General features: G+C 37.3%; 1 protein-coding gene, 1 long non-coding RNA gene and 1 pseudogene across 5 annotated transcripts; all 3 read left to right on the forward strand.

Moving 5' to 3' along the window:
• Nucleotides 1–6,919: 6,919 nt before the first annotated feature.
• Nucleotides 6,920–373,723, forward strand: LOC130455875 (uncharacterized). Of its 4 annotated transcripts, none has more exons than XR_008914079.1 (6): nt 6,920–8,885; nt 330,964–331,058; nt 361,652–361,767; nt 364,575–364,712; nt 367,200–367,284; nt 373,206–373,723. It is a non-coding gene; the product is annotated as an uncharacterized LOC130455875 (long non-coding RNA). The 4 variants fall into 4 exon arrangements; XR_008914076.1 differs by lacking the exon at nt 6,920–8,885 and adding an exon at nt 170,269–170,531; XR_008914077.1 differs by lacking the exon at nt 6,920–8,885 and adding an exon at nt 297,719–298,163.
• Nucleotides 309,541–314,018, forward strand: SOX1 (SRY-box transcription factor 1). The gene has a single exon (XM_007501279.3). The coding sequence runs from the start codon at nt 310,443–310,445 to the stop codon at nt 311,625–311,627; it is 1,185 nt and encodes a 394-aa protein (XP_007501341.1). The 5' UTR covers nt 309,541–310,442; the 3' UTR covers nt 311,628–314,018.
• Nucleotides 373,724–386,063: 12,340 nt separating the features above from the next.
• LOC100022799 (60S ribosomal protein L17-like) lies at nt 386,064–430,905 on the forward strand (annotated as a pseudogene).
• The last annotated feature ends 122,642 nt before the right edge of the window (nt 430,906–553,547 follow it).

The raw sequence follows: 553,547 nt of genomic DNA on the forward strand, positions 1-553,547 counted from the left end.
TTTTCTAATACAAAAATAGTTATAAATATTTCTGTACATTTATAAGACATTTTCATTTAGCTTTGACCTCTTCAGAGCTTATGCCTGGTAATTGGTTCTTATTCTGTTTTAAAATGTTACTATATTTTCTTTACTATTACTTAATTCATATTTTAATGGTATTCATTAGAAATAGTGGTCTATAGTTTTCTTCTTCTGTTTTATGTCTTCTGGAAGGTAAAATGATCATTTTGTTTCATTGAAAGTTTGTCAGGACATTTTCTTTCTCTCTTTTTGTAAGCAATGTATGTAATACCATGGCTAATTGTCCTTTGAATATTTAATCAAATTCACTTATAAATACATATGTCCCCCTTTGGGAGTTCACTTACTGTTTTTCAATTGCTCCCCCCCTAAAATTGTGTCATTGTTGTTTTTTGAAATTGTTAAGTCCTCTATGTTACAGTAAGAGTATTGTGTTTTAAGTGACAACCAAGACAATGCCTCCTTTTGGCTAGAATTTTTTAAACATTGTAAAATAATGATTTTCCATTCTCAGTAACATTTTAATAGTGCAGACCACATTGAAATTTATTGGCTTCTCTCACAATTTTCTGGCATACATATTTTCTAGTTTGAGGTATGGACTAAATTTGTAAAGACTATTCTAAAATTGAAAGAATAGATCTCTCTGAATTCAACTCTGAGTCTAGGATGATGTCTATTTCCAGGTGTGATTGGTGAAGCCAATGTTTTGATGTGAGGTGAAATGAACTGACCTCTTTCAGGAGATAAAGAGTCTAGGAAGGGGAAAGAAAAGACATCTATCTGTAGGGACCTCTCCAAAAGGGGAGACAGCAAGAGTGGCTATAAAGGGCTACCTTTCCTGTCACTATTAGTCCTCCTACTCCACAAAAACAAATGATTGTATTTTATTTTATGAAGAATTTATGTTTATTATGTATATGATTACATATGTATATCTTGTCTCTCCTGCCAGATAGATAGAAATATAGCTAGTTAGCCAGATAAACAGGAAGGTAGAGATAGATAGACAAAAAGATAATGATCAGTAAATTGGTTAGTAAGTAGATCATTTATTAAATACTCACTCTGTGTTAGGCACAGGGATACAAAAACAAGCCAGCAATACAGTTCCCTTTATCATGGAGTTTATTTTCTAATGAAGAAAAACAACACATGAAGTAGAATAAAAAGTGAGAAGAGGAAGAACAAACTGTGTGTAAAGCACTGTAATAAAGAGATGTCCAGGAAGTGGCATGGAAGTTGATTCTAGGCAAAGTGAAGCAAAGTTCATAACATGTACCTAATGTCATGACAGAGCTGAAATATAAAGGGAAGAAAGGGTGGATGACCAAAATGCAAAGGGTATGCATGGGCAAGGAATAATTCAGTTTCATCTTTGAAATCTCAGTGCCTAGCATAGTTAAGTGGCAAATAGTAAATTCTTAGTAAATATTTGTTAATTTATAGACATACATATATAGTATTTGTTCTTATTTTTAAATGGGTCGTGGTTTTATCATTTTGTTTTCTTCTCTCATTTCTTTCAGAGGTATCATGTGTATTGTATAAAATTAGATTTTAAGCCAAAAAGACGGGCTTAAACTCCACTTCTGACACATTAACTGTGTGGTCTTGGGCAAGTCACTTAACTTCTTAGTTGTCTAAAGCAACCCTACAAGACTATAAGTTGCCAAAAGGTGCTAACTTTTCCCTTGATTGAGGGAGTTTCCTCACCTGGGATTTTCCTATCCTAGTGAAAATACAGGTCTATCTTATATTCCTATCCTTGATTTTTCCCAAGGTCATTGGTTTAGAACAAGGGAGAAAGATGACATTCCCTTACTCCAATCACTACCTGATAAATGAAAATGAAAGTTTTTTTAAGTACCCAAAGAGAAAGAAAGTAGATCGTCAAAGTCTATTATATATGTGCGTGCATATATATATATATATTACATATATATATATTTATAAGAAGTAAAATTATATTTAAAGTCTTTAACATCCTCAGTTAGACCCTGGGGGGGGGGGGAAGAAACACAAATGGTGAATGATTTAGAAGAATGACCAAGAAAGGTAAATAGTATGATTCAGATTCCAAGAAGGAAGGATTATACTAGGGAATGAGAAATTACCTAACTCTGCCATGTTTTGTTAATTATATTAACAAAAAGGAAAAGGCTATTTGAAAATCATTTCACTTACATCATAAGGCAAATCAATGACCCAAACCACATATGAATTCTACAGTGAAACTATTCCAATGCTACAATGGTGGTTGAAAAAAATGACAGGCCATCTGATATTAAGTGGGCATAATGCCCAAATAAGAGAAAACTGAAAAGAGATAAATAAAAGATAAAATGAGTCATAGACAAATTGCTTACCTGGAACATTTTCTCTTTCTGCATAGAGAGGCTCTTCCTAATTTAAAGGACAATCATGCACATGCTGAAAGGGTGTGTTTCCTAAGAACCTGTGCCTTAGTCTTAATATACGGCGAGATATATTTGCCTCTTTAGAAGCACACAAAGAAGCCGAAATGTTGGAACACTGTCAAATGTACGTGAAGAAAGGACATTTATTTACCTATCCAGATACTTCTCATAGCCAGAAATGACCAAGAGAAAAAAAAAGATAGAGTAAATCCAAATGTAAATGTGAATTTCCTCCACAATACAAATTTCTTTTCCCTTAAAAAGTAGCTTATAGAAGGGAGACAGGTGTTTTCTTGCAAGACATGGGGAGAAGGGCAGAAAGCTACTTGATCATTAAAGAAGAAAAGACATACCTTTTAGCTCTTATGCAGATAGCTAAATTTGAGGAAAGCTAAAACTAGAGTGGAACAACTAGACCTTTTCCCTAGGATGCCAAAACTGAATAAATCATTAGCATCACAGAAACATTGGAATTTAGCACCTACTTAGCAAAAATAATCAGTTAAAATAGAACACTACTAAATGAGGTACACCTTCTGTCCCACTTTGTGACATTTTGTTTCACGTCCTCCAGCCATGCCAACTATGCAATCTTTCTCACCAATACTCCCACCAAATTTGATTTTTAAAAGGTGATTTAATGACAGTATTTGTGTCTTGTATGTTACCCTTTCTTTGACACTGCAACCACCCTGATATAGGACTTTATCACTTTATACTTGGACGACTGCAACAACTTACTGGTCATTTTGCATGCCACAAGTCTTTCCCTACTCCAGGACATCTTCTACTCAGTTGTCCAATTGATCTTCCCAAAGTGAGATCAGACCATGCCACCTTTCCTATTAAATAAACTGCAGTGGCTCTCTATTACTTCCAGGAACAAATACAAAGTCTTCTGTCTTTTAAAGCTCTTATTAAACTTGCACCCTCCTATATTTCTGTGTAGGAAGATGGCTTAGTTATACCAGTTCTCAAATTATATTGCAAAGTGGCAATCATCCAAATAATCTATAATTTGCTAAGAAATAGAGTGGTAGGCCAGTGGAATAGATTAGGTATATTACACAGAAATAAATGATGATACTAATCTAGAGTTTGATAAACCCAAAGATCAAGCTTTGAGGTCAAGAAACCACCACTTCACAAAAATTGCAGAAACTAGGTATAGACCAATACCTCACACCATATATGAAGATAAGATCAAAAAGGGTACATGATTTAGAAATAAAGGTAGATATCATAAGCAAGTTAAGGGAGCATGGGAAATTTTGCCTGTCAGATCTTTGGATAAGAGAAGATGGAGAGGATTGCAGGAAGTAAAATGAACAATTTTGATTATATGAAATTTAAAAGGGTTTGCACAAATAAAACCAATGCAGCCAAGATTATAAATAAAGCAAGAAACCAAAGGGGAAATATGTATAGCAAGTTTCTCTGATAAAAGTATCATTTCTATAGAAAGTAAATGGAAAGCAAGAAAAAGTTGAAAAATGTTTAAGATTTGCAAAGGATATTGCAGGGGAGAACTGTCAGTTAAGTGGAACTGAACAGATGAGGTTCTGGAACTGTGGGGAAGAATAAGAGGGGACATGGGGATTCCAGAGCAGGTTGCTTGATCTCTAGAGACCAATCAAAGAGGAGCTTCCTTCCTGTGGACATCTTTGGGCCAAACTGGAGAAGGAGCTATGTTCCTGATTCCCTGGGAGGGTTTCCTGAATCTCAAAAAGTCTTCCTTAAATCTACCCAGATCCTGTGCCTGTTTCTAAATGTGATCAATCTTTCCATCCAACTTGTGTGAGCTACAAAGGACTCAGGTCTCTGTTCTGCCTATCTGAGCCAGACCATTGAGGCTCAGACCTTTTGGCCAGCTAGGCATTTATCTGACTAGACTTTGCTGATCCTGTGACTTCATCCCAGTGGACCAGTTAGTCAGGTTATGTAGCTAGATATTCTTAATCAGAAACAGAGTAAATTAGAGAAGCTCAAATTTATTTGGGAATGAAGAATACCCATGGCAGTCAAAAGGGGGGAGGAATTAGATCTGGTAAGATTTTAGGGATCCCTGATACCCTGGCCCACACCCTTCCAGAGATTTCCAAATAAACAGCAACTTGTTTTTTTATATATTTTCTGTGCATATAGAGTTTTCAGCAACCCACAGTATTTCAGGACTATCATTTGGCTTCAGTCTGTGGGCAGACCACATCCAATCTATAGCACAATCCATTTCCTAGAGACTATATCAAGTTCCCAAACTTACTTCTCTCATTTCTCAAATACTTAGGGAATTAAGTCAATTTTATGAAAATAATAGCCATCCTCCAATTGATAAATAGACAAAGGATATGAATAGGAAGTTTTGAGAAAAAGAAACCAAAGCTATCTAGGGTTACATGAAAAAAATATTTTAAAACACTATTGTAAAATGGAGATTTGAACCCCAGACTTCAATTCCCAGAAGTCCTTGGTAGTTCCCAGATTTCCCTATAATATCACCCCAAGTCCTCACCTGAGTGTGAGAACACAATTTGTATTTAAACTGACTCTCTGCCTACTTTGCCCCTCTCCCTGCTTCTAAGCACACATGTCTCTCAAGATGTAGAATAAGTGGCTATGAATGGGCTTTTCAGCACTCCTAGACACGTGCTTTTCTTATTTTGTATTTTCTTTATTTCTTAATCTTTAATAAACCTCATAAAATTATAATACTTTTGGCAGAGAAACTAATTTTAAATGTTACACTATTGATTAGAGAATTGCACATTAAAAAAACTCTGAGATATTATCTCACACCTATCAGATTAGCTAACATGACAGAAAAGGAAAAAGAAAAATGATAAAAGGTATGTCAAGCAATAAGCACATTAATGCACTGTTGGACAGGTTGTGAACTGCTTCAACCATTCTGGAGAACAATTTGGAACTATGCCCAGAGGGCTATACATTTGAATATACCTTTTAACACAGCAATACTACTACTAAGTTTATAGTCCAAAAACCTCAAAAGAAAGGGGAAAGGACTCGCTTATATGAAATGTTTATAGTAGCTCTTTTTTGTAGTAGTAAAGAATTGGAAATTAAGTCTATGTCCATCAATTGGAGAATGGCTGAATAATTTGTAATATATTGTTATGATGGAATACTATTGTGTTATAAGAAATGATAAGCAGAATAGTTTCAGAAAACCTAAGACATAAAAAATGATGCAAAGGGAAGTAATCGGGACCAAGGGAATATTGTACATAGTAACAATATTTTAATTATGATCAGTTATGAAAGACTTAACTATTATGATCAATATAATGATTCAAGACAAGTTTAAAGAATTCAAGATCAAAAATACTATCCACTTCCAAAGAGAGAGAACTAATAAATGGTTGAAATAAAATTTTTTCACTTGTCTGTTTTTTTCTTAAATTTTTTGCAACATGGCTAACAGAAATGTATTACATAATTCCACATGTATTATTGATATATTGTTTGCTTTCTTAATGGAGGGAACTAGAGGAAGGGAGAGAACTCAGAACTGAAAAAAAATTTTAAATGAATGGCAAATGACTAATATGGAAATGAGTTTTATTTGACCATAAATGTATAACCTATATAAAATTGCTTTCCTTCTTAATGAGAAGGGGAGGGAAGTAAGGAGAAAATTTGGAACTTAAAAATTAAAAAATCAAAGGTTAAAGATCCTTTTACACATAGTTAGAAAAATAAAATATTTTGTGAATTTTCAAACAAATGTTAAAAATAAATAATAAAATTTAAAACATACTTAAAATGTAAAACAATAACTCATTACTTATTATACTTTTCCAAAACTTACAAAGTTCTTTTAATGCGTTAGCATGTAATACTGTACATTTCAGCTTTCTCTCTTGGTATCTTATCCCCATAAAATACTATATGTTTTTAAGGACAGATGTCAAGTCTTACTAATTATTCTTCTCACCCAATGCCAAAGTGCTTTTTACATAGAAGAAACTTAACAGACTTCTGCTGGGCTGCATTATTTTGTTTGATGGTGATCAACCTTTGGCATTTGTTCCTTACTTATGGCTCTACTTGGCCTACACGGAAAGGGTGGTATGGCAACACAATTTAAGTAAGATTTGTTGAGCATCTGCCCTGTGTTTTCCATCAAATGCTTGGTGCTTTTAAAGAAGGCATGTTTTCAAGAGGTACCAAATGATCTGATTGGAGTCCTAATCATCCATACAAAGTAATACATTTAGATAAATTAAAGACTATAAGAAAGCTGAAAAACCCATAGCCAAATTGACTTCTAATATCCTTCAAGGCAGTTGCAGTAACTTGATATTTCTTTTCTAAAATGAAAAATTTCCATTGACTGTCTCTCACATAAAGTTGTTATTATATATTTATATATTATAATATACATATATTATAATGTTAAAAATTATAGCCAATAAGTCTTGGAAATTAATATATTCTTTAATTTCTTCCTGCAGGTCCTGGTTGTATGTCCTTCTGATGTCAGGGACACTCTTGCTTTATTTCAATCCTTTCCCTTCAGAGATGGCTACCACAGAACCTTTTGCTTCATTGATTAGTCACACTTCCAAAGAGATCTGCCTAGCAGGAATCCTGCTTTGAGGTCTACAGCATCAAGAATGTAAATGTACATAGTATGGCTCTCCTTTTGGTCAAACAACAGCTCGTGCCTGATACATGATGGGAACCAAAAAGTGGACTCTCATACAATCAGTGGCTCTTGATTTGGTCACTTTTGCTACATGGAGGCATCAAATTTTATTCTTTTCTTTTTGGTTTAGAATTCATGAGGGTTTCTGGGATAAACCACAGCTAAAGCATAGACATAGCCTTGTTTTTATCATTAATGTTCTCTCTTCGTTCATTCACTGAATATTTTATTCAGTACTGACTTAGGAGTATCTATACAGTGAGATTTAATGAAGAGACTACAAATCCTTAATGGAAAAAGTATATATAGAAAAAGCAAAAGGAAATATTTTACCATTAACCTTTACTCAAGAATTTCAATGAACTTTGCCATCACTTATTATTTCAGATATGGATAACCCTTATTGAAACTGTTCAGGATGACTTTCAATGTACAAATGGGAAAAGCTTAAACACTAAAAGTTATATAAGAATATTAAATAAAGCTCAAGGTTTCTTCCTTCCAGTTTTTTTCTGCAGAAATGGTAAAATATCCTTCTTTACTATTAAATGCAAGATTAAAGTAAATGGACACATTATGCCCAGAGATGCTCTTTTCACTCAGCAATGTTCTTTTTGCTACTGCAGACCACACAAAAGCTCTGAAAAAGGTAATGTTAAATATGCTGCCAGTGGTTTCCATTGAGAGAAGAGCTGAGGTGAAAGGAGAATTCCATTTCACTTATGGCAAAAATTAGGCAGCCTGGAAGCAATGAGAGTTAACCAAAAAACTGACCAGCTGGAGACCAGAGCCCTTCCACCCCATAGTAACTCTGCCAGAAAGAGCAAATCCTATCAGCTGGAAATAAACCTGAGTTCTTGAAGCAGGAAATATGGACCCTTACAGGAAAGAAGATGGGGAGGATGTTTTAAAATGTGCTCAGAAGGAGTTGGCATAAGAGGCGAAGGTTCACTTGTACAAAGCAGAAAGAAACAGAAATAACATGGTCAGAATCTCTACAAAAATCGTGCTATTAGAAATCATCAAAGCAGCCAAACTTTGTTTTGGGAAGAAACTGGGAAGAAGACTAACGTCTTAAAGGATATGGGAGAAAGACTCTTTGTGGAATGTAATTCATTCTGGTCCTTAGTGGCCAGTTTGGGAATTAAAAAAAAAAGAATTTGTAAACTTAAAAACCAATTTTTCCCAGCATTTTTTTCTTAACCTTTGTAAACCTCTTTTAAAGACTGACAAAAAAAATATTCAGTCACTCTTGCAGCCAGGAATTTTTGAAATTACTTATCACAATGTTGAAATACAGTATATTCATGAGCTCAGAGTTAAATACAAATAAGATGTTTGTGGACCAGTTTGTGTATCACTTTGGTTGCCAAAGCCAATTTCCCCGAAACATTTAGGTATGTAACTACACGTTGTGTAATTGGAAGATACCACCTCTCTCTCTGAGTTGGGCTAAATTCAGGAAAAATAGAAGAAAATTAAGAAATTCCAAGAGACTGAGAAGGGTGATGCCAGTCCCTTAGATACTTATGTGACCTCATGAAAGTGAATTTTGTCTTCTTATTTACCAAATCTAAACCCAGGACAAATTGGCCCAGAACCAACTGATTAACTAATGCTGATTTGTACTTGAATTTACAAATTGCAATCATCGGAAGGAAACTTCAACAATTTTATAAGATCTGGAAATCATCTGAGGTGGACTTTTTCTACACAGTTAAGGATTAAGAAATGAGCCACATACAGGGAAGAAGCAATCCTTTCTTCTTTGGGTAAGTATAGATGTATGCCTACTACTTTTATTGAAAATTTAGACTAACCCCTGCAGTGTTGGAGACATTTGGGAGAAGGCAATGTGTCCTTTAAGAGTGCTTTGCCATATCATTGTCTTTGTCGGAATTTCCTCCAGAGTTCATACTACGTAATCATGCTTAACCCTCCAGATATCAGGGTTTGGAGAAAGAGAAAACTAAGTCACATCACCATGTAACATGTTCCTGTCAGAACACAGATTTTAACTGAGTCAACTGAAATGATACAGTAATTTACATTTTTCTTACTGTAAAGATAAAAAATACCATTGGGGAATTAAAAAAAAAAGAAATGTTGGTACTGGGAAAATATGGGGAATAAGAAGAAAAGAACTATAAATTGAAGGAATTCAATTAGTTTTAGAAATGACTCCATAATAAATTGAAAGAGCTCAGATCAGCTAGAGTTTTCTTTAATATTAAAATAAGTAGAGTAATGGAATAAGATTGATGACAAGCCAGAAAATATAAGGTTCTCACATTACTGAAACAAATATAAAATGGATATAAAAATGAGTAAGAAGGTTGCATATTTAGATGACCTATCTTTCACCTGGAAATAATAAAGCCTGGACTTTTAGAAAAAAGGATTGGGAAGTGAATGGATTTCAAAATTTCTTTATAGAAGAAACCAGTTCAAGGAACCTAAACTGAAACAATGACTCAGAGAGTGGTTTAGTTAAAGCCACTGAGTGATGGTTCCTAGTATTATTTAGTTAATAATTTATGCCGCTGTGCCTTTCCCTGTATTCACCAGTACCAGAGGAGTGGTGGTGGTGGTGAAATTTATATATATTTTTGGCATTTATATCAATTGATTCCTTTTTAAATTAACATACATTGTAAAACTCTGTACAGAGAATTTTTCAAGTCCATACAGCAGAAGTTTAATATACTATTGAGGATATGGCAGAGAGGAGTCCAAATGGTAATCTTTCCCTACTTTGTTTCCAGAAGAGGAAATATCCTTGAGCCTTTCTAAATGTTGAAGGAGGTGAATGTAATATAATCATCATGAAAGTATGGATAGATAACTACTTTAAAAATTCTAGGGATGCCTATTGGCTTGAATAAAATTTATTTCAAATATGTCACAGCATAACTACCCCTAGACCTTAGTGTGATGTCTCATAATGGTGTGACCCTGATTTTTGTGCCAGTGGGGTATTATTAGTTCTGGAAGATTCTGACCACAGTGGAAAGACTTTGAGTATGCAGACTTGTATCTCTTCGGGTTTTATCACCAGAACATTGAACACCAGATGTTGCTTTTATGAGGGAGTAACAATTCCTGAATGACTCTCTTGAAAAATGGTAGTGAAGTAAATTGGGAAAGAGGGTGAATATGCTGATGAAATCATGAACTTGGAGCAGCCAGGTAGCACAGTTCCTGAGGAACTGGGTTCAAATTTGGCCTCATACTTCCTAGCTTTGTGACCCTGGGAAAGTGACTTAACCCCAATTAACTAGTTCTTACACTATTCTGTCTTGGAATTATTAGTAAGAGAGGAGGTAAGTTATTTTTTAAAAAGAAATCATGAACTTAACATATGGTATAAATGATTAAATCAAACAATTGTTAAAAGCAAGGTTTTTGAGGCTCCTTAAGCTCTCAACATTACTAAGTACTGATGAGATTATATAAGAGACTTACTCTCTAAGATTTTGTACCAAAATCATGAAACATGCCCATCTGGCATTTATTTGTTTCTATGTGTATATTTTCTGGGTACAGAATTTATTCTTTTAGGTGAGAACCAAAGTGAAATGTGATATGATAATAATTTGTAGAAGTGGATAGCATCTAGCACAATTCACTTCTGTTTCCTTTTGACCCTAATATTTGTGATTCTAATTAGGATCCTGATTAACATAAATTTAGAACCAAAGAGTGAAATGGAGGCTGTTTTCAAAGAATGAAAAAGAAAAGAGACCTAGTGATTGAAATTAGAGGAAAACTTAGGGGAAATACAGTTAGTAGAACTTTAAGGGAAAGGTGAGTTGGTATAGTCCAATGTTCCCAATCTAATTCAATCAAGATGCCTCAGAAACTATTTCTATGTTTGATAAGCAAATTGAACCACTGGCTTTCCTTTTAATTTTTGTAGGTCAACCAATTTTCTTCTATTTTTTTACACTGGCTATTTGTAAGAGGGCTAAAATGAACTACTTAAACAAAATGATGTCATTTTGCTCTTACTAACTTGACCCAAATATCAGTAATTTGAATTTTGCTAGGAAAATGATAAAGAATTAGTAAGTTATAAAAGGATGGAGAAGTGGAATGGTTGAAGGTCAATAGGTACATTTGGGATTAATGAGAATTAGGAATTAGGAGGTAATGGCAAGAATTTGTAATGACATCATAGTATGATCAAAAGCAGAATAAGAAATGTAGACATAGGAAGAAAGTAGCATCGTAGAAATAACATTGTATTTGAAGTAGGACCTGAACTCAAAATCAATATTCATTATTAAAAATTAAATCTTTTTTATTGTGTAGGATTCTGTCAGGAATCACCTAGACCAATTTATTCATTTTACATGTAAGAAAGTGAGACTGAGAGTGCATCAGTTTCTTTTTCTTAAAGATAAGGCAGTTGCTTTAGATGATTTATTTCCATTTTTGCCTCTAACACCAACTGCTGTAATAAATCTTAATAATAGTATACAAAGAAAACTTACTCTACTTGACCACATGTAGAATATAGGAAGAGTTTGTTCTATAAGACTTTTTTTCATAGCTAGTTATATAACTTGTATCACTTCATTCCTCTGAGACTTTCTTTCTTTCTTTTAAATAAAAACCCTTACATTCTGTCTTGGAATCAATACTGGGTTTTGGTTCTAAGTCAGAAGAGTGGTAAAGGCTAGGCAATGGGGGTCAAGTGACTTGCCCAGGCTCACATAGCTAGGAAGTGTCTGAGGTCAAATTTGAACCTAGGACCTCCCATCTCTGGGTCTGACTCTCAATCCACTGAGCCACTGAGTTGCCCCTTGGGACTGCTTTTTTAGCTATAAAAGTAAATGATTGGAAGGGAAAATCTTTTAAGATCACATCACTCTAAATGCAATGCTATCCTTTAATTTAAATATTCCATTGTTCTATGGGAGATATTGCTGTCTCATACAATAAACATGAAAATATAGCTTGGAGGGAGTTTTCTCTTCATTGTATTTAGCTCAATATGAAATAATATATGCATAAAGAAAGGAAAAGAAAAAACGGTCATAACTCATTTCTATTATATATATTATATTATATACATATACATATCTATAAATCTATGTAGATTTATAAAGGTCTATATAGAGGCAAATGGAGATGAATAGAAAGATTTGGATTAGTGGTTTAGAATTACCCTACTGATAGGATCCAGAAACATAGATAACCCTGACAATGGGGGTATTTTAAATGACTGAGAGGAAACTAAAAGGGAGAAAACAAAAGTAGAGAGCACCTAGGTTTGATCCCAAAGGGAAGCGGAAAATAGGCAGTAATAATATTTGTGATCTCAAAGAAGTACACAATAGCATTGGGATAGTTTCCCAGTGTACTCTTCAATATATCTAAACGTTTCTTTTTTATTTCCTTAAAGGAAAGGGAGAGAGAATGGAAAGAAATTAAGTAGACTTTTCCCTCCTGGAAATTCTGACCAATGTGTTGGTCTCATTGATTGGGAGACTGTATGGTACAGTGGGGAAGGAATTGATTTGGAGTTGGAGACCCTGGGTTCAAATCCATTCTTGGCCTCTTATCACCTGTGTGAATATTTTATCCCTCTCTACCTCAGTTTTCTCATCTGGAAAAATTAGAGGATTGAACTTGATGAACTCTAAGTCCCTTCCAGACAAAAATTGGTGGGCCTATGAAATTTGTTTGGCTTGTTGTACAGGCATGGTTTACTTTGAGAAATACTGGTCAATAAGGCCGGGAAAGTCCCTAATTAGAAGGGCTACATTCTGCTGATTTCCAACTAGCAACAAGAATGTCTGGTGATTTCACCAATAAACACTCATTCAAATGAGTTTTTAAAAATGTCTTAAGTATACACTGTGGCACAATTAAATGTAATGGACTTCTCTACTAGCAGCAGTGCAATGATCCAGGACAATTCTGAGGGACTTATGAGAAAAAACACTATCCACATCCAGAGAAAGAACTGTGGGAGTAGAAACACAGAAGAAAAACAACTGCTTGGTCACATGGGTCAATGGGGATATGATTGGTGATATAGACTCTAAATGATCACCCTAGTGCAAATATTAATAATATGGAAATAGGTCTTGATCAATGACACATGTAAAATCCAGTGGAATTGCTTGTTGGCTATGGGAGGGGGTTTGGAGGAGGGGAGGGAAAGAACATAAATCATGTAACCATGGGAAAATATTCTAAATTAATTAATTCAATGTTTCAAATAAAAAATTTCTTAATACATTGATGGTAATTAAAATTTATATAGGGCTTTGACATTTACAGAGACAGCATGGTAGAGTGGATTAGCTCAAGTATCGGGATTTGGAATCGGGAAGATTTGAGTTCAAATTCCACCTCCAGATACTTACTTGCTATGTCATTGTTGGGCATGTCACTTAAAATGAAGACAAAAATATTGAGTACCTAACACACAAGGTTGTTTGGGATTCCAGCAAGATAGATAAAATGATTCTTACATTTGTAAGTGACCTAGGTCTTCTGAGTGATTTTATGAAGTTTGGATTGGGTATCATAAATAAGAAGCCCAAGAGTTAGTATCATTTAGGGAGTTTAGATTTTCTTTAATTCACAGATTTAATTATAGATAGTTTGCATTCTTTAGCCTTTTTGTTCCTGTCTGCTTCAAGGGAAAAGAGCCTTTATAGTGATTGCAAATAATATAATTCCTCTTTTGGCTTCTAAAGAGATTCAGCATATGTGCAGTGGGATAACTTTACCATCACATCAAAATTATCAACCTAATTTCCAATCAGCAGATATTCAAGGGAGTAGCATAGCAGTAAGGTTGAGTACGGTGGAGCCCTGCCATGAGAATCCATCTGAACCTCCAATCCAATCACTACATCTGACTAATAAGCACATTCAGATCCACAACTATGAACTACCCATATGATGAACCAGGTGCCACAGATCCTGTAACTCCAAGTTCAGCACTCTTTCTACTGTACCCTGCTGCCTTCCAAAGCTCTACTCAAAAAAAAATGAGTACGTACATCAACCTTTTCTTTCATCTAGGTCAACAATGACTTCATGAAGTCACAAAGAATCAGAGATCTGAAAGGGACATAAGAAGTCATCCAGCTCATTTTACAGATGAAGAAACGGAAGTCCAGAGAGGGAGGTGACTTGTTAAAAGTGAAATAGCTAATTACAGGACTGAAATTAGAAACAAATCATTCCTAGTCTACCTACCATCCCACTATGTTCTGAGTCCTATATCTCCAACTAGATTGTAAACTCGTGGGTGACAGGGATGACATCTTAAGATTCTTTGAATTTAAAGAAGGCCCAGTATAGTTCCTGATACATTATAAATAATATTTGCCAATCGATTTCTTGATTGGTAAAACATTTTACCTCACCCCAAACTCAACACTGGTGGTCAGGTTCCAATTTGCTGAAGTCATTCCTGGTGCCTTAAACTCCTTTTAGAAAAATACAGCTCTTACTTGTGGCTCCAAGAAGATACAGTATGCACAGTGGCCACACCCTGGTAAAACCATATAGGCAGATAAGTTAAACCAGGCTAAGAGTAACTAATGGACCTCAGATCTATTGATGCATCAAGGAGATGTTTATCCTATGTATGTGAAAACTTTCCCTGGTGTGATAGGTAGATGAGAACAGTTTGTTCCAACTACCATGAAGGTGAATAAAGAAGATGCAAAACTTGGTGACTTCAGACAATGAAGTAACCAAGATCATCCATGGCATCTTAGGCCGTTATACTGACTTTTGTCTTGTCACTGGACTTTGATGATTCTGAAAAAAAAAAAAGTGAGGTTCATGACTTTGTGCAACTCTGCCTCACTTAAATCCAATTAATGTCAAGTCAAGAAATCACGTGTGACAACGTTGGTCTTCTTCAAAAACCAAGAATAAACACGTCAAGAAAAATATAAAAGAACTTCCTGCCTCGTGACTTTTGAACTATCTGTAGTGAAAAGGTAGAGTCTTAAAAGTTTTTCTACAACTTGAGAATATGATTTTTATTCAGTGTGGGTTTGTATTAGAAAAGGTGTTAAATCATTATATTAAAAACCCAAGGACAAAAGAGAAGGTTCGAAGCAAATAGAAAGCATAGAACTCCAATTCCTTTCCTTAAAGCTTTCTCAACAATGAATGGGAAAGGACAATATTTAGCCAGGCCATGCAAATCACTTCAAAAAGTTAGGAAGAATTAGAAAGTGACCCCCTTATTGGAAGGAACACCCACTTTGATGAAATCACAGTTTCATTGGAGTGCAATCCTGATATTTCTTGCTTGGCACATATGAACAGATGGCAAGGTAGAAGGAGAAGTGGGAATGCCAGAATTTTTTAACCTCAGGTTTCTTTGACTTCCTCACATGTAGGGGTGAGGCATTGGTATTTAAGGGGTTGATGCCATGTAGAAAAGTGAAAGGAACTCACTGGAAGTTGATTAAAGGAAAAGTGTTGTGTTTTGGTTTTTAATTTTTTTTTACAGGGGGCATTGTTGGAAATGAGGCAAATCTTGAACTAATTGAGGAGGATTATGAATAAAAAAGAATGATCAGTGACTGTATAGTTACCACAACATAGGGTAGTATTAGTATGTTCATTAAAGTTGGTCATGAAGGTTAACATTGAAAATTTCTACTAGTATAAAAGATGGACAGATGTTCTAGTTTTGAGTGTGTCTAATTGCAACTTTCCGAGTGAAATTTTCAAAATGAAGCTCACTTCAGTTGTTAGCCTACAATATCCTGGTTCTTAAGAGCAGCTTTACCCCTTCCAGAAGTACAAAGAGAAAGAAATGTAAGTTGTCATAAGAGGTGCAGGGATAGTCTCCTTCTTTCTGATGGAAAATGATAAGGAAATTGGCATCTTTTAAATGTGCTATCATTTTCTCAGCTTTCTATGGAATGAAATACTGCACCATTGTCAAAGTTGTACGCTCCCTTCTCTGGCTAATGAATTACAGTAGGTCTGCCCATAGGTATATTGGGATGTTTAGTTTATAGAAGAGAAGACTAATGGCAGCCATGATAGCTGCCTTTAAAATATTTCAAGGGGTATTACATATAAGAAGATGTAGACTTTGCTTGGCTGCAGAGGACAGAACAAGGAGCAAGAATTGAGATCACTGAGCAAAGGCTTATCCAGATGTGGGTTGTACTAGATTGCCCTTGAAATCTCTTCCAAATCTCAGATTTGGTGTCTTTAAATTGGATTGAAATAAACTAGGCTGAGAAGCAAAAGATGGCTGGTATACTAAATGGATCTGACTTCAAAAGTCAGGAAAACCAGATACAAGTTCTGCCTTAGATAAATACTTCTACTCCCTCCCTCTTTGACCTTTGCAAATCACTTCATCTCTGTGGGCAACTCTCTTTCGACCATAAGTTTCTAAACAATTGCCTTTCTCCATGGGTAGAGGGAGATGCTCCCAACTCAAAGTGAACTTCTCCATCCTAAAAAAGAGATGCACAGATTAACCCACACAGTATCACAAAGGGAGACAAAAACAGACAACTAACCTACTAGAGAACGGTCAGTCTGAGTGCCTTCTTTTGAGTTAAATTATCAGCTTACTCTTCAAACAAAGATAAGGGGGGTAGTGGAAACAAAAGGCTAATTGATGTTCTATCGATATTAATGAAAAACAATAGTCAAATTATGATTACATTCATTATGATTACAATTACACTTGTCACGTGAATTTTTTTAGTTTTAGTAATATTTTTCCCAATTACATGTAAAAACAATTTTTTAATATTTAGACTTCTAAATTCTCTCCCTCAGTCCCCATCCCTGAAACAGTAAGCAATTTTATATGGGTCATACATGTGCTATGCAAAATATATTTCCATATTCATCATGTTGTAGAAGAAGACACATCACATACACCTACACATACAGACACAAACATAAAGAAAATGAAGTGTACAATGGCATGCTTAGATCTGCATTCAGACTCCATCAGTTCTTTCTCTGGCTCACCATGTGACTTTTGATCACAATTATTTTCTTAGTCAAATTGACCATGTAGATAGTAACACTAATAACAAGGTTATTTTAATACTATATACACTATCGTAATAATAATGACATTATTATAGTCCTTGGGTTTTCCCCCTCACACTGGGCCCCCAGTTAGCTACCCCACATTCTAGGTGTTTTGTGGGTCAAAAATTTCCCAAATCATGGCTCATGAGTCTCCACCAAAATATGAATTGCTTTTTATCAGAAAATAATTAGTTCATAGCTCAGGCATGTAATTTAGTAGCAATATAAATGAAGTAATGACAGAATATTTCCCCCATAAATCTTGAGTTCATTTTTTTCACAAATATATACATACTCAGTGGTAAGAATATGCCTTCCTAGAAATTATATGTGAAACATCTATCTCCACATAGTGACATTATGGATATTCACACATAAAGGGATATATGTAGAATACTTGTGACCAGAAAATGTATATAAAAGTGCTACACATACTTCTAATTTTTCAAAACTAATGATATCTTTTACTAAAGCAATTGCATTTCTTCCTGCCATGCATACTTCATGCCAATCATTGTGCCTTGATATTTTCTGTCAGGAGTTGTTTTCTTCTGGTTCTCCATCAAATGTTGCTGTCAGGGCTCAGTAAATAGAGTCAGGTCTGGAAGTGGGAGGTCCTACGTTCAAATCTGGACTCATACACTTCCTCTTCACTATGTGACGTTGGGCAAGTCATTTAACCCCAATTGCATAGCCCTTAATACTCAGTATTTATTCTAAGACAGAAGATAAGGTTGTTGTTATTTGTTTGTTGGTTTTTTTTAATTGCTTTCCCTTCATCCACAGAGACATTAATTCCTCTTTGTCAGCCTGTCATCAACAATTTATTTTTTTGATTGCCTAGTATACTAATATACCTAATATATCCATTAGGGAATGTAGGATTACAGATGCTTTACCAGTTCTCAATCACATTCAACACTGAATTGGGGGAGCTATAATTAATGACCTTTTTTTTTTCACCCAGAAGCAATTGCCAAACTTTTTTTCTATTTTCATTGTAAGATGGTGCATGCCTTAGCATGCAGTTGCAAGCCATACTGCCTGAAATCACCAAATAACTTCTCTAATCTTTGCAAGGGAACAAGTCTGACAGAAAGAAATTCAGTGAAGTCTTTAAAAGATAGAAACAATTGGGGGGAAATGTTTTTAAAATAAAATATTATTTAAAAACACCAACAAGCTGACAGAATTGGAGGCATGAATTAATCTGTTATTTATGCGTATTAATCATGTTATCCTTGCATCCAGATGCTTTCATATGAAGATATCCATGTATTCCTTTATGTAAAATTCCTCCGTATGATCCCTATCAAAGTACATTCTTACTGCTGAATATTTGTGTTTTCATGTGATCGTATGTTCCATGTTTATGGAGAAGCTATTCAATTTTTTTTTATTTTCATTGCTATTTAATTTTTTTTTTTTGCTATGTCTACTGGCTGACTGACAAAAAAATAAAAGACTTTGGTCGGGACACATGAACTATGCTTTGGAGAAGGTTACAATCCAATACTGGAACTCAGGGTCACTAATTGGAAACAGGTGCACTGTGACGGATTTCCTCTATGATACTTTACCATAAAATCATTTAAATGACACAGCCCAAGGGAAAAAGAAAATGTTAATAGAAGCAAATACTTCTATTTGGACAAAATGAGGTATAAGCTCAGGCTTCCATGTGGTAGAGTTGTATGTAACATAAGTGAGTATATGTATGTGGCATTTGTATATGTATGTAATATAAGGATAACTATGTAACTTTACTAGGCTATATAATACAATTGATATCATTGACCTTAGACTGTCTCAACAGCAGGTTCACTAAGTAGCACAGTGGGATGAAATCTTTGGTCTCTGCTCAGAAAGAAGGCATCAGGTTCAGCATCAAAGTCAAAGCACATAGTCAAACCATAGGGTGCTAGAGGTTCCTCATAGTAACAGTAGAAGCAAGCTTCCGATCCTTTAGGCATGCAAAAGAAGGGACAGTGTGACCCAGTATTTCCTCAAGTTCAGCTATTGCTCCTCCATGCCCTCAGGATGCCTCCATTATAGGTTTCCAGCCAAACTGTACATTCCCCCCCGGTCTTTGGCCCGGAGTCACTCTCTGTGGTTATATTCAGTCTCTGAAACAGAGAGATACAGATAAATAGGGAGGAGTTTGGGAAAAGAGCAAGCAAGATGATTAAGAGTCTAGTAGGACCATTTGATTTATGATTTATGAGTAAAGATGAAAAGAGCTAGATATGATTTACGTTAATTGTACAATGACTAATTGTACAATGACTAATGACAGAGACAAATGCCTGTAAATATCTTTCTGGGTGTAAGCACCAAAGTGTAAGAGGTTATTTAACCATGCTAGAACTTAGAATAATGAGATGAATTTAAGAAAAGAGGAGGAGGGAAAGATCTGAAAACAATGAAACCTACTCATAATATAACCATGTATAATGATTCTCACATATTACATTTATCTCTTTAACACTCCAGCTATGATTTCAGACTTGATTTTTCCCTACTTATGAAAGCATTATGCATCCAGCCCCTTCCATGGTGGAATAGAAAATAGAAGAAATTCATGGCTGGCTGATGTTGGAATAATGAGGAGTAACAGATGAGCCTCAGGATGTTTTCTCCTTAAGCATTAATTATGTCCCTACAGTGTATTGGGCATGTACAGAATGTGAGAAAATGGAGAACAGCATCTAATGAAAAAGGAAGGACAAAGAGATGAAAATGTGCTCCAAATAATTGACCTTGTAGCTAGCAATCTTTAGGACCCAGAGTATGTTGGAGGAGGGTTCCTGAGTAGACCCACATGTATTTCAGCTTATTAGAGTCATGTTACTGGCATAATCTTCAAATGATGAAGGTCATAGTTTTGTTTTGTCTGTCTTGGTGGGTCACTTAGGAGGCTTCTTACCATGTTTTCAGTCTGGGTGACACAAATGCACACTTGTCCCTTTTGGGGTTGCAGATAGACTGTTTCCAACCCCAGTCCCATTCAGCCAGCTGGAAGATTTTTCATGTTTAGAGACAAAGAATTGGAAATTTACTCTTTCCTTGGTTACTCAGTTCTAGGAGACCCTGAGCCTGGGTCTGTGGGCTGACATCACATCCTTCAAATCAGAGCCATATAGCTGCTGCTTGTTTCTGTTCCTGCTTCTTGCCCAATCTATAACTCTAGTAACAATTTGTGCTGGATGTAGGACTATTTCCTTAATCCATTCTGGATCTACGCCGCCCCCCCCACTGGACCCCAACTGGTCCAAGGATACAGGCCATCTTCACTGGCCATAGTGTCAGTCTAAGGTCTCAACACAGTTTCTATATTTGAAGGTTCTGTGAAGGATCAGCGTGACTGGATCACCACCTCTGAGACTATAGGTCTGTATCTGTTTCCCTATAACCACCTCATCTGAAATATATGACTCATAGCACTTTTTCTTTGGATTCCTGATCCCTACTTGGTCTGGTATTCTTTCCTAATCTTTGTGTCATTATTGGAAAGAGGTTGACTGTCAGACTCTTACCCTCACCACCAAGAGTTTTAGAACCTGGAAGAAGATAGGTATGAGCTTATGTAAGTAATGATTTTGTTTGAGTTTTATAAGAATTATTCACTGTTATTCTTAGAAATAGAATCAGAATTTACTCTTTGGGGAAAATATAGATCACAATCCATCTATCCCCACATCATTTAATAAATGTGGTGTAATATATAGCATAAAATGTTTCAACCAAAAACTTACTCCAAAATGAATATAACTTTTCTTAGGTTTTTAATTAAATGCATTGTTTTTATTTGTTGAGTACAACTGTTAGAATATTAAGCTTCAAGGTAGCATTATATTAATAATAATAATTAAGATTTTTAAAAACAAAGCAAAAACAAATGGCTAGATATCTTAAAAAGAGAACCCCCTCCTTTGTTATCACTGGATGAGGCTATTAAGAATATAGATTACTTACATACTTTTACTAATTCCATTTATGTAGGAAGAAAAGAGAAACAAGTAAGCAAGAACTTCTCTGCAGTGTACATGGTGATTAGTGTATTTGTTTAGTGTTTTACATGAGAAAAAAATTTAAATTATATTTAGAAGTTAATTGTAACTAATGACTTTTATGAACAAAAATGATACATTGTAATAACATGAGTTTCAGAAGTATTGTCCTGCTTATGCTGCCAAAATCACAGATCTCCTGGGGTGCTGTCAGGAGCAGACAGAATGGCAATTTTACACATTATAAAATGGTTTGTAAATGATCTATCTATAAGACCCAAAGAAGGCAATTAACTGAAACACTGCAACCCCTAGCCATTTATAAAGGAATAAAATTAGCCTACTGGTGATTCTGGTAATATAGTAGATATATAGATATATATAATATGGCATATTTTTTGTAAAGATCTTCTAAAGGATGAAAAGAAAAGTCAATCACACTTGTACAGTAGTATGAATTTTTTCTACTTTCATAATAAGAAAATCATATAAATCCCTTTCCAACTAAAAAAAAATATCCTAAGTGCTACTCATACATAGAAAAATGTCTAATGAAGTACAAATGCATCAGAAGTGCTTTGGAGAGAAATGACCAAAGATATGGCACATTCTACCATGTCTCTTTGAGGCTCCAAGTTATTTAGGTAGGAGAAAACTATGTTAGTTGATGGTCATAGTTTCAGGATAGACTCACAAAATATTTTCTGCTTATACAAAAGTGAAAATATCCTTTAAAATGGTTTCTCAGAGTGGAGGAAATTCTACAGAAGAATGTGCGGAGAGTAAGAAACTATGGTTCTGATCTTGGCAATGCCACTGAATAGTTGTTTGACTTTGGCATATCATATCACCTGTCTGGGCCTGTTTCTTTCTTTTTATACTGAAGTGATGGGGCATTAGATTCTCATTAAGCTTCTACCTATTAATTACATTTTATTGAAGAATCATAAAAACTCAGAGTTGGAAGGGATCATCATATACTTCATGTAAGTGTTGATCAGATCTCCTGAATAGGCTTCTACTGAAGGAGCTCACAGTAGCCAAGAAAATAATCCATTCCATTTTTGGACAGCTCTACTTATTGGGAAATTACCTCTTACAATGAGCTCAAATCTGCCCCCTATTACATATGTTAGTCTTATTCTTCTTCCATATGACAGCCCTTCATATATTTAAAGGTTGTTAATATGTTGTTCGGTTATTTTAGTCATGTCTGATTCTTCATGACCCCATTTGTGGTTTTCTTTGCAAAGATACTAGATTGGTTTGTGATTTCCTTCTCTAGCTCATTTTATCAGTGAGGAAACTGAGGTAAATAGAGTTAAGTGGCTTGCCCAGGGTAACATAGCTAGGAAGTGTCTGAAGCAAGATTTGAACTCAGGTCTTCCTGTCTACAGGTATAGCTCTCTATCCACTGCACCTGCCACATTTTCTCTTTGGCAGATTAAACATCTCCATTTCCTTTAACCAGTGCTCCTATAATTCTATTTCCGGTCTCCTTATTGTCTTGGATATGCACTAGCATTTCAATGCCTATTCCAAATAGAACACCCCAAACTTCACACAGTAGTCTGGATGTAGTATCATCAGGGTCCCAAACAATGGAATTTTTTTCTCTTTTCTTACTCTGAACAATACTTGTAAAAATATTACCTAAAATTGCCTTTGTTTTTTTTTTCATTTTTGCTACCCTCCCCCCACCTTTTTCACAATTTCAGTGTTAGAGTCTTAGACCAACTACTTATAGTCTCACTTTATCCCCTATTTAAAGACCTGGCTTCCACAAGTAGAAAAGCAAACATTTCTAGAGATGAATCCAGTATACTTTCTTTTGAAAAGAATATAGTAGTTATATTTAATCTAACCAAGAAAATTCCCAGGAGATGGATGCATATTCCATGTGAATAAATAATTTGGATTTCATCTATGCATACAAGATGGATAAATTACTGAACTAGGTTCTTTGAAGATTAAGAAAGTGGACACTACAACTTGTGGGTTCCTTCTGACAGTAGGATTTTGATCCTGTGGTGTAAAATCATGTAGTTAGAGTCAAGATTGCAACAGCTGTTAGATTTCAATATATTTATAAAATGTTGAGAATTAGTTAATTAATTTTAACATTGTTATAATTTCCTTAATAGTGTTCGAAAATAACTGACTGTGATTAATCATGATCAGAATTTTTATCAGTCACAATCTATTTTCCAGTAAAGAGGAAGAATTTATTGCACATTAAAATTACTTTGTTTGAATTCTTTAATTGTCGATCTTAATCTTGTTTGAAAATGCAATCTTGATCCATTCATGCAAAGTTAGAGCTTCCTCTGAGAAACATTAACAAACTTGTCTTGCTTTCTCTCCTTTTTCTGTGTCATGATATCATTTAATTTCAGTGGCTTTAATGAATAATTGTTTTCAACAATTTCTAGGAGTTGCAGTCAGCAATATTTCATTCCCGAATAAAAGCTAATGATCCATAAATTCTTAATGCCATATTTTTATAGCTAGTAAATTAGTCTTTAATGGGTTCAATAAGTTCTGTGATGTATGTCATTAATTGTTAATGGTGTTTTAACTAGATAATTGTTATGAAAGGCTGTTTATCATCACCACTGGTGGATGACTGATCCATGCAATCTATTCCACCTCCTCCTGCTTAACTATTTTATCTAGCATCAGGTGCCAAGAGTAGACCAGGAGCCCAAGTAGCACAGATTAAATATAAAATCCTTATATTTTTCTCTATATTTCTAGGCCATAAGAGAACTGAGACATTCAAAGTGCCGGTCTTGAGTAAGAATGATATAAAGCAAGAGTTATCCAAACCTCAGTCTTGAAAATGCAGAGTCCAAAGATTTGAACACACACAAAAGTCAAAAGTTAATTCTATAATGTGGCATCTGCTTCCATTATATAGTTGTCCAAGCTCTAAATTTTAAATTCTTCAAACATGGGTTAGGTATTTACTTTTATATTTGAAGTTAGGAAGTATTCCTTATATAGAATCTTATTGTTCAGTCTCTTCAGTCTTGTCTTTCTCTTTGTGACCATATTTGTTTTTGTTTTGTTTTTTATAGAGATACTGGAGTGGTTTGTGATTTCTTTTTACAGATGGGAAAACTGAGACAAAGAGGGTTCACTTAATTTCCCGGGGTTACACAACTAGTATACATCTAAGGCTGGGTTTGAACTCAGGTCTTTCTGACTCCAGGTCTGGCACTTTATCCTAGCTTTTACTTACAGAATTTAGATATCTCCTCATGAGATGGTAGAATAAAGAAAATAAAGATGTAGTCCATGCGAATTTGCAAATTTCAGCAGTGATTTAGATTTGGAGAAAGGCCTGAGATTCACCATGCTGCCCACTTCATGTTGCAAAGGAAGTTGGATAGACTCATTGATCTCCAAGATCCCTCCAAAATCTTCAGTTTTATGATCCTTTTAATCTTCTTAAAGAGCTATATGATCTCCCACTAAGAACATCAAAACATAGCCAAAAAGTACTCTAAAATTGATTAGATTCCCTCTATGATCCCTAATGATAATTAGGCTTCAAGGGAACATATGTATCATTTCTCTTTATTAGATTTTAAATTGTTTGTCCTTTTTTTAGTCTTTTATGATTATTCCCCCTTTTGCCTCTTAGTCTCACTTTCTTCTATTAATGCCTTTGTAACTATGCTAAGAGAATAACAGTTTACACACATTTTAGTTCCCCCCAAAATTTCTTTGATACAAAATAATCAGGTGATTCTAGGCTTCAATTTTTAAGAGATTCACTACTTGATTTCTCTTTGGTAATCCCATTCATTTCTTAATCCTCTATTTATGACATTGATTTTCCAGTTTTAACTATAAGGACACAGGATCTAAAAGCTTCTAAATGAGATGATTGATGAAGGAAACTGGAAGATTCATTCACATAGATTTCCTAATCACTTTATTTGTTAGATGTATCCTCTAAAACTATTGAAACAGTCATATTTTTGGTAATGAAGATTGTCTTAAATTTATCTTTGTATCTCTAGAGCCTAGCCCAGTGCTCGATATTGTCAGATAATTTTAGGGTTGTGACTTTAAATCTAGATTTAAATGGTCACCAAATAAAATACCCAAGTCAGTCTGGAAATGTGTGGTAATTTAATTAACATAGAGGGAAGGAATTTAAAAAGGAGGATATAGGATTTCTCCTACCTGGCTTATGCCAGGGGGATTTTTAAACTCCCCGCCTCTAGGTCTCTGAAGAAGATTAGAGGCTTCTGAGAGAAAAAAAGTTGGAAAGTAAAGGGAGAAAATTCAGTCAGAAACTCACCACCGAACCAGACCATAGCTTGTAGCCACGCTAAGATGGCTAAAGGCTCATCACGCAGCTCTCAGTTAATTCTCCACTGCCAATCAGGAAAAGAGAGAGAGAGTGTGTCCTTGAGGGATGAAAAACCTCAACTATATAGACCTTTCATCCTTGTGTCTCCTCCTCTAAATTTTCACATCTACCAATCACATTAAAGACTTTTTCTCCAGGACTGCCCATACTTTTAGTTCTCACCTTCTTTGAGTATATCTTTAGTTACTTAACACTTCTTTGTTAAGTTTACCTTTTATGAGTTACTTGACCTTTTTGTGATCAATTTAACCTTTATAGTTACTTAACACCTTTTTTGTATTAGATCTAAAAATAGACTTAGCTTAAAGTTCTAGCTTCACTATAAGGTGAGAACTAAGTACCTTCATTGTTCAATCAGGAGATTACAACTTTATCTTCCCCTACAGTATGGTCTAAGTAGGGTTGAGCAGTATTTAAAGTTCACAATATCTAAAGTTCTTTCTTAATTAATTCCAAAGTTTTTCAGGACTCTGAATGGTATGGTAGAGAAAGCTACCTAGGCTGACTCCAATTCCATTTTTGGCAAAATGGAAATTGATACCAAAGACCAATAACTGATCTTACATCAAGTTCATTCCCTTTCCCTTTTGCTTCCTAGTCATATTTATGGACCCAGTATTTAATACTTCCAGGGGAACTGGAGTTTCAGTGGTATGATTTATTCCTCTATCTATACACATCCCAGCCCACTTATTCCTTCTCAAAATGTGATTCTTGTCACATCCTTCTCAAAATCTTTCACAAAGATTCTAACATTGGAGATTTTCCTCTATATTTTTAAATATTTGGATACCACTAGTATAGCCCTATAGCTTTCTATTTGACATCCCCGACACCTCTTTTTCCAGGCATAAATATTCTAGATAATAGTTTTAGATAATTTTTATTTGCAATTTTGTCATCCTCCTTCCTCCACCAAATGAAAGCAAAAAACATGCTCATCAAGACCAGGTGTGATTATAGTAGACAAAACTGAAGACAATAGGTTGCTACACTCCTTCGGAGTTGCTCACTATGGAGCTTCACCTGGATGATTCACTATAAACCCATTATCCAGCATGCAGAAATGATGTGACATATTTAGAATATGTAACCATACAGACAAAGAAGTAAAATGACAGTGTCCTTAATATGATCACCCCCCCCAAATTAAGCAAGGACAGTAACCTTTAAAATGAATTATGTGTGAGTTTGTGTTTTCATTAATATAATGTTCTTTTCAATTAGACACAAAAAATAACATTGACAATAAGTGGAGCTATGAATATAAAGAAAATGATATTAATAGTGCCTAAGGTTTATGAGCACCTCAGAAGTTTCTTGTTCTTTATTTTCTTTGTATTTAACATATTGCCCATTATAGTGCTATAAATGTAGTAGACAATTTAAAAATACTTATTGAATGAATGAATGATTGAATTTATGACATAATCATAGATTTTTTTTTAGCTAAAAGTAACCTTTGATATTATTTACTACAACAGTTCATTTTACAAATCAACAAACTGAAGTCCAGAGGAAAGTCACTTGTTCTAGGTTACACTACTAGTTAGTGATAAAAACAGGACAGGAATCCAGAACAATGCCTCTCAATTTTCCATTCTATGAATGAATGAAATGATACCTAACATGCCAAGGATATTAATTATATTGTGAGTAGCCTAAATAGAGTCCACCAATATTTTTTTAATTTTTACATCACCTAAATTTCCCCCAGAATCCTTTCCTCTCTCTCCCCACAGAAAGCCAACTCATAAAACAAAGAATGTTTTAAAGAATAGAAAGAGAAGAATCATTAAAACTAATTGATACATTAAAAAGTCTGAAAATATATACATTGCTCCCCATCAATATATATCCCACCTCTATAAATTGGGATATCTCTTCATATATCTTCCTTATAATTTTCCAACTTTTACATTAGATTATTTTATGTCATTCTTTCCAGTTACATTTCTACAGCTATTATATGTATTATTTCCTTCTCCCTACTTCAATCTGTATTATTCATATAATTCTCTCCATACTTCTCTGTACTCATCATATTTGTTTTTTTAAATTACAGTATATTCCATTATATTTGTGTAGTACAATTTATTTAGTCACTTTCCTACATGCTAAAATTTGCAAAACATAATTAAATTTAATCTCTTCTTCCCACTTAAATATTTTTCATTAATTTTAGTCAATAAAAGTATTTCTTCTCTCCTTTCCATATTCATACCCCTCAAATTCAAAAAGAAAAATGGAAAACAAAAAACCCAAAAACCTCTGTTACAAACATGTATAGTTAAAACAAATGTCTAAATTTACCACATTTCTTAAAAAAGTCATAATATCTATCAAGAATTGGATTTCATCATGAATCTTCTGTAATCACAGTTGTACATTGCATTTATCAGAGTTAGTTAATCTTTTAAAATTTTTTGTCTTCATAACATTGTCACTGTATAATTCCCATTATGCATCAATTTCACAAAGCCTTCCCTAGTTTTTTTTTTCTTCCCTGAACCATCTTCATTATTATGCCATATTAGGTTTATCGAACTCTCAGTTACAATGGTCATTTACTGCTATTTGATTCCCTAACCTATCCATTGACCTACTCCTCTATTTCTTAGCCAGTACCAGATTTTTTTTTAATAATTTCTTCAATATATTTTAATTTGAGATCTGGTATGACTGGGCTTCTTTCCTTCATAGTTTTGCCATTAATCCCCTGATATTCTTTATCTTTTGTTCTTCCAAATGAATTTTGTTATTATTTCTTCTAGTTCTAAGAAACAATATTTGAGTAGTTTGATTGGTATGGCACTGAAAAAACAAATTGATTTATGTAGGATGGTCATTTTTATTGTATTGCTTTAGTCTATCCATGAGCAATTAATCTTTTTTTCTAATTGTTTATGTCTAATTTTATTTGTGGGAACATATTTTGCAATAATATTCAGATAGTTGCTGCTTTTTTATTATGTATACCCCCAAGTATTTTATATCATCTATGGTTATTTTAATGAAATTAACTTCTATCTTGCTGTTGAATTTTGTTGGTGGTAAAGAGAAATGCTGACAAGTCATATGGGTTTATTGTGTATCCTGTAATTTTACTAGAGCTGTTCAATGTTTCTATTAGTTTGCTTGATTCTCTGCAGTTCTGTATGTCTACTGTCTTATCATCTGCAATAGTGATATTTTTATTTCCTTGTTGTCTGTTCTAATTCCTTCAATTTCTTTTTCTTTTGTTATTGCTACAGCTATCATTTCTAGTACAATGTTAAATAGCAGTGGTGATCATCGGCATCTTTGCCCCTGATCTTATTGAGAAGGGTTCTAGTTTAGATAGTGCTTGCTGAAAGTTTTAGATAGGTGCTGTTTATCACTTTAAGGAAGGCTTCTTTTAGTCTAGTGATTCTTAAATAAGCTCTCCTCCATCTTTTTCCAGGTCAGTGGTTTTTGTTTAGAGAATTGATCTTTTCTGCTTGGCCCCAAAGGGCAGAACTAAGAGCAGAAGGTAGAAGTTGGAAAGGCATAGATGTTGACTCAAGGTAAAGGGATAAGCTCCAATAATTAGAGCTACTTAGAAGTGGAATAGGCTGCATCAAGAGCTAGTGAGTCCCTCTTCAATGAGGATCTTTAATCAAAGGCTGAATAAATGCTTATCAAATAAGTTATAGTGGGGATTCTTATAAAGGCATTGGTTGGCCTATAGAGTGTCAAAAGTCCCTTCCTATTCTGCCAAAGATCTAATGTCCCAGTGATCACTTTACCTTAATTACTAGGATTTATAGAATATCAGAACCTACCATCATGGAAATTTTCCCATTCTAACCCAAGTAGATACTCCTAGCTTACTTTTATTAGCCAATCCAAAGCATGTTTTGAATAATGGGTTATTACTTTCACCTCACACGTTTTATTCATGAGAGGTCACAGAATGAAGTGATGTAGCCATAGAAAAGCTATGACTTGTGTGACACTCACCAGAGAACAGATATAGAATCAAGAATAAACCAAGCTATAATGTCCGTGCTAATGTAAATGAAATATTTTCAAGACCAACAATGTATTCATAAATTTTTGAAAGGCAGTTTACCATGCGATCAATGTGAAAACACTGTCATTATGCAGTATCTAATTAGTGCTAGCGTAACAAAAGTGAGATACCAAAGAAAAGACACCCTGTAACTCAGACAACAATTACAGGTACTACAGTTCAAATCAGGACAGATTCAATAAAGATAGACTCACAGTCAGGAAAACAAACCCATCATGTTAAGAAAAAAAGGAAGACAAAGGAGGGGAAAAGTTGTTATGGATTCCTTAGCATCTGTAGGGAAGAAAATCTGTACACCAGTTAAATAAATATAAGCCACAATGGCTGTCGTAGCATTCCTGAATTTGCATATATTTTCCAGGGTTACTCCATTTACATGAAAACTGTATGTAATTGGAATTTAAGGAAACAATCATTATTGCCTATAAAAACCAAGGATGCCAAAATAGAAGAAACTGACTACTATCTAATAGTAGTAATGCTAATTGTACCAATAGTGATACCACAATAATGATAAATACTTAACCTTTGTTGGATAGACCAACATTCATCTTCCTGAGCTTGACATATGTTACCTACTAATCTTTCCTCATTCATATTCTGTGGACCAAAGCTATGAAAAGCTACTAGCTTGAGAAAGTCTATCAAATTAGGGAAAGAAACTTTTAAAAAAATACTTCATTCCTCTTATCTTAAGGTAATGGACTTTGATTTATTTATCTTCAAACTTAGCTGAAATGCTTTTTTTAATTACAAGAAGCTCCTTAATTGACTCATTATGATTATCTCTGAAAAGGGATTGCTGATGACTTCTATCAGTATAAGTAAGAACTATGAAATACAGCTGCCTTCTTTTCTAGACACCCTCTCCTTTAATGGAGATGGAATCCAATGACATGTAAAGAGAGGAAGGAAGTAGAGGGAAGGTCAAGGGGTGGAAGGAAAGGAGAGAATGAAGGAAGTGAGAAATGGAGAGACAGAAAGAAAGGGGCAAAGGGAGAGAGAGAGTGGGTGAAGGAGAGTGAAAGGGAGATGAAGAGGGAGAAAGAAAGGGAAGTAGGAGGGGGAAAGATAAAGGGAGGAAGAAGTACTCCAAAGACAATTTCTGAAGAAAACCCAAGGGAGGGACCCCAAAAGAAGATTATATAGTTTCTAGAAAGATTTTTCTTGATGGAATTGTTCCTATTTTCCCATGTAAAGGAAATCAGTGCACTATGCATTTCTGCACATTTAAAATCATAGCAGATCAGAATCAGAGATTAAATGGCTCCTTTATTCTGTTGAGGAAGTTCAAGAGCAAAGGTGCCCAATCTGGAATAAAGAAAGACCTGGGTTCAAATCCTGTCTCTTCTTTGAGCCTCAGCTTTCTCATGTGTAAAATGGGGATAATGATGATAATGACCCTTTTTTAGCATCTACTTAACCGTGTCATTATGGGGGAAATTAATTGTAATTCTAAAAGCTCTATAACCTATGACTATTATTTATGTAAAGTGTCCCAGCAGTTTTAGTCAAAGGTCTTGAGATAGCTAGTTGGCACAGTGGATAGAGCACCAAACATGAAATCAGGAAGATTTGTCTTCCTGGGTTCAATCTGGCCTCAGACACTACCTATGTGACTCGTAGTAAGTCTTAACCCTGTTTGCCTCAGTTTCTTTCTCTATAAAATGAGCTGGAGAAAGAAATGACAAACCATTTCAGTATCTTTGCCAAGAAAACCACAAACAGAGTCATGAAGAATCAGACATTCCTAAAAAATGACTTAACAAAAAATGTCAGAGAAACTTAAGTTTATTGAAGTCTAAGGCTTTTAGGACATCTTGTATTAACAGAAAATGTTGATTCTTTTTCATTAAAGAAAGAGCAATTTGAATTAAGGTATCAATTTGCACCTTCATCAAATGGAACCAAACTTCTGCCAATCTTAAGCTTCCCAATATAAGCACTGCACAGAGAAAGCATACCCATAGAAGTTCTCACCTTAGAAAAAGGAATTATGATCCCTATACTTCCTATATGAAAAATCCAAGTGGCTTTCAGCTACAAAAATATAGTTAATGGTGCTGTTGATGATAAACAAGTTCTGGTCTTAGACATTTCCCTAATAATATATCCACTTGAAACAAATCAACTAACTTGCTTCTTAAAATGAATTAATAATCATTTTTTTGCCATTTGGTTAAATTCAACAGGTATCTACTAAGTACCTAGGTATGGATACATAAAGATTTTTTTTTAGTGCCTGTACTCAAGGTCTTTACATCCTAATGGCAAGAAAGAACGTGTATGCAAATAAGTAAGTAAAAAATATGCAAGCTATTACAAAGTAATTTCAGGAGGATGAAACACAATGATGTGGAGAAGTGTGGATATACAAAGATTTAAAAAATGATAGTCTCTACAAGGTGCTAATGGCGGAAAAGAACATGTGCACAGATAAGTAAGTACAAAAAGTACAGAAACACAATGAAGTGAGGAAGGAAGAACATGGGGAAGTGAAGAACTGGAGATATCACTGGAGCTGAGCCCTGAAAAAAGACTAGGAATTCCAAGAGGTATGGGGGAAAGAGAGAATGTACAAGTCATAGAAGATCGCCTCTGCAAAGATATGGAGAAGACAGAGTGTCATGTATGAGAAAGAACAAATAGAGCTTTATTTCTCTACCTCAGGGAGCATAATATGGAATTGATATGGAAAGAGAGATTTGAGATTGTGAAGTTTTAAATGCTACATGGAGTAGTTTGTATTCTATCCTATGGGCAATGGAAAGCCATTGAAAACTTCCTGAATAGGGGAGTAACATGGTCACATTTGTGCTTTAGAAATACCAGTGTGGTAGCTGTGGACTGGTGGGCTAAAGAGGGGAGACAGATAAATTAGGAGGCTGTTACAAGAGCTCTACTGAAAGTAATGTGCTTCTGAATGAGAATAGTTCTGGGTAGACAATTAGAAGGAGCTGATATAAGAGATTGTCTAGGTAGAATCAATAAAACTTAGAAACTACTAAAATGAGTCATTGTTTATCCTTCATTTTGGAAGAGGACTAATGTCATCATGGGTGATGATTGACTTGCCCATGAATTTGGATTGAAGTGAAGCAGAGTTAAACAAAGTTGTCAGCCTTACTGTCTCTTCCAGAGTCATTGAAGTCTAATGGTAAGACAAAAGTCAGGCCCTGGATACAGTGAATGACTAGTGTTTTAGATATTTTAATATGCTCTAAGTGAAAAAAATGCTCTGAGTGCCTTACAATACCTACTTCAGTCACTTTCATGGGCCTTTGAAATAAATTGTTCTCATCCATAAATCCATAAATATAAGATGTTGAGAGGTTTGTGAGGGGGTAGGAGGAGTCCAGAAGGACTTCTAGATTTCAAATCTGATTTACTGGAAGGACTGGTGGTACCCTTGACAGTAACAAAGAAAGGTGGAAAATATGGTTAGTTTAAGGGGAAAAAAAGTCTATTTCAGATATATTTTGTTTCATTTGCCTCTAGAATATCCATATGGAGAAAAAGTAGGTAAGAATTAGCTCTGATAACCACTTGGGTGTTTAAATAATTTCCAAAATGCATTTTGCAAGTCAACCCATTTTACAAAACGATTCTGGCTGTTTTTTTTTTAAGTATTAAAAGCTCCCTCTACTTGTTCTTATTTAGTACTAAAACTTTAGCCTACATCTCTGCTTTTCAGTCTCTCCTAAATTAAGTCTTCACATCTGACATTCTATAACATGAAATCAGTTCCTACATATTGTTTCTTTAAGGCCTTTTTCATAGGGAGCAATTTGGTGTTGCAAGTTTTATGGCAGATAAGTGGCTCAGAGGATAGAGTTGGGAAAATGTATCTTTATGAGTTCAAAACTGGCCTCGGACATTTTCCTAGCTGGATGACCCTGAGCAACCTATGTAACTCTATTTGCCTCAACTTCTTTATCTGTAAAATGAGCTGACCCTCACATAGGGTCATGAAAAATTGAACATGACTAAAATGACAACACAAAATGAGAATAGTATCATCTATCCCATAGGGTTGTTGTAAATTAGCCCCTGTAAAGTGTTTTGCAAATCTCCAAGTCATATTTAATTGTTAGCTACTACAACTATTATGATCATTGCTAAATATATTCTTATATTTAAGATTTCAAATCATCCATATTGTGGTAGTTTATTTGTATAAATGGAAACACATCAGTTGAGCTCAAGAGCTTCAATGGAAGTAGGAGGAGTTTATTCCTCTCAATAGGGTTACATTTGGATGTAATCTGTTGGTGAGAATCTCACCTTTGGTGAGAATCCCAGATAAGAGTATGTTGGAGTGAGTGAGCCAGCCTAGAGAGTCAGTAGATTATGTATCCTGTGATATTGTTGGGGTCCATGTAAAGGGCAATGTCCTAGGTATCTCACAACTGGTCATACCTAGTGGAGATAGCCCCCATACCTCCTGTGCTGTTACTAAAATATCCATTACATTCAGATTTGAACATAAACACAAAAAAAGATCCCCAAACATTTAAAAATAGCTGATCTTCTGTTGTGCATTTTCCATGTCTTAATCCTACCCTTTAGTATGACTACTCAAGTATAATATTAGATCTTATTATTGAAATTATTATTACACAAATGAGTCTGTGATCTTTTATGAATATTCTCTGCAAATGTGCAGATTATATAGCCCATCTATGCCTGTTCATCCTGTATAATTCATGTCCTCTCATAAATTCAATTCAGAAGATCTGTACAATATCCTGGAGGTTTTGTTCTTCAATTTCTCTCTCTCTCTCTCTCTCTCTCTCTCTCTCTCTCTTTCTCTCTCTCTCTCTCTCTCTCTCTCTCTCTCTCTCTCTCTCTCTCTCTCTCTCTCTCTCATTTCTAAAAGTCCTTATCATCCACTTTTGAATCAGTACCGTGTATTATTGAGGCTGAACAGTTGTAAGGGTTAGGCACCGGGGGTTAAGTTATTTGCCTAGGGTTTCACAACTAGGAAATGGCTGAGGGTCCCATGTGAACTGTCCTGGCTCTCAAACCACTAAGTCATCTAGTGACCAAGGTTTCACTTCTCTTTATTTCACAAAGTTAGCCCTAGACAATATGGAGCACCAAATGGTTATCCTCTGCTCTTACCTCATGACTAAAGGACCATAGTATCATAAATCTAGAGCTGGGAAGAAAGTCAGAGGTCACCTTGTCCCACCCCCACAATTTACAGATAAGGAAAGGAAGGTTCACAGAAGTTCTATGACTCACCCAAGACCACATGTAGATTATATGTTATGAGACAGGATTTAAACCCAAGTCTTCTGACTCCACAGTTAGTCAGCATCTTTCCATTGTGCCAACCAATCTATTTTTTTTTGCTTGTTCATTTCTTTAAGTAATGATAAATGATATTAACATTCTATGAAATATCATTGCATGGGTTACCACAAAACAATATTCTCTTCCATAGAAATCTGAAATCATAATGAAAAAGTAAAAAAGGACCTTTCTGCCCAAGCGACAATACATTTAAATTGCAGATAATAATTTGTACTACAGGTGTTTGAGGTGAAGGAAGGAGCTAAAAAATAAATCCTGAAAAAAACAAAAACCTTAAAAACTGAAAAAAAAAAGAAATCTCTACAATACCCTAACAACAATAATAAAAACTCTCCAGCCCTAATTCTCATTCTTCTCCCTTATAACGGTATGGGGGGGGGGGGCATGTGGTTTGTTGTGGCATGATTCAAAGACCTGAACTCTAATTACTAGAGTAATTAGAATAAAAAGAACATGTTGCTCACTCCACAAGGGGCCAGAATCTCCTCCTATGTAACTCTCTGGGAGACTGTGTGTTTAAGAATTCCCATGGAGTTGCATGGGAGGAGGAACTGATCCCATGCCGTGTCACCAGCATAGTCTTTAGTTTGCCCTATGTAATTTTGTGCCACTGTTTTGAATGTACTAACAAGACAAATTATTTTTAGCTATATCAGCTAGAGGATCCGATTGCCACCACAATTGTGCTGCTTGATTTATGAAGCCTCTTGATTATGACCAAAGGACCATATCTTCCCATATTTGTCTTGGAACATGGAGTAGTCTGTGTCCTTTTGGACCCAGAGTATCATAAGGTCCCAACCTTGCTGCATCAATGTTTCTCCCCCAAACTCAACCTTTCAGCATTAAGAATTTTTGAGGACTCAAGAGAACAACATAATTAGCAAACAGCCAACACAAGTATGTGTGGGGAGATGGGGAGGGGGAGAGGCAAAAGGGGAAGCTACAATATTCCTTTTTTAGATCTCTCCTAGTACCAGAGAATTAAGGGGAAAAATCCCTTTAGTTTAAAGTTACATAATATGGGTAGATATCATTTAAGCATCCGATTGATTCTATATATCCTCTTCATATCAGAGATTTAGGATTGGACAAGCTCTTAGAGACCATCTAACCTAACCCCCTTATTTCATAGATGAGGAAACTGAGGCTTTGAGACAAAAAAGATCTTTAAAAAAAACCTTTAATTTTATCTTAAAATCAATCCTGTATATTGTTTCTAAGGCAGAATTGTAAAGTCTAGGCAATGAGGGTTAAGTGACTTGTCTAGGGTCACACAGTTGGGAAGTGTCTGAGGCCAGATTTAAATCCAGAATATTTTATCTCTAAGTCTTTCTCTCTATCCACTGGACCACCTAGCTGCCCCCTTTCATAAGATCATAGATTTAGACATGGAAAGACCTCAGAACACTACTTTACCTTATATTTGAGGAAACTGAGGTATAAATAGGGTAAAGAGGGCAAATAGATACTAAACAACAGAGGCTAGATTTGAAGCTATATCCTTTGACTCTAAATCTAGTGTCCTTTCCATGATATCCATATGTGTGATTATATCCTTTGAGGTGACACCTGTATACAGCTCAGGCTACTTCAAATACCATGCAGTTATATAGTAACTGAATGGGTGATCTTGTCCTGTCTTCATTAGGGCATCATTGAATCTGGTCAAACTGTGAAGGAAAAAAGCATTATTCCTTCTCATCAGTGACCAGGTTTTAAAACAAATCCTTAGAAGCAATGGGGCTTTTGCAAATGGTTCTGCTGTCCTCATCATTCAGTTGATCTAGTTCTTGCTTGTTCTGGATAGTACTAATTAGACTGGTTGCATTAAATAAGGAAGATGGCCTAAGAACTCTTAAATTCAGTCAAAGGTAAAATGGTAAGGATATACATATGAGAAATTGGTATTATAGTAAAAAGAGTGGCACCTGCAAGGGCTTAGGATTTAAGGACTCTTTTATTATCCAACTCTAATAACTAACAAGGTCTTCCTTTCTGCATCCCCCCTTAAAAATAAATTGATTGGGCAACTCAGTACTTGTTTGTGTTTTTCAGATAATGATCTTCAGATATATTAATATGCCCAAACTTACAACTTGACTTAAATCCCAATTCTAGGGTCATAGATTTAGAGCTAGAAAGGGCTTTAAAGCCTAGTCCCCTCATTTTACATTAGCAGGAAATAGTGTTCTGAGAAGACTAGCATCTCTGGTATGAGGACTTGCTGAATACCTTTCAGAGCTGCTCATCCTGCTTTGATGTGTACATTTCACCAAACTCTTACCTGTGGCACCAAGAAGTTGGAGCATGTTCAGTAGCCACAACCTGGAAAACTATTTCAGTAGACCGGCTAAACCAGGTTGAGGGGAACTGGCAGGTCTCAGACCTGTCAGTGAGTTAGGGGGATGTCTACAGCAACTATTTGAAGACTTCCCCTGCTGGAAGGGGTAGATGAGAATAATTTGTTCCAGTGACCAATGACCAATGTTCCAATGACCAGAAGCATAGCACTTGGAGCTTGAGCAGATGAACAAGCCAAGGTCATCTATTGCTTCCCAAGTCATCACCGATCCTCTTGATTTTTGTCTTGCCCATGGGCTTTGATAACTCTGGAAGAGAGTAAGGCTGATTTTGTGCAAGTTTTTCTTACTTAAATCCAAATTTATACCCAATTTAAAACTGATGTCATTTTTATCCTCCTCCAGTACAAAGGACAGCAACCAACCAACCAAGCAACATTGACATAGACTAAAGCCTGGGGAGGTTAACAAATTTGCCAAAGATCACATGGATAGTGATAGAGTCATGAGTTAAACTCCATCTTCTTGATTTCAACTACAGTACTTTTCTTATTTGGTGCTATTTGCAAAACAAATAAACACTTGAATGGTATAATAATTATTTTATCAGTAGACTTCCAATATAGAACTCTAGTGGTAGGATATAAGATCCTTCATAGGAAATCAGTTCATCTTTGATTTTTTTTTTGTCCCTTGTGGGTAGTGCTATGTCTTGCACAAAGAAATAATTTAATAAGCGCTTGTTGAATGAATCCAAATATAGTAATGATTTTTGTTTGTCTCAAAACCTGATAAGGCTGTCTTCCTCTCTCCCTTCACTTCCTAGTTGCTGCCATTCCTTACAATTATTCTCTTTGTGGATGGGCTGGTCCTTGGTTCAGTCCTTATCAGACTTTATAGGCTTGTTTGGAAGAGCATTTTTATGATGAATTGGAATATTAAGGTGTTTGAGGGAATATTACTCTACTTCCTCACCCGCTTCATGATGTTTGGACAGAAAACCATCTATTGTCACTAGAATATGAAGAATGAAGGTACCAATCAACTACTACCTTCCTCTTTTCCATGGCAAAGTCCCCAAATTTCTCTAATTTCTGCAGTTCAATCATCTGCTCAGATGAGAGGCTTCTATGTCACCCACATTTTCCCATTCTTTATTTCTTATTCATTTCAGTGCTATACTTCCCTATTTTTTATTTCCTTCTGTCTTCCACTGCATTGTATCTTCTGAAATTTTATATTCAATCAGTAACAAATTCCTCATCATCCTAGACATCTTTTCATACTCTATCTTCTCACCATCATAGAAACCTGGCTTCCACTAGGCATCAGGGCCTTCTAAAATACAAACTCCCTATATAAAGCTATCCAGAATGTATTTCTTACTTACTTTCCAATTTTATTTCCTGGTAATCTTTTTTTTGAACATTGTAGTTCTGTATCTCATCCTGCCCTGTTAGCATCTGTGCTGGGGTGAAGGGTGAGAGAGATATAGATGCAGTCTGAGAGACAGATAACTAGGTTTGATGAGTAGAAGTGTGCAAAACTCCTCCATCCAAGCAACTTTTCTTTAGAAGCTACTAATGATACCTATGGAAAGGCATGGTCCTGGGAGAAAATGGAGACATATGACAGCTTTTTTTAATAGAAGAGGGGGAATTTTCTGAAAAGTGTTAGATAGCATTAGAGACATCTATGTAAGTATGGCAGAGGTACTGGCAGTTCCACTCCCTTGGAGAATAGATGATCAATCATCTTATTCTAGGACTATAGCAGAGGCAAGAGTCTGAGACAATATGGGGCAACTTATTTTTAGCTAGTGCCATGATTTATTTGGAAGGTGCTGATCTGATGGGGAGAAAGGAGGTTGATTCTCTAGCAATCTCATACAGAGAACACTAACCACTGCCACTGCCAAGGGTCTGACCAACATCATTCTTGTGATCATTCATATAAATCCATCCTCTCCTAGGACCACATAATTGAAAGACTCCAAAATCATCTTTCCAAAACTGTCATTAGCACTTCTCCCTTGAGACACATGTTCATTCTTAGTTCTCGTCTGTTTCTCTTGTTCTGGGTATCTGACTATAGATCTCACAGAATTTCCTGCCCTTAATTTTATAAACCTGGAACAAAGGAGTAACTATAACTATATAGTACCTTGAGCTTATCAAATCAGCCCGGATGCTGAAAGTTATCATTCATCCTCAAAGAATTGAATGAGTACTTAGACCCATGAGTGTTCCTCAATGAATTACTAATGCATACTTCCATGTTCTTAATAGGATGTAACAAGATCTAATCATCCTATAGGATGTAAAGTTCCAAATAGTGGCTTCATTGCTTCAGTCCCATCAGGCTCAGTTGATCAACTCTTTATTCAAATAAGTCTAGCATATGATATTATTAGGAAGAGAAACAGTGTCATAAAATCATAAGGGGAAAGGCATCATACTCCACAAAGGTTAAGTGTCTTGTTAATCACTTTGTTCTGAAAATACATCTTCATATATGTACATATATACATAAAATATATAAAATATATTCAATTCTAAATTTTCTTGGGATAGGAGTGAAAAAATAGGATATATTTTAAATAGTATTGAATATGAATGGGCCTAATATGACATTTGGCCTATGTCATTGTTTTCATGTCATTACCCTACTATCCTTTCCTTAAAGTATTCAACCATATCATATTTTTTCCTTCTTAAATCAACCCTTTGTGTCAAACAAAGATAAAACGGTAAATTTAATTGCATTGCCAAATTTTAAGAGACCCCATTTTCAAGAGTTTTTGTTTTGTTTGATTTTGTTTTAGGTTAAATCATAGAGATCCATTGCAAAATCTATCACAATTTGACTATTGCTCCCCTAGCTTGGGTATCTCACAAACTATGCACATTAAATGATTGTTCTTCTCAACTGGTTTATTTCCTGGGCTTTGTGATTTATTGTTTCTTAAAAGCAGAATTCTGGAGCAAGGCTCAGTTTAAAACATAAAACATGATTGGAATATTTTAGTGTGATTTTCAGACCTAACAACCTGGGCAGTTTCTCTTTAATTGAAACACTGCCTTTGTGACGGCGACAAATCTTTAAGATGCAATGAATGACTTAAGTGGAAATTATTTTCAAGCCAGGGTCAGGTTTCTGCTGTGCTTCCTCTGTCAACATTACCATAAAAATTATTTGATATTCATGTCTTTATCTTGTGGAGAATAGAGGCTCTTTAAAATGCATAATTTACATTGGGTTATTCACTTTCATGGCAACAACATGTGAAATGATAAAATACTAATGTAACGGAAATGACATCTTTCAGAAATGCATAAAGCCTGCTTTGGACCTACCTTTTGCAGTAGACACATTGGAACTGATTTCCTCTCTGAAAATCAACCTGCAAACGGGGTTCACATGTAAGCACTTTATGCCTGGAAAAGGATATTTGCTTCCTGTCCTTAAAAATGGAGAGAGAGATGGAGTAGTGGAAGGATTTTCAAGTCAAGAAAATCTGAGTTCAAATGGACCTATGATTTATTTCATCAGCATAGGAATTCCTTATGAGAATTCCCTCTCCGCATGCATATTATCTGCCTTGCATCTTCAGGTCTGAGAGTTAGCTGGAAGCCCTGAGAACTTAGGTGATTTGCCCAGGGTCACATAGTATGTTTAAGAGGCTGTACCTTAACATAAGTTTTCTTTATCTCCAAAGCCAGTTACCGATCCACTAAACAATGCTATTTCTCCTGAGAACAGGACTTGTATAAATAATTATCCTAAAAGGAAGATTGTGAAACGGGCTAAGAAGAAAGATTGACAAAATGCTAAAAATTTTGAAGATTTTTTTTTTTAAAAAAGAGGATATCCACCTTTGGAGGATATCAGGGAAAGCTTCATGAAAGAAATACTAGTTAAGCTGGGGGCTTGAAAGAAGGGAGGAACATCAAAAAGGTAGTATGAGAGACAAGTTCTTTCCTCCCACCTCAGTACCTGCCTTGATCTATATCTTTGTATTTTTAAATTTTTAAAAAATCATTTCCCTCTGTTTTAGTTGTAAGACAGAAGAGTGGCAAGAGCTAAGGCAATCTGGGATGTGACTTGCCAAGGGTTACACAGCTAAGAAATGTCTGAGGTCAGATTTGAACCCTGAACCTCCTGACTCCAGGTTTGCACTCTATCCACAAAGCCAACTAGCTGCTCCACATGACCTATTTCTTAACAATTAGCTGAGATTCAGTCATATGTAACAGATTTTGAGTGTTAAGGATTTCCAGAACACTGAATTGAGCAGTTTTTCATGCAAATACACAATTAAAAACACAAGTTTGCATTACATATTTTGAGGTATATAAAGGATGAACTGGGGCATGCTGGACTGAACATCAACTGGTCCATTTACTGAGCAGCTTCTTTGTTCCAGAATGTATTATCATAGTCATGAACTTCTGACCCATTCTATGCTGACTTTTGGTGAGACAAATCTTATTCATCTGGATTTAAATCATAGTTTCAAGAAACTTCACAGAGTATTGTCAGTCAGAGAGAAACGTCAGTTTAGAAGTCCTTTCTGGGAATCCTCTACTTTATTCTACAACCTAAGTCAAGCTCACTTTGGGGGATTTTGAACAACAATTTTGAATCTTTGTGCCTAGTCTAGCACCTCATAGAATAATAGAATGTCATCAAAGAGAACTATCCATCTCAACTCTAAATTATCCATACATTTGATCAGCATATAGTTGGAGATGGCATTTTTGTGTGTCTGTGTGTATGTGTGTTACATTGAAGAAGAGAACCAAGGACAGAACCATGGGGCACTGCTAGAGACCTTCCTCCAGCTTTCCATTGACCTATTAATTACCACTCATTGGTTCTGGATGTTCAGCTATATGGTCATCCACTTTATAATCCGCAAGGATATTATGAAAGACTTTATAAAATACCTTGTTAAAATACACGCTGATTTTGTCTATGTCATTTCTCTGGAAAGAGAATGTTATTATGGTGGCATGACTTGTTCTTAAATCATTGTCTCAGAGTGATCTCTGTTCTCCTTTCAAAGCGTTTACAAGTAATCCCTCTAATAATATGCTCTAGACAAAAATCATGCCAGGAATTAGCATGAAACTCATTGATCTAAACTGATTTAAAGAATTTACTCCCTTTTTGCCTGAAAACCTTTGCTCTCACTCTGATTCCTTTTATATGAGTAAAATGCTAAATTTTAAAAACTTGACAAAGTGATTGAAATACATTTATTCATCCAATTATTTCAATGGATAGACTAGAAAGAGGATATAGATTTGTATTTCTCATCTTCTCAGTAGGTGGGGGGAAAAGGGGAGGGAGAGAGAGAATTTGTAACTGAAAAAAAATTTAAGAGAGGGGAGGATATAGATCAGAGTTACCAGGACAAAGGACTTCCCTCCCCAGAATGTCTCCCCAGTCTCCCTTCTCTGACTTCATACTGCCTATCTAGTTTTTACGAAGCCTTTTGGATTGCAATCAAGAAGAATGAGTTTCTACTCTACCAGCCCAATCAGTATTATGCTACAGAAGGTCCTTAGACTTAGGGAATTAAAGACTGCAACCCTAGCAATTAATTTCTTTCTTGCCTCAGCAGTTCTGAGGTTCCTTAAGTTACTCCTCAATCTCACCTCTAAAGTGTCAGGAATTTTTCAAGGCAACATGATGTGTAATGGATAGGACACTAGACTTAATGTCCAAATGACCCAAGTTAAAATCCTCCTTTAATTCCTGAGTAATCTTTCACAAGTCACTGAAACTTGCTGTACCTTCATTTTCTCTTCCATGAAATAAGAGGGCTGGTCTCAGTGCCATCAAAGGCCTTGGAGATGTCTCCCAAATCTAAATCTATTATCCTACATATTCATATCTTTTTTGATTTCTAATATTTCTTGAGTGTAGAATCACTGCTTTTCATGTCACCGAATCTACCATGCCCTAAATTAATTGAGTTATTTATCTTTCAGGAGCTTCCTAGGAACTAGAAAATTTGAACCAAATTGCCCCCAAATAAATACAGTTTTACTAGAGAAAGGAGCAGGGTGTAGATATTTAAGGAGAATTACCAAATACATTCCCTCTAGGGGAAACTTTCTCGTCTAGGACAAACATCCAAATACATAAAAATAACTACCTACTCTATTAAAATATAATTCTTTAGGGCAATTCTAAAAATGGAAGGCATGTAATAATTCCTGAATTGAGACTGTTACATGGAATATTTCACTACCTCAATGGGCATCTAGCTTAAGATACTTCTTAGTTTTTACCTGTAAAAAAGGGAAGTATACATTTCCCAGGTTTTCTGTAAAAACAAAATGGCAATTTAAAAAAGTATTTGACAGAGTAGTATTATACATTTGAGGTAGTAGTAGTAGCAGCAGCAAGAGTAGCAATAATGGTACTAGTAGTAGTAGTAGTAGTAGTAGTAGTAGTAGTAGTAGTAGTAGTAGTAATAGTAGTGGTAGCAGCAGCAACAGTGGTAGTATTACTAGTAATAATGTAGGTAGTCAGCAGTAGCAGTGGTGATAGTAGTACTAGTAGTAGTAGTAGTAGTAGTAGTGGTAGTAGTAGTAGTAAGCTGAAGAGATAAATTGGAAACAGATTATGAAGGATCTTAAAAGTCAAAGATCAGAATTTGTGTGTTATCCTTTTAGCATTCATTAGAGTCATTTGAATTTCTTGAGTAGGGAAGGTGATGGGTTCAGACCTGTGCTTTATCTTGTAGATTGCTATATTAGGCTTGACCAAAGATTAAGGGCAAGATTGTTCAAGATTCTGGGGAGGAAAATTCTGAAAGTCATACAATACATCCAGGAACAAATTAATGGACTGGTTAAGTGGGGGCATTTGAGTGATTAAAAGACTGTGAGAGAAGGGAACAAATTTAATGGGAATGATGGGAAAAGAAATGGAAAAGAGGGGTGATGGGCAAAGAGAAATAAGAGGTTTTTGTAAAGAGTTAGAGATCTCCAAAGATAAGTAGTATTTTATAAAAATTAAATCCAAGGTATATCCACTTTAAAATCTAAAAAGGTAGTTTGGCTATGGAACTTTTTTTGATATGTTTCCATTAGGTTGATCAGGAGCCAGCACATTAAAGAGGTGAAGGTAAGCCAATGGAATCTTATTCATAATGAAATGAAGAGAAGCCAAAGGAATTTCTTTGCTAAAAGTCCAAAGGCAAAAAGTAACTATAAAGCTATGTGACAATACCTCATGGGATCCACAAGAATAAGAAAGGAGCTTAAATATAAAAACTGAAAATCACTAAGATTTTTTAAAATCATAGTATCATAGATTTAGACCCAGAAGGGACCTTCATGGTCACTTAATCCAAGTTTGTCAAATTGATTAGGAGAGTGATACCCAGACAGAGGGAACGGCTTGCCCAAGGTAAAAATGATAGTGATGGGACTTGAACTCAACTCATCTCATAATAGGGGCAGTTATGTGGTACAGTGGTTAGAGTACTGGACCTGAAGTCAAAAAAGACTCATCTTCTTGAATTAAAATTTGGTGTCAAATACTTATTAGTTGTGTGACCCTGGGCAAATCACTTAACCCTGCCTCAGTTTCTTCATCTGTCAAATGAGCTGGAGAAGAAAATGAAAAACAACTCCAAGATCTTTGCCAAGGAAGCCACAAATGGGGTCATGAAGATTTGTACACAACTGAGAAATGGCTGAATAAACATTTGTTTTATAATAAAGTAGGTATTTCAGTACTTTGAGAATCTAGAATTTCATAAGAAGTTGGTACCTATTCCTATGGTGTAAATCCTTCCCACTTTAGTAAGCATTTTTATGAGTTATTATGGCCATTTTTTTGTAAAATAGTAACTAATGTTGCAACAATAAGTCTTTTTAAATTTAACTAGTCTTACTTTTGTAAAATAGACAAATAACTCTGGACTATGGGCATGGGGGCTAGGGTAGAGGAATACTAGAAACTATGAAGATGAAGGAAAGCTTCCTATAGGAAGTAGCATTTAAGGTGAGGTTGAGCGGATTCTAAGGTTCCTAAGATGAAGAAGTAAATAAAAGTGCATAGAAGATCACCTGAGTGTTCAAGGTAGGAAGAGAATTCCTTTTGACACATCTCTAATGGAAAGGGAAACACCAATGAGGAAATATTTTAGCTCCCCTAACCCTAAGGAATGGGCCCATCAAAATATTTTCTCACTTTATACCACGACATCTAGCCACAAGCCCTCTGTGCAGAGTGACAAGAAGGAGGGAATGGATGACATGAATGGGGCAAATACAACCTGTTCAAAGGTTGTGCATGAGGGACAGTAAGTAGGGCTGTTGGATAGATTGTAGGAGAGAGGGATTCCTGAAATCTGGACAGACGGGCCCCACTAGTATTAAAAGAATCTTTACATTCGCACCTAGGAGTTTGTGTTTTATCTTAGAGGCACAGGAGGCCCCCAATGGAAGCACTTTTTTTTATTATTAAATATTTTATTTGATCATTTCCAAGCATTATTCGTTAAAGACATAGATCATTTTCTTTTCCTCCCCCCCACCCCCCATAGCCGACGCATAGATCCACTGGGCATTACATGTTTTCTTGATTTGAACCCATTGCTATGTTGATAATATTTGCATTAGAGTGTTCGTTTAGAGTCGCTCCTCTGTCATGTCCCCTCAACCGCTGTATTCAGGCAGTTGCTTTTCCTCAGTGTTTCCACTCCCATAGTTTATCCTTTGCTTATGAATAGTGTTTTTTTTCCTCCTAGATCCCTGCAAATTGTTCAGGGAAAATGGAAGCACTTTTGAAAAGAAAGTGCCATGGTTAGACCTGTGCTAAAGAGCCCACAGCTGAAGTGGGATTTTTGATTTGTTTAAGCTACAAGGCAACTACTTTGAGGATGTTCAATATTTAGCAATAGGTTAAAGTCAAAGTGTACCAGTCAACTTCCTTCTCTCACAGAATACAGTCAAATACATTTAAAATCTCATATTCCATTCCATGGAGAAATTATAGAAGGAATAAAAAATGGCACAATTAGAATCTAGTTTGAGGTCAAGGGCTATTTCTAGGAGAGCACACATCACAAATATAATGCATTAATATCACACCTTTCTGGCTGTGGTACTCTTTGGTTGCCCTACTTTGTGCTGGTTAATCACTCTTGGGTCTGCATTACAAGAGAGTGTGCTGTTATTTTCATGTTGATTTATCAATCCAAGTGGCTGGCCATCATTATTACAGGCTTTTCTTTTTTAATTGGTTAAATCTAGAGCTGCCTTCAGACCTTGGTTTCTAATTCCACCCCTCACGGATGCTTTATTAAAAAACACACCTTTTCTGACCTCCATGTCAGCCTAGCACTCAGAAATGCTTAGCTTCCCTGGATAGTGATAGTTTGAGGAACCGAGGAACAATATGAAATAGTGTGCTGCAGCCTGATAATTAGAGTACACAAAATTTTCCTTTAAATGAGGGTCTACAATCTCAGTAGTCAATCTCAATTTGCAGTATATCCCCGAGTCTGGCCTCCATTTTTATGATGATGATGGTCATGTGAAAAGATACAGATTTTCTGCTCTGAAAAGGAAGTACATAAACCACCATTGTGATTTTTTCTTTTGTTCCATTTTTTCTTGGATTTCTGTTTGATATTTCTGCTCTGAACATTTTCTGTCCATTAAAACTCAGATTATTTAACCTAGAGAAGAAAGATTCATATTTTCTCCAGAATTCTTCTAAGTACCTACGAAGAAACATTCTCACTCTTCATTTTGCCCTTCTCTAAGATGCAGGCATTGAGTTAATCTCCAAGATCCTTTCCAGCTTTACATCCTATGGTTCTTTGAAGGAATCTGGTGTCTTCTTGACTAGAAATGGGTTTTGCTTCTAGATCTCCTTTAACAGAAAAGGAAACTGAAGGCCAGTGAAGTTCAGTGATCTATGTAGCTGCACAAGAAGTAAATAGCAGAGGCAGATACAAAGCTGGTGCTTTTTCCATTGTACCACACAATCTCCTTATATTGCATCAAGATTGGGTCCAAGTTCTTTATCTGCTCCCATACTATCTATTCTCCCTCTCTCCTATGCTATTACCTCATGTTATAAAACTACAAAATGAGCAGAACCAAAAAAATAGTACACACAGCAACAGAGACATTGTTTGAAGAATAGCTTGCATGTGTCTACCTCCAGAGAAAGAACTGATAAATAGGAACAAGGAGAGGGAGGAAGGGAAATCACTGGGAACTTTAATGTTGCAAACAAACAAAAAAGTAAATAAATTTTCAAATGTTTTTAAAAAGAAAAAACAAACAACGAAGAACTTCAGCTCACTAGCCCCTATACCCAACAATTTGAAGTCTCACTGATTCTCTCCATGCTTCAGAGAAAGTCAAGTTTTGTTCATTATTAATTTTCCAGCCTCAGGCAAATGCATGTTCAGAGAGCACAATAAAAAACAAACAAACGACCCCTCCAAAAAACCCCACCTAAGTTGTCTCTTAGATTTGAAAGACAGGTGGGAACAGAAATGCCACCCTCCAGTGCCCCAGTTCCATGTAATCAGTGACTAAAAATGGACCAGCCTCACGAAGAAGAAAGACCCCCAGGATGAGTGAGAAGATGTGTTCTCTTTCCAACCCAGGCCCCATGTAACTCAGAGGGTGTGATGTGGTATTTGAAGCTATAAACGGTGATCTGAGGTGGCAGCTTTCCAATACCAACGCTGTCAGTTTATCCTGGAAAGTTGACCTTTTTAAACGAACACTGCATCTTTTCTCTTTCTGTATGACAGCATTTTCCCTTTTTTGTGGAAGCAGTTCCCTAATAGGTTTTCTCTTTGCCATTTATTACACATCGAGTGCTAGGTTTGGTTTCTAATAGTTCCTTTTCATGAAGCTGCCTACTGCTGACTGTGGAAAGTGTAGGTTTGGCTACATTGATGGCTCTCTGTAATGGCCGTGATTACACCCTCTGCATCTTCTTCACAGTACCAGCCTTTCAACTGAACAGCACATTATGCCTGGATAAGACTCAAAGAGCAGCTTAATATCAGGGTTCTCTGGAGCTATAATAAATGGTTCAAGATCGAGCAGATAAAGCCACGGCAATATTTCTGTACAGTCCATGAGGTAAAACATATCAATCGCATGAATGTGCATTTTTTTTTAGTAAAAACTGAACTTCTCCATCTTGTCATGTCTATGGGAGGTAAATTAATATAAACAAATTGTGACATTTGAACATGCACAGGAATAAACAAATCTCCAGTTTGGTGTTGAGTGGCCTTAGTAGGAAAAAAAAAACAAAAACACGTTTCTTAGAATATCCAAGAAATCACCTGATTTCATTGCTAGGGAAGCTCACTTGTCCCACAAATCTTTTAGAATAGGTTTTCTCTCAAGAGATTTTTTCTACACATGCCAGCTCATATTTGGATCTGTACTTGGATACTTATTATTTGCGTCCTGGGTCTTGCAAAAAGTTAGACCACTTTTCTTTTATGTTTTGGACAAAATGGAAAATTCATCTTATATGATCTGATGTATTCCTGTTCATGGAAAAAAGTTCTCCATCACTAAGAAAAGAAGGCATTTCTTTTTCAGTCCCATACAGTATAAACATATGGAAAAAACAAATGTTTTCAGAGATATCAGTCATGTAAATGGAAAATAGAAGATGGAAACTTCAAGGGCACAGTGTAATGTTTTCACAATAAAACGTTTTTTTTCTTACTTGATCCAGTGGTCTGATTAATGGCCTCTTCAGCCACATTTTGTAGTGTTTACATATGTGTGTATGTATTCCTATATATATGTGTGTGTGTGTATGTGTGTATTTACATATATATATATATATATATATATATATATATATATATCTACAGTGAGAGGCACATAGTGGATGTTCAAGGTGGATAGCATTGGTCCATTCTTGGGCTAATGACACGATAGCTGCCATGTAGAAAAGGAATAAGATTTGTCACCTTTGGTTCCAAAGACACAAAGTAGGAGCAACAGGCAGAAATGTCAAAGTAGTAAACTTAGGTTTGAGGGCAAGAAACATTTTCCAACAATTAAAGCTATCCCAAACTGGAATGAGGTGCCTCAGAAGTTTGTTCCTATTTTCTGGAAGTCTTCAAGAAAAGACTGGATGACCACAGTGCCTTTCAAGTAGAAGACCCTTAATAAAGGTTTACTGAATTGAATTGAACTATTTACTAAGCACCTTTTCCTGCAATGCCCCAGCCCACCTCCCAGCCACTTAGAATGTATCACTAGGCAACAGAAGGCAAAGTCCCCCAGAATGGTATGAGTTTCCTCCCCTCAGTTTCTCAGGCCAATGCCCATCTGCCTAGATCCCATCAGGATCTTCTCTTCTAGAGCCAGCTGCTATGCAGGCATTCTCATTCAATTCATTCCATTAGTAGGAAGTCATCAAATATAATTCTTCCAGTAAGATATATAAGCACCCAGACATAGCCTCTGCTCTGACATCAGGCTTTAAGGGCCATTGGGTTTTATTATTCACTCTGTCTTTTGTACCCTGTAGACTCTAAGTCATTGTTCAATGCCCTGCCACTAAACCCTAAGGACTTGAGAGGCCATGCAATACACTGGAATGAGCATTGACTTAGACATTGCCTTTGCCTCTTACTGTGTAACTTTGGGCAAGTCACAATTTCTCTGGGTCTCAGTTTCCTAATATGTAAAATGAAGGTGTTGGATTAGACTGTCCCTGAGGTCCCTTCTAGCTCTAAGCGTATGATCATTTGACCCTTGGGACTCAACCATCCACACTGACTGTACCTCAGGATAACTGGATCTTTCCATTTCCCCTGTAACCAGATTCTGCCTCTCCCATAGAAGAATAGAATAGCTTGGTGCCACAGAGAAGAGATTGCTGAACCTTCAGGCAACAAGACTTTTGTTCATGTATTCCCCTCAGTGACTTGCTTTGTGATCCTAAAAAAAGTCACAATCTCTGCCTCAGTTTCCTCAACTGAAAAATGAGGATAATTATAGTGTCTGCCTGCAAAATTTTTGTAAGGGCCAAATAAGATATTTGTAAAATGCTTAGCAAAGTGCCTGGTACATTATGGCAATTAATTAATACTTGTTCCTTTCATTACTTCCTTAAATGGAATGTGACTTCTTGAAGACATGGACTGTCTTACTTTTCTCTTTGTATTCCCAATGCTTATCACAGTGTTTAGCAAATAATAAGTACTTAATACATGTGTTTTTTAAATTTCATAGACCATCTTTAAGCTCCATTCTACCTCTAAATCCTATAATACTATACAAATAAGTACCATACTAGTGTCATAGATAACAAATACAACAGGATGTCAAAAAGAGGAGAGGTTATGACTAGCAAGGGGAAAAAATTGACTCTATAATGCTAATTGATCTCATTCTTTCCTCAAAAGTTTCAGGGCCCATAAGAAAAAAAGAATAAATTTTAAAATCACAAAATCAAAGAGTTAGAAAAACCCTCAGAAGACTTTTAGTTCCAAACATACTTTGAAATTGTCTCTACTTCCCTGACAAGGTATCATAATGGGTAGAACACTGGGTCTGGAGTCAGGCAAAACAGAGTCCAAATCCAACCTCAGACATTTACTAGATATATAATTCTGGGCAAGTTGCTTAACCTCTGTTTCTCTCAGTTTCCTTATCTGTAAAATAGTTATAATAATAGCTAGTTTCTCTCAGGGTTATTGAAAGAATCAAAGGAGATAATATTTGTGAAGTGCTTTACAAAATTTAAAGTGACATATAAATGTTAGTTTTTCTTGTTATTATTATCATCATCATAAAATATTATTTACTCCTTAAAGATCTATAGTGAGGGTGACCTCACAAGGCTACATCACCCTATTTAATGCCTTGTTTGATTTGTCAAGGTTATTTCTGTCATATTTTTTCAAGGAATTATGTACAATTTTACATACATGTTAAGAGACACCTTTATTGAAGTAGAGCCTCTAAGGTAACTTTTGCTCTGTCAAATCAATGATTTTTAAAAATTGACACCAAAGTGTAATAGAATCTCATGTTCTTTGCCTCTTTTTACTCTGCATGTATTCATTGCCCTTCCTGTTACAATGTAAACTCCTTTCAAGTAGAGATTGTTTCAAATATTATAATCACATATCCTATCATGTAGCACAATGACTGGCACATAGTAGGAACTTAATATTACTGACTGATTTGTTGGATAATTAATCTTTTTAGTCAGTTATATGATGGTAAAGATGGTAAAGGCATTCTTACAAAATTTTTATATAAATGAAAAAGTAAATAGTTGGGTTTTCTTTTAGTTCCCTGTATGTGGTAATAAGACTTGGGATTATTTTTCCATTCCTTTAGTGTTTTCAAATACCTTGAAAATTGATGCCTCAGTATGATAAAAACTCTGTTATTTATAGCACAAACATCTCTCTATGTATTTGTCTGGTCCAGCTGCTTTTCCCATCTTTGTTTTCTTCAATCTTTGTTTCCTCAAGAAACACATCTGGACTATGATGGTGGAATCCAAATGTAGTGACTCTACCATCCTTAATGGTGAAAAGAATTTGTTACAGAAATCTTTACAAATGTTTTCCAATTTTTATCTATTTGTTGTCTACTTTCCAGATTTATCTTTAAATAACATCATGAAAATTTTACTCATTTTGGTCTATCACTAAATTTTCCTTAAACTTTTTTTTTCTTCTTCCGTTTTTCATTGTTGTGCAGGATAATTGTGCTCATAACTTTCCACCATCCTTTTCTTTAAAATTTTAGTTAGGTTTATATTTTAAACAAGCATTGCCCCAGCTGCCAGATGTCACTGTGTTGAAAAGTAGATCAGGTATTTACTTATTAAGAGAGTTTTTCAGCTCTTTTGGTCTTCTTATTATGGTAGTTATTTTCTACAAGTTAAACTTTTGTAGGATATTGTTATAATTGTCTGTCCATTTCTTTTCTCTTCTACATCCTTTTTGAAGTGTCAGCTTGCTTATGTAGGTCAAATTGAGATTATATTAATCGAATACCAGATCTTTTTTTAATTTTCTTTCTTCTAGTTTTGTGTTAGTTTTGTCACAAACAGCAGTTTTCTGTTATTAAAGTTCTACATATTTTCCCAAATAAAATTCATCTTAATCACTTCTTCTTTTTGAATTCTTGGCCAAGTTGAAGAGCCAACTGTAATTCCTAACCCTGAAAAATACAAACTAATGGAATCATTCAATATGATGCTTATTTGTCTTCAAAATTATAATCTAAATGATTTTTCATTCATTTTCTTTTTTCCATTATAGATGTCCAGGTTAATTAGTTTTAATGGTGATGAATATTATTAAGCAATCCTGATTCTGGTTCAGGTTTCAGTGCATTCAACATGATGTCATACTGTAATCAGAGGATTTGAAGCAGTTTGTTGTCTATAGGGAATTCCTTTTCTATTTGGACTTTGTACAGAGTATCTTCCATGACCCTGGTAAATACCCTAGGTGAGCATGTATCTCTGTGTTATACCTTATTTGATGTAAATACTCAGTTGATCATTGAACAAAGTTATCTCTGGTAACAGCTGTTATATGATTTTTATTTATTTTAACACGTGTGAAGAATATACCTTGTTTGTGGAGAGTATTTAATGCTGTAATTCCCCCTATCAACTCAAATGCTTTTTGAATATCAGCAAAGAATCTGCAAAAGTCTGCTTGTTCCTGCCCAATGTTTTCATCAGGGATACTATACTGTTGCTATATCAGAAAGTAGCCATATGAATCACTACTGCCCTTAATCCTGAGTTTTCAGAGGTCTAGGGTACAAATACTTGACTCTATCATTTACCTGTGTGACTTTGGACAAAGTCTTGAGGCCCCAGTTTTCTTATCTGACGACTCAGTGACAAAACAGTAGAGCAATGAGGATAAGAACAATGGGAATCCACTTCTTGTCCCAGAAGATTCTAGAGAGAAAACTTACCTGAACCCTTTTCAGAACATACCACCAGCCACTATTCTCTGCAACAGATATTGTTATTTAAGCCACAAATATTTTTCAGTCTTCTAGACAATTACTTGTCCTCAAGGAGCTCACAGTCTACTGGTCTTTTTACTTATGCTCATAATCAGCCCTAAGAGACAAGATGACTCAATGCCATGAATTATTGTTTGCTACTGCCAACTCCTTTCTTCTCTTCTCCAAAGGGGAAACTGTAATCTGTCCTTCCAGTTAGCTACAATTCATTTATGTCTTCTGAATAATGTCAGTGTGGTTCTTTCAGTAGTATGTCAACCCATTTGTTACTCAACAAATATTTCACTCTAAAATGTTTCACATATTTAACCAAGTTAAGTGTCTCTAAGTAGAATAAAAACTGTATGATTCTTAGCACACTTTTTTTTACTACCTTTTACTACCATTCTGGCCCCATCACTCCTGAAGACTGCCATTGGAACTTAGACCTATCAGGAAGCTTTTCCTGATCCCCTCCCCCAGTTGCTAGTGTACCCCTTCCTATAGCTTAATTTCAAGTTTATATGTGTTCTATACTCTTAACCATTTCCTGTAAAAGAATAGTTAAAAGAAACACAGCTATTTAGCCTAGACAAGAAAAGATTTAAGGATTATGATAGTCTTTAAGTATCTGAAAGGGTGTCCACAGATCTGGAGTCAGGAAGACTCCAGGAAGACTCATCATCCTGGCTTCAAATCTTGTCCCAGACATTTACTAGCTTTGTCACCCTGGGCAAATCACTTAACCCTATTTACCTCCATTCTTCATCTATAAAATTAGCTGGAGAAAGACATGGCCAACCACTATTAATATCTTTGCCAAAAAAACCCCAAAAGGGACACAAAGAGTTAGACATAACAGAAACAACTGAACAACAATAACCTCGAGAAGACAGATTAGAGACTTTATGGCAACAGAATCTCCCCAGGGATCAATGTGGAAGTACTATCAGAAAGGAAAAAAATGGACTCAGCATAAGGATATATTTTCTGAAAATTGAAGCTGTCCCAATACGGAATGGATTGCATTGAAAGAAAAGTTTTCTCCCTCACTGGAAGTGTTTAAACAGAAGCCTCCTGATTCCTTTATTAGGGCTATGATGGAAGGCTAGGAGTTTAGAACTGATGCCCTCGGAGGTCCCTTGTAATTCTCCATGGTACAATATATAAGAAGACACCGTGCTGAACATTTCAGTGAATGACATTTTCCCGTAAACTTGTTCTCAGAACTGGAGAAAGTAAGTTTAGGCTGTGAATATGAGAACACAAAGAAATATTTTAAAGTTCCCCTTTCGGTGCTTCACCCTGTTATATTCATTGCTATCTTTTGTAAGGTATTTAAAAACGACATTGCTGACATGTATATGCATCTGCCTGCAAAGTCTAGTGCATGCCCTTCAATCCTTCCCCATGCCAGCAACATGTGGAATGTAGCCATAGGTTAGCTATTCTTTATATGAGTTGCCATTGTCAGCAGCTCTGTAGTTTTTTGCCTTTCCTCAAAACAAGTAGTGACAAAACAACCCCCCCCAGGTTAATTGGTCTGCTGTTATCACTCTCCAGCAGTCAGCATCTAGGTTGCCATAGTTAACATTCTTCTTTAGTGAATATTTCTGCTGTAAACTCAGCTAGCAGCAGCCCACTTTATTTGGCCATACAAGGAGCTTTTTGAATATCCTGCTATTGTATATCCTTTACACCTAGGTTGACCAGTGGAATGGGGCTGTATTGTTGTGTACAGTTTTTAAAAAAAGCTTAGGAAGCTGGATGATTGATGTCTGTTGCAGGTCAAAGTCACCCAGCTGTCTAAGTGAGGCATTAGCTCCATCTAAAACATGATACCATGTTGAATTCATATTCTGACAGGCTCCAGGAAGCCTTGCTATGTGAGTTTGCTTCTTGGCACATCAGGTCGTCAGTTCATAATGAATGCTGAACTTCTAGAAAGCAGGGGGTTTTTAGTTTTTGTCTTTGTATCCCTAGAGCTTCAGATAGTGTGTGGCATACAGTAGTCACTTAATAGTAATGACATGAATGAACGATAGAATCATGACTTAGTGCTTCAAGGGACCATAAAGGGTACCTAGTCCATCATTTAACAGATGAGAAAAATGAAGGCTTTGAGGTTAAACAATCAGACCAATCAGTAAATGCCAAAGGTGAGATTCAAACCCATATTCTCAGGCTCCAGATTCAGTATTCCTTCCACTATCCATCTTGTCTCCCAGAACAAAAATGGATGAGTATATTATTTAGTGAAACTCCCTTGAATATATATAGCAAGTTATTTTGTATAGTGTGCCTGCTGCAGACTGATAGATTATCTGTTATCTTCATTTTGCTGGTTGGATTATGGTACTACACTACCATGAAGGTTCTTACCCTAATTAATAGCCATCCCACAAATTTGCATTCCCCAATGCTAGGTGCTGCTCTCTTTTAAAGCACAGCTATGGACAATAGTAGTTTTCACACTTTTAAAAACATTTTAAAATTGACCTATTGTGAGATTTTCCCAGTAGAAACACAGTAAATTAACTGGGGAAAATTTTTTGCAACAAATTTCTCTGATAAAGGCCTCATTTCTCTAGTACATAGAAAACTGAGTCAAATGTATATGAACACAAGTCATTCCCCAATTGACAAATGGTCAAAGGATATGAATGAGCAATTTTCAGATAAAGAATTCAAAACTATCAATAATCAAAGGAACATATGTTTTCAAATCACTCTTGATTAGAGAAATACAAATTAAAATAGCTCTGAAGTACTACCTCATACTTATCAGATTAACCAATTTGACAATAAAGGAAAATGATAAATGTTTGAGGAGATTGGGCTGATACATTATTGGTGGAGTTGTAAAGTGATCCAAACATTCTAGAGGGCAATTTGGATCTATGCCCAAAAGACTAGAAAACTGTCCATACCTTTTTGATCCTATAATACCATTTAGTAATGGTCTAGTGGTCTGTATTCCAAAGAGATAAAAAAAAATAAAGGGAAAGGACCTATTTGTACAAAAATATTTATGTAGCAATACTTTTTGCTAAAGAATTGAAAATCAAGGAGATAACTATCAATTGAAGACTAGCTGTACAAATTGTGGTATATGATGGTGATGGAATACTATTGTGCTGAAAGAAATGATGAGTAGGATGATTTCAGAAAAAGCTAGAAAGACCTACATGAAGTGATGCAGAGTGAAATAAGCAGAACTGGGAGAACATTGTACACAATGACAGCAATATTGTACTGTCATCAATTGTGCAAGACTTAGCTACTCTCAGCAATATAATGATTCAGGGCAATTCTGAGGGATTTTTGACAAAGAATGCTATCTATCTCCAGAAAAAGAACTATTGTAGTCGGGATGCAGATCAAAGCATACTATTTTTCACTTTAGTTGATTTATGCTTCTATTTGGGGGGGGGGGTTGTTTTTCTTTGAGTATTCTCTTACAACAATGACCAAATATGGAAGCAAATTTTGCATGATAATAAACATATAACTGAGATCAAACTGCTTAGCATCTCTGGGAAGGGAAAAGGAAGAGAGGAAGGAGATAATTTATATCTTTATTTGGAAAACATATGTTGAAAATTGCTATTACATATCTGGGTAAATAAAATATTTTTAAAATAAAATAAAATACAAAAAACAAATTATTATATCATTATTATTCATATTAGTCTAATAAATTAGGTACTGCTATTCTTATTTTATAAATGAAAGATTAGGAAAAAACCTCTAATTTATCAGTATACAGTTATATTTTTAATTGAAATTTCATATTTATTAATTTATAATATTTTCCCATTGTTACATGATTAATGTTCTTTTACTCCCCTCCTTCCCCACCCCATGATAGCCAACATGCAATTCCACTGGGTTTTACATTATACAGGTATCTTCTAATACTAGATTTTATTCATTCTACTTCAAATATAAATACAGAAAAAATGGAACTATTATAAAAAAGCTGCTTTATACTATTAGTGATAGGGAACTACCATTCAACAGACTCATGCCATATTTATGGGTATTTGGGCATTTTCCCATTTCCTTACTGGGAAATTCACATCTTTGGTACGGATGCAGTAATGACCACCAAGTGAGGCCTCCTCTTACCGTTCCTTTCTCTAGAATTTAACTAATGTCAGGACCTACAAGTCTCATAATATAAAAACATATTTGTGACCTAACATCTCCAGCTCCTGTAAGATATTAGCAGAATCATGAAAATGTCCTGGTTTGTTGGACAAAGAAAGTCAACACCGTATCTAATAGTGATATGACTAAATGGGTTAGAAAGAATGATTTCATTATTTTATATGGAAATAGTTTTAAATAGCCTCATCTCAAACTCATTCCTTCATTATAAAGATAGGTGAATTACCTTGGAATTTTAGCATAGAAATGGAATGTTTTTTCCATGTTATATGAATCCAAGTGTTTCTTAGTAAAAATGTGATCTGTACCAAATTTAAGTTGGCATAAGTGTTTGAAAATTTCTGATGTGCAAAGCACTATGCTGGGGTTAGGAATAAAAAGATAGATAAAAAAGAATCTGTATGAAACATTTGAAGAAGGAAATTTCACTTTGGGATTGAAAGGAAATGAAAGCTTAGTAGAATCTTCAAGGAAGAAAGAGACTGAAAAAGTAAAAAGTAGAATAGGAGGAGTCCAGTTCCTATATTTACCATCTATAGCTGTTGTTCAAGTCACTCATGTCCAACTCTTCATGACTCCATGGACCATAGCTATCCATGGGGTTTTCTTGTCCAGTGTACTGTAATGATTTGTCATTCCTTTCTCCAGTGGATCTAGCTAATAAGTTCTCTAACCTCACTGAACCTGATTTTTCATTTATAAAATAGGAATAATGAACATTTGTACTATGAGGTTCTTATGTCATAGGAAAAGTTTTGTAGACCTTAAGATGATATATGTGTATTTTACATGCGTATTTATTATCTATAAAAGAAAGTGACTGGGGATCCCTGATCTAACAATCCCCTCAGGTTCACTTGAGGAAATTACAAACTCTTAAAGTTTGAGTGGCTGGAGTAGCCACATTTTCATATATATGAAAAGGTCAGACAATTTGACTAAGGAATGGCAAAGACACTGGTGCCTTTCATTTACATAGATAATTTTAAAAAGGTTTTGTCAAGAAGAGAGCAAGTTATATGCACCTCTTGAGGAATTACTTGCAAAGGACAGTAAAGAGGACAATTTTCTCCCCTCCACTAGCTCCCAACACTCATCAGCAATAGCGTCTTGCATTGGAATTACATAACAGTTTACAACATGTCCTTAGCAGCAGCCTGAGAGAAGAATTCCAGGATACTGATTCTTGAACCCCCAACTTTCTGGGATGAGATAATTTAGAGAGGGCTGAGAATTGAAAGAGATACTGCTGAGACGCTGATAGAGCAGAAATGGGAGTCTCAATAAGTTTTGGTTTTCCCTAAAAGAATTCCACAATGCTCTAACCAATGACTTCAACTGATCTAGTAGTCAGAGGCTGTTGAGACTGTAACTAATCAGTGGAGAAAACTAGAAGTGGTAGGAACTATTGCCAAGTAGGAAAGCCACCTTCCCAGCCCAGCAGACACACTATGTCCAGTGAAGATCAGTACAAGAACTCAGCAAGAAGGTATCCAGAATCCGGATGCAGTGGTAGTATAAATTCTCCCCTGCACACATGTTCCCCAAATAGAGTCGGAGGAGTCTCCAGGAATAATCTCTACATTTGCCCATTCTCCCTATTGATGGTATGAATATTTGTGGCAAAGTGCATTCTAGATTTGGGAGCAGGGAATGCTTTAATATAAAACCTTTTATCATACTACTGTAGTAAATAACTTTCCTTGTGGCAAGAGTTCTTAACCTGGGGTTCATGAACTTGTTTTTAAAGATTATTTTGATAACTGCATTTCAGTATCATCTGTTTCCTTTGTAATTCTGTTCTATTATTTAAAACATTATTCTGAGAAGCATTTCATAGGCTTTATGAAATTGACAAAGGAATCTGTGACAGACAAAAAGGTTAAGAACTGCTGCTCTAAGCTAATTGTGTCATCTGGCTATCCACGGAAAGGTACTCGGATTATCAGAGAAGCATGTTAGCTGTGTTGATTGAGAGTACCTTGAATGTGGGGTAGTCATCCTCCATCCGACGCGGCCAACAAGTGAGAGTGTGTGGAGTAGCCCCTGGGGTGCTACATACATAGATTAACCTGCAAATAATTGTCTTTACTATTTTTATTATTATAAATCTTCTGACCTTGTATTTGATAGAGCTGGCATAGAAACAATCTGAGAATGTCACCATACTACTATTGTTCTTATATATTGTGTTCAAGTGCACATGTGGGTTAAATTATTACTATTTTTATTCTATTAAAAGTATTGGGACATAAGCTCATCTCCTGTAGGCTCAATGAAATCATCTTCAGTATTCCTCTAGGAAGAGATAAGATGATAGCTAGGATATGTACTTCAGCTCATTGGTCCGTCGCTTTGATTTCTTCTACTGGATCTCTACATTCTATGTAGTTTAATGGTTATGAGTGTTCAGTATGGTGATGTCCAAAGGTGTTCCGGAGGCAGCTCTCAATGACATTCAAGAGGCAAATGTTCAAATTTCAGTGTGAGCATTTGAACCTTGGGAATTAGAAAACATTTCAAATCAGAGCTTGTTTTAATTTTTTTGTTCATTGTCTGGATAAGGGGTCTGCAACTTTGTGACCTGAAGGTCAAATCTACCCTACCTGTGAACTAATAATGGTTTTAACATTTTTAAAGAAATGTATTTAAATTATTGTTCATATTATTTATTTAGATTTCTTGGCTTAAGTATTTAAAAATGTAAAGAACATAATTAGCTCATGGGACTGTGCAAGATTCGGTCCAAGGGCTATAGTTCAGGATCCTTGAAAATTGGGGTTATATGTATGTGTATTGTACATTTTGCGCATGTGTGTGTGAATAAAATAGCTATTCTTTTCAGTTGAATAAAATATTATGATATATAGCTTTCATCTATAAATTCACTGAAAGCATCCTCACTACAACTCTTATAGCCAACAGAGTACCTGGGATATACCTTGGAAATCATTTGCTATGATAGAATCCTTTAAATTGGTATTCTTAAGTTTTAGGAGTCATTATGTTGCCTAGGCAATTCATTGTAAATAGCAAGTTAAGCTTGTGGTCCCAATAAAAGAATTTACTTTCCTTGGAATATTTTGAGATCTGTATTTATAAATATGAATATTTGTCATTTTCGTTTTAGTCCAAGATCATGATATAATTCTAGCATCAAGACATGTCTTGTTGGTAATTGATTAGTACTAAATGTTTATTGGTCAATAGGTAGGCACAAATTCTTTCCTATTTTGAAAAAAGTTTCTAGAAATGTTTTTGTACAAGAGGAATATGACCAGTTTGACTTTTTTTGCCATAGTTCCAAGTTGCTTTCCAGAATGGGTAGATCAATTTTCAAGCTCATCTAAAGTATATTAATAACCCTATCTTTCTGCACCTCTCTGCCTCACTCAAACCCAATAATTATCACCTTCATTTTTGTCATCTTTGCCAATATGGTAGACGTCACTTTGTTTTTAAAAGTCACTGGAGTCATTAACTCTTCCTGCTCAATAGCCAATAAGGGCATGATTTCATCATCTTAAAGCTCAAGAAAAGTCCTTCAGTGTTAAAGGACATATAACTTGGAGCAGCCAAAGAGTTTATCATTTTCAAGGTGCCCAAGTTCCGAGTTAGCATAAGTAGCATAACATTACAGTTATGCTACAGTTACAGTTAATTGTCAACTTACTACCCTACTGGCTCACTACTCTGCAAATCCCTGGATAAATTCCCTTTGTGAGAGGAAGTATTTCTATACCTTCCTTAGAGAGGTGTGCCCTATTTTTCATTAATAATGCATTTTTGTTAGGATGCTTTACAAATATCTTATGATCCATGTACAAATCCAAAAGTTTTTATTAAGACTAATATTGCATAGGCATTTATTGCTTTAAATGTGTTCATCCCATTCTGGTTTGGTTTCAGAATACCTTTATGAAATAGCCTTTCAAAATTTTCAATCGTTGTCTTCTCTTTGATATCTTTTTGTTTATTGTGTTTTGATTGAAGGAAATTAAGGTATTTGGGAGTGTTACTTTCATCTCTTGGTTCAAAGTGATCCCTAAACTCAAATTCAAAGCCTTTAGTATATATTTTTACTTAATGTGTTAGGAATTTTACCCTTTTGAGTATAAATGATATTTTGATATTGAAGAAAGATTTCATGAGGAGATGTTGAATTCATTTTTCAATGGAGTCGCATAGCTTAGTATCATCTTTATAACTCAAGTGGTTAATAAGATGATTTGGTTAGAATGCTTCTTTATTTTGGAAAACCATACTTAGTTCTATTTAGCATAAATGATAATAGTTATAAGTGTGGGCAGAACCACAGTGAGATTAAACTGAAAGCTTACCTGTTCTAGAATTACTTTTATCATTATTATGTTGGTGTTGGGTTACCTCTCTCTCTTCAAGTCTCTACCACAGTTTTAAATGGAGACTAGTTTTCAATGTAGACATCAAGTAGTCTAGTGGTCTTATTATACATAGACCTATTTTGTAGCTATATAGTATATGAAGGAGGCATGAGTGTGGAACCACATGAAAGGCTTGGTGGTAATCATCAGTCAGTAAAAATGCTATAGTTCTTCCAAGAAGTTTCTACAATAATTACTGAATCAATAACATAATGTTCTTTACACCCATAAGACTTCTTGTTCCATATTTTTTACTCTTAAACCTAGATATTATTTTCTTGTGTTTATAGATTTGTTTCATGATACAAGCTATACATATTTCATGTAAATATGCACAATTAGTCTATATTTAGAAAAAGTCACAGGTATTCTCATTCTTTGACATGTAGACATAATAGATATATGAGGCCTTATATTTTAAAATGGTAGAATCAGCTTAACTCTAAGAGGAAGCTAATTAATTGCTTTGCTAGAAATTCATGAAGCCCTGTTAAGTATTTGAACAAATAATTATATGTATTATCTAATGTGACTACTTTCCATTTTGTTGAAAATCAATATTCAACTCTTTTGCTAAAACCTAAATATTTTAAACCTGCTCTCTTTCTGGGTTATCAATCGGTCAGCTAGGATGTATTAAGTCCCTGTTATGTGCCTGGCATTGTTCTTGAAAGTGAAGATAAAAAAGAAAAGATAAGGAAACCTTGCCCTCAAGAGTTCACAGTCAAATGGATTGATTCTCCCTCTTCATGATTTCCCTGCTAGTTGGCATTCTGGAAAGCAGAATTGACAGTTTCGAATGACCATCTGTTTTTCCATACATTGTCACACACACACACACACACACACACACACACACACACACACACACACATACACACACTAACAACAAAAGTTTTAAATAATACCATTTTCAGAAATAGCAAACTTAAAAGCAGAAGCCACAGTCTTCAGCTGTCAGAAGGATAGGGAAGCTAGAGCAGTGTGGGGTATTTCTCCTCCATGGAACTCGTCTTAAAGGAAATATTAAAGCAAGAGAATAAATGAAGTAGACTCCAAGGAATTCAAACTCAGTCTTCCCCCCTTTCAATCCCAAGAAAGTTCAGTGGAGAAGTCTCCAAACATTCTAATCAACAGACCCATAGCTTTTTTTTTTTCTGCCATGTAATTCTAAATATATTCTTGATTGAATTGAGTTTGCAAACAAAACCTAATTTAGCTTTTCTTGAATAAACCAAAATTAGTAATTTTCCTTTTTAATTTCATTTTTATTCTTAACTTAACAAGTACCGCCAAATGAGTATTTCCATAAACAAAATATAATACAAAAGATTTATATGTAAATGTGAATGTGTAAAAGTTTGCCTTTAAAAAATGATATAAATTCCATATTTTTTTCTAAACCATTTTCTACTTGCTTCCCTTCTATTCTCTATACTTTAAAAATATTCCAATGGACATGCTCTTTTCCTTTTCACTCTTAATTTGGTATTACTATTCTTCCAATACCCTTCTCCATTTAAGATGTCAACAACTATAAGATTTGTAAAATTTTTGCTCGAGACTATTCATTTCTTGATATTATCCTTCTTTTTAACTGTTACCCCCATCTATTTCCCTGTTGTTTGGTTATGTATATACTAAATTGCATGTATCTATGTATATTTAACCTCCTTTTGTCCAGTTTATGTGCATGAAGTTCATCAGAAACTTGCTCTGTCCTATCCCTTCCTCTATGTTTATATACTTTTCACACACTCCACTTATAAAAAATAATAAGTTCTACCACACTCTTCCTCCTTTGTACATTAATATATTCTTTTTCCTCTCCTTTCCTTACTATTCAAACCTTCCAAATAGAGCTAATCCACCATTAAGTCTTCTCTTTCTTATTCAGTTCCCTTAGTAACCTTTGAAAACATTGAAGTTAAGGAGCACATTTCTTCTTTCCTTATTAGAATGTTAGTACTGTATCATCATCATATATATATATATGTAACATATATATATATATATATATATGCCTCCAATTGCTTCCAGGTTTTTCTTGGCATTTTCTTTGCATTTTCAAAATTCCTACTCAGTTTTGGTCTTTTTATCTGCAATGCTTGAGTGTCCTCTCTTCTATTAAAAGTACTTTCTCCCCCATAGAAGCATACTCAGCTTTTTATAACAAGATATTCTTAATTATAAGCCCATATCTTTTGAAATTTTGCATTCCAAAGTCTCCTCTTATTTATAATAGAAGCTGCCAGTTCTTGTGTGGTTGTGATTATGGTTCCTTGATACTTTAACTCTTTCTAGCTACTTGCAGTATTTTTTTTCATTGATATGTAAGCTCTGGGTTTTGGTTATGATATTCCTGGGACTTTTCCTTTTGGAAATTCATTCAGGAGGTGATCAGTGTAATTTTCTTCTATTTTATTATGTCCTGTTTTTTCTAATAGATCTTTGAAATTTCAGTTACAATTTCTTGCAATATATTGTCCAGGCTTTTAAAAAACATCATTTTTGTATACTATTGTTACTTTGTACAATACTTTCCTACTTCTGCTCACTTTACTTTGCATCACTTCATATAAATCTTTCCAAGCTGTTTTTGGGGTAATCATCTTATTTGGCATTTTTATGGCACAGGAGTTCAATAAGTAGTAGCAACAATAATTTATGATGATCAATTATGAATGTTTTAATTTTTATCATCAAGGCAAGGATCCAGGAAAACTCCAAAGAATTCACGATAAAAAGGGATATCCACTGCCATAGAAGGAAAGGTGTTTGAATGCAGATTGAAACAGACCATTCCTCATTTTATTTATTCTATGAATTTTTGTCTTACATAAGCAACATGTGTCTTCATAACATCATGAATGGAGAAATATGTATAACATGATTATATAACCTATACCATATTACTGGCCTTCTTGGGGAGGGGTGGGAAGGACAGAGAGAACATTGCTTGCAAAATATCAGAAAATGAATATTAAAAATCATACTGATGTAATCTAGAAAAAATTAAAGTTTTTAAAAAATTTAAATTCTCATCTTCAGGAAGTTTGTTGATTCTTAAATTATCTCTCTGACTTTTTTCCAGGTCTGATTTTGTTTTTAATAGCAGATGTGTTACATTTTGTTTTCCTTTTTACAATATTTTCTTCTAATATTTTTTTCTGTGTTAGGTACTAGGGACATAAAGACAAAAAAAAAAGAAAGTCTTTGCCCTCAAGAAGCTTACACTCTATAGAGCAACATTCCCAGGCAAAACATTACCTGAGCATTGTTTCCACAGTCTCAGTAGCCTTCCCAGGGTCCTGGAGAGATGACAAGAGTTTCCTTTTTTGCCTAGGAGCATCTATTATCATTCATTTCAGATTGTAAGTGATAACAGAAAGCTTACTACACAGAACCTTAACTAGGTACTCCTCTTACCTAAGTTCACCAAAGTTATTACAGCAAAGCACAATTACTGTTAGCTCCAAACTAGCTAGAAAGGTTTCAGATACTGAACCAGATACAATACTGTGTGACTGTTGCTGGAGAAATAGTCTAGATAATCTATAAAGGGATCGTAAGTCATTTAGTCAATTAGCAATTTAAAATTTTTTCCAGATTACACATTTTTACAATCTTTAATATTCATCTTTTGACATTTTACAATGTTCTGTCTCCCTTCCATCCCTCCCTTCTCCCCAAGAAGACCAGTAACATGATATAGGTTAAAAATTATGATATAATACATATTCCCTGTTTGTCATATTGTGAAACAAGATACATATTACTTATATTAGAGAAAATTTTATGGAGGAAATAAAATGAAGAATGATAATTTTCAACCTGCATTTGGACTCCCCCTCTTCCTTCTATGATAGTGGATCTCCTTTTTTGTCATGAGTCCTTTGGAGTTGTCCTGAATCCCTGCCTTACAATAATAGTTAAGTCATTCTCAGTTAATCGTCATACAGTATTGTTGTTATCTGTGTACAACATTCTTCTGGTTCTTCACTCCATTTTGCATCACTTCATAGAAGACTTTCCAGACTTTTTTGTGATCATCTTGTTTGTCATTTCTTATGGAACTATAGTATTCCATTACATGCATATACCACAGCTTGTTCAACCATTGTGCCATTGATGGACATCCCTTCAGTTTCCAGTTCTTTGCCCTGACAAAAATATTTTTGTACAAGTAGGTTCTGTTCCCTTATCTTTAATATCCTTAGGGATACAGACCTAGTCATGGTATTGCTAGGTCAAAAGGAATACATAGTTTTCTGGCCCTTTGAATATGATTCCAGATTGCTTTCCAGAATAGTTGTATCAGTTGACTAGTGCATTAGTGTCTCAATTTATCCATATCCCCTCCAACATTTATTCTTTTTGGTTGTGTTAGACAGTCTGAAGGGTATGAGGTGGCATCTCAGATTTTCACAACATGAGGAACAGGTAAATATGCATTATATGAAATTCATGTAAAGCCTATATTATATGCATTTCTCTAATTAATAATGATTTGAAGTATTTTTCTATGACTATAGATAGTTTTAATTTCTTCATCTGAGAATTGCCTGTTCATATCTTTTGATCATTTCAGGGAATGTTTTGTAATCCTATAAATTTGACTCTTTTCTCTATATATTTGAGAAATAAATCCTTTATTAGAGAGATCTGCTGTAAAAATGTTTCTGTTTGTTGTTTGCCTTTTAATCTTGATTGCATTGATTATGTTTGTAAATAAAACTTAATTTAATATAGTCTAAGTTTTCTATTTCTAATGTAGTCAAAGGTAAGTGTTCTATTGTACATCTTGTAATGTTCTCTATGTCTTGTTTTGATCTAAATATGAATTTATTTCTTTTCAGACCCTTATCCATAAATCTAAAATATAAACTATTTTGTGCTCCCCTAATTTGTTTATGGCATCATCCTATGTTTCTAAATCACATATCCATTTTGATTTTACCTTGGTATATGGCATGAGGTATTGGTATATACTTAATTTCTGCCATATTGTTCTCAAGTTTTCCCAGCAGTTTTTGTAAAATTGTCAGTTCTTCTTCCAAAAGCTTGGATCATTGGGTTTGTCAAACACTAGGTCACTATGATCATTTACCATTGTGTATTGAGTGCCTAATATATATCCCTGGTCCTCTATGTCTTAGCCACTACCAGATTGTTTTAATGGTTGCTGTTTTATAATATAATTTGAGATCCTGTATAGCTAAGCCACCTTCCTTGATTTTTTCTTTCATCCTTTGATATTTTTAGGTCTTTTTTTCTCAGATGAGTTTTGTTATTATTTATTCTAGCTTTATGAAATAATTTTCAAGTAATTTGATTGGTATGACACGTGGCAGGCACTTTATCTTGTCTGCAGTGATTTTAAATAGGATTTCTCTTTCTATCTCTTACTGTTATTCTTTATTGGAGGTATAGCAAAATGCTAATGATTTATATGGGTTTATTTTATATCCTGAAATTTTGCTAAAGTTATAAATTATTTCAATGAGTTTTTTGATTGATCTTCTAGAACTCTGTAAGTATGCCAATATATCATTACAGAGTGATAGACTTATTTTCTCAGTGCCTATTCTAATTCTTTCAATTTCTTCTTCTCTTATTGCTATAGCTAACATTTCTAGTAAAATATTGAATAGTGGTAATAATAATGCATATCCTTGTTTCATTCCAGGTCTTATTGGGAAGGCTTCTAATATATCCCCATTTTAGATATCAATAAGTGTTTTTAAGTACCTACTGTGTGGTCCATAAAAGGATGAATTATTTTTTTGTCTATGGCAACTTAAGGAGGAATTGGAATCAGCACTGATGGAGGAAGAAAATTCTCACTCAATCACTTGAGCAATCAGCAAACATTTACAATGTACTTGATCTTTGTCAAGTGCTGTGCTAAGTCCAGGAAACATTGAAGAGGACTATAAGTATGCTGCAAGGGGCTACTAGGTGACTCAGTGGATAGAGATAGAGAGCCAGGTCTGGAGACAGGAGGTCCTGGTTCAAATTTGGCTTTTAGACACTGCCTACTTGTGTGACCCTGTGCATGTCATTTTACCCCAATTGCCTAGTCCTTTCCATTCTCCTCCCTTAGAATTGATATGTACTGATTCTAAGTTAAAAAGTAAGGGTTTTTAAAAAAAAATAGGTATGCAGCAGCCAGGTAGAGGTTTGACATGTGATAAAGTGATGGACCAGATGTCAAAAAGACCTACCTTAGTCACTCATTTAGCTGTGTGATCCTAGCCAAGTCATCTATCCTCTTAATTTCAGTTTTCTCATTTGTAAAGTTGAGATAATAATGTGAAGATCAAATAAAAGAACATATACCAAACGTTTTGCAAACTTTAAAGTGCTACATCAAATGCTAAATAGTCTCAGCTATAATTATTATTCATTATTATCATTGTCAGGCTTTACTTGCACTAATTTAGGTTTGAGTTTATATAGCTGAAGCTCTACTCTTATAAAGCTAGGATGGGGCAGAAAGAAGTCCTTATGAGGTTCAAAGTCAAGGGCAGGGATGAGGGGAGAGAAGATAATGGGGAATAGGGCTCAACTTCCATCTGGGAAACTCCTAAGCACAAATTAGCACAAACTAAATGGTTCTTGGTTCTGCAGGAAGCTCAGATCCCCTCTTCTCTCCCCCCCCGCCCCCCGAACATCTGACCCAGGAATCTCTAGGAAACATTCCATTTTAATTCTTTAATGACTGACTAAAGAAAATCAAGAGCCAGAAATCAGACTTACTGGTTTTCCCTCAAGGTATAAAGAGATCTTGAACAGTTCGCTTATCTTCCTGTGCATTAGGAAGGTACTTGTGACCATTTTATAGTAATAGATAGCCACTGGCCTGGGTCAGGGATCTCTGAGTACAGAATGCATGTTATTTTAGGATTTTGTTTATCTTACAACCCACTACTATGGAGAGGCTGGACAAAAATAAAGTAAGCAAGCATTTAGGTGGCTCAGTGGATGGAGTGCCACCGCTAGTGACCTAGGAAGTCCTGGGTTCAAATCCAAACTCAGACTCTTTCTAGCTGTGTGGAAAGTCACTAAACTGCCATTGTCTAGCCTTTTACATTCTTGTGCCTTGGAACCAATATACAGTATTAATTATGAGATGAAAGGGTTTAAAATTTTTTTAAATTAAAAAAAATAAAGTAAACAAGTAAAGGATCTGAAAAGCAATCTAGCTACATATGACCAGGATCTAAAAGATATCAAATCAGCCTAATAAGAATCAGGCTGATAGTAATTTTTGTGATAGCAAAAAGAAAACAAAATGGAAGCTCACTAATTCGAAAATTGGAAAAACAAATTAAGGTACCTGCATTTGATTGATATTAATGAATGTGAAAATTACTGAGAAGCATGGGAAGGCAGAGCTGAACAGAAGAAGCAAATAAGCAGAACCAGGAAAATGACACACATGACTACAATGTAAATAAATAGTAATGTGAAACTAAATATTACATAAATATAAGGACCTAATGGGTCCCTGGGAAATAAAAAAGAAAATGTGCTTTTAATTTGAGAAAATGGAAGACTATGGGTGGAACAAATTTGCATTTATGTTCTCAGACTCAAGTGATACGTGAATTCATTTTCTAAATTGCTGTTTTTTCTTTCATTTTAATAATTCTTTGTATAAAGGATGATTCACTAAATAGGAGTTGGGAGGAAGAGATATATTTAAAAATGAAGGTGCATTTAAAAAGGGTATCAATTAAAATGTTTAAATGACCATAGTAGACTTGTTAAACCAAAAGGAAATTTAGTAAACAAGTTTTAATACTGTACTTTCTGCCTTTAGTTTCTATGTTTTCCTCCCCAGTTTGTTTTGTATTAGAGGGTGGGATAGGAAATGCTTTGTGATCTTGAAGCCAGAAGGTATTTATAGTTGCTTAATTTGTTGAAAGGCAGAAGAAAAGGAAGGCTGTATTTAAGGAGAGATGATGCAAATTCTGTGAGTAGATTAGAAGGATGACTCTTCAATAAACTATCTACAAAACTAATTTAGCTGATTTCTCATTCTTATTTAACTATGATATTACTCTCCTCATTTTACAGATGAGAGAATTGAGGGTCATCAAAGTGGTGCAACTTGCCCTTGGTCACATGGTATCTAGAACAGAGCTCTTGTTTTTAATTTAGTTCTTGACTAAATAATTAAAATAAACTATTTAAGCCTGGTCCATCCAAGAATGGACAAAATTAATTAATTGTTTAATGAATACCCACTACGTAACTAGGACTAAATTATCTTTTCTGGGATTATGGAAGAAATATAAAGTATAGAGTCACTTACCACAAAGACTTTAACATACAGTTGGAGAGGAGGAAGTGGAAGTTTTACAAGTAGAATAGAGAATGAGTACATATTAAACTATGTGATGGCAATTTAGTCATAGGATCTGGATTTAAATTCTGACCCAATGTTATATTATCCATGTGACTTTGGATAAATCACTCAACTTTCCTGGGTATCAGTTTTCTGTTTTATAAAATAAGAGGGGTGGTCTCTTCCACCTCTGAAATTATGCGATATTGAAGAGGGGTTGTGCTAGGGAGGAGGAAGCAGTCATACGATTACAAATTTAAAGCGGGAAGCAACCTTAGAAGACATCTAGCATGGAGGTTCTTTTTTTTTTTAATTTATTTTCCAGTTTATGCCAGCACAATGCTCAATAATCTTTTTCGGACATGTTTTGATCCATGTTTTCTCCCTTCCTCCCACCCTTTCCCCATCTCCAAAACAGAAGGTAAAATGATATAGGTTGTCAATATGTAATGCATATTTCTATGTTCATCATATTTTGAAAGGAGACACATATGGCTTATACTAGAGAAAAATTCAGAGGAAATAACATGAAGAATGGTATGCTTCAATCTGCATTCAGATTTTGTCAGTTCCTTCTATAGCAATATATATCTTTTTTACCATGGATCCTGTGTACTTGTCCTGGATCCTTGCCTTGCTTATAATAGTTAAGTCATTCACAGATGATCATTGTACTTTATTGCTATTACATATAATATTCACAACATTCTCCTGGTTCTGCTCACTTCACTTTGCATCACTGCATATAAGTCTTTCCAGGTTTTTTTTTTTTTTATCATCTTGTTTGCAATTTCTTATGGTACAATAGAATTCCATTACAAACACTCTGAGATTGTTACTCCTGCTTTTATAATTTTGGCCGAGGCATAGTAGATTCTGTTTTAGCCCTTTACTTTTACTCTGTGTGTGTCCTCCCTGCTTTAAATGTTTGGGTTTTTTTTTTTTTGTAGATAGCATATTGTGGGATTCTGACTTTTAATCTATTCTGCTATCCTCTTTCATTTTCATCCCATTCACATACATAGTTATGATCACTAATTGTGTTTCCCTCTATTTTCATCTTTTCTCTATTCATAATCATTTTTTCTGACTACTCTCTCCCTGAGTTCACCCTCCCTTTTGCCCATCTCACCCTTACTTCCCCCCCTCTTTTTTATTTCCCTATAAAGCAAGATGGTTTTCTATAGTTAACTGCATGTGGATGTTATTCCCACTTTGTGCCAATTCTGATGAAAGGTTCAAACATTGCCCAGCACCCCCCCCCTTTTTCCCTTCTACTGTGGTGATCCTTACTCACTTCCTCATGTGAGATAATTTACCATCATTTTTGTCTCCTTTTCTCTTTCCCCAGTGTATTCCTCTTCTGTGTCCCTTGATTTTATTTATTTATTTTTTGGCTGGGGAGGTATTTTTATTTTCTTGGACATCATCCCATCATTTTAAATTCACGCCTTGCTCTATGTCTATGTGTTCTCCTATTCACTGCCATAATAATGATAACATAGCATGGAGGTTCTTAAACATTTTTTTGTGTTTTATGAATTCTTTGACAGTCTAGTGAAGCCTTATATACCATTTCTCAAAATAATGTGTTTTTTTAATATATGAAGTAAAACACATAGGATCACAAAAGAAACCAATTATAGAGGCAGGTAAATGGCTCAGTGGATAAAAAGCCAGACCTGGAAATAGGAGGTCCTCAGTTCAAATATGACCTCAAACACTTCTTACTATGTCACCCTGGACAAGTCATTTAATCCCAATTGCCTAGCCATTACCACTCTTTTTCTTTGAAACCAATATTTAGTATAAATTGTAAGAAAGAAATTAAGGTGTTTCTTTTTTAAAAAAGAGAAATAAACCAGTTGTGTGTGTGTGTAATATATATATATATATATGTATATATATATATAGTTAAATTTATGATTGGACTGAATATATTTAGTTGGTCACCAGGGATTTAATTACTAAATCTCAAAAATGAATTACTAAAGTCAGTCTTTACACTCACCACATATCAGTTTAATCAGCAGATTCTTTATCAGCCTCAACTCCAATAGAACTGCTTCTTACAGGAGGTTCCACTCCAAGTGTGAGTCTCCACTCCAAGTGTTTCTCTTTACTCCAACTGTGGCTCTCCACTCTAAGTGTCTCTCTCCACTCCAAGTGTGTCTCTTCGTTCCAAGTGTCTCTCTCCACTCCAAGTGTGTCTCTTCACTCCAACTGTGTCTCTCCACTACAAATATCTCTCTCCACTCCAAGTGTGTCTGTGTGTGTCTCTGTTTCCTCATATATATGTGTGTGTGTGTGTGTGTGTGTGTGTGTGTGTGTGTATGTGTGTGTGTGTGTGTGTGTGTGTGTGAAAAATAGATGCTTTGATCTGCATTCTGACTCCAACCGTTCTTTCTCTGGAGGTGGATAGCCTTCTTTATCATAAGTCCCTCAGAATTGTTCTGGATCACGGTACTGCTGAGAGTAGCTAAATCTATCACAGTTGATCATTCCATAATATTGCTGTTACTGTGTACAATGTTCTCTTCATTCTGCTTATTTCACTCTGCATCAGTTCGGTTAGATATTTCTAGCTTTTTCTAAAACCATCCTGTTCATCATTCCTTACAACACAATAATATTCCATCACCAACAGATTTGTTCAGCCATTCCCCAACTGATAGGCATTCCCTCAGTTTCCAATTCTTTGCATCAACAAAAAGAGTAGCTATAAATATTTTTGTACAAGTAGGTCTTTACTCCTTTTTTATGATCTCTATGGTACACAAACCTAGTAGTGGTATTTCTGGATCAAAAGGTATGCACAGTTTTCTAGTCTTTGGGCATAGTTCCAAAGTCTGTTTTAGATGGGACCTGCCATGTTACAGATGAGAATACTGAAATCTATAGAAATTAAGTATCTTACCCAAAATCAACAAGGAAGTAATAGGAAGGATCTGGGTCTTCTTATTTAAAATTCAGCACTATTTCCATAGTACCACATTACCCTTCATACAGGTTGGGGAGGGAACTACAGAGAGAGTTCTGGAATTGGAGTCAGGAATACCTAAATTCAAATCTTGCTTTTGGAATTCACTAGTCATATGACCATGCATAAGTTGCTTCACTTTGCTGAGCCTCAATGCCATCATTTGTAAAATGAGGATAATAACACCAGTGGTACTTCCCATACAGGGTTGCCAAGAGATACCAATGGGATAATATATGCAGTATACTTTGATTACAAAGTTTAAGATCTTGTAGAGTCCAAAACCTGGGCACTGAAAAAAAGTAACCAGACTTCTGTAGCAAAGTAGTACAGGGGATGGAGTGTCTTGTCTGGAGTCAGATAATCTCTTCCAGAGTTCAAATCCAGTCTCAGACACTTACTAGCTGTGTGACCCTGGGCAAGTCATGTAATCCCATTTACCTCACTTTCCTCATCTGAAAAATGAGAGAAGGAACTGGCAATCCATACCGCTATTTTTACCAAGAAAATCTCAAATGCCAAATCCTACCAGGACAGATCTCATTGCTCTGAAATTTCTATCCAACCTTTGTCACTATAATTCTACTTCATTCACTAAAGATACTTTAATTTAGGTGTGAATGAGAGGTCATTTAGGTGTCATATTGAGACTAGAAAAGTAAGGGATGGAATCCAGGTATAAGAGTCCAGGAATCTCCAAGGAAAATTTTATCAAGGTCTGTGAATGTTCAGTGGATAAACCTGGTTTCCTAAGTTTCGAGTACCCTTCTTGTGGAATGATTAGACTTAAAAAAGCCTAGTACTCATTCCCAGCTAATCAAAGTGGGCAACTAGAACCTAGGATGACACTTAGTAGTTTATTTAATATAGCACTGCAGAGAGAAATTAAAACTGTCCTTGCTCTCATCCCCATCCCTTCCATTCCTCTCAGATAAGATATTCCCTTGGCTTGTCAATGTCTCTCCTTAAATGTGGGGACCCCAGAGCAGAATCCCACATGCTGTGCAGCAGGATGCTCCCTCCTCATGTCCTGGACGCCATGTCCCTCCTCACACAGCTAAGGTTTAATTAGCTCCAGTAGCTGTTGACTCATACAATTATCATTTTTCTTAGCTTTTACCTTTGTCTTAGAATCAATACTGAATATTGATTCTGAAGCAAAAGAGTGGTAAAGGCTAGGCAATGGGATTTAATTGACTTGCCCAGGGTCACACAACTAGGAAGTGCCTGAGGGCAGATTTGAACCTAGGTCTGTCCTTCTCCACACCTAGCTCTCAGTAAGCCATCTAGTTTTCCCTATCACTTACAATTTTCCAGACTAAGTCTCTAGCAACAATACCTAGTAAATATTGTGAACCCATATGAATACTGTGATCAAGGGACTGTGAATAAATGCAGCAGCATTTCAATCCAAAATTAAGCCAGCCTTAATAGACCTGCCAGTGGGTAGAGCCCACCAGTATCAGTGACACTACTATTTTGCTTCTTTGGTTTTTTATCCCTCCATTGGCAAAACCAGGGCAGACTGTAAATACCAAAAAGAGGCAAATGTGGTCCATAAGTCTTTGGTATTCCCAGCCTGATGTTCTTTACTCTTCCCACCTTCTCTCATATGCTCCCTCTACCCTCACTGAAGGTATTATAAAACCCTAAAACATCTTGGTCTTGTTCAATCAATAGATATTGTGTCTACGATATGCCAAGTAATGTTACAATATAAATGAGGGGGGGGGAAGGAAAAGAAAGTAAGAAAAACAATTCTTACAATTAACTTACATTCGGGGGCAGCTGGGTAGCTCAGTGGATTGAGAGCCAGGCCTAGGGACGGGAGGTCCTAGGTTCAAATCTGGCCTCAGACACTTCCCAGCTGTGTGACCCTGGGCAAGTCACTTGACCCCCATTGCCTAGCCCTTACCACTCTTCTGCCTTGGAGCCAATACACAGTATTGACACCAAGACGGGAGGTAAGGGTTTAAAAAAAAAACAATTAACTTACATTCTAGTAAGGAAATATATACATAGATATACATATATATAGTCATTCTCGATCACCGAGAGACTACCACTATATATATATATAACATAAAAATATATATTTATGTAACACAAATATACTAAATATGTGTAACATAAAATATGTCTATATAAAACATAAATATATATATTTATATATGTATAACAATATATAAGTATACGTAACATAAAGATAATAATACAAAAGTATATAGAAAATAGGGGCAGCTAAGTGCTCAGTGGATAGTGAGCCAAGCCTAGAGATGAGAGGACCTGGGTTCAAATATGACTTCAAACACTTCTTATCTTTGTGACCCTAGACAAGGTCCTAAACCCATTTGCCTGATTCCTACTGTTCTTCTGCCTTTGAATCTGAACTTAGTATGCATTCTAAGTCAGAAGATATGGGTTGTTTTTTTTTTAAAGTAAGTTGATCTTATGAATCAGTTGTATCATATATGGAGAGAAGAATGAATAAAGGTGATTTAGGTCAAGCCACTTTAAATTCCATTTAAGTATAGACTAGAACTAGAACTGGGCAAGGAAGAAAATGTTACCACTAAGATAGAAGGTTGAAACAAAACCTTTCACTGTCAGAGCCCCTCAACCAAAGGCATGATGGATGAACCCTTGCCAGCTCTAAAACTAACCTGGGATCCAGAAGAAACTGAGCAGCTCATTCTCCCAGGCAGAGCCAAACTGTTTATCTGAGTGATAAAACAAGCCCAGAAAGATTAAGAGATTTAATCCAAGTCACATATATGACATATATGTGTGTATGTATATATCCTACCTATGTGTGTGTGTGTGTGTGTGTGTGTGTGTGTGTGTGTGTGTGTGTAGTAGTAGTAGTAGTAGTAGTAGTTAAATTCAAAGTGCTAGGAATTGGAGGGTGCCAGGAAAGATTTCATGCATGGATGTCCATTAAACTGTGAGCTTCTCCATTAAATTGTAAGCTCCTTGAGATTAATGTCTGTCTTTTGCCTCTTTTCATATCTCAATACTTCTTGTAGTGCCAGGTACATAGTAGGCACTTAATAAATACTGATTGATTCATTCATTCATTGCCAGAGCTTCATCTTAAAGGAGGGGAGAAATTCTATGAGGCGGAGAGAAGGAGAAAATAAATTCCAGGCACTGAGCATGGCTGTTTGAGTGATACTGACAGGAGTTGGAATGCTGTGAATGAAGAACAGAGAGGCTAAGCCAATTGGGCTGGAACCAAGTGCAGAAGAAGCATCGATATTCAATGAGTCAGGAAAGACAGGTTGGGAGCAAGTTGCAAAGGGCTAAGCAGAGTTTATATTTTATCCTGGAATGGAATTGGCTAATGGGGAGTCACATGGTTATATGTGTGCTTAAAGAAAATTATTTTGCCTTCAGTATGCAGAATGGAATAGAGTGGGGAAAGCCTCAGGACAGAGTCTAACACAAATGAGATCAGATAGTCCAGATGCATTTCCCTTCACAAATAATGTTATATGTGTGTTTGTGTGTTAGACGAGGGAGGGCTGGGTCCTCCCTCGGGGAGAATCCCATTAATGCTGCAAAGCTGAACTCGTGTTGAAGCCATTTGGAGACCTGTCCTGCTAGTGAAAATGTTCCCAGGAAGGTTTTCTGGTATTAGATGTCTGGTTCCCAGAGCCCCCAAGCCTCGCTTCAGGGCCAACATCAGCAATGCAGTCATTCAAATAAACTGAAATCTATCATATAATGAGTCCTACCATATGATCCTCATCTTTGAGGCAAATGAATAAATCATTGTGCTGAGTATTTATGCCACAAATTGCCCTAGGAAGTGGCACTGCAACACTCTGACAGCAAGGACTGTGATCTAGGAGCAATTTCGGAATGAATGCACCTTTATGCTTTGCCCCACTGAAATCCCTGGCACCTGTTGAAACTAGAACTGGGCAAGGCAGAAAATGCTGCCACTAAGAAAGGAGGCGGAAACAAAACCCTTCACTGACAGAGTCACTCAGCCAAGTCCTGATGGATGCCCCCTTGCCAGCCCTAAGCTTTCCTGGGAGCCAGAAGAAACTGAGCAGCTCATTCTCCAAGGCAGAGCCACGCTGTTTACCTGAGAGCAGTCATTCATATTGGCCTTTTGCCCCAGAGGCCAAGCTTCTTCAAGGAGAGGTTCTTGCTGACTGATCAAGTTCCTCCTTGGGATGTGAAGTTGTCCTTTTTCTGTATTGTGCACCATCTCAGTAGGTTTCTCATTTTTAATTAATATTTTCCATAAATAATGCAGTTCCAGGTTCTTTCCCCAGATCCTTTCCTATGGATGGTTAACATCAACCAAGACCATTAGTATTGATGAATACTACAAAGTCTTTATTTAGTCCAGGATAAAATATGAGGTATATATGTGGCCAGTCAAGGGGGCAGAAGGGAAAATCTCTTGACACATAGAGCTGTCAATAAAAGCAATTTAACTATTTGTGTCCAGTAACTCAAGGCACAACAACGCTAACTTGCCTTTCTGAGAAACAGTGATTTATCAAAGGATATATGAGTACTCCTTGCAAACAACATTTTCAAAACCTTAAACCATCACTGCTACCAGATAGCTGGCCTGGGAAGATTTGTATGAAGATGGTTGGTTTTCTTTTGTGTTTCTCGTGACAATATATGTACAGGAGACATGGGTCAAAATATATACTAATAATGATACAAGAAATACATTTCTTGGTCAATAGTTTGAAAATTCACAGAAATTTTAAAAATTTAATTTAAATTTTTTTGTTTTAAAATTTTTTAAGGATGCAAGAGATCTGAGGATTGTTTATATCCCTCTTTATACAAAACAGAAAGGGTCGTGGAGAAGAAGTTTCCTCAGAATTACTTTGATGGCTGTGGAAAACTGTCTGGCACCTTGACCTATTGAGCTCCTACTTCAAACAAGTGGAAATTTTTGTTTTTATCTATAGATGAAGGCCCATCCACACCGAGACCAGTTGTTGGACAGGAAATCCAGAAGGAGTGTCTCATATACTTAAATATAATTTTGTTGTTTTTCAGTTGTGTCAAATTCTTTTGGGGCTTTTTTTTTGGTTGGGGTGGTTTGCCATTTCCCTACTTACACTCAAATCCCTTGCCCTGATCCTCATTTCTTGGTCCCTAAACTCTTGGCCCTGGATCCCTGATCCTTTGCCCACAGATTTATTTCCTAACATGGGTCCCTGTTGTGGGTTACCTGTCCTCCTGGAAGTGATCTGATCTGCCTACATCGATAATATCTGCTTCTTTGCTTTAGCTGCCCTTTTAGATTCAACCCCTACCTTTTAGGTTTTAGAATCCACTCAGTTCCATTCCTAGTTGGGCCTCCCTCCACATACACACGTCCTTCTATAATTCTTCCCCTATTCCTTCCCCACTCTCAATCTATGCTGAAATCTCCTATGGCAGTGGCAGAACTCTGACAAGAAACTCAGGATTCCTTCCTTTTTACCATGCTGCTTTGAAAGATGTTCGGAAGGCCGTGTGCACCCACACGGGCATGGTGAATGCTGTCATTTGGTCACATTCAGGAATCTGGTAATGTTTAAAGGCCCTCATTTAGAAGAAAGGATTGTGTCAGCATTTCTCTTCTGATTCCTATTTTCAGTGATTTTTAATGAAGCATATTTTAAAATGGCTTCAGCTGTTTGAGTTTATATGCAGCCCAAAGAATAGACCCCAAGGCTTTTTTAGCATTCAACTAACTATGAAATTGTTTGATTTTTACAAAACATATTTAGCAAATAGTTAAAAATATTGGCTAAACACTATTTCTTAAATGAAATGTTGAAGCACTCAAGATGCTGAACTTTAAAATCATCTGCTGAGTGAACAGAGATTTTTTTTTTAATACAAAGTTCCATAAGGATTTTTACCGTCTTTTTATATGGTATCATAAGAGCATCTCTACATGTCATAAATATCATGTCATCATAGATTTCAATTAGATGATTATAATCATTTGCATTAATTGTATGACTAAATAATTTTATGTTTGTTACTAAAAATCTCTTTTGGAATATTCTGCTAGGTTTCTCCTCTGTGGTGTGACCAGTCCAAATGTAAGTATGATCTTGTGAGCACTGAACTAGCAAATACAGCAGCACTCTGATAAAAACATCTTGCTTTCACCCAGATTTGGCCAGCCCCCTGAAACACATGCAGCAAAAGCAAGTGTGGTGTGATTAGCTTAGTAGGCAAGCATCCAGTCCATCCTCTCCCCTACTACTCCTATAGCAGTGGCAAATAGAAAAAGAGTTCCACTAAATGACATTGAGAGAGAAAAAAATACAAAATCTGGACTTAACCATCTTTGTGGTTTGCCTCATTCCTCTTCAAACACCATTTCTCTGTCCCCAAGTATATTTTGAAATGGGTTTGAAGAAAGGAAACAGAATCCTCTAATCATTTTTATGGTGAAATTCTTGAATCTTGTAAAATTCCAGTAGAATATATGTTCCTTCAGAATAAAGAACTTTTGTGGTATATGATGGTGATGGAATACTACTACTGTGCTAAAAGGAGTGATGAACAGGATGATTTCAGAAAGAGCTAGAAAGACCAATGTGAACTGATGTAGAGTGAAACAAACAGAACCAGGAGAACATTATACATAGTAACTGCGATATTGTGGAATGATCAAATGTGATAGACTTTACTACTAACATCAATACAATGATGCAGGACAATTCTGAGGGACTTATGAAAAAAAAAATGCTATCTACCTCCAGAGAAAGAACTGTGGGAGTAGAAATGCAGATAAAAACAGATAATTTATCACTTGGTTTTTTGGGGTATATGATTTGGGGTATAAGATTATTCACTTACAAAAATCAATAATATAGAAATATGTTTTGTGTGATAATGCATGTATAACCCAGAAAAAAATAAAAAGAAAAAAGAATAAAGTAATTTTCATTCTAGTTTCTGTATTCCCAATAACTTACCAAAGTGACTGGCACACAATAAACATTATTAAACATTAAACTGATTTGTGCATGCTTAATTGAGATGAATCCATATTGATTACTCTGTACTGAGACCTTTACAATGCAATTTACTATTCTGATTCCAAACTCTCCCTACACAAATAAATAATTATAAGTAGTCATCACAACTTATGTAATATAGCATGTTATACCTACCATTTCTAATGTAATTTCTTCAATCTATCCCTGTAAATATATGCTAGTTTTATTATCCCCATTATAATAGATGAGGACTCAGTCATATCAACAAATATTAACTACTATGTGCCAGGTGCTATGCTCATATAATTCATTCACGACAAAGCAAGGATTTGAACCTGCACTAGTATATGGCACAAATTTACATATTAGGTCATTCTTTTTTTCTATTTGATGACATATCAGGTCACCTTTTTTTTTATTAGTAGAATTTATTTTCAAGTATCTTAACCCTTCTTTCTCCCCATCACATCATAGAAAGCATCATCTAGCAAACAGATATGTATATATCAATTATGTATTTCATGTTTCCATTTTTTAATTCATTCTCTTGAGGTAACATTCACAAGTTATTTTTCAAGTATTAAATCTATAGCTGTATATAATGTTCTCTTGGTTCTATTCATTTCAGCTGTTCATTATCCCATGTAGTTTTCTCCACTTTTTTTGGTTAGCCTACTCAACATTTATTATAGTCCAATAGTATTCCATTATGATCATGTACCACAATTTGTTTAGCCATTCCCCAATTGATGGACATCCCTTCAAGTTCCAGTTATTTGCCACCACAGAAAGATCTGCCATAAATATTTTGGAACATGTAGATTCTTTACCTTTTTCCCTTATCTATTTAGGAAAACAGACTCCACGATGGTATTGCTGGGTCTAAGGATATCTACAGTTTATATCTCTCTGGGTATAATTCCAGATTGCTCTCCAAAATGGTTGGAGCGGTTCCCAGTTCTATCAACAGCATATTAGGGTTCCCATCTTTCCATATCATCTCCAATATATGTCATTTTGCCCTTTTGCATTTTAGCTAATCTGATGGGTATGAGATGATATCTCAGAATTGTTTTGCATTTCATTTCTCTAAACAATAGTGATTTGGAGCATTTTTTCCCATATATCTATATATGGCTTTGATTTCCATCAGTTCATTCTTAATGTGTGTGTGTGTGTGTGTGTGTGTGTTCTGAGGTCAATCAATTAATCAGCACATATTTGTGTCATATCTGCCTCTTTGTGACCCCCATTTGGAGTTTTCTTGACAAATATACTAGAGTGATTTTCCTTCTCCAGCTCATTTTACAGATGAGGTAACTGCAGCAACTGGGGTTAAGTGACAGAGTCAGGATAACGCAACTAGTAAATGTCTGAGGCTGGATTTGAATTTAGGAAGATGTATCTTCCTGACTCTAGATCAAGCACTCCATCCACTGACTCAAGTAGGTGCTCACACATTAATTAAGTACCTATCACATACCAGGCCCTCTGAGAGGTATTGGAAATAAAAGCAAAATGAGTCTCTGCCCTAGTGGAGCTTGTTAAAGGATATAGCACGCACTTATATATATATATATATATATATATATATATATATATATATATGTATGTATGTTAAAACTATATCTATATACCAGGTAAATTTGAGGGAGAAGGTAGTTGCATCTGGGAAGGATCAGACAGGTAGGTAGAAGAACCTGAGCTGAGTCTTGAAGAAAGCTGGGAGTTCTAAGAGGCAGGACTGAGGAAGGAGTCTGGAAACACATGGAGATAGGAGATTGAATGTCACATATGAGGAACGGCAAGTTCCTGTTCTTTATTTGGCCACATTTAGGGTCCTGTTCACTTGCATTGGAGTGTTGCTAGAAGAATTCTTTAACTATGAAATGTCTCATCAATAATTTAGAAGAACACATACTATTTCTGGAAGCTAATGAACCAATCATTTTATCTTTTGGTATTCAAGACCTTTTCCTTAAATCGGATTCTAAAATCGATCCCCTTGCCTTCTGACTCCAGAATGTGTTAGATCACAGTTCCCTTAGTGATATAAGAAATGCTTGATGTTCAACAAATATAAGATTTTGCCAGAACTATTCTCAAAGCCAGAAAACTTTCTTCCTTCTTGGATTTAGTTGCTTGGGAGATAATTTTTAAAATGCTCATTTTCTTTTTGTCAAAAATTCTAATGCAAATTCAGCATTTTGGTAAAGAGCTCCCTTTATTTTCTCAGATTTGATTCACACATTAAAAATGCTGATCTGTTTTTTATTTCAGCTATGAAACACCATCCTGATACTCAAACTCTCCATTTGAGGTAATGGAGAAAAACAAAGTGTGACCTTGATAGGCAAGGATGGAAAAAAGCAGAGGCAGATTTAGAGCTAAACAAAGACAAAAGTTGTCCCAAAATGCAGTGGAGATGTTATAGATTGTGTCACCAGCAGATATATAAAGGGTGTGTTTTGGGTAGAAAGAATAATTCAACTTACCTAGACTATGGAAAGCTTCTTCCTTATGTATAAGTTTGATTATATGTCACTTTTTTTTTCAGTTGTTTCATGATCTCATTTGGGGTTTTCTTGCCAAAGATATATTTCCTTCTCCAGTTCATTTTACAGATGAGAAAACTGAGGCAAACAGCTAAGTGACTTGGCTAGGATTACATAGCTAGTAAATGTATGAGACTGAATTAAGATGAGTCTTCCTGATTCCAGGCCCAATGCTCTATCCACTGCACCACCAGGCTGAGCCATATATTTATTGCTACACTCCTCTAAATTCTTCAGTGGCTCCTTTTGGTCTATTGAGCAAAGTTCAAATTCAGTACCCTCTTTTGGCATAAGCCAATCTTTCTAATAATTAGAGCTATCCCCAGATGCAACAGATTGCCTTGGACAATCATGCATCTATATAACTGGAGGTCATCAAATGGAAATGGTATATCTGGTAATTGAAGTTTCTGGCATTGGGTAAAGGTTAGAGTATTTGACCTCTTCTTAGTTCTTAGCTCATACTCCACAATAACTGATCCAGAACTTTCCCATACTCCCTCAGAGACCCTACACTCTTATGTTTCCCCTCCTTCCCTTGCAAATGCTACGTCTCTGTTCCCTAAAATAACTCTTAATCTCCTTCTAGAACTCAAAATGAAGATGTTTGGTTTTCAGCTCTCTTCCCTCTCTACACCCTCTTCCAGAGTTCTCTTGTTCATTCCCAGGCCTTCAGTTATCACCTCTTTCATAAATGACAAAGTTGTTTCTCTCAGCCTGACCTACATCTCCTGTTGCCCATAGGTCATCTCCACTGAGATACTCTACCAGCAACTACAATTCAATATATCTAAAGCCTTGCAAATGACAGCCCCCTAAATCTACTCCTCCTGACTTCCCCATCACTATCTATAATACCTTAATCCACCTTATCTCCCAAGATCAGTATCTTGGAGTTATTTTAATTCTTTCTTCCTCCTTCTAATCCTGTCATTTCTGTCTCCACAGGATCTCATTAATAACCCATCTTCCTAACCTTGACTTTCTCTACTATCCAGTCCATCAATCCTGACCGCTAGAATCTTCTTCCTTGGTAACAAGTTTGGTCATACATCACTACTCTCTAAAATCTCCAGTGATGCTTTACTGTCTATTGAACAAATTCAAACTCAAAGCACTTCACAATTTGGATAAGCCAAGCTTTCTAGTATAATCTCATGCCCCCACCTACTAGGTCCTCCACAGTCTAGCCAAGCTGAATTATTCTTTTCCCCAAAACCATACCCTTTATTTTCAGCTGGTAATGCAATTCATGATAAATGGACCCCCCAACCCCCCCCAAAAAAGCTGAACCCAGTTCAAAGTCCTCCCTGGATCTACATAAACTCAAAACCATAACTGAGGAGAATCCCTTCTTTACCATCCACCATCTACCTATTAGACCCCGAATGATATTAATATATTCAAAGCAAAGACATTCGATGAAATATAACAGTAATAAAAGATGTCATCAAATGTGTCTTCTATGAATAAAGGGCTTGGTACACATAAGTATACATATCATAAATGGAAATAATAGATAGGCAAAAGTGGCATGCACATAGGAAAAGTAGCAAAAGTCCTCCTTCAAGGTGTGCCATTACATTGTTCTTCCTGGCTCAGATCTCACTTGGTACTTGTACTTTGCTGAGCCTACATCTGAGCATAGTTCCTATCTGATTGCTAGTCCTGCACCTCCACATTTTTTTTTTGCTTCCTATTAGTCATCATGTACCACCTCTGCTACTCTCTTCTCTCTCTCCTCTGGGCTTTTTTCAATTAATCAAGCAAGCCCCTGTTAAGTTCCTATTTTGTACCATTCACTGTGCTAGACATAGAGATTACAAAGATAAAACCCCCAAAGTCTCTGCCCCAAGATACTTATATTCTTAAGGGGGAACAGTATATGCCTACATAGGCATAAAACATGTGGACAAATATATAGAAATCTGAAACATACCTACAAGGTTACCTAGAAGAATAAAGCATTAGAATGGGGGAGGGGTCAGGGAGACAGGAAAGTCCTCTAGAAGAACCCAGGAAGAAGAAGGTTGAACTGGAACTGGTCTTGAAGCAAACCATAGATTCTAAGGAGAAAAATTAAGTAGAGGAAACATGGAAGCCAATACAAAGAAAAGAAATGGAGTACCATGCATGGATGAGGAATGGCATGCAAACCAATATATTTTCACTTGCGCCACCTACTGAGTTCAGCTAAAGTGCTTATTTGATTTGTTACCTCTTCTCCATAAGAGGCTGTTCTAGTTCTCATTTATCTTAGAACCCAAAGCCCAAATTTTAACTCTTTTAGAAAGAAGGAAGTCCCTTTGTGTACTCAACCATCACATTGAAGAATAGCAGTTTTCATGGTTTTGTATTTTTTTTCAAGAAGAAGAGTCCATTGATTTTGTAAAAGGAGTTTGAAACAAGAGCCAGCCTCCTAATTAGTGTCCATAAGTATTTCATCTGTCTTTTGAACTTCCTGTGACTGGACTGTATCAGTCTGTTATTCCAGATAATTATCTGACCTAGGTTTAAAACTTTCTCGGAATTTCTATTCAATCCTTTTTAGGATTGCAAATACCTTCAAAACCCATTTTGCAGATGAGAGGATTTCTCTACCAAAGAAACTCTAGAAGAACTTTGTAGATCTGAGACAGCATGTTTGTTTGTTTGTTTTTTTCTATATCCCCCTTGATCTCTAAGCTTCTATTTGTGAAACAACAAGAACAATAACAAAGTGAGGTGAGGCTACTGTGAAACCCTCTTTTATTCCAAACATATATTTTTATTATATATATTGCTAGTAATAAGTCCCTCCAGCTTTTTTTTTTAAATTCTAGAAGTATTTTAGAATTGGTGCTCATAGAGTTTCCTGTGCCAGGAATATCCCTCTGCTCTCCACCTACATCACCTCTTGAATTCTTACCCATCATTTAAAGCCCAACTCACAGGCTACTTCCTTCATGAAGAATTCCTATAGGACTTTTCACTTGCTAAGAACCATCTCTATTTCAAGACCTCATGAAAAATGTTGTTGCACATCTTCCTAATGTTCTTTTCAAAATTCCTTTTGTAATATAGTGATTTATTTCATATCCCCCCATACGACTAAAACTCCAGGGGAGCACAGATTATATATCTCTTCCAAACATTGTCTCTCTCTAGTGTAATATTTATTGGGAAAGGAAATAGGGAATTAGAAAACAGGGGGATAAGTGGGAGGTTTGTATGGGGTAATGAGGAGTTAAAGGGAGAGATAAATATTGCTTGGTGGGGCAAGGGAGGGAGATGCCCCTTGCTGAGAGGAAATAGCAGGGGTCCAATAAGGACAGTTTGTCTTTGAATGACTGAAACTGAAGTTCAGCTCCCTCTATGACCAGAAAAGATAGTCCACTTATCTGACTGCGAATTCAAATAACATAAAGTTTAATAACTAGTTGGGATTGGAGTTTTTCTCAGTTTCAGACCTGAGGCCAGGCCCCAGAGGCTGGCGGAGAGTTTGTCCCACTCCCGTGTACTCTCGTTGTTCTAATTCAGAATCTTAGCAGTACACAGAAAGCAAACAAGAACAATTCTAACCTTCAGAAGCCTGTGTCTTTGGGCTGAACCAAGAAGAGCATGCCACTCCAGACTGGGCTGAACAAGCTCCTCTCTCCTCCAACCCCAGGACCCAAGACCTCTCCCAGCAGGAAGGAAGTGCTACTCACAAGACCCAACTGCCACTCCCAGTTGGCCTTTCCCCCACACAAACTGTTAGTCTAGTTTCCTTTCCACAATCGTCCCCTTTTTGGTTGTGATCTTCCCAAGGTCACATATTTATATTATAGTTACCAATTTACTAAATCTACTCTAAGGATTCTTTGCGGGAAAGTAAGGGTAAGGGTAATTTGGGGGTTTTACATTAAATTCAGTACAAAAATGTTGAACAAAACTATTTACTATTTAAATTAATAAATATACTATTTAAATTACTATTTAAACTACTTATTAATTTACAGAATTGGGACCATACTAATCAGACTACCAAAAAATAACCCATTAGTAGGGGCTGCTAAGTGGCACATGGTGAACCATAAAAATGGATTGGGGTAGATTCCTCTCCCAGAGGCTCTGAAATATCATCACTTTTTATTATTGCAACATAACTCCACGGGTCTAAAATAAATCATGCAAGAATTTTATCCTTGATTTAAGTCATAATGGTTAACCATACAGTAGAATAATCATACATTTTCATTATTAGTTTACCAATGCTAAAACATTAGAGTCCTAAATTTGTGTCTATTCATCATTCAGACGCACTATCCAGTCAGTAAAGCTTTTCAAATGAAGTGATATGGAACTAAAAGAATATTCCTTATTTTGGAGTGATGTCTGTTAGCATAAGTCTAGCCATTGTGGTTCTGTTTCTGTCTACTGCAATTTGCTCAGCATGACTGTTCTGTATGCTACAGAGTGGGAAAGTAGGGTCTCCCCTATGAAGTGCGATTTTCCATTGAAACCACTGTTTGCTGCTGCTGGGGCTCGGCTGCTGGGGCTACTGCTGCTGCCCATGTTTGCCCAAATCCCAGTAACCTTCCCCCATGAAAACTACCTGATTTACTTGAGCCAGCCTCTGTTTCCAGTCCGTTTTCAGTGAAAAAGAGAGCAGAAGAAAATGAAATGTGCAAACATATTTTCAATACTAAGGATAACTGTGACTGGTTGAGGTTACCTTCTTATTGCCACCTCTTCCATCCCACTGAGTAGGCATTTTCAAAAGCTATCTTTCTTACCTTTCTCTAAGGAAACCTCTCCTTACTTTCTTCCCAAACGAGTTCTCTTCATTTTCCATTTCGTAACTTCGGCAGCCACGTCTATACAGATGATCCATGAATCTTCATCTCCAGTTCTGCTTTCTTATTTCAATTCCAATCTCCAGATATCTTCAGATATCTGCTGGATATTTCCACTTGCACATCTCACTTTCATTTCAAGATCTATACATACCAAACAAAGCTCATTACCTCCACTGCCCTGGTGTATTCCCTTTAGCGCCTTAAAATTGTTCAACAAATATTTACTAAACAGGATGTTTGGAAAATAGAAAAAGCTTAAAGCAAAGTCCCAATGTTGAGGGTACCTACAATCTGGTTGACAAGAATAAAGTACATTTATATAAATTATATAAAAGAATAAGAGGTAGTATGGTATAGTGAATGGAGAGCTGGTCTCAGAGCCACACTATGGTCAAGGACAATAATAATATAATCCATGAATCAAACAATTTAGTAGTTATTGGCAAACTTCAAAAAAAGTAGTTTCAGTAGAAATTGGAAGGCAAAATGCATAGTAAGGCAATAGAAACAGCAATTGTGGAATAATCTTTTGAGAAGTTAGGCAATTAAAATTAGAGAAAGAACTTAAGGACTAACGAGGCAGAAATTGTTCTCTATCACCATTTTTGCAATCAACCAAGGTCAAAATTTCAAAGACATCTTTGACACCTGCATTTCATTCATTCTCTTCTTGGAATCATTCATATTCTGGCTATTTTTATTTCAGCATTTCAGTTGTTTTAGCCCCTTGTTCTCTGTTCTTCCTGACACAACCATAGTCCACTCATGATCTCATTGCAAGGATACTTAACCTCCTTGCTGGTCTCCTCAGTTTCAGTCTCTCCCTCATGCAATCCAATACACATGCTATTCTCATTCACTCAACTAGTATTTAGTAAAGACTTACTATCTGCATAGCATTATGTTAGAGACTAAAAAACAAAGATAAATGGGACGGAGACATTGATGTCAGAACTATCAGTCTAATTGTGGGGAATGTACCAATTCATAAATATATTCCTGATTAATGAGTATTCTGACCCAGATCCACAATGCTGTCTGATGTTCTCCAGCCATCTTCATTCTTTGCCCCTTTTCTACCTCTAGTTCTTATAATAATACTCAAATCAACTATATCATTTCTAGAAAGATTGTGTCAGTCAATTTCTCTGTGAGTCCACTCATTACCCAAGTGACTTTTCAGACAAAATTGCCCTTCCTTAAATACTATTCTCTTATATGTATCCTTCCTGTTTTAGAATATAAGCTCTTTAAAGGCAGGGAAAAGATTTCATTTTGTAATTATATTTCCCAATGCTTAGCACAGTGTCTACTGTATAGAAAGTTCTTTAAAAAGCTATTTCCATTCATTTATATGAGCTTTGGGACATCCTTATATCAACTCTCTACTTTTAATAACTGGTTGAATTCAAAGGACCTGATTGGCTACATCCTATTCTCAGGGGTACTCTAAAGAGCAATGGATTGGCTTTTTCTAAATCCATCAATTTGAACTCCAGTGGTATACTTCCTCTCAAGATAATCAGTTGAATATCATTTATTCCGCCAGTCTTACACAGCTTTTAAGAAAAAAATATTTATTAAAGTGCTACAATAGGAGCAGTTGGTATGAAAAAACTCTCAAAGTTTTTGGCAAACTCTCAGAAGAATAATCCAGAGGAAATTGGATTCAAGTTTATGACATACATATAAATGCCAAAAAGCTTAGGACATTGATGAGAAGATGAGAAGTCCAATATCCACAAAAATTTCAAAACTAGAAAGTCCCCCTTCAAGTCAAAGGTGATGGAGAGAGACCTGATCAAGGCTGAGATGAAGGACTCTCTCTTCTTTTCCATGGCTTTACCTCAAGAATATTCTAGAAAGTTACATACTCTAGTTTTTCAGCTCACCTGATAATTTCATCAATTATATATGAAGTTATATAACTTCATACATAATCCCTAAAGTGTCTTCAGATTTCTTTATCTGAACAGGATTTTTGGTACAATTTTATTATAATTCAAAGGACTTTTTGTACCTATTCTAAAGTATTGTGATTGATTGATAGATAATATTTTTTTCACCTACTTAAGGGTATCAAAACTAAAATAGGATGGGATGGTTTAGATTCCAGAAATAAATGCAAAACAGTCACTCAAACAAAGTGTTATAATTATTTCAAGGAAGAAGCCAACCTCCTTTACTCAGATTAAGTCTTTGAATGTTTCACTGAAAGTCACTGGTGATTTGGCACCCAGAGCTATGTACAGAGCCACCTCCCAGCAGGCCCTTTTTAAGGTTTGCAAGAAGTACTGCTTTACACTTGTAAGTCTATATCACAATTTCATTATTTATCTTTAATCAAAGCTGAAGAATATTTATTTCTGGATACAGAACCAAAATTTTCAAAATGTGACCCTTTTTCTGCCCTAGCATGACCTCATCTGACTTAAGCATAGTTTTTGTCATGTCACTCCTCTGCCCCAAACTTTTAGTGGTTTCCTATTTATTATTACGCCACAGAAATTTTTGCATGTGGTGGAAATGGGCAGTAGGGTGGCTCAGTGGATTAAGAGCCAAGCTTAGAGATGTGAGGTCCTGAGTTCAAATGTGACTTCAGATACTTCCTAGCTGTGTGACCCTGGGCAAGTCACTTAACCCCCATTACCTAGCCCATACCACTCTTCTGCCTTGGAACCAATATTTAGTATTGATTCTAAGAAGGAAGGTAAGGATTTTTTTTTTAACACTTTTTCTTGGTTTGCAAGACTAGCATAGACTGCTTGGAATTATTTCTTCTACCTTCTCATTTCTTTTCAATACATACACACTAATAAGTTAGTATCTTCTGTGTCTCATCAATATACTTTGCTTGTTCCTATTTCTATTGTTACATGCTCTAGAAAGAAAATTCTCTCTTCCTCATCTCCTCTCCAGATCTTCCCCAAACTACAAAAGGCCAGCTCAAATCTCACTTGCTACAGCAAGTCTATCTTCTTCTCTAAATTCTTAGCAAGTTTATATGAAGAAACAGAAACCTTCCAAAGGAGCTCTTTGCTTCTTATCTTGCAGAGGTAAGAATGAAAGTTTGTGGGAAGAGAGAACTATTTGCTTAATCAATAGTTGGGGAGTGTGGGAGGTGGGAGAAGTAACAATGTAGCTATTACTGATTCTCTAGAAGAGCAATAATCAGTGCTGATTATTTGCACATGTATGGAGAGAGACACTATGTATAGATGTATATGTTTGGGTCGAAGTACTATATGTAAATATTTCTGTATTTAAATATATTCAGCATTGATCACTACTCTTCTAAAGAATTAGTGACACCTGTAGGTATAGATAGCCACCATCGATTAAAATGCATAGAGAGATCAATTGTGAATATATATACTACAGTCTCTCTATATGAATTCAGAGAGATCAACAGTGATTGTGCATACACATATAGTCTCTATAAAAGCATATATATAATCCATGATGATTATATATTCATAATACATGTCACTAATTCTTTAGGAGAGTAGTGATCAATGCTGAATATATTTACATATGTTCTGCATATACATGTATACATTCCATCTTTCTCTACATGTATAAATGTATAGGTATATATTCAGCACTGATTATTGCTTTTCTAGATAATCAGTGATATAGTATATCTTATATAGTATGTGTGTATATAATGTCATATAGTCCATATAGGTATACTTAGTACCAATTACTAATTGTTATTATATATTATGAATACCTATTGTTAGTGTTATTTATATTAACCACATATATAAGTTTATACCTGTATATATAATGCCAGATATATGGTATATTCATTGATATGAAAAAGCAAATTTCACAGTAGTTGAAATTTACATGCAACGTAAACGATATTTAAAGCTAATTACATATAATGCTAACTACATGTATGTACATGTATATATTTACATATATTATATTATATTGATATTTATAAAATAAATCTATAAAACCTAAGACAATGTAGAATCATAGCCCTTTACAACTAAACAAGACAAGAGAAATGCTGTGGGGTGGGCCAGCCTCCCACCGGGGATGGGGTGTTGGAGGTGGGACGGTGTCGGCGAAATGATGGATGAGACACACCTTTTGCATTCAACACGCAGCACAGGTTTCACAGGATAAACTGCTCCATCTTGGCTGAGGCCTGGATTTATTTTATATCTTCATGATCACACATCTACTTAGCACACAGTTTCATTCTCAGAATACCTGTTTCCATGGGGGCAGCTGGGTAGCTCAGGGGATTGAGAGCCAGGCCTAGAGACAAGAGGTCCTGGGTTCCAATCTGCCCTCAGACACTTCCCAGCTGTGTGACCCTGGGCAAGTCATTTAACCCCCATTGCCTAGCCCTTACCACTCTTCTGCCTTGGAACCAATATACAGTATTGACTCCAAGACGGAAGGTAAGAGGTTTAAAAAAAAAAAAGATACATGTTTCCATGTAACCTGACAACAGACAGGAAGTCTAGGGAGATAGTCAATGAAACACTGTTGCTAAGGGTGGGATCAGTAGATAGAATCAACTTGACCCAGAAATAGGTTAGGGAATTCAGAGCACAGATTGCTGGAAGTTTTTATGCCTAGAAAAGAGGGTCCTATCTAAGTGGGTATATAAGAATCCTTAGGTTTAATTTTGTAAGAGGGCTCTCCTGGTAATATCCTGGGGGGACAGAGTGGGACATCTGTATTAACCATGCAAGCATGTTGCTTGTAAGTAAGAAGAAGAATGGCAATTCCAATAATAAGGGGATGTTAATAATGAAAGTCACTTAGGGGGGTTTCAGTGAATGTTTCCATCCTTCCTGGGGCCTGCTTTGCAGTCTTGGGTTTCCACGTGGATCATGTCAAACAGCATGGTCTTTGATGGCTCCCCGAAGAGAAATCTACACACACACACACACATTCACACTCCTCTCTCTCTCTCTCTCTCTCTCTCTCTCTCTCTCTCTCTCTCTCTCTCTCTCTCTCTCTCTCTCTCTCTGTCTCTCTCTGTCTCTCTCTCTGTCTCTCTCTCTCTGTCTCTGTCTTTCTGTCTCTCCTCTGTCTCTCTCTGTGTCTCTCTCTCTCTGTCTCTGTCTTTCTGTCTCTCCTCTGTCTCTCTCTCTCTGTGTCTCTCTCTCCCTCTAACTCTCCCTCTCTCTCCCTCTCTCTCTCTCTCTCTGTCTCTCTCTCTGTGTCTCTCTCTCCCTCTCTGTCTGTCTCTGTCTCTGTCTCTCTCTGTGTCTCTCCATCTCTCTCTTTCTGTGTCTCTCCATCTCTCTCTCTGTCTCTCTGTCTCTCTCTCTGTCTCTCTCTCTCTCTCTCTTTCCCTTACCTTCCACTTTGGAATCAAAACTGTGTATTGTGTGCTGTGGTTTCAAGGCAGAAGAGCAGTAAGAACTAGGCAATGAAGGTTAAGTAACTTGTCCAGAGTCACATGACTAGGAAGAGTCTGAGGCTAAATTTGAATCCAGGACCTCCCATCTTGAGACCTGGCTCTCAATCCACTGAACTTCCTACCACCCGCCACTCCCATATCCTTCTCTTGACCTCAAGTGATGGAAAATTCATCATTGCCTTAAAAAACTGATTCTGTTTTTGGAGGGTTTTTAATTTATAGGAATTTTTTTATTGAGCTTAAGTCTGCCTTTCTGAAGCTTCTATTCACTACAGAATTGCAAGAGTCTTTAGAGGTATTAGGAAGAAGGAAGGATGCTTGTGGAAGCTAAAAGGTAATTTAAATGTAATTGTTTAGAGGGGTAGAGTAAATGAGCAGATTAAGAATAATTCAGCATGGCCATTGGATTTAGAGTTAGAAAGAACTATGTTCAAATTGTACCTCAGACAGTAGCTGTGTGTCCCTGAGTGAATCCTTTAACCTCTTTGTGCCTCAATTTCCTCAACTGTAAAATGTAGGAATTGGATCTGATGACTTCTAAGAAAATTTTTGGCTCAAAATTTATTATCCCATAAATCTCCATTTATTCTAACAGTGCTAGGATAATACTTTGGGGAAGGGGTGTCAGTAAAGAGCTGAGAGTTTGGGGACAGAGGCACCCACAGTGCTTTGAATTGAGTTCTCCTCCCCTTGTGTCATTACTGTATTGTATGAGTTGTATTAAAAATTATGAGGTTGTAGGGGAAGCTAAGTGCTTCTGTGGATGGAGAGCCAGGCTTGAAGATGGGAGGTCCTAGATTCAAATCTAGCTTGTCACTTTGTAGCTGTGTGTCCCTGGACAAATCACTTAAAGCCCATTGTCAAGCCTTTACCACTCTTTAGCTTTGGAACCAATACTTAGAATTGATTCTAAGACAAAAGATTAGGGTGCTTTTCCCCCCATTGGGATTATAATTGAAAAAGAAAAGAAAAGTGAAAAAAATCAGGGGGTTGATCCAAGTGATGCCCTGTATTTGCTACTGAGATCCCGCATGCATTGTTCAGGGAACAAGGGATAAAGCTGTGATGTCAGATCCAGTCTTTTATTGTTTATAGAATTGTATCAACTGTACTTGCTCCCAGTCCCTGTCCTTAGAGAATGTGCTCTCGAAACATTAGAGGCCAATCACATATTTGTTAGTGTCCTTCTTGCAAGCCTCTCCTATCTCGGAGGTTTCTCCCGCATTGCCCAACTTAGTGTCTGCATCATGGCTTTCAGGCCCGAATGGAGAGGGTCTTCTGGACGGTGTTCTCATCAGTTTGCCTCCGTACCGAGCTGGGATCACAACTATTTTTCTGCCTCTGGCTGCCTAGCCACATTATGGAGCGGTCGCCTTGCTTCTTCCCTGCTCACCTTGCTGTTCCCTAGTCATCGTCAGCTGATCACAGCACGGATGTCGGGCAGAACCAGGCTGAGATTATGCTGCTGACATTTCTGAAGCAAAGCAGGTGCAGGAGGGAAAAAAGGAGCAGCCGTTTTTTTAAGAAGTCAGATGGCATTGTACAGCTAACAGAAGGCAAACGACTGGTTTCAAAGCACAAAATCAGATCCTTTTATTTGTGTAGAATATATCAATTTGGGATGCACAATTTGAAATTGCTGGTTATAGAATTTGATACATTTGATTGTAGTATAATTTTCCACGGGCTGCAGTATCAGAATTCCAACCTAGAGACTGGAAGCCTAGTGCTCAGGTTGATTTCTTTGGGAATCATCACCTGGTGTCCAAAGAAATGTGTTTTGCAGAGAATGCTATTTCTGTACCTCTGTTTTGGCATGAGAAAAAGACTATTGGGAGGTTTTTGTTGTCTTGAAATATTTACCTACTTCTCAGATGCTACTCCCCGAGGCTTTTAAGAAACATTTTTAATGTTGTTTTCCCTTTCTTTTTATTGATTTCTGCTTAACAAAAGCTTTCCTGTAAACAAAGTAGTGGAAATATTCCTAGATTACGGCATCTGCTCACATCTCTTTCAACTTCTCAAGCCAACAGTTCTTAAACCCTTTAAGACAATATCAGGCAAAGAAAAGAGAACAATTTGGGGCCGCTCAGCCTCCTACATAACAACATCGCTGTCATTGCCCTGCCATCCTGGCAAGCTGCCCAGCCACATGCAACCTCTGGGCTTATTCACATGCAAAAGGGCAAAATTACAGCTACTGTAATAATTGTTGAGCTTTAAAAGAGTATTCAAGGAAAGGGCAATGTGAAGAGATGGGCCCAGTAACTGTGGCACCAAGGTGACCTCCCCAGATGCCAAGGAGTGAAAGAACGGGGAGCTCTGGAAGTGACCATTATACTATGCTGGAATGCCAATTTATCGGTGCGGAGCGCTCATCTCAGAGGGTCTGGGAGGCACCTGGTCAGGTCCAAGTCCGCACAAAGCATTCTGGAAATGCTAGTCTTGAGTGAGTGGGCTGGGGCATTCCAAATTGGTACAGCGAACTCCAGTTTTGTGCCAGGGGTGCCCAGGACATTTAGCCTATTCAACTGAGCAGTCTCCATTCATGGAGATTTGACCCAGATTTCCAATGGAGTCCTTCAAGGAAGAAGCCCGAAGTACTTCATCTTAATTATGTTTTCCAGGACAATATTATAGTCCTCCTGTCTTTATGCTACCATGGTATCCAAGGTCAGGCCACTCTGGGAACTGATTAAGGACGCTAGGACCCTTTATAGAGTAATGTTCGAACAGTTCGAACAGAGTCCTAGACAACTGCCATTTATTGGGACCGTCAGTCTAGTTAAAGAGCACAGGTGCTAGAATAAATGGCAGTAGATGTGAAAGGAAGTAATAAATAATCGCTGGGATAATCAGAGTCTAAAACAATTCCACAACTCAATTCAGCATGTATTTATTAAATGCCTACTATGTGTTTGGTGCTGTGCCAGGAAATAAAAGATCACAATGAAAACAAGCCCAGAGCTGACAGCTTAATTTACATTCTAAAGGATAGAAACAATACCCCCCCCCAAATAAAATATATACAAAATAATTTTGGGAAGGGAGAGCTAACAAGAAGGGAAGGGAACAGAGTATATTGTAAAAAGCCTATTAAAGTGGTAATGTTCGAGGTAAGCCTGGAATGAAACAAGGTCTTTCTTTTTTACACAACTGTATATTATTTAATTTATTGCAAATACTGGAAAATAGTGGCCAATAAAGAGTCTTAAAGCTTTTCTTTTAAAAAAAAGCCATTGAGGAAACTTGGAGTTTTCTTTTTATATTGGGTTCTTTTTTAGTTTGATTCTAAATCTTTCAGAAAAGCAAATGCATTTTCACAGGCACTTTGATTCTAAGAAGCAGAGAGGAAGAAAGAGAGCATTCCAGACAGTCTGGACAAAGAGGTGGAAGTGGGAGATAAACAGCTTTGTTGAGAATGGTAAAACCTGTAAGGATGAACAGCTTAGAAGTAAATAATAATGGCAAACTGATCCAGGCTACTTAAATTAGTATATTTAATGCTGATTTTGTCTCACACTCAATTTGGAATTGGATCAAGAAACAATTGGTTGAGAACTTTATTTAAAAGAAAAGAAAAAAAATTATCCTTCTATGGTTGATCAGGCAAATACATTGAAATAAAAAAATAAAGAAAAATTCAGGAAAACAAAACCTGAAAAAAAGTAAATATGTATAAATTAAAAGGATCAGCTAATAATATTAATTGTTCACATAAGACAATTAAAATCAAAATCTTAACTTATCTTTTAAAATGCTTAATATTTTGTTTTGTTTTGCGTCCTGCTCTCTCATTTTTTTTTCCTGTCTCTGTTGATTATGGACTTTCCTTATATTAGGAGTCTTATTCCAGGAAAAAGGAACTTGACCTTTTCAAGGAATTGCCCAGCCACTTGAACATTCAATACCAGTTGTATTCTCCTTGCACATGTAATGGGTTCATCAAAGTTGAGTGGAGTTTTGTTTAAGATTTACTGAAATTGCTTCAGGTTGTATTAGCCCATTATTATTGAAACAGTAATAGAGTAATATATAGTCAGGGTACAGCAGAACTGTCAGAATCAGAATAAAGATGTAGAGTCATAGCAATGACTCTCTTCCAAATCGTTTTCAGTTCCTACACCCTTTTGCCTTCAGTAAAATTTCCTGTATCCCTTATGCAATATGAAAGGAAAGACATTTTAGAGTTCAGCATGCATAAGAAAACAATAAAGAGATTAAATGTTTATAAAGAAAACTTTATTCATTATAAATCATTTTTGGTAATGTAAAATTGTTAAATATGTATTAGAACACAGGCAAATAAATAACCCAAACCTTTGCTTCTGTTTCCTGTGAATTCTTAGTTTTATTCTTCACATAATTTTTGAAATATATACATGTCATGTTCAGCTTCCGACTTGTGTCTTGCTTTGAATATGATGGAGAACGGGACTAAGAATTTTAATTTGCAGGCATAAGTTGGCATAAAAGGAACAAATTTGGAATGGAATTTTTTAAGCTCATTTAATAAAAAATTGAAAGTGTTTCTCCAGAGCACACTCTGAATTCACTGACTGGAAATCACTTCAGTTTTTGATCATTGTGAACATCCATGAGCTTCTCTTTTAGTGGGTTGTTGTCACTGGTTTTTTAATCTCAGCATGAAAAGAATTTCATATTCAAATCTCATCCATTTGGTTTTGATCAGGAGATATTACTCAAATAAATGTATTTTTCAAAATTTTCAGGTTTACTATGACACTCATCATTTCCTATTCTATTCCATCCTCTTTATGGTTCTATCTGTAGTACATTTTTAGTAACGTTATTATTACTTTTGGAATAGTTCTACTGCATAATACAACTTTTAGGGCAGCTAGGTGGCTAGTTGGATAGAACGCTGGGCTTGGAATCAGGAAGACTTATATTCCTGAGTTTAAATCTAGCCCCAGACATTTTATTAGCTGTGTGACCCTGGCCAGGTCACTTAATCCTGTTAATCTTAGTCTCTTCATCTGTCAAATGAACTGGAGAAGGAAGTGGAAAACCACTTCAGCATCTGTGCAAAGAAAATCCCAAAATGGGATCACAAAGAGTTGAAGGAGATTGAAATGATTCAACACAACAACAACAATACAACTATTTCCAAAATATTCCTTGAGATCTCCACTTGAGAAGCTTATTGTACTCCCTCGGTTTACATGCACTGAGGGTATTCAATCTTTCTTGCTCTTAGAGTCAGAGAGTCCAGCTTCCAACAATTCTGATGCTTACTACTTGTCTGACTCTGGGCAAATCACTTCTGTGATCCTCAAGTTTTTCATCTGTAAAATGAAGAGACTAGAATATGAATGGAGTGAAAAAATATTTTCCCTAAGGGAGACAGTACCAGTTCAGTAACCACCTCTACTGGGGAGAGATTTTTGTACTTTGAATGGGCTACAGTTTTGCAATGCTTCAAAAATAGCAAAAAAAAAAATGTTTTAATGATATTTGGTAGAGTCACCATAATCCCTAAAATCAAAATACCCATCTGGCAAGAAGCTGACAAATTCAGCAGCAACAGCAGCAGCTATGTCACCTTTAGGTCATAATGTGCTCTTGTATTTAAGTTCTTCCAGGTGTTTTGGTAACCTTGAGGTCAAGACATTCTTTACTCTGCAACTCAATTTGAATTTGTTGTGATTAAATATAATATAGACCTGTGTGCCCAGGCTGGGTCTCTCCTGGGTTTACCTTTTGGGCTTTATCTTGGTTCAGTCTGTTTTTTCATTGTTTTTGATCTTTAGTTCCACTTACTTATATCTCTAGCCTCAGTTTCTAGAGACTGGAGCTTAGGTTAGAATCTATTCCCATACTTCTAGATGATGTGGGTAGGTTTTGCTTTGATTCGAAGTTTGGTGGCTAAGACTCGTCCTGGCCTTCGGCAGGACTTGTCTGGCCTTGTTTCCTGCTGTGGTTTAGGCTGAGGCTTCCTGGATGCTGGTCTGGTCCTGTCTCCTTCAGTAGCGAGGGCCCCTGAATCATCCTGTGCTGGGCATCACCCTGGCCCTGGCCCCTGCTGTGGGCCCTGGTAGTTGTACTCTTCACCTAGTCCTTTTCTTAATCTAATATTTTCTTTGCTCAGAACTTATTCAGGATTCGGACAGACAATCTTTTAGTTTAGTCCAGAATTGGCCAGGGAAGTTTATAGCTGATTCTCTTGGGATTACACTGTCATTGTTCTCTCGGAGCAATTTTTAGATACTTGCTGAGTTGTTTTGGGGCGATCTGGGATCCTCTGGCGTCTAGCACACCACCAACTCTTCACAAACCTGCACCGGTCACTCTCACTGAAATAGATTTAACGGGTATTTTGTGACCTTAATTTTCTCCTAATACTCTGTGGAATTAAGTTGCACAAATCCCGTGGCAGTGCTTAGATTAGGAACCTCAGTTTGGAAAGATTATGCGATTTACCCCTGGCTGTATAAGCAGTAACCAATGGAACCAGGACTCACTCCCAGCACTCCTGATGCCAACTCCAATAGTTTTTCATTACTCAACACATAGGCTCTTAGGAAGCAAAGCTATGGAAGTCTAGAGTGGCCCAATCTTGTGCTCCCATTCCAGCATACTTCTCCCTACCATTTTCTCTCCCAGGATATGCTGCCCAGACCCTCCACCCATTGAGTGGAGGGGTCGAATGGAATAACCAAAAGAGCCTTAGAGTCTCTTTGGGTCCTCATTCTGTCTCTGACTCTACTTTTCCCTTTTGGCATTTGTAAGATGAGGACTTTGGAAACTGGAGCACTTTTTCACAGAGAAACAATGGGTTAGGACAAGATCACTTCTTAGGGCAACAATAAACAACCCACAAACTTTATGAAGTGCAAAATGTAAATTTACCCCTGTCTATATGCATCTCTACTTGAATAGCCTGTGTTTTTATCCTCTTTCCACTGACTATGTATATTTATGAGAAAGTAAAGAATTATTAGAGCAGCAAAGTGTCTGAGTGGACAGAGTGCCAGACCTGGAGTTGGGAAAACTTGAATTCAAATCCAGATTCAGAAGTTTATTAGCTATGCAACCTTGGGCAAGTCACTTCCTCCTGTTTGCCTCAGTTTCCTCCTCTGTAAAATAAACTGGAAAAGGAAATAGCAAACCACTCTAGTATTTTTGCCAAGAAGACCTTAGATGGGTCACAAAGAGGCAGATATGACTGAAAAGACTGAACAACAAAACTAATGTTTAGGGAGAGAATATTTTGTTACTATTCTATGTATTATACCACTTTAGTAAATGTCTTTGTCTGCAACTAATTGTATTAATTTTCTGAATGTTAAAGGAGGAGGCTTCAGAACTATCACTTTAGGCGTGCAGACCCACATGCACCAAGCTAAACTCCAGTGAGGTTGTGACTTACCTAGAGAGTAAGTGGCGGATCTGGGCTTTGAACCAAGGGAGGCCCTCTGATCCTAGTTCCATCACTCTTATTATTGTACCATGCTGAGATCATCTAATCTGCTCAATCCCCTCACTTTACAGAGGAAAAAACTGAGTCCAGATATATAAAATCACATTCAGTTTCATACACAGAGAGAAGAAACCAGAGATATAAAGCACATTCATTCCTTCCACATTCTCAGTGATGCAGCTAAAATGACCTTTTGCTATTCTTATACTTGCTGCATCTTTTCCCATCTCCATACTTTCCCCCTTATTCTTCCCTATCTGCTGCAATGCTCTTTCCATCATTATTGTTGGGGTTCAGTTGCATACAACTCTTTGTGACCCCAAGAACCATGGCACACCAATACTTCCCATGAGGTTTTCTGGGCAAAGGTATGAGAGTGGTTTGCCATTTCTTTTCCAGTGGATTAAGGCAAACAGAGGGTAAGTGATTTACCCAGGGTCACATCACTAACAAATATCTGATCTGGATTCGAACTCATTACTTCATGACTCCCCTGTGCTCTCTAGCTGCCTCTTTCCCTATCATTACTACCTAGCAAATTCCTTCACAATTTTGCTGAAGTTCTCCCTTCTCCACAAAATCTTGACTGGTCCCCACCACCACCAGGAGTGCCCCTATCCTTCCTCAGACTTCCCAGAACTTTGTGTTTGTCTTCTCTGTGTATCTATCATTATTTGTACATAATGCCCTGTCTAGGGCTACCCAACTTGCACTTGAAGTTTGGGCTGCCTAGGGGAGGAGGAACCACGCATTACAGTGATCTGTTGGTTTGAATTTCTGAACCTTTAGCTTAGAAACCCTCTCCTTTACTAGTCACACAGTTGATGCAATTAGTTCCCAGCAAAAACATTTACTGGAATAGTATAGCATGAATAGTAGGAACAACATTATCCCAGGCAACCTCGAGTACACTCTCCCACAATAAATATAGGTAGTCATTGGGAAGAACAGGCATACACCTACAAAAACGCACAAGTATACTATTAGAAAGGCGCCCATGTAGGAAAGAGACGGGCCAAGACAAATCCCGCTTCTAGCACTGAAAGGCCCATGAAGTCTTCTTATGGGGTCCTCTTACTCTTCTGTTTTGGGTCCAGAATCTCTGCAGGACATGTCAATTCACTGGGTTCCCAGGGCTTATTCCTCTTCATTCCTCAATTTGATCCCATGGCTCACTCACTCCCAAGGCTAACTCTACTGACTCTGCTGTCGCAGGGTTTAAAGGCTACAAGGGGAATGAGGAGAGATTCTTTGGCCAACCAATGGCTAACCGCTCTATGCTTGCAATACATTACAATAAATCCCTATCTCCTGAAGAAGACTTCTTTACACTTCCTTTACAATCTGAATGGGCTGCTTCCAGTTTCACAATCTTTACAATAGGTCACTAAGGTTGACATTCAATATTTAAAATAGACTCTGCTTCAGACTCTTTAGTGTGTATCGGACTATGACAAAAAAAAACTCTGTTCCTATGAACTGTCTGCTTAAGGCTGGATTTTTTCCCCTTTTTTTAAAGCTTCAACTAGAGTTGGCTATTTCCCTAAGAATGGAGGTCAGTACATCAGTCAGGTACAGTCTAATGAGAATTGTGAAGTGAGTGGAGTCAATAGCTTAGACCTAGTGTCTACTCTCTACTGGTCCTGAGGTCACATATGGAGGTCCAATGGAGGGGGAGCTCAGAGTTGGGCATGAGAATATAAAGATTCAGAGCCAGAGGAGATTTTCCATCTAGAAGTAATCTTGATTTTCTAATTGGCAGATAGGAAATCCGGGATCAGCAAAAGAAATGAAAATCCAGCAAGGAGATTTTTTTCCCCTGGAGATAGTCCAACAAAGTTTTGAAATCTCCATAAGGTGGTAGACAAGAGAGAGGCAGACAGACAGAGGCAGTCAGACATCCCAAAACCCTAGGGAAGAGATAGCTTGGAAAGCCAGAGGGAAAGGAGTCTTTGCTATCTGAGAGCCTAAAGGAAGAAAGGGAATTCTTTCAGGCTGTGATATCAAGTCTACAGTGACAGAGGAAAAGATCTGAAGTCCATGAGAAAAGAGATAACTGGAAAGAGCACAGAAGACAGGTACTTGGCTCTTTAGCACATGTCTCCAAACCCAAACTAGAGAATAGAGGGAAACATATTTCAGAAGACTCCGATATCAACAACCTTGCCTGACCAAATATATCAAGTATAAAGAACAGAACCTGAAGAAGCATCTGAAACAACCGGTCAGAAAAGGGTAGGAAGAAAGGGACATATAATGAAGGAAAGTAAAACCTAATATTCTATAGATCACATAAAGGAAAAACAGAGTTATTCTTAGGTGGCAGCCAGCTAGGTGGTACAATGGATACAGAATTAGGTGTGGAGTCTGAAAGACCTGAGTTCAAATCTGACCTCAAACATTTACTGGTTGTGTCACCTTGGACAACTCATTTAACATCTACCTGTCTCACTTTTTTTCCTCAACTATAAAACCAAGGCAATAATAGCACCTACTTCCCAAGGTTATTGTGAGTATAAAATAAGATGATATTTGTAAAAGATTTAAAACAATCCCTGTCACTTAATAAACTAGTTCCTTTCTCCACCTCATTAATTTATTATTGATATTCTGATCAACTCTGCCTTTCCTATATACATAGAAAAACAATCATTATGGACTTGAGAGGTAATAATTTGAGGGAGGAAGCCATTTCAAGAAGTGTGAACCCTGACAGCAAAGAGCTAATTGTGGATTCAGGAGAAAACTAGCTCAGGTAATTGTTAGTCAAGCTGCATGAGGATTCTACAATAAGAAAAAAAAAAGACATCAATTGTTGTTGCTAGTCATTTTTCAGTCATGTTTGTATCACTGTGACCCCATTGGGGGTTTTCTTGACAAAGATACTGGAGTGGCTTGCTATTTGCTTCTCCAGTTCATTTTACAAATTAGGAAACTGAGGCAAACAGAAGGAAATGACTTGCCCTCAGTCACATAGCTAGTACATATTTGAGGCTAGATTTCAGCTCAGGTCTTCTTAACTCTAGGCCTGGTATCTATCCACTGTACTAACTAGCTGTTCCAATTAAATACCAAAAGCATCAGTTGTTTCGTCTTATGTGCTTCCCATATATGTCTCACTATCACTGTGGTAAAAGTCTGTGCCTTCCCTCACAACTGGTATAATGTGCATTTATGGGAGAGTATTTTCCAGGTTTTAAGGAAAAATGCTTTGTAGCTACAATTCCTGCTATGCTATTTTAATTATTTATCTGGTTCAAGGTAATGATTTCTACTAGCTGACTTTTTAAAGCTCCCACTTATTTTTAATATATATAACATAATATAGCATGTAAACAAAATATTATAATGCTTAGAATTTGTTATAGTCTTGTCCAAGAAAACATGCTCACATTAGCTATGTCCAGAAATCTGCTTCATCCTCTTTTTTTTTCTTCTCCCCCATGCCCAAAAGGCAGGTAATGTGATATAGGTCATACATATATTATCATATAATACATATTTGTAAAGCAGGACACATATATTTACATTAGAGAAAAATTCATGGAGGAAATAAAGTGAAGAATGGTATATTTCAAGCTGCTTTCAGACTCCATCTGTTCATTTGGTGATGAATATTCTTTTTTGTCATGTGTCCCTTGGAGTTGTACTAGATCTTTGCCTCCTTAATAAGAAGTTATTTACAACTGATCACATTACAATACCGTTGTTCAGTGTACCACATTCTCTTGGCTGATTTTTAATGGAAAACTCACCAGTAGGGGCTTGGAAGCTATAGGTTTAAGAGTAGGTACCTACAAGGAGGTGTCAACACTGGGAGCATTGAGCCCGGTCAGGAAAACCTGAGTCCAAAACTAGATTCAGTCATTTGCTAGCTCTATGACTCTGGGAAAGACACAACTTCTGTTTGCCTTAATCCACTGAAGGAGGAAAAAACAAACCATTCCAGCGTCTTTGATGAGAAAAGTCCATTAAAAAATGGTGTTAGGAAGAGTCAGTGACTACTGAACAACTGAAAAAAACCTGTAAGGCACCCCTAGAACCAAGGTTGTCATCCTTCTGGGGACCCAACCTGTAAGCACATGGTGAATTGAGGGAAATATGTGGAATACTACATATATATGTGTATAATGTACACTCACATATATTTTTATATATTTGTACATAGTGTGTATAGAAATCTAAGACTGTTAAGCGCTGTCCTTGGTTTTCTTCCTGTCAACTTTCTCCTGTAGAAGACTAAGAATTGTCTCCACTTTAATCATCTTTTTATGAAAAGTAAGCTTAATAAGATGGAATCACTGAGTAGAGAACTATAAAGGCTAGACTAAGGAATTTAGTTTTAAATGATTTATCATAAGCAACATAACAAGTAAAATACATAATACCCAAGCTGTAAGTGATAAAGAACAATTAAGCTCCTCTACACAAATTAACTTTTAATTAAAATGTTACAGCATCAGTATTGGTAGATTATTCATTTTATAGCTAAGAATCAATAAAATAATATATTATAATGGTTATATAAATATAGAGATATAATAGTTATATCAGAAATATAAAATAAATATAATCATAAATAGCAGAAAATTTCTTTAACCCATAAATAAAACAAAGATCATACCCTATCTCTCTCTGTTTCACATAATTTGCTCAATTCTGAACATGAATAAAAGAAATTGGATAAATACAATTAATCCATAAAATGTCATAAAAACTTTTCAGTCACTCTGTCTCCATCAAGATTCTTTGTTTGTCCATTTGTTCCCATTAACTTTTCTTCTTATATGACTGTAATTAGTGTCTAGTCTGTTCTTCTGGTTCTGAGTGTTTTTTGTTCTACATTATTTCATAAAGATCTTTCCATATTTCCTTATGTTCCTCAAACTTGTCAATCTTAATTGCATTATTGTGTTCCATTACATTAATGTACCACAATTTATTCAACCATTCCCCCATTGTTCGACATTTAGGTTGCTTCTAGGCTTTTTTTTTTCCAATTATATATAATGCTTCTATAAACATCTTTGAACAAATAACTATTTTTAGTTGTTGTTGTTTTTTTTAATAACACTTTCAAGGTTTATTCCCAACAATAGAATTAGTGGATCAGATTAAAAGGGCCTTAAAAACCATGCAGCAGAGTTTTCATTTTAACTTAAGAGACAAGAGGGAGCCACTGGAACTTTTGGAGCAGGATGGCAATGGAGTTATGCTCTAAGAATATCAATTTAGCGTCTAGATGAAGGAATAGATAAGAGAGAACCTAGAAGATGAATGAGCAATGAGGAAGTGATTGTATTTGTCCAGGTAGAGGTAATTAGGTACAGAATTAGAGTGGTGGCTATATGCCTATACAGGCAATAGATTGACTTGGTTAGTCTATTGTTTAGATTTGAAGTGTGAGAAAGAGTGAAAATTTAAGGATAACTCCAAAGTTAAACTGAGTAATTGAAAAGAAAGTCATGAACTCAACAGAAATTACAACAGGAAGCAATTGTTGATGGAAAGCTGGAAGTCAGAGAAAGTGGGGATGTTTTTGATGTCTGAATATACACATATAGGAACCATCTTCACAGAAATGATGGTTCAACTTGTGAAAGTGAGATGGGGAGAGATGGGGGGAAAGGGAAAGAGAGAGAGAGAGAGAGAGAGAGAGAGAGAGAGAGAGAGAGAGAGAGAGAGAGAGAGAGAGAAGAGGAAAGGAGAGGAGAGGAGAGGAGAGGAGAGGAGAGGAGAGGAGAGGAGAGGAGAGGAGAGGAGAGGAGAGGAGAGGAGAGGAGAGGAGAGGAGAGGAGAGGAGAGGAGAGGAGAGGAGAGGAGAGGAGAGGAGAGGAGAGAAGAGAAGAGAAGAGAAGAGAAGAGAAGAGAAGAGAAGAGAAGAGAAGAGAAGAGAAGAGAAGAGAAGAGAAGAGAAGAGAAGAGAAGAGAAGAGAAGTCAAGTCAAGTCAGGACAAAGCTTTAGAATACATCCACAAACAGGATGGCTAAGAATAATATACAGCAAAGGAGATCAAGAAAGAGTGGCTAGACAAGTTATAATCATGGAAACTCAAGAAAGAGAGATGGATGGGCTAAAGAATCAAATAATACAGGCAGATCAAGAAAAACTGGGACTGAGGCAAGCTCATTACATCTGGCAATAAATTGGTATTTTGGTTTAGTGAAAAGGTCAGAATACAGATTTCTAAGGAATTAAGAAGTGAGTGGTATGTGAGGAAATTGAAGCAATAAATATAGATTGATTTTTTGTGATTCTTTAAGAAAATGAGACAAAAAAGATTACCTTCAGGATTAATAAGTTAAAGTAAGGGTTGTTCATTTTTAAAGATGGAGAAAATGTGTTCATGTTTCTAAGCAGTAGGGAAGGACTTAGTTGATGATAAGAAATTGAAAATTAAGGAGAGGGTCAGTGAGGGTGGCTCAGGGGAGAGAGAGCCAAGCTTGGAAATAGAATATATCCTGGATTCAAATCTGGCCTCAAATGCTTTCTAACTGCATAACCTTGGGTAACTCATTTAACCTCCATTGCCTAGCCTTTACCACTCTTCTGCCTTAGAACTAATACACAGTATTAATTCTAAGATAGAAAGTAAGGGTTGTAAAAAGAAAAGATATATAGTTTTCTACTCAAATTGCTAATATAATGGGGATTCCATAGGGCACAGAGAATGGGAAGGAAAGGTGGCACAGGGACAGGACTGACTTATGTTAAGATAAGGGTTTAGGGAATGACTAATAAGGAATGGAGTTTCTGCCTCAGTAGTGTGCAACTCAGAATTTCACAGATTGTGACTGAAGTCATAGAAAAGGATATTATCGAAATGAGTAAAACCAAGAAAACATTACATGCAGCTACAGATATAATACTTGAAGAATAACTTGTGAATGTTATCTACTGAGAATGAACTGGAAAATGGAAACATGAAAGACACAATTTGTATACACATATCTGTATCCCAGATGATGCCTTCTGTGATGCAAGAAGGGGAGAAGGGGGCTGAGGCATTTGTACATAAATTCTATTAATAAAAGAAAAAGGAAAGGATGTTATCACCACCTTTACAGGAGCAGAAGCAATGATAATTGTTGGTTGATTGGCATTCTTTAAACAAGGATGTTGTGACAAGGCATATAGCAAGTCCCTAGTCCTATCTAATGGTCAAGGTAGGGGTCATATCCTGGAAGTATGGTTGAGATAGTCACCTTCCTTATTGTGTAAGAGGTCACCTCTTCCCCAGGGTTTGTTCCACTGCTGAGTAGATTATCCTCTTGTGGGAGTGAGGAGGTACCCTTTGATCCTAGACAATCCCTGTCTGGTAGGGGAGATGCTACAGCTTAGATAGTAAGACCTTTGTCCTACCTGATGGTCAAGACAGGAGGCAACAGAATCATAGAATTCAGAGCTGGAAAGAACATTAGACGTCATATGGTTCAACCCCATTTTACAGATGAGGAAACTGACGTTCAAAGAGGTTAAGGGATTTGCCTGTGGTCCCATAGCTAGTAAATATCTTAGGTCTTAAACTATAACCATTAGACAGATTAGTGCTACTTCAGGTTTTTCACCAAGAAAATCACAGATCAAAGCCATCTCACATCAGTGAGGTTACATAGATCCTTTAAAGAATTTCAGCACTTAAGTGTGTTGCCAAAAAAATTTACACATTTAGATACATAGATCTATGCATACTTATATGTACAAATGCATGTGTACATGTGTATCTACACATGAATATATATGCACACGTGTGTATATAAAAATTAATAATCGGTAAGGTGAAAAATATAAAGATCTAATTTGTGCAAAACAGTCATCCAATTTTGGGTAGATCTATCAAACATAAGTAATTTCACATTTTTATTTACTGGCATGTGGGAGGGACGTGTGCTCCTGCATTTAGGAAATGTTCATGGCTGTGTGTCCTACACATGGAGAGTACTTAAATCTCTCAAGTTATGGGCGTACTTATACCCAAAGTATGCATTTTTGTTTCTGTGTAATATGAACATAAAAATGCTGTGTTGTTATATTTGTTGAGCTTCAGATATATCATGTATATACATATATATTTATATACTCATATGCATTTGTATATAATAAATATATAACATATTATGTATGCATACACATATAAAATAATGGTTAGCCTTTAGAAAGTCTTTTAAGGTTTGCCCAACATTTTATAAATATTTTATTTTATCCTCACAACCCCCCAAGAGGTAGATGCTATTATTATTCCCATTTTTCAGGTGAAGAAATTGAGGCAGGCAGAGGTTAAGTGATTTGCTCTGCAAATCACACAACTAATGAATATCACATTTGAACTCAAATCCTGCTGACTCCAGGCTCAATATTCTTTCACTGGTCCTTTACTGATATCCTTTCACCCGGCTATCTTAAATAAATGCATGTCCTATGTACATTTTAACAATACAAAGAATTTGCATCTGAAGTTGATTTTGTGGTGGTCCCCCTTGACCACCCCCTCATAACCCTGAAGTACAGAGATGGAAAAGTAAATCCTACTTCTCAACAGCTTAGAAAACAGACATACATTTTGGAAAGTACTCTGGGGAGCTGTAAAACATAAAGTTCAGCAATTGCTCATGTAGGTGACTGTGTCCTTTTTCAGTTAATCCAACATTACACATAAGGTCAGAAGCACCCTTGTATACAATCCATTCTCTCTAGTTATGATTTTATGATTAATGTTTATCATAATGGTGAGACTCTTTGGTATAGCAGAAAGAACATATTAGAAGACCCAAATTCAAGTTACTGCCTATATGACCTTGGCCAAATCACTGATATTCCTTTGGTCATGGTTTCCACATCTGTAAAATGAAGAGTTTCAACTATAAGCCCTCAGATCTAGGATCCCATGACTCTAAAGTATTATCATAATTCTTTAATTTTTTTTTTTTTGAGGGATGGTGGATCCAGATCAGTAATTCCACTGGCATGCGGGGGGCAGGGACACCAGATTGGAAACTCCATATGAGCGACTCATCTACTTGACAGTATCTGGGCACTGAGAGCTTGTATCCCATGGTCACATAGTCAATAATATCAATGAGCAAAGGTTGGTCTTCCAATTCGCTATACAAGACCAGTTCTCTATCTATTATGCTATACCCACTAGATCAGCCTCAATTTTAAAAATTAGAATTGATTAATTCTTCACAAAGTAACTGAGTTTCTTATTCTTTGCTAACCTTCATGGTTTATTTTGGCTCTGTGATCCATCTTCATTTTCACTTTGCTCATAGACCAGAGGTGTGTAGGAACTAGTAAGATACACTGTTTGGGAAGACTTGGAGCAGAGAAGGAATGACAGTAACTAAACTCTAAGCTTGCTTGTGTTTAGAATTTAGCTGGAGCTTTCTCTTTCATCTGCTGATGAGTCCTGTGCACATTATGCCATGGTAGGACAACTGGGTTGCAAATCATCATCATTAGTCTACATGTTCTTGATGACAACAAGCTTGAATACTAGTGACTGGCCATCTGCCAATTTGCATCTAGCAGCTTCATAACTACTTGTATTCTTTTTGTAGAATGCATCTGCATTCAGCGTCCTTTTTTTAAAAGAAATATTCCCTCTTTAATATCCCTGACTTTATTTTTCCTAAGGATTGCTGGAAGAGAGAGAGAGAAAAAGAGAAAGACTGATTATATTGCTTCTATAATATTTTACACATAACTTCCCTCTTTCAGTTTACCCTCTATCCTATCTGGTAGAGCCTCCAATAGTTCAATAATAAAGTCAAATCTCAATCAAAATCCAACACAGCAGAACCCTTAATTCACTGAAATTTTTCTGTACTCAATTTTTAGAGAAAAGAGGAAAATGACAACCAAACAAAGTGATATCAAGAATAGTCAAAGTATATGGGGGCAACTAGGTGGCCCAGTGAATTGAGAGGCAGACCTAGAGAAAGAAGTTCTTGGGTCCAAATCCCAAATCTGGCCTCAGACACTTCCTAGTTGTGTGACCCTGGGCAAGTCACTTAACCATCATTGCCTAGCCCTTACTGTTCTTCTACCTTGGAAACAATACATAGTATTGATTCTAAGACAGAAGGTAGGAGTGTTTTGGTTTTGTTTTTTTTTTAGTCTACTTTCAATGTCTATCCTGGTTTCAGAACTTCCCTCATTTACTTTCTATAGCATTGTGCAGTAATAGCTGCCCCCCATTCTCTATTCTTAAACATTAAACTTACAATGTTTCTTTCATGATTTTTCATCAACAGGTCTAAAAAAGTGATATGATTAATCTTCAGTTAACTAGAAATTTTAAATAAACGGAACTCATTTTCTGATTCAGCTCCTCATAATCAAAAACTGTTGCTATATTCATTTAGAAGGGATTTTAGGCATCATCAAACGCTTCACCTCCAAATCTTTTACAGGAAATCCATCTTAACCTCCTTATGGCTTTCCCTAGTCTTTCATTTTCTTCAGTTCTTCCAGTAATATGGCATCTAATAGTTAACATTATCAGGTGAGAATCTCACATTCAGTTAAATCTCACCTAATAGTTAAATTATATATAATATATAAATTACCTAATAAGTATACAATTCTTAGCAAAACTGCTCCCTTCTCTCCCACTTCACTATCTAAAAGAAGCTATAAATGACTGAAGATTATTTTGCATTTTCTTTTGGGTCATGGATTGCCAAGACCCAAGGCCACTAACTAGTGGCTAGGCTATTGGTGATGAGTCTCTCCATAGTTAGGCTAGTCCTCAGAGAGAAGATATAGTCTGTTTCCAATACCATACTCGAATCTTTTCTAATTCAATTATATTCAACAAACATTTAAGTCCCTAATATATGCCAGGAATTATTCTAGGTTCTGGGGATACAAAAGCAAAAGCAATACAACCATTGCCCTCAAAAAGTTTGCTCTGTTCTGGGGATAAGAGGGACAATACAACATGTATACAAATAAATAAAATGTATAAATAAAACAAAAATTTGTTATATACCTATATATAATGAGAGTCAACAAGTGGTACTGACTAGATAAATTGTTTCAAAGTCTTTGACTCAAGCCCAGACCTCTCAATGCTCCAGGCAACTTTCCAAGATTATTAGTTTGTTAGAAAGTTTCAACCTGCTTTCCAGCAGTAAGATAGATACTAATAGTAAATTAGTAGGATAGTAAGTTAGTTAGATAGATACTCAAAGTAAGTCTAGATAGTAAGAGGGTGAGTGTCCTGATCTGAGAGATTTCTATATCAACAAAATCACTGATCCAGCACATATCTCTATACAAAATAATACTAAAAATTTTCAAGAAGAGAATGCTATTGACCTTGGAGTATATCAAGGACCACTTCGGTGGCCCCTGAGTTTTGTTTTCATGGAATCTAGAGATACTACAAAATAGAACTGAGAGGATAATGCATTCCTGAGATGGGAGAATCACATGAGAAAAAAAAACAACAGGCAGGATAATGATAATACATGAGGAAAACTAAAAAAATTTTTTAAAAAGTTTGCATGGAAGAGGGAATGCATGAATGGAAGGGACCTGAAATAAGACTGGAAAAATAGGAATGATATTTTTAAGGTCTTTACATTTCAAACTAAGAAACTGGGAATTTATCCCAGAGTCAATAGGGAACCACTGAAATTTTTAAGAAGGGGAGTGACATGATCAGATATGTTTTAAGAGCCTCAATTTGACAGTTCTAAAGAGAAAGGATTGGAAAAAAGGAGTCTGGGAGCAGAGAAAGCAATTAAGAGCCTGTTGGTATAAAGTGATGAGAGCTCTGTGAATGGGCTGAAGGGATTGATTGCAGAAATAAATATAAGGATTTAGCAACTGATTGGATATGGGGATCTAAGGAGGTCGAAGCCAAAGATGAATCTAAGTTTCAAATCTGAGGTGACTATAAGAAGGGTGATATCTCAATAGAAATAGGGGTGTTTGGTTGAAGGATGAGTTTGGGTGAAACATGTTATTTTGCACATAATTACCCAAGTATGATAGAATTTATTGGAACTTGAATTCTGCTTTATAGTATGATATAGACTTTGAGAACATGGAGTCACCTCCATGTCATCTCAATACATATCTTTGGGCCTGGTGAAATAAAACAATTATTGATCATATATTTAAGACTAGAGTGTTTTATTATGTCAGAAGAGTAAAAATTAAATCTTAGCCGGAGATAGCATACTAATTATACTATCAGAAAATTTCCAAGTGTTAAAATCTCACCTAATTTTTGGATGATAACGTATTTTTGGAAAAGAGACAATGTGTTACTGAGACAGAAAACCTGAATCTGAAATTCAGCTACCAACACATGTAATCATCTGAACACTGGGTATTAAGTTTGAGGCATATAGTAGAAAGTGGTCAAATTTTTAATATTTTAGACTTTTGTGGTAAGTGTCTCGAGGACAAGACCTTCTCATCTTCATATTCTCCACACCTAGCTTGGTGCCTTACATATAATAGGTTCTAATAAATGTTAATAAATTGTTTGATATTGTTATATGGAAGTCCATGAATGGTAGGAACTTGGGAAATACAATGCACTCCAGAAAGTCATCAAAACTGGCAATCATTTGAAGCATCACAAACCCTTGATGCCACGGCTTGTTCAAAAAACAAAACCACAAGCTCACAGTGAACCTCCTTATTCTTTAAAATACATTTCAAGTATCTGGGGGCAACTGGATAGTTCAGTGGATAAAGAGTCAGGCCTAGAGATAGGAAGTCCTGGGTTCAAATTTAGACTCAAACACTTCCTAGCTGTGTGACCCTATGCAAATCACTGAACCCCCATTGCCTAGCCCTTACCACTCTTCTGCCTTAGAACCAATACATAATACTGATTCTAAGGTGGAAGATAAGGATTTTTAAAAACAAAAAAGAAGAGGAAAGGAAAGGAAAGGAAAGGAAAGGAAAGGAAAGGAAAGGAAAGGAAAGGAAAGGAAAGGAAAGGAAAGGAAAGGAAAGGAAAGGAAAGGAAAGGAAAGGAAAGGAAAGGAAAGGAAAGGAAAGGAAAGGAAAGGAAAGGAAAGACATTTCAAATATATAGTCATAGTTTCCAATGCAGATAAACATAGTGGTTGCTTATATGTATGCATTTTCTTAAAACCCCTATCAATATAGTATAAGACTAGCAAGTAAATCCCAGTTCACAAAAAAGCGATCAGCCAGTGCTCTCCTTAGAAGTCGCCTATCTCCTAGACTGATAAAGAATCTTAGTTTCATTTATTTTGCTACTATTTACCAAGATTAATCTGTTCCCCACCCAGGGTGAGTGGCTGTTTGCTAATCTGATAGAAGCATATTTGCAATGTGTAGAGTTTATTTTCATTCATTTTTATTGGCAGTGCCCAATGCACCATGGCTTCTTGGTCCGATTATGTGTGTAATAAAAATTACAGTATGCATCTACCTTATATGTGCCACCCTTTGACTGTAATATGCAATTTGATCTGCTTTTTTTTATTATTATTAAAGTTGGCTATTGCCTCAGAAAAACCTCAGCAGCAAGCTTCGAGTGATGTGTGAAATGAAAAATCTATGCCCAGTGCACGGAGGAGACAGATAGTGATGGGCAGTGATCGCTCCATTGAGTAAGGTGCTCCATGCCAAGCTCAGTCTCCTCAGCTGAGGAGGCAACCAGTTATGCCCAGTAAGTCCAGAAGTGATGCCAACATGAGAAGCCTGAAAATAAATATGGGTGTGTTTAAACCTTCCCCATTCTTTCCTGTTTTGCTTCTTTTCCCTTGGATATCCTCTCTTCCTCCAACAAATGTCACAAAGCTTTGAGTAATAGTTGGAGACTTTTTCTAACCTGGCGCTTCAGATAAGATGTTACCTTTCCGACTGTCTGATACAAGGAGTAAATATGCATACCACATGACTGTGTGAAATCACATGACTCATCCCATTCATGCTTAAACTCAACAACTACCGAATCCTACATAAATGTTGAGTATTATCATTACATGGGTTAGATAAGTGTCGGAAAGGTCAGACAGTTTTCAGAGTAATCTGTGGTTTTCAGGATTCCTCTGAGAGCCGAAGAAAGAAAAGGAAGAAGATGCACCATCTTTTTACTATTGATCTCATTACTGTAAATTTGTGATTATCCTCACGAGATTATCTTCCATGTGGATTTGCATACTCCTCCCCCACCCACTCTGACCCAGCTGCTTCCCCCCTTGGATGTGACTCTCTGAGATATTTTCCTCCCTCCTCACCCACAGCACTCCAGAGCCAGCTGTTGCTACTTTGCAGCTGATTTAAGGGAGTATTTTTCCCATCCGCTCTACCCTTAGATAAATGCTGCAGGTTTTCTTCCTCACAGGATCTTTGGGGTGATCTTAGGGCTTGGGTGGACTAAAATATCTGTCGTCTCCTCCAAACTCCTTGCCCTCCTTGAGTTTGCTGAGATAATAAATAGAGTAGTATATTGCTTGAGAATCCTAGGTGGGAGACTTTAGATCAATATATTATATGATTATCATAATTCATAGGAACATTGGTCTAAAGCTAAACATCTATATTTCATTTTGCAAATTAGGAGACCAAATTATAGGATATAGGAAAGTTAGATCGCATGGGAAGTGAGCATCAGAGGTGGTCATACTCCAGAGCCATATAATTATATTATAGTATAATGTATATGTAATAACATAATTATATTACATTATAATTAAATGACATGTCATATGGCAAAGAGAGTAGGTAATAATATATATAAATATATTGCATTATATATTTATTGTTTTATATACATTATATAGTATTGTGAATTATGGGTAAAATATATAATACATGTTTATATTTATATATTCTTGCATAATTTGTGATATATATGTGCATTGCACATATATGATTATGGAAATTAATTTATGGTTTTAGCTGTTTTCCATCCTTTTCTTCCTTGACCACCTTCAACCCTTCCCAGTGGTATAATTACAAGAAGTTGACATAGGAAAAGAATGGAACCTCAGCATTTTAAGACCAAGGTTTAGAGGTGGAGATGGCTTTAAAGATCATCAGATCTAACCCCTTAATATTTTACAGATAAGAAAATTCAGGTCAAAAGCATTTAATTGGCTTTCCCAAGGTCACACAAGCATTAAATAGCAGAGCTGGAACTTGAACCCAGATCTTATTCCTAATCTCATGCCCTTTCCACTGCACCATGTTGCCTTTCCACAAACTTAGACTATGAAAAGGGACTGTCACATCATCATTCTAAATAGAATTACAAAGTCAAGTCAACAAACATTTATTAAACACTACTATGTGCTAAGCACTGTGTTAAGCCCTAGTAAAATAAATACAAGCAGAAAGAATAACAGTCCTTGCCCTCAAGTGCATATATTCTAATGGAATGTGAATATAAAAGAAAACTGAAAAGTGTGATGGATGGGGGAATAGAAACACCAATTTGAGAGCATCATGGAGAAAGGTCTTAACAACTGGGAGTGGAGCTGAGAACAGAGTGAATGAATGAAGTTCCTTTACTTCCTTAAAATGGAGATTCCTAGGACTGACTAATCAGAGAAAGAGATCACAGAGGCAGCTAGATCTTACCAAAAGAGAAAACTGCTGAGATATGGTGGAAAAGATATCTTCCAGGGTGAGAAATTACAGAACTTAGAAGAGAGAAAAAAATCCAGAGAATCAGGAACAAAGGTGGAATAGGAGCAAATGGATGCTCTTTACTGACTTCTCCATTAGTCAGCTTTGCCTGACCTATGTATGGCTCATGTGCTTCTCTAACTTTCCAATTCCTTAGTCTTCTAATACCTGTCATCTGTATTCAATACTGGAGGCAAATCATTTCTTGCTACCTCTCTTCATACTTACTCTCATTCCTATTTATCATAACTCCATTGCATCACCCTTCTCCTGATGTGGAGGTACAGCTTCCCTCCTAGATACCCCAAACTTCAGAAGTGTAAGCATTTCTATTGCTCTTTTAAATATCCTTCATCCTAAATCTCTTCCTCTTTCCATTTCTTCCCATTGAATGAAATCTAGCTTTTCTGTATTTCCAAGAGCCTTCTCCATAAGGTAAGACACTCACTCCCTACATCCTATTCATGGAACCTGAAAGCAAAATTGGCACACTACTTACTCTCCATTGCCACTTTTAGACCTTCCTTCTGTTATGTTTTAATATATATATGTGTATATATATGTGTATATATATATATAAAAGAAGGGAAAGTTTTTGTACCCCCCAAGGGATGTTTGTACTTTTGGTATGGAGAGGGAGAAAGAGAGAATAACCCCCTTCTCAAAGCGGAGTTCAGGGGAGACAGCAAATGTCACGGGGTTGGCTCAGAGAGAGGAGAAGGGGTTTGAAGATTTTCCCCCTTCTGCCTTCCCTCCTTAGCTAAAGCTGCTCTCCCCAATTCACTCTTGTCCCTCTTGTCCCCCTCCACTACTCGAGACCCAAAGGTCTCCCCTTGATCTGTTCACTCACAATCAACTTGGGGAACAGATAGCTTTTAATGTCAACTCAATCAGGTAATACAAAAAGAATAATGGGCAGGGAAGAATGGAAAAAGGAAAGTGGGAAAAGGGGGTCCCTCTCTCTTTCCCTTCCCTCCTCGAGTTTGTGGGGGGAACTCCGGCCTTGGCACCCTGAGCCCCCTGAGAGAAATTCAGGTGTGAGTCACCCCTGGGCAACAGGAACTGAGATAAAGTCTGCTCAGGTTTCTCTTTAGAAAGTCCCTTCAATTGGGAAGGGTTGGGGGGGGGGGCGGGATTTCCAGTCACTAGCAGGAAAAATGGGTAACCCTCAGGAGAAAGTCTTTTTCCTGCCTTCTCTCTTTGATGTCTCAAGACTGAGAGACCCTCACTGCTCTCCTCTAGAGTCTTCTCCCCTCAGGATCCCTCTCCTGGGGTCCCTCCGCTGTCGAGGTGATCAGTTTCACACTCTTCAGACTGGCACTTGCCAGCCTGTATCACAGTTACCAACATTCAATGAATTCTCCTCTCTTTAAACTTTCTGTCATATAAGGATGTCACCCTTTCCTGACCATTGTCATGTCATCTGCCAACCAACTTGCTGAAGTGTTTTCCTTACCTTTATCACCAGGCTCCCATCGTTTTTCACTCCAACCTTTCTCAGGATATCACTAGAAACTTTAGGTATCTATATTGAAAATAATGAGAATAATAGTAAAAATAACTAACATTCATATAACTTTGTGCTAGGTACTGTGTTAAGTTCTTTACAATTATTATCTTCTTTGGTCTTCACAATAACCATGGGATATGAATGCTAGTGTTATCCCCATTTTATAGATGAGGAAACTGAGTGAAAGAAGGGCTAAGTTACTAGCCCAGGTTATACTGACAGGATCTGAAACCAGATGTGAATTTAGGTTTTCCTGACTCCAAGCTCAACTATGTGAACTCCTCAGCAACCAAGATACCCATTTCCATTCCACGTCAGCATCTTTTAGGTAAATCATACCTTCAACTTTGCCATCATTTAAAACTTTGCTACCTTCTAAATCTTGACTTCTAAGATTCCCACTTTGAAAACAGTCTCCTAATCTTTCACTTCTCCTACTTCTATATTCCACCATTCTATGTTCTTAATCCTCATTATAATCTTAAATTCCTTCATTCTTCCTTAGTCCTCCCAATCTCTCAGACCTCTTAAGAACTTACTCCCTTTTCCTAACCACTTCAGCAATGTCTTCCCTTTGACTTTTGAATCCCTTATCCACCTGACATTCTCTTTTTCCCTCCTGGTCTGTCCTCCCCACTGAGTGAATAACAATGCTTCCAAGTCCATTATAAATTCAAGCAATGGACTTGCACTAGGAAATAGCAAGTCTTTTATTCTCCTATTGACTATAACATTCCATATAATATTCTTCTTAAACCTTTTCATCTTTCTTCAAGCTCCTGATTCCAGGCATTTTTAATGCCTGTTCCCTGTTCCTGGAATGCTCTCTCTCCTCATTTCTACCTCCAAGTTTTCTTGGCTTCCTTAAGGTCCCAGATAAAATCATACCTTCTAAGGCAGTCTTGTCTTATCTCCTGGAATTCTATTGCCTTCCCTCTGTTCATTATTTGAAGTTTGACTTGTATATATTTTGCTTTTGCATAGTTGTCTGCATGTCATCTTTCCCATTGGATTGTGAGTTCCTTGAGAATCAGAACTGTTTCTTTGTTTGTTTTCCTTTTCTTTGCATCACCAGGGCTCAAAACAATGCCTGGTATAGAATAGGTCCTTTTTCCCCCTTTTAACCCTCACTTTTTGTAAGTAACAACTTTAAGACAGGAGTACTGGAGTAGCTGGGTGGCTCAGTGGATTGAGAGTCAGGCCCAGAGACAAGAGGTCCTGGGTTCAAATTTGAACTCAGACACTTTTTATATGTGTGACTCTGGACAAGTCATTTGACCCCCCCCCCCCCATTGCCTAGCCCTTACCACTCTTCTTCCTTAGAATCAATACACAGTATTGATTTTAAGATGGAAGGTAAAGATTTTTAAAAAATAAGTCAGAAGGGCAAGAGTTAGACAAATGTGGTTAAGTGATTTGCCCTGGTAACATAAAATTGTTTGATATTAAATTGGAACCCAGGTCCTCCCAACTCCAGTTCTGGCACTTTACCCACTGAGTCACCTAGCTGCCACTACAATATGCACTTAATAAATGTTTATTGACTGGCTGACCTCAGCTCATCTCTATTATTGAGAAGATATCTGAACTTCTCTGACTTCACTAGTCTAAAACGTTTAATGTTCTTATATAACCTTTTCTACAGAATCCCAGATTCTGAGTTAGAAAGGAAATTGGAGGTCTTATAGCCCAACCCTTTCATTTTACAGGTGTGCCCAGAGAGGATTTACTGTTCTATCACACAGCTGGCTAGAGCCTGTAACAGGATTTAAACCGAGGTCACCCAGCAGTCTTTCCATTCTAGCATAATCTCTCCAATTTGAAATAAAGAGTTGGTTATCCTCCTTGTTAAAGTTTATCTTTTAACCTACTTATCACATTCCCACAAACCTTAATTCTACCATGATCTAGATCTATTTGCCATCCTCTTTTTTTTCCATCTTCAGTCTCTACTTGATTACATCCCTCCATTGTTCAAACACATAGAGTAAGTATTCTTAACCTTTGGGGAGTGGGGGGACCTTGAACCCCTTTGTGAGTCTGATAAAGCCTATGGACCCCAGCTCCAGATATTTTAATTACGTAAAATAAAATATCTAAGAATACAAAGGGAGATGGTCTCATTGAAATACAATTATCAGAATATTTAAAAAAAAGAAGGAAGGAAAGCACAAGTTCATAGACCCCAGGTACTATGTATTGACTCTAAGACAGAAGTTAAGGATTTAAAACAAAATCAAAATTCTAGAAAAATTAAACCACATTTGGCACTTGTACTGCCTCACTACTCACTCACTATTCAACCCCCTGCAATCTGCCTCCTGTACCTACTCCAGGACTGGAACAACTTTCTTCAAAGTCACTAATGACCTTCTCATGACACCCTTTTGCACTAACCTCATATTTCTTGATGTCAGCATTTGGCATTGCTGAGCAAACTCACCTTCTTGGTGACCCCTTCCAGTTCTAAAACAATGATCCTTATTAGCCTCAGTTTCCTTATTTGTAAAATGGCTATCCTGATCTCAACGTGAAGCTCAAATATGATCATATATATAAAATGTCTCATAAACCTTAAAGTGCTCTATAAGCATCTATGCTGCTACTGCCACTGCTGGTAGAGAAGTTGGGAAGGGCCACCACTTTAGAAAAAGAAAATTCTTGTAGTAGTTTAAAGCAGGTTCCAAATAGATCTTCCAGAATATGGGGACAAATGCAGAAAGTGAAATTGCTGCTAGTGATAATTAGCTTAGAAGGAATAGGATTATACTGTTGTATAAATCACCTTCTCTAGGCAATAATTTTCAAACATACATAAAAATAATTGACTTTGGAGTCTAAGGACATAAGTTCAAATCCCATCTCTACTACCTACTACCTGGGTGACCTTGGGTAAATCCTTTATTTTCTACTGGCCTCACTTTCTTTATCTGTAAAGTAAAGAGGTTGGACCAGATAGCCTCTGAGCTTCCTTCCATGATCTCATGTCACAGTGTTTCTGGTAAGACAAGGAAGCTTTCTGAATACTAGGAAAATGCTTTGGATACCACCCTACAAAAGAAGGCATAAATATAAAATGTCATTAGTGGAAAATAAATGTCTGTCATGAGGGGGTGATATAATGACAGAAGATTTCGGTTACTGATGAGTAATATTGAAAGAAAGGAAAATTAGGCTGTGGGATTTAGATCAAGAAGAGATTCTAGGGAGAGCATTAGCATTAGCAGAGATTTAGAAAGGATGTTGGAAATCATCTAGTCCAACCTTCTCATTTTACGAATGAGAAAACCAAGGTTCAGAGATTTGTCCAAGGCTTGCCCAAGGCCATGATTTGACTCCATAGGCACACCTAACTTTAAAATCCTTTGTTGTAATTGTAGCTCAGTTGTGTCTGACTCTTTATGACCCTGTGGACCTCTGTCCATGGAATTTTCTTGGCAAAGATACTTAAATGGTTTGCCATTTCTTTCTGCAGTGGATTAAGGCAAACATGTCAAATGACTTCCCCAAGGTTACACAACTAGTAAGTGTCTGAAGTCACATTTGAACTCAGGGTCTTCCTGACTGTAGACCTAGCAATCTGTTCTCTGCACCATCTAGCTGCCAAGTTTCATATCATGTTGTTATTCAGTTGTGTCTCTTCTTACCTACTGTCTCTGGAGTATTCTTGGCAAAGATACCAAAGTGGTTTGCCATTTCCTTCTCCAGTGGATTAAGGCAAATAGAGGTTAAGTGACTTAGTAAGTCTTTTAAGTGATTCTCCCAGGGACACACAGCTAATAAGTGTCTGAAATATAGGTCTTCCTGATCCTAGGCCAAGTGCTCTAAACACGGAGCCACCTAGCTTCCTCCTCTACAGCCTCCTCATTCAACACCATCATTAAGCAGATGAAAAAACTCAAGTCCAAAAAATTGAATGATTTGTCCATGGTCACAGGCAGAAAGTAGCAAATCTATGATTCAAACCCCCAGTTTTCTGATTCAAAATTCAGAGATTTCTTCCACTGTACCAGGCATGTTGTTTCAAAAATGTCCAACTATCCTTAGTACTCTTCAGGTTGGTTAGAGTGGTAAATTAAGTTTTGCTCCCTGAGTCAGGAAGAACTGAGGTCAAATCCAGCCTCAGACACTTGCTAGTCAGGTGACTCTTGGCAAATCCTTTAGCTGTTGTCTGCCTCTGTTTCCCCAACTCTAAAATGAGGATAATAGCACCTACGACCTAGCTTGTTGTGATGATAAAATGAAATAAATAATATTTGTAAAGAGCTTACCACAGTGCCTGGCACATACTAGGTCTTTAATAAAATTTTATTCTCTTTCTTCTTTCAAACCTCATGGGACTATTGTGAGAAAAGCATATTGGAAACTTAAAGCATTACATAAATATGAGTTATTATTATCATTAGACTCATGACCATATTTTTTCTTTTTTTAATTTAAATTTATTCATTTAATTAATTAATTTAGAATTTTTTCTATGGTTACATGATTCATATTCTTTCTCTCACTTCCTCCTACCCCCTCCCATAGCCAGTGAGCAATTCCACTGGGTTTTACATGTATCATTGATCAAGATGCATTTCCATATTATTAATATTTACACTAGGGTGATCATTTAAAATCTACATCCCAATCATATTCCCATCAAACCATGTGATCAAGCAGTTGTTTTTCTTCTGTGTTTCCACTCCCACAGTTCTTTCTCTGGAAGTGGATAGCATTCTTTCTCCTAAGTCTCTCAGAATTGTCCTGTATCATTGCATTGCTTCTAGTAGAGAAGTCCACTACATTTGATTGTGTCACATTGTATCTGTCTCTGTGGATAATGGTCTCCTGGTTCTCCTTCCTTTACTCTGCAGCAATTCCTGGAGGTCATTCCAGTTCACATAGAATTCTTCCAGTTCATTATTGCTTTTAGCACAATAGTATTCCATCACCAACAGATATCACAACTTGTTTAGGCATTCCCCAACCAAAGGGCATCCCCTCATTTTACATTTTTTTGTTTTTGCTACCACAAAGAGTGCAGCTATAAATATTTTTGTACACATATTTTCCCAATTATCTTTTTGGGGTACAGACCCAGCAGCTGGATCAAAGGGCAGTCTTTTAAAAAGCCCTTTGGGCATAGTTCCAAATTGCCATCCAGAATGGTTGGATTAATTCACAACTCCAGCAGCAGTGTACTAGTGTCCCAATTTTGCCACATCCCCTCCAACATTTATTTACTTTCCTTTGCTGTCATATTAGTCAATCTGCTAGGTATAAGGTGGTACCTCAGAGATGTTTTGATTTGCATTTCTCTAATTATAAGAGATTTAGAACACTTTTTTCATATGCTTACTGATAGTTTTGATTTCTTTATCTGAAAACTGCCTATTCCTGTCCCTTGCCCATTTATCAATTGGAGAATGACTTAATTTTTTTGTACAATTGATTTAGTTCCTTATATATTTGAGTAAGTATACCTTTGTCAGAAGTTTTTGTTATAAAGATTTTTCCCAATTTATTGCTTCCCTTCTAATCTTGGTTGCATTGGTTTTATCATGACCATAATTATTGACAGAAGTATTCCTTCATCATACAGAGGCAATTAATCATCATAATCAAACTTGATTAAAATAATCTTTTTAAGAATATACAACTTTATAAGAGAATATCAATTCTATTTTCATTCTCTATTTGCCCAACAATTTTGATTTCTTTCATGTATCAATGCATCAACACTATTACCACCACTACCACCCAAGGGTGTGTCCTAAGCAATAATTAGGAACATTTTGTCAGAATTATCACCCATACTACATTAATAAATTAGCATTCTGGTCAATAACTTCATTTCGTAAGAGTTTGGTCTTAATAAATGAGTTTGGCAAAATCCAGTCTCCTCTTGGTATACTGATAAAATCAATTTCCTGAGCTTGCAGAGCTGATGACTATATCCTGGATCAATGCTGACCCTGACAAGGCATCTAGAAATGCGGAACTTAATCAGTCACTTGTCTTCTCTTAACACAATCTTTTACTTCTGAATGACTCTGACTGTGGACAAGTTGAATTGGATGGAGCAAGGAAGAACCCAGGTAGAGTTTGAGACGTAGGACTAGGGACATGTTGGCAAATCTTTGGCAGCATACTGGAGCATGCCAGAGGGGACTGCTCCCCTCCCCCCCTCCATGTAGCCTAAAGATATTTCTCACATGACCCTCCCTCCCCTGTCCAATGTATGAAGATGAGGGAGGGCAAGGGGGATCACATGCAGTGTGAGGGTTGCCATTTGGGGACTCAGTCTCTAAAAGGTTCACCATAATTGGACTAGGGCTAGAGATAGTGATTTGGGAGTAATCAGCATAGTTGAAAGAAGATGTGAAAGAATCAAGATAATACAGAGAAATAAGATCCCGGAAACTAAGGACTAAACTTGAAGGGACCAGAGAGTCTGAGTCTAACCATCTCTATAGCTTGAATGCCTAGAACCTAGAAGCTTCAATAAGTGTTCTGCTAAAGGTAGAACTGATGTGTCTTTGTTCATTAGATTCATTAGTTCTCTTATAAGTAATGGAGATTTTCACAATTCTGAATATATAGGCCTCCCCCTTTTCACCTTGATTTCAGCTAAAGGATTAAAGGGAAAAAAGGGGGAAAGCAAGAAGAAAGTGTGTGTGTGTGTGTGTGTGTGTGTGTGTGTGTGTGTGTGTGTGTGTGTGTGTGTGTGTGACAGGAAAGCTATTAGATTTGGAGCAGGAGGGGTAACATGTATGAAATGCTGTCAGGTTAAAACATGGAGTGGGTGGAGCACGAAAGCTTTCCCTTTGGCTGAATGCCAGAAGTCCCAGAAGTTGAGAAATCATGTGTCATGAAGATAAAAAGCTAAATACATGAGTCTGGGTGAGATGTACCTTGACAAACAATTCCAAGTGACTGACACATTTAAACTACGAACACACTCAATGTGAAATGCCTTTTTGACAGCAAACAGTCATATTTCTCCGCTTAGTTTTTCTGTTGGCTCACGCTGGGCTTTGCCTCCTTCTTTCAGCCCTGACTTGTTAGATATTCGGCATTTCTGCAAGAAGGAGGTAGGACAGTTCTCTGTAGTGTTAGTCCCCTATCAGCAGCTTATGAGGAAGTGAACTGTAAAAAAAAGGGACTACAAAAGAAGTTGGAGAATGACTGCGCCCTAGTATCTCTGTCATTTCTTACAAGGCGCCATACAGTCAGCTGGCCGGCAGGAAGTTCATTTATATCTGTCAATTTAACAGTTCATTTATTTCATTGAAGCAATGAGACACAACAGGGGTGTGGTAACCATGAGATAATCACACCTCTGGGGTGTTATAGGCAGGAGAAACAGCCAATTCTCTCTAATCCCACAGGGGTGTGATTAGTGCTCCTGATAAACCACAGCCAAGGAGGTTGAGGGATAAGTTGTGCATTTCTCTTTGGGGGGGGGGGGGAAGAAGGGAAGAAAACAAAAGAAGTTCGATTATTAAACAGACTCAGGAATTCTTTCTGTTATGAATAGAGGCTGTGGAAAAAATGAAAAATGCCTGGGCATTTAAACAGATACTTAGGCACAGAATCTCCCTTGTTTTCTTTCCAATTTTTATGGTTTCTCTGGCCTTATTTTCATCTAATGTGCCTCTTTTATTAAACTCTGCTAATATTAGTGTCAAATAAAAGATATTCTTTCCACAGCATTTGTTAGTAGAATTGTTAGTCTTTCAACAGAAGGAAGAATTTCTAACAAATGTACATTTCTTTTACAGTCATTGTATTCTCTGATTGAGAGCTTGCCCCAGATTTCATTTTTCTTCCCAAGCATTTACCTAAAGTCTGTTTCCTCAAATTATATTGCATTATATTTTATGTTATATTAGGTGAATATAGGTATTATGTTATATTAGGTTAACATATATTATATTAGGCTAGGTTATATTCTTTTAGGTAAGGTTATATTATTTTATATTAGACTATGTCATATTATATTATTTTATGTCATTGTTTTATATTATATCATTTACTATAGTGTTGTTATAGTATATCACGTCATGTTATATTATACTATATTGTTGTATGTCACATATAAAATTGTCCCTTAGGTTGGTGAATATCCTTTTGTCTTATTAAACTTAGTACATTCTTTGACATAAACTTTGATGGTAAGTTTTATACCAATCATTTCATTTTAAAAGGGTATTTTATATAGGTATATACCTATATAAAATATTCTCATGTTACTCTCTTCTTTCCTCTGCTCTTCTCTTCTCTCCTTTTTCTCCTTAAATCCACCAAGTCCACTCTTAAACCAGCAGTATTATACTGCCAATTTAGGTCTTTTGTATTCTTTCCACTACTCTATTCTCATTTCAGAAGAACATAGTGTCAGACTGGGTCAGCCCAGTGGTCCATGTAGGCCGGCATTCTGTCCATTCCTTAATTGAATTGTTTCAATTATTGAATGTCAAGCTCTGGCCAGGGAGAGGAACCAACATTCCTTAGCCTTCGGGGAAAGAACTCATCTATAGCTGGGACACACTTGATCAGAAGCACCTGGGAAGAAGGGAAATAAGAATGGCGGCAGCACTGAGGACACCTACTTCTTTTTGGATTCCCTTTCATTGGAGAATGTTCAAGGGGGAATGTTGGGGGTGGGGGGGGAAGGTTCTTCTAAGATGGGAGATTCTGTATCTTCTTCAAGTGCATATGAGATTAATGGATTAGAAATTGACCTTTTGGGGGTTGACAGATAAAATCACATAGCATGTTTGCTTTTATTAGGGCATGTGTCTGTTTTGACATAAATTCAAGTAATAAGTATTTTATTCCTTATTTCCTTTTGTGGCAACTGTTAACAGTTATTTCTGCTAAGCACTCTAAGGGGCCACAGAGTATGTTGTTTGAACTGTACCTCAAAATTCATGGATGTGTGCATATACATATACATATATGTATTCATCTAGGTTAGAGAGAACAGCATTTATTAATTTTGAAATGTAGTACATGCTCTACCATTTCAGCAAGTGTCTTTGCTTGGAACTAATTGTGTCAATTGTCTGACTATTAAAGGTGGAGGCTTCTGAGTTGTAGGAATATAGACCCCAAAGTCACTCTAAAGCAGGGATAGTCATCCATTGGGCAGCTAGGTGGAGCAGGGGACAGGAAGGTGACTTAGTAGCTAGAGAGCTAGGCCTGGAGATGGGAGGTCCTGGGTTCAATTCTCTCTCCAGATTCTTCCTGGCTGTGTGACCATGGTCAAGTCACTTGACCTCAATTGCTTTATCTTTACCTCTCCTTTGCCTTGGAACCAATATAATTATTCTAAGACAAAATGGAAGAGTTTTTTAAAAATCCAGCCTCAGACATTTACTGTGTGTCTCTAGACAAGTCACTTAACTTTATTTGCCTCCATTTCCTTGGCTGTAAAATGAACTGGAGAAGGAAGGGGCAAACCACTCCAGTATTTCTACCAAGAAAACCCCAGATGGGATCATTAAGAAACAGACAGTACTAAAATTACTGAACAACAAGAAAGTCTGCTTGGGCAATTCAACCTTCAAGTGCAAATTGGGAACCCCCCCAGAGAGGACATTATGCAGAAGTCACTATAGACAAACAGAAAAGGTTTAAACACAGAGTTATGTGAGATCTGAGGAAGACTAGGTACACTGCTGGGTAAGATGGGGATTAGTCAAGACTGAGAGAGAGAGAACGTCAGCTAAATTGTGACAACCAAAGAAATACATTGTATGAAGGCATATTTACTAGAATGGTATAACATAAACAAGACCAATGGAGTTGTTTTGCTTGATTGTGTGTATGTGCAAGGGTTTAGTTTTTCTTTTACCCTATAGTAGAAGAAGAAAGAGAGGAAGAAAAACTACTTTTTGCTCATGGAAAATAATTCTTTTTAAAGGTATTACTAGAATTTTCATTTGAAAAAAAGAATACGGGGGCAGCTGGGTGGCTCAGTTGATTGAGAGTCAGACCTAGAGATGGGAGGTCCTAGGTTCAAATCTGACCTCAGACACTTCCCATCTGTGTGACCCTGGGCAAGTCACTTAACCCCCATTGCCTAGCCCTTACCACTCTTCTGCCTTGGAACCAATACACAGTATTGACTCCAAGACGGAAGGTAAGGGTTTAAAAAAAAAAAGAATACACCCAGTTTTTACTTTGATCTTCCTGATTTTCTCTCTACCAGGCTTGTACTATTAATGATCAGTTGACAAGCATTTGCAATGGGGACATAGACAAAAGTGAAACAGTCCCTGCCTTCAAGAAGAGAAGGAAACATATGTATATATGGGCATATGCATTATAAATTCAAAATAATTTGAGAAGGAGAAGAATTAGTAGTTAGGGGAATCAGGGAAGGTCTTATATATTAGATAGTATTTGAGTGGAGCTATGAAGATAAAGAAGAATTCCAATGACGATGTGAAATGGGCATGCATTGTAGGTTGTCAAAGGGTCCCAGAGGGGTAAGAAGAATGAGGTGTGGTAGGAAGAAAACCTGTGCAAGGTCAGGAGGGCTAGAAGTGCTGATAGCAACCAAAAGCACTTTATTGGAAGTTACATCTACTTTTATATAGGGAAAAACCAGCTGGGGACTTTGCATGAGTTTCCACTTACACAATGAAGGTAAAAGATTTACAAGTTTGGTACAAAGGATTTGGTTTACCTTATCAAATCTAGACAGTTTTCTACAGGCTGGTAAATCAATATGTCAATATATAACCATCTAACCCAGATTCCCAGAGAATGCATGTCAGTAGGTTTCAGTAGGAACATACAGTTTCAGCAAAGAGGGAGGAGGAGGGGTTGAGGCCTCAGGTGAGGAGTGAGCTATGTGTCTGACTTTAGCTGCATTATGGCTACCCCAGAGCTTTGCTTTCTGGGAATCTTTTTAGACTTTCCAGAGCTTTGCCCAATTGACATCCCTACTGTTCTCAAAGAGCCTGTCCAAAGCTGAAGGAACATGGGCTGTCATGGGTGAGGAGCGGAGAGCTCAGTTGGTCTGAACTCTAGAATCTGTGGAGGGGAAAGAGGACATGATATGACATAGTTTCAAAGGTGCGTTGAAGTAATAGTAAGCCATTGGAGTTTATTAAACATGGTCGGACCTGTGCTTTAGGAATATTGCTTTGAAAACTATGTGGTGAATGAATTGGCAAGAAAGACTTCAGGCAGGAAGATTAATTAGGAGGCTATTGCAGAAGTCAGGTAAGAAGTGAAGAGGGTATGAACAAGAGTAGTTTGTATGTGAGTGGAAAGAAGAGGACAGATGCAAGAGATAATGTTGTGATAAAATCAACAAGATTGGAGCAGCTAGGTAACTGGTGAATAGAGAGCCAGGCCAGAAGACAAAAGATCCTGGGTTCAAATGTGACCTCAGAGACTTCCTATTTTGTGTAACCCGGGCAAGTCATTTAACCCCAATTGCCTAACCCTTACTTTTTTCTGCCTCAGAACTGACACTTAATATTGATTCTGAGACAAAAGGGAATAGTTTCAAAAAAATAAGATAAAGCGGCCAATTGGATGGATACGTGGAAGTTTATAGATATGAGGGAAAGTTATGATTCCAAGCTTTTGAGCCAGGGTTACTAGAAGGATGACAGTGCCCTCAAGAGGGATGGCCAAAAGATTATTGTGTTTGGAGAGGAAGTGGTGTGAATTACATAACAGAACATCTTATGGAAAATTTCTAATAGGTCAATGATACTGGACTAGACCTCAGGGGAGAATCTAGGTCTAGATATAGAGATGTGGAAGTGATCAACATAAAGATGAAAATTAAATCCATGGATGCTGCTTCTTTTCATAAAGATAGTCAGATCAAGTTTATATAGCAGGTAAGCAGTGCAGTGGATAGAACACTGAGCCTAGAGTCAGGAAGACCTGAGTTCAAATATGTCCTCAGACACTTATTAGCTAAATGACTCTGGGCTAATCACTTAACCCTATCGTTCTCAGTTTCCTCATCTATAAAATGAGCTGGAGAAAAAAAAGGCAAACCACCTCACTATCTTTGCCAAGAAAACCTGAAATGAGGTCACAAAGAGTCAAAGAAAATTGAAACAACTGAATGATAAAAACAATAATTTGGCCAAACAAAAGCCAAGGATGAAACAATTATCTGCTTAATTTTCCCTTCCTTAGACTTCGACACACTGCATAGTATTTTGGAAAGAGTTGAACTGAACTGGGAGTTGGGAGATGTAGATTCTAATAGTCTGGGCTACTAAATACCAATAGGACCTTGAGCAAATCAATAAATCTTTTTAGACCTTAATTGCCCTACCTGTAAAATGCATGAAATGTTCTAGATGTTCTTTAAGACTTTATTCAGGTTGGGGCAGCTAGGTAGCTCAGTGGATTGGAGAGCCAGCCTGGAAATGGGTAGTCCTGTGTTCAAAGATAGCCGCAGATATCTCCTAGCTGTGTGACCCTTGTAAGTCTCTTAACCTCAATTGCCTCGCCCTTATATTACCAAAACTTAGTTCTGATTCTAAGACAAAAAGGGGTTGTATTTTTTTAAGATTTTATCCAGTTCTAAATCTCCCTAGATATCTAAATCTAAGTAATTCAAATGGTTACCTAGTCTCTGCTTTGGGTGATATTTCCATCATTCAGGTCTTCAGATAGTTCTTTGGATACTGTATTCTTGTGACCATGACTCTGCTATAAATGAGGCCAACTCACTGACCACTGGAAAATGGCACTGCCTCAAGCTGTAAGTGAAAGCAAATTATTGTCAGACTATGATCCCTGCCCCCTGTTTTATGTGGAGAGCTTAGATGGTGCTCATTGAATGTTTGGTATAGAAACTGAATAATTTATTGTCACTCTTACAGGCTACCCTGACTGCCAACTAGTCATGACCTTCTTAAGGTGACTCCGGACAAGGAAAACGGAATTCTATGAGAAGCAGCTTAATCTAGTGGAAGTAGCTCTGGATTTTGAGTCAAATATTTGCAATCAAATCTTATTTCTTTTAACAAGGTGTATGAACTTAAGCAAGGAAACCACAGGGTTCGGTTTTGTCACCTACAGTACAGAGATAATAATATTTATGCAGCCTATTTGTCAGCACCATTTTAAGGAAAGAGGTCAGCAAAGCCTAAAGTACTAAGTAAATAGGAACTTTTAGATCATATGGAAAAAAGAACTCATCACAATCAAGGCCAAGTTAGAGTTGTAGAAACACTGCCCTGTGCACTTTCTTACCCTATTGCCATGCATACTGCCCATAACAATCTGTAACACCACTAAGGTGCAAATCAACTGAACACAGTATCAAGTCCACTGGGCCCTGCTTTTAAAGCTGAACTCTCCTCTTGGCTCTCACTAGAACTCACAATTAAAGTGATTGCCTCAGTGATCAACATTAACTTCGAGGAATTAGACACAACCCAGAAAGACTTTCAAAACTCTTTGTGGATACCAATTTTGCACATAAATGGGGAGCTGGTGGAATTTATGGGAATAGAAAGAAAGGGACAGATACAAGAGATATTTTAGAAATAAAATCAATAATAATAAGCAGCTTACTGGATATGTGAAGTGAGGGAAAGTGACTAGTCAAAGCTGACTCTTAAGGATAGTGGTGCCCTTAATATAAATGACTGCCTCTCAATGGTGTAGTGGGTAGAGCATTGAACTTAGAATCAGGAAGAGTCATTTTCCATGAATTAAATCTAGCCTCAGACATTTACTGACTGTGACCCTGGACAAGTCACTTAACCCCCTCTGAATTAGTTTTTTATCTAGAAAATGAATTGGAAAAGGAAAGGACCAACCACTCTAGTATCTTTGTCATGAAAATCCCAAATGTGGTCATGAAGAGTCAGACATGATGGAAAATGACTGAACAAGAAAAACAATATAAATAGAGAATTAAGAAATAGTCCATTTAGGGTGAAATAGAAAGAATTGGGTTTTGGAAAAAACCCAACAATATTCAGTGAGTAGATGACATTATAACAACATCCATAGAATAGATGATCTATTCTCTCTAAAGCTACTAATGATCTCTTAGTTACTAAGTCCAGTGGCTTCTCAATTTTCATTTTCCTTGACCTCTCTTACAGCCCTTACTCCTGCTTATCACTCTCTCTTCCTTGATACTTTCTTTTCTCTAAGTGTTAGAGACACCACTGTCTAATGGTTTTCCTTCTACCTATGTCAACCACTCTTTCTATGTCTTCTTTGTTAGTTCCTATTCTTCCAGATTATACTTTCTAATTATAAGTGCCCTTCAAGGTTTTGTCCTGGGCCCTCTTTTTCTTCTGCATCCATGCTCACTTGGTGAGCTTCATCAGCTTCCATGGATTTAATTATTATCTCTTCACTGATGATTCTCAAATCCACCTATCTTTCCCCAAACTTTTTGCTGACCTCCAAATTCACATCTCCAACTGGAGGTTCAGTAGACATCTTTTAACACATGTTCAAAGCAAAATCATTATCTTCCCCCTAAACTCTACCCTCCTCCTACCTTCTCTATTATTCTAGAAGGTAACTCCATCTGCCCAGATTCTCAGGCTGACAATGTAGGAGTCATCCTAGAATCCTCACTCTGTCTTCCCCCAATATCCAATCTATTGTGAAGTACTGTCAATTTCAACTTTTCAACATCTATCAAATATGCCCATTTCTCTCCTTTTGACACTGCCACCACTCTAGTGTAGGTTATTATTACCTCTTACCTGGACTATTGTAACAGCTTGCTGGTTGGTCTCTTCCCACTTCAGTCCACCCCTTATTTAACCACTAACATGATTATCCTAAAACTCAAGTTTCATCCTGACTCCCTCCAACTCAATAAATTCGAATGGTTCCTTATTGCCTCCAAAATCAAATTCAAAACGCTTTGTTTAGCACTTAAAGCCTTTAAAGGAACCCCTCTCACTTTTCTAGTCTTTTTTGACCTTAACCCAACTGGATACGTTTTAGTATAGTGACACTGGCCTTCTGACTATTCCATGAACAAGACTATCTCTGAACTCTGAACATTTTTGCAGACTGTCTCACATACCTGGAATATTCTCCCTCCTCCATTTTGACTACTAACTTGCCCACCTTCCTAAAATACCAACTAAAATCCCATTTTTTACTGACAATCTTCCCCAACCCTTCTAAATTCTAATGCCTTCTTTTTGTTAATTATTTTCTATTTATTTTCTATGTAGCTTGATTTATATAAATGTGTATGCATGTGGTTTCCTCCATTGGAGTGTCAGTTCCTTGAGGGCAAGGACTATCATTTGACTCTTTTATCCTCCGTACTGAGCACACAGTACCTTGGCAGATAGTAGGCATTTAAAAGATGTTTATTGATTGATTTATGGGTAGACGGACTGTATTGGACTGTAGGAGAGAATACAGGGCTGAATATATAAATCTGGGAGTCATTAATATAAAGATAAAAATTAAACTCAAGGATGCTACTGTTACCAATTCTTAAACCAAAACCAAGGATGAAACAATTCTTTATTTAAATCTTTTTTGCAGTCTTTTATTTTCTCAAAATTTTCAATAATCATTTTCTGAAAGTTTGCGATCCATATTCTCTCCTTCTTTTCTACTCTTTTCCCCTCCTCAAGACAGCAGGTAAAATGATATAGGTTGTATATGTGTCATCATGCAATACATACCTCCATATTCATCATGTTGTGAAAGAAGATACATATCACTTACACTAGAGAAAAAATCATTGAGGAAATAAAGTGATGAATGGTATGTTTCAATCTGTATTCAGACTCCATCTGCTCCTTCTATGGCAGTAAATATCCTTTTTTATCACAAGTCCCTTGGAGTTGCCCTTTATCCTTGCATTGCTGTAAATGGTTGTCATTCACAGTCGATCGTCAAATGTTATTATTGTTACTGTGTCCAACATTTTGCTGGTGCTGCTCACTTCACTTTCCATCATTTCATCTAACTTTTTCCAGGTTGTTTTTGTGATCATCTTTTTCATCATTACTTATGACACAATAGTATTCCTTCACTTTTTACTTCTATAGACTTAAAAACAACTTAGAGGAGTTATATACCTCCCAGAAGAACTCATAGCACCAGTGCTGGATATCAGTGAGGGACTGATTAACAGAACATTCCTAAGGAACTAGATAGATGAGATCTAGTTAGTCAACAAGAACTCATTAAACACTTACTATGTGTCAGTTACTCAAACCCAAATATGAACAGACCCTCCAGGCAACTGACTGGGTGGGTCATTTAATGATCTCTTAAGGAGTGAATCTCATAGCTATGATACTCAAATGAATCTGTGATCTTTATGAATTGGAAGTTGAATAAAGGTTATAATGTACTTAAAGCTATGCCATTCACCTCCTAAAAATTCATGAAATGAAATCCCTTCTATATGCTGGGGTCCTTCTCTTTCCTCCACAAAGTACAATTCCAATGTCTCATTTTGCCATGGAAGTGACTCTGGGATCTCAAAGACACTTAAAAAGAGTACAAGCTTTGGAAGGTTCTATTGCACTGCAAAGACTTCAAGTAAGGCCTTGCTAATAGATTGTTTTCTGCGTACCATCCTAACTAATTATGGAGAGCCACAAAATCAGTAGGCTGGCCATCCAATGATTTTTTTTTCCTGTGGCACCCCATTTTAAATTTTATTGTTTAGAATTAGTTATTTGAGGCCATATAGATTGCATTTTTGCCCTTATTTTGATAGTCTCATTCCAAACTGGACCTACATCTACTGAACACTCACCTACCGTCAATTCATCATATATGAACAAAAGTAACATATCAACTGAGAGTTCTTACATTAATGAAGACGACCAGGTTGCCATTAATATCGGAAACTCTGATATGTCTATAAAACTAGCATGAGGACTCATATATAATCTGCATATTCATCAATGAATTCCCACCATGCTAAAGACTGGAAATCAGGGGATATTTTATAGGAAGAGGGATGGAGAGAAGAGGTAAGAGAAGTGTACTAAGCATATCACCCAACATAAAATAAGAAGGCAGCACTTATCCTTTATTTGAAGAAAATTGCCCTTATAGAAACACTGTGTTTCATTCCCTCAGGGCATTCCCTTAACCTTGTTATGCATGGAAATCCCTTGACCTTCTTGCCTCCTTCTCACATAATGAGACTGTTCTGCCTCATTTTCCCAGAGCCAGGTTGAATATATCTCCCCCTCTGGGCATTAGGGCACCCTGAGAGTTTTAGGGGTTGTCATGTTTCTATTATCAATGATTTCAGCCCCCATCAATTTTGTTCTACCCCCTCCACACTATTAAATGCCAATGAATAGCTTTTACAAAGGGATAGTTATGTCAAAGTTATTTTTAAAAAACAACCACCAAGTATATTCAAATATCTCATCCAATACCTTAGAGACCTATTTTCTCTTACAAAACACCTCAGTCTCAAGGGTGAATAGAATAGGCTCAAGTAGGCTCAGTTTGTGCATAGCACTGGTCCCATCAATTTCACATCCAAAGATATCAGTTTATATAAGTACTTATCTTACCACGTGGTCGCAAAAGGCCTTAAAAAAAATCCTTACCTTCTGTCCTAGTAAGAACAGAAAGGCAAAGACTAGAAAAGTGGGGTTATGTGACTTGCACAGGGTCACACAGCTAGGTAATATCTGAGGCCAGATTTTAATCCACGTCTACCCAATTCCAGTCCTGGCCACCCAGCTGCCCACCAGAGGACTCTGGAAGTTCACTTTTTGTCCCTTCAGACACTGATGGTATATTCTGAATGTAAATGCAAACTCTATTTTCCAGACCTTTAGAACTTACAGAACAGAAAGGCTCTAATCCTTTCACTGTTGCCATTATGGAAAGAGTAATACCTCCTGCAAGAATACTGAAACAAAAAGACTGTGCTAAGGCTTTACAGGTCTTTTTTGAACACCTCTGCAGCCAAAGAGTTTCCTCTTCACCCAATACATGCTCCCATGTTTCCAAATCACTTTCATTCTACATTGTCTTGACTTCCCCAGAAGTAGTCTCCCTCATCTCCTCCATGTGGAGACATGCCTTCTGAGATACTCTCTGCAGAACCCAGGCCCTTATTATACTTTCATCAAGTATCTCAATAGTTGTTCAGCTCCTGGTTTTGAATTTTTACTGAGCTGCATCAATTTATCCTTGATTCTGGCATTGTTTTAATGCCACACCTTCTTTTGTCACACCCAGATTTGTTGAGTTATTTATTTATATTTTGTGATTAGAAACCTAGGTGACCTGTGAACCTTTCAATCTCCCTTTAATTCTAAACTCAGAATTTAACTTGTCACTAATGTCCCACATTGAAATGTCCATTTCTTTTCCTCTCATTTTCCTAGCCTTAGTTGGCAATCAAAAAGGATGATGAAATAGATAGGAATAGTGCTCAAAGACTCATCCTACCTGATTAGGGGAAGGTAAATTACCCTATAAAAAAGGAATAAAGCAGAACAGCTTCCACAGAAGAGAATTTATGGATGTGCCCAACATGGATCCGAACTAAATTGGTTTGGTACTTCTAATTCCCCTCCCCTGCTCAAATATTCAATAACATTATGCACCAAATGCTATAGCATCCAGATGTCTAAAGGAGAAACTAAAGGAGCTTAAGGAGGAAATAGATAGTAAAACCATACTAGCAGGGGACCTCAACTTTCCCCTATCAGAACTAGATAAATGAAACCAAAAAATAAGTAAGATGAAGTAAGGGAAGTGAATGAAATGTTAGAAAAAAAACAGAGTTAATAGACATCTGGATAAAACTGAACAGAGATAAAAAAGAATATATCTTTCAGTAGTACATGGTACATATACAAAGACTGATCATGTATTGGAGCATAAAAACATTGCCAACAAGTACAGAAAAACATAAATAACAAATTCAACTTTTTCAGATCATAATGCGATAAAATTATAACTAATAAGGGTTCATGAGGAGGCAAATTTAAGATTAATTGGAAATTAAATAATCCAATTCTTCAAATCTAGTGGGTCAAAAAACAAATAAAATATTCAATAACATATATTCTTTGTTAGTGTTGTTGTTGTATAGTCATTTCAATCATGTTCAATCCTTCTGACACCATTTGGGGTTTTCTTAATGAAGATACTGGAGTGGTTTGCCATTTCCTTCCCCAGCTCATTTTACAGATGAAGAAACTGAAGCAAACAGGGTTAAATGACTTGCCTAGAACCACTTAGCTAATAAGTATCTGAGGCTGTATGGAACTCAGATCTTCCTGACTCCAAGCCCACCACTCTATCCACTGTGCCACATAGCTGCCCCTACCATATGTTCAGGATCTGCTATATACAAATTATCATGCTATGCAATGAGAGACATAAAAATAAATAAATTATAATTCCTGTCCTAAAAGAGAATGTACCCTAATAGAGAAGATAGGAAATGGACACTAATAATGCTAATGACAAGTATAAATAACTTCTAGGATTATTCTGAGGGAAAATGTTCCCTCCAATTGGGCTATCTTTGTATGCCTCCCCACCCCAAAAGGCACAGAATAGGTATATCTTTCTAAACTTCTGTATTCTCTCTCAGTAAGCATCTACTCTGTATTCAGGCACTATGCTTAAATGCCAAGGATACAAAGACACAAGTGAAACAGAACCTGCCCTCGAGGAGCTTACATTCTATCAAGGAAAGCAATGTATATGTTCTGAATATAGAAACATATTTAAAGTAGACATAAGATAACATTGGCAGTGAGGATTAGGAGCTGGGAGGAAGGTTTCATGTCTAAGAGTCTTAAAGAAAGGTAAAGATTCTGAAAGGGGATGCCTTCCAGGCACAGGCGGTATAAGTGAGGAGAGAAGACTGCAAAATCAAAGAGAGGGAAAATGGAATATATGGGTGGAATAGTACAAAGGTCTGACTGACTTAGACCATATTGTAAATGTACAAACAGGAGTTGAGACAGCTATATGGCACAGGGAATAGGGCACCAGGTCTGGAATCAGGAGGACCTGAATTCAAATTTGACCTCAGACATATATTATTAGCAAGTCATTTAACCCTGTTTGCCTCCATTTCCTTATCTGTAAAATGAGCTAGTGAAGGAATTGGCAAACCACTCCAGTATATTTGCCAAGAAAACCCCAAATAGGGTCGTGAAGAATAAGACATTATTAATCAATAGCAACAATAAAAATGTTTAAGGGGTGGGGGCAGTTAGGTGACTTAGTAAATTGAGAGCCAGGACTAAAAACCAGAGGTCCTGAGTTCAACTATGACCTCAAACACTAGCTGTGTGATCCTGGGCAAGTCACTTAACCATCACTGCCTAGCTCTTATCACTATTCTGTCATGGAACAAATACACAATAAGATGGAAGGTAACGATTTAAAAACAAATGATTGAGAGTAACATGTAATGAAGCTGGAAAGATAGTTTGGAGTCAGTTTATAAGAAGGAGTTTATCGTTTCCCATAGAGGTAATGAGAAGCCACTAAAGTGTACGGAGCAGGGATGGTTGGATCTATGACTTGGGAAGATCTCTTTGTCAGCTTTGTGAAAGATAGATTGAAATGGGGAGAGACTTGAAACACAGAAAGCAATTGGAAGGCACTGGTCCAGGGATACATCTCAAGAACCTGAGCAAAGGTGGCAGAGGGGACACATGGAAGAGATTTGTGGAAGTACAAATGATAAACTGGACCTTAAATTCTACTCGAGTTCTGATTCTTTCTCAAAGCCTGGGTGGGATGCTCTCTATCAAGAACTTTAGGCATTAACCAAGGGGAGGAGGATCAGGGGAAATCAAAACCAATCAGGATATCCTCCAGTTAACCGTGAAAATGTTCCACGCTGAACTGACAACTACTGCCTTAAAGTCAGCCCTGATCAAAAGAGCCTAGGCAGTTGATGTACACAGGCAGCCTTCCAGCTGAAGGGCATTAACTCTCTGACTCTGTTGCTCCTCCTGTAATTATCTATCTCAATCCTTCACACACTGGAGGAGTCTCTAAAGAACAAAAAAGCTGCCTAATACAGTGTGGTACACTTCAAATCAAAACGATTTTGTTCCCGCCACATGTACAGGTTTGTTCTCCTATTGTAGCACCTGAAAGCATTGTCTACAGGGGAAAGTTAACAGAGAGCCTACACTTGGGTTCCTAGGGTGCAAGTGGCAAAAATCAAAAACAAATGTGCCTTTAAAAGTCACAGACTCTCTAAGCTGAAAGTGAATTATTTAAACCTTTTATCCTAATTACAGTGAAAGCATTTTAACTCCTGCATACTCCAGCTCTCCAGCCCCCAAATTTTCATAGTTGCGTCATAGTATGAAGTCTCATTATTTTTAATAATAAGTCAGGAGGGCTAGAAGAATAGAAAACCTCAAAAGCTATGTGTTTGGAAATGTACTTCTCCAAATAAGGCCAAACTTCCTGGGGCTGCCAGTGGCCTGATTATTTTGCCCTGCTTCTCTGTCACTGAATGAGAACACACATTGGGCCAGAAACCACTAACATGAGTGGGACAGGAATGCCAAGCACTATTTGGGCAAGGGTATGCTGGCGAGTATTTAACAACCAGAGATCTAGAAAATAAAATGTAGGTAAGACACAGGGTGGTTAGGCAACACACTGGAAAGAACACCTGGAAGATTTATCTTCCTGAGTTCAAATATGGCCTCAGACATGTACTAACTGTATGATCCTGGGTAAATCACTTACCCTTGTTTGGCTTGGTTTCCTCATCTGTAAAATGAGTTGGAGAAAGAAATGGCAAACTACTCCAGTAACTCTGCCAAGAAAACCCCAAACAGGGTCACAAAGAGTAGAACACAACTGAACAATACTTTTAAGTTTGATCTGCACACTTTCTCCATCTCTCTCTGACCATCTACAAAACAATAAGTAAATCCTTGATTTCTAAGGTGTAAATGCTTACACTGAAAATGTCCCATTCAGCTCTGCCAGCTGGTAAGAGCTGGTTCCAGCATATCCAGGAAGCTACTCCTTCACTTAGAGGAAAATAGATTTCTCTCATCTCCTTTTTCCTCCAACAGCTTTGAGATGGGAAAGAGGCCCAGGGAGTAGGGCCTGCAGAAAGTTACGCTGTGTTTATTTCCTGCTCCACCTTTCTTTTTATTTGTCTGAAGTAGTCCAGGTCAAATTGTTCTTCCCCTTGTTTCCTGTTAACAGTCTTTGTGCCTGCCTGTCTGATCTATGGCCTTTTGTTGCACTCTCGGACCATGACCTGACAGTCATTATTTTGTCTTTTATCTTCATCTCTTTTTTTATTAGACTAGTCAGCCTTGATATTAGGCTTCCCAATGATGCTATCCATTACACTGTCAGCAAAGCAGGCTGCCTTGGTGTAGGCCAAGTGTCAACAGAAGGTGAGGCAGAAAATCAGCCACAATCTAAAGCTAATTACCCTGCCTAGAAGTTAATTAAATACTTGTTAGGAGCAGCAGGGTAGATCCTAATTAAACTTGTCTAATAACAGTACGCTGACATTCCCTGACACTGGGAATTCCTACAGGGTTTAAATAATTGTACAAAGGGCAATAATACCTGTCACATCACGGTGTGCAGGCGAGCCCGGAAGATGCACATTTCTCAGTATTTTCTGTACTAATTTGCCACATATTGTGCACTTCACATGTGTTTAATTTCCACGTGTTTTAATGTGTGAGTGGAGGGGGAATAGAAGGCAGGAACTGGATCACCTCTATTGGCTTTCTCATTTGTCCCCCTTTCCATGAGGGGAAGGGAAAAAGAATCCAGGCATCACTGAAGCGGTCAGCAGTCCTATTTTGTATGATTTGGTGTAATGATCCTGATTAATGCTTGTTGATTGTTCTATCTCTTGTGTTATGTAAATAAAGCTGTGGCCTTCCCATTCCAATTGGGGACTGGGGAGCTTGCTTCCATTTGGAAGCAAGCAGGAGGCAGGCAAGGGCGGGTGTGAAGGGCTTCTGCCAGGCTAGTATACTCCAAGAATTTCCTCTCCATTTTCCAATCCAACCCTTGGCAGAGGCTGCCTCTGGTTTCCCCACAGAGGCAGGCAGGGAATGAGAGTGAGTCTCCATCTCATTTAGAAACTGAGAATGCCTGACCTCCTCCCTACCTTCTTCTAATCCCTCCCTCAGGCAGTCTGGAAAGTGTAGAAGAATACCTAGAAATAATAATTATAATAATCGAGGTTGAAGGAGTCATAAAAAAGCACCTATAACCCTACTGCTGAAACTTCATTTCATTTTAGATATCGTTATGTTATTATTAGATATACATATGATGGTAACATAATTTGGAAAAGGATTTTTTAAACAAAGTTATATATATGTATAAATGTATACACACACACATAGTATATGTGTGTAGCCATAATGTAACCTTAAATGTAGCCAAAGCAAAAGTATTAGTCTTGTTCAGTCCTTTAAGTTGTATCCGACTTTTCATGACCCCATTTAGGATTTTCATGGCAGAGATATTGGAGTGGTTTGCCATTTTCTTTTTCAGCTTACAGATGAGGAAACTGAGACCAAACAGAGGAGTGATTTGCCCAGGGTCTCATAGCTAATAAGTATCTGTTACAAGATTTGAACTTGGATCTTCCTGACTCCAGTCCTGGCATATCTATCCACTGTACCACCTAGCTATTCCATAGTTGGCACATAGCAAGTATCTAATAAAGGATTATTGACTGACCAACTGATTGCTAGCTCCACTCAGGGTTAATATATCTTGTAGCATGCTTAAGAATAAAAGAGGGGGGAGGGGGAGCTAAGTGACTCAATGGATTGAGAGCCAGACCTAGAGACAGGAGATCCAGGGCTCAAATCTGGCCTCAGATACTTCCTAGCTGTGTGACCCTGGGCAAGTCACTTGACCCCCATTGCCTAGCCCTTACCACTCTTCTGCCTTGGAACCGATACACAGTATTGATTCTATGATGGAAGGTAAGGGTTTAAAAAAAAAAGGAAAGGGAGATGGGTGCTTGGGGAAGAAGCACAAATGAAGGAATTATACATAAAACTAATGCAAAGATAAGAAAACTCTCCTGGGGAGGAACTTTCCCAGCTCCCCTTGAAATATGTATGGGGAATATATAATGGAGGATGGAAACACAAAGTTACTTTTGATTTTTGTTTGGGAGATTTGAGAAATGAGAGAAAAGAAGGTGGTTATATCAAATCACTCCCTAGCTTTTATTATTAGAAATCCCCATGTTCTGGAAGCATTCACAAGCATACTTCAATAAACATATGTCCCCTGATATCCTGGCAGTGTTTTGTGGCTTGGCGCTGTCTTTTTTAAGAAATGTTTTCATGCCAACAGTTTTAATGCCTTAAAAAAAAAAAAGTTGACATTTGACCAGGTTCTGTTTTTCAACTGATGATTTGTCACACTCCTGCCCATGAGGGTTAATCCTCCATTGTACTGTCTAGGCTACTATAAAGCAGGACATCAATAACAAATATGCAGCTGCTGATAAAGCTCATCTCTCTAGAAAGCCCTTGATAGGCTTTGTGGGAGGATGCTGGTCATTCACTGAATAGAAATGCTGAGTGTCAGATTGTGGAAAAGGGAGTGGAGGAATGAAATCACATTATTAATTGTGGTGGTGGTAGTAGTAGTAGTAGTTATGGTCATGGTGGTGGTGGTAGTGGTAGTAGTAGCAGTAGCAGTAGCAGCTTTGGAGCATTTATTCAGTGCCCTTAACACAACTGGTAATTGCAGTTTCACTTGTGTAAATGAAAAGTCTAAACAGTTATCTGGTCGACCTTATGAAATTCTGGCCTTGATATTTAGTGCATAGTCTAGCTTCATTACTTCTGGCAAGGTGTTCTACCTTAGCTCTCAGTTGTGTTTTTTTTCCCTGTTGTGTTATTTCCTGTTCGTTATGCTTTTATTCTGAGGACCATACGAGGGTAGGCTATATTGCCTTTTTTTTATTTAAAAATTGTGTAAGCATTCAAACCATTTTCTTAAGTTGATGGACAAATGTTAAATTGTTATTTTTCTTAGCTCATTTATAATCTTGTCAGTTCACTTAGCAAAGTTGTTCGATTTCAGTGAGAACTATTTCCAGAGTATATCTAAGAGTTAAAAAAAAAATAATAACTTTACTATGATTAGTAAGTATGGTACAGAATTTAATTCAGATGAGGTATGCCATGAGAATATGGTAATTTAAACATATTTAAAAAACAAAAGGATGAGGCAGAAACTTGCTACTTAGGACTTTACAGCTTCTAGACTGGAGTTTCTTTTACTGATTTAAAAACAAAAACAAAAAATTTGAATTAAAAAAATTGTGCCTGAATAAAAATTAGTAGTAGTAGTATTAGTGCTAAACGGGCAGATGGCTACTGCTGTTTTTGTCTCTCTAGCAGCTTCCATGTGGGCATATTTAGACGTGGATTTATGCCATTTTAATGAGTTTGGTTTATGCAATAAGGACCTCTGGCTTACTGGAGTTATATTTTAAAGTCCTTTTGTGGAAAATACAAACAAGATGGAGGCAATTGTGGAAACTGAGGCATGAAATAGTTAAGTCTATCCCAGTCTTCTTTATTTCTCACCTATTCCCTGAACAGCATGGATTAATGAAAAGATGTAAGCACTCTGATCTTCTCTGGCAGGACTATTTGTTGAAATAATCAATTAACCTTGGGAGATCAGATTGACAGAGTTTAAGTGCAAAGTTATTTAAAATGCCAGATTATCTCAGCAGATGATTACAATTGTTGCAATTCAGAAAGAAACAAGGACCTTCTTTTGGAAATGTCAGGGCTTCAAAATGATTTAGTAGTATTGCCCCAAGGAATGAGCTCGACCCATAAAGGTAGACTTTAACCTAGGTTGAATGAGGAATGTTTTTCCTCTTTATTTCTTGGGTTTAAAAAATTGATTGATAAAGAGGCCAAGAAACATTATACTTGCATTTTTTAATTTTATGTGATTTAATAAATAAAACTGGGTGTTTTTGTTTTTTTTTAACTTGCTATTATCTTGAATCTAGAGCAGTACTGGTGAACATTTTGGAGTTCTCTTGCCAAAACCACAACTTCAAGCTGACTGTGACACCCCCACCTACCCCGCCCCATTAGCCCAGAGAGCAGGAGAGAGAAAGTGCTGGCTTTGGGTGGCTGGATGGAGAGGAAGGGCATGCAAAAAATGTCTTTGGGTACTGGGAAGAGATTGAACAGAGCAGCTGCCCCATGCTGGCTGGCACAAGTGCCAATACTTCACCAATGCTGATCTAGAGGGTCATAAATCCAGGTCTGGAAGAACCCCAAAGATTATCTAGTCTGATCCCTTCTTTTTACAGCTGAAGAAACTGAGACTCATTGGAAATTAAATGACTTTCCAAAGTCATACAGGTATTAAGTGTTTAGAATTAGGATTGAACCTAAATTCTCTAACTCAGGCTTTGCCATGCTGTCTTATACTCTAAATATTAGATAAATTTCAAATTAATCAAAGCAGGATCAAAATGTCTTCTAATCTAACTAAATTGCTTGTACTCTTCTGCTATTGGGAGGTACAAATAATATGACTTGACCTGGATGCCTATAGAGAGGAGAATAATATCTCTATAAAAATATATCTATAAATCAATTTAAAAGTCTCTATAAAAAAATATCTATAAATTGATAACATCTCCATAACTAATATCAAGAATTATATCCTCATCAACATGATATATATTAAATGTGTTATGATAACTTAGAAATTATATATATGTACATAATAATATTATATATATATACTTAATATTTATATTAAGGTATGTGTTTCTATATTAATGTATATATGTATATCATATATTAATGCATTCACACTTTTAAAAATATGTAATTTAATTTTTTAAACCCTTACCTTCTATCTTAAAATTGATACTAGGTAGGGATTCTAAGGCAGAGGAGGAGTAAGGGCTTAGCAATTGGGGTTAAGTGACTTGGCCAAGGTCACATAGCTAGGAAGTATATGGGGCCAGATTTGAGCCCATATCCTCCTGGCTCCAAGCCTGGCACTCTATCTACTGTGCTGCCTAGATACCTCAATATTCAACTCATTAAAATTAGATAGGAGCTGCATTTTAATCTCTGAAGCATTCAGAAGTATTGTTGGCCTTTAACACTTCTAACCTAGAGGACTTAGAGTTTAATTAAGTCTCCCAGCACAGCCAGTATTCAACAGAGGCAGAATTTGAATTCATACCTTACTGGCCCCAAGGCTAACTCTCAATCAACTAGGCCAAATTATCAATATATAAAAGCCAAGTGAAAATAGCATTTATAAAAAACTAACCAGCAATTTTTAGTGAAAAAAAATGCAGTGAATGATAAACTTTTTTGTAAATGAAATTTTTGAAAAGAATGATTTTTATAAGTAATCTTTAAAAAGATATTAATTAATGATTACTTATAAAATCATTATAATAAAATAGATATAAATAATAAAATAAAAGTAAAAAACATAACACCACTACATCATGGATTTTCATCTATTGTGGGGGTCTCTGGAACATATCTCCCAAGATAGGTGAGGGATCACTGTATTTTGGTTTCCAAAGATCGTGCTAGAAGTGAAGATTCAGTGAGTCAGAATTTTATAAGTGAAACTACATTTGTGTCCATTTTCCAAACCCAAGACAGCATTAAAAATACGCTGAGATTATTAGTCTTTAGTGTTATAAATGCCAACCTTAGTTTATATAGATATAGTATGTCTGTCTTGGAACCCATACTTATCATCAATTCTAATATAGAAGGTGAAGGTTAAAAAAAATAGAGGAAATGTGGCTTCAGTGGATAGAGATCTGGATCAGATATTAGGATTATGGCATTCAAATCTAGTCTCAAATATGTGCTAGCTTGATGACATAGGATAAGTCATTTAACTTCTACTTGCCTCAGTTTCCTCACCTATAGAACGAAGGTAATAGTAACTGCTGGCTCCCCAGGTTACTGTGAAGATCAAAGGAGATAATAATTATAAAATACTTAGCATAGTGACAGTACATAGAAAAAACTATAAATATTAGCTATTATTATTATTGTTCTTATTAGCTATATGATAATTGAACTCATGGTAGCGGAGTTGAAATCAATAGTTAATTTTTTTAAATTTTTTCCTGTTTAAAGGAACACCACATGGCTTAACTTGAAATACCCAAGCAAGCCTAGAGAAAGCAGGAGCAATAAGGAAAGGCTACTGAGTCCATTTACTGATCCCTTATCCTGAGGCTGACACTGTCAAAGCAATATCAGGAAAGTCAGGGAAGGGATACAATCAAATGTTCCCAGGGAGCTTTGGTCATGAGGATCTTCAGGCTATTTGCAGAAGCGAGCATGTATGTCTTGTTAAAGGTAGCTCTTGGGACTTGGTGCATGGCTGCCCCAAATTTGTGCTAGGATACCAAGATCTATCTTCATTCCATGCTGCAGAACCACTCAAAAGCAAACTAATGAATTAATTAATTTAAAAAAGAGATTCAAGGCAGCTCAGGGATGGGAACACCTTAGGTATTTATAGCAAGAGTTAGGCTCCCTCTCAGGCAGGTCTAATGAGTTTTCCATTGCTAGGAGATTGGGAATTTCTAATCTTGGAGTTTCTGGATATAGAAGGCTAAGACGTAGGCAGGACGGATGGGTTGTCAGGCAAGAAGAAGGGTATAAACAGATTATAGATAGTTCATTGAGGCAGCACCAGAAAAAGCAGAGATTTTTATTGGATTAGTACAAAGTGTTAAAAAAAAAGACTAAAAAACAAAACTTCAGTTGAAGAGGCAGAAGTCAAGCTTGATCCTGAAGAACAGGAAAGATTTAGAAATGTGAAGAGGGAAAAGGAGGTTGTACCAGAGAAAAGAGAGTATTAAAAGCAAAGGCTAGAAGGTGGGACCTGAGCCTGACATGGAATAACATCATTATTGCATTGAAAAGAAAATGTTAACTATGGGGTTAGGGACTGAGTAGGGAAGGGTCAGAAGACTTGTGTTACATTTCTGTTTATTCTGAGAATGTCGTTAGTTACTGCTGTTGGACCAGTTGTGTAGCTTCTTTGAGCCTCAGTTTCCTTATCTGAAAAATGGATCAATAAGGTCCCCTCTAACTTTATGTCCTATGAACCACTGGTGGGTCAGAGAAGTAGGATGTCCGTCTCCCAAGACCCTGACTCCACTCTCTAGTAGGTGGTGCCTATTCTGCCTACACAGAAGATCAGTCCTGTTTTAAGTTCCAGGCAACTGCTAATTTGGACAGCATGAAGCTAGTGGAATGCAGAGGCGAGAGGGCATGTTTGCTAGTTAGCTTTTGTAATTGTGTTTCAGAAAACAGCTACAGACCAGTGATTTAAAGTGCATGTGTTCAGGACAACAGCTACTTTGCTTTTCAACACATAAACCAGGTCATTGTTTCCATTTTCCTTTTGCCATTGTCACTGATGTGTAATGGCCAATTACTGCTATCAAGCATGGGATGTGATCATCATGGCCCCGAGGAGTCTAGAGCGTCTCAGAATGGCTCACCTCTCCAGGAGGAATATGCAGACTGAGTGAATTTGGTTGGCCAAACTCTAAGTGCTCAGATTTATGCCATGGTATCAATAGGAAAAGTAAAATCTTCAAAAGCTACATTCATTGTGTATGATATCCTGTAACATGAAAAGGAGGTTCTCTGAAAACAAATCTAGTGCCATAGAGAAAATCAGTTGTGAAAGGGAGAATTCAGTAAGAAGTAGTGTGTGTGTGTGTGTGTGTGTTTCCCAGTAGAAGTCTCCAGACCACTGGAATTAACTGATGACAGATGGACCTTATCTGTGGCCATTTTCAGGCATATGCTTTCTTCCTCTGAGAGGCTGTATACAGAGATCAACTGAATTAAGTCATGGTGTTCCAAACTGAGCAGTTTGAAAAATGTTCATAAGATCACAGGCTCAGAAGTCTAGACTTACGGGACCTCAGAGACCAAGTAGTCCAACCTCCATGGTTTTACAAGTGAGGAATCCATGGCTTAGGTCAATGGCTTGACCAAGGCTACACAGACAGTAAAGTGAGATTTAAACTAGTCCTCTGACTCCAGAGCTAGTGTTCATTCTACTGTCCCATTATGAAATGATAGTGAAAATTATAACCATTGGCTTGTCCTATCTGTAGCTAAATGGGAAATAACATCAATAATGATGATGGTGATTATAATAATACCATATTATGAATTTTTAGTTTTCAAAAAATTTTCAAATACATCATCTTATATCCTCTAGTTCTCAATACAGTCCTCTGGGGCAGAAGAGAAATATTCTTTTGTATTTGCCATTTCCTCCTCCAGCTCATTTTACAGATGAGGAAACTAAGACAAATAGGGTGAAGTGACTTGGCCAGGGTCACACAGCCAGTAAGTATCTGAGGACAGGTTCAACCTCAAGAAAATGAGTCTTCTTGACCCCAGACCAAGTACTCTATCCACTGCTCTACCTAGATGCCCCTTTCTACACTTCCAGGACCCATTAAAGGTCATGAAGGTGTATCTGCAAAGCACAGAATAGTATTTATAATAGAAAATTATCTTTAAAACAATGATATGATACCCTAATTTTACTATTTATAGTATTACATTATAACATATGCTATCATGTAATTAACCTAATGCAGAGTTCTCAACAAAGTATGCTTAAATCACTTTTATGTTCTTTTACCTGCAGCCCCTCCACGCCTCATAAAACATTCATAATTATTTCCATGGGAACTTGCATCTGCAATTCAGGGTAGTTGCCCCTAGATGGTGCTTTTATCTTCTCAGTTCAATAAATCTTTGGCAATAGAGGACCCTTCTGGTGTGGATTTCTGGAATGACACCTCCCCACCACCCCCAACCCTACCCTTCTATCCCACCCCACGACTTCCAGTCAGTAGTCCATTTCTATCTCTGAAATTATTTAATTGAATAATATTCCTCCAAACATAGTTTATGCATATCTTTGCTGCGCAGGAAGTCTCTAGGAAGCCATATACCAAGTTCAAACAAGAATCTGAGGCAAACATAATCTCTAACCATATAAGGATGTCTTGAATTACTTTCTTGTTTCTTCTTATTGCCAATTTCTATTGGCCCCCAATCTGAGGTGATTGGTCTATCCTTCCCTTAACTTTCCCTTATTTACCCTTGCAGAGACTAGAGAAGAGCCCTTATTACTTGCCCTGGCACTCCTCTGAGGCTTCAATGGACCCTGTTAGTAGCTTTTCAATGATCTGAACTACATTCATTCAAGTGGATTGCACTAGGACATGTTCCAATGAAGCATCATTCAAACTGAAAATGACCTCACAGCCAAGTGGAGGTTTGAGACCCATCCTCTCTTGTCTCGTGATTCTGCTCTACCCAATGGCAGAGAATTGGGCTCATCCTTACCATCTTGCCACATTTCTCCCTCTCTGCTCCGCATTTCTGTCCCAGAGGCTATTCAGCCTAATCAGAGATGCTACTAGCCCTTCCACTCTTACCACAACAGTCACTTCAGTTTGCTTTTTAGCCCCAACGAACTTTTTAGGTGACATTTCATCAAGGAGTCATTTTTTTCCCATCAAAATACAATTCCTGCAAAACAAGCTCTTTTCAATGGTTACATCAGGGCCACGTACCCTCAATTTCACATTAGAAAATACTGACTAGGGTGTTACTATCTACTTAGCTGACTCTGGCTACAGAGAGCAAGACATGTCATTCATTCCTGTTCATACTGAACAAATATACATGTTCTGTCCTTTAGTGAGTGGCCAGAGTTGTATTGAGCAAGATCTCTTGTTGTTCCCAACTCTGCCTTTTTCCACTTAGCATAGTGGATCTGAGTGCTGGACTTGGAATCCTGCAGATCTAGAGCTCACATTCCACCTTTTCTTCTTCCAAGCTGTGAGATCCTGGGCAAGTCACTTAAATTCTTTCAGCTTCAGTTTCTTCATCTGTAAAATAGAAATAATAAGAGTACCTACTCATAGCATCGTAGTGAGGACCAACTGGGCCAATGTGTAAAGTACTTTGCAGAACTTAAAGCACTATAGTACCATGTAGATGCTATTTCTGTTATGTTTTCATGTTACTCTCATTATTATTATTTCTATTATAATGTTATAATGTTACTATGATTATCATTATAAAGACCTAACGAAATAGTATAATTTGTGTAGTCCTTTGAGGAAGCTAGGTGGCATAGTGAATAAATATGGGCCATGGAATCAGGAAGACCTGAATTCAAATTTGGCTTCAAACACAGACTAGCCATTTGATCCTGGGCTAGTCATTTAACCCTGTTTGCCTCAGTTTCCTCATAGTAAAATAAACTGGAGGAGGAAATGGCAAACCATTCTACCATCTTCCCCCCCCAAAAAAAACCCCTCAAATGTGGTCACAAAAGTTCGACATTACTGAAAAGACTGAACAACAACAATGAAATATAATCCTTTAGAGTAGCTAAGTGGTACAGTGGATAAAGTTCCAGACCTGGAATTAGGAAGACTCATTTTTAGGAATTCAAAATCTGACCTCCAACACTAGCTTTGTGACCCTGGACAAGTGACTTAACTCTGTTTGCCTCAGTTTTCTCATCTGTAAATGAGTTGGAGAAGGAAATGACAAACTACTCTAGTGTTTCTGTCAAGAAAACCCCAAATAGGGTCAAGAAGATTTGGGCATCACTGAAAACAGCTCAACAACAAAGATTGTCCTTAAAGTTTGCAAAGCATTTTATAGGTATTATTTCATTTGGGCCTCATGATGACAGCAATGATAATAACAGTATTAATAATAGTAAGACTTTGGGATGCCATGAAGCTACTGATGCAAGGTGCCTGAAGAAATATAAATGGGGAGGGATGAGGAGTATTGCTATGGGCCAGGGCAGCGTTTACTTAACCAGAGAAAGGAAGCCTCTTTGCTCAGCTGTTTCTATGAAGCTGAAAGACAGAAAATACAAACAAGATGCTAGCTACCCACTGTAGCTATGGCACTGGGGTATTTTGACTTGTACTCCTACCCTGTGCGATGCTAGCCAAGATTTGTAACATAGCCAAGTATTACTGATATGCAGCTGGCTGTCTGAAAATGTAAGAAGGCACCCTATATGCTATAGCTTCTCTGTCTCTGAATATGAAGTCAAACTATCACAAAATTCACAATTTCTTTCCAAGCCAGTTGTGTATACAGAGAGGCAAAGCAAAGGAGTCGAGCAATTACGGAGTTAAAATGATGAATGCAGACAGTCAATACAAATAATTTAGGTGAAAGACAATAATTATTTTTCTCATTTTCTGACTGAATTATCCAGATAATTGCTTCAACTCTTTAGTACATTTTGCCTGTGTAGATAAAACCTCAATAAATCAGATTCTCCCAGTACAGAGCATTTCCTTTGGTATCAAAGGGAGCTAGCTGCATGTGCAGGGGAATGAATAGGGAATGGGGTTCTGCTTAGTTTTAAAAAAAGTTAAAGCAGAAACAAAAAATGATCCAGGTGTTTGCAACCCAGATCTTTCTGCTGCATCTTCAAAAAGGCCTTTCCTGCCATAACTTGGGCTTTCAACAGCATCCAACATCGTGTTCTGTGTTTAAGCAGTAGAAGTATCATCATGTAAAGTATTTTTTATCATACTTATTTCCTCTGTAATTCAATTTTATGTAATTTCATTCAACACATTCCTTCATGCCTAAATCCCATTTATGTGAAACTGGGATTCTATCACCTGGAAATTGGACTCCAGATGGAGTATAAGGCATGCAAGCGGCCAAGGGCCCAAGGTTTGAGGTCCCTACAAGGTTCTAGAGACAAAACCAAAGTGAATAGGTACCTCCCCAAAATCAAATCTTCTATCACATGTAATATTATTTCACAAGTAATATCAATACACATTTTAAGTACCTACTAAATGTCAGGCATTGTGCTAAGTGTTGAGAATCCAGAAAAAAAAGTCCCTTCTCTCAAGGAATTCATAATCTAATGGGAGAGAAAATGTACAAATCCCTGCATACAAACAAGATAGATACAGTATAAAATGAAGATAATCTAAGAGAGAAGGCAGATGGGAAAATCTTCTTATAGGTTGGATTTTACTTTATTAATTCTTTTAACTCTTACCTTCCACCTCAAATCAATACTATGTGTTGGTTACAAGAGAGAAGAATGGTAAGGGCTAGGCAATCAGGGTAAGTTACCTGCTCAGGCTCACACAACTAGGAAGTATCTCAGGTCACATTTGAACCCAGGACCTCCTTTCTCTAGGCTGGGCTCTTATTCCACTGAGCCACCTAGCTTCCCTCAGAGAGTTGTAATAAACTATGGCATTTAAAAGAGTTGGGGTCATAAACTGTAAGAGTTAAAATAGTTGAAGATATAAATTGTGATAGATATAAGAGTGGGTGAGTAAATTTGACCGCAGAAAATATGTTTCACTACAGTGTCTTGTTTTTAAATCAAATATAAGGTGGTCACCAGGGAAATATTCCCAATTATGAATATACCCAAGTCAACTGGGTTTTATAGAGATTTAATTAATAATACAATGAGGAATCAAAGAAAGAGAGAGAGAGTAAGAAAGGAATAAGTTTGAAGGGCCTTAAGCCAATATGGCCTAGACCTGAGTCTTTAAGAGAGAGATATCAGTCAGTCTTTTATCACTTACCACAAGATCTGTCTAAGCAAGGATTCTAGTGACAGAGTCTCCTCAGAGAGAGTTCCAGCCAGAGTCCTCCTCAAAGAGCCTTCCAGCCAGAGACTGTTTCAAAGGGCCTCTCTCAAGAGCCTCCAGAGGGACAGAGTCCCCTCAGAGAAGCTCCAGTGAGACCTCCTTAGAGATTGTCCTCCAAGAGCTTCCCTTCTCCAGAGCCTCTCTCAAGAGATTCTTTTCAAGCAATCCTCATAAGAGATTTCTTCTCAAGAGAATCTCTTTCTTATATAGGGGGTTTTATCCTATGTCACCTCCCCTAAGTTCTTCCATCTACCAATCACTGTAGATGTTTTCCAAAGGACAGCCCATTCTAAAAACACTGCAGGGTCGACTAATCCCTTTAGTAAGTTTGTAACAGAAAAAACTTCTGAATAAGTTTTCACCTCTTTGCTTCTGGAAAATTTACAAGTTGTCTGACCTTTAATAGGTACTTAGCACCCCATTGAATTAATTCTAAAAATAGGCATGGCTTAAAGAACTTTTTGCCTAATTATAAGTATGGGTTTAAGTACTTTCATTGTTTAGCAAGGAGTTTTCTCCCCTAAAGCAGTCTTAAGTGGGTGGAGTAGAGGTCCTCCCATTTCTGATCCAAGTAGAGTTCTCACTGTCAAAATGGGGAATGTTCCCAGTAGGAAATTGTTCCAACGGAGAATTCCCCAATGTGGAAATTTTTAACATTCACAAGTCTGAGAAATTGCAAGATTCAGAGTACAATTTTAGTTGGATATGAAGGAACCCGGGAGACTTTCATCAGGAAGGAGAGAATTCTAGCTATGGAACTAGCCATTGAAAATTCCCAGAGCCTGGATATGGAGCATTTTGTGGGAGAAGCAGCAAAGAGGCCAGTGGCATTGCATCTCAGAATATATGAGGAGGAATGAAATATAAGAAGACTGGAAGGATAAGAAGATGTTAGGTAATTAATGTCTTTGAAAACCAAAAGGAGGATTTCATATTGGATTCTAGAATAGGATAGTGAGTCACTGGAGTTTAGGGGTGGGGATGAAGGGTGCTGGGTATTGTCATAATCATCCCTGCACTCTAATAAGATCAAGTGAAGAGCTGGATGAAGGATGGACTGAAGTGACTTGAGGCAGGGAGATTAGCTAAAAGGCTACTTCAGTAGACCAGGTGTGAGGTGATAGCACTCTACATTAGGGCAGTGGCATTGTTGGAGGAAAGAACAGGACATATACAAGATATGTTACAGAAGTAGAACCAGCAGGTCCCGGCAATGGATTAGATATGGGCAAGAATGGGAGTGAGAGAGACTCAGGAGTCAAAGATGATCGACTCCTAGTTTGTGAACTGGGTGCCTGGGAGAATGGTTTTCCCTTATCAGTATCAGAAAAAAAGGGAGAGTTTGAGAGAAAAGAAATTAGATACATTTTTGTGGAGTTTAAGATGTCTATGGGACATCTAATTCAAAATATTCTATAGACAATTGGATATCCAAGACTGGAGATCAGGAGAGAAATTACTCCTGGACAAGTAGGTCTGAGAATGTTGTGTATAGAGATGATAGTTGAATCTGTAAGAGCTTATGAGATCACCAAGTAAGATAGTAGAGAAGGAGAAGAGAAGAGAGCCCAGGACAGATCCATATGGGCATCCATTATTGGGATATGTGACTTAGATGAAGAGCCAGCAAAAGGAGAGTGAGGAGTGGCAAACAGGTTTGGAAAGAAAAGCAAGAGAGAGCAGTGTCACAAAACTTAGAGAAGAGGCTGATTGGTAGTGTCAAAAGTTGTAGAGACGCCAATAGTCTCTACACCAGTACTCTGATAGGATTCCCTGTTAAACTATAGCTTCTTAGGATAGGCAACAATTTGTTAGTGAGAATTAGACAGAGAGGTGGGAATTTTTATGAGTGCTATACTTAACTTCTGCCAATTATCTATTAAAGAGACCTACTGCTTCCCCCTCCCCACTTGTACTGTCTAGTGTGTAGCATTGAATGTTAATTATTAATTAATTAATTTTTTATTAATATTTTATTTTTCCCCAATTATACATAAAAACAATTTTCTCCAATTATACATAAAACAATTTTAACATTAAAAAATTAATTTCCAAATCTCCCTCCCTTTCCCCTTCCCTGAGATGATAAACAATGACAATCTCATATAGATTTTACATTTGCAGTCATGTAAAACATTTTCCCACATTAGTCATTTTGTGGGAAAAAAAACTTGAAAAATAAAAGAAAAAAATTGAAGAAAGAAAGTGAAATAGAGTAGGCTTCAGTCTTCATTCAGACTCCATCAGTACTTTTTCTAGAGGTAGATGGCATTTTTGATTATGAGTACTTTGGGATTGTTTTAGATCATTGTATTATTGAGAATAGCCAAGTCTGTCATTGTACATACATACAACTGTCATTGTATAGTAGTGCTTTTATTGTGTACAATGTTCTTCTGATTCTGCTCACTTCACTCTCCATCAGTTCATATAACTCTTCTTTTTTAATTCAAAATTTCTTTACATGTTGATATAATTTTTAATAACCATTTTCAGACATTTTGCATTCCATATTCTGTCCTTTCCTCCCACTACAAGATGGCAGGTAATATGATATAGGTTGTATATGTGTTATCATATAATATTATTTCCATGTTCATCATGTTGAAAAAGAAAACATATATTGCTTACACTAGAGAAAAGTTCATTCAGAAAACAAAGTGAAGAATTATATGCTTCAGTCTGCATTGAGACTCCATCAGTTCCTCCTGTGATACCATATAGGCTTTTTCGTCATGAGAGCTTTGGAGTTGTCCTGAATCCTTGTATTGCTCATAATAGTTGTCATTCACAGTTAATCAACATATATTATTGCTGTTACTGTGTACATTTTTCTCCTGGTTTTGCTCACTTCACTTTCCATCACTTCATAGAAGTCTTTCCAGATTTTTTTTGTAATCATCTTGCTTGTCATTTCTTATGACACAATAGAATTCAATTACAATCATATGCCACAACTTGTTCAGCTATTCTTCAACTGATGGGCATCCCTTCAGCTTCCAGTTCTTTGCCACCACAAAAATAGCTACCAGAAATATTTTTTTTCCAAGTAAGTCCTTTCCTCCAATTTTTTATTTCTTTGGGATACAGATCTAGTAGTGGTATTGCTGGATTAATGGGTATGCACAGTTTGATGGCCCTTTGGGCATGGATTCAGATTGCCCTCCAGAATGGTTATATCAGATCACAGCTACACCAACAGAGTATAAGTGTCCCAATTTTACCACATCCCTTCCAACATATATCATGTTCCATTTTTTTTTTGTCATGACTAGCCAGTCTGATAAATGTGAGGCAGTACCTCAGAGTTTTTTTTAAAGTGCATTTCTCTAATTAAGAGGTGATTTGGAACATTGTTATATGCTTTCAGATAATTTTAACATTCATCTGAGAATTTCCTGTTTATACCCTTTGATCACTTGTCAGTAGGGGAAAGCTTTGTATTATAAATTTGACTCAGTTTCTTTAAATATTTGAGAAATAAAATCTTTCTGTCAGTGACATCATGTGACTCTTTCTAGATTTTTTCTGAAATCATCCTGATTATCATAATAGTATTTCATTACAATCATATATCAAACTTGTTCAGCCATTCCCCAATTGATAAACATTCCTTCAGTTTCCAGTTTTGTCAAAACAAAAAAGAGATATTGCATATACTTTTTTTTAACCCTTACCTTCTGTCTTGGAACCAATGCTGTGTATTGGTTCCAAGGCAGAAGAGTGATAAGGGCTAGGCAATGGGGGTTAAATGACTTGCCCAGGGTCATACAGCTGGGAAGTGTCTGAGGCCAGATTTGAACCTAGGACCTCCCATCTCTAGGCCTGGCTCTCAATCCATTAAGCTACTCAGTTGTTCCCCATATACATTAAATAAAGTATAGGTTAGTTTTGCTGACCTGCCTCCTCCTGGGGCAAGGATATATTTGGAAATGAAAACAATGTGAAAATAAAAGATAGTAATAATTTTTCAAAGAAAATAAATAAACAGAATTTTCCTGATGGGGGAAGGAACATCATTGGAAGTATGGAAGAGGATAAAAGGTAAATACCCAGAAGCTATGTCATGGATGAGTTTGGCATAATTTCTAGCCTGACCTCAGTTTCCCTGGTTTCTAGAATGGGAAATAGTGCAGAGCAATGATCATTTGCTTGTACAATAGTTGTGGATATAGACATACCCATTTATTAGTAGTTGGGGGTGAAGTGGTAATGGTAATAATTAGTTTTGATTCAGGCAAGAGGTCCGAAGGCCAACTATTGCCACAAGCAGATTGTCAGTGATTAATGGGGAAAGCTACTCTTGATTTCCATTTCAGTCTCTATGGAACACCACCATACCGTTAGCTGTTTAGGAGTCAGTGAGCGATATAGTCTTAGGGAAACCTTTGGCCTTAGTAATGTTTTCTATGTCTCTGCGTCTGGTTTTTCCTTGTAAAATGATGAAGTTAGATCTGATCAAGGTTACAGATCTCTTGGGCAGTCTAATAAAACCTATCAACCTCTTTATAGAATAATATTTTTCAATGAATAAAACAAGTACATAGGAAACAAATCATGTAGAAATACAGGTACAAAAATATTTTTAAAAACAAGTCTATAGACCTCCGATTAAGAAGTCCTGGGATAGATAGTCTCCAAAGTACCTGCCAGCTTTGACATCTGCTGTTCTAAAGTCCCTTTCAGATAAGCCATTCTAATATTCTTTGTCCTACAGCCCCTTTTAGCTTTAATATTCTGTGTTCCAAATTGATATAACCTGTGGTTCTGAGTTTATATGGATCAAATTCAATCGGGTATGTATTGGAATATATCACTCTAAAATTTCTCTTATTGGATCATGCTCCCACCAAGAGATGCCTAATTATTCTTAGAAAAGATGAAAGGAATCTCAGTTACCATGCAAGCATTCAGGCTAACAATATATAAAAAACTGGACAGGTCTTATTTGTATTGAAACCAATTAATTATTTAACCCAAGAAATCACAAAACAATACTTATATACCACATTTGTGATATAAATCACAAAACTTATATACCAAGCCCCTGAAAAGGAGACAATCGGGGTCAGCAAAGAACTGATCTCTCTCTTTCTCTCTGTCTGTCTGACTGTCTGTCTGTCTGTCTGTCTCTGTTTCTCTCTCTCTCTCTTTCTCTCTCTTATGCATGTTTTCCATAACTTGAGGTACTAGTGAATATCAGGACCTGAGTTTGTAATTCCATGTCATGACTTTCTACACTGGCACTCATCAGTTCCAATTCCTGTTTGGACTTGAATCTGGTATTGTAGAGTAACCTCTGCTCATCTCATTGGGACCCTTGGTCTGGAATTTCAGTATGGTTCAAGAAATCTTCCTTCTTTCCAGGTATTTTGGTCCAGGTATCACTTTATGCTTCTCTTCTCAGTGTCTAGAAGTCCTGGAACTAAAATGTCTAGATCTATCCATTACCATTCTACTGTTACTGACTTCAATTCCTGCAGCAACTAGATTGATCTAGGAACTGTTCTCTCTCCTGATACTGCAGGCACTGAGTCACTCTTCCCCATTTTACTGATAAGAAAATTGAGACACATAGGAGTTAAGTAGTTTGCCCAGTCAACTCCAAAGTAGAAGTCTTCTCTGACTAGGTTTGTTTATTACCAGACTGGCTGATTTCAAACTAGTTTGCTGTTACAGATAAATAGATATCACTTGATCTTTTCCATCCATCATAAGTTATTTCCTGTGAGGCATTATCTGCTTTTTATCTAGTGGTCAAAACCCTAAAACCCTCTCAAATTAATTAAGAAAGGACTTCACACCTTTTTTTATGGGTTTTGGTTGATCGACTCAATTAAGATATCTATATCTTCTGCCAATTACATGAACTGGTAGTTGAGTTAATCACGTATCACTGAGCCATTTATTTCTGCATAAAATACAACTTTATTAGGCAGGTGGGTCCTTCAGGTGTTGAAAATTAAGCTTCTGAAATTGTCCCATAACAGGCAAAATTTTGGAACTAGGAACATGGAAATTATGGAGAGAATATAGTAACAAAATTATAACTAATAAATTATAATGATGAAGATAATAATACTTTAAAGACTATAAAAACTAGATAAATAACTCAATATATAAATATATGAATATATTGAATAGATGCATTCACATAGTATTTTATGCTTGAAGCATGTGCTTTTCTTGTCTCATATACATCTTTTTGTATTTATTATGTTGTAAATCTTTCTCACATATTATTTCATTTGATCCCCCTAATGTGATACTCCTATAGGGAAGATGTATAATCTTCATTTGACAGAAGAGGAAAATAAGTAAATGGCAAAGTCCTGTGGTAGGGGGTTAATGCTGAATATAAGATTCAAACTCAAGGCTCTGGATTCTCAGTTCTAAATTCTTATCTCTATACTATGCTTAGGTTGAAAAACACAAAATGACCATAAAGATGACAAATATGTAAATGTTATTTCCTAATACAAAGCAGCAGTTAAGAAAGTCTAACCAATACCTTACACATAGTAGGTACTCAATGAATTTCTTAAATAAAGTTGAATTTTTTTAAAATAATTCATTTATTCATCTGATAAACATTTATTAAGCACCTGCTATATGCTGGGCACTGTGCTAAGTAAGCACTAGGGAGGCAAATGACAAATCCTCACAATCTAATAAAAGGAAAATGATCTAGAGGTACAGATGGTAAAAGAAAAGGAGGAATGAGAAAATGGAAGCATGAGACCAGAGACCTAGTTGGTAAAGGAGAGGAGCACATTTATGAAAGCAGAATGAAAAAAAGGTAAATGCTTATTAGTGAATCAGAGGGCAAGAAGCCAAGTTCTGCAATAAAGAAGTGATTAATTGAGGTAGCTAGGGAAAAGATTAGAACAGAGAGCTTTTTAATACTATGCATTTGGGAAGGAATAATATAAAGAATTTTAAAGTCTATGAAAAATACAGAGAAAGAGAAGGGTTGATAAAAGGTAAAGAGTGCAGAATTGATTTTTAAGTGTTTGTAATTTAAGCCAATGAACCAGGCAGTCCACTGGCAATAACATAATTTCCCATTCAGTTACTCTTTTCAAGTGACATTGAAATCCGTACTGGAAATCCCAAACATCCCAAGGCCAGTAATTTGAAGTTAAAGCCAGAAAACATGATGTCAAACACTTATTGCTATTTAACACCTAGGTGAGACTTGTAGAATCTGAGTGTCCCTGTCTGAATTCTAACACTTACCAGCTGTTAACTAGCAAATATTAAATATAAAGACATAGGGCAAGTTGAATGAACTCAACATAGGACTATGACATAAATTATATATGAACAAAACTTTAGCCAAATTTTTGTTCTGGATCAACTGTGCAAAACACATTTTTGGCTACCAAGATGGGATGAGCTCTCAATTCTGTTGAGAGGGGAGGTAGAGAAAGGCAGGGCTAGACTAAGGGAAAGCGCTAACTTGAGAGGTGTACAGAATAGTTGTTGGAAGAAAGAAGCACAAGTCACTTGGTAGCTTCTGGTTTTAAGTAATTATTCTTAGAATGCATTATGCTTACTGATTACTACTCTTTTGTACTCTAAAGCAAAGTTCCATTTACCCTGTTCTAGCATGAGAATAAATAAAATTTTGAAATTTTGCAAATTAAATATGGGGTGGTAGAAGGACTCTAAATTATGACAGCTCTGTAACCTGGCTATTGCTCCTTTCAATTTTTTTTAAATTAGTTTGAATTTCTGTAATAACTTCTTAAACAATCTAAAGAATTTCCATAGTTTCCATTTATCTTCACAGTGTTTTTCACTTATGAAAAAAATATTATCAGAACATTTCAGTGTTCCTAGGATATAAATACGGTTAGATAATCCTTAAATATCTATGGCCTTCAAGTCTTCAAAGGTTCCTTCCCCAGCTTTGAATCTTTAATCAGGTTAGTTTATAAGTAAGATTACACAGAAGTGATGTCCATTTTAAAGATGGAGAAACAAAGGTAGTAAAACAATTTGCCTTGGATCACTACATGGCAAAGTGAGAATTAATCTTTATCTGTTACTCCATCTTCAGTGAACACTGGATAAATGTTTGTTGACTGAAAGAACACATATGAATTAACTGGAATAGTGAGGTTGAAAATAAAATGAACCATCACAGGATATTGTCTGAGAGTTTCTCAGTAAAGTATGCCTCTTGTTTTTTTCAGGAAAAGAGGTAATTGAGTTGCCAACACACACTTTAGCCATAAGCCAGTTGGCTAAAGTATGAGAACGACAATTAACATGCTTGATGATTTGGGGATGTGGAGTGTCATTTATCAAATTTAGTGATATAATCATTATTTGTTCTGTAACTGGCCATGTTGGACAAAATTGAAATACTTCCCGTACTAATTATGGAGTCACTGCATTTCATAATTAACCTTGCTATGCAAGGTCGAAGGATTCTGGTATATTTGGAATGGAAATTTTTGTCTAAAATAATAGTATTTTTATGAAGGGAGTAAGTGCCTAAAGGCAATTTGATGGTATTTCAGGTGATTTGATGGTATTTCAGACTAGTTTTTCTTAGTTTAGAGTACTGAAAAAATAGTATTTAGATGACATGAATTATCCAAATCAGTTTTCTGAATTAGTCAAATCCATTGGATAAATTTTCACCACTCATTTCATTTTACTTGTGTAGACAACCTCAATGGGATTTTAAAATCTGAATAGACTGAATTTCTAGTTAATTTCAGTAATACAGCAAAATGAAAAAGCAATACATATACCAGCATTTTAGTTGACATTTCTTATTCGTTCTAAAGCTGATTATTGCAGGTGGCAATCCTGAAGCTTCATAGGTGGAAGGGACATTAGCAGCATCTAGTTCATTCTCTTTATTTCAAACATGAGGAGCTAGGGTCCATTTAGATTAAGTGACACATTCAAGGTCATACAAGTAGTAAATTCCAGAACTAGGATTCAAACCCCAGGCCTCTGACTTGAAATCCAATACTCTCTCCACTAAATCTACTGCCAAGATCTCCTTATTGAAACCTTAATCAAATGTTTCACATTCACTTAGATTTTTTATCTGGGTCTAGTGTTTTCCTGTTTGGATCTTAGAAACCCAAATTATTCTTATAACCTATAGTTGTAAGGTATGCCTAGATTTTATATCTCTAATTGTATCTGTCAGCATTTTGAGAGCCTAGATTCTGTCTTGTAATTCTATTAAACCATCTATTGGGTTCCTAGTGTAGTTTTTTGAACAAGGTAAGCTTGTTGACTAAATGTCAATCTTGAATCTCCTTCTCGGGCTTTTAGCAGCAATACTAGATTGTTGCAGGGATATATTATGAAAAGCCAATTTGTCTTGGAGAGATAGCATTAAAGGGTAACTTGTTAATATTGAAAGTCTACAGGAAGAAATTTTTGAATGATTATTAATAAATAGTAAAAGTTAAAATTTCTATGGTACTTCAAAGTTTACAAAACACTACAAATTTATCCATTTGATCCTCACAATCAGCCTAAGAGCTAGCCACTTTTATTATCCTCATCTTAAGGAAACTGAGGCAGACAGAGGTATATGGGGAGGGATTTGAATTTAAGTTCTCCTGACTGGACTCAGTGCTCTCTCTACTACAACACCTAGTTGCTTCTAACTTATGGTAGTTTAGCAGAGCAAATTCAGCAAATACACCAAGTTTTCCCTGACTAGAAGGGAGATGTAATTTGGACCCGGAGAGATTAGGAATGAAAGCGACTGGTGACAACAATCCAGCAGAGTGGTGAAGCCTTTAAGGGACTTGTGCCTACCACAGGGAGATGGGACAAAAGACTAAATCAGTGCTAAGGAAAGAGAGAGAGGACAGACAGAGAGAAGCAGAGAAAGACAGAGAGAAAGGAGAAGATGATGAAGATGACAGAGGAGGACGAGGAGGGGAGAAAGACAGAGACAGAGAGATGAAAGAAGGAATGGAGAGGAGAGAACAGAGAGGGAAAGAAGAGAGAGGAGAAAAAAGAGACAGAGGGAAGGAGAAAGATAAAAAGAGAGAGGTAGAGAAAATGAGAGTGGAGGTCAGAGGAGAGGAGTGAATGAAAGAGAAAGGAAGAAGAGAGAAAAAAGACAAAGAGAAGGAGAAAGAGAAGTGAGATATAGAAGGGAGGGGAAAAGGAAAGAAAGACAGAAATAGAAATGGAGAAAGTGAAAGAGAATGAGAGAGAAGAGAGAAGGGCAAAGAAAGAGAAAGAAGGGAAAGAGAAATAGATGGGCATTCCATTTAGACCCAAAGAAACTGTGGAAGAAACAAACCAGTAGAGTACTAAAAGGAAGTAAAATATCATCATGGCAGGATATTAAAGGAGCAAAGACAAAAAAGGCCTGGAACTGCTGAACAAGGCAGAACTGTGTTTTAGACTGGTTGTACAGTCAGGAAGTCTGTACAGGTCCCAAGGAATGGAAATCACATCTCTTGTGTTCTTAAATTCTTTTCCTGCTTCAGAGGGGCCTCAACTCCAAAATGATGCTATAACTCATCCCTGAGGAATAGAATTTATCACAAAAGAAGTGTGTGATTTGACTTGTTAACCATTCCAAGTGTTTTTCCTGGAAAGTGAAGGAGAGATTTGAGGAGGGGAAGAAGGAGAAATAACCCAGACAAATGGTACTGCAGTAATGGAGTTCTTATAGAAGTCCCTGGGGAAACATTGGAGTCCACTGTGGTAAAAGTTTTCTTGATTGTCTATGATCTCAGATAGAAATCAGTATAAGAAACTTGTTCCATGTTAAATGCCTTGGAAGCCTGAAAAACCTACACTGAAGCTATAAATGTCCTTTTGCAGAAAGCAAGAAATAAGTCCAATTCAGATATTCTAATAGGAAATCCTGGAAGAGGATATTAACCAGAGAGATCATAGGATCATGGGTTTAGAGACAGAAGATAATTTAGCAGTCATCTAATCCAACCCCCTCATTTTATAGATGAGGAACTAAAGTCCGGAGAGGTTAAATCACTTGCCTTAGGGCATATATCAGAGAAAGAATTCCAACTCTAATCCTCGGATTCTAAATCCAGTAGAAAGAAAAGAACATACTTCAGTCTGTACTCTGAGACCATTAGCTCTCTTTATGAAAGTGAATAACATGTTTCATTGTGAGTTTTCTGGGATTGGAATGGGTGATCATACTGATCACAGTTGTTTATGTTTTCACAATAAGAATTGAAAATATCATGCGATTATGTCTGAGGGAAATTGTAACATAATTGTCCATTTCTCTCCAAAGCCAGGGAAAAGTCACAAGCAGTGCTGTTATGGAGTTGCAGGAGATGTGAATAGAGCACTGTGCCTAGAGTTCAGAAGCTCTAAGTTCAGATCTGGTCTCAGACACTTATTAGATGTGTGTCCCAGAACAAATTATTTTCTCTCTGCCTCAGTTTTCTCAACTGTATAATGGAGAATAATACCAACACCTTCCTTGTAGGGTTCTATGGTTCCAATGAAATAAAATTTGTAAAGCAGTTTGCATAGTGAGAGCTATACAGATGCTTATTCCCTTCCCCTCTCAATGTGGAATAGAAGTTACAGTGAGTTGGATGGATTGCCAATTCTTACTATATTTCCTAATGCATGAATTGTTGTGTTTGCAAGTAATCACTTACTATGGAAATCAAAATAAAGATTGATTGCACTTCAATTCATGGTGGATCTCTGATTTTATCACTGTCAGTACCACCCTTAGCAATGCCTTTTCTCTCTAGCCTTCTGATAAGTCTTCCACATATTGAGAACATCCAACATTCTAAAAGACCTTTTCTGTGTCCCTTAACATCATGGAGGCACAAATAAGGGACAGAGAAGATTGTATAAGATTAAATGGACTATCTTTATTACATACAATTTAAACATATTTGCAATGCAGCCAACATTAGAAGGGAAGCAGAAAACTGGGGGGGGGGGGGGGGAAGGAATCTCTGCAGCAATATTCTCTGATAAATGTCTCATTTCCAAGATATAGAAGGAAGGATTCACATTCATCAAAGTAAGAGCCATTACCCAAATAATACATAGTCATGGTATATAAACAATTTTTAAGGAAGAAATCTAAACTCTCAGTAGCCATGTAAAAATAATAATAGCTAACAATAATAGTTAATATTTATATAGCATGTACTGATGCACCAGGCACTCTGTCAAATAATTCATACTTATTATCTCATTTGAGCCTCACAACTACTCAGTAAGGTAGGTGTTATTATTGTCCCCATTTTACAGATGGGAAATCAAGGCAAACAGGTTAAGTAACTTGCCCAGGATCACATAGATAGTAAGAGTGTGAGGTCAAATTTGAACTTGGGTCTTTCTGACTCCAGAACCAAAATTCTATCGACTAGATCACTTCGCTGCTCAATGATTACTAAGCTTTAGGGGAAAAGCTAATTGAGCCAACTCTACTTCTACTTCACATAGGCCAAATTAACAAAGTTGATCAAAAATAGAAAATAATAAATGATGGAGAGGCTTTGAGAAGGCAGACACATTACAATATATTTTAATTTGGTCCAGTCATTACAGAAAGCAATTTGAAATTATGACCAAAAAGTTACTAAGCTATTTATCTTTGGCCCTGAGAAACGAGATCAAAGGGAAAGAGGATCTGAATGTACAAAAAAAATAGGAAAATTTTTCATAGTAGTGTGAACTGGAACCCATCAACTGGGAACTGGCTAAACAAACCACAGAAAATAAATTCCATTGTATTATAAGAAATCCTGAGAGGGAAATTTTTAAAGAAACCTTAATAGACTTATATGACTGATGAAGAATGAAGTGAGAAGAACCAGGAGAATAATTTGCATAATAATAACAATGTAAAGATGGACAACTTTGAAAAATTTAAGACCTAACATGACTCCAGATCAATAATAAAGTTATGCTACCCATCTCTTGACAAGGAGGTGATGAACTTAGTGTGCAGAATTAGACAAATTTTTTTTTTGAAATTTGGAAAATTGGAATTTGTTTGCTTGAATAGAATATTTGTTATAAGGCTTTGATTTTCCCTATTTTTAATGGGTGGAATAGGACAGAAAATAAAATTTTATTCATTAAAAATAAAATAGTATAATCAAAAATAAATATAACACATAAAAGTATATAATTAAAAATAGTCCTCAGATCAGGAAAAAAATTTGTGAAGCACACAGATTATCCATCTGTTTTCCCTTGTTTTCATTACATAACTAGCCTACCTCTTTTTCTAGTGACTTTTTTGATATCTTCTATGCCACTTTCAAAACAGCATTCAAATTCAGTAATATGTTGTAGCCTAATTGTATTCAGGTGAGAAACACCTTGTTGAAGCCTTAAAATGTCATTATACTCTACTTAATCAAATGTTTACTTGAAGTCAAAAAATGTTAAGCATAATGGGATCTTGTATTTTCTACAATTTTCAGTCAACTATACACCAGTGGTACAATAGATAGAGTGTCAGACCTGGAGATAGGAAGACTTATCTACCTTATGTCAAATCCAGTCTCAAATATTTACTGGCTGTGTGACCCTGGGCAAGTCACTTAATCTTGTTTGCCTCAGTTTCCTCAACTGTCAAATAAACTGAAGAAGGAAATGGCAAAACCATTCTAATTTCATTATCAAGAATATCCCAAATGTGGTCACAAAAAGTGAGACACAACTGAACAACAACAAATATATACGTGCTATGGAATATTTTTCCTGCTTCCTTCTCATACTTTCATCAAAGGATATCCTACAGGTTAAAAAAAAAAGAATATGAACAAATAAACATGAACCAAGAAGCCTATCTAAGGGAGGAGATCTATGAAACTCCCTAATTGGGATGGAGTATGGATTGAGAAAAGAAGACATAATCATAAGATTTAGAAATGGGAAAAACCAGCATTGTATAGTATACAATATGCCAGACATACTTATTTCTATTTCTTGCTCCTCTGTGTTGATTTTTTTTAAAGCTTCTCTATATCCTCCTTGATTCACCTAAATAAGCATTCATTAAGCACTTTAGAGAAAATAATCCCCACTTTCATCAATATTAGAGCCTAGTTGGGGAAAAGAAGGCACACATACAAAAATAATACTTGATCAGTGAATCAGAATAGTATGCAATTCTTGTGCCATATCATCTGGGAGGAGAGAGAGGTCATTGCCTCCTGGGGATTTAGGAGAAACTTCCTAAAGGAGGCAGCTTTTGAGCTGGACTTTAAAGGATGACTGGTAATTCACCAGGCAGAGGTGAGTGAAGGCCATTGGAGGTACAAAAAACAGTGATAGCAAAGGCAGAGAAAAAAGTAATAGATGACTATGGAGGAGACTCACTTGCTCAGTTTAGTGAATTGAGGACAAATAAGATAACGATGGAAAGGCAGGTTGATTTGAGATGGAGAAGGTCCTTCAATGCCAAGAAAAATAATTCCAGCTTGAGTCAGTAGGCAATAGAGAGTCATTGAAGACTTTTAACTAGACATATGCCAGGCGTATGCTGAAACCTCCCAAGAGCCAATTGTTATATATTTTATTTTGGTCATTTACACATTGGAATTGGCAAATGCTACAAATCAGAGTTTGATTTGTAGTTTCTTTTTTTATTTGCCTAGACTGAAATTGATGAAGAAAATATTAATAATGTAGATAAAACTTAAATATGTATCCTGAATACATTTTTTCTTGAGGAACCAGTTGTTAAAATTTATCAGTACACTCCTGCATATACTTATGGAAAATTAATCTGGAAGCCATGTGAAAAATGATTGACACATATATTATTTTTCATTTCAGACTATTTTAAGTGTGGGGAGGGAGTGGGAAACCTACTACCTCCTTCTTGTGTTTCCAAACACTTACCAATAAGCACATGAACTTCCAGGATTCTTTTGTATGACCCCTTTTCTATCATTGCTGTCTAGTAACAATTGGTGGTTTTTCACTTATTTTCCAATCTATCCTTACTTTCATAAATCCTGGACTTCCAAATTTTTTCCTGATGAGCATTACATCAGGTGTCCACATATGTTACTCCAAAAGGAAGATTGTGATAATCATATTGAACACTGAGACATGTCCCTTTTTTACTCCCACCAAATCTTTCTTCCTGAAATATCCAGAAAAAAGTGATAAAAGTGGGATTTTTTTTTTTGCTTGAATTATCTGGTAACTAATTACCTTACTTTCCGTTTCACTTTGCTTATAGAATCAGACTGTGAAGAATTGAGGTAATTATCTAGAAAATTCAATCAAAAAATGAAAATAAACCACTTAATTACTTGGTAATTCAATGAAAAATTAGTTTTGTTCCAAATTATCGGAATAATCGGCTTAGTCCTCCACTTCACTTCTATGTATGTGGACATATTTAATCTAACTGTTTCAGATATAACATCCAAATGTGAATTCTTGATGAGTTTAGCCAAAGATAATGGCTTTTTTATGCCTCTATAATAAAACAGATATTTAGATTCATTGTTAAGTCACTAAACTGGCAAAAAAAAAAATAAAACAAAACTATGTTGGCATCAGTGCTGAAAAATGTTTTACTGTAAGAAAATCAATATCCCAGATGTATTTTTAACTGAAGCTAGAAAATAAAAGAGAAACATGGATCTGGGGCTGGGAAGGACCCAGGAAAAAATACAGGGAAAATGCCCCATGCCACACAGGTTGACAAGACTTGGAATTCAAACTCAGATCCTCTGATTCCAAATTTCACATTCTTCCCACTGTACCGTATTAGTTATTTATAGTCTCTTACCTGCAGGATAGTTTACCCATAAATGTCTTTTTTTTAAGAATTATCTAGCATAAAAAAGGGAAGAAAAGGGTTCCCAGAAACAGATATGGGTCGAACCCCTGGAGTTAGTATTTAGCAAAAGAAAGGGCAAATCCATTGCAATATATAACGAGATTTCACATATAATGAAGAGATGAATTCAAATGTTGGAAAATTCTGAGCATTTTCAAGGTTTCACATTTCAAGCATTTCCCCATTTCAGAGTACTTCTGTGTCCTTCTCTCTGCTTTTGGGAACTCCTTCCCCTCCTCACTCCCCATCCCTTACTGGTCTGTGTATCAATATTGCTCAAATTTAAGAAATGTGAAACTCTTTTGGAGATGTTAATCTATTATGACAACAATCACAGCACTTCCCAAAGGCAGGTTTGAGAATATCTTTCAAAGGATGTGGGAGGAGGCAACTTGTGGGTTTGTAAGAGGGTAGGTGAGTGTGTGATCCTGAAACCACAAAAAGCTGAATGGCACTAGAATCACTCTCTTATTTAGGTGATACCTTCTAACTTTTCAGAATTTTCTGCGACAAGAAAACTCTCTGGGATGATGGTCATACAGGAGTTTCTAACCAAATGAAAAATCTATACTTAAATATAGGATGAACTAGTTCTTGGGGTTGACAGACTACCCAGCAGCCATCGGAAGAAGAGAGAAATGAGAGAGAACAAGTTTCTAGCCTGTAGACCCTTCTTTCTGCTTTCCCTCCATAAGGAAAAAGAGGGATGGGAATGATCTTCAGAGTAGCAGCATTGCTCTCTAGTTACCACTCTGGGACAAAAGTGCTTTGACATAGTCTGTTGCTCTGTCCTCACTCAGAATTAACTTTGCTTTTCCAACTCTGTACTCCCAGGCAGCACAAAGGGCGAAGGAGCTATGCAAGGGTGATGCCACATACTCCGAATTCAAGCCCTATAAAAGAAGATATAATTCTTGACTGGTTGCGAAGTCAAGAGATGGGGAACTGGCAATATGGGAAACTAGGAGTAGGAGTCAAAAGGAGTCAGAGTGGGCATTTCAGATCTTCTAACCTCTCTATTGCAGAGCTCAGTCTAAGACAAAACAGAATCTCCCACTGCCTCTGTCCTTTGAAAGGCCATTGGCATGCCTTTAGTGATGGCATCAAATGACCCACTGAGAAGAAATGCATCTTCCCCCCTTCCTTTATCCATATTTGTTTCTTCATCTTTTTCTGCTATTCCAAGGAAAACTGCCAACCTGGCAGAGAGAAAAAAAGGAGGAACCCAGGGTCTAAGCCCATACCAGAAGTCTAGAACACCAATCAAAAGCTGCTGACCTCAGCTTCTGGGAAGTCAGCCTTGGTCATCATCTCTAGGAAATACAGGGTCCAGCAGCAAGATGTCTCTCCCTATTTCCAAAGGCACTGAAATCACCATGGGAGATGGGGCTAAGGGAAAGGGCTAGAGATTATTTTATTTTAAATGAAAGAAGTGGGTCATGCCCCTCCTTCCCCTGACCCTACTGGGGCTTATTGCCCTCCCTGTCCTGTTTCTACCTAGAAAAAGACCACAGCCCCTATTCCCCATCTCCCACCCCCCTGTGGCAGCTCTGCTAGGCCCAGACTCTCACTTCTCTCTGACTTGGAATTGCTTTTGCTGTCTCAAAGTTTCTCCTTGCCAAACCCAGACATCTAAATCCCGGTTGATTTATGTTAAAGAGAGAAAGAGGTGTGATGAGGAAAAAGGAATGCAACTCAATGTATCTTTCTTTTATCAAATTAACTCCAGATTTTTTTTCCTTCCTCCGATTTGAGGGTGTATTTTTTTTTCTTTCCTTTCTTTTAAAGCATTACATTTTATCTTCACAATACTACTGGAATGGTTGAATAAAGTGTGGCCTCGCTGCCCATATGCCATTCAGCTTCTGTCTGTCTTTTTGTTTACACTGGGAATACAATAGAAACTATAGTCCTTCCAATACATCATTTATAAGTGTATTCTACCTCTGAATGTACAGACAGAACTGGCTGTGTGTGAATAAGCTCTGTGAATATTGCCAAGACACTATGCTTTGTTCAGCATTATTCTTCACAATAGATACCACACTTTGGAAGTAATTTTAAAAAGAGAATCAAAATAGTGGTACTTTTAGCTTTTGTTTCTTTTATACCACACTGCATTCTCTGTCTCTCATTCAGCTGCTTCTATTATACTGACAAATTAAATAAACCACTCCATTGCTAAAGAGGCTTGGGCAGGCAGGGCTTCACTACACTGCCGTACTGAGAAGTCGAAATAAACATTTATGCGGTTTCCTTCTAGCAATTTTAGCTAACTTTAGTCAAGCATCAAAAAAAAGGGGGGGGGGGCTTCAGACTTTGAGTTGATCAGCAGCACAGGAGAGCTGGCATCTGAAGAAGTGGAGTAATGATAAGCCATGTGTCCAGGTAATGACTCTGCTGCTTTTAGAACTGCAGCTTCTTCCAGCTGCGGGGGCCTCTGGGAGCATAAATTGGTAAGTTACTGAATGATCTCGGTGCAAAAAGTAGGAGCTGATTAGCCAGAGACAGGCTTAGTAGACCCAGGGAAAGTTAAGCAGACTTTTCTGGTTAGATCAAGAAGTATCTACACTTGAAGGCATCTTGGATTTGAGTTGGGTTTGGCTTGACTTGGAGGGATTTGGGGGGCAGCTAAGGGGATGCTTAAGATCTAATTTATTCACATATTTGTTTGTCACTTTGCCAGTGATTAAATGGGTAAGAGGTGAATCTTTTTGCTCTGTTTGTTTTCACTTTGCTTTAAACTGTGAAGTTTTTATTGGGTCAATCAAAATGTGTCAGGCATGAAAGCAGGAGGTTGGGAGCAAATGCAGAAAGGATAGGAGAAAACAGGTGGAAGTTTTTCAAACCCAAAAGTCAGATGGAAAACATGACCCTGAACTTCCAAATCGTCCTTCTAACTTCTGCTTTGAAAGTATCTTTTGTTTCCGGAAGCCGGGATGAAAAAGCAAATAGCTCACTGTGTTGGAGACCCTGAGAGTCCTGAGAGGGGCTTGCTAAAGAAAACAGCCAGGCATCGATTTCCTTTGGTTCCAAGTAGTATTTGGTGCAAATGATTTCGTGAATCTGTTTTTAGAAATTGGTGGTCAAGAAATAAATATTTCATGCTCTTTTACAAACAAGCTATCCTCGTGTGAGTAATGTGGCCAAAACCTGGATATTTTCTCCCTCGAGCTCTATTCTCATCGCTTCTACCCCCATCATCCCACTTTCCCTTTAACCAAACAAGTGGAATTTGTATAGAAGACTGCATCAAGACTTGTTTGCTGTCAGGGATCTTAGCAGCAGACAGACTTCCTTATAAAACAGAACTCCAGTAAATGCCAGTTACAGGAGATGGCTTTGAAGACTCCAGCCACCAGCTAAGATGACCTCATTTAAAATGCAAGGAGTCTAAGGCATAGAGTGGGGAACTCTGTGTTCCAACAGAGATGTCCCCTGGCTTCTAAGTCAGAGAGCGCGGTAGGCAAAGGAAAATATTGAGCCAAAGTAGTTTGAACAGAACGATCAGGGTTCATCTTTTATTACTAAAGAAAGACTTGAAAAAGCCCAGGTGAAATTTTCTTCCATTGTCTAGGAAAATTCTCTGTAATTTGCCCCAAGGGAAATCCAACTGCCTTGTGGCTGAGGTTTTCTTCCCCTTCTTTCTCTGTCTGTCTCTAGCGTTCTCTCTAAACGTAAATGTCTATGGGGTCCCTGGAGAAAGGAGTGGGCTGCGTGAGGGGAAACTGAAGGTCAGGGTTGCCCACTGTGGCATGACTTTTAAGCTAAAGAGGTTTTTATTTCTCTTGTTGCCATGTCAGGTCTAATTTGGTCTGCATTATGCTAAAGGGGTGGGCCTGCTCATGACAGGAGGGGGTTAAATGAGATTACAAGCTTTAGAGGTTGTCAGCAGCTACTGCTGCCTGGGGATGTTAAATTGCAATTTAATGGTCAGCTTTATCTGTATAGTATCAGTGGAAATCTGCTGTTTTCAGCAACTTAATTGGCACCGTGTTTGCAGGAGTTTTTCGGTTAGGTAGTAGAACTGACCAGATTTTAATGCTGAATTATTTAAAGGCTAAACTGGCAGAAATGTAAGTGGAGAGCTGCCCCCCCCCTCCCCTCCCTTCTTCTTCCTTCTTTTTTTTTTTCTCTTGTAAAGCAGAAAGCTTATGAATGGGCAATATGCTAAATTCTGCTGTAATACACTAAACTTTCTAAAAATATTCAAGGATCCCAATGCAGCTCGGTGGTTTATTCATAGAAGAATAAACAAAGAGTAACACTTGTTATCAAAACATATGTACAGTGCCTGATTTGTGAGGGGAGAGCGAGAATGTGCAGATGATGAGACAGACAGTTCAAAACAAAATAAGCCTGTTATGGTATTTTTTTTTTCTTTTTTATTTAACAGATGCTAGTGAGAGTGTAGAATGGAGTGGCCCTGTGGTGAATTATAGGGTGACAAACACATGGATGCCCAGCCCCCAAACAAACTAGCATCAGTCTAAATGCTGTGGATGAGAGAGATTATACACGTGGCCTGTGCGCTCATTTGGGTGTCTGTGAGAAAGTTTATGTCTATGTTGGTGGGTTTTGAATGAAGAAGTAAATACAGACATGGCGCAGAAAGGGATGCGACTTGTAAACACAAATACAGACCTATACGGCTTGTTTATGGTGTCTGTTTTTTAAAAGAATTAACCTGGCCAGAGGAGAAGAGGGAGTCGTCTGGGAGGGAGGGGAGAGAAGCATTTGAAAGCATCCCAGGCGGGGCTGGTGCCCGCGGGGATCCATGTGCCCTCCCTGTGGGCACGGGATTGTGGGCGCGTGTGTGCTGGTGGCTGTGGAGCTGGCCCAGAAAGAGAAACCCGAGAGAGAGTGTTTTGCCAGCAAACATCAGCATTGTCTGTTCTCGAGTTAGGGGTCAGTCCGGAAAGTTCAGGATTAGTAAATTTAATATCCTGTCAAAATTCTCATGATAATGAATTCTGGCTGGCCTCGCTGGCGGGGCTGGCACGATGGCCCCGCCACTGCAGCCTGGGAGATAGCACAGCTAATTTATGAGCAAGAAATTGTGCTGTGCTGGCATGAGCAGAGCTGGTCAGATGAGAGGCAGGCGCAGCGGTGGGGCTTGGGGCTGTGTGCAATAACCCAATAACCGCTGAGCTGGGTGGCGTGGGGGGAGAGGCACAGACCTGGATCGATTCAAGCGGTCCTTAGTCATCCTCCAATCCTCCTTACTCCGCGTGGAATGGCCCAGCTGTAGCAACAGAAGCGGTCTTTTTCACCCACAGGCCAATGGAGTATTTGCTCGTGCTACTTCTTGGTTCCTTTTTTAAATTTTGTTTTCCCCACAAGGAAAGGAGTTTGCCCCCCCCCCTTAAATGTCATTTCCATCGCCTGCTTTGATTTTTTAAAGACCTAAAAAAAAAAGGGGGGGGTCTAAAAACGCGGTGGAATGGAGCCAGTTTCAGAGAGGAAGGGGAAAGAAGTCGAGAAATAGGGGGAGGATAGGAAAACGCTTGGTTCTGAGAAATGGCAAATCTCTATGGCCAGGGAAGCTCCGGCAGGCAGCCCCACTGGTGGAGTCATTTTTCAGCTGCACGAGTAATGTAAAATATAGTGCTCCCCAGCAAGAAGCAAACACAAAAAAACGGGAAAGTTCCCGTGCACTTTGTTCAAGGTTCCACACCTCTCTTTGCAGCTGTCACATCCGTACATTATGGTACATTGAATCTGAATGAAGCTCTCCACATCAAAACCTTGCATCCATTATGATATCATCTCCTGCTCTAAGCTGTAATGCTTATTAATTCTGCACCCATACTCTCCAAGCTTCAGCAAATGTATTCCATCAGCCTAGCATTTAATTTAATTAGTACAGCTGGGCTCTCATTCTCCTTTCTGTGTCAGAGGTATTGTCAGCACGTTCTGCTATAACACAATTACTGATTGCTTTTAGATAGGCAGAAATATGATTAGGGTATTGGGTGACTGTATCATAAGCCTTATTAGATTCATTTGAAATCTGGAGATAAATAGGAAACTTTTATTTGCAGTGTAATGAGATTATGCTTATTAGGCCAAGGCCTCACAACCTTTTGCAAAGAACATAGTGTATCAGTAGGATTATACTCTGGAACCAACACTTTTTGCTCAGAGCATCCAAGCAATTTCTCAGAGCCTTGGAGATTTAACCGTTGTCGCACTGTACACATTTTAGGATTACTGGCCACCTTGGTATCTTCTCCTCTGATCACATGCATCATTCCTTTCTTTCTGGCTGTGGCTAATTCAGACTTAAACGAATAAATCTTGAAGTGGAATCTTAAATTTAAAAAAAAAAAAGATGCTTTGAAAATCAGTGGACAAAAGAAACCCTTTTTTCCACCTTATTTATTGCCTAGAAACAAATCCAGAGACTAGTTTATAGATGATTTCTTTTAAAATTAGATTCTTTAATACTTAATACTGTTGATATTTTTATTGTTTTAACAAGAAAGTCCCAAACATCACCTACTTCCGTAATATCCCTTAGTCAAAAATCTTAGCTTCTCAGAATCCTTTAAGGCATATATGCTTTATGAGGTATACCATCATAATATAATCTTATCAGGGATGGAACTAAGTAAGCAAAATATCTCAGTGCTAGATCAGAAGTGATGAAGATCACTTCACAGAGTTAAAGTAAGAAAAATACTACAAGAGTCCATAATTTAAATTAACTGCTTTGGAAGCTATCTAATGGGCATATTAAATATGCCAAAGCATAATATAGTAGGGGGGAAAGCATATTTTGAATTAGATGACCTGGAGTCTCAGCTCTGCTTCCATATGAATGTCAAAAATTAACATAATGTCTCAGTTTTGGTTTGCTCATCTGTAAAATGGGAACAATAACATGAAGATTTCAGATGTTAAAGGCTTGTGAAAATCATTTGAAATAATATATATTATGAACATAAAAACCTGAATAAATACGAGTTACTATTAATAAGAACATTTTCCTGGGTTCTGGAATGATTGCTGAACCTTAATTTAGGAAAATGCAGCAGCTAAAAAATCTGAACTTCTCAATTTGCCAATGTTGCTCCCTGACTCTGTCTATGAGATATTTCCCCATCCCAATCAGTCCATATACAATAGAGAAACAAGAAAAAAAATCTCATGGGATTTTTAGCTTTAGAGCTAGAATGAATCTCAGAGGTCATCTGGGTCACCTCCCACTGTCCCTTTTGGTAACTTGGCTCCGGTTACATAGGTTACTAGTGGTAGAGATTGGATTTGAAGTGACAGAGACTAGATTTGAAATCAGACCCTCTGACTCCAAAGTCAGTCCTCTTTCTACTTCTACCTGACAAAAATGAATCTAATCTATTTATGAAGTGGTTGTTTTTATTATGAAAGAATCTTTTTTTTACAAAATAATTACTAATATTGAATTCTATTCATATTGAACTTATAATAAAATCATGTCACCAGAACCAAAAGGAACTTTTAAAAAACATATTATATAATTTTTTGCTTTATTTTTAATATATTTTATTTATTTCATTAAATATTTACAAATTGCATGTAAAATTTTTAACATCATTTTTAAAAAGTTTGCTTCCAAATTCTCTCTCTCCTTTCTGTACTTCTCCCACCCCTTGAGAACACAAGCAATTATACACATGAAAGCATGGAAAATTTATTTCCATATTTGCCATGTTGCAAAAGAAAACACACACACCACAAAAGGAAAAAAAAACAACATACATTTCAATTTACACTCTGAGTTCATCAGCTCTCTCTCTGGAGGTGGATGCCATCTTTCATGATGGGTCCTTTGGAATTATCTTGGATCACATTCTTGATCAGAATAGAAAAGTATTTCCCAGTTGATCATCCATAGGATATTGCTGAAAACCATGGATAACTTCATTTTACAGGTGAGAAAGAGAGACATAGCAGGGTAGAGTGATTATGTAGGGTCCCAAAATAGGACTGGTGGTAAGACCTGATCTCCTTCCTTCCCACTTAGTGCTGTTTTCTATTACATCTTGCTTTCTCTCTAAATTATAGAAATTCAGTCTTCAGGAGCAAAAGTATTGCATAAAGCAAGGTATACCTGTATATTGTAATTATATGTTGACCAACCCAAATCAAAGAGAATTTACTTCCTAGCTGCGTCCTTTAGGTCTAGGTCATCCTAAAAATGAAGGAATAAGGTGGGGAAAACAAATTAAAAAAAAACCCAAATACCCTAGTTAATATACTAACTTACTATAACCAAAAACTAGGGGGAAAATAGATTTGATCACCAAGCTGGCGATGATGACAGGATGTAGATTATAGAATAAATTCTAGTCAGAGGCCCAAGATCTTGTCCCTGAATTTGCCCCCAGGAGGATCATTGATTCTTGGACTGTCTTTCAAGTGTAGCCCAAGGTAACTATTCACCTCATTCCAGGCATTCTTCAGGTTTAATTTAGCCCTTTTCTCCCAAAGCAGGTTTACAGAGACCCTAGCAAAGGCATTTGTTACTTTTGTGGAGGGGCCTGTTGCAAAGATCATGGCTTTGGTTTTACATTCTTAGTGGCATTGTTTTCATAATGGATTAAAATCAGCTGATTCTGACCAAGTGTTCATATTCTCAGTGAAGGGACTTCTCATTAGACAGTCTCATTAGACAATGAATAAAACCAGGAAACCTCAGAAGCCTTTCAATGGCCCTTTTTTTTTAAGGTGACTGAATTTTGCTGCCCATTGCATTGAGAAATATTGTGATCATTACTAGCATAGAGTATATATGAAGTAGTAACCAAATGGGAGAGAGTAAGAATGACCTAGGTGCAAAAGGATGCCCCTAAATGCAGTGAAGAGAGAGCCAGAAGTGACTTATATATATGTACATATATATATATATTTTTTTTTTCCCTGTTAGATTTGATTCTGGAAATTCTTTTCTCTACTTGTATAATCAAGGTCAGGGTGGTACCTACCAAGGAAGTAAAATCTCAACTCACATTCACTTGACTCACAAAATGGTACCACTTTGTGTCTGTGTATGGCTCCTTCACCATCACTCTGTCTCTTTACCTGGATCCTTGATTCCACATATAGGTTAGAACTGAGGCTGTTAGAGAGGCAGCATAAGCAGCAACATGTTCGTAGGTGTTTAGCAGAGTATAACTGAGAGAAGAAAATAGTGTCTAACACACTGATCCTGAGAACAGCTGAAGGACCAACCCAGATTGTCTTCATCACCCTCTTATCCCCAACATCCACCCCTTCCCAAATCCAAGAAGAAGTGTCAAGTAAATGCTTAGAAGACAGTTAAAGCTGTCCATTTTCCCATGTGTTCCAAGGAGAACGTAGCACATGTTCGTTTGTGATGAGGATGGGCAAGGGAAATCAGATTTGGGAAGGGGAAGAGTTCACCCCAGACCCCAATATATCTAATCATTTTCAATTTTAACTAATTATTCTTTTTTTTAAACCCTTATTTTCTGTCTTAGAATCAATACTGTGTATTGGTTCCAAGGCAGAAGAGCAATAAGGACTAGGTAATAAGGGTTAAGTGACTTGCCCAGGGTCACACAGAGAGGAAGTATCTGAGGCCAAATTTGAACCCAGGACCTCCCATCTCTAGGCCTGGCTCTCGATCTATTGGGTCACCTAACTGCCCCTTTAACTAATTATTCTTGTTAACTCTTGCTAGGAAGTACTGTTTCTTTGTTGCCAAAGGTCTATAAATGCCTTCTTTGTGGTTTAGTTGTTTTTCAGTCACGTCCAACTCTTTGTGACCCTTTGGGGGTTTTCTTGGCAAACATGCTAGAATGGTTTGCCCTTTCCTTCTGCAGCTCATTTTACAGATGAAGAAACTGAGGCAAACAGGATTAAGTGATTGCTCAGGGTCACACAGCTGGTAACTCTCTGAAGCTAGTTTTGAACTCAGGAAGTGGATTCTTCATGACTCCAAGCCCAGAACTCTATCCACTGCACAACCATTTTTAGTGCAGCCACAAGTTCTGTCAGTATCTTTTAAATGTACTGCTCAGGACAAAAGTTCCCACCTCCTCATCTCAGTTATGGTTCTTGCTTTTAGCACTTCATATATTTCTGGGTAGAAAAGTTGGTGTATTGAGGGCAGCTGGGTGGCTCAATGGATTGAGAACCAGACCTAGAGACAGGAGGTCCTGGGTTCAAATCCGACCTCAGAAACGTCCTAGTTGTGTTTACCCTGGGCAAGTCACTACACCTCCATGGCCCTTACCGCTCTTCTGCCCAAGAACCAATACCCAGTATATCTAAGATACCTAATATCTTATATCTATATCTAATATCTAAGATCTAAGATGGAAGGTGAGGGGTTTTTTTTTAATGGATGTATAAATATCCTGAAGTGCTGCTTGGTAAGGACTTACTCCCTCCCTCTTTTCCTCTGCTCACCAGGACCAAAGCTGCTGAAAGTATAAAGAAGTGCCCAGCATCAACAATGGTCTAATTGATAACTCATTGACACATAACATTATAGATGCCTAGGACAGCAAGGAAAACTTTTGTTTTCATTGTTACTGATTACTTTTTTAGCCTAGCAGCATCTCTAGTTTGTCAAAATACCTGTTTGAAAAGTAGAGACCTCTGTCAGACTATGCTGGAGAGACAGACAGACACACACACACATAAACACAGAGACAGAGACAGAGAAACAGAGGGACAGAGGAATGGGGGGGAGAGAAAGAGACAGACAGACAGATGGACAGAGACAGAGATAAAGGGAAAGGAAGATGGAGAAGGAGAGGGGGAGAAAGAGATAGAAAAACGGAGAGAGTGGGAGAAACAGAGACAGAGGAGGGAAAAGGAAGAGGGAGGAGAGGGGGAGACAGAGAGAAAGAGAGAGACAGAGAGAGACGGAGAGAGTTTTTTAGAATTATGTTTTTCTGTTTACACTATTGAGTTTGGTCAGACTAATCTGATATGTAGATAGAGAAAACTCTGTGACTGATGAAGCTACAACAGAGACAGAGAGGCAGAGGGAGAGGGAGGAGGGAAAAAGGAAGAAGGAAAAGGGAAAGGAGAGTGAGAGAGAGAGAGAGAGAGAGAGAGAGAGAGAGAGAGAGAGAGAGAGAGAGAGAGAGAGAGAGAGAGGGAGGGAGAGAGGGAGGATGAGAGAAAGGGAGAGAGGGAGGATGAGAGAAAGGGAGAGGGGGGGGGAGAGAGAAAGAGAGAGAGAGAGGGAGGGAGGGAGGGAGGGAGGGAGGGAGCATGAGAGAAAGGGAGAGAGGGGGAGAGAGAGAGGGAGAGAGAGGGAGGGAGGGAGGGAAAGAAACAGAGAGACAGAGAGAGAGAGAGAGATTTTTTTAGAATTATTTTTTTCTTTTTACACTATTGAATTTGTTCAGACTAATCTGATATGTTGATAGAGAAAACTGTGGCTGATGAAGCCACAACAGGGACAGATGTTGGAAGTAGAAGTGTAAAGTTGTAGTATGCGTGAGAGAAACATTTATTTCTCACAAACTGCACATTTACCAAGAAATTTAAAGGCAGAAATGGCCCAGCACAAGTGCTAGTTGAATTATACTTTGGAGGTATTTCCCTGACTGCCCCTTCCACACTCATGAAGAAAGGACCACCCTGAATTTTAATAGCTGTCTTTGGAATCTGGATGGAAACATAGTGACAAGTGTATGCATTGTCCCGGGCTTTTGTCTCATCCTGAAAATGTTTTGGAATTTGTTGTTCCTTCCCATGTGAAATAGGTTGGTGGGTGACCTCAGGCTGTGTCCTGACTGGGAGAGACCCAGTATGGAAAGCAGCCCACCTCTGAAACTCACTAGCATCTCTGTGGGAAATCTCATCAGAGAAGGCAGTCATTTAAAGGAAATGGATGCTGGACTTCAGCAGTATTGTAGGCTCATCAGAGAGCTGAGCAGCACCCTGAGAACAAAGTAATTTAAGACTAAAACTTACTAGAAACTACAGTTTCAAATGGGGCTCTAAGGAAAATCAGTCAGGCCATGTTTACATTTCTGTGTCTGGAGTCCCTCATCTGAAGGAGAAAAGAGAATTCAGACCTAGAAAGAACTGGAGAATAATGAAAGTTTTTCTTTCACTCCTTTTAAATGCCCAGTGGTGCTCTCTGGTCTTCCATCCCACTCCTCCCACTCCCTGACCTCCCTGGTGACACCTTTTTTTTTTAATTCTTTCCTGCCTTCCATCATTAAAATTTAACCTGTCCTGGGTACCACTCTCTCAGGATCCTGCTTCTAGAAGACAGCTAGTTAATTTGATACATTAGGCTAGTGTCTGCATATGGATAATATGTTCTACCACTACCTCCCAGGGGGAAAAAAATTCTCTTCATTTGGATAGGCGCCTCTGGGCCCAAAAGAATAAAACCTAATAATGAGAACTTTAGACACCCTGACAGACAGTAGGGGCAAATAGGCCTTTATGTGCACTTGAAATCCCACACATACCCTGCATTGTCAGCCCTGATGATGAGAAGTACCAAGTAGTGCCTGGGTGGGCTAGAAAAAAAACTATTAAAAATGTCAAACAGCAGTAATTGTACTAAAAGTGAGCTCCCTTGGTCCAGGATGTAGCACATGTGTGGGATGGAAAGGGAAAAAATACATAGGTTGATTCGGAGCAGAAGTGCATTGCAACTACTTAGAATCCTCATGTTTTGAAGATAAACTCTAAGGCCAACAATCACAATGGCCCTCCAAAGGTATCAGTTCACTGAAATTATGTCTGAAAGGAAAATATATCATTTCGTGCTAATAGATATTTACCCCCAAATTCAAACAATATTTTATATCTGGCCTTGTTCTCCTGGCATAAGTGTGTAAGAAGAAATAATAAGAGCCAGTTTTCCTAGAAGTAGTTGATTAAATGAAAGTGTAACTAATTGTTATATGTTTGTTTGATGTTGATTCAAAGGTAGAATCACAACAGAAGTAATTAGAGTAATTATTAAACTCTGCATTTAATCCAAAAGCCCCAGGGAATACTACATGCTCATTCATCTCAGCCTGATATGCTTTCTATTAAAAAATATGCACTTCCTCTCAGAGCTTCTGCTGGAAAAGGGTGACTGACTCATGGATGGTGGAACGTCTACACGGTCCATTTCTCTACAGTGATGTCATTGGCAGTGGGACTGGATTTCATAATCAAAGCAGGCTGAAAAGAATACCCTTTTAAGGATTACCCTTTCACTTGCACCTTCACACACAAGGAAGGCTAAAAGGATTTATGTAACTGGGCTGATGAGCTTGGACATTCTCATTCAAAAATGTTTGTCTCTGAAATTCATATCCTTTTCTAGTCTACCTGCTCTTAGTGACCTTCAAGGCTGGGTGCTTCAAAGTTCATGAAAGAATATTAATATTGAATTTTTAGAAGCAAGGCCCACTTCTGAACAATCCTGTACAGAAAGTATCCTGAATTGAGGAAGTTCCTTGTTCCATTAACCAAAAATCTCATAGAATTCCTACTGTCAAATGTATTTTTAAATCTATTTATATAATTCATCAATCAAATGAGATAACATTTCTAAAGGAGTCTATTAATAAATGCTTCTTCCCTTCCCTTCTCCCATCCTTTATGTTTTTACATCATTCTATCAAAGATGACATTTAAGTTTATAGACAATATTGTATCCTTCCTCTGCCCCCTCCCAGAGAGCCATGCCTTTCAAAAAAATGTTTAATAGAGAAAAAAAACCTAATCAATATCACCTCTCAGATCTACCATGATGAGACCGTTTTCTATGCCAGTTGTCCTCTACCCCTGCAAAGAAAGGAGTTAGGGGCATTCTTACATTTTTCTTCTCTGAAGCAAGGCTTGGCCACCATGATTGCAAAGCATCCAGTTCCTATCATTTCGCTGCTGTTATACTTTCCATTTGCTACTCAACTCGTTATAAATTAATTTATTGTCACGTGATCCTTTGTAACTATGTATATCAACCATAATCTCTCTTCAAATGCATTTTCAAATATTGTCATTTTTTGTAACAAATCACGCCTTTGTATCCCAAATAGAACTCTTTCTTGCAACAACAAATTTAATGAAACAGACATACTGATTTTTTCTGATAGTATATGCTTCCTTTCTTACCTATCCTTACACCATGCTCTGCTGAGAGAATTCTCTCTACGTTCTATCTATTACTCTCCTTTGGGGGGAGGGGGGTTGTATAGTTCTTTCCTTTGTGTAAGATTTTTTTTTTGTGACCTCACTTGGGTCTTCTTGGAAAATATATTGAAGCAGTTTGCCATCCTCTTTTCCAATTCATTTGGCAGATGAGAAAATTGAGGCAAGCAGAGTTAAGTGATTTGCCCAAGATCACACAGGTAGTGTCTAAGCTCAGACTGGAACCCAGGAATAAGGGTCTTTGTGATCTCATTTGAAATTTTCTTGGTAAAGATACTGGATTGTTTTGTTGTTCCCTTCTCCAGCTCTTTTGATGGATGAGAAAACTGAGGCACACAGGGTTAAGTGACTTGTCCAGGGTCACAAAGCTATTACATGTCTGAGGATATCAGATTTTTTTATCAAAAATCTTTGATAAAGACTTACTAAGTTTATAAAGATTCATATATCTCCTTGATGTTAGTATCCTCTCTTTGTTGATTATTTCAAATTTATCCTGTCTATTATTTGTTTATATATTCTGTAGTTGTTTACATATTGTCTCCCCATTAGACTGTGAGATCCTTGAGGGCAGACTGTCTTTTTCCTTTCTTTCTATCTCTAGAACCTAGGATAGTACTTGGCCCATAGTAGGTAGTTAATAAATGCTAGTTGACTGACTCATTGAAAGTCAAAATCAAAGTTGGAGAACATCAAAAAGAAGGATTTAGAATAGTAAGAGAATGATTGGTTGAAAAAACAGGGAAAGATTAGTATGAAGAAGAAAACATGTATTGGTAGTGGGAGACAAATATTTGAAATAGTGATGTGTAAATGAAGGATTCAATTCAACAAATATTTACTAAGTACTTACTCTTTTCAATGCATAGGTCAAGGTGCTAATGAAAATTAAAAATGCTACAGTGTCTACCCTCAAGAACTTACAATCTAATAGAAAGGGTCTCAGCTTTCCCTTGAAGAAAGAAGAAAGAAGGATTCTATCAGAAAGATATGTGGAAAGAATGTGTTTTAGCCTGCTGGAATGCATGAGGACAGGATGGGGCAAGACAAGATCAGAGAATAGCAAGTAATAGTCTAGTTTGCATGAGTTTATATAAAATAAGTCTGAAAAGATAGGTTGGAGATAGAGTGTAGTTGGAGTTAGTATTTTACCCAATAGACAATAGCAATTAATGGAAAGTTATTGAACAGAAAATGAAATGGTTCAGTAGGAAGAATATTTGGATAGCTTTGTGAAGGGTAGGTGAAAAAGCAAATACCCATCAACTGGGAAGTGGCTGAACAGATAGAAGTATAAGAGCATCAGTCAGTCAGCATGAATCTCTTAAATACCTCTGGTGTATCAAGCACTATGAATGTAATGGGATACTGATGTTCTGTAAAAATTACCAAGATGAAAAATTCAGAGACCCTTTGGAAGATTTGTATGAGCTGATATACAGAAAAGTAAGCAGAACCAGGGGAACAATTTTTACAATGACCACAATAATGTTGAACCAACACATTGAATAATCATGACTTCAGAAAACCAGTGGTAGCACAAATAAGAGACGTGGAATAAGGTATGTACTTTTGGATATAGCTGATGTTTTGTTGTAGTTGTGGTTGTAGTTATTTTACTTGATTTTTCCTATATTTTACAAGAAATGGATCTGTTTGAGGTGAGTCAGTGAGAAGTTACAGAGAGAGGAAAAGGAGAGAGAAGACGGAAGGATTAATAAAAATAATATATTTAAGGTGGTAGTTGTGGGCTTCAAGTGGATCAGATTTGTTCTGCTTGGCCCAGAATAATATAATCAGACCCAGAACTAGAACCAACAGATGAAAGCTATATTGAAATTGATTTTAGTTTCCTAACAGTCAGTTTCTGTTCAAAAGTAGAATGGGCTACCTCAGAAATTAATTTGCTCCTTAACACTGGAATTTTTCAAATGGAGGCTGTATGACCTCTTGTTAGGGATATCTTTTAATTTAATTTCAATTTTTGTTATTCTTTTTAAATTTCTATTTTTCCCATGGTTACATGATTCTTATTGTCTCCTTCCCCTCTTCCCTCCCCCCTCCCAGAGTTGGCAAGCAATTCCAATGGGTTTGATATAGATATATGTATGTATATATATATATATATATACATATATAATCTCTCAAAACCTATTTCCATGTTATTCGTTTTTGCAAGAGAGTCATCTTTTAAAACCAAAACACCAAATCATATACCCATATGAACAAGTGATAAATCATGTTTTCCTCTGGACTTCTATTCCAACATTTCTTTCTCTAGTTGTGGATAGCATTTTTTCTCATAAGTCCCTCAGAATTGTTCTGTATCATTGCATTGCTTTTAGTAGCAACATCTATTACATTTGATCATCCCACAATGTTTCAGTTACTGTGTACAGTGTTCTCCTGGTTCTGCTTATTTCACTCCACATCAGTTCATGTAGGTCTTTCCAGTTCTTATAGAAATGAAAGAGTTCATCATTCCTTATAGCACAATAATATACCATCACCATAATTTACCACAATTTGTTCATCCATTCCCCAATCAAGGGACAACACCATATTTTCCAATTTTTTTGCCATCACAAAAAGTGCAGCTATACATATTTTTGTACAAACAGATTCTTTTCTATTTTTTGTCTCTTTGGGATATAAACCTAGTAGTGTTGTTAATGGATCAAACGGTATTCTTTTAAAGCCCTTTGGGCATAATTCCAAACTACCTTCCAGAATGGTTGGATCAATTCATAATTCCACTAAAATGCATTAGTGTCCCAGTTTTGCCCCATCCCCACCAGCATTTGTCATTTTCCTTTATTGTTATATTGGCCAAACTGCTAGGTGTGTCCACTGGGTAATGATTTGATTTCTTATAAATTTGACTTAGTTCTTTGTACATTTGAAAAATTAGACCTTTGTCAGAGAATTTTGTATTAAATTTTTTTTCTGTTTGTTGCTTCCCTTCTAATTTGGTTGCTTTGGTTTTGTTTGTACAAAAACTTTCTAATTTAATATAATCAAAATTATTCATTTTAGATCTTGTAATGTCCTCTATCTCTTGCTTGGTCTTAAATTCTTCCCTTCCCCTTAGATATGACAGGTATACTATTCCATGTTTACCTAATTTATTTATAATATCACTCTTTATGTTTAAATCATATACCCATTTTGATCTTATTTTGATATAGGGTGTGAGATATTGATCTAATCCTAGTTTTTGCCACACTGTTTTCCAATTTTCCTAGAAGTTTTTGTTAAATAGTGGGTTCTTATTCCCAAATCTGGGATCTTGGGTTTATCAAACATTAGATTTCTGAGATAATTTACCCTGAGACTATTACATTGATCTACTTGTTAGAGATATTTTAGATGGGATTGATATTTCAAGAAAAGAATTATGCTCGATACCAATTAAGTGCCTTCAAAGTCTGGAATTCTATAATTTTAGAGTTTAATATTCATATAACATTATTGTCCTAATTTTATTTCCCATTTCCCACTCACTAATTACTTATTCCATTGCCTCATAAAGGTGTAAACTTGAAGGCTATGCCAGTTAAACACACGTTCTGGGAAGGTTTAGTCAGCTAAAAAGGCTCTAAGTACATATCTGGAATAATTAAACTTTGTTTCACATCTAAGGAGAAATATAATTAAATGCAGAGATGCTCTTCCCCAACAAGTTGGCCACCAAGTATTGAATTTGTTTGACCATACGACCTAATGAAGTACATATGATAAAGGGTGAGAGTGGGGTGGGATCTGGGTTTGTGAAGGGAAGACCTCCACCCATGATAGTACTTTTTTTTAAACACTGAAATTATTTGCCAAATGGATATTCAAGAGCCATGATTTTTGATGCACTTATTCTAAGCAGTTGCCCACAAGTGCTGATCTTTCCATTGAAGAGAGTGACTATAAATATTTTAAGACATATACTTCTTTTTTTTAAAGGGAAATCTTAAATTCTATAATTCATTCAACCTTGAATTTTAGGCTTGGGGAAGACAAGCTGAGTGAGCGGTATGTGTGACTTTAGATGGACACTGCAGTAGGTGTCTCCTTCACCTCAGACACACAGGAAGAGTACATCAAAGTTGCTAATCTGAACCCTGCTGTGTTCATTGATCTCATAAAAGTATAGAAAACTATTAATAGACTTCAGGTCTAACAGCTCCTATAGCAGATTGGCTGTTCCCAGAAGTTCCTTGGCATCCTCAGGCTATTCAGTGATGATATAGTAAGTGCTGTCCAAGTTCATGTTGTCAGCCCCTTTCAAGTTGCAGGTGGCATCAAAGCTCTATAAAGTAGTGACCCTGCCAGGACTAAGCAGCTTTTCATATGGCTTTGAGACCTGAGCATATAATGGACACCCTGCCAGAGGGTTTAGGAGGTTTCTCAACCACTCCTTTAAGATCTACTAAGCATTACTACTTATTAATGATCTCAAGAGAGATCTCGATTCCTAGACAGATTATAAACCCACTCTCTCTTAGGAGATGCAGTTTCATCAGTTGTTCTGTCAAAAAAAAAAGACTTTTTTAGCCTGAGACTCTCCAACCTAAGACAGGCTGTCTCTCTAGGGACAAACATGCACTCTAGCACCAGGTCTGTTCTGAAAACTTCTCCAACTTGCCAAGAACTGTTAGACCTTAGGTACCACTGGAGTTACCATGATAGCAAACTCACTTTTATGTGCAATTTGGATTTTTACAAAATGTTTTTTCATAACTCTGAAAGGTAGGCAGTGCAAAAAATTGTTGCTTACTATTTGTAGTCATGTTCAATTCTTCATGACCCCTTTTAGGGTTTTCTTAACAAAGATACTTGACCCACTCAGGAGTCAAGATGGAGGCTTAAAGACAGCAACAGTTCAGACCTCCATAAACCCTTCCTCACCAATCAAAAACACAATTCTTCAAGAGGACTGAAAACCAAATCTAACAACAGGACAGAGCTAGGGACTGTCCTCCTGGACCCAACGTAAAAGGTACACCCCCCAAAAATCCTGAACTCTGGAACAGGCAGGTTTAAGGAGAAGGAATAAGGAAGGTCCCAGAACCCCTCCCCACCTACAGCTCTCAGCCTCCAGCAGTGGCTGGAATCTCTGGGCAGGCAAGGGCACTAGTCTGGAGGGAGTACTTTGCCAGCAAAGTTGTACCAGGCTGAGGGCATAGAACACAGGTAGCATAGAGGCAGCTGGAGGAAAAGCTCAAAGCAGGCAACCTAGTCTCAGCCAAGAAGTTTCATCTTGCCCCCCTCCTTTCTGGAGGTTTTGGCCTCAGGGCAATCCAGCTTTGCAGATCAACTCCTCCATCCTGGCTCAATTTCATCAATAGGGCAGATAAGAAGCCTTCAGAGGGCAGGGAAGCTCAAGCTCCAACATCCCTACCCCACGGACTGATCTGAGAGCCTTGCTGACTAAGCTTCAAGGGCAAAAGCTGAAACAAACTACAGGCAACAACCTTGACAACAGGGTGGGAAGCCCAGCTCCTTTTCAGCTTCTACTATCTGTCTAGGAACATCTGACTAACCTGATCAATCAGCAGAATAGAGAAGACCCTTCAGGACAGAAAAATCCAAACCCATAGAACCAGCACGTAATGAGAGGACCAAGACTTTAGGCAACTATGGGGGGAGGTGGATGAGGAAAATATGAGTTAACAACAGCAAAAGAAAAAAGAAATTATAGTCAACAGCTTTTATCCAGGCAGTGAACAAAGAGCAAATGGAACAGAGGAAGATCAAAGAACATCAAGCAAAAGCACAGAAACTCCAGCAAATTGGACATAGGCTTTGGAAGAACTCAAAATACAATTCAAAAAACAATTAATAGAGACTGAAGACAACTGGGGAAAAAACTTAAAAAGCAAAATAAATCATCTGGAAACAAAATAGTGTCTTGAAAGCCAAAATTAATCAGCTTGAAAATGAGGCAGAGGAGATGAAAGATGTGGCAAAGGAAATGAAAGATGCCCTCCAAAGAAAATCAGACCAGAAGAAGGATGACCAAAAAGCCAGTGATGAAATTCAGTCTTTAAAAACTAGAATCCAACAACTAGAAGCAAATGACTTCACAAGGCAGCAGGAAACTATAAAACAAAATCAAAAGAATTAAAAAATTGAAGAAAATATGAAACACCTCATCCACAAAATGGAAGATCTAGAAAACAGGTCCAGGAGAGACAACTTAAGAATCCTTGAACTGCCGGAAGATAATGACAATAGAAAAAGCCTGGACATCATTCTACAGGAAATTATCAAAGAAAACTGCCCCAACATTCTAGAACAAGAGGAAAAAGTAGAGATTGAAAGAATTCACAGATCACCTACTGTACTTAATCCTCAACTGACAACTTCCAGGAATGTTTTAGCCAAATTTAAGAACTACCAGACCAAGGAAAAAAATATTACAAGCTGCTAAGAAGAAGACATTCAGATACCATGGAAGCACAGTTAAGATAACACAGGATCTAGCTGCATCTACACTGAAGGACCAAAAGGCATGGAACATGATAATCTGGAAAGCAAGGGAACTAGATCTACAACCAAGAATCAACTATCCAGCAAAAAATGACTATAGTCTTGCAGGGGAAAGTAGGGTTATTTAATAAAATAGAAGACTTCCAAGCATTCATAAAGAAATGACCAGACTTCAACAGAAAATCTGATGCCCAAACACAGAACTCAAGAGAATCACCAAAAGGTCATTAAGAAAGGAGAAAAAAAAAACTTTGTTTAAGGGACCCAATAAGTTAAAATGATTTGTATCCCTACACAAAAAGAGTATATTGGTAACTCTTAAAAATTGTTATTATCACCTGGATAGCTAGAAGAATTATACATAGAGGGAACAGTGACAAACTGTATAGGATGAAATGCCAAGAAATATATATATATGTGTGTGTGTGTGTGTGTGTGTGTGTGTGTGTGTGTGTGTGTACACATATACATATAAAACTAGCGGTAAAAAAAGTTAATACTAAGAGAAATGGGAAAAGAAACAAAATGGGGTAAATCTATATGTCATAAAGAAACACATGACGAGAGTGCGGGAGAACACCAGTACACTGGAAGGGTAAAGAGTTTGGAGACAGGAAATACTTAATTCTTACGTGCACTGAAATTGACTCAAAGAGGGAAGAACAATCAGATCCATTGGGGAAGATTATCTGTTCTCTCCCTATAGAGAAGTACAAAGGTAACAAATTGGTAGGGAGGGAAGCAATACAAGGGAGGGAGATATTGGGGAGGTAATTTTAAAAGACTGTAAAGAAAATAAGAGGGGAATATGAAGGGAGAAGGGGTAGAAAGGGAAGTAAAATAAGAATGGGAATTAGAGGGACTGATTAAAAACAAAACACTAGTATAGAAGGGAATAGTGAAAGAAGAAAGGACAGGACTAGGAGTGAAAAATCAAAATGTTGGGAAATACAGAACTGATAATCATAAATCTGAATGTGAATAGAATGAACTCACCCATAAAATGCAAGCAAATAGCAGAGGGGATTAGAAACCAAAATCCTACCATATGTTGTCTACAAGAAAAACACATGAGGAAAGTAGACATGCATAGGGTAATGGTAAGCAGATGGAGCAAAATCTATTGGGCATCAACTGATAAAAAGAAGGCAGGAGTTGCAATAATGATATCTGACAAAAAGGCAGTATAGACAATGAGGAAATATCAGTACTTAGCATGTATGAACCAAATAACATAGCATCCAAATTTCTAAAGGAGAAACTAGTGGAGCTCAAGGATGAAATAGATAGAAAAACTATACTGGTGGGAGACCTGAACCTTCCTCTACCAGAACTAGATAAATCAAACCTAAAAATAAATAAGAAAGAGGTAAGAGAAGTGAATGAAATCTTAGAAAAATTAGAGTTAGTAGATTGTGGAGAAAAAAAAATTAATAGGGACAAAAAGAAATACACCTTTTCAGCAGCCCATGGTTCATTCACAAAGATTGGCCATGTACTAGGGCACAAAAACATGGAAAACAAGTGCAAAAGAGCATAAATAATAAATGCAAACTTTTCAAATCACAATGCAAAAAAAAATAATTAGTGAGGGTATACGGGGAGGCAAATAAAAAATTAATTGGAAATTAAATAATATGATTCTCAAAAATTTGTTAGTTAAAGAACAAATCATAGAAACAGTTAATTTCATTGAAGAAAATGACAATGATGAGACATCCTTTCAAAATTTATGGGATACAGTCAAAGCAGTACTTAAGGGAAAATTTATATCCTTGAGTTCATATATTAACAAACTAGGGAGGGCAGAGTTCAATGAATTGGGCGTGCAAATTAAAAAAACTAGAAAGTGAACAAATTAAAAATCCTCAGGTGAGGTCTAAATTAGAGATCCTAAAAATTAAAGGAGTAATTAATAAAAGTAAAAGTCAAAGAACTATTGATTTAATAAATAAGACTAGAAGCTGGTACTTTAAAAAACAAATAAAATAGACAAAGTACTGGTCAAACTAATTTTAAATAAAGGAAAGAAGAAAACCAAATGAACAGTATCACAAATGAAAAAGGAGACCTCACCTCTAATGAAGAGGAAATTAAGGAAATCATTAAAAACTATTATTAAACATATTATATATTAAAATATATAAAAACTGACCAGTTATATGGCAATAAATATGGCAATCCAGGTGACATGGATGAATATTTACAAAAATATAAATTGCCTAGATTACCAGAAGATGAAGAAGAATACCTAAATAACCCCATATCAGAAAAAGAAACTGAACAAGCCATCAAAGAACTCCCTAAGAAAAAATCCCCAGGACCAGATGGATTCACAAATGAATTCTATCAAACATTCAAAGAATAATTAATCTCAATATTATACAAACTATTTGACAGAATAAGCAAAGAAGGAGTTCTACTAAATTCCTTTTATGACACAAATATGGTACTGATTCCAAAGCCAGGCAGGACAAAAACAGAGAAAGAAAACTATAGACCAATATCCTTGAAGAACATAGATGCAAAAATCTTAAATAGAATATTAACCAAAAGACTCCAGGAAGTGATCATGAGGGTTATTCATTTTGATCAGGTGGAATTTATACCAGGAATGCAAGGATGGTTCAATATTAGGAAAACCATCCACATAATTGACCATATCAACAAGCAAACCAGCAAAGATCACGTGATTACCTGAATAAATGCAGAAAAAGCCTTTGACAAAATACAACACTCATTCCTATTGAAAACTTTCTAGTATAGGAGTAGATGGGTCTTCCCTAAAAATAATAAATAGTATCTATCTAAAACCATCAGCAAACATCATCCACAATGGGTATAAACTAGAAACCTTCCCAATAAGACCAGGAGTGAAACAAGGATACTCATTATCATCTCTATTATTTAACCTTGTACTAGAAACACTAGCAGTAGCAATTAGGGAAGAAAAAGAAATTGAAGATATTAAAATAGGCAATGAGGATACCAAGCTATCACTATTTGTAGATGATATGATGGTTTACTTAAATAATCCTAGAGAATCAACTAAAAATCTAGTCAATAGAATCAACAACTTTAGCAAAGGTTCAGGATACAAACTAAACCCACATAAGTCATCAGCTTTTCTATATATTTCCAACAAATTTCAGCAGCAAGAATTAGAAAGAGAAATTCCACTTAAAATCACCCTAGACAATATAAAATACTTAGGAATCTATCTGCAAAGACAAACACAGGAACTATATGAATACAACTACAAAACACTCTCTACACAATTAAAACTAGATCTAAGCAATTGGAAAAACATTAATTGCTCATGGGTAGTATGAGCTAATGTAATAAAAATGACAATCCTACCCAAACTAATTACTTATTTAGTGCCATACCCATCAAACTGCCAAAAAAAAACAAAATCTTTTTTTACTGAATTAGAAAAAAACCATAACAAGGTTCATTCGGAAGAACAAAAGATCAGGGATATCCAGGGAAATAATGAAAAAAATGTGAAGAAAGGTGGCCTTGCACTACCAGATCTCAAAGTATAAGATAAAGCAGTGGTCATCAAAACAATATGGTACTGGCTAAGAGACAGAAAGGAGGATCAGAGGAATCGACTTGGAGTAAGTGACCTCAGCAAGACAGTCTATGATCAACCCAAAGATCCCAGCTTTTGGGACAAAAATCCACTATATGATAAAAACTGCTGGGAAAATTGGAAGACAGTATGGGAGAGACTGGGTTTGGATCACCTCACACCCTACACTAAGATAAACTCAGAATGGGTGAATTACTTGAATATGAAGAAGGAAACCATAAGTAAATTAGGTGAATACAGAATAGTATACATGTCATATCTTTGGGAAAGGAAAGATTTTAAGAACAAGCAACAATCAGAAAAAAATTATGATGTGTAAAATGAATATTTTTATTACATTAAACTAAAAAGGTTTTGTACAAACAAAACCAATACAACCAAAATTAGAAGGGAAGCAACAAATTGGGAAACAATCTTCATAAAAACCTCTGACAAAGGTTTAATTACTCAAATTTACAAAGAGCTAAATCAATTGTACAAAAAAATCAAGCCATTCTCCAATTGATAAATGGGCAAGGGACATGAATAGGCCATTTTCAGATAAAGAAATCAAAACTATTAATAAGCGCATGAAAAAGTGTTCTAAATCTCTTATAATCAGAGAGATGCAAATCAAAACAACCCTGGGGTATCACCTCACACCTAGCAGATTGGCTAATATGACAGCAACAGAAAGTAATGAATGCTGGAGGGGATGTGGCAAAGTGAGGACATTAATGCACTGCTGGTAGATTGTGAATTGATTCAACCATTCTGGAGGGCAATTTGGAACTATGCCCAAAGGGCACTAAAATATTGTCTGCCCTTTGATACAGCCATAGTACTGCTGAGTTTGTACCCCAAAGAGATAAAAAGAAAAAAAGGCTTGTACAAGAATATTCATAGCTGCACTCTTTGTGGTAGCAAAAAATTGGAAAATGAAGGGATGCTCTCCAATTAGGGAATGGCTGAACAAATTGTGGTATATGTTGGTGATGGAATACTATTGTGCTCAAAGGAATAATAAAGTGGAAGAATTCCATTGGAACTGGAATAACCTCCAGGAAGTGATGCAGAGTGAGAGGAGCAGAACCAGGAGAATATTATATACAGAGACTGTGATACAATCAAATGTAATGGACTTCTCCATTAATGGCAATGCAGTGATCCTGAACAACTGGGAAGGATCTACTAGAAAGATCACTATCCACACACTCAGAGGAAAAACTGTGGGAGTAGAAACACCGAAGAAAAACAACTGCTTGATTACATGGGTCGATGGGGATATGATTGGGGATGTAGACTCTAAATCAGGGGTTCTCAACCTCTCAATTTTGTAGCAATGAGAATACATAATGCATATCAGGTATTTACATTCCGAATCATAACTGTAGCAAAATTATAGTTTTGAAGTAGCCACCAAAATAATTTTTTGGTTTGGGGTTACTGCAACATGAGGAACTGTATTGCGGGGTCACGGCATTAGAAAGGTTGAGAACCACTGCTCTAAATGATTACCTGTATTAGAGGATCATTCCTCTATCACACACCCTAGTGCAAACATCAACAACATGGAAATAGGTTTTGATCAAGGACACATATAAAACCCAGTGGAATTGTGTGTTGGCTACAGGAAGGAGTGGGTGTAGGGGAGGTAAAGAATATAATTCTTGTAGCCAAAGAAATATGTTCTAAGTTGACTAATTAAATAAAATTAAAAAACAAAGATAATTGAGTGGTTTCCCATTTCCTTCTCCAACTCATTTTATACATGGAGAAACTGAGGAAAACATAGGTAAGTGATTTGCCCAAGGTAATACAACTAATAAGTGTCTGAGGCCAGATTTTAACTCAGAAAGATGAATCTTCTAGATTTCCAATCCCAGTGCTCTAGCCACTATGTCACCTAACTATCCTAGGTGGTGAAGCTCCCCAAATGATAGCATAATTCAGGACTGATGAGGAACAGCAAACCAATCTGATGTGCTGCAATCAATCATTCAATCAACAACAATCAATCAATCAACAATTCAAACAACAATCAACAATATTAGGTACCTACAATTTGTCATGCACTATGCCACAGGATAATTGGCTAACTCTAAGTCTGTGAAGCAGAAATACCAAGCAGACAGATGTAACGAAGGAGAACATAGTCTTCATGGTGGGATACAAGGAACCTTGGACTGTCAGGAAAATTGAACTCTTATCCTAGCTCTTCCACTAAAAGATCTTATTTGTATCCACTTGTACACACACATAAATATATTTACATACACAGACATGCTTGTTGGAGGAGTGAGATTATAAAACAAATAGCATTAGCTCAGCCAAGTCTTAGCAAACAATGATCTTCCCAAGATCACACAAGACCAAAGAGCATTGTACTAGGAGTCAAACCCAGAACCTCTAATTCCAAGTACTGCTCTCTTTTCTTTACTGTCTTTCATCTTGTGGAGACTGGCTCCAATGGAATCTCATTTTGTTAAAAAAAATTAAATCAAACCAAAATACTTCATGTAACTGACAAATAATTGTTCAGTTGTGTCTGATTCCTTGTGACCCCACAGACCATGCATGGCATGCCAGGTCTTTCTGTCCTCTACTATCTCCCAAAATCCAAGTTCATGTTCCCTATTTTCATGACACTGTCTAGTCATCTCATCTTCTACCATCTCCTCCTTATGCCTTTAATCTTTCCCAGCTTTTTAGTGAGTCCTGTCTTCTGATTATATAGCCGGTATTTAAGCTTCAACTTCAGTAAGTAATCCTTCCAGTGAATAGTCTGAGTTAAATATAACTTTCGAGAATTATGAGCATGGTCTGAGTTCAACCAGTGTCCTAAACTTGAAAAGCTTTGCAATAAATCATTTTACATTTGGCATAGAGAGAGATGAAGTTATTTGGTGCAGTAGATAGAGCTCCAGGACTGGAGTGAAGAAGACTCATTTTCCTGAATTCATATCTAGCTTCAAATTCTTCCTAGTTCTGTGAGCCTGGGCAAATCCAGTTTGCCTCAGTTTCCTCATCTATAAAATGAGCTGGAGAAGGAAACGGCAAACCATTCCACTGGCTTTGCCATTTCCTCATCTGTAAAATGAACTGGAGAAGGAAATGGCAAACCATTCCACTCTTTGCCAAGAAAACTCCTAGACAAGACTGAAAAACAACAACAAATGGCGAGGGGTAAAGAAATATATATTTGGTTGATAAATTTCAAGGCTTCTAAGGATGACATTGTAATAAACATAAGTAATCCTGATTTCAAGTAAAAAAGTTTTACTGAATTTTGAACTTTAAGATGTGTCAGAGTAAGATACCAATTCATTTAACTGATTGTAAAGTCTTGAACTGAAATCTTCAAGATGAAATGAAAGCAAGTAATAGACAATGGCACCTGGTAATGCAAATTTTGTAGGTTTACTCCATTTGATTTTAGAAATTCGTTTGTTTCTGATTCAATTTTAGTTCTATTCAGTCCAGTAACCATTAAGGAAGTACCTATCATCAGAAAGCACTGGATGAACCACTAAGGAACCAAAGACAATTCCCTGACTTCAAGCAGCTTATGTTCTCTTAGAGCTACACTTGCTTTAAATGAAGCCTAGACTCTAGACCTGGCACTTTATCCACTGTGCCACCTAGCTGCCCTGTGTTCTTGGTAGTTTTATATAAATTAATACATTTTAAATGATTATGAAGAACACTGTAGTGGAAACTTTTTGAAAGGAAAGACTCATTTTGCAATGTCAATAGTCCTCACTTGACATCTGTTTTTAAGCTTAATTTTTATTTTATATATCAGTATTCATTAGAGTACCCCATCCTCATCCATTGAAAAAGAAACTGAAGAGTTAGGTACTTCCACCTGAGAGGAAGCACACTTTAGTGAAAAATAGTTTTTAAATCAGAATCAGGAGAGACTTGGTTGAAAAAAAAAACAAAACTCTTGGCGGCCAATTCAGAGGCAATTCAAGTCATTTACCTTCTCTGAGGCTCAGATTCTTGATCAGTAAATAGCAATAATAATACCTATAACATCAACTCCATGGGGCTTTCAAGAAGACCAAAGGATATAATGCACGTCAAGTGCTTTGGAAACTTTAAACCACTACATAGCTGTCTAGATATTGGCTGTTTTTATTATTCACTAATATGGAATCTGGGTACCAAATAGGCTTGGGAGAAAGTCCATGTTCTGTGAATATGGATAGATAGGAAAGAAGGTAATTATGGGGAGGTAAACATCTCATAGTAAATGGTGCAAAACACTTCCACAATTAGAATTTCTAGTATTTTTAAAACCTGAATGAGCATAATAACCCCTCATCACCAAAAATGTTAAATTTTGTCTCGAGGAATATGATCCCTAGTTTATTTCTGTTCTGGGATAAATTGGCTTTATTTTGAAGAAATTCATTTTAAGAGAAGAGCAAGGGTTACTTATAAAAGGCTTTATAAATATTCTAGTATCTCTCATGTGTTACATTTGAATCTTGATGCCAAATTTCAGTTAGAGCTCTGTCACCTTTTTTTTTTTGAGGGAAAAGTCAGAATTAGCAATTCTGTAAACTATAAGCAAGAAACACATGGATTGGGAGCATGACCTCAAATCAACTTTTTAAACAATTATATAAAAATAACATAAGAAATAATTAAGACAAATTTATTTGAGTAAGAGGGAAAATTAATTACCATAGTGGCTTCTATTCTATTGTGCATGTGTTAAATCTTTTTTGCATTTTAAATTGGGGGCCTTGGGAAAAAGCCTTGATTGACCCACCTTAGTTATGACTCTGCTTAAGAACATTGTTTTTGGTTTATTTTTAGCTTCTTTCATTGCTCTGTATCACTATTTTCCTGCACAAGAAATCTAAGATTTTATTTCTTTGTCATTGGACAGGGGCAGCACCATTCATTCAGACTCCAAAACCTTAGTCATCTTTTGCTCATCTATCACTTTTGTCCTTGTTTCTAGTCTCTCCCCCCTGCAATCCATCCTGCAATTAATTGACACAGCTGCCAAATTAATCTTCCTAAATTACCACTTCCAGCATGCTGTTCCTCTTTTCCAAAAATCTTGATGGATTTCCATTGCCTACTAAACATGGTCCCAACTCCTTAGCTGGTCATGCAGGGCCTTCCACCATCTTTCTTTCTAATGTCCCATCCTAATCTTCCATGCCTCCCATGGCCTACTTACAACACAGTTTTCCTGTGTCCCTTAACACTTCTTTCATACCATTTATCTCTCCTAGAATGTCATCATTTTCCTTTTGCTCATTTACTTCAAGAATCTGTGATTTCATCAGTTTCACACACCACCAAGCTGATTACCTCAAATCTCATCACTATGGTGATTGACACAGCTTTTAATACTCAACATCTTTTCAATTTCCTCAGTTGTCTTTCTCCTCTGATGGAAGGGTTGGAAGGTAGAGCAGTAGGCAGCATCCCATATCTTCCTTTATAAAGGGCTGAGAACATTCAGAACTTTCCAAGTAGCTCTCCTTTTCCAGTATCAGATCAGCTTAGTTTTGACTCCAAAGGGCATTGCGCCTTCTGGCACTCCCTCTCTTGCCTCTCCTCCCTTTACATCTTCCTTTTGTTATTGACTTCCCTCATTAGATTGTAAGCTTCTCAATGGCAGAGATTGTCTATTTTTTCCTCTTTGGTATCCCCAATGCTTACCACAGATCCTAGAAAATTATATTGTTGTTCAGTAATTTTCAGCCATGCCCTACTCTTAATGACTCCATTTGTGAATTTCTTGACAAAGATACTAGAGTGGTTTGCCATTTCCTTCTCCAACTCATTTTACAGATGAGGAAACTGAGGCAAACAAAGTGAAGTGTCTTGCCCAGCATCACACAGCTAGGAAATATCTGAGGTCAGATTTGAACTCAGAAAGATGAGTGTTCTTGACCTCAAAGCCAGAACTCTATTCATTGCCCCAGAGCAAATTGTAAGTGCCTAATAAATGTTTGGGCATCTAGATGGGAATATGGACAAAGTGTCAGGTCTGGAGACAGGATGACTGGTCTCCAATACTCTCTAGCTGTGTGACCCTAGGCAAGTCACTTAACTCCCATTGCCTAGCCCTTACACCTTGGAACCAATACATAGTAACTAATTCTAAAACTGAAGGTAAGGTGTTTGTTTGTTTGTTTTAAGTTACCAAGGCTAAAAATGCATTGTCCCATGGCCAACTAGTTGATTAGACTCAAAATGTAATGGTCTTAGGACATCATAAGTGTAGAGTTCAACAGCAAGCACCACATTAAAAATCTTCTCTGCTTGACAATCACTTCTCTAGATTATCCTTTGCTAGCAGAGCCTTCTATCCCAGGGTCAATTCCACTTTCCAAATAGGCATCAGAAGAGGTCTTTTGTTGTTCTTTTTGGTTTGTTCAGATCCTTTCCATTCTCCAAGGATTGGCTCAAATTCTGCTTCCTTCCAGACAACCCTGACTCCTCTGAATTCCTACAGGATTTACAGCTTTCAACACTCATTCAAAATATCTGATACCTCTTATTATTAGAGTTTCATGTAACTGTGTTTTCTCTCACCAGCTACAATACAGACTTCTAGACAGTGGACATGTTTTATACTTTTTGACATCTAAACTAAACTAAAACAAGCATGTTTTATACTTCTTGGCATCCTCAAAGAGTATAGCTCCTTGCCACACTATACTAACAATAGTAAATGTTCAATAAATATTTATTAAAGCAGTATAGAATGGAGTATTTGTGACTTGGAATTGGGAAGACTTGGGTTTCAATCCTATCTCAGATGCAGTGTGATCCTGAATGAGTCACTTAACTTTCTTGTCCTTAACTCTTAAGTATCTTAACTCTCAGTTTCCTCATCTATAAAATGTGGGGAGTGGAATTGGTAATCCCTAAGGTCACTCTCAGCTCTAAATCTAGGAATATATTATTCCATGACCAAATGAGTTTAAGGAATAACTGGACTCATTTCAGTGTTGTTTTTTTAAATGTCAATGTTTTCTAAATTACTTTTTAAAATCTATATCCTTATCTTTGTCTATTGGAATTGGAACTGATTTCACCATGAAAAACAAAAGCTCTGAGTTAGATATCTTACTAGGAAATCTACAGTGTAATATTTAAAAGGAATGTAGGAATATTGAAGAAGTATCAGGGAATAAGGAAGCTTTTGTAACAGGGAATGGAGGAGTTGAAGGGAGAGAGGGAATATGGCTACCAGTGAGGTAAAAGGAGAGAGATACCCTGTGCTGAGAGGCTAACTTTGAAAAATGGGGTTCCTGAGAAATGGGCCACCTATGATAGCCTGAGGGATGTCTTCTCTATTGATTGATGTTGAAGATACCCCAAAGCAGGCAAGCACACACCTTCCTGAGGGACAAGCCTCCCCAGACCAAGGTCACCTGGCAAGGGTCCGATAAGGACCATTTATGATTGAATGACTGTCCTGAGGTTCAACTCCTTCTATGTCCCCTGAAATGATAATTCTTTTATCTGACTGCAGTTATTTAAATAAAGATTGATTTAATAACAAGTTTGGATTGGGGAGGTAATAGGGAAGAGGAAATCAGGATTTTCCTAGATTGGGTTTGAGTCTCTCTCAGCTTTAGAGCTGAGGCCAGGCTTTGTAGACTGGTGAAGGGTTTCTTTTATTCCTGTCTAAACTAATCTGTGTTAGCTTTCTTAAGTTCAAAGTCTTACCAGTAGACAGCAAGAGGAAGAAAATGTTCTGAACTTCAGAGCTGGTTGGGCCTGTCTCTTTGGGCTGACACCCTTAAAGACCAGTCTTACAGTTGAAACTGCTCCCCTTTAATCCTTTTGTCCAATGACATGATCACAGGAATCCAAGTAGTTGGGAAACTACAACAGTTGGGAAAATCAGGAATAGAGGAACTTTTATCCCAAGACAGGGAGAAAGGCTCCATCCAGTTTGAGGGCCAGGAAAGAGACTCATGAGACCCACTTTCACTCCAAGTTCCCTTCCCCCCACCAACTGTCATTCTTGTCAATATCTTCTCTCTAACATTCCAACTGCTGTTTGTTCCACCTGAGTGGCAGAAAGTTCAAAATTTGCTTGTTTTCCTTTCCACAATTGTCCCCTTTTTTTGTTGTGACCTTCCCAAGGTCACTTATTGTTATTATACTTGCCAATCTACTATATCTAATTTCTAACTACTCCCCCCAAAATAATAATCTTCCCTCAATTACTCTATCACTATTCTATGCTAACTTTATCTAATCTAAGGAATTTTATGCAGGAAAGTTTGGGTAAGGAAAGTTTTGGGGTTTCACAATAAATTTGATACAATAAATAATTAAAACCATTACAAAGAAATTTGAATCTTAGTGCTAATACTACTTACTCTTGCTAAGTCAAACTAATGCAAACATTTTTCCTATTTTATATCTATAATTGTTTGCAAACTATTTTATCTATATATTTCCATTAAATACAATTTCAGAGTCAGCTTTACAATAAACAATGAAAACTTTACTATCTGCAAATGCAATTTAAGTCTATTTCTAAGTACAACTGTCTATGTTATGCTTAACTTAACTTTCTCCTAATCTATTCCCTACTTATTATAACTATTCTCTAATTCCCTAGTCTAATCTATAACCTAATCTTATGTTCAACATATACATATGCTATGCTAAATATTTACAGACTCTATCACTGTTACTAACCTAATTATAGTATATACATTATTTATAGAGATTATTTACATCTAATGCAATAACATACATAGTTCCCTAATCTTGATGTCAGTCAAAGAGAAATATCTATTGATCTTTCTATTTGCCTAAAACCTTATGGAACTAACTATATACATATTTACATTTTGCATAAATGCAATTTCAGACACTCGTTTATTTACACAAGATCTCCCAATATGTCACTTTGTGATTTTGTGTTTTGTATATAATAGTGTTGTGTTGAATGAATACTTATCAAGTTTCTTCAGATCTCCACTTCTCATGTTGACTGATGGATCTCTTCTTTCTTCCAAGTTATGTAGTGTTGCATGCTCTTTCCCTAATATGTGAAATTAATTTTGTTTTATTATTTCAACACACTCAGTCTTACTAAGCCCTGTTTTCCATCTCTCCTCTTCTTATATAAACAAATTTACAAACTTCAAAGTCTTAGCTATCTATTTCAGCTTTTTCTCTTTGTTTCTTCTCTCTAGCAGCTTTTCTTGATGCTTTTCCTCTGGGCTGGAAATTTGTCTTCTTCTCACTGTGGCATGCTTGACTGCTGGGATCTTCTTGTCTCAAACATGATGTGTCACTATTGTGTCTTTATGGTATACTTTTTATGTTAATCAGTTTTTGTTTTCATTTTTTCAATACTATCTTTTGTTTAGCTATCTTCTTCTTCTATGTCTATTACTGTGGTATAGGATTTTTCTGGTTTTATGTGAGAACAGTGGAAACATAAGTCTTTCCCTACAATTTTTATAGCTGTCGGAGTAGTAAGCAATGCTTCATGCGGTCTAGTCCATTTTATGTCTGTAGCCAATTTTCTATTGAAATTCTTTAAAATATACTTTGTCTCCTGGTTTGATGTTGTGCAAATTGTAATCCAGGGGTACTGTTTGTTGTATCAAGCCCATTTCATACAACTCTTCTATTTTTGTTTATAAAGCTTGCATATAATTTGTTAACTGACAGTCTGGTTTGTGAAAAATTCTAAGTCAGAGAAAGGAAGATGCGATAGGATCATTACATTGTTTGCTTCTTCCTCTGTTTTCTATCAAGTATGCAATTTTGTTCTACTCCTAATTCAGTGTCTTCTTTGTCAACCTCAATCTTTTCATAAAATTCTTAATAATTCTTGATTCCCAATGCTGCCATCATTTCTTCTAATGATTTTGTGTTTTCTATGCCCTGAACTAACTCTTCTGACAGGATTGTTTGTTCTTGATTTGAGTTGTTAATGTAATCATCTGTCTCACATTCTTGTAAAGCCTTGTGATCTTGATTGTAAAGTTTGATATATTCATAAAGTTCTTGGTCTTCCTGCTTTCTGAGTCAAATATCATTGTATATAGTGGTTCTGCGTGATTCGTGTCTTGCTCTGACTCTTGCTTGGTGATTTCTATATTCCTCAAGTCTTTTGCAAGCTCTTGCCCAGTAGTGTGCTATAACTCTATGTTATGTGTTGATGGATTTGGTGCTTGTGTGTTTGTTCCTTCCTGTGGATCTGCTATCATATCCCAGTTTCGTTCTTTAGCTACAGACTTCTCTTGTTGCATGGAACATTCATTTTGTAATCCATCATCAGTTTGCAATAGAATTGCATTATCATGGAGACTTAAGGATGGTGTAATGTTTGTGTTTGCTTTTTCTTGTGCAATGACTATTGGTTGGTATTCTTTGACATAAGGATTTAAGGTTGACTTTTCTATTATGTCATTGGCATATATATGCCAACCATATGTATGTTCTTTCTTAATATCATCCATGCTTTCAGTGTCATTGTCTCCAGGAGGTCTGCTAATTTGAATGTTCTCCGTTATTGCATTTTCCTCCCCAGTGGACCATTCTGTTGTACTTCTATCCCGAGACAGGGAGAGAGGCTCCTTCCAGTCCGAGGGCCAGGAAAGACAGACTCACAAGACCCACTGTCAATCCAAGTTGCCCCTCCCCCCACCGTCATTCTTGTCAATATCTTCTCTCTAACATTCCAACTGCTGTTTGTTCCACCTGAGTGCCAGAAAGTCCAAAATTTGCTTCAGTTTTCCTTTGCACAACAGCCTTATACCAATTCTTCCTATAGTCTTTTGATGACTGTAGGGTTGTTTAACCTTGCAGTAGACTGTGCACTTGAGTGTTTTAGTACTCCCTCTTCATTGATTCCTTCTTCAAACAGTCTTTGGGGTTGGAGGAGGAGGGAAGAGGGACTAAAGAGAAACCTATTTCTTGGGCCTGAACTAGACACTAAGGATAGAAGCTTTAGAGAGGGGCAAGATTTGACTCAATATCACAATTAAAACTGTCCAATATGAACATAAATACAAAACACCCTTCATACAAATAATACTAGATTTAAACAATTGGAAAGACATTAATTGCTCATAGGTAGGATGAGTTTATATAATAAAAATGACAATTTTACCTAAATTAATTTTCTTATTCAGTGCCATACCTATTAAACTACCAAAAAACTTTTTATAGAATTAGAAAAAAATATTACAAAGTTCATCTGGAAGTACAAAAGATCAAGACTATCAAGGGAACTAGAGAAAAAAATTGTAAAGATGGAGACCTAGCATTTCAAATCTCAAACTATACTACAAAGCAGTGATCATCAAACTATATGGTACTAAGAGACAGAAAGGATGATCAGTGGACTAGAGTTGGGGTAAATGACTTCTGCAACATAGTGTTTGATAAACCCAAAGATCCCAGCTTTTGGGACAAGAGCCTACAAAAACTGCTGGGAGAATTGGAAAACAGTATGATATGAGAGAAATTAAGTTTAGATCAACATCTTATAGCCTATACCAAGACTGATTCAGAGTGGATAAGTGACTTAAATATAAAGAGGGAGATCATGAACAAATCCAGTGAACATAGAATATTATACCTATCAGATCTATGGGAAGGAAAGGAATGTAAGACCAAGCAGGAGATAGAGAATACTACAAAATATAAAATGAACAATTTTGATTATGTTAAATTTAAAAAGTTCTGTATAAATAAAATTAATATACCTAAGATTAGAAGGGAAGAAACAAATTGGGGGGGAATTTCTAAGAAAAACTTCTGACAAAGGTCTAATTTCTAATTTAGAGAATTAAGTCAATTGTACAAAAAATCAAGCCACTCCCCAATTGACAAATGGTCGAGGGACATGAATAGGCAGTTTTCAGATAAAGAGATCAAAACTATCAATAAGCACAAAAACTATCAATAAGCACATGAAAACATGTTCTAAATCTCTCATAATTAGAAAAATGCAAATCAAAACAACTCTGAGGTACCACTTCATACCTAGCAGATTGGCCAATAAGACAGTAAAGGAAAATAATAAATGCTAGAGAGGTTGTGGCAAAATCAGGACACTAATGCATTGCTGGTGGAGTTGTAAATTAATCGAACCATTCTGGAAGGCAATTTGGAATTATGCACAAAGGACTTTAAAAGAATGCATATCCTTTGATCCAGTCATACCACCGCTGGGTTTGTACCCCCAAAAGATAATAAGGGAAATATTAGTACAAAAATATTCATAGCTGTGCTCTTTGTGGTAGCAAAAAAAATGGAAAATGAAGGGTTATCCCTCGATTGGGAAATGGCTGAACAAATTGTGGTATCTAATGATGATGATGTGTTGTAAGGATTGATGATCTGGAGGATTTCTATATGAACTGGAAGAACCTCAACGAACTGATGCAGAGTGAAATGAGCTTAACCAGAACATCGTACAGAGAAAGTAAAACATTGTGGAACAATCCAATGTAATGAACTTTGCTACTAGTAGCAATGCAACAAGCCAGGACACTCCTGGAGGTTTTATGGGAAAGAATGCTGACCATATATATGGGGATGTGATTTGGAGTTTAGACTTTAAAAGATCGCTCTATAGCAAAAATGAATAATATGGAAATAGATATCAAGTGATAAAATTTGTACAACCAGTGGAATTGCTTGTCAGTTCTGGGAGTGGAGAGGGAAATAAAATGAATCATGTAAGCATGGAAAAATATTTTAAAATTTAAATTTAAAAAATGTCCAAAAAGCAGAATGGAAATAATGGGAAATTATGTCAATTCTTTACATCTTAAGGTTTTTGAGCAGAGATTAAAAGACCTCTTTGAGAGGAAAAGGTGTCAAAAACATGGCCTTCCAGGAGGATGCAATCCAGAGTGCAGAGTGAAGTCGGAACCAGTTTAAACTATAGTTCCTAGTAGTAACCTGGTAGCTCAGTGGAGAGAGAGCCAAGCCTGGAAACAGGATTCCAGATCTGGCCTCAGATACTCCCTAGTTGTGTGACCCTGGGCACGTCACTCAACCCCAGTTGCTTAGCCCTTATCCCTCTTCTGCTTTGGAACCCATATGTAATATTGAATCTCAGGCAGAAAGTAAGAATTAAAAAAAATAATGTAGTTCCTAACTGGTTTTAATGTGTTGAAATATTAATTCTTAAAAATAAATATAAATAAACATGCATGATTTTCTATAGCAACATGAAGCCTTCAGGGATCTTTATATTGGTTTAGTGGCTCTTGTTTCTATTTAAGTTTAGCAACATTGTTATCCAAGATATTGGCCCTGTTAATCAGATTCAAATATGAGATGATTACTAAGGTTTCTTCCAGCTCTGAGATTCTATAATCTCTATGTAAATGTTCTCAAATCAGTATACCCTGCTCAAATGATTTCCTCAGTTCCTGACACATTTCCAACTGTCTATGGACATTACTCTAAAACGAACATGCTGCCTTTCAGTTGTCTCAGTCATGTCCAACTCTTGGTGACCCCATTTGGGCTTTTTTTGGTAAAGAAAGTAATTTTCTTCTTCAGCTCATTCTAGAGATAAGGAAACTGAGGCAAATGGAGTCAAGTAGCTTGTCCAGGGTCACACAGCTACTAAGTATCTGCAGCCAGATTTGAATTTAAGTCTTCCTAACTTCTTGTCTAGCACTCTGTCCCCTGAGCTACCTAGTTGCCCTTGAGACTATCATACTATTATTTTAAACTTGATGTATTTAAAAATAGTTCCTCTTCTCACTTATCTCTTTGCTGTCACTCATACAACTTCATAGTCATCTTTACTCTTTCTTCTTTATTGTATTCTATGTCTGATCACTAAATCTTAATTCTTCCCTCAATCTATTGATACCTCATTTCCATTTTTGCCACCAGCACTCTATTTTAGATCCTGTAATCAATTCAGCCAATTCAACCAATCTCATAAGCATTTATCAAGTACCTACTCTGTGCCAGGTCCTGAGGATATAAAGACAAAAACAAAATATTCATTCTCTGATCTCAAAGAGGTTTGATTTTACTGGGAGAGGCAATGTATAGACTTGTCTTGTCTTGACAGTCAGCAATGGCCAGGGATGCACTGGATGACTTTGACATCTAGGTAACTCCAAAGTACCTGCTTCAGCCACCTTCATGGGCTTTGGAAAAATTGTTCTCATCTACCCATTCCTCCAGAAGTCTTCAGATGTTTGGGGTATTCATCCCCTAATTCACCCTCAGTCTGGTTTAGCTCATCTGCCAAGAGAGTTTTAGCAAGATTAGGATTCTGCCCAAGCTACAGCTTCTTGGAGCCAATAATGAACGTTGGGTGAAAGGTAGACAGATGAATGAGCAGCCCTGAAAAGGGCTCAGCAAGCTCTCACATTAGACAGACTCCCAGCACACCCCATATGCCTCATGTATAGACATGGTGTAGTATTGGTGGTGTCACAGTGAAAGATAGATTTAACCGATTGTATTCAAATCTTTCTGTTCCCTTTTTCCTTTTGGGAAACTGGTAGAGCAAATGTTTTCCAGGCCTCATCTATTTCCTCCCTGGAGAATGGTTTGAAGCATAATCCTTTCTTCTCTCACCACAGTTTAAAGCCTAGACTACTGGCAATCAAGAGCTACCATCTTTGTAATTCCCATGAACAAATCTCGAACTTAAGCTCCCTGTGATTAGGTATGATTTCATCCTTTATATTTCTATCTCTAGACACTCATACAGAGTTTGGAGACAGAGGACCTGATTTAGAAACCTGACTGTCCCATTTACCCTCTGTGTGTCCCTCAGCAATCTTCTAACCGCTTGGAGACTTGTTTTCCCATCTGTAAAATGAATTGGACTAAATGGTTTTCACAGCCCTTTACAGCTCTAAATCTAAAACTAAAGCTTATTTTCTTATAAGAAGATGTAAAATATGTAAATAGTAAGAAGGCACTTTTGTGGAAGAAGTAATAGCCAGCAGCTGCAAGATAGGATGGAGACCAGAAAGACCTCAGATAAGAAGTAATATTTGAGCAGAGCTTTGAAGGAAACTAGACATGCTAAGAGGGAGAGCCAAGAAGAGACTGAGTGCATTCCAGGCAAGGGCAACTTGTGCAAAGGTTTTCCTGGGCCATTCCTTTGTTTATTTATGTTCAAGATACTAAACTATTTTTAAAAGAATTTTAGAGCTTTTTTAAAAATTCAATTTCATTTTCTTTTCATCCTGAATTCTCTCCTTGCCCCCTCCCACCCATCAAGAAATCAAGAAAAATAAAACCCATTATAAATATGTACAGTCATGAAAAATGAATGACATTAAGCTCTTTCCCAAGAATTGGGAAATCACCTGTCAAACTGCTGGTTAAAATCTAGCTCTGTTACCCCTCTGGTTTTATTCATCTGAGTTCCATTATTATTATTAGAATGGTTACAGAGATTTCCTTTCCTGTCTGCTCCATTACTTGAACAGGATTTCATTCTAGCTACCCTGACCAACAATTATGATGATTATGTTTTTTAAGTAGCTCTATAATTACATTTTTCCCTCCAAAATCCTGTCTCTCTAGTCTCTATAGTTTAGTAAGTTAAAAAATGATTCAGATTAAATTTTTGTCCAGAATCAGTATGGTACAGCAAAGAGAGCAACTGACAGAACCAGAGGTCATAGATTTGAATCACAGCTTTGCCATTACCTGTGTGACCTTAGGTAAGTCACTTAGTAGTTCTGGCCTCAGTTTCCTCCTTTGTAAAAAAAAAAAAAAGAGTGTTGAACCTCTAAATTCTCTTTCCAGATCTAACAACCTGCAAACCTCTTAGAAGCTTTTATTCCCCAAATTAATTTAAAACTCAATTCTTCCCTTTTGATTCCTAGAACAGGAATGAACAAGCTTCCTCTCTAGTTTTTCTATTGACTTTGAAATCTCTCACCTTTGTCAATTAACAGAATATTAACTGCCTGTAAAAGGATTTCCCCCCCACTTTGGTACCTATTCATTTCTCTCCTCCTTGGTTTGACATCTGAGTTTACACTGTTATTTTGTAGTACTAACAACAGGGACATTTTAAATTCAGAAAAATCCATACATTTGCATTTCCTAAGTAGTTTTTAGTGAATAGAGTTTATACATTCCCTCTTCAATGAAAACAACAGAGGCTGTGGCAGCAGGACAGTGGTTAGTAAGGATGGCTGAGCCCAGGCCACCACATAGCAACCACTATGTTTCCAAGGACAAATAGCTCCTTTCGACCCTAAGCAACTAGACGAGAACATCAAAACATGCCTTGTACGAGACCTCTAATACCCATTAGTGTTAGGAACTGTTACCTCAATCATGCATGGCACAGCCCTAATTATTAAGGTAATTAGAAGTTATAACACTGGCAATATTAAAGGGAGAACTTCTAGGGCCCATTAACAATGTTACTTTAAGTGATCTGACTGTGAACTGTTCAAATCTCTAATTACATTCTACGTCTATCTTAAAGGGTGATGTAATTAAGTGATGGGAGAGGGAATTAATGTATGGTGACTACTGTGTAACGCTGCTAAGTGCTATTTTCACAGATGCTAGCTGCAGAAATGTCATTTAGGTTTCTCCACTGAACTGTATACAGTATGTAACTCGGAAAAAAATTCCTCTCGCCTAGATATGAGCCCATGGATTTTATTCATAAGTAGGGCTTCCCCTCCCCACCTCGATCCTCTCGCTGTATAGTTATATTGCTTCTAGTTATGCTCAATTGAAATCACCTATATGTGATGTAACCATAGTTTACATATCTAGATTGCCTTTTTAAATACATATGTAAATTCTCTCTTGACAGTTACACTATTAGATCCATTTTTCTGGCATTTAAAGCCCTTCGTAGTCTGGCACTACCCTTGTTTGATTGTATGGCTCCTCACAAAATCTCTGCTCCAACCAAGCTGTTCCCTGTACGCAAGTATATTCCTTACATTTCCTACTATTATAGGAGGGAAACACCCACCATGGCTATTTTTCCTCTCCTACATCTGTTTTCCTTCTGCCTCCACTTAAAGTGTTTTGAAGAAGGCATTTCTGAGTCCAAAACAAGTCTCAAAAAGCTACAGGAAGAAAGAGGACCCTGAAACATCTAAGGGAAGAGGCTGCTGGGACAACCACCACAGTGGCATGGTGAGAAGTCCACTCAGTTTTTCTGGTAGCTTTCTAATTTAACTAGCAAGTCTGGCTAACTAGATCAGAGCCCTCTAAATTTGGTCCCCAAGGCAAAGCTCTCCATTTCTTTGCACCTCAATAGTTACAGCTCACCTACTTAACGCTACTGATTCTTTCTCCCAATTATTAATTCCCTGCTCCTATCCTGAAGTTAGTTTGTATTTACCATTTACACGTTTTCTCCCTTCTGGAGATAGGTACTCTGTAGCTCCCCCTGTAGACCCTAAGATCCTTGAAGGTAGGAACTGTTTGGGTTTTGTTCTGTTTTAACATTTAATTTAGTCCCCAGACGGTGGCATAGTACCTTGCCTGATAAAATACTTATTGAACAATTATTTGTTAAGTACCTACTCCCATACAGGGGTACTAGCTAGGAAGTATCTATATGAAGATGAAAAATGGTACATGGTTTTCAAAAAGCCTCTCTGTCTCTCTGTCTCTGTCTCTGTCTCTGTCTCTCTCTGTCTCTCTCTCCCTTTCTCTCTCTCCCTCTATTTCTCCATCCATCTATCCATCTATCTATCTATCCATCCATCCGTCTATACACACACACACAGAGTATGCTTTGAGCTTATACCACCTGCACAAATAAATATAATGAAAGATCAAGTGTGATACAGATAAAGAAGATGCCCTGATTGTTACTTGAGCATCACTTTGTTATAAATTGATTAATAAGTTTATGTTGCACATGAGTGATTTATTATGTGCTAGGTTTCCCAAACAGAATATCATGTAATCAGCTTCATATTTCACAGATAACTCAGTGCAGTAAGATCCAAAACACCACAAATAGGGAAGTTATTATGAACCAGTTTTTACCATATGACTTAGGAAGTATTTTTCCTGAGAAATTAGCATTCTTGAACTGCCAGTATCTTTAGGATAATGCTTTTATTGAGAGCTTTGCTAATTTTTTCTTCATGATTCCAATCCATTATTTGGAAATCATCCACTAATTCATTATATGATACAATTTATAAATATTGAAAATGACATTTTCTATGAAAAAATTGTTTTCCTGTGTCATTGCTTCATGCTAGATTAATTTTACTACTTTGGCTTGCCTTTCATAAGTCAATAATGATATTTCACTGAAAGACTAATCTGAATATAACTGAAAATCGTTCTCTACTATGGGAAAAGGGCTCACTTTTTTTCTTTTTACTTATTTTTTATTGAACCCAATGCCTGAGGTAGAGAGTGAAGACCTCCTGAAAGTAGCAATCCTAGACTAATTAGATATGATAGGTTATTTTTACTGGTGTAGAAATCTAAGAAGTAGTCTCATAAGATTATAGATTTAGAGGGGAAGAGACTTTAGAGGTCATTTGAGATCACCCCCTTGAGTAACTGAGTCCTAACAAGTTTATCTTACCAATAGTCAGAGCAAAAGAAAATGGAGGATATCCCTTTAGTGTAGTTTTAAGCCTAAGTAGTTTAAATAAAACTCTTTTTAAAAAAATACATCTTTTCAATAAAATAGCTTTTAGTCTCTTAAATCTTTTAACTGGACAAAGTCCTTTCTGGAATTATTAATTCAGCAAACTTTTCCAAAATAATCTCTCCAATCTTCCCCTACCTATTAGTGTAGCAGAGAACATTATGGTTCTCTTTTCAATTCAAGCCCTGATTGATTCTGTTTTCCATGAAGATTTAGTGCACAAACACTAGATAGTGTTAAAGATGGGAAGGTAATTTTACAGTTAAAATGGATTATTGGCAGTATTTAGATGGGCATCATCAGCGTCATGGTGACCTGTCAAGGGATAAAAGAAATATATTTAGTACAAAACCAAAAAAGTATATTAATATATAATCAAATATTAAAAACAAAAAAATAAGCAAAATAAAATGTTCTATTAAATTTCATGCTAAAAAAAATGGCACATGTCAAAGTGTGCCCCTGTCAATTAATGATGTTGTCCTTCAGCTAGTCTGTCAGGAGACCCCGAGTATTAAAATGACTTACCCAAACTCAGACCTGTGCATAGCAGAACCTGAGGACCCAGGACCCATGTCTCCTTCTGCCCTCTCCATTATTCCCTCTACTGCTCAACTCTCTCTCTCTCTCTCTCTCTCTCTCTCTCTCTCTCTCTCTCTCTCTCTCTCTCTCTCTCTCTCTCTCTCTCTCTCTTTAAAAATTATTAAATTTGTCTGTTACATTAAAATCACCCAGTTTCTTTCTTTCTTCCTCCTCTCCCCATACTAGGTGTCCAATTGTATCTTTCATTGGCATCCTGGATAACACTTGGAACTCTTCCAGACCTGAGATCAATTGTCCTTAACTTTCTGTGTATTGTTGTGGATCCCTTTGCCACTCTTATGAAACCTATGGGCCCCTTCTCAGAATCATGTTTTTAAATGTGTAAAATAAAATGCATAAGATCACAAAGGAAATCAGTTATCCTGAAATAAAAGTAATTTTTTAAGACCATAGGATCCAGAAAAAAGACTCGTCTTAGCTAAATTATAGAAAGATTCCTGGTGGTACCAGTAGGACATATGATGAATAAAGACTATGAAAAGGTGCATTTGAAGCAAAATCAGTCCTTGTATTTTCCAGCATTATTAAAAAAGTAAAGATGGTTAGATTTTGCCCAAAATCCCAAAGAGTAAAATTCAGGTGGATCACAGAGTAATAGATTTAGAGCTGAGAGGAACCTCAGAGGTAATCTAATCCAACACCCATTTTGTAGATGAAAAAACTGAAGCATGGGGGCAGCTAGATGGCATGGTGGATTGAGAACCAGGTCTAGAGACAGGTGTTCCCGGGTTCAAATCTGGCTTCAGACACTTCCTAGCTGTGTGACCCTGGGCAAGTCACTTAACCCTCATTGCCTAACCTTACTGCTCTTCTGCCTTGGAACCAATGCACAGAATTTATTCTAAGATGAGAGGTAAGGGTTTAAAAAAAGAGAGAGAGAGAGAGAAAACTGAGATCCAAGGATGTCCCTTGTCCAAGTTCTTACAAATAAATAGTCATCAGAACCAGGATTCAAACGCAGATGTCTAAGGCACTGTTTCCAAGAATCCTTGTTGCCTTCCAAAATAAATTATTTTGCGTGGTATGTGCTTTCAACTCAGACAAAGTATTGACTTACTGCATCTTTTTTTTTCTTTTTGTGGGGGAATAGAGGGTCAATACTATTTGTTCTGTAATGATAGTATTATTCTTGATACAAATAATCTTTGGGGGAGAAGAAGCATAGTGGAGGAGATAACTAAGGCAACTTCTGACCAGTGGGTAGAATCGGACAATAGCTTCGCTTGACAAAAATGAAGGACCGATTTTTAAAAGTTTAATTAATTAATTTAGAATATTTTTCCATGGTTACATGATTCATGTTCTTTTCCTCCCTTCCTCCCACCACCCTCCCATAGCCAACAAGCACTTGCACTGGGTTTTACATATAAGGACCTATTTTTTACTGTTCCACTGATCTTTTAAAAAAATACAAAACCTTACCATCTATCTTAATATCAATTCTTAAAGCAGAAGAATGGCAAAGTGGTAGACAAATATTTGGGGCTAAGTGACTTGCCCAGGATCACACAGCTAGGACATGTCTGAGGTCACATTTGAATCCAGGCCCTCCTGACTTCAGGTCTGGTGCTCTATCCATTGTACTACCTAGCTGCTCCTCATTGATAGGATTTTAGGTTTAAAACTATAAGGGATTTTTGAAGCCATGCAACCCTCTCTTCATTCTGAAGGTTTGATCCAATTTAACAACCATTTTGAATCACCTTCCATCTGCCAGTCATTGAGCTTGTAGATACTGAGAGCAAAAGTTATCATTTCCTCTTTAAAATTCTGACACCTGGGCATTATCCAGGAACATTATGTAGCATGAAGGCTCCCCCACTCACTGAACTTCCAGTATGCCACCCATAGGGGCTCTAAGTTGCTTATCCTTGTGTGGAACTCTGAACAATGAGATTCTGGGATCCTAGATTGAGAAGTGTAAGAGACCAGAGAGGTCATTTGTCATGACCCCATCATGAGTAACCACAATCCAAACAGCTTGTTTTTTTTTTAATTTTATAGTATTTTATTTGATCATTTCCAAGCATTATTCCTTAAAGACAAAGATCATTTTCTTTTCCTCCCCCCCCACCCCCAGTAGCCGAAGTGTGATTCCACTGGGTGTCACATGTGTTCTTGATTCGAACCCATTGCCATGTTGTTGATATTTGCATTAGAGTGTTCGTTTAGAGTCTCTCCTCTGTCATGTCCCCTCAACCACTGTAGTCAGGCAGTTGCTTTTGCTCGGTGTTTCTACTCCCACAGTTTATCCTCTGCTTATGAATGGTGTTTTTCCTGCTGGATCCCTGCAGATTGTTCAGGGACATTACACCGCCACTAATGGAGAAGTCCATTACGTTCGATTATACCACAGTGTGTTTGTCTCTGTGTACAATGTTCTCCTGGTTCTGCTCCTCTCACTCTGCATCACTTCCTGGAGGTTGTTCCAGTCTCCATGGAATTCCTCCACTTTATTATTCCTTTTAGCACAATAGTATTCCATCACCAACATATACCACAATTTGTTCAGCCATTCCCCAATTGAAGGGCATCCCCTCGTTTTCCAATTTTTGGCCACCACAAAGAGCACAGCTATGAATATTCTTGTACATGTCTTTTTCCTTATTATCTCTTTGGGGTACAAACCCAGCAGTGCTATGGCTGGATCAAAGGGCAGACAGTCTTTTATCACCCTTTGTGCATAGTTCCAAATTGCCCTCCAGAATGGTTGGATCAATTCACAACTCCACCAGCAATGAATTAATGTCCCTACTTTGCCACATCCCCTCCAGCATTCATTACTTTCCATACAAACAGCTTGTTTTATCAAGAAACACATAAAAAAGAAAATGCAGGATATCCTAAAAGTCTTAGTGCCATTTAAAACTTTAACAGATCAAAATTTATCTTACTTAAAATCTTTATTTAAGTTATAAAAGCTTTAAATTACATTAAAACTTTTAGGTGATAAAAATGAAGAAGATGATCTATGATCATCTTCTACCAATAGTGGGAAAGTTTTAAGCTCTCATATATGAATAGATGCTAAACAAATACTTATTGAATAAAAAATGAAAAAGATACATATATACATTTTTTCTTCATACTGAAAAACAAAACTTCTCCAGACTTAACAATACAACATACTCAGTTTTTAAGAGTGGGATAGGATGTTGTATGTTTGAGGAAAGGGGAACTTGAAATATGCTATTCTCTTAATTGAGCATAAAGGTATCTTGTTTTGGAAGGACAAAAGATTCAATTCTACCTTCCAACTAAAAGGTGGTCCCGGTCACTGGTTAGAATGATGTATGACTTCAGATAAATCCTGATACTCTGTTTGTTTTAGAAAGCTCATCTGTAAAATTATTGAGTCATTTTTAATCACTATAAAACATATAAAACATCAGAATTAACTTGAAATATGTGGGAAGGCCCCTGTAAGAAAGGAAATCCTATGAAGTTTAAAAAATTTTGAACTAAAATTAGAAGGCTTATTAATGCTTGAAAATTATGAACTCAGCAGGAACAATAAAATATTTCATTTTAAAGAAAGTTCTATCAAAAATATATCCTGAAAACATTTGCACAGCTCATGAGATGTACAGTGCCTTGAATTAAAAATTAATGCAGATATATTCCCAAGGAGTTCTTACCCCTCTTTTCTTTTGTTCTTTTTTCTTACCAATAAATGTTAAGCTAAAAATCAAATCTATTAAAAAATACAAAAGTATCAAAGTCTCAGATAATGTGGATTTGACCATATCATAGTCAATGTATGTATATATACATATAGATTTATAATGGAATATGATACCATTCTATGAGAGCAATGGTCTCCAAACATTTTTGATTACACATAACTATCAGTAAAATATTTTAAGTATGTAGTCCTGTCATATGTATATTTATTTCCTCGTGGTTCGTAGATATAATAGTATACTAATGATTATTTACATTATCAAATGCAAAAATAGAATAGTTTTTAAAAGATTAGATAAAAATTAAATTGTGTTTGATGACAGAATGAAGAGAGAGGCATTGGAATTTATTGGACAAGGGAGTAGCATGATCAGATCTCTCCTTTAGGAAAATCAGCTTGGTGGCTATGTGGAGGATGGTTTAGAGAAGGGAGAGAATTGAGGTGAGGAGACCAATTAGGAGTCTCTAAGTACTAGGAACAAGAAAAAGGTTATGAGGTCCTTAATTAGAGTGGTTGTTACATGAGTAAAAAAGGAGACAAATGAGCGAGATATGTAGACAGAAACGAAACTTAGCAATGGATTGGTCTTATGGGATGGATGAGGATGAAGAATCAAAGATGACACTGAGTTTGTAAACTCTGGTGACTAGAAAGATGGTAGTAAGAAAGTTTAGAAAAAGAATGGATTTGTAGGGAAAGATAATGTAATGAGCTTTGTTATTCAGATTGTAACTCATTCCTGTCTGCTTATCTTGTGCAAAAGGATCCATTGGATCCCTTGGAAAAGGAAATGGCAATCACTCTAGTATCCTTGGATACTATGGTCCATGGGGACATCATTGAATGACTAAACAACCACAACAATACTGTGCAAGTCATTCTGCCTCATAAAAAAATGAAAAAGGGGAAGGCAGACTCTTACCAGCCACTGCTTCAGAACACAAAGTGTCCAATGGGTATAGAAAAAGCTAAGGGATGTCTGCTGAATCTATGAAGTCATCTGGGGGACCTGGGTATAGTTCTGCAGAAGCAGCAGATTTTACAGTGGTATAATGCAGTGATTGATGTGGTTGCCAATAGAGATTAAGTTATAATTTATCTGAGGGACCCATTCTAGGAAGACAAAGGTTGGAAATGTGAACAGTAATAGGAAGGGGTAAAATAGGAAAATTTGGGGGATATTAGGTAGTGTAGTTATATTGGAAACAAGTACAATGATTGGCTGTCATGGTGAAGATATGAAGCAACCCAATTTCCCACTCCATAACTGGCTGATCAGTCACTCCTTTCAGTCATGCCATAATCCCCGTGGTCCTCCCTTTACAGACCTCTATATTATAGAATGAAATTTTGTGTAAAATGGGTCCATTTTGACTTCCGGGAGGGTTTCCATTGGATTAAAGAATTAGTTGGGAAGGGCCTTTGAGACCACCTCTATTTTACAAATGAGGACACTGGGAACCAGTGAAGTTAGAGTGGCCACACAGCTAGAAAGTAGAAGAGCTGGGATTTCAAATCCAGGTCTGCCATCTAAAATTCAGTATGTTCTTTCTATTATACTGAGCTGCCTTTGTGTTGTTTGTTGAAATGCCCAAAGGATAGAATTAAAAGACATGCCCACAGCGGGGAACCCAAGGACAATTTCAAGGCTATGTGTAAATAGTCAACTCCCAATTATCTGTACAAATGGGGTCAGGGATGTGAAATATTGAAAATTGCAACTAACCCATTCAGCTATTTTGCGTCCATAAGGGAAACCTGCCAAAGAGGAAAAGAGCAGGACTAGCCATCAGATAATGGGATCGGGGTACAAAGAATAAATATTCTAATGAGGCATTTCAGTATAGTGAAGAGAATACTGGATTTAGAGTCAGAGCACTTGGGTTTGAATCCCATTTCTGCCACTAATTATCTGTCCAACTCTGATCACCACACTTAATCTGTCCAAACCTCAGTTTCCTCAAACGTAAAATGAAGAGGTCGATCTAGATGGCCTTTCCTTTTCTGTTTTTGTCTGCAAAAGCAAAGCAAATTTCTGTTAGTTATATTTAATGAAGACATATCAAGAGGTGTGTTTTAGGGAATAGAAAGCTGACCTGAGAGTCAGAAAGACCTGGGTTCTAGTCCAGTCTCTGACTATACTTGGAACCTGGGCAAATCACCTAGCCACTACTGGCTTAAGTATTTCTCTAAATTTCAGAGATGATACCAGTTTGCATTGGCAGAGGATGGGTGTTCCTCATCAGAAGATCCCTCCACTGATAAAAAAAAAAAGGTCACTTGAAACCAAACCGAGCATTAAATGGAGGGGGCAGCTGGGTGGCTCAGTGGAGTGAGAACCAGGTTTAGAGATATGAGATCCTGGATTCAAATCTGGCCTCAGACACTTCCTAGCTGTGTGACCCTGGGCAAGTCACTTAACCCTCATTGCCTAGTTCTTACTGCTCTTCTGCTTTGGAACCAATACATAGTATTGATTTTTAAGGCAGAATGTAAGGGTTTAAATTATTTTTATTTTTTTATATTTTATTTAATTGATTAATTTAGGGCATTTTTCCAGGATTACAAAAATCATGTTCTTTCCCTCCCTTCCCCCCAACCTTCCCATATCCAATGCACAATTCCACTGAGTTTTACATGTGTCTTTGGTCAAGACCTATTTCCATATTATTGATATTTGCACTAGGGTGATCACTTAGGGTTTATAACCCTAATCATGTCCCCTCGAACCATGTATTAAAGCAGTTGTTTTTCTTCTGTGTTTCTACTCCCACAGATTTTCCTCTGAATGTGGATAGTGTTCTTTTTTAACATTAAATGGAGTCTGCTTTCCCTGAGGTCACACTACTTGATGGTCTTAGGTATAAAAAGCAGATGTGTTTGGAGAAGCCATTTGAGAATTAGAATTTGTCAGCAGATTAATAAGTGAATTAACAAATATTGACAATCTTGATGAGAATAGACTATTTTGAATGTGCTTTGCAAACCTTGAAGCACTACATAAGTGCTAGCTATTGTAAAATGATTCTGAATGCATATGTTGAGAGAATTAAAACTATTATTATATATGCTATACAAAATCTATACACAAAATTATCTGTTAATGGCAAGATTTTACAAATGCTACTGTTCAATGATGACATCGAAGCACTATATCCATCCCTGGACACTACAAAGGCTTTTCAATGAAATCTATGGTGCTATGATACAGAATTCATGAGGGAAAAACAAAATGGATGAAAAGCATTAACCATAGCAGGATATGATCGAATTCATGCCATTGAGCTAGTTCATCAGTAATATATATATATATATATATATATATATATATATATATTATATATGTCTCTCTATATATGTACATGTCTATATATAAATAATATATATATCAACTGATGGACTAAATACAGTCATCCCTCCCTATATCGCAGTTCACTTATCACAGCTTCAATGTATTTCTGGTTTTAAAAAAAATCTAATTCTGTATCATGGAGTTACTCTTACCGTAGTACACTATTTATTGACTAAGGAATGAAAGGTGATCAACCATAGTGCTGTGTTCTGTATCTTGGGTGCTGATTGGCTCAGGAATTGTAGGTTAATAAGAGTGTGGAAAAGTGGGAAGGGTTTATAAAGCCTTAAAATATATATAAACAATAAAATAAATATAATGCCACTACTTCATGGATTTTCAACTATTGCAGAGGTCTCTAGAACATAATTGCAATAGATGAAGGATCACTGTGTATATAAAGAGAGATTACTGATGGACTAAATATATATATATATATATGTATATACAGAGAGAGAGATTACTGATGAACTATATGTATATTATATATATAGAGAGAGAAATTACTGATGGACTAAATATATAGAGAGATTACTAATGGACTAAGTATATATATATATACAGAGGGAGATTATTACTGGTGAACTATATATATATATGTATATATATACAGAAAGAGAGAGAGATTACTGGTGGACTATACACACACACATACACACACACACATATATATATATATAGAGAGAGATTACTGATGGACTAAATATATATATATATATGTATATATATATATATATATACACACACACAGAGATTACTGGTGGACTATATATATATATATATATATATACAGAAAGAGAGAGAGATTATTACTTGTAGACTCTATATATAGAGAGAGATTACTGACGAACTAAATAGAGAGAGAGATTACTGATGGACTAAACATATATATATATATATATATATACAGAGAGATTACTGATGGACTAAACATATATATATATATATATACACAGAGAGATTACTGATGGACTATATATGTATAGATTATTGATGGACTAAATATGTAGAGAGAGAATTACTGATGGACTGATATATATGTATATAACTGATGAATTTACCCATATATATGTATATATATGCATATATATATATATATATATTAAACCCTTACCTTCCATCTTAAAATCAATACTGGGCATTGTTTCTATGGAAGAAGAGTAGGGGCTAGGCAGTGGGGACTAAGTGACTTGCCCAGAGTGACATAGCCAATTATCTCAGGCCATATATGAACCCAACACCTCCCATCTCTAGGCTTGGCTCTCAATCCATTGAACCACATAGCTGCCCAGACTCTCCCTCTCTCTCCCTCCCTCTCTGTCTCTTCCTCCCTCTCTGTCTCTGTCTCTGTCTCTGTCTCTCTCTCTCTCTGTCCCTCTGTCTCTGTCTCTGTCTCTCTCTCTCTCTCTCTCTCTCACACACACACACACACACACACACACACACACACACACACACACACAAGCTCTACAGAATAACAATTAACTGAGCTGATTAATGGAGTTGATAAAAGAGATTAGGCTGGGTTGTGTGAGACAAACTATTGTGTTTGAAGTGATCCCAGTTAGCTCACTACTTACTGACATTAAAGCTTTATGTGCTCAGTAGAAAGGTGGGTCATGAAGTGAAAATGAAAAAAGTAGACAATCTACATGTTACATATAAACCCCCAGTTTCTGATTTCCTGGACTTTAGCACCCTGCCTCAGCTACCAGCTTACCCTGAAACTTCCCTCAGCCCTTGGAGCCTCCTTGTCATGAAACATCCCTCCTCCATGCTGGCTCCCCTCTCCTTCCAGTTAAATCCTCCCAGAGCCTCTATTTTGGGGAGGGATCCAAGCAAATCAACCTTCATTCTCCTGGTTTTCTTTTTGACTTTCTGGACTTCCATAGCATATCCCCCATAGGTACCTTCTCCCCAGAGCCCTTTTCAGATTCCATTTTTGCTTTCTCTTTTTCCAATATGATATAAACTCCTTGAGACTCCTGTCTTTTTGTTTGTATTCACATTCCCAGCATTTAGCACAGTGCCCCACACATATAAATCTCTTAATAAATGCTTATTGCATTGATTTACCACCCAATCATTTTTAAGACCTTTAAGGCTAGGAGGAACCCTTGTAGAGGATGTGTGGAAATGCATGGACAAGATTCCCAAAAGACAAGAAGTGTGGCGTAGTTGTAATCTTACCAATGAAGACAGAAAATTATGCAATGATGAGGTCACATTGGATCCTAATAAATGACCAAAATAATTATGATATCACATTTTCAGAAATAATTGCTTAAAATCATTCCTTATAGCATATACTATATGTTTATGTTTATATATCTATATCTATACACATACATAGATAGATATAGATATATAATAAATAGATATATAAAACACATACCCACACAATGTAGTACCAAGACTAAGAAAGTCTGTGTTGGTTCTTTGAGGACAGGGTCTCTCACTTTTGACTTTGACTAAGTTCCAGGACTTAGCATTGTGCCTAACACATAGCAAGTGCTTAACAAATGCCTGTTGTTTAGTTCACTCAATTTTTGAGTTGTCCTTTCCTACAAAACCCAAATCACAAGTATTACCTGGCTAACTGGGATTTATCTGCATCTCAGTTCTGTTGTTGAGAAAATGGATAACCAAGAGAGAGTCAAGAGAAATGTTTCCACGGGTCATGGTATTATCTTCACACTCGAAGGGTGGTCAGGGGGAAATTGGACCCACAGAAGGAAGGAAGGCAGATTTAGACTCCAAATAAAATTCCTAACAATTAAAGCTGTCCACAAATGTTATGGGCAGCTTCAGGAGCTCTCATCACTTCAGAACATCTTCACATGGAAGCTGGACGACATGGTGCAAATGTGGTAGAGGGGATTCCTATGTTTGGTAAGGAGTTGGAAAAACATCTGTCATACTGATAATGAGTTAGTGTTGTCATTCCTGTCCACACAGGAATGTGTAATATTCCTACTGTAGTAGGAACACACTGTAAAAATACATTAAATATATGAAGTGCTTTGAGATCTAAAAAGTTTTATCATTTAGATTACATGAGGTCAATTAGTCATAATTTGGGAGGCAAACTCACCAGAAATTCAGGATAACATGGCACAGGAACTCAAAAGCAGAGATGACACAACCGAATTACCAGTTTAAATTGCATTTTATGATTGTACCACTCTTTTGAGAAAGAGGTACTAACACATAGAGGACAAAAGGAATCCCCCGCTGTCAGTGGCTTTGGACAAACAGGGGAGAAAGAAAAAGTCCATGATGCTATATATAACTAAATTGTAAACATATACATATGAAAATATATATATATATATAACTAAATCAAAGCTATTCAAATTTTTAAATCACTAGAAATATAAGACTGAAGCCCACAGATGGAAGGATACTTGGGGGAATTAATGAAATCTCATAAAGTAATAAATATATCATAGTAATGAAAAGAAATTGAACGCATTTCATAGAATGTGGGTATGCAGGTGATCTCCATTCCAGACTACAAATTCATTTTTAAAAGCAAACAAACAAAGAAAATAAAAGCTAACAATGACTGGAGCTGTAGTTAATCTTTAGAATTCAATTTATGCCTTGGCAGTTTATTCTGTTTTGGTGAGAGCAGGTTTTTGAAAGCTTATTGGCCGCGATTCAAGCAAAAGCAAAACATAAGGCTGAATAATGTACAGTGTTATGTGACTCTCAGACTCATGCCATGGATGGACTCCCAGCTCATTTGTTTTAAAAGGCAGTACATCTGATTATAAATGTTTTTAATAAGCTTTTGGGAACAGAATGGGTAGAGTTACAAAATAAAGCAAACCCATGACTAATGGACATTGATATTGTATGGATATTGATATTTCATAACTCATTTATACAGAAAATACCTCTTAAGTTATTTGTAAGCTGTTTGCAAAATGTATTTGGATTGGTTGTTGATCAGTTTATTACTGTTTAATAAGCCATTTATGAAGCACCATAAATACAACATAATTATTTATTGAGCCTTTTAGAGAGAAATGAGCACTTAGGGCTAGAGAACTGTCTCAGCTTTATTTTAACCAATAATTATAATGTATTTACAGTGTGTTTTGTTATGTCATTGATGCATGGTAAATTGTATGTATGGGATTTTGCAATTGTCTACTTCATCCATAAGGGTGGTTATTTTATAAATGTGTTATATTTAATTAGTATATATGTAGCCAAAAAGAAAGCAGAGAGGGGGAATGGGGGTTGGGAAAACAAATAAGATCCTTCCCACCTGGCCATAGGCTGCCTTATCTAGTTCCATAAGGCAGTTTCTGTTCTTAGAAATAGAACTGCATAGAGGTCAGTACAAGCTAAGGCATTCTTGAATCAGAGGTGCCATGTGCCCAGGCAAATGTTTTTTAGCACTGAATATGCTGGCATGGCCTCAAAATAGCCAATGGTTTGTACAAATACAAGACAATGGAGGACCCCCCATCACCGACCACCAAGAAATATGCTTTCAACAATAGCTTCAGCGATGCCCTCTGGGAACCCATTAATGCATTATACATATGGTTGTCTATACAGGATACTTACTTGGCATGCTTATGAAGCTCAAGGAACTTTCTGATGACTTTGTCTTGGTTGCCATCATGGCAACCTAGAATGTAAGCTCCCATTCTTTGTACTTACATCCTCATTCACGGCACATAGTAGGAACTTAAACACTTAATGACTGAGAGAGTGATTCATCATAGAGAGGATACGTCATAGAGTAGAAAAGCACTAGCTCTGGAATAAGGAAAGATGGGTTCATAGCCTGGCTCTGCCTTGTGGGAATTCACGCACTCCATTTCTATATGAAGAGTTCAATGTTTTCATCTGTAAAATGGAGTTGAAACATTGTTGACATCTTTTATTGCATTAAAACTATAATTCAATGTTTCTTGGGATACACATATATATTAGTGTATATGTAATGGATTATGGATACATGAAAATATTTAGTAAAACATATGCAAAGGATTATAAGGCATAAATTCTGGAGAGGTGAAACAGCCTTGAAGGGCTCATATAAACAATATTATTCATTATAGCACTTTTTTGTTGTTGTAGCAAAGACCTGGAAACAAAGGGAGCAGCCACCAAATAGGGAACAGTATCAGTGTATTTGAATATTATTTCATCATAAGAAATGTCAAATATGGTAGATTCAGAGTAGCCTGGGAAGAATTTTGTGACCTGATTAAAAGTGAAGTGAGCAGAACCAAGAGAATAATTTATTCGGTGACTGCAACAATTTAAAGAAAACAACTTTAAAAGACTTAAGAACCTTGCTCCATGAAGTAACCAATCATGACTTTAGAAGACTGGTGATGATGTAGGCTCCCTGACCCTTGGCAGAAAGGTGAATGAACAAGTATGAATACATGAATGAGATATGTGTTCAGACATGGCCAGTGTGTTGACTTCTATTGCTTGACTATACTTATTTGTCACAAAGGAGGGCTTCTATTGGGCAGGGTTTGGGTGGAATTGGTGGGCAATGAGAATGAAGCAGGGGGAAATTCATAAGGGAATAGATAATGCATTTTGTTAACTTTTACATTAAATTTAATATCACTTAGAACTGTATATAGATGCACATGGTATTTTATATTTTTGTGTTGAGAATATTTGTCTTTGTTAATATTCATTAAGTTTATTATACATACCAGACTTTGTGGAAGATACAGATGAGGAGTAGTTCTTGACCCTATTGGAAATTGAAGACAATGCAGTTGCAAAATCCTTGCCTTATGCTAATGTGGATAAAATAAATTTTGAGAAATAATCATAATATCTTATTCTGATATAACACTTTACAACATGTTTTTGTATAAATTATTTCACATGAGACACAAAAACTGAAGTAGGATTAGAAGCCAGGTCTTTAGACTCTCATTCCAGTGTTCCTTCTGCAAAGACTCCCTGAAATCTATCCATAGACTGGACTCATGGTTAAGAATTCTTGCTTTGTGCTGTCTTCTATTCTTTATTTCCCTCATCATTCTATTTCCTCTCATTCTCCACCAAAGTCCAACCCTAGATTACTTCCCCTCATCTGCTTTCTCTGTTCTTGCTCACATGCTATTGGACTTCCTGGGAGAAGGTTATATCTTGCTAACTGGATCCATGGTACACTAATGCTATCCAATCTCAACTGGACCCTCACTGGTTCATGCCAAGCCATTTACTCTTCTTCACTTAACTTTCTGGTAGCTAAGGGGTGAAGTGAACAGAACACTGGACTGGGAATCAAGAAGATTCATTTTCCCAAGTTCAAATCTGGTCTCAGTCACTTAGCCGCTATGTGACCCTGGGTGAATGCTTAGCCTTGTTTGCCTAAGTTTCTTCATCTGTAAAATGAACTGGAGAAGGAAATGGCAAGCCACTCCAGTATCTTTGCCAAGAAAACCCCAAATGGGGTGACAGAGTCAGACATGACCAAACAACCACAGTAATTGACTTTCTATTCTACTCCTCAGAGAAGCTGTCTCAAACTGCTTTTTTTTCTTTCCTCAATTCACTCTCCCTTGATTAAGCAGTGGTTCAGGTTTCTAGCAATAAGGAGAAAAAATGGAGATAAAATAACTAAACTCCATACTTGCTGAACATTATCATTTTCTTAGTTTCATAGGATTTAGAACTGAAAGGGATTTTGGAAATCATCGAGTCCAATCCATCAGAGAGATTTTATCCCTCTCTTTGAGACTTGTAAAGGTAAAATGGTTTGCCTATTGTTCTGTTGCTAACACCAAAGGGATGAATGAAGGATGGATGAATTCATGAGGCATTTATTATGTGTTTCCTATGTTCAAAACACTCGGGATAAAAAAAAGTGGGATTTGAACCTAGGACCTCAGATTACCAGTCCAGTGTTCTTTTCACCATATCCTATAGCATCTTATCATTGAAAATAATATCTATATTAGCATGTAGCAAATGCTTAATAAATATTTCTTGACTTTGAACTCATGCCCTCCAGTTTCTCCCCTCCTTTTATTCTCTTTCTCCCTTTTACCCACTTTTATCCACTGACCCCATGCTTGCTGCCTATAAATATGCCCACTCACTTGGACTACTACAATAGCCTCTTAATTAGACTTCCTGCAGTCAGAGTTTCCTCTCCCTATCCTTACCCTCTTTGTCCTTGATATTTTTTAAAGATTTGATCATATCATTTCCTTGCTCAAGAAGCCACCATGGCTCCTCGTTGCCCCTCACACAAAATGCAAATTTCTCTAGTATTTAAAGTCCTTTATAATATGATTCCAGCTATACATTATCATCCTCATGTCTGGCATAAACTCTGTAGACCTGTCAAACTAATCAACTTCCTATTCCCTGAACATTCCATTCCATGTCCATGTATGCCTCTGCAGAGGCTGTATTTCATGTCCTACCTCTGCCTAATAGAAGTCTAGTTCCTAATCTGGAATTGAGCCCAAAGAGGTTTTGACCCAGCAATACCACTATTGGGTTTATTGCCTGAGGTAATCAGGAAAAGAGAAAAGAACGTGTATGTTCGAAAATATTTATGGCAGGCTCTCTTTTTGGTGGTAAAGAACTGGAAATCAAGGGGATGCCCATCACTTGGGGAATGGCTAACCAAGTTGTGGCATGTGCTTGTGACGGAATATTCCTGGGCTTGGTAAAAAAAAATGCTGAGCATGTTAACTTAAGCAAGAAAGATGGAAAGACTTATATGAAATTATGAAAAGTGAAATGATCAGAACCAAGAGGACATTATATACACCAACAGAAATATTGTTAGAAGAATGATTCGTCTGTGTGCACCTCCAGAGAAGGAATTGCCAAATAGAGTAAGACATAGTTTTATATGTACATGTATCTTTTGGTCAAATTGTACATTCTCTAGTGGGGGGAGAGGAAAGAGGAAGATGCTTAGATATTTTAATGTTACTAACAATTTTTAAAAGAATCTTAGCTTTTTAGGGTTCTGCTCAAGTATTAATTCCCATGAGAAGCTCCTCCTGATCCCTCCAGGTCTTAGTACTCGCCCTTTCCTTAAATTACCTTGTATTTTCTTTGTATATTTCTTATACTTATACATACCCATGAACATGTTATATTTCTCTGGCAGAATATATTCCCCTTCATAGCAAAAACTATCTCAATGTTGCCTATGAATTTCCAATGACTAGTATAATGCCAGGTACATAGTGAGTGGTTAATAAATGTTTATTGATTGGTTGACAGCAAAGGCTGTGTCTTATGTATCCCCTGCAGCAGAAGTGTCAGACATATGATCCCACTCTGTAAATCTCAAAGAAGATTAAAATGTAATGGAGAATATTTTAAAAGCATAGATAATATTACATTTAAAAACTGTCAATATATATAGCCCACATGGATTCTTATGTATGGATTAGTAGCTCTCCTTTCTTTTTAATTTAAGTTTATTTATTTGTTTGTTATGTTAAAATACCTATTTAACTCCCACCCTCCCCTCCTTTCATTAAAAAGAAATCATTTGACAGAAAGGATATGTGTGTATATATATATATATATATACATATATATATATATATTCCATCAATAATCTCTCTCTGAATATATATTTGGTCCATCAGCAATCTCTCTCTCTCTCTCTCTCTCTCTCTCTCTCTCTCTATATATATATATATATATATATATATATATATATATATGTACATATGCCACCAGTAATCTCTCTCTGTATATATGTATATATATATATATATATATTTAGTCCATCAGCAATCTCTCTCTCTCTATATATATATATATGCTACCAGTAATCTCTCTCTGTATATATGTATATATATATATATATATTTAGTCCATCAGTAATCTCTCTCTCTCTATATATATATATATATATATGCCACCAGTAATCTCTCTGTATATATGTGTATATATATATATTTAGTCCATCAGCAATCTCTCTCTCTCTCTATATATATATATATAACTCTGTCTTATTTGTTTCTGTTTATCAGTTCTTTGTCTGAGGTAGACATACACAAGTCATTCTGAAATAATATTTTCATTGTTATATATAATATTCTCTTGGTTCTGCTCATTTCACCCATCATAATTTCATGTAGGTCTTTCCACGTTTTTACAAAATTAAGCTATTCATCATTCTTATGGTGTAGTAGTATTCCATCACAATCATACGTCACAACTTGTTTAGCCATTCCCCAACAGATGGGCATCCCTTCAATTTCCAATTCTTTGCCACCACAAAGAGAAAAATAAAAATATTTTAGAACAAAAAGGTTCTGACCCTTCTATTTGAGTTTGACATGACTACTCTACAGTCCCCAGTATAACCAGGCACTTATTCAAAAATTGAGAAATATTTGTTATTCCAGCAGCGCATGAGAATCAGACTTAACTAGAAAAGCAATGCATGCCCTGTATTCAGTTTGTTGTTGTTGTAAGAAAGAAATTGGACCCTAGTTTCATTGTTCCCCTCTCACCAATTCTATACTTATATGAATCCACCTTGAATGTAGAAAAAAGCAGCTACTTTTCTTCCATGCTGGTTCCACATATGCTTTGCCCAAATTCCAACACTCCTAATTCGGCTACCAGTGCCCTCGGCACACAGGGGCATTTAGAGGAATTGCCCTGTTTAAGGAAGCCCAGCTTCTCAGCTAGATGCTCTTTCTACCATAGCCTCCTGGTCACTTAATAAACCTTGTGATGTAGGACAGTAGTGCCTAACTCAAATAGAAACAAATCTCTGCCAGTCAGTAGCATATTGACTAGAGAGCCACAAATTAATATTATCTTTGTTGTCTTGTATTTTTAATTATTTTGTCAAATATTTCCCAATTACATTTTAATCTGGGGTGGGTCACGCTGGAGAGTGACTGAGCAGTAGAGGTAGAAACCTCCAAGTATCACTTTGAGGAAGTTGTCGTGTCTCATATCCTAGCATTTTTGCAAAAGTGGTAGTTACTTTGCATCTTCAGATTCCTTCCAGAAGCCTTCTTCTTGTGTTAAATCAGTGGAGAGAAGGGGGTGGGGAGGGCATGTCTTATGTCATTGGACATTCCTGCAGCCTGTGTCACTGGCTGGCTGAGATGCTAATCAGTGCCAGGCTAGCCAGCAAAGGGAAAATATCCCATTCAAAACCATCACTGAACCACCTGACATTGATGTTGATTGATTGCAGCAGCTTTGGCTGGTTGTCACTTCTCCAGCCAGTAGCATTGTTTAAAAGAGGGGGAAAGAATCATCTCCTCCCCCTATGGGAGATTCCAGCTTGGGGTTTTATTTTGATGTGGCCCATTTTATTTCTCGAATCTCAGGATACAAATTCCTTGATACTAGCATGAGCTCTCCAGTAGGAAGATGCCCAAGTATGGAGTCAGGTGAAACAGTGTTAAAGCGTGGTATCCTCGAAAGTGCTCTGGGCTGAGGGCTGGGTTTGAACTTTGTCCTGGTCCTGTGTGAGCAAGGTAGTACTCCCTGGACTTCAGCTTCCTAATCTGTAAAATGAGAGACAAGGCGATACTGAAGATCTTGTCTAGCTCTAACATGCTAAGAGTCTATAAATGTATAGTATCGAGGGTACGTCATTTACTTTTCTCTGAATCTCAGTTTACTGTTAAATTAGGGGGTTGAACTAGACAATCCCCAAGGTCCAGCTCTTAACCTATAATCTTTGCTATCCTGTAGAATTTATTGATTCATCTTTTTGTTGCTGAGATTCTGGTGGACAAGGTCTGTCTGAGAATGGAGAAACTGAGGACATGTGGTTGCCTCGACTTCCGTTATAATTCACACCAGTTTACAAATGGCCAAATTAATAGGTTACCATCTCCCCTTTGTGGAAAACAGTCGATGACACTCCAGCTGCTGGCACTTTGCTGCTACTCAGAGTTCAAAGATACAGGTGAAGTGCCAGGAAGGCTGTACTCAACATGGATGGACTACCATATCTATTTAGCAGAAGAAATATATCTACTTCTAAATCATACCTGTAGTTTCTTCATACAACATCCCTAGAAACAGTTCATTCGACTGGAGCATGACTCAGATAGGTCGTTGGAGCAAGGGAAGATTCAAGAGTTTTTCTTCCCCATCCTGATAAATGTGTTTTGACTTAAATTAATTTACCATCCAGTACCTTTATTGTGCATTACACTTATTATCATTCCCTACGCACAATCCTTTTAAAGCCTGGTACCTTCTGAAATTTAATTTAGCTGGATTTGGTCTCAGAAGATTCTTTGGCGGAGCTCTGGTGGAATCTAATCCAGATAGAGCAGTATATACTCCTCTCTTTGTGAGGGGATTTAAATACATAACTCCTATTTGCATGAACGGCTATGGCACTCACCCGTGTGAGAATAGACATCCCTTAGTATTCAAAGGTTGCTCCTTATAGTCATTCTTCTTTCCTTCTCCTGAATTAAGTCTCTGGGTTTTGGCAGAATTGCCCTGACTTTTTGGAGGAAGCTTTTATCACAGTGAAACACAAGTACTAAGAAAGTATACTACTGTGTGTCAGAATGTTTAGGTTTAAATTTTGTTGTCTTTCTTCTCCTTGTGCCTCAGTTTCCTCATCTGCAAACTAAAAAGGATAGCCTAACAGATCTCTCAGTCCCCTTTCAATTCTCATCATTCCATGACTCTGTGACTAGCTTGAAATCCTGTGGGATTTCAAATGACATTTCAGTGGGGGAAAGGGAACAGGGCAAATATAAAGAATCATTAACAGGAAAGGTGAGGGTCACTTTATATTTACACAGGATATAGATCATTAAAGAACTCACAGTGCTTTTAAGACTACTCTAATTAATTTCCATAAAATGTCTGTGAATTAAGTAGACTCTCTGATTTCACAAGTGTAGAACCTAAAAACTCACCTGGAAGCCTTGTATAGAAATTCAGCATGCCATAATTATCTTTTTGCTATTGTTGCTCTGATATTTCAGACTCTACATGTCTATCCCATTTGGGATTTTCTTGGCAAATATACTAGAGTGGTTTGCTGTTTTCTTCTCTAGCTCATTTTATAGATGAGGAAACCAAGACAAGCAAGATTATGTGACTTGCCATGGGTCACACAGCTAGTAAGTCTCTGAAGCTGGATTTGAACTCAAGTCTGTGGGACCTCAGGTACAGCATTCTATCCACTGCACTACTTAGCTGCCTCCTCATAATTATTTAGATAATCCAAATCATGCCCCCCTCCACCAAGCTATGCCACAAATATTCATTAAATCTCTACTATGTGCAAGATACTGTGCTAAATGTTAAGGGTAAATAGATAAAACATAAACTAGTCCTTGTCCTCAAGGGGGTTACACCCTCGATCTCAGCCTCCGCCTCCTCCTCCTCATTATTATCACTAAAGCAGTTTATTTTAAGGTTTACAAAGTGATCTTGAACAGGTAATGCGAATATTATTATCTCCATTTTAACTAAGAGAAAACTGACACTAAGAGAGAAATCTAATGACTTGTTCATATTCACTGATAACTGATAATTGTGTTAAATCCAAGAATAAAATCTGTGATTTCTAGTCCCAAGCCTAGGGCTCTTTTCCTTGTCCGGATGGCAACACTGCTTTAAATTCTCTCCGATTGGTGGCTCATTGCCTTATGTCCATCAAATCTAACATTTCCTGATTTTAAGAGTCCTTGCTTATTAACAAATTCTTATATGGTGCCTCTTCAGCCACTGTGCTAAGTACTTTGCAAGTATTATCTCATTTGAGTTTCATAACAACCCTGGATGGTAGATGCTTTGATTAGCATCCCCATTTTATAGTTGAAAAAACTGAGGCAAACAGACATTAGGTGACTTGGCCAGAATCACACAGCAATTAAGTATATGAGGTTAGATTTGAACCTAAGGCTTCCTGACTCTAGATCCAACACTCTAACCACTGAGACACCCAGCTGCCTTCATAGGATTCCTCCTAAGTCTTTTTCTTATGCCTGTGATGACAGCTGCTCAAAATTCCATATAATTAATGGTAAGCAAGTTTATTCTACTTGATAATGAAGAATTTCAATTATCTTAGAACCTTCAGATTTCATTCCTCAGGGAGAACAATTTGACAGACTGAAGGGGAGAAAAGCTTTTTACCAGGAGAGAAACTGACATAGGACCTTTATAACACCTGAAAAAAACTTATTGAAATGATAGATATTAGTATTTAAAATTTGAAGGCACTCAGGAAGTTGCTTAGAACTTCTGTCTTTCCTGTAGTCTTGGAGAAAGAAGTAAGTAGGATATTTGAAATGGGGTTTGTCATTTGTTGATGAGAGGAATTGGGATTGACTCATTTTTTTCAGTTTTCTAATGAATTAAAATTTTTTTAAAAACATCGAACAAAAATGATACTGTCATTTCAGGGGTTCATAGTCTAGCAGAAATATATGATCATCATCACAGCTAACATTTATTTTAACTTTGGGGGGGTTATGGTTTGTAAATCACTTTATAAAAATTATCTCCTCATCTTCACAACAACTAGCAGAGGTAGATGCTATTATTCTCCCCATATTACAGATGAGAAAAGTGAGGCTGGACTAAGTAACCTTCTTGGGATCACACAGCCACCAACTAGATGAAGCAAGGTAGATTCTAGAAGAGGATGTGGGATTTGAGTCAAACTTTAAAGGATGAAGAGGGGCAGAAAGGATACCCCAGGCATAGGAAATAGCAAATTCAAATTTGCAGGGATACAAGAACTCTATGTGTGTTTGGGTGGAAGCACATGAAAAAGGAATAGTGCCAGATTACTGAGGCAACCCATGACTTAATCTAGAAAAGCATGTGCCACCCTAAGCATCATTTCCCTTTTTGGCCAATTGTCAAAACTGAAAGATAAGGGGAATGCCATGTGGACAGTGTAGAGTTAAAAATAAGCAAAGTATTCCTTAAATATCTCATGCTAGTCTTTTCTGACAAGATGCAATGATGAGCATTAGATGATAGCAACGTTATGTGAATTTGAACCTGAGGGAATGACTAGACACAAAGAATAGGCAATCACAAGTTTCTATCAGCTTGGTCTCTACCAATGACACCATGTTCTAAATGAAAGGGGTGATCCTTTCTAAAGTTCAAAGTGCTCCTCAGCTCTGTGCTGTTTAACAGATTTATCAATAGAGAAGCCATAAATACTATAACTCTCATAATTTTAGAGCTAGAAAATATCTTAAAGGCTGGTAAGTCCAATTCCTGCATTTTATAGATGAGCAAGTAATGCATAGAGAAACTAAGTAATATTCAGAGTCACAGAACAAATCAGTGCCTCAGATAGGGTTTTAACCCAGGCTTTCCTGACCCCAGTAGTAGTACCCTGTTCACAACATGGTGCCTTCACTACCATGCTACCTCTCATCCCAGGCATGCAAAGACTTCTCCCAGCAGAAGGGTCAGATGAGCAAGATTTGTTCCAATGGCCATGAAGGTGGAGAAATCAGATGCTGTGAAGTGCTTAGAGGTTGATTAGACTCTGAAGAAGTCAAGATCATCCCCTGCATCCCAATCTATCACCAGTTGTCTTGACTTTTTGTCTTGCTACTGGACTTTGATGACTTTGGAAGATGAGGGTCAGATAACTTTGTGTAACTCTGTCTCACTTAAATCTAATTTATGGGAAGTCAAAAGAAATCACTATGATGTCATTTTGGTTTTCTTCAAGAACAAAAGACAACAATCAACCAACCAACCTCTCACAAACTGCAGATGACGTGAAATGGAGAGATCTAGATAATATCCTAGAAGACAGCTAGAATGATAGATGGAATTTGTAAAGAGAGAATTCAATAAGGATTAATACAAAGGTCCATATTTGACTTTTAAAAAATTAACTAACCTTGAACAAGATTGAGGACATTGTTGGGGAAAGGATATAGAGGTGTTATTTATTCTTCCTTGGCCAAGTCTCCTGGAATATTATTTTCAGTTCTTGGCTCCACCTTTTAGAAAGGACATTAAAACTGGAAACATTCAGAGAAGGACAACCAGGATGGTGATGGGCCTTGGATTCATGCCATTTGAAGATTGGTTGATAGAATGGAGGCTGGATACTCTAAAAAGGAGAAGTTTTCAGAAAAGACACAATAGCAATCTTTTAAGTTTGTGAAGGGCTTGTTTAATGGGAAAGGAATTAAATTGTTCTTCATTCCCCTAGGACAGAACTAGAACCAGTGGTTGGAAGCTAAGAAGAGCCAAGTGTAGATGTGATGTAAATCAAAACATCTTAGTAATTGGAATAATATCAAAAGTAGAGGAGTTTCTCTGGATCATGGCAGAGGGAAGTTCTTTAAGCAAAAGTTAGATGATTTAATAAATAGGTTATAGAATGAGTTCTTATTCAAATACAGTTTTTACTACATGGTTTCTGAGGTCCCTTCCAACTCTGTAATTCTCTGAATATAAATGGAAAATGAGTCACTAGTATAAGATGTCAACAAAACAAATAAGCTGCCTTGAGAGGTTTGAGGAAAGCAATCATTTTGGACTCTTCCATAGTTATATTGCATCTAAAGTACTAGTAATAGGTCTGGGCACTCCACTTTAGGAAGAACATTTGAGCCTAAAGCACAGCTAGAGAAAGGTGATCAGAAAGGTGAGAGGACTAGAGACAATGCCATACAAGGACTATTTGATGGAAAAAGGATTCTTTAGCCAGTAGAATAGAAGATTCATGGAAAAACTGGTAGCAGCTGTCTTTGAGTATTTTAAGGGCTTTCCTTTGAAGAAAGATCAAACTTGTTTTGCTTGGTTCTTTTATTGCCATTGTTGTTATTCAGTTGTTTCAATCCCATCTAACCTTGTGACCTCATTTGGAGTTTTCTTTGCAAAGATACTGAAGTGGTTTGTATTTGCTTCTGTAGTTCATTTTACAGATTAGGAGACTGAAACAAACAGGATAAAGTGACTTGCCCAGGGTCACCCAGCTAGTGTCTGAAGCTACATTTGAACTTGGGGAAATGAGTCTTCCTGATTCCACACTGAGCTCTCTATCCACTGTGCTATCTGCTTGGCCCTAGAAGAAAATTATTCTGAATCCTTTACAAATCCATCTATATCCTACATAAATCCTTTGTATTTTTATAGACAGTGCCCAAAACTTGGACTGGCTCATAGCAAAGAGGGAGAATGTGGCATAATGTAAGGAAAAATTATAAAGGAAAAGTCCTTAAAATAGATTTCATCAAAAGCGGTACTGCCTCAGACGGTTGTGTATCCCTCCCTTAGTAAAGGTCTTCTAGCAAGAGCTAGATGGATATATGATCATATATCATGAAATGAAAGGGATTTCAGAGACCATCTTATCTAACCTCCTCATTACAGATGAAGAAACTAAAGCCTAAGAAAGTTAAGTGGCTTTCCCGATGTTACACAAAGTAAGTATTTGTCAAAGATAGGTTAAAGGGGATCTGTAAAGGCCAGATTCCTTGATTTTAGAAGGGTACCCTTTCTATTCTACAATGCCATCACTCATAAAGAGGTGGTTATTCTTCACATATAGGTCAGACTAGACAATCTCAGTGGTCCTTTCTAACTCTGAGGTCTTTGAATCTCAGTGGTGCAGTTTAGTTGAATTGTAGTAACCATGGAAGACAATAATAAGCTAAGTCTGAAAAAGCAGGATAAATCGACTTGATGTAAGGCAAAGAAGTTTGAACTATTTTGGTAAAGAAATGGGAACCACAGTAAATTTTTATGCAAAGGAGTTGATATAAGCATATCAATCAATTGGTAAACATTTATTAAGTGTCTTCCTTCCTATGTGCCAGCCACTGTGCTGGGTACTGGTGATATAAATATAAAGGATATGGGATGATTATAAAGAGGATAAGTATAAACAAGTATAAAAAGATAGTTGAGAACTAGTAAGTGTACAATCATCCTCCTTACAAAAAAGTGATATAATCAAAAGTATAGAATTTTTAGACAAAAATTGTGGGAATTTGTTTTTGGTTGACTATTCATATTCATAACAATTAAAGCAAGTCTTTTGTTTCTATTATTATTTTTTTTAATTGGGACAGCTTTGAAGAAAGAAAGGAAATGGAAGGTGGAGTAAGGGAAAAAAAAGGTCATTGAAGCATTTTTTTTCCCTAACACATAGAAAGGAAAAAAGGAAGATGAAATGGAAATAGATATGCAGGACAGTTTTGAAAGTTAGACATTGAAGACATATATTTTAAAGGAAAAAGGAGGTTGTATGTAAGAGATTAGCTGTTTCATGTACAGTCCTCTTTTTAAATTTTTAATTAATTTATTTTAATTAATTAATCAATTTAGAATATTTTTCCATAGTTACATGATCCATATTCTTTCCCTCCTCTCTCCCTTACCCCCTCTCTGAGCTGATGAGCAATTCTGCTGGGTTATACATGTATCATTGTTCAAAACCTATTTCCATATTATTAATATTTGCAATAGAATGATCATTTAAAGTAAAAATTCCCAATCATATACCCATCGAACCATATGATTGATGATATGCTTTTCTTCAGCTTTTCTTCTCCCATGGTTCTTTCTCTGGATGTGCGATTCTCTTTTTCTATCCTTTGTTGTTGTTTGTTTCATTTGTTTCTGACTCTTTGTGATCTGTTCTGTGGTCTTCTTGGCAAAAATACTGGAATAGTTTGCCATTTCCTTTTCCAGCTTGTTTTACAGATTAGGATACTGGGGTAAATGGGGTTAAGTGACTTGTCCAGGGTCACATAGCTAATAAGTCTCTGAGGACAGATTTAAATTCAGAAAGATAAGTCTTCCTGACTCCAAACCTAGCACTCTATCCACTGTACCACCTAGTTATCTATTTTCTGTTCTTCTTTGTACATAAAAATACCCATTTGATTTAGTATTTGCTATGTTCATAATAAAAATAAAATTAAATAAATACAATGTAGTTAAGGAAAAATGTATTAGTAATTTGGGGAATTATATGGAAATGCTTGATGTAAAAGGTAGTATTTGAGTTTTGTTTTGAAGGAAAAAAGGGAATCATTGATAGGAAGTTGAAGAGGAAACGGGTTCCAGACATTGAGGGATGACTAATATAAAGATATGGAAATAAAAGTAGGATATTCTATGTAAGGATCAGAGAATAGGCTCTTTAAGAAGGATGGCAGAATTTGGAGGGTAGTACTACATAATGAAGAAGCCTAAGCCCAAAGTTAGGAAGACTCATCTTTGGAAGTGCAAATCCAGTTTCAGACACTTAATAGCTATTTAACCCTGGTCAAATTCAGGTTCCTCATCTATAAAATGAACTCGAGAAAGAAGTGGCAAACTACTCCAGTATCTCTGCCAAGAAAACCCAAAAAGAGGTCACAAAGAGTTAGATATGACTGAAAACCACTGATCAACAAAACTATATAATGAAGCTAGAAAGATGGATTGAGTCTAGATCATAAATTAGTCTAGATTATATAACAGCATTTACATTTTTTCCTAGAGGCAAAAGTGAGCTTTTGGAATTGATTTAGTAATGGAGGGACATGGCAAAATCTATATTTAAAGGAAATTACTTTTACAGCAGTATGGGGGAAAAAACTAAAGTGGGGCTAGACATGAAGCAAAGAGGTAAGTTAGGAGCTTGTTGCTGGAAATGAGATGGGAGTTATGTGAGGAAAAGGAAGGGGTTAAATTATAGAGATGATGTGGAGGTAGAAACTATATATTCGAACAACTTACTGGATAATAAAGATGAAAGATAAGGAACCTTGGAGAGTGGAAGAATGGTAGTTTAACAAAAATAGGGAAGGTTAAAAAAAGAGGGGGATGTTTTTGGAATGAAAAATAAATTATGTTTTGATATGTGAAATTTGGATGTAACAAGAACATAGAAATTTGAAATAACCAGTAGATAGTTAATGATTTGGGACTGAAACTTGATCAAAAGATTTGAACCAGATATGTAAATATGGAAGTAAATCAGCATAAAGATGACAATTGAATCATTGGGAGCTAATGAGGTCACCAAGAAAGAAAATACAGAGAAAGAAGAGAAGAGGGTTTAGGACAGTTCCTTGGAGAACATCCATATCCATGATGTGGCTGAGGAGCTAAGAAAAAGAAGACTGAGGGCTGATTAGATAGGTAGGAGAACCAAAAGAAAACAGCATCACAAAAAACCCACAGAGAAGAGGTCATCTTTGAGGAGGGACTAATTATTGGTGCCCAATAGAGCAGAAAAGTTGAGACATAAAGTAAGAAAATACCACTAGTCTTGGCATTTAAAACATTTTCAATACATGCTCTTGAGGTAGGAACTCGCTTGATTAAAATGATTAAAATTATTATTTCATGAAAAAGCTGAGAAAATCAGACATCATTCTGGCAGGTGTTAGGTTTATACCAATGCCTCTCATCAAATACTAAAATAAGTTCCATGTTGTTGCAAAATCTAGACATAAAGGATCACATCAAAAACACATGAGAGGGAAAAGGGGGGGAAATGAGGCATAGATTTTTGGCAATAGCTAATGTGAATTTTTTTTTCTCTTGGATATGCCTATTTATTATAATTTTTACAGATTTCTAAGAAATGATATGTGCTATATTATTATATGTTATATATTATGTTGTATATAAAAATAAATACAACTAAAAAAACCACAGTAGAGAAACGAGGAATCAACTTCCTTTCAGATCTATGGATAATGGAAAGGTTCATAATGAAGCAAGAAATTGAGAGGATCACAGAAGATAAAATGAATAATTCCAAAAGTTTGTGTCCAAACAAATCCAACGCTGCTAAGATTTGAAAGGGAACAGTTGATTGTGGGGAAAATATTTGGAACAAGCTTCTCTAATAAAGGTCTCATTTAAAAGATACATAAGGAATAGATTAAAATCTATAAAACTGATAAATTGTCAAAGGATATAAGGAGATATTTCTCAAGGGAAGAAATCTAAGTTATCATTAGCCATATAAAAAAATGTTCCAGGTTATTGAGAATTAGAGAAATACAATTTAACATTTCTGATTTTTAGCACATGCATTAGATAGGCAAAAAAGACAAAACTGGTGGAACTGTGATTTGATTTAACCATTCTGGAAAATAATTTGGAACTAATGACCAAAGAGTTACTAAATTGTGCTTACCCAGAAATACCCCTATTAGGTCTATGCCCCTATTAGGCCTATGGCCCAAAGAGATCAAGGAAAGAGAAAAAAGTCCTTATATAAAAATACTTATAGGAGATCTTTTTGTATTAATAAAGAATTGAATATTAAAGGCAAGCAGGTCATCAATTGGAAAATGGCAGGACAAATTAGGGTACATGAATGTAGCCAAATACTATTATAATGTAAGAAATGAAGAAAGACCAATATCTTACACCATTCACTAAGTTAAAAATAAATGCATGATCTAGACATAAAGGTAAATACCATAGGTAAATTACAAGAACAGGGAGCATGCTACCTATCAGATTTATGGTGAAATGTAAAATGGATAATATTGAGTGCATTAAATTGGAAAGCTTTTGTCAAATAAAACAAATGTTGCCAAGATTAAAAAGAAAGTAGAAAATGGGGGAGTGGGGTTCATACAGAACTTCTTGGATAGAAGTCTCCTATCTAAAATATATAGAGAACATTGTCAAATTTATAAGAGTATGAGTCATCCCCTAATTGAAAAATAGGCAAAAGATATGAATAGATAATTTTCAAATGAAGAAATTAAAGCCACATATAGGCATGAAAAATGCTTTAAATTGCTGCTGTTTAGACAAATGTAAAGCAAAACAATGCTGAGATATTGCACATCCATCAGATTGGCTCAAATGGCAAAAGGGCAAAATGGCACCTTGGAGAGGATATGGGAAAATAGAGACATCAATACACTGTTGGTGGAGTTGTGAAACTGATCCAATCATTTTAGAAAGCAATTTGGAATTATATCCAGAAAGTTCTAAAACTGTATATGCCCTGAAGGAAAATAATCTATTCTTTTGAAATATTTTGAAATGAAAATATTTATATCAGCTCTTCTTGTGGTGGCAAAGAATTGGAAATTGAGGAGATGTCTATCATCTGGGGAATGGCTAAACAAATTGTGGTATATGATTGTGACAGAGTACTACTGTTCCATAAGAAACAATGATCAAGCTAATTTTAAAAAAAAACTTGGAAAGAATTACATGGGATAATAAACAGTGAAATGAGTAGAAACAGGAAAACATCATACACAGCTACATATTTGATACTTGAAGAAAAAATTGTGAATGTAACCTCTGTATTTTCCTGAGACAGAGATATAACTTTTGAAGGAAATCTTCTTATGGATAGGTGCTTGCCTTCCCCAATGGGAAAAAGTCTCTATCCACCAACTATAAAGAAAGATGGTTAATCTGGATCTTTTCAGATCAACGAGGGATTTGTAGCCTGATAAGATCAATGAGATTTGCTCCTTTCCCCCTCAGTTCAGAAGGAAAAAAAGAGTGTATTCCCAACTATTCACCTGCTTTTCTTAGCTGGAGATTCCATTCCAATCCCCCATTGGCAGCCAAAGTTCTATCTTCTTCTTTCATGAGCTTTCACTGCAGTGAAATAAAAGGACTCCAGTCCTTTTATTTCCTTCAGTATCTTTCTCTCTTTAGTAACTCCCCCCTCTGTTGTACAGAGTCAGCTTGACATCTGTACCAAAGTCCAGTACTTACCTTATTAATTATAATTCTATTCCATCTAACATGTAAAATATACTATTCTAAATATTCCTCCTCCCCCCAAAACAACAAACCTTAATCTGTCCTAAATATCCTAATCTACTTAAATTCTATGTCTAAAATCAGGATTATAGGAAAGTGGAAGGAAAGAAATTATTTTAAATACATAGGTATTTTTCAACATAGCAACAGTTTCAACAATATAACAATCTAAATTTTCCCATCTCAATAAACAATCACAAATTTATAACTATGAACTCTACTAACTTCTACATTAATAATTACTTTTCTTTTAAGAAATTATAGCACAAAATACATTATTCTGTCCCTAATCTATTTCTAGTTCCAAACTTCCCTGACCTAATCTCTCCCTATTTGTTAATAATTAATATATTAGTCTTCCTTATGCTATGTTAGTATGTTAGATCATTAGTATCATACAAGATTGACTCCATGTTTTCCATTAATCTGTCAATAAAGCTAGCCAGGTGTTCATTCTGGTTTTGAATCATTCTGTCAAATTTACTCCAAGCATTGGGTCTGTCACAAAATGATTTGATGACTTGTAGGAGGTCTTCTCTGCATATTTTTAAGTAGGAGAAATTTGCTGGTCTTGCAAATTTGATCTTCCCTCTCATGCGCCCTAGGCCAGTCCAGATTGTCATCTTGTCTAGTCTTCTCCACAAATTGTCTCTGTTCATGAGGACTGAATACCTCCCCCATAATCAACTTTACATCTTTAAAGGCAGGCCCATACACTGTAAATGATCTCTTCAGTTCCTTAACATATTTGTGGGGTTCAGAAATAAATTTTGGAAATCTCTTCTTCAGAGATTCCAGGTCTTGTGTAGTGAAGGATTTGTGTACCTTTGTATGTAGGACCCCAGAACCATTAGTCAATTTGGCTGAGAAAGGGAAGACAGACAATAACTTAAGGACATAGTAAAATTAATGAAGGTTTTGTTTTTGTTTTTGTTTTTTGCTGGAAGCAAGCTTGCATAGTGGATAGAGCTCTGCCCCTAGAATAGGACTCATCTTCTGAATTCAAAACTGGTCTTAGACATTTACTAATAGTATTACCCTGAGCAAATCACTTAACCCTGCTCCTCACCTGTAAAATGAGCTAGATAAAGAAATGGTAAACCATTCCAGTATTCTGCCAGGAAAACCCCAAATGAGATCATGAAAAGTCTGATACACCTGAAACAACTAAACAATAATGGAGTTTTGGGTTTTGTTTATGACTTTGTTTTCTTTAAAAAGACTTGGACATGTTTGAAGGCAAAAGGAAGGAATGGGTAGATAGGAAAAATGGAAATCTCTATGAAAGATAGAGGTGTTTGGAGATGTAATCTACTGGAGAAGATAAGAGAGGATGGGATCAAGTACAAATGTAGAGGGGTTGGCTTTGGCAAGAAGAAGAGCCCTCTCTTTGCCAAAGAGTAGGGGAAAAGAGAGAGTGGAAGATGATGTCAAAGGATTAGAGGATGAAGAAGAGAATAAAGAAGTTCAGAATAGATAGATTACGTTTTCTCAGTAAAGTGAGTGTCAAGAGCAGAGAGAGATAGAGAAATTGAGAGAGAAGACAGACAGACAGAGAAAGAGATAGAGAGAGACAGAGAACAGAGAAGAGTTAGGGGGTCACTTGGTAGGGAAGGTCTGGAATAGCTTCAGGAGACAGAAAAGGATTTCCTTATTGCAATGAAGGACCAGCTGAATAAAATGGAATAACATGAATTTATGGCATATGTACTATGTTAGTACAAATGTTGAGATTTCCTCCAGCTCTACTCAGCAGCATCTGAATTAGAGTTCAGGAGTGAGATAATAAGCATAATCAAGGAATGGGATTTAGAAATGGATGAGCAGAGACTGGACAAGCTGCAGAGGGATGCTAGAATAGATGACAGCATAGAATTGAACTGGTTAGCTATAGGATTGAAATGGGAGGAGGGAGAAGAAATGTCCACAAAAGTACTAAGATGTGGTAGGATTAAAAGGTTATGATGAGGATTTTTAAAAAACAGATTTATTTGGAGTCAAGATTAAAGAGGTGGCATGATAGAAGATTATGGCCATTTAGAGAAACATCAACTCATGGCAATGGTGAGATCAGGGAACAACCTTCTCTATGAGTGGTTGAAGTAGACTGAAAGTCATGGGATTTAAAGAAACTGAGGAATTGGGATTTTTAAGAATCTAAATGACCATCAGAATAGATATATAAGTTCACTAGAACTTATCCTTAGATTTATGTATAAGACAGATTGCTTTGGTAGTAATATGATGATTTGATTAGCAATGGAAAGAATAAATACAGGAAGACTTGTTAGGAAGATATTACAAAAAGGTCAAGTAAATGACAGTGAGGAGCCTGTCCTAAGGTGGTGGCAACAGAAATAAAAAAGAGGAGATGGAGATAAGAGGCAAAAAGGATGAGGAATTGACAGGATTTGTGATTTGTTGGATATGAGAGATGAGGATACATATAAGAAGGAAAAAAATAACCCCAAAGATATAGATGTGAGTGATACCATAGAAAGAAAAAAAGCAAAGTCAGAAAAAGGGATAGATCCTACAGGGGAAAATAATGCACTAGGTTTTGGAAACATTGAAATGAAGTTATCAGAGTGTTAAAATAATATAAATAACTATAAATAAAATAAAAATAAATAAATAAATGACAATAACTACCGTAAGAACATGGATTCAGAATCAGGAGATCAAGGTTTGAGCCTCAGTAGTACACTTAACTCTTATCAGTTATCAAGTCACTTAACTTTTTGGGGTGAAGATTCCCTTTATATAATACTTGCCTTCCATACTTCACAGGCTTATTTTGAGGATCCAATTGAAAATGTATGTAAAGTGCTTTATAACCTTACAGTGTAGTGCAGTAGAAAGAGTCCTGGATTAGGAAATCTAGGTTTGATTTTGGCTATGCTGTTTACTACCTCTATGAATTAGGGGGGAAATCAACATCTTTTGAGTTCACTTTCTTCATCTATAGAATAAAGAGCTTTAAATCTAGAGGCTCTCTAAGGCCCCTTCTAATACCAAGTCCCATAAGCTACAAGGTATTCCATAGATATGAGTTGCTACTCTAATGATGGGATGAAGAGAATAAAACTAAGTTAAAGCAATGCAGAACAGCAGGACATGGGAATTCAAAGAAAGGCAGAGCAAGCCATTTGGCTGAGAGCCTTGGAAACAATAGTGAGAACTCCAAATTTAATCCAAGGAGAATTGGAATGCTATTAGAGGTATGTGTGTAGTAAAATGAAATGACTGTAGTGGAAAGATGGAACATACTAAGCTGAAATATATAGTATCTTTTTGAGGAGGAGAGCTGAGCTTTTTGAGGAGAGAAGCAGAAAGCATAGAAGTCCAAGTGTTAAGTTCTAGGACCTGCACAAGGAATTAAGTAGTCAATGATCTGTGATTTTATTGGTATAGGAATTTGCTCCATCAATACAGACTTTGATCTGTCTTTGGTCATTGGATAAGTCTACTTGATGAACTCCAATGGCTTCCTATTACCTCCAAGATCTAATATATATTCTTTCATTTGTCGTTTAGAGCTTTTCACAGCCTGGCCCTTTCTTTGTATAATTCTCTCCCCTCCATGTATATTCTAGGGTCCAGCAATATCTTGTTTATGGGCTGTTCCTCATACAAGAACCATCCCATGTTGGTATGCCTTTGAATTTCATGTCCCTAATTCTTGAAATGCTTTCCTTCTTCCCTGTAACCTCCTAGAATCCTTACCTTCATCCAACACTCAGCTTAAATGCCACCTTCTGAATGAACCTATTTATAAAACTTCCTCTCCCCCACTAAAATATGAACTCCTCCAGAGAGGTAATGGATTTAAGATATAGAGTGAGACCTACATGTTTGGACATGACCAATGTGAGCATTTGTTTTGCTTGACTTTGTATATTTGTTAGAAGAGTTTTGCTTTGATTTTTAATGTTTGAATTAGAAAGGGAGAAATGAGACAGAAAAAGAAAGAAATGCTTGTTACCTGAAAAGAAAATTAAATGCAAAATTTAAAAAAAAAGGATGCAAGATTTTTTAAGGCAAGAACCATTTTTGTTTCTTTGTATCCCCAGAGCTTAGTCCAGTGCTTGGTACATAGTAAGTATTCAATATATGCTTTCTTGGTTGATTAGAAAAGTTAAGTCTTCCCTGTGATCACATGACTTGTATCAAAAGTGAGATTTAAGCTCAATCTTCCTGAAGCCATCTTGCCTTTATTAAATGAGTGGGTCATAAAAATGGTTTGATTCAATTATATTACTAAGACAAAAGTTACACATATGAGCAATCCTCATTTGTTTCATGTGGAGCAAGTCTTGAGCTTGAACACCATCTTTGTGTACTCTGGTACATTTGACCACTATACTGAGATCAAAACAAAAAATATCCCTCTGTTCAAGGTATGGAGAGCCCAATAGGAGAAGCCTACAGTTTAAAAGGGTTGAGAAAAGATTAGGGGCTTTTCCCCTTGGGGATGGGGAAATTAATTTCAACCAGAGTCCTGGGGAAAGGAAATCTAATGTAACCATATTGATTAGGTAATCTGATATGAATGAAAAGAGTCCAGAGTAGGAGGAATAAGGGAGCTATTCCCATGAAACTGATAAGAGGCTGAGGTGAAAACCCCAAGAAAGCAACAGAATTGTCAATGAGAAATAGCGAAGACTAACAAGGGAGCAACAGCAAAGGTCTTTAATGGAGGCAAAGGAATCGCAATTTCAGACATGGAGTGCCCAAAAGGAGCAGGAAGGGTACACTTTAAATAGATTTCAACAGGGAAAGGCAACAACTGAGAAGAGTTAAATTGTTTTGCAAAATAGTCAAAGGCTAGAGAGTGATTGACATCTAGTTAGAACAACAGGCTTCAGGTTCTGGGAGTTTCCAGGGATACCAAATGACCTTCTTCAACCATGAGGTCACTGAGGTCAAAGTAGCCCTTTGGATGACTGTATTCAACAACGTCTACATAAGTTTTGTTTTGTTTTTAACTTTCTGTAACTTTCTATTTTAGTAACTAAGACAGAAGGACAAGGGCTAGACAAAAAGGGAATAAGTGACTTGCCTAGGATCACAGCTGGGGAAGTATCTGAGAGGCTTGAACCCCAGTCCTCCTAACTCCAGGCCCAGGGCTCTCTCTCCTGAGCAACCCAATTGCCCCCTGAATCTATGTAAGTACTGTCCAAACTGAGTCCAGAAGCAGATAACTTGATAATGTTCCAGACCTGTCTGGTTCTAATATGACTACTTGAGTTTTAACAGAGATTGGTCTGGTTTGTAACTTTCTCCAGGCATCTGCTTCCATTGGCAGCAACAGTGTGAGCTAAATCAGCATTTGGAGAATTGAGGGTTAAAGTTCAACCCTGAACTCCCTGGGCCATCCTAGGGACCATTTCCCCCATTGAGTTGGCCCAGAAGGCAGAGAACTATGGCAAAAATATACACTAAAAGACGTGAGAGAGGTGAGACAAAGTCATGACCTAATGGTGTTTGGGGAAGGGAAAGGTGAAAGAGTGTCTGTAGCAATACAGTGGTCCAAGAAAATTCTGAAGGAATTATGACAAAGAATACTAAATGCCTCCAGAGAAAAACTATAAGAGTCAGAATGCAGATCAGAGCATGCTATTTTTCATTTTACTTTATATGGGTTTTTATTTGGGGGGGTTGGGTTTTGCATGATTATTCTCACAGAAATGAACACTATGGAAATATGTTTTACATGACAATACTTGTATAACCCAGATCAAATCGCTTACCATCTCTGGAAAGGGGAGGGAAGGGAAGAGGGAGACAAATTGGATCATATAACTTCAGAAAATTTATGTGAAAACTTTTTATTATATGTAATTGGTAAAATAAAAAAAACTTTGCAAAAAATAGAAAAGGTGTCTATCTAGGTTTAATATTAAACAAGACAAATGAAAAAAGTAAGAATTAAAGTCCCTATAATTTGTTCACAAGATGGGTCATTGGTGCTGACCTGTAGTTTTAGGAGCATGGTTCAAACATAACTAATCTGGGCAGAAGGAGGGTCAGGAAGGGTGTTGGAAGAAAGGAAAGAGAGCATATTTGATTTATCCTTTTTGTTTAGTTGTTTTTCAGTTGTGTCTGACTTGTTGTATTCCCATTTGGGATTTCTTGGCAGAGATATCAGCATAGTTTGTCATAAATGATTTACCTAAGGTCACACAGTTACTAAATATTTGAATCCATATTTGAACTCAGGTCTTCCCGACTCCAGTCCTGGCACTGTATCCACTGCACCACCTTGCTGCCCTACACATTTGATAGAGACAAGAGTATTCAGTGAGCTTGAGTAGCAGTGAAAGAGGAGAAATTCATTGGGGGCTGAAAATGTTGGCAATCACTTTTTTGAGAATAGGGAGACCCAGAATGATAACTGATGAGAAGTAGAAGAGTTGTGAATGCAGGAGAAAAAGCAATCAGTAGATCAGAAGAGATATAGGTCAAGCCAGTTGATGGTGGCAAAGGAACACTTCACAACCAGAAAAGAGTTACTGCCTCCTATGATGCATTGGAAGAGGGAATATGAACAAGAGAGGGAACTCATGCCTTTGTGGCCTCCATCTTTTCTGTGAAAAAAGCTTTTTAAGAACATCAACTGTGAGAGAAGATGGCTGAGAAGGATTTGAGTGGAAGGTGTTGAAGAGTTTTGAAGGATTGGGGCAAGTGAGTCAATACAAATTGTGAAGAATCATTAACGAAGCAGTAGTTCTGGAAGGTATTTATAGGAACTGTCCTAAATGTTGAGATGGTCCCCTAAAACATCCATGCATGTCATACTCTATACCAAATGATCATAAAGAATTTGAAAATAGATTAAGGAAGTGTTGATATAAAAAAAATTGCAGGTGACACAAAAAAATGAAGGGGCCATATAGCTAAAGATAGTGCCAAGCGGTGAATTAGAGACAAGAGAGAAATGGGTGGCAGGCTCAGCAATGGAAAAAAGAATTCAATATAAGTGTCAGATAAGGCATCTACCAGGAACAAAACCTGAAAGCAAAATGCACTCTGAAAACAGTAGTACTTGAGAAGACTGAGAATAATGATTTGAGAACAGCAATAGAGTAGGAACAAGTTAAGTAAGGATCAAATAAAAAGCAAGAGCAAAGAAAATTAGTACAGTCCTAAAATGTAGAAAGAGAGATTAATTGCCAATCTACTGGGTCCATTCATTCATAGAGGAAACACTCATTAATGGCCTACTGGACACAGAGCATAGTGGTGCTAGATGCTAGGGGAAGGGAAAAAGTTGGGGTAGGAAAGTTTTACCTGTAATAATTGTTATCATCATCATCATCGCCATCACCTGGTAAAGGGAAATAATATCGACATTCTATTGCAGATGCATTAAAAATGTTCAAACTTTACCAAAGACATATGAAAGATCCTGATGAATGTGATCTAATCATCTAATAATAATAGTTCATTCTAGAAATTATATATATATATATATATACATATATATATGGAAACTGGCCAAGACACTGTGAACAACAGAAAACAATACAAATTCCCTGCCTTTAAGGAACTTATAATAGTTGGGGAGATGAGACACGTACACATACATTTCTAGTGTAATTGGGGAGAAAAGATATAGACACATAAAAGTTAAATCAACAATCCTATATTAATCAACCAGCTAGGTGCCAGACATAAGGATACAAAGGCAAATGAAACAGCCTTTGCAATCAAGGAACTTAAGTTCACTGTTGAAGTTGTCCAGGCTAGTCTGATTCTTCATGACTTTCCATGAGGTTTTCTTGGCCAAGATACTGGAATTTTTGCCATTTCCTTCTCCAGTGGATTAAGGCAAATAGAGGCTCAATGACATGTCCAAGGTTTACACAGCTAATAATTTTCTGAGGCTGGATTTGAACTTAGGTTTTCCTGATCCCAGGCTCATCGCTCTGAGCCACCTAGCTGCCTCCACATATAGAAGTACATACAAATATATACATATAGAAGTATAAATGAAATAAATTTAAAATGATTTTAGGAGGGAGGCATCAAGCTGAACTCAGGAAAAGCTTTATTTCGGAGGTGCTATTTGAGTTGAGTTTTGAAGGAAATAAGGAATTCTAAGAGGTGAAGAAGTACATTCTACTACAACATAAGCAATGGCTAGGTGGCACAATGGATAGAGCGCCAGGCCTGAGGTCAGGAAGACCTGGGTTCAAATGGGACCTCAAACATTTATTAGAGATGTGTGACCCTGAGGCAAGTCATTTAACCCTGTTAGCCTTAGTTTCCTCTGTAAAGTGAGCTAAAGAAGGAAATGGTAAACCATTCCAGTATCTTTGCCAAATAAATTCCTAATGGGGTCAGACATAGCTGAAATGGCTCGGCAACAACCACAACATGATGAAGATATTTTCCCCAAACAATTAAGCACAAACATTCTGCCAAAGTATATTATTTTAAAAAAAAGTTTTGTTAAAAATACGCCTTCTTTTATTAAAATAGATTGTGCCAGAAAATTATGGATATATGATTACTGTAGGAATGTCGCAGTATGACTAAGTGCCAGTTGAATGACTTGGGCATTAAAAACTATGAATTTAGGGGGTAGCTGGGTAGCTAAGTGGTTTGAGAGCCAAGTCTAGAGATGGGAGGTCCTAGGTTCAAATCTGGCCTCAGACACTTCCCAACTGTGTGACCCTGGGCAAGTTACTTAACCCCCCTTGCCTAGCTCTTACCACTCTTTTGTCTTGGAATCAATAGGATTTTTTTAAAAAATGATTAATTTAGAGAAGAGAACCATTACTGCTTGTTCTGCCCTCTGGCCCAAAGAGACCCAGTCTAGTTCTTCTTCCAAATGTCAGCCCTTCAAATATTGAAGATAGCTGTCATGATTCTGCCTGTGTTTTCTCTTCTCCAAGTGAAATATTCCCAATATCTCCCAGTGATCCTCCTATCACATGGTCTTGATGACCTTCATATCTTGGTTGCCCTTTTCCCGATGTTTTCAATGTTCTTCTTAAGCTGTGGTGTTCAACAAGAAAGATGTGATCTGACTAGGGAATCAGAAGGAAAAACGATGTCCTCTATGGGCCTTTCTAGCACTTTATGGGCTTGTGAGACTTATTCCAGTTATTGCTGCCAAATAAACATTGGTAAAATGCTAGCATTCCCTCACCATACAAAGAGAATCCCTTTTTCCCTTGTACTCTGCTCTGGATCTCCTCCAATAGCAAATTCTTTTGAGAAGATGGGACATACAATTAAAAATTCAAAGCAAGAGAGTCCAATGAGGTGGTACAGTGGAGTCTGGAAGATCTGAATTTGAATCTGGCCTCAGATACTTAGTAGTTATGTGACTCTGGGTAAGTCAGCCTCTGTTTTCATTAATGCACTGGAAAAGGAAGCAAACCATTCTATCTTAGCCAAGAAAATCCCATGGACAGTTTGACCTATGGGGTCATGAAGAGTTGGGCACAACTAAAAAATAACAATTCAGGGAACTTCCTTTCTATTGGGGATGGGTAAAGAACAACAGGAAAATACCTCGGTAAATACAAGAAATTCTGACAAGAAAGAAAACACTAACAACTAGCAAAGCTTTCGCCGAAGTGGCAACCTGTAAGAAATAAAGAAGTCTAAAAGGCACAGGTCAGCAGGTAATCTATTGCAAGAATGGGGAACAGCCTCCTCAAAAGAATGGGGGTAGGAGATGGGATGTCAAAATTCTAGAAAGATTAGCAAGTTGAGTCTAGAAAGGTATTCTGGACCTTTATGGCAAAGAATTTTAAATTTATGCAATAGAGAACCATTAGGGATTTTTGAGGAGGTGAATGACATTTATGGATTCCTTCCTTGACTGGTCTGCTCCCTAAATAGACCTTGACAAGTTCCTCTAGTAGTGCCTGCAGCCAAACAACAGAGGAGAGATTGAAAATAAAAAAAGCAAGGCACCATATTAGACATATGGTGGTACAATCACAACAATTGCATCCATATTGACTTAAAAGGTTTATAAAGCACTTTTCCATAAGTTATCATATTTTATCCACATAACAATCCTATGAAGTAGAATAGCAAAGCTGAAATGGATGTTATTTTATTTATTTATGTGTCTGTATTAATAAATGTGTTTATTTAAGTCATGACAACCCATGTCACACACACACACACACACACAGAATTAGTCCTTAGAGATCATACTATTCTGTTCTTCATTATAACATTTGATCAGTCATTCAATAAACATTTATTACCAGTCAACTATGTTCCAGGCACTGCACTTAGAACTGAGAAAGTAAAGAAAGACAGTGCCTAAAGCGTAAGGATCTTATCATCTAACAGAGGAAGACAAAAGGAAGCTAAAAGTGGTGAGGGTGGGACATTGGGGAAGGTGCCTGGACAGATGCCAGAGTCATGATCAGCAAAGTCCATGAGACCAACCAGGTGGGAAATGAAGAGATGGTTCACTTGAGCACCCTCTTTAAATAGAGGGTCTGGGAAGACCTCTCCATCTATGAAGAAATCAAGGTTCATGGAGTCATAAGAGCCCAGGGTCATACAGCAGCAAATGCTGGATTTGACTTCCACTTTTGGATTCCACATCTATTTCTTTTCTAAATCATTACATAGCCTCTAAGTAAGTGACAGATCTTAGATTTGAAACTATGGCCTCTTTCTCAATCTAGTGTTCTTGCTAGAATTCTGTATTTCCCCTTCCTCACACAGATAGTAAATTCAATGGAAAAATAAGAGGAAGATAATATAAAATATGAGTCAGGTGCAAAACTATGTAGAGAAGTCAACCTGTTTAGTGATATTTTCCTTTTAATAATGTTTAACAAAAGAGGAGAGCCTCAAAGCAGCTAGGTGACTCAGTGAATAGAGAGCCAGACCTGGAGACAGGAGGTTCTAGGTTCAAATCTGGACTCAGATATTTCCTAGCTGTGTGAACCTTGGCATCTCACTAAACCCCCATTGCCTAGCCCTTACCACTCTTCTGCCTTGGAACCAATACACAGTATTGACTCTAAGACAGAAGGTAAGGGTTTTTTGTTTTGTTTTGTTTTTAAAGAATATTAGAGCCCCTAGAAAGGGGGTTTATTCTGGTTTTTTTAATTGGTGAAACTTTCATGAGAATCAGAGACCAAGACAAAGCAGTATTTGAATTTCAGTAAGTCATATTTTGCTGATTCATTTCTGATTTGACAGATTCATTCCAAAAGGCACATGTTGATAAATCCTACAATTTTTAATTTGGTAAATCTATCCTGGCTGATGAAGAGTAGGGTTAGAGTTCCTTGGCATAGGTAGATATGACAAACCCTTTGGTGTAGGATCCTACTTTTCTAGGGACCCCAGTCTAGTCGTATTTTGTAAATGAGAACATTAAAGGAGAGAGAGGGAACTTTGACAGTAGTCATTTCTAAACCCTCAAATCAGGGAAATTGTCTGATAGAGGATTTCTTTTTCTGATTTGTGAATAGCAATAGAGACTGGACCTTTTTATGTAGGGAACTCCTATGTGAAAAAAATGCCTTCTTTCAATTCAAGTTGGCACTACATTTCTGTTGTGGTAGAGTTCTCCTTTTAAAAGCCCTTATCTTCTGTGTTAGTGTCAATTCTAAGGTTATAGTAGAACTAGCCTGGGGGTTCTGATTTCCAGTCCTGCCTTTTCCCCACACCATGCTGTCTCCTCTGAAAGAATCAATTGCATTGACTTGGAAGCCTGGATATCTTAGTATTTGAAAGATTTATCTTGTAACTCTTCAACTAGCAAATACAAAATCATTTCAGTTTGCATATTCCACTTTTATTTCCTCAACTCTGGAACAAATCCTAGTTGCTATTTCTAATATGCAGTGACACCAGACAACACTTTGAGAAAAAGGAGTGAAGTATACCCTATCGATCTGAAACAGAGAATCTGGGCAGACAGAAGGTAATTAACTGGGCTTGGACTAGGTCCAGGATGTCTACCCCTGCCAAAGGCATCACAGGATCTTTTACAACAGCAAGGAGCTCTATTCAAAGTTTTTGTTTTAATTGGTGAACCTTTCGTGGGAATTAGATGCCAAGTTAAAGGGGCATTTGAATTTCAAGAAGCCACATTTTGCTGATTCATTCCTGATTTGACTGGTTCATTCCAAAAGGCACATGATGTTAAATTCTACAGCTTTCAACTGGGTAAGTCTATTCTGGCTGATGAAGAGTATGGGCCACAGTACCTTTGCATGAGTAAATATGGCAAATTCTTTGACATAGGAGTTTCCTTTACCAAAAGCAAGAAGCAAGCATCACTTAGAATCCACATCTTTTTTTTGTGTGTGAATAAAGGAGAAATTGAAAAGGGAAAGGAGTTGTACATGAGTAGCCTTTCTGATCTTTGTAATCCCAGGAAAGCTTCTACCTGCATATTCTGCCCTATAATAATTGACTTATATACTGAGGATGAGAATTTAGTCCCACTTGCCTGATAAAGTATTTCGTTCTTTTATCATGCAGGTAAGATTTCTATGCCTGTCAGTTAAATCTTCATATAGAGGAAGACAATCTGACTGACATATTTTCATACCCATGGAGTTTCAAATGAAGGCAGAGTCCAAGCAAAATGCCTCAGTTGTGAAACCACAAGAGCTGAAATCAATGAAAAACTTCATTTCAAGCACATGTGTAGTGGAATCAAAAAGCCGCAAGTGGGATTTAGGGTTTGGGAGTTTGATTTTTTATTTAACCAACTCCCTGGGAAAAGAAGTGTTAGTGTCCCTTACTGTCCTGCTAGGTTATTGGCTATTAGAAAAGAATGTCCTCTCTTGATTCACTGGTATCTGCAGTACCTTATTTGCTGACTGCCTTAGCTTTTAAGCACATGAGAACCTATAGAAAAAAACAAACAAACAAAAAACACCATGGCTAGAGTTCCTTGTAATGTGGCCAAGAAAGAAATGGCAAATAAACTTGATAAGATACATGAAAGAGGCTTTCAAATCAAAGAATGATGTAATTCGAGAAAGGAATCATGGAAATGCTCTGTGAGAAGAAGGGGCTTTCCAATGTCTCTTCACACCATTCCCTACTTTTTAGAAACAAAAGGGTGGACTACATTAGCTTTGATAGCAATAATTTCCAAACCGCCAAAACAGGAAAATGGTCTAATAAAACATTTACTTTTCTGACTTGTGGATAGCGATAGAGATTGGATCCACTGATGAAGGCATTCCTATGTGAAGAAATTTTTTGTACCAATTCATGTTGGCACCATCTTTCTGGCATCATTTTTAACCCTTTTTACCTTCTGTCTTATCATTCTTGGAAAGAAGAGCAGCAAGGGCTAGGCAGTCAGGATTAAGTGACTTGCCTAGAGTCACATAGCTAGGAAGTGTCTGAGGCAAGATTTGAACCAAGGTCTTCCTGACACTGTGCCAGTTGATATAGTCTTAAAGAATTGCCCTGAGAACTGACTGACAAGTTGAATGACTTGCCTAAAATAAAGTGTAAGTAGAACTTGATCTCAGGTCTTTCTTGCTCCAACGTCACCTCTCTATCCCCTATGCCTGTGTTGGCAAACCTGTGGAACGTGCACCAGAGAGAGCTGCTCCCCTCCCCTTCTCTACCGTGTTTGAGAACAGTTTTCTCTTCACTAGCCCTTCTGCCCAGCAGCCCAATGGGAGTGCTTCCTCCATCCCCTATCTGAGGTTAGGGGGTAACTCACATGGGGCATGAGTGTTCAGTTTGGGCAATCTCTCTAAAAGATTCACAATCACTGCTCTATGCCATGCCACATTGTCTCTTTCAATTTTATTTATATTTTATACATGCATATATAATTTTATATATTTTACATAACATAATTTATTTAGATAAGTTTTTAAAGTATAAACATTAAATGACATTGTGATATGCATTTAAAAATCTGATTTTATTGAGTAAATGATTTTAGAAAATAATTTTGTAATTATTTTTAAATATATATAATTCAGCAAAAAAGTTTTAATATTACTATTTTGCGGGACTATGCTTTTTGAGCATCTTTTGTTGAAGTTGATGGCATATTGTTCCACCCAGTGTGTTCAAGCTTTATATCTAGAAACATGGCAGCTAATCCTTGGCACTACTATACCATGCCACATGCATGCTACAAATAGAGCTGAAGATTACATAATAAGAGTTCTCAATCTTTTGGGGTTTATGTATTTTTTATTGTAATGCTTACTGATTTGATTCACTGCTGCTATTTATTCAAATATTGGGGGTTTTCAAGACATTTCAATGGCTTGTGAAGACAATTAGAATATTTTAAACTGAGAAATACGGTCATTGTAAGATTAGCCTTTGTAAACAGTTACTGGCCTGCTTACACCAATCAATTAAGAATTTATTCTGGGTAGATAGAAATAATAAATGTTAATTTGCTTTATTTTATTCTGTGTGCTCCCTATAGAGAAAATAGATGAGCTAATGGAAGGAAAATTTGGGGTTGGTAATATTCGCAGTTATTTGTGGCTTTACTTAGTAACTGACCCTTCGTGGTATAAGTATTAAATTTTCTTTTCTGACACAACACATTGTGATTGTGGACATCACTTAACCTCTCTGATCTTCAATTGCTTTGAAAAACATCAATCCCAATCCTTCAATTTTGCAAGAAAGGAAAGTGAAGCCAGAGAAGTTAAGCATCTTAGTTGTAGTCATACTAGTCTTTGTCCTCAAAGTGATTCCTGTTCATCTTCCTCTTTCTTTTGTTTTTTCTCCTCTTGTTTCCTTGAAACAAGCTTCATTAAAGTATTCTATGCCTCCTGAAAAGTCAGAAGTGACTTAGGAAGCCTACCTATCCCTTACTTCCCTTGCCATCTCCAATGGAGCCTTACCCTCTAAATTAGAATAAAAATGCACTCCAGATCTGGGAAAAGGAGAGGTGCCATATAGATCCAAAGTGGTCACCATCATACCCAGTAAGAAAGTCTGTTCAGACAGGGAAAAAACAACCAGATTAGCCAGAGGAGGGTATAATAGAGAGGCTTGTCTTGATGTGCAGTCTGAGTGGTAATATATCATATTTTAAAGTAATTGGAAAGGCCATAATTGTATGTGAGGGTGGTTTTTATCCTCACTCCTCTTTAGGCAAGGGAAGCAGAGCTATCTAGTAAGCTAAGTAATTTGTGATAATATGAGCCCCTGCCAAGTGATCAAGAGACTTCCTGATTGGTTGGGGAGGAAGCTGGAATTGAATGTCAGTCTGGGAAAATGAAAAGATATTTGACCTAGGATGCTCTGCAATTCACTAGGTGCTACAAAAAATAGAGAGGAAATATAAGATACATTTTCGCTTCAAAGAATTTACAGTCTCCATTGGTGGGGGTGGAGGAGGTCAAAACAGGATATGCTGAAACCAGTTCATACTAGGGAGAGCTTTTGTTATTTTTTTTCCTGTAGGCATTTCCTGTTCTTGTTCAGTTGGGTCCGAATCTTCATGACCCCATGAACCATAGTGAGTCGGGCTCCTCTATCTTCCACTCTCTCAAAGTCTGTCCAAGGACGTGCTCATTGTTTCCACCACACTATCTGTTGCATCTTTGAAATCAGTATTTTGTTGATTGTCAAAATTTAAGAAGGCGATGAAAGCGTGAATGCCAATTAAACTCAAAAATGTGTTCAGTTTTTTAGAGATCCAGATGTTAAACATTTACCACCTTATCCCTCATATACACACAACAATGAAACAATACAAGAGAGCATCTTGTTGGAGTATTGAGGTGGGAAGAGTGTCTGGTGGTATAGAGTTGGCCAAGAAGCACCAAAAAAAGGCTTCTAATGAATTTTATAATGTGTTGAGAAGCAGAAGAGAACTCAGATGGAACAAGGCTAAATCTGGTCATTAGTCACAGGACTGGAAGACCTGGCTTGGAATCTCAACTGGGGTAGCAGCTTTTTATGTGACCTTGAGCTAATCACTTCACCTTGAGCAAATAGACTGGCTCTACCTTTCTGTGATGAATAACATTTTATAAACTGTAAAGTGCTACATAAATGTCGGTGATTATTGTTATTTGAATTGGACCTATTATTTCAATGGTATAAAATGCTCTCAATCAGGCAGCATCCCCTACCAATGTGCATTGTCCTTCTCTGAAATCTTAGTTGTGCTAGTTATCTGGTGCACTGAGAAATTAAGTGATTTACCCAGAATCACACAGCCAGTATCTATTAGAGGCAGGAACTGAACCAGGTCTTCCTATCTCCTAGATAGGTTTTTTATGTCCTAAACCGTAAGCCTCACATTATTATTTTTATTGACGTTGAGTGGAAAATGCTACATTAAAAGCACATGATTTGGATTTGGAATTAAATGTACAAGATACATGAAATCCTGCTTGCCCTTTGAAGAAAAGAAGAGGTTGAATGGGACAAGGAATGATAAGGTAACTGCAAGAATATCTTCAGAGGATTGATATCATAAGTACACTTTGGCAGTCCATTAAAAAATAAGATGTGTGACCACCATGTTACTTCTGACTAGAAGCTGAAAGAAGGCAGTTTGTCATCATTTGTTGGCATCAGATCATGCAGGCTGACCAGATCAATCCTGTGGTTTGGATATTAGAGAGTGGAAGGCACCCCCTCTGTGTTCCCTCCTGCTTTGAGGAAAACAAGTGGGGATCAACAAGGGCATGCTGGTTTTCATGCCAGGGGTCCTTAGGAAACTCTGGGCAAGCACTGATGAATGGTAGCTAATTGAGGGAAGCAGGTTCCAAGGGCTCTTGTGGTCCAACACCATAAATTGATAGTTTTGTGACATAGACTCTAAGACCTATGGGTCTGAGCAACCGGAGAAGCTGAAACATGAGCTGAACATTGGAAGATGGGTAGGACTTAAAATGGGGAAGAGAAGACATTATAAGCAGGTATTTTCATTTGCAGATGCCAATGGAGGGGGCAATGATGCTATATTTTACAATAAAAAGTACAGAACCTGGAGTAGAAGAATAAATAAACCAAATTTAGTATCGCTTTTACTCAGGAGCCTGAGTGGTCATCCCTACCTTGTTTTAATACTTTCCTCTTCAGAACACTTCTGCTGAGTTTTACTCCATCCTAGCCCTTGCTCTATTAAAATCAAAGAGTAGAATTTGGAAATAATTCTTAATGTTTTGATTCCAAGTGGAAAAGTGTCCAAACTTTGTACATTAGACATGTGCCTATTCAAAGGAAAATAATTTGACTTCCAAGACTGAACTCTGCCCTCTGATTCATGCCTAGCCTCTTACTCATTTTCCTGGGAATCCCATACTCTTTTTCAAAGGCAGAATTTGGCAAAATATTTTCACATCCTACTTGGAAGAAACTTCCAGCACATGACCTGGCTCAATCAGATCCTTTATTGTAGAATGGGCTCCCCTATCCTTAAGTCATTCAAAACCAAATTCCTCATCTTGCCTCCCCAAACCCATTCTCTTCCAAATATCTTCATTTCATTTCAGTCAATGGCAACCACCATTTTCTGGGTCCCTCAGACTCCAAATCACCATAATATCATCTAAGATCCCTTACTCTGCTTCCCTTCCCAAATTTAGTCACCAAGTCTTGTTATTTCTTTGTCACCCTCAGATTTATCCCATTTTTACAACCTCAGACTCAGCCCTTGACACAACTGAATTGTTACAGTATTATACTAACTGATGCCCCATTCCCTCCTTCTTGATTCCGTAAAATAGACTTACAGAGCATTAGAGCTGGGAAAAAAAACCCTTAGAAATTATGCAATACAACTGCTTCTTTTCCTCAGAGGCCAGGAAGAGTTAAATGACTTGCACAATGTAACAAAATTCAAATCAACAAACATTTACTAAATGCTTATTATATGTCCAGATATGTGCTAAGCACTGAGGATAAAAATATAAGCAAAAAACTTCTTGTCCACAAGAAGCTTACATTCTAAGGAAGTAAAACAACACATAAGAGAACTGAAAAGGTGAGGTGGAGAGAAGGTACTCATGGGAATATGGTGGTGAACTCTTAGTGGAAATAGAAAGTGAACTATTGCCACCATTATGTTCCTTTTCAGTCTAGTTGGTGATGGTTCCTTCTGAAATAGCTTTGAGGGTGCTGCAGATTTGTTATTAAATTCTTGTCACTGGGATAATGGAAATAAAATTAGTATTTTATCAATGAAAAAGTAATATATATTTTTGAAAATGCTTCTGAAAAAGTGACTTTTAGTTGGTGACTGTGCATGCCACCAGTGAACAGATATGTCTTTCTCATCGCAAAAATCAAATAAGAAAACAACACACTGGGGAAGGTAAAGGAGGGCAGAAAGTAATTTTTCTCCTCTGAGGCTCAGCAAAATTTATCACTAAATTTAGTAGATATTTGTAATAACTTACTGGAAAGGAAAAATAGAGTAAAATGTGTTGGATGTCACTTTTTAACTACCATGTACTGTTAGGTAGAATTTAAGCATGATGAAGGAAGGGAATACAGGTATCCCTTCTACATTGTGGGCATTATGAGTGAGGTGGCCCCTCAATCTGGAAAAGCTGTATACAGTTTTCTGGTTCTCCCTTCACGCCAGAGAAGTCTGATTTTTTCTTTTTCTTTTATGGGATGTGTATAGCACCTTACTGTAAAATTTGGGTTAAGTATTTGGTCATAAGCTATATGTAGGTCAGCGTTAAGCTATCTCTACATTTCTACCCTTTTTGTGTCATCTGCTGACTTTTGCATTCTTTTCGAAAACATTACCTTTTTGTTTATTTTAACTTTAAAAATAAATTGTAAAAATATGTATATTTATGATATTAAAAGGTAAAATACATTGATATTATATAATCCTAAAATATATTGTATGCATTTCTGAGTTTCTAAACTTTTTCTGTGTCATCTGCTGGCCTTCACATGTCATCTGCAGATCCTGAAAAAAACTCCCCCCCCAAATTTCCATTTAATTTCTTAGGTCAATAGGTGATATGTCAAAACTGTGATGGAGAAAGTCACAATGTGGAATGTAGACCTGTACTGTATTTTTATATTTACTTCCCCAGGCACATAGTAGATATTTAATAAATCCTTGTTGATTGATTAATACCAGTTCTTAAGCTAAAGCCTTACAGGTTTACTTCCTAAGGAATTAGCCCTCCCTATACATACTTATCTCCCTTGTTTTTTCAACAAAAGCTGATCCAACTTTTATCTTCCCCCAGACAAGATCCCCATTTCTGAAAAACCATACATTCTATAATTAATGCCTACAGCCACATCTCCCCCTTTTTCTCACCAAATATTACCCTTCCATGAGAGATATTACTAGGAATTTTTATATCTAAAGCAAGTATCACAAATCATACCTGGATCAAGTAAGCTAAGTATCAAGAAGAAAATTGGGAGGGAGTAGAGAGACAAGATAGAGTGGAGCCCTCACTTTGACATCTCCTCATGCGCCAGCCCATGGAGAGAATATGAGGGCTTTCCTTGAACTTCATGTGTGCTTGTGCCCTTAGGGGAGATAGGGGGCATATAATTATTAGGGGGGTGTGGATGGAGTAGGGATGTTTTGTGTCAGTTGTTCTTACTAGCCACACTAGTAAAAAATCATTTTTGAGCCTAATTAAATTTGTCTAGCTAATTGATATCAACTGATAACCAATTCGAATGCACACTGGTAGGGGCTTGTGAACAATAAAATTAGGAAAACCACCTCCTCAACCACTATAAGTTATTCCTAGGGTCCTAAGGAGAGAGGAAGTACCTGTTCTATGGGGAAAACCACCTGCCAATGTATGGGGGAGTTGTATGAGTGGTCCAAGAGCTTGCACTAATATAATTTTGCTTTATCTTTATCATGCATTACCATTTTCCTTTCTACTCCTACCATAAATTCTGTCACTCCCTTTCATTCTCTTTTTGTTATCTTTAGCATTTATAGCAAGTCTCAGCTCATTTTTGGACTATTAGTTTGTTTAAAACTATTTATATACAGGACTATTCCACAATTTTGTGTCTGCCTTTAGAGTTACTTTCTTGCTTCCATTTCTTCTGTGTTCTTTTAAAAGAATATTCCTCATTGAGTTCCCTTTATAGCTATATTAGCCTCTTTAGACACATTCCCCTTTTATTCTTCATTAATTACAACTATATTGCTAGTACAATTTTTTCTTGGGGCTTTCACATCCCTCTTGAGTCAACTAATCCGCTCTCTGAATTCCTTGAAAACTGCCCTTCCAAAGTCCAGTATCCATATTAAGCTATTTCCAAAGCTCCTCTTCATGATGAGTTCTAAAGTGACATGGCATTGCCTTCCAAGATTTTCACCATCTCCGGTTCAATGCTGTTTGTATTTTTACATCTTTAATGCTCATTTGTAGCCCAGTAGGTATCCATGAAAATGTGTGTTTTTGCCAGGTGATAAGATAATATACTTGTCCAGGCTCACCTCTTTCATTAGGAGCACTTGTATAGTCAAAACCATGACTTCTATTTCTTTATATCTGACCATCAGAGTGACTATAGTGATTTTCACAGAAGGCATAATAATAGATATATTAAAATTACTAGCTACCATATTTGGTGGGGGAGATATATAACTAGAAATATATATATATATATATAATAGGTTTTATGTAACAAAAATAGTTAAGAAAAACTTATTAGGAAACCTGGTTATGGCTATTTCTCAATAGTGTAACCTATTCAAAAGTGGACCCTCTTTCAAATGGGTCGTTATTCATTCAATATAAATAAAAGGATTATGTCCTTTGGTTCTATGTTTTTTAACAGCACTGCCACTGATTTTTAAGATGCTTTCTTAAGTATTTCTATATTGCCTTAGCTGATTGGAAATACAGAAACACAGTGATCCGCGTTCTTCAAAGTGCATTACTAGCTGTTATTTCAGAGGAACATCATTTGATTCTAGCAAATTTTTCTTCTTCATTATTGTAAAAGAATGGAATTTCTCTTTTGGCAAAAAACCCTTCATTCTGAAATGTCTTGAAATGTTGTAAAATGCATGCAATTAAACCTATTATTTCAATATTTTTCTGGAAGGAGGTTATTTGATTGCAGATTCTGTTTTACTACTAAGCAAAACGTCTCTAGGTCACATGCAAATATTGGCATATCCATGACAAATCTTCCATATTACTAAGAACACTCTCTTGTTCTGGCTTTGGCTTTGGGTCTGATAGCAATTAAACAATTTCTTTTTCCTTTCTTTCTTATGATAACTTCAAGATAGGTTAATTTTTAATACAAAATTTCTAATGTGTTCCTCAGATAAGTAAAAGATAACATAAAGCCTAACCTGGTGCTAATGGCTTAGAATACAGAGGAAGATTTCCTATGTCTATTATCATATCAACTTTTTCCCAAACAAATTATTTTGTCAAACCATTCTGATAAGTATACATCCAATTAATCAAATCAGTCCATAGTTAGCTCGGTTTGACAGATTTCCTTTCTGTCTGATCTGATGATTTTTGTCAGATGACCATAAATTGGGAATGAGATGTTATGAGGCATTCCCTGCTCTAGGGTTGCATAGCTTCCATTCTAATTCACCCTGAGGAAACTGGGAACTGGTTCCTAATGCTTTGTGATTCATCCAATGAGCATTTTTGAATTGGCTGCTGAAACAGAAGCTGCCACTGCTCCTCCAAGTAAAGCATGGTACATCATTAGTTCGTTCTGCTCAGTGCACAATTATAGGGAGGTATGCTAATACTCTGCTGTCCAGAACCAGTCCCTTAATTTTTCTCTCTCAGATTTTTAACTTGTAAAATTGGGATTATATGTATGTATGTATATGGCAGCTAGGTGGTTCTATGAATACAGTGCTGGACTTGAAGTAAAAAATAATAACAACAACCTCATTTTCATGAATTCAAATCTGGCCTTAGATACCTAGTAGCTATGTGACTGTGGCCAAGTCACTTAACCCTGCTTGCCTCAGATCCCTCATCTGTAAAATCATCTAGAGAAGGGAATAACAAATCACTGCATCTTTGCCAAGAAAACCCCAAATGGGGTCATGAAGAGTAGGACACTACCAAAATAACTGGATATAGATATAGATGCACATATACACATACATACATATAAGTGAATGCACATATATTTATCCTCATATATTCATATAATCCTTCAACAACGATCCAGGAACAATTTGGATTCATAGATAAGTTATTATCCAAAATAGATTATTACTAATAATACCTATACATGCAGCCATATGTTTATATACATATATAGTAGGCTCTGACATATATGTGTATTATACATATATGTATGTATATATATATATATATATATATATATCAGAACACACACACTAATTCCAGCCATTCAAATTTGGTTACTATCCTTTACTGCCATTCTATCTATTGTTTATCTAAGTCCTGATTATCTAGAATTATTCTTGACCTCACATTAATTTTAAATAATTTGAGGTTATATTCTACAGAAAGAGAAATATACCTTTTCTAACATAATACCATAGTAACCAAATTTGTAGAAGCAGCTTCATGAGAATTTTAATAAATCCAAATGCCATATAGCAAGACTATACATGAGCATGTGCTCAAATGTGGACAAAGAAAAGAGGTGCCAATAATGATGTGAAGGATGGATCTGGGAATCTGTACTTGAAATTTAAATGAAATCATTCCAATAAATGTCTGTTTCCAGAAGTGACTATTTCCCAACAGTGGGCAATAGTGCAAAACAGTATTAGCATTTACCATAAGGAAATCCACACCAACTAGTGCCAAAGAGTTAAATGTTGAGCTACAAACCATTATTTTGTTTCAGTGCCCTTTATAATAACAGAATAGAAACACTGAACAGATCTGCCAAATATAGGTTAGGGCAGAGGTGTTACTTTTCCTTTCATTTTTTTAAACCTGAAAATGCACAGGAACAACTAATTTATAAATCTTCATAACAGAACAAATTGCAAAACTTGGGGAAATAGCAAAGTGTGGTTACTCTTCCTGAGTATAGGTAGACTGCCAGAAGGTAAATCAAGCCATCTAACCTTAGATAGGCACTTAAACTTTCAACCTCCCCCAAATGAAAAGGCTATATAAAGAGGATAATAGTACATGCCTTTCATACACTCAATAAAAAGCAGATCACAGGATTTAGAGCTAGAAGGGACCTTTAGAATTCATCTAGTCCAACCCCTTCATTTTAAAACTAGGAAGTGGCAGAGTGCTTTGTTGAATCCATTTCTTCTCATTCCAAATCCAAATTCTCTTTCCAAAACACTACTCTATCCTATAAATATGTATGTCAGTTAATTAAAGAGTGAAAATGGCTATAGAAACTCTCGGGAGACTTCATGATTAATTTCTCAGTGCTTCAGCCCACCCATCTCTAGAATGAAGGTGATAACATTTGGCTTCTACTCTGCAAACCTATTGTGGAGAACAACAACCCTTGGGTCATAAAGCACATTGCATTTTTTTAAAGGATGCACCCTATATATTCCCAAAGTATTATTTGTGTTGGCTGTTTTGTTCATCACAGACATTCTCAAATCTTCAGAGATTCTCATTCAGATTGAATTTTAACAACAGATACTTTCCCATTTCTTCAATATAATCCATTGACCAGTATAATCCCTTTAAGAGAGCACTATATTGGGAAAGTAGGATAATAGAGTTGTTGTCATATTTCTGCTATGCATTCTGTACAGATTTGAGTGGAGTATATGGGGAATTCAAGGAGGAGTAGCACTTTCGGTGTGAGACTTTGCTGAGCCCTTTTCAGGACTACTCTATCTATCTTTGGTGTCCATCTTTCACCCAAATTTCACCTGTGGCTCCAAGAAGCTATAGCATGGGCAGCTGCCACCCCAGTAAAACCATCTTGACAAACAAACTAAACCAGGCTGAGAGTAACTGGCAGGTTTCAAACCTGTTGATGAGTTAGGGGAATGTCTTCTCCAAGCATGTGAAGATTTTTCCTGACAGAATGGTTGAAAGAAAACAATATGTTGCAATAATCACAGAGATGGCTAAAGCAAGTGTTGTGGAGTGCTTCAAGCTCAGTCAGATGTTTAAGGTGCCAAGGTTATTCACTGAATCCTGGGCCATTGCCAATCATCCTGACTTATGTGTTGTCACTGAACTTCTTTGAGTCAGTAAGACCAATGATTGGTATGACTTCCTCACTTAAATCCGACTCATACATTAGTAGTAGTCTCTTGGTAACCGAGGATGACGATTGTCTTTGTGCATTTTCATCTATGATAGATGAGTGTGCACAAAGACACTTGTGCGTGAAGGAGATTTAAGTGGAAAAGTCGATGCAGTCCCACTCTCTCGGCGTTGGAAGCCTGGATCCAGTGGCACAAAACGTTACACCTGGAGACTTCCTCAGCTGCATTGGATGGCCGTGTTGTCTTTTGTGCTCCAACACGCCCTAAGCACTCCACAGTGCTTTGCTGTGTCGCCATCTCAGTCGTTGAACCTTCTTGTTGGTTTCTTCCGTCTGTTCCGCTGAAGCAGTCTTCACATGCTGGGTAAGCAAAGCCCTGGTTCACCAGGGGTCGACGTTGACCCGATGGCTACCCTCACAAGGTTTGGCCGGCCTGTCAAAGCCGTTGCCCGGGGTGTGGCCGCTGTCGCTTGCTAGCAGCTACTGAGAGCCACAAGTGAGAGCTGGGTGTCAGGTGAGGGTCAGAGGCTGGAGAGCTGCCCTAGAAGGGCACGACAAGCCCTCCATACCAGAGATACTACCCCTCCCTGAACACCCCATACACGCCCCGACTCATGCTCCAATCAAGAAATCACCCTATGATGTCATTGGTCCTCTGAAAATAAAGGATGAAGAACAACAGCCTTGAGTGAGGTACTCCATACATCTTTCTGGGCCTCAGTTTCCCTGCTTGCTTCTCAAAGAAACTGCTTTGGTTCATTGCTACTCAGCATTCCAAGTTTCAGGAGGAAATGTTCCCAATCTTAGCGCAGTTTTTAAATAGGTGTTTGAAGTCACCATAACATGAATCTAAGCAGAAGGCTAAGGACAAGAGAGGAGAGGAGTCAGCTCCTTGCCAGCTTGTGCTGCTTGCTTTGTGCACATTCATCAGAAATTATATTTTGCATAAGTGGCATTTATTCAGATGATTATTTAGCAATAACCTCTCTAGAGCAGCACCCCCCTCAGAGGCATAATTGACAAGTGCCCACTTTGGTACGCAAGAAGAAAATGTAAATCACAAACAAATCCTAGAATTTGCAAGGAAACTTATGCCATACTTTTTTCTTACAGAAATGCATAAATATTAATTGGGAAAAGGTAAAATCATTTCCTTTCTTCCTAAGTATAATCAATATAAGTTTGTTCATTCATTAGCATCTTAATAAAACAAATCAAAATATCGATTTTCAGTTAAGTGTGTGTAAGTAAGTTATAGATGGGCAAAACCTTTGAATCCTTCTCCAAAGTCCCATAGAATGATTTATCAACTTCTACACAGACAAGAGAAATTGCACAAGTTGGTGGAGTACCTACCCCAGAAAATGGAAAGAAAGCAAAGGAAAGAAGGAAGTAAGCATTTATTAAGCATTTATTCTGTGCCAGATGCTTTATAAATATCTCATTTATTTCTCAAAACAGTACTGGGAGGTAGGTGCCCCATTTTATAGTTGAGGAAATTGACCCAAACACAGGTTATGTGACTTGCCTAGGGCCACACAGCTAGTAGTCTGAGGTTGAATTCGAACTCAGATATTTTCTCACTCCAAGTCCAACACTCTATCTACTATGAAACCTAGCTACTAAAGGAATTTTTATTTGAACCACCAGATAGACAAACTGCTATTTGTATTTGTTGTCCATGTAGGCTCTTTGTTTCCACGTGGTCGTGTCTAGATGTAGTTTGTAGGAGGAGCATGAATAGAAGTTTCTAGATCTCTTTTGTGTACCCTTGTCAAAGGGAGACTGACAGATACCAGGTGGAGCATAGGAGACTGAGGCCATCAGTGGGATGCTCTGCTCTTTTCTGTGAGTAGGGAATAGTATCAGTCTGTAATGATAACAATCTTCCTGGCTAAATATTCAGTCTACTTTTAAGCTGCCCTCCTGGAGATCACTATCCCTTTAATGGGGAAAGAGTTACTCCATATTTGACTCTTATCTACCAAATGCCAGTTACACAAAGACCATCACACTTTGGGAACAACTTATAAATGCATTTCACCAAGCAGGTAGTAAACAGAAATCAGAATTTCCCCCCAATTTTTCCTCATTCCTTTGATTTTTTTAATTTCTTTTCCATTGTTTTTTCACAAGATTTCATTAGTTACCACAATTCACCATACATGCCTTCTACTCTTCATTCTCCCCTGCCTGTGGTTCTAAGAATCAGCAGGTGGAAAGACCTTATAACCTTCTTTACACCTATTATTGATATCTGTTGATAGACAGGCATCCTCCTTAGTTCCCACCATAAGGAAATAGATAATAGGAAAGCAACTGAATTGTTATATAGGGTTAGTTCTTCCAACTGAATAAAACCTTATTTAATATAGTCCTATATATAAACTGAGGGTATATTGACTTTCTATAACTACATCTTTCCATGAGAACCCAACTTTGCTACTGAGCATGATCTGCTCTTGAATTGTAAATATCCAGAATTAGTAGAATGTAATGAAAATCTCAATGGACTTGGGGTCAGAAGATCTGAACTGGAGTCCTGACCCTGTCATTTACCAACTCTTTGACTTCAGGTATGTAGTAACAACCTCATTTAGTCTTACTTTCTTTATCTCTCAAATGAAGATATTTGTCCTATTTTTCTCTTGGGATTGTTTTAAGTATTAAATTGAATAATATATAGAAACTACTTTGTAAACCATAAAATAATAAAACAGTCACTGTGTAACATTGGTTTCCATTTTCTTCTATAAGATCCAGTCCACTTAAAATTTGCATATGTGTACTGGAATCTTTTAAATCAAATCTTTACTTTTTTCCTTTTGTTAAGTTAATCAATTGACAAACAAGCATTTCTCAAGCTTGCATGTACTTTAGAAGATTCTAAACCAGAATGCAAAGAAGGGGAAAAAAAATCCATCCTCAAGAAAATTCTATTCTAAGAGATAAATTACATAAACATAAAAAGATATTTACAGGACACAAACAGAATAAATGGAAGGTAATATTAGAACAGAAATATCTAAGATGAAGAGACGGGAAAGACCTCCAGCAGAAGGTGACAGGTGAGCCCCTTTTGGCTGCCATTTTAGGATTTTAAACCAGTTGCTTTAATTGATCTAACACTTGTAAAAGTACAGTCATCTTAGGAGATTAATCAAAGATACTGTTGCCCATGGAGCAGATGCCTTTTTCTTCCTCACTATTATTAACATCATAAAAAATTAAGTACTCCTCCACAAAAGCCCTTATCCAATACCCTAAATTCTCAAGGGCCAAATGAAGAGTCAATACAAATCCCAGCAAGTTCTACTACCAAATAGGGAGGCTTAGAGTACAGGCTTAGGGAGAATCTGTAAGTTTCTCATTGAGTACTAGACTATCAAAGTTTAAAGAAGTTTGTCACCAGAGGGTTGGTCTCAAGATAATAAATTTGGGGGACCTCAGTCATTCATAAAGATACAAAAGAGTTATGATCTGCTAGGAAAAGGAGTCATGACCCTGGAGGAGAGGCAGAAGAGGAGAGAGGTGGTTTTGTCTTCATCTTGTACCAAGACAATGGATTGGACACTTATAGCACTATAATGATCACTCCATGAGACACAAAGTAAAAGGTGTGGCACTCTTTAAAAAGAGTATTCAAAGGCAATTTTAAATGTTCTCCCTAACTTTGAGGACTTTCTTTTTCTCAGTACCAAAAACATGACAATGGATAAGGATACATTTCCCTTCACATTACAGTATGGATCCTGACCAGTCTCCATTTGGATAATTGGTGTCATTGGGCATAGTGGGCATTCTAATTTTTATACTTTTCTTCTTTAAACAAGAAAGCCAAAATTATTAATATGACTATTATATCTTGAAGGGTTGAAACCTTTCAACGAATATTTTGAGAGATGCCAATAGTTGTTCCATATACTGAATATTCTAGGAGAAGTTCATCTCCAAAAACATGCTAATAAATAGACAGTTTACAGTTATGAAATAAAAGGGTAAGTCAAATAATAATGCAAACAATATATTAAAATAAAACAAGGCAGTGTTTTAGTGAAAGATCAAGTCAACAAGCATTTATTAAGCACCTACTATGTGCCAGGTTCTGTGCTGAAGACTGAGTCTTTTATTTCAAATAAGTGAAATATAAATAAGGATTAGACTTCTAGGCCTGCCACTAATTACTGCTTGTATGAATCAATAATTCATGTTGTCTCTCTAGACATCAGTTTCCTCATCTGTAAAATGAAGGAATTTGGGGTAGTTTCCAAGGTCCCCCTGGCTATGAATCTAATGAGAAATTAAGAAATAAAACTACCCTAGTTAGAGGCTCTGTGGGATCCCAGTAATTATAATAACTGATATTTATTTAGTGATTTGTAGCCACAAAGCAGAGAGAATGTTATACTTAAACAAAATGTAGTCACTGTCCTTTGATTCTTATCTCAAATCTATGAAATAAGCAAGTTATGTTTTTATCCCTACTTATTTTGGGGAGCATATTTCTTTGTTAGAAAAAATTCCTGATAAACAAACTCTCTATCATTGTAAATCAACAACTCTTCTGCAAATTATGGTCTTATAGAGTTGCCCAAGGTACACTAAAAGTCAAAATGACTTGCCTGGGGTTACATCTACAGGATGTTTCTGAGCCAGGGCCCCAAACTCAGCTCTTTCTGAGCATTTCTATTCACAGGTCTCAAAGTGTGAACTGAGAACTCATAAGGGACCCTGAGATACTTTCAAGAGCCCCAGTAGGTCAAAGCTACTGATACTGACACTTTAATTTCTAATATAAATTTAAATGGAGTTGGCCCACCTAATAAAAAGCTATTTGCAGGAGGGAGTGAAATGGGGAGTGGGAATGGTAGAGGTGGGGTCAATAATTTTTAAGAATGTAAAAAGGAACTGAAACCAAAAAGCTCTGATGCCTCTTTTCCCATGTAATGGAGAGGAGGGAAGAATTTGTTCTTTTCACACTCCTCCCCAATCTCTATTTGACATAGTGCTACAAATCAAAGAGTAGATAACCAAAGTAAATGAGGTGTTAATGTGACAACAAGGTGTTAATACTCAGTCATTCTCTAAGAGGGTGACCATCTTTCTTTGATGGAATTGCAAAAGGGCAGCTGAGATTGGGTAAGCAGAAATAAAATCAGCCTTGCCTCAGAGGACCATTCAAAGGCTTCTTCTCTGCCATGGAGAGTGTCTCTGCTCCCTTCTGGATGGGGTGTCTATTCCTGAGGTTAAGTAGCTCTACTTCAAAGCTATGGCATGTGGAGACTGGGGAAGGAGAAAATGATCACCACCCCTCCAGAAGTCCTCAGTCATCATCCTGTCCTTAAGTCCTCATCCTCAGGGCTGGGATCCCAACTTAAACTCAAATTTGGCTAGGGTTTAGCTGCTTAAAGCCTGCTGTGTACAATTTTTGTGCCACTAATAAAGTTAATTTCTTTAATTCCTTCAGAAAGAGACTTTCACACTATATAAAGGGACCCCTGGGTGTTAATAACTTGACAACACATTAACATTTTATAATTTATATTATCTACTCTTTTCTTTCTATGCCTACTTCAACTATGGGGGGAAAGGGGATTTCTTATCTTTTTATCATATACCCATTTTAAAAATGCAGCCCAGAGAGCCTAGGTAATGATCATGGTCACACAGTGAGATAATAAGTGAGATAGCCAGGACTCAGACCTTGGTTTTCCAGCTCCAAAGCCATGTTTTACTATGTTTCACTGCCTTCCATTATTGCCTCTAGATTTTTACTCCAATACTCCCTTTTAAATGACAACTTAACTTGTGTAGATGTTGAGAATGAGGCCACCGATCACCTGACTCACTGTCCAGCGTAAAGGCTTTTTTTTTTCTTTTACTTTCCTCATATTAGACTGATTTCTTCAAGCTATTTAGTCATCTTTTTTTCTTCTAGCTAAAAATGTTTCCTTCAAGTACTTTATGACCTCTGCAATAAGAGGCTGCTCAGAGAAAGAGGAAGAATGACAGGAGAGGGTTCTGAAAGTACAGATGGCTTGACCCTAGCCAATCATTTGATTAGTTACTTGTCCCTGGTCAGCAGAATAGATTACTTACTTGTAGATTGCCTGGGAAGACCTGCTGTGGTGTTTTGAAAAGACCCTCAGCTGGAAAGGAGAACCCCAATGGATAGCAGTATGTATTTCCACAGAGTACTTTTGGAGGACTCTAGCAAACCACATGCTGCCTTTCAGGAATTGTTTATTCTTGACCCCTTCCACCTAAATATTTGCTAGCACAGAATAAATAGCAGCAAAGAGGAAAGTTAAACTGGGAGAAGCACAGGTGGGATCATGCCCCAGGTGTTTCTTCTAAATTAGGCATGCTATTTTAAGCAAAGAGGAAACTAGGAACAGTGCTGGTATTTCCAAACTGCTCAAAATGCTATTGCTTTTAGGAAGAAATGGAAGGGGAGGAGCCATTTGGGCTCATGAGCTCAGCTCAGTGGCACAGTTACAGTATTCTGGGTCTTTTGGGTTCTTCACTTTGCTCTTGTATGTTCCTATGCCTGTGTGTGTGTGTGTGTGTGTGTGTGTGTGTGTACATGTGCTACCAATCATCTTATCCTCTAAGACCATTGGGTTATCTAAGTAAGTTCATTATTGTATTGCGCAGAGTATAAGCCCAGTTTGCAATACTGGGGGAGTTGGTGTAGTCTATCGTTGGTGAACCTTTAGAGATCGCATGCCCAAATTGCTCTTTCAAGCCACCTGTGAGCACCCCTGCATTACACCAGAGAGAGGAGGGAGGTTGCTGGACAGAAGGAAGGGCATGAAAAAAAAGGTTCTCTAGTGTGATGGAGAGGGACAACCAATCAGCCCCCTCTGTGCCACTGGCACATCTGTGCCACATCTTTGCCAACATGAGAGTCAGTTCAACTCAGTAAGCCTTCTTTAGCACTATCTCCTTCTAGGGTACTGTGCTAGGAACAGGGTTCTAAAGGCAAAAACAAAGCAAGCACAGGGAATTTTTTTCAACATTTCTTCCAGTCTTTAATACATGTTTTGTATACATATAAATATGTCATGTCTACACATAAACAATAAGTGTACACACATGCATACACATATATGTATTAAGCATTTGTATTGCATCTATCTTGTGCTGAGCACTGTTAACTGCCTTACAAACATTGTCTCATTCAATCATTAGAACAACCTGGGAGACAGATGCTATTATTACTCCCTTTTATATTTGAGGGAACCGAAGCAAACACAGGTTAAGTAACTTGCCCAGGGTTACACAACTAATAAATGTCTAAAGGTTGATTTGAGTTGAGGTCTTCCTGATCCCAGACCCAATGCTCTACCCACTGTACCATCTAGTTGCCTATATATACATATATGGGAATGTGCACACATGCATACATGAATATACATAAATAGAACACAACTACTTGAGGAATTTAGATTCTGCTGAGGAAAAACAACATGTAAACAGATAAATAGATAGGAAGAATATATAATATGTGGGGGGTTATAACTAACAACTGGAAGGATAAAGAAAAGTCCTGTGTAGGCATTGGGACTGGAGCTCAGTCAATTATTTGACAAATATTTATTTAGTACCTACTTCACAGGTCTGTTAAAAGATCAAATGAACTTGTAAAGTCCTTAGCATAGTGCCTGTCACATAGCAGATTTTATATAAATCATAGCTATTATTACTACCTCCCCATGTTCCACATACACTCTGAGGATGCCAGTAAAAATAATCAAAGAAACCCCTGTACAGAGAGTTCACATTCTAATGGAGGAAACAAGCAAGTGCATAAATATATAGTGTAAAAATGAATAAATATAAATACATTCAATGTAGTTTGGTAAGGAGCATAGTTATGAGTTGTTAGTTATGTGGTTGCTTACGAGATGAAGAAAAGCTTCAAACAGAAGGTGGTATCTGAGGTAGAACATCTTCCAGGAAGATGGGGATTCTGGGAGGCAGAAAAAAGGAAGCAATGGATTCCAGGCATGGGGGAATTACCTTTTCAAAGACAAGAAGACTGGAGATAATATGAGTTATGAGGGAAAAAGAGAGCAAGGTTGTTTTTTTTTTCTGGATCATAGAGTGTGGAAAGATAATTATGTACAACGAGACTATAAATATAAGTTCAGACCAGGATGTGTAGAGCTTTAAAAGCTAAACAGAGGAGATTATATCTTATCCTAGAGGCAATAGAAAAATCATCTTCAGTTAGAGAATCACATGTTAGAACTGATGATGAAACTGATGATGAAAACCTGAACTAATGTGATAGATGTGTGAATGAATAAAAGTTGTGAGTAGAGATCTTATGAAACTAGAAATGGGAAAATACTTACTGGATATGTGGAGATAGGGGTAAGAGAGAGTAAGAGACTGAGGAACATAGTATGAATTTAGGAGATTAGAATTATGGTACTTGCAAGAGAAATAGGGAAATTTGGAAGAGAGAGGATTTGGTGCCAGTAGGGAGAATAATTTCAGTTTTGAAAATGTTGAATTTAAGATGTCCCTAAGACATTTGAAATGTTCATTAAGTAGTAGGTGATTTGGACTTAAAGCTCAAGGGAGATGTTGGGGCTAAAGAGATTTATTACTCATTTGCCTAGAAATAATAGTTAAATCCATGCCAGTGGATTAGGTCACCAAGAGAGTGTGCAGATAAATAAAAGAACAGGACCCTGGACAGAGCCTTGAGGAACAGCCATCAGTTATGAGACATGATATAAATTATTTTTAAATTATTATTTATTTGTTTGTTACATTCAAATACCCGGTTAACTTACTACCTCTTCTCCTTTCCCTCATTAAAGAAGGCAACATTTAACAAAAAGATATAGATAGATAGATAGATAGATAGATAGATAGATAGATAGATAGATAGATAGATAGATAGATAATCATACTCTATCAATTCTTTCTCTGGAGGTAGACATATATATGTCATTCTTCAAATAATAGTTCTGTTTTATATAATATTCTCTTGGTTCTCCTCATTTCACTTTTCATAATTTCATGTAGGTCTTTCTGTGTTTTTCCAAAATTAACCTACACATCATTCCTTACAGTGCAGTAGTAGTCTATCACAATCATATGCCATAACTTGTTTAATCATTCCACAATTGCTAAGCACAGTTCTTTGCCACAACAAAGAAAGCTACTATAAATATTTTAGAACATTTAGGTTTTTTTATCTTTTTCCATGATCACCATAGGAAATAAATCTAATAGTGATATTGCTGGGTCAAAAGATACACACAGAGGGGGAAGTTAGGTGGCTTAGTGGATTGAAAGCCAGGCCTAGAGACAGGAGGCCTTGGGTTCAAATTTGACTTCAGATACCTCCTAGTGACCCTGGGCAAGCTATTTAACCCCCATTACCTAGTCCTTACCACTATTCTGTCATGGAACCAATTCACAGTATTGAATCTAAGAAAGATCTAAGATGAAAGGCAAAGGGTTTCTTTTAGAGATTTGAAAATTTTTTAAACAATTACATGTAATAACAAATTTCCACATAAGTTTTCTGAAGTTATACGATCCAAATTGTCTCCTTCCCTCCCCACTCCTGAAGATGGCAAGCAATTCAATCTGGGTTATACATGTATTATCACACAGAACATTTCCACATTGTTCATTTTTGTAAGTGAATGATCTTATGAAATCAAAACTCTAAAACATATACCCAAATAAAGAGTGGAAAATCATATGCTTTTATCTGAATTCTGATGTGAACAGTTCTTTCTCAAGAGGTGGATAGCATTCTTTGTCATAAGTCCATCGGAATTGTCCCAAATCATTGTATTGCTGATAGTAGCTAAGTTTCTCACATTTAATCATTCCACGATATTGCTGTTACTGTGTACAATGTTTTCCTGGTTCTGCTTATTTCACTCTGTATCAGTTCACATAGATCTTTCCGGCTTTTTCTGAAATCAGCCTGTTCATCATTCCTTACAGCACAATAATATTCTGTCACTGTCATATACCACAATTTGTTCAGCCATCCCTCACTTGATGGACATCCTTTTAGTTTCCAACTATTTGCCACTACAAGAAGAGAAGCTATAAATATTTTTGTACAAATAAGTTCATTCCCATTTGGGGAAGATATGGGTTTTTTTAAAAAGGTATGCAGAATTGTAACTCTTTGCACATAATTCTAGATTGCTCTCCAAAGTGGTTAGATCAATTCACAGTTCCACCAGCATTGTATTAGTGTCCCCATTTTCCCATATCCTCTTCAACATTTGTCATTTTGCCCTTTTATCATTTAAGCCAATCTGACAGGTGTGAGATATCTCAGAGTTGTTTTGATTTCATTTCTTTAATTAATAATGATTTAGAGCATTTATATAGTTTTATATTTCTTTGATTTCATATCTGTTCATCTTTGGCCATTTTACAGTTGGAGGACAACTCATATTCTTATGTTTTTGACAAATTTTCTACATATTTTAGATATGAAACCTCTATCTGAGGGCTATGAAAATTTTTATATAGATTATGAGGCAGCAAAAGAAACTGAAAAGAAGCAATTAGAAAATAGGAGCAAAATTAAGAGAAAGTAGTATCACCCAGAGAGGAGATGATATTTTGGAGGAAAGTGTGGCCAAGAAAGATAAATGCAGCAGTTAGGTCAAGAAGGATAAAAATGGAAATGGCCATTACATTTAACAATTAAAAGACTATTGACATCTTCTGTTTCAATAAGAAGCCAGAGTGAAAAGGGGTGAATGAATGGAAATGAAGACATGAAGTTTAAAGGTTTTGGTTTGGGTTTTTCAGGAGTCTGTCTGAGAAAGGGAAGAGAGATACTGGACAATAGCTTACAGTGGTGGTAGAATCTAGTGAAGGTTTCATTTATTTTTTCAAAATGGCAAAGACTTGAGCATATTTGAAGGCAGTGAGGAAGAAAAGGACCCAGGAGTTAGGGGAAAGTTTGAGATTGAGAGAAGGAAAAGTGGGGAATGAATTGTTGGTCTAGATAGCTGAGGATGGAATCAACTGCAGATATAGACGGGTTGGCATTAGCAAGAAAGAGGAAAGAGAATGAAGATATGATGTTAGGGCATTTTGAGATGAAGGAAATGGGAGAAGAAGGAGCTCATGGAAACTTACTTCAATTTTGTCAATAAAATAAAAGGCAAGGTAATGAGGTAAGGGGTAAGGACAAGGAAAACTATGGAAGGCTCGGGAAGGGAAGAGAAAACATGGGAAGTGGGATAGGGAATCAATGAGGGCTGAATAAAAGAACTGTCTAGTGGCAATGAAGACCCAGTTGAGGCTAGATAAAATTGAAACTCTCCTTAGCAATTGGAATTATAGCACTGTCTGTAATTTTCTTTAGGTAGCAATATTACGTTTAGTATTTTATTTACATATTTTGCAATAATGTTTAATAATTAAATGTGGAATCCTGTTTCTGTTTTCTATCCCTCTAATTCAGATATCAAAGCCATATTTATCTGATAATTTTTATAGAATACCTTTTTATGTATTTGAGCATAATTTTCACAGCATTGATATGAATAAATGAAAAGTATTTATTAAGTATTTACCATGTGCCAAGCACTAGTAATACAAACACAAACCTATAGATAGTCCCTGCTCTCAAGGAACTTAAATTCTAGTAAAATACAACAAATATAAAGAAGTGAAGGCAAAAAAAAAGGTGGCAATAGCCAAGAAATTACATTTTGATTTTGGAAAATCACAAAAATAGTAAGTGGAAAAATAAGGCAGTCCACTGGCATACCCTTTCCAAAGGCAATGGGAGTGTTGATCAGGCAGCTAGGTATCACAGTGTGTAGAGTATGAGGCCTGCGATCAATAAGATCCAAGTTCAAATCCAACCTCAGATACTTCCTAGCTAGGTAACACTGGGCAAGTCACTTAATGCTATTTGCCTCAGTTCCTCATATGTAAAATGAGCTGAAGAAGGAAATGGTAAATCACTCTTAATTTCTTTGCCAAGAATATATTACATGGCATCATGAAGAGTCAGACATGACTGAACAAAAGAGCTGATCAAGGAAAGATGTAGAAAGCAGTGTGGAGGAATGCAAAAATTGGGTAGGAAAATAGAAAATGACCTAGCTAAATGTAAGTATGCATGAATCCAGGGAGTGAAAAGTTGAGTGGCATGCTCTTGTAGTCTGGTATTGTCTTTCAAATGCTTCATAGAATTAATTTGAAACTCTATCTGCCCCAAAGTGGTTAGAGAGGAGGGCAGCCAATTAATATTTCTCTCATTTCTTTTTCTGAGATTTGGTTTTTTAGGGTTTCAATTAGTTTGTATATTTTATATATTTTTAATATCCATCTACTCCCTTGAATTTTCAGGGGAAGGGAGGTGTTGACATGTTATATGCAGTAGTTTCTGTGAATTTCCTTTATCTCTGTTCTGTTGTAAATTCTGGTTCACATTTTACTTGGGCATTTAATTCTCTTATTTTCTTGATCAAATTAGTATTTTGTTGATTTTTGAATCATTTTTCAAAATAGACATTCATTATATTTTTTGAAAGTTTTATTTAATTAGTCAATTTAGAACATTTTTCCATCGTTACAAGAATCATATTCTTTCCCTCCCCTCCCTCCATCTCATCCTGTAGCTGATGCATAGTTCCACTGGGTATTACATGTGTCCTTGATCAAAACCTATTTCCAGGTCGTTGATGTTTGCACTAGGGTGATCGTCTAGAGTCTACATCCCCAATCATATCCCCATTGACCCATGTAATCAAGCAGTGGTTTTTCTTCTGTGTTTCTACTCCCACAGTTTTTCCTCTGAATGTGGATAGTGTTCTTTCTCATAGATCCCTCCGAGTTGTTCAGGATCACTGCATTGCCACTAATGGAGAAGTCCATTACATTCAATTGTACCACAATGTATCAGTCTCTGTGTACAATGTTCTCCTGGTTCTGCTCCTCTCACTCTGAATCAATTTCTGGAGGTCATTCCAGTTCACATGGAATTCCTCCAGTTAATTATTCCTTTGAGCACAATAGTATTCCATCACCAACATATACCACAATGTGTTCGGTCATTCCCCAATTGGAGGGCATTCCCTCATTTTCCAATTTTTTGCCACCATAAAGAGTGCAGCTATGAACATTCTTGTATGAATGAGTCTTTTTCCTTATTATCTCTTTGGAGTACAAACATAGCAGTGCTATGGCTGGGTCAAAGGGAAGGGAGTCTTTTAGCACCCTTTGGGCACAGTTCCAAATTACCCTCCAGAATGATTGGATCAATTCACAACTCCACCAGCAGTGCATAAATGTCCCAACTTTACCACATCCCCTCCAGCATTTATTACTTTCCATTGCTGTCATGTTAGTCAATCTGCTAGGTGTGAGGTGATACCTCAGAGTTGTTTTGATTTGTATCTCTCTGATTATAAGAGATTTAGAACACTTTTTCTTGTGCTTATTAACAGCTTTGATTTCTTAATCTGAAAATTGCCCTATTCATGTCCCTTGCTAATTTATCAATTGGGGAATGGCTTGAATTTTTGTACAATTGATTTAGCTCTTTATGAATTTGAGTAATTTGACCTTTGTCAGAGGTTTTTGTTATGATAATTGTTTCCCAATTTGTTGCTTCCCTTCTAATTTTGGGTGCACTAGTTTTGTTTGTTTAAAAACTTTTTAATTTAATATACTCAAAATTATTCATTCTATATTTTGGGATATTCTCTGTCTCTTGCTTGGTCTTAAATTTTTTTCCTTTCCTATAGATCTAACTTGTATACTCTTCTATGTTCACCTAATTTACTTATAGTTTCCTTCTTTATATTTAAGTCATTTAGCCATTTTGAATTTATTCTGGTATAGGGTATAAGATGTTGATCCAAGCCCAATCTCTCCCATACTGTCTTCCAATGTTCCTAGCAGTTCTATCCAATAGTGGGTTTTTGTCCCAAAGGCTGGGATCTTTGGGCTTATCATAGACTGCCTTGCTGAGGTCACTTACCCCAAGTTTATTCCACTCCTTTCTGTCTCTTAGCCAGTACCATATTGTTTTAATGACCACTGCTATATAGTATAGTTTGAGATCTAGTACTGCAAGGCCACATTTTTTTCAGTATTTCCCTGGATATCCTTGATCTTTTGTTCTTCCAAATGAACTTTGTTATGGTTTTTTTCTAATTCAGTAAAAATATTTTTGGTAGATCGATGGGTATTGCACTAAATTAGTTTGGGTAGGATTGTCAATTTTATTATGTTAGCTTGTCCTACCCATAAATTGTTCACTTTCTAGTTTTTTAATTTGCATGCCCAATTCATTGACCTCTGCCCTCCCTAACTTGTTAATATATTAACTCAAGGATATAAAGTTCCCCCTAAGTACTACTTTGGCTGCATCCCATAGATTTTGAGAGGATGTCTCATCATTGTCATTTTCTTCAATGAAATTATTAATTATTTCTATGATTTGTTGTTTAACCAATTTTGGAGAATCGTATTATTTAATTTCCAATTCATTTTTTATTTCCCTCTCCATATACCCTTACTAATTATTATTTTTATTGCATTGTGATCTGAAAGGGTTGCATTTATTATTTCTGCTCTTTTGCACTTGTTTCCAATATTTTTATGCCATAGTACATGGTCAATCTTTGTGAATGTATTCCTTTTTGTCCCTATTTATTTTTCTCCACATATCTACGAACTCTAATTTTTCTAAGATTTCAGTCACTTCTCTTACCTCTTTCTTATTTATTTTTTGGTTTGATTTATCTAGTTTGGATAGAAGAAGGTTCAGGTCTCCTAGCATAGTTTTTCTATCTATTTCATCCTTGAGCTCCACTAATTTTTCCTTTAGAAATTTGGAAGCTATGCCATTTGGTGCATACATGTTGAGTGCTGATATTTCCTCATTGTCTGTGCCTTTTATCAGGATGTAATTACCTTTCCTATCTCTTTTAACTAGATCTATTTTTACTTTGGTTTTGTCAGATATCATGATTGCGATTCCTGCCTTCTTTTTCTCAGTTGGTGCCCAATAGATTTTGCTCCATCCACTTACCTTTACCTATATTGGTCTATATTCCTCATGTGTGTTTCTTGTAGACAACATATGGTAGGATTTTGGTTTCTAATCCACTCTGCTATTTGCTTGAATTTCATGAGTGAGTTCATTCCATTCATGTTCAGAGTTATTATTACCAGCTGTGTATTTCCCACCATTTTGATTTCCACTCCTGGTCCTGCCCTTTCTTCTTTCACTATTTCCTTCTACACCAGTGTTTTGTTTTTAATCAGTCCCCCTAATTCCCACCCTTGTTATACTTCCCTTTCTATCCCTCCTTCTTATTCTTATTTTATTTACAGTCTTTTTAAACTACCCCTACCATCACCTCTATTGTATTGCTTCCCTCCCCACCAGTCCATTTGGTACCCTTCTACTGCTCTATAGAGCACGAATAAATTCTCTGCCCCAATACTTTTGATTGTTCTTCGCTCTTTGAGTAAATTTCAATTCAGGTAAGAATTAAGTATTTCCTATCTCAAACTCTTTACCCTTCCAGTGGTGTTCTCCCCCACTCCCACCATGTGCTTCTTTATGACATATAAATTAACCCAATTTTGTTTCTTTTCCCATTTCTCTTAGTATTAACCTCTTTTCTTTTTTTTTAACCTCTAGTTTTATATATATATATATATATATATATATATATATTTACATATTTATGTCTTGGCATTCCATCTTCTACAGTTTGTCGCTATTCCCTCTGAGTATAATTCTTCTTCTTTTTTTTTTAAACCCTTACCTTCCATCTTGGAGTCAATACTATGTATTGGCTCCAAGGCAGAAGAGTGGTAAGGGCTAGGCAATGGGGGTCAAGTGACTTGCCCAGGGTCACACAGCTGGGAAGTGTCTGAGGCCAAATATGAACCTAGGACCTCCCGTCTCTAGGTCTGGCTCTCAATCCACTGAGCTACCCAGCTACCCCCTCTGAGTATAATTCTTCTAGCTACCCAGGTGATAACAATTTTTAAAAGTTACCAATATCTTCTTTTCTTGTAGGGATACATAACACTTTATCTTATTTGGTCCCTTAAAAAAGGGGTTGTTTTTTCCCCCCTTTCTTAATTACCTTTTGGTGATTCTCTTGAGTTCTGTGTTTGGGAATCAAATTTTCTGTTTAAATACAGTCTTCTCTTTATGAATGCTTAGAAGTCTTCTATTTTGTTAAATGACCATACTTTCCTGTGCAAGAATATAGTCAGTTTTGCTGGGTAGTTGATTTTTTGTTGTAGATCTAGTTCCCTTGCTTTCCAGAATATTATATTCCATGCTTTTTGCAGCCAAATCCTATGTTATCCTAACTGTAGTTCCATGGAATCTGAATGACTTCTTATCAGCTTGTAATATTTTTTCCTTGGTCCGGTAGTTCTTGACTTTAGCTATAACATTCCTGGATGTTGTCAGTTGGGGATTAAGTACAGGAGGTGATCTGTGAATTCTTTCAATCTCCACTTTTCCTTCTTGTTCTAGAATATTGGTGCATTTTTCTTTGATAATTTCCTGTAGAATGATGTCCAGGCTTTTTCTTTTGTCATGATCTTCTGGTAGACCAATGATTCTTAAATTGTCTCTCCTAAACCTATTTTCTAAATCTTCCATTTTGTGGATGAGATGTTTCATGTTTTCCTCAAATTTTTCTTTCTTTTGATTTTGTTTTGTAGTTTCCTGCTGCCTTGTGAAGTTGTTTGCTTCTAGTGGTTGAATTCTAGTTTTTAAAGACTGATTTCATTCCTGGATTTTTGGTCATCTTTCTCCTTCTGATATATCATCTTCTTTGCCTCATTTTCAAGCTGATTAATTTTGGCTTTCTAGATACTATTTTCTGTTTCCAGAGGATTTATTTTGCTTTTAAGTTCTTTTCCCAGTTGTCTTCAGCCTCTCTTAATTGTATTTTGAGTTCTTCCAAAGCCTGTGTCCAATTTGCTGCAGTTTCTGTGTTTTTACTTGGTGTTCCTTAATCCTCCTTGGTTTCATTTGCTCTTTGTTCATTGCCTGGATAGAAGCTGTTGATTGTAATTGCTTTTTTCTTTTTCTTTACTCATATTTCCTCCTTATTCCCCCCCCCCTGTAGCTGCTGTAGTCTTGCTCTTCTCATTAGGTGCTGGGTCTGTGGGTTTTGGCTGTTATGTCCTGAAGGGGCTTCTTCTCTGTTCTTCTGATTGATCAGGTTATCAGAAATTCCCAGGCTGACAGCAGAAGCTGAAAAGGAGCTGGGCTTCCCACCCTGTTGTCAAGGTTGTTGCCTGTAGTTTGTTGCAGCTTTTGTCCTTGGAGCTTAGTCAGTAAAGCTCTCAGATCAGTCTGTGGGGAGGGGTGTTGGAACTTGAGCTTCCCTGCCCTCCGAAGGCTTCTTATCTGCCCTATTGATGAGATTGAGCCAGGGCAGAGGAGTTGATCTGCAAATCTTGGTTGCCCTGAGGCTAAAACCTCCAGAAAGGAGGGAGGAAAGATGGAACATCTTGGCTGTGACTGGGCTGCCTGCTCTGTGTTTCTCTTCCAGCTGCCTCTACACCACCTGTGCTCTGTACTGTAAGTCTGGCACAGCTTTGCCAGGAAGTTTCTCCCTCTGGACTAGAGCCCTTGCCTGCCCAGAGATTCCAGCCACTGCTGGAGGCTCAGCACTATAGGTGGGGGAGGGGTCCTGGGACCTTCCTTCTTCCTTCCCCTTAAACTCCCATGTTCTAGAGTTCAGGCTTTTATGGAGGCATACCTTTTAATCTGGATCTGGAGGAGGGTTCCCTAGCTCTGGCCTGTTGTTAGATTTGGATTTCAGTCCTCTTAAAGAATTGTGTTTTTGATTGGTGAGGAAGGGTTTATGGAGGTCTGAGCTGTTGCTGTCTCTTAGCCACCATCTTGACTCCCTAGACCTTCATTATATTAAATTCCCATGATATTTTTTGTTTTTCTATTTTTCATCAAATTTTCAAGCTTTCTATCTTTAGATTTGCTTTAGGTTTATTAATTTCTTTATTTTAGAACTTTTTAAATTGCATGCTTAGTTCATTGTTCTTTTTTCATTTCATTCATATAAATTCAGTGATATGAATTTTCCTTTAAGAACAGCTTTGGCTATGTCACATAAGTTTAGGCATGCTCTTTGTTATCATAATCTTAACAATTTTAATATTATTATTTGTTCTTTGATATAAGTGCCATTGCTTACTTTCCATTTAGTTAGTCAACACATCAACAAGCATTGAGTTCCATATTGTTTGTTCATGGTTCCTTTGTTATTTACTCTTTTATATATCATTTATCATGATATATAAAGAATGTTTATTATTTATGCTTTTTAAACATTTCTTTATTACTCCTTTATGTAATATCATGTAATTGGGTTTCCTAAGGATTCTGTAAGATACTGGAAAATATGATCATTCCTTAATATTCACATTCAGAAGTCTCCAAAAGTCAGATAAACCTGATTTTTTTTCCAATAATCTCACTCTGTATTTTAATTCTTATCTTTCTATTGGAATCATACAAATCTGAAAGAGAATTAACATCTACTCTTATTTTGTTACTATCAATGTCTTTTTTGCAATTCACTTAGTTTTTTTAATATCTTTAATGCTATACCATTAATGTATATGCATTATTTTTAATTTTATATAGCAACTTTACGTACCATATAAAATATATAGTTTAGTTTCTCTGACTCTCTTGCATTACTAATCCTTACCAATTGCATTTTCTGAGATTATTATTAAGAAACCTTTTTGAGTGACTTAAATATGATACATGCTCCTGTATCATTTTCTCTGTATGCTTCCAAATGTATTTCTTGTATGCAGTAAGACACACACACACAAATTCCCTGCATCCATCCTATGTCCTATTCTGTCTTGTTTTCCCCTTGTTCCAAGAATTTCTCAATTATTCCATACCTGTAATATTGATTTACACACAAAGCAATAAAATTTTGCCACTGAAATACTGATTCCTTGTTTTTTTCTACTCTTCTGATTTTTGTCCTGAGGTTTATTGTTCCCTTAAGTCTTTAATTGATTCTTCTTGCTTTCTCACATTTGTGACTGATTTTTTAAAGAAACCATTGCCTTGTCTACATGTGAAAATAAACATTTCATTCCTAATCTTTTATTGTCATCTGACTACATTTAACTTACTTTTGCTTCATCAGTTTTCCTGTTGAATATCCATTTGACTGCAGGTTTCTGTAGAAGGAATAACTCATGTTCTTCCTTTAAAAATCCAATTATTTCCTCTAATTTTATGCTTACATTTAGACAAAATATTATTTGGGGGTATAAGCTGACATTTTTTGCATTCTAGAATATGATACTCTGATTAAATCACCTTGGAATGTGATTTTTCCCCCTTTCTTCCTACATTTTTTTTTACTTTACATGGTGATTCCTAAGTTGAACTATGTTTTAGGTCAATTAAATTTGAAATTTATTTGCTTTATTTTTCTGTGAGTTTTTAAAAAAAATTATACTTTCCTATCTGTCTTTAATATTTCTGGATAATTTTCCTGTATGGTTTCTTGAAAGATGCCATTTAGGATTTCTTTTCCTATGTCACAATGTTTTTTCTCAAAGACCTGTAAGACCTTGATTCCTATCTTTAAATTCAATATTCTTATTTCATAAACCTTCTATATATTATTCTGACTTTGTTGCTTTTTGTTTCTGTTCAGTTAATTTTCCTTCTGTCTCTCCATTTTTTGCATCCAAATTATACTATTTTTTTTTCAGAGAATCTACTGTTTCAAGTAGTTTGTTTCTATCTTTTATTCTGGATATTCTACTCTCATTCCACTTGGTAGTTTCTTTAAACTCTAATTTATGTTCTTATTTTTATATCTTTTTACTTAATCCATCATTGCTTTTCTGATTGGGGAATGATACTCAGGAATTCTATTGAGGAATAACTTCAAGAAGTTTTCTTAATTGGATCTTTCTACCTTTCCTTCACTCATTTTGCTGGCTCCTTGTTTTCTTCTACAAAATATTAAACAGATGAAACAATTCTCACATCTCAGGGCTTGGATCCTCTCCCTCCCCAAGGAGTTAGGACTCCTAGTTCCTCTTGGGTAGTCAGTCACCTGTTTTCCTTCTCTTCCAAACTCTAGGGGGCTTCAATTCATAGATCTCAATCTACCCTGACAACAGTCATCACAAACTGCCAAGGAATTAATTCAGAAAGTCAGTCCCCAAAAGTGCAGATTCAGAGTCAAAGTAGCCACAGACTTGTAGGGAGGGAAAGTGAAGATACAAGAGTACAGAAGCATCAATGGACTGGTGAACTAATCTTCAGTTATTTTTTCTGAAAGAATTGTATTGGGGTAAGTTCTTATGTTTCTCTTTTGGAATATTTTTCTTGTGCCTATGGAGTGGTAAGGGAGGAACTACATCCTGGCTTACCTCTCATTCCACCATCTACTCTGGATTTCTAGAAAACAATTCTTTAGATGAGAGTTAGACACATATGGCCAAGAAAAACAAAAGATGGAAAAAGAAGTTGCTGCATATTTTATACAAATTGCTTCCATCATACAATCTGATAGCTTTCAAATAACAATTCAATGAATTCATACAGAAGAGGGAAGGGAGAAGAAAAATGGAGGAGCTGCATGAGGTCCAGTTTTGACTTTAGCCTCCTATTGTTGGCTTCTCCTTCAGTTAATTTTGTGAAAACTCCATTTCTTCTCTCCCTTGAGAACTCTGAGATATAAAAAGTATGTACCAAAATTTTATTTCACTTAGTAGGAGTTTTTCAAGAATAGGACTATGATTATGGAATTAAACAAAATTTGAAGAGAACATTTAAAAAGATGAACATATCAAATAAACATTTTAGCCACATGAAAACAGTAAGAATTATTACAAAGCAAAAGTAACTAACTATTGAAAGCTAACTTCCTCAACTAAGATTTTCAAATATTATCATTTTCAAACCAAAACTTCTGATGTCTTGGATAGTGGGTTGTGAAGGGTGCCCGATAACATTTTTGTTCACTATTTTAAAACTTATGGCAATCAATCTTTTTTTGTCTGAGACAATGAGTATAAACATAAGCTCCAGTAGAGACTGTCAAAATCAATTAACAAAAATCCTTATTAATGTCTTCACTTGTTGGATTTATTAAAAGATCTTGCTTCACAAAAAGGCACATCATTTTTCCCCCTCCACAACTATTTGAATGAACATCAATCTAACAAGCACTTTTGAAAAACTATTTTGTAGACTATTTCATTCTTAGGAAACTGAGGCCAGAAAACCAATCTTTGAATGCATGGGAAATGTATGAAAGACCCAAAGAATCTGGAATCATGCTTATAATTATTTTAGCAGATTCATTCATTGTAATGACAACATTTTTTCCATGACATAATTTAAGTCCTGTCCTTACTACAATTCCCCCCCCCCAAAGCAATTGAAATTATATCACTGTCATAAGAAATTTATTTTATTGGATTGTCTTTAAAGAATTTGTATTATGTTAGGTGGAACTATCAAGTCCAATAATATTTTAAGAAAGTGCCTGGTATAGAGTTGAAAAAGGCTGATAACAACATACCTACTAACACATAGTAAAATTAATTGGTAATCACATAGCAAGAAATCAGCCCAGTGCTACTGTTTTCTTACTTTCAAAGTCCCAGAAAAGCAATGCATTTTAGTCATAAAACAGAAAGAATAAGCCCTGAAGAAACACAAGATAGGGAATGAATTTCCTGCAGAAAATATTTATTTTTAAATAGTGCCTAAATATATTTCACAAGTAAAGAGGTGGATGTGGTTGGATTTCCTTTCTTTCCCTACATTCCAGAATGTAAATAATAGAAAAAAGAATGAATCTGGCAGTCAAAAAATAAGAACTGTCTACAATATTAGCCACAGATTCACACAATTGAACATCAGGTCTTATTGTTGATGCTCACTATGTTTGTTCTGTTCTGAAATGTTTAAAAATATAGTGTAGAATACAGTTTATAGAGATCTTGATTGACTTCTAATTCAGAGATATAACTCACGCCATGAACATGGTTGAGTTTTTCAGTCAGATAAGGAGAAATATTCATACCAGAAAATATAATGGGTATTTTAAGGACATTTCACTAAAATGAATGAATGAATTGTAAGTCATTTAATTAATAAATATTCCCTGCAGGAGCATCTCTTTCTACCACATCTTACAACACTAAATTCAAAGACATAAAAGATACTCTTAGACAAAGGTCTAGTCCACTCTCTATGCTCTAAACCAATGGCGTAAAAACTAGGTCTAGGTAAGCTGGACACCTGTCCTTGGGTAAAAAAATGACCAGATGAGGGGATCATTCTGAACAGATACATTTTCAGCTAGAGATATTGTGACCTTCTTTGGAAATGTCTATGAATAAGACAGAACTGTGTTATAACTAAGAAAGGGTGAAGCTAGCTAGTTTCAGGGATAAATAAAGGAGAGGCCTTACATCTTAGAATTCCAATTATCAATATATGTTTCCACCAAGTTCTGCTTTGTGTCCCAAACTAATTTGTCTTTCTCTCCTTAAGGAAGGCAGAGAACAGCCTAGCATCATAGCCTACATTATAACTTCATCATAAGGCTCCTTAAGAGGTATAATACTAATGACTTCTTAATGGACTACTAAATAATGCTTATCAGAAATCTTCCAGCAGTATCCACAAATACATTGCTTTTATGCCCTGCCTTTAAATGACCATCAAATCAAACATTTTCCCATCATTTAGGGTTTGAAGGAATTCTGAGATGGACAAAAAAAGGATGGGTCAGAGTGTGTTTGATTTTATTGTTAAAACATCCCCAAACACTCAAGCAGCTGTTGTTGCTGTTTTGACTTTCATCATGAGATCCTGACCTCAAATAGAGACCTTCCAGGTACATTAAGACAGTTTCCACATAGAAAAGAAGAAAAGATTGTCTGAGATTGTCTCTGAGATTGTCAAATGTCAGCTCAAATGATCACAAAAACGAGTGAATCTACTAATATTTAAGTAGTTTCTGATAGAGCCAAGTCATATAGATCTGTTTAAGAATACTGCCAGGAGATGCATCACTCCTTCAGCTTCTGTGTGTGTGTGTGTGTGTGTGTGTGCGTACATGTATGTGTGTGTGCATACTGTAGGTGGCGACATATGTATATATAACCTAGTTTCGCAATGTCACTTCCCATAGATTTTATTCATATAGATTACTGAAAATAAAATGTATAGTGTTATATGTTGCAACTATATATTGTGTACAGTTTGTATATAAAAAAGAAAGAATGATTAAAAGTCGATGAGAGACTGTTTATAAATCTTGATTGCTTCATAATTTTAACTTTGAGCAACATTTTTATCATAATTATAGGCTTTCTTAAAGCATTTATGCAGATTGTTGTTACTCAAAAGGGGGTTTATTCCATTTTGGTATAAACTACACTCTTTTTTTTTCCTTTATGAAATCACTCTTCAAGTTCTCAGACCCAGTAAGTACTCTGTTAGAGTTGCAAAATCCAAATGGCAGGAAGCAGTTATCCTTAGAGAGCTGTCTTTCTCCCTCCTCCTTCTCTCCATAAACAAGTGCAAAGAACCAAACCTCTAGTCTACTATCTTCCACCCATACATCTCATATATCTTTTGGCCTCTCGTGTTCATGATGTGCTTGTCAGGCCATCATTTTTGTACTAATTTTGCAGACCAACAATCAAAGTCTGTTACAAAATATTATCAATCTGATTGTTAAAATGTTTTGCATTAAATAAAGCCGCCCCCCCCAAAAAAAGCCCATCAGTTTTAGAATATGTTGACATCTAGAAGGACAATAATCAGAAAATTCTATCAAAGTTTCTTTTCCCAAAGAATCTGTCTTCTAGTCAACTCAGAAAACTATTATGAAAGAGAAGTAGATCCCAGAGGGAAATGCACTATTGTGAAGTAAACTGGTTCAGAGCTAAAAGGAATTGACAGAAAGAATAAAGAAATTTCATAGACACATGACCAGATGAGGTTCCTTTTTAAAATCAATCTCTCTTACTTTGCTAGCATCATTAAAATAATAATAACTCACATTGAAGACAGGGCAATAAAATGAAAAGAGCACTGATAGGAGCCAAAAGACTCAAATTTGAGTCCCAGTTCTGATACTTCTAATACTGATTATGTATGATTCTTAGCCCCAGCTTCCTCATCTATAAAATGGGGAGATCATACGTGTTTTACCTACCTTATAACAAAAGGACTCTGTATCTGGAATCCACAAATCCACAAACTTCCCAAAGCTTTGGCAGAGATATCAAAGGATCTGTGAATTTAGGGAGTGGGTAGGAATTACATCTTTATTTTCACCAACTTATAACTGAAATTTCTCATTTCTGCCAACCATCTAAAAACATTCTGAAAAAGGCTCCATAATCTTCACCAGACTATCAAAGGAACCTATGATATACACACAAAAAATAGTTAGACTCCCCATCATGAGGTAAGTTTGGTAAGAAAATTTTCTAAAGAATAAAGTTGCAGATGGACATTAATATTATTAGTATAAAAATTATTATGTAACCCAAATCTATTCCTTAGCAGTAAGCTATGGAAGTGCTAATAATAATAGTCATAAGAAGAAAAAGGAGATCATGTTGGACTACAGTTTTCAGAGGAAGCCTCCTGACAAAGAAAGAACTTAAGGTCAACCCATGCAACATATATTTATTTAATAACAAAATACAAACTCTACTATTTGGGTTTTAAAGCTTTACACAATCTGATGTCCACCTATCTGTATGGGTTCATGGTATGTTACTACTTACCATTCCACTCTCTGTTGTCTTCAATAAGTTTCTTTTGTTCGTCACATACGACTCTGTTTCTGGTGTCCATGTCTTTGCAATGGCTATCCCCCATGCTTGAAACATATCACCTCTTATCTCAACCCTGCAGAATCCCTCTCTTCCTTTGAAAAGGAAACTCTACATTAAGCTTTTTCCTGGTTCTTCTCCCCAGTTTCTCATAAACTTTTCCCCAAACTATATTTAACTGCTTTTTATTCATTAGTAGATGTTCTCTTTTCTAATCTATACATCCTTATATAGGTACTCATCTTGCCCATTGAAACATAAGCTTCTTTCAAGTATGGGTTGTTTCATTCTTTGTATCTCCAGGGCCAAGTATATTATTGTTGTTGCTAGTTCACTTGTGTCTGCTTTTTCACGACCCCATGGACTAGAGTACTCCAAAACAATCCAAGGGGTTTTCTTGGCCAAGAGTAGAAACTTTATATATGCTTGTTGGTTAATTGCTTGAATAAAGCATAGTTCCTATTCTCGTGGAGTTCCAAGTCTTCTGTGGGAGATAAAACATGCATGAATAAGAATGATATAAGATAGATGATGAAAAAGAGACAACTGGGCAAAATGTACTATGAAAATCTGCCACTTTAAAGTGGGAGAGTCCAGGAAAGACTTCTTAGAGGAAGTGGCATTTGAGTTGAGCCACAAAAGGAGAGATCAGTCTTGAAAGAGGGATGAGTAGGATTTGGATAAGGGCAGACAAAGAAGGACAGTTTTATAATGGGAGAAGCAGCAGCAGCAGCAGCAAATGTACAGTATACTTCCTACTTCCCAGCAGCTCAAAGACTTAGGAAGTACAGTCTGTCTAATGAGGTGAAGACATCAGACAAAAAGCAGTCTCTACCTCCCCTCCCCCTCACCACAAACTCCTTTTTCTAGGAGACTAGACAGTCTTCTGACCCCCATCACAAATTTTTAGAGTATATTTAAATCAGTGACATCTTCCCCAGAGTGAACAAGATGCTTCTTAAACATGTCCTGTACTCAGTACTGCAGCATGGCCTGACTCAGATCTAAATCACTAACACCCAAGAATCCTCACTAAAAGAAATGCTCATAACATAGAAAATGCCTTCTGATACCTTTAAGCACCTTTTCAAAAAGATTAAGCACAGATGTACCATGTTTAAATTAGGAATTTATATATTTAATATTAGAACATCTATAAAATTATTTTCTCTTTCCAGATGAAATTGATTCACCATTTAAAAATGAACAATCTATTTTAAATCACAAAAGAAGGAGATGGAGGGTCCTTTACCCTTTATTATCACTCATCCACCTCCTTCTCCTCTGACTGACAATCAGATACCCGAATGCTAAGCCATTCAACCTGCTCTTCTGCTGACAGCCTCTAAGTCTTTGGTACAGCCCTCTAATAATGGTGCCAGGCACCACTACATTCACAGAGTGGAAAAGAATGAAATATATTGGTTCCACTCAGGTGTGGTTTGAAGCATATCTTGATGTTCCAGTTTAATTCCAGCTCAATCGTTATAGAATGCATGTGGATATATCTGGTTTGAACTGATCCTCTAGGTGTTTTATTTTGTTTTGGTGTGGTTTGGGGGGAGGGCAGGGGAAGGAGGAGGAAGATAAAGCCTTTGATTTCATTTTAAAAATGTAAATAGGTTCTATTATTATACTTCATTATGATTTTTTTGGTTTGCAGGTCACCTGTGATCAATACCCTTGATATATTGCATGCTTAAATGCTGAGTATGTAATGAATAATGCAATCATAATCTTTAATCAAAGAATTTAAAGCTAGAAAAGGCACAGTCCACCCTCTTCAATTTACAAGTGACAAAGCTAAGGCCAAGAGAATTTAAGTGGCATTCCCATGGCCACATAGCTAGTTAGTGGCAGAACAAGTCTTTTCACTATACCATACTGCCTAGAGAGGAATTTAAAAAGTGATTTCAATCTGTAGTTTAGGATCTTTTGTTTTCTAATGGATGAGAATGAGAATTACTACTTTGCAAATATCCCGTTGTTAAGGTGTTGGTATTATCTACTTTATCCCCTGCTTCTTTGTCCTGTGTTTATGTTGTTAAACTCATCTGTAATAATTTCTTTCCTTCCCTCCGTCTGTTCAAATCCTACTCATTGCTCAAGATCCAGCTCACATCCCACCTCTTCCAAGAAGCCTTCCAACCTGCATTGATCTTCATTGCATCTAACCTACAGCATTTATGTATTTGTATCACATAATATAACACTTATTTATAAACTGCACTTATAATCCATTTAAGAGATACTAATTTATTACTATGTATAATGTATGTTAATCTTCTTCAGTCAACTATGCTGTTAACTCCTCCAGAGCATGGACCATGTATTTTTCTCTTTTGTATCTCTCCATAATACCTAGGACAAGGCTAATTGTATTCCTTGAGCCTTTGATATCATGCTTATCCTAACCAGTCATATATATTATTGACACCAGCACATTAATGCTTGCTCTAAATATTTTCAGTTGTGATGGCTTTCATAAATAAAGCCACCTATATATTTTTTAACCCTTACCTTCTATCTTAGAATCAATATTGTGTATTGGTTCCAAGGCAGAAAAGCAGTTAGGGCTAGGCAATGGGGATTAAGGAACTTGCCCAAGGTAACAACGCTAGGAAGTGTCAGGGGTCAAATTTGAACCTAGGACCTCCTGTCTCTGGGCCTGGCTCTCCATCCCGTGAACCACCCAGCTTCCCCCACCCATATTTTTTGATAGAAAGTATATGATCTTCTAGAGAATGCCTAGCTCTACAATGTGGGATAATTGTGTAATAATCCTTGGACATCATATCTCTTAACCTAAGTTGAAAATTGTATAAAATTTAGGCCAACTACTTCATGGTATATGTTCATTTCAGATAAGAATATCAAAATATATATCCAACTAAATCTAGATTTAAATGTACAATAATTACTTTTATAACTATGCTATTTAAATAAATGTCTTTTCACTGATGTGCTCAGGATGACTAGTTAAAATAACACATCACTGGATGGGGCTCAGGAACTTATGATTTGGAGAAGATTCTGATCCTACAAAGATTAGAACCTGAGAATTTCTTTGAGTGAGGGAACCTGGGATGCTGGAATAAAAACTCTTCCTTAAGTTGGAAAGAATTATAATTTCACGATAATATGTGCTAAATAAATATTTTCTAAATAAAATATTGCTAAATAAAAATAAATGCTAAAAGTATTTTCACCAGTGATTTGGTAACCTTTTTTTGATACCTTCACCTATGAAAACTGTTAAATTTCTAAATAGAGATACCTTAATGATTGTCCAGTGTGGGCTTTAGAAAGTTACTTAACCTGTAAAGGTTATAAAAAACTACACTGAGCTAGTAGATATGGTACTCTATAAATTCTAAATTAAAAATCAGGATGCATACACATGTTGCATTTGTGTCCTTCTTCCTCCAATCCCCACCCCCTCTTTAAACTCTCTTCCTTTTGTTTCTATCAGAAGGTATTTGTTTTTTAAAATATGCTTCAGATAGCATTCAATTAACACAATACTAAGAGCAAATGGGCATTTTCTCTCAAACTACTGCTCACTAATAAAAATGGAAAGCACTGAGTGTGATTCTATAGTAAATGACAATTAAAATTTGTGTTTTGAATACAGTTATCCTTGAAATTGATGGAATGCAAAAAAATCTAGAATATATATCATTGTTTAAAAATAGCCATCATGAAAGCCCACAACATATTAAGGGCAATAAAGGCCTGCCTATCTATCTATCTATCTATCTATCTATCTATCTATCTATCTAATCCGAATTTATAGGAATTTCTTCATATATCCCCATATGTGCACAAATCTGAATAATATGATTGCCTTTTATTACATTTTGTGAGAAACACAAAATATTCTCTTTGGACCTTCTAGCTGAAAGTTTCAGTTGCTTTAAAGGAATTAATAAAGTGGTTATACAAAAGGTAGAAAATATTATTAAAATATCAGCCTAAAATTTATCTCTATGGAAAAATTAATAGCCATGAATAAGTAATGCCATAGACATTAATTTATTAATTTAATATGAAGTTTGATCACTGGATATGCAGGTTAGCTATTATCACCAAAAGCTAGAACAGTTTGGGAAGACATTTTAAGAATGAATAATACTATCAGTGAATTGAAATAATCTTAGATGCTGGATAACCCCACTCATCATGCTGATCTCCTAATATAGCAAAATGAATAGGGTATTATTATGTCCTACAACAAAAACACCTAAATATTAATGATATACTAAGGGTGTAGAGTACACTAGATTTTCACAGGTCACTGATATGAACTATTCTATCACTTTTACCACCCCAGCCCTCCTACCCCCAAAAAAGACTAAACTGAAGCTCACAGGGGTTGAGGTAGATGATGAAGATAGGAATGGGGCTCTGCATATTCATCTTCATGTGGAGGAAGCCTCAAAATACTGGAAGTCCTTGGGTGGATGGTGTAAACAGTGTCTTAAACTATTCGTTTTTCCTGGACTCTGATCACTTAAGGATGGAGTATAGTAGAGGGTCCGTTGTCTTTTGATGCCTGTCAGGGAGGGAACCCCAGCTCTGTCCTGGGAAGGCCATCCTGAGGGAAACCAAAAAAATAAATTGATGTCCTCTTATCCCTCAACCCTGCATGCTGAGCACACCCTGACCACAGGGCTTCCTTGCTCCTAAAATCCAGATACAGCCTTCAGCTATTCTAGTTCCTCATTTCTCTGTGGCCCCTAGTACTAATCAGCTTCGGGGGCTATCTGCATCTTGGACCTTGGGGTGGTTTCATTTCCTCCCCACTCTTAGTTTCACTACAACACAGAAGGGAGTCCACGAGGAAGATCCCCTTAAATTAAAAATTAAAAGGCAAGTCTTCACAATGAGGCAAGCAGGAAGCCTCCTTTTTTCCTAGGAGTCAAACCTGAAGAAAGAGATCATCATCTTCTATCTTCCTCTTGACAATGCCTGCAGCGATTTTATTAAATGAATTGCAAAGTGGGTGTGGGGAAAGGAATAAAAGGGGGGAGGATGGGAAGGATGAGAGAGAATGAGAGAGAGAGAGAGAGAGAGAGAGAGAGAGAGAGAGAGAGAGAGAGAGAGAGAGAGAGAATATTGTTTGGTTTTGATGTTTTTATTGTGGTTTTTTATACCCCACTCCTCCTTTTCACATTTTCCCAGACTCTGATGGATAAAGGAATTGACTTAGTCCAAAAAAAAATGAAATGGGGGGAGTCAGATTTCCAAATCTTCCTATTTCCCACACAAGCCCACAGGAGAGTTTCTCTCCCAGGCCCTCCATGCTCCAAAGAGTTTACACACTGGCTCCAATTTTTAAGACATATATGTGGGTTAAAATTCAATTTTACAACCCACATTTATATGAGATGTGGGTTTGACATCTGTTTGCCAGAGTGTTTTGCACTTAGCCTAACACCCACTATTAAGTGACAAAATTGTGGCAGCCTGTCAAACCCAGCTGACTGACAGCTGCTCCACTTTACAGAAACCATTCAAATATTTGCAGGTTTGGAAGCTTTATTCGATGTTGTACCCAATCTTTCAGTTATTTAACATGTAAAATATAAGTCAAAGTTTTAAGTCTGTATTCCAAAATGTTTCCATTTTCCATACAAAAAGAAAAGCTTTCAGTGCCTCTGCTGGAAAAGATCCAAATCCCAGTGTTTTCCTTCTGCTTTTTCCCCCAACCAGATTCCAGCGTTCCTCCTATCTGCACAAACCCGATAAAAAAAAAATTTTTTTTCCCTAAAAACTGCCATTGCCCAGTGTCTTCTCATATGGCAACTAATGACATCTCCCTATGATGGAATTAAACCACCTTAAACTCCGAGGAGATAAAGTCTTGTTTGGGGGATTTTTTAGATGCATTTCAAAATAAAACGTGAAAACCCCAAACCAAGGAGAGAGATCTGCGCACTAACAATGTGCGTCGGAGAGTTTGAGTCCTTGCACACACAGACCAAAGAGCCTCGCTGAGAAAGAGATGCTACTAGGAAAATTAATTTCCAATCAAAGTCTATGTTCTTTGGCATGGTTCGAGGCACAAATGCTTCTTTCCTTCCACTTCTAAGTAGCTTAGTCCGATTAAGAAATAATTTGCAAATGACATAGTGTTTCAATAGATTGAGATCCATTGAGTAAAAGTCATGTGGGTTCTTCGCCTCTGCTATTAGAGCCAGACAGACAAGGATCTCCTGGAACTGCAGCTGCAAGCAATGAAAAAAAAAATTATCGTACCCTTGCCTGTATGATATAGCTTACTCGTATAGGTCTGTGCACACATTCATAGAAACATATATAGAGATCCTTAGTGTATTTGCATAAACTTTACGGGCGCGCGGAAATGCTTTTATATTATAATATATATATATATATTTAACACAGGTGGACATATCTTATACAGCTTGCCACATGAATGCTATGCGTTGGGTAAAATAATGAATGGATTGCCTGTTGGGGAAATTTTTTTTTTTCCGAATTCACTCCCAATGAATTAGAAGTGAGTGATTTTAACTCCAAGTGCAAAAAAACATACACACACAACGAGAGAGAGAGAGAGAGAGAGAGAGAGAGAGAGAGAGAGAGAGAGAGAGAGAGAGAGAGAGAGAGAGAGAGAGAGAGAGAAAGAGAGAAAGAGAGAGAGAGAGACTGCTTGGTCACATTCACAGAAGGTGGGTTTTTATCTTGCCTTTTGAGATCTGTATGTGTGCTAACATATATGGGATGGGGAGCGGTAATTCCCACCTGATGAGATACCCCAGGACTCTCTTCCGAGTAAATCAGACTGAACAGCTAGAGTCCGAACTTCAGGGCTCCGAAACCTATCCAAAATGCCTTGAAAGCAGTTTGAGATGCTGTAGAGAGACTTCAACCTTTGGCAAAGGACTGCAGACCTCCCGTGCCCCTTGGCCTTAGAGGGAGAAGAATTTGAATGTGGATGCCCCTACTGGGTGAAAGCTGCAGCCCTGCTGTGCTCCTTCCTCGTTCTGACTCCAACGCATACTACAAGTTTCAGGATTCGCTCCCTTGCCACCTCCCTAGAACATCTCCCGCCTGCACACCCACTCACCCACCTTCCTATCCGCCCACCACCAGAACCCAAAATAACCCGGGTGCTCTTTAAAAAGGCAACTTTTACCTAGAAAGCTGTAGGTGCTTTGTGTCCATATTACTAACCTCTATTGACTGTCTTTCCTACAGCAGCTGTCACGTTGACGTGAAGGGGATTGGAGAAGAGAGGTGGAGTAATAGGAGGGAAAAAAGTCATGATCGTAAACGGGAGACGAAAACTAGCAGGGCTGTTTAGGAAATAGGAGCCTAACAGGAGCTTTGCATTGCAGCCGGAGGTGTCATCCTTCACTAACACACTTTCAGGAGAAAAGGGAAAGAGGAAAGGAAGGAGACAGAGGGGGTGGGGAGGGAGGGAGAGAGAGATACAGAGAGAGACAGAGAGAGAGAGAGAGAGAGAGAGAGAGAGAGAGAGAGAGAGAGAGAGAGAGAGAGAGAGAGAGAGAGAGAGAGAGAACAAAGCGCAAATCTCAGTCCTATTGAGTAAAGAAAGTAAAGAGAAAATGAGGGAGGAATAAGGAGTGGATTTACTATATTATGTAATGGAAGGGAAACTATGGATAGCGTGTAGTTAAGGGAAGCGGAAGCATTAAATCTACAAGGAAGCACTTTGAAAAAAGAGGGTCTCTCACAGGGTTAGAGGTGAGAAAAATCTAAGCTGAATGATGACTGGAATGAAGAAAAGAGAAAAGAAAATGAAATCTAAGTAAATGAGGAGAAGGCCTTGAAGATGGGGTGGGGGTGGGGGTGGGATAAAGAAATAAACCTTCAGGCCAAGGTACCTTGTAAATAGGACAGGTGCAGCTCTCAAAAGTGAAGGGACCTAAAAAAGGAGGGTCGGAGAAAGCGGGTGGGAAGAGGACTGTAAAGATCCCAGGAAGGTGAGGTGAGGGGGAGGCGAAACAAGAGCAGCAGAGAGAAGGGAGGAGGAAAGGGTGTGCGAATGAAGAATGAAGGGAGGAGAGAAATTGGAGAGAGAGAGAGAGAGAGAGAGAGAGAGAGAGAGAGAGAGAGAGAGAGAGAGAGAGAGAGAGAGAGAGAGAGAGAGAGAGAGAGAGAGAGGCTCTGAGCTCCACCTCCCTCCCTGCTCAAAGCAGCGTCCCAGCTGCTCTCAAACCAACTGCTCAATTCTATTCACAGTCGAGATGGAACAAAAAACTGGCTATTTATTAGAATACTTGTTTGGTATTGTTCGGCGCCACACAAAAGGCGTTTCATTATGTGAGGAGGGGAAAAAGCCCCCTTTTTCCAGAGAGAAACAATAACTTGAAATTGTCTTTAAAGTCTTTTCTATCAATAATAAATTTCATTTTCTTGTCTCTCTCTCCCGTGCAGTATGTGAGTACGTGAGTGGTGTGTGTGTATATGTATGTGTGTAGTTGTGTGTGTATGTGTGTGAGAGAGGGAGAGGAAAAGGGAGAGAGAGAGAGAGAGAGAGAGAGAGAGAGAGAGAGAGAGAGAGAGAGAGAGAGAGAGAGAGAGAGAGAGAGAGAGAGAGAGAGTGTGAATGTGTGTGTGAATGTGTGTGTGTGTATGTGTGTATGCGCGTGTGTGTTACCGGGCACTCCCGTCTCTGGTGGCAGAGCCGCTTGGGAGCCTTGGCTGGGACAGGGTCTAGAAGGGGCAAAATGTTCGGTCCTGTTACGCAGAGAACCGTTCATTATATTCAGGGTCTCTAATAAAATCTCAGGAAGGTGTTTTAAGGTCAGATTGTGTAGGGGAGAGGCTGTCCCTGAGCTGCTATTGGGAGGAGGATGGAACTGGAAGAGGAAATGTAAGTGTCTCTAACTTTTGAGGGGGTCTTCCGCCAGTACTGTGTTTGGGGAGGGGGTGCGGCAAAGGCTGGCTGGGGGGGGGGGATGTTTCAACAATGAGTTTCAGTAAAAAGTGGCTGGGGGGGGGGGGTGGCGGGTGTTGTCCACGCTGTTTTCAGTATAGTCTAGAAAGCGAGTGTGAGACGCGGAAACCACTGCTGAATCGCGTGCTACTGGTGTGTACATTTGTCACTTGTCATTGCGTTTTACATATACAGAGTTTTTACATGACTTTGGGTTGACAGTCTCCCAAAGAACGTATACTTCTATCTTTCTCTAAATTCCTTACTTTTTTTTTCTTTTTTGAGGGGGAGGAGAGAGGTACAGGGAACAGGCAAAGGGTCAGTTTGGTTTTTGATAGATCTTTCTACTACTATTCCCAGGAATGCAGACCTGTAGAAAAATCCCTCATCTCTCCCACTGCCCTTCCTTACACCTCTACCTCTCTCTCTCTCTCTCTCTCTCTCTCTCTCTCTCTCTCTCTCTCTCTCTCTCTCTCTCTCTCTCTCTCTCTCTCTCTCTCTCTCGCTCCCTCTCTCTTCCCTCTCCCTCACTCCCCCCTCCTTCCCACCGGGGTGCCTTAGAAGGGGCTACCGCTGGCTCCGCAGCGCTTCCTACGGACTATCCGGTCTCAGCGGCGGCGGCGCACGGCGCGCCTTACTTGGCTGCAGAAAGAACTAAATCAGTGGACTTGCAATTATATTTTTAAAATTAACATGTTGAAGTGTGGTGCCATTTAGTGAGAGCTGTTTGGGCAAAGAATCAATTTAACTCTGACTGACCGACGGTCTTGACTATATTAATACTGCCAAAAAAAATCAATAGGCAAAGAAGCCCTTGACACTGCAGCGAATGCCTTCTAAACTCCCATCCCTGGCAGAGAGCAGTAGAACGGACTGTTCGCTTGTCTAGTGCAGCCTGATAGGGCATATAAGCTACTTCTTCGCAGTGAATTCAGAAAAGCAAAGGTTGCAGTGAGCTCCAGATTTCTGGCTGGCTAGTGAGGGGAGCCGGAGTAGAGCGGAGGTAACAGCCTCGACGTCCTGCAAAGTCATTAACCTGTTTACTTCCTTCCTGCGAAATTGCAACCTCCTTTAGGTTTCATTATGTAAAGTGCTGAGGAGTCTTGAAACCATAAATAAATGCCCCCAAAGAAAGTTCCCTTTGTAGGCTATAATACGGCTGGCACCTACTCTGGCTCCCAAGCAATAAGGCACTGGGTCAGCTCTGGAAGCACCTCTCCCCTCCGCACCCTCCCCATTTCCCGCCCCCCCAACCCCCCGCCTAGTTAACCGCCTAGAGGAAGGGTTACCAAGTTAAAAAGGTGAAATGGATTTTTGTTGTTGTTTTTCTTTTAGTCTATCAACAGGCAGCGGGGGCAGGAATGTGTAGATATTGATTGGGGGGAAGGGATGGGATTTGGCTGACTGTCTTTTCAAGAAACAGGTGTTTAAACATGATAGCAGCCTCCAGTCAATTAACCCATTAAAAGTCCGTTTTATGACATTGATTTCCAAGAGCTGCTCGGTGGGGGCTTCCGTTTGGAAGCGTTTTTGTGAAAGTGTATGGGGCTGAGGGAGGGCGGTGGAACTGCCAGGATCCCAGAAAAGGCAAGAGCCTTCAGTGGTAAGAAATGTTGAAGGCCACCAAAATGAGATCCTGCCAACAGGCTCCGGGTGCAGCTGCTCTCTGCTGTTTGGGCGGCTTCGGGGTTTTCGATGTACGTTATTGTTTCCCCTCTAGTTAAAGATGTGGAGTTTTGTTTTTGTTTTGTTTTCCAGTGCCAGGGCTAGGCCAAGTCTCAGCCTCCAAAAGCTGGGAAGGATCTAGCCGTGCAGCGTTTTCTTAACCGTTCTCCTTTTTCTGCCCATCCGATACTCTTCGGGCCAGAGGACTCCCTGGGGCTAAAGTCTCCGCAGGCAGACCCGCCCAGATGCAGAAAAGAAAGTAAAAGGTGGAGTTGAGTGTCAGTGCATCCCCCTCCCCCGTCAGAGGTCCATTTCCCCAAATCCTTTCTTTCCCTCTCAGACCTCTGGAAAGGTGGGACTGGGGGAGCCCCGTCAAATCCCTAGGTTTAGGGGCCCATATTTGTGTTAGACCCTGGCAGACGCCACGGTTCTTCCCTCAATCTCTTCCGTAGCGCTGGGTGGCTTCACCCCTTCTTCCCCATCACTCCCGGGAAGCGGCCTCTCCCGGGTGGAACGATACGCTTGAGAATTGACAATGAAGCTGCTTGGAGTGTCCAGGACCTCATGGGAGTCAGGGACGATGACAGTGGCCGCTACATCTGCCACATGTGGAGAAATGTAGCGCTCGAGCTAGTTTCCAACAGGAGTTCAAATCTTGACTCTTAGGTCCTGGGATTAAGCAAGTCAAAAGACTTTTTGAGAAGAGGGCATGTGGGGGGATGAAAGGCAGTCAGAACAGAGGTATGTCTCCCCCTTTTTTCTGGCCTAGAAAATAATGTCAAGCTTTTTCCGGTTCGGAGTATCTGGCTCCCCAGAATGAGGAAGATACAGAAGCCAAACTCACTGCTCCTATTGCATCCTTATCAAGGTTTGACTAAAACATACCCGAGGCAGGGAAAGAAGGGAATGTAGACTATAACTCTTCCCTTAGAAAAGTTCAGGTCTTTGGTCTCTAAGAGTTTAATTAAAATATGCGAAAGTGGAAAGGCAAATCTATATGTTTCTTCTTTCAACAAGACCCAGCCCCCAAATTAAAATACCTTGAATTTGAGGTTTCCTCGAATTCATCCTTCCTTTTCCTGTTCTCGGCAATCTCAATCCTATCCTTGGCCTGGTCACCATTCAGAGGTCAACAAATGAAGTTCCTTGGCTGAGGTTACAAACTCTGAGTGAATAATTGTTCCGAGTCATAGGGAGGAGATAAGGAGAAGAAAAAGAAGAAAAGACCGGAAAGGAAAGCCTACCAGAAACTTTAAGTCGAGGTAGAAGGGAATAATTAATGTACTTTTGTAGAAATAGCTCCTTGAACCTCCTCTACTCTATGGTCCTTAGATCAAGAATTATGGCTTTTCCCAAAAACTTCTCTCCCCCCCCCCCCTTATTGTTGTTCTTTGTTTTCAAAGTCATTTTCTTCCCAAAGCACTAGGAATCTCCCTTTGTTTAGCATCTCTGGAAAGGAATTAGCCAAGGTTATTGGTCTCCATGTCAAGGAGTATCTCCATTTGGGAAGAATATTATCAAGGTAGCCAGGAAACATTTTATTTCTTCTTTAACATAAGCCTAATATCTCCACATAACTTAATCTAAACTTGATTTCTCCACTTCTAATAAAGGAGTCAAAATACTTCTTTGTGTATCTAAGGAAGTGACATTAAGATAGAACCAATAGACCACTTATTAGCTCGGAGTGTGGGGCATTGGTGTTTTTTTTTTCTTCCTCAATAATTTCTACGCTATTTAGACATCTCTTCCAACACCCCCCTCCCCCCAGCCTTGTTTGCTGTTTTCTGAAGTAAGCTGAGGATGCGACTGAAAAGGCTTGAAATTGTGTCAGGGTGATGTTTTAATCTCATTGAAAAGTGTATTAAAGGACAAGATGTAATTTATGTGAGATGCTTCGATGAAAAGAGAGATTGGAGTGGATGATCCTTTCACTCTGTGTGAACCGCATGTCATGTTTATATTGAAGCCTGTGTAGCTAATCTAATTTGCAATAACAGGGATAGCCTGTAAGAAAAAAGCCTCCATGATTTCACTTTATTTCTTTTCATATAGAAATTCCTTATGACTTGTCTCCTCTTGTGAGTGATGCCTTTTCCATTGGAGGCTAATGAGAGAGAATATGAGAAAGGGGACATGTGTAGTCATAATACCAGTTTCTTCTTTAGAACATACGACTCCAAGTCCCCTGGGCATTGTCTTCCTTAGACTATAGCGTGACTTGCCTTGCATTGGCTTGAAACACTGTTTTCGATTTCTTTATCATCAAGGTTCCAACAGTCCAGTGTTTAAAGCTTAGCCTTAGACAGTATTACTGTGCTCCTACATTGCCTGTTTTTTGTAATAGAAGTTGTCTGAAGCTGAATCACCATCTAGATGCTCGCTTTAGGAGTCGGAAGCATACATTGGTCAACCAGTTTTCCTCTGTATTGGGGTTGGGTTTACTGTAGATGCTGATTCTGAAGAGCTGTGGAGCTCCCATCACTACACCCTACAGAAAAGTTTGTTACCTCTCCAATCCTTCCTAAGATTTCATAACTAAAACCACACAAACCTGCAGTTCAGATTAGGTACTTTGGATTCTTATTATTACATCTAACACATGCATTCTTCATCAATAAAAAAAAAACTACACGTGTTAGAAAATTACAACTTTTGAATAACGTAAAAAGGTGTATTCAAACTGTTAATTACAGGGGTTTGTGTGAATGAAACTTTAGCAGTGACCCATTTAATTTCGTGGTAATTACTGACAAAATAAGACAAGGATGAATCACAATACAGTATATTTATCTTTCAGGAGGATATTGTGCTGGCATAGTTAAGCCAGTGTGTAAGGAAACATTTTTTAAAAGGGGAAAACATGAATATAAACGTGGATACAAAGATCAAATCCTGAAACCATTTGTATTAAAATTTGAAGAAGGTTCTGCTCAGATACCTATCGAAAAACCCAATTGAACTGAAGAGAAGCTAGCACTTTGTGAAATCCAATGATTCTTGAACCTACCTCTTTGGGGGCTTTTTTGGCCCCGCCTAGCGCAAACTCAAGTGAAGGGCCAACTTGGATGTGACTTTAGTGTATTCTGTAAAACAGAGAGATGGAAGGATGGTGTTACCACCCAAACCCACAGCCCATTCTGAATAAGCAGCCCATGGAAAAGTGGGGATTATGAACAAAAGAGGAACTCGACAAAGTGTTGGTCGGAAGGGACCCACAACAAATCCAGTATCTTGCCCTTCTCACCAATTAGGAGAAGTGATGGAAAATTCACTGAGGCCTCTGGAAAAATAACACTTTCAGAGAGTAAATCCTAATACGAAGTTTTTGCTCTTTTACAGGATCCCTAAATTTGTACTGCTTCTTTTTTCTTTTCTTTCTTTTCTTTTTCATTTCTCTTTTCTTTTCTTTTCTTTTCTTTTCTTTTCTTTTCTTTTCTTTTCTTTTCTTTTCTTTTCTTTTTTCAATTAAGAGTAGTCTGAGTGAACTGATGATGCTCCTCATTTATTTTGAAGGATATTTTACCAACCAGTCATATACTTGCCATTTCGAGAGCATAGGCTTGGGCCAGGCATGAAGATGCTGCTCTACCTGGAGGCTGCCCTGAAGCTCTAACCAACAGGAAGTAGGCTCTCCTGCCTCCACTCAGGGGACTGGTGTGGGAAAAGATAGATCGCCTATCACCTGAGGGCTGGGCAATCTGCATACCTTGGGATCAACCAAATGATAACACTAATAATGATGAAAATATAATAATGAAGAGAATATTGTGTTCTAGAGCTGTCATGTTTCGATGCCCTCTTTATGGTTCTCAGTGACCACAGCTTTAGCTCTGTGAACTCCTATCCCTGCCGATCTGGTGCTGCTAATTGTCTTGTTTTTCTCTGATTCTTCTCATCTGAGAACTGAGTAGGAGGGCAAAATGCCACATTGGAGGAGGGCAAATTTCGTTATTTTGAAAGCTTCCAAATCGAATTTCACTTTGAAGCTGGACCCTGGCCTCTTTATTCCCTTCTATTGGTTGAAACAAACTACCGTTTTGGAGGCCTGGTGGTAGGGTATAAAACACTTTTAGTGTGGACGGAGTGAAAACTCTTCCTGTCTAATGGCTTTAGGAAGAAAAAAGTAGAAAGTCTAAAGAAGAATTGAAAGAAAAAGCGATGTCCACTTGGGGAGAGGCCTTATTCTCCCGGGAACTTAGTGGATCGCCCTCCCCACTACTTTTCCAGCTCTGCAAAGACAGAGAATGCCATTCCTGTCCAGAGTGCCGGTCTTTCCTCTCCTTCCTTTTCTTTCATTCATAAACCTGGTGGCTATAGACGCAGCTTGAATATTGACGTCTCTCCCCCAACTGCTCCGCCGTTAACCCAATTACAGAATTCATCAAGAACAGTGTTGAATTATCTCTTTCCATACAGTATCAGCATTAGCCTAATTAAAAGCTATAATGTCTGATATAATGATTAAATCGTTAGCTCTGCTGTAGGGAAGCAATATTTTGTTTTCCCTTCAATTAGAAGCTGATTGAGGTTTTCAGAGCAGGTCAGCTGTGAAATCTGAATTATATGTGTGAATACTGCTCACAGGGTGAGCCCCTACTCGAAAGCTCCAGAGATTCTCCAAATGCTTTCACCCAGAGAGCTAGGAGGCGACAACAAAACACACACACACACACATACACACATGGAGTCTCTTTCTCACTCTCCCTCTCACACACACAATTTGTTCCCTGATTGTGGATTTAGGGATCTCCACGCTAATCGTTGGGAAGAAGGCTTTGTTGCTTTTGGATGGGAGGGACTTTATTTTGCCTCTACTCCTCCTCCCATCCTTATTCTCTTGTTTTCCTTCCTTTCCCCAGATGCTAGTGGAGCATCATTCCAAATAGGACATATTTTTGTCGAAGGTGGTGATCGAATGGGAGCTAGTAAAGATATCTCTTGCTCTGATCACTCTCACTGATGGCACAGATATTACTCTGAAATTGATAAAAAGAGCGATTCTTTCTCATTTCCCCCTACCCTTTCCCCCACTTTCTCCTGTTCGCTTTCCCCTTGCATGCCATGGGCTCGGTCTATTGCCTTTTCAGAGCAGTTATGTTAGAGATAGTAGGGATTTGAGACGGGCTTAAGAAGAGACGACTGACCACTTCAATCAAGGAGAGAAACCCAAATTTCTATCTAATGTAACGCTTGAGTGAAAACACACACACACACACACACACACACACACACCGTTTCTTGATAAAAGTGTAAGGAAATAAGAGAGTAGAACAGAAGATAGCAGCAAGTGTCAGCTGACGTTCTTCTGTGATAAGTCACCGGGAAACCTTAGCTCTAACAGGACAGCAGCGGCTTGAGGGGTACTCAGACTTTTCCAACGACCAGCAGACGGCGATCGAGGCCCGCGCTGGGACTTGGCGCCAGCTAGATAGAGTTCAGGACTGATTCCCAGCAGCCGCAGCTTGGGAACCTGGCACTGTACCCCTCACTCTCTTTCTATTCCTTTTCCCATCCTTCTCTAACCACCACTCCCCACCTCGCCGCCAATCTTGTCTTCACTACTTCCCCTCCTACTTCACTTTCTCTTCTCCCACACTCTACCTTTCTTGTTCCTCTTTGACTTCTAAGTTGTCTGACTAAAATTGTATTATTACTTTTTTTCTCCTTTCTCTTCCTCTTTTCTACCCTTCTCCACTTTTTCCTCCTCTTCCAGTTCCAAATCCTTACATTCACCCTCTTTTCCCTCCAATTACCCCCTCTCTGAGTTCAAAGTGCAAACTATTCCCTGGCTGCTTGCACCTAATTCTTGGTCAGTGGTTATCCCTTTGGAGACTCAGAATAAGATCTCACTAGAAGCCCTCAGTGGGGTCTTTCCTGCTACTCTTTTCAATAGATAGGACAATGCTACCAACTGTGTTGTTGACAACAAACTCAGAGAAGAGAACAGAGACCAAGTGGTTTTGCAAACATAGTGAGGTACAGAAAAGGAATGAGGCATCTGGCAAGTTGGAAGGGGTGGGCAGGGAGGGAGGCAACATGGAAGGATTAGTGAAGGAAGATCTTTTTCCATATAACACTCCATGGAGTAAGGTACTGTCATAAAGAAGTTTCACCTTTGTTTTGCCTCCCTTAAAGTCAACTTTTCATCTCCCCACACAGTCACTCAGGTATTGCAACCATAACAGAAACAGGAATACCTGAAGTCAAAGTCGTACACTTATTCTCTTATTTCCTTACACCTTTATAAAGAAACAGTGTGTGTTCACTCAAAGTAAGGTCCATCTACTGTTTGGAGGAAGCAGCTTACTCTGAGCATCAGAAAACAATTTGCAAGACAGGAAGTTTAAACAAATGTTTAGTTCTGCATTTGGTGGTCTAATACTTTATGATCTTTTAAATACTTGTTCGAATTTTTAGTGTGTGGAGCTCATCAGTACCTTAGTCAACGTTTGAATTGCCAGATGATCTTCTGAGATTGTTCCCAGGTACCCAAAGGAAAGAAAAATCTAAGTCATTCTTACTTGAGATCCTCTTTAGAATTTTGAGGTGAAAGGGAAATTCTTTGGGGGACCAATAAATTACAAAGTACTGGTTTGCCAGGTAAAAAAAACAGTGTATTGATCACTTTAAAGAGTACTGAAAAGTAAGTTTCACCCAAACCCTTCTGAAAAAAAAAAATCTGCTGTTTATTTGACAAAATCATGTAGTATTTGGTTGTAGGAAAAGTCCTTTCTGTCTAAATATAATTTATCCTTGATACTATCCTTGATAAATGAAGCTATTTATCTGGTCCCAAGCTTTTTATTGGAGTGGGAAGGGGTGTAGTTATGGCTTGTGAGATTTTTTTTTTTTTATTGAGTTGGAAGGGAGGAGGCCGGGATGTAAAAGGAACTAGGGGGTGGGCTTCCAGAGGAAATTACAGAGGGGGAGTTAGTAAGAAGATTCTCTTAGTCTTCATGCCAGGATGGGAGGCCCAGAGAGGTCTGATACCAGGTGCCCTGCTGTTGCCTGATTGGCACAGGCAGTATCTGTCAATCAACTCTCACTTGGCAACAAGTTACACCTGCAGCTTGAGTTTAATACTTATCAATGCCGGCACCCATACTGTGTGCAACTGCTTGGGCCCCAGTAACATCCAACCACTAAACAGGGTATATTTCGAAAGCCTTGAACGCTAAGTAATAGCATGATCTCATTCAAGGCTAACCCATTTACCTTCTATTTAAATGCTCTGGGAAACAAAGGGTAATGTCTTATTTGGAAACAATTTTCCGGATTGTGGTAGGAAAAAAATCTAGACCAATTCAAAGTCAGCTATGCAAGATCCAAGAACTACAAAGCATTCCTGTGATGCACGCTGGAGTGCAGGGTGTTTATAAAATAAATTGCTCCATTGATATGGAAAATAATGCACCAAGCACAGTTCATACAAAGTATTTTCAGGGGGTCTCAGGCGACTTATTTTAAAATCTAATTTGAGAAGCAGGAGGAAAAAAAATCTTTCAATCGCTAAGTGGATAATACAGTTTATAATTTGTAAACCATTTCTTTTATATCCATCTTACTGACTTTCCAAGATATACTGAATCTCAGTGCACACCCATTTTCTCTTAAGTTTTCAAAGGAGAAATGGGTATGTCATTCTGACACAATATCCTTGTTGGTTGTTGTTGTTGTTTTATAAAATTCATTCACAATGTAACTGATGTTTGTGGATAATGAGTGAAACAAATCAAAAGATTTAACAAACTCTCTTTCTCCCAAATGAGAAGGTAGTTGAAAACCAAGCTTTTAACCTGAATATTTAGAGAAAAATAAATATGAAATAACATTTCTTTTCTAATATAATTACATATTATTTGATAAGTTTACTATTAGATACTGAATGCCTGAAATGAAAGTAGTTTAATCTGTACAGAGAACAATTCACTGTTGCCCTGAATACAGGAACAACCCTGCAATAAAAAGAAAAAAACCTGCAGCAATAATAATAGTAATTGAGAGGAAAGAATCATTATTCCTTACCTTAGACAACCATCAGGGTCAGGAAAATTAACAACCTTACAAAAAAGTAGAAAAGATATCACGTGCTCACTGCCCAACATGCTGAAACAATTTCTTTATGCCTATCATTACTATTATTATTATTACATGTTTGTTTCTATTAGAGAATGGCCATCACATTGCTGTTGTTGAAGTTATACAGGGCCAGCACTTTCTATATTTTCCATGCTGCATAAAATAAATACATACTTGTAATTTCAAAAAGAGGCAGTAGATGAGAAATATGGGGGACCACTGATTTCTCAGAAGAGTTCTTCTGGCTATTTTTATGAAAAAGGAATGCCCTATCCATCTCTGCCTCCTTTTGTTTCAGAACTGGACATAGAAAACCCTTAAGTACCAAGAATATTTTGGAGTTAAAAATGATCACTTAAAATTTGGAGTCTATATTTTGGGACCTAGGGCTATCTTCTTTGTAAATAAGGTAGTGTTTGAGCCAAAAATCATCTCAGTAAGATTGATCCAATGTTTTAAAAATTATCAGAAATTCAGTAATCCTGTCAAATGCTGTTATTCATTGGCAGACGATATTTGCCACAAGGCTAATAAGCACAGGAAAAACTTGGGCCCTCAAGTAGAATGTTCGGTTTTCAAGCTAACTTTCTTAAATTGCTTAAATACTAAGAATCCAACTGTACCCTGGGTCACATATAGGCTTTCAGTTTGTGTTGGGTTGGTTTTTTGTTTTTTGTTTTTTTTTTAGAAAAGGAGAGTGTCAGTGGACAGAAGGGGGGGGGGGGTGTCTAGTGACCAGTGCAGCCAGGCTGCTCCAGTTGGGAGAAAGGTTGACTTTTTAACTTTTAAGGAAGGCCTTTCCTTTGGTAAGAGACATTGGAGAAACTGGGGATTGCAGCTGTCAATGGGGTTATCAAAAAATGTAGCAACCGTATTAAGAATAGGTAACAATGGAAAATTAAGCTGAAAGATATCTGGGGGAAAGACTGAGTACTCAAATGGCTCAAAGTTGGATTGTCCAAGTTGAATTCACACCATACATTTTCTCCGAATTTGGGCTTCTTTTCTATATTTTCTCCACCTCTCTCTCTCTCTCTCTCTCTCTCTCTCTCTCTCTCTCTCTCTCTCTCTCTCTCTCTCTCACACACACACACACACACACACACACACACACATCATTCCCTCTCTCTCCTTCCAAGACTGAAATAATGCCATGCCAGCCAATCTCAACTTTTTCCTGCTTTAGTCGGAGAAGGATCCCAATGTTGCAATTTCGACCATTTAAACCTATTTAGGGGGGTCGTATTATTACCACGTTGAGTTTTTCGTTTGAAAATCAAATCATTAATCATTCTGAGAGCGCCAGTGGGGAAGAGGGTTAGGATGGCTAACTCCTAGTTCCCTCGCTCAGGAAGCAATGTGGCTTGTGTGACCCCCTTCGTAAGCCCCTCCCTCCTCTCCCTTCCTTTTTTCCTTCCTTCCCTCCCTTCCTCCCTCCCAGAGTTTATATATCTCACCTCCTCACGTCACTCGACAGCGCGCCATGCAAATAATCCCCCCGCCGCAGCGCTCCCATTGGCCGCGGCAAACTCATTTAATGGCAGCTCTGCGCTCAGCGTATGGCTGCTGGGTCCCTGGCTCTGTGTGTGTCTCTTTCCCTGCTCCTCCTCTTCTAATTCCCCCAGCCGAGAGGAGGGAAACCAGAGAGAGAACAAATTACTGGGCAACTTCTCTCGAGCTCTAAGGTGTTTTCCCCCTTGCTTCCTTTCCTTTCTCTCGTTCTTATTCCCCCTCTCTCTTTTATCTTTCCTCCTCCTCCTCCTCCTTGGTACAATTTTAATTGCACCCCCCCTTTTGAAGGCGGGGTGGTATAAGTGCTCCCCCCCTCTTTCTTGGCACCTGGGACCCGCAGATGCAAATCACACGCTCCTCTCCTCTCTCTCTCTAGAAGTTGTAGCCACCAAGTTTTAAAGCCTATAAAGAATAAGCGAGGAGGAAGAAGGAGAGAAGGAAAGAGAGAGCGAGTGTGTGAGGGATCCAAAGCGGGAAAGAAGAACACCCTGTGCGGAGCGAGAGCCTGGGTACATCAGCCACTCTCTCACTCCTCCTAAAGTGAAGCAGCAACTTTACAACTGATTTGCACCTGTTTGAACAGCTCCAGCTAGAGAGGCGACGACAGCAGCAGCAGCGGCAGGAGAAGCAGCAGCAGCAGCGGCAGCAGCAGCGGCAGCAGCAGCAGCAGCAGCAGCAGCAGGAGCAAAGAAACACCATCCCCTGAGCCAAGTGGTTTTTGCACGAGGAAAAAGTTTTACCTGCAATTCTTATAGCCGCTGCATGTGTGCTTGGTTTTTGTTTTCTTGCGTTTTTGCTTCGTTTTTCACTCTCTAAATTTTCTCATTAATAACCATAGGATCTTAAAAAAATTTTTTTTTTTACATCTCTCCATTTTTGATCACCTCTCTGTCTTCCTGGTCCTCTATGCTTCACGCCTTTTTCTTCTGGTGTTGGTGAACACTAAAAGCCGCTTGAATGTACAGCATGATGATGGAAACGGACTTGCATTCCCCGGGTGGGGCCCAGGCCCCCACGAACCTAACGGGCCAGACCGGGGCTGGCGGAGGAGGCGGGGGCGGCGGCGGCGGAGGAGGAGGAGGAGGAGGCAGCAACAAGGCCAACCAGGATCGGGTCAAACGGCCCATGAACGCTTTCATGGTATGGTCCCGGGGCCAGCGGCGCAAGATGGCCCAGGAAAACCCTAAGATGCACAACTCCGAGATCAGCAAGCGGCTGGGGGCCGAGTGGAAAGTCATGTCCGAGGCAGAGAAGCGCCCTTTCATCGACGAGGCGAAGCGTCTACGGGCTCTGCACATGAAGGAGCACCCGGATTATAAATACCGGCCTCGGCGAAAAACCAAGACCCTACTCAAAAAGGACAAGTACTCGCTGGCCGGGGGCTTGCTGACGGCTGGAGCCGGAGGTGGGGGCCCGGCGGTCGGGGTGGGCATGGGAGTGGGAGTGAGCCCTGCAGGGGTGGGCCAGCGGCTGGAAAGTCCCGGAGGCACGGCGAGTGGGGGCTATGCGCACATGAACGGCTGGGCCAACGGAGCTTACCCGGGCTCGGTGGCGGCGGCGGCTGCCGCGGCGGCGATGATGCAGGAAGCGCAGCTCGCTTACAGCCAACACCCGGGCGCTGGGGGAGCGCACCATCATCCACATGCGCACCCCCACCACCCCCACCACCCTCACAACCCGCAGCCTATGCACCGCTACGACATGGGCGCACTTCAATACAGCCCCATCTCCAATTCCCAGGGCTACATGAGCGCCTCGCCCTCGGGCTACGGGGGCCTCTCCTATGGCGCCGCGGCTGCCGCAGCCGCTGCCGCGGGCGGCCCACACCAGAACTCGGCTGTGGCGGCAGCGGCAGCTGCGGCGGCCGCGTCGTCGGGCGCCTTAGGCGCGCTGGGTTCTCTGGTTAAATCCGAGCCGAGTGTCAGCCCTCCGGTCACCTCGCACTCGCGGGCTCCATGCCCCGGGGACCTGCGCGAGATGATAAGCATGTACTTACCCGCCGGGGAAGGAGGAGACCCCGCTGCCGCGTCGGCGGCAGCGGCAGCCGCGGCGGCGGCTCAGAGCCGGCTACATTCCCTGCCCCAACACTACCAGAGCGCCAGCACTGGAGTCAATGGCACTGTCCCCTTGACACACATCTAGTTTCAGAGACTGCGAGCGAGCAAGCTGCCGCGCGCTAGAATGAGTTAGAGAGCGAGCGAGAGAGACTGGCAAAGAAAAAAAAAAAACCTTACATTGCAACAAACACACAGCAAACAACAAACTTGTACCTCTGCGATGGGACTGTCGCTCCCCACCCCACCCCACCCCCACTCACAGCCCTGTTCCCCTCCCTCCCCTTACCTCCGAAATTCGCTTTTCCTCCCCCCACCACCGCCGCCGCTGCCACCACCTGGACTTTCCTTTTTGTACAGAATGTTTTGATGTTCTTGTAAAAAAAAAAACAAACAACCCGATAATATTAATAATGAGGAAAAGAAGGTAACAGTTGCTCTATTTACCTTTTTAGAAGCTCCCGGGAACTAGTTATTGAGACTAGTTTTGCGTTTTAGACTGAACTTCGGTGTTTTATTGAGACTTTTTGTACAGTATTTATCATTCATTGAGAAGGCATATAGCGTTTTATTTGCTAAAGAGGGAAAAAAAAGCAGACAAAGATATGGGCGATGCCAACTTTTATATAACCGCTGAAGCATTAACTTATCCTTGCATCGGTTCCTTATGGCGCTTTATTGCCTAAGATAGAGTGATGGGGGACAATTCTCATTTGTTACAGTTGTAGTAAAGCAACTCCGAACCACACGTTAAAGTTTTTTTTTGTTGTTTTTTGTTGTTTTTTTTTGGTAGCTGTTACCGCTTTTTTCTGTTTATTTATATAAAGAGACATCCCCCCTCTTTTTTTTTTCGGACTGCGATGTTATGTTCTGGTTTTTGTAAAACTTTCTGTATCTGAGATCTTCCCCCTTTTTTTGTTTTGTATGATTTCTTGTAAATGCATTGTGATTTTTTTTTATTTAGGCGTTTGGGAGGGGGAGGATTCAGATTGTGTACATAGTTTACTAAGAAGCCTTTCTGCTAAAAAAAAAAAAAGGAGAGAGAAAGAAAAACCTCAAAACCTCCCCTCCCCTGGATTTTGAGTTAATAAATTTTTAAGTGAAAAATGTTTTTTTTCTCCACTAAATTTGAGATGTATTAATTTTAATCATATGTATAAACACCCTGAAAAATCATTGGTAAATCTGGAGGGGGAAGGAGAGAGAAGTTAATCTGGGTGAGCCGAGAATAACAGAAACCGTCCCCCTTCCCCGCCCTGAATTGGAGGGGGCATTTCTAATAGTCAATATCGTATGTAAGAGGAGAAAGTGAAAAATCAGTGAGGCTTGGGTTTTCCACGGAGATTATTTTTAATATCTATTAAGTGTTGTTAAGGAAGGCAAAATATTAAAAAAAAAATATTTCCATAGTCTGGCCCATTCGTTTGCTTGTTTTATCTGTGGAAGGCAATATCTTGGTGTGAGTTTACTTGCTGTGAAGCTTTGCCGCCTTAAACTGGTATAGGGTCCAGACTGCACTTCTGTGTGGAGGGGGCAGGAGGGGGGAGGGGGGGGAGGGGAAAGACCCCAGTGGCGGGACTGGGCCAGGGATGGGGGACAAAGACAACGGCGGTGCACATGTGCCCCTGTTCCCCCTGTAATTAACACGATTGCAAGCAGAACTGATCTATCTGGGTTTGGCTCACAGAAACACAATCTCTGAACCAAAAATATACTCAAATTGAGTCCCCTGGTCCCTGTTCTATGTCCCTTCCCCCTCCTCTCCCTATCCTTTGGGGAAGGGTGAAACATTTTGTGGAACTTTCAAAATATTAAAAAAAAAAAAAAACAAACCTGCGTGAACTGGGATGCAAGTTGTTAACAACCGGTGTGAAAGCTGTAAAGCTAAATGCTGTGTTTGTTCTTAACAGGATCCTTAAGGTTGTTTAATGCTTTAAAAAATGAATTCTATTTTTTCTAGGTGTTTATCGGTACCTTGACATTTTTCTCTGGAATTAAAAGTTTTCTGTAAAACTTTGTCTACTAGTAATTTGACAGCATTAAATATTGCATTTAAAAGTCATACGGTAGCAAATACATTTGAAACTAGTTGTGATATTAAGATAAAATTATATTTAAAAGAACTTTTAAAGTCCAGATTGGGAAATATGGGTTTCAGAAGCTCTAGGCCTTTCTCCCCTTCTCCACCCCCCGCGTCCCACTGATTTCTCAGCTTGTTTACTTGGTGGCGAAAGAATCCATATTTGGTCAGATATTAGTTGGGGGGAAGAATCGGGAAAAGTCTGAGTTAGAAACTACACTTTAACGTCCTTCTTTGACCATTGACGTGTGTCAGTCGTTGGAATCACTCTGGATCATTTTGCTTACACTGCTCAATTCTTAAAGTAATTTGCGAAATTTCCATGGACCATGTCTATTGTTTTCTAACAAGGTAATAAAAATCTTTCTTTTTTCTTTTCTTTTCTTTTTTTAAAAGTAACTTGGTCCTTTGTTGGTCCTTCAAAAGTGTCCCTGGGAACGTGTGTGGCGTCTTTAGATGGGTGAGCGGAATAGTTCCACAGTCACCGACTGCCTTGGACACAAAGACCCCTGTGAGAAATCCTAGTCCGCTCTGTTCACTGGAGTCCGGCCTTAACTTTGGAAACCGTTACATGGGCACGCTGAAAACATACTGAATAATTTGAGGTGCCGGCTTTAGTGGTGACGCTGTCCACAGGGCTCCTGCAGTGTGCATATGCTTGTGTGCCCGCCAGATGTATTTATGATGTGTCTGTGTGTGAAGACCTGGTCATCCAGATGTATTCAGAGGCAGATTCTAGACAGCCCTAGGTTATCCCCCAATGAAACATTACCTGCAATCGGAGGCCCATTAGGTAATGAAGAAAACTGAGGCGGCGAGTCTCAGCTGGAAAACCAGCAGAAATCAAAAAGTTCAGACATATTGGCAGAGGTGTGATGGACATCTGAAAGCTGTTTATAAAAGTGCTGACATTTCCGCTGCAGCAGCTAACACTGGGTGGTTTTCCCCGTCGTCCTCTTTTTTCCCCTCTCTTTCTTTTCTTACTTTTTCTCTTGAGGTTCGTGCTGGGAACCAAGAGAGAGCTCTTGAATGAGTCTGCCCGAAAGCATTCTTGAGGGAAAGACATTTTCAGGAAGTTGAAATATTTTCCTGATTGAGATGCCAGGACTGAATTCGTGTGACAGTATTGTGAGCCTCCAACATTAAAAGTGTAGATAAATGAGTAACAGGGAGTTGTACAGGCTTCCAAACGGACCCCAAGAGGGTCGGGCAGTGCTCAGGTGTTAAATACCAAGCATTCTATGCCCAGGACACTGCCTCGCTTGGATAAGGTGATGCCAAGCTCCCCGGGGCTTCTTGCTCCCCGTTAGCTCCACTTTCTTTTCAAACCTTGGGAAAAATGTGGAGAGGCTGGGTACTGGGGTTAAGACAAAAGTTTCAGTAACTTTGTTTCGAAAGCCTAGAGGGTCAATTCTTGAATTCTGAATACATTGGACGGATTTGTTTGTTTTTGCCAGAGCTTCTCTGTAAAGTCTACCATTGGTTTGTGAACTTAGTAGGATTTTAAAGTGATTTTGTTTTTGTTTTGACATCCTCCTTTTTGGAAAGAAAAAAGTTGCATCCAAACCTCCTCTCTCTTGTCTTCTTCCCCCCCCCCCCCCCCCGCAAAAAACCCAGCGACAGTAAATAATTTAGTTCAAGAGCATTTATAGATTCAGTGAACCTGAATTGCAGATGTTCGTCCAATTAAGTGACTGACAGGTTTATTAAAATAATGTATGTATAGAAATAATAACACACATATATGCATGCATTTCATTTCGCTTACAAAGAAAGGGAGAAGTTTAAACGGAAGGAAATTCCAGTTAATTAGGGAAATTCTCTACTTGTACCTAGCTACAAGTAAAGCCCTAGGATTCCTTATGGGTGGAGTGGTCAGTGGTCACCCATTCTTTCTCTTTCCTTCTGCACTCTACTCAGGACTTCCTTCCTTCAGCCGGGGGCCAGCTCTCTCCCTGGAGCCCCGAGTTGTAACTGGTCTCCTACCCTCCCCCTACCCCGTACTCTCTTCAGAGCCATCTCCTCCTCCCCAGGAGCGCCCTGGAGGGAAAGGAACCAGAAGCGTTGGCGGCAGAATTTAATAACAGGTTTGATTCCTTCGAAACTTCAAGTGAAAAGCAAACTTGGCCTTGGCTGTAACTCTTTTTCCAGGGTGACTGTTTAGCTGTTTTGAAAGCCCCGGCCAGATGGGGAGGAGGTGAGGGGGTGGGAGAGTTGGGCAGATCCCCCGGGGAGCCGCGTGTGCTTCCCGCTCCCTTGGGGGGGGGGGGTGAGAGAGAGAGAGAGAAAGTGAGAGAGTCAGAGAGTCAGAGAGAGAGAGAGAGAGAGAGAGAGAGAGAGAGAGAGAGAGAGAGAGAGAGAGAGAGAGAGAGAGAGAGAGAGGAGAGAGAGGAGAGAGAGAGAGAGAGAGAGAGAGAGAGAGAGAGAGAGAGAGAGAGAGGAGAGAGGAGAGAGAGAGAGAGAGAGAGAGAGAGAGAGATTGGGGTTTGGGGGTGGGATTAGCGAAAGTATATGACTCTGGGCCTATGGGTGAGGATCTCCTATACCTTAACCTTCAGGGCAGGAGCTGGGAGGATGAGGAAAGGGGTTAAAGTGATGCTTGAAAGACATTTTTGGAAGCATATTAAATAGGAAGAGACTTTTGCGTCCCTTCTCTCCCACATCTTCCTCTTTCTGCTTCCCCCCATCCTTCCAGGATCGCCTCAGCTGGAGACTAAAGCCTGAAGGCGATTTCCCTGCTAAGGAGGCTAGAAACAGTTCCTTCCTTCCTTCCTTCCTTCCTTCCTTCCTTCCTTCCTTCCTTCCTTCCTTCCTTCCTTCCTTCCTTCCTTCCTTCCTTCCTTCCTTCCTTTCTCCCTCCCTCCCTGTCTTCCTCCCTCCCTCCTTCCCTCCTCTCTTCTCTCCTTCTCTTCCTCTCCAGCTGCGAGCCCGCCCGGCAGGCAGCCCAGCCCGAAGGGACCCCCGCTCCGCTTGGCGGTGTTAGAGCGCTTTATGAGCCACAAACTCTAACCCACCCAGGAAAACAAAACATCTCATCTGGAAATGCATTACACAGTAAACACGGAACTGAAATGAGGGCATTGGTGTCTGCTTTGGCATTCAGCTGGGATTTGGGGTGGGGAGAAAGAAATATCACCCCCCCCCCAGCCCCTTCCCAGTGAGCTACTTCACCCTTCTCCCCCGCATCCTTCAGGGTGTTCTTCTCACACCCGGTGCCACCCCCCCAACCTCCTCCACTTCCTCTTTGGCTTTCTTCCCCCACCCACTCTTATTCCCAGACTCTCTCTTCTCTCTTCCAGTGCTCCTCCTTCCATTCTCAACACTTTCTCCCTACTTTTTCAACCATCTTGCCTGTGTTATAAACGTTGCAACAAGCTATTTCCTAATTTATCTCCTTCGAGTTCCTTTCTGTTTCCTTAATTCCATTTGTTAGTTTCCTTTCTTTTCTACTTCTTTCTAATTTAGCCTACCTTCTTCCTTTTAATACTATCTGTTTCCTTATTTTTCATTTCATCTTATCTCACTTTTTCTATCTTTCCTCATATTATCCATTATTCATTTTTCTATCTTCTATCACTCTTTTGATTCCTAATTTCTCCTCACCTGTTTCTTTTATTCTTTCTTCCTACATTTTCTTTAACCCTTTTACTTACAACCTTTCTCATTCTTCATTTTTTTTCTTCCCAACCTTTTCATTTCCCCTTTCTATAGATATTCCCTTCCTCTATTACTTCAGTAGATGCCCTTCGAATGACTCTTCTCCATGGGGAACTTGTTTGGAAATCTCTATCTTAGCACCACTGGAAATAAGGCTATAATGTCAAGGTCAGGCAGGTGTAAGGGATTCAGGGCCAGATCTTTAGCTTCCTCCTTATTCTCTTCTCCACTAGTTCCCTGTCATTGTATCATTCCTTGGCCTTCTATTAGAGAAGTTCTGTCACTTCCAGGAGCTAGATTAGGAAGCTAGAGATGGAGGATCTCTAACTACCCAGCTCCCAATGCACTCAACTGCTGCTGAGGCCGGGGTTGGGTGTCAGCCACTGGGGGATTAAGATGACTGATGTGAAGGAAGGAGGCAGAGTGTTTTTGTGTTTAAAGAGAGCAGGATTAGTGGAGAGAAAGTCCTGACCCTGGGGTCATCTGTGAGTCAAACCCTTTTACAATCACCCAGTGGAACAAGCACATTGCTAGGTTGTAGCCTGCAACAAGTGGGTGAGAGGGGAAGAGAGGGAAGGAAGGAAAAGAGAAAGAGAAGGCAGAAGATGAGAACTTTGTCACCCTTCTCCTAGAAAAAAATTAACCTGGGAACTGGAAGAACTAAGGGATACAGAAAAGAGATGAAGGGGGAAGGGGATGCACAAACAAAAAAGAAAGACTATTTTGCGTTAGATCTATGTTCTTAAAAATTCTTGGTAGAAATATCATAGGAGTATTTGTATGTATAGATGTATGTGTGGTTATGAGGGCATAATGTTCTTGTTTCCTCTTCTGCCTTGGGTTGTTCTTAAAGAATGGAAAACCAGAAGGATGATAGTACCCCTGTCCTTGAATTCCTGGGTGGACACTTATTCCCTCCATCTTCTCTGCTGTGGTTGAATTAGCTCTAGTAATAAACATAATTATGCTGCTTCTAGAAGCAAAAACATAAGTTGGACACACAATGGCACTTTCTTTCACTTTCTTCTGCAGGCCCTCTATGGATAATCATGCCTCTTTTCCCTTCCCAATCTTTTCCCTTCCCAAAACTTTTGAGCTGCTTTTGGCATAGCCAGAAATAGGGGGCTCAATGTGTCATTAAGTGTCTGGAAACTATGCTACTTTGCCCTGTGTTTAAAATGGCAGTTATTTGGGAAGTAAGCTCAGCAAGGAGGGATGATTGATAGCAGTTGGGGTCTGTCCTGCCCTTAGTGCTCAAAATCCCTATTTTTCATATGATTCTGCAGGAATATGGGAATTTTGTGAAAAGGATAGGTTTTCAAAAATCAAGGAACAAAGGCCATTTAATGCACCTGATGTTGATAGATCAGGAGGAGAGGACAGGAAGAGAAATAAAAGTGGAAGAATGGTAGAGAAAAGAGGAGGAAAAGAGAAAGGAAGAGAAGATGAGGAGGAGAAGGGGAAAGAGAAAGAGAAAGGAGATAGGTAAGAGACAGAGATATACAGAAAGAAACCAAGACTTTGTCAGATGGAAACAGAGATAGACTGAGAGAGACAAAGAAAGACAGACAGAGAGGGCGGGAGAAGGAGAAGGGAGAAAGGAGAAGACAAAAAATGGAAAGTGACAGAAAGAAAAGAAAAATTAGAAGAGAAGAGAACATAATGAAAGAAAAGAAGAAAAAAGTAGAGAAAGAGAAAATGGTAAAAGACAAAAGGATCAAAATAGTGAAATAAAATAGCAAAACAAGAGAAGAGCAAATGAAGAGAAAGAACTAGTGAAGAGAGGAAAGAAAATTACAAAAGAAGAAAAAGGAAAAAAAAATGGAGGAGAAAGAGCATGATAGGAAATAACCAAAGTAGAGATGTTAAAGTAGAGAAAAAGAAATAAAAAAATAATGAGAGACAAAGGAAAGAATATTTCAAAAGGAAAAAAGAATAAAAGAGAAAGAAAAGATAATGAGAGAACTAAAACAGTGAAAAGGGAAAGAAAATAGAGAAGGAAATGTGGAATGAACATATTCATAAGAAATTATAAAAAGGAAACGTAAAGAGAAGAAAATATGGAAATAAAATAAGTCAATTTGTTTTAGCAAGCTGAACAAGAGCTGCAATAAGGTTAGGTAGAATCTTAAACATATTTTAAAATCTCATGAGGATAAGGAAGGAAGGAGGGAAGGAAGGAAGGAAGGAAGGAAGGAAGGAAGGAAGGAAGGAAGGAAGGAAGGAAGGAAGGAAGGAAGGAAGGAAGGAAGCATTAAAGAAATGGAGAGAGGAGGAGGAAGGGATGGAGAGAGAAAGGAAAAAGAAAAAAGTAAATAAACCATGAACTGCAATATCTCCTCCTCCACACTCCCCAAATGTATTCTAGGAATTTACGCCCAAATGATAACTACTATTCTAATCTGGATAACTTTAGTTCATCATGGAGGTAAATGGGTTCTGAGTTCAAAATCAAGTAACAAGTTGCTACATAGTAAGTTGTTCAGTGTTACCTATAGGGAAAATTTGTCTGTGTCAGAAGCTCTGGACTTTGTGAGTAATTCTCAGTGCCCTGCAGGCAGCTTGCAAGGATTTAATTGCCCTCAGCCACTTCAGAACAACCATGTGGGCACATTAAAGATTTTGTTTGTGAAGAACAGCAGGTCATCACATGCAAAGCCTCGAAATAGTCAGCCAGTCAAATCAGTGGAAAAATCAGCTTTTGTTAGTTTTTGCAGTTTCAGGAATTAGGCATTCACTGCAGAGCTACAGTTTTGAGAAATTGCAATGTCAGGCATGTTCCCAATGGGGAAATATTGTGAAAGTGTGGAGGAACATAAGATTGTGCTTGACAATGGGGAAACTGACAGAGTCATCACCCAGACATTGTTTTCCATTCGAGCACCCCGGAAATGCTAAGAAGTGATGATATCTAGTGGCAGCAACAGCACTTCAAATGAGTCCTCCACATTCCCAAGATGCTGAAATGAGGATTGTAGACCTCAAGAGTACTGACTCTGGACTTCATATAAGGAATACTAGACTTTCTATGATGAATGCACTTTGTGAGTATGTAAAACTAGCTATAGCACAGTTGATCGCTATGGGACAGATCTATATTATTTCTGAAGGAAATCCCGAGTACCATCTTAATTTTAACATAGAGAGATAGTATACAGAAAGTACAGACATTTTAACAGATGTCTCAAAAGCTACACAAAGGAAAGGCTCTAGTGTAGAATGTAACTAGCTCAGGAATGGACATCTAGGTGGCCTGGACTCAGGAGGGTTTGTCTTCCTGAATTCCAATCTAGCTTCAGACATTTGCTAGTTGTTTGACCCTTGATGAGTCACTTAAGCCTGTTTGCCTCAGTTTCCTTGGCTGTAAAATGAGCTGGAAAAGGAGATTGAAAACAACTCTAATATTATTGCCAAGAAAACTCCAAAAGGGATCACAAACATTTAGATATGACTGAACAACACACGGAAAGCTCAGGATTATAAAAACAATAGTCCTGTTCTTTATGTCAGAAATCAGACAAGAGGCAGAGTAAATAGTAGTATAGAGAAAAAAATACTGAACTGGGAGTCAGGAGAGTTGAATTCTTAATCTTTACCAATAATTAATTATATGAACTTGGGCAAATCATTTAAATTTGCCTCACCTATAGGGTGAGGGCTTCAATTTCACCTATAAAATGAGGGAATTGAATATGATAATGTTGAATATACCTTTCAGGTATAAAATTCAGTGACTGATTGGGCAAGAGTTAGAAGTGTAATTAAATGAAAGGAGCATGGGATTTGAAATCAAGAGAGCTGTGATCAGGACTCCCTGTTCTGACACTTCCTGGCTATGTGATCCTAATGTAGTCACAGACTTCTTGCACTTCTCTTTCCTCACTTGGAAAATATAGTTAATTGTCTCATGCTTTGTACTTCATAGTAATGTTGAGAGGAAAGCACACACATCTTAAAGTTTTATGTAATGTGAACTATAAATATTATTATTGCATAAATGTACACCACTTTTTTTTTCTAAGTAAAATTTAGCATGTCCCCAAACTGGCCCAGTTTTCATTCTTACTCGAAAACAAGTATGTCCCATGTAGGATGGAATTTACTTTTAATATGCTAGCCAATATAATTTCTAAAGGCAGGTAGTCCCATTCAATTTAATTTAAGAAAATTTAAGGAAGTACTAATGATTGACTGCAATACAACTATAAAAGACCTAAACAACCTGGGATGATACATTCTTTTGTCCACCTTTCACAACAGATACCACTTTTGCTAACAAAAGTGGGAGAAAGCACTTGAAGTAGATAAAATAGGATTTTGTTTAGCTTTAATGCTAAATTAATTCTCTTAGGTCTCCATAGCCTACCAACTTAACTCTTCTGGACCTCAGGTTCCTAACCTTTAAAGTAAATGGGTCAAGGGCAGCTCAGTGGATAGATTGCCAGTTCTGGAGTAGAGAGGGCACAGGTTCAAATCTGGTCTGAAGCACTTCCTAGCTGTGTGAACCTGGGCAAATTACTTAACCCTAGTTGCCCAGCCCTTACCACTCTTCTATCTTGAAATAAACATGTAATTTTAAGACAGAAAGTAAAAAAAAATTTTTTTAATAAAATAAAATGAGTAGGTTAGATCAGATTCTCTCTATGGTCTCATTCAGCTCAAAGGGGAAAAATCATAAATCATAAGATGACCATGGGATCATCTTGGTTGTATAAGTGATCTGATAATTTTAGGTGAAGAATAACAATCTGTGTCTATTCAGAAATGTGGAGTATTATGATGTTTCCTGAAAAACTTGGACTATGAGAATTTCAGTATTTAGAAAGTGTTAACATTCTAGCATTTTAAAATATTAGAAAATGAGGCAGAAGAAGTTTCCTGCATTAAATTTAACTCTAGTTTGGATGTGGAGAATCATAATTTTATTATCATCAGTGATATATGATAGTATGATTTCTACTTGAATTGCATCTGCTACAACCAACTCCTTCTCCCTACTCTAAATAGATTCCTTGCCTATATCATTGCAAAAGCCTCCCGTTTCATCTTCCTGCCTAAATTCTCTTCCTATTTCTTATATGCAGATCTACCTTTGTGACTCTTCTACTCAAGAAGCCTCCACAGTTTCCTATTGCTTCGAGGATCAAATATAGCCTTCACTGCTTAACTTCTGGAGCATTGCAAAACCTTGACCCATCAATTTTCCTAGTCTCACTGGACATTTCATCCAGGCAAACTGACCTTCTCCCTGTTCCTCACACAGATCACTCTAAGTCCTGTCTTTGCCTTTTCTCTGGCCATTTGATGTAACTGAAATGCATTACCTCCTCATTTATATCTTATAGATGCCTTCTCTTCCTTCGAGATCCAGTTTAGGCAACATAAAGCTTTACCTGATCTTTTCAAATGCCTCCTTTCCAAACTACTTTGAAATGTACTATGTCCTATTTCTTTGTATTTCTTCTATATATACTTGTATAATTAATTGTTGTCTTGCCCATTAGAATGTGAGTCCCTTGCAAATAGAGACCGTTTCATTTATTGTCTTTGTATCCATAGTATCTAACACTGAGTCTGGCAAATAGTAGGTATTTGGTTCTTGTTGAATGATAGCCAAAACTGAAATTATGTACATTGACTCTTTCCTCATAGTTTTGCTCAATAATGTTCCTTAAATCCACTTGCTGCCCTCCCAACCAGTTTTCCAAATAATTGTCTCAACTTTCTACCTCACTTAGGCAGTGAAGAATTCACCTAGTTTGCCTTTTAACATTGTATTCTCATTGCATGAAGTTAGCTTGTAAATAGCCGGAGAGTAATAAGAATTCTATGGGGATGCGTACACATATACTGGCAACTACTAGAGTGTTTAATAATAAATTTGCATTAGATGTTTAATAGTTGTTGTTTTTTTTTTTACCTAAGGATGTAAGGATTGTTTCAATATTTAAAGAACTGAATGTACTTGGAAGTAGAGGATGCTGGGTACTATTCTTCTGTGAATGATGCTAAGATATCTAATTCTAACTAATGCATCAAAACAATGACAATACCCTATCAATTCAATGAAAAAGGAAACTCAAACTCTTTGTCTAGCATCATGTAAAACTAGATGATTTACTGATCAAAAAAATCTCTTCAGCATGTTACATTGACCCAATGGTCAGATTTGACCATTTAGTAAAACCAGCCAGCATATCATTTAGTTCCATTTTCTGGTTGTTATTGTTATTGACATGGAAGAACTCATAGGAGAACTAAGTAAAGTTATATTCTGCATGGTGACGATTTTATAAATATTTACCTTATCAGGACCTGTATTGAGTATATCTATGAAGCCACTATGGATGGAATGAGGAGGAGGGGCACAAATCAATGCCTCAGCTATTGTCTTAATGACACCTTGACTGCAGAGCAGATACTGCATGGGAATGTATACAGGACTGGACTTGATTGGTCCAGTCAAATTTCACCATGTTTTTATAGCTATAACCATTGGCTAGTTGAAAGAATACACAAGGTTTAGTGATTAATTAGTCCTAAATTCTAGGGTTTCTTGGCTTCCTTTGAGTCTAAGCTAAAACCCTACCTTCTATGGTAGGCATTTTCTCATTACTTTTCATTCTAGTCCCTTCCCTCTATTGACTATTTCCAATTTACCCTAGTTATAGTTCATTTATACATAGTTATTTCCATGTTGTCTCCTCCATCAGACTGTGACCTCCTTGAAAGCAGGGATTGTCTTTTAGCTTTCTGTGTATCCCCAACACTTTGCACGATGCTTGGCACATAGTAGGCATTCAATAAGTAATTTTTGACTGCCTAACTGACAGTAATCAGCTCCCTGTATGTTTTAGAAGAAATCATGTAACTTCTATATGCTTTTATTCCCCACTTGCAAAAAGATGTAATTTTAAAAATGAATACATTTACCTTCTTATCACAGAGATTGGGGAAGACTGGATAGATATGAGAGAGCTTTACAAATTTAGGGGCAAACACATTATGTAAATAGACAGTAGTGTCATTATAACCATAGTCAAACATTTTAATTTCCTCTTTATCTGCATGGCATTTCACTAGATATTATGCACATACTTATTATGATGATAAAAAATCACAAATACTCAAAACTTAAATGGATTCATGATCTCACTGATTTGGAAATTCCCTCCAATGATACAGATCATAGCCCATCCATGCCTGTCTAGTTTGCTTAGCTTTCATCCATATGTCCTCCTGCAGGTTTCCGTTGAAAGGTTTATCCATCTTGCTGGAGGTCTTCCTTGATTGCTCTTGCCATTTTGAGGAGGACTACTTTACTATCATCTCTTGCTCTTGCTCCAAGAGTGGTCTATCTTCTTTCACCATTATGCATTTGTCTAATAACATTTTTTTAAATCTAGACTATCTTTTGGAACATCTTATTTGTAATGTGTTGAAGTCTGCTCACACCTCATATGTACTTCTTCACTGACCTCTGAATGATAGCCTTTTTAAAGTCTGAAAATTAAACTGTAACAATATACGATAGGAACTTGTTTTATATAACCACTACATTCCATGACCCTTCAAGTAAGTTGCAAATCAAGCGTAATAGTGAACCCCATTATTCACTAAGTATTTCTTATACAAACACACCTACAGACTTTATGAATTTTCTTCATTTTCTCAAAGTTACCAGCACTACTACTCTTGTACTTTGGGGCCATTATTAATTACTAAATAGTGTTAATGAAACAAAGAGAAAACAATGCTCTGCCAGGGACACAACTTGTTACAAGTGAGAATTCCAGACAATGATTGATTCGGGAACTCATGTTTGGCACAAAACAATGTAATGACTCACACTAATGCTTCTCAGAGAGAGAATGAGCATGATTGGGTGAACTGCTGCAAGACTTTATTCAGCTTGGGACTATGGCACAGATTTAACATGTAATTAATTTTTTTTAATTTTATGTATTCACATTTCTCCTCAGTAGGGCTATTGTGTAGCTGTGCAACCTTGAGCAAGTCACTGAACTCTCTTGTAAAATTTATATATATATATGTATATATATATATAAATATATATAAGTTAATCCAACCTCATCATTTTACAAGTAATATATATTATGTATATACATATATAAAGTGTGTCTATAATTTACACATAATATATTATACATAATTTATAGATATATTCATTTGTAAAATGTTATTGAATTAATTTATCTTCAAGGTCACTTCCAGCTCAAAATGATTTGATGTTAATACTACTTGTTTTTCCACAATGATTACACATAACTGTAGCTGTTTGCTATCTATTTATTGAATATATATATATTGATGATGATGCATGTTTTGGGAAGGGGGGTATTCCAGGGAAGACTTGTTGATTATAATCCACTATTGTTTTAACTCAAATTCTGGATAATTACTTTGATCATTTGTTGAATGATGGGGGAAAATGGTTAATAGATGGAAGTGTCCATTCTATAGACTTTATTTAATATCTATTAGCAGGTCACTTATAAAATATTTCTTTGTTTAAGCTCTTTGCACTTATTTCACTTATTTTTTACCTATCCTCCCCACCCCATTAGATTATATAAGGCCATCTTGTAAACAGGGTCTACTAGATTTTTGTTTGTGTGTGTGTGTCAATAGCAATTTGTACAATTCATTGTAAGTACTTATTAACTGTTTGTTGAATGAAGGAATGAATGAAACATGCCTACAAGTTGGTTTTCTTAGTGAAATTAGTCCAAGTCAATAAAAGCTGTCCAGAATTACGAGGATAAAAAAACCCACAGAGGCTTTTGTTTCTGTCATTTGGGTGGTAGCATATGTTCTGGATGGTGTAAAAGTGCTGGTGGAGAGAAGAGCCGGATATGAGCAAAATCAGGAAGTAGGTAAAGAGGTACTACATTCCCATTTTGTCCACTCTTTTATCCATCACCTTCAGTGTTCTAACAACACACACACACACACACACACACACACACACACACACACACACACACACACCTTCCCCACAAAGTCCTGGCAGTCTAACCCTGCCTTCCTTAGTACTCCACATTGTTAGAAGACCTGACTTGGATATTGTAAGAAAAATTTTAGAAAAAACTTAATATGATAAATTAATCTCTTTGACAGTTCTTTCCAAGTAATTGGAACAATTTAATGGTGCCTTTCCAGATAATACCCTTGTTCCCAATGCCTCGCTCAGGAACCATAGACTCTCAAAACATTCAAGCTGGATGGGATCTTTGTCCAACCTTCTCATTTTAAAGATGAGTAAAATAAGGCTGATGAAGCTTGAGTCAAGAGTGACAGATCGAGTTAGCTGTAGAGCCAAAAATAGTCAGGTCCCCTGACTAATTGTCCCCTGCTTGTTCTGCTGTACCAGAATGCCTTATTAATGAAGAGAATTTAAAATAGGGTAGGAAATAATATCTCTGCCATGGCTGGTGAGTAGTGAAGACATTATAGAGAAGGTAAGATTTTTTAATATTGCTCAAATTTTAGAAAATGGCCTTCATTTAGCAGTTTTTTTTAGTGTTTTTACATTTCAAAAACACAGAAGCCACAAAAAAAATTATCATTTATGTACCAGGTCAACCACTTAAGCTTTCTCTTCTCATTTAAAACAAAATCTTTTTGATCTGTTTATACCATAATCATTTCCCAATTACCAGTTCCTCTAACCTCATAGAATTTGCCTGTGTCACAAAGATTAAGCAAATCAGCAAATGAGTGCAGAATCATCAGACAATAAATATAATATTAGAACCTATTGTTTCCCACCATTCTCTGGAGGAGGGAACTTTTATCCTCTTGAAACAGGATCTGTCATGGTTTATAATCTGAGTTCAGCTGCCGTTTAGTGGTGCTTTTCTATAAATTACCCTATTTTAAATGTATTTTTTCTGATTCCTTCCCTATGCATCAGTTCATAAAAATTTTCTCATGTTTCTCAGCATTTCTTATATACACTTTCACAAGAAAATAATGTTCCATAACATTAATATGCTACAATTGTTTAGCCATTCTCCAATTGATGGGTATATACTTCCTTTATGAAAAACATTCTGAAGTTCAACACAAAAAGAAGAGCATTTCCATATATAAAGCAAAGCATAAAAGAGGATTTTATATGACACTATGAATATTTATCAAAAGAAGGAAGAAAGAAAGAAAGAAAGAAAGAAAGAAAGAAAGAAAGAAAGAAAGAAAGAAAGAAAGAAAGAAAGAAAGAAAGAAAGAAAGAAAGAAAGAAAGAAAGAAAGAAAGAAAGAAAGAAAGAAAGAAAGGAAGGAAGGAAGGAAGGAAGGAAGGAAAAAGAGGTCTTGTATGAGGTTTTGTGTGATCCTGACTATGTTGTTTCTTACTTCTTAAACTGTTTTGTTTTGTTTTGTGGATGTTTGCAGTATTTTTAAAAAATTCAATGTGGGAGCTTTATATTTTGGTAATGGCATTCCTGGGATTTTTTTTCTTTTTGAATTTTCTTACAGAAGGTGATCAACTGATTCTATTTTTACTTTGCCTTCTGATTCTCACAGATCTGGGAAATATGTATTTATAATTTCTCAAAATATAGTATTCAGGCTTTTAAAAAATAATAACTTCCAGGGAGCTGAGTGATTTAAACATTCTCTCTCCTTTTGTTTTACAAGTCAGTTTTTTAAGATGTCATGTATTTTATATTTTATTCTATTAAAAATCTATTGATTTTGTCCTAATATTTCTTCTGTATCAGGGAGTCATTTTTGTTTGGCCTATTATGGTTTTCAGGGAATTCATTTCTTGGATAAATTTTATCACTCTCTCTTCTAAGCTTAGATTCTTCTTCTAATTCTTTCCCCCTGAAGTTTTCATTTCATTTTTTATTTCTTGCTTCATTTCTTCCAGGTATTTATTTTGTTTTTGTGGGAAATCCATTTTTTTCCTTTGAGTCATTGCTTAAAACTGATGCAGAATTACTCACTCTTTGAAAGGGGGTGGATTTCACATGATTTGCAATAATTTGTGCCACGACTAGACTCCATTTCTGTGCATTTGGATGTGGTAGTCTGCCTAATACAGTCTTGCCCTGGATCATATGTATTCCAGTGTTCATTTTCACCTCTTGGGTTTAGACCCCGAAGGATCTTTGAAGTTCAAAGTTTTGATTTTTGAGAACCTCCTCTGTCATCTCAAGCCAGAATGTTAGAAACAATATCTTTGAACTTAAGTTTCCCTGTTTTGAGTGTTTGGACTCTATGCTGGTTGCTGCCTACTGTTGCTACCTGGACCTAAACTAAAGTTTACTGACCCATCTTGGGACCTTCTCAGGAGATCCTCTGCTATCAGTATAACTCCAGACAGAGAACCTTTCAGGCTTACACAGGTCCCTGGCCCATCTGTTCTCCATGGAAAGCTTCCCTGAACTGGCACTGACTTTATTGTTGGCCCCCTTTCCTATTGCCTTCAGACTTCTGGTTAATCTCTTTTGTAGCTCTGGGGTAGAAGAAATCCCTTGTCCCTTACTAGGGTTTCTTCTTGGATTTCTTGATTATTATTTGATATGAGGGGAACTTTGGGGTTTTGCTAAAGGAGGCAGGTAAGACATGGTTAGTTAGTGTGCCTCTCATTTAAGCTGCTATCTCGGCTGAAATTTATTCATTTTAGTTCTAGAGATTTTCTTGTTTATTTTGTTTTGTTGCCAGAAAAAAAAATGCTTCTACAAAATACTTGAGAATCAGTGTAGCATAAGAGATAGAGCAGGCCCTGCAGACAAGAAGATCTGGGTTTAAAAGTCCTGCCTATGAAAAATATTATCATTTTAAGCAAATCTCCCAAACTATAAATTTCATAGAAGGTTCATTGATTGAGGAAAGTTTCAAAGAGGGGTGGTTCTTATGCCACTAAAATTATAGGTACAGTCTCTATCCCTATGAATAGTTGGTACACAAAGGACGTTTGTTCCTGCTTTGACCTTCTTGGTTTCTATCTCTTAGATGAAGGAAACCTAAAATCAATCATTTTCTACCTTAGGTGGTGTAGTGAATAAAACACTGGGCCTGGAGTCAGGAAGATATGAGTTCAAATCCAGCCTTGGACACTTACTAGATGTGTGACCCTGAGCAAGTCACTTAATGCTGTTTGCCTCAGTTTGCTCATCTGTAAAATGAGCAAGAGAAGGAAATGTCAAACCACTCCAGTATCTTTGCTAAGAAAATTCCAAACTGGAATCAAATGACTGGAATAACTCAACAACATCAAATGTGTGGTACCACAGAATAAATACTTACTTTGGAGTCAAAGGACATGGGCTCAAATCCAACTTTGTTGCTTACTATTTCTGTGACCTTAGGCCATCCATTTAGCTTTCTCAGGACCTCAGTTACCTCATCTGAAAAATAGGTAGGTTTGATTTGTGCTCTGTGGTTCCTTCTAGCTCTATGATTGGTGGAGAGAATGCTCACATTAATTAAATCAAAGATACATTGGAGAATGAATTTGGATTCTTCAGTAAGGGCATAGTTATTGGCCGAGTCAATACCAATAAAGGAAACTAACCTACTATCTATGGTCAGCTTGGAGTTACGTTGCCAAACCGTTAAGTGGTCACTGTTTTGTTCTCTCCTAGAATCTCACCTAAATGCAGTTCAGTAAACGTGTATCAACTAGGAGGCTTAGAAACAGTAGATGTTTCTCCTCTTCTGCCTTTATTCCTACTAATTGCTATGTGACCTTGAGACAGTTCCTGCCTTTTTCTGGATCTGGGCTTCCTTATTTATAATATGAGTTGCTTGGACTCCATGATCTCTAAGCTTCCTTTCATTTCTAAAATTTTGTGCTCCTCAATTAGGTTACTCATTTCAGAAAAGACTATGAGTCATCACTACTACTGCCAATGACAAGTAGAAGGCATTGAGGGCTAGGCTCTCTCTCTCTCTTTTTTTAAATTTTAGCTAAAATCTCCCATTGTCAAAACTTGGAGTGTTCATGTAAATGAAATATGAATATTTAAGCTTAAAATACTGTATTCATACCAATGCTATTAAAAAATTACCTAGGTTATTTACATGATCATCTTTCCTCAAGTTTAATAAAAATAGAGAGCTCAAAATGATCTTTAAAGCTACATATTTTTGCCTATGGAATTATACTTAGCCCTGTTGTGCTTTTATATTTCTAAAATTCTTTTTCTTCACTATTACACAATATTTTATAGATTTCATTCTTGGAGCTATGATTTTTTTCAAATGGCAATCAATTTTCCCCATATAGTGCCTGGAAAATATATTTTAGATCAAGAAAATTTTAGCCTAATGGTATCCTAATTCTCTTTCCAAAGCTCCACCTATTTCTTCCTTAATAAATGCATAATTTAATCTGTCATCCAAGGATCATATTCGATATTTCAGATCATAGCAGTTGCCAATACTGAACTTTTTGGATTATTTAGACTGACCAATTCACTTGGGTTGAAAAGAAAACCAAGCCAGTCTTTGCACTGATATTATGAAACCAAAGGAAATTAGAAATGACAAAAATGTGAATATCTAAATATTTATTCTTGAGATTTTTGTCCACTTTAATTTTAAACAATTCTACAACTGTAATAAACAGAAGAACGTTTGGAGGACCATCAGTTTGACTTTTTTGACTTCTACAAAATCATTCTTAATAATTAGCTCAAATTTCCCTTTGACAGGCAGACTGGAACAGTGGGGAGAGGGGCCAACTTTGGTATCAGGAAGACCTGGGCTCCAGTACTGCTTCTGACACATACAGGCTTTGTTACTCTGGGTAAGTTCCACACAATTTCTGTTTCCTAGGCCAGTAATGTCTGAACTTTTTTGATTATGTATGCTATCAGTTAAAAAAAATTAAGCACCCATCTATGTCTATTGACTTATTTTTGTTACATACACCTAATAGTATACTAATAATTGTGTATTATGTAACATTTACTCAAAAATAGAAAATAGAAAAAGATGAAATTATAGTGATCTTAGAATCAATAGGAAATCACTGAAGTTCATTGAGTATTGAAGATACATGTTACAGGATCAGATCTGAAACATTAGGGAGATCACTTTGGCAACTGATTAGAGGCTGGATTAGATAGCCTAGGGAGAGACCTCTGGAAGGAAGACAATAAGAGGCTATTGAAACTGTCCAGGCAAGAGATCATAAGGACCACTAGGGTTGAGGTTGAGTTGTATATGCAAAAATGATAAAATTTGGCAGTTTATTGAATATGTGTGATGAATGAGAATGAGTAGTTGAGAATGACTTCATGGTCACCAGTGGGGATCACTGGAAGAGTGGTAGAGTCCTGAAAAGTAATACAGAAATTTGGAAGAGGGGGCAGGCTTTGGCAGGAAAGGATAGTCATGAGATCTACTATGCCTGTGCATCTAATGTGTCCTACCCCAAAAGAAAGGAGATGATGAAGGTTCTTACTCACTGGCTGCTTCTCTGGCACCCAGAGCTAACCAGGAGGCGCTGGTAGCCAGAGATGATCTGAGCAACAAGGTGTAGTTTTGGTGAGAAGGAATATTTTCCCAGCAGCATTTCTATAGTTGCTTTGTGGGTGCTTTGTTGGAAGTTAGGTTAAAGCTGTCCTAAGGGATTAGGTCTGAGGGGACAAATTATAAACTCACACAGTGCCTAGAGAGATCAGAATGAGAACAGTGTTGGGAGATAATAGGTGAAGGGGGTGGTGTGAATGTGTTACAAACAAATCCTAGGATTGGCTATCATGGAGTCAGTAAGTAAGAAATCTTTTATTAGGAGCATTTTAAGTGACACAGACACTACCACACAATACATACAATGCTGGAAATACAAGGGGGTGGGGGGGAAGCAGTACCTGCCCTCAATGAATTTACATTCTAATGAAGAGAATATGGAATGGGATTCATTTTTCCCACCCTTCCTTTGGTTGAACTTGCACATCCGGAGATTATATTCTTATCTGTTTGGGGAATTGAGGCCCCACTTTGATTACCAATGCCCTAGATAGCTCTCTGTGATGCTAAATTACAGATACTCATCTGTATGCTGATCCTCATAGATGGATAGAATTCCTATACCAATGAATCATGGGATTGGATTTTTAAAATCCTTTCTGGACTTCATTAAGATACTTTTTATTATTCACCAATAAAGATCTGTTCCAATAAGTCATTACTTGTCCATTGAACATATGACTGCCTCGACTCTATTGCAAACCATTTGCTGAAATAAGCTTCTGCATTTTTATGTTTTCAGGATACTGAAGCTTATGGCAAAATCTTCCCCTATTTCTTTTTTTCTTTTTCTTTTAATCCTCATCTTTGTCTTAGAATCAATACTAAGTACCATTTTCAAGGCAGAAGAGAGGTAAGGGCTAGGCAAATGGGGTTAAGTGACTTGCCCAGGATCACCCAGCTAGTCCAGATTTTACTCTCTATCCACTGAGCCACCTAGCTACAATACCTTCTGGCCTCCCTGCCTTGACTTCTTAATTATTAATAATAATGCTTGTTACAAAAAAACCTTTTTTTCTAAATATCCACAGCAATTCAGGGATTATGGATATGTGTTGAAGACAGAAAAAAAAGTCAATTCATTGAAAAGAGAAATCAGTCAATTCACTGCTTTGTCATTGTATAATCTGAAACAAAGCAGACCATTTGAGTGAAATCCTTGTTTTTCAACCAGTTGTTTTGGTGTCACCTAGACAAAGAGTAGGTACATGTGACAGCACATACACACACACACATACACACAAAGTAAACTCTATTTTTGTCAAAGGCTTATTCTTTTTTGTGATTCTCTCCCCTACCCCACAAACTCAATTGTGCGATCCAGAATACAGTCACACATGATGAGGTTTTATTGGGTTAACAAGATTTAATACCTTGTAAAGTCTTTATAATCAAACCACCTTTCTAATTATGATTGGCTGGTCAAAAAAAAAATTAGCTATGCCCCGGGAGCTTTAAATACACAAGTCTTGAATGAAGTTAGTTTGTTAGAAATTGGAGGAGAGTACAAGTCTACCTGTTGAGGAGTCCCCTGGATGGGGAAGAGGGAATCCCTCCCCTTCCACACACCCACACAAACATATCAACATATAGCTTTTAAGAGGAGCTACTGGACAGAAAGAGACACAAATCAAATGGGAAAGTAGAGACATTTTCCAGACAGAGAGAAACAGTCATTCACAGGAAAAGGTAGCTTAAAGGAAATAGCTTGAGTCTGGCAAAAGAGGAAAGCTAGCTGTTGTACCTAAAGAGAGATGTATGAAGATTCTACTGTCAACGTGGAAATCTAGAAGGCCCCAGTTTATTTAGTTTGAAAGTAGAAGCCCCAGGTTTTGGCTTCCAGGGTTCACAGTATCAGGAGTTGTGAGTTGCTTTTGCTTCATATGCATCCTACATATGGGTTTCACTACCATTTTATGAGAGGAAGAGGAAGAATACTTTATACCATCATTATTATGCTGCCTTAGTAAAATGCCTTTGCTAAGAGCTAAATATGTCTCCTGTTGTTCATTTTTCAGTTATATCCAACTCTTCCTATTTGGCATTTTCTTGGCAGGGATATTGGAGTGGTTTGCCATTTCCTTCTCCAAATTATTTTATAAAGGAGGAAACTGAGGCAAATAGGGTAAAGCAATTTACCCAACTAGGGTCACACAGCTAAGTGTCTGAGACTGAATTTGAATTTAGGTTTTTTTGACTCTACCCACCATGCCACCTAGCTGCCCAATTGTTTCTAGTGGCTAATTGTTGCTGAGAAGTCCTCCAGAAGACTTGTCAGTTATGGGGTTTACAGTAAAGCTCATAGGACTTGCCCTCTGGTGACCCAACCTTGGATAATGGTACAAATTGGTGTCACAATCTGACAAAATTTACTAAATTATCATGTTTCTTCCATTTTTGGTTTTGTTGAGTCAAGGTAAGCAAATGTCAGGAAAACAAGAGACAGCAAGAAAGGAAACAGAGTGGAAAATAAAAAAAAAAGTTGATAGATGGATAGATAAATAGAGCATTTAATAAGCAGTTTACTATTTGCCTGTGCTGGAGATACAAATACAACTGAGTAATCTTAATTGCTCTCAAGAATCTTACTAATAGAGCAAAAGCATTCTCTGGTGGAAAAAGAGGACAGGAGCCAAAGAGGATAATATAATTTCTTCCATTTGCCTTCTTTATTTTTATTTCTTTATTTTTTAATTTTATTTAGTCAATTTAGAACATTATTCCTTGGTTACAAGAATCATATTATTTCTCTCCCTCCCCTCCACCCACCCTTCCCGCAGCCTACATGCAATTTCATTAGGTATTACTTGTGTCCTTGATCAGAACCTATTTCCATGTTGTTTGCCCTAGGATGTTCATTTAGAGTTTACCTCTTCAATCATATCCCCCATCGACCCATGTAATCAAGCAGTTGTTTTTCTTCGGTGTTTCTACTCCCACAGTTTTTCCTCTGAATGTGGATAGTGTTCTTTCTCATAGATTCCTCCAAGTTGTTCAGGATCACTGCATTGCCACTAATGGAGAAGTCCATTACATTTGATTGGACCACAGTGTATCAGTCTCTGTCCATTCACCTTCTTTTGAGCACCAATTGCACAGGGAAGTAAAGAATCTATCTTCTCAGCTCCTGCAATATGTTCTCCACCAATTTCTTCTGCTTTTGTTGGGAGGCTGTTCCATCTTCAAGGGCAGAGCTAATGGAGATTTTTAGGAAAATCTAGAAAATATAGAAAAATGCCTTCAAATTGTTTCTTGATAATAGAGACCATAATTATATTTATACAAATACAGCAGAATTCACTGTGATTAAAGTCTTTAGGTTGATTCTTTTCAGACTAAATGGACATATATAGTCCAATTTGTGCAGAGAAAGATGCAACAGCATTTAGTGTGCAGGGATATCTTCAAATAATATGCAACAAATTGAAATGACTGTTATCCTAGATTCTGGACAATAGCAGATCCTGGAGGCAGGACTCCAGAAAGCTGAGATAAAGACTAAAGCCAGAGCATGGGTATTTGATCATAGTATGTGCTTAATTAAAATTAAAAAAAGCATTATACATGATACAGAGACTAAGAAGATCATGGATGTTTCTTGACCTCATGGAATCTGTAACCTGGTCCTTTTATTGGATAGCAAAAGAAAATGGCTTTTGTTTCTTGATAGGCAAGAACCTGCATGTAGAATTGGTTACTCAAGACCACGGTTATAGGTCAACTGTAATTTTTTTTATCCTCCCAGTTTCTCCTCCTTATTTTGTTAGTCACCATTTGCCTTTCTTTTTAAAAAAATTTTATTTTTATTTTCAGTTTTGAATTCATCTGCTTTCCTTCCCCCATCCATTGAGAAAGTAAGGTGGGGAAAGCCCTTAATTGTAATTATTCAAGGAGAAGGAGCTAAGCCAGCCCAATAAATCTATAATGAGTAAAGGCTTGTCCATGATCTGGTTCAGGAGCAATGTCCAGCACATGGCCTGGGATGGAGAGGAATCAGAAGTGTTGAGCTAGACATATAGGGATTAATAACAAAGTTTGAAAAAGGAATCAAATTCACAAATCTTCAGAAACAAGAGAAGAAGTCTTAGAATTTCAAGCCAAAATAATAGATTCACAATACATACATAATCCATCATGAATGTAGCATCCTTTAAAAAAAATTTAATTATTCTTTAAATTTTTTAATATTCATTATCATGCAAAGCATACTTCCATATTGGTCATTATTAGTAAGTGTACATTCATACCTAACTAAAACCTCCAAATAAAACCACAAATACAATGATATGAAAGATAATATGCTTTGATCCACATCCATCCAACTCCAACAGTTCTTTCTCTGGAGGTGGATAACATTCCCCATCATAAATCTTTCAGGATTGTCCCAGATCATTGCATTGCCAAAAGTAGCCCAGTTTTCACAGTTGATCATCATACAATATTGCTGTTGCTATGTTCAATGCTCTCCTGATTCTACTTATTTTGCTTTGCACCATTTCCTGCAGATATTTCTAGCTTTTTCTGAAATCATCTTGCTCATCATTTCTTACAGCTCAATAGTATTTCATCACCAACGTGCACCACAATTTATTCAGCCATTCCCCAACCATTGGACATCCCCTCAATTTCCAATTCTTTGCCACCACAAAAAGAGCAGCTATAAATATTTTTGTACAATCAGGTCCTTTCCTATTTTTTAATCTCTTTGAGATACAGACCCAGTAGTGGTATCACAGGATCAAAGGGTATGAACATTTTTATAGCCCTTTGGACATAGTTCTAAATTACCCTACAGAATGGTTGGATCAGTTCACACTATTCTACCAGCTATGTATTAGTGTCCCAAAGTCAGTAAATTGGGACTTAAAAAATAATTAGTTTGTTTGTTACATTAAAATTCCCAGGGGACAGCTGGGTGGCTCGGTCAAATGAGAGCCAGGCCTAGAAATGGGAGGTCCTGGGTTCAAATCTGGATTCAGACACTTCCCAGCTGTGTGACCCTGGGCAAGTCACTGAACTCCCATTGCCTAGCTCTTACCACTGTTCTGCCTTAGAACCAATACAATACAATTGGTTCTAAGGCAGAAGGTAAGGGTTTAAAAAATAATAAAAAATAAAATAAAATAAAATTCCCAGACATCTTCCTTCCTCCCTCCCCTCTCTTTACGAGGGAAGGTATCATTTGATGCAGCATTCTTAAAGCCAACAATTTTTACCTTCTGAAAGGAGAAACATGGTCAAAGGTAGGGGTCAGCACAATAAACTCAGAAACATGTTTGCTATGGAGGATAGCAGAGATGAGAGGAATAAGTACAATTTATTCTATTGCTAAATGGTTTGATGCTCTTTTTCTGCATAGTCCAGAAGGAATATACCTGTCAATGATTTGAATAGAGACTTCCCACTGGACACTTAGTGGAGAGAGAAAGAAGAAGCCACCAAAAGTATACTAGACGTTAGAGTCAAATTAACCCAATCCAAATCATAGCTCTGAAACTTATTTCCTGGGTGAGTTTGGAGAAGTCATTCCACCTCTGTGAGCCTTAGTTTTCTCATCTGTAAAATTAAGGGGTCAGTCTCTTTTAAGCTATGAATCCACTGGATCCTATGGAAGCTTTCCTCAATATTTCCAGAGCTCTTTGTTTCAATATCTCCTTTGCTCCTTTCATAACTTGCCTTGCATACTACTTCTCTGAATGTTACATCCTTCCTGTCAGATTATATATTCATTGATTACCAAGATTACGTTGTTTTTCCCTTTTTTTAGCCCCAGCACCTAGCATAGGGCCTTATACAGCTTGGGGCTTAATCAGTGGTTACTCCTTTAAGGTGGTGGGTTTCTGGATCAGTCACAGCTTTATTCAAGATCTTGAATTTTAGGCCAGGAAATAAAGTGTAAGAGCCTCCAATTATCCCTAGTTCTGAACTGACAGCTGGTGTAGGAATTCTATAATTTTGTATAATGCACCATTGGGTTTAACTTGCACCTTGTTTCATTCCTTTCTCTTGGGTGGTGTTCAAGGGCTGCGGAGATTGAGATACCTTTTGTACTTCAAATCAGAATTTTCCCATGGCAAATGTGGCTGTCTGCTGGTATCATAGAGGCTCTGATAGAGAAAGAAACAAAAGATGGTGATATAAACACATATACACATTATTAGAGAAAGATCAAACAAAAATAGCTGTGAGGTTCTGGGAAAACCCAATTGCCTTTACATTCTGTGAGGAAAAAAGAAGCCTCCTTTGGATTGGGGGGGGGGGCTGAAAAATAGAAACCATTGCTACTATGTGACTAGAACAGCCAGAGGAAGCCAAAGGACCACAAGGACTAAAGAGCCAGTGATTTCTACAGGGCTTGGGGGCCTGCCAACGTCAAGGAGAGCATCTTAAGAGCTGCATCTACCCCTGTTTACTCAGTTTGATCATTCTAAGCGAACACCAGTTATAGATAAGGTCTTATGTAAGGTGGAAAGAGCTAAAGAATTGCCCCCCCCCCCCCCCCCCCGATGAAATCCCTCGTGTCTCGACCAGGGCTCGCTACATAGGTATTGTACAAAGGAATCAGTATCCTTTTGGTCTTTGTAGCCTCTGTGCCTAACACAAGTGCCTGATACATAGTTATCGATGAGAACATGCTTGGCGGCTGACTGATACTAATTATAATAGTAATGGTAATAACTGTTCACATCCATATTACTTAAAGTTTAAGAAAAACTTTCCTTACAATGACTTTCCAAGTGACTAGAATCTAAGGACTTTCAGTTCCCTCTGAGGTTTAGTGCAAGTATTCTGTGTGTGTATGTGTGCATGTGTGTGCATGTATGTGTGTGTGTGTGTGTGTGTGTGTGTGTGTGTGTGTGTGTGTGTGTGTAGGGAGCAGCTAAGTGGCTTAGTGGACAGAGCACTAGGTATGAAGTCAAGATCTGAGTTCAAATCCAGCCTCAGGCATTAGCTATGTGCCACTGGGCAAGTCAGTTAACTTCTGTTTGCCTCAGTTGCCTCATCTATAAAATGAGGATAATACTAGCACCTGCCTCCCAGGGTTGTTGTAAGGATCAAATAGATAATAACTGTAAAGGTCTTTGTACTCTGCCTGGCACATAGTAAGTGCTATATAAATGTTAGCATATATATAGATATATATGTGTGTGTGTGCATAGACACATACTTATACACATGTATGGTTGTGTGAAAGAGTATTTATACACACACATTCAAATGACTATATAGGAAAGTATGTAAGTGTATAGACATTCCTTTATAGATATTAGAATGTATAGAAATTCCTATATATACTATGTATTGTAGTTCTAGGTAGTCTTATGCTATATATACTATGCATAGGATTTATATATTCCTATATGTACTATAGTATTTATTACAACATATATACTATATATAGAGAGAGACAGACAGACAGACAACAAACTACTGAGCCACCTGGCTTCTCGTATATATATATATATATATATATATATATATTTGTAATAAATACTATAGTGTATATATATACATATATATATATATATATATAGTAATGGAGGGTGGTTTGGGGATGGGATTAGATGTTTAATTAGAGGCCAGGATCAGAAGGATAACTGTTTGGGGAAGACCTCTATGGGCCGACAGAGTCTGTCCACAGACCACTATATAACAGGGATGGATGTTGGCTGTATTAAACTAGGGAAGGTGAGACGGGGATTTGGATAATTCTGAACTAATGTCAACTACCTAAACCCCCCGGATCTAGATGTCCTGTCACAGATTTGAACTACACTGACTCTCACCTATCTAAGACCCCAGACCCGAATTATAAACCTACTGACCCCAAACCCCCCTTTGAGGGTAATGGAGGTAGGGGTTTGGGCAGTGAGGCAGGACACAGCCCAGGAGAGGTCCTGGATCCGGAAGGACCCCAGACCCAGTCTTACAGACAGATGGATCAAATGGTTCAGGCTCACACCAAGAAGCTCAGTAGATGACAACAAGCCAGAAGGTAAACAGGTAGGATGGGAAAGACAAGGTAAAAACAGCCACCAAGGAAGGCAGCCAGTCCCTCTTGGTCACACCAGAGAAGACCCAGCTCCAACCCCAGTTAACTGCCTCACCCTTCCCCCCCAACTCTAGAATCTTTTCCCTGCATCTGCATCTCCCAGCACACCCCCCTCATCTGCTCAAATCCTCTCTTTCTTACAACAATATGAATATATAAATACCATATATCACCTGTGTAGCATATATAGGAATATGTAGAAACAACATACAGTATGTAAGAATATATAGAAATATTTATCTATGTCATAGATATGCTATATATCTTCTGTACATACCTCTCTGTGAACATGTTACATCATCCCAGCCAAATTGCAAGCATCACTTTTGTCTCTGTTTCCCCATCAACAGCAAAGCACCTGGCATTAGGAGCTTAATAAATATTTGTTCATTAACTGATTGAATAAGGCTGGGAAAGTATTATTATTCCTGTTTTACAGATGAGAAGACTGAGGTTCAGGAAAAAAAAATTAAATGAGTTGTTTCTGGTCACACACTGTAAGTGGCAGAACCTAGATTTAAAAGTGATTCCTGCCTTTGATTGGCTTTCAAGGAAGGAGTCTAGGTATAGCAGAAAGAGAATTGGAAGGGAAGATGGGAGACCTGTGTTCTAGTGTCAGCTCCACCCTTTAGGCCACATGACCTCATGCAAAGCCTTTCACTCTTCTGTGAATGTTAAAGCCACATTTATTGCCTTTGTTAATCTTCAAAATGAAGGAATTAAATTTGAACTAATTCCTATATTTATTGCAAGAACTTACAGATGAATTAAAAGAATGCAGGGAAAATATCTTATGTTTGTCAATTCTTTTGTAATAATAGCTAATATGCTTCGAGTGCTTTAAGGATGATTACAAAGTTCTTTACTTAATATTATCTAGTCTGATCCTTTTGATGACCCTGTGGGGCAAGTGCTAGTAATATCCCCATTTTGCAGATAAAGAGACTAAGAATGAGAGGTTAAGGAATTTGCCCAGCTCTAAAATGTCTGGAACAGAATTTGCTCCAAGGGCTCCCTAATTCCAAGTCCAATGTTCTACCCCCTAGGGGAAACAACTTTATTTTTATCTCATGCTTAGGAGGTGATTATTTTAAGTAAGGAGGCTTTTCTTTAACCTACCAATGGCCTGGAGCCAGCAGCCTCTAACAGGATCTATTTAGTTATGTCAATGACACAACTCCTGCAGTGGATGCTGCCTAATCAAAACTTCTCCACAGCTGCCAAACTCCCTTATAATACATGTTGCTTCAGCCTCTGGCTCAGCTTCAACTAAGGGAATGTGTACATTAATCAATAATGGAGTATTCATAGGTTCCATCGGCAATATGCCTGAAAGCCTGATTGTGTAGATAGGACCATTTGAATCAGTCAATCATTTTTATCTTGAATTTACCAAGAATTAGTGTGGCAATCAGCACATATCCTAGAGTACCTGGGCTCAGGAAGCCCTAATCTCTTCAAATTATTCCTCTTTATAACTGGGATACTTTCATGAGAGACAACTTGAGTGTCATTATTATCATTGCATGGTAAGACAGAACCGATTAGAAACACAGAGCCATATTTAACCACCAGGTGGTGCTGAGAGCTACTCAAGGCAGAGTTCAATTTTCTTTGGCCCCACTGGGGGAGAGGTATTCAGAGAGTGCTCTGCTCCCTATGGTTGTAAAATAATTTGAGTGTGATCCCTCAGTTCCACTTCTTCCTGCAGGACAGTATCACTCTTTTCCTATGGTATGTGGATTTGAAGATCTACCAATAGAATCTTATTCTCTGAGCTCCCACCCAGTGGCTAATCCTACCTTCTTTTGAATATACCATATATCAGAGAACCCCATTCAAGTGATCTCAGCAAACTTATGTTAGTTTCCCTCAAAAGCAAGGAAATAAACATGCTAGAATGCTGCATGTAGTGTTTTCTTTCTTAACAAAGAATAAAAAGGTGAATTAGCAATGGTTGATTATAGGAGAATATGGTAGAAAATAAGAAGCAATGAATGTCTACTGAGCTGCTACAGTTTGATACTTACCCAGATCCTTGAGACCCCTAGACATAGGGTCAACCTAGATCCAGGAATTTTAGAACATGCATAGTTTGAATGCCTATTTCTCTTTTGAATAAGCTAAGGTATTTAACTACACTGTTTTCAGAGGGGTTTGATTCATAATCTTTGTAGGACATCATCAATTACAGAAGTAGGGACTCTTGGATCACCCATAGCATGGGTTATGTAAATAAATAATTATTTGGGCAAAGAAAAATGCATCTGCAAAAAGAAAAGGAGCTCAGAATTTTTAGGAACACCAATCAACTGAGACAGGGAGACAGTTCCAATGGAACTTGGGGGAAAAGCAGTTAAGAAGATTCAGCTGATTGAGGCTCTAGTTCCTGCTTGGCTGGTTCTACCGGAAGGTGGAAGACAGACCCCTTCGTCTCCTCTCTAGCCATTGCCTTCTACATAGACTGTGAGCTGCAGAGAAATTTGGTTTAGCCCAAAAGAGACTTGTCAGCAGTGCTGTTGGCATCTACATTTAGGGGAAGATAATTTTGTTTTCTGAACTGACTATATTTCAAATCTTCAATCAACAAGATAAATTAGAAATTAGGGAGACTCTAATTTCCCTCTTCCCTCCCTAACATCTTCTTATCCCTTCTCCCCAAAGAATAAAATTCCTTTAGTTAAAGGACTGATTGTAGGATTAGATTATTAGGGGGAAATCTTCAATTTACCACCTGTGAGAAGACCATTACCCAGACAGTTGAAAGGAACAGGAAGTAGTGTAGGGGAGGGGCTCAAGAATATTCAGTCTTTTCTCTGGCTTGCTTCCTGGTGCAACTTCTCTAAAATTCCCCACCACTATAATTCAGCAAGTTTCATTATCTACTACATTACTTGTGTGAACTGTCACTCAGGAGAGTTTATCTTTTGGTCTCTTCAGTGTCAGGACCTCTCATTGAGCTGGGCTGCAGTTAACCCGCCACTGAATAGACTGGTGGAATCTCATTCCACCTAGGCAAGAAAGAGGGCTGCCATTGCCCTTGATTTCCCTCTACTTGAATCCAACATCTGCTGCCATTTGCTTCACATCTCTCCTTCTTGGTTCCTGTTGAACCTTCATCTCTAATCCCCAACTAGGGGGGCTGATAGAGTGAGAAGGCTGCTTGTTACAAATCAAAATCACCTGAAATAAGATGCTACCTCAGTGGTTTAGCTTGAAGGAGAATCTAATATCCTGATAGATAATTCAAGGCTATAGTTAAGGTGCCTTACTGCTTAATTTCTGAATGGCCATGTGAAATTTTAGGGGAAATCATTTATTTTTCACTTCCAAAATCTCTTACTCTCTACCCATTTAGAAAACAAACAAACAAACAAAAAAAAAACTAAACTAAACTAAATTCATTACAGATATTCATAGTCAAGCAAAGCAGTTCCCACAATGGCCATCCCAAAAAGAAAATATAATTCAATCTGCTCTCTGAGTCCATCATCATCATCATCATCTCTCTCACACATCTCTCATCTCTCTCTTTGTCTGTTTCTGTCTCATATTTCTCTCTTATCTCTTTGTCTCATATCTCTTTTCCTGTCTCCCTCTTTCCCTCTTTCCTTCTCTTCCTTTTTCTCGCTTTCACTTCCTTTTTTGCTCTCTTCTCTTCCTTTCTTTTCTCTCCCCTTCTCTCTCTGATTTCATTGTAAGTTCTTTGGAATTGGTTGGCTCACAGGTACTCTTTCTTTTTCTGCACTGACAAAGTCAAGTACATTTTGCTCATAAGCACCAGAGGTTGCTACACAGAATAGATTGTTTGGCAAAAGAATGGAGATTAGTCCTTTCCCCAAAATGTTTTCATTCAATTTGTCTCTATTCAGTAAGTACCTATCAAATAAATATCTATGCTCTGGTCAGTCTGTTCTTAGTATCAGTCTCTACTCTCTAGGAACATCCATTTTTTTTTTTGTTACATTAAAATACGCAATTGATTCTCTCCCTCCTTCCCCTCCCTCATTGAAGAAGGCATTATTTAACAAAAACAATATGTATATGTAAAACTATGCCTTACTTATTTCTCTTTATCACTTACTTCTCTGGAAGTGGACATATATGTTATTCTTCAAACAATATTACAAGCAATATCTTTTACCTTTAGTTGTATGATATCAGCTTTAAGGTTTTATACTGCCCAATCTTCTGACATATTTTCTTTCTCATGCCTGAGACCTATAGTCATATGACTTGAGTGTAAAAGAGACATAAAAAGAAGTTAAAAGAAATGTTTTCACCTCTTTTCTCCTCTAGCAAGCATAAAGAAGTTAACATTGAGTATAAAGAAGCTGTAAAAAATGTGAAGAAATGGTTACACTTTGTGCTCCTTTCAAATAAGTGAAATTCTTCAAGCCAACTTGAATGTTAGGGAGGCTAGCCACTGGGTATCTGAAAGATTATTCATGTCTTAATGGCCATTAAAAATAAGCTTGCCAACTCTGGACTTATAGAATTCTGGCACCTTAAGAGATTTGTCTTTGATAGTCAAGAAGAGAGCTAGCTATGAAAGAGAACCCAGTTCTTGAGAGGGAATTGAGAATTCTTCTTTGCCTTTTTTCTTTGAGCTTTTTCCAGAATACAGTGAAAGTTTGTATTTGTGTGTGTGTGTGTGTGTGTGTGTGTGTGTGTGTGTGTGTGTTGAGGGAGGGGGAGAAGAATCTCTCTTTATCCTCCTGCCACCAATAACAAAGGTGTTTAAGAGATGGTAAACCCAGCAGAGTAGAGCTTAAGTGTCTACTGCAGAGTCAATTGGAGCTGTGGAAAGGAACAGGTCTAGAGAGCAGAGGTGTTATAACTGTAGAGAAACAGGAAAACACCTGAGAAGATAAAATAAAAGACATCAGGATCCTACTTCCTCAAAATGTGAAATGATCTCTACTTGTGCACTCTATGTGTGTGTCCACTCTCTCTTTGTGGGAGTATTTGTGTATTTGTGGGAGAGTCCGTTCTAGGGTTATTTTTGTCGATACAATTCTTACAATGCCATGTTAGAAAATACTATACAAATATGTCTTCAAGCTGACAACTGAAGATAAATATATTGGTGAAGGGCAGTGAGCTTTGATATTAGAAAAACCACAGCATCCTTAACCTGGGAAGCAGCACATCCTAGGAAAGTCAAACCATTACCATCACTTTGACCATAATCTTCCCTCAGACCCTGATGGAGACCTTGAGTCCAAGAGCCTTAATATAGCAGTGCCTCCAAATCCAAAGTACCAGACTTGTTTCTTCTCCAGCCCTATAGCCATAATGCCATTACTAGATCTGTACCCCAAAGAGATTTTTTAAAAGGGGGGAAGGAAAGGACCTATTTGTACAAAAATATTTATAGCAGCTTTTCGTGGTGGCAAAGAATTGGATTCTGAAGAGATGTACATCAATTGAGGAATTGTTGAACAAACTGTGAAATATGATTGCAATGAAATAGTACTGTGCTCTAAGAAATGATAGCCAAGATGATTTTAGAATAACATGGAAAGAACTACAAGAACTGATGCAGTGAAGTGAGCAGAACCAGAACTTTGTATGCAGTAACAGTAATAATGTAGAATGATTAACTGTGAAAGGCTTAGCTATTCTCAGCAATATAATGATCCAAGACAATTCTCAAGAATTTATGATGCTAGTGAGCTCCAGGGAAAGAACTGATGGAGTCTGAATACAGATTGTATTTCACTTTATTTGCATGTATTTTTGTTTTGGGGTTTTGGTCTTATATTAGTATTCTCTCACAACATGACATTTCTAGAAATATGTTTTGCATAATCGTACACATGTAACTTAGATCAGATTGCTTACCATCTCAGGGAGAGGGGAAAGAAGGAAGGGAGACGATTTGGATATCATCATTTTGGAAGGCATATGTTAAAATCACTATTATCTATAATTGGAAAATAATAAAATATTATTAAATAAAAGGAAGGGAATCCACTTTCCTTATCACCACCAGCTACCAACAGAAGCCCTAGGATTAATAACACACCCTGTACAGCCCTTGCAATCATTATCCAGGGTATCATCTATATACCATTCTTCATGCATTAAGTGTATATTCTGTTCCAAACACTAAGCTAAACTCTGGGAATTCAAAAGAGGCAAAAGACAATCTCTATCTCTGAGAAGTTCACAATCGAATGGAGAAGGGACCAACTATCTTCACACTGAACCAACTGCCACAAATCAAGGCAATGAAGCCAGTCTAGCTGAAACAGGGAGGCAAACTGAGGGCAAGATGAGAGGCAGCATGTGCCAGGCAAATCAGACCACCACCTTTAATACAATCTCCCTTCAGATCCTAATGGAGATAGCCCAGGACTCAAGAGGCTAAGGAATAGCAAAGGTATCAGCCCTATGTCCTTAGTCATCATCCCACATAGCAACCCCTTTTGAGATGTGACTTAGCAACTCTTCCAGTAGAAATACTATAGCCACAACTACAGAAAACCCAGAAAAGAAAGTTCTTTCTACCAGCGTACTTGGTAGTTCTATATCAGACCTTGATAAAATTTTATCAGTGTAAATGACAATGAAGAAGAGTTATTGATATAAGCTTTGCTGATGGACTCTAAGGACCATGGAACCTTTCTATCCAACTTGTAACTGAAAAGTTACCGCTGTGTTGTCTCTCACATCAGAATGTGAGCTCCTTTAAAGCAAAGACTGTCTTACTTTTCTATGTATGTCTCCAGCATTTAGCATGATGCTTTGCATAGAGTAAGTACTTAGTAAATCCTCTGTTCATCCATTCCTCCCCAATAGACTTCCTTGTGATTGACTTGTTATTCCTCTAGCTATTTAAAGTCCTCAGAGGCATGGTGAGCTTGTCTAGTCAAATAAGGAGAAAAAGATGAGAGGTGGGGCAAGCATTCAATTTTATTGTTCAGTCAGTTTTGTCTTGTATGACTCTTCCTGACCCCATTTGAGATTTTCTTGGCAAAGATACTGTAGTGGTTTGTCATTTCTTTTTTCTATCTCATTTGACAGGTATGGAAACTGAAGTTAATAGGGTCAGGTGACTTGCCCAGGGTTATATAACTAGTAAGTAAGTATCTGAAGTCAAATTTGAACTTGAAGAGATGAGTCTTCCTGACTTCCAGGTTGGCACTGTATCCACTCTACCACCTAGCTGCCTTTATTATGTGCCTACCAAATACCAGGCATTATACTAAGCACTGGGAATACAAATGTAAGTAAAAACAGACAGTTGGTGCCCTCAGGTAGCTTACATTCTAATGAGAAGAAGCTGAAGAGCTGAGGGGTAAGGGAGAAGGTTAGAAGATACTTCTATGAGAGTATGACGGAAAAAACTAGTCCAGACAGTCAAAAGTGGAACCCAGAGAAAATGAAGATGTCTGGCTGGATCACTTGGAGAAGATGTCAAAGGAAGGAGCCACAAGGGAGGTTGGATCTTATAGTCTGAAGGTTACACAGATCTTCTACTTACAATCTGTGTCATCTTCAGCAAGTCATCTGGTGTCCCTGGGTCTCAGATTCCTCATCATAAATATCAACATTGGTTCTGATAACTATATACTTTTATCTATCTATCTATCTATCTATCTATCTATCTATCTATCTATCTATCTATCTAAAATGAGCATGTTGGGCTAGATGACTTCTAAAGAACTCATTTTGTTTAGTTCTTTTTCAGTCATGTCCAGTTCTTTGTGTCCACATTTGGACTTTTCTCGCAAAGATACTTGGAGTGGTTTGCCACTTCCTTCTCCAGCTAATTTGACAGTTGAGGAAATTGAGACAAACAGGGTAAACTTATTTTCCCAGGATCACATAGCTAATAAGTATCTGAGTCCAGATTTCAACTCAGACTCATCTTCCTGACTCCAGGCCTGGCACTCTATTCACTGTGCTACCTAGCTACCCTGAAGAATTCTTTTTTTTTTAAGGGATTTTTTTTCTCCTTACCTTCCACCTTTGACTCAATACTGTGTATTGGCTCCAAGGCAGAAGAGTAGTAAGGGCTAGGCAATAGGAGTTAAGCGACTTGCCCAAGGTTACATAGCTAAGAGTGTCTGAGGTCAGATTTGAACCTAGGACCTCCCATTTTTAGGCCTGGCTCTCAATCCACTGAGCCACTAATTGCCCCATAAGAATTCTTTAGGAACTGGTAGCACTGGATTGTTTTGCAGAAGATACGGTATCCTTAAAAAATTAAAAAATGCAAGCAAGCAAGCAAATGCCTCAACAGCAATTTTTCAGTGACAACTGGAGTAAGCAAGGATGTAATGTGTTCAAGAGAAGTATAGTTCATCAAAGGGGAAATTTTTTATATATCTGTTATATAACAGATATTTGGATGAGTTATTTAATTTATTTTATTATTAATTTATGGGATTTTTCTAGAGGTTAGTTAGATGCATACAAGGAGGTTCCATGGAAAAAATATTTCACAAAAATTATGAGGCAATTCATTGGCCCTGTTCATACCAGAAAACTGAATAATTTAGAGAAAGAAAACTAACCAGAGCATAGACTTCTGGGTCTGCAAAATATTTAGCTACTCATGTTAGAAAAAGTAGAATGTGTCTTCAGAACAAAGTCTTCAAAAGATGAATAAGTATTTGACAAAAAAATTTGAAAAAAAATTCTCTGGCAAAAAAATAATTTGCCTTTTTTGTTATATTACATGATTAAAATGTATTTTGGAATTTATAGTGATTGAGAATGGACATGGGATTTTAATGCATGTGTATATACAGTAAATATCCATATAAAATAGCTCACAGAACACCAGCCCCAACATACCCAGATACGTGACATGAAAATGCATAAAAAAGAGAGATGGGGTAAGAATATCATAAATGAAATAGGCATGTGCAAATACAACTCATTCCCAATAAGAAGGTTCAACAGCTGAGAGGGCGACGCAGCAAGGCACTGTGGAGTGCTTAGGGCATGTTGGAGCACAAAAGACAACACGGCCATCCAATGCAGCTGAGGAAGTCTCCAGGTGTAACGATTTTTCGTGCCACTGGACCCAGGCTTCCAATGCCGAGGCTGTCTCTGTGCATCGACTCTTCCACTTAAATCTCCTTCATGCACAAGTGTTTTTGTGCACACTCATCTACATCACAGATGAAAGCGCACAAAGACAATCATCATCCTCGGTTACCGAGAGACTACTACTACTATTAAGTTTGAAGACTGAAGTCTGCTTTGACTTGAAATCATCCAGGCAATTTCAGTATTATCTGGATTGTGGTCTACCTTAACATACACATAATAGTTAAGCAGCATATTCATATCAGGGACATATCATTCCAAGTAACTCCTTCTAGGTGCAGATCACAAATATCTTCCACCATACAAGAACACAGGCAATGTATTTGAGCTGGAAAGGACTCCTAGTTCAATCCTTGAATTTTATAGGTAAGCATACTGAGGGCCAGAGTCCCCCAAAATAGTGAAGCAATATCTTTATGCCTGGCTATTCCCAATGGAATGGATTAAACTGCTTATTTATTAAATTTATAGATATTAGTTCTACATTTTAAAAAACTCTCAACGCAATATTTCTAAAGTCAAAACTCCCATGAAGTCCCAAACTCAGCCCCAAATAACCTGACTTTCAGAAAATAAATCATGTGAGTAGAGTCTGTGATCATCATGTGTCATTAGTTTGAGAGAATTCCTCTGGCATGGAGAAGAGATTTCTAAATCAGCTCATAGAAAGAAGATGTATTTTGGGAATCAGTGTAGAATGGGAGTGGAATTCTTTTTATAATTTAGAAAAATTAGGGAAAATGGTGGTCTAAGGGATATCTCTCAGGAAATGTGATCAGAGAAATATGTGGGCCAATCATGTAGTAAGAGCAAGGGATGGGTAGCCTGAGTACAGAATTGAACATTGCTACTTGTGAAATCTAAAAAGACCTACTCAGAGGAACTTCTCCAGGATGTTGGATAGATCCTATGGGAAAATAGATGTGAGAAATTCTTAGGATAAGAAAGCATGATCTTCAGTGATGGAGGAAGTACCCATCCATATTAATGAGATCTTGGATTTATTGAATAGGTACATTTTTGTTCTCAAGATCCTTTTACATTCTTAAAAATGACTAAGGCCCTCCCATCAAAAGCTTTTGTTTAATGGATTATATACCTAATGATATTTACCATATTAAAAATTAAAAATGTTTTAGAATGAAAATAGTTTTTATCTTAATTGAAAGGGTCTCAGGGACCTTCAGGACTTCCTGGGCCACACTGTGAATGACTATACTAAAATATTAAAATTAAAGTATTTAAAGGAAAACAACCTGCTAGTGTGTGTATGTATATGTTCTAATGAGCTGGGGTAAATGTATATACTGAACTAGGCTATCCTAGGTCTCATTCAATGAATTGGCCCATTTACCCTAGAGAAGCAATAATGGTGATCTATGGGATATTGAACATCTAGAGATTTACAATAATCTAGATAATTTTTGCATTTTGTAAATAAAACAAAAATCTATTTCTGCACTAAGTCAATAAATGCATAATAGATAAAAGAGCTGATCAAAAGTGACAATAAAAAGGCCATCAATGATTCTGCTACCATAGGTATGATATGCTTTGTTTCTTTGATTTGGGAGGGCATAGTGCAGACAGCATTAATATCTCTTTCTTGTAAGATGGCAGTAAGATTCAATTATTCAGTGACTAATGCCAGGTTTTTCTCCTGTTCCTTTCTCTTCATTATTATTTCTTTTTCCTCATCTTCCCTTTCCCTGTTTTCTTTCTTTCCATTTTCTTCCTCTTCCTTCCCATTTTCTTCTTCTCCAGCTGTCCTCCTCATTCCTTCCACAGTCTCTCTTTCTTTTCCTCCACATCTCCTTATTTTTCTCTTTATTATTACTGTTCCTATATTCGTGTATAAACTTCTTAGGGAATTAGTTAAGCACGCTTAGAAGTTGTATTAATTCTCTTAGGCTACAAATCACTATTTCAGTGCACTAAATGGTCCCCTTGAGACTTACAAATGAATGCAGTATCTACCTGATTAACTACTGAAGAATACTTTATTTCAGCAGGATTCCAATGTTTATGAATTACCTTGGGTTACATGAAAGCATATTTTCTTGAATCCTCAATTAAATGTATACTCATTACTAAGGAAGTACCTATCACCAGAGAACCTATGGATGCAAATAAAAATCAATTTACAAATATAGGCACATAATGTCTAGGATAGTTTTAAAAGTAGGTCATAGGAACTGGACTTGTGCTTTCACTGGTATAAGGAATTCTCAATGAAGAAATTCCCTTAACCAATGCAGCCTGATGCCTTCTTTCCACTGTATAATCATAGAGAGTTATTTAGATCATGAAAACATTCCATTTTTGCTCAGTTACACAACCAGTATGTATGAGAAGTAGGACTTGAATGCAGGACTTCATGGCTTCTAAACTACCTATCTACTATGTTGTGCTGCTTCTTTCCTAAATGTGATGTCTTCTACATTGAGGAGCTTTGAGGAAAGCCTTGGCAGCTCTAGCCTAATTATGGATTTGTCTGTAATACTTTAAAACTGTTGTGAAATTTATAAAAATTCAAGAGGTTCCATTCAGGGAACATGAGGCAGAAGAACTCAACTTTCCTAGTGATTTCTGGATAGAAAAGCGTCTAAGATTTGTAGATTAAATAAAAAAAAATGGATCACGTATCACTTTTGTAGACCTTAAGAACTGAAAAAACAGCATGCCATTTTGGTGGCACCAGCATCAGAGCTATCAAAGAAGACATGAAAGCCATCAGACCACTTAAGAAGACCCTACACACACACACATATGCATACATATGAAACATACACCCACCAGGTTGTCAGGGATACCTAGAAAAAATCATCTCTGAAAGCAAAGAAATTTCAAGAGTCCCTAGGGTCATTTTAGGGACACAGACCAAACTAAACCCATCAATAAAAATGTCTAAGCAAATTAGAATCCTAGAAGAAAAACCTGTTAGAAGCATAAAGCTAGACCAAGATCACACCAGATCTGACAAGTGACTTGATTAGAGCAAAATGCACTAGACATCCCAGAATTGCTTCACATCATTAAAGTAACAATATGGACCTGACCTGGGCTCTGGGGTTCTCTTGGCCAGTTGAAATATGGCCAATGTATGGATTACATAAAAGTGTATTATGAGGTAGATGAAGCTGATCTGAAGCATTCCCACTCTTCATAGTACTTCCTATCTTCCCCAAGTCTTCCACTTCAAAGATCCTACCACTGCTATCCATATTCTTGTCATTCACCCACAAATATTCAGTTGTCTTTCAAAACCCATTTAAAGTTCCATCCCTTCATTAAAGCCCACAGAGACATTTCTCTTACTCCTTATATACTTCCCAGATCACTTATTTATTTAGATTATACCTATGGACACATATATTCTAGCTTGATCTGTCTTGGACTTGAATTATTTAATGTGTATGAGTCTTCTCAATAAATATCCTCTCCATATCTACATTGTAAACTCTGTAAAGGCAGAGAGCCTGTCATCCCCCACTTCCAGGAGAAGGGTAGTACTCAGTATATTCGTTAAATTATCTCTCCAACCCAGTAATCTGGTGTTCCTCCTGCCATTCAGCATACACAATATACACACAATGCACAATTTTTATTTAGTTGGCTAATCACTTTACTAGATTCTTTACCGAGGCCTTTCCTCTTAAGTACTTTAGCCACCTAGAAATTATGATTTCTCTGTCCTTCACCCCCAGCCAAAAAACTTCTTGATATGTGTCTCCACACATAAGCTCTTCTTGCCTTCCAGGGAGACAACTGGCCAATGTGTTCAATCCATCCACAATATGATGATCAAAGGAGAAGACTAAAGGAGATGCCCAGTTTCACCCCCTTCCTTTCCAGCTAACAACTGTGCACTTAAGTAGTGACTTTATGGAAAAATGTTCTAGATTTTGCTGCTTAATCCAAAGGAATAGCATTAATGGTGAGTCCAAACCTGGAAGGGAGAGAGGGTAGCATCTAGAAAAATCAGCAGAGATTTGTGGGCATGTATTACTTTCTAGTGATTCTTAAATCCCACATTGTAATTACCATCCTGTAAATATGCCCACATATAGCTAGCCTTGGGTCATGACTAGGTGGTTTTCAAATTTTATGTACCCCTCCCAGTTTTTAAACTAAAAATTATATTTCATTTTTCATAACTAACCTACACAAATAATTTTCTTTGTATTTTATTCAGATAAATTAGTAATATATTACAATTGTGTTACAACACAGATAAATCTTAAACATACTATCAAAATGATGAAAAAAATAACATAAGTAATCCTTGTATTGCATTCTCTATTTCAGGATCATAAATTTAAAGATAGCCAGGACCCCTAACGGTATCTAGTCCAATCCCAATCAATGTAAATTCTAGCCCAAGATTTGTTAATCTTTTTGTGTCTTGGACCCCTTGGTCAGTCTGATAAAATTCATGGATCTCTTCTCACAATATTTTTAAAAAATCATGATTGGAGGAAATGTTAAATCTCAATGAGAGGTTACTGGATAAAAAGGACATAATTTTCTTCCTATCCAAGTTCAGGCACTCCTGAAATCTAGTCAGGTACTTCATGGTTTGAGAGATCTAATTAATGATCTCTTCTCTCACCTGCTTCATCTCCTCATGCCTTTGACTAGCCTAATATGACCCCTTGTGCCTTCTTCAAAACAAGTAGAAATGAGATAAAAATTCTACTTTCAGGCAAGCAAATTTTTGGAAATTGATTTGCATGCATCACATATATTGCAATTGGTGGAGCTTGTGACTAAAAAAAAAGTCATTTCCTGTGATTCTTGAAAATTACAGAAAATAAGCTAGTAGTTGCCCACAATGGCTATTGAGATTCAGGCAGCCATCTGGAATAGAGAAAAAGCAGACCATGGTGAAGGCTTAGGAGGTAGATCCTCCAGGTACAAATTGACATCTAGGAAAACATTAGGTAATATGTTTTGGAACTTGCAGAGGGGAAGAAAAAAAGTATTAAGATAAATGTATGTCAAACAGACAAATTTGGACTCCTCCAAGGGGATCTGACAAGTCAAACATGCAACAGTCATAAATTACTCATAAGAGTAAAAATCTTGTCATTTATAACCTTTTAAGCCACAGGCTCATTTAACACGTCAGCTCATAGATGATCATCTCAGACGAGTCTGAGTGGGGATTTGTTTCACTTCTGATATGCAGAAGTGGGCACGAGCCATGCGTGATCTGCAAAAGACTCCCACTCTTGAAGCCCTAGAATGAGCCTGATAGATAACTAGGGTGGCCTCTAGTTGATGAATGTCAAGATTTGAAAAACATTTCTATCCTCATGAAGAAAATGAAGATGTGATTGGAAATGTCATGCCTTGAGTTTTATCATAATGAATAATTTTAAATAAATCCTGCCATTATTCTATTTATTTGGGTGTTTTTTTTTTGGAAGTCATTGGAAGTCAGTGAGGCTGAAAGTATGTTTCTACTGGCTCGACATATTTACCCTATCTTGTAATCATCTTGACTACTTTTTCATAGGCAAGCTATAATTTGAACTCCATTTTTATTTCAAATATCTCAAAATATTGTTGGCAGAAGAGAAAATATTGTCTCAGAGTCATTTTAGAGATATTCACAGAGGCTTCAAGAGTGTTGGCAGATGGATGGCTCACTGGATAGAGCACTGGACTTGAAATCAAGAAGATTCATCTTCCTGAGTTCAATTCTGACCTCAGACACTTACTAGCTATATGACCCTGGAAGAACTCACTTAGCCCTGTTTACCTCAGTTTCCTCATCTGTAAAATGAACCAGAGAAAGAAATGGCAAACCACTTTGCATCTTTGCCAAGAAGACCCCAAATGGAATCACAAAGAATCAAAAACAAAGGAACAACACAACAAAGAGTTATTTTTGAGAAAACAAGAAATACTCATATGTATATGCTGTTTTGAGTATGGCAATGCTCTTTCCTCACAATTACATGGTGAGGTAGTTTTAACAAGTCATATTGTTTGCTAAGTCAGACACTGAGGCTCAGAGAGTTTTAGTAATTTACTCAGGGTCACCTAATTGACATCTAGTTAGAGCCAGGATTCCAAGTCAGGCCACCACACAGCAAGTCTATAATGCAGAACAGAGATTCTTAACCTTTTTCCTATGGTGGATCCCTTTGGCAGTCTGAGGAAGGCAACAGATCCCTTTTCAGAATAATGTTTATAAATCATTGAAAGAAATGCCATATTTCTAATATCTATACATATATTTCCCATCTAAATTCAAAGACTACTTAAAATCTTTCTATGGATCATTGGTTCATGGACCCAAGGTTAAAAGCTTTTGGTATTATGGATAGAATTCTGCCCTGGGATCAAGAAGACACGGGTTCAAATCTCATCTCAAATACACTGGCTTGAGATCATGAACAAGTCATTCAACTGGTATGAATATCCATTTTCTCTTCTGTAAAATGAAGATATTTAATCCAAATCCCTCTAGGGTCCTTTCTAGTTAAAATAACAACTAGTAAATTGACATTTAAAACTACCTGCAATATTACTCGGAAGACTCTAGAAATTGGATGTTTGGGAAACAAATGCAAGTTTTTGAAAGAAAAATAGCAGAAATCTGTATGTGCTTAGAGGGTGAAGTGGGGAGGGGAAGTTTTTGCATGCTTTATTCTCAATACTCAATAAATATCTATATACACTCAACCATTTATTGCTTGACTAATTGAAGAAGAAATCTCAATGGGGATGGAGGGAGGGAGGGGGAAGGGAGAGAAGGAGGGAGGGAGGACAAGGGAGAGGTAGATGGAAAAGGAGAGGGAGGAGGGAGAGGGCAAGGGAGGAGTGGGGAGAGGAAATGGAAGAATAGGAGAGGAATAGAAACAAACTTCACTGTTTATATTTCAGTTTTCCATGTCTTCCTCAGTTCTTTCAATCCAGTTTCCAGAATAGCCTTGTCACCAAATGTAATTACTTTTTATTATTCCTCAGTGTCTTTGATTTCACCAAAACATTTGGCACTATTAACCATATCTTCCTGGTTCTTCTATAATTGCTCCTCCATCTCCTTTTCTAGATTTTCTCCATCTTTTTGCTCACTAAATGGGACCATTTCATAAGATTCTTTCATGAACCTTCTGTTTTTATTTCTTAAAACTCCTAAATAAATGATTCTCAGATGTATAGTCTTGACTCTGACCTCTGCTCTGTGCTCCAGTATTGTATTTCTATTTTCTGGATATGACAATAACACTTCAAACATCAGACCTCAAATTGAATGCATTATCTTCACTCCCCATCCCTACCCTCTCAAATGTTCCCGTCCTTCCAACTTACCTAAATCTGTTCATAGCACAGTTCTCCCATCTACTCAACTTTGCGAGCTTGGAGTTGATTTAAACTCTTTCCTATCTCTTATCCTGCATGTCTGAGGAGTTGCTAAGACTCTGATTCCACTTTCAATCTCACATCTTTTACAAATGTGCCTCACTTTCCAAATTTACATTTCCCCACTTTAACCTATTCTTCCCTCTGCTTCCAGCAGTCTTCCTCACCTACCCAGAGTATTATATCTCCACCCTACTCAAAAATGTTCAGTGGCTACCAGAGTCCTCCTCAATAAAATACAAACTCACCAGACTGGCATTCAAGGCCCTCTAACATGTTAATGATTGTATATATCATCCCTTATGCATAGACTACCTCTCCTGCTATCTCTGCAATTGAAAACCTTTCCTTTGTTCAAGGCTTAGTTCAGATAGTCATTTCTTCCTCTATGAAATTTTTCTTACTTTCCTAGAATCCAAAAGCGAGAAGTAATCCCTATTTCTTCCTCTTACATTGCTCTATCAAAATTCTCCAATGCACATTTTACATTCTAATAGATTATACAGTAATTATCCATTTATGTTTATTTTATTTCTACCCCAATATATTAAAAGCTCATTTGGGGAAAGGATGATATTCAGCTTCATTTATTTTCATCCTCAGTACCCAATGTAGTAGGAAGCTAATAAATGTTTGTGGAATTGAATTAAATTGAATTATGGCTCAAAGAATGAAAACAAACTTTTATTTAATCTCAATCTGAAACTTGGTGGATGGATTCTATAATTTGAAAGTAGCTGATACTTTTTATTTGTTGTTGTTGTTTGGAGTTGGGAGTGGGGAACTAGGCCTGTATATCAAGTTATAAAGAAAGATCTAGGAATTGAATTCATTATCCTAATAGAAGAGAAAGGCAAGACAGTGGCTCAGAATGCAGTGGACGACCTTGGCATCTTCAGTGTCTAACTAAACTAAGTGACGTTTCCGTGGTTATTGGAACAAATTATTCTCATCCACCCATTCAGCTGGAGAATGTTCTTATATGCCTTGGATAGACATCCCCACAACACACCCAGTTTGAGGTCAGTTGGTTCCCCTTAACCTACTTTTGGTCATTTACTGAGATAGTTTTATTGAGTTGTGACTGCTGCCCATGCTCTAGTTTCTTGGAGCCACAGGAGAGACTTGGGAGAAAGATGGATACCAAAGATGGATAAGCAGCCCTGAAAAGGGCTCAGCAAGCCCTTACACCAGAGATGCTAGTCTTCCCTGAACACTCTATACATCCCTATGGAAATAAACTATAGCTTCCCCTGAATACTAATAGGAAATAGATGAACTCACTGAACATATGATAAACTTAATAATGGATAATTTTCTCATTAGTAGAATGAAGGAGTTGGACTTGGTGGTTTCTAAAATTCCTTTTTAATTCTAAATCTATGATACTGTATCTTTATGAGGACTTTCAATTATCTTGATTTTTTTGTTTGAGGTTCATTCTCTGCAAAAGACAGTATAAATAATAACTTCCTGGTTTGTCCTAAAGATAATGTTATCCTTCAAAAGGTGGAAGAGCCAATGCAAAAAACTATTAGTTTAGTGAGAATTGACTACTTTGTGTTTAAAAAAAATATGTGAAATGAGAAGAGGAAAGGTGAATAAAATTTGACAAGCATTCCAGATTTTCAGACAGCAGATTTAAGAGAAAATTTAGATAGAAGCCCATAACCTAAAATTCTTTAAGTGAAATTAGCCCAAGAAGGATGGAAAACTCTCAAGAAGGAAATTTTAAAGACAGAAAGAGAAATTACAAAGTATTATGATTCAGTCAAAAAGATATGATTTGGAATAAGACAACCTTTGTTTTTGGTGTCTTATCCACCTAGTAGACTGTAAGATTCATGAAAAGAGAGCACTGTGTGATAGAATGGCTAGAATGAGGGAGTTAGAGGACTTGTTTTCAAACCCCTGTTGTTCATTAACAATGTTATATTGGGCACATTGCTTAAAATCTCTGGACCTCAGTTTCTTCATCTGTAAAATGAGAGAGATGGAATAGATGGCCTTAGAGGTCCCTTCCAATTCTAAATATATACCATCATATCCTGTGATATGATGACTGATGAGATAATTCTGATGAAAAATAAAGTGAGTATCTAAAAAAATGCTATAGCATCAGAGGAAATTAATTCATGAATTTATATTTTAAAAGACAGGTAAAGATCATAAAGCAAGGAAAATGATTGAAAGAAAGATATAAAAATGTGGCAGTCCTATCAGAAAAGTGTCAGGAGTGCAACAGCTCCAGATGAGCTGCAACTAGTGAGAGAGGACAGCAAAAATGTCAGCCAATCAACACATATTTAAGTGAATATTATATACCAAGTATATTTGGAATATAAACAAAGGCAAATAAACAAAATAACCCCAAAATAAGCAGTCCTTAACCTCAAGGAGCATAAATCCTGATGGAGGGAGACAACATCGAAATAAATAGGTAAATAAAAAAGGTATACAGAGTAGATGAAGGTATATTGTATCATAGTGATAGATAATAAACTTCTTAGAGAAAACTGCAAAGTCGTGTCCCATTCTTAAGAAAGGGATAGCTTATGAGTGTATTGGCATTGGTCTACAATCATTCTGGGAGTTTTGATGAACTGAAAATTTAACTTCAGTAAAAGTCACAGAAACACAGCATCTCAGAGTAGAAAGGAGTCAGTTTGGGGTTAGCTCTAACTGTTAGGAAATTTTTTCCTTGTATTGAATTGAAATGTATAAGATAGCTCCCTCTCCCCACAAAAAGAAACCATAATATGAACACAAACTATATTTGGAGAAGGTATTAATTCCAGGGTAGTGAAAGCCATCTGTGCCCTCCTATGGTTAGATCATCATCATCATCATCATCATCATCATCATCATCATCATCATCATCATCATCATCTGACAACAATTAAAAATTATGTATTGGTGTTGTTCAATTGCATCTGACTCTATTTGAACCCACTTGGGGTTTTCTTGACAAAGATAATGGAGTGGTTTGCCATTTCCTTCTCCAGCTCATTTTATAGATGAGGAAACTGAAGCACATAATTAAATGACTGATCTATGGTCACATACTAATTAGTGTCTAAGAACAGATTTGAACTCAGGAAGATGAGTCTTCCTAACTCCAGGCCCAGGGCTGACTCCATCCATTGCTCCCTTCTACCTACCAACATTTGTATAGTGCCTACTATGTGCCAACCATTTTACAATTATTGTCTCATTTGATTTAGATCTAAAAGGAACTCTTGGTTTTTGTTCTTGTTATTTAAATTCTTACCTTCTGTCTTAACATCAGTATTAAGTATCCATTCCAAGACAAAAGAGTGATATAGGACTAAGCAATTGGGGTTAAGTGACTTACCCAGGGTCACAAAGCTAGGAAGTATCTGAAGTTAGAATTGAACCTAGGACCTCCTGCATCCAGGGCTGGCTCTATATGAACTGAGCCATCTACCTACTTCTGGAAAAAAAACAAAAAACTTTTGGAGTCATCTAATACAATCACATTAGCTGGGTGTTGGAGTAGATAGAAAGCTGGATATAAAGTCAGGAAGACTTGTATTTTAATCTGACCACAGACACTGGCTGTGTGATCCTAGGCAAGTCACTTCACATCTGTTGGCCTGTTTCCTCATCTGAAAAAAAAGGGACTAATAGTGCTATCTAGCCTCTACCTTCCAGGATTGTTCCAAGGACAAAATGTTAATATTTCCAAAGCACTTTACAAACTTTGAGGTGCTATATAAATGCTTGCTACTATTATTAATACTCATTATTTACAGATGATTTAACTGAGGCCACATGAGAAGACAGGACTCATTGGGGGGGAAACACTGATGTTTGGAAAGATAGAAGGCAAAAAGGAAAGGAGATGGCAGAAGATGTGATGGATAGAGAATGTCATGGAAACAAGAAATATGAACTTGGACAGTTTTTGAGAAATAGTGGAGGATGGAAGGGCCTGGCATCCTATGGTCCATGGAGTCAAGAAGAGTTAGACATAACTGAGATCCAGATAGGTTGTGACTTATGTAAAGTATATAGGGATTAAATGACAGAGTCAGGATTTGAACCCACATTCTCTGACTCCATCCCCATCTCTCTTTCCAATATAATATACTGTTCCCCATTACATTTGAGTATTGTTTTAGTTCTAGGTACTCCATAACAGAAAGGCTATTTGTGACATGTCATATGAGAATAGTCTGAAGAAAAAAATGGCTATTTAGTTTGGAAAGAAGAGGACCAGGTTTGTTATATAAAAGAAGGATTTGAGTTATTTACATTGTCCCAAAGGACAGAGCATGAAACAATGGCAAAAGATGTAGAGGAAAATTCCAGTTAGATAAAAGGAAAACAAAAAACTTCTTATCATATCTCTTTATGGCTCAGTTTCTACCTCTATAAAATGGATCAAAGGATAATAGACCTTAGAAGCCATTATGTCCAGCCTTCTCATTTTACAGATGAGGTAACTGAGGCACAAAGAGGTTGTCATTTGCCATGTCTGAAATAGGAATTGAATACAAGTCTTCCTGACTCAAAGTCTAGTATCTAAAAGTACTTAGATTACCTATCTCACAGAATTGTTTTTAAGGAAAACCCAAAGTGCTATAGTGATTTGAATAATCATTAGTAAGGGTATGAGAAAAATTCATGTATAATAAAAATGGGAGGTATTATTAGATTGTTAGTATGGATTTAAATAAATAAACCTTAATGTGTAATAAAAATGTGAGATATTATTATTATTGATAAAAACATGATCCAATCAATTAAATAGAAAAAATAATTAAAAGAGTATTTTGTTTTTATGTAGAACAAAAAAAAATTGACAAAATTTTTGCTTTCATATCAGTTGCTTTCTATTCATCAGCTATAAGTAGAAAAAACTGTACTTTCCAAAAGATGCTAGCTCAGTACCAACTACTCTGACATGCCACTTTGGTTAATACATTAGCTGGTTATTATGGAAATCTGTTTTGGTTATTAGCTAGTTATTCACTAGTTATTTAGCTGAGTCAGACTGATTATGTTAAACTATAAATTCTTACTGCATTTAACCCCATTTTCAAAGTAAGGAGAGACACACAGTGCTTATAGTAATCATTTCGCATAAAGCCTGGCAAACAACAATTGCTTAATAAATATGTGTTTACTGCTTGTTGAAAGAGTGTGTATATTGTGTTTTTATGAACATACCAAGTCAAGTCTATGATAAGGTAGAGACCTGAAACAACAATTTGGACAATTTAAGCAAAAAATCAATAACTGAGAAAGGAAAACTAAGCTTGAATTAATTATCCAAATTATCTGTCTATATTAATTGAATACACCAAATAAATACTTGACTCTTCATTTGACCTTTGTAGACACAACTTGTGGCACTTGGCAGCACTCATAAGCCTGAGAAGAGAAGAAAGCATAAGAGATAATGTGGCAGGTCTACGTGCAGGAGGGACTTCAGGGAGTTGAGGTGATTATCCAGGTAATTCAAATAATCCGATACAATTCTTTTGATTCAATTGCCTATATATTTCAGTTTAAAGTTTTTTTGTGTGTGTGCTCGAATTTTGTTTGTGTATGCCTAAAATAATATATCCTGCTCTTGGGTGTGTGTGTGTGTGTGTGTGTGTGTGTGTGTGTGTGTGTGTGTGTGTGTGTGTGTGAGTGTATGTGACAGAGAGAGAGAGAGAGAGAGGGAGGGAGGAAGAGAGAGAGAGAGGGAGAGAGAGGGAGGAAGAGAGAGAGAGAGAGAGGGAGAGAGAGGGGGAGGGAAAAAGAAAGAGAGGGAGAAAGAGAGAGAGGGAGGGAGACAGACCAAGACAGAGACAGAGAGAAAGGGAGGGAGGGAGGGGGAGGAGAGATGGAGAGACAGAGAGACAGAGAAAGAGAAAGAGATATAGAAAGAGAATCTAGGTTGAGCTATGTCCATATCCCCCCCAAAAAATGAATTAGGAGGGAGGGATTAAATTCAGTAGAAAATGGATGAATTTGGCAAAGTTTTAAATATCAAATTAACCCATTGTTTAATTCAATGGTTATTGAGTATATTTAATAAATGTTTGCTGATTGAGTGAATAAATTTTTATACAACTTTTTTTCTTAGTCACTGTATATATGTGTATATGTGTCTTCACCATAGGATATTAGTGCTGTCAAGTTTGAAGGGCCAAGTATTCTGTGTACCATTTCTCATAAATCTGTCCAAAGATGAAAATTATTCCCCAAACTGGCCTTGAATTAGAAAATTAACTCATTCACTTTCCTTGATGAGGATATATAGTAAACTGCACAGAGTTCAAAGTTTTTTGTTCATTTTTGTATCTCTAGTACTATAACAAACTGCCTGGTACAGAATGGTCAATTAATAAATGCTTTGGCTGACTGATTGATGTATGTGGCCTTCATTAATGTTGTCAAGAGATGTTTATAGAAGATAAAAATTAAAAGAAGATTCATAAGAAATTGGGAAAACTTTTCAGTGACTGTCTTACATTTTGTTACTTCAAATGAATTAAAAATGGCAAAAAGACTCTTAAAAAGTCATGTACTCTACTTTAACTTGGTCAAATAAGTCCAGCTTCATTCATCAAGCATTTATTAAATTCTTCCTATGTTCACAGCACTGTTGAAGGCACTGGGGACTATATAAAGATATATAAGAGCCAGTCTCTACCTTCATTAAATTAACTGCATTTTGACATCCCAATTAAGTTAAAATATAAAATAAGCATGACATTACATGTTTATGTAACTAGAAATTTTAGACATACAACTAAAATTTTAAAGAGCACTTTATTAATCATTTTTAATTAATTTTAAAATAAATAGGTTTTTACAGTAATGTAATTTTTATTTCTGGAAAGAGAAAAAAGTATCTTTGCAAAGCCAGCTTCTTTGTTCAGTTAGCACTTTAAAGTAGTTCTTCATTATATTATGTACTTTACAAATACAAAACCAGAAACACCTTAACATCTAAGCCTTAAAGAGTGAAATAACTGATCTTTAACAAATAAACACCTTTTGCAAATTTGAAGGTTTTAGAGAAATACAAAATTAAAGCATTATTTTGTAGAGCTTTTCCCTCCTTACAAATCTCTGTTAATCCTCCACAAAATCATTTGTTAAGCTACTAGAATATGAAACTAGGAGGTAGAGAGAGGGCTGAGGATGGAGTTTCTTTTCCTGTGACTTCAGGATTGATCTCTTAGAATCCCTTCAGTTGTTAAAATCTTACTATTCTTCAAAGTTCAGCTCAAATGCTAGCTTCCTCCATTTTATCTCTATCCCTTCCTCCTAGGTGGGGGAGTATTTTCAGATCCTGAGTTGTATGTTATATGTGTCTTCTATTATATACTAAACTTATTACATAGTTATGGTTTATATGTGTAAATTTTACATTCCCTTTACCTATACTCCCTCTACCAGTTAAGCTCCAAGAGGTCAGAAACTTAATTTTTTCTGTATCTTCACCAGCCGAGCAGTTTCTATGTGACAAGAGTCAGTTAATAAATGGTTGTTGAATTGACTTGGGTTAAATAAAATTGTAGTGAATCTCTAAGCCCTCATTGCCTCATTTTAGGGCAGTTGGGGTTATATAAGTATATGTTCCTTCTGCACCCAAGAAATTTTTAAAAAAGAAAACATTTATTGAATACTTAGCAACAAAAGACATTATTTTTATTTATCAAACTAAAGAAATGAAATTTTAATCTTAATTTCCTAAATTAAGGTTCTATTTTATTGTTTATATCACGCTTTAATAATATAATTAGAATTTATATTTTAAATTATACTTAACATAAACCTTTCAAAATGAATTTTTGAAATTAAATTTCTAAATTAAAAATGTTTTGAAATACTAACTGTGTCTAAAACATTCCTTGTACACTTCCCTCTGTCAGACCATCAGAGGTCTCCACCTGTGGGCCTATTTTCCCAAAGGAAAGAGAATTTCAAGAGCAAAGCAATACTTATCTGAGTAGGAATCACCAAATATGCCTTCCAGTGTCCTTAATCTGGAAATTACAACCCCTCTCCACAATGGGTTAACTCACAAGACTTTTGTCTGGTTTTGGAGTCCACAACCTTTATTTTTATTGATTGATTGACATGGCATTCATCAATGTAAAGATGCTTAAAGGAGAGAAAAATCCAGAGAATAATCATAGGAATTTGGGAAAACTTTTCTGTGGCCGCCTTACATTGTACCACTTCATCTTCACCTAATAATTTGCTGACATCCGAAATAGGTTAATTCACAAAGTCTTTGTGCAATGTGTCATTTAACAGGGGGCTCCTGTCACCTTGTCCTGAAACCCACAAAGAAGAGCCATAAAGGAAACTGGTGGAATGCTTAGAGCAGAAGGTTGGAGGGGAAGGGCTTCCAACATGATGTCCCAAGCTGTGGCAGAAACCCAAGAACCAAAAGTTAGTAACCACACAAATCAAATGGGATTTAGTTATTTTTTTTTACTTAAAAATTAGTGTCCAAATTATTGCAAACTTTGACTCAATTTGTACTTGTTCTCTGGAAAATTGACAAGATAATTCTTGTAATATGCTAAAAATCTTGACCAATAGCCCTTCACCCATGCTGCAGCAGAATTGCCATTCCATATTCTTTATATGCTTTTTTTTTTCTCCAAAGCTAGTAAGTTCAGGGGAGAGGAGGGAAAGGTGTGATTTAACTGTTATTTACCATTAGTTTTAGTAGGGGTGTATTGATAGAAAGGTGAAAGGATAAGGGGGGATAAGCACAATTTAAATGTGCCCCCCAGATAAAAAAGTGTTTTTAGATGAGGAGAATGTTAATGCCTTTACACTGCCCCTAGAAACATATTCCTGTGTATAAGTCCCACACACAGATATGTGTCTGAACATACATATGTGCATAACTATATTTACTGCATGGTTTCCCCCACCTACCCACCCACAAAGGGTGAGGGGGAAAGTCACAGAATAGCCGAGGTTGATATTGTTTCACTTTCAGTTCTCTGCTCCTTACCTCATCTCATTCTTCCTAGGATGATTACCTTAGCGTCCTATATGCACAATTTAAAGGGAATTACCTATTACTTCAATTATTTGTTTCTTATCAACTGATGTTACACTACAAGGATTTGCATTGAAAGGACACAAAGAAAGAGCAAGTCATGGCACATTGCCAAATAAAAGAGTAATGTTCTGGTGAATTTAGCCTAAATAATTTACTGCTATATAAAAGTGGAAAAGTGGAAGGTGAACCCTTTGACCAATAAATCTCCTCTGCATGTGAAACCCTTATCTTGTCCCCTCCAATATATTCCACACTAGGAAGCCATCATCATTGGCTCTGGTTTGTTATTTGTAAACCTTGATCTTCTGCACTCGGTGTCCTAAATATGGATAATTAGCATCAGTTTATCACGCCTCTGCATATTTTCTCTTCTCTCCAAACATGCATGCGTCTATTGGCTGCCATTCTGCCACAGAAGATTATGGAGACAGATTGCAGAGAATGAATGTGCTAAACGAGATTAGGAAGGAATAGAAATAGCAACTTGGCCAATAAATTCCTCGTGAGAGCCTTATCATACAATTACACGTTGACTTGTTTCACACTCTCCCAGCCTCTTAATCCAAGGCCCCCACCAAGAATAAAATTTCACTAATTTCTGAATTACTGCATATCCTCCTGACTTGTCACTGAGAATGGTTAGAAGAAGCAATCCTGTTGAAAACACCATGTCGAACTTTACAACTAAAAAGGCAAGTTCAAAAAAAAACTTTAAATGTTGAAATTTGTGTCTGAGATATTTACAGAATGTAGCAGAAGATGCAACAGTTTGGGGCATCTGAAAAATGAAAGCACAGAGGTTTTCTGTGTCCTTTGCATTTCCAAATTCTCTAATTTTGTCATGTTGGGTGAATGGCAGAATTGTCCAGAAACTGGAATTGCTGCTTTTATTCTGAATTGCTTGACCCATTTGCCTTCTTAATTATTATTACAATTAATGTATAGCAACAATAGAGATAGTGCTCCTCTGTGATTTGGGGCAAAGTACTTACTCTCTCTGGACCTCAGTATTCTCATCTGTAAAATGAGTTGGTGGGACCACATGATCTCCAAAGTCCCTTCAAACTCTAACATTCTTCAGGTCTGTGATTATAAGTGTGTGTGTATGTGTGTGTGTGTGTGTGTGTGTGTGTGTGTGTGTGTGTGTGTGGCTATGTATATAATTAGAAAAACTCTTGCTCTGATTGCTTTATGAAAGATTAGAGTCAAGAATTCCATGGGATGGCAAACTAGAGAAGCGATGTCATAGAACTTCTACAAAGGAAGAGCTTCTCCTGTTCTTCACCTATTTATCATTATTCTCATTCAGGCTTGATAAGAAGTTAGGCATTTAAAGAGATGCATTAACTCTTTCAGGCCACTAGGGGACCATTTAACACAATGCCCAGTGATGCATTACTGCACACCCACAGGATGAATGGCATCCTGCTGTGAGTAAACACTACAGGACGGGGGGATGTTTGTGTCCATTGCAAGGGATGGAAATCCTGGTGAAATCTTCAAAATGATAAATTTGCACTTGAAAAAATAGCAGGACAGGCACTCTAGGGAAGGAGGGAGGTACTGGATGGTTAGCTCACTAAACAGGCCACATTAGCTATAAAACAAGACTTTCCAAGAATGTCCAGTCATAATGCTGTCTTTCCTTCTTTATGTGAAGTGATGGTCCTCACACACCACAGAGAGAAATGAACAATAAGATGCTAAGTAAAAGGGGAACATACTTCCCAAACCTGTTTGAGTTGGGACTTTAAAGACTAATGATTTTTTAGATTTCTTGGAATCAAAAAAACTTACTTTGAGGCTTTTTTACTGACTGTGCCCTCTTTCCTAGTGAAATAATTTTCTCTCTTTCCTAGAGAAAAGGTCAAATTGAGAAAGAAAGAAAAAACTTCCCTCACTTTATATGAATGAAGAGAAAGCAAGAAGTGAAGAAAAGTAAAAGTAGGTACCACTGAGCAATTAGATCACTTTATGGAAGATGGCTGTCCCAAGGGCAATAGACACATTGTTGTTTAAAATAATAAACAAGTAGAGTGCATTCCTGCCTGGGACAAAAGCCTTGAGAGTATGAGCTAAGTTAGCAGCTTGAGAGTCAACCTCCTCAGGAGTGTGTCAATTTCTTATGCCATTTGGTCAGAAGAACACAACATGGAACTTCTGTTTTCTTTCCTGTTCCCACTTCTCTTACTCATTGTCATCATGGACAATAATGTAGGGCTATATAGAAACCAAACTCGACAATGCTGAGCTTCTGATTAAGGGAACGGGCCTGGATTCTGATGTTTATGCTTATTTTGGCCCGCTGGCCCCCCATATCTAGTCTATCTTCTGCTTAACTCTCTTTCCTATTACGAATATTAGTGCCTTCCATTTGAATTGTGCTTTATGCTCTTCAAACTGTTTTCATAGCCATTAGCCCATGTGATCCTGGCTACAGCCCTCTGAAGTTAAGGATAAGTCAGGATAAACACCATTATTCCCATTTTCCAGACGCTAAAACTGAGGTTCGAATAGGTTAAGTGGCAAAACCATGACTTGAAACCAAATTTCTTGACCCCAAAGTCAATCCCTTTTCAATTATCTCTCTTGGCACGGAATTCACATTCTACGTTGCATCAGGGAGACACTTTCAACTTAGAACTTCAGAAATTTAGTGGGGCCTGAGGACCTTGGCACAGATCTAGAACCGATACCAGAACCTCCTGACCTCTTTGATAAGATACACTCACCCTGCGGAAGGGAGGAGAATATAAGGGCAAGAAAATGTGAAAGCTTATGGAGTGATATTAATAATTGGCTCCTTCTTTTCCCTACCCCCTCCCCACACTCCATCCCGCCCCCACCCTCACCCCTTTTTGTATATTTCCTGAATTGGTGAGCTTCGTCTGGGGGGAGCCGTTTGCCATTAATCTGGGAACAAACTGCTAACCTCGGTGACTGGTATTTTAGCTTTTCTTTTCTCACTTTTCTTAGTGTGGGGAAAGCAGTAAAGCTTGTGTGGACTGATTGTGAGGGGCTCTGCTGGAATTTGGCAGCGCGAAGGCTTGGAGAGCAGCCCCATGCTGGCTCCTATTCACCGGGCCAGTATTCCTCGAGCTTTGGAAGTTTCACTCAGCCGTGCACTCAATGGCTTCACAAAGCTGATTACAAGCTTCAGCGCATTCCTGAAGGAGCCAAAAGCGACGCAGGTGCAAACGAGCCGAGGGAGCCCCTTATCCCGGTGACAGAATGGGACAAGCTGGGAAAGGCTTGGACCACACAAATCCAAGGCTCACCAGGCAGCAGAAAGCCTGTCTTGGGAACCGGGGGTCATTATCCGCTCTATTCAGCGGGGACCCAGCGGCGGCGGCGGCGGCGGCGGCGGCGGCGGTGGCGGCGGCAGCGGCGGTGGCTGCTGCTGTAAGGGCTGTGGCGGTAACAGCGGCACACAGATCACTGGGGACAGCTCCAGGGTGCTGGGGAGGCCCTGCCTGAGAAAACAGAGGGAGACTTCCAACCCCAGAGAAGAGCCCTCAGCCCCGTGGCAGAACGCAGAGCTGGGTGTCTTCGCATTTGCCCTATTCTACTAAAATCTGCAGATTAAATACGTGTATTGAAAACCAGTCGTAATGCTAATACAAATGTTAGGACTAGAATATCGAGACTAACGACCTGGCTGTACCATGTAGTTTCCAACCAGTCCCCACAAAATAAAGGAGGGGCAAACCGAGATTCACCCTTTGACCTGCGCTGAATTTCTTTTTTCCTTCCTCACTCTCGGAGACCCCACTCTCTAACCCCAATCCCACTTCAAGCATTTATCACGCGTATTCCAAAAATCCCAAACGTTTGCCCCTAGCGAGACTCCAATTTTTCCATCTACTTTCCCTCCTCCTCCAGAGTGTTGACATCTGGGTGCTATTAAGGGAGAAGCCTAAAGTCCTGCTTCCTTTATATGTGATGGAGAAGGGCGAGTTTGGGGTAATCCAGAGATTACTTCGTGCCTAATTCTAGGGGTACTCCGAGCCCGCCCTGCTTTTATTTCCATCCTAACGGTTCAGGAGCAGGAGTCCCTCATTAGTTTGTGTCCCGAAACATTTCACTGAACTGAGCTCAGAGAGGCAAGTTTTCTGCTTGCCTGATCTTTATTCCTGGTCTGTCCTAGTGCAGTGGGAGAGAAGAGCCGCGGGTCACCTCGCACTATAATTAATTACGGCCCTTAGCTGCTACCAATGACTGAGAAATCAGCGTTTCCTGGGGGTGGGGAGAGCTGGCGGGGGAAGATAGGAATAGAGACAGAAATAGAGAGGGGGAGAGAGAAAGAGAGAAAGAAGGAAAGGAGGAGGAGTTGGGAAGAGGAGAGGGAAGTATAAAAAGGGCTTTTCAGTGTGAGATGGTAGACTGGGAGAAGCGAAAGAGAGGAGAAATCGGGAGGGGGGGGGCATATGAACAGAAGTTGGACCTTCATTGCCAACCCACAAACCTATCGTGGCAATTCCATTTCTTTTTTCTCTTTTCTACAAGAGTAGAAAGATTCGGACTTCTCTGTGTACATTAACACATTCATAAACTATGTGTATGTGTGGAGAGAAGGATTTCATTTCTCTGGGATACCTGCTCCTTGCCCTCTGGGTCCTTTGGCCCCAAGCCCCTGCGTGGGAAGCCTGACTTTTCCCGCACTCTCTGCTACTTCCCAGACTCTGGCTCGGCTCGGCCTCTGTGAGCCAGCGGGATAGGTGTCCCTTTCAATCAGCTCCGCGAGAACTGCGCGCGGGTAGACTGCGCCGCAGTCAAGGCTACCCCCACCTCTACGCCTACTTAAGGGACTTTCTCCCACTCTTGAATTCTCTCTGGACCTCAGTTCCTGGCCCCCTGAAGCCTCCTTTCTTCTCGCAGAAGCGCGTTCAGCGTTTGCTGAAGAGGCAGGAGTAACGTTAACGTTCCTTGCTTCAAACACAGCCTCTCTTGATATTCTTTTTTGTTTGTTTTATCCCCTCCCAAGAACTCTCACAAGGTCCAATTTTCCTTAGTTAAGTGCTGGACTCTAGGTCCCGGCGACGGGCCGCGGCGGAAGCGGCAAGCAGGGGTGAAGGGGCCGCCTGGGAGAGAGGGGTCGCCCGCGCGCGCCGCCGCCTTGGCAGGCAGGAAGGTGCAGCGCGTTCTGATGTTCTTTTGTCTGATAACTAATTCAAGTTAATGCGATCTTTATGTAAAGCTAACAGCGGATAATTGTCTATTTTCTCGCCAACAATCTCCATCACAATCACTTATCTGGAAACCTGCGGTTGTATTAATCGTTATATTCCTCCCCACTACCCCACCCCACCCCCAGATAAGCGTCTCTCCAGTCACCAGTAAACACAGGAAGGGTTTTAAACAAATTCCAGGAGCACCGAAGTTTCTCCGAGCAGCGTGAGTCCCACCCATAGACCCAGGAGGGGGTGAGGACAAATAGGAACCTGCTAATAACTCTGTGATGTTTGGGGTAGAGTTTATTGTGGGTGGGTGAGTGGGTAGGGGGAAACGGATGAGGCGGTCCGAGTGAAGAGGGAGAAAGAAGTGGCGCCGACTGAGGGGTGGTAGGCTCAGGAGTGCTGCAAGCGTGGAGGAGGCAGCTTGAGGTCATGGAGGGTGCTCTGTGCCCAAGAAGCGCACTATTAGTGTCTCGGACTCACAGAGAGGTCTTGGAGCTAAATCACATTACTTGAAGCTTTCTACCTTCCAGCAAGAAGCTTGCCTGACTTTAAAATAAATAAATCAATCAGAGAAATGTGTAAACGGGGTGCAATTGGAGAACTTACACTTTCATCTTCCTTCTTCCTTCCTTCCCCTACCCCTGCCTCGCCATGCTCACTTCCCAATCGGATCTCCCTAGCCTCCTTCTCAACCTTTCAGGAAAGAGGCTCAGTATCAGCAACTTATTGGCAATATTTACACTAAACAATGATTGAAATCCCTAGGGAAAGAAAACATTGGCTGTGGAAATATGTTTCAGTGCTCCAACCACCATCAGTGCTGTTGCTGTTAGGTGTAAAGAAATCACAGCAAATGGTACTGAAACCTCTCCGGGGAAAAGGTACTTGTATTACAAAGATTTTGTCTTTTTGAGATGAAGTCAAAACATCAGTGTCAAATGAAAATCATTTTAGTGGTGTGTATGTGTGTGTGCTTGCAAGTGTTATGTGAATGCCTTCAACGAGGTTCAGTGAAACAAAATTTAATTTTGGAACCAGGTACAGTGCTCTATTGCTAATTTGGGGGTGAAGGAGTTTTTAATTCAGCCTTCTCCTCCTTGAAACTCGGATTTGCCACCCGAGTGAACAAGATCCCCTCGTTTAAAATCACGTTTCCGGAAAATAACAAATTCAGCATCAATTCGTCACACATCTCTGTGGTCCCAGGGAAAGAAAGCATTACACATGGGTCTCCATTTCCATAGTTTCACTTAAAAAAAAAAAAACAACAAACTTCTAAAAGTGAAGGAGTGAAACAAAATAAAACAGCCTCAACATTGATTTTAGCTTGAAGTGGGAACAAAAAACGCCTCCCTCAATTCGGGAGATCCTGGATGCCCATAGAAACCCGCAATTTCTGGATCTGCCCATTAGCAACTGATGAGGTCTTTATAAACAAACACGCAAACAGATACTGAAACTGAATAAAGTGTGTGGTTGATTCTTGTCCCATTCGCGCCGGAGTTCCCAGGGCTGCTTTTTCTTAAGGCTTTCGAGAATCATCCCACTTCATCTCTCACCTGAATCTTGTCATCTCTGCCATCTTGAAGTGATCTGTGAACAATACTAGTCCCTCGGACAGACCAAGCTGGTCAATCAGGCAGAACAGACTATGCAAATGGAGTGGAAAGGCGAAGCGCTGGAGAACAGTGGCTCTCATTGTCTTGGGCATTTCAAAGCGCAGAGCAGCTGCAGCAGACTTGTCGTCTCGGACCTTTGGTTGCCACACTAATGTCATCATTGCAAAACATCAGATTTGGAAAACTATACATTCTGAATGCATTAGCAGGCTCTTCTGCAAAGATTTCACTTCTCCGTGACATGTTTCGGAGTCACAGATCCCCTTGTGTTGATAGGGGGTAGGGAAAGAGGATAAGGGGGGGAGCAGCAGGACTAGAGAGGAAAGAGGGGTTTGAAAGCTACAATAGCCGATCGATTCATAGTTTCCTCTTCTGATGCATTCATATACTTTTTAAAGCTTCCTTGCCGCGCTGAGCTTGGACGCCTAGCTCAGGGACACAACCTTCATCCTTCAAGATTAAAATCAAGTTTAGCAAGGCTGTTGCATCTGAATCAGCTTTCACATTTTCAGGAGTTTTCCGATTTCTCTTTGTGGCTCCATAATGCACTAACCTGGGTTTGACGTTCACTAAAAAGTTCATGGTCGGTACTTTTTTTTTGAGCCACACTGAATGAAGTGGTGGGGCTGGCGCGTTACCTACCTGACATTAGGCACTAGACTGAAATGAATGCAGCCCAATAATGTTTTTATAATTGTTAGCTGGAGTTAGTACCTCTCCACAATCAATTATTTTAAAAGACTAACTTGCTAGATTGTCCTTGATATACACGAAAGGCTCATTTAAAACACTGAATTATCAGCACCACTACCAGAGAGCCCAATGGCTTTTACTAGGAAATAAAACTGGCTTAACGGAGTGATATTCAAATGAATTATTAATTAATTAATTGCTCTCCCCCTTTGACTTCTCAGATGACCGAATTAATTTTAATCCTCTCCTCCCCTCCCCTCTTCTCCTCTCCTGTCTTCTTTTTTCCTCTCCATTCAATTCATCACTGCCTTCTTTGTTTTTCACCCCCCCCCCCCAACACCCCACACCCCTCCAACCCTTTCCCCTTTCTCCCTAGGTGGAACTCTTGCAATTAAAATAATCTCCCTCCTTTACCGCTCCAAGGAGTCAGAAATACCGAGAAACCTGTTGCTGAGATCCCATCTACTGACTTTTGTGGAGAGCTATGCATCAGTTCCATAGAGGTGATCAAGACAGGGTGAGGGAGTAAAACGTGTGGCCTTCCGCTTCTGGCTACAACAGAAGGTTGCAGGTGGTGGGCGTGAAGAGATGGGAGAGAGACAATTTCCAGGGAGTTGAGTTTCTGCAAAATCGGACTGTGGCATACCCCGAACCATCGAATATTTCATATCGTGCCCCAAGGAACACGTGGCCATGGCCCTGGGCTAGTTTTTGGCGAATAGGAAGGGCAGTTTTTCTCTAATTCATCTCAATGAAACCTCAAGACTTTTTATTCCGGAGAATGACTGGAAAGGAGGGTGGGGGGTGGGAGAGTAGGTAACCTGCTCAACTATAAGAATATTTTCTGTGTCCTCTTAATCTTGGCATTATAAAATAAATTTAATTCCTCGTGTTGCTTGTTTGTTTGCTTGTTTGTTTAGTCAGTGTGAAATTCAACAGGATTCTCCAGGTTATCATAAAGGAACTATTCAGGATAGTTATGAAGGCAGAATACCTTGACCAATGAAAACAATTTCCCTTTTAAAGAGAGGTGGCTGAGCCATGTGGAAATGGTGGAGCACAAGCCTGTATTCTGCTTGGGACCTCTCAAAACCAACTGGGAACCTCATTCATGATAAGCACCTTGAATTAGGAATTCCGGGGTAACAACATTAGAGTTTCTTTTGGAAATAATTTCCATTCCCACTATCTGTATCTTCCCAGTTCTTGACCCACTCAAAGATTGGGGGGTGGGTGGGTTGCAGCTTCATTACTATAAATAAAATAGAGAGGAAAATAAATGAAAAATAAATCGACAAACTGTGTCTGGTGTGCTTTTTAATAAGGAAAGCCAGGCAGAAGGATAGGGGTATGGTGGCAAATGACCTAAGCCCCCCCCCCAAAAAAAGAAGAGGGAATATTGTTTTACAAACTACTGGATAATCAGGGGAATGCTTAATTTGGTGGATCCCATACGTAGACTGAATCTTTCTTACCTTAAGAAGGACCCAGTTTGGGGAAAACTTTCTATCTCTTGAACAGAAAATTAATGCACAGCAATGTTTAAGGTTTCCCTCATTCCACTTAACTTTCAGCCTTGATATCTCTGACAATATTCTGAAAGTATTTCTCCCCAGGTCCAAAATCTCTTCACTATTTTCCCTGCTGTACCACTATTCCAGCTCATTTCCTTTTTCAACTAGACTGGCAACCCTTAGAAATACATAGAAATGGAGAAAAATGAAAACTCCCCATGAAAACCTTGAACTTCCCTGGGGATAGAGGAGAGAGACAACAAAGTTAATAATAAACATCATCAGTTCACATTTTACATATTTACATAGAGTTTCTAAAATGCATGCCTAAAGTGCTTTCCTCGCAACAGTTCTGTTAGCTAGTAAATTCCCTGGCCAATCTCTTTGAACCTTAGTTTCCTAATCTATAATATAAACTGGTTGAACTAAGGCCCTCCCCAGCTCTAAATCAACAATTTATCCTCTCTCACCAAGTGATAGTCACTTAGAATGCTCCTTCCTAAGCCTATCTCCATTTTCCAAGCAGGGAGCAGGAAAGAGTCATGAATTCACCTTATGTCCTTTTACAACCAGAGTTAAACCAATGTTTCTTTTCCTGAGTAGTTGGATCCCAACCTGTTGCATACCCTTAGGCTACCTGCCCTGTTTCTTTGCTTTCCTTGAAATCTATTCCCCACTCCAAGATTCATCCTTCCCTCAAAACCTGGGAATCTGCAGCCCCAAACCGGCATTAAGTTTGTCAATTAAAAAGCCTCTTCCCAATAGGTGTCCCCGCCCTCCCACCCCCACTTCCCCAATACAGAAAACCTGGGTTGGTGGTCAGAAAAAATATACCACGATAGGGATGAATATAAAAAGATAGCAGAAGGAAAGGTCGAGGTAGATTAAGGAGAAAGGAAATTCAGTAATGATATTAAATGGCTAGCCTGAATTGAATTTCGAACTCATTTATTCCACCACCTTCGTTTTACAGACAAGAAAACTGAGGCCAGGATATTAAATGACTTGCTTCAAATCACCGAGGCAGTGTTAGAACCTCTGACTTCAGATGGAAAGAGCTCTTTCCACGGTACCATTCTGCCTCAGCTGCAGCATGCTTCCCTAGGGAGACCGCAAGGGGAAAGCGGACATTCAAATCTCTCAGATAGACTATTTCCTTAAGACACACCTTTTGGGGCTCCTTCTGTAATCGATACCCTGCGCTACCAGCTGATTTGCCACGGATTTAATTAATTCTCAGCGTCGCTGCTTTAGACCAGAAGCGCATCACCCAACACCCTGGGAGGAAGCTCCCTCACCCTATTCTTCGAACATCCAGATTTGGCAGTCCTGGGACAACTACCTCGAAGACACAAATCTGGCAGGGAACAATGTTATCTGATTCCACTTTCAACTTGAGCCTCCTCCCCCTCCCGACATCCCCCCCCCCCCCCCCCCCGGGCGCTGCAGTGGTTTTCTGTAGTAAATGTACTCGCTATATTTTTCCTCTTCGTTCTACCCGGCACTGAGCTCCCCCATCTGATCCTCTTACACTCTCGAGGCGAGGGTGTGAGTGGGGGGTAGGAATCATACATTCAGTGAATAAAGCCATAGGACCTTTCAGTACCAGGCTGCCTATAATTGCCTTTAAATACAAGTGGAAACGGTTTTGTTTTCTAATTCATCTTTTCTATGTCAAACTTATTGACAACGTATTACCTTCGGATATAGTTCAGTAGAGTGCTCCCACTGGGTTGCAGGTTACACTGGAGAGTTCTGGCCAAATCTTAGGGGCCCTTGGGACTTCCTCGGTCGCTGAACCTGAGGAGCAGTAACAATGTACGTAGCGGTGTGTTGTATGGAGCCAAAGCAGAGTCACCTTATTTTAAAGCCCGTTTTATAACAGAGCTTTGTGTAATCAAAGCATCTTTCTTTCATGAGAATGCAAATAGGGCTACACCAGAGATTCCACAGGGAAAATACTTCACAATGTGTTGTGTTGCTTTATTTTCTATTCAATTTTTATTTCGATTCTTCCCTAACTGCTAAATTGTGATCCAAATCAGTATTCCTAAAAGTCCTATCAACTAACTTTTGTGGAATAGGGCGACAAATGCTAGATGATGGTGAAATTTACATTGATCTAAGTTGGGGGGGGGGGCATATCAATACAGTGACGAAGCAACCTTTTGATTATTTTCAGCTTGTTCTCAAAGTTCTCATCATCATAACTTCCTTCCCCCTAGCTTTCTTTCTAATCCCACTTTTCCTAAGGTGTAGCAGATAAGGGGGAAACCTCCCCAATACTGGCAAGCATTTTCTTCAATGAATAAAAATGTTGGCAAAATAGGAACAAGAGAATTTCAATAAAATAGTTTGTGTTCCTCTGATTTTATGATTATGACTTTTAAAATGTCATACTTTTGTCAAAGGATTCACCTGATAAAATATCTATCAGTTTTTTCAAAGTCAGAAAGTTGGAAGTGCCCTACATTAATTGACCTGGCATGAAAGAAGTGAGAAGTTTGGGTTCTGTCTTTTGAATTAATGTTTTCTGAGAGCTATGGGCAACAGATTTCATCCAAAAAGATGTTATGAAATGGATTTCATTGTACCTGGAACACAGAAATTGTATCTGTACATTTACCTTTAATTCTGCATAATTTGTGAAGAAACAATGCACTATGAGTGGGGGAGGTGGATTTGTTTTACAAGATATCTTAAAGCATTTCATGGAAAATGTTGAATAGAAATACAATATTTGTTTTCTGTTCATTCATAGCTTTATTTTTAGTTAAATTAAATTATAACTGGGGGGGGGAGAGAATTGGTTCTCCAATTTCAGGTATGACAAAGTCCTTGTAGGTAAGCTAATGGAAACAGTTTGTTCTTTTCCATTACTGGCTTGGAAAATATTCCTACCCTTTTGTATCTCAAGGTTTCTACTCAATTGATAAGAAAATAATAGAGATACTTTATTATGTAATAAATAATGCCGTATGTAAATGTTGCAAAGAAAAATCACTAAAAATTCAACATGTTTCTTGCTGGAGAGTCATAAACACCCCAATAGAAATCCAAATAATTTCACTCTTCTGAGTCTTCATGTGTAGGCAAGCATATTTATTAGTATGACAATGATGTTTACTTTTGTGATGACTCATGTTTGCTCTCATTTCACTTGCTGAGTCAATGATGAAAAGCAAACAGAAAAACTGAAGGAATTTGGTTGTTTATTGTCAAACAAGGCAATGTTCTGCTTTTAAACTTTTGGAATAGTTTTGGAATAAAAAGAGGGAAAAGATAAACAAACACAGGGAAGGAGCACACAGAAACATGGAGACAAGGCACTAGTCTCATAAGGTAGAAAATTTAAGTGAAAGAAAATTCCCAATTAACTTGCCCCACTGTTTATTTAATATTGTATTGCCAGGGCACATTTGTTACAATCTTTTTTTTAAATAGGAAACTTCTTAGTTAAAAAAAAAAAAGATTACAATGGCCCTACATTTTCAAATATTCAGACAAGATATTCTGGATAAATAATCTAAGATTAACTAAATTAGGTCAATGTTCATACAAGCCAGTGTGATATATCCCTTGTGTTAAAATTATCTAGTGTCAGCTACACTGATTGAAAAAGCACTACAGACAAAAAAAAAAAGAAGAAGTCTTATTACAAGATGTCTCAGGAGCAGATAAGGCCGAAAAGAAGTCCTATCACAAATGAGTGACCTTATCTAGATTTTAATATGATGGTAAGTAAATTATAAATATTTTTGCAAGTAAGACAACTTGCATTGAAACGCAGAAGTTCTATAAGAGCCTCCAAATTTCTGTGCCATTGATTCTAGGCCCCATATCTTGTCCTAAAAGTCAATTTTTATGTTTGTTTTTTTAGCACTTTAGCTTATGTCCCTTATGACAATAGACTAAATTCTTGTCCAGTGAGCAAAGACTGTGCATCAGTTTATTGTAAATCAGATGGGAGACTCCAGTACTGGAGAATCATTTATTGCCTGCTTTTTCTTTTGTCTCCCTTATAATGACTTCTATTAACTATAGATAAAATTACTTTTAGCAAGGCTAAAATAAGGATTGGGAAAGGAAGAAGTATAGATTAAAACCCAAAGTCCATAGAAAAGATCCATCACTGACCCATCAATATAACTTATTTTCCCCAGACACTGATCCCCAACGTTCAAGTTGAGTCATTTCACAAATGAGCAAACAATCAATAACTCAGTAAAGTAGACTTCCATTGCTGGTGGTCATTCCTTGACCAGGAATAGTACAAGAGAATCCTTCTCTTATATACCTGGACAATCTAGGGATACCACACAGAGCATTTAATCACCCAATAATAAAGGACACTATGAGTCTAGTGAACACAGGAAAATGTATTTTCATGACCAGACACAGCTAAAGGAAAAACCTGCTGCATAAGGGACATCCAACTATTTGAAAACACTTTTCTCCTTGTCAGAAATGTTCAACTTCATGCTTTAAGTTGCATTCCAAATATTACTGCACTGACTCAGGCATGTAATAAAGAGAAGTAAAATGAGATTTTACATATAAAAAAAGACAATATGAAAACTGAAAATTCCTGATTGGATTTTTAATAGTAAAGTGAACGTTTTGAAATAAAGAATATTGTAGTAGTTCAAATATTTCGGTGGCAAGCAACAGCTGCGTGAGGATGTGAACTTTGTAACAACAGCTGCAAAAACAAAAATAGAAAAAGCAAAATGCACTGGAAGTTGAGGTCCGGAATGAAGAATTTTTAAAATTAAAAAAAAAAAAGTTTTTTTAAATGAAGAAGAAGAGATGAAGGATGGGAGGTTTACCCTTGATATGTCCATGTGGAAGTCAGTATGATGTCAGCAGTGGAGTTACTTGAGGGACTGGGGATCTGCAATTCATAGTTAATTTTGAGATCCAATTTGTCGCCTTTAGAAATGAGAGCACTATGGCTTCCTTATCTTTTCTATACTAGGTCACTAAGATCAATGGGAGATTTTACCTTTTCCATTCAGTGGCTCCATATAGAAGGTGGGAATTTGACTGGACCTTGAAAGAAGAGGTGGAAGGGTACTTAGTTAAGTATAGAGAAAAGAGGAGGTATTCCTTCCCTCTGTCCATCCATCTATCCAAGAGAAAAAACTTGAACAAAGTTTCAGAGGTGGAAACAGATGTAGTATGTTCTAGGCATAAAGAATAGCATAGTCTGGTTGTTCCATGGAAAGTTTATGTAATGTAGTAATAAAAGTGATAATTGGAAAACTAAATTAGGACAAGATGAAAGAGTGCCCTGAAGGATAAACCAAGATATGTGGTATATATTTTGTAAGGAATATGGAATCAACTGAAAGTAAAATTTTGTCAGGTATGAGGTCAGAGGGATATGTGTCCACTCTGGTAGATGTGTTTTTTTTATTTTTTCTGAATCCTTGCCTTCTGTCTTAGAATTGATGGTAAGTATTGGTTCCAAAGCAGAAGAGAGATAAAGAAGGGCTAGGCAAATGGGATTAAATAATTTACCCAGAGTCACACAGCTAGGAAGCTGGGAAAGTCACTCAACCTCATTTGCATAACTCTTGCCCTTCTGTCTTAAAGTTGCTACTAAAAAGTTGTTTCTATCTCACTATAGATCTTCCTGCTACTTCTACACAGCCATCTATCATCAAAATTGGAGAGATGGTTCTTTGTCAGGTTCATCTTGGATCAGGGGGCCTTTGAGTTTCATTCAAACCCTGTGATTTGTTAACATATTAGATTGGAAAGGAGGAAAGAGAAAGCATGGGAAGCTGTGATGTTTGCCTTTCCTTAGGGTACAAAGATGACACTGCTAACCCATACTCAATAAAGTAATCATAGGGGAAATATGTTAGACTGTTAGAACCAAAAGGGAACTAATGGATTATTTAGTCCTTTTTTTTTTCCATTTTATAGATGGGAAAAATGAGGTCCAGCAAGATTAAATGAAGAGTAGTAGCCTTTGTTGTTTAATTGTGTATGACTCTTTGTGACACCTTTTGGGGTTTTCTTGATAGAGATAATAAAGTGGTTGGCCATTTCCTTTTCCAGCTCATTTTATAGATGAGGAAACCGAGGCAAACTGGGTGAAGTGACTTGCCCAGGGTCACCCAGTTAGTAAGTGCCTTAGGCCAACTTTGAACTCAAATCTTTCTGACTTCAAGCCTAGACCCCTGTGCACTTTGCCACCTAGTTGCCCTAACATATTGTTTAGGATTACACAATTATTTTGTGGTAGATCTGAGCCTATATCATAGATTTGGTCCCTCTCTCAATGTTCTTCTTAATACTTTGGACTATCCTTCTTAAGAAAGTAGCAATGAACTCTGCTGATACATAACCTACTTCCCTACTGGATCCCTACATGGACCAGATCAATTACTAGGTTCAATTTGGAATCAAACTCAAATTTTTGGTCTCCTATAACGATACAATTTTCTAATTGACTGAGCTAACAACTGTGGCCTCTGACAAAAGGAAAAGAATGAGTGGAAGGGAAAAGACAAATCTGTGGCTTAGCTAAGCAGTGAATAATGAGGATTGAAAGTCTACCTGACTTAGTGCTTAATGAGACCCAAGTAGCAGGTCCTGTTTCCAAGAGTAGGAAAATAAATTTCTGTTGCATGACCAGAGACTGAAATGTTACCAGTATCCATTCTGGCTTGCAAATGTGTTACATAGATGACTGGATGAGGCTGGGTAGGTAGCTCAGGGTAAACAAGCCCATCACTATTCCTGGAACAATTCAAACTATATTACCCATGGCTCAAGAATAGCATCTTCCTATACCACAAATACAGACATTATTATTGGCATTTTATTGCTTAAGCCTCATAGATAGAGTGAACAAACATACACATACCCATTTGTATTTTTTATGAATCTGTACATTCTTCTTTGAATAATATTTTATTTTTCCAATTACAAGTAAAAACAATTTTTAACATTTGTGTTTTAAAATTTTGAGTTCCAAATTCTCTCCCTCCTTTCCTTCCCTTCTCCTTGAGACAGCAAACACTTTGATATAGGTTATAGATGTGCATCTATGCAAAACATATTTCCATATTAGTCATGTTGTGAAAGAAAACACAGACCAAAAGAAAGGGGAAAGAATGAAAAATAGTATACTTTGATCTTCATTCAGATTCCATCTTTCTCTGGAGAAGGGTAGCATTTTTCATCATTCGGCCTTTGCAATCATCTTAGATAATTTTGTTGCTGAGAATAGCTAAATCATACACAGTTGATCATAGTACAATATTGCTCTTACTGTGTGCAATGTTCTATGGGTTTTGTTTACTTCACTTTGCATCAGTTTATGTAGGTCTTTCCAGATTTTTCTGAAAATATGCTGCTCACCACAATAATATTTCATTACAATAATATACCACAGCTTGTCCAGTTATTTCCCAATTGATGGACTTCCAACTTCCAATTATTTTCCACCACAAAAAGCTGCTACAAATATTTTTGTACAAAAAAAGCCCTTTTCCTTTTTAAAAAAAATCTCTTTGGGACACAGACCTAGTAGTGGTACTACTCAGTCAAAAGTTATGCCCAGATTTATAGCTTTTTGGGCATAATTTCAAATTGCTCTCCAGAATTAACCTATCCTCCTTTTAAAAACTCTTTCCTTCTGTCTTAAAATCAGTACAGTGTATTGGTTCCCAGGCAGAAGAGCAGTAATGGTTAGACAATGGGGGTTAAATGACTTGCCCAGAGACACACAGTTTGAGGCCAGATTTGAATCCAAGACCTCTCATCTCCACTTGTGGCTCCCTATCCATGGTGCCATTTAGCTGCCCCTAAATTTCCTTCTATTCTTTAACAGTGGTCCCCTTAATTATGGTTGCATGTGTCTGATTAGTTTAAGCAAAATGTAGCAAGTTTTCAGCAGAAAATCCTTCTCCATAAATTCAATTCTCCCTTTCACCCTCATCAAGATTCCTTTGGTCCATGCTTCCTCTATCCTCTTTCAATTTTGAAACTTATTTTGCAGAAGTCATTACAGAACTTCTTGGATCCTCCATTCTATAAGATTTCTTTCTGCAATTATGTTCCATTAACCTAACGACACGGGAACTTTCATAAGTGGCTGATTGCTAAACTTGTTCTTTCCCAGCATACAAGTTATCAGGAAAATCCAACAAAGTGGGAATAGAAAAGGAAGGCTTAGTTGAATTCTCTTAGGTCTTACAAGAGCTCCCTTATGCAGAAGAATAATTAGCAGAGCTACAGGCAGGAATTAAGAATTGTGTTATTAATGGGATCCCTAAATAGTATCGGGTGCACATGAAAATGGGGAGAGAGAACAGTTTCTTTTTTTACAAATATCATTGGCTGGTAAGAGTATTAGTCACCACCAGGCCAGTCAAACTGAGGATAACAACTAACTAAAATAATCACTGGCTGCCTTGATATTAGTTGACAACACTACTAGCCAGTTTTAGAAGATGAAAGACAGTTGGAGATTCTTCTTCTATTGAATCAATACAAGAAGCAAGCGCTGAGAAACAGTGTGAGGATACCACAAGTCTACTGATGCCTCAGGACATTACAAATGTAATGGTGGGCAATGCCAAAACCAACAACCAATTTCCAAATTCCATTCATCAAACATTTTATCATTAGCACTGGTAATATGCTAATGTTAAACAATGAACCAGTTCAGAAGTAAGTGAGGAAAAGGGCATCTTGAAATGATACAATGTCCAATGAGGTTAGGACCTTCATGATTGGGAATAGTGCTAATCCTACAAGTAAATAAAGTGTTTGCTGCTGCTTTCTCTGTGGCTGAAACTTTCACCTTTACCTGACTGTTTAGAGTAGTAATTTGGAAGTCTTAGTTAAAATACAAATGTTATCTGAGAAGAGTAATTCATTAAGCCCTTAATTGCTGAAACCTTTACCAAGAATTTGTCAGACCCTTCTTGGAGACCATGCCCTGAGGGAATGGGACAAAGGATAGTTGAGAGCCAGGAACACAAGATATTTTTTTGCCTTAGTGAGACACCAAATTTTTTGCTATTTCTTTCAATGAACAAACATCTATTTTCCCTCTCTTACTACCTATCTCCCACTAATAGAAAGAAAACAAATAAACTTAAAACAAATTTGCATAGTCAAATAAAAGAAATTCCTACATTGGTCCATATGTCTCATTCCTCCGCCAGGACCATGAAAGATGGAAAGGAGTGCTTGGCAAAAACAGTGTGGGCAAAATGAACAACAACGGCCTACTGCTACTCAGCAAATGCTCAGAGTTCGAACTCACCATCACGAACACTGTGTTCAGAATGGCGAACAGATATAAAACAATGTGGATGCACCCATGATCAAAACAGTGGCATCTCCTTGACTACATCATTGTACGCCGGCGAGACATCCAGGATGTACAGATCACCAGAGCCATGAGAGGAGCTGAATGCTGGACAGACCACCGATTGGTTAGAGCGACTCTTCAAATGCGCATTGTGCCTCACCATCCAAAATGCGCCCAGACAGTTCGTGCATTTTACAACATGAGTCATCTTAGAGATCCATCTTAATTTGCAAACATTCCAGTCCTGCCTAGATGACAAACTGTCTGCCAAGGGACCACTCACTGGAAGTTCAACCTTGAATGGAACCAGTTCAGAGACGCAGTGAAGGAAACATCAAAGGCAGTCCTCGGCCCCAAACAACACAACCACCAGGACTGGTTCGAGGAGAACAACACTGCTATTGAAGACCTATTGAGCAAAAAGAACAAAGCCTTTATGGAGTGGCAAAATAACCAAAACTCTGCTCCTAAAAAGGACAGATTCAAGTCTCTCCAAGCCACGGTGCAGTGTGAGATCAGGAAAATGCAAGACCGATGGTGGGGAAAAAAAGGCAGAAGAAATCCAGCACTTTGCTGATATGAAAAACTACAATTTTTGAGTGCCCTCAAGCCTGTCTATGGGCCATTAAAACCCACCACCACTCCCTTGCTATCCTCTGACAGTGACACTCTCATAAAAGATAAAAAAGGCATCAGCAACAGGTGGAAAGAACACTTCAATCAGCTTCTCAACTGACCTTCTTCAGTCAACCAAAGCGCCCTTGACCAGATCCCCCAAAACCGCATCATTGAACAACTTGACATCCCTCCTTCAATAGAGGAAGTCCAAAAAGCCATTAAACAAATGAGTGCAGGCAAGGCACCCGGTAAAGATGGGATCCCAACCAAGGTGTACAAGGCCTTAAATGGAAAGGCTCTCGAGGCATTCCACATAGTGCTGACCAGCATATGGGAAGAGGAAGACATGCCCCCAGAACTCAGAGATGCCTCCATCATAGCCCTATACAAGAACAAAGGCGCACAAGCAGCCTGTGACAACTACAGAGGCATCTCACTACTCTCCACTGCTGGAAAGATCCTCGCCCATGTTGTACTCAACAGACTCCTGTCATCTGTTTCAGAGCAGAACCTGCCTGAATCACAATGTGGCTTCTGACCAGATCGCAGCACCATCGACATGGTCTTCATGGTGAGGCAAATGCAGGAAAAATGCCTTGAGCAGAACCTGAGTCTCTACATTGTCTTCATAGACCTGACGAAGGCGTTCAACACAGTGAACAGGGACGCATTGTGGGTGATCCTTAGCAAGCTCGGTTGCCCAGCAAAATTCGTTAAACTGATCCAGCTCTTTCAAGTCGACATGACATGACAGGGGAAGTCCTATCTGGTGGAGAGACTTCCGATCGCTTCAACATCTCCAATGGCGTGAAACAAGGCTGTGTCCTCGCTCCGGTACTATTCAACCTATACTTCACCCAAGTATTACGACATGCTGTGATGGATCTAGACCTGGGCGTCTACATCAAATACCGACTGGATGGCTCACTATTTGACCTTCCCCACCTGACTGCAAAAACAAAGACAACAGAGAGACTCATCCTGGAAGCTCTCTTCGCAGATGACTGTGCTCTCATGGCCCACCAAGAAAATCATCTCCAAACCATTGTGGACAGGTTCTCCACCGCAACAAAACTGTTTGGCCTGACTATCAGCCTCAGCAAAACAGAGGTGCTGTTCCAACCTGCACCAGGGAGGCCAACGAACCAGCCGTGCATTACAGTCAATGGCACGCAGCTTTCTAAAGTCAACACTTTCAAGTACCTGGGCAGCACCATCGCCAACGACGGGTCCCTAGACCATGAGATTAATGCCAGGATCCAAAAGGCCAGCCAGGCACTCGGGAGGCTGCGCTCCAAAGTCCTCCAACACAGCGGTGTAAGCACTGCGACGAAGTTCAAAGTGTACAACGCAGTGGTCCTCAGCTCGCTCCTGTACGGCTGTGAGACATGGACACTGTACCGGAAGCACATGAAACAGCTGGAGCAATTCCACCAACGCTCCCTCCGGTCAATCATGAGGATCCGATGGCAGGACCGAATCACCAACCAGGAAGTCCTCGACAGAGCCAACTCCACCAGCATCGAAGTCCTGGTCCTCAAAACCCAGCTCCGAGGGTCTGGACACGTCATCCGCATGGACCCACAGCGAATACCAAGACAGGTATTCAATGGTGAACTGTCAGCTGGACTCAGGAAACAAGGCCGACCAAAGAAAACATTCAAGGATCAGCTAAAGTCAAACTTGAAGTGGGCTGGCATGACACCAAAGCAACTAGAACTCGCTGCCTCTGTCAGAAGCAGCTGGCGAACCCACAATAACCATGGCGCCACCACCTTTGAAGATGAATGAAGTCGTCATCTTGCCACTGCACATGAACGCCGACACCAGGCCACAGCCGCACCTCCCGTAACAACTGGCGTCCCATGCCCCATGTGCCACAGACTCTGCGCCTCAGCCTTTGGACTCCAAAGCCACATGAGGGTACATCAATAGATGATAATGCACAAAGACAATTGTCATTCTCGGTCACCCAGAGACTACTACTATCTCTTGAATCCATTACTATTATGTCTGGAGATGGGTACTATTCTTCCTCATTTGTACCTCTGAAATCACGATTGTTCATATAGTTGATTAGAGTTCTTGTCTTTAGAAATTTTTTCTTCATCAATGTTGTTGTTATTGAATAAATTATTCTCCTGGTACTGCCTATTTATTCTTCATCAGTTTAGACAATGTTTTCCTATGTTTCTTTAAAAAATATTAAATAAATTAATAAATTAATTTGTTTGTTACATTAACCTTCCCAGGTGTCTCCCTCCTTCCCTTCCCTCCCTGAACTAGAGAAGGCGTCATTTGAACAAAAGATAGCTATAGATATAAAACTATGTCTTGCTTGTTTCTATTTATCAATTCTGTCTCTGGAGGTAGATATACACAAGTCATTCTTTTAACAATATTTATCTTACTGTATATGATGTTCTATTGACGCTTTCACTCTTTATAAATTCATTTATCCCTTTCATAATTTTGTAAGGCACAAAGCTATTTCATTACATGCCTATACCACAATTTGTTCAATCATTTTCCATTTGATGGACACCTGCTTAGTTTTCAATTCTTTGCCCCTATAAAAATAGCTGCTATAAATATTTTTGTATGCCTGGTGGACACTGACTTCTAACAATTCCACCCAATATATGTAACCTTGACTGATCTTTTGAGCATGCCACATTTGACTAACATGAAGCCAGCCCTGACCCCTACAACATGGGTGAGTAATCAAGCCTCCTTGATTAGCTGCCCGTGTCTTTAAGAGTCAAAACTGAGCTAATTCCTTTCCCTCCCCAACCTTCCCCCGCCATCTTTGCGGCTGCTCTCTTTTCAGAGACTCCTATCTGCTGTGCCCAGTGTAGATGCCATGAACTGAATCCTGGCTCCAAGAGATGGATCTAGTGGTGCTTATTTTTATTCTTTGTTGTTCACCCTCAGTTTTAGGTGGCATTGATCCCCACTGGACTGGGAGTTCCAGCCACGGTGACCTTGGAGCCAGGACTGTAGGCAGGGTGGTACAGCCAGCCAAGCTGGCATGGAAGGCCTGCAAAACCAGGGTACCTGGGACTCAAGCCTGAGGTGGGAGTTTTAATTTGTTCCTGTGCTCTATGGGAACCAAGCTAAGCTGTGAACCTAATCCTCTTCCACTCTCCAGAGATGGAGGTGGTACAAGGGAGAGGAAGATTATGCCTTCTATTTATTGGGGATAGAGTGGGAGTATGTTTATATATTTTAAGTAAATATTTCCTTTGTAAAAGCTTCTGTATAACATAAATTTCATTCTTTCACTTTTTCTTTACTTCTTCCATTTCATTTCATTTCCACAGATAACATATGAAGACTAGACTAGATATCAAATAGAATACAAAGGAGGGTAACAAAGGAGGGTACCCAAGCTGAGGAAGAGCTTTTAGTCCATGCCATGGAAGATTGGTGGAAATCAGTCAGTTAGAAAGCTTTTTTTTGGTCTCCCGAAGGCTGGAGGTATATCCAGTTTCCTAGGCCTGGACCCACTTCTGAACTGCATACGAATTTAGACCTGTTCTCTTTCTTGAATCTGGGCCACTTTGCTCCTCTTTAGGTAGTCCCTATTCCTGGGAGTTCATCATATACATTCAGACCTTAGTGGACACCTAATCAGCTTAGCCCACTATAGCTTAAAACTTCCCAGGTCCCAGGTCAAGAGGTTCACTAACCTGCAGCAGTGGGGTGGCTCAGTAGATAGAGAACTAGGCCTAGAGATGAGATCTCCTGGGTTCAAATGTGGCCTCAGATACTTCCTTGCTTTGTGACCCTGGGCAAGTCACTTAGCCCCAATTGCCTAGCCCTTACCACTCTTCTGCCTTGGAACCAATACTTAATATAGATTCTAAGACAGAAGATGGAGAAAGAGAGAGAGAGAGAGACAGAGACAGAGAGACAGAGAGACAGAGAGACAGAGAGACAGAGAGACAGAGAGACAGAGAGACAGAGACAGAGACAGAGACACAGAGACAGAGACAGAGACAGAGAGATACTAACCTACCAACCTAAATAAACCTTCTTGATAGTAGAAATTACAAGCCATGACTGGCTCAATAAACATTTATTAAGTGTCTACCATTAAGCGTTTACTAGTCACTGTACTAAGTGCTAGGAATGCAAAGAAGACCCTCCAGAAATATACTTTCTAATGAAGGAGACTTCATGTAAATAATTTTTAGGTACATTTAGATAATGTTAAGGTAACCTGAAAGGGAGAAGCATTAACCCTTTGGGGACTGGGGAAAACCTCCTATACTCCTGTAGAAGGTAAGATTTGAACTGTCTTGAAGAAACCAATCAGAAAAACTGAGAGGCAAATGTGAAGAAATAGAACATTCCAGTCTCATGAGACAGCCAGTGCAAAGGCAAAGATAGAGAAAGGGGAGTGTTGTGTTCCAGGAACCACAAATAATCCATTATGTATGTATTGTAGAAGGGAGCAAAGAATGGGGAGACTAAGGTAGCAAAGAGATAGGAAGCCATGAGATTATGAAGAGCTTTAAATGTCAAACAGGGCATATTGTATTTGGTCTTGGAGGCCATTAGATCTCTTTGACCATACAGTAACATGCACTGTGGTTTAGAAAAATCAGTTTGGCAGAGGAATGAAGGATGGATTGAACTGGGAGGGACACCAGTTAGAAGTCTATTGCAGTGGTCCATACTTGTGGTGATAAGGGCTTTACACATAGTTCTATTAATATGAATGGAGAGAAAGAGATGAATACAAAAGATGCTGTGAAGGATAAAATAGTGCAATTTGGTAAAAAATTGAGTATGGGGGGAGGTGAGTCAGATTGAGAAATAGGAAGAAACCTAGGTTGTGAGGCTGAGAGTATGGTGATGACTTTAACGGTTATTTGAAACTGAGTATATTTATCATGAAGCAGGAATTCAAGGGGAAGATAAAAGTCAAAATTCTGTTTGGCCCTAAAGGATTGAACTTGGAACAATAGTTAGAAGTTGCAAAGAGGCAAATTTAGACTTGACATCAGGTAAAACTGAAAATTAGACCTATCAAGAAACAGAACGGACTAACTTTGGGGATAACTGTTTCTGCTTCAATGGAATTTTAAAATAAGGACATAAATGACCTGTTTTAGGATATGTTGTAGTGGCTTTTCTTGTTTAGATATGAGGTAATAAATTCAAATTCCCTCCTCTTCTAGTTCTTGCATTTCATAATTCTATGCTATGTATAGAAACCTAACGTACATTTTGTGACAGGATGCAAAAAAGGACAAAGATATTAACCCTGTCTTCATAAAGCATCAAGAAAACCATGGCCTAAGTCATCCCTCAAAAGGAAGATAAAATTGCACCAAGGGTGGTGAGGCTGAAGAATTGAATGATGATAGCTCCCTTTAGCTGTCTAATTATCTTATCTTTATGTCAGGTCACACAGAAATGTGAAAATGTTGTTCTTTGGGTTATAAACCCAAAAGGTTTTATAGTGTTTAGAGCTTTAGAAACTATCTAATCTAGTTTCTAAAGTTTATGTGAAATCATGGGTCTTCCTCAAAGCTCTGTATTTATACAAACTAGTTTTAATTTTGGAGGATTATCCACAAAATTTCATTAATGATTTCTTTGACTCTTGTCCCAACCTAGAGTTTCCTCTAAGAAAATTAAAGTTAGGTTTTTCATTCTTTTAAGAGTCCTCATCTTTAAAAAAAAATACTTGGAAAGATCTACATGAAGTAATGAAAAGTGAAATGAGTAGAACCAAGAAAACATCATATACATATATAAAATTAATATTTTAAGAACAATTTGTGAATGTCCATTTCTAGAGAATGAACTGAAAAATAGAAACATGAAAGGCACACCTTTTGGGGGATACCTTCTATGGTTTGGGGGGAGAAAGAGGAGCTGAGATATGTGGGAATAAATTCTATTAAATAAATAAAATTTTAAAAAACATGGAAAGACCTACATGAAATTATGAAAAGCAAAACAAGCACAACTAAGAGAACATTATATATACAGCTACAAAATTAATAGAATAATTTGTGTATGTCCACCTCCAGAAAAAGAACTGATAAATAGAAATGAAAAAAATGGTTTGTTAAGTGATGCCTTCTCTAATGTGGGAAGGAGAGAGAGAGAGGAGATACATGTGAATTTCAATGTATCCAACAAACAAATAAATTAGTAAAAATTCAATTTTTTTTTAAAAATGGAGAACAAAATTCAACATAACAGTCCAACACATTGTTAACCAGTGCAAGACATGATCATGGTTAATATCTATATGTTTTATATATAGAATTTTGTTACCACATCTTGGTAACAAATATTGCCATTTCTTTGATCATTAAGTCAGTTATTTAGTATAACTCTTTAGCCTACACAATGTTAGACAAATGAATTAAATTTAGTACTGAATTGATCTGACCTTTTAACATATTTGAGTGATAGGTTACCATGTCTCTAAGATCTTTAGCAAAAAAACAACAATCTATCTATCTATCTATCTATCTATCTATCTATCTATCTATCTATCTATCTATCTAATTTTCATCTCTTATGCAAGTACCCTGGCTAGCAATATATTGAATAGCAGGTCACTGTCTTCCTCAAAGACCTAGATATGCCTAAATGAGTACTATATTATTCTTCTCCTACCAGAATAAAGAATTTGGGGTTGTTAGAAAGTCAAGCAACCCTCTCTTATGATGAGTAATAGCTTCCTTAGGGACTTGAGGAAATCTGGATAGTCATCTAGATCTATACTGTCTTGAGTATTATACCTCTATGAAGTAGTTCCACAATTCCCCAAGGGCCATTGCAATCCTTTGGACAGTATCATGGGTGAGGACTTGGTGAAAAACCTTAGCCAAGGTAGAAAGTTAAACAACTCTACTTTCTGGTAGAGCTTATCTTCCCTTGGGACTTAGTTCATATACTTCACAGTACCAGAGCATGGAGAGGATGATGTCTCACCTCCATGTTGGAGTTAATTCTTGAGTTGATCCTTTTTTTTTTTTGGTCTTTCTTAGTCTCAACTACTGAAAGTTTCATTCCTCTTAAGGGTCCAAGTATTACTTTGGTCTCCTTCCTGGTCCTCATTTGTGACTCCAACTCCTGTCTCTATCTTCTCATCTATCTGGGCTCCTTCTGTCCTGGGTGGGCACATAGAGTACCATGCACAAACATGCTTCAGAGAACTGAATACATGTCTATGTCTATGTACAGACCCTTCCCTTCTCTTTTCAAGGTCAAGCCCAGGGGCCTAGCTCAGGTGTGAGCTTGAACTTTTGCCAGAACAAAGACCTCAAGACAAGGTGAATTGATACCTCATCTAGCTAATTCATCCCTTGGTAAAGAATTGCAAGAAGGAGGAACTAAATCATGCCAAGACACACCCATCATACACAGATAAGAAAACTGAGGTCTAGGGAAGTTAATTAACTTCCCTTAATACCATACCTAATATTGTACATATTATCATACCTAATATCATAGGAAATGGCACAGCCAGGATTCTAATGTAGGTCTCCTGACTCCATATCCAAGGTTCTTTCATTATCATGCCTCACTAGATTCAGATTGCTTTTCAGTGACAAAACCTACTACACCAAAAAAACTTGTTAGTAAAAAAATCAAAATTCCCAACTTTTCAATGAATACATATCCAAGCAGTTGATCTTTATAACTCCCACCATTGCCTCCAATCCCTTCCTCTTGGTTACTTTCTGATCACTTTCCTAGCCAAAGAACTTTAGAATAAATTGGGCCACAAGTGTGGCACATTTTAATAACCCAACTTCTTAACCATCCCCTGCATGTTGCATCAGTGTGCATACAAGAAGTGTCTTCAATCCAGCAATAGTCAGAACTAGCATGATTTCAGATCTGATTGCAAGTACACATGACAGTATAATTGCCAATCAGTCTAGGAGGAGATTAAGTTCATAGCAGCATTCATGTTGCTGGGGTACCACCTTGGAATTATTCTAAACTAAGGCAGCTCAGGCTGTCACTTGGGTCTCCAGTGCCTGTGCCACTTAGCCTGGCTAGGCAATCTTCCTTGGGTTGCACAGAGAGTCCAAGACATGTTTTCATCTGAGCACTGTGCTCTCTCTTCCTGAGCTCTTGGAGTCCTGCTGAGCCAATGGAGTCCCAATCAGTGGGCTAGCTCTGATGCTGCCCCTTCACAAGATTGCTGAGGAAAGCCAAAACGGCCTCTGGGTCGTTAATGAGCTCATCGGCTGGGGGCTTTCACTGTGAGCCTGGTGAGCTCATGCTTGCCGTGCCTGAGCTTTCATTCCTGAACATGCAAAGAATGGATTAGTTGCTTAAATTGCAAATTTGAAGATGCTGGTAAATGGCAACTTCAGAATGAGTGCCTAGCCATAGAATAGGCTTAGAATGTTGGGTATATTGTGTATATCCATTTCAACCATTCTTATAGATTCATGGGTGCCCTGTATGAGTCCCACTCTTCCATGGGCTAACTTATATTCCTCCCAGATAACAATTCAAGTTAATTCACCTACCCTAAAGAAAAATATAAAAATAAATTTAAAAGGAAAAGAAACCAAAAAACACTCATAGAACAAATAGTCTCCTAGCCATGAGACTAAACATTTAACAGATTCATAGAGATAGCATTTCAAGATGAGTAATTTGGATATTAAAACCTCAATGTTGTCCCTTACTTTGGGCAAAACAGATTTGTGATTCACAGGTTGCTAGAACACTTAAGGGGCAACGATTAATTCCCACAACACTATATCTCCACCTGCTTTTTCCAGGCATCTCTTTTCATGTGGTAGTCATGGATATTTATGTATGGATTGGTTAGGAGAAGATCCCATTAAATCAAAAATTGTGGAGAGGAGAGGACATGATATACCAAACCAGAAAACTATCAAGTATTTTCATTTCTAGACTTTTTAAAGGAACAAATCTAGAGATATTAAAGGAGATAAATAATAGAGTTCAAGCAGGATTATGAATACCAAAAGAGAGAAAGAAACCTTTAAAAAAAGTCTACCAGCTATAACATGAAAGACGTAGTCCAAGCTAGTCAAATGCCTGCTGGTTGGACACTATTAAGTATGAACTTAATGGTAATGAGTTTAGAATCTGATCAGGATACTATTACTATTGAGTGTTTATTCAATTAGTGTCCCAAATATTTGTGGTATGTCAGAATACAGAAAAGAAGTGATCGACCTCAGTTTTTTAAGGTTTAAAACCTACTTAAAGGGATTCCTATGTTCTATTGTGGAAGATTTTAAATTTTGCACATATCTGTGATTTTTTCTGAGGGAGAATTCCTCCCATCCAGGTTTGCAGATGTAAATCATCTCTGATTTAGTACATAAATCCTAATGAGTTGCCTGAGGTACATAGGGATTAAGTGATCTGTCCAGGGTCACATAACTAGCAAGTGTCAGAAGTAGGATTTCAACCCAGGTCTTCCTGACTCCACACCCCAACATTCTATCTATTAAACCACATTATCTTAGATTAATTTTGCTCTGCCTTAGTTTCATCCTCTGGAAAATATCATTCATTGGCTTTGTGGTCTTCTTGTTAGAGTGAGAAAATATGTGGGAAAGATGGTATTAGGAACCCTGGTTTTTGTTGTTGATATTCCATTTTTCAGTCATATCCAAATCTCCTTGGATTGGTAAGAAGACCTCCTTTTCTAGGTTGTTCTTGGCAGAGATCCTGAAGTGGTTCACCATTTCCTTCTCCAGTTCATTTTACAGATAAGGAAACTGAAGAAAACAGGGTTAAGGGATTTATCCAGAATTACATAACTAGGTAAGTGTCTGAGGATGAATTTGAACTCAGGAAGAGGAGTCTTCCTGATTTCAAGTCTAAATCCATTGTACTACCTAGCCCTTTGGGAATCTTGAAGAAGTATAATAATAAAGGATGACACACACACACCCAGCTCTATAACCTTCAATCCATCCTTGGGCACACAATCACATTAACAAGACAATGAGGATTCAAAAGCAAAGGCAGATGCTGGCTGCGCCATAACAATGTGTGATGTGCCTTTAGGAAAACTTGGAATAGTTGCAAATTGTCTTTGGATTTGTCAATACCTTTGAAATGATGAAGACATTTACTTTGACCTTGATACAAAGCACATTAATCTTTCCTTCTGTATTTGTATAAACTTGTCAGCACCTTTTCCAGAGCTGAACAATCTGATGCCAAACACTGAAAACACAGGGTTTAGTTTTGACTTCTAAAATCCCAAATGGGAGTGCCTATAGCTAATGATAAAGTAAATTGGGATAGCTGCTGTCCAACAAAATCCAGGAGGTTGAGCTTTAGGGTACCATAGTGCTGTTGTTGTTCTTATCAGTAAAGGAGGAGAAACATTCTTTTCTTTGGACTTAGTTTTGCAATTTCATAAGTAAGGAATGAATGGAACCAATTAGATACCATAGCCTTAGGTCAAATGGAGTTTTAGTTTTCAAAGAAAGTGAGTGTTTTCTCCATTTAAAATCCTGTTTATACTCCATAAAGTATATAACAGTGTGTTCTCAACCCATATCTATACGCAGATTTTCTGTACTGGAGGACCTCAGAATGTTCTTGAAGTTAGGAAGCACAATGATTAATCAGTCATATTTATAGTACAGGAAAACAGTTGTTTTAAGGAAAATAATCACAGAACTGTTTTCTGATTATGGTCAATCCATCAGATAAAGAAAGAAGGTTGCAGCATAATTGCTACTAGTTTCTAGATATTTGAACTACATGGGACAAAACATTGGACAGCCATCATGGGAAATAACAGGAAAGGATTACAAATCTAGTGAATGACTGACTGTCCCTTGAAGATTTCAAAATTCAGGCTCCAGTGTTACGGTATGTGCTTCTTTTGTTTTGGTCTGCCAGTTACCGAAGGCCTAACTTTTCTTTCTAATTTTTCACTTTGGGAAGACAACCAACATTTTTCTTTTTAAGAGGCAGAGGAACAAGATGAAGGAAAACAGTGTTTTTATGTTAGGTATGCTCCCATTTAACAAATGTCAATGTAAAGATAAAATTAACCATAAAGAAATAGCATCTCCTGGAAACCAGGCACTCACTTGGGGTGCTAATACTGAGGGGAGGGACCAAAGTGGGCAAGTGGGGCCCTAAATTCATCCTGCTCTTTCTCTAGAGCAATGGAGTGTGACATACTATTGTGACATACACAGTGTTCAAACCGAGGAAGCAAATAATGAAGCTTTTACATTTGGTTCTACATAGGATGAGTTGATGATTTTAAGTGAAACAAAAGATACACAGGGGCATGGCTTCTTGCTATTGAATTTCTCCTAAGTGTTTTATAATCTTTTTTTGGGGGGGGGGGATTGGAGTATATAGAAAGCCATTTGTTTGACTGTCTTTTTGTTTGTTGATTTATCTTTCCAGCTGTCTATATTTGCCTTTTTTTAAAAGAAAACAAAAGAAAATTCTGTGAAAAGTTTTATGTAAGTGACCAAATGAGTATTTCAACTTTTAAAATTGTGCTTGATAGTATCAACTGATCATTTATCCTTTCTAAAACAACCCTAACTTATTTTTTCCTAATAAAGAGATATAACACTGTTAGAAGGAAGTCATCTGATCTGGGCCCCTGTCTTGGTTACAACTTCTTATATCTCTTCCTGTGATTTCTTTGAACTCCCAATGAGGAAGCAGTTTATACCAATGCAGCCCTATTTTGCAGCCTATAGTCTTAGAGTGTTAACTGGGATTCTCTTTAACTTTTTTCTTGTCTATGGTCACACAGGAAATATCAGAAATGGAACTTGAACCAATGACTTCATGACTGAGGTCAGCTTTCTATTCACTGTGCCATGCTGTCTCTTTTAGTATTTCTTATTATCATTCTAAAAAGATATTGGTGAGACTCCTTTTTAAAACTCCTCAGGGATGGAAATTTCATTGCCTCCTTTAGTGAATCCTTATAATTTAGAATTTCTTCCATATCTTTTACCATATTTTCCTGTTACAATTTGTCTTGATTTCTCTGGGTTTGTCATCTAAAAGGTGGAGGAAAAACTGATCAATAGCTTCCTTAAACTTTATGGGACCAAAGAAAATTATTTAATCACCTTTGACCCATGTTTTAAAAGAAAATAAACCTAATTCTTATTTCCAGAGAGAGAAAACTACTTTCACTAGTAGTGTTTACTTACTTGGGAATGTTGTGAGGGAATTGTTGCCTTGGGTACAGGTTGGAGGAGATGACCTCCCAAGTCTCAGATTTTTCTGATCTTCTGATGTTTAAATTTTCTGGTTCTAGTTTTTCCTTTAACTATTTTTGTTCTTACCTCCTTTAGATTCTTAGAATCTTCAGATTTTGTTCATTCTCTAGATAAATAATAGATGATAGAGACATAGATAGAACTCTTATTAAGAACTTAGGATGTGAGGTGTGGACACAGTTAGATTGGTCAGTGTTTAGAGCACCAGGCATAGAATCAAGAAAACCTTAGTTCAAATTCAGCCTCAGATACTAGCTGTGTGACCCTAAGATGAATCAATTAACTTGTTTGCCTTAATTCATTGAAGAAGGACATGGTAAACCACTCCACATCCTTGCCAAGAAAGGCTCTTGTAGAGTGTTGATGCACAATGGCCCAGGGGGACATAAAGAGCCAGAAGGGATAAATGACTGAGCAACACTATGTGAAATGTACCATGCCAAATATTGGGAATATGAACACAAATGAAAAGAAAGACAGTCCCTTTCCTCAAGGAACTTACATTCCAATGGAGAAAGATAACACGTAAAAGGGAACTAAAAAGCAAAGAGGGAGGGGTAAAGGAAATATTTGTCTTGGGCAAAGGTGGAGAAGTATAGAGTTAGAGGGGAGTTGGAAGAGTGAGCATGAATGACTTGGGAACTTCCTCAAATAGAAATGGAAGAAAAACTTCCTTTGGTAGGAGGAGACTACCATGCTACCATGGCAGAGGGATTTTCCAGATGGAAAGACTGAAGAGAAAAAATAGAGAGGAATTCAGAGTACCACTAGTAGAACTGGGAGAAGAATGAAAACAAGACATTCTTAGAAGTCTTTCTCCTTCAGTTTAACAAACATTTACAAAATGTCTCCAATGTAGCAGCTACAAAGCTCAGGGGTGCAGTAGATAGAATACCAGGCCTAGAGTCAGAAAGACTCATCTTTCTAAGTTGAAATCCGGTTTCAGACACCAGCTGAGTAACCCTGGGCAATTCACTTATCCTTGCCTCAGTTTCCCCATCTGTTAAATGAGCAAGGGAAGGAAATAGCAAACCATTTTAGTATCTTTGCCAAGAAAACCCTAAATGGGGTCACCACTAAAGCAACTGAGCAATAACAAATGTATAAAGCACCATGCCTAGAAACTGATATTTAATGTTCTCATATCTTGGATCCTTCCTATATTCTAGTAGTCTTACACTGTGGCCTCTCCCATTTACTCAGGCTTATCTCCAATCTCCATGCCTTTGGACTGGTTATTTCCAATTCCTGAAATGATCCCTCTCCTCACTTTTACTTCCTCATTTATCTTAAAACTCAGCTCCATCACAACCTTCTAAAGAGGCCTGTGTTTCCACTCTACATTTACCTTACATGTACTCCATGTGTACCTATTTATATAAAAGTTTTCTTCCTCATTAAAATATAAGCTTCTCAAGGCAAGGTCTCTTCTTGCCTTTACTTGCATTCCCAGTGTTTAATATGTTGTGTAGTATATATTAACAAATATATTTTATTTAATTGAGAGGAGATGATAGCTGGATCAATATTCTGGGAGAGATCAGAGAAAATGGGAGTAAGTTAGCCTTGACAAGGAGTAGACACCTTTCTCTGAGGCAGTTGGGAAGAAGGAAAGAATAGATAAAGATACTGGAATTTTGAAGTATCGGGAAGAGGATTGGGAGAAGTAGAAGGATTCCAGTATACAGAGCCTCAGTCTTCTTAGATAAATGGGAGGGAGAGTCATCTTTGTGTGTGTGTCACTATTATTGGGTTTTACAATTTGGTACTGGCTAAGAGACAGAAAGGAGTATTAGTGGAATAGACTTGGTGTAAATGATCTCAGCAAGACAGTTTATGACAAACCCAAAGACCCCAGCTTTTGGGATAAAAATCCATTATTTGATAAAAACTGCTGGGACAATTGGAAGACAGTGTGGGAGAGATTAGGTTTGGATCAACAACTCCCACACTACACCAAGATAAATTCAGAATGGGTGAATGATTTGAACATAAAGAAGGAAACTATAAGTAAATTAGGTGAACACAGAATAGTATACATGTCAGACCTTTGGGAAGGGAAAGATTTTAAAACCAAGCAAGACTTAGAGTCACAAAATGTAAAATAAATAATCTGGAATACATCAAATTAAAAAGTTTTGTACAAACAAAACCAATGTAACCAAAATCAGAATGGAAGCAACAAATTGGGAAACAATCTTCATAAAAACCTCTGACAAAGGTTTAATTACTCAAATTTACAAAGAGCTAAATCAATTGTACAAAAAATCAAGCCATTCTCCAATTGATAAATGGGCAAGGGACATGAACAGGCAGTTTTCAGCCAAAGAAATCAAAACTATTAATAAGCACATGAAAAAGTGTTCTACATCTCTTATAATCAGAGAGATGAAAATCAAAACAACTCTGAGGTATCACCTCACACCTAGCAGATTGGCTAACATGACAGCTATGGAAAGTAATGAATGCTGGAGGGGATGTGGCAAAGTAGGGACACTAATTCATTGCTGGTGGAGTTGTGGATTGATCCAACCATTCTGGAGGGCAATTTGGAACTATGCCCAAAGGGTGATAAAAGACTGTCTGCCCTTTGATCCAGCCATAGCACTGCTGGGTTTGTATCCCAGAGACATAATAAGGAAAAATACTTGTACAAAAATATTTATAGCCAAGCTCTTTATGGTGGCACAAAAATTGGAAAATGAAGGGTTGTCTCTCAATTGTGGAATGGCTGAAGAAATTGTGGTATCTGATGGTAATGGAATACTATTGTGCTAAAAGGAATGATGATCTGGAGGATTTCTATATGAATTGGGAGGACCTCAATGAACTGATGCAGAGTGAAATGAACAGAACCAGGAGAGCATTGTACACAGAAAGTAAAACATTATGCAACAATCCAATGTAATGGACTTTGCTACTAGAAACAATGCAACAAGCCAGGACACTCCTGTAGGACTTATGGGAAAGAATACTGACCACATTGAGAGAAAGAACTATGGGAGTAGAAATGCAAAAGCAAAACAAATGACATCACTTATCACATGTATATATGAGTATGTGATTTGAGGTTTTGGCTTTAAAAATTTGCTCTATAGCAAAAATTAATAACGTGGAAATAGGGATCAAGTGATAACATTTGTACAACCCAGTGGAATTGCTTGTTGGCCCTGTGAGAGGGAGGGAAGAGGGGAGGGAAAGAAAGTGAATCATACATGGAAAAATATTTAAAAATAAATTAAAAAAAAGAAAAAAATTATTGGGTTTAATTGGGTTTAATCTATGCCTGATACATTTCAAGGCTATCCATGATGAGGTACCATAGTCAACCCTATTTTTAACCAGGTTAATCTCCTCTTTGTTTCCTTAACATTCTATGCTCATTTCTATCATCTTGTGTTTTCATATGCTTTCTTTCCATTGATATAAGTCAATCAAATACCTAAGTAGAGGGTCACTCAAAGTGTAACGGATAAAGGGTGGTTAAATGTCTTAGTGGATAGTCAGACCTAAAGATGATAGATCATGAGTTCAAATCTGGTATCAGATACCTTCTAGCTATGTGACCCTGAGGAAGTCACTTAACCCCACTAGCCCTTACTGATCTTTTATCTTGGAACAGGTACTTAGAATTGATTTTAAGGCAGAAGGTAAAGGTTTTGTTTTGGGTTTTTTTTTTAAGTGTAATGGAAAGGTACTTGGTCTGGGTAAGCATACACATATTACTTAGGAAAAGTGATAGAAGAATCTAATGATCTAAATTATTATTATTATTAATCTCTTCTATTGAACTGAACTACTCAGTTTGAAAAGAAAATAGCCTTTTTAATGACTGATGTACCTGAAAACAGATTAAGCAGTATTATGAAATCTCTCATGCTCTCAAACAATTCCCAAAATAAGGCAAATGGGGTTCTATAATTATTCTTCTGCATTGTACAATGTTTATAGAGCTATAAAATAATATTCCTGTAAGATAGACAAATAATTTATTTGTACTCACAGATTTTCCTGACCTGGAAATTTTCCTATTGGTTTTTAGAGAAAGAAGAAAACTTCAGTATTGTGGCCAAGTCATTTTTTGTTATCATTTATTTTAAATATATAACATAATATAACATTCAACATCAAAATAAAATAATAATGTGATTTGTTATAAAATGTAATAAATTATAAAAAATATGATTATCTAAGAGAAAAAATTCTTGTGTTAGCTATGTCTAAAAATCTCTCATTCTTTTCCCCCTTCCTCTTCTCTCTTTCCCCTTTCCAAGAATACAGGTAATCCTATATAGGTTAAACAAATATTATAATTTAATACATATTCTCCTGTTCCTCATGTTGTTAAACAAGACTTATATTGCTTATCCTAGAAAAAAATCATGGATGAAATAAAAAGAAGAATGGTATAGTTCAATCTGGATTCAGACTCCATCTGTTCCTTCTATGGTAGTGGATATCCTTTTTCATCATGAGTTCCTTGGAGCTGTCCTGGATCCTTGCCTTGTTGCTAATAGTTGTTATTCATAGTTGATCAATGTATCTTATTGCTTACTGTGTACAATATTTTCCTGGTTCTGTTCACTTCGTTTTTCATTGCTTCATGTAAGTTTCTAGGGTTATTTTTTGTGATCATCTTGTTTGTAATTTTTTGTTGCACAATAGTATTCCATTACAATCATATACCATGACCTATAGCATCCTTCTAAGCTCTCATCTGAGGCAGAACCATTTCCAAACAATTGGAATTGTCCAAAAATGGAATGGTCTCCCATTGGTAGTTAATGAATTCCCTCTCATTGGAAGTCCTAACGTGAACTGGGTGACCACCTGTTTGGAATCCTACATCCTAGTAGCTTTAGATCTGGAAGGGAACTTAAAAGCTAGTGATTACAACCACATCCTTTTGTTGATGAGGATACTTTTCATCTATGTTCACAGAGGAAGTAAATGATACAACTAGGATTCAAACCCAGGTTCTCTGGCTCCCAATCCTGTGTTCTTTCCAATGCATCTGTTCCCTTTTATTTTTAAGCTACTTCTGCTTTCAGTAGAGGCCATAAAGACAACCTCTGAGATTTCTTCCATGATTCATTGACACAGTTTACTATCTTCCCACTCCCCAATGCTGTAGTTTTGGATTTTTCAGATGGTATAAGTATCCAATCAAGTAATATACTCAAAGTATGGGGCAACTAGGTAGTGTAGTGGATGGAGCACCAGGCCTGAAATCATGGAAGATTCATCTTCTTGAGTTCCAATCTGTCCTCAGACACTTAACTACCTCTGTGACTCTGAGTAAATCACTTAACTCTCCTTTCCTTAGTTTCTCCATCTGTAAAATGAGGTAAATGGTGAATCACTCTAGTATCTTTGCCAAGAAAACCTCAATTGGTGTTTCAAAGGGTTGAATATGACTAAAACAACTGAAAAAACAAGGAATACATTCAGTATATTATTTCTATATTATAGAGCAGAGTCCTCATGACTTGTAATCTAGCTGTCTAACAGCCATGAAAATCACATCTAACAGTCCACAAGGCAAACCCACTAGGCAAAATCCAAGCCTTTGTCAAACATTCTGGCTCTCCTCTGTCTTTCTCTTGCTTTCTCCAAAACATTACTGCCTTGTAGGAACAAAACTGCTCTTCATGGATTTTATTTTTGAAAATAAAATAAGCAATCAATAAGTATTTAATAAGTACTTACTGGTAGCAAGTAGGTGGTTCAGTGAATAGAGAACCAGGACTGAAAATGGGAGGTACTGGGCTCAAATCTATCCTTAGACAATTCCTAGCTGTGTGACCCTGGGCAATTCACTTAACCCCCACTGCCTAGTCTTACTGCTCTTCTGCAAAACATAATATTGATTCAAAGACAAAAAGTAAGGATTTTTTTAAAAGTACTTACTATGTCAGGCACTTATATGAACTTATATATACTTATATGCCAGGCACTATGCTAAGTCCTAGAGATGCAAAAGAAGACAAAAACAATTCCTGCTCTCAAGGAACTCATATTCTAGTTGTGGAGACAATATGTAAAAAACTGGGTACACCCAAGACAGATACAGTGAAGATGGGAGATGATCATCTCAGAGCAGAAATGTCAGGGCTGGTGGGAAGGTAAGTTAGGGAAGAGAAGACATTTGCAGAAGATATTTGAGCTGAATTTCATAGGAGGTCAATGAAGCTGAGAGTACATGGTAAAAAGGGCATGGAGGACAGCCAATGAAAAGAGAAAATGGAATGTCATGTATGAAGAACACCAAGAATGCCAGTGTAGTTGGCTTACAGAGAAGATAGAGGAGAGTAAGGTATAAGAAAAATGGAAAAGTAGAGAGAGGTTAGGTTATGAAGGGCTGTAAAAGCCAAATAGAGGATTTTATATTTTATCTTTGAGGAAATCAGGAACCAGTGGAACTTATTGAATAAGAAGGTGGCATGCTTTGGAAGATCACTTTGATAGTTGAATGGAAGATGGAGTAGAGTGGTGAGGGACTTAAGTCTTAGAGACCAACAACAAGGCTATTGTGATAGAGCAGATATGAGAGAATGAGAACAATTTGTCTAAATGGCCATGAAAGATGCCTAAAGTAGGTAATGTGGAGCACTTAGAACTTGGTCAGACATCAAAGATGCCAAGGCCATCGACTGCATCCTGGGCCATCACCAATCATCCTGACTTTTATCTTGTCTCTGGATTTCAATGACTTGAGGAAGAGTGAGTAAAGGCAATGACTTTGTGCAATTCTGTCTCACTTAAATCCAATTCATATGCAAGCTAAAGACATCACTCTGTGATGTCATTGAAAAATGAAGGACACAGCAATGATGATATGGTACCAGCATTATGAAAGTGTCAGAGGAGAGAATAAGACATAAAATAGGAAATATATTTGTGTTGGTAGAATCAACAGATCTTTGCAACTGATTGGATATGGTGAGTGAGAAAGAATGAAAATTTAAAGATCACACCTCAGTTGCAAGCCCAGTTGACTGTGAAGATGGTGATGTTCTTGGTAATAATAGGGATTATTACATTTGTCTAGCTCTTTGAACTTTGCTGAGCACTTTACATAATGTTATTTCATTTGATTCTCGCAATAGCCCTATGAGTCAGATGCTATTATTATTTTTATTTTACTGATGAGCAAACTGGGGCTGAGAAAGATTAAGTGATTTGCCCCGTCACACAACTTGGCAAGTTTTTCTGAGACAGTATTTGAACTCAGATCTTCCAGAATCTGAGTACAGCACTCTATCTCCTACTTGCCTCCATGCCACTTAGATAATTTAACAAGTTGCTGTGGCACAAATATGCAGAGTTATTTATGAACCATGTCAAACCTCTCTAAATTTCTCTTCAGATGTAGAGCCATTGTGGGGTCTGGTGCAGTTTATACTTCACTCAAATAGCTTTAGATAATCCAGGAGCATCTCCATAATAAAGAGAGGTAGAAAAGTAGGAGGTGGTAGATAACCATTAGTGTTTTTATTATTATTCCCAACTAAATCTATGGGCCAAGTTAAGATGTTCAGTTCTATTTTCCATACTCCTAAAATGAGAAACATTTCAGGCAGTCATAAATTTCTCCTATTGTTCTTGCTCATATATTTTAGCTACTTAAGATAATTTTTGGATATCTAGATGGGGTTCATATCACACCTCAGATCAATGTGTGTTTCACTTATCTTTAATGTTTGTAGCTTCAACCCCAAATGGCCTTGGTCACTGGGTATGCCAGCCAACTTCTTCTATAAACAAGTCTTTGACTATTCATCTTCTGTTTTTGAAGAAGGTCAATGATATCACAGACGATGTCTTGACTTTAGTGTGAACTGGATTTAAGTGAAGCAAAGTGGCACAAAGTCATCAGTCTCACTCTCTCTTCCAGAGTCATCCGAGTCCAGCGGCAAGACAAAAATCAGAATGGCATTTTCAATGTCTGACCAAGCTCTAAGCACTCCATAGTGTCTGCTTCAGCCACCTTCAATGAATGTTGGAACAAATTGTTCCCATCTGCCCTTTCTGCTGGGGGTAGTCTTCATATGCTTGGGGTAGGCATTTCCCCACCTCACCTATGGGTTTGATGCCTCTGAGTTACCCTCTATGTGGTTTACCCCATCTACTGAGGCAGTTTTACTAGAGTGTACCCTCTGTGCATGCTATAGGTTCTTGGAGTCACAGGTGAGAGTTAAGTGAAAGGAGAAGACCAAACACAGATGAGCAATTCTGATAAGAGATCAGCATGTCCTCAATTCAGAGGCGATAGCCTTCTCAGAACATCCCCTACACCCCAAGATGTTTTTCTGAGTTCAAATCTGACTTCAGACACTTCCTAACTGTGTGACCCTGGGCAAGTCACATAACCTCAATTGCCCAGACCTTGCTATTCTTAAAATTGATACTAAGACAGAAGGTAAAGGTTTAGGAAAAAAAACCCATCAAATATGTCTGATAGTGTGTAGAACATTCCACATGCCTAGTTTTTCATTTTCCAATGAAAGAGGGAAAGGTAATTTTTCTTATCTCTTTTCTAGCTCCAAACTTAGTTATCTTTAGTAATTATGTCATCTATACACATATTTATAGACACACAACATATAATTACTTTCAGTTCCTTTTATTGTTCTTTCTGTTTATTATTGTTGTCAGAAATACAGTTTTCTTGGTTTTGCATATTTTGCTCTGCATCTATTCTCAAAGGTCTTCTCATAGTTATCTGAGTTGTTCATAGTTGGTGTTTCTTAAGGTACAAAGATATTCCATTCTACTTGTACCATAATTATCGAGCCATTTCTCACTGGTGAGTATCTACTTTATTTCTAGTCCTTTGCTTCCACAAGAAAATATTGCTATGAATATTTTGTGATTTAGGGGACCTTTCTTTAAACTTTCTGGACCTGGCTAGCAGTGGGATCTCTGGGCCAAAGACTCTGGACCATACAGTGATTGTGTCTTATATACATAGTCTCTCTCCATTTTGATATATATCATAATGTGATATTTTGTATATTTTATCATATCACAATGTATCAAATCCTATTACAGTCTCATATGGTATATACTATTTTTATGACTTATACTATATGATAATGTGTTGTGTAATTATTTTATTATACATGATATAATATAATGTAATATGTCATGTATCATGACCTATGATATGTGATATTATATATGTATGTATATGTGTATATATACACATATATACACACACAACATACATATATATAAATAAAAACATACATCATCAGAACTTTCTGCTCCAAAGTCATGGGTTCCTCCTCTTCTCAGGTAGAAGCAGGTTCCTCTCCTTGATGCCCATTCTTCTAGAGAGCAATCTTCCACTCTTCTTTGCATCCACTTCTATTTTATCAGTATCCCTAAGGATCAATCCAGGTAAGCATTGTAATGTTTCTCAGTTAAATCTGTCTGGTCTCCAATGCAAGATTGTTATTAAAGAAATAATAGAAACTGTATGGGTTATTATAATACATATAATGAATATTGACAGACCCTGACTTCAGAGCAGAGTTGATGTCCTAGATTTTCTCATGATTATTAATCACCTACTGTGGTTCCCCCTTGGCTAGTTCTTTCTTTGCAGCTATTATACTCTGGGCCCCTAGACTGTGAGCTTTAGTGTGATATTTACCTTCTTAGCCTATGAGAGATGGCTATTAGCAGAGGTGAAGAAAGGACTGTTTGCACGTATGAATGCATTTGTGTGTCTGCGTGTAGGTGGAAATTGAGTGTTTTTGCGGTGGGGAAAGGGATGGTATGAGAATGACCAGAAGAAACAGAGATGGTCAGAAAGTGACTGAAGGGCTGCTTTCAGGAAGTTAAGATAAGAGATCACTTCTTAGATCAGGAGGACATAGGGATGGAGTTCAAAGTTACATTGAGAGGTGAGGACACTAAATGAGTTTAGGCAACATGGTGAGGAGATGACAGAGAAGTGGGATGGATGCTCTAAGCAGCTGAGTTATTCTTAAAGTTTTACATTCTTTGTCTTTTCCCCCTTTTCTTTAGAAAATCCTCTTTACTCCAAGCAGACTTGGATTAGGGGCTCCTGATTCCCGAGTAACTCTTGAAGTTAATCTTATACATTAGCAAGATAATTCTGTCTTCTGTAAGCCAAACTGAAAAGATTCATACACCTGAAGGATTCATATCCTTCTCTGTATAATTAAATAGTCATCAGGTGTTTGGACTTCCTAGTTGGAGACCAGCCTGTTCTCTCCTCCTCTTCCTCCCCCCCCCACTTCCTTTCTTTTATTTTCTCCTTCCCTGTCTTTGTCTCTCTCCTGCTCCCTTGCTTCTTCCCTCCATTTCCCCTCCTTTCTCTTTTCTTTTCCTTCCTCCTTTCTGTTGGCTGCACCTCCAAACTTCCCCATTATAGAACCTTTCTGTCAGTCTTTTCTCTTAAAGCAAAGGACATACTTTATAAAAGCTCTAAACATGCTTTAAAAAAAATCAAATTAATCTCTTGAATAGTAAGAAAGTTCACAATGTACTTCCAGAGTCTGGAAGGGAATGTGGTGTCATGCTGCAGGTATAGGCCTTTGAAAGTAATGTTAGACTAAAGACAGTTATTAGTCAACAGAAAATTACATGCCAGAAAGTATTGGTATTACAGGAACATCATATTGAGAACCTGCAGTGTATAATATAGAAAATAAGAGATTTCAAAGGATGAGCAACATTTGAAAATCAAATGAAAAGATTGACCCAATCATGATAACATACAAGACAGAAGATTTACAAGAGTACCTGTATTTCTCAAGACAAGTGTTAACTGAAATTGTTTCCTTCATATTACATTGGATGATAAAAGAACTCTCCTAAAAATGCATGCTATTAAAAGTACTTATTCACAAACAAAATGCATTTCTTCCATATGATCCCGTAAAAGGGAACTTGGACCTCTGGGACCTCATGAAGTTTTGTTGAAACATTACATGCAAATAAGGAAAATTCACTTCTGATGAATAGGCAAAATACATGGCATGAAGATGATTCTACTCTTCTTGTTTAATATAAAGCTCTGGTAGTTGTCCACCTCCTAGACCCTTTAGTAAGTCCAGCACGACACATTATATTGGTCCTTCCTCTGGCAATGCAGATAGAAACCCTCTCATATGATTTATTGATGCTAAATTAAATAAAAATATAGATAATAGATTTAGAGTTCAAAGAGACCTGAGACATCATCTGTCCCAACCATCTCATTTTTTAATAGAAAAAAATCGAGGCACAGAGACTGAATGACTTATTTGAAGATCACCTACTTAGTAAACTATGAGATAGAAGTTGAACCTAGCTCTTCCTAACTTCAAGTTAATTACTATATCCACCATACCATTCTGTTGATAATAAATGATGCTGCGGTACAAGTTTATCTTGTATCCTATCACATGGAATTTTATTGGTTACTTTGGCATGTTGACAATGTAATGATAATTGATATTTTTATTTATAACATAGAATGTTTGTAATAACAATTGCAAAACATATTTTATTATTTTCAGTTATCATGAAACAACATTATCTCACACGATTATTATTTAATAACATATATTATCTCAAAATAGTAATTAGCATTTATGTATCAGTTTGGTGTTTTCCAAGTACTTGAACATACATTATCCCACTTGAAACACGACAACCATCTGAGTAGGGGCTATGGATATTGTCATCTCTATTTTGCCATTAAAGAACTTGAGGCTCTGAGAAGTTAAATGGTTTTCCCAGAATAATATAACTAGTAATTTTCAGAGGTAGAATTTGAACTCAGGTCTTCCAGACAGTATGATCCCAATCTGTCTTCTATTCTAAGGCATGGTAAAATCATAAGTTACCTTCTAAATCATTGCAAAATGGCTGCTCTTTTGACTTTGATACTATTAGTGTGGATGCTTCTTTTGTTGAAGTTGATCACAACTTTTTTGTACCTTAGTAAATGATCTTTATGAGTGAATAAAGCTAAGAATTTGTTTCCTTGTAACCATCCTGGTGGCTGGATTATCAGTTGAAGTTGTTGCTTTTGATTTTCAGTCTCCAACTCGTAAAGACTTCATTTGGGAGTTTCTTGGCAAAGATCCTGGAATGATTTGCCATTTCCTACTCCAGTTCATTTTACAGATGAGGAAACTGAGGCAAATAGGATTAAGTAACTTCCCCAGGATCAAACAAACCACTAAGTGTCTGAGGCCAGATTTGAAACCAGAAAGATGAGTCTTCTTCATTCCAGGATTGGCACTCTATCCACTGTGCCACCTAGATGCCCATCAGATGAGGGATATATCTATTAACTTTGTGTAGTCTCTGATATCATGGGAATGGTGACTCCTTTTATTGTCATGAGTCTAATCCTGTCCATGCCTTCCATGGTCTTTGTCCATGTCCAAGGCTGTTCAGCAAATTTGTGTGTGTGTGTGTGTGTGTGTGTGTGTGGTGGTACAGCAGTTCTTGATAAACTGGAAATAGGAAATATACCTGAGACTTATGTGGCAACAACTTGCCCTGAACTAGATCATTTACTTTGCCAGAATGCTCCATGCCCTGTACATAAGGGATAAGAAGAAGTGCGATCTGTCTCTGGTTCTTATGCAGCTGGGCATTAGTTATTGAAGTGATGCTCCCGGAGAACCATGCAATTGAGTTGGTAGTTTATACAGAGAACAATAGCGGTTATGTTGTGAGATGAATCCCAAATGCTGGAGGTGAGGGGAATGTGAAAGGAACATTTTTCAGACTCACTGAGGTAGACCTTCGAGCTAGGTGAAAGAGTTTGGACTGACAAGGAGACCAATGCCACCTGAGAGACTGTTTGGGTGACAGCCATGAGGAATGGGTTTACTTTTTAGAGTCAAAAGACCCTAGATAAATCCAGGCATAATCATATAAAGTGATAAACCCTTTACCTAGTAACTATACCTGTTAGTCTAGGGACAGGCACTCCTGTGCAAAGTGAAAAAGATTTTGAGTTCTGCTTTCTACCTCCCTTTTTAGCCACACCTGCCACCTAGTTTGTAAGCTGGGCTGCTAGCATCATCGTAAAAAATGAATGACAATAGGCATAAAATGCCCATAAAATCCAGATAATAGAATTCATGATGATATATTTGTCATTTTGACATGTACAATTTTAAGAATTACAATTTAAATTTTTATTTTCACACACAGTGTTTAAGGAATATTGAACCCTTTATAATGATAATGATCTGGGTAGCTCTTTTGGGTGTAAAGAACACTATTAGTATAGTTTTATATCAAAAGAAGAAATTCTACAGAGTGAATCAAAACCCCCTGAGCATCCACGTTAGACAAAAATTGTGATATGAGTTTCTGTGGGACAACAAACCTTTCCACTAAAATTATTCAAAACTCAAGAGGCAAAGAGGCAAAATATTCTCATGTTAACACCCATTTCCATACAACAGTACCTTCGTTATTATTAAGACCACAATTTTTAGCCAAGTTCACAGAGCAGAGTCAAATAAGGACTTTTGTTTTGTTTTATTCAATGAACTGCCCTGATATCATTAATTAGCTCATGATCCCTGGTTCATCCTATGCATTAACCCCTTTCCTTACTTTGATATTTTAGTATTTCAATGAATCGTCAGTCTTGTCTAGGACCATCCAAGGATATAAGATTGCAACTCATTGATGTCTGCTCATTGATTCTTATTTCTGATAAATCCGTAACAGAGGTTTCACACAACACACTGGGAACTTGCCTCTGTTTCTTTGGACATTGTGAGTAATAGGACACATAGTAATTACACACTACGTAATTTTTGGTTGCTGCAACCTACTCAGGCTTATCACATGCCTTTCCATCATCCTTTGGGTGGTCCCTTCTAGCTTCAGTTCTTTGAAGAATTCCATGACTCCCAACTCTACAACATCACCAGAAGATCATTACTTGCATTAAATATAACTAGATATTTGATAAATGTTCATAAGCACTCTTTCCATGAAAACCTTGTCCCCTTCAATTGCATACCAGCAAAGAACCTTGTCTGTTTGACTTGTCCTGGATAACATTTTGTACAGCTACAGGTGCAAATAGGTGGTTGATGCTGATGAATGATGATATGTCTTGAATTAGAATTTCAAGATGCCTTACTTACTACATACTTATTAAACAAATGAAAGTACCCCCAAGAAAGAAACAGTCATTATTATCATTTTATAGAAGAAAGGAGATTGAATTTATTCTCTCTTATTTACATAACTATGGGAAGCATATCTTTAAATAATGATGATGGTGATGATGATGATAGTAAAAATAGCTAGCATTTATGTAATGCTTTAAGGTTTGTAAAATTTACTGTAAACCATAACTTCTCTGGAAAATGCAGCATATCTTCTAACATAGTATAGATCATGTTTAAAAGCAGATCTATTATCACTTCTACATACACACACACACCACAACTTATAGCTTCCTTTTCATCGATATCCCAAAGACAAAGGATCAGTTAAGTGACTGATTTAGGGCCACACAGGAAGGAATTTCTCACAGACTTGCTTCCATTTTAAAATAGTAAATGTAGAGGTAATCATGACCAATGAAGGGGCTATTTTCTAGTTGTTAACAAGTGAGCCGAGGAGTTCTGAACCTGCAGCCAAATCAAAGGCCCCTAAAAAAATCCACTAAACGAAAATTGCCAATTGGTCATTAATCACCAGGAACTGCCTGACCTGGTGGGCCAGTGGGGGTGGAGGAGAGTATTATTGCTATTATAAACTATACAAATGTAAAGAAGAAAGTAATTGCCTTCTTATACATTGAAAAGTTAAATGCTCGTTACCATGGACACATTGGGCTGTTTACAACATTGGTCTTTTCCTAGTCACTAAAGACTGGTTGAGTAGCCAGTTGGAAAGCGAACTTTAGATGAATTCTTCATTGTCATTCCTTTAAATGGATTTTAAAAAATACTATTGGTTGTTTTAACACACTTCAAAGTAGGAATTAATGGAAATGACAAAAGTGATGCAATATGCCATGACTGCAAATGAACTGATAGAATGCTAAAGCAAGGTTGTCTTAAACTGTATGTTGCTAAATACACATCTCTTTTTTAGAACTCTCAATGATTTGTTTTATTTTATTTCAGTTTAACATTGGGAGTTATTTTTTCACTGTAATGCACTGACTTGGCCACAAAAGAACATGTCTTCCTTGGAACTCTAGAATAAGAACTCTGTCCGTCCATTCAATTTATCATTTCAAGGATTTCTGTTGGTAATCTTTCCCTTCATGGGTTCATTTTATTATTAAAAAAATAAAACAAAATTAAAGCAAAAGGAAAAAGACAGAGAGTTGCCCAGAATCTCATTATATCCATAAAAGTTTCTAAGTTTTCCAATTTCTGTGAAAATACTCATGAAGTACATAGTGTGCAGGACTCAGTGACTGGCTTGAAAAGAAACAATCAAAATGCTCTATTTGGTGTTTTCTAGACTCTGGTGAAACCATAAGTACTTCAATTCTTTAACAAGGTTATTATTTTTCTTGACTATTCTCCTTCCCTTCTTCCAGAACCTTTTCATCTATCAACCCTCTGACTATATTTGACCAGATCTGCCAAACTGTGCTCTTTAAGCTCACCACCTCTCTGCTGAGGGACAGGAGTCACGCCACACCATCAGTCCTCTAAAGTCACGATTGATCACTGCAATGATCAAACTTCTAAAGTCATCGGGATTGTCTTATTGATGTCTATTTATGATATTTGACAGAAAAAATAGAGGAAACAAATTGCCTAGTATTTTTGAGCCATCTCACATAGTACAGATGAAGAAAAGATTTTTGCTGTTTCAGAGTTCAGTGTGTGATAACAATTGGTCAATAATGTAGTAATAATAACAATAACTAATAATAAAACTTCATGCCCAGTATTCTATCCATTGTGCCATCTATATAAAATGATCATTTTTTCCTGGTTTTTATTTGAGCCTTTAGGGTATTTTGAATTCTACCTTCTATTTTTATTTTGGCATTTTTTCTTAATCTTGTGAAACTGAAGATGAAAATTGGTTAGTGGGAGTGGGGTGGAGTTAAGAAATTATTGGGATTAAGAAAAACGAAGTGGAAACTTTATGTAAATCTTAGAGGTCCAAGAGGTACTGTGCATTATAAGTGCCTTCTGATGCTTCAGCAGCTACCCCATCTTGATTTGGATCTTGGAAATGTCACAACTCATTCTCTAACCTTCTCAATAGTAGATTCTGATTTTTGGTGAGTTGTCCTTTTAAGTTCTGAAATTCTAATTTAATCTTATCTAGCATAACAAATTTCTGGACAGAGATGGGCTAACAAAATAAAAATAAGACTCAATGAATCACGTGTTCTAAAATACGCAGTTGCAAGCTGATTTTTTGGTATAGAGTATATTTATCCTAAAAAATGGTGTTTTGTGTAATAGCCGAACTCCAAATTTAACAATTTTGTTTAATTGTTGTTCATTTTTGTTGAAATAACATTTGTTCTTGCTGTTGTCCTCATGAAAAATGTGATGCAAGTGGTAACTTGGCAGCACCAGGAAAAGGAATCCCCTGCTTTACTTGTGATGGCTATTTGTTACTTAGAAAAGGAGAAATGTGATTTGCAGCTATAACAGATACCTAGAAAGAAAGGAACCCACAGACAGATAAATAAAACATTTATTCACTGCTTTCTCTGTGACAAGAACAGAATTTTGGAGAATATCTCCTGTCCTCAGCCTAGACTCACAAGGTCATTCCCAGCTATAAGATGGTCGTTATCGTCAAGCCATTCTTACTCTGGGAAATGCCTGTCTTTTGGTGTAACTATAATGATGCGAACTTTCCAACACTGGGCAATGTAGCAAATTATTGTTTTCTTATCCCATGCTTACTTTTGCTTTGTTGCGGTAGCTTAAGTTCACTTCTATTGTTAAGAGGATATCACTAAATTCAGAGAGGTATTTTAGTATTAACTTACCAAATATTGATCACTTTTGGAATGATACAAATAAACAATAAGAAATATGTATTTATGCCTGGGATAATTAGATGTACTGGCAAACAAACCAATTACAATGAAGTATTTTTTTTCCTTCTACTTGTTAGAAAAGTCTACATAAATCATAAGTGGTAAAACAAAGTGAACTCATTTATCATTTACATGCGTGTCCTCCCCAAATAAGGAAAACACATTTCTCTTTCAGACCTACTCATTGCTTTTGGTTTGGGTTTGTTTTTTTTTAAGTATCTGATCTTTAAGTTCGCTCTCTTGTTCTCCTTGATCATTTGGTTGGGTTGACTGGGACATGAAGTCAATAGGTAACTTTTTTAAAAGGCATTTTTATGAGGTTTTAACCATTATTTGTGACTACAGATGGGGAGTTACTTTGGTTTCCAAATCTTTTTTCTCAACAGTCTTGATGGAGCAGAAGAAAGTTGGAACTTATATTTATTTTCTGTTCAAAGAGTACAATCTTGATTTCTCTATGCCTATATTTTCACTCAAGGCATTTGATAAATGTCCATGATGGGCGAAGCAATTTTTTCTAGTAAGAAAACCTAGGTACAGAGAAATTGAATGAGAAAGTCAAGATTCCTCAAAGGAATCAGTGACAGGACAGGCTCCAGAGGCTCTGGTTATTGTGTAGGTGCCTGTGCTTCCTTATAGGACCCCCTTCTTTGCCATAGCCAAAGAATGAAAAAAAAGAGATTTGAATGTCTGACCATCTCAGCAAGCATTCATCAGTATATGTGTATTTGCTATTGTATCTGTTCAGAAAATGACATGGATGAGAAAATGTATACTTTTGTCCTCTCAAGAGACTGTAAGTATACACACGCTATATGTTGCATATGTAGATCTAATGAACATATAGAATCCAAGGACACTTATGTGTATATAATCTTGTTTGCTAAATTTGTAGTGGTTTATATAATTATACACATAATGTATTTTAACCAAATACACAAAGAAGATTTTTTAATGCCACTTAGGATCTAGATTTAACTTAAACCACTACTTAGTCTATCTTCCTTAATAGGATACTAAAAAGGAATTTTATGACAACATTATCAGTAGCATTTTGCTGATAATTAGAATAACAATAATAATACTGAGATATTTTTTCAGTAATAATGGTGTTATTAATGAGATTTTTATGAAAGACAGACTTCTTTGGTATAATTATGAAAATTGATCTTTTGCATTTTACTTATTCACTGAAATCAGATAAGTGGCTTAACTACATGTATTATTTCTAATAAATATTCAAAAGAATGCATTTAAACAAGGCTCCTCATTCTATTCTTGCTCATATTCCTTGCATTTAAATAAAAGTGTAATTGCTCTGCTTTTTTAAACTGCTAGTTTGGATTAGCTGTCTAACCTGTACAGTGTAGCTGTTTGCTGTTTGCATTTTTAATAGCTTTATTACCATTTGGTGAAGCCTTAATTTCTGACTCCCTTGAAGAGTCCTGCCTTTAAGTCAGCTCTACAATTTAACCAGCAATAATCTGTCAAGATAAGATAAAGACCCACACCAGATGAAATGCAGTATTTTTGTGTAGCATTCTGTCATTGTTAAAGGAAAGATCTGAGTATGTCAAAATGTAACCCCTGAAAGTTTTCTAAACTTTGCAGCATAATTTTCCAGCTCACATTTTTAATCAATGGTTCCAGAATGTATTATCTTGTTCACTAGTGAAAGCAATAAAAATATGCCTATAGCTATCTCAGAATTCCTATTATTTTCCTGATATGTAAACATTATGGAGATGATTAATGTGGACATATGTGGGAGTGTGTATATATTATATATGTATATCTATATATTTAATACACATGCTAAGTAGGATACAATTCTTGAGCAATAACAGGGTAATCAATAGTTTATAAATAGTTATATTCTGTGGAAATTCTATTTACTAAAACTGTAGTTCTTATGATAAAGATCTTGTTTCCCTTTAACAAAAGTCATCATAGAACCCAAATCTATACACATGGCTAATTTTCTGGCTCCTTTGTTTGTTTCTAGCATCTAAAAGACCACTTTACATACACAGGTAGATGAATAAGCTATATGGTCAATCTGATTTACTTATTTAGACAGCTTTACAAAACAGCCTTATTAAATTATTTTCAATTTATTTATATTATTGAGACATGACCAAAGGATCATGACATCTAAAAATGTGAATGGTTTGATTAGTTATTATTTTTTCCAACTTGTCTTTAAGAGGTAATTATAAAGTAGAGCATGACCTCTTATTTCCTTTTTCCTTTCTTTCTTCTTTCTTTCTTCTTTCTTTCTTTCTTTCTTTCTTTCTTTCTTTCTTTCTTTCTTTCTTTCTTTCTTTCTTTCTTTCTTTCTTTCTTTCTTTCTTTCTTTCTTTCTTTCTTTCTTTCTTTCTTTCTTTCTCTTTCTTTCTTTCTTTCTTTCTTTCTTTCTTTCTTTCTTTCTTTCTTTCTTTCTTTCTTTCTTTCTTTCTTTCTTTCTTTCTTTCTTTCTTTCTTTCTTTCTTTCTTTCTTTCTTTCTTTCTTTCTTTCTTTCTTTCTTTCTTTCTTTCTTTCTTTCTTTCTTTCTTTCTTTCTTTCTTTCTTTCTTTCTTTCTTTCTTTCTTTCTTTCTTTCTTTCTTTCTTTCTCTCTGTCTCTCTGTCTCTGTCTCTCTCTCTTTCTATCTGTCTATCTGTCTCTCTGTCTCTCTCTGTCTCTCTGTCTCTGTCTCTGTCTCTCTCTGTCTCTCTCTCTGTCTCTCTCTCTCTCTCTCTCTCTCTCTCTCTCTCTCTCTCTCTCTCTCTCTCCCATCTGACTTATTTAAGCCAATAGAGCAGCATGGAGTTAGGCGGAGTTAAATGACTTGCCCAGGGTCACACAGAGAGGAAGTGTCTGAGGCCAGATTTTAACCCAAGTCTTCCCAAATCCAGGCCTGACTCTTTATCCTCTGTACCACATAGCTCCCCCATTATACCACCTAGCTGCTCCCCATTTCCATTATAATGCTAAGCACATAGAATTTTGATTATTCTTAAAATCAGTATTCTTAGACTTTTTTTATATCATCGACCCCTTTGGCAGTATGATCAGGGTTATTCTCTTTAGAATAATTCTTTAAAGGCTTAAAACAAAATACACAGGATTATAAAAGAAACTGATTATGTTGAAATAATTATTGAAATATTAAAAAGAAATAAGACCATAGCTTAAGAATCCCAGCTCTAAAGTTGTCCTTTGGTCACAGTCCATACCAAATAAAAGACAAAATATTCAGGGGCAGTATATTCTAGTGTACAGATTTCTGAACATAAAATCAGGAAGACTTGGGTTCATATATTACTTTAGACACAAGCTATGCGACTTTGGACAATAACTTAACTTTTCCAGTTCTCAATTTCCTTGTTTGTTCTAGTTTTAAGTTGATGATTGTCTGAAGAACATATTTGTTAAAGTCCCAATCAACACAAAGTTAGAAGTGAGTGAAATCTCTTGGAGGGATAACTAAAAGATGTGTGAATCTTTGAAGGAAAAAGGTATTTCATTTTTGTCTCTATCTCCAAAGTCTAGCCCACTGTCTGTCAGATAATAGACACTTAATAAATTATTGTTCATTAATTAATTGATTTATCCTTAATCATAAAGATAAAGAGAAAATCAACAGAACACGTCATCTTGAACTACGCCAGAGATCTAGCAAGTTTACTTCCCCCTCCCCTTTTATTGCTTTTACTTCCTTTCCTAAAAACCCTTATGTTCTGTTTTAGAATTGCTACTGAGTATCATTTCCAAAGCAGAAGAGTGGCAAGGGTTAGGCAAAGTGTCTGAGGTCATATGTGAACTCAGGATCTCCCATCTCTAGTCTATCTCCATCTATCCACTGAGTTATCTAGCTGCTCCCAATTCTGTCCCTTTCCAGGATTTCCTTAATATAATTCATCCTTCATCCCAACACTGGGGAAACCTCCTTATCTATAACCTTCAGAACCCTGATCTCCTTAGCCTTCTTAGCTCAAAGAATTTTCTGTGGAATTCCTCATTACCATAACATACTAGTCAAGAATCATCATGGTTTGGCCCTGTGTTACTTTTCCAGTCTTACCAACTAACTGTTCTTTACACACTCTAGGATCAAATCAAACCAGACTATTCTTCATTCCCGAACACAATTTTACCCTTCCCTCTTTTGTCTTTTTGTTCCTGCGGACTCTTAGAATGCCTTCTATCATCATTTCCCCTTGCTTTTTTCACCCCTTACTATCTCTCTTTAAAGGTGCAACTTGAACACCATTGCCTCTGTGGAAGCTTGGTCTTTCCCTCACCACTTCCTTTGGGTGTCTGTCACAATCTACCTTGTATCACAGTTGTTCATAATTTTGTTTCATCTCTCTTATTTGATTATGAACTCCTTTAATTTGGGTAGAATGTTTTACTCTTCTTTACCTCCCTCTTTCCTCTGCCATCTTGCACAAAGGGAGGTATTCAATAAAATGTAGAATAAATGAGTAAATTAATATTTAATATATTGTTCAGTAACCTGTAGAGGGAAGAATTGGAGATTTTGAGAGTTACTCCTTTACCATCTATCTTCATGGAATTAGAAAACAGAACTGACAGAGATCTTTGTTGAATTCCCTTTGACCTATTTATAATGGCTAATAAAGAACCATCTATTGTAATTCCCTCCACAAGCATTTATTAGTCATCTATTCTCTGCTCAGCTCTTTACTAGGGGAAATAAAACAGACACTTGGCACTTCAGTGGTATGACATAGTGGTCAGAGCATTGGAGATTGGGTCAGGTGATCTGGGCTTAAATCTCAGTTTTGATACTACCTATGTAATCATTGGCAAGCCATTGAACTTTGGAACCTCAGTTTCTTCCTTTGTAAAATCAGGATAATCATGCTTGTATTACCTACTTTCTGGAACTGTTATGGAGAAATTAAGAAATGAGCCATTATTATTTGGGGCCTGCCATGGTAAGTTAGAGAAAGCCAAATTCTAGCATTTTAGGTAGACATTTTGGGTAATCTGGGACACTGCAAACAATATTTAAATGATACTTTGAATGTCTTCTCCCTGACAACACAGAGGATTGATTTATATGATACAGATTTTGAAATGCCTCACCTTTCCTTTTAGAAACAATATTATCATAGAATCTAAAATGCTGCCATGGTGTACTTGTGTGGACCAATTTTGGGAGTATAGCCAGAGACAATTCTCAGAGGTGCCATTTTCATGTAGAAAACCCAGAGGTTCTGGGAAGGTGTTCCAACAGTGAAAAAAGCAGTGAGTTGCCCATCTTTACTAAGAATTACCATTAACTGGATTCCTGAACTGTCTAGTAGTATCATATGTATGACAAGACCAAAAGCTTTCATATACTTTGATACTCAAGTGAGAAAGAATTGACCAATAAGTAGCTTTTTCTGTGAAATTTGAGTAGGAATGAGTGAAAAGTGATCGTAAAGCACTTATAATGGCAAAGCACTATACTAAGCTCTAGAGATATAAACACAAAAATAAGACAGTTCCTGATCTAGAAGTGCTCACATTCCAATGGGAGAGACAATATCCAGAGCATATCAGTGGAAAGATTCCCATGTGTGTACACATCTACATAGCCTATATTTACATAGCTTTGCCTAGGTACTCTGTAGGTGATGGAGTGGATGCAGCACTGAGCTTAGAATTAGCAACACTCTTTCTGAATTCAAATCTAGCCTTAGAGACTTACTAGCTATGTGACTCTGGGCAAGTCACTTAACTCTGTTTGCCTCATTTTTTTCTCATCTGGAAAATGAGCTGAAGAAGGCACTGACAAACCACTCCAGCATCTGTGCTAAGAAAACCCCAACTGAGGTCCTAAAGAGTCAGATATAAGAAAAACAAACAAGCAACTCAATAAGAATAATGAAGATGGTGCAGTGGGTAAGAGTTCTGTATTTAGAGTCAGGAAGACATGATTTCAAATCCCACCTCAGACATTTACTAGCAAGGTGACTAGGAGCATGTTGATTGACTTCCTTCAACTTCAATTTCCTTCTTTTTAAAAGAGGGAGAATAATAGTACCTATCTGTAAAGCACCTTGCAAACCTTGAAGCACTAAACAAGAGCTACAAATTATTAGAAAGTATCAAATGTCAGAGTTGAGCTTCAATTCTACATCTTCTGTTTCTAAGTTTCTTATTTTCTTTTCATTATTCTGAGTCCCCCAGGTATTCATTTCCAATGATATTTTATTTTCTGAAAAAAAGTCCTTTTTATTTTAAAAATTTTTATTTTTTTGGTTATAAATGTATTATAACACAACACACATTTCCATATTATTCATTTTTGTATGAGAATAATCTTATAAAACAAAAATCCCCAAATATATACCCAAATAAACAAGTGATAAATCATATATTTTCATCTGCATTTCTACTCCAACAGTTCTTTCTCTGGAGGTGGATAGCATTCTTTTTCACAAGTCCCTCAGAATTGTCCTGGATCATTGTATTACTGTTAATAGCAAAATCTATCACATTTGATCATTCCACAATATTGCAATTACTATGTATAATGTTCTCCTGGTTCTGCTTATTTCACTCTACATCAGTTCACGTAGGTCTTTCCAGCTTTTTCTGAAATCAGCCTGCTCATCATTCCTTATAGAATAACAATAGTCCATCAATATCATGTACCACAATTTGTTCAGTCATTCCCCAATTAAGGAACATCCCTTTAACTTCAAACTCTTTGCTACCACAAAAAGAGCAGCTGTAAATATTTTTGACAAAGTCCTTTTTGACATAAATAGTACATACCAGGATGCCTTCTAGAAATACATAACCTAGTATCCATATAAATATAATATGTAGGCTATTGTTTCCCAGTTGCTTCTGGGATAATCCTCTACAAGAAAATTGTTCATTAGAAGCTGTTTTTCTTTGCCTTTATCTTATAATTAATTTTCCTTTATTTTTAGCATTGGATAGACTATAAGCTTTTTGAGGGAAGTGACTATTTCTTTTTTATCCTTATATCTTCCAGGGCCTGTAATGAAGTAGGTGCTTAATAAACTCTTGCTGAGTGAATTATTGGCTAATCAAGAACTAGTCTCTGAAATAGGAAGAACACAGTGTGCTTCATTTATATCAACGATCTATGAGATCAGAAATCATGGCTTTATGTAGACTCTTGGAAAAACAAATTCATGGCTATAAGTATTCATCATAAGCACTGTAAACTTCTGTGATTCTATATTATTATTATTATTTTTAAACCCTTACCTTCTGTCTTGGTATCCACTCTAAGATAGAAGAGTGACAAAGGCCAGGCAAATGGGGTTAAGTATCTTGCTCAGGTTCATACAGCTAAGAAGTATCTGAGGTCATATTTGAAACCAGGTCTCAGCTTGAGGTCTCAACAATTGAACTCAACTCCAGACCTGGTGCTTTATCTACTATACTGCTTAGCTGCCCCTCCATATTATCTTTTTTAAACATCATTGCATTAATATTTTTAGACTTTTAAAAATATAAACCTCAGTTATTAAAATAGAAACCTCAGTTTCTCTTCCTTTTGTCTTTAAGAATATTATTTGTTATATGGAATGGCTCTCTGGAAGGGGAGGGGAAAGAATATGGAGAAAAATATCATAAATGGAAAAAAAAGACACCAATAAAACATTTTTAAAAAAAGAATTACCGCTAAAAAAAACCAAGTCCCATATAAATGTCTTCTCAGGGAGAACAGTATAAAGTGCATTAGATTTGATATTAGAGGATCTGGGCTCAGTTAAATCAGCCAGAGAAATCAATCAATTAGCATTTATTAAGAATTGACTATGCACTTTCTCTTTAAAAAGCAATTAACTTTATTTATTTATGTGTTACATTAAAATATCCAGTGAACTCCCACTCCTTTCCCTTCATCCATTAGAGAAGGCATCATTTCACAAAAATTTGTCTTGTATTTCTTTTTATCAGTTCTTTCTCTGGAGGTAGACGTATACAAGTCATTTTTTCAAACAATATTTCTCTGACTATATATAATATTCTCTTGGTTCTTCTCTTTTCACTCTTCATAATTACATGAAGATCTTTACATGTTTTTCCAAAATTAACTTGTTCATCATTCTTATAGTGTAGTTTATTCTTATTCTTATAACTTGTTTAGCCATTTCCTAATGGAGAGGCATCCCCTCAACTCCCATTTCTTTGCTACTACAAAAAGAACTGCTATAAATATTTTAGAAAACATATTGTGTTCTTTTGAGACGTGTTAAGCTCAGGGGATACTAAGAAAATCAAAAAGTCTGTGCCTTCCAGTAGTACACCTTCTTGTGGAGGAAACCAACATGTAAATAAGTAGGTACATAGAGCTATTTTTAAAGTTGTTGAAAGGTAATCTCAGGAGAGATGGCACTAATGGATGGGGGTGTGTGGGGGAGGGCAGGGAAGACCTCCTTCAAGAAGTTCAAATCTTGACCCTGCCATTACCTCTGCTGTAATGGGCAAGTCATAGTCTCTTTGGGCAGTAGTTTCCCCATCTGGAAAATGAAGGTGAGATCCTTTATTATGCCCAAAGAATTACAAATCTGTGTATACCTTTTGACCCAGCAATACCGCTATTAGGTTTATATCCCAAGATGATCAAAGAAAAAGTAAAAGGATCTATATGTTTAAACTATTTATGGTGGCTCTCTTTGTGGTGGCAAAGAATTAGAAATTGAGGGGCTACCCATCAACTGTGGAATGGATGAACAAGATGTGGTGTATCATTTTAACAAAATACTATTGTATCATAAGAATGATGAATTGAGTTAATTTTGGAAAAGCACGGAAATATCTACATGGAATTTTGAAGAGTGAAATGAGCAGAACCAAGAGAATATTATATACGGCCACAGAAATATTTTTTGAAGTAAAACTTGTTTCTGTTCACTTCCAGAGAAAGGACCGATAAACAGATAGTTTTGTGTATACATGTATCTTTTTGCCACATGAAGGAGGAAGAGTTACTTGGGAGTTTTAATGTAACAAACAAACAAACTTTAAAAAATTTAAGAAGTCCCTCCCAACTTTGAAGTATGATCCTCTGAACTAATTTGTTTAATTTTTGAGTGTTAACTCAAAGTTAGAGCAGTGATGTCAAATATGTGGTCCATGTTACCCACACCACTCCTGGATATAGCTGGAACAAGATTAACATTTAATGGGGAATTACTTAACAAAATAAATAAAAATTACAATATGCCATGGGCAGGAATTTATGGAAGATTAGTGGCTCCCTTTCTGTTTGTGTTTGGTACCACTATTTAGGGGATGCTTCAAATGTTTTCTTGTAGTCACTTGTGTCCCAACTTGGGAAAACAGACTTTGGCCCCTGTGACCCACAAACAACTTTCTAGGAACAGGACAGATATTTTACCAGGAGTGAACAGTGAGTGCTAGAGTTTTCTGAGCCTTTGCTACCTCATTATCTGGGAGCTCTGCAGTTCGTTAGTTTCTTTGGGGCAAAGTCATGTACTTAACATGGTAATTCAAGGTCTGTGAGATGAGGGGGTGTTTCAGTCTTAGGTGTGGAGGAAATGATTACAGGCCAAGGCTCCTACTGAAACAACCACAAGGAAGCCAGGGGGATCATGGATCGATAACAAGCTCATTCAGAACGGTACAATAAACCTGTGACAGATGTAGTGAAGAAAGGCCTTGTGGCAATATATTATTATATATATATATTTTTTTTTTTAGAATTACATGGTGAAAAAAATAAACATTAACAAGTTTTTCATGCTATAAACAATGGTGCACTGGTCAGAAGCCAAAACCTGACAAAGCTCCCAGGTTGAAAAGGATTTCTTTGAGGCCGTCTTCCTGGTATAATTATTCCAAGTTCAGAGCAACCAGATCTGGAGTGTTGTAAAACTCAACACAATGAACTTGACAGACAGCCAGATTTCTGTTTTCAGCCAGTTTAGGGTTACTATAATCTCATTATTATGCTTGAAAGACGACAAGTAATAGAATCTCAGGTAGCCGTTCTGTCTTTACTCAGCCGCATCTTCTCTTTTATGCCGATTTCCCTTGATTACCTGAACTAGTGGGGCTCAGTTTTCAACCACTTATCCTCCAGAAATAATCATCTGATCAGCCTGACAAGGTTCTCACTGCCATCAACGGTTTTAATGGGTCAAGCATTAAATTAACCCTTTACACACATCCCCGGAGAGTCCCCAACTTATTAAAAAGCAATTTACTTTTCCATCATTATTAACTTGGCAATGAAGGAAGAGCTAGGAAGACAGCCCTGCTGGTTCTCTCCCAGCCTCCATGTCCGGCCTCAACAGAAATCTTGTCTCCTCAAGCCACACAAAGGAAGGCATCTCAAACTGTGGGTTGCAGAAAGAGATGCTGTCTGTTTGGTTGCCTTGATTTTAGCACAGCAGCACTGAATTCACATGAAGATTTTACATTCTGTTCTAAGATATGTTATGATTATAACAGAAGATGGAGGAAGGAGGGGAGTTAGTAAAGAGGAGAGAGAGAGATGTAATCATTAAATATGAAATCAGTTGGGAGAATTATCAATTGTATTTTTTGGAAAAACACATCTATTAGAAATATAACTCATGTTAGTCCCAAACTCTGATGAGTGATTCAGACGAAACAATATTTCTTCCAGCTTTGCCCCCTTCCACACCAAGATAAAGTTTGCCTTTATGAATAAAAGGGGGATTCCAAGTTTTATGTATGAGGGGAAAAAGGCATCAAGGGACATTCTATCACTTTTTCTCTGTTTTAAGGTCAAAACAAACCCTGTAAAACCATGAGATAACTGGTGTTAATCTCCAAATACAAAGATTGTTGTTCAATCATTTGAGTCATATCCTCTTTGCAACCTCATTTGGGATTTTCTTTGCAAGGATACTGGAGTGGTTTGCCATTTCCTTCTCTAATTCATTTTACAGATGAGGAAACTAAGGGAAACAGGGTGAAGTGACTTGTCCAGGGTCACACAGCTAATAAGTATCTGAGGCCAGATTTGAACTCAAGTCTTCCTGACTTCAGGCTATGACTTTCAAAATGGGTAGGATGTATTTGGAAAAGACCCAGTCAGCTTCTGATTAATGTTTGTTCTCACTTTTCAATCATCTCCACAATGTAACTGCCAATAGCCAGTGAAATTTTAGACAGTTGTCTACATTAGATTGAAGAGAGGCAAATTTTGTCATTGATAGATAGTTTGTATCATTATCACAATCAATTAGACTTTTTTGGTCTATATTAATTTGGGAAGGAACAAGTAGATTTATTCAATGTATTCAATTACCTTGTTATCATATGGAAAAATTTTAAAAGATCGTAAGTATGAAGCTAAAAGGGATTTCAGAGATCATGCAATCCAAATCTCTCATTTTCAGCTGAGGAAACTTAAGCCTAGAAGGTAAAATGATTTGCCCAAGATTACACAAATGTTAAATAACAGAACTAACAGAGCTTCAAGGATTTCTATATACATCACTAACTCTGGGTGCAAAGTATTGCATTTTCCTTTATTCACAGAAGGGGATGGCTAGGGTGCCAGATCTGGAGTCATGATAATTTGAGTTCAAATCTGGTCTCAGACACTAACTGTGTGACCTTGGTGAAGTCACTTGACTCTTTCACTTTCCTCATCTGTAAAATGATCTGGAGAAGGAAATGGCAAACTACTCATACATATCTTTGCCAAGAAAACCTCTAATGGAATCATAAAGAGCTGGATAGAACAGAAATAATGTAACAACGACAAATCAGTTACAAACCCTATATCTATCTACCCAATAGATTTTGTTTTCTTTTTGTTTTTTTTTAGGGGGTTTGTGGTTTTTTTTTGCATAAAGGAAAGAAAGATGGGGAGGTGGGTAGTAATTGGAATGATACAAAATATATTAATCAAACTTGCCCCTAAAATATAATATACCATCAACTTTTGAGTTGATTATTTTAGAATAGATTAATACAAAGTATAATAATAATCATTTTACCATTGTTGGCTCGATCAAAAGGAATGAAAATACCTTTGTCCCTATATGAAATAATATTTTTAATATAATGATAAGAGGAAAAAGCCTGATGATACAGAAATTCCAGATAATATTCCCAGAGTTATTTGCTTCCTTATAGTTACTAGTCAGTTTCCCAGCCCCCCCCCAAAAAAACGTAGAAAGTCATGCACCTTGTTACCGTAGCATTTTTCTTACATTGAATATTAACATGGAGAATGAGAAGCAGATGAGCTAATGCCAAAAAGAGAGATTATTAGGAAGAACAATAGTTCTGCAGCTGCTTAGTACTTCTTAAGGAAGAAGTATACACAAATGAACCTGAAGAAAACAAATATTCATGACTGCTACTTGCATTATTCCGAGGAAGAAATTAGGCAGAGGAAAGCTTTTTATTATTTTTTTAGTCTTTACAAGGTCATACAAGGGAGAGGTGGAGCTAGAAATAGAACTCAAGCTGCTGACTCCCAGCCTGGTCTTCTGTTCCCTTGGGAATCCCACATTCTGCAGGAAAGCTCAATGATACATAAAGAATACAAAATGTAAACCTTCAGTTCTCTCAGTAAGTTTGTAAACTTTAGAAATTTTGATATTCTGCTTACAAAATTCTTATATATTATTCCTTTCTCAAAAACGTCATGACTTCTTTGGCGTGGTTTCTCCTTCCACCAACACAGATCATGGGCCCTCCATATCTTGGTAACTGGTCATCAGAAATTGACGTTTTGTCTCTCCCCACCCCCCATCCCTAATGCATCCATCTCCTTGCTGGCCCTATGGTCATAGAAGACTCCAAATGGTAGATTTACACTTCAAAGTTGGAATAATACTTACAGTTTTCCAGGTTGGTAGGACCTGCCAGAGCTTAAGCTATGTGGAGAACTCAGGGTCACCTTCTTGTCATGACAAAGAACTTAGTGGGGGATCTCTCTTCCTTCAAGCCTCAGTTTATGCATCAACTTCTACCTGAAGCCTTTCTTGATCTTTCCAATTGCCTGTGCTTTCTCTTCCTCACTTCCTTGTATTTATTTTGTATTTATTCCCTTTATGTTTGTTCTGACTATATGTATGTATATGTATATACACACTAGTTTTCTCTCTGGTTAAAATGGAAACACTAAAGAGCAGTTTTTCAAAAACATTGAAGCCTTGTCTTCCCAGTGCCTAGCATAATGCTTAGCATATAGTAACATTTCATAAACGCCTATCGTTTGATCTTGCTCCCTTCTCTCAATAAGTATTCACTTGGTAGCCATTACACTCCCTAACAAGTAGCATGACATAATGGGTAGAGAGAGCTGGTCTAAGACTCTAGGAGACCTGAATCTGGGAGAGCTCAAGTCCCTCCTCTGATACATATCAACTGCGAATACTGAGCAAAACACTTAACCTCTTAATTCCCCAGCCCAAGACTATAAATTACCTCGAAGTTATCAATCTGCGTTGACAAAGGGTTCCTTACACCAATTAAATCAAAGGTCTAGTCCCCCCAGACCCAAAATGAAAAGAAACTTGTTCTTTAATTGAAAGAGTTAGCCATGGGAATCCTTTCGTAGATGAAACAACAGGATTATATAGCATTTTCTTTTTTCTTTTTTTAAAGAAATGCAAATTTTTATTACTTTCAAGTACTATGCACATTATAAACTTAATATATAAATGGGCACTCCTAAGTAGTGTGAAATAAGTCAAATAAAAAATTCACACCGTCAGCTGTATCAAACAGATAGCAAACACAAGTCTTTTGACATAGAAAACTTAATTAGTAGACCAAGAGGTTGAAGGCAAGTTAAAGGAATCTTTAATATTATGAACTCTTGGTTTTAGAAAGTTACCAATTTTAGAATGGGCTTTTCTCTGGGATTGTTTTTTGATTACTTCTTATTGCATCTCTTTGAGGGTGAAATAGAATTTTTGAAACTCGGGAGTGGCATCAACAAGGGCAAGAAGACAGTCCCAATTCTCTTGAACTCTGGGTAATTTAAACTTTGCTGAATGTTATTCTGCCTCCTCTCCTGGGTAACTTCTCAGTAACATCTTCTTCTATTTTGGTAGGGTGATGTGTCTCATTATCTTCAGCTAACCACATCCTGGCATCATCTAAATTCGTCTTCAGGTCACCACATAGCTTAAGAATTTCTCTGTAATCAACATTTTCTAAGCCTTGAATTTTATATTCTGGTTCTTTTTTTGGAAAGTAGATTTTCCCATGCATTTGCTATTGTTATTTGCTTTACTTCTTTCCAACTCTTTGCCCAGTTAAAAATTGCAATTTTTATGTCATAAGCTTTGATTTTTCCAACTGTTTTTTCTCCTCTTGTTTCTTATATATAGCATTTTCTTCACCAGTAGGTTCAATGATGTTCTGTTGTGAGCTTGAGGTTTTAGCTAGATCTTTGCCTATATCTAACTGAAATACTTTTTAAGTCAATCTCTTTTCAGCTTAACTTCTCACTCAACAAAATGAAGGCAGTCAGTACCTGTCCTCCTCACAGAATTATAAGGAGACTGGAGACAGAATCAGATAATCCTAACAGTGTACGGATTGCATAACTGAAGCATAAATTCTTCATATAAAATCCCTGACAAATTAGTAATCTTTTGAAGACCTTCAGTTTATGGTAAATTAGAATTTCATCAATTCCTCTTCTGGACTGCTCCAATTATTAGGAAGCATTTCTTTGAATGGAACCAAAATCTACTTTTTTTTTTTAATAATTTCTCTAATCTACTGGTTCTAATTTTTGTCTTCTGGTACCAAGCAGATTAAGTCTAATTCCTCTTTCATTTAGTAATTCTCCAAATACTCAAAGACAACTTTTGTTTCCCTTCCTGTAAGTCTTCTTTCTCTTCTATTGCTTGAACATTCCCAATTCCTTCAACCCATTCTTTTATGTCATAATTTCAAAAGTTTCTTTTTATATCATAGTTTCTTCAGGGAAAAGACTTTTACAAATTAAAAGGCTTCTCATTTAAAAAAAAAACATTGAAATAACATACTTTTGAGATGAAGTCTCTTCTCCCTGATTCTCCTCCTCCTCCTCCTCCTATTCTTCCTCCTCCTCTTTCATTTTACCTACTATGCCACTTAGTTACCTAAATATAACAGCTAGGTAGTACAGTGGGACTGGAGTCAGAAAGATCTGAGTTTGAATCCAGCTTTAGACACATTAGTTATGTAACCCTAGGCAAATCACCTGTTTTTTTTTTTCATTCATAAAATGGAGATAATGAGAGTACCTAATTCCCAGCCTTTTTTTTTTTTTTTGCAAAGAGTAAATGAGATAGTAATTGTAAGGTGCTTAACATAGTTCCTAGTACATAGTAAATACTATATAAAGTTAGTTCTTATTGTTATTGTCACTAATATTATTGTTGTTATAGAACAAAGTGCTAGGTAAGGTATAAGAATTTGGGGGGTGAGTAGGAGGTCATTCATAATGGTGGAAGATTAATCATATATCCTTACTTGGCATGATGAAACATAGAATTTCTGTTCTTTTTCATTTTGAAGCTTCTTCCCTTCATCTTTCCCACCACATTCAGGTTCTAACTAATGGAATAAAAACCACATGTTCTAAGGGAATCAGAAGGAAACTACAGTCCAGCACGAATGCTAGAGAAGACAAGATCATCCCATTTTTCTTGCTCTGTACCTTAGAAGTAATTTGTTCCCAGTGATGATAGATGGAGTAAAACAGCTGTCTGTTACAGTAAATAAAATGTAGTGTCCCCTCTCCTTTATTTTTTTAAATCCTTATCTTCTGTCTTAGAGGAGATACTAAGTATTGGTTCCAAGGAAGAAGAGTGGTATGGAGTAGGCCATTGGGATTAAGTGACTTGCTTAGGGTCAACACAGCTAGGAAGTGCCTGAGGACAAATTTAAACTAAAAGCCCCTTGTCTCCAGACCTGGCTTTCTATCCATTGAGCCACCTAGCTGCTCCTGCCTCTCTCCTTTAAGTAAGGATTCTCATTCAACTATTTACAGGGACAAGTCAATCTCCTGAATTCCAGGACAGAAACAGATGCTTTTAGATGCTTTCTTTTGGATATTGGGTAAATGGATTTAGTATTCATTAGAAACCCCAAATTGGCTCTTCCCTTGAGCCACCCTAGGTAATTATTCAAAATGGTGAAGTATTCTCTTCTTTCTTTCTTTCTTTCTTCCTTTCTTCCTTCCTTCCTTCCTTCCTTTCTTTCTTTCTTTCTTTTTTTCTTTCTTTCTTTCTTTCTTTCTTTCTTTCTTTCTTTCTTTCTTTCTTTCTTTCTTTCTTTCTTTCTTTCTTTCTTTCTTTCTTTCTTTCTTTCTTCCTTCCTTCCTTCCTTCCTTCCTTCTTCTTCTTCTTCTTCTTCTTCTTCTTCTTCTTCTTCTTCTTCTTCTTCTTCTTCTTCTTCCTCTTCTTCCTCTTCTTCCTCTTCTTCCTCTTCTTCCTCTTCTTCCTCCTCTTCCTCTTCCTCTTCCTCTTCCTCTTCCTCTTCCTCTTCCTCTTCCTCTTCCTCTTCCTCTTCCTCTTCCTCTTCTTCTTCTTCTTCTTCTTCTTCTTCTTCTTCTTCTTCTTCTTCTTCTTCTTCTTCTTCTTCTTCTTCTTCTTCTTCTTCTTCTTCTTCTTCTTCTTCTTCTTCTTCTTCTTCTTCTTCTTCTTCTTCTTCTTCTTCTTCTTCTTCTTCTTCTTCTTCTTCTTCTTCTTCTTCTTCTTCTCTGTGCATTGGTTCCAAGGCAGAAGAGTGGTAAGGGCTAGGCAATGGGGGTCAAGTGACTTGCCCTGGGTAGCAAGATATTTTTTTATCCAGAGAACCCTACAAAATCATGCAAGTTAAGGGGCTCAAATCTCCAGGTCCACTTCAAGAACACCCATGAAACAGCCAAGCTATCAAGTATATCTGAAAAGCTATCTAATATTTTAAAGACGTCACATTGAAGAAACAGTGTGTTCCTTTCCTTGGGTACAATGGGGGAGTTGGCAGGTGTGCTCAGGCTAAGCCGTGGGGTTGGACACAAGGTCGTTGGCCCAAAAAGAGTGCTGAATTCTTGCTGCCTATGCTTAAAAATGCAGAGTAATGCAGCACTTAAGGGTTTGGATGTGGATTCTCTTGTCAATGAGCATATCCAGGTTAACCAAGCTCCTAAAATGCAAAGGGCTCATGGGCGAATGAACCCATACATGAGTTCCCCTTGCCAGGTGGAGATGATACTTACTGAAAAGAAGCAGACTGTTCCTAAACCAGAAGGAGAGGTTGCTCAAAAGAAAAAGATATCCCAAAAGAAACTGAAGAAACAAAAACTTATAAAAGCAAAATGAAAACAATTGTTACAATAAATATTTTAAATTATTTCCTTGTAAAGTGTTTGTCCTTACCACAAAATGTTGTACATGTGTTAGAGCCTTTTTGACTTATACTCACTTTTTAATGGCTATTTTAAATAACAACTTCGGTCACCAGTGTAGTCAGGACAAGGGTTCTGAAAGTTACTGACCTTCCGCTTCACCAACTATGGCATAGGGGAGGCAAATGGAAGATTAAGTGGAGACTGTTGACACAGGCAGCATCAAAATTAGGTAGACTAATGAAATTATTAAGCACATTTGCCTCAAAGTACTACATAAACATCTACTTTTCACTGCTGAAGAGTATTGTAAAATGCATTCCTTCGTTGGAGATGCTCTCATCCAGCTTTGAAACCTGTTATGCCATGGTTGCATTAGTGTACATAATCTATAAAAATATGCACATTTGAGTGATGGGTGTATGTTCAGATATCTGCTAATTATAAGTACACAACTGAAACTTAGACTTTGGGCAGGTAGGTAGCAGAGGGGATAAAATGCTAGCCCTGGAGTTCCAAGGATGCGGTTCAAATTTGGCTAGTGGTGTGACCTTGGGCAAGTCACTTAATCCCAATTACTTAGCCCTTGCTGCTCTTCTATCTTAAAACTGTTATTAAAAGAGAAGACAGAGTTTTTTTTTTTAATAGGTTAGACAGGCTATCATTGTAGAATTCTAACAGCTTTTCCTGTTTCTGGTCTTATTTCTTCGATAACTGCAAGTCTGCAGTATGATTTTTTTTGTTTTTATTTTTAGTCATTTCCCCCAAAATTCCTTAATGTTTATTAAGCTAGGAATAGTTTAAAATTTTTTCAATCAGTCATCACTTGAGTGGTGCGTTAACTTTTTCAAACTTTATTTTTTTTTTATGCACTCGGATTATTGTCCTGATAAGAGTATAAGTAATCCTGTGGCTTGTTATCCTGGTTGGCTGGATGCTAACTCCCTATCTCCTAATCTGTTATAGGGAATCCAGACTCCCCAGCCTCTCAAAAGGCCATTCTCCATTGTGGGCCACAGCCAGGCCCCTCATCATCCTACTGAGGGAGGTAACTCTCTAGGCTTGAAGGGGCAAGTGGCTTCCAGGCAATACTCTGGTTCATATTCACAAGTTAGCAATTTGCCCGACACATCAGGACAGGGACTGACTGCTAAATCTAAGTGGCACTGAAAATTTTGGCAAGCAGCAAAGTTAAGCAAAAGCTTATGCAGTGACTCTTGAACCCTTTTAAAAAATGTTCTCTGGCAAACTAGACACATATTTAACCTTTTGGAGAATTTCTAATCATGGGTCCAAGAGCCCAGCCCAGCTTTTCAGCCTCATATTACTCCCCATTCCATTCAACCAAGAGGCCTTCCTTACCAAGTACATCTTAATTTCCAAGCCTCATGCCCCCAATGCACTCCCTATTAAAATGTTTTATTTCAAAAAAAATCCCACGTTGACCTTTAAGGATAGGCATCTTCTGCTACCAAGAAGCTTTAGCACTGACGGTTTATCCTCATTGGAAAGAAATCCCATCTCTACAGAAACAAAGCTTTTTTGGTAATTCTGGAAAAATCTAATGGGATAAAGACCTTCTAATACGCAGGATCTTATGTTTGCTCTTACGTTCTACAAATCTGAGAATGTTGCCAATTAAAAAACATCTAAGAAATGGTCTTTTGAAGATGTTTGATAAGATGAGGTATGCCTCATTTTAAGAAAATCTCTGTAAAATTCCAGCTTTGGAATTTTAACAGTAAAATAATGGGGCTGTTATTAGCGTTACAAAAGAATTCATTTTACAAAAGAATTCATCCTCATAGTCCTTTAAATAGCATTCCCCCTAATGTCTTTAATATGTGCTTAGAGATCATTAACTAATTAGAGAGGCTCAAAATAAGGTTCTGGGAGCTGCTTTGAATTAAAAATCTATCAGAAATTAAAGAACTCAAAAGTTTGTGGTGAAGAAAGTGCTTTGTAACCCTTAATGTGCTCTCCTTACAAAAGTCAATATGTTACTGAAAGGGTGATTGTGAAAAGAATACTAAATTTGGGGTCAGATTTGTTGTTTGGTTGCTACAGTCATGCCCAACTCTCTTGGGTTTTCTTGGCAAAGATACTGCAGTGGTTTGCCATTTCCTTCTCCAGACCATTTTACAGATGGGGAAACTTAGACAAACAGGTTTAAGTGACTTGTCTAGGTTCATACAGTCATAATTGAACTCAGGAAAGAAGAGTCTTTTTTACTCTCAGACTGGCACTCAATCCACTGAGCCACCTAGCTGTCCCTGGAGTCAGAGTACTAGGTAGTAAATCTGGGATTTTCTAGTACCTGGCTACAAATCCCAGCTCTGCTACCCATTTCTTCTGTCACCATGGTTAGGTCCCTTAACCCTTCTGGGAACTTCCAGCTCTCAACCTCTGATTTTATAATAAGCAAGTAACCTCTCTGAGTCTCAGTTTCCCCATCTGTAAAATGAAGAGACTATGTGTAATGAGATGAAAGCACAGGTCAGGGTTTGCCCCATCCCTCAAATATCCACTTCACAAGATTTCCATGAGGCTTAAATGAAATCATTTAGAAAATGTATTTTGGAAACATAAAAACCCTTCTATAAACATCAGCGGCTGCTGTTGGTTTTTTGTTGTTATTATTATTAGAACCAGTTCGATAGAGTTTACTCGTTTCTCAAGAATACATCTTGCCATAAAATGAACATTATGTTGTACTGTTTCATGACCTCTTAGAAAGGAGGTAGAGACAGGCAGAAGAAGCATTTGAAATTCTTTCCATGCCCATATGGTACTTGGAGTGTTCGGTAGCCAGCTCGACATTTGCTACTGCTCCATTTCCAGGCTCCCACATGAGCAGTTACCCTCGGGAGGCAACTGTCCTCCTTCCCTCCCTTGACAATAATATCATCTAGAGGCACTATTTCGGATTCCCAAACTGGTATTATGGTTTTTAATTAAATTATTGGTGCATACGGCCAAGCTCCTGTCGTTCCAAATTGTGCTTCTGAGATGCTTGAGATAACTCTTGAAGCAAAGCATTGTAAACTGGATTGACAATTATTATGATCCAAATTACCGATGCTAATAGAAGTTTGCATTTTCAGTTGGTTCTAATTACTCATTCACCTCTGAATACATTGAAGAATTGATATGAAGGCTCTCCGAAGGCTTTTCAAAATGAGATAGTTGCAATGATTGAGGTGTAATTCCAATCAAAGGCAGGAGAGACAAGCTGACCTCACCAAGTCTCTTTGGGAAGCATGAATCGTACAGAGGTAGGTCATATACTGCTAGTTTTCGAAGGGATTTTAGTGACCATCTAGTCTAACTCTCTCATTTCACAAAACCGGAAAGAAACTTCAGAGAGGTTAGCTAATGGATAAGTAATACTAATGACAACCAAACGTATACATTACTTTAATGTTTGCAAAGGGTTTTATATAGGAGTTTTTATTTAAACCTCACAAAAACCCTATAACGTTGGTGCTAACATTTTATAAATAAAGAAATGGGCTGCAAGTTTAAGTGACATCTAGTCTAACTCCCTCATTGAACAAAGGAGGAAATGGAAGCTCAGAAAGATGAATTAGTGGATAATTAATACTATTACTAGTAATTACTGAATTTATATACCATTTTAATGTTTCTGAAGGGTTTCACACATGTCTTCTCATTATGTAGTGGATTCCAACAATTAGAACATCTAGTCAAAAGGGAACCCGAAGTAAAGAATCTTTTGAGACCTATTATTTATCTCTTACGAAGCCCCTGAATACAACAATGCCTGTGAGGTTTACTCTCCCCAACTCTGATTTTCACTAGTAAGCCAAGTTCACTAGACCAAGGCTGCACATTTGTTCCTTTCAGAGTTCTAGGCATAGCCCTTATGAGTAAGGAGCTCTACTTGGGACTCTCTTTTTTACCATCAACTCTAATTGTTGGAATCCACTAGATAAAAATGGATCTCTATTTTCTTTTTCTTTTTTTCCTTTGCTTGTAATTTTACAATTGTTTTCTAGATTATTTCAGTATCTGTGCTATATAAGTATCTAATACAATATCTGAATCCAGCTGTTTTCAGACTCAGCATTGTAACCTCTGCTCCAGGGAACATTGGAAATTATGTACTCCCAAGGCTTTAACCATTTCATACATTTTGGACCCATTTGGTAGTCTGAATATACCCACCCACCACTCCTTGGGAAAATGTTTTTTTAAAGACATTTTATTCTTTGTGTGTCCTTTAAAACTTTTTTGAATCACATGTAGAAACAATTTTTGACATGTTTTCTGAGATTTTATGATTCAGATTCTTTCTCCCCTTCCCACTCAAATGCATTAATATATATATAGTATCACAAAAGAAACTAGTTATATTGAAATATAGTTACCTACCTATCTATCTGTATATATGTGTATATATAGATATGTATATAGTATATATGTCTGTATATTTGTGTATATATATATATATATGTATACACATACATATACTTAAATGAAGTCTATGGACTCCAAGTGATCACCTAAATTTTAATCCAATTACCTTAGTTGACAAATGAAGAAATTGATGCCCAAGGGTAATGGTTTGCCCAAAATCACACAGGTGGCAAGCAGCAGACCTGTGATTTTAGAACCCAGTTTTCTGACCCTATATCCAATGGGTTTTCCATTAAACCATACTACTTCCAAAGGGAAAAAGTGCCACATTGGAAGGTTAAGGAAAGCATGGACAGGGGGAAAAAGGACTTTATTCTTTTGGGAATCAACACAGAAACAGAACAAACAATACAATTGATGCTTTGGAAACAAGATAGAAATAATAAAAGAACTGTCAAAGCAGACAAGTTATTTAGGTCATTCAAGGGGAAAAAAATAAGACCCTCTACTGAAGTAGATTGGTAAGAAAATGTGTACAGAGAAATTGAAGAAAGGAGGTAGAAATATGGGGAGGTTTGTAAATTAAGTCCATGGTGATTTCTATTTTCTATTAGAATAGAATTTATATAGTATTATATATAATTTAATTTGTAATTATAAATTATATATAATAATATGAATTATATATAATATAATTTAAATATAATTTATATAGTATTTTTAAAAAGTCAATAAAACAATAGTATAATATTTTTTCATGGTACATGGAAATGTTTTTTAATCAGAAAAAGCAGAATTTTGAGGTTAAATATGGTGCTATAGAAAGAATGTTGAGCCTGGAGTAGTAGGACCTAATTCTGAATCCTGTCTCCTCCTCTTTCTAGTCACTTTAACTATATGGGTTTCATTTTCCTCACCTGTAAAATGAAGAGGTTAGAATTATGACACTTCTATCTCTAATCCTCTTTTATATTAAAAATTATTTCTCCAACAATCTCTTTCTACAGCTGGAAAAATCCAAATTCAGAGATATGAAATTATTTGCCTAAGATCACAAACCTATTTAGTGGTGGAGTCTTGCTTAGAATCCTGGTCTCCTGATTCCCAGTTTGGTACTCTTTTTGCATCAGGATCACCCATGTAAATTGAGTGCTGTCAGATTTTTACTACAGATTAATACATATATTACTAGATGAATGAGTGAATGGCTCTCCCACTTGGCTTCCATTTAACTTTTCTGAGTCTGTTTCCTCTTGTGTAAAATGAAGCAGTTGGATTTGACAATCCTTAAAGTCTCTTACCTCTCTAAAGCTATAATCCTATGATTTTCCAACTGAGGGTTTTCAACTGAGAAGAGAAGGAGAAAAAGAACAATTGCTGATATCTATTCACCAATCTAAATAAAATAATGAAAAGGGATTACAGCAAAAGAAGGATATTTGCAGAATGTTCAGTAATAGACAAGAGACAAAGCTTAAGGAAAGAACAAGCAATAAAGCTCAGCTTCGGATTTTTGTATATACCAATGTATAAAGTATGAGATACATGCGAGGTGAATAAGAAAATCTGTTATGTGGAGGCAAATTTGAACATGATTCTCATTAGAGAAGTTGAGTAGCATTGTGACTAAGGTTATTCTTGGAGTTTGGCTGACTTTGTTGCTGTTCAGTTGTGGTTTTTCTTTTTCTTTTTTTTTTTGGTCATATCTGACTCTTTGTGACCCTATTTGGGGTTTACTTGACAAAGATACGAGAGTGGTTTGCCTTTTCCTTCTCCCGTCCATTTTACAGATGAGGAAACTAAGGCAAACAGGATTAAATGACTTAGCCAGGATCCCACAGCCAGTAACTATCTGAGGGCAGATTTTTTTCCAAGTTATTTCATTTTTTACCACATTGTAGTTTTGACAAAGAAATTAAGATGCAAGAGGGTTTATTTCACATTGATATATTAACTAGATTTTTGCTCAAATACATAGGGAGTTTTCTTTAAACAAAGTATCTTCCAGTCTAAAAATTGGGTTCAAGTCCTTCCTTGGATACAAATTATCTGCATGATGCTGGGCTAGTCATTTAACTTTCTAGTGCCCAATTCCATTTTCCAAGAGTATAATTTACAAACAAATTGCAGGTCTCCTTACTCTGAGTAAAAGGACCAGTGAGTCAATGATATTGAGTGATAAAGTGTGTTGTTCAGTCATTTTCAGTCACATCTGGCTCCTTATGACCCCATTTGGAGTTTTCTTGACAAAGATGCTGAGTGGTTTGCCATTTCCTTCTCCAGTTCATTTTACAGATGAGGAAACTGAGGTACACAGGGTTAAGTGACTTGCCCAGAGTCACACAACTAGTAAGTGTCTGAAGTCAGATTTGAACTCAGAAAAACATCTTCCTGACTTCAGAAGCTGCACTATATCTGCTGTACCATATAGTTACTAGTGAGGAGAAGGTAGACCTACTCGGTTTTTATTTTATTTGCTTTCTCTGCCAAGGGAAATGAACTTCCAATCGGAACAATATGATGAAAATTCTGAGGCTTTTTAAAACAAAGAATGTTATCAAAGAAGTGAAACTCAAGATAAATAAGCAGATAAGGAGTAATAAAGTACTTGGCTATACTTAATGAGATCATTTAAGAGGAGGAAAAACAATGAGATAAAGGAGAATGGAAGAGATATAGAGAACTAGAGATCTGAAAATATTTTGTACAAACTTATAAAAAGAAGGAAGAGATTAGAGACTTGAAACTGTAGTCCAGTTGTCTTAACTTCAATTCCTGACAATTCCTAAGAGGAATTATTAAAGGGATGACTTGTGAACATCTAGAAAAGGCAGTGATGATCACTAAAAATCAGCATAGTATCATTAAGAATTAGCCATGTTAAACTAATTTCAACTCTTTTTTTTGGATAAATTTTCCAATTGATGAATCAGAAAATTACTGTAGTTAGTAAACTATATTTAAACAAAGTATTGGCAAACTTTTCCCTGTTATTATGGTAGACAAGATGGCCCCAATGAGGGCAAGATTTTATTACATTTAGTGAATTAAGAATTGGTTGAACTAATGGGCATGAAAAATAGTCATATCATAATGTCAAGTTGGGGAGACAGGTCCTTATTGGAGTGGATCAAAGATCTTTCTTATGCCCTATCCTCTTCAAATATTTAGCCGTAACTTGAATATAGGAATAGATGACATGGTTATCAAATTTACAGATAATACAAAGTTGTAAGGGATTTTTGTGGTCATTTAGTTGTCTCAGTCACCTCTGACTCTTTATACCCCCATGTGGGGTTTTCTTGGCAAAGATCCTGAAGTGATTTTCCAATTCCTTTTCCAGTTCATTTGACAGATGAGGAAACTGAGGCAAACAGGGTGTTAAATGATGCCCAAGGAAACATAGCTAGAAGTGTCTGAGGCCAGATTTGAACCTGTCCCCTCAACTCCAGGCCTAGTACTCTATCCATGGTGCTACCTAACTGTCCTATAAACTACAAACTTGATATGAATACACAGGATGACTAAAGAGGAAAAAAGCTCATGTTGTCTTAGGTTTCAGTAAGAAAGAAATAACCAATATGACATAGGTAATAGATCTATTAAATTGTTCTACTTAGACAACATGAAGAATATTATGTTCAGTTCTAGATGCCACCTGTTAAAAAGGATATTGATGACCTAAAGTCCATCTAAAGGATGAATGACCAAGATGGTAAGGTACTTTGAGATTCTGCTATATAAGAAAAGGTTTATAGTACTGAAGAAGGGAAATTATAGATGAGAGGGAGGGTGGCTGGGATGGTAGCTATCTTCAAGTGTTTGAAGCTCTATCACCAGGAAAACAAATTAGATTTTGTTTTGCTTGCCTTCAGTTTTAGTGAATAGAAATTGTCACATCAAATTATTATTGATGTAAGGAAATCTTCCCAGCAATTTAGAGCTGTCCAAAAGTGAAATGTGTTACCTTGGGAAAATGTCAGATCTTTGTCACTAGAGGTCTTCAAGAGAAGACTAGATGAACATTTACTTGTTGGGAATACATCTGGAGATGAAGGGAGAGGTTCTTGTTTAGATTCATCTTATACTCTTCTGCTTCAATATCCTCTTTGTTCATGCTATTTCCTATGCCTGGAATGTCTTTATTTAACAATTTAATTCTACTTGTTTTTCAGTTGTATCTGATTTTTGCATGATCCCATTTGGGATTTTCTTGCAAAGATACTGGAGTGACTTGCCATTTCCTTCTCTAGCTCATTTTCCATGTGACAAAATTGAAGCAAAGATGGTTAAGTGGCTTGCCTAAGGTCACACAGTGTCTGAGTTGAGATTTGAACTCGGAGAGATGAGTCTTCCTGACTCCAGACCTGGCTACTGAGCCACCTAATCTCTCTTCAAGGAGAAGTCCTTGAAGGGAAATAAAGTCTTCAGGAAGAACAAAAGGCTTTGGGGAGTTTTCCCTTTTATAAGTTTCAGAACTGTCTCCTTTGTTTAAGTGGAGACATTTTGCTCCCAGTGAGTACTCATTCATTCTGTGAATGGTGTAGGTCTGGTGTAGTCTATTTAACTCTCGATAACTTTATATCATCTGCAAATTTGATGATAACTTGATTTAATCTATATACCATCTCTGATTTCTTTTTTCTATAAGTTGGATAAATGGATTTAATTATTTTCAATATCTGTGATTGTCTTTGGGTAATTAGTATTAATATTCCTTGGTAGGAAGGTAGTCAAACTTTCAGAGATAGTTTGGGGCACTCCTTCCCTATAATGGGGAAAAGCAGTTTGAACCTAAAGTTATTTTCTCTAGACTAACAATATTTGGGGAAGCTGATAGATTCTCTGAATCTAAAGAGAATAGAGTAAGCCAACCTCCTGGCCCCCATCTTTTGCTCTCCTCCTGGCAGGAATCAGTCTCCCTTGGAGAGGGGTGGAGAACACTAGAGAATCTTGTGTCCCTGTGAGCAGGATGGGCAGCATACACACCTTACCTCTCATTTGATAGTCACAACCATGCTGCGAAGTAGGAGGCAGAGAAGGTATCATTATCCCATTTTCCAGATGAGAAAACTCAAGCCCAGAGAGAGTAAATGATTTGCCTAGTGTCTTCTAGTGACAGAGCTGGTGACTTCAAGTCCTATGTATGTGTCACTAAGCCTTAGTCACCTCTTCCCAGCACTGTCCTTCTGATATGTGGCAAGGAAGCAAAACCAGCTATCTCACCCTTGAAATAGGGTCAGACCTGGTTAAAAATCCATCCTGAAATTCAAAACAACATTTTTATGACATTTTGTGCTTTCCAAACTTTTTGCATGTACATTATCTCATGCCACCCTCACAATTACCCTAGGAGTTAGGGGAGGGTATTTTATAAATGAGATTGACAGGCTGGGAGGTTATTCCCATTTCTATAGCAAGCTGCATAAAGTATAAATTTCTTCTTGATGTCACACCACACTCTAGTAATTAAACATAATTCATATAATCCTACATGCCTTTTAAATCGATCATCTTCAGATTTGTAGAGAACTTTGTATATTTGAGGCTTTGTGACATATTACCTTTGTGAGGTAGGCTCAATCCTGGCTTTTTTAAAAATAAGATTCTTCATTGATAGAGATTGATCACACAGTTGTACTTGATGGACAAGCTTATAAAGTCTAGAGGAAGAGAGATTCCTTCCCACAAATAAATGGCACATATCATAGTTCTTATGATAATTTCCTTCCACTTTATGAAATGCCTCCAGAGCCTACCATTGAGGGTTCCATTATTCATTCAGTAGCCACTTACTGAACATCTGTTGTGTCCAGAATACTGAACTAGCGGCTGGTCGAAATCATAGGATCATAAATCATAGATTTAAAGTTGGAAAGGACTTTAGAAATCCCTTTGTTTTACAAATGAGGAAGCTGAGGTTCATAGAGGTTAAATGACTTGCTCAAGATTACATACAAGATTGTATGTAGGGAACTGGGGACTGAAAAAAAGGCCCTTAAACTCCAAATTCACCACTCATTCAACTGTACCATAGAGTTTATTCATGGAGTATATACTAAGCATAAGACACTAAGCATGAGGGCAGTTGGGTGGTGCAGTAGATAGAGCACTAAACTTGGAATACGAAAGACTCATCTTCCTGCGGTCGCATCTGGCCTCAGACACTTACTGCTTATGTGAGCCTAGGCAAGTTACTTTATTCTGTTTTCCTCAGTTCCTCATCTGTAAAATTAGCTGGAGATGGAAATGGCAAATCACTCTGGTATCTTTGCCAAGAAAACTCCAAATGGGTTCTTGCAGAGTTGGACACAACTGAAACAATTCAACAACAAGATACTAAGGCAAAATGTTCTAAGATATAATATTGCATCACATTCTGTAAAGAGTGAAAGCAGTCAAGGGTATCCCCAAAATTATGAGCATAAGATACTGAATAAATTGTAGCACTGTTGACAAAAATAGCAGTCGAGGGGAAGAGTAGATAATAAATTCAGTTGTAAACATGTTGAGTTTGTTTATACCCCCAAAGAGATCATAAGGGAAAAGATTTGTGGTGCTCTTTGTGGTGGCAAAAAAAATTGGAAAATGAGGGGATGCCCTTCAATTGGGGAATGGCTGAATAATTTGTGGTATATGTTGGTGATGGAATATTATTTTGCTCAAAGAAATAATAAACCGCAGGAATTCCATGTGAACTGGAACAACCTCCAGGATTGATGCAGAACAAAAGGAATAGAACCAGGAGAACATTATACAAAGAGACTGATACACTGTGGTACAACCAAACATAATGGATTTCTCTACTAGCAGCAAAGCAATGATCCAGGACAATTCTGAGGGACTTATGAGAAACAACACTATCCACACCCAGAAGAACTGTGGGAGTAGAAACACAGAAGAAAAACAACTGCTTGATCACCCTAGTGATCAATACATAAATATCATAAATATCAATAATATGAAAATGAGTCTTGATCCATGACACATTTAAAACCCACTGTAGTTGCACATTGGCTATGGGAGGGGAAAATGAGGAGGGGGAGGGAAAGAACATGAATCATGCAACCATGAAAAAATATTCTAAATTAATTAATTAAATAAGATTTTTTTAAAAGTTGAGTTTGTAATGCTGCTGAGACATCCAGTTGAAGATTTCCTGTAGGCAACTGGAATCATAGATCTAGAATTCAGAAGAGAAATCATGGTTGGGCAGAGTTTTAGGGGTAATCTTCATCGAGGTGGTATATGAAACCATAGGCTTGAATGAGATTGCTGAGAGAGAATTTATTGATCAGAGAGATGAGGTTCAATGGGGGCTGTCTTAGCTTTCTTTGAAGCCCACATTTACCTTATTTCATTTGATCCTTATAGTCACTTTGGAAGGTAGATTGCAGGATAGATATTTCCCTCATCTTTCCTCTCCCCATATCATCTTCACAACTAATTTCAAACAGCTGGGTATTACCAGTACATAGAGTGCTGGAATTGAAATCAGGAAAGCCAGAGTTTAAATCCTATCTCAGACATTTATTAATCATGTAATCCTGGGTAAATTATTTAATGCCTTTCTGCCTCAGTTTCCTCAGTTATAAAATGGGGGTCATAATAATAATAATAATAATAATAATAATAACTTTGCTTCTCAGGGTTTTTGTGAAAATGAAATGAGGAAACATGTAAAGTACTATGTAAATGCTAATTAACCATTATTTGGCATGATGAAATTGAGTCCTTACTGGGTGAAGTCACTCTTGCTTAAATGATCTGCCTCTTTTTACAAAACTAGTGAATTCAACAGTCAAGGTTTGAAATCAAAATACATCTATAGTTCAAATCTGGTCACAGACACATTAGCTATGTGACCCTGGGCAAGTCACTTAACACTATTCGCAATAGACAAAGGATTTCTGACATATAGTACCTTCTTGGTAGAACTGCAACTAGCAGTCAGATCATCTGACTCTTATCTCTGAAATCCCCTAATTCTGCACCTTCTGTTGTGGCATGGAGACTTTTGGCAGTCTGGTAAAACCTATGGACCCCTTCTCAGAATAATGTATTTAAATGCAGGAAGTAAAATACATAGGATTACAAAGGACATCAGCTATAATAACATAAACTCCAGTGGCTTCCTATTGTCTCCAGGAAAAAAAAAATAAAATGACCTGGTTATCAGTCAGTGCCCTTCATAACCTAGCCCTCTCCCACTTTTTCAGTCTTCCTTACACTGTATTCTTTGATCCAGGAACACTGGTCTCCTGACTGTTCCAGGACATAGTCTGCCTTAGCTCTTGGCATTTTCTCTGGTGATGGCCCATGTCTAGATTATTCTCCCTTCTCTAATCCAACCACTGACAACCCTGACTTCCTTTAAGTCCCAAATAAAACCCCATCTTCTATCGGACTCATTTCCCAACCCCTCTTAATTCTAGTACCTTCCTTCCTTTAATTATTCCCTCTTTATCCTGTATATGGCTTGTGCATGTTGTATCCTTTTTAAGATTGTAATCTCCTTGAAAGCAGAGACTGTCTTTTGCCTCAATACAGTTCCTGGTTCATATTAGGCACTTAATAAATGTTTGTTGATAAACTGATATATTAGAATGCAATTATTAAAATATGTTTTAAAAAACAAATTCACAAAGCCTGGATTACGAACAGCTAATCTAGGGTTTTCTTCATGCTATCACATGTGTTATTTATGGTTTATTCAGTTTGTAATATTATTAGAGTCATTTTCTTTTCCTTCAGTTGATTTTACATGATAGGATTGGGGCTTCTTGAACACAATAAATACATTTATTTTAAAATTTTACTTTAATATTTCAAAAGATTTGTGATATCACTAATATGGGTTCTCTGTTCTCTAAAGTACATTTGACCACTCTTCTATGACAATACATCCTCAAACTCACATATTCTTAGTGTTGGCTGACTATCTAAGATAGTTGGTACTTCCTAGTCTCTCTACCTCAACTACTATATCCATGATAAACAATCCTCCAGACTCCACATGACAACCTCCAGTAAAGAGGAGTCCATTACCTATTCCACTATGGGGTGGTTGTATTTATTAAGAAGTGTTTCTTTGTATTGACCAGAAAACTACCTCTCTAAAACTTTTGACTAGTGATTCTAGCTAGCCTTGCAAAACAAGTCTAACCTTCTTTGATATGTTAGCGCTTTAAGAACTTGGAGACAGTCATGTTCTTCATACCTTATATTCTTCAATCCAAAGATCTCTAGTTATTTCAACTTATCCTCATGTGATATAATCCCAAGACCCTTAATCATTCTGGTCATTCTCCTCTCGATAGCCTTTGGTTTAATGATTAATGTCTTTCCTAAAACATGGCATCCAGAATGAAACATAATATTCCAGTTTTAATCTGAGCAGGGCTAAGTGCCATGGAACTAACATTTTGCTTTTTTTGTTTTAGACACCTTGTCTCTATTAATGGAGACAAGGATTATGTTAGGCTGTATAAATTGGCAGTCAAATCACACTTTTAACTTAAATTGAGCTTTCATTACACTAAAACACCTAAAATCTCTTTTTCCCCACACAAATGGTTGGTTATTTGGCTGTATCTCCCACACTCTGTTTTAATGGAGTTGATTTTTGAAACTCAAGTACAACACTTTATTATCTCTTCTTTTTAAGTCATTTTGTTTGACCTAGTTTATCATCCTAGCCTATAAAGTCATTTGGACACTGGCTCTATCATTAATAAAGTCAGTCAACCCTTCCAGTTTTTTGTTGTCTTGAAATTTTTAAATATGTCCTGTATGCCTTAATCTATGTCATTGCTAAAAGTGTCATGGAACAAGGTCAAGGACAAATCCTTTGAGCACTTCATTAATGACCCTTCTCTATGCTGAAATGCCATTAATTTCTATTTGGAGGAATATACAGTCTATTAAAAATCCATCTCACTATGCTCTATTTAATCCATATCTTCAACCAGTCCAAGAAGATATAATGAGAGACTATATCAAACGCTTTGCTGCAATCCAGGTATATGGTGCCGCTGTATTTCTTCTGATCTAGTAATCCCATGGGGAAAAAAATAAATGAGATTAGTAATGTGTACCCTTATCCGAATCCCACAATTCCACAAAATATCTCTTTAAAAGGGCAAGTTTATACCACATTAGATAGAGTACCAGACACGGAGTCAGATTCATCTTCTTGAATTCAAAGCCAGCCTCAAACATTTATTGGTATGTCTTTCTAGGCAACTCATTTAACCCTGTTTAGTTCATTTCTTCATCTGTAAAATGAGCTGGAGGAAGAAATGGCAAAGAACATTAGTATCCTTGCCAAGAAAATACCAAATGGGTTTGTGAAGAGTCAGACATGAGTGAAACTAGTGATCAACAACAATATTCCTTCAAATAATATAATATGACCATGAGTCAAAATCAGATTCAGTGGCCTATATCTCAAATAATTTTCTTTCTGAACCTTTTGTAAATTGTTTACATCATCGATTTTCAGCTTAGTTTCTGCTATTTCTTTCAATAACCTGGGAGGTAGTTTATCCTGGTCTGTTAACCTAAACTCATTGGAGGACGCCAAAAGCTCTCTTCTAATCTCGCTGATTTTGAATTTCCACTTCCTACTAACTATTTCTGGTACAACCTTCCAAATACATGATCATTCTTCCCTGAATAATTATAGTAGATAAAATTTATGTAGTACTTTAAGTTTTCCCAAGAATTATAACTTGATCTTCACAACAAACTAAATTATTCCCATTCCCATTTTAATGATGAACAAACTGAAGCTTTTAAAGGTTAAATGATTTGCCCAGAGTCACACAGATAGGAAATGTCAGAGATGGAATGTGAACACTACAGTCGGGTCTCCCTGACTTTTAAATCTACTATATAATGATGCCTCTCATTATTAATTATCATTAATAATAAAAACATATTTTCACATTAAAATTTTCAACTACATAGAAACCTGAGCAACTGTATATGGCATTTAAAGTGATTTTATGCACATTATAAAGCTATTCCATCTAATTTATAAAGAAGAGTGTGCATAAAACAGGTCACAACATAATTACCTGGGAAATTATTTCTGGCATAAGTTGATTTTCCACATACTTTTCTGTAGTTCAATTTTGATACATATTTTTATTCTTTTTGCTCATAAGGAAGGAAAAGAATCTCCACCTAACCTCTATGATAGGGGATATAATTTTACTTGGGAGTGGGGGGAATACTTTGGAGGTTTGGGGAGGGAATAAAGAATTGGAGAAGCTGAGATGCAGCATTTGGGAACACCATTACAGAAGATGACTTCAAAGCAAATTCAAAGCTTGGGCTCTTATTAGACTCCATCCTGATTTGCCCTGCTGAACTGTATATGTCTGAACCGTACCTTTTCTGTTTTCTTTAACATATCTAGTTTTCTGTAGATATGTACTATTAATTGAACATAAAAGTAATCTTGAATAGAGGTTTTTAATTATTATACCTCTTTTTATTAGCTACCACATTTTCTATCTAGATCTATAAGTTGAATATTTATCAAGCTTTCCTATTTATTGTACTCTGCTGTGTTAAGAGGAGAGGATACCAATACGAGCAAAAAGGTAGAAAGTCCTTGTCCTCAAGGAGTTTATCTTCTAATGGTGGGGGGGGGGCAGAATACCACACAAAAGGGAAGTGAAAAACAATGAGAAGTGAGTGGTGGAAGAAAGAAGTACTTGATGGGGTATGGTAATAAAGTCCAGAGAATCAAGGACAACTGGTCTGGGTCCTTCCTCAAATTGGAAAATCTGGGAAGAATTCACTAATGGTTGAAAAGGGTGGAGAATGAAGGTAGGCAAATCAGAATGGAATAGTTTCAGACTTTTATTTTTGTCTATTATCACTGTCCCAATCACCTCCAGCAATTGTTTTATTTCTTCTATAGATAAAACCCCTTTTTCTTATCCTTAGATTTCAGTACAAACTTTAGCTGTAGTGTATCTGATATTATGGAATTTTACCTCCATCTTCAGTTACCTGCCTTGTTTTTCTCTACATTATGTTGTTGATTTTTAAAAAATCTAAGTTGGTTGCCCCATTGACTGCTTTAAACATCTTTCCATGTTGTTGCTTCAGACTAAGCATATGACACTATCATTTGTGTTTGTGTATCTTTGGAATTTCTCTCTAGAGAGCCTTCTTGGGGTGACTTCCCTTATATAATTTAAGTTATAATATCCTACCTATCCTTTCTCTGTAGTCTTTGAAACACATTTTGCTTATGCCTAATCAAAGAACAGAAAGTATTACAGGAAAATATAACAGACAATTTTGATTACAGAAAATTTTTTAAAAATTTCCCAAACAAAACCAAAGCTAAAATCAGAAGTTAAGCAGGTACGTAGGGAAAATGTTTCTGCAATTTTTCTGATAAAAGTCTCATTTCCAAGACATAAAGAGAACTGATTTAAATTTACAAAAATAAGAGTTATTCACCAATTGATAAATTGTCAAATGATACTGAGGAAGAAATTGAAGTTATCAATAGTTATATGAAAACCTGCCTCAAATCATTAATCATTATAGAAATGTTATTAAAGTAAATGATATCCCACTTCATACCTATCACTAGCAAAGCTGACAATAAAGGAAAATGATGAATACTAGAGTGACTGAGAAAGTAATCACATTATTGGACTGTTGGTGGAGTTCTAGGCTTGTCCAACCATTTTGGAAAGCAATTTGGTTGACCTCTAAAATTACTCAATTTTGTATAACCTGTGGCCCACAAATACCACAGCAAGATCAAATAAAAGGAGAAGGGATTCATATGTACAAAATTTTTTCACAGTAGCTCTTTGTGTAGTAACAAAGAACTGAAAGCTGAGAGGGTGTCCATCAATTGGGGAATTACTAAACTAGTGATTATATATAAATATAATGGAATACTATGGTTCTGTAAAAACTGATGAAGGAGAGACAGTTTCAAAGAAACCTGAGAAGAATTCTATGAATGGATACAGAGAGAAGTCAGTAAAAACAGTGGAACAATTTATACAATAATCACATTGCAAAGTCAAATAGTTCTGAAAGACTTAATATCTCTGATAAATATGATAATCATAATTCTAGAGGATGCATAAGGAAATATTCTACTTACCCTTGACAGAGAGATGATGGATTATGGATTAAGATTTTTTTTGAACATGGCCTATGTAGTAATTAATTTTGTTAGACTATACATCAATACTTCTTACAAAGGTTTTCTTTTTCTTTCTCAATGTGGAAGGAGGAGGAGAGATAGAAAGAAGAGAAAACAGATTTTTGTCCTTTGAAAAGTGAAATTAAATTTTAAAAGAAGTATCCTTCCTTCAAATCTGAGGTGCCCATCAGACTGTAACTGACTCTCATGCATTCTACATCAAGTGGTTACTTTTCATCAGAGTTCAGCACAGTTTCTTTTTCTTCTTCAGTAAAAGTATAAAAGTAAAAACATAAAAATCATATTTCTTCCTTGTTTTGAAATAGTTACTTCTACTAGCAGTTTATTCTTTATGTATTTTTACTTGTATGTAATTCAAAAAATAAATTTTTGAAGATGAGATCATTTAAATTCTTACATATATGCATAATTGTTCACTTTATGAGTTCATTTCATATATTTGTCTATGATATTCTTTGAGTTACTCATTATAATTATAGAGTGAAATATAAAGTATCACTGAAAACTTCATGTAATGATCATGAAAGTACTCATTCATTCAGCAAACTTTTTTGAGCAATGGCTGTTTGAAAAGTATACGTAAAACATTTGATAATTTCAAGAGGTTAGTTTATTATTTTTCCTAGTAATATTATTAAGAAATCTCTACATATCTAGGCAACTAGCTCCCTCAATAGTTTTTCAGTTGTATCTAACTTTTTGTGACCCTATTTGGGTTTTTCTTGACAAAGATACTGAAGTAGTTTGCAATTTTCTTCTCCAGCTCATTTTACAGATGAGGAAACTGAAGGAAACTGGGTTAAATGATTTACCCAGGATCACACAGCTAGTAAGAATCTGAGGATGTATTTGAACCCATGTAGCTTCTGACTCTATTCACTAAGCCACCTAACTACTCTCAGCAGTAGAATAATCAAAATAGAATGATTCTCTCTGTCTCTGTCTCTCTCGCCTTTACCCCCAACTAAGTATGTGTTTAGTTATCCCTCGCTTACTCACCTTTTTTCCCTAGTCACATCTCATATCACTATGATAACAACCTTTATGCTCTATCTCCTATATAATTTTTTTGTTACATATTGTAGCCTATTTGTGCCTTCCATATGCCTCTCTGTTGCCCATGTGCCCCACTGGTATCTATGTAATATCAAGAGAACCAGAGGAAGTCCACCAGCATGATGTGGATAATAAATCTTCCCCCCACTTCAAACAGACTTGGAAGAGTTTTACATTTAAACTACAGCCTGTTTTCATTTTTAAACATGTGTAGAGGACTTATGGAAGGACATAGAAAAGAATCTCGTGGGATGGGCAGACATGAATGGATCATGATCTACAGTCCACATGGATGAATTGCCAGATACTTCAAAATGAAATATCAAAGAATGTGAGTATGTAATTATTAATGTGCATGAATATATCTTTCCCATACTTAAATTTTTTTCTTTAAATTTCTTTCAGACTCTGAACCAGTTCATATAGATCTATCTGTCCAAGTTTTTTCTATAATTAATCTGTTCAGCATTTCTTAAAATACAGTAGTATTCCATCACAGTCATATACTATAACTTATTCATCCATGCCATAATTGATGAATATCCCCTTAATTTTCAATTCTTTGTCACCACAAAGAGAGCTGCTATAAATAATTTGGAACATATGGGTTCTTTTCCTTTTCCCCTGATCTCCTTGAGAAACAGAACCAACACTGGTATCTCTGGATCTAAGGTCATAAACAGTTTTGTAACTCTCTGGACAGTATTCCAAATTGCTCTACAAAATGGTTGGATCAGTTTGCAGTTCCACCAAAAGTGTATTCGTAACCCTCTTTCCCATAATTGAATAAACAGAAATGCTTCTGCTTGGCTTATTCCATTATCCATGAAAACTTCTAAGTATATTTAATATCCTTGGTTTAGTCTGGAGTCACTGGTTTATTAAGAATAAACCCATCTATTAGGATTACACGCAACTACAAGATTTTCCAGACTCAATGATATCTTCCTAAGAAATTAGGAAAGTTAGACTTTTGCTCCTCTCACAATTCAGTTTCTACAATCATGTCCTTTCAGACTCTGCACAGAATCAAATTTTTATTTTGAAATAACCAGTTTGGAAGGTTGGTGTGTATGTATTTTTATTTTGTTATTGTTATTCCATCAGATGCTCCTTTGGTGACTTTCTGCCTCAAAATGAGGAGAACATATTCTGGCAATAGCTTTGAACAATTTTACTGACTCACCTGAATTGAGTATCTCTGTTCCTTTAGCAGCTGTCTTTCTCTTTCTAAAATATTAAGTACTGCCTCTGAGATGTTAGACTCAATGGATAGGTCAGTGACTTTTCACCTTTAAAACTTGGGTTTCCATGGCAACAGGAACACTTTCCCCTCATGGGCAACTATAACTAAAAGAAATCTGAAGTCCAGGAGCTCGTTAAACTTTGGCCAAGAAGACACTCTCTACCAAAGATACATCCCTGTTCAGCAGTTTCTTTCATAAATAGAAACTCAGAACTCCAACAACATCTTTAAGCCTGGAATCTGGTCCTAGTAAAAATGGAAGATGTGAGCCTTAGGTGATCAACTGTTCAAGAAATGGCATTCGAGTCACTTTTGGTCCCTTGAAAAATAAATGCTTAGATGATGTTGAGAAGACACAACCATGGGACTGGCTGTGCAAACCTCGAGAGATCCTCTCTCTCCACTTGGAATTCACAATCCTCAGTATAATATCTCTACAAAACCAAAGTTTGTTAGGAAAAGAAGACATCTCCCTTAACCCCCCACTCTCCCAGCATCCTATATTTTTGTTTGACATATTTAATTACCTCAATAGAGGGATCCAACTGAAATAAAAGATTTATAGATCCCTCTTTCTCATAGTGGAAGGGAAAGGGATCTGTTTGTAGGAGTTATATATATATATTTTTTTTTCAGGCACTTTACTGAGACACCCCAACCCCCCTTGGCTGCTGACTGTAAAATAAGAAAACTATTACCCAGCTGGGGTAACAATGGGCTCCCACAGTGCTTTTCTGCTCAGCCCGCAGCTGCCAGTGAAAGTGGAAACTACAACAGCGGGATCACATTCTTTCCTTACAGCCTGTTTCTATGGGCAAGGAGCCCTCCCACTGCTTCAATGTATTTTCTATGCAAAACTGCAGAAGAAGTGACATTTTAAAAGTTTTGACCTTTGTTTTTTTTTGCATGAACCAAGGCATACATTTTTTAAACCCTCTGACAGGGTGTCTGTTAGAAACTGCAATAGCCATTACTGTAATAATAAAATGTTTCAAAATTTGAAAATTCTATATTGAATATAATGCACAGATAACCTTTGTCTGGAAAATGATAGTGATGTGGGACTTGGAACTACTTCTTTTATTGTTACAGAAAAACAGATTATGACAGACTTGAGGCATATTTGGGAAACAATATCACTGGACGCTGTGTTTTCAGTTGTTAATTTAAGACTTTTGAGAGAAATATATCTTTCCCCCCTCCAAAAAGATTTGGAAGAGTTTTGCATTTATACGATAAAGTGTTTTCATTTAAAAATAGCCATCGTATTCATTCATAAAAGCTATTCCACACATACCAGAATAAGGCAACATTGTAGTATTCATTTAATTTTGGAACATTTAGCATCTGCTGTAATACAGAGCTACCGCAACAATATTTAGAAAGAAATAAAGAGATAATTAACCCAGAGCCAAAGAGATTAAACCTTTAGAAACCTTCCCCAAAGTGAGGAATATGAATCAAGCTGATATTCCAATATGAAGAAAGAAAAGTAAAAATAATCACGACAGCACACACAATGAAGACCAAGGAGGGGGAAACACCAAACCTCCAAACCCTGGCTGTTAGGTTAATCCATTATACTCCCTCCTAGTCACTACCAGTATCCTGTGCCAACTGTAATAAGGACAAACTACTGCCAACTTCCTCCTCTTCCTTGTCTTCTGCCTATCAGTCCTTATAAACCAGAAACAACAGAGTTACACTTTTCAGGATAGTTTTCACACTTGTGAGACCTCCAGGAGACAAGAACAAAAATCACTTAATGTTGTCCCAAGCCCAGAGGTAAGAAACTGAGTTAATTAAAATGATAATCTGGTCAAAGTTCCAAGACCTCAGGTGCTCTGAATATGGGGCAGGCAGGCTGGTATGTCCAGTTCTAATCCAACCCTTGTTTCTGCTGCTTGGCTTCCAGAAGATCTCTTAGTCCTCATTTTCTCCACCTGTAAAATGGAAACAACACTAATAACCATCTACCCCCAGAAGACTGGCAATTGGAATTCAACATAAGCCAATATTAAATGTTTTGAAGGAAAAATAAATGGATTTTTTTTTTGCTTTTGAGTTATTTTTCAGTCATGTCCAACTCTTCATGGCCCAATTTTAGGGTTTTCTTGGCAGATACTAGAGTAGTTTGTCATTTGCTTCTCTAACTCATTTTACTGATGAGGAAGCCAAGATAAACAGGGTTATATGTCTTGAACTGGTAGTGTCTGAGGCCAGATTTAAACTCATGAAGATGAGCCTTTGCTCTCTCCACTCTACCATCATGGAATTGTAAGTGATAGTCTTGGTGAGGTCCCCCTTTACTCAAAGATAAAGTTGAGGGCCATTCAACAAAACAAAAATGGAAACACTGAAGTGGGTTTTACACTCAATCAAAATATCTGATCAATTTAGAGAAAAAAAAATAGTTTGTTTTTTTTAGCACCATGTACATGAAACAAGAGGTTGCTTGATTGCTCCCCTGATTCCTGAATTTAAACCACTTTTATGGTAATATCAAGAAAAATATTGGCATAAGCTCTCTATGGATCCCTAGGTATTAGAAACAGACCATTATTAGCAGTGGAAGGAATCAATCTGACCCTACATTTTAGAGGCCAAGAGTGGTCTCTTAAAAAAGTGACTTCTAAATGGGCTTGGGTCCAGAATAGCAAAAATATTTGTCCATTATCAATCAACAGAAGTAGCAGAGACTCAAAGTCACTCCTATTTCTGCTGCCCATAATGTAGTTTACTTCTTTCAGTGCTAAAGTGTAATCAGATTATTAATTAAATTAAACACCAGCCTTTCTGAAATTTTTGGCCAGTTTAGTTACATTTTATTTTAGTAGCATCTTTTTTCTAATGTAGATTTTTTTTTAAAAAAAAAGGAACATTTTCTATAAAAGTTCCCAGAGAAGAGCAGAATGAACTTATAGAAGCCATAATGAAATGTTCCCTTGGCCCCCTTAGCAACCCAGCTTTTAAAAGCCTGGATGAGGCACTACCACTTCTATTGCTATTAATGGGAATACTTCACACAGCTAAATCTTAGGGGCTTGGCTTCGAAAGTTTATCCCTTACTGTTTCTGATTGTAATACTTATTAAGACAAATTTGAAACATATTATTTACTGAATTGCGTAGTCTCTCATCTTAATACAAGGATGAAAAAGTACAGAAATGATGATAATTAGCCCAGTGAGTCCTTCCATCATGTACATAAGGTACTCCTCTGCTATGCCAGGCTCTGTTGTGAGAAATAGTCAACTATCTTGGATAAATGGCATACTCCCATTAGTCTAGGGTTACTGAATGTCTGGTATAATCCATGCCAGGGAAGCAGCTGTTTGGTGAGTATACCAGTGGCGTACTGAAGAGAGCAGTCGAGAAAGTTTTGGAGAAGACTCGGGGATATCAGAAGGGCAAGGATGGTTTCCAGGCAAGCATCAGAAAAAGACTTTAATCAAGTTATGTAGAATACATATTTGGTGGACCACATAGCACCTCTATACAGATTTTTTAATACACATTTTGAAAACCACCAGGATGTTATCTGAGATTTGTTTTTATTGGCATCACTAAATTAAAGGCATTCCAAGAGCTCTCTCATAAAGTGCAAGTAATTTGTAAATGTTTATAATGTAAAAACACCAATAAAACATGCAGAAATACATTAAGGACCAACTGATTGATAATGGAAGAATCCTCATAGATAATACTGGACACTAGAAATAAAATAAGCTAATCTAAAGCCATCAGGACTGTAGAAATTTGGATTTAAATCACCCAAAGAGAAAATCTTCAGGGGAATTTTTCTTGAAGCTTATTGTCAGGCATAGTAAGGCATAAACCTTAATAAATGTTTAAGTTAGTCCACAAAAGTCTTAAGTGAAAGGGTGAAGACAAAAGAAAAATGTAGGGTCATGGGATTAGGATCATTTAGACCCTTTATTTAAAAAGCTGCTTTTAATTTTGGTAAACATTAAGAAAATCATATCTAATTTATGAGCTGTTACCATTTCTTGAACTTACACAGGTGAAAATGGTTAACCATTATTCAGAGACAGTTTACTTTTTAAAAGCAAATTAAACCACATTATATCATTTGATATATATATATGTATATCAAATTATGTCATTTCCATTTTTAATTCTATAACCTCCCTTTCCAGAGCCTTCCAGGAAAATTTCTATGATAAAAAGATGTCAGGATAGGATGAATACTGACTGGCATAAGATCAACTGAAGAAAGGACCTCAATTTCAAAATTTGGTACATTAAACTCAAGAAAGTGGCAGAGACCCTTTTAAAATGTACATCAGGGATATAGATTGAGGTGAGGCTTTTGAGCTTCTTTTTTCATATATTCATATGCTTGTTTGTATCTGTTTAAAGAACACAACCATTTTATAGAGGGTGAGCACTATTTCCCTGACTTAGATGACAGGTTTCCTCTTGCTTGGGATTGCCAAATAAAAGAAGAGAATGGGGCAACTTTGAACTCTGAGATCTTTTCTCAGTTCTGGATAAAAGTTATCCAGTTCCTAGTTGGGAGATATAAAGCAGTCATCCCTGTTGTTTGCCAGATTTGTTTCACCATTACAGAGGTTTAGTAGATAGAAAAAAACAAAAACCCAACCTCAGACATCAAAATGGATTAAATTGGTCTCTGAGAGTAGGAAAATCCTCCTTGTGGAATAAACAACATCATCAAGAGAAAATGGAGGTATTTATTACAGTGGAACAACTCTCAAAGGAAGAAATAGGCCAAAATGCAGTTCATTTCTATGATTTGCTTTCCTAGCATGCTATTATATATGTAGAACATACTTAGATATAACCATTTTTCTGCACCATTGCTGGGGGGAAAACTCAGCACAGCATAGTCCAGGGTGAAAGAACTGAGAGGTATCAAAAGTTGAGGGTCTTTTATGCTCAAAATAAAACATGTTCACAATTGCTTGTCTTTTGTCTTGTCAGTAATTTCTCTGTAACTTCTTCATGCTAGGTTGGTAACAAATTTGCATGACACAAAGGGACATGCATGCATATTAACTGATGATGATTACAATAATTAGTCACATACTAAAAATGGGGAAAAAAACTTTAATGCAAACTGCATTCAACTGTTTAGCTTGTGGACTGATCATTGTTCAAATATATTGTGAGGAGCTGCAAATGTGTAAATTGCCCTTTAATTAGATTTCATGTGTCACTGATTTATTTGGTTGAAAAAGGTCTGGAGCACTATGGATATAGACATGAATATTGGCTGTAAAAATCTGTTGAGACTGCCTATGTCTCTCAAGAGCTAGAGACTATCAGGAAAGAATCTGTCTCTTTTCTCTGTTTCTATCTCTTTGAATCAGTCTTCATCTTCTACTCCAACTCTCTCTCTCTCTCTCTCTCTCTCTCTCTCTCTCTCTCTCTCTCTCTCTCTCTCTCTCTCTCTCTCTCTCTCTCTCTCTCTCTCTCCCTCTGTCTAGCTATCCCTCTGCCTCCCTGTGTCTCTGTCTCTGATCAATCTTCTTTGGTTTTATAGGAGTGAAGTAAATGCTTATTGATTGAATGATCCAGTGAGCTTTGTTTCAAATTACAATCTTCCATTTCATAATTAGAGGTAGAGACTCAAGACTTGCTCAATTTCAAAACCCAAACTGGCACCATCCATTGTATATGCATTTAAAATCATTTATTTGTTACATGAAAATACACAGTTAATGCCTTCCTTCCCTTCCCCCCCCCCCATTAGAGAAGGGAACATTTGACAAAAAATATGTATATAAATTATGTCTTTCACATTTTTGTTTATTAGTTCTTTCTCTGGAGGTGAACATACATAAGTCATTCTTCAAACAATATTTCTGGGGTTGTATATTATGTTGTCTTGGTTCTGCTATTTTTACTCTTTAAAACTTCCTGTAGGTCTTTCTATATTTTTCCAAAATTTACCTGTTTATCATTTCTTAATGGCACAATAGTATTCCATCACAATCATATGCCCCAACTGGTTTAGCCATTTCCCAATTGATGGTCACTCCCTCAACTTCTAATTCTTTACCACCATAAAAGAGAGTTGTTTAGAACATACAGGGTTTTTTTCCCTTTTCCCCCCTAATCACTTAGGAAACAAACTTAGTAGTGATATTGCTGTGTCAAAAGTTATAACTCTTTGAGCATTTTCCAGATTGCTCTCCAAAATGCTTGGATCAGTTCACAGTTCCACCAAAAGTGTATCTATGTCCCCATTTTTCCACATCCCCTCTCTCCAACATTTGTCATCTTGCCCTTTCATCATTTTAACCAATCTGAAAGGTGTGAGATGATATCTCAGAGTTATATTGATTTTCATTTCTTTAGTCAATAATGATTTAGAAGATTTTTCCTATAGTTCCATATAACTGATTTCATCTAAAAACTGTTCATATCTTTGGACCATTTATGAATTGTGGAATGGCTTATATTCTTATATATTTGACAAAAGTTCTCTAAATGTTTTAGATATGAGACCTCTATCTTAGAAATTGTCTATTTTTTCAATTTACTGCCTTTCTTCTTTTTTTTTAACCATTACCTTCCATCTTAGAATCAATACTATGTATTGGTTCCAAGGCAGAAGAGTGATTAGGGCTAGGCAATGCGGGAAAGGGTTAAGTGACTTGCCCAAGTTGACACAGATAAGTGTCTGAAATGAGATTTTTAACCCAGGACCTCCTATCATTAGGCCTGGCTTTCCACTGAGCTACCTAGCTACTCCTTACTGCTTTTCTTCTAATCTTAGCTACATTAACTTAATTTGTACAAAACTTTTCAATTTAATGTTTTCAAAATTATCCATTTTACATCTCACAATGCTTTCTATATTTTGTTTATTCATAAATTATTCTCTTATTTTTTTTTTTTACAAAATAGTAAATTCAGATCTTTACTTTTGTCAAATCCAAGTTGGCCATAATCTTTTACGACTGTTTGTTGTATGCCTGTTCTGTTCTACTGATCCACTTTTCTAAGCAAGTACCAGATAATTATGATAATTATTGCTTTTTAATATTGTTCAAAATCTTGTACTGCTTTTTTAATTAATTACTTTGATGTTCTTGATCTTTTTTTCCAAGTGAATTTTGTTATTACTCTTTCTAGTTCAATAAAATGAATTTTTGGAAATTTAATTGAGATGGTGTTGAATAAGTAGATCAGTTGAGGTAGGATTGTCATTTTAATTATATTGGCTCTGCTCACCCATGAACAATTAAAATTTCTCCAATTATCTAAATCTGACTTGATTTGTATAAAAATATTTTATAATTTTATTAATATAGTTCCTGGGTTTATTGTTAATATTTCTAATTGGTTAACATATCTGTTATTTGGGCATCATAACATAATTGTTTGCATAATTGCAAACAATATAGACTTAGGAATGGGGATCCTTTAACATAGATAATGAAATCTCCACATGTTTGTGGTTTCCACTGAATAAAAATGAAAGTGTACAAGTATAATTTGATCAATAAATGAATGCATCTTTTCAAAAGCATTTATTTCATACTTAATATGTGGAAATCTTTTTCCTTCCCATTTACTATCATTCTTCATTCCCTTTCTTCTCATTTTCTTATTTCCATGACTTCAGAATTATAACACCATATTAGAACCAAGATTTAGCCAGTGCAGCTCTCTGATGCCATCAAGGGAAGGCTTATGGAAAGATATGACCATCTTCTCTAATATCCGTCTCAAAAAAGATTGAGGACACTCCCCAGACTTTTCTTCAGGTCTATTATATAAGAATTTATCAAAATCTTTCTTGAACTTATTTACATAATCAGCTGATAACCATGTAGTCCTTACTAAGTACCTTATTAAGTACCAATCTTGTGTACTAAGACATAGTGAAAGTGCCAGTCACTATACCACTAAAGGTACCAAAAAAAAAATAAATCAGTGATTGGTCTCAAGGAGCATCCATTCTCATGAATATAATTCATTATAATTTATTTGCACTTTCATTATTTCATTACATTTAAAGATAGACAGCCTGGCACAGTAGGTAGACAACTAGACTCAAGAGTCTGAAATCTTGGGTTGGAAGGCTTGTCTCTGACACATGCTGCTTTTGTGAAACTGACCAAGTAACTTAACCTCTCTCAATGGCTCAGGTAGTTCAGAACAGCTAAGAATTCATATTGTTTGAGAGAGTTTCCTTACCAAGAATTCCCTAGATCAATACAATCACAACTGAAGAAACAATATTATTATAATAATGCATATTATAATAGCATATTGCTTAAAAACTATTTATATCATCATATCTCCATAATCAAATAATTCAAATTCCAATATACTGTTTTAGAACAATATATTATATAGAATGCATATATTAATGCTATAAATAAATTAAAAAACCTAGTGGAAGGACTCCAGCACATTGGATGAATTTCTTATGGAGGCTTTACAGAAAAGTGATGTACAAAAATTACAGAAGATGAGAAGGTGGAATGGGTTGACATCTGCAGGTGCCAAGGAAGCCCTTTGCTAATGAGGCATCATCCACAGAAGCATGGAAGTAGGTCATAGCATTAGGAGACACTAACTCGTCTTTCTTTCAATCCTTACCCAACAGTCTTGACTCTTCTATCTCAGTATTTTCTCTTTGTTGGGAAAGTTAATCCATTCGTTGTAAGCGGTTATCCTAATTGCATTACTATATACCAAAAATGCCTTAGCCAGGACTCAAAAACAAGGTGCTAATTTGCATGTTATTTACATTTTCATTGGCTTCCTGGTGCTGCTTTTTTTATCTAAAGGTCTAGAAATTCTGTTAAAGTGAAAAGAATATTAGCTCTGGAGTCAGAATACCCCAGTTCAAATTTAGCCTATGACTTAGGATGGAGGGTCAACTCTTAGATGAATCATTTCACTTCTCTGGGCCTCAGTTTTCTTATCTGCAAAATAAGGGTATTAGATTAAATGGTCTCTGAGGTCCATGATCCTATGAATTTGTATTTCTATTATTCTATGAACTCTAGTCTAGCCATTAAGGAGAAGATCAATGGGAGGAGGAATTTCTACAGACTAATTTCAGGCTCTAAATTGGATTGATTCTGTGCATGCTTTATTATTTGCAGACTAAGCTACCTCTGATTTCACTGATTCCCTGTGGTCAGACATCAAAGATGCCAAGGTCATCCAATGCATCCTGGGCCACTGCCAGTAGTCCTTACTTTTGTCTTACCATTGGACTTTGATGACTCTGGTAAAGAGAGCGAGACTGACAATTTTATGCAATTCTATTTCACTTAAATCACTCACAAGTCAAGACATCACTTATGATGTCATTTGTCCTCTTTGAAAGGAGGGATGAACAATAGGGCTGGTCATCTAGTTAACCTACTTAGATCGCCTTTTTATCCTAATTACCTTTTCCTGAATTGGCATCCATATTATCATCAGTTCTACTTCTCCTGAACCATTTATTCCATCTATTCCAACCATCTCTAATCCTTTAGAAATATTCTTTCTTAACAAACTTTTATATTCTTAAACTTTTTTCTTCAATGCTACTTATGATTCTTCCCCTTACCTGGAATCTAATGTCATCAAATCCTTTGCAAACACACCCGGAGAAACTAATCCTTTCATTCTCCTAGATTCTAGCATCAGAAGTAGGTGTTGGAACACCCCTTATTCTTCATTGGCACTTGCTTCACCACTATTCTTTTTTTGAAGTTCACGAAATCCATTTACTCTACCCAACCCTCATTCTTGTTATCTATCGACCTTCAATTTATTCTCATAACTTTCTGGTTCATGGTTTTCTCTCTATTTTGTGCTTTGATATTGTACATGATGTCTTCCCCATTCATGCTGGAAAAAGCCATCTAACGATATGACCCCTCTACTCCTTTATTGCTGCAACCCCCAGAACCTCCTTATCTATCTCACTTCAGCTAAATACAGATGTGGTCTCATCTTAGACTTCCTCATCTATTAGAATTCCTTAACCTACAAGAGACTAAATTTTGAAATCCCACTCAATCCAATATAACTCAATTTACTTACTATATGCCAGACACTATGCTAAGCAATGGGGATATAGTTAATAAAAAGAAAGATGGTACCTGCCCTGGTAAGCTAAAAAGACAGCTGCTCTTTAAATATACAATCTTATCCTTTTACTTCTTTCACTTTCTAATTCTCATAAAGTCACATTTTCTTTTTTTAAAATAACCTCTAGTATTTTGATGCCTGTTCTCCTTAACTCCTACTTTCACTTAGCTACACTAATTTGCTTTATGCCATCATAGAAATACATAGGTCTGGGTATGTCATTTCTCTGCTAATTTTTTCCCCTAGTGGCTTCCTACAGGTCACCAATTTCCCTGATAATCTAAAGAGCTTTGACTACAAATTCTAATTTTCATTAGCTACTATAATAGAATTTCATATTGCACTGACCTTGTTTAACTGTTTTTTTCTGTGAATACTGATTCCTAGGTAATACTCACATCATCCGATTCTTCCAATCCTATTGTAGACTTAAGAGACATATGATTCCACTGTTTAAAGAGTGTCGACCCTTTTAGATTATAAGCTTCTTGAGGGCTGATACCATTTTTCTTTTTATTGATTATATTCTCTGTGCTTAGCATAGTGTCTGGCACATAGTATATAACTTTACAACCTTGTTTTAAGACCTAATGATTGCATCATAGATTTAGAATGGGAAGGTACTGAAGAGTCCATTTAATAGAGGATGAAACTGAGGTTAAATGTTATACTCAAAGTCACACAAATATTAAGTGGCAAAGTTTGGAATTCAACCCTGATTCTCTATCTGCAGATTCTCTCTAGTTGTTTTCCTCTTTGAGTGAGAAAAGAATCATTAAAAAGGAGAAATTGAAAATAGATGTAAAATTATTAATGACATTTCAGCAACAAGAAAATGAGTATAAATGATTAGTCTAATTGTTCTTTATCCCAAAATATTATTTTTCCTGAGTTTCAGGGGTAAGAATTGTATTATATAGAGTTGTTATATGATTCACAAAATTACCTGAGTCTGTAAAGGAAAAAATAACTTGACTAATCCCTTGTGGATGTGGTATAAAGTTGAGGGAACAATCTGCTATTTTAAGATGAGATCTATGATGCTAGGAAGTAATATATTTATTTTAGGACTACAAAAGGGAAAAAAGTGACCCACCTTCCTACTTTTCCACATATCTTGTCTCCCTGCAACAAATATCTATATCCAAATCTACACCTATATTGTTTATATTACTAATATCTATAACATACAGAGTCTACTAAGTAATTAAATGGTATAGTAGATAGAGCACTGGGCCCTGAGTCAGGAAAACATGAGTTCAAATCCAGCCCCAAACATTTACTAGCTGTGTAAATCCCATTTGCCCCAGTTTCCTCATCTTAAAAATAAGCAAAGAGGGGGAAGCTGGGTAGCTCAGTGGATTGAGAGCCAGTCCTAGAGACGGGAGGTCCTAGGTTCAAATCTGGCCTCAGACACTTCCCAGCTATGTGACCCTGGACAAGTCACCTGACTCCTACTGCCTAGCCCTTACCACTCTTCTGCCTTTGAACCAATACCCAGTATTGATTCCGAGATAAAAGATGAGGGTTTAAAAAAATAAGCAAAGGAAATGGCAACCCACTCCAGGATTTTTCCTAAGAAAACCTCCAATGGAATCACAAAGATTTGGAAAGGACTGAAAATAATTCAGCAACAACAAAATAGAGTCTATAATGGTTAGAGTTATCTATAGCAATGAAATCATAGGTTTTGTTTAAAAATTATATATATATATATACACACACTCACACACCTATAGGATAGATGATATTAATATAGCAGCATAGGATTTCACATAGAGATATATACTCAGCAAAGACCTACATTCAAGTCTCATTGAGACATATACTGGCTCCATGACCTCAGGCAAACCATTTAGCCATTTAGTGCCCTATGTAGTCTTCTAAGACATATTGCAGAGTAGTTGCCAATCTGCATTGGTAGAGGGAGTTTCCAAACTGGGAATTCCCTATACCAATGAAATCCTAGGATGGGCATACATACATATGTATGGACATATACACATGTATGTATTTATATATAAATACCTACTTATGTGACTCCAATTCTTTCTCAAGCCAGCTTCTTCACTTTTTATTTCTAAACTAATATAACAAGACTTAATTTCTAATATCATTCTTCTTCTAGCCCTATAATTTAATTGTTATCAATAATAGTCTATAACTTTTCTGCTATTTATAGTCATAGAGAACTACTGAGAGCCTCCATTGCCCAGGGACACACAGCTAAAATGTGTTAGGAATGACACTTGAAATGAGCTCTAAGACACTCTGACCATTCTCCCTCTCTACCTGTAACATACACATACACTCATGTATATACATATATGTACAAAACCACATCTGATTTCAGGAAGTGTTTTCATTGGTCCATTTCACCTACTTCCCCAAAATGCTCCCACAGAGATCAGGTCTTCATTGGTAAAACTGCAATGCCCTTCTGTGGCCACTCCAGAGGAGAATGTGTTTTGCAAATCCTCCATTTGGTGCCAGTCAAATACATTTACCAAGAATATAACCCTGTCTGATTGTATCCGGCATGAGGGCTTCTGGGAAAGAGGTTTCCTTTTTCTCTGAAAGCCCAAACCAGCCTTCCCTTCGAGCCTATAATGGAACATCCGGGGTCGAAGATCAAGGTCGGATTTTTTCCCAGACTCACAGAGGACAGAGGAGGAAGGCTCCGCGCAGAAAGTGCTTGCCAGAACCAACAGAAAGCTGTTTGAAGAGTCTGTTCACAACCCAGAGCAACTGGAGGGTGAAAGGAATGGGGCAAGAAGATGGCACCGAGCCCAAAAAGTACACCCGTAAATCTGTAATTTAGACTAATGAAAAGCTCCCGATATAGCTGATTTAGTTATATAAGAACCCACGAAAGCGGCATGCTGTTTCTCGCCTCGCTGTGTTCTAGTTGCCCCACAGGAGGTTCATTTAAGGTCAGTCGTGGCTGAGGTTTTGAGTCAGAATGGATGGCGACAAACAGTGTCCTTCTTGTAAAGACATACAAAATCCTGAGCAGAGAGAGCTGAGACTGGAGAGGGAAAGAGTGGAACGAGAGAGAGGGAGATGGGGAGAGAGAGAGAGAGAGAGAGAGAGAGAGAGAGAGAGAGAGAGAGAGAGAGAGAGAGAGAGAGAGAGAGAGAGAGAGAGAGAGAGAGAGAGAGAGAGAAAAGAAAGACAGAGACAGAGACAGACAGAGACAGAGAGACAGAGACAGAGGGAGAGACAGAGACAGAGGGAGAGACAGAGACAGAGAAAGAGACAGAGAGAGAGAGAGAGAGAGAGAGAGAGAGAGAGAGAGAGAGAGAGAGAGAGAGAGAGAGAGAGAGAGAAAGAAAGACAGAGACAGAGACAGACAGAGACAGAGAGACAGAGACAGAGGGAGAGACAGAGACAGAGAAAGAGACAGACAGAGAGAGAGAGAGAGAGAGAGAGAGAGAGAGAGAGAGAGAGAGAGAGAGAGAGCGCAATTACAGCTCTATCTTGAAGAGGAGTACTTAGCTGCCTCTGCAGTCCAGAGATCTTAGTGTACCCCAGAACCGGCTTTAAGGGTTGTGTGGGGGATTGAGGTTTTTAGGAAATTGCCTTAGAAGTCCCCTCCCCCTCCTTCCCTAATTATGGCGAAACTATATGCAAAAGAAGCAATTAACCATGAAAGAAAATACCAGAGAAGTAGTTAAAACAGAGAAACAAGCACAGTAATTATACAAGATGGATCTACCAGCTCTGAGGGAAGAAGAGGCCTAGGCTTGTATGGTAACAGCTGGATTTCACACTTCGGTTATTAGCAATTGGATGTTTAAAGGGATGCATTTTCTTTCAAATGAAAATACGATTCAATCTTTTGGAGTCTCTCTGACACAGTTGGGATTGTTGAAGAGTCTAAGTGCTGCCTTACCAAATATAAGATACCCAATGACAGGTGTGCTATAGATTTGGGGTGAAAAAAATCCTCATCCTGTCTCTTTGCCTTTGCCCTGACGTTTTGCCATGTTTGGAACACTCTCCCTCCCATATCAGCCTCTTAAGTTTCCCCGGCTTCCTTCAGATCTTAGCTCATATCCCATCTTCTGTAAGAGTCCTTTCCCAGACCCTCTAGACCCCTCCCTACCAGGTGCCAGAGCCTTCTTTTTTGTAATAATCCTTTTATGGCATATAAATTATATACACACAAATACACCCACACTTCCCCCCCCAGACCTTCTGTCCTAGGATCAATACTAATCAATTCATTCTCTTTTGGACAGCTCTAAATTGTAAGTAAGAGCAGCTTAAGTGAGGGCAGCTAGGTGGCACAATGGATAGAATGCCATGTCTGGAATCAGGAAGATGCATCTTCAGGAGTTCAAATCTGACCACAGACACTTACTAGCTCTTTGACCCTGGGCAAGTCACTTAACCCTGTTTTCCTCAGTTTCCTCATCTGTAAAATGAGCTGGAGAAAGAAATGGCAACCCACTCCAGTATCTTTGCTAAGAAAACTCCAGATGAGAGTATGAAGAGTCAGACACAACTGAACAAACAACAATCAAGTAATTTTTTCTTTTGCACTGAACCTAAATCTGCCTCCCTGTACTTTCTACCCACTGGTCTTAGATTTTTCCTCTGAGATCAAACAGAAGGAGTCTAATTCTTCTCCTCCAAGATAGTTATCATATCTCTTCCCCTCTTCCCCAAAGTTTTTTTTCTAGGTTAAGTGACCCTTCTTTCAATCCATTTTCACACAGCATGATGTCTAGAACCTTTGCCACCATAATCAACTTCCTCTGGATCATCTCCTACTAACATCCTTACTATGTGGCACCAAGAATTAAATAAAGTACATGAGATTGTTCTGGCAAGAGCAGACTATGATTCTAATTCCAGACATTAGATTTCTTTCTATCAATACATCCAAAAAAAATCAAATTATCTTTTTAAAAACACCCTTACCTTCTATCTTAGATATGATACTAAATATCAGTTCCAAGGCAAAAGAGTGATAAGGCCAAAGTAACTTGCCCAGGGTGACACCGCTAGGAAGTGTCTGAGGTCAAATTTGAACCCAAGTCCTCCTGACTCCCAGCCTGATGCTCTATCTACTGAGACATATAGCTTGCTCCTCAAATTAGCTTTGAGAACTAATTGTCTTACATCACTTATATGGAACTGTGGGTCAGATCTATTTTATACAAAATGTTTGTCTTGTCCCATAATCCCATTCTTGTACTCACAAATTTGAATTTTTGAAACTGGGTATTAGAATTTAATTTTATCCCCACTAATTTCATCATATTAGTTCATTCCAACATTTTAGCTCACCAAGATCACTTTTTATCCTGATTCTGTTAATATATTGTTTGCTACTCTGATTCTATAATCTACATATATGATTAGTATGACATCCCTGCCTTTATAACTTATTGATAATAAAAGTTAAACAGAAATTGCCCTCTTGTACTTTCTTGGGAGGAAGGATACAAGCATTTATTATCTTTTATGTGCCACATACTAGAGTAAATCTTTATAAGTATTATCTTATTGACTTTCACAATAACCCTGGATGTTATTGTACTATAATTATCTTTGTTTTACTGAAGAATAAACTGAGGCAAAAAGAGGTTAAGTGACTTGCCCAGGGTTTCACACCTAGTATCTCAGGCCACTTTTAAATTTAGGTCTTCTGATTCCAAGCCCAGTGCTCTATTCATTGTGCCACCTGGCTTCCTGCCTAGGTCTTAAAGATCTTCCTTTGCATCAACACTGTTCTATTTATTACTACTTTTTTAGGGACAAAACAGTCTTGAATTTATCTATGCACATTTAGCCCAAAGGTTACTAACCATTTTTTTATTATACTCTTTTTGTCAGTCTGCTAAAACCTATAAACCTCTTTTCCTAAAAATAATGTTTTTAAATCATTGAAAAAATGCAAACTTTCAATTGGAGATTAGTAAAAATTAAATTATTATTTTTCCCATTCAGATTCATGAACTTCCTAAAATCTATCCATAGACTCCCTTGTTAGGAGCCCTTGACCTACTTCATCTATATCTCTCCATAGTATCCACAAGGATATTGTGAGGGATTTTATTAAATAGTTCACTGAAAACCAGGAATAATATGCCCGTCCCATCCTACTGATGTGCCCGTTGAGAGAGAGAGAGAGAGAGAGAGAGAGAGAGAGAGAGAGAGAGAGAGAGAGAGAGAGAGAAAGGAGATTAATCTGGCACCACTTGTTCTTGATAAACCAAGGGAGGCATGTAGTGATCACTGCTTCCCTTTCTAAAGGCTCACCAAGATTATAATGTGTTCTAGAAATTTTACTAGGAATCAAGGTCAATCCACTGGCTTTAATTTTAAGAATCTATTTTTTTCTTCATTTAGAAAAATCTGTCTTTCAAGATCCATTTTAAAAAATCATTGTCAAGGTTTCCCAAACTAATTTGTCCTTGGAACACTCTTCGGCTTGAAAAGTATTAATAGGAATTTTTGGAGGTGAATATGGAATATTCCTAGGGAAAAGGGTGGATCATACAAATTTATAAGGAAATTAAGCTTATTGAAAAAATTGTTTCATGAAATACATATTTTTGGTATGTACTTATGCACTGGGCATGTCCAGGAACTATCCAGAACCCTTTATTGTCTCCAATTAATTGCTTGGTTATGATGCATTAAGGTATGATTTTTCCCTTGTCAAAGATAACTTCCTGGTGACATGTGAGTTCTTTGTCTTCTCCTGAATTGTCCCAGTGATGGCCTGTTAGGGATGTTTGAGTGATTCATGCCCAGCTCAGATGTGCTACCTTTGAATTTGTACTCCAGAAGTAAGAATCAAGACACAGGAACACAGGAACACACACAGAGAGAAAATAAACTGGGAGGTTAAACAGAGAAGCTAGTCAGAAACATGATATGGAATAACATAACTCTTCCAAGGAAGCACCAGGGAACCATATGTGTAGTGATGGAACCACTTAGATCACATTAAGTCCCAATACCATGCTCAAGCTAAGGAATGGCAAGATACAGCTTTGGGTAGGAACAAACCTAGACTTTGCCTTTCATTGGTTCTCACAAGCCTTCTATTGTCTCAGAATGCCTTTCCTTTGGGAAGAGAGGTGCTAAGTCCAGATCCCTGAGAAGGTTCACCATATTGGTGAATTGTTTGGCTGTCCAAGAAACTCCAATATTTCCCCTTGATTTTGTGTGGAGGAAGAGAGGTTAGTGTGTCATGGTAGTCAAGTAACTCATAACTAGAGAACACCAAGTTGGAAGAGTGCCCTGATATCTGATAAATTGAGTTGTCTTGGCTATTTATAGGATTGAGTATGAGGCTTAGGTTGAATAAAACCTATGCTATATTTAATGCTTTGTTACCCCCCACCCCCACCCCAATGCTTACATGGCATCTAGGAACCATTTATCATTTATTGTAGAAATCTAGATAGGAGTAAATTTTTAAGTCTCCAGATGGAGGCATGATAAAGAGAGACTGGGTTAAAAGGAAAGGAAGAAAGGGGGAAGGGAAGAAAGTCGAGTGTAAAGAAGAGAGAGAGAAGGAGGGAGAGGGAAGGCAATGACAGAGAAGACAAAAAGGATGAGGAGGAGGAGAATGAGGAGGAGAAGGAGGAGGAGGAGGAGGAAGAGAAGAAGAAGAAGAAGAAGAAGAAGAAGAAGAAGAAGAAGAAGAAGAAGAAGAAGAAGAAGAAGAAGAAGAAGAAGAAGAAGAAGAAGAAGAAGAAGAAGAAGAAGAAGAAGAAGAAGAAGAAGAAGAAGAAGAAGAAGAAGAAGAAGAAGAAGAAGAAGAAGAAGAAGAAAAAGAGGAGGAGGAGGAAGAGGAGGAGGAGGAGGAAGAGGAGGAGGAGGAGGAAGAGGAAGAAGAAGAAGAGGAGGAGGAGGAGGAGGAGGGGAGAGAGGAGGAAGGGGAAGGGAAGGGGGAGGAAGAAAGGAAAGAAGGAAGAAACAAAGAAAGAAGATGGAAGAGGAAGAAAGGAAAGAATAAGGGAGGAGAGAGAGAGAGAGAGAGAGAGAGAGAGAGAGAGAGAGAGAGAGAGAGAGAGAGAGAGAGAGACACTCATGCTTCCTATCAAGTCTGATTTGCATAAACCTGAGCTTCAGTTCTAGGCCACATGCATTATGTTATATTTCATATTTTAGAGGGAAAATATTATTAACATTTAAATATTTCCATATAGCCTCTCCCTTGCATTGAACACTGGGATTTCTGGGAACAAAGGCTGGGAAATGCAGCCATCAGACAGTAAGAATTAAATAGGAAAGGAAGAGAACAAACATTTACATAACATTGACTATGCACCAAGTACTGTGCTAAGTACTGTGAAGATAGGATTAACTCTCCCCTTGTCCAGTTTTAAGTTAGTCAATCAAAAACTTAAGTATCCCTACCAATACCCTACTAGTCACTAAGTATGAGAGTTTCACAAGTCACTTGTCAGAGTGGGTAACAACTCCAGAGGCCGTTGACCCCTCCTTGGGCAGTGCTAGGCAAATTGAAAGACTGTATGACTGGTTCCTGTAAAGTGGAGAAGGGATAGGAAATGATGTGGGAAAAGGACTATAAAAAGACCTGAACTTCCTGTCCAAGGGACTTCTCCTTGGGACTTTTTCTTTGGAGGATGGCTTCAGAGACTTTTGCATCTGTGAGCTGGTTGAGTAGCTGACCTACCTTTCCTGGCTTCTAGAGAGTTTGGTTCAGGAGAGACCTTACCTTCCTGGAGGAGGTTGCATTGGTGAAACCCTTGCTGAAGACACCACGGGGTCCTCTGACTGAAGATTACTGAACTCTGCTGGGGCTGAGCCAGACACTGGAGCAACACTTAGGGTAATAGGCTAGACATTTTTCTACCCTCTTCTTACATTTTTCCACTTTTATCCTTTCCACCTCTTTGTAAATAAAGCTACTAAAAGCAATTTTGACTTAAGCTATAATATTTTTAAATCAGCAACCACAATATTATTTTAGAGCTTTCATATTAGCATAAAAACCTTGTCCAAGTTCAAATCTGACCTCAGACAGTTATAGGACTTGTGACCTTGGGTTAGCCACTTAGCCTCTGTTTGCCTCCATTTCCTCAATTGTAAAATGGGGATAAAAATAGTACCTACCTTCCAAGGTTGTTGGGAGGATCAAATAAGATATTATTTGTTTAAAAAAAAAGAGCTTAGCACAATGCTTGGTATATAGTAAGTTCTATATAAATATTTACACACGCACACACACACTCCCTTCTATTCCCCTCTATTCAGATGATATTTATTAAGCATCTCTTCTGTTCCAGACCTCATTCTAGATATTGTGGGCGATTCAAAGACTCTTTCCACAATCTGGATTCAATTCATCTGTCTAGTTTTATTTTCTATGATTCCCCTTCATTCACACTATACTCTAGTCAAACTTTTCAATGTTTTCTGAACACACTCTGTGCTTTTCTGATTGATGCTTTTGCTCACCTTGCTCTCTCTGCTTGGAATGCCCCTCCTCCCAATCTCTGTCTATTGAAATCCTATTTATTGTTTTTGATTTATCTTAAATTACACCTCCTCCATGAAGTCTGCTGTTATTCTCCCAAATAAAACTAACTTATCTCTTCTTTGCTCTCCTATGGCCCCTGTTTTGTGTCTCATTTGTTGTTCTGTCATTTTCCAATTGTGTCTGACTCTTCATGTTCCCATTTGGGGATTTCTTGGAAAAGAGATAATGCAGTGATTTGCTATTTCCTACACAAGATCATCTTACAGATGAGGAACCTCTGGCAAATGGGATGAAATAACTTGGCCAGAGTCACATGACTAGTGTCTGAGGCAAATATGAATTCATGAAGATGAGACTTTTTGACTCTAGTATCAGCACTCTATCCATTGTGCTACTTAGTTACCCTACTCTTTCATAGTACTCATCAATGATAGAGAGTAATGTGGTATATTAGAAAGGGTACTGGATTTGGAATTAGAAAATCTTTTCCCTGGGATTTACTGCCTATGACCTTGGCAAAGTAATTTCACTTCTCTCAGCTTTAGTTTCCTCCTTTTAAAAATTAAGATGCTAGTAATGGACTTCTCCATTAGTGCCAATACAATGTCCCTGAACAATCTTCAGAGATCTAAAAACCACTATCCACAAGCAGAGGAAAAACCGTGGGAGTAAAAACACCGAGGAAAGGCAACTGCTTGAATACAGGGGTTGAAGGGATATGACTGAGGAGAGACTCTAAATGATCACTCTAATGCAAATACCAACAACATGCAAATGGGTTCGAATCAAGGACACATGTGATACCCAGTGGAATCGCGGGTCAGCTATGGGGGGGGGGGAGGAAAAGAAAATGATCTTTGTTTCCAATGAATAATGTTTGAAAATGACCAAATAAAATAATGTAAAAAAAATTAAGATGCTAAGTTAGATATTCTCTAATGTTTCTTCCAGTGCTGAATCCTAGGATGGTTCTTTGAATAACTTGTAAAGTTGATTGCACACTTCTCATATTAGTTCTTTTAAGTCAGAATACCTAGTCTCCCCAACAATTGCTTCACATAGTGCATTGGATAGAATGCAAATCCTCCAAGGTCTGGAACTATTCCATTTTTGTTTCTGTATCTCCAGTGCCTGGCACAGTGGCACATAGAATAGTAGACATTTAATAAATGCTCATTGAATGATTTAGACTAGGCACTCCAAAAATGTTTAATGAATGACTATAGATAATGTTCTCAAAGACCATATAGTCTAGGAGGGGGGAAGAGGTATGCATAAATGAAGCACATTTTACAGTATTTTACAAAATGCTTTTCTCACCCCAATCCTGTGAGTTGGTAGTACTGATATTTTTATGCCTATTCCATACCTGAAGAAGTAGGCCAAAGCTGATTGGGTGTCTGTAACTAAGTTGGGCCCTAAGCTAGGGTGCCTACTGCAATGGAGAGCCACCAGGATGCCTCTGAAGTGCCCCCCCCCAAAAAAACAACCCAAACCCATTACACAAAGAGCTACTGTACAATGGACAGATTGCCAGATATAATCCAAACTATATACATCCTGATAGAATAAAAAATTAGGGAGTGGAGGGAAAATTGAAAGCCAATAAGCCTTTATGGGCAGTCATCTGAACTCTTAGTGCCATATTGTCTTCTAAAAGCTAACTTCATCTCTCTTTATTTTTGTCCCAGATAGTGATTTTTTTCAGTGTAGAGAATTTCCCAGTGTAGAAACTACCTCCACAAGGGAGAACAAATAATTTTTCATCTTTGGGAGCAACTAAGAGGTTGTGTTATTCATCTGGGGACACACACCCAGATTATATCAGTTGCAAGAATTACAAACCGGTTACAAATGACTCTAAGGTTGACCACCAGCCATTATGCCACATTGCTTCTTCTTTCTCCTGTTAATACAATATCCTCAATTTCTATAAAGGACTTCTCTCAAGCCTTCACATTATTGCTAGAAATATGACCATCATTCTCCTAGAGCTTTGCGCGTGATGCTACAGACTCTGTTCTCATTTTTGGGATCTTTCCCAAGTACTCCATTGAGGGAACGCCACTTCACTCAAGTAACATATGCTTCCTCAAACCCTTCAGAATTTTCAAAGAGTGCAAAAGAATTAAAATCAGCAACAAAATGAATGACACATCCACTCCATTGTGTCAGTAAATCATTTCCAAAAGTCATCTTAATTTTTATTGAATTATAAATAACTTCCTGGGCCATCAGCCAAAGGAAGGCTGCTTTAAGAGAGAAAAAGACACAACCGACATGATGGTCTTGCTGGAGCTAAAACTTTCTCCTCAGCAGCTGCCTTATCACTGATTGCTGTAGTTCTCATATGCAGTTTTCTGATCTAATTCCAAGAATTTTAAATGGAGCCTCAGAATAACAAGTAAGGTGTTGTAATAAAATGGGGGAAGGAGAGGTCAGGAAGGGAGCAGTCCTTAAAATTTAAATAACCATGATATCCTACTCCTACTCAATAAAACCTGGTAGCTTTTGGTTGCCTTCATTATCAAATATACAAAATATCTATTTAATAGTTAAGACCCTTCATGACCTAGTCCCTTCCTACTTTTCCAGTCATCTTATATCTTATTCCCCTCCATGTAGTATATGATCCTATTTTGGACTTCTTAGTATGTCTCATACATGAAACTAGATCTCTCCACTTCATGCCTTTTTACAGTTTGTCCATTCCTGCTCTCCTTATCTCTGATTCCTAGCTTCCCTGGCTTCCATGGTGATTCAATTCAAACCCCATCTTCTGAATGAGATCTTTCATTCTGTACAACAGAATGTACACACACACACACACACACACACACACACACACCTGTGACTTCCCTTAGAAATTACTTCCCATTTACTCTATATGTACTTGTATATATTTAGTTACTTCCACATTGTCTCTACCATTAGAATTTAAGCTCCCTCAGGGCAGGAATTGTTTTTGCCTTCTTTTGTATCTGTAACACTTCTCTAACACTTAATATTCTCTTAGAAAATACTTGTTGATGATTGACATATCTCAGTTGTAAGGAATTAAATTAAGGGTTTAACTAAATATACTAGAATTTTAATTAATGTTGTGGTCACCAATTTATAAATATTATAGCTCAAGCCAAAATGACTTTTGGTAGCTTCATTTACAAAGAGGTGGAAAGAGTGAAAATAGAGAAATGTAAGAAGAGGGCAGAGAAGATGTCTATGTCACACTAAATGTTGTTCCTGTGCCAGAAGGGCTTGTTAATCCTCCACCAGCAGTGTTCCACCCACGTGACCTTCTCCAAGAGAGGAAGCCCTCTCCAGAACTATCTCTCCAGAAGCCAGGAAAGGAAGGTCAGCTGCTCACTCATCCAAAACAGATTCCAAAGGAGAACTTTCAAGCAGAAGATCAAAGGAGCAGTCCCAAAAGCTAAGATCACTTCCAAGAGGTGTCACCAGCTGAAGCTCCAGATTCAAGCTGAAGACCCCTTGGACAGGAACTTCAGGACATTTTATAGTCCTTTTCCCATGCCACTTCCTGACCTTCCTCCACTTCACAGGGGCTAATCACAACTTCCAAATTGCCTAGCACTGCCTGGGGGTGGGTGGGGGGAAGTGACTGTGGGATTCACCTCTCATCCTTTGAGGGTGTAAACTCTTATCAAAGGATTCACAAGTTTCTGACTGATTGAGTTAAAAGTTAAAAGCTCTTCAAGTGATTTGTGAACTCCCTTAGTGTTAAGTAGGGGTGTTTAAGTTTTTGGCTGATTAATTCAAAATAGACAAAGAGAATAAAGAATTCCCTTTCACACAATCTTCATTTTATTTTCACACTGCAAATCCATTAAAGGCAGTTCTTCTACTACAAAACAGTGACGTTGTGAAGGAAGCAAGAGGGAGACGGAAAGAGGAGAGCCAGAATATCTATGCAGGGTTGAGTTTTGCCTAAAGGAAAGGTTTCACTTGCAGACTCTAGATGTGATTTGCACGGCAGATCAAGTATCAGTCAATCAAGTATCAGTCAGAATGGCATCTTCTGCTCTGTAGTTGAGAAAGACACATATAAAATTGTGGTTACACTAACTGAAAAATCCAAGGTGACAGCTTTGAAGAGTGGAAGAGATAACAAATGATATTAAGAAGAGGTCAGCTTTTACAACCCCTACCTGAAACAGTAGCCCTTCAATGACAAGGTGGAACAGATCAGTGGAAAGAGCACAAACTTTAGAAACAGAGGCTTTGGGTTTGAATCCCAGTTGCTTCATTTATGCTCTACCATAAGGAGTGTTCTCATCTGTAAAAGGATGGAGTTGGCCTCTCTAGTTTAGCTATAAATCTATGACTGTATGATTCCAGATAAGTGGTCATTTAGCCTCTGGTTTATGACTTCTGATGATAAAGAACTCATTAACTACTAATGACAGCCCATTCCATTTTTGAATGATTCCAACTGATTAGGAAATGTTTCTGCCTCAGATGAGAAGAACTCAGAAGAATGTTGAGGATTTTCAGTCATTCCACATGTTGAGAACTATGGCTTGGCCACAACACTTAAATCTAAGAGGGAAATCTCTAGGCCAGGCTAATCTCTAAGTATCGATGGCTTATATTTGCCCGTCTTAGCTCATCCTAGAAGATAGGAGACATATGCTGTCACTCCCCTGAAGCATGTTGTACAATATAACAAATCTTAAGTCATCTCATTGTTTTGATATTTCTGTGTGGTACGGGACCTATAAAACCCCATTGTCCTCAGCTTGGAGACTGCCTATTAAGCAGGAAATTTTTCAGAAAAAAAAATATTACTTGGTTTCCAGTCATGTCAGTCCCTAAAAAAGCTACTTCGTTTTTGTGTATAGATTTAGTAATTCACTTCCATAAAGAATAATAATAACAGAAACAACCATAATCACTATTACAACAGCATCAACAATAATAGACTTCATAAAACTCTCTAAAGTTGTCTAATTCTTTACATATGGTATCTCATTTTAGCTTCATGACAACCCTGTGATAAAAGTACAGTAGCTAATGGAAGACTTGGAGTTGGAACTGGACCTATGATGTCACTGGTTTATGGAATTCCAGTTTAGAATACTTCCTCTGCTAAATGTGGATTGGCCCTTCTCTTCAATTTATAGTCTTAGAGAGTAATTTGGCACATTGACAAGTTAAATGACTTGCCCAAGGCCACACAGTCAGAACTTAAACCTAGATTTTTCTGAATCTGAGGCAAACTATCCACTATTTCAAATTGCCTCTTTCTTATTCTCACCATTTTATTACTAAGGAAACTGAGGCTCAGAAACATTGAGTGTTGTGTCCAGAATCAGGCAGATGATAAATGTCAAAGGTAGGATTTGTGTCTTTCTCACTCCAAACCAAGCATTCTATCGACATGCTATAATGAAATGGAGGTTGGTTTCAATGGGTCTGTGAATTCCATCGAGCTTTGTTCACAGACATGGATGGGTGCCATTAGTAATTCCAGCTGGCCAACTTACCATTGGTTCTAATGGAAAGAATAAAAATATGAATACTTCAGTACGTCCCATCACTTCTAGGGGGAAAACAACTCAATTGCACTACTCGGTTATGAATCAGGCACATTTTCTCCCCCATTTGTAAAATCAATCCTGCCCGGAACTTGAAGGTGCAAACACTTTCCCCTGCAATTTAATGTTCATGTGTATATCCACATGTGCTCTGACTTCCTATTATAGTGATAAAGGAGTTCGAAAAAGTCTCTAAAGGGTCCATGCCAATTAAATAATCATATAATGATAGGTACAGTGCCCAGCACACTGTGGGTGCTTTAATGAATAAGCAGACCCTGAAATAGTGATCAAAGCCAGCCTCCCTTCTCCAATCCCCAAATGCTTAATGCACACTCAACAAATGAGCCTTCAGCCCTGCGGCGAAACTGGTACTGCGCTGTACCTGCCTCCTGGCTCGTTTAATTGAGGATAAAGGAGGAGAATGATTTGGCCAAATAAGGCAAAGCAGTTGACTCACAGCAGGAAAAAGTAGCTGAGTGAGGAGTCCACCTTAGATGGTCTGCCAGCCGAGACCCTCATCCCATCAGGTTCCCCTTCCTGAAAAAGTGCACCATTAGCTCTCATCACCATACCTGCTTCTGAACTCCTTCTCTCAGCCCCTTTGCCCTGCCCTGCCTTCTCCTTCTGCTCAGCAGGTAACTTTGAAGTGCTGAAAATAAGGTGATGATCTCCCCAGGACGCTCCCTCCCCAAAGAACAGGGGGAATGAATTCTGTCATTTTAAACTGATCAGACAGTGAGAGATTTTTCCCTCTGATACCTTCATACAAGTGATGGTCCATCCCCCACCCTCCCATCAATTAGTTTAGCAATGAACTACAAGCAGCTAAATCCATGCTGGATTGTTCAACAAACATAACGAATGTACATCAAATATGTGTGTACTTTAACATGTTTTAATAGGAATAAGTTTTTAAAAAAAAAACATGGGCAGTCAGGTGATTCAGTGGATTGAGAATCAGATCTAGAGACAAGAAGTCCTGAGTTCAAATATGACCTTCATCACTGGCTAGCTGAGTGACCCTGGGCAAGTCACTTCACCCCCATTGCTTACCACTCTTCTGCCTTGGAGCCAATACACAGTATTGACTCCAAGGCGGAAGCTAAGGGTTATATAAACAAAAAAGATGAAAACTGCCTAGATTTTGTAACAACAAAGCACTTATAAAGGAGTTTAATTAATGTGGTGTTGGAGAACAGGAGATTGAAAATAACAAAGAGAAGTAGGAATGTTTAAATGATACAGATTGCTTAGGGCAGTCCTCTTATACTGAACTAAACACAAGTGCTATATAGAAAAGGTATGATTTGAACCTCTGTCTTTCTGATTCTAAGTCAATCAGTCCATCTACTAAACAGTAATGAAGTGAAGGTTGGTCTCAACGGACAGTAACTTCCATTCAATAGTCTGATGAAACCTAGAAACCCCTTCTCAGAATAATGTTTTTTTAAATGCAGAGGATTACAATATGCTAAAATATAGTTATCAAAATATTTTTAAAAGAACATTTACAATCTCCAGGTTAAGTTTGGACCAGATGATCTCGAGGATTCCTTCCGGTTACCAATCCCGTGAAGAAAGCTGAGACAGAGGAGCTGAGGGGCCTGGGAAATTTAATTCACTACAACTTGGACTAGAATAGATGGAGTGAGGAGGAGGTGGTTGGCACATCCTGTGCTAATAGAGAACTATCTGTGGCATATGTGGCTTGTGATCTTCCATCACAGAAGACACACTAAAAGGAGACTTGCAGTTAGTTAATGGTCACACAGTGTCTATTGTAGTTAGAATATCAGGACTGCCTGCATCATCTGGAAAGTTGCCCCAGTTCTCTATTGCCAGTAGAGACCCAGCCTTAGAAGGCCAAAGACAAATTCAGGAGGGCTTGGATAACATTTACAGTTAACCGTCGGGAGACAAAAATGAGCCAATTTCCCCTTTTAATCTCCTTCTAGATCCATACCAGCCCAATCCAGCCTCCTCTCGGGGGAATCGCTACAGCTGTGCCCTGTCACCCCCAGTGCAGTCAAAGCAAAAGAGATATTTATCTTGCTAAAGTGGCCAGTACTCAGGGGACATTTTTTTTCTTTGCCTCAGCCATAAAGGGGCAAAAAGCAGAAAAGAAACAATTTCATGTTAAAGCGCACAATACTCCATGAATCCCTAATAGGTAATCCTAAATACAACAAAGGAGGACGAAACATGGGTGACAGAAGGAAGAAAAGGAAATGCACTCAGGACAGAGGAGACCTCGAGATCGGTAGCAGCCAGCTTTTTCTCCTCCCTCATCTCAAACAGAGCCACTGGAGAAGTTTTAGGGCCATCCTTATGTGTCTTTATTCCAATTGTTTCCTCTGATAAGGGTGATTTTCTCCATCTGTGCAGCCCATATTAGATCATTCAGCCATTAGGAAGAGGAGGGGACTCAGGCAGATCTCCATTGTCTGAGCTGGACTCCTTTGTCCACTGAGGAAATTAATGACCACCTGTACATGGGAGATGAAATCGAAGCGCTCCCTGCCAGCCCCAGTGCCCCGAGCTCATGTGTTCAGGGAGTTGGTTTCCAGAATCCCACCTAGGGACAGGACCAATTTCAGGCCAAGAGTGTCTGAGTTTCTAAGCAGCCTGATTGGTTGGCATGTGTGTGCAGACAGGGCCAGCAGCTGCTATCCTGACTTAGTCCAGCTTTGCCCAATTATTCAAGAGCCCAGTAAATAATATCCATTTAGTCTCTTGCCCTGAAAAACAGCAACAACCCCAAACACAAAAAATGAAAATAAAAACCAACGGACCCCAGAGACACAAAAAGCTGGCAGAGAGGTTCATGGGATTTCAGATATTATCTCGGTCACTGTCTGACAGTTTGGTAAATCAGATCCCTACTTCTGCTTAAACCCTGCCCCAGGGGCACAGACTCTTTGTGCCCAGAGCCTCCTGGGTGCATGTCCATTGGCTCTGCTTAGGATCTTTGGTTATTCTCCCCTCTCCCCCCCCCCCCCCCAGCACTCCTGGGGAAGGTGGCCAACGCTCATAACTGCTTGATGAAACTATGTACCAGAAGTAAAATTATAAAAGGCATTTATAAAATGTTCTAAGGTTTGCAAAGTGCTCCACAAACTATCTCGTTTTATTCTCTGGGAGGGAAGGTGCTATTATTATTCCCATTATACACATTGAGAAAACAAGCCGGCAAAGGTTAAGCGATTTGCCAAGAGTTGCATTACTAGTACGTATTTAAGGTAAGATTTGAACTCAGGTATTCCTGACTCTATGTCTTGCACCCGATCTCTTGTACTATCTAGCTTTCTGTTAAAGACAGAAAGGACTGGGCCAAACAATATTCTATAATTTGCAGTTTCAGAAAATAAATTGGTTAAATGTAACTATTGAATCCAATTTCCAACTATGAAAACTTTGCTTTTTTTAGAGTTAAAGGAAATATCAAAGAAAGAGGATGGGGGCAGGGAATTTCTTTCCTAAAGCCTTGATTCCATGGCAATGTCTTAGTGATTAATTCTTCCATGTGGATAAATTAGTGATAATTTTTACCTTTAAACATGTTAGGAAGGGTCACTTCAAAATGCTATCTATGAATGGCAATAACAGGATTGTTTTGGAGTGATGTTTCCTGACACTCAGAAGAACAATTTTGAAGATTAAACAATGGACATGCTGGTTTGACTAGAATGTGGGACATCTTCCATCCAAAGCAAGAGTCACCTGGAGGTGTAAAAGGTTGAGAATGCAGGATATGGAAAGATGATTAAATTAACGTGTGGTTCAGATAGAGAGGTGCGATGAGAAGGGAGAAAGAACAGGATAGATGGCATTAGAATAATGGGGCTATGTTTCTAGAAATAAAGAAAAGTCAGCATCAGCAGTAATGATGGTTAGAAGTAACTACATTATAATTATTTGTTGTTAGTTTATTTGTTACACTGTTAATAAACTATCGAACCACTTTATTTTAAGCTTATGGAATTAGGGAAGTTTGAGATAGATAAAGAAATGAGCAAAAACTTATGGAAAAAAGTTTTTTCAATTAATATTTAATATAGTAGAACAAGGGTCCAAAGCTAATTAATTCATTAGTGATATTGCAATTTTAGGAAATTTCCAAGCACAGGCATGCCTTGTCATTATGTTTCATCTTATTATCCTTTGTAGATATTGTATTTTTTACAATTGAAGATTGAGTCTATCAGTTCCATTTTCCCAACATTGTGTCTCTGTGTCACCTTGTGTCTCTATGTCTTATTTTGGTTAATTTTCACAATATTTCCAAACTATTTCATTTTTATTATAATATCTCTTATGGTAATCTATGATCAGGGACATTTAACATTACTATTCTAATTATTTTGGGGCACCATATAAAACAATGAACTAATTAATAAATATATGTTTTGATTGTGATTGTATCACTGTTCTGCTGTGAAGTTGATGCTTTTATTATCCCAGTTTTACAGATGAAGAAATGGAGTCTGACAGAAGTTAAATATTTTGCCCAGTCACACAGCAAGTAAGTGACTGAGGCAGGACTTCAACCCAAGCCTTCTTGATTCCAAGTCAAGCATATTATCCATTGTGCCAGTCCTGTAAATATGAGAGAGAATGGAGATCAAGCTAGGCTTTTAAGGAGAAGAAGCAGCAGTAGGCCAGTACGTAATCAATAAACAAGCTATTGGATAGTTATTGTTTAGCAAATGATAAATGAATCTGAAGAACTGAATGAGTTGAGGAAGAATACCCCATTGCAGTGCTCCTCTTCCCTATATGGCAATGATTAACTGATCCCTAAAATAGTTTGACTTTAATGGCTTTTCTGAGGTTGGCAGGGGTAGAGAAGGCAGGTGTAGGGGGGAAATGCTAGTTATATTCTGCTCGTAGGATTTCTAACCAGTGATCTGGCATCCTAAGGAGACTGGAGTCACTTTGCCATTTTCTTCCCCAGTGGACTAGGCAGAGGGTAAGTGTCACATGCTAATGAGAATCTGAGACTGGATCTGCATTCACCTGCCTTCTGACTCCAGTCCCAGTACTCTATCCACTAAGCCATTGTAGAGGTCATTCAGTAGTTGAAGATAAACTGGGATACAGGGGAAGAAGTGGCTTATCATTAAGATTTGGCAGGTCTAGCCTACTCTACAGACTTAAATCTATAATTTGACACTAACAGTTTTATATACATCTATGACGACTATTTAGTCCAAATTCAGGGTGTATGATATATGTTAAGTGGAAAAGAAAGTCAGGTTGGAATATTCATTTTTCAGGAAGGGGAAGATTTTGTGCCATATCTCAAATTACTTAGCATAGAGAATATTATACATAGTAGTGATTTATAGATGATAATTGATTGAGTCGACATTCAGTAAAAAGTAGTTCATTCATCAATTCACTTCCACTTCACTCTGAGGTCAGTGGTTGTAACCACAAACAACCAGTGACTGTTGCTGTCTCTCCTTTACTTAAAAAAAACCCAAGCTCTTCTTCTGTCTTAAAATCAATTCTATATTCAAGGTAGAAGAGTGGTAAGGGGTTAATGGCAATGGGGATCAAGAGACTTGCCTAGGGTCACACAGCTAGGAAATATCCCAGTCAGATTTGAATCCATCTCTAGACCTGGTTCTCAATCCACTGAGTCACCCAGCTGTCCCCTCTCCATTGGTCTTTATTTTATTTGACTTAGATGTATAGTCCATGTTTATCATCTAAATGATCTCAGCCACTGTCGAAAGCCAGATCAAAGTGGCTTAGTGGCTTAAAAAAGAAAACAAATTGGAGGTGCATTTATACCTAGCTGCTAATGCCATCATCTCATTGTTTCATGAATGGATGCCCAGTGATTCTTCAGCCCCACTCCTGCCACATTGGAAAGTCACACATATCCCACAGTCCCCAGGCTGGAAGTCTGCAACAGTAAGTGAGGCGGAACTGATTGGACTCATGTGCCTCTGTATCTGTGACCACAGTCTGCCCAGCAAAGGCCAAAATGGAGCTCAGAGAATCTGTTCTGACCTATTGAATTCAGGGCATGGAAATGACCCAAGACTGGGTCACTGGCCTTGGGCACAGAAGATCCAAGTATCTCTCTTCTGGTTACAGGAGTTGACTTATCTTCTCTTCCCATGCGCTATACTACTAGGCTCGCTGCCCACCACTGGGATCCTGCCAAAGAGATAAAATGTTAAATTAAACATGGATTGCCCAAGCTGTCAAGGTCTCCAGATAGTCAGTTGCTGTTAACATGCCTGCCAATTAAGATGCAGTGCCTCTGGGTGGCTGCAAGGAAGAAAGAGGAAATGGTAAAAACTGAAATGAAGAAAAATCAAACTAAAAGTGCGCATGAGCCAAACTCTCCACCCAACAGTCTTCCCTTGATCAAACAGGCTTTTCAATGAAGGATGTTTTAGGATATGAAATCATAATAAAAATAAGAACAATAATGGAAAGACGTTGATGCCCACAAAGATAATGGTGTCCATGCAACTGTATGATTCAAAAGCCCAGATACTAAGAAAACTTAAGAAAAACCTAAATGGAAGTGATATGGTTGTTAGAATATGTACCACCATCAGATGACAAGTATGGGAAGGCTTGATGAAAAAAAAATCTGGATGTAGGTCAACATGTTAAATTTCCCCACAAGACCAATTTCCATATTGGGATTTTGTTTTATTTTATTTTGTTTATAGAAACCCTTACCTTCTGGCTTAGAATCAATATTGGGTATTGGTTCTAAGGCAGAGGAGTGGTAAGGGATAGGCAATGGGTGTTAAGTGACTTGCCCAGGGTCACACAGCTGGGAAGTGTCTGAGGCTAGATTTGAACCCAGGACCTCCTGTCTCTGGGTCTGACTCTCAATCCACTGAGCCACCCAGCTACCCCATCCATTTCAGAATTTAAAAAATAATTTCACAAGGGAATTTTGTGTTCAGAGACCACCACAGAGCTTTTAAGAAGAGATAGACCCTGACTAGGTCTGTGACCTTGAGAAAATCATGTAACCTCTTTCATTCAACAAATCTATATCATTTTATATCAAGAAACTGAAACATCTAAAGGCCCTGTGCTGGATTCTGGGGATATAGAAACAGAAAACCAAAACAAAATAAAACCCTCTCCTCAAAGAACTTTCTTTCGAATTAGAAGCATTTGCTATTGTTGGAGGAGGCAAGAAATGGGGGTGTTGAACTATATATACATTCATTGATTAAAGGAAACTCTCAGTGTGGAAATATCCTCCACCAAACTGGCCAGTCTGGCCCACTGAAAGGTTAAGCCACTTGCTAGGGTCACCAAGTCAATACAAATATTCGGTATGGAAATATTTTTAAAAATATTTTTGTTATTGTTATTTTAAACCTTACCTTCCATCTTAGAATTGATGCTAGATGTTGGCTTTAAGGCAGAAGAGCAAGGCAAATGGGGTTCAATGATTTGCCTGAGGTCAGATTTGAACCCTGGACTTCCTGTCTCCAGGCATGGCTTTCAATCCACTGAGTCATCCAGCTGCCCCACAAAAACATTGTTTTTAAGTTTTTATGGATCCAAGGTAGATCCTAGAGATTATGGAGAACAGTCCGTTTTATGATGATTTTCATGTTCTAGTATCATTTGTTGCCTGAAATTTCCAGGCTTTTTTGCTGCCTGTTTTTGGTGTATGGGACTTTGTAATCTGCCAGTCCATGAAAGATGCTGAGCTTCTAATGCATAGTTCTTTCAATCAAGTCGTGTCTTATTGGGTATTCAGAAGGCGTTAATTTTTTGCAACCTGCTGGGTGGGATATGTTGCCTAGTCGCTAATATTTCTTCTAATAATCTGCATTGATCACTAGTTCCAAACTCCTTAAGAATAACCCTTCTCTAATTTCTGACATCAGCAATCTGGGCAGCATCACCATCATCTTCCATTTCCATAAACAAACCCACCTAACTCAGTTACTCGTTTTATGCTTCTTAATTGAGTTCACGTGAATGCATTTTTTAATTCTTCTGGACTCAGCCACTTTATTGGTCCTATTCAGAGGCAAGCAATTTGTCACAAGTCCAGTGGCATCTGCTATCAGTCTGGTTAACATTACTCAGTAAAGGGTGCCGGTAGGCATCTCAGTGGATTGAGAGCCAGTCCTAGAGACAAGAGATTCAAATCCGAACTCAGCTGTGTGACTCTGGGCAAATCACTTACCCCCCATTTCCTAGCCCTGTCCACTCTTCTGCCTTAGAGCCAATGTGCACTATTGATTCTAAGATGGGAGGTAAGGTTTAAAACAACAATAACAAAAATATTTAATTAATTATTAATTAATTACTCAGTAAAGTGGCATCTGATTATTCCAAAAACATTCAAGTTTTTTGACCTGTTTATCATTTGTTCTGACAATAGGCTTCAATTTTTCTGTTTTTTTTTCAGAGAGGAAGTATTAATGTTTGTACAACTGCTTTCAAGTCAGAGGTACCATGTTTCACTAATCATCATACAGATTTTATTAATATATTTTTAAAACTTGTTATGATTATTTCCAGTTCCCTAAACATTAACATTGATATTACATAGGATTTGACTGATTTAAATATATTCTTTGACCTTTGATTTCAGGACACCAGTTTCTATCCATAGCTTTCTCCTAGGTAGCTTTTTGCCTGATATTTTTGCCTGGAGGAGATGAGGATATTTGTAACTATATCCATTGGTTCAAATTAACCTATCAGTTTAGGTTCAAAGCCTTCAGTCTCTCTTTTCTTGGTGTGCATTAAGAATTTTGCATGCATAAAATCCCAGTAACATTTTTATATCATTGCAGAAAGATTGCACAAGATGAAGAAGCTGTCAAATTTATTTTTCAATGGAGCCATGCAGCTTGACGTCATCCATATGTATCAACTTGTTAATAAGATATTTTGGTTTGCTTCCCTCTTTCCTTTGGAAGCCATATATAACTCTATTTAGGACAGATAATAATAGATTTGAAGGTAGGCAGAACCATAATTGGCTTATACTCTATCCCTGAAAAATATGCCACATTTTCTATCAATTCTTTCTGAAATTATTGTGTCAGTGACATATTTGAAAGTTGAGAACTGTTTTTCCATGTTAACATCTAATTCTTACCATATTTTGGTCTATCACAGTTCATGAATAAGCCATGAGTGTGGAATGCAGTCCAAGACTTTCTTATAATCAATAAAGGCGTTATTAATGTTCATAAACATTTGCAAAGCTTATTCAATAAATACACAAACTGATCATAAATGATTTTCTACTCTCCTGTCTCCAGAACTCTGGGGCACCCTATTTTCATTCTTCAGCCACCTATAAACACTTTTCAGTATTAATAGGTTGATTGTTGTTGTTGTTTGGTGCCATAAGCTATCAATGCTTTGTTCAAAATACCTAAATGACATGAATTTGGAGCTTTCTTACATTGAACCACACAGCTTCCTTACCTGCCTTTCTGGTATCTTTAGATGCTCATTAGCATCTGGCTCCAACTTCTTTGCAGACTGAAAGCACATTACTCCCTCTCACACTTTCTCTTTCAAATTGGCCTATTTGCTGTTCCATATGCATCAACCAACCTTCCTGGGGTCTATTCTCTTCCCAGGCTGTGTCCCTACCAATTAGAATGCATTCATCTCACCTTCACCTTGGTTTAAATTTCTTGGCTTTCTTGAGAGCACAATTCAGATGCCACTTCCTACAGAAAGCATTTCCTGGCCTCAAGAAAAAGGGGTTAGTGTCCTTTCCTACACAACTGTACACAAATTTCCTATACAAAAGTCATTGAAATGACTACAGACTACATATGTATATATCACCGAACAAGCTTTTCCCTTCTGTAGACTGTAATCTCCTCGAGGGCAGGAATTGCTTTGTGTTATTTTACCCCTAGCAAGTTGATCATTTCACATAGCAGGAAATCAATAAATACTTGTTGAATTTAATTAATTGAATTTCCAGAGAAAGACAAGTAGGCAGATGTGTATTTATCTGGCTTTTTAAAGCTTCACAGGCTGCCAAAAAAACAAACAAAAAAAAACCAAAAAACAAACAACAACAACAACAACAAAAAACCCTGAAGAATTTCCCTGGGAAACTGAGGTGAGCTTTTAGGAAGTAATTGACACTTTCTCCAGTAGCCCGAGACCCCTCCAGCAAATTCCAGAGCAAGCAAGAAGCTGAGTGCTTCCCAGCTAGGCAGCGCCATTAGTCAGATGGGAGTAACCTCTCAAGATTTCTCTTCTGGGGCTCAGTGGATGCACAATCGCATTTGTGTATTGAGGGGGAAATCTTTTCCTCACATCTCTGCTCCTGGGAAGTGAAGGCTCCTCATGGGGTGAAGAATTCATTCACTACCAAGAGAAAGAAGTCTCTTGGCTTGCTTGGCCACTTTTGTCTACTCCTTCTCCCCAGCACTTCTCTATGTACATACCTCTTCCCCTAAAGATACAAAAGCACCCACTCCATTTTGCCCCCCTCTCCCCAGGTGGGTTAAATACATTAGACTGTGGGGGATGGAATTGAACACTTGGTCCAGTGTTTTCTTTTGAACAGAAATGACTGGGTGAGGGGTGATATCTGACACAGCACACATCCATCAATACAGTGATTTCTCCTCACTCTGAGGAGACCTGAAAGGATTTCCCCCCCTAAACAGCCAACATGTCACATGAGCTCAATTGTTGTTGAAATGTTAGAACATGTCTCCATGGGCAAACAATTTTCTGAACAAGTCACTGAAAATCTTTTTTTTTCCCCCTTAAACTTTTGTTTCTTCTGGATTACATCTTTCCTGGTTTGGGGGTCAGGCTGGGTCTGGCCTGAAGAAGGACCTGAGGTTGGAATTGAAAAGTCAAGGACTTCTTCAGGGCAATATGTAATAATAATTAATAATAATTGCATTTCTATTGTGTCTTATGATTTGTAAAGTCTTTTACTTCAGTTATCTCATTTCACCCTCACAACAACAGTGGGGAGTAGATGCTATTGTTATCTCTATTCTACAGATGAGGAAACTGAGGAATAGAAATAGTAAGACTTGCCCAGAGGGGGCAGCTAAGTAGCTCAGTGGATTGAGAGCCAAACCTAGAGACGGGAGGCCCTGGGTTCAAATATGACCTCAAACACTTCCTAGCTGTGTGACTCAGGGTAAGTCCCTTAACCACCATTGCCTAGCTTTTACTGCTCTTTTGCCTTAGAACCAATAATACCATTACCCTAAGGCAGAAGGTAAGTAGTATGATAGTATTATAATACTATTATATATTAATATTATATTATATATATAAGGCAGAAGGTAAGGGTTGAAAAAAAGGACTTGCCCAGAGTTATACAGCTAATAAATTTCTGAGGCATTATTTGAATTCAGGTCTCTGTGATCTCAAATCTTGTGTTCTAGCCACTGAGTTACCTAGCTATAGAAACATCTCAGCCAGCATGAGAAAAACTCACAGTGGCAACAACAGATTGGTTAAAAAAAGAATTGTCTTTAAGAGATAGCTCAATTCTTGGAGTTAATTCATGGAGCATTCCTTCCTAGTAATCATGAAATATAATTAAAAACATGAAATCCCAAGGAGAGAACAATGAAGTCATTCAGGATCATAGGAATGGGGCTGAAAGAAAGCTTAGTAACCATCTAGTCCAAGCCCTCCTTTTTTAGATGAGGAACTCAAGACCCAGAGGTTGTAAGTGATTTGCCCAAGATCACCCAGCTAACGAGAAGCAAAGGTGGGATCCTAATCCAAGTTTTCTGAATACAAATCCAACGTGCTTGCCATGATACTGAGTTCCATGATCATACAATTTAGTTAACAAGATGTCGGGGATCAGAGTTGTACCTAGTAACCTTTATAGCTGGGATACATTTATTTGGCTGGAGGTGGAAGGATATGTGGCAGGCTAAGTGTAGCCCATCTCTTAGACCCATCATCCCTGATACTTAATCCCTAGAAGGAGACAGAGTGGAAGGATTAACAGTGGGGTAATAGTGTTGAGAGGTCCAGATCTAGACAAGGGAGAAGGTTGGTCATCCCACATGATATGGAGTTTTAGAGGATTTCAAGGCTGAAAGAGCCCTGCAAAGAAGTGGATCCCCTCTGCCTATGTTAGCACCTCATCACTGTGCCCTAGTTTCAGCTGTGAAAGGGAAGGAAAAAAATGTTATTTTTAACTGGTTGCTTTTTCCTTCGATAGCCATAGAAACATTCACTTGGCCATCAACTAAGTTTTTGTTCCTTTGGGGAGTGAGAAAGATAATGACCAATTCTCTCGAAGAAGAACATGATTTCGTGTAAAACAGATCTTGTCTAAGTATAAAACATCCCCCCTCCCCCAATTACAGGTATATGTTCCCACCAAGATCCAAATTCCTTGTACATGGGGCAGTCCAGATCAGGGAAAAATCATAATAAAATTAATTTTCAAGCACATTGAATAGAGCAGTCCTGGATAGCAACTGGCATGACATCACAAAGATTAAGTCCTGTCAAACAAATTTAATTTTCTATGACAGGGAGACAGGCCTGATAGATCAAGAGGAAGCAAGCGATATCATCTATTTCCACTTTAATAAGGCTTTCATTTCTTCTTTTTTTCACACAACATACTCATTAACAGACTGGAGAGATGCTTTCAATGTACAACTGGCTGCAGGTTTGCATTCAGAGAAGAGTTATTCATGGTCTTGGTATGCTTTACAAGGGGGTGGATGCTAGACTGCGTAATTTAAATTATATTTTATTTTGTAGGGATCCAAACTATGATTTCAATGGTTTCGGTAACTCCCAGTGAGGAAAATCCTTCAAAAATGTATCTGGGGGACATTAGAGGTTAAGTGGCTTACCCAGGGTCTCACACCTGGTATGTATTAGAGGTAGAACTCAAACCCAGGTCTTCCTGATTCAGAAGACAGTTTATTATCCACTATACCACCATGCCTTTCTCACAGATAAATGTTGTTCAGTCATTTTCCAGTCATGTCTGACTGAGTCAAACAGGGTTAAGTGATTTATCTAGGAGCACACAGCTAGTAAGTGTCTGAAGCTGGATTTGAACTCATGAAGATGATTCTTCCTGATTCTAAGCCTCAATGTGCTGCTCCACTGGGCAGGCAGGTGGCACACACAGTATATGGAATGCCAAGTCTGTAGTTAAGAAGACCTGAGTTCAAGTCTGGTCTCAGATACTCACTGGTTATGTGATTCTGGATAAGTCACTTACCCTTGTTTGCCTTAGTTTCCTCTTCTATAAAATGAGTTTGTAAAGGAAATAGCAAACCATTCCAGGATCTCTGCCAAGAAAACCCCAAATGGGGTCACAAAGAGTTGTAAACAATTGAACAACAACAACATCAACAAAATTATTTTCACAGATGATTCAGAGTAATCACAGAATTTTCTGGCTTTGATGTTTACCATCTGTATGATCTTTGGCACAATCTTTCTGGATTTTAGGTTTTGTATTCATTTGTATTCTTCTTATACTTTAGCCTATTCTCTGATTGAGATAAATATATTTGCAATGGTTGTCCTTCACCCTCTACTCTCGCCCCATTTCTGGATTGCTCTCTGTCCTTGCCTTGAATTCCTAGGTTCTTTGACTTCCTTCAGAAAAGGAAAATTCCAAATGCTAGGGGTACTGTGGGAAAATGGGTATACTCATATGGTGTTGGCAGAGTTATGAACCAATTCAACCATTTTGGAAAGGAATTTTGAATTATTCCCTAAAAGCTACTAAAATGTGACTCAGCAATACTGCTATTCGTTTTCTATCCCAAGACGTTAAGGAAAGAAGAAAAGGATCCCTCTGTACAAAAATACTTATAGCAACTCTTTTGGTGCTGACAAAGAATTGGAAACTCAGAGGATTTCTATCCACTGGAAATGGCTGACCAAGTTTGATTGTTGAATGTGCTGGAATACTATTGTGCTATAAGAAATGATGATGAAGATGCTTTCAGAAAAACCTGGGAAGACCTGTCTGAACTAATGCAAAACAAAGTGAGCAGAGGCCAGATAATGATTTACATAATGAAAGCAATATTTTTTTAAATCAAGTTTGAAAGACTTAGGAATTCTCTGATTCCAAAGAACTCTCTATGAAACATGCTATGTATATCCAAAAGTTTAAGAACTCAGAATGCAAACTGACGTATATTTTACTTTTTCTTTTTTCTTTCCTTTCCTGTTTTTTCTTTTTGAGCCTGGATAATTGTGACATATCACATTACATGCCTTTACATGTTTGTAATAGGTTTTCTTTTGTCTTCTCAGTGAGTGGAGGAGAGAGAAGGAGAAAATTCAGAAATGAAAATACACTAAAACTGAATTTTTTAAAAAAGACTCACCTTGAATCTTACCTTCTGCAGGACAATTTTTCTAATCTTCTTCTACCTTTCTCTACTAGTCCCTTATTTCTGAGATTACCTTCTGTTTACACTACATAGATGTGTATGTATACATAAAAATAGAGAAAGATTAATAAATAGATAGAGAGATAGGTAGATAGATAGATATCTTATATGTATTTAAGCATTTGAATGCTGTTTTCTCCATTAGAATATAAGCTCCTTGAGAGCAAGGCTTCTATTTTTGTCTTCACTTTTCTAATTGTACTGGAAGCAGTTAGGATGTACTATGAATGTAGAAAGTGATTAAGAAATCTTTTATTTAAAAAGAATTAATTAATTTAAATTTAATTCAATTTTAATTAAATTTAAAATAAATAATAATAAAGTCTGGAAACTTAAGAAAACTAAGTTTCTTAGTCTCGATTTCCTTAGTCATAAAATGGTGATAATAATAGCACTTGCCTCATAGAGTTATTTTGAAGATCAGGATGAGATAACTTTTTTGCAGTGTTTTGCAAATCTTAAAGTACTACATCAAACTAGCTATTATTATTTTTATATTCATTCATTCATCTATGTAAGGACTATTTTATTTCTTTGTTTTATTATTTAAATTTATTATTTATTTAGCTTATTTCATTTAATTAACTTGATTGTTTAAAGGAATATTTTAATATTTGTATTAGTTTTGTAATATTCATCCATAAAAGGAACTCTTTCTTATTTCTTGAAAATGAAGATTGGACTGGGTTGAGGGAGTCTACATAGAAACGCCTTTTGAAATCTTTCAAAATAGGACAGATTCTCATTATATGATCTGATTTTAAGTGCGATCCTATCTAGTGCTATCACTAGGTATAGCAAATCAGGGCAGCCCCCTGCCAGGCTTTGACATCATAAAGTCAGATCATGTGTAACCCTTTGCAATTCTACTACTGCAAGGAAAAGGATGAAACAGGAGCAGCCACAGTGATAACAGTCTCTCAGGCGAGGGGCAGGCTATACCTTCATGAACTGTGAGAGGGAAGAAGGGGGAAAATGCCTGCAGGGCAGAAGAGGAAAGATTCTGGTGGAATTGGCTTCTGAGAAAAAGAAACTGACCGGGATGAGGGCTGGTTGGGACCCCCATCTGATCTTTTCTTGCAGCAGCATCTGCAGCATTCCTTTAAAGAAGGTGCCCTCCACACTGCAATCCCAAAGAGGCAGCCGGAGCCAATAGCTGTGGTCCATGTTTCTTACCCAATATGAGACCCACAGAGGATTTCTTCAAATGATCTAGGAAAGGCATCATTAGCAGCACTTGCGGGTTGAGGAGGGCAGAGAGATCTGTTAGATAGTATGTTCTACCTGCCCTCTTCAGAGTTTGTGCTCATGGCTCCTTTTTCAGGGCTTCTCTATGTTGGTGTTCACTTTACTTTGGTCAAATAAATTAAGCTTCTATTGGCACCTGGGAGGCATTTTGGATAGAGTGCTGGACCTAAAGGCAGGAAGACCTAAGTTCTATGACTCTGGTCAAGGTACTTGCCCTCTCTACGTGACTCAGTTTCTTCATCTGTAAAATGGGGATGGTCATAACACCTAGCTCTCAGACTTGTTATATGGATAAAATTAGACAATATCTGTAAAATGCTTAACAAACCTTAAAATGTTCTATTAATATTAGCATTTATATATTATTATATTAGACACATTACTGGTTAATTCACTTTGCCTTTTTTAACCTCAGTTTCCTCATGATTACAAAGTGGACTCCTTGAGGGCAGGGACGGCAGTTTTGCCTTTCTTTGTATTCCTAGGGTTTAGCACATTGCCTGGCTTCTCAGCCATCACTAGACACATCGTCGTTGATGATGCTGATCTGTGATTTGCTATTATGCTATAGAAGAAGAATGTGTCTAGATTAATACTCTGTAAAAGCCAGACAGTTAGAGGAGTTTTTAGTTTTGAGTTTAAGAAACCAAATTTATGGAATGATGGAGGAAGGGGAAAGTTCAGGCAGTAATCAGAGGCAATAATAAACTGACCCTGCCACTGCTCACCCTACAATGACATTAATTCACTTGTGGACATGACTGACATCCTTTGGCCAAGGATTAGAGAGATCATGACAGTGTGTTATGACTAGAGATGACACTCTATTGGTTTTTGGGTTTGGTTTTTTTTTTTTTTTTGGTGGACCAATGAGACTAGTGGATTATGTGAGAAAAAAGAACTAGCTCAGGACACATCGATAGGGGGGGGGGAAAGCATGACCTTATCCTTAGCCTAGTCACTAGCTCTATGACTCTGGTCAAGGTACTTATCCTCTCTATGTGACTCATTTTCTTCATCTGTAAAATGGGGATGGTCATAACACCTAACTCTCAGAGTTGTTAAAAGGATAAAATTAGATAATATCTGTAAAATGCTTAACAAACCTTAAAATGCTCTATAAATATTAGCATTTATATATTATTATATTAGCCATATTAGTGGTTAATTCACTTTGCCTTTTTTAAACCTTTTTATATAAAGTGCTTAATAAAGAAATGTTCATTCATTCTTTTATAACTCTGCACTACTCCTCTGCCTGACACATGGACATGTGGATGTATCTCAGAAATCTGAATATTACAGAAAATTTAGAAACACATCCAGACATCAGCTATTGTGAGCAGTATCTTCAGTACAATCTAAACAAAATACACATTTCTTGCCATCTTTGCCCTTGCTCCAGAAATCACTGTTTTGGATAAATGGACCTTTCTGGATCTGCTGCATCTCTGCCTCTACATGTGACTTCGGGGCTAGGCAGCCTTAGAAAGTATAGGCAATTCATTCCAGTTTCTTGCAAACAGCAGGAGGTTCACAAGCTTTCCATCAAGATTTTTTTTTTAACAAGAGATTATCTCACTTGAAGAGAATGAAGAATCAGAGCAGCTTCCTGCAGATGTAGATAGATAGATAGATAGATAGATAGATAGATAGATAGATAGATAGACAGATCTATGCATACATATATGTATATATGAGAGAGAGAGAGAGAGAGAGAGAGAGAGAGAGAGAGAGAGAGAGAGAGAGAGAGAGAGAGAGAGAGAGAGAGAGAGAGAGAGAAAGGGAGAAAGAAAAAGAGAGGGAAGCGAGAGAGAGAGAGAGAGAGAGAGAGAGAGAGAGAGAGAGAGAAAGAGAGAGAGAGAGAGAGAGAGAGAGAGAGAGAGAAAGAGAGAGAGAGAGAGAGAGAGAGAGAGAGAGAGAGAGAGAGAGAGAGAGAGAGAGTGAGAGTGTGTGTTTTGCCTCTGCAAAAATGAAACCACCACGAAGTTTGGGTTATAGTGTGTGCTGGATTGATTTCAATTCACTTTTGCAGGCTTTCACATACTATAGAGATGAAATGCCTTGCCTCTCTTCCATTCCTACTCTTGCTAATAGGATTAGTAGGTGGGTGCTCTCTCCATATCTGAAGAAAAGCTGTAGCATGCTATTATTTCCTGTGCATATGTTAGGAAGCAGAAGTGCCTCCAATAAATTCCACATTTACAAAGACTCTAGAACTTCTTAAAAGTTCCTAAGAAACTAGGAAAAAGGTACATTTCAAGTATAGCATTAGAATCTCACCTCTCTTTCCCCTTCCTTGAGAAAATTGCTTTTAAAATAGTTAAACAAATAATTGGATTTTATTCTTATTTTGCAGGTGGGGTGGGGAAGGAACTAATGGAAGAACATAAATCTCTAAATTCTAGCCACTCTTCCTGGTTTGCTCTGTGGTGTGTGTGTGTGTGTGTGTGTGTGTGTGTGTGTGTGTGTGTGTGTGTGTGTGTTTCTGCACCAGGAAATCCGTGGTCAGGAGGAGTTTCAGAAATACTCTTTCATTTCTGCTTCTTTAAAATTCTTTTCAATACATACCAACCTTGTCTCCACAACTTACCTCTTCTGTTTCCAGGAAATACATATTTTTTTTTTCTTCCCTTCTTCATTTCTCTATCCTTTCCCCTTTGGCTCTTTCCTTTTTTCCCTCCTCTGCTTTCTCAGTGTTGTGAATTCTCTTAAGTAAACCAGATCCATTACTGTAGTCTCCCTTTTACTGGTAGACTGACTATGATTTTCACCTTTCACAACCAACCAAATACGTTTCTCATCACTCTTCCTTCAAAGAGAGAGGAGAGAGAGAGAAGGAGGGAGGGAGGGAGGAGGGAGGGGGAGAGAGAGATACATTCAATACAGTTTTTATTATTTGAACCTAGAAAACAAATAGGAATCAGACAGTCTTTCCTGTTGTGGTAGTAATGACAGAAATGTCAATAAACTGAACGATTTACTGAAGAATTGCTTGAGATTTTAAAGCTCAATTAAATAAAAGATTTTTTTTTCCCTAACAAGTAGAGGAGTTTCATTCCTCTTGGCACCATTAGATTTCAATTTTTAACTTCATGGTAGATTTTCCACAGTGATAAAAACTCTACATTTTGTGGTTTGTTAACCCTTCTTAGAGATGAAACTAAAGTTGAGAGTCCCAGTATGGAGTTTAAAGACATCACAACTCCTGATGTTTTCAAAGACACATTCCCTCCTACACCCCACACACCCCCTGCTTACCTAATGTCACTCATGGCTCCCTCCCTGCTTACATGCATATTCAATGGACCATATGCTTGATCTCAAATATCTCCAGGCATTATAGATCCTATTCACCCAGAGTAGCTTGTACACTGTTGGAGAAAGGGACATGAAGGGGGGGGGGGGGGAGAGACAGAGAGAGAGAGGCAGAGACAGAGACAGACAGACAGAGACAGAGACAGAGACACACAGAGACAAAGAGAGACAGAGACAGAAACAAAGAGAGAGACAGAGAACAGAGACACAGAGAGAATAGTCAGAGAGAGAAACAGAGAGACAGAGACAAAAAGACAAAGAGGCAGAGAGACAACAGAAACACATCCAGAGAGAGAGAGAGAGAGAGAGAGAGAGAGAGAGAGAGAGAGAGAGAGAGAGAGAGAGGGAGAGGGAGAGAGAGACAGAGAGAGAGAGAGAGAGAGAGAGAGAGAGAGAGAGAGAGAGAGAGAGAGAGACAGAGACAGAGACAGAGAGAGACAGAGAGAGAGACAGAGAGAGACAGAGAGACAGAGAGAGAGACTTTGTAGAGATCATTCAAGGGGTTTCTAAGAAAAAACAAAACAAAACAGTACACAAGTGACCTGTATGGACCAGGATGGGGTCTACTTTAAATCTAGCACACACATTTCAGCAGAAAAACACACATGAGCATTAAGAAACTCTCTCATTCTTTTCCCATAAAGGACCGGGACCGAGATCTCATGAGGGATTTAAGCAGGAGCTTACAGACTCATAAAACCTACTCGTTTCTCAGGATCCAAGGGGAGCCCAAAGAAAGGGGTTTGCAGGTTGACAAGGCAGTCCAACTCCAGCCCACACTAGTGACAAAGACAGCGGCAACTCCAAAGCTGCCACACCAACTGCTGCCAGAGTCTGCCACACAGCCAGATGCTGCTGCTGGAAATTCCCCTCGAACAGGGTGGCATATGGGGTCTGGAGAGTGTGAGGGGGACTGGGGCAAGCTGTCAAGGGGTGGGGGTGGGGAGAGAAGGACATCCGCCACCAGTCTGCCTTTTGACTCCTTTTTTTCTACCATTAATACAAAACTGAAAATGTGGTTTGTAGCAGAAAGCAGAGGGGGGAAATGCCCACCTGGTAAAGGATACACCTTTGCCTTGACCAATCAATTATGGGAATGGCCCCCAGAGCTATAGAGCCCTTGAGGTTGTTTTGGCAATTTATCAGCATTATTGTTACTGAGGTTATTATTACTAGATTGATTGTCAGAATTACTTTTTAAAAGCTAAAACATGATATCAATTCAGTTCAATCCAACCTAATTTATATATATATGCATATATATTATGTATTATATATAAAGTGCCTACTATGCACTAGGTATTGGGGAAAGAAATGAAAAATTCTAGTTCCTGAATTCAAGGAAACTGATAACTAAAAAGAAGAGTGCTAGAATATGAATCCAGAATCCCCAGTTATTTTTAAAGTGTTTTTTCCCTATTAAGTATTTATTTGTTTGCTTACCACTTCCATCCTTCCCCACTATAAACAAACAAATAAATAAAACCTAGAAATAAATATGAATAGTCATATAAAATAAATGTTTATATTGGCTATATTCAAAAATGTCTGAATCTTCTTATTTATCCTCTCTGTCGGGAAGAAGGTAGCAATCTTCATCTCCTATAGAATTATGATAGATCATTGTATTGGTCAGAATTCTTAAGTTTTTCAGAGGTATTGATTTTTCAAAATACTGAAGTTATAGTATATATTATAGTCCCAGATTTCCCTGAAACTGTCTTCTATGCTGGTTTTTGGATCTGATAATATTACATTATATTAATATACCATAATTTGTTCAGTTCTTCAGAGGATGGGCATTTTCCTGATTCTTTGACACTACAAAAAAGGACTGTTATAAATATTTTTGTACTTATAAAACCTTTTTCCACCCTCTTTGATTTTGGGGAAGAATATGGGCCTGGTAGTGGTATCACTGGGACCAAAGCCCGGTTTAGTAACTTTTGGCACATAATTTCAAAATGCTTTTTATTCCTACTAATTCACCAACATTAACATGCATCCACATTTGTAATTTTCATCTTTTTTTTTGTCAATTTCAGAATCAACAGTTTTATCCCTGATTGTGCTACTCAGCAGTGACCTTGGACAAGAGGTTTAACCAATTAGGGTATGAATTTCCTTTTCTCTAATATCCAAGTTGCTTTTCCCCTCAGATATAATGTGTCACCCAAAGTCTGAGGATTTAAACAAACAATTCATTGATTAAAAACATATTCTAATACCTCAGGTAGAAACAGGTCCCAAAGTCATTAAAAGAAAGCTAAAGAAGATGAAAACTACTGACAAAAAGATTAAAAGCAGTTGGTATGGAGTCTCCTTGAAGTTTCTAGAGTTTTGTGCCTAAGTTCTTAAAAATGGGGGTCATACTCTTCTTTATCAAAGGGCTAATAAGATAGTTCCAGAACAATCTCCTGGGGGTGAAGGTATACCACACTGCCCCAGGTCTACACAGTACTCTAAACTGGGGGTTCTTAAGCTAGAATCCATGAACCTGGCTTTTAAATATAAATATATGAAATTTGATTTCAATATATTCAGTTTCCTTTATAATCCTGTGTATTTGGTTTTATGCATTTAAAAAATATTATTACAAAGAGTTCTTAGACTACACAAGATTGCCAAAGGAGTCTGTCACACACACACACACACACACACACACACACACACACACTGTTAAGAATCCCTGCTTTAAAATTTGGATTGTATTGTGGGAATGTGTATATGGTGTGTGTGTATTTGAGGGGGAAGGTCAATTCATGCCACCCTAGTTTTACTAACATCATGGTCCACAGTTTTAAATGAGGGAGCTGATCTTAGGGTCTATCTAGCTCTCAAGTTCTGGGATTCTTTGAGTTTCTCTCTCTGTGTCTCTGTCTCTATCTCTGTCTCTCTGACTCTCTATCTCTGTCTCTCTGACTCTGTCTCTGTGTGTGTGTGTCTGTCTGTCTGTCTCTGTCTCTCTCTGAAGATTGTGATGATCTCAAAAAAAATTTGTCTCCCTAAAGACTTCTTCCTTCTATATATGATGGTTCAATGCATCAATGTGGGTTGTCCCTCCATGAAATAACACTGCAAGACTTAGTAGATGGTCTATGGGAGCTCTGAAAGCCTTTGGTATTATAAACATTTCCATTCTGTAGCCATGCTGGGCGACTGGTGGGGTGGCTTCCTTAAGACCTTTTGCATAGATCCAAATGGACCATATGGGTCATCTACCAATTATCTCTCATTTTTTGCTGTAGAATCCTAAAAATATAATTGAATCTTAATATAAAAAATTTAATCAGGAAAAACAACAACCTACGCTCACAATCTTTCTTAATCTTCCTTTGGGAATTCAGTGCTATATTCTTTAGGAAACTTTGGAGAATAATGTTATGTCAGAAACATGAAGACTGCAGAAAAATGCCAAGCATGGCCAAGCTGAGAATAAGAGTAAGAAAAAGTAAAAAATAAAAAACCAGCTTCAACAACTAGCCTTTTCCAAAATGGGAAGAGCATCTCCCAAGGAGAAATGTGAAATTTTATACCTACTTCAAACCAAGAAAATGTTGAACAAAAATGGTATTCCTGCCCAATGGGTGGTTCAGCAGAGAGGACCAAAGGGACTTTATAATCTTTGAGGGATGCACAAAAGTTGAAGGGGTATTGGCAACTGCAAGAATAAATTACAGGCTCCTTGTGCTCCTTCCTCTTTTACCTGGGATAATGAAGGTTCTATTTCTCTGACCCTTCACATCTCCTATATAACTCACCTGCTCTGCCCTGCCTGTGGCCTCACTTCTGTATATCCCATTATCTCTAAAAAGCCTATTCTGGTGCTCCTAGGCAGCAGGTCCTCTAGGACAGGCAATGCCTGTTGGGTGGATGTTTGTCTCCTCTCTGTTTTATCAGCTGCCAAGTGCCGTGTGCATCTCTGATGTTATATAAATAACAAGTAATCTAATGACAATAGGGAAAGAAGAAGTATAATGGCCAGAGCAAAAATGATCACTGTGACATTATTAGAAGTCTGATTTGAGTTGACTATTTATGTGGGCTAACCTTTAGCATATGAAAGCTGGGGGAAGGAAATAGGAGAGAAGGAGGTGAACGCATTTTCTTTCTTTTACTTAAAAACATCAGAGATTTTTGAATTCTGTCAGCATTTGTGATTGATACAAGAAGCCCGCCAATGAAAATATGAGCCCTGCATATCCCTTCCCTCTTCTGGAACATCCATATGACTGTGGCCTACTTTAAGAAAATCCAATATAAGAAAACCCAAACTTACAAAACAGATACATTAGGAGCGATTGTTCCCATTACAAAAGGATTTTTTCGCTTGACAAAGGGATTCACCATAGGGTTCCTCTCAATAGTGAGGGCCCCTCACACACTTAAAGGTCAGTTGCTTCAAGTCATTTTGACATTTGCAAAGTGCCTACTGTGCGCAGACACTGTAAAGAAGCCGAATAAGAAACAAATTGCAGGCTTTGGATCCCTAGCATTTTATTGTGTTCAAACTTAGGACACCTGCACAGGAAGATGCTTCAAAAACAAAGAAGACCTCTTGAGGAACCAGGAACTGCTCAGAGAGACAATGCTATATTCTTCATGTTTCCTTTTCCTTTCCTTTCCTTTCTTTTCTCTTTCCTTTTGCCTTTCTTTTCCTTTCTTTTCTAACTCTTACCTTTTGTCTTAGAATCAATACTAAGAATTGATTCCAAGTCAGAAGAGTGATAAGGGCTAGGCAACTGGGGCTAAGTGATTCAACCAGGATCAAACACAGCCAGGAAGTGTCTGAGATCAAATTTGAATCCAGGATGTCCTTTCTGGCTTTCTATCCATGAACCCAACTAGCTGTCCCTTCTCACCTGTTTTCTAAAAGACAGGCTCAAGCCAGGACACATTTTCCCTGACCAGAGTTAATAGAGGTAATAACGACCACAGCTAAGAGAAAAGGAGAGTCAGGGACCCAAAGAGCTCAGATGAAAACTGTATCTTTCATGACTGGTAAAAAAGCCGCTTAAGGCTTTCAGTGCTTCCCATGGCTGCATCTCCCACTCAACGACATGGAAGGCTGCTTTGCAGAGGGATGTGGCAGATGAGCAAAGGGAATGTCAGGCACATGAGAGTGGTAGGTCATCAGCCAGGACATAGAAGCTGCAGTCAGTTTGTGAAGGGCATTAAATGACAAATAGAGAAGTTGCTGTTTTATCCTGAGGGGGGGAGTGCTATGGTCAGGTCTGAATTTCAGGCATATCTGTTTGGCAGTTGAGTGGAGGAAAGAGAAGGGCACTTAGATGATTCAGTGGATAGAGTGCCAGGCATGGAGTCTGGAAGACATCTTCATGAGCTCAAATCCAGCTTCAGACACTTATTAGCTATGTGACCCTTGGCAGGTCACTTGACCCTGGTTGTCTCAGTTTCCCAAACTGTAAAATGAAGTAGAGAGGGGGCAGCTAGGTAGCTCAGTAAAAAGAGAGCCAGGGGTCAAGATGGCGATGTAGAAACAGGGAAAGTTCAGACCTTGGAAACCCTTCCTTACCAATCGCAAACAGAGTGCTCCTAGGACACCAAAATTCAAGCTGAACAACAGGATAGACCTGGGGAACCCTCCTCCTGGACCTGGATCAAAAGTTACTGTACCCCAAAAGCCAGAACCCTAGATCACTCAGATCTAAGGGGTAGGCAGAAGGAAGGTCCCAGGAGCCATCCCCCCCACAACCCAGAGTGCTGAGCCCACGGCAGCAGCGGGAACCTCAGGGCTCTGAGGACTCACTTTGAAAGCAACCTGAGTCAGTCTCCGGGGCACCCAACACAGATGACAGGGAAACATAGAGAGAAGGGGGAAGCCTGTAGCCCCCTGGCTGGGTCCTTCCATCTAAGTCTCAAGGGAGGTCCCAGCTTTAGGGCACCAGCTGAACCCAATCCTGTCAGGAGCCCTCAGAGCTACTGAAAGGACAGAAAACTCAGGGCTGGCAAAGGGGTTGCTTCGAAGAGCTTACCTTGAAAGTAACCCAGGCCAGTCTCCGGGCATTCAACACAGACTGTGGAGGAGGAGGTTGTTTTTTTTTCTTCCTTTTTTTCTCTCGGGGATCATTAGGCCCACACCACCTGAACCTAATCCCATCAGGAGCCCTCAGAGCTTCTGAAAGAACAAAAACCTCAGGGCCAGTGAAGGGCTTACCTTGAAAACAACCCTGGCCAGTCTCCAGGCATTCAACACAGATTGTGGAGGAGGAGGTTTTTTGCTTCAGGGCTCATTTGGCCCAAACCAGGTGAACCTAATCCCATCAGGAGCCCTCAGAGCCCAGGGAGGCCACACACCTCCCCCCTTAGGGAGCAGGGTCTTCTGAAAAAACAGAAACCTAGAGGGAAGTCAAGATGGCAGCCTAGAAGGAGCATAGACCTGGCAGCCTGGCCAGAGCTTTGGAGATCCTCCATATTTGCTCCAGCCGTCCAGGAAGTTTAAAACTCAGAGTAAACCCAGCCCAACTAAGCCGAACTCAATCCCATCAAAAGTCTCCAGAACACAGGGAAGCCCAGGCTCCCCATCCATCCTCATTGACTGCTGGACTTTAAGCCAATCAAAAGCCTCCAGAGGACAGGAAAGCTCAAACCCCCAACAACCCTCCCCCAGAGATTATGTTAAAGCTCCAAGAGGGGAGACCGATAGAAGTCCCCAAAAAACAAAAAAATGAGAGGAACAAGATCAAAGACAAATACAGGGAGTAAAGAAGGGGTGAATTTGAACAAACAACAGAAACAGAAGAAAGAAACTACAATAGACAGCTACTACTCAGCAAATGGAACAGAGGGGGGGAGATCAGCAAACCATAAACCAGAAATCCCAGTGAATTGGATACAGGCTGTGGAAGAACTCAAAACACAACTAAGAGAGGCTGAAGACAATTGGGAAAAGAATTTAAAAATTAAGATAAGGCATCTGGAAACAGAGGCACTTGAACTAAAACAAGAAAATAGTGTCCTGAAAGCCAAAATCATTCAGCTGAAAAATGAGGCAAAGGAGATGAAAGATGAGGCAAAGGAGATGAAAGACAAGGTAAAGAGGATGAAAGACGATCTTCAAAGAAAATCAGACCAGAAGGAAAAGGACGACCAAAAAGCCAGAGATGAAATCCAATCTTTAAGAACCAGAGTAAAACAACTAGAATCTAGTGACCTCACAAGGCAGCAGGACACTATAAAACAAAACAAAAAGAATGAAAACATTGAGGAAAATGTGAAGCATCTCATTCACAAAATAGACGATTTAGAAAATCTTTCAAGAAGAGAAGATTTAAGAATAATTGGACTACCAAAAGACCACGACAAAAGAAAAAGCCTCAACAGAATACTAGAGGAAATTATCCAGGAAAACTGTCCCGAGATCCTAGAACAAGAGGGGAAAGTGGAGATTGAAAGAATCCACAGATCACTCCCTGTATTTAATCCCCAACTGACAACACCAAGAAATGTTATAGCCAAATTAAAAAAAAAATCAGATGAAAGAACAGATATTACAAGCTGCCAAGAAGAAGCCATTCAGATACCATGGAAACACGGTGCAGATAATATAGGATCTGTCTGCATCCACACTGAAGGAACGAAAGGCATAGAATACGATATTCCAGAAAGCAAGGGAACTAGGTCTACAGCCAAGAATAAAATACCCATCAAAACTGACTATATTCTTACAGGGGAAAGTATGGTCATTTAACACAACAGAAGAGTTCCAAGCATTCATAAATAAAAGACCAGACCTGAACAGAAAATTTGAAGTCCAACCACAGAATGCAAGAGAATCATCAAAAGGTAATTAAAAAAGAGGGAAAACAACAACAACAACAACAACAACAACAACAATTTTTTAAGAGACTCAATAAGTTAAAATGATATGTATCCCTATAAGAAAAGAGGTCATTGGCAACTCTTAAAAACTGTTGCTATCACCTGAGCAGCTAGAAGAACTACACTCAGAGGGAACAGTGACAAACTGTATAGGATGAAAGGACAAGACATAAATAGGTATATAGATATATGCATGCATAAATACATATACATGTGTATGTATATATATATACATATGCATATATATATATATAAAATGACTAAAGCTAAAAAAGAAAAGAGGTTATGACTAAAAGAAATGGGAAAAGAAACAAATGCGGGTAAATTTATATGTCACAAAGAAGCTCATGGTGGGAAGGGGGAGAACATCGATACACTGGAAGGGTAAAGAGGTTGGAGATAGGAAATACTCAACTCTTACATACTTTAAAACTGACCCAAAGAGGGAAGAACAATCCAATCCATTGGGGAAGAGAATATATTTGCGCCCTATAGGGGAGTAGAAGGGTAAAAAACAGACTGGTGGGGAGGGAAGCAGTACAAGGGAGGGAGAGGGTGGAGGGGGGAATTTTAAAAAGACTACAGGGGAAAATAAGGGAGGGAATAAGAAGGGAGGGGGTAGAAAGGGAAGTACAAGGGGGACTGATTTAAAGTAAATCACTGGACTAAAAGGTAGAGCTGAAGAAGAAAGGTTAGAATTAGGGAAGGATATCAAAATGCCAGGGAGTCCACAAGTGACAGTCATAACTTTGAACGTGAATGGGATGAACTCACCCATAAAACGTAGATGAATAGAAGAATGGATTAGAATCCAAAACCCTACCATATGTTGTCTTCAAGAAACACACATGAGGTGGGTAGACACCCACAAGGTCAGAATTAAAGGATGGAGTAAGACATTCTGGGCCTCAATTGACAGAAAGAAGGCAGGAGTGGCAATCATGCTATCTGATAAAGCCAAAGCAAAAATAGACCTGATCAAAAGGGATAGGGAAGGTAATTATATTTTGTTAAAAGGGACTTTAGATAATGAAGAAATATCACTAATCAACATGTATGCACCAAATAATATAGCACCCAAATTTCTAATGGAGAAACTAGGAGAATTGAAGGAAGAAATAGACAGTAAAACCATATTAGTGGGAGACTTGAACCAACCATTATCAAATTTAGATAAATCAAATCAAAAAATAAATAAGAAAGAGGTAAAAGAAGTGAATGAAATCTTAAAAAAAATTAGAATTAATAGACATATGGAGAAAAATAAATAGGGATAAAAAGGAATACACCTTCTTCTCAGCACCACATGGCACATTCACAAAGATTGACCATATATTAGGTCACAGAAACATGGCACACAAATGCAGAAAAGCAGAAATAATAAATGCAGCCTTTTCAGACCACAAGGCAATAAAAATAATGATCAGTAATGGTACATGGAAAACCAAATCAAAAACTAATTGGAAATTAAACAATATGATACTCCAAAATCGTTTAGTTAGAGAAGAAATCATAGAAACAATTAATAATTTCATTGAGGAAAATGACAATGGCGAGACATCCTTTCAAACCTTTTGGGATGCAGCCAAAGTGGTAATCAGAGGTAAATTCATATCCCTGAGTGCATATATTAACAAACTAGGGAGAGCAGAGATCAATCAATTGGAAATGCAAATAAAAAAACTCGAAAGTGACCAAATTAAAAACCCCCAGCAGAAAACCAAACTAGAAATCCTAAAAATAAAGGGAGAAATTAATAAAATCGAAAGTGATAGAACTATTGATTTAATAAATAAGACAAGAAGCTGGTACTTTGAAAAAACAAACAAAATAGACAAAGTACTGGTCAATCTAATTTAAAAAAGGAAGGAAGAAAAGCAAATTAACAGTATCAAAGATGAAAAGGGGGACATCACCTCTGATGAAGAGGAAATTAAGGCAATCATTAAAAATTACTTTGCCCAATTATATGGCAATAAATACACCAATTTAGGTGATATGGATGAATATATACAAAAATACAAATTGCCTAGACTAACAGAAGAAGAAATAGAATTCTTAAATAATCCCATATCAGAAAATGAAATCCAACAGGCCATCAAAGAACTTCCTAAGAAAAATTCCCCAGGGCCTGATGGATTCACCAGTGAATTCTATCAAACATTCAGAGAACAGTTAATCCCAATACTATATAAACTATTTGACATAATAAGCAAAGAGGGAGTTCTACCAAACTGTGGCCTCAGATACTTACTAACTTTGTGACTCTGGGCAAATTACTTAGCCCAATTATCTAACCTTTGCCAGTTTTGCCTTGGAATTGATATTTAGTATTGATTCTAATAGAAAAGGTAAGAATTTTTTGTTTTTCTTTTTTGTTTTTTTAAATAGCTGGGGAAAAGGAAATGGCAAACCTCTCCATTATCTCTTCCAAGAAAACCCCAAATGTGGTCACAAAGTGCTAAGACACAACTGAACAACAAAAAGGGGACAGGAAAGAGGTGGGATGCCTATATAAAGAATAAAAATTAATTTAATAATCCTGTATTAAGCCTAATTATATTCTTCTTTCCTGATTGAATTTTGGGGTAGAAGAAAGTTTCCTCTGCCTCTTTTCTGCTATTTTGATTGCCCGGATGGTACAGTAACATGGCTTTCAAAACAAGAACTCACATTTAAGCCAGTTGAATCTAACAACACTAAGAAATTAATATTACTGATATTATCACCATTTGACAGATGAGAAAATTAAGACGCAAAGAATTTAAGTAACTGACTCATGGTCAAACAGCAAATGTATCCCTCCCCAAGTCCGTTGTTTTTCAGTCATGTCTAATTCTTGGCGACTCTATTTGTTTTGTTTTTGTTTTTGTTTTTGTTTTTTTGTCAAAGATACTGGAGTGGTTTGCCATTGCCTTCTCCAGATAATTTTCCAGATGAGGAAACTGAGGCAAACAAGATTACATGACTTGTCCAGGGTCATACAGCTAGTGAGTATCTGAGGCTGGATTTGAACACTATTCATTCCACCACTTAGCTGCAATAGTAACTTACTCATGGTTGAACAGCTAATAAGTGTCCTTGATAGGATCTAAATCTAGTTTTTGCTTACTCCCAATCCAGGGCTCTATCCACACTGCATCTCTTACCTGAGGGTGGGAATTTAGCACTTTGGGTTTTAGTTTCACTCTTGGAGCACAAAAGACAATATGGCCATCCATTGCAGCGAGGAAGTCTCCAGATGTAACGACTTTTTGTGCCACTGGACCCAGGCTTCCAACACCGAGAGAGTGGGACTGTCTCTGTGCATCGACTTTTCCACTTAAATCTCCTTCATGCACAAGTGTTTTTGTGCATACTCATCTACATCACAGATGAAAGCGCACAGAGACAATCGTCATCCTCGGTTACCGAGAGACTACTACTACTACTACTGTCACTATGCTTTGTCATTTAATTTTACTGAGCTTCAGTTTCCCATGCAAAATGGGAATAATAATTGCCTTGCCAACCTCTTCAGACCCTTGTCCAAAAGTTTGCGATCATGGATATGAAAATGTTTTGCTTAAATAAAAAGCAAGTAACTGAATGTTACTTCCTGCTCCTTTCAGCCTTTCTAGGACATTGGCAGGGTCAGTTGATTAAGAAGACAAAATTACATCTCCAGGAGTCATTTTCCCCTTCTGGTCATGCAATTTGCACCCTTTCAAGTGTCCAATGAACATGTGTTCTGTCATTTTCACTAACAGTCCAAGCTGATTTTAAGGGAAAGGTTTGATACAGGAATAGATTTGAACCATCTCAAAAGGGCTAAGTTGATTGTTAAATTTTCATTGTGAATATTCATACCTCTGAAATTGCTAAGAGCTACAGATTAAGACTTGTTTTGTTCATTGCCTAGACTTAAGAAATGGTGGACAAAATGTTGGTAATTCAGATTAAATTTAAAAATGCATCATGCACATATTTTGTGGGAATCCAAATGTTGAACTGCACACCCCTGGTCTGATATCAGTTAATAGCACCATATTTGCAGTGGCAGAATAAAAGGTTTTGTTCCTGGTTTGGTGGATTTCAGGCATCAGGGAAAGATTTTGAAAAAAAAAAAAGGGAGCTCTTTCCTGAGTATAACTCATAGGCTTAGTGTAAGACCCAGGCAAGGAAAAATGACAATAAGTAAGATCAATGAGGTGATATCAGCCCTCTTCCTTGAAGAATTCTATGAGACATGAGAGACCCATGTGTCATTAAAGAGAATGTAAGCAGTCTATTCCTTCTATTTTTTTAAAAAATGTTTTATCATTGACTTTTTTTAACTTCAAAGTTATTTCTGATCAGTGTCACTTCCCTACATTAAGCCCTCCCTTACAAAGACAAGTAAAATCATACAATGACTACATCTAGCAGTTTGTGTAACATTCTGTACCAATAGTTGCCACCACTACAACTAAGTTAAAAGAAAAGAGGGGTGTTTGATAATCTGTTCTTCTTGATCAAAATTACTCATTACAATTACTGAGAACCAGCTTGCTTCAAGCATTATTTTCTTGGATATCATTCTGTTCCTGGTGTTCTCTTTTCCTAATTCTGTTGATTTCATTCTAGGTCAGTATCCACAATTTCCCCCATGTTTCTCTGAATCAGAGTTCTGAAGCTAGCTCCATCTGGTTCATGATGATTGTTAAATTTTAGTGTGAGAATGTATAAGATTGCCTGCTTCTTGAGGGCAGGGACTGTTTTTTGTTCTGTTTTAGTTTATGGTTTAGTCTTTTTTTTTTTAGTTGTATCTGACTCTTCCTGATTCCAGGTGGGGCTTGCTTGACAAAGATAGTGGAGTGGCTTGCCATTTCCATCTCCCTCTTAAAACCCTTACCTTCTGTCCTAGAATCAATACCAGAATACACAGAATCGATACAGGAAGGGATAGGCATTTGGGGTTAAAGGACTTGCCCAGAGTCACAGAGCCAGGGAGAGTCTGAGGCCAGATGCAAACTCAGGGAGATGAGTCTTTTTGAGTTCAGGCCCACCACACTATCAACTGTACTATCCAACTGCCCATTTGCAAAATACTAGACCCTTAATAAAAGTTTATTTTGATTGATTGGTAATTGGAAAAAAAACTAGGCTTGATATATTGCTTGATTGATTAACTAAACTTGAAAAATGTTGGAGAATAATGCAGATAAAACAAAAGTGTATCATAAAAAAGAAAAAGAAAATTTAAAAACTGTATTGTGCATACATTTTAAGGGGTAAGGAGGAAGGACACCTGGTTGTTAAACATTTACCAGCATATTTCTGCTTATGAAGCAATAATACTCCATTACACTAACACAGCACAATTTGTTCATCCATTCCCTAATTGATAGGCATCCATTTTGCTTCCTGTATTTTGCTGCCAGACACACAAAAGCAGCTAGCTGGGGGCATGACAATTCTTCTTCCTCTGCATTAATACCGGAGGTCCTTTTTGAATAAGTCTGCAACAATGTTATATCTAGCCCATGGTAAGGTGGGTCAGTTGGGCTGAAATATTATTTAATTTTTATAATAGCATTTTGATTTTACACGTGTTATTTCTCTTTAGACACATAAAGAATTTTAAAGCCTTTTTATTTTAGCATTATTTGGTTTTGGTGGAGAAGGTGCTGTAGTTCTGAAGCAAAGAAAAATACTTTTCCAAAGGAGGGGGTGGGGAATTTATCAATAAAATTGACATCCTACTATCTTAGGTTGTGAATACTTTGACAAAAAAATTAAGTCTTTTTTTTACTTAATGGAAGTTATCAACCTCAAAATAAATATTTTGCACACTAGGGGAGATGTGATAGAATGAATTTGGTTAGAAGGATGTGTGCTTTTTAGATGTTTAGATAATTATTACAAACAAAGAATTCCCATAGTCTTGCATTCTTATAAGGTCATAGTTATTTTATTTCTTCTCACTTAGGCACCTCTATGATCTAAGATGGTATTGCTTAGTCCCATTTTACAGATACACTAACTGAGGAACAGAAATATTTTACTTTGCCTGGTAATAGCCAATGTCATCCCAGCTAGCAATAGATGCCACCGTCTCTTTCTGTCTTTTGCTCACCCCACTTTGCTAGCTTGCCTGTAGAGCGTAGACTTATTCCACTGAAAAATCCTTCATTGGGATTAAAAAAATAAGACTGCCTAGCATTTCCTGTACTTTAGGCAGGATTTCCCAATGCATGCCACTTCCCCAAACAGTATTATTTTTTGGTCACCCCTTTGCGTCTAGATTTTAAACCTCTAGGTCTGAACTGGCAATAGTACAGAGAGAGGAGTGGAGGGATGGAAAGGGGTCACAATCACTTCCCCAGAATGCTCCTCTGCTGGGACGATGGCAAGCAAAGGACAGCATGAGGTTTCTTTGATCTTCAGTCTCCAGATCACCGAATCCAAGCCCTGGGCATTCACCCCTAAAACTATGCTGCCCCAAGCAACCATTAAGGATTTTATTGATTTAAAAAAGGGGGGAGGGTGGGCTGCAGAAGGTACCACATCCCACGCCCTCTGTGTCAAGCAAGGGAACCTTGCCTCTGGACAAAGGAGCTGCATGAGAAATCTGGCCCAATTTAAAGTCCAGGCTCAGCAGAGACCCTAAAAGTCTCAAAGGAACACACGGGGTTCAACCCAGGACTTTGGTCCAAAACATTAATTTCTGACTAGTTCATCTTTACCATTCCTCCTGGCACCATCCTCTTTTAACATATCGACCCCTGGTTACTGACTCTACTACATTCTGAAATGTATGGGGGGGGGGGGGTTGTTGGTAGAGGGGAGACAGAGAGCTTTCTATACAAATACTGGCTATGCATTTAGAGAGAAATAGAAATGTGTATCTCTACATCTCGTACTGGACATGTGCAGACACATATTCACACACATATACAGAGAAATCTCGAGCTTGATATTCAGTGTTTTACGTGCAAGGTGCTGTTGTATACGCCTCAGATGATTAAAGATGAACCAGGACCACTTCTGCATAGGAAGAACCTGGAGGAAGAGAACTGTGACCAATGGGAAAGAAGGGAACTTTTATTTCTTGGGATGAATAGTGACAAGAGTGGAAGGAGCACTGGCTTTAAGGCGCAGTAATAGGCTAAGAAGATGGTTCTTTTTGGTCAGTGCTTGGAGCTTGGACTGCGGAGGCATTCAAACTATAAATAACACAAAGTTTAAGGGACTTGCCCAGGGCCACACAGTTTGTAAGCTTTCGAGATTGAACCCAATGGATTTGAACCCGAGTCTTTCTGAGTTCAAGCTTAACACTCAGACTCCTACGGCAGCTTTCTATTCCAGCCTGCTCTGGTTTGTCAGCAATAAATACATTCCTGTACAAAAATGTCTATCTCTTCGTTAAGACAGGGGATTGTAACAGGGAGAATTACTGCACCTGCTATCCTGTTAGACCTTGCATTTTTTTTTTTTAATGTTTCTCTCCCAAAGGAGGCTAAATAGTGAATTGAGTTCTATGTCAGTACATAAAATGGAAAGATTTAATTATCTGCTTGTCTTTGCATTCTGAACTTTGAAAATGGTGACTTGAACTTGTTGGTGGCCACACCCCAGGGCATTCAAACAATATCCTAAACTGATAGGATAATGCATTACTAACAATAATGTCTTTTTCAATGAAGGAAAACACCTAAAGTCAGTTTTCAAAATTTCTCCGCCTTCCCCCTCCCCAAATCAATGAAACCCAGAAATCAGAACATTCACACATTTTCCCCATGAGATTTAAAGAAAAGAGAAAGGGAAGGAAAAAAAGAGAAGAAGGAAATCAGAAAAACGGAAAGGCAAGAAGAAATTGTCTTTCATTCTCAGGAAAGGCACTTTTAAAGGAATTCATTATAAAAAATGCTTCTTTCCAATTGCATAAACAATCACACCGAAATACTTTGATGATCTCTCCTTACAGAGGGTGATTCTTCTACTGATTAAAAAAGAGTGGAATTACATTGGAAGGTGTAGTGTCCCTCATCATTTCAAAAGGCAGTTGAGTTCATTCATTCACTAGTTTTGCAGCAGACAAATGAGGTGTCCTTGGGGAAAACCCACAACAAATTTAATCTCCTTAAAAGAAATATGTCGCCACTTATTATGCTATTCTATCCACTGCCAATGTGGCAAGTCTATGTGGTACTTATTGGCCTGATATTGTTAATGAAGATTTAATTGGCTTTCATTTCAACACCAGTAATCTCATAAAGTTATTAGCCTCCACTCATACTGCATCCCCAATGCAATACACCTCTGAACCATAAAACATTTCAAGATGTCACGATGAGCTGCTTAAAACATTGCCATCTTCTTTTGAAGAAATGAATTCTTATTCTTTCATCGTCTTAGATTTTGCTTTTGTTTTTATTTCTTTCCGTCACCAATAACACTCTATGAACATATATATCTCCCAGATCTTGACTTGCCTATTTATTATGTGCTCTCCTCCAATGTCTATTACATCATTTGGGGAGATTTTTAAAAAATAGAGGTGAGAAATACCCTACAGATATCTGTTTTTAGCAGGTGGTTTTTTAATCATATAAACTTTAGGGTGCTTTGCTCACCCCCTCCCCATTAGGTTCTGCTCCCCTTCAATCTTGTCAGCTGTAAAATGGGTCTCTTTTTAACCTCTAATGGATCTGTGAGATTAAAGGTGGAGTCATGAATTAGTGGTCGTGACAGCTCAGCACGATGGCCCTGGCAGCAGGGGGTCCTCTTTTGTTTCCGTCCACTCTGACCTCCAGCGCCACTCTCTGTCTGTGGGAACCGGACAAAAAGAATGGGGGGGGGGGAGGGAGTTAAAAAGCACAAAAGTGGCAGATCCTACTCCTGGCCGGGGGAGAGCTGACATTCTTCTGCCTGCAAATATTCTGACATCATCCTAGTCACACCTCCACAGCAATCCATTAGTTAACTCTTTTATGTTTTACAAATGAAAAACAATAGGTTCTGTTACAGAATTAAGTGAGAGCAAGTGAAAGGGAGAATCTCTCTCTCTCTCTCTCTCTCTCTCTCTCCTTCTCTCTCTTTCTGTGTGTGTGTGTGTGTGTGTGTGTGTGTGTGTGTGTGTGTGTGTGTGTTTCTGAAGCAAAAGATGTTCTGTATAGTAAAAGTAGTATGGTTTCTAATATTGGAAGGTCAGTGCTTTCTTGGCTCCTGGCTTTTGGAATTCTATAAGTAGAAATGAACATTTTTACTCTGAAGCAAACCTGTCGGGCACAGAGATCATTTCAGGTTACAGGGAAATGAATAGCACTTGATCAAGGACCTGTTGTTACAAAGCAACACAGTACAATGGTCTCCAGCTGGGGCTATCAACTGATGCAGCTGATTAATTCCATTTTTGATGCAAATTTTCAAGAAAATATTAAAAAAGTCATTCATAAAGCATTGAGCTAGAATTTATAGAGGGAGCATCTCCTTTTAATTACCTCCCAAAGAGAAGGACCACTCTTTGGACTCCCAACTTGCTCTGATAGGTTTCCCTTGATTCTAATTCACTCTTGAAGAAAGGTTCTCTTCCTTACATCCCTAAAGATCCAAAGAAGAAATGCTCATCAGTTTTCTTACGGGAATAAAAAGCATTTCTCAAAAAGTGCTGAGGAAAATATGCTTGGGAACAATGATTTGGACAAGTGGGAAGCAACTGCTCAGTGTGTTTTTAATCTGTGCCATTTCAGCTTTTTAAAAGGTCATATTTCTACCCCAACTTCTATAGGGGCTACTAATAAAAACGGCTTGTTCAGGGAGCACAATGCTAATGAAAAGCTAAACAAATCTCCCTATGTTTCACTTAGTACAAGTTCTGAAGACAAAGGCTTATTCTGATAAGACATGGTCAGACATTAGAGTCCTTATTTACCTTTTCCCTCAGTCCCCCCAAAGAATCTTTTTCACAAGTAGAAGTTATTTCTACTCAATACTTCATAAGTAGTCATGGCAAATGATTCTTTAGCTGAATGATAATTTCTGAGGAAAACCATGTCCTGGCTGCATCATTTGTAAATAATAAATAATAAACATTCATCTTTTGGTCATGAATGCTTAAAAATATTAATAATGCTACATTTTAGGTTCACACATACATACACACTTTCTCTGCTAAGCAGGCTCTGTTTCATTTAAGTGTGCTTTGTGTGGCTGATAAACAGCAAACTGTTAGTCTGCATTCAGGTATGATTTAAAGAGAAATTGAGTTACAAAAGAAATAACCCGATTTCATCCAGATGTCTTAGGTAAGCAACGCATGTCAGATGGGCTCTCTTTCACATTTCCTTTTGAGGGGTTGGGGTGGTGGTGAGGGAGCTGGGATCACCTTAATACATTTCTGTTTGCAAACACATTTAAAATTAAAAACCAGATCCTGCAATTCAATTCATATGATCTTAAAATTTTTAAAAATAATCTCAAATATGTTTTAGCATAAAACGCTATATTTTATAACTATTTGGTACTCAAAGGACTATTACAGAAGAATTTTTTATTTAGGTTTAAAATGATCTTATATATTTTCTAGACATGTATTTTAATATACTTACCAAACAATTGATTCTTTGCTTTTTGAAATTTTAGATATGAACTGCTGAAACATATCATTACTCTATCTAAACTTGTTTTTTCAAAAATTTATACCTCTCCCATTAACATTTTATTTTTAAAAAGGAAATTCACTCCACCAAAATAATTTTTCACTGTTCTAATTTGAGAAAACAAATACATATTTTTAGCAAATGTTTGTTTTATGCACCTACTTATAATTAGTTTAAAATGTTGCCTGGAAACAGAATATATAAACCCCTAAACCTAGTGAAATAGTACACTAAGAAATCTTGCTAATTTCCCCCCCCCCCAGCATCTATCTATCAATCAGATTTCTAGTCCTGATTATTTTCCTACAGACAGGAAAATAAGTTAAAATGTTCAAAAGATGAAAAAAATGGAAGGAAAAACAGAACAATAAAAACAAGCAGCAGAAGTTAAAAAGAATGGATCTGATTCTTATTAATTATGTATGGGTTTCTTTCAAATCAGTGTTTCAGTGTACAAGGGAACAGGGTAGGTTGAAACTGAAGCTAAGCTCTGATTTTTTTTCAGAAATGAATTTATTGTGTAATATGGAAAACATAAAGAAGAATTTTCATACAGTTATAATACAAGGTAAATCATTTAGAATGGCCTCATTTAATACAATGGACCCAGCTTTGAATGAGCTACCTTGTAGAAAGTAAAAAGCTACAGAAACACTCAAAGATTTCACTTCTATATTAATAGATGCTAAGTGAAATGTTGAAGGGTTAGGGTTGCTGTATTGAGGAACAGATGGGGATCTGGGATCCCAGACTATATTCCTAGCTCTTTCACAAGTTAATTTTTCTAATGTCTTGTGCCTCAGTTTTTCATCAACAATAAAGATGGACATATAGCTGTCCAACCATTATCCCTCCATAATCAGTGGCATCCTCTAGTATACTCACCAGGATTACATGGAGATTTGGAAATAATTGTAAGGGTACATTTGTGCAAAATTTCCTGGGTGTTCGTATTCTAGATTGTGATGTTTATTTTTAGGAGATTTTGAAGGAAAAATTCCCTTTTGTTGATTCTCACTTCTTATTTCACCCATCCAACTCTTCTACATTTTGGATGTGGAACAATAGAATAAAATGGAACATGGGCAGGAAAAGAAAGATGTAATGTATATGGGGAGGTGAGGAGAGACCACATTCAATAAGATTCTGTTTGTGCATCTCTAAGAAGTGAAGAATTGGAGCAATTGTCCAGAAAATTCAGGCCAAAAATATTGACCTAATTATGAAGCTATTTCAGGCAAAACTGAATGTGAGATTTGGCAGTTTTTATTTATTTGTTTTCTGTCCCAATAATGTTTTAAATTTTCTATTTTATTTTCTATTAATTATATGTATACACATATTTTGTTTGATATTTATTATATGAATACAGACACATGTTTACACACACATTTACATATATACACCCATTGATCTCTTGAATCCCTTCCAGTAAGCCACGAGAAGAAATGATAGAATAGTTGATTCTACATTCCTTCTTGTTGTTGTTTTAACATGGATATGTAAATACATTGTGATATTATACATGTGGATGCTCCATCCAATGGTGTAAATAGTAATCTATCCAGGTCTACCCAACCTGAGACACTCTTGCCCATGTCATACCACCATTTTGCCCCATGGTTTCCATTCAAAAACTGAGGGTGCCATTTGCTTTTGACTGGCAACAAAAGGATTACAGTGAACCATTCGCACTATTATTCCTGCCAGTTCATACTCACTTATACCCAATGTTGTGTTGGTAAGTATTTAACAACTGGCTCTCTTGGTGGGTGGAGGGAAGTACACAATAAACTTCCAAGTTGAATCTACATTATTAACATATCTTCCACTGATTTCATAGGTCTATATGATCCACCAAACAACAAATCAAGCTCTGATTTGTAGTGTTACCTATTTTTAAACTGTAAATGCTCATATTGAAAATTTAACAAGCAGCTTTTGAGAGCTTGCTCAAGCTAGCCTTGGCACAGTCCTGATTATATCCATCTCTTCAGCTCCCATTCCACCATCTCAAGCATATCTTCAGAAGATTTTTGAACTCTTTGCCATTTTGCTCATCTATGAGTTCCGATGACCTAAGCACAGTGTCTTGCACATATGAAGCATGTTGCTGAGTTGAATTCTATTTGAATCAAGTGTTGCTGTTCAAAAATGAAAAGAAGTTTCAGGAAATAGTGAGTTCACTGTCACTGGAAGTGCTAAAGTAGGGGACCATATAATCACTGAGTGAGAATGTTATAGGTAGGATTTATGGGTTTGCTAGAGATGGAACAAGATATTTTCTGGCAGGGTTTTCCAATTCTAGAATTCTTTAACTCTTTAGCATATGATGGTGACTATATCAGAGAGATGTCTAAATCATATATTTTTACTCTATTGTTTTCTTTTTCTTAAACTGGAATTTTTGAAGATTTTTTAAATAAGAAAGCAGCAAGAGTTATTTTATTAAAAGTTTGTTAGTGACCTCATGACTTACACTTTTTGTTTTGTTGTTGGGAAGTTCACTAAAAGTAAACCTGGAGATTGGTTTGAGTTCCATCAGTTTGGGGAGGCAGGAATACATTTGAATAAATTATTGAGAAACACTCGATAATTATAACAATGTTTCTGGAATTGGCCTGTGGATAATAAAATCCTAAAAACAAAGTCTGCTTTTCTTAATAGTTTCCAAAACAGTAACATTAGTAGTGTATGATGACCAACTGTGAATGACAACTATTATCAGCAACACAAGGATCCAAGACAAGTCCAAGTGATTCATGACAAAAACAGTTATCCACCACCATAGAAGAAAATGATGGAGTCTGACTGAAGTCTGAAGCAAACTATTTTTCACTTTATTACCTGCATGAGTTTTTTTTTTCTTGTATAAGATACCTACATCTTCTTTCCAATATGACAAATATGATTTATTCTATGATCACACGCGTATAACCTATATCATCTAATGGGGAAGGAGAAAGAGGAGGGAGAGAACATGAATCACAAAATATCCTAAAATGATTATTTTAAAATGTTGCAATTTGGCAAAGAAAAATATAATAGTAAAATAGAAAAAGAAAAAGAAAACAAAACCAAAAAGCCTCTAAGAGCTCCTGCTCTTATTATTGGGTTCCAGAACCTTAAATAGGGAGAAAAAAATTTTCACTTAATATCATTCTGAATTCTTTTCATGGAAAAAGCATTTTGATTGATTCCCCCCACATACCCAAGAAATAATGACAAAAAGAAGACCTCATTTTACTTTTTTGTAGATTTATAAGTATATAATTTAGGTTTTCTCTCCTATCCTTTATATTTGATCTGTTTAGGGCTATCTTTCCTCTGCTTTCAGTTATTCGGTAATTTCTATTATTTCATAGGGTATTAGAGGGTAGTGACTATTTCCAACCTAAATAAGTATATACTAAATGCATACTAAATCTGGCCTAAATGCAGTATCCTTCCCCACTCATGTGGATGCATGTATGATGATAATATAACAATAATATCTCATATCTGTGTAACCATTTAAGGGGCACACATTCAATAAACATTTAGAAGCATGTAGTTTACTACACTGAATATATATATATATACATAGATATAATTTGTATATCTTTATATATATGAATACTTCACTCCTTATTTCCTATGAGTATGACTTATTTCCCCAGTCATATTATAAGCTTCTGGGAGAGGGGGTTATTATTTTTAGAACTTGATTTATTCCCTGAAGCACCTTGCACAGTTCAAGTTACCTATGAGGGGCTCAGAAATACTTAAATGATTATTTATGGCATTGGATGAATGCATTAGTTGGATCATAGATTTAGATATGGAAAAGAACCTTAAAGATCATCTAATCTAACCCTTTCATTTTACAAATGAAGAAAGTGTGGACCATAGATGTAAAGAGACTTGCCCAAGATCACCCAAGTCTAACAACTGTTTGGGGAACCAGCCTAACTAGATGCTGAACCTATCATGTCATGTTGGCACTCACATGTTGACTAAGTTGGGTGTTTGGAGGCTGTTGGATTGGCACTAATTTCAAGTACACAAAAAACTGTTCTAAGGATAAATACTGATTTCTGTATTTAATAAATACTATTTCTGTCTGAAGAGGATACAACTAGAGGATATGGGCTAAAGCTGAGACATTTAAGTTGTGGGTGTATTTGTTATGTGTGAATGTATACATAGGTAGAGGAGTATGTAGTTTAAATGTAATCCTATCTGGAGAAATATCCTACATAGAGTCACTTGATAAATATTTTTCAAATGAATGAATGAATAACAACATCATAAATGACATACTGGATCAAAGCAAAAGTCTACCCAATTTCAGTATTTGGTCTTTGTCAATGGCACCAAAGGATATGGGAAAGCATAACAAAAGTCCTCCATGATTTTAGTTTGGAAAAACTAGGAATGAACCCTCATCAATTTCCTTTCTTAATAACTGGTTTGGGAGTTATTAACCATAAATTTATGTAAGCCTTTTTATAACAAAATAAAATAGATGGCTATATAATAATCTATTCCTATTTCTATTTTGTGAGCCAGGTAGGTGGTACAGTGAATAGAGTGCCAATTCTGAAGTCGGGAAGACATCTTCCCAAATTCAAATCTGGCTTGAGACACTTACTAGCTGTGTGACCCTGGTCAAGTCATTTAATCCCATTTGCCTCAGTTTCTTCATCTATAAAATGAGCTAGAGAAGGAAATAGCCAACCACTCCAGGATCTTTGCCAATAAAGCCCCCAAAACTGAGTCACAAGGAATTGGATACAACTGAACAACAATTTACATTTTGTACCATCTCTCGAGATAATATATTCAAAATGCTTTCTAAATTATGTAACGTTGTATATCTTTTTCTCATTCCCTCCATCTGGAAAAAGGGCAGGGGAATGCCTTAACTGACCCTAAGGAAGACCTTTGTCCCTGTAGTTCTCACTGCAAATGCAAATGCGTGCAGAACTTAGAAACTGGCTTTCCTTCTCTTCAAAGGATACAAAGCTGGACCATAAGATCACCATTGCAGATACTTTACAGCCACGTTTAAGTAATCTCTGTCGTCTGTGTCTGAAGTGTGTGTGCGCACACCCACACCCACACCCATCTTGTCTCATGGGAGACGCAAGGCAGGAAAGAGGTTTGTGTCTGAGAGCAAGCTCGTTTAGCAATACATCTTCAACCAGGGGAGCACTGTACAGAAAATTACTGGCAGAGTAAATTATCTTTTGTGTGTAAATGTTCCTTAGCTCTGAGTTTGCCATAGCATGAAAGTCGCTCTTCAATGCTAGCCATCAACCTCTTTCTCACAACACAAAGCTTATGTGGATTTTGTGTGAGAAAACGGAAAATTCTTTTATTCAGGAGCATGAAAAAGGGGTGACATTTTCTTACCAATAATTAGCCCCAGTCATCAAGTAGCTCCGTGTAAAGGTGCTGACACATTCCTCAATAGCAGTGAGTGATATGTCTAAATAGCATTGATTAGAATATGATTTCAAATGAATGACGTGATCAAGTCTTGACATAAAAGTACTTGTGCCTTATGTCAGTCATTTGCTCCCTGCCAGGTGTGTACTGTACCATTTCCCCAAGACAGCCAAATCAGGTGCCTGCCGTGCTGTCACCCGAAGCTCACAATGTTATGTTGGGGCGGCTTCCAGAGACTGTCCTCCCTTTCCATCAGCCCCTTCTCTGCCTCTAACATCCCAGCCACCCCCGACCCTGCCACTCACACAGACTCTACCTTCCCCAACCTGTGCAAGAGTCTCCCATTCACTTTTATTATACATACTAAAACTATTGGAGATGATGAACTAAACTGGCAATAATTATAAGCTTGGAACAGATGCTATTCATTTAGAGTTGGCCAAGAAAGCAAACTCTTTAATGCTATTCAGTTATAACTCAATGCCATTTCTTCCAGAACACTCTTTTGAGCCTACACTGCTCACTTGCTCTTTTTTTCCTCTTCTCTTCAGTCAAATGAAGGATGAAACTTAGAAACTATATTTGATCTAAGAAGATATATTCTCTTCCTTTGTATCTTACTGTCTTCCAGTGGGCCATCTTGCTACCTTCAGTAGATGATTGGAATAGGGCAGTGACTCCCTATTTTTAAATGCCAGAAAATTACTCCTCTAATTCCATGGAGACTGGAACAACCTCCAGGAATTGATGCAGAGTGAGAGGAGCAGAACCAGGAGAACATTGTACACAAAGACTGAAACACTGTGGTACAATTGAATGTAATGGACTTCTCCATTTGTGGCAATGCAGTGACCCTGAACAACTTGGAGTAATCTATGAGAAAAATCACTATCCACGTTCAGAGGAAAAACTGGGAGTAGAAACACAGAAGAAAAACAACTACTTGATCACATGGGTTGAGGGGGATATGGCTGGGGATGTAGACTCTAAAGGAACATCCTAGTGCAAACACCAACAACATGGAAATAGGTTCTGTTCAAGGACACATGCAAAACCCAGTGGAATTGCATGTTGGCTATGGGAGGGAGTTGAGGGAGGGGAGGGAAAGAATATGATTCTTGTAACCAAGGAATGATGTTCTAAATTGACTAATTAAATAAAATTAAAAAAAGAAAAGAAAATTACTCCTCTGTTAGAGAGTAGAGATTCAAAAAACCAACCAACCAACCAACCAACACCACATCCCACCCCAACCCTTTGCAGAGCAGCAAATCTTAAAGGCTGAAGTAGTAAAGGAGTAAGAACAGGTTCTAGATTATAATGCTGACTGACATTTATATATCATTTTAAGGTCTGTAAAGTATTCTACATATATTACCTCTTTGCAATAACTCTATGAGGCAGGTAGTCCAGATATTACCATCCTCAGTAGAGAGGTGGAGCAACTGAGATTAAATAGAAGGTAAGTAATTTGCCCAGGGTCACACAGGTAATATTTGAGGTGGGATTAAAATTCACCTAAATCCAGCCCTCTAACCTCTCAGTTAACAAAGGAGGTGAACTCTTAGAATTCTCATAGCTACTACCAAAATACAAGCTATTCAGAACTCTGTAGGTTTCTATTCATAATTCCCATTGAAAATTTCCCCAGAATTCCAAGAGGGAGAAATCCATTAAGAAGAAAAGGACACACATACAAATGGATGAGAGTAGAAGATATACAAGTTACCCAGTTCTTGTATATTATGTTATGTCTATTATGTGTTTTATTTAAAATTCTTTACCTTTTGAATGAATTCAACACAACACCTATTTCTTCCCTCAATGAATCAATCAATAAACATTTATTGAATCTACTGTGTCCCAGGAACCCATATGTGCTAAGGAAACGAAGGCAGAAATACAATAGTTTCTGCCCTCAAGGAGATTATATTCTAAAGGGAAGGGTATAATAAGTACAGAAATAAGTATAAGAGAAATTGAGGAGGTGGGAGAGTTCTTAGAGTTGGAGGAGTCCCTGAAGTCTTCAGTGTTTTAAGTGGATCTCTGAAAAATTATACACAATATACTGTTAAATTTAATCTACATTATTAATATTTATCCAGCACTTTCTTAAATCTAAACAGTCAACAGAGTAGCAAATCAAGCCATAATTTGTAGCCTTTGCTGATTTTCCAAGGTATAAAGGCTCACACTGAAAATTTAACAACCATCTCTCAGAAACCATTTGAGCTGGTTCCAGTTGAGCCCTGAAGATGGTTTATGGGTTGAGTCTTGAAAGAAGACAATAAATCTGAGTTCTACATGTAAGATGGAAAGTATATTCCCAGCATGGGGAAGAGTTGAATGAGAATGAGAATGCAGGAAGGAGAGTGTCAGATTTAAGGAATATGTAATACTCCAGTTTAGGGAAAGGAACATAGAGTTTGTGCGAGTTAAATGGTAAGAGGTAAAGTTGAAAAAGTAGATGGTAGCCAGATTGTGGGGTTTCTAATAAGCTACAAATTTGTATTTTATCTTGTTGACCAGTAGTTGCCAACATTCTTATTCAGTGAATTTCCAAAAACAACAACAAAAATGTATTTTGCGCCCCTGTTCCTGAAATTTAATATACCATTATTAATATTCTACTTAAGGTACCATGAACGATTTTTTAGTGTGGATCTGTTAGATCATTGTCATGAACTCCCACAGGCTTTGTATATTAGTAAATAGGAACCACTTCTGTAGGCAATAGGGAACCATTAAAAGTTTTTTTTGAATAGGAGAGCAACACAGTGAAACCTGTACCTTAAGAGCATAATGTTGGAACAATGTGGAGAATGTATTAGGGAAGAGAGATACTGAAAGAGAAGGATGAATTGGGAGACTATTATAGTAGCCTAGGCAAAAAGTGATAAAGATGAAATGGGATGATGAAAGTGAAATGATTGGAGAGGAGATATGGATGATATGGAAGAAGAGTTGATAAAACTTTTGGGGGAGTTGGGATATTAATGCATTGCTGGTAGAGTTGTGAATTGATGCAACCATTCTGGAGGGCAATTTGGAACTATGCCCAAAGGGCACTAAAAAGACTGTCTGCCCTTTGATCCAGCCATAGCACTGCTGAATTTATACCCCAAAGAGATAATAAGGAAAAAGACATGTACAAGAATATTCATAGCTGCACTCTTTGTGGTGACAAAAAATTGGAAAATGAGGGGATGCCCCTCAATTGGTGAATGGCTGAACAAATTGTGGTATATGTTGGTGATGGAATACTATTGTGCTCAAAGGAATAATGAACTGGAGGAATTCCATGGAGACTGGAACAATCTCCAGGAAGTGATGCAGAGTGAGAGAAGCAGAACCAGGAAAACATTGTACACAGACTGATACACTGTGGTACAATCAAATGTAACAGACTTCGCCATTAGTGGCAATGCAGTGATCCTGAACAACCTGGAGGAATCTATGAGAAAGAACCCTATCCACATTCAGAGGAAAAACTGTGGGAGTAGAAACACATAAGAAACACAACTGCTTGATTACATGGGTTGAGGGGATATGGTTGGGGATATAAACTCTAAACAATCATCCTAGTGCAAACATCAACAACCTGGAAATAGGTTCTGATCAAGGACACATGTAATACTCAGTGGAATTGCACATAGGCTATGGAAAGGGTGGGGAGAGGGGAGGGAGGGAAAGAATGATTCTTGTAACCAAGGAATAATGTTCTAAACTGACTAAATAACATAAAAAATAAACTTATGGAGGAGAGGGGGAAAGTCAAAGAAGATTTTAGAGGTTACAAATTTGGGTATTGGAAGAGATTCTATTCAATATAAATAGCCAAGTTTGGACAAGGGGCAAGTTTTACAGGAAAGATAATTTGTTACATTTTATGCAGAATTCAAATTTGCCTATGGGAGGCAGATAGCAGTATATGGCTGGAACTGAGAAGAAGCCATGGGAACTGATGGTGTATGAGATGAGAGGGGAGAGAGAGACAGAGACAGAGACAGAGATGGACAGAGATAGAATAAAGAAAGACAGAAACAGAGAGAGCTCAGGTCAGAATCAGAGCCCTAGAAAATACATGATTATATCAGACTGAGATCTGATATTTATGTCTTGACATTTTAGGAAATTACATTTAGGAATTCAAGTAAATATATAAGCAATTTAGGTCAAAACATCTCAATTTTTCCTCAGTTCTTCAGATATTGCAGGAGAAAGTACCATGATTTTTATGTTAATAATTGATAATTGTCTAAGTTATCTATTCAACCAGGTTAGTGTATGGATATAGGCAGATTATTGATGAAGTGCCTTGGATACCCATCAAGGTGAGTACTAATTACCCTGATTAATTTATTCTTTTTCTAGCTGCAATGTATTCTTAGAACTATTCTTGATCTTAGTTGAAGGAAACAAGCTTCCTACCACCATGACCACCCTCTGGAGGAGGAAAGAAAACAAGTACAACTTCTATCATTCTTTCTCTTTTTTCTCTGAAGTCATGAAACTATTTTGAAATCTGGAAGGAAAAGCTATTTTCTAACAATCTACTTCCTGCCATAATATCAGAGTTCATTTCATGTATATTGACCCTTTAAATATAATTTAATAAAAACTTATCTTCTGTCTTAGATTTGATACTAAGTATTAATTCCAAAACAGAAGAGAGGTAAGGGCTAGGCAATTGGAGTTAAGTGTCTTGTCCAGGATCACACAGCTAGAAGTATCTGAAGTCAAATTTGAACTCAGAACCTACCATCTGTAGGCCTGGCTCTCTCCTCCACTAAGCCACTGAGCTGCCTTCCTTAAAATATCATTAAAGTGTGTCACAAAAATTAATTTTCCTTAGATCTAGCTCCCTTTGAATTCAAGATAGAGACATCTAAAAAATGTATGCACACACAATTGGAGAGAAATTGATATCCTCTGTGTAGAAGATATATCCATAGCTCTATGATGAGACCATGAGCAAGACATTGACTTCTGTCATTAAGTTATGCATGGCAAACTTGTTTTATAATATGGTACCAGTCAATGGGCATAAGTCCTAATCATGATATTCATTATGTATCTTTGGGAAGATCATTCAACCTCCTTAGTTCTCAGTTTTATTCTCTGTAAAATGGGTAATGGGGAAGAAATAGAGGCAAGGAGTTTTTACTAGAGTACTGATTCTCAAAGTGGGGTCCAGGGGACTTTTTTTCAGAGGGATACCAAACTATTTTTGCCATAATGCTAATGTGTTATTTGACTTTTAAAACAATCCTCCCAGGAGGCAGCTGGGTAGCTCAGTGGATTGAGAACCAGGCCTAGAGATGAGAGATCCTAGGTTCAAATCTGGCCTCAGCCACTTCCCAGCTGGGTGACCCTGGGCAAGTCACTTGACCCCCATTGCCTAGCCCTTACCACTCTTCTGCCTTGAAGCCAATACACAGTATTGACTCCAAGACGGAAGGTAAGAGTTTTTAAAAAATAATAATAATCCTCCCTTTTCCAAATAGAAAAAATAACATGGTACCAGAAAATAACATTCACATACCATGATTAGGATTTCATCATTAATTCATTAAAATATTTATAAAATTACTAATACAACCACTACATTGTGCTAGAGACATTGAGGAGGATATGAAGAATTATGACATTATTCTTTCTCTTGTAGTTAAAGAGCTTATAATTAGTTGGGAAGACTAGACAGAAACATACAAAAAGAGAAATAATATGAGGAAATGGTAAAAGAGACCTAACTTCAAATCAACAAATATATAAACAATTTGTAATGTAATATATGAAAACAAGGTTATCCAGAATGAAATGAAAGATCAGTGAAACAAGAGTTCATGACTGAAACAACTAAATAACAACTTGCAATGGCTAAATAAACCCATTTTTAAACTATTGAATGACCTATGAGGTTCTCATTTTGTTCTAATATCTAACATAGACTACCAGGTTACTGGTCTGAGTCAGGCCCACTCCAGATCAACAAGACCTGGTCACATATTTATTCATGTGCATCTGATTAGATAAAATCATTTATTATGTTAGAAAGGGTATGAAGGATGAACTGAACAGAAGAGGCACTGAAGGTGGGTTCAAGAGTTGCTTATATGAATTCAGTCAAGGGGAAATAAGAGACCAACATATGTTGTGTTGTGGGAAAGGAAAGAAGGAACAAAACTCTAATTTAGAGGAATTGGCAACTAATAGTATGAAGGGGAGAGAAGAAAGTCAAAGATGACTACAGGTTTTTGAAACTGGTGGCTGAGATGACAATGGCATCATTAGCAGAGATTTAAGAAGAGACAGATTTTAGGGAGAAGAAATGGATTCAATTTTAGACATGTTAACTCTGAATTGTCACCAAGACTTTCAAGTAGATATGTAGAGTAAGGCTTTTGGAACTATGGGATGAAAGTTCAGCCTAAAAGTATATATATTTTTTTATTTCAAAGACATTTTATTCAAAATACTTCTGTCTGGAAAAACACAATATATGACATAGCATGTACACATGCTCTAATAACTCATTTACTGTCTGTAAATTTGAAAATCATTTGCATATAGGTAAATAATAATTGAAAACAAAGGAGTAGGTGAGATCATGAAGGGAGAGAATTCACTGATAGAAAGAACAGTTAAGAACAAAAGCTTGGGGCATACCTAGGGAATGAGTAAAAGATATGGCATGGGAAATGTATGTGTCATTATTTTACAGTATATGTAGGGAAGTGATGGGAGCTAATTTTGGAAAGATAAATTAAAGCCATAATGCTAAGAGCCCGGAATGCCAGGCAAAGAGTTTAGACTTTATTTTATAGTTAATAAGGAAACATTAAAATATTTTTCGATAGAGATTGGCATGATGCAAACTATATTTTAGAGAGATCAACCTGTTGTAATTATGCAGCATAGATTGGAAAAGGGAAAGAGACCAGAAGCAAGGAATTCTATCAGGAATGGTCTTATCAGGCTGGGAAAACAATTAGTGAACTTAAGCATTATTCTCTTGCCTACATTTCTATTCTCAAAAAATAAGAAGATCTACCTTTATTTAAGAGGATTAAAAATGGAATTGTGTTTGGATTTTATAGAAAATATTGAATTTCAAAAATCTTACATTTAAAATTCCACTCCAATACTATTAAACCTTGGCATATGACTATGTAATTAACTGTGGGAATAAAATAATACTTTATTAATTTGATACTTGTTTTTCCTTCCTTTAGCAAGTAGTCAATATTCCACATTTTAGAACTATTTTCCCTCCTGGAATTCACACATTGGAAGTATTTTCTACTCCTATGGTTCTTGATTGGATGGGTCCACCCAAGTACCTTCATTTAAGGAGGGTTCCAAAGTCAAATCATGTCTTATTCCTCTTCAGGGTAAATTCCCAGACTTTCTCCATCCTATACCCAAACAGGATACTTTTACCAACCAAACGACATTCCTTAGTAGCATAATGGAAAGCACTGAATTTGGGTCTAGAAGATAATAGTTATATGATCATAGACAAATCACATAACTTCCCCTTGCCTCAGTTTTTATTTGTAAAATGGAGATTATAGCACCCTCTTCAAAAGATTGCTATAAAGATAAAATGAGATAATATATTAAACTTCTTTGCAAACTTTAAAGTGATGTTACTTTGGAGTATTTTTATTTATTTGTTCAACTTTTTATTTATTTGTGTATTGACTTTAACATGTATTATCTCTCCCATCCACTGCCCCAACAACTAAACAACAAAAAAGACCTACAGAACAAATGTATATAGTCCAGCAAAACAAATTATCGCCTATGCCCCAAAATGTGTATCTCACTCTGTATTTTAAACCCATCACTTCCCTTGCAGGAGGAAGGTATTGTGCTATCTTTGATCTGCTGGTTTATCATTATGGTTTAATCATTGTATTGATCAGAGTGCTAAAGACTTTAAAAATTGCATTTCTTTATAATTTTATTCTCATATAAATTGTTCTTCCCAGTTCTTCTTACTTCACCCTGTCAGTGCATAGTGATCTTCCCAGTTGTCTCTAAAATTGTCTATTTCTTACAGCACAATAATATTCCATTACACTCATTACCATAATTTGTTTAGCCATTCCATAATATATGGGCATACTTTAGGTTCTCAGTTTGGGAGCACTATGAAATGAGATCCTATAAATATTTTGTACATATGAGTCCTTTTCCTCTTCCTTTGAGTTCTTTGGGCTGTAGATCTAGAAGTTGTATTTCTGGGGCAAAGGTTATACACATCTTAATAACTCTGGGGAGTAATTGCATATTGTTTTAATTCAAGTTCTAATAATGGTGCGTTATTATACCCATTTCCCAAAATCCCCTCTAAGACATTTATCATTTTCTTCTTTTGTTATCTTTGTCAATCTGATGTGTATGTAGCTAAAGCTAAGAGTTAGTTTAACATGCATTTCTCTAATTAGTGGTGATTTGGAATATTTTATATGGTTTTGATAAAACTAAAACATTATTAGTAGTAGTAGTAGTAGTAGTATTATTACATACATAGTACCTGATGTCTTCATGGTACTGGCAATTTAGTTGGTAACTCAATCCCAGGAAAACATAACATAAGTATAAAACAACCAAGTTCAAGAAGCAGGAAAAGAGGACAAATCTGAAATATGTTGAATGACTTAGACCATCAAGAAAGTACTAACATTGGAGAGATGCCACTGGTTCTTATTAGTCTCAATTTAAAAGTTTAGATGAACAAATTATGTGAAATGAGAAATGTCTGGGAAATTTGAGGCTGATTACTTGCTTGCACTTGGCACTTAAACATGATTTTCGGAGCTATGAAAGAGACTGTTGACTAGAGAAATAGATGAAGAAGCTTATGAATATATATATATATATATATTAATTGATAAGAACATTCTAGTCCAAGGAAAAGGAATTATATTAGTAATTCTTCTATTGAGAGTTAGGAATATTGGGGGCTCTAGCCCATAGTCTCTACAAGAAGAAAGAGGAGGAACCATTAATATATTTTTAGTAAGAATAAGCAAGAATTTCCTCCCCACCTAAAATGAGATTGTTTGGAAATAACTCCAATTCCCCACCTAACTGGCATAATACCCATTTTTATTTGAATAGACTCATAATTTTATTAGTATAGAGAAATCCAAGAAAAGAAACTCACTGATTTAGATATGTACCTTATCTATAATTTATAGTAGCTTTGGGGACTCAGGATAGCTCTCCAGCCATAACAGTAAAACTGCCTTTCAACACCTAATTTTATATATTTACTCAAACTAGTCAATTTATACAGGTATTATCATGCAGAAAACTTTATTAATGTGTTTACTTCTATTTGTATCATAGGCAATTTTATGTTACTTTTAAATTAAATATTTTTTATCTTTTTCATCTTTTGTCCAGGAAAAAATAAACAAGAAGTTTACCAGTTTCCAAATTGGGTAAATATCGTCTAGGGAGGGATGGCGGGGGGGGGGGGGGAGGAAAAGAAAATTATCTCTGTTTCTAATGAATAATGTATGAAAATGACCAAATAAAATAATGTATAAAAACTAAAGATAAATAAATAAATAAGCAAACTTCAAATTGGGTAAATATGCCTAGCATGTATGTGTGGTGGTGAGGGGTTAGACTTAAATAAGAGGAAAGAGCTTTATACTCATCTAACTTTTTTTCTATTATACAAGATGAAACACAATTCCTTGAAATAGCAAATCAAATTGCCTTATTCAATTGAAGAATAAAGATCAGTCCTCTCTATTGATTATCTCCAATTTCTCCTGTATCTATCATTTGTGCACAGTTGTATGCATGGTCTTTCCCTCATTAAACTATGAGTTCCTTGAGGGCAGGAACTATTTTTGTCTATCTTTTTATCCCTGGTACTTAGCACAGTGCCCACACAAAATAGATATTTAATAAATGCTAGTACATTGACTGTTTTGTTACTATAAATCCCCAGGCAATCTAACTAACTAGTTTGATCTTTTAGTAGCAAGCCCCCTAGAAAATAACTCCCTACCCAAGAAGAAAGCTATACAGCATAATCTCAAATAACAAAAAATATCCTCTATGAACACACACACACACACACACACACACAATTATCTGTTTTCCCTTCTACAAGCCCATCTACTACCACCATAAGCACATACAGTTCAGCTCTTATTTCTTGAGTTTCAGGGCAGAGCCATCCATGAAATGAATTAATCACAAAAGAAAGAAAGGCTTCTAATTCCTGAGAGGACTAGCTAATAGAATGCAGTTAGCCTAACTCTGGCAATGGTCCTCCAGCAGGCAGGTTCTACACGCATGCTTGAAGCTTCTCTCTTGTTTAACAAATACTTTGGAGGGGAGGGGGTTGCTTTAGAGGGAAGAAAAGAAAAATCTCTTTGCTAAAAAGCCATTAGGATGAAACATTATGTTTGCAAAAAGCAGGGCATTAAGAGGCGTATACAGAGCAATGATGAAGAAAATTTGTAACACATCCTTAGGATTTCTTAATAAAAAATGATCTAACGTGGGAATGCATTGATAGAGGGAAGGAGAGCAGAAGGGATAGAGTAATTAGGGAGGTGCCTGAACTTTTAGCTTTACATCCTATAGCAGGAATATTCAAGTTAAAAAAATACAAAATATGATGTCCTAGCCCATCTCTTATAAATAAATAAATGCAATTTATTTTGATAGTGGGTCAAGCAGATGACTTGAATCTGAGAGTTTGTTCTAGTTTTAAACAAATTCCATTTGGAAACATTTTCATTCTTAATGAAAGGAGAGCTTAAAAGCAGTCTTCACTGAAGACATCACTGATTTGCCCTGTGAGTTCAGAAAATGAGCTTGCTGGGAAATGACCCTCTGTCGTCTTTTTCCCTTAGTAATATATTGGTGAAAATAGCATAAAGACCACTCCCAATTCTATCTGCAGAGAGGGGAGACTGAGTTTTGCCCGCCTAAACACTAGCTCCCATTCCAACAGGCATGAAGAGATGAATTAGAGGGAGCCCTTTCTTGATGGATGGTTTTTCTCTTTGTTATACTGCAATATTGTTGAATTTCTACTGAATTTTCAATAGGATTCACAACTGGGAAAAACGTGGAGTTATCAACCATCGTATTAGCATTCATAATTATCACCGGTAATTGTTACACCAGTTTTCTAACAATTACCATTTTCCAGCAATAGACTGAGGGAAAGTGCCATTCATTTAACTAAGCTGTGTAGAGTTTTCATTTAATGAGACTGTCCAAGCATGTAAGAAAATGAAAAACAGAGAATACTAAATATATATTTAAATGCAGACAAATTCTGATGACAAAGTAGTTATTTCACCGGCTCAAATCAAAATTTTAAGCAGTTTACCTTCTTGATGTCTTCTAAAGAGTTTTATATAACAAACTTTCAGTGTCATGACTAATGGCAGTTCATGCCAAGGATTACTTTCTTAAAACTGCTACTCAACCTTTGTGATTTGCAGTACACTTTTTATTACAGGATACATTATGCAGAAACCCTCTGCTATGTGATGGGACATGGCAACCCTGCTGTGAGAATGCCTATCAGCGCTTCTTTTAAGGCCTTTTCTCAATTGTCAGCAAAGTATTTTTTAAGGTTAAAAGGTGTAAAATTATTCTGAAATGCTTTTCTGACCTGTCGCCTATCACTGCAAAAAGCTATAGTTCATTTTTTTCTAAAATTGTATTTTTTGAAATGCAGTAATATTATAAGAATAAGTCTTGTGCAAGGAAAATAGTTATCTGAGATTTTCATGATATTTTTTAAGCTTATTCCCTCCCCCTAATGGACAACAATACTTATGGGGAGTTAGTACTTGGATTTTTTAATTTCTGATTTGTTTTTTTGTCTTCCAAAGAGGCTGATTCCTTGGGAAAATTAATATAAAAGACCCCGACTTTTCCCATCTTTCTCATTTGTTTCTTCCCTGTTCAAATTGCAATGCATGCTTCATATCCCATAATGTGAAAGTCAAATTCACCACTGTCGTGAAGTATAATCTCATTATACAAAGGCATACAGCGCCGATGAGCTGTCATTCTTCAAGCTGCTACCTGTACTTTGATTGAAACCACACTGGAAATCAGCAGGAAAACCAGAAGAAGGCTTCAATCCTCCCTCCTTGTCATTTGCTTTCATGGTTCTCCAAGCCCTGCTTAGCTGTAGAATTCCCAGGCTACGTAAATCATTTAAGGTCAATGATCCTATAATTTTAAATCCTTGGCCGAGGAGGCCCCCATCTCCTGTTTTCTATAGTGTGGAATTCCCAATTGTCACTAACTGTTTATGCTCCACTAGGATGTCTGGTAGATTTTGAAAACGAGTTGCTGCCAAGTCTCATGTAGAGTTTTATAACGTCGTATAATCCAACTTATACGGAAAATCAGAGAACAAATTCAGCCTCACAGGGAAGAGAGAAATCTGTGGAACAGTCAGGCCCAGAAATAACCTAATTTATTTCTCTTTCACAAATCCAGGAACAAAGAAGGTGTAAAAGCAAACTGTGTATGCCAGGATTCATCCAAAATGGGCCTAAATTAAATCCAACTTATTAAATTTATGTTTGTACACATCATTTGCTTTGGATTGTCTAGCCTAGAATTGTGGGATTTTTGCCCCTTTTCCCCCTTTGCTTATTTCACTTTGCAGAGATCCTATGAAAAAGATTCTTACCATCTCCTTCCTGTAGTCTTTCAGCAAGTTCAGAGATAGTAGATTTCATACCTTGGCAAGAACTTTCTTTAGGGTTCCCTTGTTATCTTTTGGGTGCCACCTTTGCTTCTGGGTTTAACTTGAAAGTAATGAATATTTGTGCTCGTATAGTTATTTAGACTTTCTAAATAGCACCTTGGGCTTTTCAGAGCAATGACTATTCTATAAATAGTCCAAGTAACAGAAATATCAATCATGTCAAAGGGTTCGAGAACCTAGTAACTCTTTCACTCAGAATAAGCACATAATAAATTTGTTTCTGTTTACACATATTCAGCAGAAAGGAAAAGGATAATGCTTGTAAAGGACTATACAATTCTGAGATAAGATATATAGCAGCAGAACAAACCCTACTGTAAGGAAAACATCCTCTGACTCTTGTGCTGTAGTAGAGTAGACCAAACCAGGACCAGCAAAGGAATACAGATTTAGAAGTGGAAGGTACCTTAAAGGACATTGAATTCCATGGCCTTAACTAAGAAATAAGAATCTCACGGAGGCACAGAGGAACGAAATAATGTGGCCAGTTTTACTCCATTAGTAAATATCTGAGACAAGATAGGAATCTATGACTTTCTAACTCCAAGTCTAGTACCCCATCTTTGTTATAATTCAGTCACTCTGAGTCTTTGTGACCTCATGGACCATAGCTATCCAGGGGTTTTGCTGGACAAGGGTACTGGTGTGCTTTAGCATTTCTTTTCCAGTGGATCCTTTTGTCAGGCAATCAGAGGGTAAGAGACTTGTTCAGAGTCATACAGCTAGGAAGCATCTAAGGCTGGATTTGGACTCAGGTCTTTTGAACTCCAAGTCCAGTGATCTTGACCCAAAAAAAAAGCCAAAGCTGCCTTTGGAGTACCCTAGCTAAGAGTTTTGATTTGCTTCCTAGTTCTATTTAAGAGGTGAATGGTGATAGATAAAACACTTGAGTTCTTTGAGCCTCAATTTACCCATCTATAAAATTAAAATAACATAAATACTGGGAGCCAATATATCATGGTAGACCAAAGGCTGGTTTTGGAAGATCTCACAGATAGACAGCATAAGCATTGATTATTATTCATCCTATTCTGACATATACAAGCTGGGTGGGGTATGCCACTTAACTTCTCAAGACAGGAGGCAACTCTCTTAATCCTTAAGTTGTTAATGAGTTTATGCAGTATGTATTGGTGGAAGGAGTTTGTATGTTGGAAGGGCCCTAAACAAATGAAGTCCCAGATCTAGTCAGGAATAAAAAAATGCATAACCCACTGACCTCACAGGACTGTGGTGAGAAAAACACTTTGCAAATCTTAAAGCACTATATAAAAATATGTCTTCGTGTTATTATTCTCCTTCCCCAATGCTTCTCCCCTCTCCTTTTTTTTTTCTTAGTGCCCAACAAGGTATTGTTTTTTGACATTCAAAGGGTAAGTGACCCACTTCTTAACCATGAAACTTAAAGGACACTTTTAATGGCACTTGAGCAAAGTTATGTGTGAAAGAAATGGGTTACTAAGAAAGGAGGAATAAAAACATCACTTTTAGCATTCAGTTGAAACCTAGGAATGTGTTTGGAGTGTTTAAGCAATAGCCATGCTCCTTGGTCACTGAAGTCCTCTTGGTTTCACTCCTTATTCAATCACTGTCATTCAATTATGTGTAGAGCATATAATAGCTATGCCAGAGGAAAGATTCATCTCCTCTTATTGGTGCAAATAAAGACAATGACATTCTTATCAGTTCAGGGGCACTCCTTCAGAGTAGTTTGAACTAAGGCTTTTTGCTGTACTTAGAAAAATTAATTGCTGTGTGTCTTCTTGGAAAGAAAGAGTGGAATTAGGAGGTAGAAGACCTGGTTTCTAGTCCTTGTTTTGCTATCCACTTATCTCTCTAGATCTCTTTTGCAAAATAAGGTGTTTGGAAGAGATGCTCCCTCCAAACTCCTGACTAGGAGGACTAAATTCTGGGTGAGGCAAAGACTTCTCCAACCAATTGTTTGACTATATAATTCTGCTTCTTTATCATGCAAATTCCATCCAAATAATTCAAAGCCTTAAGCCAAAGTTAGCATCTCTTTAATATTTAGCACTATTCTAGAAGGTCTTCAGCAGACATTTATTTATTTAACTCTATGTACAAGGTCTGAGAAAGCTTGTTTGCATTTGTAGGGGATCCAAGAGAGGGAGGATCCAATAGTGCAGTGACAATCCCCCCAAATCTCAACAGGCTGGTGTAATGGATTGAATTATAAAAGAATAAACAGCTTGAGTACAGGGTTAGGGGAGATATGGCTAAAAAGTAGTTCATTTTTTAAAAGTCCACGTAAACTGAGGCTCCATATGTGCCAACAATACAACATGACACCAATGAAAACAAAAGGTTGGCTGTTTTAATAGAAAGTATTAAGAGATAGTACCTGGGTATTCTGTTCTAATCAATTAGGGTGTCTCCCAAGAAGAGAGCAATGGACCTGGAGTCAGGAAATTTGGCTTCAAACATGGTTTCAGACCCTTACTAACTCTGTAACCCTAGGTAAGTCATTTATTGATTGTCTATCTCAGTTTCTTTATCAGTGAAATGGGGATAACAATAGCACCTACCTCCCAGGATTGTTGTGAGGAAAGAATGAGAGGATATTTGTAAACTGCTTGGCAAACCTTAAAGCACTATGTGAATGATGGCTAGTAATTAGTCAAATCACATCTAGAGTACTATGATGACCAGTTTGAGGGAACATATTATAGAATGGACATTGATAGGCAGGAAGATGTGCAAAAAAGGATGCCTATGCCAAAAGAAGTTTGGTTGAGGTGATGAGTTTAAAGAAGAGAAGACAAGGGATAGCAACAACTACTTTCAAATGTTTTAATGTCTACCATTTGAAAGAGAGAATAGACCTGCTCTGCTTGGCCCAAAAAGATAGAAATGGAAACAATGGACAGAAGTTATAGGGAGCTTTTTTTCAGCCAACACAAGGGAAAACTTTGAAATAATTGGAACTATGCAGAACTGGAAAGGATGCCCTTGGAGAGTAGTAAGCTTCCCATTACTAGAAACTTTTGAGTAAAGGCTAGATGAGCCCTTGCTTAGAATGTTGTAGAAGGAATTCACTAAATCACGTCTGAGGTTCCTTCTAGCTCTGTGCTCGTATGATCAATCAATCATTCCATAAATATTTATTAGATTCCTACTGTGTTCCAAGCTCTATGCTAAGCACTGGGAGTGCAGAAAGAAGCAAAAGATGCTCTCAACTCAAGGTGCATACAATCTAATGGGGGAGACAAATTGCAAACAATTTGCAACAAGGTGATTCAGTGGATACAGTGTCAAGCCTGGCGACAGGAAGACTCATCTTTAGAAATTCAAATCTGCCTTGGACACAGTAGCTTTACCTCATGTGCAGGAGAAGAAAATGACAAATCCACTCCAGTATCTGCCAAGAAAACCCCAAATACGGTCATGAAGTGTTGGAAACAACTAAAAAATGACTGACCAACAAAAATTTACAAAGCAAGCTATCTGAGGAATAAGTAGGAAGTAATTAACAAAAGGAAGGCAATTGAACTGAGAGAGGTGTGTGGCAGCTTCTGAGGAAAGACAAGACTTTAGCTGGGGCTTAAAGAATATGGAAGTCAGTAGGCAGAACTGAGAAGGGAGAGCATTCCAGGCATGAGGCTCAGAAAGAGAAAATGCCTAAGACATGAGAAATGAGCCAAGAGATGGAATGTCTTGATCACTGGATAGCCAGGAGTCCAGTGATGCTGGATTGAAGAGCATGTGTTGAGGAGTAAAGTATCAGAACATGGAAAGGTAGGATGGGGCTAGATAATGAAGATCTTTGATACCAAGTAGAGCATTTTGTATTTGATCCTAGAGTTTACTGAGTTGGGGTAGGGGAGTGACATGATCAGACCGGAGCTTTAGGAAATTCATTTCTAAAGTAGGACTGTGCATCAAGTACACTTACTTTCTGAGAAATTATTTTTGCTTTTGCACTTTAAAATTACATATATAACTGCCTCAGAAAGTTTTATGATCTTATATATCTATTTGGTGTATATTATGCATAATAGTATTCTTAATTTAATCTTAAGCATAAAATAAAAAATAAGCATAAAAATAAAAAATATATATAGCAAATAGTATTTATTATTCTCAATAAGCTTAAAATGACACGTGAATTTGTGTATTTATATATATATGTATATATTTTAATTTTAAACATTATTTTATTTGGTCATTTCCAAACATTATTCACTGGAAACAAAGATCATTTTCTTTTCCTCCCCGTCCCCCCTCCCACCACCATTCCCTCTCCATAGCCGACGCACAGTTCCACTGGTTATCACATGTGTTCTTGACTCGAACCCATTTCCCTGTTGTTGGTATTTGCATTAGAGTGTTCATTTAGAGTCTCTCCTCAGTCATATCCCCTCAACCCCTGTAGTCAAGCAGTTGCTTTTCATCGGTGTTTTTACTCCCACAGTTTATCCTCTACTTGTGGATAGTATTTTTTAGATCCCTGCAGATTGTTCAGGGACATTGCATTGCCAATAATGGAGAAGTCCATCACCTTCGATTGTACCACAACGTATCAGTCTCTGTGTACAATGTTTTCCTGGTTCTGCTCCTTTTGCTCTGCATCACTTCCTGGAGGTTGTTCCAGTCTCCGTGGAATTCCTCTACTTTATTATTCCTTTTAGCACAATAGTATTCCATCACCAACATATACCACAATTTGTTCAGCCATTCCCCAATTGATGGGCATCCCCTTGTTTTCCAATTTTTAGCCACCATCAAGAGTGCAGCTATGAATATTCTTGTACAAGTCTTTTTCCTTATTATCTCTTTTGGGTACAAACCCAGCAGTGCTATAGCTGTATCAAAGGGCAGACAGTCTTTTATCACCCTTTGGGCATAGTTCCAAATTGCCCTCTAGAGTGGCTGGATCAAGTCACAACTCCACCAGCAATGAATTAGTGTCCCCACTTTGCCACATCCCCTCCAGCATTCATTACTTTCCATAGCTGTCATGTTAGCCAATCTGCTACGTGTGAGGTGATACCTCAGAGTTGTTTTGATTTGCATCTTTCTGATTATAAGAGATGTAGAGCACTTTTTCATGTGCTTATTAATAGTTATGATTTCTTTGGCTGAGAACTGCCTGTTCATGTCCCTTGCCCATTTATCAATTTGAGAAGGACTTGATTTTTTGTACAATGGATTTAGTTCTTTGTAAATTTGAGTAATTAAACCTTTGTCAGAGGTTTTTATGAAGATTGTTTCCCAATTTGTTGCTACCCTTCTGATTTTGGTTACATTGGTTTTGTTTGTACAAAACTTTTTAATTTGATGTATTCCAGATTATTTGTTTTGCATTTTGTAACTCTTTCTAAGTCTTGTTTGGTTTTGAAGTCTTTCCCTTCCCAAAGGTCTGACATGTATACTATTCTGTGTTCGCCTAATTTTCTTATAGTTTCCTTCTTTATGTTCAAGTCATTCACCCATTTTGAATTTATCTCGGTGTAGGGTGTGAGGTGTTGATCTAAACCTAATCTTTCCCACACTGTCCTCCAATTTTCCCAGCAGTTTTTATGAAATAGTGGATTTTTGTCCCAAAAGCTGGGATCTTTGGGTTTGTCATATACTGTCTTGCTGAGGTCGCTTGCCCCCAGTTTATTCCACTGATCCTCCTTTCTGTCTCTTAGCTAGTAACAGATTGTTTTGGTGACTGCTGCTTTATAATATAGTCTGAGATCTGGGACTACAAGGCCCCCTTCCTTTGTATTTTTTTTTCATTATTTCCCTGGATATCCTTGATCTTTTGTTCTTCCAAATGAACTTTGTTATGGTTTTTTCTAAATCAGTAAAAAAATTTTTGGAAGTTCTATGGGAATGGCACTAAATAGATAGATGAGTTTGGGTAGGATGGTCATTTTTATTATATTGCCTCTCCTACCCATGAGCAGTTAATGTTCTTCCAATTGTTCAAGTCTAGTTTTAGTTGTGTGGAAAGTGTTTTGTAGTTGTGTTCATATAGTTCCTGTGTTTGTCTCAGGAGGTATATTCCTAAGTATTTTATTTTGTCTAAGGTAATTTTGAATGGGATTTCTCTTTCTAGTTCTTGCTGCTGAGCTGTGTTGGAATTATATAGAAATGCTGATGACTTATGTGGGTTTATTTTGTATCCTGCAACTTTGCTAAAGTTGTTGATTATTTTGATTAGCTTTTTGGTTGAATCTCTAGGATTCTTTAAGTAGACCATCATGTCATCTGCAAAGAGTGATAATTTGGTCTCCTCCTTGCCTATTTTAATGCCTTCAATTTCTTTTTCTTCTCTAATTGCTACTGCTAGGGTTTCTAATACAATGTCAAATAATAGAGGTGATAATGGGCATCCTTGTTTCACTCCTGATCTTAATGGGAATGGATTTAGTTTATCCCCATTGCAGATGATATTAGCTGATGGTTTTAGATATATACTGTTTATTATTTTTAGGAATGACCCTTCTATTCCTATGCTTTCTAGTGTTTTTAATAGGAATGGGTGTTGTATTTTATCAAAGGCTTTTTCTGCATCTATTGAGATAATCATGTGATTCTTGTTGGTTTGCTTGTTGATGTGGTCAATTATGTGGATGGTTTTCCTAATATTGAACCAGCCCTGCATCCCTGGTATAAATCCTACTTGATCATGGTGGATGACCCTTCTGATCACTTGCTAGAGTCTTTTTGCTAGTATCCTATTTAAGACTTTTGCATCTATATTCATTAGGGAGATTGGTCTATAATTTTCTTTCTCTGTTTTTGGCCTGCCTGGCTTTGGAATTAGTACCATGTTTGTGTCATAAAAGGAGTTTGGTAGAACTCCCTCTTTGCTTATTATGTCAAATAGTTTATATAGTATTGGGATTAACTGTTCTCTGAATGTTTGATAGAATTCACTGGTGAATCCATCCGGCCCTGGGGATTTTTTTCTTAGGAAATTCTTTGATGGCTTGTTGGATTTCATTTTCTGATATGGGATTATTTAAGAATTCTATTTCTTCTTCTGTTAGTCTAGGCAGTTTGTATTTTTGTAAATATTCATCCATATCACCCAGGTTGGTATATTTATTGCCATATAGTTGGGCAAAGTAGTTTTTAATGATTGCCTTAATTTCCTCTTCATTGGAGGTGAGATACCCCTTTTCATTCTTGATGCTGTTAATTTGCCTTTCTTCCTTCCTTTTTTAAATTAGATTGACCAGTACTTTGTCTATTTTGTCTGTTTTTTCAAAGTACCAGCTTCTAGTCTTGTTTATTAGCTCAATAGTTCTGTCACTTTCGATTTTATTAATTTCTCCCTTAATTTTTAGGATCTCTAGTTTGGTTTTCTTCTGGGGGTTTTTAATTTGTTCGTTCTCAAGTTTTTGATTTGCATTTCCAATTCCTTGATCTCTGTCCTCCCTAATTTGTTAATATATGCATTCAGGGATATGAATTTTCCTCTAAGTACTGCCTTGGCTGCATCCCATAAGGTTTGAAAGGATGTCTTGCTGTTGTCATTTTCCTCAACGAAATTATTAATTGTTTCTATGATTTCTTCTCTAACTAAATGATTTTGGAGTATCATATTATTTAATTTCCAATTAATTTTTGATTTGGCTCTCCATGTACCCTTACCGATCAATATTTTTATTGCCTTGTGATCTGAAAAGGCTGCATTTATTATTTCTACTTTTCTGCATTTGAGTGCCATGTTTCTGTGACCTAGTGTATGATCTATTTTTGTGAATGTGCCATGTGGTGCTGAAAAGAAGGTGTATTTCTTTTTGTCCCTATTTATTTTTCTCCATATGTCTATTAACTCTAATTTTTCTAAGATTTCATTCACCTCTTTTACCTCTTTCTTGTTTATTTTTTGGTTTGATTTATCTAAATTTGATAATGGTTGGTTCAAGTCTCCCACTAATATGGTTTTACTGTCTATTTCCTCCTTCAATTCTCCTAGTTTATATATTAAAAATTTGGATGCTATACCATTTGGTGCATACATGTTGATTAGTGATATTTCCTCATTGTCTATACTCCCTTTTAACAGAATATATTTACCTTCCCTATCCCTTTTGAACAAGTCTATTTTTGCTTTGGCTTTGTCAGATATCATGATTGCAACTCCTGCCTTCTTTCTATCAGTTGAGGCCCAAAAGGTCTTACTCCAACCTTTAATTCTAACCTTGTGACTGTCAACCCGCCTCATATGTGTTTCTTGAAGACAACAAATGGTAGGGTTTGGGGTTCTAATCCAATCTGCTATTTGTCTACGTTTTATGGGTGAGTTCATCCCATTCACATTCAAAGTTATGATTGTCATTTGTGGGTTCGCTGGCATTTTGATATCTTCCCCTAGTTCTGACCTTTCTTCTTTAGCTATCTCCTTTTGAACCAGTGATTTACTTTAGGTCAGTCCCCCTAGTCCCCTCCCTTGAGATGCTTCCCTTTCTATCCCCTCCCTTTTTATGCTCCCTTCCCCTCCTCCCTCTCCTTCCCTCCTTTTTTATACTCCCTCCCCCCTCCCCCTCCTTAATTTTTCTTTCTTTCTTGCCCTATTGGATAAGATAGAATTCAGGATCCCACTCTATCTAGATGTTCTTCCCTCTCAGATTTGATTTCACTGAGAGTACGGTTTAAGTAATTCCACTTCACACTCTCTTCCTCTCCTTCTCATATGAGAGTTCTTCCCCTCCCCTTCCCATGTGTATCTTTATATGGGAAAGATTATTCTATTAAGTCCCCCCTTATTTCTTGAAGTAAATCTTAGTGTTATCGATGGTTCCCCCCCCTTTTCCTTTCTTTGCCCCCACTTTCCCCAAATCTTCTTATTGCCCCAATCTTTCCCTATGCATGTTTCTTCTAACTACTCTTATGATGCTACAATTTTTGAGAGTTACACAAAACATTTTCCCCACATATTAATATATATAATTTGATGTAAATGTAGTCCTTATAGAAGAGAGTTTGACTTAAAGAAAAAGATAAGATTTATCTCCTTTTCCCTTTCTTTCATATTTACCTTTTCACGTTTCTCTTGCTTTCTGTGCTTGGATATCGAACTTTCCACAGAGCTCTGGTCTTTTCTTAGCAAATGCTTGGAAATCTTCTATTTTGTTGAATGCCCATACTTTCCCCTGGAAGTATATAGTCAGTTTTGCTGGGTAGTTGATTCTTGGTTGGAGACCCAGCTCTCTTGCCTTTCTAAATATCGTGTTCCATGCTTTGCGGTCTCTTAGTGTGTTAGCCGCTAAGTCACGTGTGATCCTTATGGGAGCCCCCCCTATATCTGAAGCTCCTCTTCTTGGCTTCTTGTAGGATTTTCTCCTTTTCTTGGAAGCTCTTGAATTTGGCAATTACATTCCTAGGGGTTGTCTTTTGGGGATTTAGTATAGAGGGTGTTCTATGAACCCTTTCTATTTCTATTTTGCCCCCTTGCTCCAGAACGTGTGGGCAATTTTCTTCTATAATCTCCTGTAGAATAACATCGAGTTTATTGTTTATCTCTGTTTTTTCTGGGAGACCGATAATTCGGAGGTTGTCTCTTCTTCCTCTGTTTTCCAAGTCTGACCTTTTCAGTGAGATATTTTATGTTTTCGTCTAATTCATTAATGTTTTGGCTTTACTTTATTGATTCTTGCTGTTTTATGATCTCACTTTCTTCGAGTTGCTTAATTCTGGTCATTAGGGACTGGTTTTGCTTTTCAGCTTTGTCTGCCCTTCTATTGAATGCTTCGAGCTCTTTTTTCCAATTGAGCAGTCTTATCTGCCCGACTGCTGATCTCTTTCTCCCTTTTTTCTTTCCAGGTTTCCATCTTTTGGGTAAGTTCTAGTTTGAGATCTTCCAGAGCTTGTTGATAGTTTCCATTTTGGGAGGCATGTTCTGATTTTTTTTGGATTTCATCCTCATTCTCTTCTTTTCCTTAAGTAGTTCCACCATAAAAGTTTTCAATAGTCACCTTTTTCCCTTTCTTCCTGGAGGCTTGATTTTGGGCCATGTGAGCCATCCCTTTGGTGGTTTTATTCCCCTTTCCTTTTTGTTCTGGGGTCTGGGTGATATGGGCGGGTTTTCTGTGAATTTAGGTTGCCTCAGACTAGTTCTTCCCAGCCTCCAAGGTTTCTTAGAGCGCTGGGCCCTGATCACAGCCACACTGCCCAGGTGTTCAGCTCTGCCCAGATAATCAGCGCGTGGTCCGCCCCTGGTGTTTAGCTCCACCCAGATGCTCAGCGCAATCGCCCCGAGTATGGCTCCCTGGGCCCCCTGTGATCAGTGCAGAATTCTCCTGTGAAACCACCCTGAGACATTTTTTTCCTGGCAGTCCCCAGATCCCAAGGACCCTGGAGTGCCCCCCCCAGACAGAGATGTTCCCCACTCACTTGCTGTCCCAGTGAGTGCTCCGGTAGCTCACTCTGGTTTGGTGGGGGAAGTGGGGGGGGGGAAGGGCAGCTCAGTTCATGTTTCTGTGCAAGCTTTTCCTCCTTCTTATTATAGTGTGGAAATGTTCAAACCCCACGTACCTTAGCCTCTGTGGGGTACTGGGGAGTACTGGGGAGTCCTTCTGTTCCTCCAAAGGTGATTTTTATGCTCCTTTGATGTAGTCTATTTCATTCGGTGCCGGGGAGAGGAAGCGTGTGGTGTCTAGATTGCAGCCATGATTACCTGGACATGTGTGTATTTATATTAAATAGCATTTATTTTCAGTATAAACTTTGAGGACTGGGAAAATCTTCATTCCGAAATTAGCACACACATGGAACTATTTAGTTTATTATTTGTAAGCTCAACGTTTCCTTCTTCTGATCTGTAAAGGAAGAAGCAAGTATAAGTCAACCAACAAGCATTACCTAAGGATCCCTTATGTGTCCACTACTGTGCTAGGTTTTAGAAGTATCTATGGGGATAATAAGGCATGATCCATGCCCAGAAGGAGTTTATAATCTGGTTCAGTGCTATCTCAATATTTATACAAAGGGCTTCAAGGAGCATCTTTCAGATTTTTCTGATTTACTTATTAGGGTTAGTGGGAACAGAATGATGGTCCTAAAGAGCAATGGTCTCCAAAGTAGTTTCTATGTCCTGAGATGGAGGTTTAGGAAGAGCAAAGAATGACCCCAAGGAGTATATGATCAATAAATTGGAGAGTAAAAAAGGGTTGTATCCAGTGGTGTGCTGGAACCAACTTTCTTGGGTCTCTAAAATTGATTGCTAAATTTTCAATGTGAGCATTGGAAATTAGCAAACTGAAATTCAGGCCTTGATTTGTTGATTTGTTGATTGTCTTGGTTTAAGGAAGTAATGGAGAAAATAATGCAGATTAAATTTAATCTGTACATCCCCTCCCCCGCCCCCAGAGAGCTGGTTATTGTTAAACATTTACCAATGATTACTCCCTTCTTTCAACAATAGGAAGTTGGTCTGAGGTATCACCTCACACCTAGCAGATTGGCTAACATGACAGTTATGGAAAGTAATGAATGCTGGAGGGGGTGTGGCAAAGTAGGGACATTAATTCATTGCTGGTGGAGTTGTGAACTGATCCAGCCATTCTGGAGGGCAATTTGGAACTATGCACAAAGGGCGATAAAAGAATGTCTACCCTTTGATCCAGCCATAGCACTGCTGGGTTTGTACCCCAAAGAGATAATGGACAAAAAGACTTGTACAAAAATATTCATAGCTGCGCTCTTTGTGGTGGCCAAAAATTGGAAAATGAGGGGATGCCCATCAATTGGTGAATGGCTGAACAAATTGTGGTGTATGTTGGTGATGGAATACTATTGTGCTCAAAGGAATAATAAAGTGGAGGAATTCCATGTGAACTGGAACAACCTCCAGGAAGTGATGCAGAGCGAGAGGAGCAGAACCAGGAGAACATTGTACACAGAGACTGATACACTGTGGTATCATCGAACGTAATGGACTTCTCCATTAGTGGTGGTGTAATGTCCCAGCACAATCTGCAGGGATCAAGGAGAAAAAAACACTATCCAAAAGCAGAGGACAAACTGAGGGAATAGAAACACCAAGGAAAAGCAACTGCCTGACTACAATGGCTGAGGGGACATGAAAGAGGAAAGACTCGGAGCGAACACTCTGATGCAAATACTAACAACATGGCAATGGGTTCAAGTCAAGAACACATATGATACCAGTGGAATCACACGTCGGCCACGGGGGGTGGGAGGGAGGAAAAGAAAATGATCTTTGTCTTTAATGAAAAATGCATGGAAATGATCAAATAAAATACTATAAAATTAAAAAAAAAACAATAGGAAGTTGGGGGGGGGCAGCTGGGTAGCTCAGTTGAGAGCCAGGCCTAGAGATGGGAAGTCCTGAGTTCAAATTTGGCCTCAGACACTTCCCAACTATGTGGCCCTGCGCAAGTCACTAGACCCCCATTGCCTAGCCCTTACCACTCTTCTGCCTTGGAACCAATACACAATATTGATTCCAAGACGAAGTTAAGGGTTTAAAAAAATCAATAGAAAATTGTAGGCTTCTAACTAAACATTCCTACCCTTTACCCATTATTCCTCAACAATCTTCCACTCTCCCTACTCACTCTCCCAATTCCACTATTTTTGGTCCTTTTTAATATGCAGGACAATGATCAACCAAAAACTGAAGCTCTTACCCTTCACCACTTTCTGAGTTGGGCATTGGTTTCTAAAGAGTTTCAACCTAAGATGGCATTGGGGAGAAAAATTGCCTTTACTTAACAAATCATTTCTTATCCCCAGATAATTTTATGGCTGCAGCAACCATCCTTTTTAGAGCAATGACATATGAGGAACAAAGAAAAACCATACCTCGCTCCTTTTATATTTTGAAAAGGGAAAAGTGAATCACCCAGGATAAGCAGGCATGGATGAGCTACAATCTGACATTGTGGATATCAATCTTTCCTCAAAACCTGCTCCTCTTCCAAACTTCCCTATTTCTGTCTAGGATGCCACCATCAGTCATTCAACTTCACAACCATGATGTTATCCTTGCTGTTATCCATTATCAACACCTCACTTTTGGTCACCTAACTGCCTACTCATGGTGGGCAGGTAACAAGTATTGTCATTTTATCTCCATGACACCCTTTCTCCTTGGCCATCTTCATATCTGCCTCCTTGCCATCCATATTAGACACAATGGGCTCCAGAACTTACATCTGGGAAGTCATGCCCTGTTACTCTGACAATATGATTATATTTACTACATTGAAATTGGTTTCATCCTTGCTTCACTCACCTCCTTGGTTATCAACTCACTTGCCACCTTGCCATCTCACTAGCACTCTACATCCTACCTGTCACCTTCTTCCAGTTCTGGAACCATAATCAAATCAAAACTATTTATTTCAAAGGATGTTAAATCTACTTCCTCATGCCTTTACTCACAGTCCCTTTAACTCTACAAACCAAAACATCTCAACCAGATACCATCACTGTATTTGTAACCAATTCTCCAGTTAGAAGGTAAGGAATGAATTATCTTCTCTTTTGTGTTTATATCTCTACCACCTGGGCATCTAGGTGGTGTAGTAGATAGAGTGCCAGACAGGGAATCAGAAAGATTCATAATTCAAGTCTGGACTATTACTGATTGGAGAAATGCACATCAAAATAGCTCTGAGATATCATTTCTCATTTCACAGTTTGGCTAAAACGATTAAGGGGTAAGATGACATATGTTGGAGGAGATGTGGAAAATTGGTGCACTAATACACTGTTGATAGAACTGTGAACTGATCCAACCATTTTGGAGAGCAATCTAGAATTATTCCCAAGAGAGTTATAAAACTGTGTATACTTTTTGACCAAGTAATACCACTATTAGATAAACTTAAGGTGATTGGGGAAAAAGGAAAATAACTGAACATTTTAAAATATTTATAGCAGCTCTCTTTCTGGTGGCAAAGAATTGGAAACTGGAGACCCTAAACAAATCACTTAATCCTGTTTGCCTCAGTTTCCTCCTCTGAAAAATGAGCTGGAGAAGGAAAGTACAAACCACTCAAATATCTTTGCCAAGAAAATTCTAAATGGGGTCGTGAAGACTTGGACACAACTGAACCCTTTGTACATTAACTTGGTACTTTGTAAATGCTTATTAAATGCTTTTTTCACTCTTTCTTTCATTCATCTTTTTCTCCATTCCCTTCTCTCCACTCTTAGCAACTTTGCTAATTCAAGCCTTTGTCATCTCTAATCTGTACTACTGGATGGGATTCCTAACTGGTCAATCTGTTTCAAGTCATTTACCACTGTATCTGCCAATCAACTGCCAAAGTGATTTCCCTAAAGCAAGATCTGAGTATAACACCCCCCTACTAAGTAAACTCCAGGAGCTCTTTATAATGAACATAGGATCTAATATAAATTACACTATTTGGCATTTTAAGCCCTTCTCAACTGGTTTCAATCTACCTTTCAACCTAGCCTTATTAGAAATTGATAGATTGCCTTCTTGCTCTCTACAATACAGCAGAACTAAACTGCTCACTGTTCTTCTCACTCAGTCAAAAACATAACATAAATATAATAATAATATGTGATAGATATAATATAATAATAATAAATCAAATAAATAAACACTAATAGGATATAATGCCCTGGTACCATCCATTAAGGACAACCAAATAAGGAAAGAAGAACGAATTAGTACTGAAACTTTCTGCTATATATAAACCAGGAACAACTCTCTTTACCTATTGTTTTTCTATTGTGTATCACTGACTTATTACTTATGATTATTATGTACCTTTCAGTTAAAAGTATATGAAGATGAAATTTCACCTGCTTGGCTAGGTACATTGATTAAATTAATTGAATAATTAATTTATAAAAAACAATTATTATTCCTCTGTCTTATTCCCCTTGGGAATACATAAGGATTTTTTGGGGGGTGAAACAAGTGCAATTACATTTATTTCACAAAAATAATATATACATTGAGTGAAAATTTTTTATCCTATTAAATAAAATTAAAGTATTTCATCTGCATTTCATCATTTTTAATTTTTATTTTGTGTCTGTTTTATAATGTACATACCATGTATATTCTAGTATATTCTAAAATTTATAAATAGGTAAATGTACATATGTTAGAAGAGATGTTCAGGTTTGATTTGATCTTACTATGTATCATCAAAAGAAGTATGGACAGCAACTTATCTATGCAGGGGTAGAGGTTAGGTTATAATCACCCTAATATTAAACTGGCCCCACTGAGGTCAGGCATGACTTACACCACATACACTTTAGAGGCGACTCATCTAAGTACTGACCCCCAAGGGGAGTGTTATCAATTAATGAGAGGATAGTGAGATGGGTTCTCATTCAACCTTCAAGCCCTTTGTAGTTAATTGTGGGCTTATCTCCAACACAACTAAGCCATTGCATTCACCCTTGATTGTTCAGCCCTCCCCTACTTCACCTTCTGACTTTCTGTGGCTATGCTGCTATCATCCATGCCAGCAATAGCCTAACCTTAACTGAAGCTAGCAGATCAACTGACCTAATCCCCTGAACCCTCCATGACCTTCCATGAGGTTCATTACCCCATCAGTTTTTCCCTTGACCCACTCTCTCCCTGTCCCCCAAACTAGATCATTTCCTGACTGTCTAGTCACTCCTAAATGAGTGGGCACTGTACTCTAGAATAGTAGTCAATGAGTAATATCGCCCCAAACATAACATATATCTTGTTTTATTTTGTTTTCATAGGAAACAATGAATAGAAATGAATGGGATGCATTGCAGATCTCATTATATTATCATTCTGTCCAAACACACTCCTCTTCTGACATTCCCAGTTTTCACTGAGGTTACCACCATCCTTATAGTCTCCATGTTCTTAATTTTCTTATATTCCTTAATTCCTTCCTCAGTTGGAATGGCTCTTTTCAGAGTTACCAATGATCTCTTAATTGCCAAATATAATGCCCATGACTCCATCTTAGTCATTCTTAACCCTTATCTGCCACTGGACATTGATAGAGGTGGACAGGAATCCAGGGCTGGAGACAGAAGGTTCTGATTTAAAATCTGAACTCAGAACTTTCTAGCTGTGTGATCTTGGGTAAATCACTTAACCCCAATTGTTGAACCCTTTCTGCTCTTCTGCCTTAGAGTCCATACTTAGTATCAATTCTAAAACAAAAAGGTAAAAGTAAAAAATGAAAGGAAGAAAAAAGAAAGGAAAAGGAAAGAAAAGAAAAGAAAATGAAAGAAAAATACAATCCTCTTTAGTAAGGGCAGTAAGTGCTCCATTTCTTCCACTAAGATCTCTATAGTCTTATGAATTCCTTTTCAGCTCTTAAAAAAATAGCTCTTAAATAAAAAAATTGAAATAAACTGAATTTAGAATCAGTCATCCAAATTGTTGGATCAGAAAGTGAAAAGAAGGATGTAAAAATTATGATACATATTTAATTATATCATTCCCACTAAAATATCATTATGAACAATGAGAAGCATGTATTAAGCCCCTACTATGTGCCAGGTATTGTGTTCAGTCCGGGAGATGCAAAGAACAGAAAAGTACAACTAGTTCTTGCTGCTAAGGAGCTCACATTATATTTATTGTTACTAATTATTTTGTTGAGGAGGGAAAAGGTTTATACTAAAAGATGTTAAATATTTTCAAAGTATTAATCTTTCTTTTTTCCCATTTATTTCTCATATAGGACAAGCAAGTCTTGCATTCTATTCAAATCACTCCATAATAAATGGAATACACATAATAAATATGTAGATGAATGTACAGATACGGAAATGAATCAATGAATGGATAAGTTAATGAATTAGGAGAGAGAGAGAGAGAGAGAGAGAGAGAGAGAGAGAGAGAGAGAGAGATGACAAATGCAGCTTTTTGGAAACTGTGATCAACCTTATATTCTTCTAGGGCATAAGATGACATAGTTTGGTATCTAATTTTCATTAGATCAGGTTGAAAAAAATGACCTCTCTTCTCACTCCTCCCCATCCTCCTCTCCAAAAAACCTCAAAAAACTCCCAAGAAATGACAAGCTATCAGAAACTCCTTCAGGGATATCAGATTTTTACAACATTGCTCTTACTATGAAAATTGTCTCCTTGGTTTTGCTGATTTCACTCTACACTAGTTCATATGAATCTTTCAATGTTTCTCTGAAACTATCTTTTCCTATAATCTACATGGGAATTTGTTTACTTGACTATACGACTATGAATAATTATTGCAAGGGTTTTCTTTTAAATTATCCCTCCCTTTATTTCCAATTTTTGCTACCATAAAAATACCATAATAAATATTTTTGTATATATAAATCTTTTTTCTCTTTCATTGATATCTTGGGTTTTTAGCTTAGCAGGGGAATGAAAGGTTATGCAAAGTTTAGTAACTTCCTGGGTATAGTTCCAAATTGCTATCTAGAAAGTTTGGACCAATTCACAGCTCAAACAGAAGTGCATTAGTGTACCTGTTTTCCCACAACCTCTCTAATATTTGTCTTTTTCCTCTTTTGTCATCTTTGCCAGTCTGATATCTGTGAGATGGAACCTCAAATTACTTGAAATTTCATTTCATTAATTATTAATAATTTAGATCATTTTTTCATATGAATGCTAATACTTTCAATGTCTTCCTTTGAAAACTGCTTCTTCATATAATTTGACCTTTTATCTACTGGGAAATGACTCCAAGTCTTATAAATTTGAATTACTTTTTGCCACTATATGGTGCGAGGTGTTGGTCTAAACCTGGTTTCTGCCAGGTTGCTATCCAGTTTTCCTAGCAGTTTTTGTCAAATAGTGAGACCTTTCCCCAATAATGGGGATCTTGGAGTTTATCACACACTATACTGTGATTTGTTAATCTGGTCTACTGATTAACCTTTCTCTTTTTTAAATCAGTAAAAAATCATTTTAATGACTATTTCTTTGTAGTATAGTTTGAGATCTGGTATGAAAGAATCCCTCCTTCTTACTTCTTTTCATATTATCTTAATATCCTTTAAATGGATCTCATTATTATTTCTATATCTATAAAATACTCTTTAGAGAATTTAATTGGCACAGTACTGATTAAGTAAACTGATTTAGAAAGTATTATCATTTTTGTCTTATTGGCTCAACCCTGCCCATGAGTAATGAATGTTTCTATAATTATTTAGGTCTGCCTTTATTTCTGCAAACACAATTTTAGTCATACTGTCCTTGAGTGAATCTTGGAATATATGTTCCCAAATAGTTCATAGTTTCAATAGTTCTTTTAAGTGGAATTGCTTTTTACAGATTTTCTGCCTGGGCTTTGTTTTTTATATATTTGTAAAGCTAATAATTTATGTGGATTTATCTTATACCCAGCACCTTTGTAATAGTTATTAGCTATTTCAATAAATTTTAGTTGACTCTCTGGAATTCTTATCATATTATCTGTAAAAGTAATAATTTTACCTTTTTTTTGCTCAAGCATTTTTCCTCAATTTTATTTTCTGTTATTTGGTCATTTAAATTTTTTTCTTTTGCTAATCTGAGTACTTTATATTTTTTGTAAGTAATCATATACTTCCTATGGATTACCAGTTTTGTTAGCCTAAAGCTGGGCAAAATAATTTCTGATCATTTCACTTATTTTCTCTTTGGTTGTTATAAATTCTCCTTTTAAACTTTTTTTTAAACAATTTGGTTTTTCTCTTAAAAAAAAAAACAACAGATTAGTCTATCATCACCAGCATTCCTGCTTCTAATCTACAGATCACTTTGAGAACATAAGTGACTCATAGAGTTAGTACTTCAGGGCTATACTTCCATTTTTGTTTTGAATTGGATTAAGAAAATCTCACTTGAGTTAGTACCTAAGTCTATATGTGCAATGTCCAATAGAAATCTATTAGAGATATATCTCTGGTCTTCGGGACATTGTCCTGTTTTTATTTTCTGCCTTCTATTATTGTTTTTAACTGGTAGAGGTACATGACCAAAAAAGTTTGAAGTCTTCTACCCTAAACTGCCATGTCAAAAAAAAAATAACTTACTTCTCTTTGGCATCCTTTTTAGATAGCTACAAAGTGTCAGATTAGCAAATGGGAATAACTCTAATTGGGCTGATGTACCACAGCTAAAACCTCTGAGATCCAGTGTGCCTTTAGCATACATTTAGTGGCAGCTAAGTGGCACAAGGGATGGAGAACTGGACTGGAATCAAGAAAATTCAAATTCAATTTCAGACATTTACTAATTGTGTCATGGTAGAAAAGTAGTTTATCTTCTGCTTGTATCAGTTTCCTCCTAGGTAAAATGGGGATAATAACAGCACTACCTGCCAGGGTTTTAATGAAGATAAAAATAAATTAATATTTGCAAAGCACCATATAAATACAAGTTTAGTATTATTTGGACCAAGTTACATATATAGCATGTCTGACTTGTATAATCCTAGCCCTATGTCCTTAATTGGGTTTAACATCTGGATGGACAGTGCTCCAATCTTAGATCTGGCTGATTCTACAGTCAAACCCAGATGAAAACAAGACATTTTTAGGATTCACAGCATGATGTAGGTTCTGAGAAGAAGGAAGGTGGATCAAACTACAACTAGATCTTTATTAACATAGCCAAGAAATCTCTAGATCCACATGGTAGTGTCAACATTGCCATACATCCATTGATGAGACAATGCTTCTCTCATGTTACTTCAATGACCCATGATGCCAAGGCTTGAGTTTTTAGCTGGTTGTCCAGTACTACAAGTGCACGTCAACCAATTATCACTGTGCCAGGTTGGCATTTAGACTTCCTCCAGAATTGCCTACACATATTAGCTACTATAATGAATAAATGTCATCCAGTATATATATATATATATATATACATATATATATATATATATGACCAATTTGTGTCCTTAGGTCCTCATGATGAATGCTCATGCAAATTCCATCCAGTGCCATCATGAAGTACTGTATATTTTCCTTGGCAGAACCCATTCTGATACTGTAAGACTACATTCTCTGACCATGGCCACAAGGTAAAAACTGATAAGAGTTACCTCTGGATAGGCAAAAATCTTCCAATTTTTGATACTTGCTGTATTTAAATCTCATTCTTGATTTGAAGGAGTCAGTCTGAAAACACTGCCAGTGCCAAGATCATAGCTCTGACTGAGATGTGGGACAGTGAGTAAGAGAAAGATAATTAAGGGCATCAGAAAATGGCTGACCTGGTCAGTGCCAACAAAAAGGAAAATAAATTAAATAATGAATTTTAACAGTTTTTGCACAAACACGCATATTCATATGTACATTTCTTTTTTCTTGAAAGTTATATATATATATATATGGACATATACATATTTATTTCTACATTTTGGTTATTTTACAACATTGTCATTTTCCTATATACATAATTCTTTATTTTTTGTGTTCTTTCTTTTTCTTTTTCCATAATTCTCTATTTTAAACAAAGAAAAAGCTTTTAAATTAATGGACACAATAGCTATAGGAATGTCATAGGGTGGTAGGCATAAGATTACCATGGGATCCTAGGATTGTCATGGGATCATATGATTGTAGAGGTAGAGCCAGAAGGAACCTTAAAGGCCATCTAGTCCAACTCCTTTATTTTAATATTAGGAAACTGAAACCCTGTGAAATCATGGAATTTGCCTAAAGCTTCAAAAGCATCATCAGTAGTAGAATTTGAACCCAAGTCTTCAGCCTCTAAAAATCATGATTTCCTCCAACTCTGCTGTATGCAAAATTATGCATCTTTACTTCTCCACCTCTTTTCCAAGAACAGAAAAGACATGCACATACCAGTAATTCACTTTTGTTTTTGTCAATTGCCCAAATATGCTCATTTTCTTCTCTTCAGTCTATGCTCCTTGGTCTAAACCCTTTGGCTTTATTTCTGAAGATCCATTTGATTTGTAATTAGCAAATAGTAAAAACTTTGAGCTCTATCTCTGTTCTTTTTCTGGGACCACAAGGACATGGAACATCTAGGAATAGCAAAATACTGGTGGCAAACACTGGGAAATGACAGCTTCATCAGAATGAAATCTAAGGAGTATCTTTGCCATACCCTATTCCCCTCAGTCCTGTCCAAATACTTCAATAACAGTTTCATTGGTAGTGTCCTATTTGACCATGGGAGATGGTTAGAAAGACAGAAATATACATAAGCTTGAAAAAAATCAAATGTATTCATCAGCTAAATACAGAGAAGCATGGGAAAACCTCTATGAACTGATGCAATAATCAGAACCAGAAAAACAATATACCTGGGGACTATAACAATGTGAAGGAAAAAACAATGAAATGAAAGAATTAAAACTGAATTTGATCAGGATTGACCACAAAAAAAGAGAAGTGAGAAGATACTACTGTTTCTTCTTTCCAAGGGTGAGGATATAAATGTAAAATATTATAGATAATGTCAGATTTCTTTGATGTATTACCTTTACTAAATGTTTTATTCCTTTTCTTTTTTAAAAAAAAACCTCTTATATTCTGAGTTAGAATTGATACTAAATATTAGTTCCAAGAGCAGTAAGATCTAGGCAAATGAAGTTAAATGACTTCCCTAGAGCCACATAGATAAGTATCTAAGGTCATATTTGCCTGGCTCTCTATCTTCTGGACCACCTAGCTGCCCTGTTGTTTTTTTTTTTTAATTCACTATTTAAAAATGGGGAAACCATAACCCATGAACATTAGGTACTGTGTCCAAGGGTACACAGATAGTAAATGAGAGGCAGGATTTGAATCCTGATTCCAGATTAAGTATACTTTCTACTGTATACTGCGATCTCAGAAGAGTTTATTTCTGGAGATCGATTTGATTTGTAAATTAACATAGTAAAAGATTTAGAAAAAAATTCTTTGTTATAAAGAAAGACTTTCTTGGGGGCAGTGAACTATTGGGAAATATAAGTGCTGTAAAAAAAGATACAAATAAAAATGGACTGAA

The sequence above is a fragment of the Monodelphis domestica genome, chromosome 8, assembly GCF_027887165.1.
Source record: "Monodelphis domestica isolate mMonDom1 chromosome 8, mMonDom1.pri, whole genome shotgun sequence".
NCBI lineage: Eukaryota > Metazoa > Chordata > Mammalia > Didelphimorphia > Didelphidae > Monodelphis > Monodelphis domestica.

What these genes read in the sequence shown, in the direction of transcription:
- SOX1 (XM_007501279.3), top strand. Translation starts at nt 310,443, where the DNA reads ATGTACAGCATGATGATGGAAACGGACTTGCATTCCCCGGGTGGGGCC.